Source organism: Carassius auratus, chromosome 12 (genome assembly GCF_003368295.1).
Source record: "Carassius auratus strain Wakin chromosome 12, ASM336829v1, whole genome shotgun sequence".
NCBI classification, from domain to species: Eukaryota; Metazoa; Chordata; class Actinopteri; order Cypriniformes; family Cyprinidae; genus Carassius; species Carassius auratus.
In genome coordinates this window covers 12,474,012-12,973,334 of record NC_039254.1, presented here as the reverse complement: position 1 = coordinate 12,973,334, position 499,323 = coordinate 12,474,012, and the positions used below count along the sequence as shown (strand labels likewise).

Here is a 499,323-nt window from a genome sequence, read left to right as displayed (position 1 = left end):
TTCTCGGGCTCTGTACAACACAGACATACTCTTAGTGTTTCTGTACAGCAAGCCAAAATATGTATAAATAAAAAATCTTTTTTTTTTTCATTTTTTCATAGAAATGTGTTTTTAATCATTACTTATTTCATTAATATATTGGTAACACCTGCAATAAGGTCTAATGTTTTTAACATTACTTAAGGCTTGCATTAGATAACATGACCTACTACAATTGTTTATTGGTAATTAATGTTAGCTAATGTAGTAAACTGATGTTTACGAATTAAACCTTATTGTAAAGTTTTCTTTTTGCAAAATGGACTATAAAGCAGCTTACCGGATGAAACCTTTGTTCCACAACACAAGACATCTCTGTCCTTGAACAATATTATGTCACATTAATGACATTCCTCTGTTGTGAAAAAGTTCTTTGATTTATAATTCAATCATTTGTCCATCAACTGAACATGCATCACATCTCTGCACAGAGTATTAGCAGTGCAAATAACTTTGTAGTTGAAGTGTGTGAAAAGTATTGAACTGTGTTCTACTCTATAGTTCTGGCTGAGCAGAAAAGGTACTAATATGTACGCTTTAGGTACTAATGTGTAGCTTTAATGTACTTATATATACAGCCTTTAGAATTTGTTATGGTACAAAGGTGTACTTTTTTGTGATCCTTCTTCATTTCAAAAACACATATTTTGCTTTCTTTCACAGTGCCTGTATAATTTACTGACCTTGAATTCTGTTTTAGCCAGGCTGTCAGACTACATGCAAAAACCAGTCAATCACAAAAAATCAACAAATGCTATGTGCAAGTCTGATTCTGCCCAGTTCATATTTACATTTAATAGTCTGAGTGTATCTACAGAGATCGTGCGCAGGGTTATTTGATTGTGTGTTGAGGGACGTGAGCCGGCTGGCTGTCAAGTCAACATTATTCCTGTAAATGCTCAGATGATATTTGGGAGTAGGGTACAGGGGCATTTATCTTCAGCAATAAATGAAATTGGCTCAGTATCGCTCTCTGGAGACGACTGTAAAATAAATGAATAGCCATTTCATATACAAGGTCACATCATCTCTCTCCGCTGCATATTAGCATTTTTATTCACAGTGTCACAGTGGAGTTCATGCTTTTAGTCTGTGCACCGTTTTCCCAGAGGACATGTGCGTCGATAGTTTTTAATCATTGAGCTACAGTATATGCGTCTAGATAATTGTTGTGAAGCTTATGTCTCTTACACTCGTGCATTAATTAAAATGCAGGATTGTATAGAATCAAAAGTATACTTTTCAACTTTTAATAATAGCCAGACTCTGAAATATTGATATTGATCTCTCTAAATTTCATGCTGCAGCTACACTGAAGTTCACATTACCCCGATTTCCTTGACAGAAATCCAATAGGATTTTTCCATTGGCTTTTGAACTGTTGCAGAAAATAAGCTCTTTCATCAGCAAAAGTTTATGATTCTTTGTTGTTTTGTCATTGTGTGTGTTTCATGGTAATCTTCACAAATGAACTTCAATAAATTCTGAAGCTTAAATACAATGACCAGAAGTAAAAAGTTAAATGTAGACTATAAACGAACTACGTACACCATGGTCACATGACTTCAACATCGCTGTTAAGCTTTGACAACTGTACCTTTAATTGTACAATAGATTTCTACCGGGTCAGTACCCTCTGAGGGGAACTTTAGAATTAGGGTGTAAAGGAGGTACAAAGTGACCAGCTCTTGTACACCTAAAGTGTACACATTTTTTTTTGTTATAGAAAAATGTGAAAATATCTTGACCTTTTGTTAAAGTTATAGTATTCCATTCCATTACAGAAGTGCAAGCCAACTTAAATCAAAAACTTGCCAAAATACACAGAGACAGACAACAGGGTAAAACAAGGGTAGACACTGGCAGTGTTTTTACAAGATGATGGAATGTGATAGAATGTTTGGGTCCTGTAGAGAAGACAAACTTACAGAGTTTCTTTTTGACAGTTAAGCTAAACTTTAAATGTTGGACCTTTCATTGACAGTAGCCTAATTGTACCTGTTGAGATACATAAACCCGCAAAGTCGGCATTTGTGTTGAAGAAGGCATGAGGTGTGACAAATAGAGGGGCTTTGGTTGTATTTGTTTTGTGCGCCTCGCACTGCATATCCATAAAGCTCATGCTCATGTGAAATGTTCACGCGATATTACCAACATTTTAGATTCTGACTTGTAAAAGGCATTCACATCCTTGTCCTTTTTTTTTATGAGCCATACTCTGAAGCTTTCTCACTTCTCAAGATGGCCACCGACAATCACACAGCTCTTTAATTGCCCATATAGTTGAATGCCCTCAAACCACGGTAGTCTAATGCAAATGTAATCTATTAACTATACACATCATAACATTTTAGGCAAGTACCGTGTGAGCGCTTTCACTGTCCACAACTCCGGCATATCAACTGTGTTAATATTTTGTAAAGTATTAAAGAAAAAAAATATTAAACTAAAATCACAAAAGCACAAATATACATTGGTTCTCATATAACTCTGTCTTCATTCATTTGTATGTTCATCTACAGTATGTAAGTGTTTGGGCTGTTTAATATTAGGGCACCCCCCAGATAAAAATATGTTCCCATATAGCTATGATAAAACTTGGTAATATTTCAGGTATTTACCCAAAAACCCATTCAAAGACCCACTGACTTCAGAATGCTTGAACCGGTAATGCTTGGAAGCTAAGTCCTTTTTTAGGTTAGTTTTTGTAGGTTTTTGCCTACAAAAATATGGCATCCCTTCCTCTGGTAGTCTGACTGGTAAAGTTATATGAAAAAAAAATATGACATCCCTTCCTCTGGTAGTCTGACTGGTAAAGTGACCATTTATATTTGCATCTACATGAATTTTCCAGATTATTTTATTCAATGTGACTTAAAAATGTGAACTAAATTTTCATTTCATTTTTATGAGCCATCATGGGGAGTAAATCTGAAATACTTAATATCAAAAGAATAGAACAGCACGGAATAGACTCAGATGATTGAACAGCCTGTGCACAATGACTCTGTAACGTGCGTAAAGTCAGCCAATCAGATTAGAGCTGCCAGACTGAGAAAGTGCTTCTAGTTTTGTGTGTAATAGGCATCAGATGCTCAGTGAATGGTCCATGAGCAGGCAGTGAGTCTGGTGTCTGACTTGCCAACAAATCAAACTGAACAAATGCTGTTTTTTTGTTTTTTGCACACTTTTGTGAGTCAGTCTGCAGTCTACTTTTCACCGTCATGTCATTTAATAATTTTTAACTCAATTAAATGCATCCAAATTTGACTGACTCCAAACTTTTCAATAAAGTCAAAATCTATAGTATCAACTGATAACTAACATGGTACTGATATATCATACATTCCTAATTTTCTAAAGTCATACTACAGCATTGTGAAAAACTGAATTAAGTCATTATTCATGGTTAATATTCTCTGTTACCAGATACTGAAATCTTAAAGTATTTGGCATAATATTAATTTACTGGTATATTTAGTTGATGAGGCTGCATTCAAGATTTGTTTAATAATAATAATAATAATAATAATAGTAAAAAACATTTCCTTTCCTTTATCAACTGGACTTTCTAGCCTCAAATCTTTTTATTTTCCTCATTCAACTCATGTTGCTGCCTCTCACTTTGAAAATTATCCTCTCATTTCTCTCCTCCCCCGTCTCTGATTTCCTTTTTTTTTTTTTGGACCATCGATTTCTTTTTACCAACCTCGTCTGTTGTCTGTGGCATTATGGTGTTTTGCTGTTCAACATGGAGGGTCTTGCTGTGTTGAGGCCTCTAGAGCAGCACTGGACCACTGACCCCCATCCCACCTTGAAATCACCATCCTCACACGTGTAATCAAGCACGCAAAGACCAAATGTCCACCTGTTAAACACTCCACAGAATCAATCAGAGTCAGCTGGAACATTTCACAGGGGAATCAAACAGGCATTCGTGTGAAGGCGAGTGAATACTTGCTTGTGCGCTGACTGGTTTGTTCAAGAGATTGAAATCAATGTCGCTCTCACCAAGTACAAAAGCATGCTGGCCATTACAGATATCTCAGAACATCTCCAGTGCAGAGTCTTTTTAAAATCTAAAGTCTCTGGATTTTTTGAACAGCACAACTGCATTTTATAGGGGTTGTCTGAAGCCCAGCTCACAATGTTCTGTAAGGCTTTTGTTGTTCTGAATGGTGTTATCACGTGTTTTGGTCATGCAGAATGTAGAAATTGGTATAAAAGCAATCCCTTACACAAGGAAAATTGAAGAAAATATGATTAAAAACATTATATATAACAAGGAAATATTTCCTTTTATATTAGCAATCAATATATTTCATTATTTAATGTATATTGAAAATATACAGAATAGTATGTTTTTAATATACTGTGTTAATATATTGCTTTTACTGTTCTATCATAATGTATATTTATATTCAGTAATATGCCTCATAATATAAATATGTACATGTAATTAAAAATATGTTGCATATACAAATATAGTGCAGTTTTTGTGGTCATTGCTATATTAAAACATTTAAAACATGCTATATTAAAACATTTTTCATTATAGTACTATAAGAATTAAATGATTTACATTTTAATATATATTATTATATATTATACTATGTTATGAATAACATACATTTGTGTGATTGTTCTGTAGATGTAGCTTTTGTCCCACATAAGATATATGTGATAAATGAAAACTATAAATACTTATCATTTGGCAACAACTTTAATCATACTGTACATCAAAGACAAAAGAAATAATTATGAAATTATTTGTAAATATGTACTTGTGTAGGCCAAAAAAACCCTCTTAGGTTCAAGTAATTGCATTTAATATAAATTTAAACTCATATATTTTCATTTAATTGTAAATTAAATGCAAGCATCACAAACATTATATTCAATGTGCACTTTCCTTTAAAGTATATTATAGACATAATTATGTACATAAGTCATCTTATTAAGGCCCAATCCCAATTCTATTTTATACCCCTTAGGATTGGGGTATAAAATCCACTACCATGACGTCACACGCCATCATTCGTCATCTAGTTCTTACATTACACACATATACTCGTGTGAATTAGGGCCTTTAATTATCTTTCTGTATTAATGAGCTGCTTACTGACACACACACACATATCGGAAATCGCGCAGCTCACACATCCAGAAGAAAATAAACTTGTCAACGCTGCCCCACGACTTTTATTAAATACAGTTTAAATACTGAATCACTACATTATATTTTCCAGCGACGAGAGGATACAATCGCTGTTTTTAAGTAAACTCACTCTAAAAAGATAAACCCACAGACGCAAGTACACTCAACTTCCATATCTCTCTCTCTCTCTCTTTCTCTCTCGAATAGGCAATATTTGAGAAAAGGGTTTAGCGATGTCTTATTATTGGGGGGATTAGACCACATCAATGTCTACGGCAGTTTTCGCTCTGATCAGACATATGCTGTGGCACTATCATCCAGTCTGTAATGATATGACGCTAGCAAATATTAGTGATTTTTTGCTATCATGTCTTTGAGTAACATGACCGTTAATATGAACTCACAATTGAATGTAACATAAAACAAAATCTTTATTTTTGCCAAAAAAAAAAGCCTACATTTATGTGTCTTTTTGTTCGCTGTAGCAGCCATGTCGCGGAGATAATTCATACCCTTTCGTTTGAAGTGTGGTCCCGAAAAATCTTCGTTTGAAGGGCTATATGGCCCTTCCCCTTATCCCTACCCCTCCAACCAAAAGAGAATCGAGACACCCCTAACCCTTCACGCGAACGAGCAAAACGGAGGGGTAGGGGAAAGGGGAAGGGGAAAAGCTAAGAGGTAGAATTGGGATTGGGCCTAAAAGTATTCAAAAGTGTACCTCTTTTTTGCAGATAATTAAACATGACATTCAAAAGAAACATGATTTTTCACATGTTAAGGTGATGAAATGCTAAGATTTTGTGCTTGTGTGTTTTTGCAGTCTTCTTTCCCCATTACTGGACACATCTGGCTTCACATTCTGCCTAGCATATGTTGGCAGCCTATGATTCAGGAAAGGTCATTTGCCTGCATGGATCTGCTGAAAAGCAGGTGTTGAAGACATTCAAAAAAAGAACATAACAAGAACTAAACCAATTTAATTTTTTTTTTTTTCTCCACAGGCAGCAAGCTACCATTACAGGCTCATTCAAGTCCCTAGGCACCCATACCCGCAGCGGATAGCACAGACCACCTCATCAGAAAGACACAAACATTGTACTTTCTGAGACAGTTAAGAAAAATGTAGAGTAGTTCAGCACCTTCTACTCGGTTTTAATTCTGCCATTGTGGAGAGCAAGGCCTCTCCAATTTAAACAAGGGCTGTCAGAAACCTCAAATGCTTGGATTTTTTTGAATACATTGCATCCTGGATATCTTGCATATTACAAGTTGAGAATTGTAATACAATATGCAAGAACAATATGCGTTCATTTTAAACTTTTGAACTGAGTAGGCCAACAAGACGTAATTTCAGCACACACCTAAAAAAGGTGTCCACTAAAATGTTGAAAACCAAACCTTTGGTCAAAGAAGTCCTCTGCGTTTCAGGAGTTGTCTCAGAAAATACACCCTTTTTTGGAGCAAGCAGCATTCATCACACCAAGAGAATCATCTGGTCAGATGGATGTTGGTCATAGACTTACCACCTCTATGCGAACCAAAGCTCCTCTACAGGGTTCAGGCGGATATTGTGGAAGTTAAAAATACATTGTTCTAAGATAGACTGTGAAGCACTCTTTGGCTGCATGGGAGTGTTTAAATGTCACACTGTCCCATATAATCACAAATGTTGGCATTTTTCTTCTCACCTGGACTCCCATCGAGGTCATCCAGGAATGAAACGAGCCTCCCTGTACTGTATGGCCCAATTATACAGGTTTATGTAACTGCCTGCTGTCAGAGTATATTATGGCACACTTTGTGATGATGTCAGCACTGGGATGACCTGGGACATCCACTGCTGCTAGGTGTTCACATGCTGATATTGATGTTGTAAATGCTTTATTAATCTGATGGAAAAATAGTGTTTAATAGAAACAAACAACACAGTTTTATATCAAAATATGAAGAGCCTCCAATTCAATAGCCTCTAAAATCCATCTTGGTCAAAAAGGAGATAACAATATTGAGTGAATGCTCTCCATATACAGTACATGTTCATCGAGTACTTTCACTTCAAATGCACTAAATCCCAGCCTCTACCCATTCAGAACTACCAGAAACATATACATACTGTATTAGCAAGAAATAAATGCTAGGATTAAAGAAAAATGTCAGACATACTTCAAACACTTAATATATTACCTGTTATATCCACCTTAACTGTAACACAAGCAGCGTCCGGTATAATTTGATTACAATTTTATCTGTACAAAAACAGGTTTTGACTTTTCTTTTTTTTTCTTTTTTTGCAGGTTCTGCTGCTTTATGTTGCAAACTGTTTTTTTTTTTTCAGCTTGTAGCTCTAATTGTTTTACAATATATTGTTAGACTTATAGATATTTACAATGACTAATGAATTGGAAAGTCTCACACATTACTTCTGCATAGTAGAGTAGGTGGACAGAATTATTCAATTCAGTTATTCTATGAACCAACTGTCCTTCAGATTCATGGAAATGCAAGAGCCTAAAACACAGCGTCTTGGACTGAAAACAGGAAATCATCCTAGAAGCATGGCCATTCTATCATTTCATGTGATTTATTTCTTACATAGCAAATGTAATATACATATTTTATATGTATTTTTTACAGGTCGTAATGCACATAATATTTAGTATACTCACAAATACACATATACAGTACAACAAAACTTAGAAGGGAAATGCTCAAAATAACCCCTTTTCAGAACATCTTCACGTAAGGTCTCACAAACATCTGCCATGTTTGTAGTTTTTTTAAATCATGATTGTAGTTCAAATTCTTCCAAAGTGCAATGGGTTGTGGGCAATAGAGTGTGTATAGATCCACACCTCCTAAATCTACACAAAATAACAGGCCATAAAGGAACTTTGTAACTGCTTTGGGACATACTTATTCTAACCCAACATACTTTTTAGGATGGACAGTGTTCACACTGGGATACTTGGATAATGTTTAGATTGTATATCCAATAAACATTGCCATTATAAACTATGGCATTCATTTCTTTATAAAGCTTTATTTGGCATTGGGGTTTTGCCTGATGAAGGCCTAAAGATCAATGGAAGACAAGTGGATTAAAACATGTTTATTCATTTTGAATTAAATAATACAGATGCACTTATATTGTATTATGAGTTCAAATCTGGTTGGATGTGGATACCCTTTTTACTATTTTTACATTCATGTTTGCTCCCAAACACAGTCCTTCCTCTCATCTTGTTTTGGCCGAGTTGAAAGGAGCCTCATACACAAATCATAGTGTGGAGTGTTGGCCTGGCTTCAATCTCTATGAATCTTTAAAACAACACTATAGATAACAAAACAGTTTGTTTGATGCTTGTTCTCTGTCCTGTTTTGTTCCAAACCCCAAATATCTTACCTGGATATATTGGTTGTACAAAACTCCTCTACTCCTTTTTGGAGTCTTTGCCCGTGTAAAAACTAAATGTAGTTCAGTTCAATGCTTTTGTAGACTGATTACATCTATTGTTGGCTTGATGAAAACATCTCACAACTGACACCACAATTGAAGACTTGATTATATCTCATCTCAGACTACTGCTCTTATACTTTATCTCAATGGTTTTACAAAACATATGCATTGCTTTTCCTCTGACAGTCAATTTGCATTACATAAACAAGGATGAGAAACTCTGGTCTTGGAGGGCCACTGGCAGAGTTTAGCTCCATGCCAAATCAAACATACCAAAAACCCAATCCGAATTTGTTGTATAGACTATTTGAAGAGTATTCATTATGTATATTGAGATATGCATGTAACCAATTGTAAAAACTTTTCTGCCTGAAATACTGTGGGTTTCTGTACATTAAATGCAACATCACACATTCTAAAAAGTTCCCATCCCACCCAGCACATAACATCTGCTTGCTTCAGGCAGATGCCTGATGTCACTAACAGCTAAAATGTCTCAATCTAATTTTTTCTCAAATGAAGATTAATAGTCTCATAACAATTGACAAAACCATCTGGACACTATGTAATATTTTTTATAAATTTTCTTGATTTAAAAATTTTTGTGTACATAAATGTCTTGGAAAACTACTCAAATATCTCCTATTTAAATGCAAATGCAGTTTACTACATAATTTACAGAGGAAGCAAGGAAATGGGAAACCCTGGAGTGGAGTTGGAAAATCTGAAGTTGCTCCACTCAACTGAAGTACTTTAATCGGGGTTGAGTGCATAGTTGCTTTACTAATTTGAATAAAAATAAAAAGTTGTGTAGAATGTCTTAATTGATATGTTGAATACTATGGTTCCCTATCTGTCGGTCACTACGAGTTATGTCGACCGACAAATGGGGTCTCACTTGGGAGGCCAATCATCTCTGATTTTAAGAGAAAACGCCAATGAAATTGGCAAGTGGATTAACACACCTGAGCCACTCCCCGTGCCAGCGGGTATAAATAGGGCGACAGGTGCATCCACTCATTAGATTTTTGCTTCGGAGCCGAGTGGTTGAATGAAAGCTGTTATACTCCACAAAGCCATTCATCTGCTGTGTCGGGAAGCTGTTCTGGTTGGCGGTACGGCGCAAACAGCGGTGTCCCCTTCAGCAATTCCCCTGGGCGCTTCAACTAAGAGAGCAGATTTCCTAAAAGAGCAAATCGTCCGTGTCCTTCTGGATGCGGTCGTTTCCTGTTCTCTGACAACGGCCACGTTCGCTCTCTTCCGTGTCTGGGCATTCAGCACGCTGAAGGCGCGTTCGTGGATGGTTCATGCACGCACTGCATGTGTGACCATGGCAACGCTGTGATCGCGTCTCCCCTTTCTTAAAGGGAAGGGAGCAGACCCCTCTGTCACTACCCGTTCTGGTTTCTCTGTCTCGAGCAGAGGACCGCCGGCTAGTGCTCTGGGAGATTTGAGGGTGACAGTGAGAGCTTCTCCGCCGGGCCACGCCCCACGGACCTCTTACCCCTTCCGCAGTGTTTGTCCTGTGCAGCTGCTGGGTGATTTTGTTGGGCTGTCTTATGGCAGTCCCAACGGGTCATTCAGTTTGCCGCCGGAGATCAGATGTCGATTGCAGCATCGGGGGATGGGTTGTCGACCTCTGTGGATGAAGATTCGGCGGGGCTGCCCCCCTCGGGTGTTGTCGCCACTGCCGAATTGGACCCAGAGTTGACAGCCGTGCTTACCCGGGCAGCTGTGAGCATCAGGATGGAGGTGAATGCACCGCCCAGCCCTGAGTGCTCATGGCTGTTTGATTGGTTCTCGGTGTGGAGCGCGACTCACAACCGCGTTTTACTCTGGTTCCTTTCTTCCCGGATGTGCATGGGGAAGTGATGTAGTCGTGGATGGCCCCTTTTACGGCCGGAAGCAGCTCATTTCGTTCCTCCGTCCTCACTACCCTCGATGGCAAGGCAGCTAGGGGTGTGTTGACATTCCCCAGCAGGAGAGTGCGATTGCGGTGCACTTGTGTCCGCAAAACGCCGCCACTGGGAGGGATAGTCCGCGCCCCTCACCCAAGGCCTGTAAGCTGTCGGCCGCGCTCGCTACCAAGGCTTACAGTGCTGCGTGCCAAGCTGTCTCTGCTTTGCATGCCATGGCTATCCTGCAAACCCAACAAGCCAAGGCTTTAACAAATGCACGAGGGTAGGACCAACCCGAGGTTGATGCAGGAGCTGCGCATGGCGACTGACCTCCCCCTTCTGGGTGACGGAAGTCACAACGCAGTCCCTCGGGTAAGCGATGTCCACTCTGGTGGTCCAGTAGTGCCGTTTCAGGTTCAGCCTGGTCTGTATGAGAGACATTGACAAAGTGCATTTTCTCGATGCTCCCATGTCCCAGGCTGTCCTGTGTGGCGACGCTGTCAGGGGCTGTGCCCAGTAGTTCCTGACAGAACAACAGCAGACTGAGGCCATACAGCACATCTTGCCACGACGTGATCCTCCGGTTGCCACCATTCCGTCGCAGGCAGTGCCTCAGCCTGCTCGTCGCCGAGGGCGCCTCCCCGCGTCCTCCACACCAGCTCCGCCCCGTGCTGAGAGTTCTTCGAGGCCGGCGCGTCGAGCCCCGCGAAGGAGAGCGGCGCCCCCCGTGTCACTCCCGGCTGCAAAGTCCTCGAGGAAGTCGACTAAGCGGCCCTGACACGGGCAACTCGGAGATGCGGAGAACTGCTCTTCAGGAGATGGCGGAGAGAGCGCCACTCCTTCCCCCGGAGGAGGGCCGGGTGGAGAATCTTCTGGTTCTGTCCCGCCGCTGGTCGAACGGCCAGTGGCACCCACATTTTCATTGAAAGAGCAATTTCTCCTTCGTCCGAATTGCAAGGCTCGTGGGCTGACAATGAGCGACGCACAGCTTCCTCATTCTCACCCAGGACGCCCCCTTTCGCCAGCGGCCAATAGGTCGCGGTTCGGAGACGCAACGCTTCTCCACGCGTCTCTGGCCAGTTCCTCCGGGAACACGGGGAGTGTGGTTGCGAAGACCCAGGACGCAGTGCCTTCTGGGCCTTCCGGCACGACTCCCCATCGCTGCACCACTGCGGGTATGTCGACTGTCCCTTTGGTGCCACTTGTACGGTATCTGGGAGCGTGGCTTGCACTGCCCAACCCGTCACGCTGGCTCATCCGGACGGTCCGACTCAGCTATGTGATTCAGTTCGCCCGGCGACCCCCCAAGTTCAATGGCGTGCTCGAGACTTCGGTGGCAGTCCAGGATGCCCCTGTCTTGCGCAAGGAGATTGCTGTCCTCCTGGCGAATGATGCAATCGAGCCGGTCCCTCCAGCCGAGATGAGGACGGGTTTTACAGCCCTTACTTCATCGTGCCCAAGAAAAGCGGTGGCCTTCGACCTATCCTGGATCTGCGAGTCTTGAATCGGGCCCTACACAAGCTCCCGTTCAGGATGTTGACGCAGAAACGCATTATCAAATGCGTCCAGCCCCAGGACTGGTTTGCAGTGATCGACCTGAAAGACGCGTACTTTCATGTCTCTATCCTCCCTCATCACAGACCGTTCCTGCGCTTTGCTTTCGAGGGTCAGGCATGGCAGTACAAGGTCCTCCCCTTCGGGCTCTCCCTGTCCCCCCGTGTCTTCACGAAGGTCGGGGAGGGCGCCCTTGCCCCACTCTGGGAAGTGGGCATCAGGATCCTCAACTATCTCGACGACTGGCTCATTATGGCCCGGTCCCGAGAAGAGTTGTGCGATCACAGGGACTTCGTGCTTCGGCACCTCAGTCAGTTGGGGCTTCAGGTCAACCGGGAGAAGAGCAAGCTCTCCCCTGTGTAGAGAATCTCTTATCTCAGTATGGAGTTAGACTCGGTGAGTATGACGGCACGTCTCACCAGCGAGTGTGCCCAGTCAGTGCTGAACTGCCTGAGTTCCCTCAGAGGCAGGACAGTGGTACCACTGAAACACTTTCAGAGGCTCCTGGGGCATATGGCATCCGCAGCCGCAGTCACGCCGCTCGGGTTGCTTCATATGAGACCACTTCAGCACTAGTTACACTCCCGAGTCCCGAGATGGGCATGGCGCCGCGGTACACATCGTGTCACCATCACACTGATGTGTCGCCGCCTATTCAGTCCCTGGTCGGACCTTGCTTTTCTACGGGCCGGCGTGCCCTTAGAACAAGTGTCCCGGCACGTTGTTGTCACAACGGATGCCTCCAACTCGGGCTGGGGCGCGACATGCAACGGGCAGGCAGCTTCAGGGTCCTGGACAGGACCTCGACTGCTTTGGCACATCAACTGCCTGGAGTTGCTGGCAGTGCATCTAGCTTTGCGACGGTTTCGTCCGCTAGTGCTGGACAAGCACGTGTTGGTCCGCACGGACAACACTGCGGCTGTTTCGTACATCAACCGACAGGGTGGTCTACGATCATGTCGCATGTCTCAACTCACCCGCCATCTCCTCCTCTGGAGTCAGACGTGGCTCAAGTCGCTGCGCGCTGTCCACATCCCGGGGGAGCTCAATCGTGCAGCCGACGTGCTCTCACGACAGCTCACTTTCCCCGGGGAATGGCGACTCCATCCCCAGACGGTCCAGCTGATCTGGAGTCGATTCGGGGAAGCCAGGTAGACCTGTTGCTTCCCGCGAGTCCTCCCACTGCCAGCTGTACTATTCTCTGTCCCAGGCCCCCCCTGGGCACAGATGCACTGGCACACAGCTGGCCTCGGGCTTTACGCAAGTATGCGTTTCCCCCAGTGAGCCTGCTCGCACAGACTCTGTGCAAGGTCAGGGAGGACGAGGAATAGGTCCTGTTGGTTGCGCCTTACTGGCTCACCCGGACCTGGTTTTCGGAACTCATGCTCCTCGTGACAGCCCCTCCCTGGCGCATCCCCCTGAGGAGAGACCTTCTCTCTCAGGGGCTTGGTACCATTGGCACCCGCGTCCAGATCTCTGGAACCTCCACGTGTGGCTTCTAGACGGGACGCGGCAGACCTAAGTGATCTGCCCCCAGCAGTGGTAGACACTATCACTCAGGCTAGAGCCCCTTCTACGAGGCAGGACTATGCTCTGAAGTGGAGTCTGTTCACGAATTGGTGTTCTTCTCACCGAGAAGATCCCCGAAGATGCCCGGTCAGAGTCATGCTTTCTTTCCTGCAAGAAACCTGCAAACGTGGGCTGTCACCCTCCACCCTGAAGGTGTATGTGGCTGCCATTGCAGCCCATCACGATGCAGTGGACAGCCGGTCCCTGGGAAGGCATGACCTGATCGTTAGGTTCCTGAGGGGTGCCAGAAGGTTACATCCTCCTAGGGCACCCCTGATTCCCTCCTGGGACCTCTCTATTGTCCTGGCGGGACTTCAGAGGGGTCCCTTTGAGCCGCTGGATTCGGTCGAGCTGACGTTCCTGTCTCTCAAACAGCGCTCCTGATCGCACTCACTTCCATCAGAGGGTCGGGGACCTCCAAGCATTTTCGGTAAGTGAAGAGTGCCTTGTGTTCGGGCCCGGCCTACTCTCACGTTGTCCTGAGACCCCGGCCTGGATACGTGCCCAAGGTTCCCACCACTCCCTTCCGAGACCAGGTGGTGAACCTGCAAGCACTGCCCCTGGAGGAGGCAGATCCAGCCTTGTCGTTGCTGTGTCCCGTAAGAGCGCTTCGCATATACGTGGACCGCACCCAGAGCTTCATAAGCTCTGAGCAGTTCCTGGTCTGCTTTGGAGGTCAGCAGAAGGGGAAGGCTGTCTCTAAGCAGAGGTTGGCCCACTGGATAGTGGACGCCATCGCCTTGGCTTACCATTTCCAAGGCGAGCCGTGCCCCCTGGGGGTGAGGGCCCACTCCACACGGAGTGTGGCCCCCTCCTATGCGTTGGCGCACGGCGCCTCTCTGGCAGACATCTGTCGAGCTGCGGGCTGGGCGACACCTAACACCCTTGCGAGGTTTTACAACCTCCGTGTAGAGCCAGTTTCTTCCCGTGTGTTGGGTAACAGGTAATTGGCGGGAAGGGCTGGCTGGGTGTCTCGCTTGCTGCGCCATTCCCCCTAACACGGGGATGTGAGTGCCGCCTTCTCCCAGTAGAGTTCCCCGGTTGGCGTACCCTGGTCGAGCATCCTCCAGCACCCTCGGCGTCAGACTTGGCGGAGCAGTCTGTCGCCAGGCCCAGTACTGGTGTTAGCATGCCCGGAGCCGGTCAGCCCCTGTACTGGGCTAGGTGTCCATATGGCTGGGTTCCCTACGGGTAATCCCATATGTGTATTCTTCCACGGTAAGGTTTCCCTCTTGGCAAACCCGTGTCTTCCCTTGACAGATCGTTCTGTCAGTCTCTTCTGGCAGCCGTTCCATCCCTACTCTAAGGTAGGACCTGCCTCAGAGACCCTTCCATATGTGTACTGCCCCCTGGGTCAGTCCATATCGGTATATCCACATGTCACCTCCCTACGGGTAGGATGTGGTCTCCGTAGCGGCCTTCCTAAGGCTCGCTTCCCCATTGTCTTGCCAGCTGAAAGAACAAATAGGGAAGATTTGAAGCAATCTTTCACCAAAGGTTGAAATCCCTTCCATTTTCTTTTGTGGGCGGAACAGCAGCATGGCCTTCTCCAGCAGCGATGTACTCACCCTTTGGCCCCTTCGGTACCAAGGTCAGTGAATTTGCGCTGGGGCTTTGGGAAGGTTACGACCTTAAGCGTAGCTTTTGTGGCACACCAAGGCTTGTCAACAATTGCAGCGCCTCAGGGTTGTGACGAGGTTCAGGTTATGGCGTTTTCCATAGGACCCCATTTGTCGGTCGACATAACTCGTAGTGACCGACAGATAGGGAACGTCTCGGTTACGTACGTAACCCTCGTTCCCTGATGGAGGGAACGGAGACGTTATGTCCCCATGCCACAACCTTGAACCATTCGCTGTTGCCGGGACACGTTCTCGGCTCCTCAGCGTAAAACCTAATGAGTGGATGCACCTGTCGCCCTATTTATACCCGCTGGCACGGGGAGTGGCTCAGGTGTGTTAATCCACTTGCCAATTTCATTGCCGTTTTCTCTTAAAATCAGAGATGATTGGCCTCCCAAGTGAGACCCCATTTGTCGGTCGACATAACGTCTCCGTTCCCTCCATCAGGGAACGAGGGTTACGTACGTAACCGAGACGTACCAGATACTGTTGAAGATATACTATTGAAGGATATTTAACACATTTGAAAATACAACCAATTAAATACTTTTTAACCCTTTGATGCACAATATGGCTCTAAACCCGACTGAGTATCTTTGCAAGAAATTAATTTCATTATACAGTATTCCAGGAATTCCTCAATTTTGATCTTCAACAATTCTTATTTTTTATTTTCGTACTTTTTGAATAAAAATAGTTTTTGTGTCATTACTCTTCTAATGCACAACATGGATCTAAAATGACCTGTATTCATGTTCATGTATGTTATTATATAAAGGTATATATAATTGCTGTCAGGCAGAAACCTTGTATCTCCACATTTCATGATTTGTCATATTTTTTTGTCATTAATCAATACTACTGGTCACCCTTTATGTCTGTCAGTGTTCCTGAAAAGTAATGGTTTTGAACACAAGGTTTCTGTCTGACAGCAGCAATATATAATCAGTATAAGCATTATCAACTGCTTGTTGTTGTGTTGTGTCTGATCCTAGAAGATTCATTTTTTTTATGAATTATGTTTTTTTTTTTATGTTTATGAAAAAGTGTTTAGGTATATTGGTTATTGTTCTTACTATTATTATTATTATTATTATTATTATTATTATTAATTGCATTCATTTTTCTTTATGCATTGGTGATGGGTATTATCACAAAGAAAGAAGTGAGTAGAGGGAAGAATGAGGAATAATAATTGATAAAAAATTAAAAATAAATAAATAAAAGGATGTCTTTAAAGGACATGTTTATTTGTATAAGTATTAACTGTATTATGTTCTTGAACTGAAAGACACAATAAAGTATATATATAAAAAATAAAGCTACAGTTAGGTCATTTTTTAATAAAGTTAAAACTCTGCAGGACTGTGGCTCTCCAGGACTGACGTTAACCACCCCTGGCCAACACCAACTTCACTGCACAACACCCTGATTACATGGGTGGTCTGACCAACGTACAAAGGAGCTAGTCAAAGAACCAGTCATGCAACATATGAAGAGGTGCTTGGAGGGCAGGCCCCACCTTCAAAACCTTATAACAGAAGCAATGGGAAGATGTGGGATGAAAAACAAAACACAGCCACCACCCGGCCACAGGTATACATCAGGCAGGAGTTTTATCAAGGTTGCATAGATGGGACATTTTGAAATCCTGGGAAAACCTAGGGAAAAGAAAGAAAGAAAAATAAATAATTATGGTAAATGTGAAAAGATATTTTGAATATTATGAAATAACATAGGAAATTATTGCGGGTCATTTTAGACCCATGTTGTGTATTAGAAGGGGGTTTCAAAGCTTGTGCATCAAAGGGTTATTATTGTGATGGTTACCTTTTAAGTATTTTAAGTAAGTTATACATTACATAATGATTAGTTCAAATAAACATCCAATAACAATTTTAAACTATGTAGTAAGAGGCAGGAGGTTAGTAAAGGTATTATAAAACAGTTCTTACAGGCTTGTAAGGCTATGCAAACTATAGACCAGACAATGAGGCTGTGGGGTGAGTGCAGTAATCCCCATTCAGCCTAGTGAGCTGAAACAGGTGCTTCAGAATTCAGGAGATTGGGATCCGATGTGTACTAGTGCTGATGAATATGGTGACTGAAGTGATGGATTTGATTAAGACTCCCTGACATAAGGGCAGTGTCATAAAAAAAATATATATATATATTTAATAAATAACGGGCAGCTGTGGCCTAATGGTTAGAGACTTGGACTAGTTACCAGAAGGTCGCCGGTTCAAGTCTTGGTGCTGGCAGGAGTTGTAGGTGGGAGGGAGTGAATGAACAGTGCTCTCTTCCATCCTCAATACCCATGGCTGAAGTGCCCTTGAGCAAGGCACTGAACCCCCAGTTGATCCCTGGGCACTGGATATATGGCTGTCCACTGCCCCGGGTGTATGTTCACTTCTCACTGCTTTGTGTGCGCAATTGGATGGGTTAAATGCAGAGCACCAATTCTGAGTATGGGTTGCCATACTTGGCAAATGTCATGAATTTCATTTAAAAAAATGGACAAAAAGATAAGTGGACCCAGCATTGAGCCCTGGAGTATGCTTCTTTCTTGAATAAACAAATCAGATTTACTCATCCGTATAATAACACATGCCTATTCTATTCTATCTGTCCAGGTGGAAGTATGTGCTATGAAGCATGTAGATTCAAACGTAATCTACAGCTATGCATGTCTGAAGGTGAAATGCAGATTTTCATGAACATGGAACTGTCTCAGGATCAGTTTCCCAAAGTTCTTAATGATGTGTGAAGTGAGAGCTGTTTACAGCATGTTCCAAACACTGTAATGGGTCTGTTCTGGTGTCCCCTACCTGAGCTACATGTTCAGGGTTTGATCATTTTTAAGTTAAATGTGCGGCTTCCTGAAATCTTTGCCAGCTCAGAATGCAGTTGCTTCATTAAAAAATACCATCAAATGTTGTCTGGCTTAAACAGCCACAAAAATGCAAGAGAACATCCTTTACTTACTCCTGACATGGTGTTGACTACGTGATCCAGACAATGATTTACTACTGTTTCAGTACTGTTGAAAATTGAAAGAAAGAGCTTATATTCGGTCAGTGTTCTATCGCCTAAATAAGACTGAGTGGACCCAAAGAGACCTGCATTAGCATATGCATACATAATTAAGCAGTGGCATGAATATGTATCTCAGGTCCCCTGCAGAAACCAGTGCTGTCTTACATGCCAGGATTTGAATTTCGAGTCTCTCTTGTAGAGATGATTGGTTCCGCACTATGACAGAAATTGTCAACAACTCAATTTACCTGCTTCTGAATTAATTATAACTCTTTGGCTCAATGACTGTTGCAGTCATAGCTCTGGGCTCCCTGTGCTCAGAGACACCCTGCTTCATCACACCTTGATGAATTGTTCTTTTGTACTGCTTGCATGGATACCCCTTGTGAAAAGAATGCATACTTTTAAAATGAGAACTCATCATGGAAATAATATACTTTGAATGCAATGTTTGAATGTTATTTACAATTAAATTAAAAGTTTGAATTCAGTGTTTTGGTCCACTTAAGTACATCTTTATATGTAATTTCATAATTGCCTAAATTACATATTACTTACTTATTGTCTTTGAAATGTTTAAAGTGTCCTGCCAAATTTAGAGAAAAAAAAGTTAGAATATACTTTAATTACTTAATGACCTTAATTTAATTATATTGAAACTTATTTAAATACATTTGTAATTACACATTTGGGATAATAAGGTGCAAATTACTAGCGCACATTTAAAACATGTAAACTTTACATGCAATATCAAACAACACACTAAAATGTAAAATGTAAAAAAAAACGAAAAAAAAAAAAAACAGTGTTTAAAATAAATCTTTTTAAAGTTAATTTAATTCATCAATATTACAAAGTGCACTTCTTTACACTAGTAAATAAGCAGGTAAACGGTAATGTAGTTGCACTGCACGTTCTTTATGAGGCCTTTTATATTTCGTTATTATTGCAAATATAGTTTTTTTTTTCTTTTTTTTTTTTTTTTTCTTAATACATTTAAGATTTGAGGTAGACTACAAAGCACTTTGAGGGCCCTATCATACACCCGGTGCAATGTGGCAATGTGGCCAGGCCTGGCCCAAGTGTTTTTTGCTAGTTTCAGCTCAACGCAGTTATCATTTTCAATTTTCACGTTGTTTAAATAGCAAATGCTTTTGCATCCATTTGTATATGGGCATGCTTGCCTGAAAACGAGGTGTGATGGTCATTGCATGTATTAGAATTTGCCTACCTATCTGTTTTTTGTGTGTGTGTGTGTGTGTGTGCCTGACTTTTCATTCTCTTTTAGAGAATATTACTTCTGCACTATGACAATGTTTGTCACCAGCTGAATTGACCGGCTTCAAAATTAATTAGGATTCTTGCTCTTGCTCTTCTTGCTCTTGCTAGTAGTCTAGTTAGTCAATATCTGACAATCCCTGCCAAATTTCAGTTCCAATATTGTGGACAGCTGCCTACATCATTTTATACGATGTAGACATTAACAAAACTAAAGAAAACCTGTGCACACAGTTTGATAATGAATGTTAATATATTCCTTCAGATGTCTGTAATCATATTTGGTATGAGGAAAAATACAAACACATTATTGGTGTTAGTGGGTAAATGATTTATTCAATATAAATAATTTGACATGTTTTCCTATTAGGAAGAGTGACTGAGCTTCCAGAGGTATTAATGTCAATAAGGACTAAGCGTTTTGCATTTGTATTTGCCTGCCATTTTAAATGAAAATATGATGGGCCCTGTGGTTACTTTGAATGCGTTGTCGGTTTCAGCCTGCCTCGCGGTTTGAATATTTGACCATGTCTTGCTGAACAAAACAGAAAATCTCATCAGATCCAATTGGTTGCATTTTGACCTGTTTTGAACCATAAAGAAAGATTAAATTTAACAATCAGCTTTGTCTCTTTGATTTTTCCCCATAAAGGTTAACAATTCAGCAGATGGATCAAGTTTGAAGAGGTCATGCGGAATCCTTCCTTTATGCTTCATCTTTTATTGTTTGACACGCTGATGTTGTCATGCTAGTTCTGTAGCCTATCAGAGATATTGGGGTTATGGGTGATATTTTCAAGATTCTCTCTGTATGATTTCCGTTGCCCTTGTGAGTTTGAAAAAGGCACAATTTAAAAACCTATCTTTCCTCCTCCCCCAACTACGCCTCTTCAAACCATAATTACAACTCTGATTGTTACTGGAGTTTAAAGTTCAACTATAGTTTTCAAGGCATGTCGCGTCTAATTATACAATCTGCACAGAAGAAGTCACCTTAACGAACGATGTAATGACAGACAGATGCATTTGCCGTTAACTGCATATTGTTTCTATCTGAAATACTCCCCCAACAGCAACTCTCAGGTTATCTAGAAACCTTATAGTAACATTTTCCTTATTTTATTTTTTTCCCATAAGAAATTGACATGGCATCTAGCACTTAATAATAGTCTGAATAGATCTGATACTTCAGTATTAAAAAAAAAAAAAAAAAATCCAGGATTCACTGATTTCCTCCACAAACTATTTAGAAATTATAATGGTTTTAAGAAGTGTGTAATTACTATGTCCCCTCTATAATTGTACAATAATTACAGACGATATCTCTCATACAGTTTGGATAGAGTCTAACACGAGAAAACAGACCAATTAAGTGACTAATGTGAATAAGATTTAACTATAAGTGCAAAGAAACTCTTCATTTATATAAAGGGACATAGTACAAATGTGAACTTTATGTCATATGCAAGTTCTGAGGACTTCAAATTGAAAAAAAGAAAGAAAAAAAAAACACCTTTTACTCTTTATTTTTTATTTTTTGTAATGTTAAAAACATATATCAACAGGTGATCTGAGACACGTCAGACTGAGTCAATCTCAAGCCTCTTCTGAAGGGACACATGTAACTAGTATTCCTATTAGCATTCCTATAATTAACAAATTAACATATTGTCTGTTTATTAGTGCTTATAATATTGTGTGTGTATGTATATATAGAATATGTATTCTGCATGATTATATTCTACATCCCTAATCCTATCCAGAATGAAGAGTTTTTTATGTTTTCTATTTATTCATTTTAAACGGAGGAACCAAGTAGAAAGTACTGTCCATGCTAATCAATAACATATCACTGATACTGTCCATCAAGGACACATTCTTACAGAAGTCAAAGGAGACTGTGACACCAGAAGATAAAGTTTCAGAGAAAGACCAAATCTCTTTTGCCTCCCTTAAACTCATTGTGTTTTCATTGCGCTCTTAAAGTGTGTGGTGAATGTGAGGAGTGAATGTGATCACGATGACACCCGGTGGGTTTAGCAAGGATCTGTTGACTTATAGTTTGAACCTGAAATAATCCAGTCAATGTACCTTGCGCACATGCACATTGTTGTGTTGCATATGTTTTTGCGTCATATGAACATGTAAAGTCATATTTATTTAGATTTTACAAACTGATCAGTGGAGGAGACTGAGTGGAGGAGACTGTATATATTTACTAAATATTTCAATAAAAAATCTTCTGACATATATGTCATCAAAGCAAATGTGACAGACAGTAGCTCTGGTATGTCATATCACGATGACTTTATCAGGTTCTGCATTTAAACAAATACAGTTGTGCTCAAAATTATTCATACCCTTGGTAAATATAATCAAAGAAGTCTATGAAAATAAATCCACATTGTTTATCCACTTGATCATTCATTCGTTTGTTCGTTCGTTCATTCATCAAAAAAATAAAAAAAATAAATGAGAAATATATATATTACCTTTAATTATAGAAAGAAAAAAAAAAGGTGGGGGAAAATTCACATAATGAAATAAATACATTTTCTCAAATACAGTACGAGGACTAGTGTCAACAGTATGTCGTCCTAATGCACAATAGTTGAGTGACCAAAGACTGCAAGGATCACAGCTGGATTACTGCAGAAAATACTTGGCAATAGACTTGAGTTCAGAAAACCTAACACACACACACACACACGCACGCACACACACACACACACACACACACACACACACACACACACACACACACACAATTTTGTTTTTGTGAAAAGTGGGTACATCCCATAGGCGTAATAGTTTTTATACTGTACAAACTGTGTATTCTACCACCCTACACTAACCCTGCACCTAACCCTAACCCACACAGGAAACTTTGTGCATTTTTACTTTCTTAAAAAAAAAAAAAAAACATTCTGTATGATTTATAAGTGTTTTGACAAATGGGGACATGGGTTATGTCCTCATAAGTCACCCTCTCCTTGTAATACCTGTGTCATTCCCATGTCATTATACAGAGTTATGTCCCGATATGTCACAAAAACAAGAGCACACACACAAAAATGTTATTTGGGAGGGTTTCAATAAAAACTAGAAAAGAAGGCTCTCATCCAAAACTCTGCTGGATCTCTGCTGGGTTTTTCTGAAGAGGAGAAGCATCAACATGATGCTGGAAATCTGAAGGGTCTGGAGAGATTCTGTATGAAGGAATTGTCTCTGATCTCCTGCCATATGTTCTCTAAACTCTTCAGGCATTATAGGTAAAGACTCAGTCAGAGCTGTACCATGCCTAAGTTTAAAAAGAAAGTTGCAAAAAGTATCGGATAAAAGGGTGTGATTAATTGTGACATATGTATTAGAGAAAAAACATGAATTTCATAATGATATTTCTCTCTAATTTTAAATTCTTATCCTTCAATGAAAGGTTAGATTTTAGTAAATTTTTAAAACAAAATATCTTAAGGTTTGATCATAAAGATTAATTTTCACAGCCTTCTTTGATTATATTTACCAAGGGTATAAATAATTTTGAGCAAAACTGTAGGTATAGACTTCAAAGTTTAGGGTTCATATAAACAACTTTCAAAATCTGAAATCAAATTGGATTTTTTAATGTTTTTTTTTTTTGATCTGTACACATTTATACTGTACCTTAAAACCACAGCAAACAGTTGGCATGTTGTTGCTATTCTGACAAAATACGAGAGGTCCCAAAACAGATCCCTAGGGTACACCAACTCTACATGTGTGATTTACCTTCATTCTCTAAACTGTCCGGATAGAGAATGAAGTTTTTTAATAAGACAACAATGGTCTACAGTATCAAAACCTTTTGTTATGTCTAATATTTATGGCTCCAACAACTACAACCTTATCCATTTTTATTTAACATTTGTCAAAAAGAATTCACCTAAATAGGACTGTTGTTAAGATGAGTGGTAAGATGTTTTGCCCCACACCACTAACAGGCACTATACTAATGGGTTTATAATTACAAAGCCCTGAAAGTTCCAGCTTAAAAGAAGGTGTTATTGTAGCAGTCCTCCATTACCTTGGGAAAACTCCCCATATTGACAGACCTATTAATGTTGCCTGTAATTGGACCTGACAAACAACCACTTAATGGTTTTAGCAACATTGTATCAAGTCAACACACCTCTTTGGGGAACTCCATATTAAACTTACATTTGCAAATGTCAGTTTTAACTTTTTTGATTCTACAAAGCATGCATTGAAAAATGCAGCTATTTTAAATAAAACAATGTTCTTGCAGTTAATAAAATTTGAAAATATTGAATACAGTTCAATTTATTTTCTCCCTTAAAAGCTTAAAGTAAGTATTTAAGTCTGAATGTATACATAAAAAAATGACCCAAACTTACAACCTTGTGATTGAATGTAACATGCTAAAGTTTAGATGTATCTTTTTGAATCAGGTGACTGTCCCTGATGGAAGGGATGTCACAAAAAATACCTATATTGTACTGTTTTATTCATTTCCATAACACAAACTGTGCAAGCAAGTACCATGCCTAAGTTTAAATTCCTTAAAGTGTAGGAAATATAGAGATACTTACCTCATCATGTTTTTTATTTTATTTTATTTTTTTATACATTTCTCAGAATACTTGGACTCTGTAAGCTAAATTCAGAACTTGATGTAAACGCTATAACTTCAGGTGGTTTTATTTCCATTAGTACCTGAGACTAACTTCAGTATGTAATGGTTACATAATCCTGAGCATGTCAGCTTTACAGAGCTTTGGCCAGAGAAAGAGTTTCTTAAGTCCTCCTTCCTCTGAAGTGGGCTGGGTAAAGGAGGAGAAGTAAAGAGACAATTTAAAACTAATTTAATGGAGGCATACCCCCTCCTCTCTCCATGTCTCTCTCTAACTCATCCTCATGCAGTATTAACCGCACTCTTTCTTGTTCTAATCACCTTCTTCATCATAGCTGTGCTTTTGCTGTGGGCTCCCCAGTGAGGGGCCGGAACCCAAGCAGGCTCCCTGCGGTCTGCTGGGATAAATTTAGCTCTCAATACATCAACGGCTATAGCCAGAAGCTGTGACAACTGACCGGACCGCTTTGCCAGAGCAATGTTGGATTGTTTCATCAATTAGCTATTGGCTAGTGCTGTGGTCATTAGAGAAAGTCCATAAAACACAGACACCCACCCCTTAGCTATGCAGATCTAGAGTAAAGTGGGTTGAGGCGATGGAGAAATAGAACCTCTCAGTGAAAGCAAGTGAATCTGATTCAAGCCAAAACCATAGGGAGAATATCCATAGGGAGAACTTTTGGAGGTTTGTAATATATTAGAACCACATATCCTGGAACTAATGCACATGCTTCACTGATATTATGCACAGTTGGTGACGTGTTGAATATGAATTGTGTTCACTTATGGTGATGTTTTAGCACTGAAGGAATTATTCAAATCAGATACTGGTGACCGAAAATGACTTAAACATTTTTGGTGAACACAATTTGCATACTGCACTTCCAGTCCGATTTAATAAAAATATAGTTGTGTTGGGTGGCGACATGTTTTATATATAAGTCTATATAAGTATTAATTCTTGCACTTATTATGGTTGTTTTGAAGAGAAATGTCCAGTGAACTGAGCTAAAGTTCTTGCACATATCTTCCATTATGAAAATTAACCACGGTTAAATTACAGTAAAAGTGTAGTCACCATGTTTTTTTGGCTCATTGATTTCCATTTGTATAGCTACAGTTTTACTACCATAGTTAAACTAAGTTTAGTGTATCAAGATCATTATTCATTTGTGGTCGCCATAGTTTAATTTAAGTAACCATTGTTTTTTGGGTTTATTTGAAGTAAAACAATGGCTAATTTTGTTATGGTTGGCATGAATACTGAACCCTACACTAAACTTACAGTGTGCGCAAAAGCAAATATGAGATACCCAACTGAAATATTTAAAGTGATTTAACTTGCTTCGATGACTTTTTGGGTTCATCTGTTGAGTCAAGTGTTGTGTTTCACAGGTACAAACTTCTCAAAACACATGCTTTTTAGATTGCATAGCACAATAATAGCTGTTCGTTATGAATAATTTACATAAAAATAAGAAATATTTTTAGGATATAAACTGTCATTCTTTTCAGCACAAACAGCACTCATTGTAGAAATGGTCAGAACTGCAGACTTCAGAAAGCATTTAGTGGGCTTTTACACAATCACCCAATTGAAATAATTTCACATTTGTTAAAACAACTGCTGTAAATAAATGGCACGGATGATTTTTAATGTCTAAAATACTTGCGGTGTCCTCTGTCCCTTTGGACGCATATTTTTACAGCTGGTCTCACTGTGTTTTCCCTGACTGCCATCCTCATACAGTTTAAATATCAGCTCTTGCTTACTCTGTGACCCAGCCTGTCATTACTGTGCAAGCTCAAAAGAAAACTCCTTTCATGCCGCTGACTTCTCCACCGCGGCTGAGACAAGACTTTGAACATCAGAGCTCACTATCAGGCTGTGCTTGCTGCAGTCTGGGGCTTCATGCAGTGGAAATATACCCAGCAACCAATGGACGGCAGGGAGATGTAGTAAGGGACACAACCACCAGAGGACACTCTTACCACCTGCAAACATGTGTCGCTTTAGACGCAGCAATTACCTCAATGTTCAGAAGCTAAAGAATAGTGAACATATAAACTTCGGGGTTCAAAAACATGTATCAACTAGTTTAAGTGGAAAGACACAATGGCACAAAGAACATGGCTGTGCCAAGTGATGTTTCTGTCATTTATGATTGTTGCTTGTCAAGATTGTGTGATATAATGCCAGTGAGATCTTGGGTAAAAGCCCCAGCAGACTGTACGACATCAACTGCCTTTTATGTCAGACTATACAACATCTAACATTTTCCAAGCTAAGACTGACTGGGACAGCATTGACTGGGCATTCTGACAGCATTATTTTGACACTTAAACTGAAAAGCCCTCGTGCTAATGGTGGCATTGCTTTCCCTGGAAACAAGCCAGAGTGTCTGGATTCTATCTTGACTGGTTGAAAAAAGAGCTGTTCCTTCTTCAGAGTGAGCATGAGATAGGAATTACTTCAAGAAATGTGAAGGAAATGCTAAACAGTAAAAGGAAATTTATGTCGCACATCACATAGACAAGCCAACAACATATTTACAGAACATTTCATTTGTTCTCTTACACACAAACCTATGTCAGTGGCTGAACTCCCATTGCGATGTAGTTGCAGTCACACTGTGACTGTGACCCAAAAATGTCTGACATTTTCAGAATTTCGTTTGAGGTTAGATTCATCGCAAAGACAATTAAATAGCAGTCAGTGAGTATTTATAAAATTTTTAATGCATTGATTTTTTTTAATGTGCATTGAAAAAATAAAATAAAAATAAAAACCCAAACTAATATTTTTTGTCTTTTTTTTTTCAGTAAAACATTTAAATGTATTCGAAAAGCAAAATTACACACAAGGTATTAAGAATTGTTTTATGAACAATTCACCCAAATTATTTGATTTATTCATATAACAATAACATAAAGCGTTAGCAAAGTAAGTTAATTGTTATCATCCCATTGCGCTTTTTTGTTTAAACTTGTTTTAAGTATAACCTTACTTCATATATATAGCGTCAAAAATAAATGATGAAGGCATAGTAAAATGTGAAAAATAATGTAATCAAATGTAATCAAATAACTCATGAGATATTAAGATAAGCTGCCAAACCTTTTGAACACCTTTAAGCCATCTATTCTGATGATTTTGCATTATCCTCATTCCATCTTAGAAAAGCCACATTGTCATGCATGAAAAATAAAAATTTATATAAAAAAAGAAGTGGTTTCATGAAAGAGTGGTTGTAGTTGGTATATCTCTTGAACTGCCATTTACTGTATAAACACTATCCCTAAAGAATGTAAGCATAATATTAAACCAATTAATACAATCACTTCCCTTTCCACTCAAAAGAATCAATAAATCAGGTTTTAACATGCTGGTAGAAAATCTTACACAGCAACCCTCTTTCATTTTACATCAATACAAACCCACCCCCATTATTCCGTCAAGTCGTGTTCCCGCTCCACTGCCCCTTCCCTGTTCCTCCTTTCACTTCCCGTTTGTGGTCTGTAGCATGATGTTCAACAGTTCAGCCACACTTTGCTGTTAGTCGACAAATGCTCTCAAATGGCCTTTATCCCCTTTGTATTCACAATGCCATCTCATGGAATAATTTATGTGTCCCATCACCTCTTGTGTGGGTACAGTCCCTCTGAGCTACTGTTGGACAGGATGGGTTTCTGCATCTGACAGCGAGAGCTATTTGAAGTGGATGATTGATGCCTGCCGGCAGTGGCTGTTTTGCGAGCCGGGCGGGAGAGGGTGATGTTTTCTGAAAGGCACACGCTGGTATGATTTGAATCTATAAGGGTTGCTTCAGAGACCCACTGCAGGGCGAGAGCGATGATGCGCTGTCATTACGTGCTCAGTATCCCTCTTCACATGTTGGTTACCATGTGCTCCAGCGTTTCGCTCACTCTTCTGAACATATGAGTCGATGTTATGCATACTGTGCTTCAATACAAAGGATCAAACTCACTTTGTATTGCAGACATTGACGTCACTTTGTTCTATAAAGTGTTGGGGATAGTGGCAGAATGATATTTGAAGAGTGGTTTGTGAGGGTGGTTGTGACCTCATGAGGGCAGAGCTCATGAATATTAATTAGACTGTGTTTAGAAATTTCTCCGTGATCTTTGGCTGGTTTAATAAAGATGTGATGTATTTGATGAATATTTGATGAATGTTTGAAAATCAGTAGTATGTTAACTGTACAAATGGTGATTTGAGGGAAGTGATCTATTCAAGATCACATAAATAGATTTCAGAGTAGCATCTGTCATTGTGGGATGGATTGATAGACTAGCAGTTGTGTATCAAAACAACTCTTTTGCTTTAAAGTGATAATATTATTCTCACTTGAGAGTTATTTTTGGGATCTCTTTTTACTTTTGCATGAAATACTCTGTTTTAGTTCTTGTCTCTTTAAAGCATTCATTTTGAATGCTCTGATTGGTCAGTTGGCCCAGTCTGTTGTGATTGGTCAATTTATTAGACTTAGCAATGGAAATATTTATGGAAAAACAGATGAATTCGCTTTTGCATGGAGTTTGTGCTTTGTAAAAGCTCTACACTACAGGAAATGCTAAAAATAATGAATATATATATATATATATATATATATATATATATATATATATATATATATATATATATATATATATATATATATATTAGGGGTGTAACGATACGCGTATTCGTATTGAACCGTTCGGTACGACGCTTTCGGTTCGGTACGCGGTACGCATTATGTATACCGAACGGTTCGTTGGAGTAATTAATTATATTTGAAAAAAAAAAGAGAGAGAGAGAGAGAGAGAAATATAATGATATGCGTTCAACAAGGTAGCCAAACAACCCAAACAACGTAACAGGCAACGCCCCTGACACTCCCGAAGAAGAAAAAAACACCATCTTATATGTTTATGTTAGGCTACTCAGTCAGGCGCTCGCTCACTCAGTACGCGCTGAAGGCTCGTTGCAAAATAGCCAATGCGTTTAACAGACTAGAAATGAGAAGATCCTCCAATAACCAACAGGTCTGGTGTTTGGGTGCACTTTGGATTCCCTTTAAGCTATAATGGTGATGGCAAGAGAGTGGTGGATAAAAAAACAACGGTATGTCGCATCTGCAACATGACAGGGTACACCAGCGGGAATAAAAAAATAAAATAAAAAAACACCAGCGGGAAAAGACGAAAAAAAGGAGAAACATGCACGCAGCAAACTATCCCTGCAGCATTTAGAAACTATAGCTTACAGGGAATCCAACCCAAACACCAGACCTGTTGGTTATTTTAGGATCTTATATTTCTGGTCTGTTAAATGCATTAGACATTTTGCAACGAGCCTTCAGCGCGTGCTGAGTGAGCGAGCGCCTTAGGGGCCGTTCACATATCGTGCCTAAAAACGCATGGAAAACGCTAAGCGCGTCTTTCTCCTCCTTTCCAAAGCGCTTGGGCAGAAGCGCTCATGAGGCGTCTGTCTTTGCTAAGCAACAATGACGTGCTCTCTCCATGAGACGCGGAAATTTCAGCGAAGGATAAATGGATTTGCAGCTCTAAAAATCGCTTGCAGTAGCTCTGCTACTAAATTTATTTCAAAATTGCAATCCATATACAACTATGATCAGCTGATCCTTCATCTTGGCTGAGCTCTCAACGTTGTTACGGGAAAGGATGAAGCTGATTGGTTAGTTCTTGTCACATGACCCGCGGTGCGCTTGCGGCATTCTGAAAAGTTGAGATGTTTTTACATTTTGCTGTATCTAAAACGTATCGAACCGAACCGAACCGTGACATCAGTGTATCGTATCGAACCGAACCGTGAATTTTGTGAACCGTTACACCCCTAATATATATATATATATATATATATATATATATATATATATATATATATACTTTAAAGCCCAAGAGGATCCAGGTTATAAGCCTCTCTGATACATATAATTTCCAGCTGTGCGTCAGTTAACGTATATCAGGATTTGAGACACATTTGTTCACTTTATTTTATTTTTTATTTTTTGTGTGGAAAAGCAAACGTCCATTGTCACTGTTGCTTTCCATCATAAGTGACAAACAAATAGCAAAGCAATCCAGTGCCAGATGACTTGTCATTATAATACACACAAATGAAATGAAAACTCTTTCTCAAAAATTGGAGTGCTGCCAACCCGCTAATTTTCATGCCAGAATTCAGTTTCAACCAAGGCCACACTCACATGATGTATGAAATATTTCCCTGTTTTCTTCTGTGAAAAAAAAGCCAAGATTGTAGCCGATCAGTTTTTGCTCTGATCACAGACTCTTGTTAAGTTTAAACAGTTCACGGTCGATTCTGAGAAATCACAGGTGCTTCGAAATTTCCTAACAAATAATCTTAGTGGAGTAACCTTAGAATAGACAAGTTTTTCAGTCAATAGAGAGGAAAAGACATACACAGATGTGTATGAACAATATTTTCCTTAGCCGTTTGTACTTTTAAGTTTGTATTTTATACAGAAGGGGAAATTAATAAACCAACAGAAAGAAAGCTTGCTTATTTTTTTCCCTCTTGGTCGGGGATTGAGTAATCTGTGGACCTCATCTGCATCAATCTTGGAGAAGCTACTTTGAAAATGTTGCTTGCAAACACAGACTGCTCATGATTTAAAACAGAGAACTAAAGAACAGCTGTGCTTTTGAAAAAGCAGTTAGTCACATTACAAACTACAGTGTTATCAAAATGTAGCTTACTAAACTGAGGCTGTTTAAAAATGGCAAAATGTTTCGACTGGTGTGTTTAAGTCATGCCAGTAGCAACATTTGAGTTTTTTTTTTTTTTAGATAAATATATATAATTTTCTTATTAACCATTTTTTTAATAGACAGTTTTACCATAGATAACTTTAAATCTAGTGTACATAATTTGTAAAAGCTGCAAATTTAGCAGATTTTGTGTATTGTATGTTGTATATTCAACTCTATCTCACGGCCAATTCGTACGTATTTTACGAGGTGGCTTATTCGCACGAATTTGAACGACCTCACTCTTACGATTTTATACGATTTGTCTAAACCCCAGTGACGGTTAGGTTTAAGGGCGGGGTTAGGTGTAGGTCATTCGTATAAATTCATACGAATTGTGCACACAAATTCGTATGAATAAGCCACCTTGTGAAAAATGTACGAATTGCCGTGAGATCGGGTTGGTATATTCCATGTAAAGCCAATTCCTTGTAATTGCAGAGCTCTTTGTCAAGAAATGCATTAAACAAACCTACTGTGGCAAGTAAGTGAAAGAAATTTTTTTAACCTCATAGCTGTGACAATGTTAGGGCCAACAAGATGCTAAGAGATATGTGAAAAATGAGCAGTACAGTTGTGTATAAGAGCTTAAGAGCTTAAGATATTCCTGTAGACCAGTTGTCAGCTTGCTTATCCAAGCTGCTTGTCAATTATGCTAATTTAGGCTGCTAATTGACTCATTAAATTTGTATTCACTTGGATTGGAGGTGCAGTCCCAGTGAATTCACTTCCCTGGACGCCAGTGCCCACTGCGCATGGGTTTAATATATGTCAAGGATGTACTGATTATTTACAGTTTTCCAATCCTGTCTGTGATGCACCGTGAATGGAGAAAGAGAGTGAAATGGTCACCAAATAAATCAATTTGGATCCTAAACCGGTCAGAGGGACCATGTGTCTATATGTAAAAGAGACAGAGTGATTGTGTGTGCAGTAGTAATTGTGTAGTATGAGATAGACGAGTGACATGCTGAGGAGGTGCAGGGCCGTAATAGATGGATGAACAGGAGGAGAGGGATCGTGGGTCTAATGATGGTGTGGAATGATTCACAGGAGCACAGCTGGTGAAAGAACGAGAGGGCTTTCGATAGATTTTGAGAGAAAAGACGGTGGAAGATGAAAAAAATATACCAGTACCAGAGCCATTGTGGAACAAAAACAGTGAATGAGAGAATTAAAGAAGCCAAACAAGAACATTTGGAGAGAAAGATGCTGGACACAGTCAATCATTTGAAGTGTGTGAGAGGATAGATAGGAAACGAAACACTGATGGGCTCTTTTCCAAATCTGGTGAGCTGTCTTGTGGTCTGATACAGACACCTGTCTAAAGCATCCTGAAGGAAATGGAATCTCAAAAGTAACGCATTTGGAACTCTCTAAATATAAAGCAACTCTCTGGGTAATACAAATAGTGGAGACTCTGCAGATAATAGACTTTAATAGAGTTCGGCATTAACATGTTAGCTGTAATATGCATTCTATTAGGTATGCCTGGTTTTTGTACATTTAATGAAGGAACTAAATTCTTAAGCCATGAATTTGCTTGACTTTTTCAGTAATTTTCCTTTACTGGATATGGACAAAGGATATTAATTTTAGTATTTTTTTTTTTTTGATGGTCAGTTTGGAAACCTTTACATTTGGTAATTTTTTTTTTTTTTTTTTTTTTTTTTTGTATTTTGTCCTGTTTTTCTGTTGAACATGGGTTTTTGAAACCTAAGTTGGCTTTCCCATGTTTGACCGACAGGAATGCATCTAATGCATTATTTAAATCTTAGCAGTAGTGATGTTCACAGCCGTTACTAGAGCAACCAAAACTAGGAATGCCAGCTAGCAGCCAAATATTTCACTGAATGGCTACATGCTGTGAGAAAGTGGCTAGTAATGTTAAACTTCACTAATTACCGTTGAATATAAGGCTGAACTCTAAAAATCAAATGCTATTTTTTTTTTTTTATAAAACAAAGATCATGTAAAGCACATGTCCTTAGAATGTCACCACCTCTATTATTCGTATTGTCCAGAGCTGTAGCGATGTGGATGATATTTTAATGAAGTGTCAGTGTGTTCATGTTTGACATGAAGACATATCATGGTAAATCAGAGCTTGATAGACTTAAATAAGAGCACTACCATGTCTCTGAGGAGCAGGCCTTCCTCTGATATGAACATGTAGTGTGTGTGTGTAGACTTCTGTTGATCTGTGGGGTGAGGGGGTTACAGGAAGTGAGAAAAACAGACACCCTCAGTCTAGACTAGACAGTCTACCACTTCTGATGAGGGGAATCTCAGCCTGGCAGTTTTGTATTTGTGAACAAATGTGTGCCCACACTTTCCCAAAAGATTCCACCCGCACTACAGACCTTTTATCTTTTTTCCCCCCTTTTTTTCTCAGAAGGTGGAATCATTGCAGACAAACATAGAGAACACTGTCAGATAAACAACTGTGGTCTGCTTTGGTCTCAGCAGTTGGGATGTATGTTTCCTCACGCAGAGATCAAACCAGTTTTCTGATATCGAGAGTCCAAAATGAACACACTGCCACACCTGCTAATGGTCAGTGAATTGTGTAAATGATCCATCATAATATTCTTACCTACTTTTTATCATCAAACAAACTTAAATCTTTATAACTTTGCAAAAAAGGGACTTTGCGAAACTGGACCTGTATTAAATGAGCATTACATTTGAGAAAATGAATATGTTAAATATTCCACTGAGGTAAAAGTCATTAGAAGGCAAAAATGCATGGTTTTCTTTATAATGCTCAGAATTGTTCACATCACACAAAATCACACGCAGAATTATTAGAGGCAACAGCAATAATCCAAAGATAAACATGTATTATTACGCAAGAACACGAACGGACATGGCCGTAGCCAGGGTTAGAAAATTACTGAGGTCTGGGGTTAACCTATGCTGGAACTTCCGCGCCGTCATGGAGAGCGCAGGTCATGTTTGATTAGATGCCATGGGAGCACAACCTTTCAGAGTTTAGAGAGAGAGAGAAAAAAAGAGAAAGTGCGTGTCTGGCATTTTCCACACATTTTTAGATGCAAGATGTGAACAGCCCTGTAAAATGTTCTTCACACTAATAAAACAATGATTCTAAGAACTGTTCACTGAAAGGTTCTTTGGAAAACGAAAATTGGTTCTTCTAAAGAGTCTTAGATTTAACAGTTCACAGTTATTCAATGCGTTGTGTGTGTGTGTGTGTGTGTGTGTGTGTGTGTGTGTGTCAATATACCAAATTCTATACTCACATTCTTAGGGTGTGATTGAAACCTAGATTTACGGAATAAAATTAGGACACATGTTTACATGTTCTCACCCTGGATGTATTTAGCTTTATTTATTTATTTATAATACATTTTATTTTAAGGTTACTTTTCTTTGTAAAAAGGAAATCAGGCTATGCTTTGAAACAATTTAATGAAGGTTGAGTTTATAGTTAAAACATATACATATCTACATATTGTAAATATGCTCTATCGTTGAATCGAGGATTGTATGTAACTTGAAATATGCTAAATGATTGTACTCAAATGAATGTTCACAAAAAAAAAAAAAAAAAAAAAAAAAAAAAAACTAGATTTACATCAGTTGGTGTATGAGTGTACCAGATAGTATGGAGCTTGTTTGACTGAAGGATGCTCTTCTGATACTGAATATTACTATTTTGTTCACTTAATCAAACCTCATGTTAGCAGAGTGTACTTGAGGAGAATGAGGGCCCATTGTTACCTTAAGGTTTAATGCAGTTACGCCTTGTGACAAAACAATTGCGCAAATCAATTGAGTTAATAAAAAAGAATGGCTAATAAAAGAACAAATGATGACTTTCAAGTTAAAGCACACATTAACCTAGCTGAAATGCAGTGGAATGAAGTAGGTAGTTCATAAATGAAAGCCCTTAAACATCTCATGGCTGAGGTGGTTCTTGTGAAGGGAATTAAACAGAAATGTCTTTAAGCCAATGTAGTAGATTGATAGTGGCTGTCTTTCAAGAATTGATTTCTGCTGAAGGGGTCAACACCTGCCATTGATTTTGGGGCGTGCTTATTTTTTTTTCCACAGCAGATTGTAGAATTAGTGGTGTTTGCTAAGGCAAGCATCACTACTATTAATGCTCATACTTAAGGTGTTTTCAAAAACCATTACCTTAAACAGTATAACAACAGACATATATCTCAAATCATGTGAATCATTGGGGAGAGGTGTTCTATTACTTTTCTATTTTCATATCTAGGGGCCAGAATTTCATAAAGACTTTGCGTTTCTTCAGAAAATGCAAAAATCTAGGTCAGCTGCATTAGATAACTGTGCATTGTTAAGATCAAATTTTACAAATGTAAAGCTGCTCATAAGCCCCACTTCACCAGCCTTACAGAAGCAAAATTCTCCTTGCTGAAAGCGACTGAAACCTGAAGTCACACTAAAGTCGGTAAAATAGTTTCAAAGGATTAGCTGTCAGTCACTGATTAAAATGACAAAGATATTTTCTGCATTTCATCATGACCTCGACAACCCTTAATTAAATGCCCATAATTATTTGCCCATAGCCAAGACTTGGAAATAACTTTAAGCAGGGTTCAGATAGAGAAAACTTCTCCAGTTTTTGTATAGTGAATATTCCTTGCAATCAGTCTGCTTTAGAAACAGATGTTGTTTGTCTCTATATACCAAAATATCTCCATCTAAGACTATCATAATCAATTTTAATACACATATACCTGTTATTATCTTCTTTAATACAGGCATCAGGGCAAATAGAAATAAATGTCCTTTTTAAATTGAAACATCTCCAAAACAATTTGGGAACAGCTGTCTTCTCCAAAATCGACAGCCAAGCAAATGTCAGGCTTGTGAAATGTGATTATTGTTTCCACTTTCTACTGATTAAAGCCTGCGATGTGTGAAAAAGTGTGTTAAAGTTGAAGAGAAGTATAAACAGATGCACTTCCAATTGGAGAACTGTAGAGCAACATTTTGAGATTACAAGAGCTTTGTGAACTACTGGCTAGGAGAGGAAGTAAGGGCTAATTAACTTCTATTGCTGTTGAGGTTATTCTTACATTTCTGATGAAATAAGAGCTGAGCTCTTTGGCCAAATCCTCAGTTAAAAGGCTCTGTAGAAATCCAAAGGCTGCCTTGCTCACCAGTGAGTCAGTGACCAAGGGTGTAGGTTCAATTTGGGTTTTGGTCGGCGTATGGATGATGGTTATCAGTTTGAATATACCAGTAAGTGAACTCAAGTGTATTTTTATTTTTTATTTTTAGAAACCTTGCACCTTTTAACAGTTTAACAAGTTTTAATCATGAAACATTCAACATCACCAGCATTACAAAGTCGGCTTTAGACATCAGCAAGTAAATATTTAATGATTGGAATGGTAATTCTGTCATATTAATAGAACAGTGAGCTTCTCTTCAATTTATATATTAAGTTTGACCAAGAGAAAATTGACCAAGAGCCAAGCACAAAGAGTTCTGTGCTTGACAATCTAAACTTCCAAGTATAACAAAGCTGGAGTAACTTCAAGACACTCTGATATCTCCGAGTGCTCTCAAGTGGTTAACCAAAGTCTGGATGTGAACTCCATAAAAATGTTTCACTTGACCCAATGATTGCAGATCCCACGCAAAGGCACATTGCTTTCAGTCCATCAGAATTTGAGTGAATCTGAAAAGAAGAATGCAAGAAGCTGTCCACTTTCAGGTGAGCAGACATATACTGTAGTTGGCAGTTCTGTGAAGCACTGAATACAGGACTTGAATGCAATGCAAAGGAGGGCAGTTTGGATTTTATAGTACACACAGAGTTTATACAAAACATTTGACCTATCTTCAGTCTTGAGGAGTAACTAGTTATATGTAATGGAATTACATAATATAATTACAAAATTCAAGCAATTGGATAACACTTTATTTTAAGGTGTCCAGGTTACACATTGCATTTACTTACTATTAAAGTAACAATTAATTATGCATAAAAAAATGCAGGTAACCCTAAGCTTAACCCTAACTAATACAGTAAGTACATGTAGTTAAATACTAAATTCTTAATGTATAATTACACTGTAACAAAGACAACTTAAAATAAAGGGGTCACCTGTAACTGTAATCTGCTTACTGATATATATTTTTAATTTCTTTTGAAAATTTTACAGCTTAAAAAAGGGGTTATATCTAAACATTTTCATATACATAGAGATTTGATTGATTCATTTCTCAAATTGCATTGACTGCTCTAAAATATGAGACACCAATGTTTCAGGAGTTTATGACACAAAGTAGGACACATGCTTATTCGATTAGTTGATTCGATTACTCGTATTTGGGTTTTTGTACATGCTTTATTTATTTTTTATTAACAGCCCCCCCACCCCCCTCCCCCCATTGCATTGTTAAATGCAAGTGTTTACTTTCATAACTAAGCTAAATAATTGATTTCAAAAACAGTATCATAGCTATTAAACAGCTTCTTGTTATGATTTTTAAATCTGAATTTAACTTCAGAATGATCTCAAAGCAAAAATAGTTGCCAAAGTCTGATTTTCTGGTGGCTGTGCTTTAAAATGAAATGATTAGAATCTTAATTCAAGTGAAGAAGGGTTTTGAAAGTCTGACAGAATTTATTGTTCAGTACAACTGTAATTTAAATTAAATTATTGAATAAAATAAAATAAATAACAATTGAAAACTTTTAAATGTTTTTCAAGGTTACATGCAACTATTTGCATTTATGTGCAAATGCTATTCACTTTCTGCTTGCATTTGTAAAAACCTGCCACACTGTAGTGCCTGATTCTGTCCAGGTAAACAGTGGAAAAACCTTGGTTGAAGTGTCTTGTTAGCATGCAAAGTGAACTTTTTTTCCCCGCTACAATTTGAAGCAGGCCATATATTGCATGCAGTACTCGATAATAAGCCCTTGCATAACCTTCCAAATACAACCAGAAATCGTCATTACAAGAGCTGTGATTCATTTTTAGTGACACTGCTCCAACACAAGCCAGTCCCCATTTAGTTTGCACTCCAGTGTTTTGCAAGACCCTGAACCTGAGTCTTACACATTGTAAAATGAAAAAAAAAAGAAGAAAAAAGAGACAAAAACAAACAAACATACAAAAAGAAATCTTGCAGTTTTGGCATGAAATGGTGCTATATTATTGAATGGAAATTCTCCTCTCTCAAAGGAATGCTGAAACTTTAGAATTGTGCATTCTTATTTCATTTAAAATGTTTCAAGCCCTTTAGAAGTACAAGAATTACATCAGAAAAGAGCTCAAAACCAGAAAACTAAATATCCTGTGTATTTCAAACAAATAACAAACACATTTAGAATTAATTGATCTTTAGTGTCACAGATCCAATTTTCTTTCACTTGTATGTAACAACATGAATCACTAAGGAGATTCCTTAATCTAAACCATGTCTTAGTAGCAGCAAAAGTGTTTTGTTCACAATACAATATGAACACAATATGTACCAAAAATGTATTTATTTGACATATGTACATAGTAGATAAAAACACCTTATATAAAGTGATACCAAAGACACATCAAAAAGCAAAATGCATTTATCTGTTTTATTTTTCTGCAAAGCAGTCTCTTCATGTCCATGTTGGTGATTCAGACTAAGTGGAAGAAAATAGTCAGGAAAAAGTAACAATCATTTTCAGCTTCCTGCAGAACATCCCAGTGTTGTTGTTTCTCACTCAGACACACACATCTGAGTCCTGCAATCTCAATCATTCCAAATGTACTCATAAATTGACAAGTTCCCTCCTCACAGGATGTATTTCTTTGTTGTACACAGTGTTTACTATATAAGCAATTAACCCAATTATTCTGACTTGATATTTTAACTACAGTACATCCAGGTGACTGTCAACTCGCTGACACAAACAGCGACAATCGGCATTGATGCTGAGAGCCCACGCTAGCATTAGAGGTAATGAAACTGGCAGAGGGCTTAAAAAAACAACAACTATCTTTACTTCAGCTGTGAGGTACTACAGATGCACAGTAATTAACTTCACGGTGAGGACAGCGGAAATGGAGGGTTTTGAAGCTTCCAACAACACACCTACCCACCTGGCTTTATAAACACGCATTTTCATCTGCTGACAGTGTTATCAGAAGGACCAAAACATGTGCCAAACAACCTGCTGGGTCTTGATAGTTATTTGTTATTCTTGATTTATGTGTGCAACAATCTAGCAATCTAGTAAAACTGATCACACAAGGTAAAATTATTTTCTGTACATACTGCTACATTCAATACAACTAGAATAGTCTGAATTTCCAATAGGATGCCACTTGAATTTGGCATCATCAAACCTGAAATGATGCATCTTGTGGTAACACATTTTCACGATTTCACCCTTACATCTAATCAGAAGGCGAATAGTAGGCATATTTTGGCATGCTGTCCTGGGGGAGGGGTCCGGGCGGCTGCCGTCTTCTGCATTGGAAGGGAGAGTCGCTCTTGCGACTGGATATGAGGCATGAATTGAAGCGTCGGATGGAGGGTTCTCACAGCGACCAAAGGTGGCCACGTTCCTGCTGAAGGGAGAGCCCTGTCCTATCCTGAACAAGCAGAAAAACACGACTGATGGAGGGACTCTCGCTGCGTCCGAAGGGAGCTGCGGCTCTGCTGCTCCGGGGGGCAGAGTCCCCCTTTTGACTGAATAAGAGGCGTGGTTTGATGCATCGGATGGAGGGCTCCCACTGCGACCGAAGGGAGCCAACGGCTCTGCTTCACCGGGAGGAGATCCCCCATCCACTGCCGAGCATGCATCATACTCAGAACGACAGACTAAAAAAATAACCCTGCGACTGAAGGGAGTCAATGGGTCTGCTGCACCGGGAGGGGAGCCCCTCCGATGCAGAACAGGCAAGAAAACGTGACTGATGGAGGGACTCTCACTGCGTCTGAAGGGAGCTGCAGCTCTGCTGCACCGGAAGGGAGAGTGTCCCCCTTGCGACTGTATACGAGGCGTGATTTGATGCATCGGATGGAGGGCTGTCACCAGGACCGAAGGGGGCCTGTGGCTCTGCTACACCATGAAGGAGAACCACGTCCGTCGCTGAGCGCGCAGCGTAACTCAATGACAGACGAAAGGCTCACGCTGCGACCCAAGGGAGCCACTGCCCTGCTGTACCAGAAGGGAGTGCACTGTCCGATGCTGAATTTTTTTTATTTGTTATTTTTTTTTGGAGTTGATAATACCTGATTGTTACGGCCAGCACTCAGGCCGCAACAAAACGGAGACCAGACGCGTCACGGCATATTAAACATTTATTTAAATGCCAGAAAACAGACATTAACATAATCCAAATAACACTCAGCACGACGTGCAGCGACAAACTCCATCACGGAGACAAAACGCCCAACTGCCTTCACGAGAAGTCTTCCACATATTTCACTCCACAATCCAACAAGTGTCAGGTGTGTAGCCACGCCCCCTCCAGACGGCACCTAAAACACAAACACACACACGCACGGCTAGGCGGAGACGTCACACTGATGTAATTTTTTAAAATGTCTAATGAACGACAACCGAGGGCCTCTGTCTGATTTTGTGAGAGGCCCATTTTGAGCTGCTGAAGTTGCCACCCCGATGCGAAATGATTTGATGGAAAATTTTCTGCGGGTAGGCCTGATTGAGCAAGGATCAGTTAAGTTTTTTTTTTTTTTGAACCAAAGTCGTTGATGAAGAGAGGGTCCAGTGCGAATTTAGATTGAACGTTCCGGAGTTGGTTATAAGAAAAGCAAGCCTGATGAGGTTGAATTGGAGAATGGACATTACAATTTTTACATGTAGTGGCTTTTCCTTTCTTGGTCAACCTTTATTTAATGAAGTAAGCGATAGTTTTGCTATCAAGTATCGATGAATCAGAGATAGTGTTTTTTTTTTTTAGGCTCCTGTGGGAGCAAGAACTGCTGTAGCACAGCAGGGAAGGATGGAAAGGGCTCCTGCGGGAGCAGACACTGCTGCGGGAGTGGTGAAATATAGGTAGAGGCTCCTGCGGGAGCGGCTACTGCTGCAGCAGTGAGGAAAAACAGAAAAGGCTCCTGCAGGAGCGGATACTGCTGCGGCAGTGAGGAAAAAACTGAAAAGGTTCCTGCGGGAGCAGACACTGCTGCGGCAGTGGGGAGATATTAACCTTCTCAGGATCTATACGCATTCCCTCAGTCAACACAATGTACCCCAGAAAAGAAATAGACTGTGTATGGAAAGCGCATTTCTCCGCCTTGACAAAAAGCCCATTCTCTAGCAACCTTTGAAGCACTCGTCGGATGTGCTGCACGTGTTCCTGCAGAGAAGAGGAAAAAATCAATATGTCATTCAGGTAGACATATACAAATTAATCGGCCATATCTCGCAGCATGTCGTTGACGAATGCCTGGAAGACCACTGGGGAATCAGACAAACCAAAGGGCATGACCAAGTATTTAAAGTGCCCCCTGGGGTTGTTAAAAGCAGTCTTGCATTCATCCCCCTCCCTAATACAGACCAAATGATAAGCATTATATAAGTCCAATTTCATGAATTTCGACGCTCCCTGCAATCTCTCGAAGGCTGAAGACATCAACGGCAAAGGATAAGTATTCTTTACCATGATGCTGTTCAGTCCCCGGTAATCGATACAAGGTCACAGAGACCCGTCCTCCTTCCCCACAAAAAAGAACCCCGCCCCCGCTGGAGAAGAGGAAGGGCGGATGAACCCCAAAGTTAGAGAATCAAAAATATATTTATCTATAGCTTCCCTTTCCAGAACAGAAAGTGAATATAATTTGCCTTTAGGCTGAGACTTACCTGACAGTAAATCTATGGCACAGTCATAGGGATGATGTGGAGGAAGAGAACAAGACTTACTGAACACTTCCTTCAGGTCGAGGTACTCCACAGGCACGATAGACAAATCCACTGCTTCCTGCTGAAACACAGACACAGAAACTGACGGACAGGCAGACACAAGGCAAGACTCATGACACTTGTTGCTCCAGGCCAAGACAGATTGCAGTTGCGAGTCCATTTTAGGGTTGTGACGGATTAGCCAGGGGTGTCCAAGGACTATGGGTGTAAGGGGGGAGTCCAGTATATAAAATGAGATGATTTCAGAGTGGTTGCCTGACGTTATGAGGTTAATGTCTCAAGTGGTGAATGAAATGACAGGAAGTCTTTGGCCATTGAGGGCGTGAACAATGATCCTGTGAGAGAGCGGTTTGAGGGGAAGCATGTGTGCAAGTGCATGGTCCATGAAATTACCCTCAGCCCCCCCGGAGTCCAGAAGTTCTAGACAGTCGTGGGTGTGTGCTCAGTCTTACCTGGAGAAGCATAGATGATGATGAGGTCTTCTTGGTGGAGATCCCACCCGATAGTAGTCTCATACTTACTGGTTAGGGTACGTCGATCTACTTGGGACAGTTGTGCATCAACTCTTAGGGTGAACTCAATAAGTTCATTGAGAGAATTCGGCAGATCCAAGACATAGATCTCTCTCTGGATGCAGTCAGCCAACCCATGCAGGAACATGTCCCACTGCGCCTCCTCATTCCATTTACACTCCGCCGCTAAGGTTCAGAACTCAATCAAGAAATCCGAAACGGATCTCTCTTCTTGTCCCAGGTCTGCAAGCAATCTGGCCATCTCCCTCCCCACGACTGCCTGATCAAACGCTTGCTTCATCTCAGCGGCGAGCGTCTAGAATGAGGCGCAGCATGGGTTTTGGTTCTCCCACAACACCGTCCCCCATAATGCTGCTCTCCAAGTCAGAAACATCAATATGAAAGTGAAAGTGACGTGACATTTAGCCAAGTATGGTGACCCATACTCAGAATTTGTGCTCTGCATTTAACCCATCCGGAGGGCACACACACAGAGCAGTGAACACCCACACACACTGTGAACACACACCCGGAGCAGTGGGCAGCCATTTAATGCTGCGGCACCCGGGGAGCAGTTGGGGGTTTGGTGCCTTGCTCAAGGTCACCTAAGTCATGGTTTTGAAGGTGGAGAGAGAACTGTACATGCACTCCCCAGTTCTCTCTCCACCTTCAATACCATGACTTAGGTGCCATTGAGCAAGGCACCGAACCCCCAGCTGCTCCCCGGGCGCCGCAGCATTAAATGGCTCCCACTGCTCCATGTGGTGGTCAATATGAATGCGACTTTGGCTTGTTCATTCTTGAATGTTCCGGGTTGAAGAGAAAAGTGCATCGAGCATCGTGTTAGAAAAGCTCGGCAGTAATTCGGCTCACCAGAGTATGGTTCAGGAGCAGGAAGGCGTGGTTCCAGCTGGAAGGGGCTCTCTGGTGGTGTGGAGGGAACGGTGGGAACTCGCAGAAGTTATAGTTGCTGGGTGAGCTTGGACACCTGCGCCCCCAATGCCTGTACAGTGCGAACTATGTCGTAAAGATTCCTCTACTGAGAATCCATCCGTCGAACGCTGACGCCTAGGAATTCCTCCAGCGATGAAGAGCGGTTACTCGCTGCTTCCATGTGGTGGTCAGATCGTTCTGTTAGGGATGAAAGACAGGAAGCAAAATGCAAGTAACTTATTTATTAGGAGAACAATGAGAAAGGCTTCAGTAGACGGTGGGTGGCGCGGGGACCTCGATGGCAGCACAGGACAGTGAGGTGGTGAGTTAAGTGCGTTGGTGAAGAGTAATGAAAAATCCAAGCGATGACGAATAATCCACAACAAAAAACCGGAACAGAGTCATGAGACAAAAGGCAGAGCAGGACAGACCAGACATGAATCACGGCGGACTTCTAACAATGATCTGACAAACAAGAGACGAAAGTCAGGGCATTAAATAGGCAGTTAGAATTGCGTGCAGTAAACGCCCACATGAAACAATCAACATGACGTAACAAGAGATGAGCAGGAAACAATAGATTCATGAACCGTGACAGTTAGTGCATCTGGTTCTCAAAATTGCTTTAAAAAAAAAACAATTCTGAACCCTTTTGAGAGTAAAACGGTTAGGGTTATTATTATTATTTTTCATTGCTGCAGCATTCTAGTAAGATGGAACTTCCACGTGGAAGTTAAGGAAACTCCTATAGCGACAAGCTGTTGTATATCAAATAGTCTATTTCTTATTTCAGTGGCTTTGTTGCTCTGTTGTCACTTCTATTGTATAGAAAAGAACAGTGTGAACATTCTGCTAAATGTATCATGCTGTGTTCCATGGAAAATTTAAGTAATACAAATGAGTAAATAATCACAGTTTTAATTTATGTCTGAGCTATTTCTTTAAGCAATAAAAAATCTGACACATACTGTATATGAAAAATGAATTCAACTGGACTGAATAAAATTGCATTTATGATAGATTTGAGGAGTAATACTGGCCTAGTAGATTATGCAGCCTGAGAATTGCAGTTTCTTTGCAGCCTGCAGACAATCTTTCCGCTTAGTAACCATCCTCTCGAAAAGGTCACTCATGAATGACCCTCACAATATGAGACGTTATTGTGTCAGTCCACACCTGTGACCAACATCTTGTGTGTGAGAGAACACAGGAACATATTTCTCCAAGACAGGCAGTGGCATTAATTCATTTCATCTCTGCCCGTGTATCTTCCCTGCTTATGCCAATTATGCAGACATAGCATCCTCATGCACAAATCTCTCCCTGCGTTGCTGTTTCTGTCTCCTTCATTGAGGTTGTTTCTCCTGCCTGGATGATTGACAGTACTCTCAGCAGTCTAGGCTGAATTTATTGCGATGGTCAAAGAAGAAATCAGCTTTGCTCAAAGTGTAGTGTCCTCTTTGTTAGTGTCTTCGTTGCAGCATGCTGGCCCACTGGGGGACAAAATCTCAAACGTCTCTGAAGTATATATTTTTTGAATGTAGCACAAAGCAGCTCCTAGTGCTGAAACACTGACATTTTTATGTAATCCAGATAGGATTAGGATATGTGTTCTGACTGGCCATAATTACTCACACAGCGCTGATTCTGAGGCAAACATCCCTGGCAGCTGAATTCATGAGCATAACAGATATAGGCAGCCCAGAGCATCTAATGGTCGTGTGAAGTGTGTGAGAAAAAAATAAATAGAAAATAGCTTAAAAACCTTGGTGAATTTGCACATGTGGATCAGGCCTGGAAAATTAGCAGATGATATGATGGAAATTAATTGCAGGATGACTTAATATGATGATTAGTTCTACAAGACAAAACAGAGAAGGGAGTGAAAGTAAAAGTCAGATGATATAAGATTACTTGCAAACACCATTTAATCTCATTGCATCTCTAACATGCACACTTCAGCAAAATTAAACAACTATGACTGTGCATAATAAGTCATACTTTTTTTTCAGAGAAACAATAAATTATGTGCACAATACTATAGATCTTGTCTTGCTATGTTGTAACACTTCTTAATGTGGCACATTTTGTATTTTTTAATGAGTGTGGGAGTTGACAGTTAACCCCATTTTGACATATACACAGTAAATGACATAGCCAAAATAAAAAGGTTGCTGCTCATGAGTCTTTCTGACTATATACAGCATCAATAAAATGCTCACAAATCTGACACTTGAAGGTTTACTGTTCAACAAATCTCAGGGTGGGCTACAAGGAAATACATGTTACTGAAAAAAAAGTTACTTTGATATTATGATGTAAATATAACAGTTTTTGTAATAATTATTTATTGATTGCATGCATGCCTTGTAGCAAATTACCCTCAATGCATTTAATTTCTTGCATATATCTAACGCCAAAGAGTTCTTGTCTTGTAAACATGGCTCACTCTCAATGTGTAGTACTGTACTGCTGTGTAGTATTCAGTTCTTTTGCATGACCCTAAACCTGAGTTTTAAATACTGCATCAAACGAAAAACTATTTCAGCATGAGATGGTGCTACAGTATTCAAAAGAAAATATTCTTTCTAAAAGAAATGTTGAAACTTGTGAATTGTCAGTACTTATTTCATTTCAAAATGTTTCAAAGTTTCCAAACACACAAGAATTGCATCAGAAAATAGCACTAAATACCAAGTAAAGTAGATGTTTGTTTGAAATATACAATTTTCTTGAGGACAACAAACACATCATGTTTCAGAATTTACTGCTCTTAAAAGCGTATAAAGTAATATAAAGCGAATTGCGTTATAAATGGCTGAGCACAATGTTACCGTCAATATATGACCGCATGTTTGGCCATCACACATTGTATTTATTGGAATATATAGTTAATAAATATATAAGCAAGACATGTTACTTATTTGAACGTATTAATTCAATATATATAAAATAATTATTAACATTATTAATTACTTAATAATACTTAATTTATTGGTTGTCCTCAACAATGTTTATTTCTACCAAAAAAAAAAAAAAAAAAAAATATTTCTGTCTATTAGGACAAAAGATAAACATAATTTAATCAGAATTAAGTCTCACATTAAAAGACACTTTTGTGTAACACATTAAATCTACAGTATATGTAATATATTGACTGTGTTTTTATAAGTCACATATATGGACAACTTCTGGGCTGACATCATAAAACTAAAAACACAACCAGAAATGCACTGCAAATACTTAAAACACAAACACCAAAATGCACTGCACATAGCACAGACCACAACGGGGGACCCCAACAATGCTTACAAAAATGAACCATGGTTTTATAGTAAAAGTTTAGTCACCACGCATTGATTACCATTTGTATATTTACAGTTGTAAAATACCATCATAAACTATACTTAATTTACTATGCAGAAACCATTTTTTTTTTAAATATATATTTTTTTATAAAATATCAATAAATGCACTGCACATAGCACAAACTACAATGGGAGACCTCAACAATGCTTACAAAAATTAACCATGTTTTTTTTTTATAGTAAAAGTTTAGTCACCATATATTGATTACCATTTGTATAACCACAGTTATACAAATACCATTGCAAACTATGGTTAATGTGGTTAATTTACTATGCAGTAACCATTTTTTTATTGTATTTATTTTTTTAAAATAACAAATATAATACATACTCTATTTATTTATTTATAATAGCAAAACAATGTGAAATGAGTTTATGCAGTTTAAGGTTAAAAATACATTACTTTTCACATACTTTACATTATTGTTTCTTCTCTATGCCCACCTTGCTGAAAAAAACGCTTCGTTTTTTACAAAGCTCATCGGACTGAAAAGTGAGGTGTGCTCTGATTGGCCAGCTTTCCAGTGCGTTGTGATTGGACGAATGATTCAGGTGTGTGGCGGAAATGTTACGCCCCTCATCATACTGTGATAAAGTGTGTCCCGGCACAAAAACATAAAAAACCATTAGGCAAGGCAAGGCAATGCAAGTTTATTTATATAGCACATTTCGTACACAATGAAAAGTGTACGAAATTCAAAGTAATTCAAAGTGCTTAACATAAAATAGTGTAAAATAATCATGAAGAAAAATAATAACAAAAATAAAAACAATACATTTTTAAACTTTGGAAATTATTTAAAAATGGAATTATTTAAAATTAATTTAAAACAGTTAAAAATATAAAATTATTTTACATAAAATACAGTGAATACGTAAAATACAGTGCAATCGGTTCGGACATCGCACAGCACTCATTCAATAAATGCACAGCTAAACAGACAAGTTTTGAGTCTAGATTTAAATGTGACTAATGTCACATTTAGATAAACAAAGAATTTGTTGCATTCAGTGGGGAAATAATTACTGATTATAATGACTTAACTGTCTTATTATGCGTTGCGTATCAAGCTGCGTAAACATAATACCATGTCTGCATTTGTGATCTGCTCAAAACTTGCGTTTGAATCCTCAGTGGCAAATCCTTTACATATGTAAACATACAAAATGTGAGTCAGAAGCACCAGACTGTCCTTGCAAATATAGAACTGTCTCACTTTATAGAAACAGACACCGATTTCATGAGTTCATCTTGCAGATAGTAAAGTGAAAAGAATAGCATTGGTGTGCTTCCCAGGGAAAGGTCTCCGAGCTCAGCATCGGCCCGAACGCTGAGTGACCCCCCCCCCCCACCACCACCATGGAATGGGTTGACTGTGAGGAGTAGGGGTGGTGGAGGGATGCTGAAAGACTAAAGAGAATGAACGTAAGGCTGCTATGATTATTTATAGTGGTGGTTGGAAAGATGATGTGATTACTGATGCTTAATGCAGATAACATTGATTATCTGCGTGTGGTTCTTTTTCGAGGTGGTTGGATGGACGTTGTGGTTATTGATAGTGGATTGGCTGTGTTGATTATCTGCGCATGCACCTCCTGAAATATGGTAATAAAACATAACATTGTAGGCTACTCTCACAGGAAAAAGTGCTCATTCTCCATAAAATGTGTTACACATATATTTGGGTTGAACTGCAGATACTGCCGTATTGTTTTCCTCCATCCTCCCCACCACCACCAGGTAATTCTGTTCTTTGAATTGGTTTTGTAAATAAATACTCTTGAGTTTTTTCTCATCTCCTGAGTCTTTCTGGTAGAAATTATTTATGCACAAGGAGCTTGTAACATTCCAAAGAAAAAGGAAAACTTGAAATTGCATCATATGACCCCTTTAAACATTTCTGATGTGGTCAAAGTGTATTTGTGTGTTTGTATTTGTTTCTGGTTTGGTTGTGATGTGAGAATTTGCTTGTACTATGTGCTGTCAAACAGATGCTGATGTTTTCTTAATTTGCAGGTGTTTTTTTTTTTTTCATATGCAATGTGCTGAGCTCTCTCTGCCACAGTAGAATTGACTCTTGTGAGTGAAAGAAGCAGCAGCTAACAATTCTACCTGATGACATCTCTGCCTCAGAGGAATAGAGCAGGTTTGAGAAACAAGAAGAAACAGCTAAAAATACTAAGGAGACCTGCAACCATTCCTGCCCTCAAATATGCCACAGCCTTCACATGTCCAACATGCAATACTATTTTTAGATCAAGGACTGGGCTCTACAGCCATTAGATAACATACCATTGATGAGGAGGAATGCCTTCAACAAATACAATAAACTACTATCAACTTATTTTCACAGGTACTGCACATGAACGTATCAGATTCCAGACTGCATAACAAACACTTTCCCTGCAGTAAATCGTACCAGTCATCTTATTAATTTAGTTTTCAGTATTCTCAGTAGGGTTTAAGCACATAAAACTGAGTATTTGTAAGGATTTTTCATGCAGCACAAATGTATGAGTTTAGTCTGGTTGATTGACATGGCAGAAGCAACAAGAATACAAAAATTGGAGAGAAACATTCAAGACTTTACAAGTGTTCACAAGTATCAGATTACTTTCAAGGATTCAACAAAGCTCATTTGATAGAAATATCAACAATAGACTTGCAGTGTGCTGTGTGAAATGGAGACTGTAGAACACCCAGCCACCCAATGTGATCAGTCCCAAGTGATGTATGAGAGAAAACTGGAAGAAAAAAAACAAGAGCTTACAACTCAAAAACACAGCCACTGGTCACTAGGGAAAGTCATGAACTTGTATACAGTGTTGGGCAGTAGCGTCGCTACAAGCAGCGAAGCTACTAGTTTAACTACATTTCTCAGTAGCTTGGTAGTAGCTTCGCTGCTTTCTGAATCAAATAGCTTTTCAGTAGTGAAGCTCTTTTTTTTTTTTTACCAAGTAGTGCGGTAGCTTCCACACAAGCTACATTTTCACAAGCATTTCTGAAGCTCAAACTCAAATCGGTAAATACAACTGCTAAGATCGCTGATCCTGGATCAGTAGTGACGCGACGGCGCTACTTCATCTTGTTCGTGTTTACGGTGGATAGCAACCAACCATCTTTATAATGCATTACCGCCACCTTCTGCTCCGGATGGTACCACTCCTTGGCCAGTCACGCAAAAAATTAGTTGATGAAATGATGGCATAGGATGAGGTCGGAGAACAGTTAATCCAGAGGAGTGAGTCGCCGTGGCCGTACCTCGACAAGTACATGACACTGACCGAGAGAAAATATGTTTTCAGATGCTGCTTGTAAAAATTATCAGGGTCCAGCCTGGCCATTTTTTTTTTTACTGTTTGGAGGTCTTGCATTTTGTTCTGCAAAGGCCTAAAGTATATTAAGCATGCCCATGCAACAGGTGCATACACTTACTTGTGCGCACATTGTTAATTACATGTATTTTGATTGTGTTTGTTGCCAAATTGATAAGGAACACAACAAACTATTAAACTAAACAATTACACCTGCCTATCTGTTTGACTGACAGTTTTGAGCACTGAGATAGCATTGACTTGTAATAAAATGTGTTCAACATAAAAATGTAATTTTAAAAGTAGCTTAGATGTAGCAAGCTCCTGTTGATGTAGCTTAGCTTGCTACATTTCCCAGGGGGGTAGCTTCAGTGTAGTGAAGCTTCATTTACTGTAGAGTAACTGGTAGCTTAGCTCACTACATTTTCCAAGTAGCTTGCCCAACACTGCTTGTATATGTGACCCCGGACCACAAAACCAGTCATAAGGGTTTGTTAGGATAGGACAATATTTGGCTGAGATATAACTATGAAAATCTGGAATATGAAGGAGCAAAAATTCATAAAATAAATCTGTATCTAAAAAAGAAGTCTTTAAAGTTGTCCAAATTAAGTTTTTAGCAATGCATATCACTAGCCAAAAATTCAGTTGACATATTTATGGTATTAAATTTCCAGAACATCTTCATGGAACATGATTGCGATTTAAGTTTTTCCTTACAAACTCTTGGTGCACAAAGAAGATCTGTAAAGTTACAGAGACTAAAATCCAAAGAGATATTCTTTATAAAAACTAAGATTCAACCACACCCCCTAAAACGACTCATTCTAACAAGTCCCCACATCTCTACATCACTATGTGGGAAGATTTGCACAACACAGCCCAAATGTTCACACAAAGAAAGAATGTGTAACTTTTATTCTCACTGTTGCTGTTGTCACTGGATGCAACAAATGCCTCTTTTGTAATGGGTTTTATTGGTTTTGTCTAATCACGCTGGGACACACAGCATCACAGTATGGTAAGGTGCATAACATTTCCCTCACATATATGAGGCATTTGGCCAATCACAATGCACTGGATACCTGGCCAATCAGTGAACACCTCCTTTTCAGCCCAGTGAGAGGCGGGGTATAGAGGAGAAACAATAATGCACAGTATGTGGAAAATAATGTTTTTGAACCTTTAACCACATAATCACATTGCATTAAACCAAATACACAAAATAATATTCTTTTTAATAATGTCATATGACCCCTTTAATATCTTAATGATTTTTGGTATAAAATAAAAATATATCATTTTGACCTATACAATGTATTTTTGGCTATTACTACAAATATACCTATGCTACTTATGACTGGATTTGTGGTCCAGGGTCACCCACCTAAAAAAATAGTCGAACAAATGTAAGATGCTTCATCAACAACACTTTCACCTGCATACAGAAAAATATAGGAATGTAATAAAATTTTTTTTTTTTTTACTTTACTACAGACAGTGATTAGATGTAATATTCCTCAGATGAACTGTTAATTCAAGAGGTTTGTGTACAAAAACAAGTCGAGAAAAACTTTGAGTGGGGTAAGACTAGAGAAAAATGACTATATTGATAATTATACCAAATCAAAGCTTGCTTTTGGGTTTCTCAGTGTTGTTTGGTTCTCTTTCATGATGGTCAATTCGATATCATGTCAATGAATAACGAACTAGGAATCTTGCGAGAGAGACCAATCTATTTTGAGTGTAACTAAATGAGCCAATGCATACTGGCATGCAGTAATTGCATCTGACTGCCATGCTCAGATGCAGACTTGCCATCAGGAGAACCAGAAGAGTTCCAGGTGGCCTGGCAGCTGATTTTTATTATGGCCCTGTTTTTATTATAATTATTATTAATATTATTATTGTTATTATATAATTGCCTGAAGAATGCACCAAAGTGATTATTTCCGAATTCACCATTGAAAAAAAATAAATAATTATATTTCATCATGAATTGGTTAGTCATAACTGAAAATGCTAAGTTTCGGCTTGCATGCCCCACACCTCTGCCAAATGTTTTTTCACAAGTTCACCCTTACATATAATCTGACTGAGCAAATAGTAAGCATATTTTGCATACATTCCATTACATAAGCAAACATTAAAACTGTTGTAGAATAGAGGTAAATAGGCTGTGTATACATACACGAGGGTGATTAGCTAAACAGGTTACACCTGTGCTAAATTAAAAAGTGACGTGACATTCAGCCAAATATGGTGACCCTTACTCAGAATTCGTGCTTTGCATTTAACCCATCCAAAGTGTACACACAGCAGTGAACACACACAAATCGTGAACACACACCCGGAGCAGTGGGCAGCCATTTATGCTGCGGCGCCCAGGGAGCAGTTGGGGTTTGGTGCCTTGCTCAAGGACACCTTAGTCGTGGTATTGCTGGCCAGAGATTCGAACCCACAACCTTAGGGTAAGGAACCACTAACACTCTCTAACCACTAGCCCGCAACTTTAGCCGATTATCTGATCATGCACCTCCCAAACTTTGTTAATTAAACATCACTTCATGAGATCACCCTTACATATAATCTGAATGAGCAAATAGTAAGCATATTTTGGCATGCTGTCCTGGTGGAGGGCTCCAAGCCCGGAATATAGCCAGAACCCAGAAAACTCCCCAAGATAAGCTTATAAGCATGGGACAGCAGCCAGAGAGTGAAATTCGTTGGTTGCTCCTCAAAAATATTGGTTAGAATTTTTGACGAAAAAGGGGACAAGGCAACCAGGAGAACCCGTGTAACGCTCGACAGGAGCTGTGGCTCGCAGCGTTGAACTGTCTTAAACTACCTTTGTCTTAAAAGAATCGGAATCGAGAATCCTTAGGAACTGGAATCAAAAGCGGAATCGTTCAAATTCAAATGATAACCAACCCTATTTGTGATGCCCTCTGTCCTTAGCATATACACAGCTTTGACTAAGAATCAGCTGTCTGCCATTACTGTTTTTTTTTTTTTTTTGCTGTAGCTGCTGGAGGTACAATGTCAGTGCCAAAGAACCATTAAAAGTGTTGTGGGTTTGGATGGAATTCAGTTCCAAGATTCAACTGGGTAATTCCGACATTGTTCAGACCCGAGCAGGCTCTGGTTATGGAACAAGAAGTGAATACCCTATTAAAGGAAGTAGGCCATCGGGTTGATCCCTCCTCACAAGAGGGAATCCAGGTTTTACAGCCGTAATTTCATAGTTCCAAGTTGTTGGTTGCATCCAATCATAGATCTGTGTCAGGCATGCAACTGAAGTTAAATATGCTCACAACATGCTCATGCATGTTGCATCTCAAATCAGGTCCAAGGACTGGTTTGTCACAATATATCTCAAATATGTCTCCATCCTTCCCCAACACAGGAAGATTTCGGAGGTTTGCTTTCAGGGGGAAAGGTTCTAGGAGCTCCTCGTCACCGTGTAACTGGATGGATACATTCCTCACCAGCTGGTGTGCGTTCATGAGTGGCCACCCGGTCCTCAGTCTGTAGAGTGGTCGCCATCTGACATGGCATATCAATTGTCTGGAGATGCTGGCTGTGTATCGAGCATTGATACACTTCCTCCCAGAACTGAGAGGTCACCATGTTTTGGTTAGCACCGACAACACATCCAACCTGGTCTCACAGAATTCCGTGAAATGTCCACGGGTCCTTAACTCAAAATCCGTGAAGCCATCACGGAATTGCCCCAAATTCCGTGACCCGGCCACGGATATTTCTCCAACGCAAGTCAATGACACTGACCTCCCGTGATCCACACACGGATACCCGTTTCAATGACGGAGTACAGAACTCGCTGAACGGACGTGCTTTCTCATTTGGAAACGCAACATTTGAAGTATTTGTTTCTTTTCTAATATCAAATGCCATAATGACATTAACCAGACAGCTGTTGTAGTTATTGCATTGTCCTGTCATCATAAAAATTACGTTTGTTTCAGTTACAAAAGTCCCGTGATGGCACGGACCTCCACAACCTGACCTCACTCACTTGTTTAGGAACTTACAAGCTTTTCGTCGACACTGTTGCAATGGCATGTAATTAACTTGGCATTTTTTATCGTCCTGTCATCATAAAATCCAGTTTGATGGCGTTTTACACACATTTTGGCTATAGTCAGAACTAAAATCTGTGATAGGAGCACGGAGTGAGTCTGTGCTTAGATCACGGATAACTCTAACGCAAGTCAATGACACTCATCTTCCGTGGTCCGTACACGGATCGTTTCAGTGATGGAGTACAGACCTCACTCAATGGACGTGCTATCTCATCTGGAAACGCAACATTTGAAGTATTTATTTTTTTCAACACCAAATACCATGACCAACCTGACTGTTATTGTAACTATTGCATTGTCCTGCCATCATACAGATTCACTTTGATTCTGTTAGCCTAACTAAAATCTGTGATACGAGCACGGAGTGAGTCTGTGCTGAGATCACGGATAACTCTAATGCAAGTCAATGACACTCTTCTTCCGTGGTCCACACACGGAAACCCAGTCTCACGGCAGTTCCTGATTTTGTCACGTAATTTAATCTATTTATTCGTGGCAGGCACACGTTTATTTCCTTATTTTCATGATTGCAGCACGTTTTTTTAAACTAATGCATTTCAACTGGAGGCATCTTTCGTGCATCAGCACAATATTTTCTGATTAATTATTATTATTATTATTTAATTTTTCACAGGACAACAGAAGAAACTCACTGAAACTTGAAAAAAAAAATCGGAGCTTAACTTGCTGTACAAAACTGAGCAACATACTGTATTGCTGGTGACAAAAACACATGAAAACTTTTTTAGCTGTAAAATGCGCAATGGTTCTTTTTTTACTTTTTCATTGATTTTTATTTTTTTCATAGGCCTAGATTAATTTTTTTATTTATTACAGAATTCAATATCAAGTCCTTGACACATAACTGTAACACATTTTTACATTAAGAAACAATTTAGTTTAAATAAAAAGAACAAAAAAATAAATAAAAAAATAAAAATAAATAAATTATTTATTAGCGATAGGCCTACAGATTTATTAAGAGTTTTTATTAAGGCTATTGTAAAGGATTCTTAAAAATGCTGTCGCTGATGAGCCTCTGATCGCTGTCAGATTCTGTGATATGAATGTCCGCTAATGGGTTTAGAATGAGCCCCGCTCGGCCCGTGTTCTGGCTTACTGTAATATTTCACCTGTAATAAGACCGAAATAATATAATTAAAATAAAGAAATGAATGAATACATGATAACATCTAAATAAATGTTGATAGATTTAGCGTTATAGTTTTAAAAATATTAATAAACAGCAAATCCACACAGCTTCGAAATAATAACCGAGAAAGACCTAAATAATAATAATACATAATTAATAAACAGCGCCGCCCCTCCCACTACGCGCATCACGCGCTGTGCGTCAACCCCAAAGCGTCAAAAACTGAAGCGTGGTCAAGCGCCTCTAGCGTCACTGACATGAGATGTTTATCGCTTTGAAATCACGTTCAAGAAGTCTCATTCAGCACACATCGCGATACTTTCCATCAGTTTGCAAGAGCCGCAGGTTGGGTGAGTTATACAGTCTATGGTGAGTAGTAGTAAATATGCTATTTTAATGCCTGTCCTAAAACGTATTCTGTCTTCTTTATTAATCAGATGAGCGCCTTATGTTTACTCTCTGTATTACATCGGTCATCCGAGGCTGTCTTTGAGTTTCATTGTGTTTAACTAAATGAGCACAGCTGCTAACTGGTTAAACTCTATCGGTCACGTGACGTGACGTGACGTGCCACAGACCTGGGATCGTTTTATATTCATTTCAGGTTCAAAGATGTAAGTTGTATTTGTAGTAAAATCATGGTAACCATGACACCTACAAAAGTAGGTAAAACCCAGTAAACAAGACATTTACCATGTTTTTTTTTTTTTTTTTTTTTTACCGCAGTAACTGTGCTTTACTGTAGTATAGTAATAGCACATTAGTCACCAAATTAACTATAGTTGTACCACTGTAATGGTAGTGTTTTAATGTGCTTTTATATGACATTTCACAGTAATCACATTTACTGTACCATGCTTGTAATACCTTTTTAATGTAAAAAAAAAAAAAAAAAAAAACATTTTTCCCATATTGCAGTTCAATTCATATTGGTTTATATCTTAAATATTTTGCTCACAGATCACTATTAACATTCTGTATATAATTCTGTTTTATTTTCTTTCCCCTTGTATTAATTTTTTAGCTGAAAAGACGTAAAGTAAGCAGTCACCCCAGTGGTGTTTGTGGAGAGGTATTCCTTCAGAAATGGAGAAGACAGAAAGCTGCAGAGGCAGGTTGGTCTGTGATAGTTTGTCCCTTTTATCAAACATTCCTGTTGTTATCATTTGCACAGCATTTTGTTGTTTCTTAAACTGTTGTACAGTCCAAATACCCACACTTGCCATCTTTGCACATTTCCTTTATTTGGCCCAAGTGAGCATGAAGATCACAATGTGTGTCGATCTTAACATGACAAAGTTCGTTTCAACTTTGTATTTTAAAAGAAACTTCTAAATGTCTTTTCAATAGTCCCTATTAAAGATGACAATTTATTTTGTGGTGCTTCTAATTAAGTGATAAAAAGAAGTTACAAATGATGTACAAAATAAATATACTTTTCTGTGCACCAAGAAAACATGCAACACTTTGTTTTACTACTAAATTAGTCTCAATTTCTAATTATTATAATTAATATTTCACAAACATTGGAAAGTTGCGTGACCTCCTGTGAAATTTCTGCAAAAAGTCTCACATTAATTCCAAAACATGATGCATGATGGGATACACTAAGCGTTGTATAGCGCTCCGGAGCAGTATTGGAGAGGTTTAGTGTGTGTTAAGGACACCGTGCTTTGGCATTATTAAAACCGCGGACAGTCTCATAGTCACGTACACACACTCTCAAGTGAATAAGACCTCAAGTGTGGGTATCTGGAAAGGGGAAAAGTCTTTAAAATGATCCCTAAATACAGTCGCACGTCAAAGTCTTAATAATTCACTAATTCAATTTAACACTTGTATGATATTGTACAAGCCCCTGGACAATCTCATCTGACACTATCACAATATTGGAAAATCAGTTGCCCCAAACAGTCAGAAAGTTTATATTGTTCATTGGCTTCTCATTAAATTACTTTAAATAAGCCCCATCAGTTCATGTTCCCACTATACGTGATCTCCATGACTAGATATTGCTATTAATGACTTGCTTTTAATAATGGATGCATTTAACATTTAATTATACAGCATCTTTGCAGATTATGCTTTCATGGTCTAAAAAAAACACAGTAATGTTGCATTTAATTACATAATATTTCTATCCTTTCTGTCTTACAGGATTGTTTCCAGATAACACTGTAGATCTCCCTCATGCACAAGGACTCACCTCTTTAACTCTTTAACCCCCCCACACACACACACACACAGAAATGGTTCCTGGATCAGTGACTCAAGACTTTGCAGTGGTTTGATTTCTGCAGAAGATGTAACTTTGTTTTAATTAACCTTATAATGAATACATTGTGACCTTCCAGCAACCCATATACTGTACTGTATACAGAACCAGTGATGACAACAATAGTTAAAAAATAGCTTTTATCATATTGATAAAGCATTGTGTTTCTCTTTGTCAAGCTTCATACAGTAAACTTTACTTCTGATGCTTTTATCATAAAAAAGCTTCAGTTCTCATCAGGAGTTTTAGTAAAGGACATATTCATGCACAGCAATCCCCTAGTTCCAGTCATGAAGTGAATGATGTTATTGTTAAAGTTATATTTCTGCATTTTTATGTAGCAGGTGTTTGTTTTCCTGAACACTTTATCTTTCTTCCATTGTTCAGACAATCAGTGTTTACGTGATGCTCTGCTGATTGAGTTTTATAGATGATATTGCACACTTGACATGCATGTTTTCATGATGTTTTTTTGTGAGTTTGAAACATTAAGTGTTGTATCACTTTTTGGTCAATAGAATCTTTTAAGAAAATGTATATTTTTACGGTGTTCTCTGAAAGATATATACCATATTTATAATGTTTTGTTTTTTAATAAAAGAATTTGCACACTGAAAATTGTTAACGTTTACAACATAACTGCCTTTTTTTCTTCATAGTTTTATTCTTTAAAAACAAGCTTGGTGACAGTGCAGTAATATGCACACTTTGTCTTTAAATGAGTTTGACATATCTATAAATACTGGAAAACTCTTACAAAATTATGTATGTTCATTATGCTTTATTTCAGTTTTTATTACTAGAGATTAATTGGTAAAGCAAGGCAAATCACAGAAACAAATTTAAATAATTTAATAACTTAATAATTTCACTCTTTACTTTTTATTAGTAAATGCTCTTTGTCTTTGGTCAGGAAAAAATTTATCTTTTAAATTGAATGAAATGAATCTATTGGTTAGATAAGATACAACTGTGACTGTGCAGTTCACATCACGTGTTGTACACACACATGTACACATCGATATTGCTTGTCAAGCTGAATAACAATAATTTCTGTATTTGCATTATTGTTGGAAGAAGGTGTAGACGTTAATAAAACACTATCTAATAGGTGGCAAATTTAATTTATTGTTAACCAATCTATCCCTTTAGCCGAAAAACGGAAAACAGCGTTCATGAATGACAATAAATGGTTAAGGAAGTGTGATGACGCTGCTCAGATTTGATGTCATTGGCTGTGAATGTCCCTTGTCATCGCAGGACTGTCTGTGGTTGGATTATCTTTTAACCCATATTAAACAGCGGATCATGTTACAAAAGTATGTTTTGCTGCTATTATCACATTAGTAAATATATTAAGTCAACATTGGGTGTTTCTATGTTGAGAAAAATCACCTTTTTACCGAGATCCTAACACTAACCCTAAGAATAACTTCAATGAACTACAAAAAACAGCGCCTAGTATTCCCTTTCCATAGATAGAACGATGGAGGCTTATGGGTAATGTAGTTTAAAAAGTTTTATTAACGAAATGAAATAAATAATATATTGAATGGTAAACTAAACATATAAATATGTTCACTGTGTAAACCACTATGATATATTTGAGAGGCATGGTGAAATTTAGTATTTTAGAGTATGCAATATGTAAAATGCCTTTATGCCACCTTTCCATTCATTTCTGAAAACTGTGCCCAACATTATTTTATCAGCATAGCATAAGTAGTAATCATGCTGATTTTCGCTTTGATATGTTAATTGGACTCTGATTTACAGCCATTTGAAAAGTACAGTTTTGGGCTCTTCCGGGGGGTGCTACTGGGCCCCTGGGGGTAGAAGGGCAGTAAAACCTACATATATGTATTCTCCTCATCATGGACAACAAACTGAGCTGAGTCACATTTATATCTGACAGTTTTCACAGTCCTCTGTTTTCTAATTCTTACATCATTGTTATTATACCTTGTGACAGGACATTGTGAGGCCATCTGATGAAACATTGAAAAATTTGAAAGAAATGATTTAATAATGAAAATAATAGATTATTTATTTGATTTTTGAAGTAAACATCAATAAATATAATGGATGAACCTGCAACAACATGCCATTATCTATTCCCCACTGTTAAGCAGTAATCAAGGACAATGTATACACATTGTGATACTTCACTATTACACAAGGACAAATTCATTCATATATATATATACAGTATTGTTCAAAATAATAGCAGTACAATGTGACTAACCAGAATAATCAAGGTTTTTCGTATATTTTTTTATTGCTACGTGGCAAACAAGTTACCAGTAGGTTCAGGAGATTCTCAGAAAACAAATGAGACCCAGCATTCATGATATGCACGCTCTTAAGGCTGTGCAATTGGGCAATTAGTTGAATTAGTTGAAAGGGGTGTGTTCAAAAAAATAGCAGTGTGGCATTCAATCACTGAGGTCATCAATTTTGTGAAGAAACAGGTGTGAATCAGATGGCCCCTATTTAAGGATGAAGCCAACACTTGTTGAACATGCATTTGAAAGCTGAGGAAAATGGGTCGTTCAAGACATTGTTCAGAAGAACAGCGTACTTTGATTAAAAAGTTGATTAGAGAGGGGAAAACCTATAAAGAGGTGCAAAAAATGATAGGCTGTTCAGCTAAAATGATCTCCAATGCCTTAAAATGGAGAGCAAAACCAGAGAGACGTGGAAGAAAACAGAAGACAACCATCAAAATGGATAGAACAATAACCAGAATGGCAAAGGCTCAGCCAATGATCACCTCCAGGATGATCAAAGACAGTCTGGAGTTACCTGTAAGTACTGTGACAGTTAGAAGACGTCTGTGTGAAGCTAATCTATTTTCAAGAATCCCCCGCAAAGTCCCTCTGTTAAAAAAAAGGCATGTGCAGAAGAGGTTACAATTTGCCAAAGAACACATCAACTGGCCTAAAGAGAAATGGAGGAACATTTTGTGGACTGATGAAAGTAAAATTGTTCTTTTTGGGTCCAAGGGCCACAGGCAGTTTGTGAGACGACCCCCAAACTCTGAATTCAAGCCACAGTACACAGTGAAGACAGTGAAGCATGGAGGTGCAAGCATCATGATATGGGCATGTTTCTCCTACTATGGTGTTGGGCCTATTTATCGCATACCAGGGATCATGGATCAGTTTGCATATGTTAAAATACTTGAAGAGGTCATGTTGCCCTATGCTGAAGAGGACATGCCCTTGAAATGGTTGTTTCAACAAGACAATGACCCAAAACACACTAGTAAACGGGCAGTCTTGGTTCCAAACCAACAAAATTAATGTTATGGAGTGGCCAGCCCAATCTCCAGACCTTAATCCAATTGAGAACTTGTGGGGTGATATCAAAAATGCTGTTTCTGAAGCAAAACCAAGAAATGGGAATGAATTGTGGAATGTTGTTAAAGAATCATGGAGTTGAATAACAGCTGAGAGGTGCCACAAGTTGGTTGACTCCATGCCACACAGATGTCAAGCAGTTTTAAAAAACTGTGGTCATACAACTAAATATTAGTTTAGTGATTCACAGGATTGCTAAATCCCAGAAAAAAAAATGTTTGTACAAAATAGTTTTGAGTTTGTACAGTCAAAGGTAGACACTGCTATTTTTTTGAACACACCCCTTTCAACTAATTGCCCAATTGCACAGCCTTAAGAGCGTGCATATCATGAATGCTGGGTCTTGTTTGTTTTCTGACAATCTACTGAACCTACTGGTAACTTGTTTGCCACGTAGCAATAAAAAATATACTAAAAACCTTGATTATTCTGGTTAGTCACATTGTACTGCTATTATTTTGAACAATACTGTATATATATATATATATATATATATATATATATATATATATATATATATATATATATATATATATATATATATATTACTAATAACTAATTAGCAAAAATCAGTGTAAAAATGTCCTCTCACCCCCGTATCTTGCTGCTCAGGTACTGGACATCAGTAATGTGTGTGCTCTTGGTTTGAATGGAGTACAAGATCCACGTTGATCATTCCTGCTACATTCTCAGTTATCCCTCAAGTGTTTGTAACAATAAAGCCCATGGCACCATCTTGTAATGCAAAATAATTAATCTAGTAACTCCCTTTCTTTCACAAAACAATTGGCATTGGTTACTAAATATAAACAATAATAACTTTCTGGTGTACTGATGTCCCAGATGTCATTAATCTGATCAAATATTTTTATGTCTTAAGTAAAAAATAATCCCAATAATGATTATGTAGTTTTTCCAAGTCTAAAATAAACACATATGAGCCTACCTAGTAAAATGATGTATTTAACAAGAATCTTCAGAACACAATATTCGTCATATTCATTTTATTGAAGCATAGACTATAAAGATGATAAAGTAGCATCAAGACAAATAAGATTCAAGGAAAATAATTATTCATAATCAAAAATACATTAACCTCATATATTAATCAGTTCACACAGATGAGTGATGAAATGTCCTTAAAAGTCACAGTCCCATCCAGTCAACTGTGATACAGATCATGTGATACATATAAGACATTTGATACTGTTTCAGAAAATAATGATTCCTTATCAACACATCTAAACTGGTTTCATCGTGATCTTCTCTCGTGTCTGGAAACAGCTTTTGGTTGATATCCAGCACTGATGTGGTGTAGCTTGTTCTCAGCCAGAAGATTAGATTAGATTAGATTAGATTCAACTTTATTGTCATTATGCAGAGTACAAGTACAGAGCTAATGAAATGCAGTTAGCATCTAACCAGAAGTGCAAGAATATAGTGTTTTATATACATAAAAGTGCAGAGTAAGTAAAGCTATGATATACAGAATTTACAGTGGAGTTGCTATATACAATATTGATCAGAGTATATACAGAATATAAATATGAATTTAATGTAGGGATTGTATGTACATTATGAACAGAGCAAAGAAGAATTATATATACATTATGAATAGCAGGAACTTGAGAACAGTGGTAATAAATACAGTTGAATGAGTGTGCAAAAGTATAGTTTAACAATTTATTATATGCAAAATAATAGTAGTGCAATTATATTTATTGTAGAAATAGTTTACTGTGCTTGTACAGTAACAGCTTTAGACAGTTTATAGTGTAATGGATTTAACCATGTGCAGTCTGTGCAAAATATGAGTAGTGCAATACATGTATGTAAAGTACTGTGACCAGTGCAGTAAAAGAGCAGGTGCAGGTTAGATTGGTGGTGTGGTGTTCAGGAGTGTCACAGCCTCGGGGAAGAAGCTCTTCCTGAGTCTACTAGTTCGAGAGCGTAGGCTCCTGTAATGCCTGCCGGATGGAAGGAGGGTGAAAAGTCCATGGTTAGGGTGAGAGGCATCCTTGATGATATTTCTGGCCTACCCAGACAGCGCTTCTGATAAATGTTCTCTATGGAGGTTAACTGGGTGCCAGTGAGATCTCTCAGTCTTAAGATCCCAGACCTGGTCAAAGTGAAACAAACAATCCAGATGAAGTTGTTTAATGGACATAGAGCTCATCTTATGTTCTGTGTGATTTTAGCAGGGTGAGTAACTATGACCCTTGTAGTACTGTACACTTACCATTCTTCAAGCTGTTTTAAGATCTTTTGAGAAGCTTTTTCTCTGAAGACAATTTACCACATCCTCTTCTTTCAGTCCTTTCAAGAGCATCACTTGGTCAAAACCCCTCATTTGGTTTGATGAGATCATCTGTACAAAGTAAAATTGTTAAAATACTGCAATAAACAATTTCATTATGCAAGAATTTAGAAAAAGTTACAGAGGCAAAGGACTTGCTCATGAGACTCCATTAGCATGTGTAGTTCTCAGAGACTCTAGAATTCATCTATTGTTGCAGTAAATGTGTTTTCTTCCTCTAGAATTTTTCTCCAGAGCTAATGACTTCTCTCACAAATGTGTTTTAGTCTGTGCAGTGTAAGGCTTTGCTCAAACCAATCAACTATCAATTCACAATTTATAACACAACATTCACAAAACAGTGAGATAATATCAATTGGTGTTTATATCAATTAAACCACTTTTATGACACTTGTATGCTTTTAAGAATAACAGGTGGTGTTTTTTTAAAACTTTAGATTAAAAATGTTCCAGTCAAACTTTGATAACATGCTATAATTATTATAGCTGTATCAAATAAAATAAAATAAATATAAAAACATTGGAAAGAATAATTATGGCTGACATGACCAGTCCTGTGAGAGATCATCATAAAGTCCTGTAACACAGCATTGCTTCAACACACACATACCAGAGGACTTCTGTTTGCTTGAGCACAAGATGACCATCTTCATTTCTCATCCTGAGCAAATCATTTCCTTGGTCTTCCTTCTCTTCTGTGAAACAAGATAATCTTACTCTGTGTGCAATGAGCAATATTGCTCATTAAACATATAATTAAGTTAATTTAAAGTAAGATTCAGACCAGAGCATTTGATGAGTAAACAAATGTACCTGGGAAGAGCTGATCGTGGCAAGAGTCGCTGAGACTCAGTAATAGCTCTTTTAGTTTTTAGGAAGGTTGTGAGGGTTGGCCCACCAAAAACTTCTGAAAAAGAAGAACAGCATTATCTGCAAACAATCCTGTAAGACAGAAAGAAAGGAAATATTATTTCATTACATGCAACTTATACATTACTATATACTTTAACTTATACATTACTTACATACATTATTTTTTAGACCATGAAAGCATTAGTGAATTATTAAGACTTTGACGTGCGACTGTATTTAGTGATCATTTTAAAGACTTTTCCCCTTTCCAGATACCCACACTTGAGGTCTTATTCACTTGAGAGTGTGTGTACGTGACTATGAGACTGTCCCCGGTCTTAATAATGCCAAAGCACGGTGTCCTTAACACACACTAAACCTCTCCAATACTGCTCCGGAGCGCTATACAACGCTTAGTGTATCCCATCATGCATCATGTTTTGGAATTAATGTGAGACTTTTTGCAGAAATTTCACAGGAGGTCACGCAACTTTCCAATGTTTGTGAAATATTAATTATAATAATTAGAAATTGAGACTAATTTAGTAGTAAAACAAAGTGTTGCATGTTTTCTTGGTGCACAGAAAAGTATATTTATTTTGTACATCATTTGTAACTTCTTTTTATCACTTAATTAGAAGCACCACAAAATAAATTGTCATCTTTAATAGGGACTATTGAAAAGACATTTAGAAGTTTCTTTTAAAATACAAAGTTGAAACGAACGTTGTCATGTTAAGATCGACACACATTGTGATCTTCATGCTCACTTGGGCCAAATAAAGGAAATGTGCAAAGATGGCAAGTGTGGGTATTTGGACTGTACAATAGTTTAAAAAACAACAAAATGCTGTGCAAATGATAACAACAGGAATGTTTGATAAAAGGGACAAACTATCACAGACCAACCTGCCTCTGCAGCTTTCTGTCTTCTCCATTTCTGAAGGAATACCTCTCCACAAACACCACTGGGGTGACTGCTTCCTTTACGCCTTTTCAGCTAAGAAATTAATACAAGGGGAAATAAAATACAACAGAATTATATACAGAATGTTAATAGTGATCTGTGAGCAAAATATTTAAGATATAAACCAATATGAATTGAACTGCAATATGGGAAAAATGTTTTTTAATGTAAAAAAAAAAAAAAAAAAAAAAGGTATTACAAGCATGGTACAGTAAATGTGATTACTGTGAAATGTCATATAAAAGCACATTAAAACACTACCATTACAGTGGTACAACTATAGTTAATTTGGTGACTAATGTGCTATTACTATACTACAGTAAAGCTACAGTTACTGTGGTAAAAAAAAATAAAATAAAAAAAATAAACATGGTAAATGTCTTGTTTACTGGGTTTTACCTACTTTTGTAGGTGTCATGGTTACCATGATTTTACTACAAATACAACTTACATCTTTGAACCTGAAATGAATATAAAACGATCCCAGGTCTGTGGCACGTCACGTCACGTCACGTGACCGATAGAGTTTAACCAGTTAGCAGCTGTGCTCATTTAGTTAAACACAATGAAACTCAAAGACAGCCTCGGATGACCGATGTAATACAGAGAGTAAACATAAGGCGCTCATCTGATTAATAAAGAAGACAGAATACGTTTTAGGACAGGCATTAAAAGAGCATATTTACTACTACTCACCATAGACTGTATAACTCACCCAACCTGCGGCTCTTGCAAACTGATGGAAAGTATCGCGATGTGTGCTGAATGAGACTTCTTGAACGTGATTTCAAAGCGATAAACATCTCATGTCAGTGACGCTAGAGGCGCTTGACCACGCTTCAGTTTTTGAAGCTTTGGGGTTGACGCACAGCGCGTGATGCGCGTAGTGGGAGGGGCGGCGCTGTTTATTAATTATGTATTATTATTATTTAGGTCTTTCTCGGTTATTATTTCGAAGCTGTGTTGATTTGCTGTTTATTAATATTTTTAAAACTATAACGCTAAATCTATCAACATTTATTTAGATGTTATCATGTATTCATTCATTTCTTTATTTTAATTATATTATTTCGGTCTTATTACAGGTGAAATATTACAGTAAGCCAGAACACGGGCCGAGCGGGGCTCATTCTAAACCCATTAGCGGACATTCATATCACAGAATCTGACAGCGATCAGAGGCTCATCAGCGACAGCATTTTTAAGAATCCTTTACAATAGCCTTAATAAAAACTCTTAATAAATCTGTAGGCCTATCGCTAATAAATAATTTATTTATTTTTATTTTTTTATTTATTTTTTTGTTCTTTTTATTTAAACTAAATTGTTTCTTAATGTAAAAATGTGTTACAGTTATGTGTCAAGGACTTGATATTGAATTCTGTAATAAATAAAAAAATTAATCTAGGCCTATGAAAAAAATAAAAATCAATGAAAAAGTAAAAAAAGAACCATTGCGCATTTTACAGCTAAAAAAGTTTTCATGTGTTTTTGTCACCAGCAATACAGTATGTTGCTCAGTTTTGTACAGCAAGTTAAGCTCCGATTTTTTTTTTCAAGCTTCAGTGAGTTTCTTCTGTTGTCCTGTGAAAAATTAAATAATAATAATAATAATTAATCAGAAAATATTGTGCTGATGCACGAAAGATGCCTCCAGTTGAAATGCATTAGTTTAAAAAAACGTGCTGCAATCATGAAAATAAGGAAATAAACGTGTGCCTGCCACGAATAAATAGATTAAATTACGTGACAAAATCAGGAACTGCCGTGAGACTGGGTTTCCGTGTGTGGACCACGGAAGAAGAGTGTCATTGACTTGCATTAGAGTTATCCGTGATCTCAGCACAGACTCACTCCGTGCTCGTATCACAGATTTTAGTTAGGCTAACAGAATCAAAGTGAATCTGTATGATGGCAGGACAATGCAATAGTTACAATAACAGTCAGGTTGGTCATGGTATTTGGTGTTGAAAAAAATAAATACTTCAAATGTTGCGTTTCCAGATGAGATAGCACGTCCATTGAGTGAGGTCTGTACTCCATCACTGAAACGATCCGTGTACGGACCACGGAAGATGAGTGTCATTGACTTGCGTTAGAGTTATCCGTGATCTAAGCACAGACTCACTCCGTGCTCCTATCACAGATTTTAGTTCTGACTATAGCCAAAATGTGTGTAAAACGCCATCAAACTGGATTTTATGATGACAGGACGAGAAAAAATGCCAAGTTAATTACATGCCATTGCAACAGTGTCGACGAAAAGCTTGTAAGTTCCTAAACAAGTGAGTGAGGTCAGGTTGTGGAGGTCCGTGCCATCACGGGACTTTTGTAACTGAAACAAACGTAATTTTTATGATGACAGGACAATGCAATAACTACAACAGCTGTCTGGTTAATGTCATTATGGCATTTGATATTAGAAAAGAAACAAATACTTCAAATGTTGCGTTTCCAAATGAGAAAGCACGTCCGTTCAGCGAGTTCTGTACTCCGTCATTGAAACGGGTATCCGTGTGTGGATCACGGGAGGTCAGTGTCATTGACTTGCGTTGGAGAAATATCCGTGGCCGGGTCACGGAATTTGGGGCAATTCCGTGATGGCTTCACGGATTTTGAGTTAAGGACCCGTGGACATTTCACGGAATTCTGTGAGACCAGGTTGAACACATCAGTGGTCTCTTACATCAAGCACCAGAGCGGTCTGCGTTCGCAACCCTTGTACTGGTGCACCAAGTCCTTGTGTTGTCCCAGGACAAACTCCTCTCACTCAGAGCAGTATACATTCCTGGATATCTCAGTATGGGAGGAGACGTCCTGTTGAAACAGGGGCCGATACCTGGGGAATTAATGCTTCACCTCGAGGTGGTGAAGCAGATATGGAGAGTTTTGGCCAGGCTCAGGTAGACCTCTTTGTGACTCAGGAGACATCGCAATGTCCCCTCTGGTTCTCTCTAGTTCATTCAGCTCCACTGGGACTGGATGCTATGGTTCAGACTTGACATCAGTGTGACGTTTACCTCACACTGAGATCCAATCACGATGTGGAATGAAAATAAATTGTATGTGTAGAAATGGGTTCCAACCTTTTGTAATGTTACATAGAAATATCCAGAATCTATCGGTCTATGAGATTTGATTGGAGGTAGCAGAGAGAGGAGAGATCAACATCCGCACCTGCAAGAATCTGAGACTTTATGGTATACAGGTGATGGTTCTAGAGCACCAGCATTCAGTGGGGTTGCCAGAGAGGCTGCTGTGAATAAAGTTTACTGAGGTTTAGATTGGATAGAAGGGTTAGAAGGAAGATAAGGAGGGGCTGTAACCATTTGCGGAAGTAGCCTCAGGCATGATTTAGCCCCTGGTGCTTGGGCAATCCCGTAGGAAGAGGAAGAATGAAATGAGAGAGGAGGCTAGTAAACTTGCATTGCTGGCTGATGATGCCCTACTCGTACATCTGCATCGAGGGCTGCTGGCCATTGAAAGAGAAAAGGAATAGCGGAAGGGAAATAAAATATGGCTTAGCTTGAGCGGCTATTGGAGGCAGCCTCACGCTAGCATCTGCAGCCAGAGGTAGAAGGAGTGGTAAGGATAGGAGGTTGGAAAGCCATGCCAGTAGGTGATGATGCTTGCAGTACAGTAGTTGAAGGCACCACAGTGATTGATTGAGAAGAGGGATGCAGTGCAACTGAGTTTGGGGCATGGCCCAGGCTTGCTGATGGCCAGCTGCGTCTTGACACTTGAGGGGAGCAGGAACTTGATCTGAAAGATGATGTCAGAGAGACATAACTTTTAGTCTTGCAGGCTTTAGTTATCTATTTGAAGGTTGCTGAATTAGTATTTTCCAGAGAGATGTAAAGATCATAATGTTGAGCTTTGCTAATTTTTTTTAGAAAACTTAACTTCAGAGTTTTACAGTGCTTGTCTCAATCCTGGGATGGTCCATTTTTCAATGGCAAGGTTGGATGGTGAAGGCTAGGCATATGAAGATGTTGGGGATTGTGACGACTGTCTTGATGGTGGAAGTGAAAGGAGACTTTGTGGCTTAGGTGTGTGAGAAGCGGGCTCTGTGGGCCTTCGCCAGTGTGCCAAGGCCTGGGGCTCAGTGGTGGAACAAGGCAGAGGAGGAAGCGCCTAAGAGCCAGCAGAAGGATGTGCCTTTGAGCCGGTGACATCAGCAGAAGGTACCTTAAAGCTGGTGGCTTGAGAAGAAGGTGCCTTTGAGCTTCTTGTCAGATGGGAAGAGCTTAAGTTCAGATATTTTTCGGCAGTCGAATGAAACTGGATGTCTGAAAACTGCCATATAATAGAAGTAAGTAGGCTGTGTATATATACATATTGTGCTAGTTAGGATGATTAGCTAAACAGGTTACACCTGTGTCAGATTGGCTGATTATCTGATCGTGCTCCTCTCAAACCTTGTTAATAAAACAGCATCACTCATAGTAACCAATGCAAGAGATTTGAGAATGGGGTGGATGGAAACGCAGGTGGAGCAGACAAGCAAACTGTTCAGTGGTCTGTTCTTCGTACATCGCTTATTACATCTGAAATGAAATGTCACATCCAAGATAATGTCATCGCGCTAATCAGGACAATCAGGTTGGTTCAAAAGGGGTTATGTATCAATATTCGAAATCACGATCAGCAATGCAGCGATTGTCTTGCAGCAAAACAGCAACTTAATGACATCATATAATTAAAAAAGACACCTGACGAAAAACTTAACAAGTTTCTGGACTTTTATAAGTAAACAGCCAAGCAAACAAAACATAAATGTTATAATAGATAAATGAAATGTGCACTATTTTTATTTTACTAAATTTAGATTCATGATTTCTAATACAGGCGTTACATTTTTTTTTAATTTCAAAGTAGTAATTAGCAATTACTAGCAAAAAAAAATTCTGCTGCACTTAAGGTTCCTAAGAGAGCCTTGGTGAGAGGGGTAAAAAAGAACCAAAAAGATCACTGTGGATGAGCTCCAGAGATGCAGTCAGGAGGTGGGAGAAAGTTGTAGAAAGTCAACCATCACTGCAGCCCTCCACCAATCAGGGCTTCATGACAGAGTGGCATGACAGAAGCCTCTCTTCAGTGCAAGACACATGAAAGCCCTTATGGAGTTTGCTAAAAAACACCTGAAGGATTCTCTGGTCTGATGAGAAGTAGATAGAACCTTTTGGCCTTAATTCTAAGCGGTATGTGTGGAGAAAGCATCATGCGGAGGGGGTGTTTTTCAGCTGCAGGGACAGGACGACTGGTTGCAATCAAGGGAAAGATGATTGCGACCAAGTACAGGGATATCCTGGACAAAAACCTTCTCCAGAGTGTTCAGGACCTCAGACTGGGCCGAAGGTTCACCTTCCAACAAGACAATGACCCTAAGGACACTGCTAAAATAACGAAGGAGTGGCTTCACAACAACTACGTGACTGTTCTTGAATGGCCCAGCCAGAGCCCTGACTTAAACCCAATTGAGCATCTCTGGAGAGATGTAAAAATGGCTGTCCACCAACGTTTACCATCCAACCTGACAGGACTGCAAGGAGGAATGGCAGAGGATCCCCGAATCCATGTGTGTCAAGTCCTACTCTTGTTCAAGTTCCAAAGGACACATGGACGACTCAAATTTCCAGCTCAATCAATTTATTTTTATTTTGGCTTTGTCAGTTGATTGGCCGGTTCGTTAAATTAGGTTGTAAACCTTTAAGAACAGAGAACAAAATGTTACCATTTTAGTTAAACATTTTAATTAACATTTAATGAATTTAATTGTTAACATGTTTAATTAAACATTGTATGTATTCTATGATGAATTAGTCATTTCAGCCTTTACATAGAATAAAGAACACATTCAACAAGTCAATGCTGCAATGCTTCACTTAAACAATCTACACAGCAATTAAATTACAATTAAACATAGCTTCAACATGTTATACAGCATTCCAAACACCATGAAAGTAAATAAAACATTTCACTGACCATTGGCGTCTTTGGACTAAACCTACAAATGAACTTGGAGTGTCTTCTCAGTGAAGTTTGTTTGTCTGAATGACTGAGGAACTCCAGGTTTTAAACAGGTGCTCCAAATCAGTGAAAATGACAACAGGTGGCAAGCAGCCAGATTGCTGCTGCTGGTGCACTCTGGGAAATGTAGTTCTTGGACTCATTCCTGAGATTCAGCTCAACAATGTGTGAAAAACTTGTTGTATCTTCCCCAAAAAGACTCATGGCTGTATTAGATCAAAAGGGTGCTTCTATTAAATACTGAGCAAAGGGTCTGAATACTTAAGACCATGTGAGATGTCAGTTCAGTTCCTTTTTAATAAATCTGCAAAGATGGCAACACTTCTGTGTTTTTCTATCAATATGGGGTGCTGTGTGTAGATTAATGAGGAAAAAACTGAACTTAAATGATTTTAGCAAATGGCTGCAATATAACAAAGAGTGAAAAATTTAAGGGGGTCTGAATACTTTCCGTATACACTGTATATATTAGGGCTAGATTTTTTAGATTTTGCATATCACGGTTATTGTGGCCATAAGAATTCACAATGTCGATATATCGTGATATCTATAGAAACCTTGGGGTGGGGAAGATATCAGTGAAATTATTTTTTACTTTGTTCATTGAGTTTTTCTTTTTCACCCAGCAAGCATAATATTGATACTGATAAATGCAGGGCACAAGACTCTGGCTTTCTCCGTCTTCTTTGAAGCACTTATTAAATAACAAGAGAGAAAATACTGTCAAGTTCAACAGTATGATAAATAAATATTAATGGTAACACTTTACAATAAGATGCCATTTGTTAACATTAATGTATTAACGAGCATGAATGAACAATGAACAATACATTTATTACACAATTTATTAATATTTGTTAATGTTAATAAAAATTGAGTTATTCAATGTTCATGTTCATAGTACATTAATGTTTACAAACACAACTTGTGATTTTAACAATGCATTAGTAAATGCTGACATTAACATGGACTAAGATTAATAAATGCTGTGGAAATATTGTTCATTATTATTAATGTTATTTATATATGTTAACTAATGTAATAAACTAATGTTAACTAATGAACCTTATTGAAGAATGACCACAGATGAGGCATTAAGTGCATGACACTGTGACCAACATTTTACAGAGTTTAATGTAGCAATGTGGTCGCTCAGTTTTTCAAGATCCATTTTAATCGTGTAACTGTTCACAGATTTGAACAAAGAAATAAATGAAATGCTACTATGCACAGGCCGTATTGATTGCAAATGCAAAAATAAGACGAGTAAAGAAAACGAGGTACTTATTAAAATAATCACCCTTTACTTAATGAACGTATATGAACACAGAAAACCGCTGTTAATAGGTTATATAATATTTCCCAGTTTATGACTAGTAAAATAATAACAACTTACTCTGATAAACACAGCTCTCCTCAGAGTAGCTGCGGGTGCTGTGTCTTCTTCTTGTGTGACAGGTGTCAGAGTATAAGGTTAAACGAAAACCAAATATGAAAGAGAAGGACCAGATGAGACATAAACTAAAAAATTGATAATTCACTCAAACCTGAAAATTCTGAAATAATCTTTTACTCACAGAACTGTCAGTTCAAATCCTTACGATTTATTCAACTTTGGAAAACAAATAATGATATCTAATTTCAATCCATGTACAGCAATGGCCAAAAGTTTTGTCAGTGACATAAATTTTGTGTTTTGCAAAGTTTGCTGCTTCAGTATTTGTAGATATTTTTTTTCCACATGTTTCTATGGTATACTGAAAAAGAGTGGTAAGCATATAAGTTTAAATAAGGCTTTCATTGGCTCTATGATCCTCAGTGTGAGTAATACGTGAGTTCATTGTGAACTCACACGATTATCATACTACGATTCTCACAGTGTGAGCAATCCCTGAGCTCATTCTGAGTTCAAAGGATCCTCATACCGCGATCCTCACAGTGTAAGTAATATGTGAGCTCATTGTGAACTCAAATGATCCTCATACTGAAATACACACAGTGTGAATAATATGTGAGATGATTATGGATTAAATTTTGAGCATGTTGGAAGTAAGCAGCTCAAATATCGTTCACTGGGAATAATATAATCTTGGATAAGATTGCTAAAAATTTCGCACCTACAACATGCATATATTGATGCAGAGACTTGTATGTTCTACATGTCTAGAGTATATAGAGACATCAACTTATTATTATTCCTTTTTAAAATTTCTCTACATAAATTATTTAGCAAGTTTTTTTTTTTTTTTTGTGTGTGTGTGTGTGTGTTTGTCTTTATTATGATAGGACAGTTTAGATCTGACAAGAAGATAAGTGGAAAGAGAGAGGGGTGGGATTGTGAAAGGTCCTGGAGCCAGGATTTGAACTCAGTGTTGGTGCGCTGCCCATGCGGTCATCAGTGATGACAAGAATTTAAAGGTTTTAATAACATAGTATTTATCAATGGATCAACGAACGGGTCAGCAAACTTCGGCTGTGTGTCTTGCATCATCAGCCCGAAAGTATAACTCGATTCAGTTTGGTTACTTCTGTGAATGAACATGCTTAAAGATCAATTCGTTGAGGGATCAAACATCAAAAGGATTATTGAGTACAGAGCATAGGGAATAGACCAGAATTCTTATAAACTTTTTAAAAATTACCTGATTTTTATAGGATATGATGAGTAAAAGGAATAGTGAGGAAGCTTAAAGTATTATTATTATTATCATTATTATAAAGCAGGGCAGTGAGGTGTACGTGCGGGTATATGTGTGTCGGGATTTAGTCTGTAAACCTATTTTCTGATCCATACTCCGGAACAGAAGGTGGTAGTAATGCACCAATTCACTGGATGCCAACAAATCGAAGTTAAGAACTGAAAAGGAGTCACCAAAACAACACCAGAAGAAGAATCTATCTGTTAAATTGTAGTGTTTGTCAAATGCGAACACCAAACTGAAAATTAATCAAAATACACAAGGTAACCAAATTGTAGAAATACTTTGAAGGAAATAAAAGATGAATTCTACATGTTTGTGATAATACTAACCAATATTAGAGAACTTTTAGATCACAGTTAACAGAATGAGTTTAACAAAATGATACACATCGTGAGATCACAGTATGGGCACATAGTGAGTGCGCAGTGACTGGAAAATGCATGGATCATCACCGAATTCCTCATGGATCGTTGGAAGAAGTCGCTCTTGCAGGACATTATGATATCATTTCATGGCAGTGTTTTTGGGCAGAATTATGAAAACGCCCACTCTCTTGGTTGAAAAGCAACCCCACAAATTGGATGGTCTCACTATGATTCACTGTTGGTATGTCAAAGGACTCATGGTAGTGCTCTCCTTTTCTTCTCCAAACAATCGATTTTCCAGATGTACCAAACCGTTGAAAGGGAGCTTCATCAGAGAAAATAACTTTTGCACCAGTCTTCTGCTGTCCAATCCTTGTACTTTCTGAAGAATTTCAGTCTGTCCTTGATGTTTTTCTTGGAGTGAAGTGGCTTCTTTGCTGCACTTCTTGACACCAGGCCGTTATCCAAACGTCTTGGTCTCTCTGTGTGTGCAGATGCTCTCACACGAGCTGCTATTCCTTAAAATTAGTCAAATAATGTTAGTTGGTCTTTTTTTTTTTTTTTGTCAGGATTAAAACTTATTTTTTTGTGTATGTGTGTGTGTTTTTTGAAGTCTGCCAATGAAGCTTTTAGAACTTATTTCAAATGCATCTGACACAATAAACACTCAAAATAATCTAGAAACAATATAAATTAACACCACAACAGCTTAAGCAGCAAGCTTTGCAAAACAAAATAACATTTGACTGTAGAGGTTTTCAGGGACTAGTGTGAATAAATCTATATTTAAATGCAAAGAGACAAGATAGTCTATGCATGACGTTTTATTCCTATCCAAAATTATGTGAACAAAATGCTAAACTCCCCTGCAGTAAATGTTTCATTCATACTCAAAGCCAGAGGGTTCTCTCACACTGAAAGTCCAAACTGGAGTCTAATTGCAACAACATATGGTTTGTGTGTTTTTTCAAGTCATCTTCAGGTAATATGTAGGCAAATGCATTGATAAAATAGTATAGAATATAAATTTGTTATTGAATGTGAAACACTCACGTTTGAGCTAATTATGTGCTATATGTAATTTCATAAATGTATATTTATGAATAAATTTGTATAGTAGATGTATGTGAAAGATGTGTTCTCTGTTTTGGAGAGAAGAACATTGTTCAGTTATACCATATTATTAACAGCAACATTTATTATTACTTTACTATTGTTCAGGAGTAGATAATTTAATCAGTTGTTTAGTATTCATTCAAACATATTACTAGTATTGTTGTCATTAATAACCATTGCTTTATAGATGATTACTAGTTTGTATAATGACTTGGTGAAAAAATAACTACTGTACTTAAAGGGCTAGTTCATAGAAAAATCATAATTATGTTATTTATCACCCTCATGTCGTTCCAAACCCGTGAGACCTGCGTTGATCTTTGTAACACTGTTTAAGATATTTTAGATTTAGTCCGAGAGCTCTCAGTCGCTCCATTGAAACTGTATGGTATACTGTCCATGTCCAGAAAGGTAAGAAAAACATAATCAAAGTAGTCCATGTGACATCAGAGGGTCAGTTAGAATTTTTGGAAGCATCGAAAATACATTTAGGTCTAAAAATAGCAAAAACTACGACTGTCTTCTCTTCCGTGTCTGTTGTGAGAGAGTTCAAAACAAAGCAGTTTGGGATATCTGGTTCGCGAACTAATCATTCGATGTAACCGGATCTTTTTGAACCAGTTCACCAAATTGAACTGAATCGTTTTAAACGGTTCACGTCTCCAATACGCATTAATCCACAAATGACTGAAGCTGTTAACTTTTTTAATGTGGCTGACACTCCCTCTGAGTTAAAACAAACCAATATCCAGGAGTAATTCATTTACTCAAACAATACACTGACTGAACTGCTGTGAAGAGAGAACTGAAGATGAACACCGAGCTGAGCCAGATAACGAACAAAAGATTGGCTCGTTCTCGAGTCAAGAACCGTTTCTCTCAGACGTGTCCGATTCGAGAACCGAGGAGCTGATGATACTGCGAATGTGTGGTTCAGCGTGAAGCAGACTGACAAACAGAACGTCTGAAACGAACTTATTATTTTGGTGAATGATTCTGAACTGATTCTGTGCTAATGTTATGAGCGCGGGTAAACCAAAGGCTTGAATGATGGGCAATCATCGCCAATGATGGCAGTACGTTGAGTGCAAAAGAAACAGTGAACCGTTTTCTTCAACCGGTTTATTGAATTGAACTGTCTGAAAGAGCTACTGGTGAGCCGAAAACCATTGAGTCAATCTTTTATTCATTGTCTGGCTCAGCTATGTGTTTATCTTCAGTTCTCTCTTCACAGCAGTTCAGTCAGTGTACTGTTTGAGTAAATGAATTACTCGGGGATATTGGTTTGTTTAACTCAGAGGGAGTGTCAGCTCAACTAAAACGTTAACAGCTTAAGTCATTTGTGGATTAATGCGTATTAGAGACGCGAACCATTTAAAACGATTCAGTTCAATTTGGTGAACTGGTTCAAAAAGATCCGGGTACATCTAATGATTAGTTCGTGAACCGGATATCACAAACTGCTTTGTTTTGAACTCTCTCACAACAGACACGGAAGAGAAGACAATACTGAATAAAGTTGTAGTTTTTGCTATTTTTGGACAAATATATTTTCGACCCTCTGATGTCACATGGACTACTTTGATTATGTTTTTCTTACCTTTCTGGACATGGACAGTATACCGTACACACAGCTTCAATGGAGGGACTGAGAGCTCTCGGACTTAAATCTAAAATATCTTAAACAGTGTAAACGGAGGTCTCACAGGTTTGGAACAACATGAGGGTGAGTTATTATTAATATAATTATGATTTTTCGATGAACTAACCCTTTAAGGAAAAAGCATGGCTAGTGTCTGCATAGCACATTTCATTTCATTCTTTATTTTCTAATTGTTCTACAGATCTGTGTACTAGTGTTACATTCTACTGTTTTTGACAGGTAATTTTATGATATTTTATTTTGTTTGCCTTCTCAAATGTGGAATCCTGTCAGCATTAGCTTGTCCCTGGGCTTTTTTATTTTGACGCAAGTGTTGCCAGATATTGCTATTCAAACAAACAAAAGCCGAAAATGTTAAATAGACAAGAAGTAATTCTTATCTTAATACACTCATATGTGGAGTTATGAAGTTGCTAAAAATAGCATTATTTTTTGTATTTGGTGTAATGCAATTTGTATGCAATTTTAGGTTAAAAAAAATACAACATTATTTTCCATATAATGTACATTATTGTTTCTCCTCTATGCCCAGTCTTTCTGAAACATGTTGATATTTACAAAGCTCATAGTTCTAAAAAGCAAGGTGTGCTCTGACTGGCCAGCTATCCAGGGCATTGTGATTAGCTGAATGCCTCAAGCATGTGACAGAAAAGTTAAGCCACTAACATGATGCCGTCTCCCAGCAGGACTAGACTCAGTCAAGCTGCTCTGCTCATGCACATCCTATCATCTGTTTAGCAGTTCAGCCAATGTACTGTTAGGAGTTACTAAATAACTCAGGATATTTGTTTATTTTGTGACAGAGGGAGTGGGGCACGTTTATAAAATGATTAGTGCATACTGGAGACTCAAACTGCTTCAAACTATTCAGTTTGATTTGGTGAACTGGTTCGACCGGTTCACTAAGAAGATCCAATTAAATAGAATGATTACTTCGCAATCTGGACATCACTAGATGAGACAAAACCTATAAAACCCATAACAACACCCTGGGAATGTCACAGAGGGAAATAATGGTCCAGTAAGGACACAGGTTCGTTCCCACAAAGATAGATCAGAGACGTGAATATAGAAAATAATAACACTTTATTATGACTAATTAAAACTCCACACACACTTCAGCACACAAGGCTTAATATGGCTTAAATTAAAACTAAAAGGAAATAAACAAAATCATACAATCAAAAGGTAACCTGTCAGATGGCGAGGAGAAATAACAAACCTACCCAACTCCACTTCACTACACACTTCAAACGTACACTGATGTACTCACTGCACCACAAGCACAGGTGCATTCAGGTGACGGAAAATTAAGAAGAATTAAATCACTCAGTGAACAAGGGAACCCATTAACTTGGACCTAGAGTGGTCAGCACTCCTTCCTAGCCAATCCAACAAAAATATATAAATTAACATCATATTGTTACAAATCAATAAACACAAGATAAAAAGAATACAATCAAATTGTCACAAATCAACTCAATAAAACACAAAAAGAAATAAAGTCAAATATCACAAATCAAAACACAAAAAAAAGATACAAAGTTGATCAAAGAAATACAAAAAACAAAACCACCAATTCAATCACCTACCCATAAAAATTACACACACACACATCACTCCATAGGATCACGCAAACTCACAAGCATTAATACTTATTTCTCATGCACACACACTTCCAACAATAAATGAACGCACTCACACAACTTGCATCAAGTTATGAATTCATTCACACAACAATCCAATTATATCATACAACCCCACAAACACAATCTCCCAGTTTAAACAGTGTGAAGGTGACCAAACGGCCATGCAGACTAAACTCAGTTCACTGGATGTAGACTGGTCAAGCAGGCGCAAATGAGGCAAGGCGGAACGTTGCGGCAACGCACAACAGTGCGAACAGTCTGAAGGCTGCCATGACTGCATTAACTGCCCCACTTGGCCCAACCGCTGGCCTAGGGAGGCGATTCACGTTAGAATGCTGGCCCGCCATAACTCGACTTGTCTTTCTAACCTGTATTAGTCGACTAGTCCAGGCCTTACCTCTCTCTCAACACACACAGGGGTTTCTGCTTGCACCAAGCTCGGGGCTCCCAACACCTACTCTAACAACCCTCACCAGATCAACATCTTCCTCCTACAGATGAAGGGAACTTTCCTCCAGAGAAGGGGGATTCTTCTCTGGAGCTGATCTGTGCTCACATTCATCCAGGACCTCTGAGCCCAATCTATCCTTAATCAAGGAACGATGTACCGTTCTTATTTGGGTCAAGTCATCAGCCGGAGAAATAACGTACACTACACATGCAGTGAGGACATAATTACTGATTATTATGAGTTAAGTGTTGCGTATCGTGCTTAGTAAACTTAAAATAATGTCTGCATTTGTGATCGGAGAAACAACAAAAACAAGCTCCACTGTACACTGCTAAAAAAAATCACCTTTGAATCATCAGTGCCAAATTATTTAAATATAAAGAATGTACTTACAGGCTGTTAGTCAGAAGAGCCAGACCCTCCTTGCAAAGTTGGAACTGCCCAACTTTATGGAAACAGCCTTTGTGGCACAGATTCATTGTAGGCAACTGGTTCATTATATACTCATTGTCCTCCATAAAATCTTAATATTAGGGTTGAACTGCTCTGTTAGTTGTTGTTAATACATCTTAACTACCGATTTCTAGTTGTGTCTTCTTTTGGAAGGCCAAACTTTCAAAGTGAAACACACAGCGACTCCACAACATGGCGACAGCAATAGCAAGAATAAAAGTTATGCCTTCTTTCTTTGTGTGAAAATTTGGTCAGTGTTATGTAAATGTTCCCACATTTTGACGTAGACGTGAGGGCATGTTAGAATGAGACATTTTAGGAGGGCATTATTGACTCAACTTTTATAAAGAACATCAAATTTTATATTTGGACCTGAAATATTTACAGAGGTCTGGACTAGCTGGCTATGAGCATGGGTTGGTGAGTGTAATCTCTATGGGATGAGTCTGACCCGGAGATGATGGCTATACTTGCCCGGGCTATTAAGAGGGTCAAGCTAGATTGGCAACCTTCACTGTGTCCTGAGCCCTCTAGGCTGGATGCAACTGACCTCATGCTTCGGGGGACGAAGGTAACTGTGCGTTCACTGGGTCATGTGATGCCCATGCTTGTGGTCCAGGAAAGCCATATTCGGTTTTTGAGTTCACCTCATTCAATCATTCTTTTTATTTAGAAAAGCACTTTACAACTGCACCTGTAAAGTGTTGCACAACCAACATACAGCTACATACAATACATAAAACACACACAATCCAAATAAAAACACAGATGCTGTCCCAACTCCTTGAAAGCTAATGACAATAAATAATTTTTAACCCAAGCTTTGAAAACATTTGTGGATGTAATCTCTCTAATCTCAGATGGTAGGCTATTCCTAAACCTTGGACCTACAACAGCAAAGGCCTGATCCCCTTTCAGCTTTAAATGAGTTTGTGGGACAGTATAAAACAACAAATTTGTTGATCTAAAAGACCTAGATGACTGTCGGAAAGTAATCAGCTCAGACACATAAGCAGGAGCCTCAGTCAAAGCTGTCTCCCCATGTCTTTATAAAAGTCATTGAGACAGCCCTCTCCCCTTTGCAGAGGATTTCTTTTCTTGGGATGGAGTTCATTCAAATGAAGGACAGTGGTCTTTGCTCTTGTGTGTCTTGCTTTGTGTACATGAGTGTGTCTGCAGGGATTGGCTGTTCATCAAGGAATTTGATTGGTGGATCCAGAAGCGGATGACTTTACGGCACTACCAAAATATGGTGAGCTCACTTTGGTGTTTGCTGGTGTGGCATGCAGAGATCTGTATGCCACCTCCATCAACAGATTACCAACAGTTTTGTGGATACTGTTTGTTGTTATCTATTCACAATTTATTCTGTTTATCCTAAGAAAAAATCCTAGAGTGTAGTGGGGGTGTGCCATTTATTTTGATCTAATTTTGCAATGTGTTTTCATTTAGGGTGTTAGGGAAGTTCACTTGTAGTTTTTTCTTTATAATTATGTCATTTATATATTTTATTTTATTAGTTTTTTGTTTGTTATTTTGGCCTTGGGCCTCTCGGAAGATAATACTCCTTATACTTCACTCTTCTTTATTAAATTGTTTAAACTTACATGTTGTCTTTGGTGATCTGTTGGCTTTGGCCGGAATCCCAGTAACATCACTAATTAGTGTCTCACACTATTAAAATGGGGTGTAACATGGGGCATAAGCTTTTGTGTTGAGTCAGTATCCTCTTGTCTTCTAACCTCAAACCCAGGGTGCCAAAAAAGCAACTTCCCCGTTGGGCAAACCCCGTTAAATTCCTTCATTCACTGTATTCTTGAAACATGAGGTAGACTGGGTGCCCATATGTAGTGACTTTGAGGGGATCCCATATATGTATTCCTCCACTGTATAGTCCGCTCTGCCATTTCTGCAAAGGTTTAGCCACCCTAACTGGGTCTGAGCCACCCCAGAGACTCTCATACACAGTAAGGCTCCATAGGGGTTAGTCCTTATGTGTAAATTTCACTTAGAACTTCCCTGTGGAGGATGTGACTTTAAGTTGAAAGGGCACACTTTCCCAGTGTTATCCAAGTCTTAGGCCGGTGACACACTGGCTGCTTGGCATGAGCGTGCGTTTCTGCTGCCTGTCAGTTGCGTAGCAGCTGTGTCACATTTTCTGTGTCTTTACACACCAGAATCGTGCCTGACGCGGCGCTGGCATGCTGTTGCTGCTGCTGCTTTAGGTGACATAGAGGGAGGCCGCCGACAAACCCGGCTCTTGTCTTCACGACAACAATATCTATACTTTATGTTGAGCATAAATATAAAGCCTACTGATAAAAAGACACCGTCAACAGTATTGGCAGCAAAATAGACTATGTTTGACAGGTGCAATATTTGAAAATCGATTTTTATTATTTTTTTTTTTTTAAATTACATGTATATCTGAATTTATGTCAACCTATAGACTTTCAAACATCGAAATGTCATCAATTAATATGTATTTGTGTACAAAATGACATATAAATTTCCTATTCTATTTAGCTTCCAACACGCTTGAGCGTCGCATGAAAAATAGGCGTCCGTTCTATTTCTAGCATGCACGCGTTTTCCGCGTGGCTGACGCGTGTGTCATGCAGGCAGTCTGCAAGCTCTAACCTGTTAACATGGGAGCCGAATTAAAAACGGACACGCCACGCAGCTGAGATGCTTACGCCATGCATCCAGTGTGTCACCGGCCTTACTGGGTGAGTTGTGCAAGAACAGCCGTGATTGCCCTGTCCTATCTTCTAACAGGGGGGTCAGTAGACTTATGCAGGACACTGGAAAGGCTGTATCAGTGTTGCTTTGGTAGGGAACCTGATGTGACCTCAAAATAACAATTGAAAGGGAACATCTCTGTTATGGATGTTACCCTTGGTCCCAGAATAATGGAATGGAGATGTCATGTCCCGTTGCCACAGCTGCAGTGCCACCGTTGAGCTGCCAGGTCACCGGTTCAGTTCCTCAGCAAAAACCTAAATATGCACTTCACCCAGGGCCATCACTAGTGGGGTGAAAGGTGGTGACAATTATAGGGGCCCACGGCTGAGGGGGGCTCCCCGGCGAGCTCTCTCTTTCATGTACTCCTGCACCTGAAGGAACAAATACAAATTGCAGTTTAAACATACAGAAAAAAAAAAAAAAAATGTGTTGTGCGCGGTTTTTTGGTTTTCAGGGTGAATGCATAGAGACGGGTCTCAAAGCACTTCAAAACTGAAATCTGCTTCTTCTTGGTCTTGTACTGACAAATACATACACAATTATGTCAAAATAACTGTGATGGAGAGAATTCTTAAAAAAAACAAAAAACAAAAAAAAACAAGTGGGGCCACAGAGCAATAACTCTGCTTATTACACACACTTAGTTAAGCATGTTAAACTAAAAGTGGATTTGGACACACCCTGAGTGCATCTGCATTGTGTGATTTAGACCATGCGCTTAGATCATTAAAATAGGGCCCTAAAGCTCTGAAGAAAATAAACCGGTGCTGTCTTTTTAATTTGTTATGCAGTATATTTTGTTGAGATTAAATATTTTATTATTCTTTTAAAATTTTATTTATTCAATAATGAATTACATTTATAATGGGGTTTTCCATTAATTCTAATATTAATTAAATTAAGTATATATATTTGCCTTCATACACACACACACACACACACACACACACACACATTATATATATATATATATATATATATATATATATATATATATATATATGTATTGTAATACTTGGCCAATAACTCTACTACTACTAATTTGATTATACTTTTGTTATTATTCAAAATCCCAAAGTGTAATCTATACATATTATTCACTGGAGTGTCCAACTGAACACTAGTGGAGACAATTAAAGACTTGTTTTGGTTGCAAATCTAGATTTGGATGGTGAATACCAATAACCTCATTTCGACAGTTGTCTCACATAACCAGCTCTGTATGTATGACTTTTGTAATGTAGTAAACTTACCCACTAGCTCACCCAGTACTGCACTGCAATATTGATGCAAATCTCTTGGGAGTCCTGTGAAACATAAGACATTTCACTCGATAAAACAACACAAAGACTCATAAAAGTAAGCCAAGATGTCATGAAAAAAGTGTTCTTATGTTTGCTTTTATTAACACTATAGGTTATAAGTTTAGGGTAGAGTGTAGTGTAGGTAGTACAATATTTTCAATCACATTAGGACATTAACCTTTTAGTGCCACTCGCTGGACTTTTCATTTCTGAACTTCTGCAAAACATACAACTAATAAAGCTTTGCCCCATTCACTTCATCTTATGGGAAAACTGAATGCACTTTTAGTTCCACTCACTGGACAATGTTTTTTTTTTTTTTTTTAGTTTCACAAAATGTGCAATAAGCTACACAATATCATTTTGCACACATGCAAAATAGGCAGTTTTTATCCAATGATCTAGGCCATTTTAAAAATGAACTGTCTTAGCTAAAGACAGCACTGGACTTGAAGACTCAGCTCAGAGAAGTTTTTATTTTACGTAAGTATACAAATCAAATAAAAGTCACAAAACAGTGTGGTGTGGTGTGCTGGTCTTGTTGTGCTAGAGGTGTGAGGTCAGGCTGTCTTTGTCCTGATGTTGGCTGGGCTATGTTGCACCCTCCCTGGACATCAAGGACTATGTTTGTATGCACAGTGGTGACCAGTCCCACATAAGAAAGGCGTGCTGCTGCATTTATGGCACAATTCGCTTCAGATACACCTTGTGGCATGCTGACAGCAGAACTCTGTGGCCATGAGACACTTGCAGACTAGTTTTGTTTGCAAATCTAGATTTGGATGGTGATAGAAGGGCTGAGGCAAAAATGATGCAACAGGAGCCATATCTTCTTTCAACTGGCATTTGAGTAATTGATGCATGACATGTCCATGTTTTTTGTTTTTATTCAATATTTTAGGTGAACATTTAGACAAATTTAGAAAGTGTGTACTTACACACACACAAAATGTATGTATGAATAGTTCACATGCAAAAGCCTCTTCTCTAAGTGCCTTTTGAAGTTTTCTTCTAGGTTCCATTCATTGCAGTTAAAGTGAAATAACGGAACATAAGTATAGGAGCCTGGGAAAAATGCAAATTCTAGATGAAAATTTCAGATGGCACTTAGATGTTTTTGCAACTGATCTCTTATATATATATATATATATATATATATATATATATATATATATATATATATATATATATATATATATATATATATATATATATATATATAGAGAGAGAGAGAGAGAGAGAGAGAGAGAGAGAGACAGAGAGAGAGAGAGAGAGAGAGAGAGAAAATCTTTTAGGTTACTTTTCTGTGTATCGATGCACATATGGCATAAATGTTTCATGTAAAAAAAAAATAAAAAAAAATAATAATTATATATATATATATATATATATATATATATATATATATATATATATATATATATATATATATATATATATATTAGGGGTGTAACGATACGCGTATTCGTATTGAACCGTTCGGTACGACGCTTTCGGTTCGGTACGCGGTACGCATTATGTATACCGAACGGTTCGTTGGAGTAATTAATTATATTTGAAAAAAAAAAAAAAAAAAGAGAGAGAGAAATATAATGATATGCGTTCAACAAGGTAGCCCAATAACCCAAACAACGTAACAGGCAACGCCCCTGACACTCCCGAAGAAGAAAAAAACACCATCTTATATGTTTATGTTAGGCTACTCAGTCAGGCGCTCGCTCACTCAGTACGCGCTGAAGGCTCGTTGCAAAATAGCCAATGCGTTTAACAGACTAGAAATGAGAAGATCCTCCAATAACCAACAGGTCTGGTGTTTGGGTGCACTTTGGATTCCCTTTAAGCTATAATGGTGATGGCAAGAGAGTGGTGGATAAAAAAACAACGGTATGTCGCATCTGCAACATGACAGGGTACACCAGCAGGAATAAAAAAAAAAAAAAAAAAAAAACACCAGCGGGAATATCTGGGATATATGCGTCAGTACTATCTGGGAAAAGACGAAAAAAAGGAGAAACATGCACGCAGCAAACTATCCCTGCAGCATTTAGAAACTATAGCTTACAGGGAATCCAACCCAAACACCAGACCTGTTGGTTATTTTAGGATCTTATATTTCTGGTCTGTTAAAGGCATTCGACATTTTGCAACGAGCCTTCAGCGCGTGCTGAGTGAGCGAGCGCCTTAGGGGCCGTTCACATATCGTGCCTAAAAACGCATGGAAAACGCTAAGCGCGTCTTTCTCCTCCTTTCCAAAGCGCTTGGGCAGAAGCGCTCATGAGGCGTCTGTCTTTGCTAAGCAACAATGACGTGCTCTCTCCATGAGACGCGGAAATTTCAGCGAAGGATAAATGGATTTGCAGCTCTAAAAATCGCTTGCAGTAGCTCTGCTACTAAATTTATTTCAAAATTGCAATCCATATACAACTATGATCAGCTGATCCTTCATCTTGGCTGAGCTCTCAACGTTGTTACGGGAAAGGATGAAGCTGATTGGTTAGTTCTTGTCACATGACCCGCGGTGCGCTTGCGGCATTCTGAAAAGTTGAGATGTTTTTACATTTTGCTGTATCTAAAACGTATCGAACCGAACCGTGACATCAGTGTATCGTATCGAACCGAACCGTGAATTTTGTGAACCGTTACACCCCTAATATATATATATATATATATATATATATATATATATATATATATATATATATATATATATATAAACGTGAAAAATGTTGTTCTAGCTCTAAAAGTATGTCAGCTTAATAAATCAGCCGGATTTATCCATTTAGAATACTTCAGGGCTGTTTTCACAATTCATTCTGGGTTTGATTGCTTGGTCCAAAAGTTCAATTCCAGCAGCTTCCTTTTGCCCTGACAAGTTTATTTTTATATTGTACTTTTGAGCCTGAATCATGGTTTGTTTCATCAAAATGAATACCTTGGTGAGTACTTGCAGCCTTTATTTACCACTGCTATGTAACAATCGACTGTGTTATTAAAGTATTTGTCCCTTTAGATTTACCACATCTTTACACCCACAGACTATTGCACTTGAGTCTGTTGTGGACGCATTGCTAGTGATGTAAAGAATGTGAATGGCTCTACAAAGTACATTTACTTGGGTCAGCATCAAATGCTCTAGTGTACAAAGCACCCCAAGTCTTTAAGGCCCTTTACCAAAAGTCCTTAGCCCTTGTGGTCTATAGCAAAGTCTACACCTAGGTGATGTAATACCATATAAACTATTGTGTAGGAGTCTGGGTTTGGGTTAGTCTAATGGTTAGGCTGATTTATACTTCTGCGTCAGACCTACGCCGTAGCCTTGACACTGTAGGCTATGCCTCAGTTTTAGTTTATACTTCTGTGTCGTTGTCCACGTCGAAGTGCAGTACACATGCAAACTGTTAGTCTGCAGTGTCCACGGGCATGTTGCTGGTGTGACCTGTAGTACCAAGACAAAAGCAAAAGAAGCAGCGGCTCGTCAGAGAAGCATTATAGCCATGATGGCAGCAGATAAATATCAAATCATTAAATCATTATTACAAAAAGGAGACAAGAGAAGATGGTATTCTTTCAGTCTTCACAAGGACTTCTACCACGGCAGATCCACATTGTTGAAGGTGTACTACAGCGTACTATTTATGCAGAAGTATAAATTGGGCTTAACCCTACTACATACATCAAAATAATTACATTTAATTAAATTCAAGTTTATTTGTTTAGCGCTTTTTATGATACAAAAAGCTGCAAAGCAACTTTACAGAAATTAAGTAGCTTAGTAGTAGTTATTTCTACATATGGCAGAAATGTACGGATATATAAAAGATGTAATTCAATATAATATTAACAGAAATTATTATATGATGCAATCAGACTTATAGCAAATGTGGTAGTTTTGTATGTGGTTTCAGGGTTGGCATCATCTGAGGTCCTCTGAGGGGTTGACATCATCTCTTCTCAGGTGGATCCAGACTGAAGCTTGTGTAAATCCTAGTTACCATGGGATGTCAACCCTAGGTACTACCAAAAGAATTAGAAAGACTACCTGTAGCTTGTTTATTGAAGATGCAGCACAACACCCCAGCAATGCATTACAATAGTCCAGTCTAGAGGTCATGAATGCATGAACTAGCTTTTCTGCATCAGAAACAGGTAACACGTTTAGTAGCTTGGCAGTGTTTCTAAGATGGAAGAATGCTGTTTTTGTTACAAGGGAAATGTGATTTTCAAAAGACAAGTTGCTGTTTAATATAACACCCAGATTTTTGACTGTAGAGGAAGTAACAGTACATCCGTCTAGTTGCAAATTGTAATCCAAGAGATTTTGTGTACTGTTTTTGGTCCAATAAGTAATATATCTGCCTTATCCTAATTTAATAGGAGACAAATAAATAAATAAGTAAAATTAAATGTTATATTCTGCCTGAAATAAATTTCTGTTATAATCCCAGATATAGCACAGCATGCCCATTTTAGGTATTTAGACATTGCTTATGCTTACTGCAAACATTACAGGTGTATGCAGAAACTATATATTTCTGAAAACTAATACAATCTGAATAAGGCTTATGGCTTGACAACAAGCAAAGACCTGCAAAACAATGAAAAAAAAAGACATGTCTGGCAGAAATGTATTGAACTCCAAAATAACACTTATTATTGTAGCTTGCTATTTAAGTAAACAGAACTGCTTCTTTCAAACCACAGAATTGATCTGGAAAAAAAGGGGATATTTGTGATATTTTTTTTTTTTTTTGTGTGACTCTCAACAGCATTTGTTTTTGGATAACTATCTAGGTTTAAAGGAACATACAGAGAAATGTATACTACTTGAAAACGTTCACAGAACAGTATTTTAAGACTAGATACATTAGTTTGGTAACAGGATTACTTTTATTTGTATTCATGTAAAGGGCCAAGCCCAGAACTGACAACAGTTCTCTTTTTGCTTGCGTGTGGAGAGAAAAAGAGTGACAAAGAGAGACGTGTTTCCCAGTGACATTAAGTATTTTAATTTGGGTGGGGGCAACTCAGTAGGAAACTGCATTAAATTGTATTCATAGCTATGTTTAGAGTTTTACAAAATGTAGGTATACAGGTATGTATGATTTTTGTAATGAGCCTATGTTGGAAACATCCCCACCATAAATACTGTCTGGAATATACAAACACAGACAATCGGAATGATGCAAACAGTGAAAATCCAGTTTTGTGTATGAAAAAATATAAACACTCTTGGAGCAGTGATCAGCTGACTGGATTTGATGACTATAAATGTTGTTTACTGTTTCATAATAGAAAGAATTTCATAATTTTATGAAACATTACTGGTCTTTGAAAGAAGTTTATTAATTTGATTTTACAAACTAGTCCATAAATATGCCACATGATTTATAATTACACACTCATGGCTTCAAATCTAACACTTCAGTTCATGTTCACTTCATGTTTTGACTCTCAAGGTCTTTGGTGCATCTTTATTTTATCAAGAAAATTACGTTTAATTACTAGACTGGAAAAAACATGTCTGACTAGCTGAGAGCTTAGAGTTAACTTCACTCTCTAACAACAGAGATCACAACAAATGAATCACCACTTGCATTATATATTCAGCATGTATGTTAATATCTTCAGCAGATGCAGTTGCAGGCTGATTGGACTGTCCAAATAAAGCTAATAGAATATCTGCCAGTCATATCTAATTCATCTCTGTTCTGAAACATAGAGCAAAAATAGAACCCTTCAAAGCCTTCGTCTCTGGCCACCTTGTGAATACATAAAACGAAAAACGAAAAAAAAAAAAAAATCAATCGCATTATTTATTAATATATTCATTTCACCCTTTCAAAGTGCCAGGCTCATATAAAGGCACACTTGCACCGTTTCTAATCTGGCATCAGAGTAATGTTTAAATCTTTATTTACTTATTTATTTTAGACTCTTCAAAGACTTGAAGCTTTATATAACCATGCAATCACTTTTTATTAATACTTTTCACGTCTGTAGGAGTGGAAAAAGAATCCAGAAGCTATTCTCTCTTAAGACCACAGACATTGAGTGTGTTTGAGGGGGTCTTGAGCCTTGGGTAGTGCAGTTTCTTATAACACAATGCATTATTGAGTGCAACGCCTGTTTCCCAAGGGTTGTACTGGGACAACATGCATAGCCCTTAAAAACTGTGTGACTTTGTATGTTGTTTTCCCAACCTAGCTGAAAGTCTTTGCATATGTAAACTCACTGTCCAAATGTTTGGCTCAGAGGTGCACGGTAGTCAATTCAAATCACACTCTAAGATTCACAAAAGTACAGTTTGGCTTTGAGGCAGGATAAACAAACGCTGAGGTAAATACAGCTTTCTTTCTCATCGTACATGTTTGCTTTATCAATACTTCCCTGCAGCGTAAAATTGAAGTCTCATATATATGTATAGCATCTTCTTATTCTTAGAAGCTTGAGAGATAGAAAACCAATCACACTCTACAGTCCTCACAAAAATACAAACCTAAACAAACCAAAGAAGACAAACAAAGACAGCCTCAGTCTTAAATTATGAGGCGTTACAACCCCGCGGGCAACTGATCCACTGCAGTTTGTGAAAAACACAAGGCTTATTCAGATGCGCCAGTCAGCCATTTTAGGTCTTAATCTGATCGTGGCTGTTCTGCATCAAGTCATATCAAGTGCTTGGCTATTGATCCGTTCATACAAACCAACAGCGCTTATAACTCATAATTGCCTAGCTGCTCTAAAATGGGGTTTTAATCACACATTCCACAGCCTGTGTCTGTTTACAGCTCAAACAAGAGTAATTACTGGCAGTTGTTTGTGTGCCCTTTAAACCACACACACACACACACACACACACAGCAGATTTTTGACAGCTGTAGAATACATATCAGATACTGTGATACAAAATGCAAAATAGTTTTAATTCATATTCATAAAATATGTATCAGACTGTCAGTCTTAATATCAGGCCATTCAAATCACAAACACATGTGATATTAACTGGATATATTATGAGGTGCACATTATGGGTCCATTATGAATCATGGGTTCGATAGTTAGAGAATGTGTAAACTAAATGCATAAATGTAAATGACCGTCAGATGTATTTAACAAATCAACCTTTAGCAAACAATAATTAGAGGCCTTCCATCATGTCATACTCCATTATAGGAATATGACAAATGTAAATATAATTCTATTCAGTTCCAATTGCTGTGTTATGTAGTACACAGCCTGGTCATTGTGAATATTCACTATTTACAGAAGATTTGGATACAAGGCTTTTTGTTGAACTCTGATTGTTGTACACAGCCATATATTCAGAATGGATGGGACATCTTCCAAATGTCCTGAAAGCCAAATCTCATTTTCATTTGGCAGAAACAGGAAAGAGTGCACTGAACTGTACACACTTTACCTTATTTATTGTGGTTATTCTATTAAAATAATGCTTTAAAAACCTAATAAAATCACAACTAAGTCACAGTGGAAAAATGTACCTCTGCCTACATTCTTTCAAAAGACTTCCATACAATTCATTGCAATGAACACTAGTGGCAGTAAAACACCAACAAGTTTATTACCTTTTCACACAAAGTATGAGAAAATATTACGGGAAAAAATCAATTAATAAATACTTATTTTCACGTGGTTCTTTGCACAGTACTATGTTATGTCATTAGAACATTATCATAGCATTCATATACATTTTGATTTTGTAAACTTGCTCAGTAGCTCACCTAGTACAATGTTATGATAAAAGAGCTTACAAATTGCTAAAATGGCATGATTGCTTCAATAGATGCAACAATGGCAGAATTTATTTATTTTTTCAACAAGTTGTTTGTTTTAAAGTACAAATTGTTTTTGTGTGAATGCATGTTGAAACCCATGGGGGTAATACAAGTCACTACTACTGTTAGATACGTTTTATCTTTTAACACTTTCAGTTAGGTTTAAGGTAGAATTTCGTGTAGGTCGTACAATATTGTCTAATTTAATAGAGCAATCACCTTTTAGTATGGAATTGTATTCCGGAATTTATTCAAAAGGAATTGCAAATTGTATTTGCAATTGCGTTTTCAATTTGTGGACGCATAAAATGTGACAATCCAAATGCAAATGCAAATCGCGCATTACCGTTTGCATTTTCGTTTAAGCGAACGCACAGTGTCTGCAAAATTTTAAATGGAAATTCAAAGTCTGTTTGCAATTGTATTTCCCATATCTTACAAGCTATGAGCCTGTCATATTTAGATAGCAATGTTAATTACTACATTTGCCTTTTCACTCTCTCTGCACTGTGCATGTAAACTGCCAAAACTCAAATGGAATCGCAATTCCTTTTGCGTTTGAATTTTCAACGTCTACACGGAAACGTCTATAAGGCCATTTTATTGGGTGTGTTTGCATTGGGAATTGACGTCACTCACAGTCGACGGTAATAAATAATTATTAATTAATTAGTGTGGACTTTGTCATCTAAATACTTAATAACCCAATAAGGTTAAGGATGTGTCTCACAAATTACTTAATCTTTTCTATCCTGTGAAGCTTTACTTAAAAAAGATGTTTCACTCACAGTCAATGGTAATAAAAGAGGCAATTGATATAATATTTAGTTTTATTTGTAAAGATTGTATATATACACATTTGCCTGAACTAAGTAAATTTCTGCTGCTATTATTATGTTTAAATGAAAAATGAAAGGAGGCAGTGGTATTTCATATCCTTTTTCATTTTATTGTAAATATACAGTGAGGAAAAATTGCAGTAGTCAAGGCGAGCTGACATGCTATCAAGTATGCTGCTGTTTGCAGAATTACCGGACCTGCGTCCTCGCAGACATCACACTCCCGAGTCGAATGCACAAAGTCTGAACTACTGAGGATGCAAGTCCGAAATTAGTGTACTTTGTTTTGAGAAACGCGCGCAGACCTACGTCACCAGTCTATATGCCTAATCTTCCTGGTGTTACGGTTTAACTGGTTACTGTGTTATCTGGTAACTTCCTGGTTCAGGTCTCCACTACAGATGTGCTGGAATGAAGGCAGCAGATTTGGTGATTCTGAAAGATCAAACTGATGCAATATTAAGTGTTTAATAAACACAGACTTGCTCATTGCATGATTCAGATATTCTTGTAAAGATTACACGGTATTAGTATGATCGCCTGTTTCGCGGCTGAAGTAGGTAGGAAAAAAATAAAATAAAATAAAGTACGTCTACAAAATACGTCTGTGTAGACGTTGGAAATTCAAATGCAAAAGGAATTGCGAATCCTTTTGAGTTTTGGCAGTTTACATGCACAGTACAGAGAGAGTGAAAAGGCAAATGTGGTAAATCTGTGGTAAAAATTCAAATGACTTGTTGCTCTACACCAGTTTTTTCTTTTTTTTTTCTTCTTAAACTTTCCCTCTCCATGTACTTGCACGTAACATTTCAAATTGCTTTATTCTTATATAATTTATCTAGAATAATGAAGTCTACAATGTGTAATAATAAGAGAATAAATCTTTAATTAGCTTACTGGGGCATAAGGTTTTTGTTGTGGCTGCTGTTTGGAAGTTTCATTCACTAGCCAAGAGGACTTTGAAGGCCGTGCCTTTCTCTGCAGGAAAATTAATAGAAATACATTTAGTATTCTCACATCAAGCTTCTTTTATTGATGTATGCACTGGGCTCTTTTTTTTTTCTCTCTTTTGTCCATGGTCAAGAATGTCCAATGAATACTGAGCATAAAAAGGATATAACCTGCAATAAAATAATCAGAAGCAGCAAGCCTCAGAAAACAACAGGATATGAACCCATCTGCATCATTTCCTTTGAGAAAAGAGGTGTCCTTTATAATCAGCTTTAACATGTTTTCGGTAATCGGATCATGATCAGGGATGAGTTCCGTCTATATCTAAAGGTCTAAACCATTTTTGTTGTCTGCTTACAATGCTTAGTAAAATGTGGACAACAAATATTATCATCCATTATTTTGGAATGCGGTTGCGGTTTTTGACAAAGACGTTAGACGTTATGATCTGGTCACCCAATCTTTTTAAAAGAGATTCAATAAATTATTCCACTGGACTACATATTGAATCTGTCATATATCTCCTCATATTCTCACTCACATTTCTCATCCCAATTAGCATCCTTTATTCATGGGAATGCTTCTGAAGTTGTGAAACAATAGTGCATCAGCTTATTTATAGCTGTCAAACTGACGGAAAGCATTTCGATTATCTGTGAATATTGTTAAACTACTTTAAATGATGGAAAATGTCAGTTTTTCTTCCACTGGTGTATTCTCTGTTTCCATGTTTGCAGGTATGTGGATTTGGATCTTAATCCGATGACACTGGAGGATGCATTGGAATGTGAGGTGTATATGAAATCCATCTAAAAAATATCCAGATACCATCCAGATAGAAAACGCATAATATACCAGAAATAAAGAGGGGCTATCACATTCACTCTTTTATTGTGTTTGCTGTTGCCTTGATGTGAAAGGAAGGTAAATCCTTGTTGTCTTCCTGTGTAAATTGTAGGGTAAAGAGAAAAGGCCAGATCAGTGCAGGATGCGTGTAGTGTGAGATTTACATACAACAGACTCAGAACAGCAGACTGCAAGGCCATTACTGCATATAGATTACATCTAATCAACCCCAAATGACACAGCCGCCACCATAGAGACTGAAAATTACTTATTACCATTGCATTCAGAAAAGAGAGGACTGGATTACTGAATCTAAGGCCTGGTGAAATACAACGGCATGTTACTATGTATGAGGACCAAGTCAATACCAGCGGCTTGTGTATAACTCAAAATGTCAGATGCACCGATGAACAAACAAAAAGTAATTTCATTTTTAATAAACAGTCTTAAGTATAACAAGTTTGCAACTACCTTTTTTTTGGCATGCTTAAACTGAAACTGTTGTCATGAGAAAAGCTTTTTTTTTTTTTTTTATTAGATTTATTTTTTTATTAACTACAAGGTACTGCTTAATCAATTATGTTTTGTAACATAATAGTCACCCGAGAATCAAAAAATAAAAATAAAAAAAAATAATGATAATAATTATCCTAAAAAAGGGAATACAGTCCACGCTTTAGTGATCCTCAAATCTGACTGGCAAGAGAGTTTAGCTCCAACCCTTATCAAACAAACCTATCTGTGATTTTCTAAGGATCCTGAAGACACTGATTAGCAAATTCAGGTGTGTTTGATTAGGGTTAGAGCTAAACTCTGCAGGAAAGTTGATCTTGCGAGCCAGATTTGAGGATGACTCCTGGTTACATTCTAAATCACCCTAAAATGAAAATTATTCATTATTTTCATTAAGTTGGAGGTCTCTTAATTTAATTTAATTTTCAACAAAAAAAGATGCTAATGATAACAGCGGATCATAGTCATAGTATGGGGAAAAAATACCATAGAAGTCAATGACTACCATCAACTGTTTGTTTACCAACATTCTTTGAAATATTTACTTGTGTTCAGACTTGTATAAGTTTCTTTCTTCTGTTGATATGGATGTCAATGGCTGCCATCAACTGTTTGGTTACCAATCATTTTTATCAAGTTGTGACATTAGAAGCATTTAGTAAACATAGACCAAAAAAAAAAAAAAAAAAAAAAAAAAAAACTAAAGAAAGTTATACATTATTAAAATCAAAGGTTTGTATTATTAATAATGGACCAAAGTTTAACATTATAGTCATTTGCATTAACTTAAACCTATTAACATTAAGCAATGAGATGAGATTATTTTTATATAAAGTGTTACACAAATGGTTCAGCTGAAAATTGAAATTTTTCTAAAAATGTACCAAGGGCGATTCTAGGACTTTCATTTTAGGGGGGCTCAGCCCCCAATAAGGGTATGATTAAAAAAAATATGATTTGACTGTTAGGTTAGGGTTGTATACTAATAATCTTACTGCAAACCACTATTCCAGTGGTTTTCAACCTGTGGTCCGCGGCCACTAGGTATTGCAGGTGGGCCGCCAATTATTTTCTGTTCATTTCCAGTCCATTCTAGGGCTGTGCGATTAAAAGAAAACGTCCTAAAATCACGATTTGAGCATGCGCATATGCCTAACTCCAGGTTCACACACTGTCTGTGATGCGCCTTTTTTAGGTGATGCGATAGTTTTTTTTTTTTTTTTTTGCCCATATCGCACAGCCCTAGTTTATTCAATAAATATAGTTTAAAATCTAGCTTCTGAGTACTAAGTTATTAACCCAACAATAGCGGGGTCAGTTAATTTTTTTGAAGTGGGCCGCGCAAACATATGTGTTTGGTTGTGTGGGCCGCGAGTTGAAAAAGGTTGGGAACCACTGCACTATTCCATTGTATTCCCTGTATTTCATAGACGGGAGAAGGGGTACTCACTGAGCCATATACAATACTGTAAAATAATTAGAAACATTTAGATATGACCAGTCACTAGAACATTTTGGAAATGTAATTTTTTTTATAAACAATACGGTTGGTTATACATCAAGTCACCCCCTGAAAATTTATTTCATTTCAAATCATTTAACTAACCAGCTAACATTCATTGAGAATATAGACCAAAGAACTATTAATGTAATTGTCTATTGGCAATGTTTAATCTGTTCTATATTTATTTCTATTTATCAAAAATAACAACATGAATTATTAATTTGCCACTTCTATAAATCAATTACTTAAAAAAAAACACACAAATCCTTTCACTCTACTCTTACTCTAATATATGTATCAAGATACGCTAATGATTCATTATTACTTAATACCAAATTATATTGAATAATACAAAAAATAATTCCACATGATGTTTCTCTCTCTCTGCTTTCAGACAATGATGTGTGTCTTTAATAATTTCTGTTAATGGCTGCATAATGTAATGCCAAAATACACAGTAATAATAATAATAATAATATGTTTCAAATTTTAAAAAGTAAAGTAAATCATGAATGTTTTCTAAAGTATGTTTTCATGGGTGTTAATCCCTTCATTTTTGGAAGAAAAAACAGCTATCACAAAGGGCTGAAGGTGAACGCAGCGAAGACGTATTGGTATTGGATGAGAAACCAAACCGTGTATTGGTCCAGTAACATTATGTAAACTGCAATTACAAGAACTACACCGATGCAGATGTCATATCATAGCAATCTATCAATATATGAACGCACACACACACACACACACCTTGTACTCTCTGATTGCCGCTCTGCTCGGCACCTATGTGGAGAATCCATGCAGACTAAGATCAGGGGCGGAGCCGAAACTTGACGCAGCTTGCCACATTTCAAATGAGTTTTTAAAGGGGACTGAAGCGATTACAAATTAATTAATCAAATAATTTTTTAGTGGGGCTGGGGAGAAGCCCCCCTAAAAAGGGCCTAGTGATGTCCCCGGTACTTACCCTCAGGACTTCCAGGATGTAGTTTCTTCATCCAAATAGATCTGGAGAAACTTAGCATTGCATTAGCATTGCATCTGAAAGAAGCATTATTATAGATTATAGCCCCATATTTTGGCCAATAAAAAGATTTAAAGTTAAATGCCTAAATGGTGGGTTTGTTCCTTAAAGCACACTGTATTTCTCTACACATGACATTGACTTGACTCTTGATTGATTACATGTGGATAGAGACACTTTTTGACAGCCGTTTGAACTCTCATTCTGATGGCACCCATTCACTGTAGAGGATATTTAACCAAATTTGTTCAAATGAAGAAACTCATCTACATTTTAGAGGTTGAGTAAAAACTCAGCAAATTTTCAATTTGGGGTGAACAAGGCCTATTCCTTTAAAAACCTTTAAATTGTGAAATTTGATGCAGACATTTTTTTTATGGTTTTTCACCATTATAGTTCAGCACTCATTAATAAATGTTAAATAAAATGTGAGCAAGTCTTTGTGAAAGCTTGATAAAAACTGTACGATTGCATTATTATGCAAATCTCATCATCTTATGCAAACCCCTTCAATTCAAGATGTTAAGCACTGAAGCTTATTAAATATTTAAGTATGCAAATGAAGATTTTTTTCTCTGCCATTAGAAGAGCAACAAAGTATAGCATTGCTGCCGATTTTCCCTATGGTTTGTGCCATTACATCAGCTACAGATTATATTGAACTCAGTCACAAAAAAAGGCTGACGTGAAAAGTGGTTAAGCTATGACAGCTATAATGCACAACAGTTGGTCTTCTAACTGATGAGATTTAATTAAATTGACACATAACCTCTAGCTAATGTCAGTCACAGCAATCCAATCAATGAGACATTAGCTGCATCAGAGCTCGGCATGTACATTGCTCATACTGTGCTAATAGGTTATTTTCTTAGAGAGCTGATTAGCACATGCAATTTTTGCACAATGTTGCATCTTATAAAGACATTAATTGAGGGACAATGACCATGCATAATGTATTTCTGACAATCTCCCTACAAGCTAGATTCAAATTCTGCCAACTCCAATAGCTCACGGCTGAAGGTTTTATTGCTGTTAGCAGAGATATGAGCATTGCTTATTAAGTTTCCATTGAGTGATGCACTAATAATGTCCAGCTGCATGTGGAATATCAAACTATAGAATAATTTCAGTGACGTGACACAAAACAGAGGTTTCATAGCCGAGGTGCACAGTGTGTAGAAGACGAATTCAAATTATTTAAAGTGTTTTTTTAGTGAGGTTATGTTATATGATATCATGAGATTGGTGGATATTTAAAATAGTAATGTTATAATAATAATAATAATAATAATAATAATAATAATGATATATTGGAATATCTCCAATATAATAAAATATTTTTGGGGGTTATTCTTTAATAAATCACTTTTTTTTAATAATGGGATGATTTTCATATTAAGTTAATGTCACAAAGTATCATTTAAGATCACAGAAAATAAAGAAGAAATTGTACTAAATATTGACTGATTGACCACAGGGGAAAGAGAAAGTATACTCTTTTCTTCAAAGCTAATCAGAGATAGAACACAACAACAGCACCAAAAATATTTACACGTATTGAATTATGATATGATATATACTATATATTATATTTTATTCACGCTTTGGTGTAACTCAGAATTACTGTACACTCTCTACGTTTTCTACAATTGCCTATGCTCACCTCAGTTAAGCATAATTTTTGGAGAAGATGCCGTTATTTTCTTTCAACACCACTTATTGGGAAGTGCATTATTCTTGAGTGCACACACACACACAATTACATTACATTTTACATTTAATCATTTAGCAGATGCTTTTATCCAAAGCGACTTAACAAATGAGAACAATAGAAGCAGTCAGGTCAACAAGAGAACAACAACAGTATACAAGTGCCATGACAAGTCTCAGTTAGTCTAGGACAGAACATATAGCCAGTTTTTTTTTTTTTTTTTAATGAAAAGGAAAAGTGCTAGTATTAGTTGGTTAAGTGCTGTCGAAAAAGATGAGTCGTTAGATGTTTCTTGAGAATGAGGTCCTTGAGAGTGATTTTGAACTTCTTTGGGATGGCACCGCAAGGCGTCGTTTACTTGCGCGCGTACACACACACACACACACCAGCCTTAATGGCTCAGTTACATTCAATAAAATATTTGATAACAGGAAGAAAAAGTAAAGGCAAATATATTATATATTCTACCTTTACTTTCATCTTAACTTTGTTTTTGCCATTGTTTTCTTACAAAAGCTTTAATAACGGGAGTGGTTGTGCTTGATAAATGCAGTCACCATGCAATTTGTGTGAAAATGTAGTAATTGTAATACGATTGTGTGTGTGTGTGTGTGTGTGTGTGTTTGTCTGTGAAGAAATGGTCCATATGACAATTTTCAAACAATAAAGCGCTCTGGACATCACAGTTGTTGTCTTTGTCTTTTTGTTTTTCAGAGGGAGATCATGTTGTTAAATGAGCAGAAATTTGTTGATTAAACTGAAAATCAGTGTAAGTGATACATTAAAGAGAAGATTAAAATTATGACACTGTTCTATGACTTTAATTGAGTAAAACTGTGAAAACAAGACCATTGCTGGCATGGAAAAAATCATTTCAAGGGCAGTGTTTACTGCCTTTAATTCAATCATAATTTATATTAGATAATAGTTTATCTTACATTGATGACAGTTCTCTCTTTAAAAATATGTTTTATTCGCTATACAAATGTGGCAGGACACAGAGGGTTGTCAGAATAGATGGAGCGACTACGCCACCCTGGCACGGTGCCAGAGATAATACCTTGCCCGTAGGCAACACAGGTTCGTGTGCAATAAATTGGCAGAAGACGTGGGTAAAACAATTATGAAATTTTATTTAAAATAAAATTTTATGCAACAAAAAGAAAAAAATAAATAAAAATAATTCAATGAATGTGATATGGGTGGCGAATAACCTCAAACTGTAGGAAGAGGATGCAGGAGCCGAGGCGTAACAACTGGGAATAAGGGCACTAATAGGCCTCCGCAACACCGCAAACTTTTGTTACACCTGTGTGGAAACACACACCCGCACACCCACACACACACACACACACAGCACTCGTGAAGTAGCACCACCACCAAAATCCACCCCGCCTTCGGCACTCAGCTCCTGTAACAACAAGATGATATGTTACACTTGAGGGTAGACAAATCACTGATATAACTCGCAAACGGCGTACAGCAAAGAAATATTGGGGCACCCTTAGCTATCACATAATACAACCAAAGCAAAAACAAGAGGAAAGTAAAACACTTTTGTATACACAAAATAAAAAAACAAAATACAATAGAGTGTTAAAGAAAATACCAAAACAATAAATCAGTCAAAAGAAAACATTAAACAAAACAAAGAAAATAAACAACCATTTTACAAACATTGCTCAAATAACAGAACACAAGGGAACACAACAATATTAAAGGACCGGCAAAGCAACAGCGCCTCTGGACGATACTTCCCACGAAGCCCCCCACAGTAAGAAGTTAAAAATCGCCCGCAGACGCAACAAGTCTACCTGAGTCAGATGTCCAGACCGTAATACTTAATAAAATAAGTGCACAAGGGGGACAAGGCACTCTGATTCGTGATAATCGTATCCGTGCGATCTCTCAAAGCCCGACCGATTAGGTATGCAAATGTTCCGTGCACCCGTGGGCTCACTCGGTCGGCAAAACAGCACACCATGGGGCAAAACTATGTAGCGTCAGGCAGAACGTCTGGACTATTAAAGGCTCCCTCCCGCTTGCTTTAGACCGTTAAGAGAGACCACGTCAACCAAGCACCAGCCGCAAGGTTCATCCAACACTATCCAACTACAAATGACGCAGCAACAAGGGGCGTGTCTCATGATGTCATACCACCTCACCGCTATATTTACATGTGATCACTACGCAGTGATAGGATAATCAATGTGTATAGCAACCAATCCAATAGGACGGGTTTCGCTAATCCTGTCACAATCCCCCCACCGCTTCTGTATCATCGCCCCGACGATGGACAAAACCTATCTCGAGGGTCTAAATATTACTGAAATGCCTCTAGATGCCCCATCTTCATTATCCACCACCCCCGCCGACCGTGGAAGGCGGTGGATGTTGGAATGTTGACCTGCTGTAGTTCGACTACTGCGCCGCACTGCCTCATCATTAGGTAAACCCTGTGGCCTTTGAATTGACTCACCCGCAAGTGACTGACCCAAACTAAGAGGGGCTGCCACAGCCATCTCACCACTGGAAGTGGTAACTGGTCCAAGACTACTGGAACACTAACCTCACCTATTGATGGGGTCTCCGACACTAAAACCCACAGATCTCCCCCCTCCGACTCCTCGAGTACCTGCTCTTCCGGAGGCGGTGCAGACTCAACAACCGGGCCCTGATCGCCAATGTCCTGAGGGATCCTGATTTTCAACAAGGAACGATGTACCTGCCTTACCTTATCCAAATCGTCCACAGGGGCAATGGAGTAAACAGAACCCCCCTTCTTTGGGGCTTTCACCACTTGATACACCACTGGGCTCCACAAGGATTTTTGACCGACCTCTCACGCCAAAATCGTGGAGATAAACCAGTTGACCCTCCTCCAGTGGTGTATCTCGCACTTGTGAGTCATGCTGTGCTTTACGGCGTTCCGCAGCGACTCTCAAATGTTCGCGTACTCCTTCAAAAGCCACCTGCAACCCACTCATGCACCTTTCCCGCCGCCATCCCCTCGACCCTCCCTAACAGGAAGTCAACGGGTAACCGAGGCTCTTGACCGAACATCAGATAGTATGGTGACTCACCAGTTGATTGATGAGGGGTTGTATTATAACTAAACAGGACTTGCGGAAGACATGCAGCCCAATCCCGCTTACTTGATGGAGGCAAAGTGCGCAGAAGTTTGTGCAAAGTCCTATTAAACCTTTCACACTGGCCATTTCCTGCTGGGTGGTAGGGAGTCGTTCTCGACTTCTCCACCCCATACAGATGACAAAGCTGCTGTATTAGTGAAGATTCAAAGTTGCGCCCCTGGTCAGAATGTATACGACCAGGGACACCAAACTTACAAAACCACTCCACCACTAACACTTGGGCTACTGTTTCCGCCCGCTGATCCAGTGTAGGAACCGCCAGAGTATATTTGGTAAACACATCTGTGAGCACCAACACATTCTCCAACCCTAAACTGGTCGGCTCCAACACTGTAAAATCAACAGCCAAGATCTCGTTTGGCCTAGAGGCCAACAAGTGTCCCATAAAACTAGAGGCCACTGGCTGCACATTTTTAGCGGACTGGCAACGTTCACATTCCTTACACCATCTAGCTACCTCACTGGACATACCTGGCCAGTAGCACCGCTGCCGGACCAACTCGGTAGTGCGTTCAATGCCCTGGTGTCCATGGTCCTGATGCAACCACCTCAAGACATCAGGTCTCAGCGCAGCTAGCAAAAGAACTTGAAGGACTTCCTCTCTTCCATCAGGGCGAAGGATCCGACGATACAGAACTCCTTCTCGTTCCACCAGTCGGTCCCACTGGCGGAGTAATGTCAAACTACTCTCAGAGCATAACTTTCGTTCATCTGGACCTGGAAAGTTTTTGCGGCGCCAAAAACAACCCATCCCCCCAATGTCTGCAGCAGCCTCCTGCAGTGCCCTGAGATCAGCAGCAGAATGGCCTGGGAAAACTTTAAGGGCAGCTTGTGTTGCCTGATACATAGGCTCTATTCCCGCAGCTTGTTGGATTGATGCAGGAATCATGGTGACGGGCACCAACTGCCCCACTCCCCCACTATCAGTTGGAGCTTGCCTTGAAAGGGCATCGGCATTACTATTACTTTTACCGGGCCTGTACCGAATTTCAAAGTCAAAAACAGCAAGCTGGGCAGCCCAACACTGTTCTGTGGCCCCCAGCTTTGCTGATGCTAAATGGATCAAAGGATTGTTATCCGTAAAAACAATGCATTTCTGTCCCAATAAATACTCTCTGAATTTGTCAGTCATCGCCCACTTGAGTGCTAAGAACTCTAATTTCATAGAGCTATAGTTTGCAGAATTGCGCTCAGTCGGTCGCAGGCCACGACTTGCGAAAGCAATGGGTTGAACTTTTCCCCCTTGTTCCTGTGACAGAACAGCACCCAACCCTCGAAAACTTGCGTCTATCTAAAGAATAAAGGGCAAAGAAAAGTCAGCAAAGGCCAGAATAGGGGAAGTGGTAAGCTTCTCCCGTAAAATGTAAAAACTCTCCTGACACTGTTCGGTCCAAGCACCGGCAAACCTTTTTATGCTTGCCCCCAGTATACTCTGCCACCAGCTTATGCAAGGGGGCCGCCAACTTGGCAAACCCCTCCACAAAGCGGCAGTAATAGCTGGCAAACCCTAGAAAAGAACGGAGCTCTGTAATGTTTGCCGGACGGGCCCAACTGGCCACTACCTCTACTTTACTTGGATCAGTGGCTAACCCCCTGGGAGGACACCACATGACCCAAATACTTTACCTGTTCTTGGAAAAACACACACTTCTCCAGCTTAGCTTTAAGACCTTCCCGCTTCAATCGACCCAAGACCACCTCCAGCCGTTCCAGGTGTTGAGTTACTGAGGAGGAAAAAAACGCAATGTCATCCAGGTACAAAAGCAAGGACCGATGCCACTGGTCCCCAAACAATCTCTCCATCAACCGCTGGAAAGTGCTGGGAGCATTACAAAGCCCAAACGGCATCCTGTTCCACTCAAATAACCCAAATGGGGTACAGAAGGCAGTTTTGGACTTATCCCCATCAGTAACTGGAACTTGGTTGTACCCGCTGGCCAAATCCAAAGTGGAAAACCAGCGGGCCCCGGTCAATGCATCTAAAGTTTCCTCAATGCGAGGCAGCGGGAATGCGTCCTTCCTAGTCTTTGAATTCAACTGACGGTAGTCCACGCACATGCGTAGACTACCATCTTTCTTTTTCACAAGGACGATAGGAGACGCATATGGGCTACAGCTTTCTCTGATCACCTGGGCTTCAAGCAGCTGGTTAAAGTGCGTTTTCACCACATCATATTCTGAGGGTGGCAAGCGCCTGTACCGCTGCCGAACCGGAACGTCATCTTTAAGGGAAATATCATGAGAGATCAGGTTAGTACAGCCCAAGTCACTATCATGGGCTGAAAACACAGACTGATACCTCTGCAACAGGGTCCTAACCTCATCCTGCTCCTTAAACTCGAGGGCTGATAAATTAACAGAATCAATCCGCTGCTGCAGCGAAGTTTCTAGCACACACTCTTGGGCACCTACCATTGCAACCGTCTCCTTCACTTCAGTGACCTCTGGAGGCAAACTCACAACATACACACCATGCAGGGAACCCAGCACTGTATTTGGATAGAGTAACACATCCAACAGCCCTACATTTACAACTGGAATATAGACTGTACCTCGAACGGATGGCACCAGTGCAGGCGAGGCTAAGAGGCCAGCTGCGAGTCCAGACTCAAGTGGTTCAAATAGCACTGTACCCCGAGAGTACTGTTCAGAGCAGGTGGCAACCACAATCTTCATGGTGCCACCTGGAATACGACACTGATGACGCCCTCGCACCTTTACTCTCCCTACCTGTCCAAGTACTGGCTGACATGTACCTTTATGGCACTGTTGCAAAGCCTGCATCACAAAATCAGGAACCTCGACTACCGGTGGAGAGTCAAACAAGGCTTGGCCATATTGACCAAACAGTTCCCGGTAACACCGGCTCAACACATTCATTCCCAGTATTCCTGGGACTTGAGCACACGCATCCCTAGGTGGATCCTTTACTACCAATATCCCACACTCTGGCACTATTTTACCACACAATTCAACATCCAATTCCATATAACCAAGATACGGAACGGCGAGTCCATTAGCCGCCCGTAGTTGGAGCCATTGACAAAGTTTTAGACGCTCTTGACCCCACGGTTCAAAATGGCTTAAGAAACAGCTCTCGGTTATAGTAGACACCATAGAGCCGGTGTCAATCAAACAAGGCACCCCTACTCCCCCAATCTTAACCACCAATTGTGGGCAACCAGACATTAAATGAGACATCCAGCCCCTAATTACCCCAGCCGAGCTGTGGCTCAACAGCCCGGCGGGCACTAGTTTCCCGACGGCTGGTTTGAATGACGTGGCCCTCTTGCTACAGATGACGCGGTAGGGTCAGAATGCGATGGATCAGAAGACAAAGAACCAGAGGTCAAAGTGCCAGGCAGTGATAAATTACACTCCCTGGCAAAATGGCCAGGTTGATGGCACCGCCTACAAATCACCGGTCCGTAGCGCGGAGAGTGACTACGTGAATGCGCGCCTTGTAATTGGGCAAAGCCTTGAGTCAGCTGATTCAACTGATTTTGTTGTGCTTTTAACATTTCTCGTAATTCGCTCAATTCAGATGACGAAGACTCATTTGTAACAGAACGCTGCCCCCCGTGGACACCATATTGAATCCCATACGAAAATGGGACAGACTGGCTACGAGCCCTCGCAGCCCAAGGCAAACCCTCCTGTTCCCACTGGATCGCCTCACTACGTACTTCTAATAGCGTTGTATTTGGTTGACGGCGAACTAACTGCTTAAGTTCGCACCGGAGGGCATTATCGACGACATGCTCGACAAACTGGTCACACAGTAAAATGGGAGCATTTAAAACAGCCCCAGGAAACCGCTGCTTTACTTTCGATAAGATCCATCAGAGCGAGCGAAAACTCCAATAGACTCTCCCCCTCTAACTGTCGTCTGGAAAAGAACGCCTCCTGCAGTGCTACGTGGGACTGTGAGCAGCCAAAAACTTCGCGTAAAGCGGAAAAAATATTTTCGGGATCCCCTCGTTCAACTTCCGAACGATACCGGATCTCGTCTCGAGCTTCCCCCTCTAAATGGTCAAATACAAAAAACGCCTGCTCCCCAATTGACAAATGACGAGCCCGAATACAAGCCTGTGCCTCCTCAATCCATTCATTGATGCCAATACCAGACCTACCATTGAATCGGGGACACTTCCGGTCACGGGGTACAAACACAAATCTTTCGGAAGGATTGGCACCCGAAACGACTGGAGGAGGCACAACCGGCTCAGGATCGGGCACACGAGAGGTACTAGGGCCAGGCAATGCAAGGGCGCTTTCCTGGCGCAACCGTTCATTGTCTGCCTTCATTGGCTCCTGCATCCTCTTCCTACAGTTTGAGGTTATTGGCCACCCATATCACATTCATTGCATTATTATTATTTTATTTTTTCTTTTTGTTGCATAAAATTTTATTTGTAATAAAATTTCATAATTGTTTTACCCACGTCTTCTGCCAATTTATTGCACACAAACCTGTGTTGCCTACGGGCAAGGTATTATCTCTGGCACCGTGCCAGGGTGGCGTAGTCTCTCCATCTATTCTGACAACCCTCTGTGTCCTGCCACACAAAGTAAAGGGACATTCATAAACATCTGTAGAAAATCTGTTTTTTCAATGATAAATTTAATCTATTGATGAAAAAAAATAAACAAGTAACACTGTTGTCAAGCTGATGTTACAGGTACCGGCTGGCACCATGTAAACAGCTTGTATGCTCTCTCTGAAAACTCTCTCTAAATCCTCCTCTGTTTACAAACACTCAATGTTCACTACGAAATAAACACAACTTCAAAATAAAATACAATGTCTTTTTTCATCTTTCAGCAAACACTAAGTTTTGTGTGATTAAATGAATCAAAATGACAATAACCACTGTAACCCTGTTAAGTTGTCTCTTTTCAACTCAAAATAAAACATAGCTTATGTTACCACTAGTGCTGCACGATTAATCGTATCGTAATCGCAATCGCGATGTCAGCCTGTGCGATTATATGACGGGAAATGTTGCGATTATATTAAATAAATAAGTGTGTGGACTTAAACACACATTTTCTGAGAACAGTTTGCCGATTTTTCGTGCCGCTAACAAAACAAACAAAAAAAGATGAAAAAAAAAAGATCTGACAGTCTATCAGTATAAGCAAGTGCACGTGTGGCGTGCGTGTTCACTTTTGTGAGCAGCGCTGAGAGACCAGAACGAAGATGGATGCCGAGGAGACTGATCTGGTAGCCAAAAAAAACTCTACCTCTGTTATATGGCGATATTTCAGATTTGAGATTACTGACACTGAGCAGAGAGATGTACTGTGCAAGATTTGCAAAATTAAAGTCGCTACATCATGTGGCAATACGACAAATTTATATCAGCACCTGAAACAGCACAGAGAAAAATATGATGAATGCATGACGATGAAAACCCAGATTAGTAAAGAGACAGGTGAAGGAAACAAGGCACAAGCTGTTCCCCGAACAAAACAATGCGCAATTACAGATGTGTTTGCAAGTCTCACGCCATATGATAAGTCTTCGCATAGACATAAAGAAATCACCGACTCCATAACCCACTACTTGGCAAAAGACATGATGCCCATACACACCGTAAGTAAAGTGGGATTTCAGAAAATGATCCGCACACTGGACAAGAGGTACCAGCTGCCCTTTCGAAACTATTTCTCTCAAGTAGCGATACCTAAACTTTATAACTCGCGCCGTGACGAAGTTCAAAAGGAAATGGCTTCGGTGACGTTCTTTTCAACCACTACGGACCTGTGGTCAAGCAGGACAAGTGAACCGTATATTAGCTTGACTGTGCACTTTGTCAACGAGGAGTTTGAATTGAAAAGCCGCTGCCTTCAAACATCGTATTTCCCCGCCGACCACACAGGAGAGAACATAGCCTTGGGCTTGAGAGAGGCACTGGCTGCGTGGGACCTCTGTGAGGAGCGTCAGGTCGCCATCACTACAGACAACGGCACCAACATTGTCAAAGCAGTGGAGCTTAATCAATGGACTAGAATCCAGTGTTTTGGGCATAGACTTCATTTGGCCATTGGTAAGTTAAATTGATTTCATATTTTGTTATTAGACGGGCAGTACGACAAATCGCATGCAAATGCACGTCTTTTCAGTAAAGCCGGTCCTGTAATCAGTAGTAAATCTCCATCACATATGTGTTTCAGATAGAGCAGCTCTGTGTAGTAAGCGCTGCTGAAAGCACACACGTGATGGAGATTTACTACTCATTACAGGACCGGCCAACTATGGGGTTAGGGGCAGTTGTACCCTCGATTTATTAATGAAATCATTTTAAATACAGTGTAAAATTATGTGTATCACAAAAGATACTAGGAGTAGCCTATTTCATTAAGTGCTAATAATTAGCATTAAACATAACTCTGTAAGAGTGTAAAGAACAAATCTGCCATAGCTATTTGCCTACTACTATTAGGCCTAGAGTGGTGACATGATTTGATGAAAACACTGTGTGTGTGTGTGTGTGTGTGTGTGTGTGTGTGTTGTCATTTTTGTATTTTGTATTACATTTTTTTTTCATCTTATCATTCACAGAAAATGCTCTGAAAGATAATGCACAATGCATTAACAGAGCTACTGGGATATGCAGGAAGATTGTGGGCCACTTCTCCCATAGTTGGAAGAAAAGAGTGGCCTTGAAGGAAGCACAACAAGAGCTGAACCTCCCAGAGCATGCCATGGTGACAGACTGCTCAACACGATGGGGTTCCACTCAGAAAATGATAGCAAGAGTCCTGGAGCAGCAAAGTGCGTTGTCCAAGGTTCTCTCTACAGACCGCAAAGTGCGACACCTACTCCCTTCATGGCAGGACCTGGAGGTCTTGGAATCTGTAAACAAGGCACTAAGCCCACTCCAGGACTTTACAGATGCCTTATCTGGTGAGAGTTATGTGAGCATATCTTGTGTGAAACCTGCTCTGCATCTTCTGAACACCTCAGTGCTGGCTGAAGACGAAGCAGACACTGAACTGACCAAATCACTGAAAACAAAAATCCTTAGCTACCTCAACAACAAATATGAAGGCACACAGGACTTGCTAAACTTCACCACTTTCCTAGACCCAAGATTCAGAACTCAATAAATCTGTGAAGAGGAGACCCAGACCTTGAAGGAACGAGCCATCTCTGAATTGATAGTGAGTAAAACCAGAGTTTACCTAACTGGTAAGAATTCAATCTAACAAATTTCTAAAACATGCATTTTTTTTAATATTTGTTTCAGGAAATTCACCAGCAGCAGTCTGTTGCCCAAAGCACTGCAGTGATGGAGAATGATAGCCTGGATGTGGAAAGTCCACCTGCTGCTAAAGCCAAGAAGAAAACTCTGGCCAGTTTCTTCAAGGAAACCACATGCACAGCACCAAGAACATCATTGTCATCCACATTTGATTCCATGGCACAGTTTAGAGAAGCAGTGACCGCTGAACTCAATGCTTACATTTACATGCCATGTGTAGACCATGGAGAAGATCCACTGAAATGGTGGAAGTTTCACAAAGTAAACTTCCCTAGGCTATGCAAACTAGCACAGAAATATCTGGGCATACAAGCAACAAGCTCTGCATCAGAGAGAGCTTTTAGCACTAGTGGTAATGTTGTGTCGAATCATCGCTCCTGTCTGAAACCAGAGAAAGTAGACATGCTTGTCTTTTTGGCAAAGAACCTCTAATGTGATCAGTTTAACTGTTTAGAAAGAGGATTTAAAAGTACCAGTTGGTCATTTAAAAAAAAAAAAAAAAAAAAGATTTAGTGGTTTGACTTTGAACAACAATTGTATATGCAGTTGTTGTTTTTTTTATTTTCAGTATGTTACCTCCTGCGTAAATGTCCCTGTTTGTATGGACAAAATGTTTAAAATATCTTATTTTTGTGAAAATGTGTATGTTTTTATTTATTGTTTTATTTAATTTAGCTATATATTTGAGAAAATAAGTTTACATTAATAAGAATGTTATTTCATTTTCTAAAAATTATTTATTTTGAATAATAACAAGTTGACTCACGATACCATTTATTTTAATCGCAATCGCATATCGCAATATTGACCTCAATAATCGCAATATGACAATTTTCCCAAATCGTGCAGCCCTAGTTACCACTTATATATGGTTCCTAAATGCTGCATTTTCTACATCTAATGTCATTTTTACTCTTCTCAAAATGCATGAGCTGACAGACTTTTAACTTCTTTTTAACCATTTAAAAATATATCACTTTTGTTTTTAACAATAGCGTTTAACCATTAAATAAACTCAGTTTTAACATCAGCTTTTCACATTTTACACAGTATCATACATTTCAAAAGTATTAAGACTTGACAAAAATGTTCGAGTTACAAATAAAACTGTCCACGTGACTTTGGCAGCAACAGGTGACCTTAACAGGCGCGAAAATGCGGCTACTGCTATATGTGAACACATTATGTCCACATATTCATAACACAGCCTTATTAGCGGACATTAAAACATTCAGCGACGTGTCAACATATTACACTTCAGACACTTAGCTTAATTTACTATTCCACCAACCTGAAAACAGGGCAAACTCCGTCCGTTTTTCGTCTCGCTCAGCAGAAAGAGGAAAATCGCAAAGCGGACCGAACTGACGTAAAGCCTCCTGGAGAACAGTAAGCGCCACCTGCTGGCGAACTCCACAATTACTCTTGACCTCAATATAAAATATTTTAGTGCAAGGATGGTGGAACCAGGTTCATTGCCCCTGAACAAATATTCAAAAACATTCATTATAAAATTACAGAAACTACCACAAATGTGAAAACACTTTAGTGGGCATCACACTATATGCACATCTAAAGAATATGTTAGAAGACTGTTACACATGACTGAGCACTACAAGCGTTATTTAGAAAAACAGTACACATTATCACAAATAAATAAATAAATAAATAAATTTTTTTGGAGATATGTTTCTGCCATAACAACTCTCATGGAGTTTAATGTACATGACCATGTTAATGTGTTTGGCTTTAATCCAGTAAACTCACACGTATCACACAGGGATTGACAATCGACACCAGACAGAGAAACAGGTTGCTGAAAAATCTTTAACCTTTTCAGTGGTGAGTTTAAAATATTCAAATGTGCCCCTCACTGTTTCCATGGCGACACATCAGGCTTGTCACGTGACACATTTTGTCTACAAAAACACTGTACGACAAATGGATCGCTTTTATTTGGTTTTTCCAATTTTGAGGTATCTGTACTTTACTCGAGTATCATTTTTGGGGAGTACTCACGATAAAAATGCAACGTTCATCTCCCATTCCATTTAAGAGCGAGATGCGCTCGCGCCATAGCGGATTGCTATTTACATTGCGAAATTTGTTGACGGAAAAGCTGAATGCTTCTCAAGTGAAGAAACCGATCTGCTCGTGCGTGAAGTTAAAGCGCGTGAGCAGATCATCTACAGGACAAGCAGGCATCCACCAAAGCTTCCCGAGGTGAAGAAGGCATGGGAAGAAGTAGCAGTGCATGCTTTCAAATAGCTCCGCGTGATGACTCAGTTAATATATGTGTGTCTGTATTAGCATTGTTGTTCAATTAATTAGCCAATTTCTTCATCATTATAAGTAGTAATAGACTGAATTGCAAATAGGTAGCCTAATTCTAATACACGCAATGACTATACATCATTACATTTTTATATTTATGTAGCCTTCAATAATATTCTTTTACACTGTAATCCTTTTGTTTTTATTTTTTTTGCCATGTTTGTGGCATGTTTGTGGACTTGATTTTACTTTCAATTCCTTTTACATTCTCCAAGGTATTAACATTAACCTGTTTCATAACTCCATGTAGAACGCTTCTGTACGTAAACGTGAGCAATGTGGCAGTAGTAATGCAATATTTAGAAAATTTACTATCGTACTCTTGATACTCAGTACTTTTACTTTAAGTAGACATCTGGCTGTAGTACTTTTACTTGTACTTGAGTAAAATTTAGCAAGGAGTATCTGTACTTTTACTCAAGTAATGAAGCTTTGTACTATGTCCGCCTCTGCTCAGTAGGGGGACGGACACCTGGGAGGGGGCCAGCAGGGAGAGTCCAGGGAGGTGACGATGGAGGGAGGGAGGAGCCAGGGAGGAGACAGGAGGGGCATGGAGCAGGAGAAGCCCAGCAGGACTCAGGCCACAACCATAATGTCGACCCATGGTCCAGGTGGCTGACCAACGGTGGCAGAGAAGGTGGTGGAGGAGACTAAGGCGATGGAGATCTGATGAGCCAGGGCAAAAGGGAGGATCCGGAGGCGCAGATGGCACTGGCAGATGGCACCGGCGACCAACATGAAGATGTGGATCTGGGAAGCCACGGTGGAGCCGGAGCGACCGACGACTGAGAAGGAGTCGAGTGGATGAAGGAGCCTGATGGAGCCTGAGGGATGGAGGAACGAGGCGATGCCAGAGGAATGGAGTCCTGAGGAGCATGAGGGAGTCTGGTGGAGCTTGTGGACTGCCAGGTGACAGCAGAGAGGAGGGAGCTAAGAGCCATGGTGGAGCCGAAAATTCTAGAGTCTAGAGGCGTCGGTATTTAGAGTCTAGAGGCGTTGTCAAGGGAAACTCCAGCCATGGCGATGCTGGGGGATGGCAGTCCTGTGGAGCTCACACTGCATAGATGGGGGGCTTAGGACTAGCAGATGACAGTGGAGGAGGAGGCAGGAGAGTGTGGGAGAGCGGGCATTTGTGGGCCTCCTGACATTCGGGGCTAAACTTTGGATCAGGAGCCCCCTCTAGGCTGATCACCGGAACAGGATTATTCTCTGGAGGAGCGTAAACTTGAAGGTGTATAAATGGTGTTCACACCAGATACTGACTGGTTTTTGAGCCTCATGTTGCCCTTAAATAATATCTATAAAATCTAAAGCTCAAAGTTCAATGCCAAGCGAGATATTTTATTTAACAGAATTCGCCTACAAAAAATGACTTGCGGTCGTGCTGTCCTTTCTGAAGCAAGGGCTGGAGCGAAGGCTGTCTCCCTCCACCCTCAAAGTCCAGGTTGCCTCTATTGCTGCGTACCATGACCCCGTGAATGGGAAGTCTTTGGGTAAGCATGACCTCATCGTCAGGTTCCTTAGAGGGACCAGGAGGTTAAATCCATCCCGGCCTGTCTCTAGTGCTTAAATCACTATAGCAGGGCCCATTCGAGCCTATAGTATAGTATGAGCAGTATAGTCCATGGTATAGCCTTAGAGCCCGTGTTTCCCCGGCAGACTTCTGCCTTCCCAAGAGGGTTTTTTATCACCTCAAATTTCTCCATATACTCCTAAATTGATGCTATATGTGTATTTGCCTCCGAGACCTCCTTCCGGAAGGATAGGGCTTCCGCAGCGTCCCTGTTCCAAGCGGACCGGGTACGTTTTCCCAGTGTTATCCAGTCTCACCCAGTGAGGTAGTGCTTTGACAATGGTGAGTGGAGCTACTTGTTCTGAGCCCCGGCCTACACCTTATAGGGGTGCAGGTGGCTCGCACAGGGCACTAGAAGGGGCAGCACCCATGGCGCTTTGATAGGGATCCCATATTCGTCGGTCACCGATGTAGCGTCGAGAGTGACCGAGTGAAAGGGAACATCTCGGTTACGTATGGTAACCCTCTTTCCCTGAAGGAGGGAACGGAGACGCCACGTCCCATCGCCATGGTTGCTGTACTGCCGCTGAGCTGCCGGGTCCTGGTTCGGCTCCTCAGCGAAAAACTTGAATTCATTGCACCTGCTGCCTTCTTATACTCACGCAGTGATCAGCGGCAGCTGGATGCAATAATTGCATGCCAATGTGCATTGGCTCGTTTAGTTTACACTCAAAGTAGATTGGTCTATCGAAGTGATATCCCATATTCGTTGGTCACCGACGTGGCGTCTCCATTCCCTCCTTCAGGGAACAAGGGTTACCATACATAACTGAGACGTTTGCATAAAGATTATTCCTGAAAGATGGAGCAGTTCCCTCTTTGTCTGGAGAAGGCGTTGTTTATGGACCACAACCGGTAAAAAAAACGTGTATTTTATTATTTAAATTGGTGCGTTTAACAGTTTCTGTAACTTATTACACAAAGGGCAACGCTGTTTAGCTTTGTTAACTAGATGTTAGGGCTGTGCAAAAAAATTTAAATGCGATTTTCATGTGCATCTCATCATTAAAAATGCTCCTGTGATTATGAGTACATCTCCAGCACATGCTCCTGCCCACTTGCTTCTCAAAACTAGTCCAAAACTAGCCCAATCACGTTTCCAGGAGGGCAGCATGCGCTCAGCTGCTGTCGAATCACAACACAGGAACCGCTGGCACAATCACAACTCGTTACGTATTTCTTAGGGGTGCTCCGATCACGATCGGCCGATCGTTAATGCGCATCTCGTCAGTAAAGCCGGTTTTCTAATCAGTGGTTAATTCCATCAGGTGCGTGATTTCACATAGAGCAGCTGTTACTACACAGAGCCGTTGTTAACTGAGAAGATGGGCCAATAAACGCTGAAAATTAACGTGATTTGCGCATCTTCTCTATTAACAACGGCTCTGTGTAGTAACAGCTGCTCTATGAGAAATCACGCACCTGATGGAATTAACCGCTGATCGGAATTAACGATCGGCCGATCGTGATCGGAGCACCCCTAGTATTTCTGAAGGAAGGACTTTATAGAACAAGGAAGTCATCAGCCCATTTTTATGACAGTGAAAACAGTGGTATACAGATAGGTGAATTGTATGAAAAATACTGTGATTTTTACACGCGAAACATGATCACATATTATATTGCACACTGTAAACACAATCAAAGCTTCATAAAAGCAAGAAAAATGGGACCTTTAATAAAATTTGCACTTGTGTCCAACACTACTCGCCTTCAGCGGACTGTTTGTTACAATATAAAATAACCCCCATATAACATACATTAAAGGAGCTATGTGGAGGTTTTTACTTAAAAAATCTTTAAGATAGAGTTTTCATTTGTACATGTATGAGCCATGATGTAAAAAAAAAAAAAGAATGACACCTCGACTGTCCACCACAGTTGCCTCTATCAGCCTGTAAACTCAATTGTGTGTGGAGGAGTCGGGCCCGAATTGGTGTGAAAATTCACAAAATGTGACGTTATGCGCGTTCTCATCTACTTGGGCTTACAACCATACGGCATGCCAGCCATTATAGTAAGCAGCGGCAATAGTGTTTTCAGATGGACTCTGTGGATGGAAAGAAGCGACCAGCCTCCGGCAGCACAATTCAGACACCCACTGACACTCCTCGTAAGTAAAAAAAAAAAAAAAAAAAAAAAGTATCTAGTGTGGCAAAAAGAGAGAGCGACCGGCGACGGGCAAAGTCAAGAGTCAACATCGGAGCGGCATTTGATTCTTGGCGGGAGCTCCAGTCAGCGGTGGGTATAAAAACAGATCCCGAATAGTAATAGTACTGCATCTAAAAATAAGCATAACGTCTTCAACTCAGTTATATAATTTAGCGTCACTCTACAATAGTCAAAATAAGAGGTCTGTGAGTGTTGGCAGTGTGTGTGTTACAGTGTTAAAATACTTTTAAAAGTAGACTTTAGTTGATAATATAAAGTAGCACTGCAACATTGTACTAAATTATGGTCTGTCAAACAATAACCTTACTATACTATACTAAGTACTATACTATACTAAGTACTATAATTTTTCTTACCTCAAACATGGTGATGAATCTCGATGAGCCGTCAGTGGTTGCTGCGGCACCCCGGTTGATGTGGTAGTGCTCGTACGAGCGTGCGCACTGAGAACGAGCATGAGACTGGCTGCAGTTCCTCTAACGGCCACTGTTGTCAGTAACGGTTAGAAATTTCAGGACCTATGCAATGCTCCTTTAAAATAATCCCTTCGTAGCATAGCTATACACATGGAGCTGGGGAAGGTGAAGGATTCCTGAAACTGCTACAGCAAGCACTAGTCAAGTATTTGAATGTTGAGATGCAAAGCTTCTTTTTTTTGCTGCTTCATGCGAAAATCAATCAATCAGCTGCATCATGTGAATGTTGATGTAATTATATCAGATTGAGCTCGAATCTATCGGCCTGTGCAATCCAAAATTTCATGACAGAAATATGTATTTCTCCATACCTGCCCTTATTTCTTTGTTCAGGAGAATGAGAACAAATTAATTTTTACTTTGTTTTGTAGAATCACAGGACTGATCCAAGAGCTCTAGTTGCATTGATCTCTGCTGTTGGCTCCACACTAACTATTTGGATTCTAGTTTACTATGATTCTTTAGTGCTGTGCAACATTGTCAACATGTTATAACAAGGTGGCAAACTTCCAAACTCCACTAAATCCTTAGCTTAGCACTGAGAGGTAGCACATCTTGTCATGAAGGCTTTCCCATCAAAATGGCTTCAAAGTGACAACAAAACCTTCCCAGACTGGACTTTTTATGATTGTCCAACTTGTCGTTAACCACTATTCAATTACTATTACTATTATTATTTTAATTATTATTATTATTGTTTTTATATATACAATTAGATAAAGGCGATTTGGGAAAAATGTGCTTAATTGCAAATACAAAAATTTCCAATAGTCTTAAATAGTGAACATTATATTATATTATATTATATTATATTATATTATATTATATTATATTATATTATATTATATTATATTATATTATATTATATTATATTATATTATATTAAGACCACATTCAACCATTACACTTTAGAATATTGATATCCTGAATTACAGAACTCTGTTTAAGTTGTAAATGTTATTATAAAAAAAAAAAACACACACATATTTGATATGTTATTCTTATGCTATTTCATCTCTAGCCTTCATGTTCATGCCTTCAGATCAATCACGATTTGCTTCTGTGGATGGCATTACTGTGAACAGCCTAATTTCATGTTCACAGTTCTATTCAACAAAAATGTTAGTGCCTATCAGTGTTTCAATAAACAATTTCAGTGCTTTTTTTCAATGCCTTGAATGTGTTATGATTGTATTTGGATAAATCTGAGAAAGAGAAAGAGAGAGAAAGAGAAAGAGAAAGAGAAAGAGAAAGAGAAAGAGAAAGAAACAATAACATGAAAATTGCAAGCAATACAAAGTTTCATGCATTGTTCAGAATAGTAGAAGCTTGAAGAAGGAGTGACAGAAGAGTAGTAAAAAATGTAAGTATACAGTTTAGTGCTCACAGAAGAGATGAAGAAATTACTTTCTGGCTACTTCTTGAATATTGTCAGGTATTAGACTGTCTGGACTTGGTGAGAAAGATCATTACACCAGCCTGGAACAGTAAATGAAAATGTTCTTGAAATATTTTGCCTTGCAGGCATCGAGAGGGGATGTAGACTCATAAGAGAAAGAGTGAAGGTAGGAGGGTGCAGAGCCTTAGGCTGTTCTATAGGCAAGCCTCAGTGTCTTAAACTTAATGCAAGCAGCAACTGCCAGGCAATGTAGAGATAGAACAAAAGGTGCAAGGTGGGCTCTTGTGGGTTTACTGAAGTCCAGTCATGGAGCTGCATTCATTTGCAGAGGTTTGATTGTACAAGTTGGAAGTCATGTTGGAAGTTTTTGTATGGAGACAATCCAATAATTAACATTTTAAGCAGGCTAAAGATACTCTGTAGAATATATTGTTTCATATTTATATTTATTAGGGGTGGGGGTAGCAGTGCAGTGGATAAGACACATGCCTTTGGTGTGAGAGACCCGGGTTTGCATCCACTGTGAAACACCAACGTGTCCCTAAACAAGACACTTAACCCCTAGTTGCTCCAGAGGTGTGCGACCTCTGACATATATAGCAATTGTCAGCTAAACGAATAATCTAATAGTATTTAAAAGAAAGCATTTATTCACTCACTTTTCTTCTGCCTTTCTTTCTTTCTTTCTTTCCTCACTTCCTATGTAGTCATTTTGTTCTCTCTCCCAAAGCATAAAAAATGAAGCATGGTTAAGCAGCTAAATATGCCTAGTGTAAAAATATCAATTTAACTAGTGATGTCATTGTTTTTTTAATGTAAAAAATAAATAAATAATAATAATACAAATAATAATAACATTTTGGTGCTTAAATTTTGCTAGAAAATATAACCATATAACTCCAATTTTACACTCTCTGCACTGGCTACTTATTAAGTTACAAAATATTATTACTTACCTATAAGGCCCTAAATGGTTTAGCTCCTGCATACCTAACTAGCCTTATACAACACTACAATCCATCAAGGGTGCAAAAGTCTGGACTTTTGGTAGTTCCTAGTATAGCAAAGTCCACTAAATGATTTTTTTTTACATTTGCCTCCCAAACTCTAGAATAGCCTTTCTGATAGCATTTGAGTTTCAGCATCATGATAATTGCTGTTAATAGTGTTGATTTTTCAATACATTTCTGCCATATGTACATAAAAGATGAGTCACCACTGATAAGCTACTACTAAATATTATAGAAACTTAATTTTCTGTAAAGTTGCTTTGCAACAATAGTATCGTAAAAACCAACATTTAATTTTTTTTATGAATCTCGGTATTCTATTTTGTAATTTCATTTGAATGTCAACATTTGTAAGATTTAGCCAGTGCTCCACACAGAGATCTTATCTGATCAACATCAGTCTGTCTGGAATAACAAGAAGAAACAGAAAAAACTGAAACAGACTCAATTTAGAAGAACTTTGGCAATGTGTCCAAGACACTTCAAGAAACCTGCCAGCAAAGCTAACTGAAAAACAATGTGCAAGTGCACCAAGGAAAAAAGCTTTTTTTTTTTTTTAACATAGTGTGGTCACAACAAATGTTGATTTAATTTAGTTATGTTAATAGAAGCTAATTTATACAATCTATTTATGGCATTCTTTTTTAGGCATCCCCATTTTACAGCATTTTTACACATGTGCCTAAAACCTTGCACAGTACTGTCACTGTGCAGGGTGCCGTCTCAGCTTCCCCTGTGGTCTGTGTTGTCCTGTCTGTTCAGTAGCTCGTGGTCTAGGCAATCAGCGCTGATCATGGCGGGGTTGCGCAGATCACAAGCTGATTCTTCCCCACCTGTCGCTCATTCCCCCACTCCCTTATATGTCTCTGCTTTTCTGTCTGTGGTCGTGAGTAGATTGTTTTGTCTTTGCCCATGTTTTACATTATTCTCAATATCAGTCGCACCTTCTGTTCTTGTGTCAAAGGATCCGTAATTCGGAGATCCGGCAGCGCGAGTGGTCCGCAGTGTGCCGGCCAGCTCGGAGATCTCTGTGTGCGCCAGAGCATTTCATTATTGTTTATGTTATTTTGTGTTTTGTGGTGAGAATAAAGATTCTCCTTTTTCTTTACTCTGCATCTGAGTCCTCTGTCCAGTACGCACCCGTGACAAGTACTTTAGCTTTGCAGGTTTCTTGAAGCATTTTGAAAATATTTCCAGTTTTTCTGGATTTAGTCTGTCTCAGTTTATTATGTCTCAGTTTATTTGTCTTCATGTTATTCCAGACAAACTGAATGATGACCATTTTTTGTTGGTGAAAATATTAGTGGCTTAAGACTTTTGCACAATACTGTATATAAACAAATTTTAATTGTGATTGCTGCAACACTCTCCAAAAAAGTTAGGACAGAGCAAAATAAAAGTGTAAAGATTATAGAATATCCAAATTAAACTGTTTTGAAACAGTTCATATAAGGCAGGCACATTGGTAATTTGTGAGGGGTTTATGTTTGGGTACACAAGGGGAATTGAAGTCTTTGAACCATGGCTCATCACTTTAAGTCAAATTTTATTAAAAAAGTGTCAAACAAATCAAAAATCATTTTTCTCAATGCGAAGTGACAAAGAATTTTGGTCTTTCACCAACTACAGAACCATACAAAATATTCTAATATACTATGGGGCCATTGAATGCTTTAACCTGATTGGCTGATGAACGTTCTGAGGTGTACAATTATTTTCAGGGAAATGCACGGCGAACATAGTTCCAGGCATGTCTCTTGACCACATTCCATAGTTCCAGTTCCATATAAATTTGCATAGGTAACCATAATAACGGAAATTAGCATACAGTATATAGCACACAGGACTAACAAAAACAACAACATGACAGACGATTTTCCAAAAATAAATACACATGACCTTTCTCACCCATGAGGTAATAACATCGCTGTTTAGAGATGCTGCTGCAGAACACTGTGTGCTGTGGTCAGATGAGTAAATGAGTAATTCTTCAGAATAATGGACATCAAATTATCATTCCCAAAGACCAAAGGGAGCATCCAGACTTTCACCTGGGACAGATGCAAAAGCAAACGTCTGTCATTGTATGGGGATGCAGCGGTGTAAATGAAATGAAGATTTGTCTCCTGTTGAAGATGTATGATCAGCCATGAAATGGAGAATTAGTTAATGACAATCACAGAATGCTGATCATTTAAAGTCTGGTATTAATGGAGATTTGCTTGCAAAACTTTATCAATTAGTATCTTCAATTAAACATTGTAATTAAAAGGACAGTTGATGTGACAAAGTGTTAAGCATGCCTCTGTCAAAAAACTGTTTTTTTTTTGTGTTGCAGGCATTAAAATCAACGTTTGTTTACATTTACAAGTGAAAAATAAAGTTGGCCAGTGAAAAATTTTTCTTACTACTTTAGTCAATTAGATAAAGGTTAGAGAGAATTAAAAAATAATATATCATTGATATTTATGATATTTCAGAAAACAGCCATTTTTTTATTGATATTTTAAAAATCCAGGCCAAATTTCAAGGGAACTTCAGAGAACCCAATCTAGTATGTTGTTTTTCAGATTTGGCTTACCTGAAATTAATTTTAAAAGCAACCAAGCCAATATCTGTGGGAAATTATATAAGGTAAAACAAAACAGCAAATAAACTCTCAGGTACAATCTTTTTGTTATGGGTTTGCTGATGTACTAATGGACTAAGCTGAGTGGCATCAAGATATCCACAGCAATCTCGACATGCTTATTCACTTTTTTCATGTCTCCTCTCATCTCTACAGGGTGCATGGAAAATCTCAAGTCACCACGGTAACAAGAGTGCCTGTGCTCTCACTTCAAACTGACATCGTTGTGTCCATAAACATTAAATATCCTTTGAGGAAATGTCAGAGGCCAGTCTCCTGGGGTTCTTCAAATCAAAATTTCATAATATGTAGACAAGGGTAAAATTGATTTACATCCACATATCAAAAAGCCATCCAAATACTGATTAAAACCCATTAGGCAGTTACTTATCATTTTGTTTTCTTAAAGGGTTATTTTACCCCAAAATAAAAAATACTCTTGTGGACATGGAAGGGAATAAACTGTTAAATAAAATCTTTCTTTCTTTCTTTCTTTCTTTCTTTCTTTCTTTCTTTCTTTCTTTCTTTCTTTCTTTCTTTCTTTCTTTATTTATTTTTGCTCACAAAAAATTATTCTTGTAGCTTCAGAAATTCATATTGACCCTGAAACTGCTATCACATGGACTATTTTAATGATATCTTTACTACCTTTCTAGGCCTTGAACATGGTAGTTGTGTTGCTGTCAATGCTGGGTCAGAAAGCTCTTGGATTTCACAAAAAAAAAAAAAAAAATCTTTATTTAAGTTCCGAAGATGCATGAAGGTCTTACGGGTTTGGAATGACATGAGGATGAGTAATTAATGACAACATGTATTTTTTTGTGTGTGAACTTACCCTTTGAGTGGGCTTTTAAGTACAGTTGATTTGTAAATATACTTTTAAGTGTGTTTTAGGACTCAGTCCGATGATGTGGTCAAAAGCATTTATGAAAATTCACTTAGTGCACCTTTAAAATGCATGTTGCTTATCAGTGCATTTTATTTGTGTGCTCTTTGTTATCTATTTAATTCATAGTTTTATTTATAGATATATACCTCATTAGTGTCTGGTTTTATGGGCTGCTATACTAAGCTGTTTACATCTCGGTTGTTTTTGCAAACAGAGGCTGCTCAATGTTGTGCAAACTCATTGATTTTAACTGTGAGTGACACCACATTGACTGTTCCAAGATGGAAAACATGATGTTGTGTCTAAGGCAGTTGAATGTGGAATTTATGTATACATATCTATGGTATAAGGCCTTTGGCAGTATTATGCTGTGTTGGTTGAAGCTGAAACACAGTGTCATTGTGTGACTGTGAGAATAAGCATCAAACCACTGAGAATTCATCAATATTGCACCCTGACACAAATGGCAAACTTGCACACATGTATATTTAGATGTAGGTTTAAACGTGGAAAAATAAACCTTGCTCTGTGTGTTGTTAGACTGGGGATGTTTGTTTTGATTATTTGCTTTGCCAAAGGCTGTGTTTCAGCTGTGGTTTAGCTGTCTGTCACTGTAGGCTTTACTTACATTTGCTTTAATGTCATCCCTCTTGTCTCGACTGCTCTTAAGCTTTGATTCGTTTCTCTTTTAACTCTGCTCTTCACCTTGTCAGTCTTTCATTCTAGCCTTCTATGACTGTGTAGATGCAACCAAGCTGTTTAATAGTATATAGTTTAAGCAGCCTTTTTCATGTACTGTACATATGTGCTATAAAAATATGATTCAGCCTGCAAAATGCCATATATAACTCTTGGCCTTTTACATTTACATTTAGTCATTTAGCAGATTTGAATACTTAAAGCAAATGTGATGTAAAGGGCTGATTATACTTAACATATCCAGAGAAAAGTATTTATTTCTCAAATATTGCCCTTTCAAAGCTTAGGAGATGAGAGACTGTTATGTTCAACCTATAGTAGGCTTATTGATTCTACCTACAAAATATGTACACTGTTTAAATAAATTTTCATCTAAAATGAACAGCATTGGGAGGAACTCACCAATCACTCTTATTCCTTTCCACACAAATTATGGTTATGGGGGTAGATTATTGATTAATAAATAATCGTTTGTGTGGTTCTTTGTACGATACCAGTTTTACCATAGTGCACGATTATAGTAAAATAATACATTTTGATGTTCTCGTTATGTAAAGAGCTCAATAAATAGGCAATAGCTCTTTTGACATAGTAAACTTGCTTGGTAGCTCACCTTGCAATTACTCACCTTAACATGCGATCTTAATGAGCTCAAAGACTTGTAGAAGCTTTTGACATTGTTGCTTCAGAAAATGCCATTTTTTAAATTCATGTTTGCTTTTGATAAAACTGCTGGTTAGGTTTAGGGTTTAGTGTAGGTGGTACAGTACATTATTTTCAAAGACGACATTAACCTTTTAGCGCCACTAACATATATTCGGCAACCATTGCAGTAAAGCTTATCCAGATTCACCTTTATCTGTTTTGCATAAAACTGAACATGCTTTTAGCGTCACTCACTTATTTTTAGCGACACACACTTTATATTTCACTTTGAGACTGTTGCGAAACTAGCAAGAAGCAATATCAATATTATTTTGCAGAAATGTTACCACAGGCAGATTTTTTGTTGGTTATGTTTCATTTAAAGTGATAGTTTGGCCCAAAAATATATATTATAGGCCTATATTCTAAAGTCCTAACTGTTTCCATTTGAATGTATTTGATGACATATAATATGTGTACAGTAGCTAGTTGTGCTGAAATCTTCTCATTGCCTCTATATCTTGGCAGGGGTGGTTCTAGACGACTAGTGCTTTTAGGGGGCACAATTTTAAAATTAATCTTAACTTACTGTAAGTATTATTAATTTAATCATTTTTCACCATCATGTATCACTGCAATCTCTAGAAGTAATCTATAACAATTTCAGCTAAAATGAATGTTTCATTGTGTTTCATTTATTTGACAAATAATTTTGTATTGTAGTGTCAGGGCCGTATTTATTTTATTTTTGGGGGGGGGGGGGGCGGCACGAGTGAAAGAGGGGTGGTGTGTGTCTGTGTGTGTGCGTGTGTGTGTATGTGTGTGTGGGGGGGGGGTATCTCATGGTTGTCATGTGACACACAGCAGTCACAATACCAATGTAAAACTGATATATATATATATATATATACTGGTATTTATAGAGAGTTTACAGGACAAACTTTGCGTTTCACAAGAAATTGTTTATTGTAAAATGATTCCATATTTTGACAGGGCCAAGAATGTTTTCCCTATGTATTGGCAAATCTTAATAGTTATGACATTATTCATCTAAAAGACACCAGTTCTGAAAGTCTAGAGACACACGTGAGATTATGGGGATCTTTTTCTCTGAAGAAACATATAGGAAGAAGATATCTCCATGTACTGTGACATTCAAAAGATATTAAAAACATCAAATTTCTAATATTTCTTTTGTGTATTGGCACATCTCTTTCTCTGTAATGTGAATACAGACTCATACTGTATGTCCTTGACATCTGATCTGAATCTCTAAACACAAAATTCACTTGTCCTCACTCCACCTGTTTCCTCTCCATTTTGGTTGTGTGTGTGTGTGTGTGTGTGTGTGTGCAAAGACTGTAGAATACCCAAGACGTGTCACTCGCACAGTTTTGAATGTGGAAAAATGCGACACTTAATATGGCCGCTTAATCGCAGGAAGTCCCACCTTCTGAGCAAAATTGGTAAAGTAAGCACGTCACTGCAGCTGCTGTTAGAAGTCCTGGTTGCTATAGGAACAGTCAATGTTCTCTGAGACGTGTGGTTAGGACTGCGCATGCACACTGGCTGAACCAGCCTGAGAAATATGCTTTTTTGGTAATGCTATTACAGCAAAAGTAACAACATTTATGACACAGTTATTGTCAGATTTCTTTGGTGTTTTCAAAAATGAAATTTAATCCTAAACTTAGTGTACAGTTTTGAAGAATTTGATGTTTCCACATTCAAAGAGATAGGAGTTGCACTTTGCATGCCCGAGAGGCATTTTAAAGATGGCCGCAGAGTGACATGACTTAAGTGTAACATGACATGAGTGTCATTACTTAATTGTGTGTGTGATGGTGGACTTCTTCATTATGTGTGTGTGTGTGGGGTGGGGTTGGGGGGGCAGGTGGAACATGTAAGTACAGAGTAAGTATCTCTTCAGTGCCATTATGAAGACTCTTTCAGAACATTGTCTGATAAAAACAGAAATATTCATGTGTGCTCCGACACAGTGTAAATAACAAAACAGGATGTATTTTATAAATTCTTAGAAGTATGTGCTAGTGACCTTCTAAACAACCCCTGGGTTAAAGGAATACTTCAAACTAAAATTAGAAAATCATTTATTTACTCAAATTTTCTGTGACACATATTATTTCATGAAACTAAATATGTGAAATTTTAAATAATGTACTAGACTATTTCAAGTTAATATACTGCGGCTTAAAAATGTATTTAAAAGCACGATTATAGTATCATTAACAGTAGTCTATTGAATTTGTATGATATATTTAAGGTCATTCAATTTTTAAACTGTGTATAATAAAATAAAATCAGTTCTGAATCATCAGACTGATCTACTGTAGTCTCAGTGGTCCAGTTGCAGTGGTTAAATGAAGATGTATAACAATAGTGAATAAAAATTTATTATAAGTATTAATATAGGTAAATAACAATGCATTTATTTATTTTATTTTATTTTTTTAAATATATTTGTTATTCTCCCATACCTATAGTAATTTCAGAAGGCTAGGAATATAATATGAAATTCATATGGACCATTTCTTGATTTTTTTTTATTGTACTTTTGTGTCCTTTTTTGAAGGTAATTCAGATAACGACAGTAAACGATGAAAGATTGATTGACTGATTGATTGATTGATTGATTGAACTGGTTAATTTATTAAATAGATACAGTCAAACCAAAATTTATTGAGACACCTTCAACATTTCACATTATCACAGCTTATTCTGTATAGTTAAGAAGATGGTAATACAATATTACAAGAACTCAGAGTTAAACTGTCACAACAAATTCATCTAATGTTAGATAACTTTGATAGAAAGGTTTTTTTTTTTTTTTCCCAGACTTGGTCTGAATCATTTTTGGTCACAAATTTTTATCAGTTTTCTGGTAGTCCACTGTATGAACAATTTTGGGGTATAATTTGTTACAGTTTAATTTGCTGTCCTGACTTAAATAAATGATCTGGTGTCTGTGTAATTTTTGGTTTGACTGTATATCCTTTGGTTATTTTAACACTTAATTATGCCCATTAAATGTAATGACACACTTTGCTGTAATAAAGCAGGGAACCGTTATAAATCTGATATTTTCACAAATAGAAGTCACTTTTTTTTTTTTTTTTTTAAATCTGAAACGTGCAATGGAGAAACACTCAAGAAAACAAAACACGTGCAACACGTGTACACATTTGTACTGGTGCAGAACGAGAGGGACAGTAGTAACATAACTTCCTAGCGCATTACAAACAGGCTGCTAGATTAATTTTCGCCAGAAAGTTATGTACGACTTAGATTGAAAATAAATGATGTTTATAGTGAATGCCCCTATAAATGGTCTTTTTTTATGATTAAGTTTTAATCCATATGCGTGTGCTAAGTGAGTGAACATCAAAGATCACAATCTCTAATAACTTAATTCTGCTGTCTGTTGTTCTGTTGTCTGTGTTTCTTTGTCTGAATGTGGCACTTATCACATGCTGTATGGTATCAGCGGTTGGTATCTGGGCATTTTAATGAGTACGAGTACAGGTACTCAGTATCGGGCCGATACCGATACCAGTTTCGGTATTGGTGCGTCCCTAATGTTAACCCAGTATTGGTTGTACGGTGAACAGTGTGACATGTCAGTCTTTTTTTGTTTTCTTCTCTTAAAAACAGTATTCTCATCACTTTATAACATTATGGTTGAACTAATGATGGCAGATGGACTATTCAGATGATGTTTTTCTTAATTTTCTAGACTTTGACGGTGTTATTTACTTGGCAGTCTATGGGACAGTCTCAAGAATCCCGGTTTTTATCCAAAATATCTTAAATTGTGTTCCGAAGACAAACAAAGCTTTTACGGGCTTGGAACAGCATGGGGGTAAGTGATTAATGACAAAATTTTCATCTTGGGCTGGAGTATCCCTTTAATAAAGCTCTAGAGGCTGTTTATCTAGGATTAGCTCTTCCTTTAATGTATAGTGTATCCATGAAGACATGAACACTTGAAAACATGATCCTAGATTAGTATACTTTAATCTTATAAATTGATATTGATACATAAGAGACTTGGATGAGGCTTAGCACTACTGCACACATCTTATATTGCTCAAATCCCTTTGAGCAGGATGTAATTTGTAGCACATTCAAGCCATGTGAAATTGCTTGAAGTTTTTGACAAGCAGAAACAATACAGTTTGCTATATATATATATATTTTTTTATATATCTATTTATTTATTTCTCACAATGGTCTTGGATTGGTCATGTTTCTGTACAGTCTGTGAATCTTTGACTCACTCATCAAACCAGATCTATGGTAAATATAGTGGCATGCTTTAGAGAAGTCTCTCAGGATATATGGAGAATGTTTGGCACAGGAGCTGAATGATGTGTTGCTCTTTGATTATCTTATCTTACCGACCTCCAGTTGCTTGTTTTATGTGGAACAATAATTTGTGATGAAAGATATCTAACCACCTTTTCTCCCATTTGCCTTTTTTTGTCAGTCACAACATCAAATTCACTACAACTTTTTGAAACATTGCCCAGACTTGCCTGCAAAAGTCTTAAAAAATCATTGGAACACAAACACTGATACACATGCATGTGTGTGTGTGTGTGTGTAGGTGTGTGTTCAATAAGGTACTCAAGGTGTGCTGGATTCTGAAGGTGTTTCAGGCACAGCGTGACTGTATTTACAAAACAGCACACCTTGAATACCTTCTTTCTTTTACAACATACAATATAAATATTAAAGCCAATAATATGTACTGATGCATTCCTTTATTCCTTTATTTATTTATTTTCAAGTGAAATCATTAATTGCCATCTGCTCTAAAATAGTGGCTGACAATGACAGTGAACTTAGTTTTAGTTAATTAGTAATTACTGAATGAGCATTGAGCATCACATGCTGGCGTGATGATCCTGAACCCCAAAGATAGATAGATAGATTGATTGATAGATCAATAAGTAATAAGATAAATTCAATAAAATTGAATGTGCCCAAGCAAGGATGAGATCAAATTTTCATCAAATAATAATGGTCAAATAATCTCTGCATAAAGCTATAGCATGATAATGCTTTGCATTTCAGTTCTGTTTGAACCAGGTACAAATAGATACAAATCAGAACTGAGCAGATGTGTGTCAGACTCTGTTCCGTGTGTTTCCCCTACGTGCTCCAGTTTGATCATGCCCTTATTTGCATTTTCCTGTTCCTGTCTTTATTTAGTTTATTTGATTCCAGTTGTGTTTAATTAGTTACTGTATTTAAAGTGTGTTCTGTCCCTTGTTTCCCGTCCACTGTTAATTGTCATTTTGTGTTCTGTATTTCCCGTTTTCCTGTGTTCCCAGCTTTGTGTTATCATTTAAGTGTTTGGAATTTGCTTTACTCTTTATCTCCTCGCTCATTCGTTCCCATGTGTGAATCATGACAATGTGAGCACTTTGGAAATCTTTTATCTGTTTATATTTACAGAATTTTGAGCACATTGATATTTGTCTTTATGGAAGTAAAAAAAACAAGAAAAAAAAAAAAAAAAAAAACTTGAATAGTATAGAATCTGTAACACCTATTTTGTTTTTTTTTAGATGCAGTGTGTAGCTTCTTCTTTGTTGAAATGAACTAATGTACTATTCTGTTGCTTGACTTACTGCTGGAATCTGTGTTTCTCTTGGAAGTTTCTGCTTGTTCAGTCTGAGGTCCAAAGCAATTCAGGTGGCTGTTGCTAATGATTGACTCTTTCTGTTTGGGATTGTGCAGAAATATGATTTTATACAGTATGCTGTATTTGTAATAGAGTGGGATTTGAGCACTTAATGGCTTTCGGCTCTTTGTGCATCTGCCTCTCTGAGCATGTAGATCAAAACGTACTCAAGCAACCAGCCTCAATCCATGGGACTTCCTCTGGCTTTAAGAGAGAAATCTCATCCCCTGCTGGGCTGACTGTAAATATGATCTAACAGTAAGCCTGACCTGTTGACCAATTCAAGAGGATGGAAATATTTGAGGACATATTTTCTTTCTGAAATGTTGGAGTCACTTTATAATTCTCTTTTAGTCTGTATTTGCCATAAACTGATGGATAAATCTCTCCCTTTCTCTTTGTAGTTGTAGCTTGCTAAAATAAATAATTTCTCATACTTAACATCAGGGATTTTAACAGACATTATAAAAGGGATAATTCACCCAAAATTAACATGCATCATATCATCATGTACTCAAACAAATGTTGTTCCAAACCTGTACTGTTCCAGTAGTAACCATAATTAATTTTGTGCTGAACAATAGGCTTTTTCACACTAATTAAAACATTATGTAGTGTATATATATATATATATATATATATATATATATATATATATATATATATATATATATATATATATATATATATATATATATAATTTTCATCTGTTTTAATATTGTGGGTCATTGGCTGGTCTCTACATTATAGTAACACTGCATCTCTCCACTTGCATTTTTTGAACATTACCTATTTGATTAACAGATTCAATTCATATGGTCAATGGTGAACAGGGATACATTTATTTACTACTATGAAAACATGGTTCAGTAAATTTATCTAATTGTTTTGATAAATGAACATGCATTTTCTTAAAAAATTTTATATTTAATTTTTTTTCTCCTGTTTATGTATGATTCATGTAATACTCTGTTTTATAAAATGCAGTAGTATACTAATTTAAGTGTTAAGGCAATAAAACATGTTTTTCACCCACATTTTAATGTATGCTATGGCTTTATAGTCAAAGTCAAAAGTCAAAGTCACCTTTATTTATATAGCGCTTTAAACAAAATACATTGCCTTAAAGCAAATGAACAACATTCATTAGGAAAACAGTGTGTCAATAATGCAAAAAGATAGTTAAAGGCAGTTCATCATTGAATTCAGTTATGTCAACCAAGTTAAATGGTGTATGTGCATTTATTTGCAATCAAGTCAACGAAATCGCTGTAGATGAAGTGAACCGAAACTCCATCGGTTACAGAATGGAGAAAAACACCTTGGGAGAAACCAGGCTCAGTTGGGGGGCCAGTTTTCCTCTGACCAGACGAAACCAGTAGTTCAATTCCAGGCTGCAGCAAAGTCAGATTGTGCAGAAGAATCATCTTTTTCCTGTGGTCTTGTCCTGGTGGTCCTCTGAGACAAGGTATTTACAGGGGATCTGTATCTGGGGCTCTAATTGTCCTGGTCTCCGCTGTCTTTCTGGGCAGTAGAGGTCCTTTCTAGGTGCCTGATCCACCATCTGGTCTGGATACGTACTGGTTCTGGGTGACTGCAGTGACCCTCTGATGTGGACACAGACTTGATCTGGTGGCCACGGTGTCCTCTGAACAAGAGAGAAACAGACAAATATTAGCATAGATGCCATTCTTCTAACACCATAAGGGAAGTGTTTCCGGTTCCGGTTTACCTAGTTAATGCAGCCTGAAAATCCTTTAACGGGTTTGGATATTAAAAGCATATTAGTATGTTATGTGTATGCCAGGTTAAAGAGATGGGTCTTTAATCTAGATTTAAACTGCAAGAGTGTGTCTGCCTCCCGAACAATGTTAGGTAGGTTAATCCAGAGTTTAGGTGCCAAATAGGAAAAGGATCTGCCCCCCGCAGTTGATTTTGATATTCTAGGTATTATCAAATTGCCTGAGTTTTGAGAACGTAGCGGACGTAGAGGATTATAATGTAAAAGGAGCTCATTCTATAGCATGTATTTAGCTAAACTTAACAAACCACCCTTTACACAAATATTGTTACATGAGCTAAAAATCTAATGTCCATAAAGACACTAATTTACTAGTAAATGTTTGTAAACATTCATAAATGTTGAATTGTCTTTTTAAATTGGGTACTGCAAAAACATGAACAAATGATTAATAAATTATTTGTGAAGATGTGTAAAAATCAGAAGTCTAAAGACCCAAATATGTGACCTAAACAAAAAAGGTGCATTATGTAATATTTGAATTGAAGTGTAATGGTGTTTGATAACATTCAAAACAAAAGTACATTAACAAATAAGCTTATAATCATTGTATAATTTTTAATATCATTTGTAGATTTTGAAAAAGTGCATGATCATATGAACTCAAAGATTGCAGACATTTGTAAGCATTGAAATTTACATTAAATAATGATCTGTTAATCATAACTAATGTTTAATAGGTCCAATAGTAAACATTAACAATCTCATTATCTCATATTTCTAGTGATGTAAATATATATTAATGATCCATTAAGCATTATATAATTTTTGTTAATGATTTATCAATGAAATTTATTATAAGTAGCAGCCACCAAAAGACCATAACAATCACCTACTGATATCCTAGCAACCACCAAAAACACCATAGCAACAGCATAGTAACACTTTGCAAACCCTAGCACTTATTTATTTATGTGGTAGACCAGCTGAAAATGAAAATGTAAATTATTGCAGCTCAGATAGCTCAAATCACAGAATGTAAAATCATATTATGAAGCTCTTTACATTTTTAGATATAGCAAGAAACGAGGATCTGTCTTTTTTAAAACTCTAAACATACATTTGACAATGAGCCAGTATCACTATTCAGTTCCTTGTGGGAAATGATGCATAATTGGATCATATAATTATGCAGTATGCCAATGGATCATCCTTTATGGACATATGAAATTAGTGTAAAAAGCATCTGTGTGGATTTAACAGCCAGAGAACTTCATAAACACATCAAATGCTATTTAATATGATATGAAGAATTGTCTTTCCAGCTCATGAAGGTTGCTAACTATGATGTTGTTTGCATAGCTGATGACTTGAAAAAGTGTCTCCTTGTGACAGGTTTAGCCTCAAACCAAAATCACCCTGTTTTTTTTTTTAAAGTGTTATATGTCAAGGTCATAATCGTGGATGATCTTCTTCTTTTTTTTTCTTCTTTGTGGTATTTGCAAAGGCAAGCATCTGATTCCAATTATTTAAAGGATTAAATGGTTAGTTCACCCGAAAATGAAAGTTCTGTCATCAATTACTCACCCTCATGTAGATAAGTGGCTAACAATATCCTGAGGGTGAAGCAAATGGAAAATCCAGATTACAGCAATAGCCCAGGCAGGGACAAACAGAGTCCAAAACAGCAAGACAAAAGGGTAAACCAAAATCACAGGCAAGAATCTAAAAACAAGAAAACAGGCAAGGCGAGAATAAACAAGAACTGGCTCTGTAGAGTAGCTAGCGCTGAATGAGGGATGAGAGCTAAACAATACTCAGCAACTTGAGCAGGATCTGATTGTGTATTATATAGTGGGTGTAATCAATTTAAGGTGAGCAGGAGATTGGTGACAGCTGAGACAGCTGTGGGAAATGTAGTCCAGGGTATAGTGTAACAGTTACTGTGGTGCAAGAATCCATATGGCGGATGAATGACCTCTGGTGGTGATCAGACTAAAGTCCATGGATAGGATTCATAACATAGCCCTCCCCCAAGGAGCGGCTTCCAGATGCTCCTAAAACAGTAAACTCCAGGAGGGTGGTGGAGTAGAAGCAGAGCAGGGGGAGGGATGGAGGGCCAGGTCCACATGGAAGTGGAGAGATGGAGGACTGATGTAGAGTTGCCAGAGCAAAGCACTAAATCAGAACCAGCAAAGCAGGAAGCCAGGGTGGAGCAGCGAACCAGGGTGGAGCCACCAGACCAGATGGAGCTGAGGACCACCACAGCTGAGCAGATGGGTTAGAAGGTCCCCATGGCAGTGCAGAAGACTGCCAGAGCAGGACAGAAGACCACCAGGCTTGAGCAGACAGAGTAGAAGACCACCACGGAGGAGCAGAAGGGACAGACGCCCACCACGGCAGAGCAGACTGGACAGAAGCCCTCCACGGCAGAGCAAATAGAGCAGACAGAGCTGAAACACAGAACACAGACAGATACTCTGTGGCCCCAAGGGTTGGATCAGGAGATATAGTGGGCTTATTGACAGTCTCTTTGGGACTGATAGTGCTGAAATTTCAGCGTTGGTCTTCTTGAGAGTGGCAGGACAGATGGACAGTTCAATAACAGACACATTACTTGAAACTGGATGGGCAGGTAGTTCAAAATCAAAAGCATTGATTGAAATGGCATTAACAGACATTTCAGTGATTGAAACTAGACTGGCAGACAATTCACACTGAGACCCATTGATAGAAACTGGACATATAGATGGTTTAAAATCAGAAACCTTTGGGAGAAATAGATGGACAGTTCAGTTCATAATTAGACTCAAAATAGAATTAAAATGAACAGACACATCACACACAGCCTCCATGAATAGTTCAAAACAGAGTTCATAAGCAGCCTCCTTGGCCAGAATGGAAAATACAGGGAGTTCATAGACGGCCTCTTTGGCTTGAACAAAACAGGCAGTGAGTTCATAGATGGCCTTCTTGGCCAGAACGGAACAGGCAGAGAGTTCATAGGCTGCCTCCTTGGCCGGAACGGAACAGACAGAGAGTTCATAGATGGCCTCCTTGGCCAGAACGGAACAGACAGAGAGTTCATAGACTGCCTTCTTGGCTGGAATGGAACAGGCAGAGAGTTCATACGGGGATACCACTGACACCTCTGGAGGTTCTACAGTGGATGTCGCCACCTCCGGATGTTCTAGAGGCGTACCATCAGATAACAGAGAAAATTCATGAACCTTTTACTTTAGACAGGCAAAGAGTTCAGCAACGGTTCCTTCGACCATGACATGACAGGCTGAAGATGCATTGCTGTGCGCCACACCACGCAAGGAGCTGAAGCAAGCACCGCCACTTCAGGAGGTTCTGCAGCATGGGCCACCACCTCTGGAGAAGCTGCAGCGGGCACCATTACCTCGAAAGGATCTGCAGCATCAGCTGCCACCTCGAGGGAAATCACAGTGGCCACCACAATTTCTAAAGTTCCAGTGGTGGTGTATGCAGCCCAAATACACCATAAATTGATCCCCATACCGGGAAGTGATACACACAGAGGAATTAGTTCAGGAACTTAGGGGATTCCAGCTGCACGTGCTGACACCAGCAGTGGGTCCTCAATGCTGAATGCCAGTCTGAGATACTGAAGAACGGTCCTGAGTGCAACAGACAGAAAGGACGGGACTCTGGATGATCAGCTGTGATGTGACGTGACTCTGGACTGAAGGCTGAGAGGTGACAAGACTCTGGAATTTCAGCTGAGATGTGACAAGACTCAGGAAGATCGACTGTGACTTGTCTGGACTCAGAAAGATCAGCTGTGACCTGGCTGGATTCAGGAAGATGAACTGACTTTACTGGACTCGTGAAGATCAGCAGTGACTTGAATTGACTCAGGAAGATCAGCGGTGACATGACTCAACTCAGGATTGGCAGCTGAGAAGTGACGAGACTCTGGAATGTCAGCTGATAAGTGACAATTCTCTGGAATGTCAGCTGAAAAGTGACGAGTCTCTGAAAGGTCAGTGAAGATGATACCTGACTCATGACGATCAACTTTGACTTGACTTGCCTCATGACGATCAACTGTGACTTGATTTTCTTCATGATTATCAACTGTGATTTGACTTGATTCATGACGATCAACTGTGATTTGACTTGATTCATGACGATCAACTGTGACTTGATTTGATTCATGACGATCAACTTTGACTTGACTTGACTCTGGAAGATCAACAGTGGCTGCCATTTTGCAGTCGGACTCCGCTATTGCCACCATTTTGTGCTTGTGCGGTTTCGCATTCTTCCTCCATGACACCCACAGTGAATGAAGGGCCAACACGCAAAAAAAAAAAAAAAAAAAAAAAAAAAAACATAGTCCCAAAACTGACAGAGTGACGGACGTGGACCCTTGCGTCTAACTTTAGATTGTAGAGGTTAATTATGGCCATCACAAAAAAAACTATCAAAAGACAATTCGGTAGGTCTGAGTAGTGTTCTATGGCAAAAAAATGCGAACATAGTTATCCAGCGATCACAGGCCTTGTCTAAGGGCTAACAAAATTATTGCCGTGTCCATACCTGGCCAATGTTCTTCAGAAAATCCGCTGGATCCTTGTGTGGCAGAGTATTCCATAATGGGCTGATGAGACGTGAGACATGTGGATCCATGTGCAAAACTTTACTCTTAAACATGGTCAAAACAGGCAAGGGTCAAACTATTTAAAATAGGTGCATTGAGAGCAAGTCAGAAGAGTAATCCAAAATGGGCGTGGTCGATTGGTGGCTAACAATATCCTGAGGGTGAAACAAATGGGAAAATCCAGATTGCAACAATAGTCCAGGCAGGGGCAAACAGAGTCCGTAACAATACTCAGCGACTTGTGCAAGATCTGAGTGTGTTATAGAGTGGGTGCAATCACTTTAAGGTGATCAGGAGATTGGTGACATCTGTGTGCAATCCGTGTACTGGATGATGGGAAATGTAGTCCTGTATTATAGTGTAGCAGTTAGTGTGCTGCTAGAGTCCATACTGTATGTTACGTCTAGTGACTGAAAAAAAGGCAGATAATCCAATAGCGAGTAAATAACAGAGGTTTATTATACTCAAGTACTCAACAATGGTTAAAGACAGTTTAGCTGGACAAAGCACAGACGAGTGAAGCAGGACTTTGGAGCAGGCAGGCCGGCTGAAGAGACCACTGCTCAGGAGTGACACAGGGATGCAATGGGCAAACCAAACCGGCGGGATCCAGGAATCCGTAACGAAGAGACAAGACCAGGACACACATGAAACAGCCAGAACCACCAGACACACTGAAACAATCTGACAAAACGACTGGGTGAGACACAGGTTTAAATAGCCCCGGTGATGAGTGCAGCAGGTAGCAGTGATCAGAGTGATAGGTAATCAGCAACCGTGCCTCCAACACAACGTGCACACACAGAGAAGGTGAGAGTGAATTCATGAACCGTGACACCATATGGCAGATGAGTGACCTCTGGTGGCGATCGGACTGTCCATGGACAGGATTCATAACTGGTTCATGTTTGGAACACAAATTAAGATATTTTTGTTGAAATCTGAGAGCTCTTTGACCATCCATAGACAGCAAGTATATTACCATGATCAATGCACAGAAATGTAGCAACGACATCAGTAAAACAGTCCATGTTACATCAGTGACTCAGCTTCAGTTTTGCTCAGCTTCAAGAATATTTTTTGTGCACAAAGAAAACAAAAATATTACTTTATTGAACATTTATTTTCTTTGAGTTACTGTCTTCTTTCCCCAGAATGTAATCAACGTAATCTGCATTGTTTACTACGTTCAGCATGCTCACATTTATTCCTGGACGTAAACAAAACGGATTAGGTTGAGAACTGAGTACCAATAATAATTAATACAAATTGAGAACTAAAACAGCAAAAATAAAATTATTTCTTAAGGATCATATGAAACTGAAGCCTAGAGTAATGGAACGTAAAGCTGCACAACAACAAACAATATATAACAAAAATCTAACTGACTGACTGATGGATTGATGATTATGACTTTCTCTTCCAAAGAACTAGAGAAGGGTTTCCCATTTCTTCTAAATGATTTAAAATAAATAATTGAATTGCATCAGCTGAGCATTGCCATACGATCACAATACTGTTTTGTTGCCTTTCATCTTCTGATATTGTGTGTGTACTATAGTTTGTTCACTACATAAGTTACGCACTAATTACAAGGTCTAAAACAGCATTCTGAATGTCCTGAAATTCACTGGTACCCATTAATGGGCTCTTTGAATTTGTGCCGAGAGATATTAGAGGGGACCTGTAGCTTTTGTTATGCGCTAATGAATGTACTCTACAGAGAAAGACAGTTTCCCCTCCGTAGGAGCTTTACTCTTAGCCACTGCAGTAGCGTCTGCCAAGAAACCTGGAGAGCGGATGAGAGAGGGAGACAGAGAGCAAAAGAGAGAAAGATATTAATTCAGCCATCACTCTTTCTTCCTAGGTCTCATCAATTAGCAGCACTCTGAAGCTTGGCAGAGTGAACAGAGCTGCTCTCTGCCTCATGCCTTTAATCAGAACCAAGATATACAGCTCACCCTAGCAACACATCGTACAAACACACACACACACACACACACACACACATGAAATGATTAATGCACACGCGCACATGCACTTACCCATATAATCATATGCACATACACAAAAGGAAATAACGTTAACCTTGACCTGCAAGGCAAAGTGTTTCGGTAATGTATCAAATTAAATTGTTCAAACGAACAGTCTGTCATCATTTACTCAGCCTCATTGTGTCATTCCAAAGCGGTATGATATATTACAAATCTTCTGAAGCCATACAGTTGCTTCATATAAAGAACTGGAAGAAATGTACATCTTTCAATGAAAACCTTTGAAATCCCTGATGAAATTTAATCGCACATCATACTATTCATACTCAAAAGCACCACACAACAGGTAGGAGGCACTTGAAAACCAATGATATGACATGATTGAAGTTTTTGTGCGATTGAGAATCCAAAATGTGCAATATCTATGATGTAACATAACATAATTCCCTATTCCACAGTCTGTACATCATGGCTGTAAGGGTGTTAAAATCAACTTCACAATAATTTGAATCTATTTTACATTTCGGCAAATTGTTGGTTAAGTCATTTATATGATTTTGTATGAATTTCTTTCTTAATTTTTTTATATGATCTGCCTGATCTGATCTATATGTTTAGTGGTGGGGTTATGGACCTTCATGCTTAATTTTATTTCTAAAATGTTTATGTTTTTGTTCAATTCACATCATATAAATTCAAATGAAATTGCTACTTTGTGAAATAGTTATGTTTTCCTGTAAGACGGAGTAGTCAAAACTCACTGTGTCTCCCAAAGCCCCAAATTAGCACAGCCAATAGTCAGCATTGGTGGAACTGTTGTTTTATTTGATTTGATTTGATTTGATTTTACAAACCTGTCTGTAAATAGTCATTATTTTTGCAGTTCCATTTGGTACATCTAGCAGTTTTTTCAAAACTTTAAATTGAGGTCTGTTCATCCCACAAAACTTTTTTGGTCCTTTGGAGCATTTTATCACTATTTGCTTTATATATATATATATATATATATATATATATATATATATATATATATATATATATATATATATATATATATATATATATACAGTACAGACCAAACGTTTGGACACACCTTCTCATTCAAAGAGTTTTCTTTATTTTCTTGACTATGAAAATTGTAGAGTCACACTGAAGGCATCAAGGGCTATTTGACCAAGAAGGAGAGTGATGGGGTGCTGCGCCAGATGACCTGGCCTCCACAGTCACCGGACCTGAACCCAATCGAGATGGTTTAGGGTTGAGCTGGACCGCAGACAGAAGACGAAAGGGCCTACAAGTGCTAAGCATCTCTCGGGGAACCCCTTCAAGACTGTTGGAAGACCATTTCAGGTGACTACCTCTTGAAGCTCATCAAGAGAATGCCAAGAGTGTGCAAAGCAGTAATCAAAGCAAAAGGTGGCTACTTTGAAGAACATAGAATATTAAATATTTTCAGTTGTTTCACACTTTTTTGTTATGTATATTATTCCATATATAATTCCACATGTGTTAATTCATAGTTTTGATACCTTCTGTCTGAATCGACAATTTTCATAGTCATGAAAATAAAGAAAACTCTTTGAATGAGAAGGTGTGTCCAAACTTTTGGTCTGTACTATATATATATATATATATATATATATATATATATATATATATATATATATATATTGGAAACGTCCAGTGTGAATGTTCTGATAAATGTCTTGTTTTTCTTAAAACAAAACAAAGACAATGATTACAAAAATATTAATTTTGGGGTAAACTATCCTGTTAACAACATAGGTTTGTGTTTTTACATCAGTCATCTTTTAAAATCAGCTGTATTAATTCATTATGTAAAAAGTTTATGACTGAGTAAATTTTTTTATGTGTAAATGAATAGTGAATGTAAAAATTACAGAGTTGGCTAATGCAGGCATACTCATTATTTGCCCAGAGGGTAGTGTAGTGTGTAGTGAATCTAAAGTCTTTTGTTTTGTTATTCTCTTTTTTGCTTCACTAACAGGATCTCTTATAACCCTGAACATGTAATGAGTAATAGACCCATCCACTCCCACTCTTCTTCAAAGCACCAAACAAATTTGCAAGTTCTCTCTTGCAGTTAAAGCACACTGATAAGCCACAGCTATTTCAGTCATTTTGGAGCTCATTTAATATTCTTCCTTGCGTTCCTACTCAGAGAAACTTGGCAGGAAAGTCTCTGGATGATCGAACAACCACATTGCATAAAGCTTAATTTAATTAAGGAGTTGAAGAGATGAAAAAGAGATTGTGTTTATGTGCATGTGTGAGGGTGTGTGTGTGTGTGTATGTCAAGGTCAAAAAAGCTGCAGAAAATAGACTGTACTACACTAAAACTATGTTGTATTGTGTTGCATCATTTATAAAGGTCTGACAAGCTGTGTGATTGGCAAAGCAGCCTGAAACAGAAGAAACTGTTAAGAAGCTTTTAGTTAGCTAGAGCGTAAAAATCCACAGATTACGCACAGTGTCTACTATAAATGTATTAAAATGTTAATGCAAATTTTTAAAGTTATTAATCATGTCACATCAACGATTGTCAGATGTGTTTTGCAGGGCAACATCTTGAAATGTTTTTGTATTTAAGGCTCATAACTTTCCCTAGGGTCTTTTTTTCTACCACTGTCATTGTATTTAGAGTAAGTTTGAATGCAGTGGCATTGGTGAATCACACAAAAGAACATAAAAAAAAAAAAAAAAAGTAATACCCATTCAGCTACGTTGCCGGAAGGAACAGAGAAGAGAATAATCGAAAGAATCTTAATTAATCCAACGTGGAGAACAGGAAGAGACAAATACATAACTTGTAGACCTGACAAAACTGAACTGAAAGGATTAGGGTTTTAAAGGCAGGATAATGGGGGAAAACACAGGCATATGGAATGACTAAATTAACAGGGACATGGAACACCTGGGGAAGAAACTAGACACACCTCACGGAAGGTGCGTCCTCACACTGTAGGCAACAACAGGATGCATAGGTGGGAGCTTGGGAGGAGGCTCCAGTGGAGGACAGACCCCTGGGAGGGGGCCGGCAGACAGAGACCATGGAGGGAGGATCCAGAAGAAGCTTGGAGCAGGAGGAGTCCAGCTGGACCCACGGCACAGCCTTATTGACAGCCCAAGGTGTAGCTGACAGTGGGAGGAGCCATGGAGGAGGAATGGCCACTGCCTTCAGGGGCCCAACCAACTGCAGCGGAGCAGGTGGAGGAGCCTGAGGCAGAAAGCCAGTGAGCTGGGGGATGCCGAGGATCCGGGGGCCAGGGTGGAGTCGAGGGATCTGGCTACTAAGGCAGAGATCCAGAAATCTGCGGCAGAGCCAGAGCGACTGAGGACCAAGGTGGAGCTGGCAGGAGGAAGGAGCCCAATGGAGCTGGTGGGACAGAGCGACTAGACCAGCGGTCGACTACCCAACCAAGGCAAGTGGAGCTGATGGATCGATGGTTGGCAGAGGAGTGGATTAGGTGAGATCCTTCACGGGGCATATGGTAAGAGGGGACCCATTTCTCGCTAGAGTCCACTCCACAAAAGCAGCGAATTCCTCCAGAGGACCATCTTCGGATGACGCCGCAGAGCGCGTCGTCTGAGTAGCTGGTGATGTGAGCTAATAACAGGAACTGTCTGGTATGGTCCTCGAGAGATCATCCTTCCTTCTCCAGCAGGAGGAGGAGGAATTTCGGGCGAAGGAGGGGATCCATGAAACACAATGAAAAAAAAATGTATAAATAAAAAAAAAACTGAGGAAAAAACGTGGATACAAAATGGAGGAGAGACATGCAATTTACTGTTGTTCAGTCAGGTCTTGTCACGCTATGCTGCTGGAAGGAACACAGAGCCGAGAATAATCGAAAGAGTCTTTATTAATCCAACACAGGGGTAAATCCAACATGGAGAACAGGAGGAAGACACACGTATACCTCACCATTTAAATAATAAAATACATTTAATTTTCAAATAACAGTGAATCGAATGCCATTAAGAAAATGCCACAAAATAACTAGATTAGATAGATATTAACTGATGGATATTTTGTAGAGCATCCTTAATAGAGCATCTTCTCACCTCCCCTCTTAAATGTTTGGTGTTTCAGGACCGATTGTGATCCTACTGCTATTGTGGCCATCATAATAGTTAATTCATTAAATCAGAGTGAATGTACTGTATTACCATAATATAAAATGTGCTTTTAAAAAGTAAGATTGATTGCCTTTCATAGAAGGGCACACTCTATAAAAAGATAGTTCTACTTAGAACCATATGGTCTTTCATTATGAAATGGTTTGTTTTACTTAACAAATAAGCAACTTTGCAAATTAGCAAGTAAGCAATATTGAATTTACAATCCATATTATTAGTTCTGATTTATCTGTTAATACTTGGGTTTATGCATAAATATAAACAATTATAAATATGATCCCATGATGAGTAATCTTTAATTATGTGAACATTGTAAATGACTCATATACTGTCCATTTACAATAGATACCTGTGGACTTAAAAACTGGAAGACACACACTATGACTCTTTACTTATTTGCATATTTCTACCCAGACAGATGCTGTCACAGCCTCATCATTTAGAGAGATAAACTGCCAAAATACACACATAATAATAGACATAAAGACAAAATTTTGTGTTTCTATTTGTTTAATGTAATTATTAATGTCATCAAAGTGTCAAATGTTATCAATAATTAATGTATACAGCTAAAAACTGACAGAACAAAACTGACTTTCATTTTTTACTATAATTTTTTATTTATTTATTTTGACTATAATTTCAGTGTGTGTGAGAGTGGGCATGTTTTTTGTGACATATCAGGACACATCTGTGTATAATGACATGGGTATCACACAGGTATTACAATGAGAGGGTGACTTATGAGGACATAACCCATGTCCCCATTTTTCAAAACGGTTAAAAACCAATCAGGATGAGTTTTTATTTATTTATTTTATTTTTTTGAGAAAGTAAAAATGCACCAAGTGTCCTGTGAGGGTTAGGTGTACGGTTGGTATGAGGCCATAGAATATACAGTTTGTACAGTATAAAAACCATTATGCCTTTGGGATGTCCCCACTTTTCACAAAAACAAACGTGTGTGTGTGTGTGTGTGTGTTTTGTCAATTCTATTCCACCGCACAGTCCAAGCTTTGATAATGTTTTCCCCAGAGCAGATATTTAAACAATACCCACTACAACATGTATGGTCATTGAAGCATGCCAAATATTCATTGTTGATTGGCAGACATTCAGATAATCTTTTAAACCATACAGAATCATTCACAGGAGCTCAACATGCCATGCAATGCTGTCTCCATCAGTTTGGTTCAAATGACAATGCGATTGTGCATTCATCACTCACCAGTGCCAGAAACTGTCACCCAGCATCACAGAAAGAGTTGTGGGCTTTGTGGCTCGTGTGCTGATATTTTATGACAATGTGTGAGCAAGTTGTAATTTGTTTGGTCCAGATATGAAGCCACTATACCCTTGGCGCCTGTTTAATTTAACACTTCAATGGCGTTCACAGTTGGAACAGTATCTCGGTTCACTTTAAAAATGCATAGACAAGAAGGAACAAGCATCATTCTCTTTTAAAAGCAAAGATAATTGAAAAACAATTTATTTCTGACACTCTATATTCACAATAGCAAACTTAATTATGTACATTTGCTTCAATTATAAACTATACTATATATATATATATATATATATATATATATATATATATATATATATATATATATATATATATATATATACCTTTTTTGGAAGTAAAGCCAGATAGGAGACAACTTTAAGACCTCGACCAATCAAGAGCAAATTATGCTTCAATAGCACTGCAAAGGGGTCATATGCACATTGATTTATATAATTCATCCTTGGACTTGCATATGTATTTGCTTTTTTACACTGCTATTAGTTGCACTTATGTATGTAACTAATTCAGCTGGAACACTATTACAGGCCTTCTTACCCCATATACTCAAACATTAATCACAGTACTGCCACAGGTTGCATTCGTTTCCACAACAGCAGCGTTTACGCACAAACACGCTGATAGATAGATAGATAGATAGATAGATAGATAGATAGATAGATAGATAGATAGATAGATAGATAGATAGATAGATAGATAGATAGATAGATAGATAGATAGATAGATAGATAGATAGATAGATCACCCCTAACAAAACAAAATGTTGGCTAGTCTTCTAGTCTGCTCAAAGCACTTTAAAAATGCTGGTTTCAGAGTTGGCAGCAGACCAGCTGAAATAGTTTGTCTAAGTCCCCTTGGAAAGTTTGTAATTTCTGATTGGGAAGTTTTAATTACGATGTTAGGTGCTTTTAAATCAGTCGGAGCAAGATTGCATACAATGTTTATACTCTTGTTATTATTTTGTACACTGAATTTTTATATCATATGGCTATTCTACTTTAATTTCAACAAATTTGGTTATGCATAATGACTGATTTATTAAATGAAATAATGTTTTCTGATGTGGTAGCCTTAGTGTTATACAGTATTCCGCACTGATCGTCTAAAAATAATTTTTTATCGTTTGGTTCTACTGAATCTATTCACACAGAAGGACAGTTCCGTGCGACCAATATACCTGCAAAAACAAACAAACAAACAATTCCAAACCAAGAAAGACACACAGTACGACCGGAGGTCGTGTTTGGAAGTTTTATTTTGTTGTTGTTTTTTTTTACAACAAACGTTAAAGTGGCATCACATTGCTACAATATAGTTCCTTTGAATGATACCAGACAATTTGCAACATTATTTAGATTCGAAAAACTGGTTTACGTAAAACTGAAGCACTGTGCTCGACGCAGATGAACATGAAAAGGAGAGAGCTCGGTGCTCTGAGCTTGATGATTGATCCATTGTAATTCTGTTCGTGACCGACAGAGCACGGGAGCTGTCCGCCGTTGTGGTGCTGAAAGACATTACATATACTTAACCAAACAATTAAGGGACATTTCTGTTTTTATATTTAACCGCAAGAAATATCCTTTAATTGTAAGAATAAGAATACAATGTTTCGTCTCTGCTGATGAAGTCTTCATACCGATGAGTAAATCCAGCGCTGCTCTTCATCTCTCTCTCTGAAGTGCAATCGGTTCACTTTTGGCTCTCCATAAATCCGTTCTCATTCTACTGCCTTTTGATATCAACATGTTAAAAGTTAAAAGGATACATGACATAATGAAACGTCAAATTAAAGGTTAAAATCAAATAAAACTTGGATCATACAAAAACATATGTGAGACCAACATACGTAAGTGCATTTAGTTAAAATGCCACACGACTTACATTATAAAAAGTAAAGCTATACAGTTATTACCTTAAGTAGCTGAACAATGTTTGGACATAAATGAACATGGGTCATTTGTTTTACAATTTAAAAAAAAAAAAATCCCTTAACTGTGTTACATTTATAAAACCCTTATATCCACTGCACGAGAATCTTGAAAGATTTACAAAGAACACGCTATCATGAAAACGGCATGTTTCACACAGCCCATAGTTCCAGTCTTTACCGGCACGATCATCTCTGCAACACGTCCTTACAATATCTGAACACCGAATCTAAATGAAACCTTGTTCACGGGGATAAATGCGCCTTATGTGGAGGATTTCCACGGACTTCTAAACAGCGGTGCTCCGTCTCGCGCCGCGGGAAGGTCGATTTCTCTTTGTGACATTGCACAGCGATTATACTGTGTTTGCTAAAATATCCGGTAAAACAAGCAAAAAATGATCTAAAGCACACTTTATCACTCGAAAGAAAGTTATCGTTTCCTTTTGCGCGCAACGAAACATTGAAGCACCATTTTCCCATGTGGAAATTTCTACGAACATACCATCAATAGCGTCCTAATTGACAGCAAAATGTATGTTTACGAACTTCAATTCAAAGTGCAGTAAAATCAACGAAAATAAAAATGAACCAACAGCACACTTGAACACTCAAAAGAAAGTTACCGCTTCCTTCGATGACTCGGTGAACCGCCGGCTTTCCACATTTCTTTCCCCACGTTTGCTTTCCCCATGCTTTCACGGGTAGAAATCGGTGTAAACATGCCGCGTATAAAAAGACCACGCGCATGAATGGAGCAGAACGAAGGGGTCTCGTTCTTAAAAGTTGAAATGTTCCTGAAAATGCTACGCATATGGCAAAATATTGCGTAAAAATAGCGAGACGCGATTTTTACCAGTCATGGTGCATGTTTACAGAGACCAAATAATTTGCTCAGACGCAACGCAAAAGCAGAAATGTCTTCCTGAGGCAGCTGCATGTATGTTTAGCGCTGTCCTCTCCTCCGGCTTGGCGCCGAATTCCATCTCTCCGCGTGCGCGCTCGCGCTCGCCCTCTGGAACGAGCGAACAAGCCAGCGAGTGCGCGCGCGCGAGGGGTGTCCATCCTCCGCAGTTTGGAGTTTGTGATGTGTCTCAGACTCCGTGAGCGCCGCGCGAGAGCGAGACCTGCGGAGCGAACGCGCCGGATCCTGAAGCGACCGTTACCCTCTAACAGACGACCTGCCTTTCTCCTTCCTGATTTTCCCCGTATTTCTTCACAGTGTTCCTCGCACTAGCGCTTTCTTTCAGCGCCAGGTCACTTTTTGTCTTATCACAGGTGCATTTGCGATCCTTTGACGTACTTTTCTCACTCACTGGGAATTTCCGGACATCTGAGGATCGTGTGGATGCGCGGTTTTGGAGAGAAGCGGAGATGGAATTGTTGATAATATACCTTTCTTTTGGGATATTGCAATGCAGTTCGGTGGGAGCCGACTCCATCATTCACATCGGTAAGGAGTGAGCTGTTCAAAGCCTTTATTTTTTGCAAATTATAATATATGTGCCATACAAAATGATGATTCTAAGGGAAGCGTGTTGTAGGGGTCGGCGTGAAATATCCATTGTAAATAAGCATCGAAAATGTGCCCTGCTCATCGGGCTGAATATCAATTGGCGCCGACCACTTGTGATGATAACGTCTCTCTTGTTCAGATTGCCGATAGATCCATTGCACTGACAGAGGCATGGACAAGACTAATCTAATTCCAGTCTTAGCAGGTTGTTCACGAGGAACGCTTAATTGTGTAAATCGCATATTTCAGGTAAGTTGTAAAAACAGGAGGCGTCTGTCATAAAGGAGTAAGCCAATGTGTGTGGGTTGCTCTCCCCCTCCCATCTATAAGATTGAACTTTGTATGGAACGTGAGGGAAATCTTAATAAAGGATGCTGAAGTAAATAAATGACAAGAGGACAAATGCTTATTCTTGGTTATCCCAGGCTGTAAATGTCATCTTAACCAATCCCCTTTGCGTGCATTGGACACCCTGTGCATTCTGATCATCTCACCAAATGTGTGGAAAGAAAGATTTTGGCTCTCCAACAGCAGCAAAGAGGGGGAAGAGGGGCTGCTGGGGAAGGCGGCTGTAGGAGGGCAGTTGCATGAAGAAGTCAGATCCAAACACTCATTTATCTTATCAAATCAGCTGTTGGCTCATTGGAAAGAAGATTTATTTGAATCAGTGAAAACAGTCACCATATTTGTCATTGGAGATTCTGAAGTAGTTTTGTCTCTAAATTCTATTTGGCCTTCAACAAAGCTACTTGTCATTCTAAACTTTTATATAAAAAAGAAAGAAAAAAAAATCACATCGTTTCCACTGGGCCAGAACTGACCCTGTGGAGTCGGTTGTCATATTTACATATCAACTAGCTTTTACAAACCAGATGTTGGTTTGTTTAATGCAATCTAATGTTTTAGGTAATTTGCTGCCCAGTATATTTGGCCAAGACCTTAGGAATGATTGAACAAAGCAGTTTAAGATAGATCAGGCATTCACACATTGAAATCACATGTATTGAATGCATTTTACATGTATTGAACTGTGGTGGATGCAATATGCAGGGTGAAATGATGCTATAACCCTATGCACACAGCAATATATCTACAGGTTGTTCTCAGATAATTCAGTTTACCTAACAATTGAATGGGTCTCGATAAGAAAATCCACTTCCATCGCCACCTTAAAAAAATCAGGTCTTACAACGTTTTCATTTAAGTGCAGACGACGGTGTATCTGTGGCCTTGTAATAGGCAGGACTCAAAGGTGCACAGCGCAGGTGAAATAACAAATTCCAGCCTCTCCAGTGCCCAATACTTCCACTTTGTCACATCCGCTCATGTTATCACCCTGACCAAATTCAACTCCGAAGGGCAAAAGAAAAATAGGGCCGTCCATTGAATGGAGAGGGGGACATGAAGTGATTTTCAGGGTGGCGTGGTGATTTACAGAGGCAATGACCATCCAAAACTGGTAATTGGAAGGCTAGTACAGGCAGTGTGGATCTGGGCTGCTCTCACTGGCAACTGGAATGAACAGATGCGACACCCCTATTTCTGCTAAATAAGATGAACACTGCAGTGATACATCAACCAGATTCTACCTGTCTACCTGCCCATCTCATTGGGCTCCTCTACATTTTGGCCAAACATAAATGAGGATTCTCAATCTCTCTAAAACTGATTTCAAATATCATGCTTCAAATACATTAAGATGCCATAATATGAATTAATCTACATGCAACTTGTTGCACAACTTTATTGTAGGTTGCTTTAATTAGTACCGGCTTGGAATGTAAATGCTTATTTATAACCTCTTTATATTGGCTGTCTTTAACTACTTCTGTATACAGTTAATTTTGTTTTGCCGTATGTATTGTGTTCTTGTTGTATTACAAGATGTAGATTACTAGGTAATACATAAATTACAGATGTAATTATATGCACACATTTTTCATATTTAATATCACTACACCATAAAAACATGTATGTACATAATAAGTGCATTGTGTTAAATTATTAATGTAGATGTTAGTATGTAGTTTTATACCTTTACAATAAAGTGGGGTCCAGGATGGCTAAGCGGTAAACACTTGAAAAGGACTGAAAAATTTTGAGGGAAATTTCACAAGTCAATTTAAATATTACTTTTTATTATTATTATTATTATTATTATTATTATTATTATAATTATTTTTTTTTTTTTTATATAACAGAGTTATAACATTATCTGACATAATCAGCAGAATTCACCACCAATCCTTATTGTTGAGCCCTGAAATAAAACAAATGATTTATCATTGCTTATTATTTTATTAAACAAAAGGTGATGAGTAAAAATTCAGGATTAAAAAAAAAAATCTTATTTGTTTTTATTGAAACAAACAACAATCCTGTTTTAGCCCTGAGCTCTCTGTAGGATGGGTTTCCATAGCTCAACTGGTAGAGCATAGCAACAGAAATGTCAAGGTCATGTGTTCAATCTGAGAGAGCATACACACTGATAAAATAATGTAAATAAATAAAAATAATAGTAATAATAATAATAAAAATAATAAGTACCTTGACTGCACTTTTATGAGGCTTTGGATAAAAGCTTCTGCCAAACGGATAAATGTTAATGTTTGTAAAATAATAGGCCTGTGAGCAAGATGAGCAAAGCAAGTCAGTTGTCCTTTGTATGCAAATTAGCAATTGCTACGGTTTCTTTGTACGCTTCACTAAGACCCAGATAACTATCTACACATGCCCGCAGGTGCCATTTTTGAGGAGAACGCAGCAAGGGATGATGAGGTGTTTCAGTTGGCGATCTCTGACCTCAGCCTCAACGATGACATTTTGCAGAGCGAGAAAATCACCCACTCCATAAAATATATTGAACCCAACAACCCCTTTCAGGCAGTCCAGGAAGGTAAGTGAATCATCATGTTATGAATCTTGACTCTCGAACTGCATCACTCCCTGATGTCTGTATGTACATGCAAAAAAAAAAAACATGTAAAGAGAAAAAAAAACATGCAAGTTGTTGTCTGGCAGTTTGAGTAACCCTCCAACAAGACATCACCAAGTCCAAATGACACACATCACCAGGGTTTCTGCTTTTTGTTCAGAGCATGCTTACGGCAAGCCAAGATGTCTTGAAAATGTATGTGTGTTTGTTTAATGCCATCATGAAAGGTGACGTTTGGTTTCAAAGACTTCCACCTGAAGCTTCCCCACAGTCTAGTGTCTTCTGTGAAAGAAGAGCTAGGTGGAGGTATTGAGTCAAGCTGGACTCGATAACAATTTCCCACATAATTGCAGTTGAAGATGGGTGCTCTGAAGCCTGAGCTTTCCGAAAGATCATTTTGAAAAGCGAGGGAAAAGAGAATGTCTTCTTCTGAATGGGCTAATGGCAGTTAATGATGCTAGGATTGACAACGAAGACGATGGTGATGATGATGGCAATGATTATTTCCGCTAGAAAATATCCTCCATCACAATATTCAGTGATTGTTTTTGGAAATATATCACTGGGATCAATCTAAGTGAGCTATTGACACTCGTGTAGCACAATCTTTGCTAAGGTTTCATTTGTCATTCTTCTTCCTCTGCTATTACTTAGACCTTTATCAGCTAGTCCGCAATCATCAAGTACTCGCTGCTTTGTCAAGTCTACATTCTACAGTTTTTTGCTTTTAGTGTAATAGGTGTCTTTCAGGTTGGTTTGGTGAGCTGTTTTATTTCCCACATGTCACCATGTCAACCTGAGGAATAACACGAGCACACTTGGGGAACATCCTTATTCTGACAACACCATATGACATTGCAAATGGCACAGGGGACTTAACTATTTTTAATATAGCTGGTGTTAACATCTAGAATGAAACTGTATCATTGTATGTTGATTTGTTTCACAGACCAGAGATAAACTTTCATAGCGTTTCACTGGGGCTTGAAATGTTCAGGGGAATGTTCCAGCTTTACTTATTTGGAGTTACCTCTCAAATTCTCCCCAATTATTTATGTTATTTTTTATTTTTTTGTCATTGGACCTATGGTTTACGATCATCTGGCAATATCTGGATATGTGTGATCTTCGGCATGAATATGTTGTCATGGAAGTGTAGTTGAAATGCAGGACAGTGTGTGTAAGTACCTAAGCACAGTGATAATGTGCTCTCTTGACTGAATGCCCTGTTGATTTTGGCTCTGTGAATAGATTCCAGGCCATTCAAGACAGCCAATGGAGTTCTTTTTAGTCGTCACAGTTGCCATCTCAAAATGGTAACAGTAGGCCGCATTGTGTGCCTGGATGTGCTGGAGGAAAGCATTGGGGCTCCTTTTATTAAGCAGCAGAGCGACATTTTCATTCTGAGGCATTAAAGGGTGACTCTTACGAAATCTGTCAAGCAAGTGTCTGGGTCACCAAAGTAGCAGAAAGAAATATCACCACAATGTAAAAATGCTAAATGGTTCTATATCATACAAAATATAATTTTGTTTATATGCGTTAATATGCAATACTGGAAAGAAATTAAAGCTTTCATTCATCAAGGAGACTTTAAATTGATCAAAAGTGTATTGCAAATGATTTCAAATAAATGAATAAATTCCCAAATAAATAATAATTTTTCAAATAAATGCTGATGCAATGTAACTCAAAAATGTATTTTTACTATAACTATAAATTTATACTACCGTATATACTTATTTAACTAACTAACTAACTAACTAAATAAATAAATAAATACATTTAGAATATTCTGGGTATTCAATTTCGTGTTCAAAAAATTATTAAAAAAATAATAATAATAAAAAATAAAACCATGCTTATAGTCAGCATTGGTACTGATGGTGATTTTCATTGGACTCACAAAAATTCCTGTAATACAAGTTCTCATTTAAATCATCTTAAAGGCAATACAACACACCCACTGTAACGCATATTAACACATATTACAATTTCTGTTGCATTTGGGATGAAATATGATGCAGACATGTTTTCCTAAAATCCACTTTACTAATTTTTAACTCGAGAAAGTAACATTATTGCATTTTCACTCCTCAAGATTTTACTTTCTGTGTGCACAATACAGAATAATGTGATGTAGTCAAAAAGCCCGCTAGAGAATCATCTGCTGGTATGACTATGAGCTTCACATCAATAATAGAAAAAATCTTGTGAATTGTTCATTACATTGCTGCCTTTTGCCTGATTCTATTGCCTGAAGTTGATCTTAGATTAATAACATAACCCTTTTTGAATTTGTTTTACTTGCTGCATGTTTCTTTATAATTGACAAATGTGTTACACTTTCATGCTGTATCCCCAGGCTCTCATTTTATACTCAACACCAAGTGTAAAACCTACTACAGAAACAAATAGAGATGGTGTAATGAAACCTACTAGAATAACTCACAAGGTTTTCATGGTGTGGGAATGTCAGTAAAGATTTGGAGCTTTACCTAAACTGCCTGCCCTCACAAAAGAGTGTGAAATGGCCCGAAAATCTTCAAGCTCCTTAAATGCAGCCAAAGGTTATTTATTTATTTATATCTTTTTTTTACTATTATAGCATAGCTGCTGTTTTCACAGTCTTTCTTTCTTTGTTAGTTAACTGTGTAATATCATTCCAATTGATTTACTATTGGAAAAAGCAATAGTGTGGAATGATCTTCTTTATGTCTTCTGATTTGTGTCACAACTGCATCTAAATATTGTGGTGGATTAAAGGAATAGTCCAGCCAAAAATGTAAATATCCTGAAAAGATTCTCATCCTAATGCCAAGATGTAGATGAGTTTGTTTCTTTATCTGAACCAATTTGGAGAAAATTAGCATTACATCACTTGCTCACCAATGGATCTTCTGCAATGATTACTGTAGGTGCCGTCAGAATGCGAGTCCAAACAGCTGATAAAAGTCCATTCCATCCATTAACGTCTTATAAAGAAAGAACCTGCATGTTTTCAAATCTATCATTATGAAATTTTTAACTTTAGCTCCATAATATTGCTTTTTCTCCAGTGAAAGTAATTAATTTAAATCAAAATAGAAATAGATTATTTTTCTCAAAGAAGTGTTATCATGGACTATGCAGTTGTATTTTGGCCATAAGAATGTCTTGATGGCTTTGTTTCTTACAGTTAAACAGCTTTTCACTTTCAAAAGGCTAATTGATGAGTTAAGTTTTTTATCAGCTGTTTGGACTCTCATTTTAACGGCACCCATTCACTGCAGAGGATCCATTGGTGAGCAAGTGAGGCACTGCTACATTTCTCCAGGCCTTTTCTGATGGAGAAACAAACTTATCTACATCTCAGATGGCTTGAGGCTGAGTACTTTTTCTGCAAATTTTCATTTAATGTCATCCTTTCACACATTTGATTGCTTCCTGGAGTGATTCACAGACAAATAATCCATGTAATGTGTACATAATCAAATTAACCAACTAGTACATAATCAAAAGCAGACAAGACAGCTCTTCCTCTATTCATCTGTTGTGGTGAAAGTAAGTCATATAGAAAGAGGTACGTGTCTTTAATAATTTACAAATTTTAATAGTGTCTCACTCTACAACCGTTGCTTCCATCAGCCTTAAGGTCTAAGGGAAACCCTTAACACACAAGAAAAAATAAAAACAGCAAACATCAAATGGTTTAAGCTGTCGGCAACCATGTTTCTAGCTTGAAGCCATGAGTTCAGAGTTGCTATGGTTTTAAGGAAATCACTCCCACATTTAAGTGCAGCTGCCATTTACAAAACTGCACATTTTATGTCATATTATTTTGAGACTGAGGAGCCCCTTTAATTTCTGCTAACCAGCACAAATACAACTAACATGAAATATGCTCCTGTGACTATTAAAGCCACAATGCCTTACCTAGTTTCTTTATGTAAGCCTTTATATTGTAATATTTAGCAAGCAATTATGTAGAGAACAGATTTAATCAAATGTAATTAGGCATACATATATGCCCTCATTTACTAAAGGTTAGTGAGAATAACGTTTTAATGTATAATGCTATTATTACTGTGGCATTAGACATTAGACATACACCATATTAATCCTGTAAATCTGACTGTATATTATCAGATGCAAAAAAAGCTTCTTTGTTGAAGGAACCTGTTGTATACATTCTTCTACAATCTTCTGCCATCTGATTTATTTATAATTGCAGCAAGTAAAAGGCATTTCAGTTGATAGTTACATTTTGATAAGGACAGTTATTGGATCGAACCAACTCATAATTATACATCAGGTTTTGAATAATGTTTATTTAGGGCCTGATCACCGTTGGTGCGAGCCCATGACCATATTCAGATATAGCCATAGCGCCACCTGCTGGCAACAGGAAGTGATGTGTTTTACACTCTGATGACCACCTCTTGCAGATTTGATGACATCAACATTATATTCAGTCAGTCTAATATAAAGGCCTTTGCAATATTAAATTGCGAAAATCATGAGATCTTGAGATCAAGGGTTGTGTCTGTGGTAGGCTGACAAATTTCGATATCTCGCCATGGGAATAGAAGCTTTTGTTACTCAGCCTTACTATGCCTGATTTGCTCCAGACTTCACACGTAGGATAAGAGTCCTGGCCTGAACACATCTAAAGGCCAATATTCAATTATAATCATAGCGCCACTTGCTGGCGACAGAAAAGGACTTGTTTTACATTAACATAAACATGCAATGTCCAATCTGCACCAAACTTCACACGTTTGGTAAGAATCCTTGCCTGAAGACATCTAAATGCCAATATTCAGTTATGATCAAAGAGCCACCTGTTGGCAACAGGATTTGTCATGCTTTGCACTAACTCAAACATACCATGTTCAATATGCCCCAAAATTCATATGTTTGATAAAAGTGCTGGCCCGAAGACATCTACATGCCAATATCCAGTCAAGTTTTTCATCCTCGAACATGAGCTCCATATTTTCCTATAGCATACTGTAAAGCCTGATGTGTCAAATATGGTGTTCTTTTTTTTTTTTTAAAACACTGCTATTGGCGTGTAACTAACACTCTTTTTGTGAATTAATAATTCAGATGATACCATCCTCTGCAATCTATGTGAAACATCTTATGCGTGTTACACTTGTATATTTCGGTAGTCATGACCGGCTCAAAGCTGTGACAAAGGATTGGAGGAAATAGTCAGGTAGGTTTAGTTTGAGAATCCATCTCTTTAACACTGTGAACAACTCTGAATGCACGAAACACCATTGTACCCCCCCCCCAACATATACAGTGGTTGAAAGCTTATACTAATAGCAGGTTATCATGTGTCTAGCCATGGATGCTCATACTTAACAGAGAGAGGACGGAGTCCTCCAAACATCCATGCTGGCTTCCCTGCTGTACTTGCCCATGCTTCTGAGATGACTTGCACAGAGTTATAATGGAGTTATTTGGATGCCACTGAGAAAGATGAGTCCATGGACCTTTCTCTCCATTAGAAGATGCTAATGTTAGAGGTTTGAGAAATGACCCGCACATATATTTTTGGCCTGCACTGCTCAGTTTTAAACCATTCGGTGTGCAGACATCGGCATGAGTGTGTGGGATGCATACAAATGAAGGAGAAGTGTGTATTCACACACACACATCAACAGCCCACACACACTTGAGACAAACTAACATATGGACCCTTATTCTGGGCTGTGTGGGCCGAGCATCAATCCTCCGCTGACCATAGAGAGAATGACACTGGATGGCTGATGGGCTGTTTTAGTGAGGGTCCCTGATTCTGTGATTCACCCTTGAATTAAATTGCACAGTATGAGACCTTAAATGCACTTTAAACACAAATAAATGAAGTTAATTATCTTGTTACCAAGGCTAGCCATTTGATTGCCAAATTGCACAGTGTTTCTGTAAAAACAACATCTTTGTGCACCCTGGGCAGCACCCTGCATATTTCTGTGAGTAGAATGTTTTCATGCCTAACTTCGTTTTTCATGCAGAAACATAATTTGAATTTGTCTGTCATTTGCAGATATTGCCTTCATTACTTGGCTCAGTTCTGTGTTTGAAAGCTGGTTGATTAAGACATTTTTAATCGCTGTCAGAAGCTCTCCACATGGATCACTCACAATTACAAAACTGTGATTTTGCCAAGTAGGACATGTTCCTGGATCAACATCTTTATCGGTTCTTGAACAGCTTTCCTAGAGAGCAACAAAGATGTTTAAATTATGTTAGTTGTATATATATATATATATACTATGAAAAAAGTTGCACTTAATGCTATGACAGTTTAATAAAAAAATTAATGCTACTAAAATATTACAATGTTTATATATATATATATATATATATATATATATATATATATATATATACTGTCAGCAAATCTATTCAGTTTACCATCCAACCCTTGTTATTTTTTTTTGTTTTTGATTTGAATATTAATACTGTAATTAACATAAGGTTTTGGTCCTGAAATGTTTGCTTTTCTGTCAAAACATTTTTTTTATTTTTTTTTTTATTTTGAGTATCAACAGAAATGCCTCCGAATCTTCCTTCAACTAAAATATCCTGATGCATCCTACTTGTCAAAATCATGGTGACCTCTTCTTTAAAATGAGCCAAAATTGCTGCAGGACCCAAGCACCTTTTCCTTTTCACTTTGAGCATCATCAGAAACTCCTCAGTTGTACCTCTAACTACATTCGAAAACCATGATGGATAGGATTTACAATAAGTACAGCTAAAATTTAGACAAAACTTGCTTTAGCTTTTTTGCAGCATTATCATGTCACAGTGAAAAATAGTAACTAGCATTCAGCAATAGTATATAGCATCTGCATTCCTCTAGCTCAAGCAGTAGAACATACCACTAGCAAAATCAAGCTTGGGTTTGATTCCAAAGGAATGCATTAACTGATAAAAAACAAAAACAAAATAATGTATACCACCTTAAAAATGCAATGCATATTGCTTTGAATAAAAGAGTCTGCCAAATGCATAAATGTAAATAGTATCCAAAGCCTGAGATTAGCATCACTCTCTTCAAGTGTTCTCTCTGAAGATCAAATGCAGCAGAGATGCAGAGGGATGCATAGGATCATGGTATCATGACTGAGCTCTCTCTCCTGGGCAATCGAACCGCGTCCCAATGCAGTTACAGTCAGTGCTGGCTGACACTTCATGTGAAAGATGTCCATTGCATGGGAGAGGAAACAATGCGGGGGAATTAATCAGCCTGCGAAGGATTCACTGATCCATCTATGGCGGCTAGAGTTTAAACAGCCAGAAGCATCACTGAGAAAGGGATAAACATCTGAAAGTGCAAGCCTAGGCCTATCTGACGAGAGATATACTGCTGTGACTGTGCCACGGCTTCATCCATTAGCCCGGCCGGCGCTTCCAAGCAGAGTTGCTGAGATAATTAATTAGCAAACTTTTCCAAGTTTCCATTGCAGTGCATCTAATCTTTGTGCAGTACAGTTTTATAATGGAAAGACAGCATGTCAGGCATGGTACCCGATAAAACACTTCTGTGAGAAAAGGCCGATGGCTGTTAAGGTAACACTGAGTCACAATTCTAAAAACTTGATTTGTGGCTCCACAAATATTTGAGACCTTATCGCCGTTTCTTGCTAATTGACTCAGACTCGACCCGATGACCTGGAACAAATAGCTTTTTCGGAGGGTAAGCTTCACCTTTTCTTTATTTAAATGGATCCGGTGTGAAGTGATTTGTTGAGAGAGCTTAAAATGTATTTGGTTAAAAAATCTGATCAGCCTGTGATGTCACTGAAACCTACTCTTTGCCATCCGCCTGTGTGAAGATAAGGACATTAATCATGTCTGGACCTGTTTGATAGCAACCACTGTAGCTGATTTAGGGACTTTGATCACTAGATCAAGAAACTCTTCAGGCCTCTACTGAATAATATCTCTAAAAAAGGAAACAACTAGTGGCATCCATGATGACATGCTGTCTGGCTTCAACAATGGCTGCTTTCCTATATTTAGTTTGTTGCTAAAAATGTTCTTTTTTCAGTTAGTTATAAGTAATAAACCACAAGAGGCCAGTAACAGTGGCTTTACTTTGAAGCTTTGTTATTTGAGCTATAGATCAATTGTTTTCTCACAATATTGCATGGATACTTTATATCTTGTGTTGATATTATTTATTTATCGCTTATTAATTCCTTATTCATAGAATTTGGTTAAGGGTTAGGTGCACGTGTTAATAGCTGGATTCTTGGTGAAAACCTACATTACCCATAATCCTAAGGAGAGATCCACCAATCAGGGGCAAGGGCAGTTTTAATAAATTCCTACAAATCGCAACTATGCTCCCACAACCATTTTTGATTTGAATACATAATCTGCACTGCTATATACATTTAGTATTTCCAATAATTTTAGCTTCAAATCAAAGTTTTAAAGTCAGATTACCTGCCCAAATAAAGTCACTTGATTTATAAACATGATAAATAAGGAATACATTAAATACATTACATTAAAAAAAAGTAAATAAATAAAATAAAGATAAAATAAAAAGGATTCTCACAAAACCACGACATATCGATCTATAATTCAGCCATGTTTGTACCATGAATCTAACTTGATGTAAGTTATCAAAACATGCTTGTACACATTTGTTTCAAGGATTTCCATGTCTTCTTGTGAGTGCACTTAAAAGACCAGAGGGAAAGGAATCTCAGGCCCTTTTCAGAGGGTGTGTCGGGGAAAAGGGTCTCATAGGGACGATAGCTTTTATTGAGAGCCTCTTCTTGATGTATGATTCCACTCTGGACTAAACACACTTAAAAGTCAGGGGGATGCAACATCACCCCTGTGGGAGGCCCTGTTCTCCAAGCAGCAAAAAAAAATTAAAAAATACAAAAATAAAAACAATCTTTAACAAAATTAAATACGACCTGCAAAAGTATTACAGAAGACAGCTATTTTAAAGGGGGGGTGAAATGCTCGTTTTCACTCAATATCCTGTTAATCTTGAGTACCTATAGAGTAGTACTGCATCCTTCATAACTCCAAAAATTCTTTAGTTTTATTATATTCATAAGAGAAAGATAGTCTGTACCGATTTTTCCCGGAAAAACACGAGCGCCTAGAGGCGTGACGTGTGGGCGGAGCTAAAGAATCACGAGCGCCAGTAGGCTTTTGTGTTGAGCGAGTCTGGAAGCTGTGACACAGATCCAGAGGCTGAAATTTAACAAGAGCAGCATCAGCCAAGGCTTCTCTATGTGGTATGTACTGAAACTGTATATATTTGCTTAGCGGTTTTGGAAAATGACTAAGTTCCACTTTGTCGTCTTTTTTTTTTTTTTTTTTTAGCTGTACATGTGGAAAGTGCAGTTTGATAACAACATCGCATGTTGTTTACTTGATGTGCTCACGCGCTGATAGCTAAGTAAACAACACAGAGATATTTGAAGCAGTTTTACTCGTGCAGTTTGATGACAACATCGCATGTTGTTTACTTGATGTGCTTACACGCGGATAGCTAAGTTAATAACACAGAGATATTTGAAGCAGTTTTACTCACCGCCTGCTGTTCCAACACACGATCGTGACCCTTTTTCGTTGGGATTGCATTATCCTTAAGAAATAAACGATGTGCAAATCCAGCGTCAACCTGGGCCTTGTTTGTAAAACAAGCATCTTCGAAATGCAGGGGAACAAACACAAACACTTGCACAACTCCGTTGATGCTCTGTAAAAATAAACTCCATCCACTGGTCCCTTAATGCTGTTTTTTCTTTGGTAATCTGTGCAGGGTTGTCTTGCCCTGGCAACCAAAAACACACTCCTTTTGTGACATTTCGCGACGCTCTCGCTGTGATGAGTGAAGTCTGTGCACAGCCTCTCTCTGCTCTGCTATACGGGAGCGCGCGCTCTTCCTGCAGACGCGCCCTTAGCACCCATATAAGGAAATTCCGCTCCATGTAACGTCACACAGAGCCATACTCGAAAAAAACTTTCCGAAACTTGTGACAAACCGGAAGGAGTATTTTTGGAACAGAAATACTCCTTCAAACGTACAACTTAATTTTTGAAACTTTGTCCATGTTTAGCATGGGAATCCAACTCTTTAACAGTGTAAAAAACTCAGTATGCATGAAATAGCATTTCACCCCCCTTTAACTTACTTCTCCTAAATAAACCGACTGACCGTACAAACCCTAATAACACAATAATTTTTAATAAAGGCTATAAAAAACCCAATAACAAGGTTTTATATATTGATCAGCAATACACTGAGTTTATGTAAAGCAGTCTCTCACTGAATCTTGCCACATATATAATTCATGCTTATGCTGTTTTATAATTAACAGATTAATGCTGGTTTTATGAACATTGGGGTGTTCAGTATACTGTATGGTTAACTATAGGGGCCAAAACTATCCCATTATATGTTCCACCAATCAACAAATCCTCCATGCAGTCAAGGTAGAACAACTATAATGCTAATCTTAACGTCCAAACACATGTGCCACCACATTTAGCCATAATACGAGTGAGAAAGATGAGCTCTGTGAAAGTGACAGCAAACACAAAAACAGTATAAATAAAACCAGCAAACAGTTCAACAATCATTATCACAGCATAATTTATTCATGCCGCAGTGCACTGCTGGGAACTCCACTACCACATCTATTAGCACGGTTTGTGGATATCGTCGTATTATCATCCACAAATTGCACACCTTGCTCAAATATCCTCACACTTGACAGGAAGAAAATAATAAAAAAGCATACTTAATTGACTATTTGAGTCTTTGGTGCGCTTGCTGTTTAATGTTTGCATGGCAGAAACAAGTGTCTGTCAAGGCATAAGGCTTGTCAAACTGTCTTATAAATAATATTGGGAAGAAAAGAAATACTGACAGCATACTGATAAGATGCAGAATGTACTGTAAGTCACTTTGGATAAAAGCATCTGTCAAATGCGTAAATGTAAATGTAATGTATGTCGAGATGTAAAGTTAAAATATGAATTTGCAAAGCATTTCTCCAAATCTGTTACACTGAAAAAAATATTTTCATCATTCAAAATCTTTGTTTCCTTCCATTTAACTAATCACATGAAAATATGCTATTTTAATTAGATTTTCTTCACAAATAGGTAAATTCTGAGTATTCTAAAATGTGCAATGAACTTATCACTGTTGGTTGTTACCCAAAATGTAATTAAATGATTACACTTAAGGTTCGCAGTGTTTTACAGTGTGATTGATTTTGTATTGCATTCTCTTAAAAAAAAAAAAAAAAAAAAAAAAAAAAAAAAAAAAAAACTTTCAGTGGTTTTAAGTGCAAACTGAACGGAGTAAAACCACATTGCATTATCGTGTACCTAGACTTGACTGGAGTCAAATCTCTTTTTATTTTATTTTTTGTTTGTGAATTATTGTCTCAGACTAAATTCACACTGGTATTTTAGGAAGAAAGAATGAATGAATTTAATGAATGAATGAACGTTGAAAAATGAATATTTCATAATAAGTGCATCATTTTACTTGACAGGTGGAAAATTGCAATACCTTTGTTTATTTTTTTTTCACTTGTGTGCTTTAATCTTTTATTTTTTTGAGGAAAGCTGCATTTTCTCTGAAAACAGGCTTTTGAATGAATTCATTACAAATGCAATGGCATGCTGTAATCAAATGTAGAAAATTATGCAAATGTGAAGATAACGCAAAACTGCGACCAAAAGCACGATAAACTAGAGAGATGGTGTTTGCTGTGAGCCACTCTGAGAAGCTGAAAACATCATATCATGAGCTGATCGTGTGTGCAAAGTTGCGCTTTGAAACACAGAGCAAAATAATATAAACCTACTGAATTAAATCACAGCCTTCTGCGATTTGATAAGAGCACTAAGCCATCTCTCGCTTTTGATTTTAGTTCGCTTGACAGATGCTTTGCCAAAAGCAATGGAGCAAAGCACAATGTTAGAGACCATTTGTGCTATTATAAGAAGTGTATCGGGCTGCCACAGTCTTGGTAATTAATGAGAAACACTGCAGGTTTTATACCAGTGGGGAGCATTTCCATAGTCTGACCTAGGGCCCTACAAACCCAGGCAGCTCAAAACAGCAGTGTTTTGATAGGATCGCAGTATTTACACTTATCAGAAAGTCAGCTTACTTATGATTTACTTATCTCTGCAAGATAAAAGTAGTGTTTTAACATTCAAAACTTTACACACATCAAACAAATGGTATTTTTTCTTGTGGCAGATGACTCTGCAAATGCACATCAATAGGCATCACAATTTATATATTACACTGAAAGGTCACCACGATGGTTTGCAGCGCATTCTCAAGTGAAATGTTTTTTTTACAATATGTCAATAGGTGAGATATCTTTATAGTTACAACCCTCTACATTGAGAGTAAATCATTTGCATATTCGAATAAATCTTCACTCTGGGTGACAAAATGATGTCTCATGTTAGCTAATGGCTAATGAATTCTCAGATTTTACTCGCCAGTATGTGAGTTGGAGGCTAAGTATAAGTTTAACTCAGATGTATGTTCACTAGCCGAACACTCTCTGTTTGAGCGCTTCAGAGTTTCTTTCTCTGTCAGGTGATCAGTGATATTTCTCAGTTCATTTCAATGGATGCACAGCGTACCAGTGTTTGGCGTACCGTAAACTCTACTGAAAAGGTGCACCACTCACCAGCGCTTTGGTGAGAGCAGAGAGAGTGAGAGAGTCTTACATACATGCAGAATTGATGCACTACATGTAAACAATATACTTTGTTGTATTTTCCTGTTAAAACAAATGAGTTCCTATGATTTTTTTCAGCTTTTAAGAACTGTCTGGTTTTCAGAAAGTTGGGGGTGGAGCTAATGCGCAAATTTCAATTTCTTTGGCTGGTGCTCACCTAATATCATCCCTGATTTGAGTGCAGCCAATCAGTTCGAGCGAACGCACACAACCTGATTAATATTCATGAATCCTGTAGCTCGCTTATCCTTAGTCAGTCATCAGTCTGACGAGTGGACTAAAAAAATGTACTTGCCAATGGTGATTCAATTGCCAAGGTGTGTATAGAGGGTTGTAGTTCTATAAGTGTGCTTCATCCTTATATTGACTGATTTACAATGGCACAGTTGTTCTTTGAATGTACATCTGCAGTGATAGTTTTACTGAATTTATTGATTTGACAGTTATTTCTTGTCTGGTTTATGCATGTTTGTTCACTCATTTCTTTTGGATTCAAGTAATTCTCTTGAATATGTCTGAGACCAATACCATTATAAAACAAATGCAACATATTTGTGTGGTAAGTTGTACGGCTGATAAGATTTGCAGACATCTTGATTTAATTCAGACCACTTTTGGAAGGAACAACTACATCTTTGACAAATGTTCCTACCATCTGTGATCTAAGGAGATCGTTGTACTTTTATTAATTTTTTTTTTTTTACATTATACCGATTTCTGAGTACCGACTGGCCAGGTTTATGGTGATGTCACATGTGACCTTTGATTGTATGATTTCATACTGTGATGGACACATGAATCATTTACACTGCTCTCAGGTTAATGACCTCCGGGCCAACATGGAACTGTTAAAACACTGCATGAGACTAATGCGGCATTTAATCACATCAGCCTAACAGTATATTTGGAAAATAAATAATGTGAAAAGCCTCTCTGTAACCTGCGGAGTTGTTGTTATAGTACCATGCCCTTTGGTATTACCATGATTTGGAATATTTAGTCACTCACGTTAAGACTCCTGCTGCTAAGCTAATTAGCAATGATACATAGCTTTCCCGCAAGGGCCGTGCGTTTATAAAATCAGAGTCTGGTGAGCCATATTTACTAGGATCCCTGCTATTAAATGCAGTGCATGACTTAGAAACTTGGAGGCAGAGGCAGAAGAAAAAAAAAACCCATAAATTATTCCTTTTAGGATCACACATGACTGTTTCTAATTGTGACAGAATTTGCTGTTTGCAGTATTATTTGATGTCTTTTTTTTTTTAGGGAAAATCTGCCAGTTATCATTATTTAATCATGCAACTGTTTTCAGAAAAAAATCCTTACCAGTAATTATAATAATATAATATTTATTTATGTAATTATTTAAAGCATTATATTTTCCACGAATAAATGAAAATTATTTTATATGACAGATTTTCTCTTGTAAGTCAATGCTCTTGTGCACATGCAAGTTAACATGCATTACATTATATATTCTTTATTTCTTTATATATATATAAAGATATGAAGAATAATTTTCATTTTCAAGTTTCTTTTTTCAACTTTAATATTTTTGAAAATTAAATACTTTTATTTTTACACTTCTTACTATTAACAAATATTAACTATGCCTACAACTTTTTCATCAATAAACTCATAATTTGCTCCTTATTGATATTTAGTAAGGCAGTTGTTAAGTTTAGGTATGCAGTTCGATTAAGTGATCTAAAATATGGCCAAAGTTTTACCGATTTTTCAAATAGAATGTACTAAACACACATATGAAACAGCAATGCAGTAAATAAATCAATATAAATTCAAGCAGTAAGATGGTTAAACACACAAATTATGTGTTGAACACACTACCCTGCAATTCATGGAACATACTAATAAATTCTACATTTTCCCTTCAAGTTTACATTCTATTTGAAAAAACAAAACAAATAAAAATATAAAATAACCCCGGCAAAAATAAGACTGAGTTGAAAGCTTTGCCAACTAATACAGGATTGTTTGAATCTGCATTCATTCTAGCATTCACAAGACAGATCCTTGAGGGACTGATAAATCTGTTTGACTGACTGTAGTGGATTAAATTCTGAAATTGTGAGGGCATATGATTGAGAGAAGGAATCCTCATGACCGTTGTGGAAACAGAAAGATGGCAGAACATTCAGCAGCGGTTCTGGCATCCAAAGAGAGAGAGGGAGCACAAAAGAAGTCCCCCTGTGCCTGAGGGGATTACTGTTGGAGAAGTACGCAGTTCTTCTTTCATGTCACCAGCATTGCACAGTAGATTTAAGACATGACTAGGGCATGATTCCCCAAACTGTACAGTTTGTTGTTTAACATTGATATTGTAAATAGGTTTATGCTGGGAGAGCATTTATTCTTATTAAACGATCTTTAGATTAAATCACAATTGAATGCACAATTTTTGTAATGTTTATTTCCTCATTTGGACAGAAAAAACATGGCAGACTTTATACTTACTATTTCAGATGACATTATCCTCTGAAAATTGTTATTTGAGTCATATACTCCAAGAAGTAGGCTAGAATCTGTGATTGCGTAGTACAGTAAATATCCACACATGCTCCTCAAAAAAATTTGATTCATCCATGCTGCAGCTGTGCCGGCGAACAAACTATGAAAGGAAGATAATTCCACAAATATCTGCAATTGCAGGTTTCAAACAGAGATGGCGACAAAGAGGAAAACTTACAGACTGCAGTTTTAAATAGTGTCAACTAGGTGTTTAGAAGGCAGCATAATGTTGTTGACACATATGATAGTTTAACAACCAGGAACAGAAACACCTTTTGCTCTCTTCCATTAAAAAATAAAATAAAAATCTAAATAAAAAATCTAAAAAAAAAAAAAAAAAAAACCTTGACAATTTGAAATGCCTTAACACATACATATGTTATACATTGAAATGCCTTAAGACGTACATATGTTATGCATCTTAATAGGTATTAGAGAATTTTACGATTATTACAATTTACAAAATATTCCATCAACATGTTTGATTAGTTTATGAGCCAAATTATTATTATTATTATTATTATTATTATTATGCCATTTTAATTAATAAATTATTTATTATAAAATATACGAGCTATGGCAACAATGTCGTCTTAAAGACCACATGACTAAGTGGCTAAGAATACCATTGTCTCTGTAGGAGGCACAATGCCTCCAATTATCAGTTACACAGCTTAACTATTAAACTGTGCAATTAAGCACCAATTGTCTCATCATATCAGCGGGTAGCTATTACCTCTCTATACAAAGCTTTTAGCAAGTGCTCTAGCACAGTACGAAAACATGGCAAAACTTCCCACTGTAAAAAAATGACATGAATTATGAAGGGCTTTTGATGGAAAAGATAGAGCAACCTGTAAGTTCACAAAGCACATAAGCTATCAAAGCCTTTTAAGTGCTGGCATGGTGTTGAATGATTCATAATTGTTCTCTGTCTAATGTCTGTGACGTTTGCTCTCGTTTTATGTTTTTTTTTTCTTTACTCTGCCTATTTATGCTAATTGTCTCGATTAGCATAGCAAACTGCCTAATGCTAAGTCATTTGAGATGCCTCTCTTGATTTGATGATGAAAATGAGCGTCTCTCCAAACTCGCGAGCATGTTTTGGCATGGTGCTATAGGGATGTGCCCTCGGCTGATTACACACTCACAGTCGCTAACTATGTATTAGCAAACTTATGTTCAACCAGACAAACACAAACCAGTGACCTGTTAATATCCTGCATTGGGAAAATTGTTGTTCGTTAAAATTATACAACCTTTGGGCTTTGCAATGAACATATCTTTTAGAGCATTCACGTTAATTAATCCTTGGGCAGGGAATTAGTACTTTTTGACTGCTGGAATTACTAACATATGAAAATCAACAGTTTGATTATAAGATCATGTTGTGAATATTGCAAAAGAGGCAGAGTCATTTCTTCATGAGCCATATTAAAGAATAAAGATCACATTCATGCAAGGAAAGATAGCTTGAATATTCATCTTGAGAAAACTTATTGAACACTGAAAACTCAACCCACGTGCACTGATGCTCAAATGGGGAAGGGGAGGAGGAAAGAGAGAGAATAAAAGAGACTAATTAATGCATCCATTAATGTGGCAGAATTTAACATGCATTTAACAGTTTGGCATTAAATAGACATAGTCTATGAAATGCTGTATTAGAAGATGTTTTTCTTCAAGTTGTCTGTGGACTAACAGATGGAAGTCTAGTGACGTTGCAAACAGAAGAACTCGTTCACTCTTTCAGTTGGTCTGACAGCATTCAGGGACCCTGGGTACAAAAAGGTCTCATCTGAACGCATAGGGACACACCACATGACTAGACTGTGTAAAACAAAAAGCTTTCCGAAGCCTTAAATAACCTCTTACTGGAAGAAAAAAGAACAAAACTTTTGCTGTTTTTTTTTTTCATATAAAGAAAGAATAAGAGTAAGTGGTCAAGAAAGTCTCCACTTTAATTCAGACAGGACAGTGAAGGCAGGGTTGCCTCTAAAGATTTAATCTGTTGGATTTTAAGCCATGCTGTTTTTTTTCAAGAGGTTGGATTTAGGTTTTATTTTAAATGCACCAGCAGCTTTAATGGTTAGTTTTTACATTAATAGTTTGCAAGAACAGATCCGCCTTTCAACGATGGAACACAAATAAATGAACCTAAAGACACTAAATCCCCCAAATCCCTATTACTGTTACTCATAAGGCAGGTTAGGGATTTGCACAAACCCGCACCACAAGTAGGATTTAACAGGCAAAAAATACTTTGAAGAGCCATATTTTGAGATTTGGGGTGGCTTTTTTGACTTGGAAACCATAGCAATGCCTCTGTAACTACCCAGAGCACCTTATTAACTACATATCAACATCCTGGTAATCACCCAGAACAACCTAGAATTAGTTTGCTTTAATTTTAGCTTTTTTTCTAAGAAAATGTACAAAACTAGTTCTTCTTCTTTTTACAAGTAAGTGGTGATGCAAGATTGTGACAGACTGAATTCTGGGTATTCTGCTTTCTTCTTCTGCAGTATTGATTGGAACCTCTATATCTGCAGCTCTTTTGTTTTGTTTATGTGTGCTATTTTATGAAAATGTGTATGTATTTGTACAGAATATTCTCATAAGAAACTGCTCAAAACCTGTGAGTGTTATTTTAGCTGTTGAGTAAAGAATGAAAGGTGAAAGGGTCACTTGTGGAATAATAAAAAAAGGAATTAAAGAGAAAAGTGAGAGGCTGTTTGGCATAATACTGTCTTCAGGACTGAATCAAAGTAGATTTTATTTTTTAAAGAAAACATGTGACACTTTTAGTCTTACCTTAGACACTTTTGGAACTTAATTCTGAGCTGAAAGTTTCCAGAAAGGATTAACATATACTCAGTAAAACTGTTGGTGTCTGTCAATATTTGTATTTGTATTTTATTTAGAATGTTGAATTAATAATAAATGACAAGGTTTGGGCATTTCCTATTGTAGTTAAATAACTAACTAACTAAAAGGTATGATGATTATCAAAGCTTTAATATTTTTGTGAGTTTAATGTACAGCAGAGGTGGGCGGTACTCTTAAATGCCTTTAGGAGTTTTATATCAACAATATACTGTCAGGCATAGAGAAACACAGTAACCACACTTAATCAAAACTGAACCATGTCTACACCAGATATGAACATTGTGGTTGCCTACACTAAATGCGTGCCACTGAATAGTGCATAGTTGTCGACAGTACCTTTGCTTTTGGCGCATCCAGGGTTAACAGACTCAATCAATCGCAATTCAGCTGAATAGCATATGAAGTCGTGGCCTAATGGTTAGAGAGGCGGACTCGCAATCGAAGGATTGTGAGTTCGATTCTTGGGCCTGCAGGAATTGTAGGCGGGGGGACTGCATGTACAGTGCTCTTTCCACCTTCAATACCATGACTTAGGTGCCCTTGAGCCCGGCATCGAACCCCCAACTGCTCCCCGGGTGCCGCAGCATAAATGGCTGCCCACTGCTCTGGGTGTGTGTTCACAGTGTGTGTGTCCGTTCACTGCTTTTTGTGTGTGCACTTTGGATGGGTTAAATGCATAGCCCGAATTCTGAGTATGGGTCACCATACTTGGCTGAATGTCACTTCACTGAAAGTATAGTTGGCATTTGGCCAAGTACGGCATCCCATACTTAGAATTTGTGCTCTGCATTTAACCCATCCAAGTGCACACACACAGCAGTGAACACACACAGACACCTGGAGCCGTATATAATATTCCAGCTATTATAATTATTATTATATGTATATGTATATGTATATTCTAGTTGTAGTATTGTGTGGCAGTATCTGCTGCATATCACATTTTTCATGTAGTGTTTATTATTATTACTATTATTATTGCAAGATTTATAATTGGATTCATAGAAAGGATATAGAAACAGTCTGAATAGCTGTCTTCATTTCAAGATTAGTTTTGCGCGTCAAAACAGTTTAACATGTTTATTAGCCCTCCCAGCAACAGTTTCATAACACGAAACTGAGCGAGTAATTTAATAGTCAATATTTTCTTCTGGTCAAATTAAAGGTTCTCACTATAAGAACATATAATGGCAGGCAGGAGATGGAAAATTAGGCACTGTGCAGTGCTTCAAATGATCCATAGCTTGAGTTTATTTCTAATGCAGTCAAATGCGTTTCTTTTACTGAATGACTATGTGCTAAAGCGCCTCAGGTTATTATTGCAGAGTATTAGAAGTAGCGCTCCTTTCCACAGGCAGACTCATGACACACTGTGAGACTGCGTGTGTGTGTGGGGGTGGAAAGAGAGCTGTCACACAGTGCAACACAACTATGGGCCTGAGCAGAGTCCTGAAATAAAAACAGCTCTTACCTCCTAATGAAGTGAAAAACAATTTAGTCAATAACAGGCAGTTTGAAATGTTTCCTTAAAACCTATCCTCAAACGAATGTTTCCATGAGCTTCCAACATATCAAAGAGCAAACTCATATTAATTAACATTTTTATGATTAAAAATAAATTGTTTATTAATCAAAACATGCATTCCATTTACAATACTGGTTCTGCAGTGAGAAAAAAATTTGTAATTTCTTAGTCGATTACAAAAAATGTCTACCATTGTTTAGTTCAGCAAGTGGCATGTCACGATGCGACACCACTAGATGATCCATGAAGCTGTCATGTGCCAACATTACTATACACTTGTAATGTAGACAGGGTCATTCATTTATATGGGAGCAATCAAGTCTTGTCACATGTGCCCCATGCTTCCACTTTTGCATGACTACTACAAATGAAGAGTACTGAAGCATTGTTCCAAAGTTTCTATTAAACTGAGATGAAAGTTTGATTTCAAGTATGTGAAAAATTATGCTCAACATATTTATTTTTTTCTCTGTTGTATTAATTAAGAAAGGGTCTGGTTTTGGGCTCTCTAAAAGAAAATGTGGTAATCCTGTTAACTTTCTGCCACATAATTATTATTATTATTTTTTTTTCTTACCAGATTCCAAAAAAAAAAAAAAAAATATTGACAAACAAATGTGGCACTGTCATTTTATTCTAACCAAATCTGAGTATTTTATAATGCAATGCTTGTCAAAAAAAAAAAAAAAAAAAAAAAAAAAAACATGTTTTCTATTCTTTCAAAGACAAACTATAGGTTCACTATGTGCACATTCATGAACGATTTTAGCTACATTTCTAGTAAATTTAAAACTCCAGTTTGAAACCTTAAATTTCTAATTAAGACTATGCTGACAGAAGACAATCCGTATCAGAATTGGCCATTAAACTCTCCACTGGCTGAAAATCATCTCCATTACTGGCTATTATCAATGCACTGGGCACTTCAGCACCAAATGAACAGCAGTAGCAAATAATGAAATAATGACATTATTGAAAAGCGTCAAATTTGGAATAATGAAGGGGACTGGGGTTTGCTCACAGAAGTGCGGTCCAGAGGGACGTAGTCTTTGGAGATGGAAAGCTGCAGAGGAGGAGCGGGGGTGTTGTGTTACTCCTACGCCAAATATGGGCTATTGGAGCTCCTGGGGTTTAATTCAATTATGCGCATTTTCATAGAAATTGTTGGTATGGGAAAATAGTTCAGTAGCCGTGAGGAATGACATATTGTTGCATCAAAAGTTTTGTTTTTCACAAATCAATTGGGAGTAGAACAGCCCAAACTAATCTAATTGTGTTTCACCACGAATTTCAGTGGCTCACAGTTCTGTTAGACGAGTTTTCCAGCACCAAACATTTTGTGGTAAATGTAATAATTCACACTTTTTTTTTCTCTCTGACATGTCAGTGACATCATCACCCTCTCTGCGCTTTTATGAGAAGCCAAACACTCCAGAATGGAGTTATCCATCTGATCCAAGTGCAGCGGAGTAAATATCTGCACAGCCCACTTGACAGCATGCCATAGACCTGTTCCCACAAAAACCACAAAACCTGCATGACCCATTCAATTTGACAGATAATTCTCTACTTCAAAGAACTACAAAAAATCTGACATTCCAGTTCTGCTTAGCTGAGAGTGAAATACTTTAAATGTAAAAAAGAATGTTCTTTACAACTGAAGCAAAAGAGCAATCAGAAAACCCATATTCAAACAAATAATGTTCTTTTTTTAGAGCATGCTTGCAATGTCAGTGTGTTCTCCAGTTCCTATGCTAAATGCCCTAAAAAACATAGTAGCTGCATATTATGCTAAATTAATATGACTGGCAATTATACTGTGCTTTGATGAAAGTTTCTGTTTCCTAGGTTGAGTTTCTATGCAATGACTGAAGTAATCAGAACAGCAATTCTCAGACTTTTCAGGCCATCAGATCAGAGCATCCAGAAACCACCCAAGTCAGCACAGGCTTAAGGACATATAGTAACATATAATACCACATTTTGGTTTAAATTGTATTTCCTGTAGTTCAAATAAATTATGCTCCTATGAAACACACATCTGTTCCTGGATTGGTTTTGACGTGAGCTCATATTTCATGCATTCTGAGTCATTTACACTGTTAAAATACACTCCTTGTGGGTTCATATAAGTTTTTGAATTTATTTATTTCTTGAGCATGGCCCTTCATTACCGAAAGAGAGTGTGCACACACCAACCAGAGGGAGAACAAGAACACACCTATCATCATTGTCAGCAGTGCTGCACAGGACTCGCTCGAGAAGAATGTCTCCAAAGATGTTTTTGGTTGTGAGGAAAAGATAACCTTGTTCAGCTTCCCAAAGAACAGAAAACTCTTCTGAGATATGAAGAATGCAATTCTACTCAATATGTACAAAATATTAACATGAGATTGGGTGAAACTGTTTGTTATGTCCCCTTGAAAAATAACATTATCTATTCACATTCAGTGTTACCCATGTAAACGTGAATCTTACACTGTGTTCTATACAGACACACTGTGACTCATGATATAATATATTTTCTCCATTCTAATCAGAGTTTTTGGTTCCAACTGGCTGCACTGGTGAAATGTGATGAGAAAGAGTGAGTATTTTATTTATTTATTTGGTGATAACATGGCTGACATGGCTTTGAATAGTAATACAATGAAGAAAAAAAGATGTTTAAAAACAATATATATATATATATATATATGTATTGTTTTTAAACGTCTTTTTAAAAATAACTTATAGGGAACATTAACAATGCTGGCAACACTGTCCTCTCAGAGAGAGCCCCACCCACACAGTCTGATTGGTTGTAAATTATTTTATCGTGTCATGAATATACATTACATTGGGTGTGAACACACAATGTACTTCGTGCTAGAAACTTTTCGCATAACATATGTACCTAATAAAACATCATAAAAATATAACCTTTAGCATACCTTTAAAATACTTTAAAATAAAAAATAAATACTTTAAAAGCATATAATTTAAAATTATGTTAAATTCCTCTGTTTGAACTTAGAAATTGACCCTCTTAAGTAGGACTATTAGTAAGAACATCTTTTTGTAATTTTATAATTAATTATTTTGTCTTTGAAATAAGGATAGTGTACTGCCAAATGTACTGATAAGCATGTATTGTAAACTAGAGTGTATGTTAATGTAATTTCTGTTGAAATGGGTTCGTCATGAATTTAAATGTATTTGTAATTATGTATTTGTAATGGTGATGTCACAGTTTAGTAAATTTAAAACAGATGTGCTTTAGTTTGTTAGTCAAAACATTTGATTTAAAGCACAACAAAAGTTTACTAAACCATATTCATTTAAAAATGCACTTTAAAATAAACCTAAATTATTACAGGGGTCACTTTTAAAAGTTTGCTCAGTTAATAAAGTGTACTGTCTCTAAGTGTAAAATATATATATATATATATATATATATATATATATATATATATATATATATATATATATATATATATATATATATATATTATTTTTATAATAAATGTTTATGTTTACACTTTTTTTTTTTACACTAAAGCATATATATATGCACATTCACTAGGCCTACAGTTACGTTTTCACATTTTACACAAGAAAGCACAAAATAAAATAAAAAAAGACAGGCCATCATTGATTCTGGCTTTAAAACCTTGGTTTTCATTTTTTTTTTTTTTTTTTTTTTTTTTTTTGTTATATAATAATATAATGTCTTATGTTAACTTTTTTAAATTACAAATATCTGATTATGATAATTTTTGCCTTAAAATTAAAAAGAATATATATATATATATAATCAAACAACTATGCATATGTTGATGATTATGTATGTAAGCTGCAGTGCCACCAAAACAAAGCATAGTAGGCACACAACCCCAGTGTTGCAGTCAGATTGCGAGAACAGACTTGTGAGTACCATGTTTGTGGATGTGTTTTTGTGATGTGAGAGTCTCTGTGAACTAACACTTGCAGATGTGTGGCATTCCAAGTTCTCCCCACCCCTCTGGAATCTTTCTCTGTCTCTTGGCATCAAGCGGAACTAATTGTCTCTGCTGGACTTAAAATCGATGCTTAGTTTCCCTTCATGTCCCACATTTGTCCCAATGAACACACAGTTGCTTTGCTTTAATTGTGTTATTGAAGAAGTCGAATGACTGGAGTACTGTAGGGTGCAGGAATTGGAGTGGGGCTTTGTTCCTGTTGGAACAGGATGTTTTCTTATGTTTCCTAAATACTAGACCCCCCTGGTGTCACAGATGGGCTTGCTACTGTGTTTTTTTTTTTTACTCAGTGCTTCACTGCTTTATCTTTGCATCATCGTCTTGTTATCGCCATATGAGACTCGTAGATTTTTTGAGTTTACATGGAGTGATGGGTAGAAATCTTGGGTTGAGTTGTCTAAGGGAAGCCTCAATAGTGACCTGAACAAACCTCCAGGTTCACCCCCACGTACACTGACAGTCATATAAACTGTGAATTATGAATTGACTACAGTTTATACATCCAGGCCAGTAGGTGTCAGTATAATTTCCAGTACCAGTGGGATAAAGAAAAGCCAGTGAAACAACAAAGAAAGGCTTTATCTGAAACTACCCCTCACAAACTATTCCATATTCTTCTGGCAAGATGCGGATTTCATTTGGTTTAACATTTAGTGCATACCTATTCTATACTATCTTGCTTTTGAGTGTACATCGTTTGTACTCTGTAACTGAGGTGCAAATGTAAGAACCAACAAATTTACCCGGTAATGTCCACTATAGTCCACAAATAATGCATATAAGTGCAATGTTTTCCTCTTTTCCCCTTTCCCTCTCTACGATGGAAAGCTTTAAAAACAGAAAAGCTGGTGCATAATTCATTCAGACTTTAAAACCAATGCCCAAATTATTATTATTATTATTATTATTATTTTCATTGCTAAGCAATCAGTATCCTTGTTGAACAATACAATCCACAAAATCCCATAGATAGAAATTAATCCAAGTCATTTTAAATTCAGAATATTGTACCTTTGAGCTAGGCTCTTTGACTTGGACCAGTAATCGACCATCCAGAACAACCTAGCAGTTGCGTAGCAACATCCTGGCAACCACTATCAACACCCCGACACTGCCAAGCACCACTCACTTTTGCTCTAGAATATGTAAAAATATACTTAGATAATTGCTCCTTTCAAAAACCAGTACTCCTCTGTGTCCATGCAATTCATGCAGAGAAAATAAATAAATAAAATACATCAAATGTTTAAGAAGCCAATGAGGCAACATTCATTATTTTTGCAAGTGTTTGCACAAATGGCTTTTGCTGTTTTGTAACACATTATTAACTCTGTTTTTAAAATTGGACAGGAGAAACAAGCATCATAAAACTCTTTAATAAGCCAATGCTGAGAAGTAACTGCACTAGCAGACAACAACACTCATTTTGTGGTTTACATCATGCTGCTGGATTACTTACAAATTCATTATGCCACACACAAGAGCTTTGCATAGTGTGCAGTTGACATGATATTTCCTCTTCCGACAGCCTCTTATCTGGATCATCTCTCTCTTTCTCTCTCTCTCTTTCTATGAGGAGTGAGAATAATCACCTGTAAGCTACAAGAACTCTACATCCACTAATAGATCTTTTCCATATCTATTTGGTGTAGTGCATATGGCATTTACTGCTAAAAGATGTTAAGGGCCCTTGTGACCTTCAGTTCTGTCAGGACCAGTGAATGCAAACATAAAGTTGCAACTACGATTGGCAAACAAACTGATGAACTTGTGTTAGTAAATTATAAAATTTATTTGCTCTGATCTGTAGTTTTGGAGAGACACTTAAAGCGATACATTCACACACACACACACACACACACACACACACATAAACATATACATATATATATATATATATATATATATATATATATATATATATATATATATATATATATATATATATATATTAGTGCTGTCAAAATTAGCGCGTTAACGCATTCGATTCATTTTAAATATTTAACGCGTTAAAAAAAATAACGCAATTAACGCGGTTGCAGTTTTTTTTATTTCCAGTTGTGGCCTATGTGTGTTCAAAGTGCAAAGAAATATGGATAAGACCAAGGAAGGACTTTTAGACGGAAAGTTTCAGTATAAAACTCTGCCGGATTACTCTTGAGTCTGCCACAAGAAACATTACTCTTCATTTAGTCTGCCACAAGAAACAGCAACATTAAAATCATGAACTCAAATGTCATTGTTTAAAAACAAAAAAACAATGACTGTAACAGTGCGTAAATCAGACCTTTCTGTAACGCTAACGTTAATAAGCTTAAATGAAAAAAACGAAATAATTGTGTAGCGGAGTATTTTTTGTACACAGTGCCGCGAACTGTCAATCACTCCTGTACGCATGCATCACTGTCCTCCTCAGCTGCAGCAACTTGCGCTCTCTCTCTTCATCAAGCTTTAAAACAAAAAGGGGACAAAAAGATCATATTCTCTTTGTGCATAGGCTATAGATTAATTAGATAAATGAATATCTCAATTTGTGCCTTGCCGTCTACGGTATTTTTTTAGAACTTAGAAAAAAGATGCTGCAGCCAATGAACAGCCAGCGGGGGCTGCAGGACGACTCAACCTCCGCAGACAGTTTTTAATGTTTATCAGACAATAAATACTCAAGATTTTGCTTTAGTATAACTCACAACGAGTTTCACACACCTTCTCCGGCCACGTTGAGTTGTTGACACTTAACAGTGGGAAAAGCGACACGCGCTATTCACTTGTGTAACTTAAGGGTGAATGGGTAATGTAGTTTCTGCTCTGGGTGGGATGAATTAGGAAGCTTGCATTGTGAAGGGCGCTCTGAAAATCGGCAGTGCAGGTAAAAGATTAAAACCTCTATTAAAACAGATGTCCAAATGAGCGTACCGGTACACTACAAGCACGTTCTGGGCGCACGGAGAGGTGGCGGTACGCTCAAGAGCTATATTTGGAAGTGGCGGTACTGAGTACTGGTGCGTACCGGCCCACTTAAAGCACTGGCAATGACTATACTTTGGAATTTTTTTGCAGTCCACTTAAAATTCAACATGGAAATCATTTTTGTTTTTTATTGGCATTGATTGTTTTGAAATTCAAATGGTACTTACATGCCTGTGTTTTAATTTCTGTAATAAATATGGCTTTCAAGCCAACAGTTAATTTGGAGGATATTGATGGTTTATTGCAGGTATGTTGTTTACATGAGAAAATCTTTGTTACAAGTTAAACAAAAATTCCAATAAACAATCATATTTTGAATTTAAATAGTTTCTTTGTCTTGAGTTTACATTAATTATTTACATTTTACATTTACATATCCAAAAAGTTTCAGTCTTTTAATTGCGATTAATCGCGATTAATCGCGAATAATTTTAAAAAATTGTGCGATTAATTAGTTAATTTTTTTTAATCGATTGACAGCACTAATATATATATATATATATATATATATATATATATATATATATATATATTAGGGGTGTAACGGTTCACAAAATTCACAGTTTGGTTCGATAGGATACACTGATGTCACGGTTCGGTTCGGTACGGTTCGGTATGTTTTAGATACAGCAAAATGTAAACATCTCAACTTTTCAGATTGCCGCAATCGCACCGCGGGTCATGTGACAAGAACTAACCAATCAGCTTCATCCTTTCCCGTAACAACGTTGAAAGCTCAGCCAAGATGAAGGAACAGCTGATCATAGTTGTATATGGATTGCAATTTTGAAATAAATTTAGTAGCAGAGCTAGCCTACTGCAAGCGATTTTTAGAGCTGCAAATCCTTTGCTGAAATTTCCGCGTCTTCATGGAGAGAGCAGCACGTCATTGTTGCTTAGCAAAGGCAGACGCCTCAGGGGCGCTTCTACCCGAGCGCTTTGGAACGGAGGAGAAAGACGCACCTAGCGTTTTCCACGCGTTTTTAGGGGCGATATGTGAGCGGCCCCTAAGGCACTCGCTCACTCAGTACGCGCTGAAGGCTCGTTGCAAAATGTCTAATGCATTTAACAGACCATATATAGTATATAGTATAGTACATTTTAGATTTATGAGATTTCACTGCATACTAGATCAAGATTTGTTGGGTTAGTATGGGATATTAGCTTCCTGCTGGTAGATGCCATAATAGCATTGCGCGAGCAAAAAGCCTCCATTTCGTTTCTTCATTGATTTCCATTTTAAAGCAGCCCTGTAATTCATAAATATTTAATATTATAGTACATTCGTTTAAGCAGTGTATAAAAACCTTTCTGGTGGACTCTTAAAAGCATGCGTTGCCTTGAATGTCACAGCTCAGGATAGTTGCTATACTGAAGAATTTGGGACTTTGCACATTATTGTGGTCCCACTTTAACCACTTCCTCTTGGCCCATCAGTCAATCAGCACTGCCACAATTTCATGTTCATGTAGACATTTATTGAAATCCGTGGTTCTATGAAGAACTTTTACTATGCAATGCACAAAAGATGGAAAAGTTCCTCACACTATGAAAAATAAAACAGTTCTTCTAAGTGATTAGTGAAAGGTTGCCTTTATTTTTAAGAGTCTATGTGTGAGTTTCAAAAATGTAAAAACAAAACAATATTCTGCTTATCTCATGTAGATCAGTGCATAGTCATATCGTTATTGGCCTATTCTTCAGAGAAATTAAAATGTCCATTAACATCTGGCCTGACAAAAGATTCTTCATGTTTACATGGATTGATGGCTTGTCATGTGCAAGTTACGATCTTAGCAGTGTTTGACAGGTTTGTTATATCAACTTTCATCCCACTGTGTTTGAACACACGCCTGGGGGAAAGTGTATGCATTCAGGCATGTGCTTTACAGAGAGCTTCAGACAGATTAATTAACTCAAAGAGACTCGTGGGATGGAGACTGGCCAACGTAGAATGGCAGGCAGGCTGTATGCTAGTATTGCTCAGTGGAGGCATGCAGTTAATGTGAAATATGCCGGTGTCAATATTAATAATGGTCAATTTCAGAGCCCGTGGTTTGGTTCTACTCCAAACAATGCCCTGCTTGTCCATCAGGTCTGATGCTTTCTGGTTACATTTTCAATGTGGGTTATGAGAAGGAAGTGTTTTGTCATTGCTTTGTTCTGATTTGATCTTGACAGCATTAAGGTGGCATTTATAGACAATTCCTAAAGGAAAGCAACATCACAAATGATATCTCAGTTTATTTATTTCTGCTAGATTGCAATGAGGGTGAACAGGTATAAACAAAGACTTTTGCTGAAGTCTGCGTCTTCTCATATTTTCCCCTTCACTTGCGAAAAAAGAAGTACACTTTAGAATGAAAAGAGTAATTACTGTGTAAATAAGTACTTTAAAAGAGTCCTTAAGTTTAAATGGAAATGTATTGTTGTTCTGAGACTAGTCTTAGACTAAAATGTCTGTTTGAGTCATCTTAATGTGACTTGCACAGACACATCTTAAAGTAGTCATAGGTTTAGCCTGTTTTGGATTAAACAAAGCTGATTGCAAGAAGGAAGATTACAGCTAGTCTGAAGCTTAATACTTCAAAGAGGCAGGTTTAACTCCTGCATGGACAGTTTGGGATGTCTTTTATTTAATTATATATATATATATATATATATATATATATATATATATATATATATATATATATATATATATATATATATATATATATATATATATATATATATATTTGGGCTGTCAAATGATTACAAATTTTAATCAAATTAATCAGAATTTTCAGTGGATTAATCATGATTAATCACTATTTGCAATTACACCTGAATCCTAACCATTTTTTTTCTGAAATGCATACCAAAAGATAAATAACAGGACACAGATACATAATTTTCATGTATTGATTCATCAATATGTGTTTTTTTTTTCTGAATTTCAAAAGTTTAATATTTACTTAATCCAATTTACCTGAGTACTATATCAAACCATGCCATTTAACTACAGATAGTGTAAGAGTTTTAGGTGAACCAGTGGTTAAATATAGCCACATATCTATGAAATTATGCATGGAGAAACTCGAAAGAATGAACTCAGAAACACAAACATGCGCGCTCTGCACTCTGGGCACTCTTGTTTTTGGGAGGTGTTCATTTGCTCTGCAACAATACTTTAGGATCGATATTTTCACGTTCTGAAGGCTTCAAGTGCCAGTAAAACCAAGTAAAAATGCATATGCTTTTCCAAACAGCTGTAATTTTCGCTGCATTGCATGTAGGCGTTCTGCGCATGCGCAGTGTGAAACACAGGATGCTATAACAGGAAGAAGCTCCAGCGTATCAACTACCAAAGTCGTCTCTGTTTATCGAGCTTGGCATGAATGTATTTGAGAGTAACTGGGGTAAAACCTTAAGCTTCTTCTGTGTTTTCGTCGCGGCGCTCGCCGCTGTTTTTTACTATCTTGAGAATTCAGAGATCGACAAGACTTTCCTGACCTGAATAATTTGTCACACTGCACATGCGTGAAATGAAAAAAAAATAAATAAAAAAAAAATAAATATATATATATATATATATATATATATATATATATATATATATATATATATATATATATTACTTTAAGATAACATCTTTGCATGAGCCTAAACCTTCATCTTTGTCCCAAAGAGGAAGGCCTTTACCTAAATTCTGATCACTTTGAAGTTTTGGCATCTGGAAATCTTTCATTGTGAAACCAATGATTTGTGTGATGTTTGCACTTCACAAAGTCTGCAGGGCCATTTGTCAACTAAGCAGTTATATAAATATATAGATTTGTTATATACTGATTAATTGATTTGGCCAAGTTTCCAAATCAACTATAAAGTGTAGTTCTGTTAACTTTTCCTGTTAACTTTTCATAAGTGATTGGCTATATAAATGGATGATGTTTCAATCAAGTATCCATCACTTATGATGCTGAGTACAAGAACTGTAAGATATGGTTTTCTATTATTGTTCAGTGTAGATGCACTGCTATTTTATAGATAAAATCCATTTAACTCACTATCCAAATTCTTCATTGTGTGCTTGATTTCAGAGGACAACATAGTGGTTCACTACTAGGAGGCAGTAGATATGGAGTAACTTTTTATATGCTCTGTATATAAATTCCACAACAGCTGAGCAACTAAGATACAACAGAGCTCCTATCTGTACGAGAGGGACAGTCGAGCGCATGCTTGGAGTACGGAAAAATCGATTTTAGTGTTTACACAATACACTTTGTTTCAAGCCAAGAAGATGCTGCAAGGTCATCATTGCTACAGGAGTGCTGCACAACTAGCATAGCCTTCAGTGGAAGATCACTATCGAGCAGATGTGCCCGTAGCTGAGGCAAGCAATGACCATGAGGACTTGTACACAGAGTTGCTTTCACAATGCAACATTTGAGCCAGATAAGGTGCATTTCAATTTGGAATTTACCCATAATGGTTTAACAAAACATTTATGTGATATATATATATTGCATACCATGGCTGGAAATCACAATTGGCTCCAACTGTATCAGTTTTAGATTATACATCTCTCTTCCAGCTTCAGTTCTAATTTAATTCTAGAATTTAAATTTAATTCTTTTAGATATTTGATTTATTATTATTATTATGCACATGCAATTCTCTGTATATTTTTTCATTTACTGTAATGCTGTTTGTTCTTGGTGAAATGTAATGGCAGCCTCTTTTCTCACCTATTCATATCCATTACCTCTGCAAAAGCATAAACAAACTGATAGGGTTATAGGGTTAATAAACTGATACCATTTGTACTCCATCTTATACAACATCTGTAGTTCTTTATCTGAACTGTTCAAGTGGTCATCATCTGGTATACCATCCAGAGGTTGTTCCTGTGTTATTATTTAATACGGCAAGTCACTCACTTCATCAGTCTTGTCCTTTATTGATAGTCCACCACTAGTAGTATATCACTCTGTTGTGATCTCTGCATTGTCTCTGTAAAGTCAGTTTAAGATTCTTCCACACAACCTATAAAGACAAATATAGTATAATTCAATATAAGTGGTGTTACAAAAATATGAATATGAGAAATGTTCAGTAATAATAATGACTTCTATAATGAATCTCACTGTTCTTGTGGTTACAATTTCATTTGTGAAGTGAAGTGACATTCAGCCAAGTATGGTGACCCATACTCAGAATTTGTGCTCTGCATTTAACCCATCCGAAATGCACACACACAGAGCAGTGAACACACACACACACACACACACACACCCGGAGCAGTGGGCAGCCATTTATGCTGCGGCGCCCGGGGAGCAGTTGGGGGTTCGATGCCTTGCTCAAGGGCACCTAAGTCGTGGTATTGAAGGTGGAGAGAGAGCTGTTTATGCACTCCCCCCACCCACAATTCCGTCCAGCTCAAGACTAGAACTCACAACCCTTCGATTGGGAGTTCAACCCTCTAACCATTAGGCCACGACTTCCCTTTCCCTTTACACTGAATTATCTTCAAATTGTAACCCAAACTGTCTTTTTTCTTTAACTCAGTAGCAGAAGTATGATACTCTCCAAACAGTTTGCAAAATTCTACTCATTTATAACCCAGGTTTACTTATTTAGGTTCCATCTAACTAAGCCAAATTTAAGCCACGATAATAAAAGTTAATTAAATGTCCTAATTTAACTAGTACATATTAAGGTCTACTGCTGCCTTAATCTACAATTTTAAGACGATACTCTTAAGATGTAAAGTACATCATAAGTGCATATTCAAAACAATTAAGCACACCTCTTCTCTAGAGTTTCACAAGAAATCTCAATAATGTATCAAACTGTGTGAGGAATCATCAAGTCTGCAACTCAGTATGAACTGCTGCATCTCATCAAATTCTTCAAAGATAAAATAATCTGAGCTGCTATTCGCAATAATTTTATAGCTCTATAAAAATACTGTATGTTGGCGGCTGACTCATTTGTGTTTTTATTTCTTAAGCTTTTCTAAGGAATCTGAGACAATATTAATACCTAGATTCATTCTGTCATGATTTACCTAAACTCATATTGCACGCATTTCTCCTTTGGGACAAATACAAAATTAAAAAAAAGGCAGATAAAACACTATTAAGTGACATAGGTGTATAATATAGTCCAAATGACATAACTGCTATATTTAAACTTCTGAATGACAGCTTTGTGTAAGAAACAGATGCAAATATCCACTGAAAAATGGGAAAAACTGGATCACGAGGAGCACATGTGAGAAAACAACAAAATGGGAGATACAGGTTAGTTTGTTGCTTTATGTCCAATGTAGAGATACTGTCAGTGAACTAAAATACCTCCTAGTGCAATGTCCTAATATGTCATTTAATTAAGCCCATCAACCATGAGGACAAATATGAAAACGTATTATAATGAACAGCCTCTATGGAACAATGAGCATTGGTCCTGATCCTAGCACAGTGATCTCATTTTCTGTTTATCGAGCCCCTGTATCTCATTCATCAAACCAACCTTCTCATTTCTGCCCATTGATTTAGCAACAAATTCATAGATGAGCTTCTATTCTAGGATTTTTAAATAACAGCAGGCCATTGCTTTGACCCCACAGACTCAGTCAGAGCTGATCCGGAGTCCCGGCAAACAGTCATATCATCTCCATAATCGGCTCATTGTTTTCTCTTGTGGTGGTCTTTAGTTTAAGTCTGCTGCCGAGTCACAGCGGACCGTTCCATCAGCAGTCTCTGGGTCAGCTGCTGCGCTTGGCCTTTAAAGCCAGTCCTGCCGAGCGTCCAAATGTCAGCATAACACACAGACCTTTCCTCTGTGTGTATTGTGTGTTTGTTTGTACATGTGTGATGAAGATCGATGCACCTTACACAATCTTTACCATATGTGTGGTGGACGAGAAGATACCACCTGACAATGTAAAGCGCTTCGAGTGCTTATATAAATATATAGAATTATTCATTATAATAAGGAATTATATGTGCAGTTCTTCCTGACACTTTAACACCTGTGTGCCATACTAAGGATGCACAGAGTGATACTTTTTATTATACACAGACAGGCTTGGCTGTTTTGTGACTGCTGTGAAGGGCTGTTTAAGTTTGCGGTGTGATAAAGGCTCTCTCCCTCTCTAGTGTAGTTTTTTTTTCTTTTTTTCAAACACTTGCTGACTTTGAGCAGCGGCACTCCTCACTGATCGGCTGATCATTAATTCTTTTTTTTATGTCATCTTTTTTGATGCGGTGGCAGTTTTTCAGTTGCAGCAGTGCCCTGTTGGCTGGAGATTTCAACAGTGTCAGCATGCACACTCACACACATCTTCTGACGCTGCTTATATATTATTCATCCCCTCAATCCTGTGTGTACATTCAGCCAATTCAAGTTTAGGTCGCTGGATAATACACTGTTAGGCTTTTTAATGGATTCTACCTGCAGTAAAGAAAAGAAAAATCACCACTGACATCTCTTTAATATCTCAATAGGTCCCACAAGACAGGAACGAGATCAATTGGAGTATTTTACTAGTTTTTCTCTTGAGAAACACATCAAAAATTTTCTAACTTTTCTTTGCCAATAAATTCAATATGTAACTAGAACTCAAAGTACTTAATCTCAATAAATACAGTTTTTTTTTTTTTTTTTTTTTTTTTTTTTTTTTTTTTTAACAAATAATCAGTGTGAAAATTGTCAAAGAACTATCACTTTCTAAAGCTTGTAAAAATATTGAAAAGTGTGAACTGGTTGGTACATTGAAAATATTTTAACTTCAAATGCAATATCAAATAACTTTACAGTTCAAACCATAATCAAGTACTTTTTGAGTGCTTTAGTATGTTTTTCAACACAGCAAAATAAGAATGAGATAAGATTATTAAAACCTGACAGTTTATACATGTTCTTAAAGTAAAACATTATATTTGACATTATTAGTGAACTTAAAAGTGTACTTAATATAAGTACAGAGACAGACTTAATATAAAAACAGTCATGATATGTACTCTCTTTAAATACACTTAAAGGTGACATAACATAAAAATCTGACTTTTCCAGGTTTTAAGTGCTATAATCAGGTCCCATGTGCATCTACCAACCAAGGAAACATGAAATAGGTTAACCCAGTAACTTTGTTTTGGGAAGCCTTTTTCTGCAAGCGTCTGGGAAAATGACCGCATATGATTTCATGCCCTTGGTGACGTGGAATCTCATTATTATATTACCACCCTTTAATCTGTAAGCTTCCACCCACGGTGCCATCATTGTAATTTTGCAAGTGACGACGGAGTATCAGCTCTAATGCCATGGTGAACGTTTGAGCAAAACTTACCGTATTTTTCGGAGTATAAGTCGCATCAGTCCAAAAATATGTCATGATGAGGAAAAAAACATATATAAGTCGCACTGAACTATAAGTCGCATTTATTTAGAACCAAGAACCAAAAGAAAACATTACCGTCTACAGCCGCGAGAGGGCGCTCTATGTCTTCAGTGTAGGCTACAGGAACACTGAGCAACATCGCGGCTGTAGGCGGTAATGTTTTCTCTTGGTTCATTTCTCTCGGTTCATGTCAAATTAATTTTGCTAAATAAGTCACACCTGACTATAAGTCGCAGGACCGGCCAAACTATGAACAAAAGTGCGACTTATAGTCCGGAAAATACGGTACTAACTGTTCTGTCTTTGGCTGCACAGATGAGCACAGAACATTATTTAGAGTCCCAGCCTCAGAGGAGACATGAGAGCAGTGGAATTATTGATTTATTTACTGTATCTTGCTTCTGCCATTCAGATCTAAAACGTTCACAGACATAATCGACTGTTTTTGTAATTCATATGTGTGTTTAACATTAACTTTTGTGTTAATGAGAACTTAGTTTAGTACTCACATGCTGTGACAGCCACTTTCTGTCCATGTGATTCAGATGTGTGCGCTCAGAAAACCATATATCAGAAGTTTAAACTAATATGGTTTAAAACGCATGATTTCAGCACGATAAACATGATAATCAGAACCGAAACAGATGTTTTCGCAGGTCTAAGCTGTAATGATGCAGCTCTATTCTGGAAAAGGGGGTGTGGAGCAGCAGCTCATTTGCATTTAAAGTAACAGGCACAAAGAACAGCGTGTTTCTGCTTGCACTCAATATAGGCATTTTAAAAATGATATAATAAATAATCTATGGGGTATTTTGAGCTGAAACTTTACAAACACATTCTTGGGACACCAGAGACTTATTACATAATGTAAAAAGGGGCGTAATATGTCACTTTTAATTGGCTTTTTATTTTATTATTTGCAAGTACCATATACTATATGATACACTTTTAAGATTTTAAGTACACTACAAGGGCACATTCTGCACAGTATTTTTTTTTTTTCTTATTCCTTCTTTCTTTTTTTTTTTCATGTTACCTTTTCTTGGTCACACTTTATTTTAGGGTCCAATTCTCACTATTAACTAACCATTAACTATGTCTTCTGCCTCAATTAACTCCTTATTTGCTGCTTATTAATAGTTTATAAGGTATTTGTTAAGTTTAGGGTATTAGGTAGGATTATAGATGTCATGCACTATATGCAGGGCCGTTTGAAAGAATTTGGGGGCCCCAAGCAAAATGGACATAGAGGCCCCCCGACATTTTTAAAATGCATAGAATGCAATGTAAAAATGCATCAAAAATGTTTTTAATTATTAATAATTGTTTCTCTGTCTGTACTTGTACTTTGAACAATGGCAATAAAGTTGACAGATTAATTAAGTGCATTTAAGTGCCATACAGGTGGGTTTTTAAATAAAGCATTTTCTGAGATGCACATTAAACACCAAACATTAATTTATCTTTTAATTATTGAAAATTAAGCAAACTAAAGTTTTTTTAAGATCAGTTCTGTAGATGTTGTTCATGTGTTCACATCCTTATTTAGTGAGACATCAGACACGAGACTGAAATCACCGCGAGCGTCACGCGCGCTTCAGTGCGTCTTCAAGGAAGACGCGCTTCTGCTCCTTTCATTAACAGAGACACGCAGAACATGCAGGATTCATATTTAAACAGACTGTTCCTGCTTAATATTTACAGATATTAGTCCGTATCGTGGTTTGATGTAAGCGCAATGACCTATTTTTAATTCATTCATTAAAAATTTGGCAAATTACGTGTCATTCTGCGTTAAATTGTAAATTCCGTTTTTATGACTGGATTCCGCGATTCTTGCAATCAAAACACGCCACGACGTTCTCTTTATGTTTGCCTGAGCCCTGAAATCAAAACACTGCTGACTCCTTGCAGTCTGCGATTTTTGATCTGCGTTTTCCTTATCCCGTTAAAAAAAAAAAAAAAACATACTACTGTAACCATATTCCTTCCGTTCGAAAAAAAAAAAAAAGCAGAGATCACTTGACTTGGTTGGCTGGCTGCTGTCAGCGACAACTGAGAGGGGCCCCCTTGAGGGGGATCCCGATAACAGTGTCATTACACGTTACTGCATTGACGATCAAAGGGGCGCTCACACAGTGTCGTTGCATTTTATTCTTAACCAGTCGTTGTCTTGGGGCCCCAGTTCAGCTCGGGGCCCCAAGCAATTGCTTGGTTTGCCTGCCTTGTTGCGACGGGCCTGACTATATGTACTTTATAAGCACTAATAAACAGCCAATATGTTAATAATAGACATGCTAATAAGCAACTAGTTATTGGTGTGAATTGGACCCTATACTAAAGTGTTACCCTTTTATTTTCTGAATCTTTTTTTTAAGGGTTTATATAAAAATAATAATAGTTATCATTTTATTAACCTAATGCTATTCTTAGAACGTATGACAATAGTTTCTTCAGGTGAGTTGTTGGGATTGTTGTCAGATTGTCTCAGTTGCTCTTTTCCAGTGACCATGGTCTGTAAAATAAAGTGTACATAAACGATTCAGCTGCCAAAGAAATGGGCCATCTGACTGTTTTATAACCAATGACACAATGATAAAAATAAGAGACTTCAGAGATATTCAGTTATATCCTGCTGAGGCAGTCCTTCTGCATGCATATGTCTTCATGCCTGACTGTATTAGAGAAAGGAAGCATACAATTCCTTTCAGTTCTGAGATCTTTGTATGTGAGAGGAATTGAATTCATGGAGTAACTCTGTTTGAATGAAAGTGTGTTGTGTGTGAATGAGAGCGAGGGGGGAAAGAGAGAATGGAAGAGCATGTGTTACTGCGGGCCTTCTGTGCCAAATCTCAGTCGTGATTGTGGCTGTGCATATTGCAGTGTGAATTATCTGTGAGGTGAGGTGTGAGTTATCCAGGCTGTATGACCTGCTGAATTCTCACTGAGAATTCTGGGATGTACTCAGCTGATGGCTAGTGGCTTTTTTCTAAACTCAGTGGTGTTTTCCTTCAGGAAAACTGTATTGCTCAGAGATTGTTTCGCCTACTGTTTCTGTGACTATAGGGTTATACAAATGTGAAAGCAAAATAAAAACAATTTTCTTTACACTGTTCAAACTATTAAGAGAAAGCTGCTTAACATTTCAGCTCTTGTGCCTCCGTTGGTAAGGAAAATTAGCCAATCAGCATTGAGTGTCCACTTTCATTGCTGAGGAGTGTTGAGAAAAGAAACCTTGTAGGGGAGGGTGACCTCCCTTCCGGTATATCAGAGAAGTAAATATGTGATATTAGTTTGAATGTCTAGCGCTGCACTGATAATGTACCAAGTGCTTATAATGAGTAGCAATATTGAATATTTGATTGCCAACAGATTTACTAAGCTGTCATTCAAACAGTATATGTACAAATAAAAAATAAAGGGAGCAGTCGGCTTAATTAAATAGCACAACAGACAGCTCTCTTTTAACACAGACTTTTAAGAAGGGATGGAAGTTTCAAGTACTTCAAGTGACAGAACAGGTAAGTAAAGTTATATTACCTGCTGTATGTGTGTCGTTTTCTTTACGTGTTCTGGCTAAAAGCAACCAAAACGGCCTTTTAAAGTGGTTAAGATAATAATAATAATAATAATGATCAGCTGGGACAAATACAATGTGTACCTCCTCTAGTTTAAAACCCACGAGCCGCCACTGATGGTCAGTCATATGAAAGTCAGCTGAAAGCAAAATGTCTGTTATTGTAAAAAAAAAAAAAAAAAAGTATATATATATATATATATATATATATATATATATATATATATATATATATATATATATATATATATATATATATATATATAATTTAATATTAAGCAAATAATATCATGTATTATTTGATATGTAAATATTATTATATATATTATTATTATATATTTATAAACAGGAAATTGAAATTCTATAGTTCATGTCATTTCTGTCTTGCATTTTATCTCTCAAAATGCTGTCATTTAAAAAATTTGGATTAAGTTAATGCAAACTCTCATTTAGATAAGTTTGACCCATGTTCGACTAGTAAAATCATTTACTGTGTAGGCCCCTTATTTGTATAAATGTCTATAATAAATATTTGAACTCTTTCCCCACCAGATTATTGTTTTTTAGTTGCCATCACCAGCATTTTTTGATCAAATTCACCATATTTCTTGAGAGTCAGACATACATAATCAGAGATCAAGTCCATCAACCGATGAAAAGCTTGCAGTCTTATACCTCCACATGGACATCATATTTTTTCCAAGTAATGTTAGGTAGTTTAGATTTTTATGTTGCTGGACTTTTTTTTTTTCTTTTTTTTTTTTTTCGGAGATGCAATATTTTTAGCACCCACTACTATTTAACGGTGAAGGAAAGATTGCAGGAATAACCCATCAATGGAAGGGGAAGAGAACAATTTATTGTATACATTTAATGGCACAAAGTTTACATGATTCATGATGTGATGCAGTGATAGAATATTGTTCTTGTCGGCAATTTTCTATAATTTCAGTAATAAAAGTGTCCATTTAAAATGTGTGCACATTATCACAAATTACAGTAGGTAATATGGCTGGCAATTTACATGCAGGTGGTAGGAGAAATTCTGGATCAAGACAGCAATGAAATCACTGACTGTCCCTTGTAGATATTGAAATTACTATTACTATTCACATTCCCATGAGAAACATCAGTCCATCAGTCCTGTCCGTTCTCGCCCGGCACACACATGCAAACACCTCTCACTTCCTGGTTATCAGCTCTACAGCCATGGTTTGCAAAAGTCTGGTTCATCTACCCTCTCAGTTTTTGCCCTTTTAGATTGTGATCAGTTAAGTCTCTTTGGTCGGTTTAGCTCCTCCAGACAAACACAATATTGGCCACTCTGACATTCCCAGTGGCCCCTGTGGGTCCAGAGCCTTAAGCACTATAACTCTAAGCACTGAGATCTGCCGTTGGATCATCCACTCTCTTATCGATTGATTCTGCCTGCTCCAGTAATCTGCTAGATGACCGTGTTTACCAGGATTAACCTGTTGCAGACTGGACTGTAGACGCGTAGTGGGGATAGGACTCTATTTTTCATTCAGAGAAGAATTTAGCCAGCTTTAACACAAAAAAATGACAGATTTAGTCAAGTAGTTTGAAAAGGCCTACTGCTATTGTTGTATATACTAACCAGAACCACCTGGAAGCGCACTGAAAACCACTAAGAAACACAGTGGTTTTACACAGAACAACATTTTCTTCAGAAAATTAAAAAAATCTAGTTTACGTTTGCTATTTGAATCATAACTCATAACAAAATAATAAAGCAGAAACAAGCTTCATCATAACAAGAGCTGCTTATTGCATCATTCACAGTACCATTAGCATGGCCCAAGACTAAAATGCTTTAGCATCAGCATTTGAAAGAATGATTCCATTAGTCATGGGACAACCTGGAATAAAAGGTGCACATCGGAAACAAAATGTTAGCAGAGCAAACCTGCAGTTGCATTCAAAATTGAGCCTTAATGACGGTGGAGTCCTTATGGAATGCACTACTATCGCTCACGACTTCTAATCATCATTTAGACAGTCCAATTTTCCTGTGTAGTGGCATCATTTTCTTCACAGAGGCTTCTTATCTGCGCGGTAGCAGTATGGAGGTGCAGATGAAGGGATTGGTGTGACATTTAGGTAAAGAGCAGCCATCACAGTAGGGAGCTTTTGAATAAAGACCTATATAATAATACATATAGGTCATATAATCGTACAGCCAGGATGTGGCTGTCCTTATAAATCAATTAGGGTGTGTGGAATGAAAGAGTTATGGGATACAGCAGATGGCTTTTGATAGATATAAGAACTGTGATCTTCACATTGATGCTTCACCACAGAAACATCTAGCAGAAAACTGAATAAAATCTAATTTATTCATGTGATGTTAAAGATGAATTTTAATCAGTGTTTACTACTACTCAGTGTCACATTATCCTTCAGAAATCATTCTAATTTTGTGCCTGGATATTATTATAAATTATTATTGATTATTTAATATTATCAGTCAATGGTTATTTATTATTATCAGTGTTGAAAACAGTTCTGCTGATTAAAACTTTTTGTGGAAATTGTTTTCCAGAATTATTTGGTGAATAGAATATTTTAAACATTGATAATAGTAATGTATACTGTATATAGGGAAGTTGTGACCTAGTGGTTAGAGAGTTTGACTCCTAACCCTAAGGTTGTGGGTTCGAGTCTCAGGCTGGAGATACCATGACTGAGGAGCCCTTGAGCAAGGCACCAAACCCTCAACTGCTCCCCGGATGCCGCAGCATTAATGGCTGCCCACTGCTTTTTGTGTGTGCACTTTGGATGGGTTAAATGCAGAGCACAAATTTTGAGTATGGGTCACCATTCTTGGCTGTATGTCACGTCACTTTCATTTTGAGCACCAAACCAACATATTACAATGATTTCTGAAGGATCACTTGACACTGAAGACTGTAATGATGCTGAAAATTCCACTTTGCCACAATGGCGATATAAAAAGTATAATAATAATGAAATATTGTTAAAGTAATAAAAGTGTAAATTGTAATAATATTTAATTTTCATCATTTTCTTTTTACTGTATTGGATTAAAAAAATACATTACATTAGTGTACCTCACAACAATATAATGTACATTGTATAGTATGGCAAATAAATATTCCTTCCAGAATGTGCTATATATATATATATATATATATATATATATATATATATATATATATATATATATATATATATATATATATATATATATATATAAATTCATCAGGGATGCCTCAAAAGGAGAAAATGTAATGATTATCCAGCTGAATGAATAGAAGTGACTCATTTTAATGCTTATAAAGTATATATTCTCATTCATTTGCTTTTCACTTTCTGATCCAAAGTAAGTGTTGTGTATCTACAGCATACCATTTTCACACACACAAACACACAACACGTGATACGTCTGCTATTTTTAGATGCATATACTATTGCCAATCCTTCACATTAACATTAGGTTATAGAAAGGTTTTAATAGTCACTTTAATATGTGTAACTGACATAATTAAATATCCAGTACTGACCAAGATTGCATATCAGCTGAAATTCTTAATATATATGCTATTGCATCTCTAAGATAGATCCTGTGCTTATGACTTGATGCTGGTAGATGTCTTTGCCTCTATTTGCTGTGTAGGGAAAATCCCATTTCAACTTCATCCTCCTCAATATGCTTGTCTTGTTCTTCATTTCTTGCATCAGCATCACTGACCTAACCAGAAGATTGCCTTAAATTAGATCTAAGCCAGTCCTAAGGATTTCGCGTCTCAGCTTAGATATCAGGATTCATTACGTATCATCCACCCAGCTGCAGAAATTATAGCATCTTTTGCCTGTGTGGAATATGAACACTCACAGAAGATCAGAAAGTAGGCAGTTAGATATGTTCTTTTTCGCGTATATCACCCAAATCAGGTTCATCTGACTTGTTTGAAGTAGCCCTATCCTTCCACTAACCAAACGGGACCAAATGTGTGGCTAATATCACTGGATGGTATCCTGTTGGACGAAGAAAGAAGTGTGTTTATACCACAGCACTTCAGTCACCAACAAACCTGAAGAGAATTCAAGGACCTTTCAACCTCATCCTCCCTGGAAAGTTGAACATTTACATTCAGCTTGTAAAGTATGAAAGACAGGAGAGCTTTGTGACACTTTTTCCTATGACTTCTTTGATTCAGTGTTTTTGTTATGTTTCTTTTATATATATATATATATATATATATATATATATATATATATATATATATATATATATATATATATAATCTTCACGTTACCTAGAAAGTGTGTAAATTCATATTTAAATGAAGTTCCAAACATAGGTTCGGTGGAGGAGCCTAATCATTCAGTCCTGTCAATCATCATTAGGAGCCTACAGTATATAATCAGCAGTCATTGAACCGGCCCAATGACATTTCTTCCAGCATACCCTTACCTCCCTCCACACCGCCTCCTCTACTCTATTCTACCTCTTTCTATTTCAGTAATGTTTGGAGGGTTAGCTCAGAGATCAAGTCCACTCTTGGGATTGAACTCCTGCTTCAACCTTTATCAAGAGAGATTTGTTTACCATTAGTTATGGGCAGTTGATCTTATGAAACTGTTCATTAATGTGAAGCCACAACCATGTCAAATGTCAATTATACACATTTTATGTCAGATGTTTGCAGTTTTTTATTATTATTATTTTCATTCATTTTTATTAAAGTAATGTGACGTCATATAGCCAAGTATGGTGTCCCAACTTTACTAAGTATGGTGTCCCATAATTTGTGCTTTGCATTTCACCCATCCAAGTTAATGCACACAGCATGAGGGTGGAAAAGAGTTCTGGGCATTCATTCCACCCCGGCTACATATCCTGCAAGTACTGAGACCCAAACCCACAACCTATGGGCTACAAGTCCGATTCTCTAACCATTAGGCCACAACTTCCCCTATTTAAGGTGAAAATTTAGATCAGAAGAGATGATCGCTGATTCAGATGATACACTTTTTATCATTTAACATTCATTAACCTAATCGCAGAACAACTCAGAAGTGAAATATAAATACATTTTTAGAACTAAAATAGTTTTTATTCTTTAAAGCGGGGTTGAGCAACTCTGATTATTTATACGCCTAATCAAATACACTTGCATAATCTAAAGAAAAGGTGTGTTCCATTCAACTGTCAATGCCCTGTGAAGTCGACTTCAAAGGGTTTTCTGCAAATTTAAGTGAGATTCCAATCTGAATAGAGCTAATATGCACCATACAAATGGGAAAATCAATACATCACTTCACAAGATGTGGAGAAAGTCGTTCGATCCAGAATTTTGAATAAAAAAAGGCACCAAAATGAAATTAAGGCTCTGGTGTTATTGCCTTTAATTAGGCACAGGTGTGCTTTGTCCACAGGAATAAAATGCATGAAACATGATAATTGCAATTTGAATCGCATGGTTATAGTTAAATGAGATGAATAACACATTTGTTAAAACCAATAGAAGCTAATTCTCAGATTAAACATTGCAATAGAAATGTTGATACCGGTTTTAGCATTTTCAAGTATGTCATAATACTCCACAGATTAGTTTGACTCAAGTTTGATCTGTGTTTTATGTCGCTGGGTGCTCAGAACTTACACATTTTGTCAAGTTAAATGAACTATCAATGACACTCCATGCTTGGGGAATAGGGAGCAGTGATCACTATGTCCTATGAATCGTAACGCAGCTAAGGTTTTTAAGATCAAATGAAGATTACAGGCAGGAGTGTTTAATTAAGGTTGGAGCGAAACCCTGCAGAACAGTCACCCTGCAGGATCAGAACTGCCCAACCCTGCTGTAAATCCTCTATATTTTTTACTCAGAGATGACTGTGATAATGAAAGTGTGGGCGGTGGTCACGTAGGATATCATCTCTGTATCCGATTTTCAAGTGCTGAATTTGACAATGCTACTCCACCAGTGTTACAACCCTCTCTGGTCTCCCCTGATATTTTATCACATTTTGAAACCCACTTATTATTTAGATTTTCATCTTTATAACGCTGGAACCCAGAGAATAGCGTTGAATATAAATTGGGAAATGTTTATGATAATGCTTCGCAGAAATGCAGCATGGGGGAAAATTTGCTTCTTAATTCTCCAAGTGTCTCCTCAGATGACGTTTTTTTTATGAAATCCAACCAAAAGCAATGTCAGTTATTGGTCTCTATCCACTAGACTCTGCAATTGCTACAATCTTGGTGCAGTTGGGAAATAAACTGCCAGGCATTGGAAAACAGTACACGGATGAGAGTGGCAAATCGATCTCTTTCTCAGACGTCCATCAGCACGGGGAGAAACATGGTGTGGGATGCTGATGGCATCTGTCATTGCGGACGCTGGTCCGACACAAGGGCCGACGTGGGGTCATACTCATGGGGGATTGTCATTTTAATAGACAAGCATTTCTTGTCTGTCGCGGATCATTTATTGGGGCAAAGAGCAGCAGTTACTGCAGTAGGGGAAGCGGCCATGGCTCTGTGCAATGCCTGTGACAGCTTGAGGATGGCGGGTGGAAGCTGTCCACTTTGATCTGTCAAACCTGCATGATGGAACACACTCCGCATCTACCAGCTGCTCTTTCGCAAGATTACACGCACCTGGGGGCACATCCGCCTCCTCTTAATGTGTGTTGTGACATGGAGTTGTTGACGTCCCATCGTGATTGACTGAAGTGATGAGCAGTCATCTCATGAGCCAGTGTTTAACAACAGCCCTGAAGCCTGAGCAGTCCCAGTAACCTTTCTTTGACCGATTTTAACTTTTATGCAATGAGAAATTAAATGGTATTATAATTGGCCATTTCTGAGAAGTGTTAATTCTGTGAGGGTATATTTTAGATGGACTTTTTTTTTTTTTTTTTTTATAGTCACCCAGGCTTTTTATGAAAATTAATTTTTCAAAAGATCTGCACTGCCCAGCTCTTTGCCGCTAAAAGTCATATAAAAATTAAATATAACTTTTGCTTTGAATTTAATATGAAAAATAACTTTTGATTGCTTTGAATTTCATTCAGGGATGCTTTTCTACAGTAGCATTACCTGTAGTAAAAGGCATTAAGAAACTAACCAGTTAGTCACAGACATTTCCTGAAAACATAGGAACATACACAGTTTTCCACTGGAATTAGAATATATGCACTCTTTTTTTTTTAAAAAAAATGGCTTTAATTATCTCAACAAACTAAATGACTTATAATGAAACTTATGTATGGAAATATGGAAGGAAAGAAAGACAGAGATTGTTTTACCTGTTAGCTTGTTTAATCTCTGCTCAAATGCATGATTTAGTCCATATGTCAAGCTATCAAAAACCCACAGGCTTCTAAGCACAGGTCGAGAGCTGTAGCTCCAAACACAAACTTTTGTGTTGCTGTTTGTTAGAACTATGGATTCGGGAAATACCAAATCACTGAACTATGTTGATAATGATGGAACTTGTGAAAATAGTTGGCAATGGAATTTGAAATCAAGATGCAATTTTTGGAAGAGGTAGGTTCAGGGTTAGTACCTAGTTATTGTAATTACTATAATAAGTACATGGTATGTACATGAGGAACAAGACTGTAAAATAAAGTGCTACCGGGTTAGGTTTAGGGGTAGGTTCAGGGCTAGTACCTAGTTATTGTAATTACTATAATAAGTACATGGTATGTACATGAGGAACAGGACTGTAAAATAAAGTGCTACCAATATAATGCATTTTAAAATTAGCAAAAAAGTAATGTAATGACGAAGAGTCAAATTCTTCTGAAGTTTCATCTTTGGAACATGGTTTAGTCCTAAATGATTTTTTTTTAGGGGGGAATACAAACTATTAAGTCACACTTTATATAAGGTGCCATTATATACTATGTACTTAAATGAAAACAAGTATAATGCACTTATTTTGTTCATAATTATATTGCAAAACAATTTGCTACTTGAGGTGGGATAAGGGTAAGGTTAGGGACAAGTTTGGTGGTATGGGTAGGGATGAGTCAACAGTGTAACTATTAATGTAATTACATAACATATTTATGGATGTAACTACATGCAGGTATTTTTAATAAATAAGTAAAAATAATAACATCTATGCACACAGTAAGAGGATTGTATCAAGTGATTAATTTAAATGTAAATACAAAGCAGTTAAGACCACCTAATTTAAAGTGGGACCAAATATTGTTATCTTCTTTATTAAATGGATAAGAAGAAAATAGCAGTTAAGAAGAATTCTATTCATGAGGATGTTTCTGATATATCGGTTCCCAGCTCTTCAGTGCACATCTCTTGATGATTTCTGTGGTTTCAGTAATAGAGTAATTCTCCACAACAGAGAGAGATCATGTCACTGAAAGACTGGAGCGCAGCAGGGAATGGATATTGGCAGAATGCTTAACCTATCAGTGCTATTTGACCTGTCTTCAGAGTAAAATGTACTGACCACTGCCCTGTCAGACAGAGAAACCCTTAGTTAGGTGCAGTGGACATATTCCCCTGCCACCAAATAGATGCTCATGAAAAAGCCCTGTTTGCCTGAGGAAGTAACCATAGCAACACTGGTTAAAGCTCTTTTTTATATTGGGCATCAGCTCTTTTAAACAAAAGTACTTCTATTGTATATCTCTTTAAGATTTATACAATTAAAATAAAGTTTTTATTTATTTAATATATCACAAAAGTGAATTTAAAAGGTGCACACAGTTTGACTGGTTGATAGACCCAATGCACAGATATGAAGTAGTAATAGATTTTGGCCGGACGGTAGCTTAATATCACTTTAATTTAATGGGCCTTACAGCCTTTCTACAGCAAAGTAAATACAAACCAAAAAGACATTGAAAGCTAACGTCTCGGTTACGTATGGTAACCCTTGTTACCTGAAGGAGGGAACATCTGGATACATCTTGTCAGATGAATGACGAATTGGGATCCTAATACGTCGGTCATCTGATACGACATCAAGAGTGACTGACTGAAAGGGAACAAATATTATGAACACATAAACCTGTTGCCAGTGCCGACCTTCTAGGTGACAGTTTTATACTAAAAAGTCACATGGCATTTTGATTGGTTGTGGTTGTAGTGATGATAGCTTACTATTTTGCTATTAGAGACGCTGCATGCTATCCAACACTGCAGAGAGCTGTAAAGACACAGGCGATTCACAGATTAATCAATCTGTGTGTGTGTGTGTGTGTGTGTGTAATAGCATTGAAATAGGTTTTGTCTCTGTTAGTTCTAAATTATGCTTAAGAATTAGTAGCAGATAATTGGTGTTCTTTATAATGAAGAATCCTCAGAAAGTAGTTCTTAACTTAACTATAAAACCCATGGTTTTAAGGATAAAACCTGACAAATTTATTTAAATAAAACATCTACATAATAGCTTGAGGTGTGATAACCGTGGTATACTACTACTACTACTACTACTACTACTACTAATAAAAATAATAATGCTCATTCTTCATTTTAAAGTCCAATTCTTGCGATTGACAAACCATTAAATATGATTTTTCCCTTCTTGCTTATTAATAGTAAGGTAGTTGGTAAGTTTAGGTAGTGGGTAGGATTAAGGATGTAGAATATGGTCATGCAGAATATGTGCTTTACAAGTTCTATTAAACAGCCAATATATTAATACAGTATATATTGAAAGTAATTTGTTTAATTGGATTGGGTTTTGAAACCTGCCCCATATGCCCAATTTGTCATTTCTATGATTCAGAAGTGTGCTCTTGAGCACCCCAATTAAAGATGTGATTCACCCGTTTGCTGAGCCTGCACTGCTGAGCACTCCACAGTGCACAACTACCCAACAGTCCATGTGGTGTTACAGCACCAAAGTGTGGTCTCTGAGGAGGATCACAAAGGCTTGTGTCAACATTTAGACTGGCTTGAAACTGAATTACCTGTAGAACCCCATTCAGACAGCTGACCTCCTTGAATTCACACACAGGGGAGAAAAAGACAGAGAGAAGAGGAGACTCTGTAGACTGAGACTGAGACAAGAGAGAGAGTAGGTGACAGAGATGCAGTTCCTGCCGGAGCAATAATGTGTCCCTGTGTGTGAAGCAGCTTCTGACAAATAAAGCGTGAGCAGTGGAGTGGAGAGCAAAACAGCATGTGGGAAATGTAATTTGCTCTGCTTTAATGCATGTGTTGGGCAGGTGGGTCTGTGTTACCACATGTGAAGAAGAAAACCCTCGCATGAGCTTCCACTGAGCAAGTGTAATCTGAACACAGCACACTGAATAGATGTGTATGTGTTGAGACGGTGGCTCAAGATTTTCTTTACCAACAGAAAAACGCATTACAACAAGATCTGATAGTGTATCTGAGCTGCTACTTGCACGGTGATACTGTCTGTAAATATGATTTATGGTTCAGAGATAATCGCATACATTTTAGTAGCCTTTTTGATCACATCAGAAATCCCCAGCACATTGTTTTGTCATACGCACACAGCGATCATTCAGACACATGGCCTGAATTACTGCTGCAGCTGGCTCAGACTGTGATGGTGATGATGATGATGGTTATAAAGTGTGAGAGGAAAGTGCACTATTAAAGACGCAATGAAATCAGAATCGGAGTTTTGCAGCATGTCAGCGTTCTATCTACTGTACAAGCCCAGATTAAAAATGTTTTTAACACGTATAGGAAAAAGGTGACATTTGGCAATGTTAGTTGAAGCATAAAACAATCAGAATCAGAATCAGAATGAGCTTTATTGCCAGGTATGTTTACACATACGAGGAATCTGTTTTCGTGACAGAAGCTCCGCAGTACAACAGAATAACAGCGACAGAACATAAAACACATAATAAAAGAATAAAAAATACAAATAAGTAGATAGTGAATGACAATATACAAATGACAATTGTAGGCAGGTATATTACAAAATGCAGTTATGTATGTACATATATATTATGTGCAAAATTTAAGTGTATACTAAGTATGTGTGTTAGATAAATAAAGTGTATGTGTATATAAATATAAAGTGTAGTGTGTCCACAGTTATTATCAGCTGTTCATAAGATGGATTGCCTGAGGGAAGAAACTGGTCCTGTGTCTGGTCGTTCTGGTGCTCAGTGCTCTGTAGCGTCGACCAGATGGCAACAGTTCAGCAGTTCAACAGTTGCAGAACATAATGCAGTCCAATGTTTACTGCATCGTCCACAGACCTGTTTGCTCTGTAGGCAAACTGAAGAGGATCCATCAAGGGCCCAGTGATGTCCTTCAGGTGGCCCAGCACCAGTTTTTCAAATTACTTCATGACCACAGACGTTAGAGCCACAGTCCTGTAGTCATTTAGTCTTGTAATTTTGGGTTTCTTAGGGATGGGGATGATGGTGGAACGTTTGAAGCATGAAGGGACTTCGCACAGTTCCAGCGATCTGTTGAAGATCTGTGTGAAGATGGGGGCCAGCTGGTCAGCACAGGATTTCAGACAGGCTGGTGTAACACAATCTGGGCCTGGTGCTTTTTTCCTTTTCTGCTTCCGGAAGACCTGGCGCACCGCGTCCTCGCTGATCTGAATTACAGGTGCCCCACCTGAGAGGGGGGCTGCAGGAGGTGTGAATGGTGAGAGTGCTTGATTGGAGAGGTGTTCAGGATGGGTTGCAGGAGCTGTTAATGGTGTGAACGGTTGTTTGGAGAGGCATTTGGGGCTGGTTGCAGGAGTTGTGAAGGGTGTGAATGGTTGTGTGGGGAGGCGTTCAGGGCAGGTGATGGGTGTTCTTTCAAACCTGCAGTAAAACTCGTTCAGATCGTCTGCCAGTCATTGATTCTCTACAGTGCTGGGGGGTGGTGTCTTGTAATTGGTGATCTTCTTTAGACTCTTCCACACTGATGCGGAGTCGTTGGAAGTGAACTGAGTCCTTATTTTTTCAGAATAATTCCTCTTTGACACTTTGATCTCCTTTTCCAGTGTGTATTTAGCCTGTTTATACAAGACATTGTCCCCCTTCACGTAAGCATCTTCTTTGGCCTGACGGAGCTGTCTGAGTTTTGCAGTGAACCACGGTTTGTCATTATTGTAATGACAACGCATTAGTTATAGTGTTTATTAATCTTTGTTAACATTAGTTAATAAAAAAATGCAACATCATTGTTAGTTCAGGTAATCTCAGGTACTTAAAATAATATTAATGAATATATATATATATATATATATATATATATATATATATATATATATATATATATATATATATATATATATATATATATATAGTATATAGTATAATTAGACTGTAATAAGGACACCTTAAAATAAAGTGTGACCTTTTTTACTGTTGGTTTACAAATGGAATAGTTCTTAAAATATGGAACCTTACTTTAAAGTTACTAACTTACTAAACTGTTTTACAGGAGTGGATTTAAAACATGGTGAATTGGCATAAACATAGCTGAGAGTTCTAATGGTGGAGCAACATGACCATGTAATTATTACAATTATTATAATTATTCAGCAAGGGTGCATTATGTTGATCGTAAGTAAAGTCTTTTACTTTATTACAAAAAAAGAAAAGAAAAAAAAAAGTCTATTGAAAATAAGCGATGTTTTTCTGAACATTCTATTCATGAAACAATTCTGAGAAAAAAAAAGTTAATTGTTATCATGGATATTAAGCAGCACAGCTGTTTTCAACATTTAGAATAATAAAAATTATTTGCAGCTCATTATGGGGGTCTTTGTCTTCTCTGGTGTAAATCACAATGATATTCATGATAGTTGACACCTACTCGCATATGACTTTTACCAACAAAAAGTGTCTTAGAAAATTTAAATCAATATACTGTTTTCTGTGAGTGAGTAAACAAGATGATTTTCACATAATTTAGAAAGAAAAAGTCTCGGGAACCAATGTTCTGTATGTTTTATTGCCTTATTTAAGTGATTTTGATGCATCATTGCAGGTCAGAGTTGAATTACTCCTGGCTAAATTCTTCATCATTGCTCACTGATCTTCTTAAATATCAGCAAACTAAAGAAGACCTTTAGAGAGATATGAGTGTAAGTATCCTTGAGTGGTCCAAGGAAAAAAAAAAGAGAGAAAGCTTGTGTATACATGCATGTATGCTCTTATCTTAGCACAGTCAATTTTCTGCAAATCTTTATTGAAACGCATCCTCAGAGAGGGAAGAGGCTTCAGTCATATAGTGCTTTACATGCCACTTTATGGTTTTGGTTCCATGCCAGCGAGTGTTTTAAATGTGCATCTTTAGATATGGCAAAGTAAATGTGGGTTCTCACCCCTGTGGTCATGTGACACCTTCAAGGGTATCTCTGGGGTTCTGACTTTGCAGTCTGCGGCTGAAGTCAGCAAAGCACTGCACAGCTTTAATGGACACCAGAGTATTTTAGCATGATTGGATAACCAGAACAGTCCCAGGGATGTATTTATTAATTTATTTATTTTGTCATTTGTTGTATGTCAGTTAACTTGTTGGATGACTGGTTTGCCCACTTGCAGAGGTTTATCCTTACTGCAAGTGCAGTGAAAGAGTTTTACCTGACAAAAGCACAGTACAGTGTGAGGAAAGCAATTTGAAAAACTACAAGCTACAAGAAAAAAAGAAAATAAGAAGAAAAAAAGCACACAAAATGTACCTTTAGGGATAAAAAAGCTTGTCAAAAGCTTGTGTACTTTTAACAGTGTACACGTTGTTTTCACCCTGCAGAATACAAATATGCAAACAATTCATAATTTAATTTAAAATGTTGCAAGGTAAAAGGACACCACTTGCTAGAAATAAAAAAAGGACCCACATTTACAATAAATATATCAAATAAAATGATGAATTGCAGTATTTAAGAAAATATGTTGCTATTAAACTTAGGACTTCAGTAGGGACCGAAATGGGTCAGTAAAAAAAAAAAAAAAAAAAGGTTCACTCAGATTCATTTAAGTCCTTACATAGAAGTAAAATGCTTTAAAATTAATCAGATTTCCCTACTCGAGACATTATTGCTCCAGTTTCACTAAATGTAGAGCTGCAGGCAAAGAATAAAAATGCGTAGTTTTATTATACTACATCATTCGTATTTTTTTTTTTTTTTTAGAAAAAAGTGTAGATGTTACAAGCTAATCATCCAGGCTACTATTTCTGGACTATTTAAAAATGTGAGTTAGTAATAACTCATTTCAGTTGCTTGCTCCAAGCCATTCTGCATTTATAAATTCATCTATTTTGTTGTATATAGCAGTTAAGTGACATGCTTAGTTGTCTCTTTGGGATGTTTTAGGTCATGTTTTATGAGGACAGTGTGCGACTCTTCCTGTTACTGTTGCTTGTCATCACGGTGTGAGGATAAAGGTGCGTCATATTATCTTCCACCAGGGAGATGTTTAATTGCTTACAGCCAATGACTTTTACTCCTCTACACACAGAAAATGTGCAGGGGTAGGGAACAATCAAACACTGTCCTAAAGACCATTCTTATCAGATCAGTGAGGTGAATTTATCTTTAAAACCAAGAAGCATTTAATTCCTTGTAGCTGCCCTCTACTTTACCTCATGCTAATATATTGCAATAATTGCTTGCAGGATAATTTCTCTCATTATTGCACAGTCATTAATGCATCGATTAACAAATGGGAAGGAAAGGAGACGTTAACCTAGGAGGAACAATACAAAAGAAGGAACTGATGCAAGCAGATGCAGGATGCTAGCTGATTTGTACTTAAACAGGAAGCCATTAAAGTTGCTGTTCTTTTGATGTTGTTTTGAATTGAGGCATAAATACGTCCCAAAATCGAGTAAACTGCCCCCCTTCCGCAGGCAACATTTTAGACATCACATATACAACAGTGTCTGTACCTAACAGTGGTAAACTTATTTGTATCTGCATTAAACTGGAAGTTTGTGAAAACTACATGAAAAGTGTTTTAAATATAATCATGATTCATTCATAATTTCCATATAGCAAATAAGCCTTGAATCATTAATAGCCTTCTTTTTAACTACAAAAATATTCTTCAAACAGTAACACTAAATAATAAATAAACTAAAAAAGAAAAAGAAAAGTTCTTTAGAAGAGTAGAGCATGCAGGCGTCGTTTGCGTACATCGTGGTACATCCGTGGAACATCTTTCTGCCACTGTTTTTCCAAATTGGTTTTGTTCCCAAAATTTTGGAAAAGCCATTGAAAAAGTACCGTGTGCAATTCATGTACAACACACAGGAAGAAAATCAATCGATCAATCAATCAATAAATCCATCGATCTTTAGTTTATTGTTCTTCCTTAAATAGTTCATGCCAAACTAATTTGGGGGTCGAACAGTTGATTGGCCCCGATTAAACCAATGCGATGACACGGTATTGTACACTGTTTTCACACACAGGTGTGATGTCAATAAGCAGCCAAACGGCTGAAAACTGATCCTGAGGTAGTCCTGACATATTCTAATGATATTTATATGTTTCTATCCACCCTTTCAATATCCCTTGAAATCAGCATGCAATGTGTCTAATTGCCATGACAGCTTCATGCACTTGCAGCTGCCCTGTTCCACTTTAATATTTATAGTTTGAATAATTTTAGGTTTCATCAACAGATTATTATTTGTATATATATATATATATATATATATATATATATATATATATATATATATGTATATATATATATAACTGTATTTTCTTTAACTTTTGTTGTGCTTTCTTATGCAAAATATAGAGAAGTCCACATTACAAAGTAGAGGTAGAAATAGAAATAAAAGAATGTACTTTAAACAACAAATATACTGAAGTGTAAACTGGATATAATGTTTTCAGTCACTTAACTGCATGTTATTTACAATTAAATGTATTGTGGTTTATATTTATATTAAATTAAATTAAATTAGTTGAACTTCATATTGTTTTTGGCCCACATAAAAGTACATATGTATATGTCATAACTACTTCTGTTGTATTTGAAATGTGTGTATTGCAGAACTGCAGAAACTGAAATGACATTTAAAGTAAAAGTGTATGTCATTTTAATATATTACATACTGTATATGTGTAATTACACATTTGTAAGGATGAAGTTGCAATTTATTTTCAAATATGTTACAATGAAATGTTAAAATCAAATTACACTACAGTTAAAATGATGATTATATTTATTATTTAAATTTTTTATTAGTATATTTATTATGTAAATGCAAGTGCTTTAGTATGCTGGTGAACAAATCAAAGTAGTGTACTTTAAATAATAAGTATTAAAAAAACACTTTAAATGTGACAGAAGTGTGTAAGGGTTGAAAAAGTTAAGTACACTTAAGTGGCATTTTATTTAATTGATGTTATATTATCTGCAAGTAAGTTTTCTATTAATATTACTTTATTTTTACACTTTTAATGATTTAAAGTACACTTACAATTGCACATTCAGTACAATGTGCACATTTCTTTTTAACAATGGCTATTAATTTCTTATTGCAAGGTTGACAAACCTTCACCAATACTAGGACTGAATGAAACAGAGAAGCACATTGTGTATCTCTTTTAGAAACATCAAAACAGACCAACCAAATGACACAAAACATGTTTAATGAGTTATCTTACTCTGGACAAGTTTTGATTTCTGAGAAACGTGTAATATATAGAAACCGAAATGTGTTATCACAGTGTTCTCTTTTCCTACAGAATTCAAATTCAAACCTGCTCCAACACAGCTGCCTGTTATTATCAAGTAATCCTGAACACCTTTATTAGCTGGTTCAGGTGTGTTTGATTAGGGTTGGTGTGCTGCAGGATGATAGCCCTCCAGGGACATTGTTGGCTACCCCTATATTACAGTATTGAGTTGTTGAGCTTATTAGTATGCTAACATCAAACTCGGTTACTTGAGTCTCTTCAGCACTTGTGAGTACCACAATTTACACAGTGTTCTTGAGCGATTTTTAAAAGAGTGGCTGCTCTTCAAGAGCGAAGAGTGACTTATGAGGTTCTATTTAGGTTGTTACGCTATTTTAGAAGGCAAACAACACTTGTGCAAAAACTATAGGTCCTTGCATCTATGGTTACATGAAGAACTTTTAACACCCATCTTCCATTGAAAGAAATGCTCTTTGTAGCAGAAAATGAAATGTTCTTTAGAATTTTAAAATAGTTATGCTTATAGATTTTTTAAATATTCCTCTGATCCTAGTGCAAATCTCTAGTCTTTAGTCACTAGTTTTAAATGTTCACCAACAGATGATTAAAGACCACTGTGATCATTGCGATCAGAAGTTGTGAGGCGCAGTCCTGATGTATGGCTTCTCCTAAAATGAGCATCAAATTAAGAACCATTAGGCGCACAGAACCTGATGTCGCAGCAAACCATTACTTGCTCCACACACATTTTTTTTTTAAATTGTTTTTAAAGATAAGCCATGATTAATACAAACACACACACACACACACACACACACACACACACACGCACACACACACACACACATATGTATGTATATATACTGGAAGAGGGTTTTCAAAAAGCTACATGTTCACTCAACAAAAGTGCCACTCCCTTTTGAAGGGTTCTCCTAGTAGGGAGCAGGCCAAGGAGTGGGAAAAATGTTTAGAAGGGAATGGGGTTAACAGCTGGTGGTGACAGCTCTACTGTGCCATTATGATCTGTGTGTCTTGCGTTTTTAGCCCCCAGCTGTTTTGTTTACTCATGAAATGTGGATATGACCCAGCAAGTTGTGCTTTTTTACAACATTGGTCTCTGTGCGGCAGCGGTCAGCAGTGTAAGCAACAACTTTAATGCTCCCTGACATCCCATCAACATCACATTCGTGAGCATACAAATATATGGTGCACAGAGAGATGGACAGAGTGCTGTGATAATAGGGAAGGGGGGCATAAAAGGGGATAGAGATATGAGGGCATGTGGGGGATTTCTGCATATTAATGATGTGTTTTGCCTGCCCCTCCATGAACTATTCATGACAGATGCTCCTCATTTAGTGCCTACAGAGAATGTGAGGGTACTATAGAAGATGTAATATATACTGCAGTGAAAAGCAACATTCTGAAGTGGAATAGTTTCCACTGAAGCACAAACTCTAAAGCCTCCAGACCCAAGGGGAGACATTTGCGATCACCAGAACTGCATCTTTCTAGTGGTGACATTTATCCATTGCTTCAGTTTAGTAATATTTCTGCCTCAAGACCCTTTTTTCTGTATTTACCATTAAGTACTGAAGTATAACAGTAGGAATCCAAATACCAGGTGAATATGATTTTGCCATGAGACATTTTTTTTAATGGTAAAAAAAAAAAAAAAATGCAGTTACAGTTTGGAACAGATTTGGAAGAAATTAGCATTACATCACTTGCTAGATTCTCTGCAGTGAATGGGTGCTGTCAGAATGAGAGTCCAAACCGCTGATAAAAAGCATGACTTGTGATAACAACCAAATTCACCCTTTAATACTTTTGCTTCAGATTAAAATAGCCCTCTATTTATAATTTGTCTTTCTCTGTGAAGAGAGAGAGAAAAAAAATGGTTGTCTCATCTGATTCAGGTGACATAAGAGTTCTATACAAGTGGATTTTGATGTAAGAGGACAATATAGCATGGACTTTTTTACTAAAGGCAATGCTTTTAAGGATTATGGACTTGTGTTTTGGCCAGAATATTATTATTATTATTATTATTACATTTTTATAATGCCTTAAAAGCTTTTCACTTTCACAAGACGTTAACTGATTTATTTTCTTTTTTTTAAATTCTCTTCAATCAAACCTTTAGTAAACTAAAAGTTATTTTGTTCAAGCCCCAAGAAATAATCATATTAAAATACTTAAAATAATAATAATAATAATAATAATAATAATAATAATAATAATAATAATAATAATAATAATAATAATAATAATAATAATAATAATAATAATAATAATAATAAATAGACACCAACTTAACTACTACAAATAAATAAAATAAATAAATAACCTCTTCATTGCCTTTGCAGAAAGAGAGAGCAACCATAATTTGTGACAAACAAATGCATGAACAAACAAACAAATAAATGAACAAGTTAATCAATCTTAAGTACCTTAATGTGCTCTGAATTTTATTATCAGTTTCACACATATGAATCAACATACTTTCCTCTCAGTTTAATTCAATAAAGTCGAAATTGTAATTAAACTTAACATAATATCATTAGGTTAGTAATGTAATTAAGTAGTCTCAAAGCGATTTTTCACTGACAAGATTATTATTAAAGCACCTTACTCAATTATCATCTTCTATAAGCTAGCAAGCACAAATGAGAACACAAAATATACCTTTTTTTAGTATATTTAAAAGCAAAATGAAAGAACAAAGAAGAGGAGACCAGTCAGGACACTGACATTTGCACAGTAATTTCTCACTCATCTAAGCAACATACTTTGTTATCTTATATACCATGTGTTACCCGTAGTATCTTTTTTAAAACTGTTTTTTTCTGATGGTGTATATCCAGCAAATTATGGTACATGGTTTTGTCTGTGTCAGTGCACAGAAGGGTAAGCAGTGATGGAAGCTAAGGTGGGCTTCCTACTCAAAAGCTAGCACATGACTGTCAATTCTTGCTTTGTAGGATGGAGCCCAATTCAACCTGGCACCAACAAATGAAAAAGTCATGCTTCAGGTTTTGTGCTCTACAAGCAACTGCCACAAGATGACTGTTGGGATTAAATAGAGATAGATAGATATATATATATATATAGATAGATAGATAGATAGATAGATAGATAGATAGATAGATAGATAGATAGATAGATAGATAGATAGATAGATAGATAGATAGATTCCCACAAATAAATTGGTCTTGACTCTTTTGAATGACCCCTGACTTGTTGGGACAGCTTTATGGACATTGCTTTAACTCCCCTTTTCCCTTTACATCCATCGCACTGGCATCTCTCCTGCATTTGGACAGATGACTTTGAATGGGTTGTTATTCTGTCAGGAGGGGGCTGATCCCGAGTTCCCTGAGAGGTGACCTCATCTCAGTCTACAGCGGCTGTGTGGCAGTCTCAAATGAGCTGAAATAAAATAGAGACCAAGTAAAAAAAAAATCTTGTATTTCTTCCAGTGATGTTCTTAACCAATGCCAGAGAAATACCAATTTTAACCTGTTAAGCATTACCTGGCCCCTGCGCACTGAATGCTCTTTGTTTGCACGTGTCAGTGTTTATGAATAGATGAAATGAAAATGGATATAATTAATCTTGACAAACTATACATCATCCTAAAGGTATAAGCCTCAAGCGTCAACGATAGACACTTTCAAAGTCCAGAAAGTATGAAAGACATCATCAGAATAGTCCCTCTGCCATCAGTGGTTTAACCGTAATATTATGAGGTGACGAGAATAAAAAAGCTTTAATACTTTCCAAGGGTAAGTTTGCTAAAGATTGCTGATAAATGTAGGCTATATGCCAAGTGGAAATGAAGTGTAAGACATATGATGAGGGATTGTGAAATTGTTAATTAATTAAAACCTTGATAATTGAAAATCAGCAACAATTCATCTTAAAAAAAAAAAAAAAAAAAAAAAAAAGTGGAGTAAAATAGTTTAGATTAGCATGTTAGAGAATCAGGATCCGACAGGCTTGAAACTTCACATCAATCATGGCTCTGAACTCTTTACACTTTTCAACAGCTCACACCGCTCATTAGTATCAATTAACAGAAAAGCTTATTCATGAGGGGTGGGGGCATGAAGGCTGTTGGGAGGCTTTCTGGGTGGTTGCTCAATCACTCTCAATGGTTTCCCACAATTTTCTGTCTATTTACTCTTGTCTTCCTCTGCCCTGTTTACATTCAATTTAATTTAATGTGTTTAATTTTCTTTCTTTCTTGCTTGCTTTCTTTCTTGCTTTCTTGCATTTTAGATGCAAGGAGACTTCTGTCCAGGGGCGTAGCAACCGGGGGGGACACGTCCCCCGCACTTTTAGAAACAGGTGATTCTGACCCCTGCTAATTTTTTTATTTATTTATTTTTTAGGATCCAGCGTGAATATTTCCAGTAGTGTTCTCTGATTTGTTACTTAGATTTGAGTGAAGTAACATTCAACCAATCACAGAGCGAATCATCTCCTGGGCGCGTCTGCTATGAGCTTCAAATCTCTTGTTGCTCTTCTGAATTTTCGTTCGTTCGTTTGTTCACTTTGCTATTAGGCCGTCTGGGATAAAATGCACCCCAGAAAAAAGTAAAGGACGATTACATCCTTTTTTCAGACACACACTGTAAGTATGTTACAGTATGTCGCGATGACACGAATCGCGCGATAAAGTTTTCATGTTATGATTTAACCTATTGAACCCGTATGGACCTCGTCACGTCGCGCCGGATTCAGTGTGTTAAATGCTCTCCTAATTGTCACTTTGGATAAAAGCGTCTGCTAAATAAGACGTAACAATATTATTGGTTTCTGCTGTCTTTTGTTTGTCTACGTGCTGCTCGCGGAGTAAAATTATCATTTCACAATAAATCATATTTGTTTTGCAACAAATATCTTAAAATACTTTATCAAATTTTATTCTTTTAATTCATAACTGTTACTTTATGTCCTAACTAGTCTGCAGGAAAGGCAGGCTGTGACGTCACTGGCAGAGAGAGGGGGCAGTTGCTCAACCTCTCCAGAATGTGTACAAGTGAGATTTGTATCTGGGTTACTCCGCCGCGGTATCCCCGAAGCAATCTAAAATAGTCCGAATATAAACACTTATTATAGGTGCACCCTAGTGATTCAGGGCAAGCCAAAAACACGGTTTGGAAAATAGTTTCATGTTGTACTCGCTTATTATATACATTTTTATACATTTTGAACCGCAGCTCTGATTGGTTGTTTTTTACCGGGAGTGATGTATTTCTGCAAATGGCAATAGGACCACTGGGAGGAGCCAGAGGAGCTTGATTTTTTCACAGATTATCTGTCTCATATTTTTCATAAAATGTATGTTGTATAAAATTACTGTAGATGTAATCTGTATACTCATTTAACACCTGTTTTTGTCCAACTGTTTAAAAAAAAAAAAGTTATTGTTCAAATGTAGTGCAACTGAAATATTGTAAATATCATAAAATATCTTTATTTCATAAAAAAAAAAAAAAAAAAAAAAAAAAAATTATAGATGGTCTCCCATTGGTCTCAAAGTCCTGCAGTATTTTTAAATTTCGAGTATGATTTAACAAAAATAGGTTCCTGTAAGCTATCATGTCATGTTCCCAAATTTGAAAAAGTAAAATGCCAATTGGTATTCTATTTAGAATTTATTATGAACATCAGCTTTGGGTCAAATCACCATACAGCTGTCCCCCCCACTTTTAAAATGGCTGCTACGCCCCTGCTTCTGTCTAATACTTCTTGAGCCTGTGCACCAAATACCGGTCCCGGAACTAGAGGAAGTTGGCACAAAATGTTTTTACCAGATTCTGGCAACAGAGTCTGGGCTAGCCATGCCTATTTCCTTAGCTTTGTCAGAAAAGCCAGAGATCAGCCACATTATGACACAGCTGCTCCAACTGCTTGGAGAGAAACTTGTAGTGTTTCAGCACATCCTGAATTGTCCATTGAAGGTAGTGAGGCATTAAGTGACAACAGCAACAGCAACTCTGCGCTCCAGTGCAGAGAAGGTCTTCACTTTTTTTTCTTTTTTTCTTAGGAGGTGAAACAACCGCCAATGCTATACTCTTAATCCTGCATTCTGAATGGGTTGTGTCTGTGGGGAATAATCTGATTGAGCATCCCATCGTGCAAGGCAGCTTTCACAAATTCACAAAAAAATACAACGAGGACAAGGATCTGAAAGGGCCTGTTTAAGGTGCTCAGGTCCCAAAAAAAGATATACAGTACAGCGATTATGACCGTCATCTAATTCTATAGGTGAATCACACAGCGTGCAGCTCCCCATTGCACAAGAAAATGGGAAAAATAATAATAATGAAAATAATAATTTCAATGAAATGACCAACCGTGCCAACTCTGCTTGTCAATGTGTCTAAGAATAACTGAAATGTATACAAAGATTGTTCAATTAAGGCGACACACAGCATTTAACACCGCTAACCCTACAGTTGTTTAACAGTTTATTGTGAAGCAATAAATAATCTAGGTTGCGCTTTTTTTTTTTTTTGGACCGATGGTCACCTGGAATTAGGAGTGCCATACAGTTAATGACAGCATGCAAATGAAGAGAACAAACATATTTGTACCTGTAATATTAACAGAAACACAGCTGAGGGGAGAAAAATAGGGCAGAAGTGGAGTAGATGCAAAGATATCAGTGAAAGAGAGTTGCTGGTTGTGTGGAAGATAAAAGACATGCCAGAATGGTTTCCACCCTCTCTCTCTACATATCCCATTTATCACCTCTTTGTGCCACTGCTCTGAGACAGGCTGTGTGTGAAGGAGTCAGGGAAGCTAATCGAATTCAAATCCCCTTTCCTGAAACAGCCAAGTGGATCCTAAACCGAGACTGGTGGTCCCAAGCTTACTGCACTAAATATAATAATAATAATAATAAAAAAAAAAAAAAAAAAAAAAAAAAAAAAAACACGTGGCTGGTGTTTATCTGACATATTAATCTAAGTCTAAGCATCTTTCATGACATGAGGCACTTTTTGAGCAGGTGACTGCCTTTTCCTTGTCCTCTGGAGTTTGGTTTCAGTGTGTATTTTGATAGTTTTTTTCTGCACTCTGTATGAGTTTGTAACTGATCCCCTGACAGGCCTACCATACAGTTCCTAAAAACATACACACACTAAAATGGTTAAGAGGCATAAAATGGACCTAAGAACATGTAAACCAATTAAAACTCTATAATACATTAAATCACTGTAATGAATAGAGCGGTTAAAACATGTCCCTTGTGTGACAGTGTCAAATAGGCTCCCCCCTTTGCCTACGGCACCTCGGGGAAGACACTGGACTCTTAAGAGTTATGTCACCTGTTGTCCATAAAATGTGTATCCTCTTTTCCAGTTTGGCTTAAAATGTCTTTGGAAAAAAATAGCTAAAACCAGGCATTCCCAGGCAGGACCTATTTTGCTGGAAGGAGAATGGGAACTGTTGTAGAAAGGTGGCAGCTGCTACCAACCTGGGTAACCCTGGTTAGGTGGCACAGTTCCTCCTTGGTGCTTTCTGTACTCAGCATGGCTGGCCCCCTGCTCCCTCTGTTGATTCCTTCTTCCTTGCTTGATGGCTGTTGATGAAACTGTGTGAAGTGATTTAGGCCTTTGGAATAACAAGCTGTATTCTGTTCTGTCCGTCCTCGCTCTTGATCCGTCTGCACAGTAAGCTGTGGTGGACAATGATGTGGGTCTGGTTAGTATGGTGTGAAAATGGGAAATGGAAAGTGAGATGGAATCCTTTTGTAAAGTGATGACTTCCTTGCTGGAGAAGGGAAGAATGGAGAAAATCGTGGAGAGATCAGGCCCTGATGATGTCTCGATCAGTGTGATTCAGTCCTTCGCTCTGTCGTCGGTCCGTGAAGCTGGTGAGATGGTGGTGCAGAAGAGTGAATGTACAGCAGAGCTGATAATGGCACCTGCAGGGTTGGTGGTTTATGTGTGAGGGGAAACAGTGGGTTCTGGAAGTTTCCTTTTTATCCTTCATCTGTTTTGCCAACTTTTTGTCTTACCTCCTAAAAGACTCCACAACCTCTTTTTCCAACGCCGCCATTTTCTCCTTCACATATTCCTCCATCTTAACAAATTTTAACTCAACACTCTCTCTAAAACACACATGGTAAAAATGACTTTAGACAGAGTCTTTAAAATTCTTCTCTAGTTTTAAAACAATGTTTTTAAGAGAAAGTACTTACAGTCACAGTGGTGTAAAATCCGTTCAATGTTAAAATCTGCAGGAGTTTTAAAAGAAGCAGCGTTTTCAACATGGTTCACCTTTTAACACTCTCTCAACACAGTTTAAAATCTTAAAACTATCCCCGTACAGGCCACCATATCTAATTCTCAGCCCAGTGGTCTGGGTTACTAAAATGTAAATGGGGTCTGACTTTTCTGTTTGAGAGTCAAAACGTGTTAAACAAATGACATAAACAATAAATATTGTTTAATACGATTGGTGTCACAATAAAATACTTTAAAACAACTCAACAAAACCAGGTAAACTCAGTTTGTTAATAGAACACATTTATTTTGTCCATACCCTAAAAACATTCCAAGAATCCCCGTGTGTTGTTGAGTACCAATGTGAGTGTCCAGCAGTGTATATGCAATCCAATCTGAGTTGAATCTATCGGGCTGTAAGTGTCCAGGAAGGTAAGTCCATGAAAGTAACTTTATAGTCTGGGTGTGAGGGGAAGCTGTTAATGGCCTCCATGTTTGTTTGCCATGCTGCTCTTATAGTGCTCCTGCTTCAGGCCAACCATACAGTTCTTAAAGACATACACACACTAAAATGTTTAAGAGGCATAAAATGGACCTAAAAACATGTTAACCAATTAAAACTCTATAATACATAAAATGTAATCATGTAGCATGTCGAAAAAATAATAATAATGATAATAATAACAATAATATATATATATATATATATATATATATATATATATATATATATATATATATATATATATATATATATATATATATATATTCATTATTTGTTCTATTTCTGTGTGTATATGCAACGTTGTTCCTAAAAGTGAAGATGGAAAAAATATTCTTAATTGAATAAAAGTGTACTTAAGTTAAATAGAGAACTATTTCTTAACCTACTTAAAAGCTCATTCAAATCATCATAGAAAGAAACTAGGCTTCTAGATTGGCCAGAATACACTAACTAAAAACCTACTGTCCAATCCACGGTCATTTAATTTTCCTAGCATGGATCGAGCTCCCATAGATTCTGCTTCTGGACAGGATTCAAAAGGATGCATTTAAAGTCTACTGTGGAATCAACATAATCTATATGTTTCGCCAAATTTGCCTCAGTGGAATTCTATGGGATGTGCATCTACTGACTTTGACAGATATAATCATCAACGAAAAAAAGCTGTGCATTGCATTCTACTGTGTTGCAAATTTTGTTAACTGAAACGTTGGTTTAGGGCAGTAATTGTATTAATTTTAGAGAGATTATCTCTAAAATCATAAGAGAAACCTTGTTCCCTGTGTATGTCTAAAGAAGTTGCCAATGGATAGGGGTTTCTAAAGGCTGGGTCCTTTCTTTTCTTTTTTCATCTTTTTTTTTTTTGCATCATTTGGTTTATTTCTACTTATTACCAGTTTGAGTTTTAAATTTAGGTGTATAATAAAGTAAAATAAATGTAGACAATAAAGTGACTCATTCTATACCAAGTTTGGTAAATAAAACACAAAGCTTTTGGTCACACTGTTTACTTCAGCTGACAGAATATATTATAACACATGTGTTACAGTTTAATACATTACAGTTCATCAGGATCATAATTAGATTATATCATAATTAGTTTGCAATCATAAATTGAAATGCGCAAATAATATATATATATATATATATATATATATAATAAAAAAATAAAATAAAGTTTTATAGAAATGGTTTTGAATACATAGTTTCAGAATAAACACTTATATATTTTTTTTATTTATTTATTTTTATTTTTTCATTAATTATGTATAGTTACTTATATAAATGAAGAGTACAACCCTATGGCATAGGCCCTTTTCTCCTCTGGTTGCCCCTGGAGGTGCCTGAGCAATAAAATGTAGAGATTAGCCTCAGCAGTATACTTTATACATGCTGTATTTGCAAATTGCTTTAGCTCGTATCCACAAGGACTATTCCAGTGGGATTTGAGGTTAATAGTTTCACACACTGTTATTTTATTTTTATTTATTTGTTTTCCTCAAGAGTTGGTAAACATCCAGAGGACTAAAGACTGGCCTTAACCTTAATCAACACTATTTCATAAATTAAGGTTAATTACTGATAAAACGATGCAGAGGATTAGAATATTCTCTATATTTACTCATTGTATATTCCAGATGATGAAGGTTTACTGTCGCAATCAATTTAAATGTAAATTGTAAAAAAAAAGTGATTATTTGCATTTTTTCTGTTTCATTTAGTAATATTTACTGCTGTAAATAAATAATGCATTCAAAAATAATCCTTGCAAATTGCTTTATTGTGTAAATAATAATGAGCTTACTTGCATTAAAATGTAGAAGCATTTCATAATTCTGCTGTCAAATATTATCCCTTCAAACTTAAAAAGTAATGAATTTTAATATACTCAAAATGTCAAAGCCTTGAAATATATTATAATAACAATTACAAATCAATACTTGGCTTCAGTTAAGCAACTCAGCACAAGAACAAAAGACTATTGCAATACTCTACTGTATTGATTTTTTCCCAACCTCCCCTAAATATGTCATAGTTATGATGGATCCCAAACCTCCTACGACACATAATGGAGTCATGTAGTGTGATGAAATTTTGATGTCTTTAATTTTGTTTGTACTCCAGATGGTTGAGATGTGTATGTTTTTAACTGCAGTGATTGGTGCAGTGTGATTTCTTTTTTCACTTCACTGCTGCAGATATGTTCTGATGAAAAATGTATGAATGTGCATGTTTCTTTATACAAAAAAAATAAATAAAAAAAATACTTGGATGGGGTGCTGCATCCTCTGACATCCATGGTGTTGATAGCACGTTTTAAACAGAGTCAATATAAAGCTACAATTTTTTTCAGGTGAACTGTTGCAGTATTCAGATTACAAGTAATTTAAACATGATACATTTTAAGAAAAACAAATGAGTATAAACTTAGAGTAATCTACAATTAAAGAGTAGCTGCATGTTAGCTTGCTGGTATATATTGATGTGTAGAGATGAGAAACTGCAAAACCCGCAAAATACTTATCATAAGAGGTCACATGAGGTCAATATTGGCCTTTACATTAATTATTTACTTTGCTGGTCTTATTTTGCATGATTCACAATTGTATATACCACAGAAAAAGTATGCCTTCATAAACTTTAATCAAAATGTAAATTTCTCACTTATTTCTCAATGGATACAATCAAGTCTCATTACAGAAGTTAAATGGGTGGTGAATATCATTTCAGGTTCACACCCACCTTCTAACTGGAACCTGAATCAAGTTTTGCAGCGACCAAAATGAAACGTTTTACATCGCCAGGGAAAGTTGTTTCAGTTATACAAATCATGCACAAAGGATTGGCAGCTGAAAGACTCCTGTGCTTTGGATGATCAAGAAATCTGTGACATTGTGAAAAAAAAAAAAGAAAAGAAAAAAAGAAGTGCCTTTGGGCACATTATGCCGTAGTAAGCATTTTCCAGAAAATATAATCTTATGTAGCCATCCTTAGTTTTAATCGCTTTGCAACAAAGCTTCAGTTGGAGAATTAAGCATAGCAGTGACAGTGAGGGCCATGAGCTCATGTGCTTTGTCTAATCAGCTTTCATTTGTCAGAGCTCGCATAACTGAATGTGCAGACTAAATTTGGGCTTAGAAATAAAAGCACTGATATGTTTTACTTTTTTTAATTAGACAGTTGTTGATGACACACATCAGCCTGTTTTTCACTGCTATAATGGCCAGGTTAACCGTGTAAGGTTCTTATGGCTTAATAGGCTACTTTGATGACCTGTCATCAATGGCACTTAAAGTTTAGTAAATGTCACAGGAAAAGATCAGCACGCTGCATTCAGAAAGTAGAGGGAACACTTAATGCAGGGTTATTATTGTAAAGGTCTGCGTGATTATCCCAAATTTGGTGATTATTTTCCTTTGATGTTGTTATCGTGATTACTAATGAATTTTGCTTACCATTATGAAACTATGTAAAAAACGAATATGTCCATGAAATAAAACCTAACAATCTATTGCAGAAAACTAAAACTAACCTGACATTTAGTTAATTTGCTAAAAATTAAAAAAAAAAAAAAAACTTAATACATTTGCTGTAATGTTTCTCTGTGAATGACTATCAAGAAGCAAACTGGTAAACAAGGCAGACTGTGCAATGTGTACAGTATCTCATGCCAGACTGTACAAACATTTTTAGCCAAAGACATCTAGCATGATTCAGAGCTGAAAAAGCATTGCGGTATCACACGCCGGATGTGTCATTCTGTTCTCAAGTTCAAAGCGGCAGCCCAAAACTATGAATCTAATCACCATCAACTCAAAAGATCACTTAAAGAATGAACAAAGTAGCTTTTATGAGTTTAAAATTAGGTACTTGTTTCTTACTAATTTTAGAGTGCTGATTCCAAAAATATAGTGTCACGCCAGACTTTCTCACAAAATATGATGCGCAATCTGTAGCATATTTGCCTTCTGCGTCCATTTGTAAGTCCAAGGACTCGTGATTCTTACAATAGGAATCCTTTAGCCATGGATGGCAGTATCGTGACCAAAATCACACTTGTGAAGTCAAGCCATTGATGTGAACAGATTTGCCTCCAGGGGGGAATATTAGGTTCTCTCAGTGTGGTGGGGAGTCCCAAAGCACAGCCTCGGGCTGGATATCAGAAATACAGTAGGCTGACTTTTCTACATGGCTTAAAAAGGGAACCGAACAAATGGAATAAAAGCTTCTTATTTAAAATAAAGTTATTTAAACTGTTAGTGTCCACTGTTTTATAATACATGTAGCAAATTAGATATGTTACTATTATAATTTAAGTCCTTTTATACAAAAAGTTGGTTTGAATATTTGATTGGGGTATTACATTTTCTATGGATTATGACACAACACATGAAATATGCATTCTGCTAATTATGTGTGAAGAAATAGATCTGATGTGGGTGTTAGCTCCATGACTGCATGACCTTCTAAAAGTTCCTTCGAGTAGCAGTGTACAATTTCCCTCTTCAGGGTGTCAACGAGGGGCAAGTGGAGCACGGGGCCAGGGTACTTCCAGTGGGGTGTTTTACACCCTTCAATTAGCCTCTAAGGGTTCGGATGACCTCTATGTTTTCTACTGACAAACACCCCCTGCCCCTCTTATCATCCACCCACTCGCTCTGCTCTCCAGATGAAGCAAGTGCTCTATCATGACAAGAGAAAAACAGATATGCAGCTGTATTACATTATGGGTGAATTCATCAAATTAGTCCAAAATATTCCTCTGTATCGATGACAGTAGTGGTGGGTGAAAATTCTTCACACTGTTTATTGAAAATTGATTCAAAACATTTTAAAAAATCAATGCCGTTTAGAAGATGGCACCACAATAACAGACACACTTTAACTGTGCATTTACACTGAAGTTGATAGAGCAGAGTGGCCATTTTCAGTTAATTCAAGCTTAGTTTCATGTTCATGCAAGTAATTGTCAGATTGACAGTGGACAGCAGAAAGCAATGAGAATGTCCGAGAGTGTCAAATAGCTTTTGCAAATGAGGATTGGAGAACTCAGGTAGTGATGGCTGAATTAAGCATTTGAAAATGTGCAGACATGTGTTTGCATTTATGTTGGATTTAGTTCACTTTGGATGCAATGTAGTTGCTATATATACAGTATGTTAAATATTGCTTCTTTCAAATTTTCATTGTAAACAGACTGGCTGTAACTACAAAGGTTTATTAAAATAACACTGCATCTCTACCTTAGGCTTTTGGAATCAAAGCTTGTATCTTTCCAACTGTAATCATATATATATGACTGTATGATTATATTGTATATATTATATATATTGTATGATTATATTGACTGTGCTAAATAAATTTAGTTTATTACCACTTTTCTTTGTAGTGTTGTTAGCGGCAACGTGCTGTTAAATCTCTACATTATCAAAAGAATCAAGACATGGCCCAGCTCACTGTCCCAGCAGTTGATATACAGCATGGTTCTTCAGATCCAGCCTTTGAGGTTCACTGTCCTGCAGAGTTTTCCTCTAATCCAAACCAAACGCACTTGAACAAGCTAATCAGTCTCTTCTGGTACTACTAGTGCTGTGTTACAATCCATGGGGTACCTGCTCTGTGTTTACTGCTCAGTATTCTCTGAGCATGATGATATCTTGTTCACTTACCTTGAGGTATTATGAAATAAAATACTTATCGAGCGCAGCGTTAGTTCAGTCAGGCCACGGAGGCAAGGCTGTGAACAGCTGATGCGGTCAGCTGTCAAATCGCTCCAATCACTACCACTCTCCTATTAGACAAGGGACATATATATATATATAGACATGGCACTATTGCTCAGTAAGTATGCTCAACAGCTCGCAACCCTCCCTCCCTCCCTCCCCATTATAAGCATGAGCACATTACAGCGCACCTTATGGCTGTGGTCTTCCTCGTTTCACGAGTTCACACTTACATATAATTAGCTGAGGTATGGTATGCGTATTGAGTGCTGTCCGGGGAAGGACTCCGAGCTTGGGAATGGGCCGAACCTAGAGTACCCCCCCCCCCCTTCCCCGTTTAATTATAAAGTGAACTCGAAGTGAGGAGATGGGGTGATGGAGAGATGCTTATTAACCATCAATGGATAAAGGTAAGTCAGCAATATTTATACTGTGGGATTGATTACTAGATTGTGGTCCACCTGTGTTGATTAGGCTAAGTATCTGACACGCTCCTCCCGAACCTTGTTAACGAGAACATCATTTCAGATCACTAAGGCTTCCAAAATCTTAGCTGGTATGGACCTCACTGCTGAGAGACACCAATCTTCATAACCAAGCTACAGGGTAGATGTACCACTGCCACATCCACATGATTATCACTGTTTACTTTAAAGACTTTATTAAAAGTAAAAATTGTTATGTATTTCTAAATTCATGGTTCCAGGGGGTTAATGTTAAAGCTCTTGTATGTCCAATTATTCTGGGAGCAAGAACCCCCATAAGGAACCATACCGCCAAAGATAAATTGTGTTCAATAAACTCAAGTAAACTTTCCAAAGTGGTTCCTGTCTGAACTCTAGGTTAAACAAAAAATGACCAAATACTCTCAGACAAAAAGGTAGGTCTGCAAAAGCTATCACAGGGGACATTTTATGCTTTTGTACATTATTTATTCCAAAATATTACATATTACTACCTAAAATGTGAGTACATATTAGTACATTTCGAAAGTGTACCACCCCAGGTTTTCTACTTTTTTTTCTGAGAGTATATTTTTGTGTAATATTCATCCATCCATCAAACCACTTTCCCTATGTAATGTCTAAAGATCAAGGCAGGGAAACGACTAGATGTGTGGCTAGTTATATCCCCATATTTTATGTTAACTGGAGTTCTGCGATGTCTACTGACTAGTTGTCAGCGTTAAAATGCTCTTGTGCTAGCAGACCTTGGCCCATAACCATTCTTTCTTGTAAAGGGCTGCAGCGTCATGCATGATTGTCCACAGGCGGCATTACAGCTGCTGCCTAACCTCTCGCCCGACAAAAGTTCCTTCTTCTCTCTTTAGTCTTCACTTTCGCCCCCAGTAGCACTGCGGTCCTCTGGGTTCACTCTGTATTCCATCATTCCACAAGGGGCTGTCTAAACATTTACACTGAACACCAGCAAGAAACTGGAACTGTTCCTGGAGCAGTGAATCCCTCTCGATTAATCAGCACCGACTCCTCAGAGAACAAGGAAGAGGGTAGAGAGCAGGCAGCAGACCCAGTGGTCATATCCTGGGTCCAGAATTAACACATGCCAAATGCAAGTGAAAATTAGCTTTGCCAAGTAAATAAAACCGAGCCACTTGCCAGCTGGCTGGTAACTAAGTTATGTGAATGATTCAGATCAAATAAATACAGACCCAGTACTAAAGGAAACATCTGTTGCACTCCTTGCAAGAAAAATAGCTAAATAATTCAGTTGTTATAGGGGCAAAATGCATTTTTGAATATAAGTAATATACAGTAAATATAGTTTCATTGCCAGTAAGAAATATTTTTTGTCAGTAAGTTTAGAAACTAGCTATCGGCGGGTTGCAGAGCGTACCTTGTGGACCCTAAATCCTATAGCAGGGCCACTGTAATGAAAGGGGTGGGCCGTTGCGCAACCAGGGAAGACACATGTGAGGACAATGATCTGAGATGTGTCCGCCCTCTGAATCTGCAAACAGGAAGACACAAATAAACACACACAGTGTGAGACTAATGCTCAGAGACATCCTTTAGACATCCTCAAGCTATGCTGCTTGCAATTATCTATTCTTCAAACATGTAGGATTTATCATTTTTATTAGTTAATGCTTTTAGCCCTGTGAATGCAAACCGTCTGATTAATAGTTTGCTGTTAAACAATGCTGTTTTCTTGCCCACTGTAATTATCTTGCCATTGCTGATTAATATAACTTAAACATGCTTGTATGGAATCACCAAATCCCAAATATGACACTGCAAGAGCTTTTTCATGCTAATTATATAGTCTTGGCTTGATGTTTGTGCTCGGACTAGTAACAGTGGCTTGCATGGACACACAACATGGCTTAGATTGATCTTTCCACCTGTGCTACTTGGACCCCTTGGTTTGTTTTCTTCGTAAGCCCCTTTGTAAGCATGCTGAACCAATTAAACATTGCTGTCTCCGCATGGCAGTGTGCTGAAAGAAGGAAGCCATTTGGATTGCGTACATCATCTGTTGGGTTGATATGAATCTAAGGGATAAGAACCACCTTGACTGTTCTCAAAAGTGAGACCTCACTAATGCATAAATGGGCACAATGCATACATCTGATTCAATGGCTGCCCTACATTTGTCTAAGTGGAGATGTGTGATGTGTCTCTTATTACATGGAAGGTGACAACAAGACGAAGGAGAGTCAAGAGAGGTTTGCTATGCTTCATCAAACGCTAGATCAGTGGGGTGTACGTATGTGTGTTTGACGAAGAATCAGAAGAGCAAGTGTCAACAACATTGTCGATGTACTGCAGATCAAATTGATAGCTTAGAGTGACTGCATGAAACAATACATCACGTTTAACCAGCATCAATATGTTTATTCTTGCTGTTTGACTCCCTTTTCTGAGACACAAACCTAAAGAATAATGGTTGCTGAAGTATTTTCCTTGAGCGCTAAATAACAGCAGGAACAGGGATTTTGGAAATGACACGGAGGCAAATGGAAGATTGACAGTATTCTATTGAAGCAACTGGGAAGACAGGCACACACACAGTTTCAGTAATGATCCACCATGCATACACGCCAAGCTCGCTGCTGCTTCCCAAAAGCATACCATTATTGCCATAAACAGCCGTGCGCATATCATGAATGCATCTGCATTAATCTACCAACAGCCCTTGGGTCTTCTAAGCCATCATCAAGAAGGATGATGAAGTCCCAGAGCTTATTTACCAGGTCGACCACACCATGTCCTCTATCTCGACAACAGCTGGGTGCCGATCTGCCCTCCCATGCAGGAGCGGAACCTGGACGCCTCTGATGAAGCCAATTAACCACTCAAAATCCATTACACTCTTCTCACTTTCAGTAGCCTGCTGTTCCATTAGAAACTGTTGAGTGTAGCCTGTCAGACATTTGCAAACGCATTGGTTATTGAAGGTGAATTCAGCTGAGTAGTGGAAAGGTGAAACAGATATCCATTTACTGAGAAGGTTGAAAGCTTCTATTCCACACTTATTCATTGTCAAAGGCATCCTAAAATATGTTCACTGTATTGTAAATCTTAGTAATTCATTTTTCCTTGCTAATAAATGTCAATTTGCAAACTTGTTTAGGAAAGAAGTGAGAATGATTAGAAAGGGTCATTTTTCCACACTTGAGTAGCTTATTTTCGCTGTAGCTGGTGCCATAAAGGATTTCCACACCAGGCTAATTTGAAATATATTAAAGTGAGCTTACTGCAAGGAAACCAATTTTGCTCGCCTTTGCCGGTGCTCCCTGACAAATGTAGAAATTTAATCAATTTAGCGGAGCTAAAAGTGCTGTGCTATCATTGTGCTAATTTCAATTATTGTCCCTTTAGCTCTGCGTACAATTAATGCTGTAGGAGAACTTCACTTTTACGCTACTTGTCTTCCTTCCGAAGGATTATAAGCTGCCTACCTATAGTACATTTTAAGGTAGCACAATCTATAGAGGCATCTTATTTATACTGAGCAAAGAAGGCAGCCCTATAAAGCTTTGCAACACGCTCAGCACAAAAAGTACTTATGTTTCATTCAGTACAGAAAAGTATTTATAAGTATTGATTAATCTGATAAATGATCTATTAGTGCTATGTTGTATTTTATTTAATTTATTTATTTATTTTTTCATTCATATTTTCATGTTTTCTCAACAGTAATATCACCGGTATCATGTTGCTAGCAAAAAGCTATTGTCAGTCTCTTCCAGAATCAATGGTGCTGACTATGAAGAATGTTGGTAACACTTTGCAAGATTAAGGCCCAATCCCAATTCTATTTTATACCTCTTCCCCTTCCCCTACCCCTACCCCTTCGCCTACCCCTTCCTCTTGTCCCTTGAAACAGAGTGTTAAGGGGTAGGGGTGAAAATATACCCCTAAGGATAGGGACACCACTATGCCATCACATGTCATCATTCGTCGTCTAGCTCTGACAATACACACATATACTGGTGTGCATTAGAGCATTTAATTATCTTTCTGTATTAATGAGCTGCTTACTGACACACACACACATATCGGAAATCGCATAGCTCACACATCCAGGAGAAAATAAACTTGTCAACTGCTTCCTCACGACTTTTATTAAATACAGTTTAAGTACTGAATCGCTGTTTTTAAGTAAACTCACTTTAAATAGATAAACGCACAGATGCGAATACACGCAACTTCCATTTCTCTTTCTCTCTCTCTCGAATAGGCAATATTTGAGAAAATGGTTTAGCGATTTCTAATTATTGGGGGGATTAGCCGCCATCAATGTCTACGGCAGTTTTCACTGTGATCAGACATATGCTGTGGCACTATCATGCAGTCTTTAACGATATGACGTTAGCAAATATTAGTGATTTTTTGAACTATGAACTCACAATTTAATGTAACATAAAACAAATGATTACTTTTCGTAAAAATCATTATTTATAATAAATGTTTGCTGTAACAGCCATGTTGGCAGATCATTCATACCCCTTCGTTTGAAGTGTGGTCCCGAAAAATCTTTGTTTGAAGGGCTATCTGGCACTTCCCCTTACCCCTACCCCTCAAACCAAAAGAGAATCGAGACAGGGAAAGGGGAAGGGCTAAGGGGTAGAATTGGGATTGGGCCTAAATTTGTTGACATTAGTGAATGCATAGGTTATCGTGAAGAGTCAATTTTGAATTTTAGGGCATTAGTGAGTTATAGGAAATTTATCACTTCTAAAGCTGCTGCAATTATTGAAGTGACAGATATGAAGACCATGCAGAGTTCCACTACAGCTAGCAGTCTGGGTTTGTCATAGCTTTCACACATTCTGGGTGTCAGCATGGTTAGATTTCTCTCTCTGCTTCTAGGGTTTTGGAGTCAAATCTTGTCTGCTGCTATGGACAAATTGTCTTGTTTTCGCCTGAGAAAAACCACATGTCAGATTTGCAGTTGGTGCATAAATAATAAGTGACCCTGTTTGACATTTTAACTTAATTATGAATGTTAGGCTGGTTTTAGGCAGGATATCTCCAGCCAAATTACTATGATTGCTATAAGGACAAATTTCGCCAAAACATTTCCAGGTCATGTTTCATCCCCAAAGCCAAAAGTAATATATTAGAAATGTTATTTTGCATAAAGTGTTGTTTGGGACCATTATTATTATTATTATTATTATTATTATTATTATTATTTTCTTTTGGTATTGTATTCACTGCAAAGAATAGTATTGTATAATTATGTTCATTTATTTATTTTATTTTACCATGCGAAACAAAATATATAAAATCAAAAATTGCTGCAATGTCTTCATTTAATCTTCATGCCTTTTTCTGTTCATTACTTCTAATGCTTAGATACATATGCTAGCCTCCATGTGGTTCATACGGCAATGTTTTCAATTACGTTCTTGCCAGCTGACTGGACATTTTTTACGAAGTTTGAAAATTGTCTCAAGGACCATTATTCCCTCCATTGATCTGAGGAGCTGCAGAAGGGCAAAGTGTAGTGGAATCTGAGTTTTTCATCAGCCTGTCATGGTTGGTGATGTCATAATGAGCTCCATACTTACCAATCTCACCATACAGCTTAGCGGTGTGGAACTGGCTAATGGAGCTTCAGATGAATGTGAACTTAAAAAGGCAGGTCTTAATAAAAGCATGTAAAGAGGATAATTTTTGTCTGATGTAATGGTTTATTTTTATATGTTTTTGACATACAGTCATAACAAGTGTGTTTGATTTTTACTAAGCATCGGCTGGGCAGAGCACAGATGGCCTTTTTTCACTCCTCTTTTTTTTTGTTTTACTCCTCATTTATTAATATTAATTTCTGTTTAATGATTTGAATTTCATTATTCAAATGGTGTTTGTGTTTTGACAGATAAACAACTGTATTGTAGGAGGAAATATGTAAAAGATCCCGGAGGAGCCCCTATTTTGTTACACCTCATGGCTCAAGATCAACAAGAAAGGACACACAAAAGCCAAATTAAGTTCAAATGTGAAATTCATTAATCAAAGATTACAGTACCTCTGCTAAATAAATTGCATCTATCATGTAATGCTGCACATATCAATAAAAAAAAATATACAATGTATCAAAGTGCTTTGATTTGCAAAGATACTAAAGTCTGCAGTGAAAATATGAAGAGAATAGAAGTTTTGTACTCGTACTGCATGACAACAATTTAATTAAATTTATTTATTTATTTAAAAACAAGAACAAAGAAAGAAAGGAAACTCATTAAGCTAAACTTTTTCTTTCAGTGGTGCCATTTTACTTTCATTTAAATAAATAAAAAAATACAACTTTTCAGAATTCTCACATAACAAAAGCTGTCATAATGTCATAGTAAAAGTCATCTACAGTAGGTGTATCAGCTCTAGCAGGTCACAATGACAGACTTGGATCTTGGATTTAATTAAAATGGCAGAAAGGGGAAAAAAACGAGTTACATTTAAAAAATGCTGTTAATGCAGGATCATTGTAGAGCTGAGAATATATATATATATATATATATATATATATATATATTTCATTCAATGAACTACTGAATTAAATCAGAGAGAGTAGGGTGTTTATGACTGGAAATGTGTCATATACTACAACAATAAAAGAAAAAAGGCTTTAATAAGGCCTTATGCATCTGTAATGTAGTCATATACAATGTAAAAACAATTGCTAATTTTATGAATTAATTCAGTACCACAGTATATTACTTCAAAGTTTCATTAGTACTGTTGCTGGTGAGAATAATACTTTACAATAAGTGTACATGAATAATCATGTACTAATGTCTAAAGTAATAATTAAATAATCAAATACTAATGATTATTAAAGGTGTTGAGCTAATGAAGAGCTATCCTTAACGTCAAATAGAGTCATATGGATTTACACATGAATAACGGCAACTTTAATTACATGTTAGTACAGGTGTGATAGTTAATGCATTAATTAACAATCATGGGTAAACTACATCAAACAACCTCTGTAAGAAATAAGAAGAAATACGCTGGCTTTTAAATAACTTAAAATAATTTAACTGTTGCGACTTATTAAAGAGCTTAATAAAAATAAAACCTCAAGATACACAAAGAACATTTGTAGAACAATTCCTAAAGAAATGCACAAACCGGCAACAGTTCACTGTCCATGCAGACCACTGATCCATAATAGAGAACTGGATTGCTCATGATGTCATTATAGTGAAGCCTTCGTGACACCATATTGGTAATCCCTAGTGTGTGTAAACATTCTGTTGAATTAATAGTAAATCTTACAAATGTAATGATAAAACATCACCTAACAAGTCAGCGATTTGTTTTCAATCTGAAGTATCTCTGTACATTCAAACACCCTAGGCATGTAAACAATTGTTTTTAATGTCGGTAATATCCCCTATTTATTAAAAAGCTACGTTCATTACCGTAACGAACATCATGAACACATCAGATGGACATGACCTTAGCATATATATAACAAATAACTAAGTACTCATTCAGAAATCTGAAGAATGATTTATGCTTTGTATACACATATACATTTATTGATTGTTTATATAATTTTGTTATAGTGTTTGTATTCGTACAGTAGGCGCTAACTGCAAATGTTTCAAGAACGATTTTGTTAACAGCATTCATTCTGAAGCAGGTAATGATTTAAATGGTGGTTAAATTAATTATTAATTTAGCATACACAATTTAATGCAAGTAAATGTATTTGCGAAATAGATGTTGCTCAGTCAGGACATTAATTAAAAATATAACCATCATCATTTATTCAGAGAAATAACTGACTACACACTGTACAGACATGAAGCTTTATTTCAAGACAGTAAGTTAAGCTTTTCATTTTAGAATAGAGCAATATTGTGCAGAGTTACTATAAGTCACAGCTGGGAGAGTTTAAAGGGAAATAGAACAACACAAAACAAAATCAGTTATTAATGTATTTCGTATATTCTACACTTGATGAGGAGAATCAACTAATGGTTATTGCAAAGCTGAATATGTAATAAGCTCAATTTTTGTTAACAGTAGTTATATATAGTGTTAAATTATTTATTATCAAAGACAGATTATTTCTTATTCTTTCTTAAAGTGGCTGTTTGATTTAGTTTACCCATAAAGACAAATTAATGCATTAACTGGCAAACATGTACTACCATGTAATTAAGGCTAACGTTATTCATGCGTAAATCCATATTACTCCAATTGTAATTAAGGATAGCTCTTCATTAATTCATGATTAGTTAACAAATTTAATAATCTTTAGTATTTGATGAATTGAGTGTTAATTTAGGCATTAGTACATCATTCGTGTTTCCTCATTGTAAAGTGTTACTAGTTTTTGTTTTAGTAAAACTTTATAACTCAAATGAGGTGATTCACGACTGCTGATTAATCAAAAGTTCTGCTTGTTTTACATCCTACTCAAGTCAAACTCACTCCTGTCCACCTTTATGTCTCTGAGTCAGCCTGTGTGTGTCGGGTCCTTCTCATCACAGCCTGAACAACTGATCATTCCTGCTATAGACTGTCCATCTAATGAGGCCATTTTACTCAGCGGACCAGCACAGCGGAGACAGCGCAGCATTAAAGTCCTCTGTTATACAGTCATGTGTCTGTTTTATTGCGCTATTCACTGAGTCACGCATGCACATACAAGCCCTCCGCCACTGTTCTCTTATAGCAGATGAAAACACTGAATATCTCCTTTTCTCACAGTTTAGTGACAAGGCTTGGTTTTCTTCAGTTTTCCAATGACCCGTTTCATCTCACAGGTGAGGTCTGTCTGCCTTGAGGCACTCCAGTAGATCACATCCATCTTTGTGATGATATAAATAACCGATAAAAGAAACAGCAGATAAATTATGGATAGAGAGGTTGGCGTCCTCTTTTTATCACACCTCGTTTACTCAGTCACAACAGAGATAACACCTGGCCGCTCCTCCCACCTCTTCCGCTGTATGATGGCCAGCACTGGCTCGACAGGACAGATTTGCTATTTCCTCCAAATAAATAGACATCAAATAGACGAATAGGAGATGTTGAGGTATGCTGAAACAATGCTGAACATGTATCAGTACAACAGCACAATGCCACAATTCAATTCAGTTTTTGTTATAATAAGATCTTGCTTGTCTGGATTCTGTAAAGCCTTGGTTTTGTTCAGTCTTTCTGATGGCTGTAGCTTTCCACGTGGTTTTTATTTAATTTTTCTAAAAAAAAATTTAATGTAAGGCATGTGCAGTGTTCCCTCTATGCTTTTAGATGACAATGCAGAGTGAAATTCAGACAAATTCAAGAAAGGTTCGGCAAAATGTAGGAACAGCAACCAATTTCTTGTGTCAGAGCAAAATGAAAGAGGAGAGCTCTTTATACAGTACATGTAGCTATGGAACTGAAGCTGTTTGAAATCTTTGCTGAAATATAAAACTGTAATTAATCAGATAAGGACAACTGCATAATTATTTTTCTTTGTTGTGAAATGCTGAGTTTTATGTTGAGAAAAATATACTGATTTCAATTTAATAATGGATTTATTAATTATTTATATCCATAAAAAGGTTTTTTTTTTTTTTTTTTTTTTCAGTGGGGAATTAAGGGAACATTGGCCCTGATTTTAAATTGAAAGTTCACCCATGGAAATTTTAGGCAAAGTTCATGCTTCTACAATCATAAAGTGATTGCACAAATTTGTCCTGCATTAGGGGCGTCCCAGGACAAGGCTTTTGCTGTCTAAAAAGAACATTAGAGCAAGACTAAATGAACATATAGTAAAAGCCAGAGATTTTTGGAATATTGTGCTTTGGACAGATGAAGTTGTTTGGCCACAATAACAGCAGACTTGTTTGGCACAGACCGACAACAGCTTTTCTGGAAAGAAATCTCATACCAACTGTGAAGTTTAGTGGTTGAAATGTCTTGTCCTCAGGGACTGGACAGCTTACATTCATTGTTTCAACTATGAAATCTGCATCGCATCAAAGAGTGCTTGAACATAATGCGAAGCCAACCATCCAAAAGTTAAAATGAAAGTGGACCTTTCAGCAAGATAATGATTCAACACACGCTAACAAATCCACCAAGGACTGGCTTGAAAGGAAAAAAATATATATATATAATAATAAAGGGTTATGGAATAATCCATTCAAAACCAAGATTGGAAAGCAGTTGAGATGTTTCGGTGGTTTTACTCGGGTAGTATGCAAGAACTTTCAACCATCTTGCAGTTGAAAGAATATGGCATTAAACAGAGGTCAAATATTACACCAAGCACATGCCAGAGATAACAATTATGTACAATTATAGCAAAACACCAAAAAGTTATTTCTGCTAAAGAGGACAATACCAGTTAATGAGATCCAGGGTGTACTTTTTCCAAGTGAAAAACCCAATTTCCCTTTTTGTTCAAGCATACAAATTATATTATTAGGCCCCATTTTAAAGAGGATCAAATATTAGATTTTTTAAGTATGTCAAAAAATAGTATATATATATATATATATATATATATATATATATATATATATATATATATATATATATATATTATTATTATTATTTATGCATATTTTTTTAATAAATGACAGATGCAGTCTTTTGTGTGATTACTGCTAAGGTGTGTTGCATCATATGTTATTTTTACATTTCTCTGTGACACGTGAACTGTAATCACATCAGTTTATGTTTTTTTTTTTCTTATATTCTCTGCTGCAGTTGTAGCTGCACCTGTTTTACATCATTCAAACATTTGCCTGTGTCAAAAGCATTGCAACACCTTGAAATTGCAGAGGCTTCACAGAGTCCCTAAAATGAAGAGAAAACAGCATCAGAAAAATGTTTTGGTGGCTATACTGCAATGTTTTCCTCATAATACTGAAAATAACACACCCATTTTTTCATGAAAGAGTATCGGTCCCTTAAGTGCTGAGGTTTGTTACTACAAGAATAATGCAAAGATGAATGTTAAGTATGTATAATGGGTGAAAGTGTTCTTCATCAGTGCATCATGTCATGCTGCTGAGGAATGTTGATTTATGTAAAAACAGCAACTAAATGAGTGTCAAGTATCGCTCATGCCATCTGTTGACCTATACAACGCACGGCTGGTGCTTCATTCTCTCTCTAACACACCGACACAAACACACACACGTTTACATGACTTTCAAATGTGTGGAGAGATTTTTCTGAGGGCTTTATTTTTATAAAAGCCAAGTAAATAGTGGAACTGAGTCATGCATTAAATTGGTTACAGCGCCTTCTGCAATGCACGAGGGACTTGCAGAAATACAGAGATGAGGCCACAGCGACCAGCACTTCCTCAGAACATTTGGAAATAACAGAGGGGGCATAACAAAACCGAGATCAAAATTAAATATATATAGAACATTTTGACATGTTGGTCAGATAACTTTGATTTAGTCACTTCAGCATAATATATGATTAAAATTGCAATATATGAACAATAGACTCATTCTCACTGACATAAGCAAATAAGAAATTCAATCAGTCTTGTAAAACTCAGTGACTGTTGCCTTGCTCCAACCATTTTTCACATTGAACATTGAGCTAGGAAGCCTGAAAGTTTGTTTTCCTTATATTTAATTCTACTGACACATTCTTGGCACTGTAGATTTGAAACGAAAATACAAGTTTGCACAGTAAGAAACATTTTTGGATGGTAATTCTCTCAGTTCTCTCCATTGGCAGGTGTATGCTGGAGATAAGTTAATTTTGGAACCTGGTGGTGCAGCAGTCTCCGCAAAAACAAAATCATGGGAAATGTATGTAGATTCATAAATTGAGAAAACAATGCAGAATATGCAGATCTGCCATGGATATCTAGATTACCTGCTACGAAGTGGATCAAACAAAAGTCTGAGGATTTCAAAAGTTTGATTCCACACATTTTGCTTATATTATCAGCCATTTTGTTCCTAGCAGGCACTTAACAATTGGCACTGTGACACCTTGAAGTTGTGTATCAGTGAGGTGGCGAATATACTAGAGCATTTTTTTTTTTTTTTTGGAACCAAACTCTGAGACTTTATATCATCACCAGAAACAAATTACAGTATTTTGGAGTGATGATCAGGCCATCACATTTTCGTACCTGGGCTCATATACTGTAGTTTCTGTTCTGTAAAATACGCCCATCACTAATGGATGTCCCACTCCACCCCTCTCTGGCTATAGTTTGACATATTTTATAGGGTTTAATGTACCGGTTTATGTCCCAGCACTACTGAGTGCAGTGTTTGCCATGGAAAAGGAAACCCCTTCCAAGATTTTATACACACATAAATCTACAGAGGGCAAGATGTATACTGGTACATTGATCAAAAGAAGAATGTGTGAATGTCATGCTTTCACTGTGCATTATGGAACAGATATGTCTATCTTAACATTTATCATAAAGCCATTGATTCTGTGTTAAATTGTTACTCTTTTCAAGGGCATCAACCTTACTTGGAAACCAACAAATAGGTATATCTGTGGTTCCCTGAAGAACCTTAAACATCCATGGAAAAATAGTTACCATCCATAGTGAAAGGTTTTCTACTGGCTGCCATGACAACGAGAGCATGCATGCACTACTCATCTGGTTGCTAATGCAAGCATCACTATTGCTATTGCAAATGCTTATTGATTAGAACAAACCCCATAACCATAACTTCCATGTGTGTAACTATTTGTTCTATGGATATGTTCACTTTAAATGAACTGAGCAGAATAATGCAGTGATGGTCTTCTGTGAAGCTGCTTTAAATTACAGTTGTTTTATAATTATTATTAATATTCAGTGACACAAAGAGGCTTATTTTCCTGTTTATTACTATGATACTATGCTTTGAAACAATCTGCATTTTTATAAAGCATTATATAAAATAAATGTGACTCAATATAATATGCACTTTAAAGGGATACTTCAACCAAAACAAAAAAATGTGCTTTTCTGTTTACTCACCCTCGGGCCATCCAAGATACAGTGGTCCTTGGTGATTCATAAAATGCAAGTTAGTAGCTGCCTGTTTTTTTTTAAAAGCATATCAAGTTGCACAATGTTAATATCCATGGCTCCTAACAATTTATTGAGGTCTTGTGAAGCGAAACTATCCGAAAGTGAGTTTTATTTGAGTAGTTTGTAGCTCCGTGCTGCCTGAGCTGCAAATTGTTTCAGATGGCTCCATCCAAATTGGTGACCTGGTTCAACTAGCTTACCAAAAGATAAGAATGTTTGTAAGAATTATTTGTTTGCAACATCACTCCAGACCATTTGCTTGAGGCTATGGATTACAGGAAATAATTTTGTAAATAATCTTCGATTTCGTCCACAGTCCAAATGGATATTGGTATTGGCATGGGTATTAATTTTGTGCTTCTTGATATGTTTTTTTTTTTATTATTCTCAAAAACGGGGAGCTTACACTGTCAGGCATTGTTGGCCATAGTACCGCCTAGGGCTGTCACGATATTAGATTTTTCATATCACGGTTATTGTGGCCATAAGAATTCACGATGTCAATATATCGTGATATCTATAGAAACCTTGGGGTGGGGAAGTTATCAGTCAAATTATTTTTTACTTTGTTTATTGAGTTTTTCTTTTTCACCCAACGAGCATAATATTGATACTGATAAACGCATGGCAGAAGACTCTGGCTTTCTCCGTCTTCTTTGAAGCTCTTATGAAATAACAAGTGAGAAAATACGGTCAAGTTCAACAGTATGATAAATAAATATTAATGGTAACACTCTACAATAAGATGCCATTTGTTAACATTAATGTATTAACGAACATGAATGAACAATGAACAATACATTTATTACACAATTTATTAATCTTTGTTTATGCTAATAAAAATCAAGCTATTCAATGTTCATAGTAAATTAATGTTTACAAACACAACTTGTGATTTTAACAATGCATTAGTAAATGCTGCAATTAACATGAACTAAGATTAATAAATGCTGTGGAAATATTGTTAATTATTATTTATGTTATTTATATATGTTAACTAATGTAATTAACTAATGTTAACTAATGAACCTTATTGAAGAAAGACCACAGATGAGGCATTAAGTGCATGGCACTGTGACCAACTTAACATTTTACAGAGTTTAATGTAGCAATGTGGTAGCTCAGTTTTCCAAGATCCGTTTTAATCATGTAACTGTTCATAGATTTGAACAAAGAAAGAAATAAAGTGTTACTACGCACAGGCCTTTGTTGATTGCAAATACAAAAATAAGACGAGTAAAGAAAACGCGGTACTTATTAAAATGATCTGTTCATTTTAAATGTTGCGGTTATCATTAATACCGGTATATCCTCATACACTAAATTAACACGATATCGATAATTGTGTATTTGAATATCACGGTTATCGTCAATACCGGTATATCGCGACAGCCCTAGTACCGCCTTATAGTAATTACTTACAATATCAAATCAAATACACAGAAACAACCTAGCATATAGTTGTGGTTAGTTTTGCACAGGCAAGCACCATATTTTCTGCAGATAATGTACTCTAGTTGGTCACATTACATCATAAAGGAGAAATGTGAATTTGTCAGAACAATGGCTAAAATGCCAAATCCTCAAATGATCTGGCATTATTTTTTAGGACGCATACTGTTAGCTTAATGATTTATTTGTGTCTGTATCTGTGTGTGTGAGAGGGAGACAGAGTGGTAATTCAGATAATGAGTAAAGAAAAAAAACATACATGGTTTTTCTTGACAGACCTCATCATTTGCTTATCAGTCCAGAGCAGAGGTGGAAGAGAATGGGTATTTTTGTCAGTATACGTGTGAGGGAATCTGTGTGTATGTGTAAGAGCAGATACCCACAAAAACGTACAGGGTCAGCTTACTTTGCACAGCATGAGTGATATGTTTCACTACCTGCGGCATTCTGGCTGAGTCTGTGAAAACACACAAGTAACTGAGGTTCTGAGATAGCGCTGGGCGGCAAGGTCACAGGCTTTGCACTTTGTTGTAATGCAGGGCAGCAATGCTGTGGGACTTGTGCTATCAGTTCGAAATGACAAAACAGGCATTATTCCTTTGAGGAGCTAAGCACTGGACTGTGAATAATTGTCCAAACAAAATATTGATACTGACGTGTCAAAAGTGTGTATCTGGGCTATAAAGTGGAACTTCAGGTCTGTTTTGACACAGGTGTTGGGCAGTTTGGATCCCCAGAAGTGATTTCAACAGGCTGAGCATCCAAGAGATTATGACAGTGATGTAGCCGGCCTTTCTTTTGATGACTTATATGCTTGTGGGATCTCTCTGTGTCTAGCCGGTGTAAATTACTGCCGGTTTAGACATGGTCCCAGAACTGCTTGATTAATCCTCATTCATCATTTCAAGCTGGTTGTGAGATCTCTGCATCTTGGCTGTGAAATATTAGCAGACAGGCCTTTGGCAGAAGCAACACTTATGCATCCGTTCTTCTGTGGTTCTGGACACAACAAGGATATATATATATATATATATATATATGTGTGTGTGTGTGTGTGTGGCCATGTTTGTGTGTGTGTGTGTGTGTGTGTGTTTGTGTGAAGAGTTTGGTTCCAAAACACGATAAATGCTATATAAAAAAATAAATAAATAAGAATAATAATTTCCGCCAGAATCAGTATTGTGTCTGGTCGGTATTGAAAAGTGATTTTTAAATTTTATGCAACAAAAATTAAAAAATTAAAAAAAAATTCCCAAACCACAACAAATGCAAATTGCGATATATCCGCTTAACCAATCACAGCGCACCATTCCACGCACTGTAAACAGTAACAACCAATCAAAGTGCACATTCAAATTTCCTCATCTACTTCACATGTGATTGTCATGCGCATCTCATCAGTAAAGACAGTTCTGTGATTAAAAGTACCAGTAAATCTCCATCACGTGCTGTCAGATGGAAATTATTCACATGTATTTAATACACATTATCGCATTTGATAATGAATGTGATATTGCGTAGCTTGCCAGTGTTAGTTTTTTTATTAATGCCATTTATGTTTTTGTTATTAAAACACATAGCACTAGTCAAATAAATTGGTAGCACTTTATTTTATAGTCCTTTTCCTCATGTACATACTATGTACTTATTATTGTAATTTCAATAACTATGTAATAACTATGTACTAACCCTGAACCTACCCCTAAACCTAACCCTACCCCATGAACTTACCTTGTATTACCAGAACTTTCTTAGATAAATACACTGTAAGTACACTATAAGTACATGTTAGTACACATACTGTAAAATAAAGTGCAAACAATAAATTAATGTAACATGGTAAATATGAACGCACTTTTGGAAGTTGAATGTAAGGGAAATGTCATTATGGAATATCTGTGGTCTAATGTGATTTAAATAATGCACACCGGCTTGCGTCTTGGTCGCATCACTTGCATTATTTCTAAGAATCAAATTGCCCATCATCAATTATTCCTTACTAAACACATCAGTATTTCATGAGACCACCAATAAAGGCCCCCCTCAAATACATTACACTGTATTATTATATGTCATAAGTGAAATGTTAAAAAGTTTTTTTTTTTTTTTTTTTTTTTACACTTACACATACACTGTCTAATAAAAACATACAAAAAAATAATATTTTTCCTCATAATTAGTGGTGTGTAAGCTCATATACAAATGAGGAGGAAGGTTGGGATAAACACATGCCTCATTAGGGCTGTCCAGGTTTCAGAGGGACTGGCAAGTAGATGTCACATTACCCTTCAGCAGATTGTTCCAAAAGAGCCTGTTCTGCCTCCTGGTATTATTTTTCTGGTCTCATAGTAAAATTAAGAGTACATTAAATTGAGAAAAGTCATCGTTTGGAGATCAAACGTTGACCTAGAGCTAAAGGGGGCTAAAGGGACAGCGATAAGGAACAGGAGCCCTGCAGTGTGAATTTAAGTTTTCAATGACATGCAAGATTAAATACTTGGCCAGCTCGGAGCAGGACTTGAATCAGCATGAGATTCTTAAAGCCAGGGCTGTGATGGTTACCTGCACAGCTATCTCATACCATCTGGTCTCCGTTACATGAGCACACAGCTGGCATCAGAGGGCATTCGACAGATTTCCAGGAACAGTTATCACATTATCACTAATTACGTCAATCAGCTCTGCAGCCACAGACAGAAACAGAACGACTGCATCAAAAATAGCATCGGTGCATGTGGAAATAATTATATCTTGGATTTCCATTTTGTTTCTACTTAATAACCCAAGTATGCTGTAATAGTTGAAAATAATAATAATAATAAAATAAAATGTAAAAAAAAAAAAAAAAAAACTGTAGGAGGTTCGCAACATCTGTGGTTGCACAATGTAGACTTTCATGAATGCAGCCGGAATACATGTCATCTTGATTAGTGCATGTCCTCAGATAACCAAAGTTGTTACTTTAGGTCAAATAAACTGAGATTATTTTGCTACCCCCTTCTCACCTTTATTTATTTTCACTATATGTAATTAATGGACTACCATAACTACCAGATTCTCAACTCATGTCCTTTTGCTGTAAATGTTTTGGTTCTGTAACCTCCTCTTTTTAGAGTTGTCCCTTTATGGTTTTGTTGACAAAAGTTTGTTGTAAAAACGTACAGGGAAGAAAGAGAAGACACTCAAGTAAGCATGTTTGTGAAAGCAACTTTTTACGACCTACATTTACGTTTTAAAGTGTAGTGCCCTCTAGCGGGCGTAAAAATAATGACAGTATTGTGTTGCATCTGTCGACATGAAATGGCATATGACTGTAATTACCAATCAAAATGCGTGTTTAATGAAACTCAATTTGTGGACTTTTTACATGGCCCAACCCGATCTCACAATTTGTACATATTTTACCAGGTGTCTAATTCGTACGAACAACCACACCTAACCTACCCTCACAGAAATCATGCAAAATTGTTAATTATAGTACATATACATTTTATGAGCACATGCATTCTATGGGATCAAACCAATGATTGCATATTGTCATATAACAATGTTCTACCAACTGAGCTATACAAAACCCAATGTGGACTTTGGTGGACAAACCCAATTATGATTCAGCTAAAAGATTACAAAGCATTAACATGAAAGTGTCCTGTTGCCGAAAGGGGCACGATTGTAGTATAAGCTCTGATGGGTCATATTTTAGGGATTTTGGCAAACAACCTATGCAGGCATATTGGTTGGAGCACATGTTGGTCTTATTAGAAATTAGAAGGTTTTTAAATGAATTGAACACTGCTGTAATTAAATAGCCTAACTGCATTTATTCTTACAGCACACTGTTTGTTTTACACAAGGCCTTTGGAAAAATAATCACTGTGCTGTCAAATGAAAGAGAAAATAGTTGGTGGCCTCTTATCTCTGGTGGATGAATAAGTCTTGGTCGTAAGTCACATTTGCTGAAAAGGCTGATGCGATATCTGCAGATAACCGGAAAACATCTGTATCCTTATTTTTCTGCCAACGTGCCATGCACAGTTGGTGGAAATGTGTGGATTCTGACCGATTGCTTAGCTCATTCACTGTGTGGCATGAAGAGCGGCTGTTGGCATGAGTTCAGCCTTCCCAGGTGGCAAATAGAGGGTAATTGGTCCTGCTGGCTCTATTTTTAGGTGAGTGCAAAGAGATACATTAATCAGACCGCAGTCATTTCAAAAGGAACTATTTATGTTATTATACATTAGACTAGAATCCATTACTTCAATCCAATCACTTTTTTTTCAACATTGTTTTTATACAATACAAAACCATAATATCCTTGTAACAGTGTGACTTAACGAGCTGATTGCAATCACATTGTCAATTATAGTTCATGATCACCATATTTAGTTGTTTTGCATAGCCAAAGTGTTGGCATAGGTTAAAGCTACGTCAACTGCAGTCTTATTCATATTGCATACACAATTCATTACACCAGATTCACAGGTTTCCAGGGATATGAAGAGCGCAACAGATGCTGCTGTATTTGACAAATTCACCTGGTTCATGGCATCAAATGTATGTACGTTTTTGTTTGGCTGAAAGAGAAAATACTAGAAAATGTATATAAAAAATGTGAACAGAATCTGGTAAATTCAACAGATAAGTGAATAAGTGAAATAAATATGAACTTTATATTAACTAGCAAAAATAATAATAATAAGTTTGTTGATAATGCCTTGCAAGTCAGCTCACAGACTACTGAAAAAAGCTCTAAAAAGTTAAATCATTAAGGACCAATACATTAAATATGCTTATTCGGAATGTCTTCCAAATACTAATTTTAATGCATGCCACTGTCACGCCAAACACAATCAGAGCTTACATTTCTGCATACTGCTACCTGAGGTCAACTTTATAATGTACCCCTCATTTAAAACATGTTACTTGTGTTTTTTTTCTGCATACATTTACCAGACATAAAAGAGGTTAAATATGGGGTCTGATGAAACCAGACTGACAGGTCACAAAGTTGACTTGGTGTCAAAAGTGGATTCCTTTTTTGCAAAAGAAGGAGAAATCCATGTCACCCTCATTAGCAGTCACATGCATTATTTATGAGCACCCACTGTACGCAGAAGCTAGATTAGTCTCCATCTGACATTTGGAGTCGACTTCAGACATCATCAATATTAATAAATGCTCGTAAATGACATCACGGTCCATGTGGTCTCACTTATAAGGAGTTTGTGTAGGCACTCGACTTAGTCAAGTGTTTTTATATTGACTAGACTCCAAAAACTATTTAATAATGCATGCAGAACATTGACTATTGAGTAGTATTGACAGTCTTAGTGCCGTACCAGGATACATTTCTTCAGCATATGTCAGGAATGCATGATAATTTCCATGATAAATCAGACTCACCCATGCTGAGTGCTCTCAGTCTGTTATTGTCTGCACATATTATACTTCATCTTTGAACATTTGTTCCTTTCTGTTCAAGTTTTACTTTTAAGCACATTTGAAACCATTTTGTTTGAGCTGTAATTACCGCCATACATTCTGTTTCTTTTCATAAGTTGGGTTTAATGGAGAAACTTTTGTTCACCGGAAGTAGTTTAAGGTGAATTTATTTGATTACAGTGTTCAATGGAGGCTTTGTGAAAGAACTTGCTGTGAGAGGAACATATGTGATGAAATGTTGAGAGACTGCTAGCAAATGAACGCATGAGCAGAGAGGTTATGATCAACAGTGAAAAATGCACTTTTCCTTTTATACTGTGATACTGTGTTGTAAGATATAATTCATCCACTATGAACAAATCTTAAGGGTTTTTCTATTGTTTTAATTTAACATTATAATATCATTCATCAGAGTCAGAGGAGAACTGGCCCCCCAACTGAGCCTGGTTTCTCCCAAGGTTTTTTTCTCCATTCTCTCACCGATGAAGTTTCGGTTCCTTGCCGCTGTCGCCTCTGGCTTGCTTAGTTGCGGTCACTTCATCTTCAATGATATCATTGACTTGTTTGCAAACAAATGCACAGACACTATTTAAACTGAACAGAGATGACATCACTGAATTCAATGATGAACTGCCTTTAACTGTCATTTTGCATTATTGACACACTGTTTTCCTAATGAATGTTCTTCAGTTGCTTTGACGCGATATAAATAAAGGTGAATTGACTTGACTTAACTTCACACACGTATATATATTTGACATTTGAGGCTTAACACTATAGAAAAGCACTAGTTTTTTAATTAGAGTGTTTTCAGCTTGTTTATTTTCATGCTAAAATAAGGCATGGAGCTGCATCAAACAGTGATATAAACATCATTCAGTGTAAATTCAGTGATCATCAATTTGGAATTGCAATTACAATTTCAAGGGATTAATCAACAGTTATGATTTTTGTCAATCATGCAGCCCTAGTCTATAACATATAGCACTGTCAGTGATTTACTGCAAACAAAGTGCAATTTGATATGTGGCCACCAACAGGAGTGTGGACAGTGATACTAATGCACTTGGATACAGATGTCAAGTACAAAAGCCTACAATAGCAATAAACAGCACAGAGACTCGCTGACCTCCAGTGATGCAGTCGTTGTCAGTGTGAACCCAACTTAACTCTAACACACCAAAATTGTAGTGTGCCTTGTCCTTCCGTGAGACAGCTTTCTCAAAATATATTTTTTTAATATCGCTATCAGTGTTCTGATTTAGATAAAAATGCATTTTAATAGTCTTTTTCAGGTTAGTTTTTGGATTTTCTTCTATGCAGCCATATGGCATGAGACTTTGAAGTTGGGCTTTGCTCAACTTGCATCCTCCAAATCACCCTCCCCAAGAAAGTGATGTATGAGTGAAAATGAAATAAATAATAATAATCTAGCTTTGTGGCTAAGTTCCAATATAGTATTTTCCCTGATTTTGTAGTACAATGTTGACAAGGAAATAATACAACTTGAATGCAAATGGAAGAAGGTGCCTTTGAGGTAGCATTATAACTGATGCTTGTAAACCTCAGCAGATTCAATACTCCTTGAGATCTCGCTCGCACTTGTCAGCATTAGGCCCCGTCTACACGGAGACGGAGTTTACCCCAATCCGATCTTTTTTTTCCTCGTCTCAAGAAATATCCGCGTCCTCACGAAACCGCATCATGATGTAGTATACATGCCAGACCAGTATGTGGCGCTGTAATTCTACCACAGAGATACACTAAAAACAGAGAAGAAGACTTGGACTATGCTCATAAACCTTGCACGTGGTACACAAACGAACATGGAACAATACATTTATTAATCAGTGTTAATGTTAGTTAATAAAAAGACAATCGTTCAGTGTTTGTTCATGTTTTTATTGCTGTTACGTGACGTAGAGGTGTCTGACTAGGGGGAGACATGGGCTGATGACGTCATTGTTTCAGAAAATACAAGGATTAGCCGTCCAGACAAAAATGCAAAGACGGCGTTTTCAAATTTATCCACTCTGGGACCTGGTTTCAAAAAATAGTGGTTTCACCTTATGAAAACGCCGATCCGTGTGGACGAAACGCCTATCCGATAAAAAAGTTGTGCATATTCACAGAAATGCGTCTCCGTGTGGACGGGGCCTTAGAGACTTGCTTCACTCTGCAGCTGGTGTTCGGAGGTCCAACACACACACACACACACACACTCAAACGATCGCCCAGAAACTTTACACAGAAACTTTACACAGTACGAACATCATATATCCCATTTGAAATAGCAATATTCAGCATACAGTATGTCTAGTATGCACGCATGGCATTTTGAAAACAGCAAATGGTACATTTCGACCCAGAGGACATATTCAAAATCACTAACTGAGCAAACTTCTAACATTCAGCTCTCTCAGTGACACCTCATTCATGGCCATTGCCCCTCACTGTTGTATAATTAATTCCTCAGTGTGTCTAAGCTCCAGTCTTCTACAGCAGTCTTTACAGCAATCCCATCATTCCCCAGACCTGCAGACACCAGCAGTGATTACGGATGACAATCCATAGGTCTATAATGGCCCATTAAGGGCAGCATTGTTGGGGGCTGTGGAGAACACAGAGTAGACCTCGGGGGATTGAGACCAGCCATTACTGATCACCAGCCCATTTATCACTGTTCTTGACTACATATCTCTGAACTGCAATGTTCAACTAGATTTGCTTGAAATGGCTGAAAGTAATGGAGACTTATGAAGAATCTTTACGTATAACAACAACAAAACCATTTTCTCGCATGTAATAAAGACACAATTTTAGCTCCATAGTTTCATGCCTTATTCTTTTCACATTATACTATTTCATACAAATTTGGCACCTCTTAAAATAGTAGAATTTTCCTGTGAGATTGGTTTGGATAATCTTTGCTTCAACCAAAGCTCCTACGTACATGTTGTATGAACTAAAAATAATAATAATAAAAAAAAATAATAATAATAATATATATATATAAAGCACAATAAACATGGATATGTGATATTTAATTAACACTGTTTCTAATTACTTTTGTTTCTCTTATTTAAGCTTGGCAGATCGGGTCACCATAAACTGGTATTAAACAACTTTAAAGGTTTTTTTTTTTTTTCTTTTCTTTTTTTTCTTTTTTTATTACTCTCTTTCAATTAGATACTCATTATAGAGAGAAATTAATAATACTTGGTTTCATATACTGGTTTAAGTTATGTTTAATCAGAAAGATATACAAGGAATTAAATTAAGATGGATGAGTTTAGGTATATAAAGTTTTTGTGTATGGTTTTCATCTCAGAAGCCACAAGACATGTTTGTTCAATTGTGTCTCGAAACAAGGACTTTGAAAGGTTCAGGGTAGTTTGCAATAAATACCCCTGGAATAGCCAAAACTCTTGAGAAATGTTTTTAATGTTCAGCGGTTAAAGATTTGAACTTTGCTGAACTTGTCTGCACCCATTAAAGCACAGGATTGTGGCTATTTCCAACTGAACAAGAGGGGCAGATGTACCACAATGGAATACACACTCTATCTGCCTTTTATTCTCTCTCTCTACATCGACTACTGTCCCTTGGTTACATTTTTATCATTTTCCCAGTACAGAATTGCTAATGGTACATAGCGATAACTCAAAGGAAATTAAGTAGTTCACATTTGTGCTTATCATTTAATGAAATATTGTTCTGCGTACCTTGGCGGCCCCCGTGCAGAGACCACCGACCTCCATCTACATTAAACGCTTCTCTTTACTATCGTCTAACTCTCTGTAGTGCAAAATTCTCTCTCCACTAATATAAGGAACTGCAATATGTATGTGCCTTAGAGGTGCAGTAAATTAAGACGTGCTCCCATAACAGAGCCGCTTCATACTGTCCTCAGCTGTTCTGCCTATTTAATAGTGATTTGCTGCATTTCATATAGCCTGCTATAAATTAGAGAGAACTTACCCTATTGCTTTTAATGAAGGAAATATTAGTACCGGCAAGTCAGCAAAAGTTTAGTGTTTAAAGTTTAGATTTAGGTTTCGTGTCTGTGTTAAAATACAGTGTTGCTTAAAATGCATATATAACTATCATACAAATAGCATACTTATAAATATACTAGTAGTATATTTATTTTAGTATACTTATCACATGAAGCATTCTAAGAAACTATACTTGAACTGGAATTTACTTAATAAATGAACTTGAAGTATACTTATTTTTTTTAGGGTATCACTGCTTCAGAAAGCTGGAGATCTAGAGCAACTGGCATTGTAGAATGGGAAAACTGGGTTTTAGATGCTTTCAGACACTTCCTGGGCCAACGAAGGTCAAACATTTGAATGGTAAACACAGCTATTGATCGAGATGCCCTTCGCTATACTACTGACGCACCCTTTTGCAGATATAAACCTTTTCTTTCAGAACCTCTCACTATGCCACCATCCTTTTTCTCTGCCATCATCATGCAAGTGCATGCAGAGAATTACAGATTGGTAGCTCCCTGAGCACTTATAAACAATCCTCAGAATAAACGTTCTTTAGATAAATTATGACTTTTCCACAGGGAGTCTATGATCTCTAAAAAGAGTACATACTGTAGCGCAGAGCACAGAGGGGTTTGTTTTGTGATTGCTGGCTTGGCTACCTAATATGTTCAACGGCTGTATGGCAGAAGTAAATCCACAAAAGCGCTTACTGCACAACATGTGTGCGATAAATCACTTTCCATTTCAATGAGAAGCTTGTTGACTCTGCATAAATCAATCGCATGCTGTGGACATAGGTTGCCAGCACCAGTTCAGCACCAGAATGCTTCACTGCCAGCATGCACAAGGATTGTGCTACATGCATGTGTCACATCCCAACATAGGCTCGTTGGAAAAACCTGCCTCTACCTAGATTTAGCAAAACTCCAAAAACATACTGGCAACACTTTAGAATAATGTTCCATTGTTAATAAATAACTACACAGGAATAAATTACTAATACATTATTAACATTTTAGTTACTACTATTAACTAAAAAGAAACTCTAGCTAATCAATAACTACTATTTTTCATATATCCTGGAGAAGTACTAAAAACTACTGTATACAATATCATAATTAATGTCAATTATGCATAATGTATAATATGTATAATGTGAATATTATGGTAACACACTAGTAATGACTCAAGTATAACCAAATTCTTCTAAATAAACTACTAATTACTTGGTTGCAACGTAGAATTAAACTGCTGGTTTCGTCTGGCTAGACGAGAATGGCACACTATTTCGACACATTTGCCTGTTTAATACTGTAAAGCTGCTTTGCCACAATATGCATTGTAAAAGTGTTATATAAATGATGGTGAAGAAGAAGATGGATCACTTTTCTAAAGTGAAAAGCATGATATCTCCCTAATATTGGTTGACGTCATTGTAAGCTTTTGAGATATATGAAAGGTTTTGGAAAGTAATGACTCAAGTGTTACTACATCCTTTTGAAGACATTACTTATTATTTGGATCAGTATACTAAAGTGAAGATCATGATAACCCACTAGTAATAGTTGAAGTGTTACCAAATCTAGCTAAAATAATTACTAACCAGAACCTTGCAAAATCTGCAAAAGCTTACAATGATTTTGGTCGTTACTAGAGAATAGTGATTAAAATAATTAGTAATTCCTTCTGAAGAATTTGGTTATTAATTGGTTATTTAGTCATTACTAGTGGGTTACCATGACCTTCACTTTAGAATTAATTATACGTTATACATGACTCATATTAATAATGGACCTGTATACAGTAGTTCTTAGTAGTTCTTGGGAAAGTATGAAAAAAATAGTAGTTACTGATTAGCTAATCGTGAACTACCACAATTGACAAAGAACCGTTACTTATTAATCAGAATTTCTTTTTATATACTAATACTTACTAGAGTGCTAATATTGCATTACTCATAAGTAGTTATTCATTAACGAAGGAACAGTATTCTAGTGTTGCCAGCATACCTATACTTACAGTGCAATTCACTGCAGGATGAAATCAGGATGAAATTCACTTCCATCTGAAATGAACACGAGTGGTAGTAAAACACCAACAAAAGTTGTTTATTTTGCAACTTGTCCTCCAACTAATACAGCCAAATACAGTAGGTTGTCTCTCAAAATCCCTGAAATAGGAACCATCAGTGTGTATTCTAAAATTGCACCACTATCGGCAACAGTACATTTTCATATTAATGTTTTGTACTCTTTTATCTGCCTCAAAATTTGGGTTTCATGTAGCTCAGTTGGTAGAGCTTTGTGTAACATGGTGATATGTAATCATGTGAACATGGGTTCAATCCCAGAGAACGCTGGCTTGTGAAATGTATGTGCGTTATAAAGCATTATTTCTGTGAGGGGTAGGTTTAGGGCTGGGGTTAGGTGTGGTCATTCATACGAATCAGCCACTGACCAAAACATTTAGAAAATTACTGTGAGATCGGTGTGAAAAGTACCACACATTGCATTAAAATATACAAACATTTTGATTGGTAATGACAGTCATTTCATGATGACAGATGCAACATGACCCTGTCATTATTTTATCCCCCCACTAGAGGGCGCTTAACTTTAAAACGTACATATAGGTTGTAATAATGTGCATGCGCATACAACTTATGGGCCGATTTTAGGTCCGTAAACATTCAGGATGCGCACGCATCATGGTTGCAGAAAACCCGGGAGCAAAAAGCCTTTATGGATAAAGAATTACACGGTTACAGTATAAAATTGTTAGGTATAAAGAGATTGCCAATTATATTGATTAGATGTAATTTTCAAAATATTCTCTGCATATTACAAGAGCTTGTCACTCAGCGATAAACACTGTTATTCAACGAAATTGACGTTAGATAGTGGGATAGTCTTACGTATCCGAAATAGGGATGACTTTTTTTGTGTGCGGAGACCATCTAGTGGCAGAAAATGACAGTTTTCGACCGGAATAAAAGAATAAATAGAAAAAAGGTTAATTTGATTTTATATTTCAAAATTTCGTCTTTATTCTCGCAGTTCTGATATTATATCTCACAATTCTAATAAAGAAAAACAAGTCATCATTCTCTCTTTTCCCCTTAGAGCTCTTCATTTATTTTTATTTTTTTCAGAATTGACAAACTCAACTCAAACTATTTTTGAGTTAAGTCGAGTTATAATGTCTTCATTTGGATATACAAACTTGCATTTGCGAGGAAAAAAAGTCAGAATTGTGAAATAAAATAAGTAAATGTTATGTAAAAATGTTAATAGTAAGGTTTGTATGGCTAATAAAACACATCATTGTACTATACATGTATAATACATCAACAGCAAAAGTGAATATTATGTAGACCTACTGTTTAAATCAAATGTATGCTTTAAAAGTAGAGTAATCATAGCTGTTTTCATCCAAAATATGTCCATTTAAATGTCAGCTTTTAGCTTCAAATGGCGTCTTTGACGACGGTATTCTATAATAATGATTTGCATTCCGATCCAAGGCACTTGTGTTGCCACAGTCTTGCTTTCCAAGCCTGAAACTTTGTTTAAAGTAATATTGTCAATATGAAAATAATGGAATTTATTTATATGATTATTCACACATATTTCACATAAAAAAGCCATCAATTGAAAAATATCCAAAAGACATTACATTATGACATATGAATAAACGAGTAATGTGCAACACTACAACCCTAATTTTTCTGAACACTTTGATGAGTGCAATCCTTCTTTTATAAAACAAACACACATTATATCATGAATTCAATAACAGTTGGCTGTCACTACTTTACTGGAGTACTGGAAAAGGAGGAGTTCCATAGGACAAGATACAAACATTTTTTTTAAACATACAAACTTTTAACTGTCTCATAATCCTACAATTTAATCCATCCATTGTATCACTGTGTTAAAAAGGAAAAGTGGAACATTTGGGACTTGGGTAATGGTGCTGCTGGGTAGCTGGAATCTTTCTAATATGGAGCAGGGAAAAAACATGTATCAAAAAGCATTTTGGCTCATACCACTGTAACTTGTGTTTCTCAAAGATAATGCAGGGTCTACTGCCTCGAGTGTAGGGATGAAAACACAAGATCATTTGTGTTTATGTTGAATAAATTAAGATGAATGAAAAGTAGGAAATGAAAAATAACCAGCAAAAATGAAGAAAATAAATTCCCAGTGTTGTAACAGTGGTTAACAGTGTGTGTGTGTGTGTGTGCGTGTGCGTGTGTGTCTGTGTGTGTGATGTGCGCTTTCATGAGCATTATTATTTCTGAAATTACACTTGAGGAAAACTATTGTCTGGAAATTTGTTGGAAAAAAAAGTTTTAACCTATCGATTCCTTCTAATTGACCAAATAAATATTAACATAGGCCAGGACAAATATTTTTCTTGTGACTGTTTCATAGATCTGAAAAAAAAAAAAAAGCCTATAGAAGGAACTAAACTTATAATGCTATCTTTTTATTCATAATTTCAGCAATAAAAACAATTTCTCATCTCATCAACCATATTATTTATTCAGTTCCAAGAAAGTTATCATAAAATGAAGCCAATTCAGGCATTTTATGATACCCGCTATTTACTAGAATGACTTTGCGTTTCACAATGCCATGTTTTTACCCTCACAGAAGTGAAGCAGCAGAATTTATAGTGCTGCTATTGGGGTGACAATGTAAAGTCCCTCAGATTATAACGTGTGTGTAGTTAAAACAAGGCAATATTATTTATTTTGCATTTGCCGCTTGACATTTGCCTGGATTTTTTTGTGAGAAACGGTTATTTTGACAATTCTGTTCAGTGCTGCTACTCTCCCAGTAATTACACTGTAGCTTTAAAAAATTATATATGTAAGGAGCCATCTATTATGAAGTTCACATGAAGATGGGAAGTTAGCAGGGCATATGCACATTCTGGATTTATAGTATTCTAGATGACTAAGAGTTCATGCAAGTTTCCAGTAAAGGGAATGCCCTGTCCATCTCATTTTGTCTCTCATGGCAGCAGATCATCAGAGACAGGAAGTGATGTATTCTTTGCCCATCCAAGGCACTTGTGGGGCCATCAGGATTATGAGGGACCCTGAACGAGGTCTAAAATTAACTCATCCCATCCACAAATCAATTCAGCATCAGCATTCATTAGGCAGAGGGGCTCTTGTCAAGGAGAGATTGATGATCACGGCCCAACATGGATGAAAGCAGAAGTGTCTAACATGATGAAAATGGAATAGACTCGGATTCAGAGGCAACTGCCTTTCTCATGTGAGAAGAGGAGAACGATTTAGCTGCTATCTTCTTCAGAGGCTTGTGTTGTTGCTGAAACAAAGTATGTTAAATCAGCTTCATTAATGCCTTGAATTGTATAGAAAGATGCTAAGCTACAGTATTAACCTCAAGTCTCATACAGCTTTGACCTTTTTAGCTGCTGACTTTTTAGAGTGCTGCAAATTACAGGTGCATCTCAATAAATTAGAATGTCATAGAAAAGTTCATTTATTTCAGTAATTCAACTCAAATTGTGAAACTCATGTATTAAATAAATTCAATGCAAACATACTGAAATAGTTTAAGACTTTGGTTCTTTTAATTGTGATGATTTTGTCTCACATTTAACAAAAACTCACTAATTCACTCATTTAAAAAAATTAGAATATGGTGATATGCCAATCAGCTAATCAACTTAAAACACTTGCAAAGGTTTCGTGAGCCTTCAAAATAGTCTCTCAGTTTGGTTCACTAGGCTACACAATCATGGGGAAGACTGCTGATCTGACAGTTGTCCAGAAGACAATCATTGACACCCTTAACAAGGATGGTAAGCCATAAAACATTCATTGCCAAAGAAGCTTGCTGGTCACAGAGTGCTGTATCCTAGCATGTTAAAAGAAAGTTGAGTGGAAGGAAAAAGTGTGGAAGAAAAAGATGCACAACCAACAGAGAGAACCACAGCCTTATGAGGATTGTCAAGCAAAATCGTTTCAAGAATTTGAGTGAACTTCACAAGCAATGGACTGAGGCTGGGGTCGAGGCATATAGATGTGTCAAGGAATTTGGCTACAGTTGTCATATTCCTCTTGTTAAGTCATTCCTGAACCACACAGAATGTCAGAGGCATCTTACCTGGGCTAAGGAGAAGAAGAACTGGACTGTTGCCCAGTGGTTCAAAGTCCTCTTTTCAGATGAGAGCTAGTTTCGTATTTCCTTGGGAAACCAAGGTCCTAGAGCCTTGAGAAAGGGCGGATAAGCTCATAACCCAAGTTGCTTGAAGTGCAGTATTAAGTTTCCACAGTCTGTGATGATTTGGGGTGCAATGTCATCTTCTGGTGCTGGTCCATTGTGGTTTTTGAATACCAAAGTCACTGCACATGTTTACCAAGAAATCTTGGAGCACTTCATGCTTCCTTCTGCTGACCAGCTTTTTGAAGATGCTGATTTAATTTTCCAGTAGGATTTGACACCTGCCCACACTGCCAAAAGCACCAAAAGTTGGTTAAATGACCATGGTGTTGGTGTGCTTGACTGGCCAGCAATCAAACCAGACCTGAACCCCATAGAGAATTTATGGGGTATTGTCAAAAGGAAAATGAGAAACAAAAGACCAAAAAATGCAGATGAGCTGAAGACCACTGTCAAAGAAACCTGTGCTTCCATACCACCTCAGCAGAGCCACAAACCGATCACCTCCATGCCACGCCGAAGAGAGGCACCAAGTATTGAGTATATGTACAGTAAATGAACATACTTTCCAGAAAGCCAACAGTTCAATTAAAAAATTACAATTAAAATAGCCAAGGGCTTAAACTACTTCAGTCTGTGTGCATTGAATTTGATACACGAGTTTCACATTTTGAGTTGAACTACTTAAATTAACTTTTCCATGGCATTCTAATTTATTGAGATGCACCTGTATTACCAGAAACTTCAAATTTTAAAAGGAGATGTGCATGCAAGAATCATAACATAATAGACTGTTGAATGCATATCTTATGCAATGCTCAAAATGGCCCATGTTGCTTTTGTGTTTAAGTACTTATGTCATTTGAATATGACTTCAGATGGTGTGGGGAATCAATCTTTATACTTAAAAACTAGCCTCAGTCTCTGACATCAGTCACTGCAGACTGTTCACTGACTGAAATCTGCACAGAAACAAGAAAGCACTTTCTTCATCTGGCAAACTCTAATTTAATTTGCTGGCTTTATGCAACTTCCCGAGTTGAGGGCACAGTGGGTGCTTTTGAAGAAGAACAAATCATTGTTCTTGGTCAGAGTATGAGTTATGTTAAAAGTCTGTCTACATGAGACAAAACAATGTCACGACTGTATTAATGTTACAGTAAGGAATAGCCTATAATTAGTTGACACAGTACTTTTCACATTAAACCGTTAATTTAAAGCATTATCTATTATAATTATCATGGAAAGTAAGTCACACAGTGTCTGTAAATGTGCACTATACATTCTCATAATTGAGTAGTCAAAGATAAAGAAGAGAACAATGTCATGTATAGAAATTGTTTTATGTAAAAAAAAAAATTGCATATGAACTGACTTGCAGAGCTTGTGGATATGTGCTAAAAAATCACATACTGGAATCACATCACATAAGCAGTTTTTATTAATAACATTTAAATTTCTCTCTCTGTCTCCCTCTCTCTTTCACAAGACAAACATATTTCTCTAAATAGACGAAACATGTTAATGCAAAGCTGCAGTAATTCGGTATTTAAGTATCTTCCCCCACAATTTATTAAGGTCATTTTTCAATTGTAAAAATGTATTTGACACTACCATTACCTGCACTTTAGACATTTGCTGGTGTTTGCATTACCATTTCTACAGTATGAATGGCAATGAGTGATATTTTATTTGGTCAGTAAAATTCTCAAGAGTGATGGTAACTTTCCATTTACAGAGATGCAAAGGGCTGTTCTATTTTCTTTTTTTATCGGTTTAAATGAGCTTTGGATCTTCCTATCATTTTTTTTTTTTTTATATACAGTATTGTTCAAAATAATAGCAGTACAATGTGACTAACCAGAATAATCAAGGTTTTTAGTATATTTTTTATTGCTATGTGGCAAACAAGTTACCAGTAGGTTCAGTAGATTGTCAGAAAACAAACAAGACCCAGCATTCATGATATGCACGCTCTTAAGGCTGTGCAATTGGGCAATTAGTTGAAAGGGGTGTGTTCAAAAAAATAGCAGTGTCTACCTTTGACTGTACAAACTCAAAACTATTTTGTACAAACATTTTTTTTTTTTCTGGGATTTAGCAATCCTGTGAATCACTAAACTAATATTTAGTTGTATGACCACAGTTTTTTAAAACTGCTTGACATCTGTGTGGCATGGAGTCAACCAACTTGTGGCACCTCTCAGCTGTTATTCCACTCCATGATTCTTTAACAACATTCCACAATTCATTCACATTTCTTGGTTTTGCTTCAGAAACAGCATTTTTGATATCACCCCACAAGTTCTCAATTGGATTAAGGTCTGGAGATTGGGCTGGCCACTCCATAACATTAATTTTGTTGGTTTGGAACCAAGACTTTGCCCGTTTACTAGTGTGTTTTGGGTCATTGTCTTGTTGAAACAACCATTTCAAGGGCATGTCCTCTTCAGCATAGGGCAACATGACCTCTTCAAGTATTTTAACATATGCAAACTGATCCATGATCCCTGGTATGCGATAAATAGGCCCAACACCATAGTAGGAGAAACATGCCCATATCATGATGCTTGCACCTCCATGCTTCACTGTCTTCACTGTGTACTGTGGCTTGAATTCAGAGTTTGGGGTTCGTCTCACAAACTGCCTGTGGCCCTTGGACCCAAAAAGAACAATTTTACTCTCATCAGTCCACAAAATGTTCCTCCATTTCTCTTTAGGCCAGTTGATGTGTTCTTTGGCAAATTGTAACCTCTTCTGCACATGCCTTTTTTTTAACAGAGGGACTTTGCGGGGGATTCTTGAAAATAGATTAGCTTCACACAGACGTCTTCTAACTGTCACAGTACTTACAGGTAACTCCAGACTGTCTTTGATCATCCTGGAGGTGATCATTGGCTGAGCCTTTGCCATTCTGGTTATTCTTCTATCCATTTTGATGGTTGTCTTCCGTTTTCTTCCTCATCTCTCTGGTTTTGCTCTCCATTTTAAGGCATTGGAGATCATTTTAGCTGAACAGCCTATCATTTTTTGCACCTCTTTATAGGTTTTCCCCTCTCTAATCAACTTTTTAATCAAAGTACGCTGTTCTTCTGAACAATGTCTTGAACGACCCATTTTCCTCAGCTTTCAAATGCATGTTCAACAAGTGTTGGCTTCATCCTTAAATAGGGGCCACCTGATTCACACCTGTTTCTCCACAAAATTGATGACCTCAGTGATTGAATGCCACACTGCTATTTTTTTGAACACACCCCTTTCAACTAATTCAACTAATTGCCCAATTGCACAGCCTTAAGAGCGTGCATATCATGAATGCTGGGTCTCATTTGTTTTCTGAGAATCTACTGAACCTACTGGTAACTTGTTTGCCACGTAGCAATAAAAAAATATACGAAAAACCTTGATTATTCTGGTTAGTCACATTGTACTGCTATTATTTTGAACAATACTGTATATATATAATGTAGACATTCAGTATACAAATAGTGTTATTTAATTAAGTGCATACAGCATGTTAGTGTTAACAGCCCTAGTTATAACATATTCTAATATTACCACATTTGCATTTAGGATTTTAGCAGATGCTTTCATCCAAAGTGACTTACAATGGAGGAACAAGATGGTGGTCAATTCTGATGAACTAATTGTAAACATAAAACTAAATCTCATAAATGTCTTATTTAATCTGAGGGTAAGGGCTCTTAATTCTTGATCAATACCCGCAAAGTGTGTTTGATTGCTCCAATTAAACTAGATCAGCCCAAAAAGGCAAGTGTCTCAGACTAAGTCTTGAAACGCTAAACTTCACTTACAGATCTGCATTGGCTCTGCAGCATTTTGTAGCTAATACTATTTTCCCTCAGTTCATTTGATATTTTTTAGAATTTACTGAATATTTATTTATTCCATAAACTGACTTTTTGTATAGAAAAGATAAAGAGGTTTATCTGTGTTTTTCAGACTTTTAAGATCTTCTCAGAATAAACTGTTGGCTCATTGCTGTATTGGCCCAACTGCTTAGTGTGATTAAAAGGGCCATCCAGTATGATTAAAAAGACCCTCCAGTTTGACAGATTGTATGAACTACCTCACATCTTATCCACAGCATGCCTGAAATCACTACACAAATCATCCGCCTTTTCATAATTACATGTCATCCATATTAGTGCATATTGTTGTGGTTTGGTCTCTAAAGCACACTCATTTAAGATCAATAGAAGAATCTACCCCACTTTACGTCAAACCAATATCAAACAAGACCACTTTTCTGTCCACAAATTAAGCTTTGTGTGTGTGTGTGTGTTCTTGAAATTATGCATTATACATTTCTGCTGCCTTACTGTTTTGTTTACTTCCCGTACTGCAAACAATCCTTTTACAGATTAAAGCAAATCAATTTTTTTTTTAATCAAATTATTTTTTTATTTATTTTTGGAGTCAAAGCATCATCACAAGTCCCAGCAGACCCTTTTTGGAGGCCAAATGAAGCGTGTTGCTATGGTAAATGTTTAATTTTTCATCCCAGGACTTTGCTTGTGAACTGAATCCATTTTATTTCACAGTTCAGAGGACAGAATGCACACTGCTGTAATGGGCTTGTTTCTAAATCTTGTTTGGTATGAAGCGAGAAAAAGAAAAAGAAAAATAATAATAATAAAAGAAAAACAATAGAAAAAGAACGTCAAAAAAAAAAGAGAAAAATAAAAATTCAGCTAGCTTAGATGCTACATTTCTGTTGCCAATATACATATCACTTATAAATTGGTGCAGTTACATTACATGGCTACTGTAGCTGAACCTTATTCTATGCAAAACAGCATAGCTTTTGTATGTTTTTATTTTTTTAGTTTTTACTTTCAGCAGCAAGTTTGTTCAAATAATAGTTAGAGAGCAAAGCCTTACCGAGGCCAGAGGGGACATTTTCGGTTGAATCCTGCAGATCATGACATTCAGTCTCAAAACCTTCATTTAGTTCTTTGTTGTATTTATTTATTTGTCATACAAGGACAAGATCAGGCAAAGAATGAACGTCCTTCCCCTCTCTGTCTGCAAGCTGCAGGGTACAAGCAAACCAAACCTAGAAAAAAACCCTGAAAATAATTGGATTCACTATGCCTGAGCTCCATTGTTTGATCTCTTCATTTAAAGATCAACACACAAAATTAACAACTAGCTACTTTTTTTCCATTTCAGACCAATTTCTTGTAGAATTAATCTCAGTAGATATATTGGCCAGTGTAGTTGTAAATGAAATGAGAAGTATATGATTTGTTCTACCCACCTTTGTGCTGGTGGTGGCTAGCAAGTTTTTATTTTATTTGTATTCATTTATTTATTTATATTGTCAAAAATCACTGTTGGGGAAAGAGTTAAGATGCCAGATTTTTTCACAAGGGTTGACCCATCTTATTTTGGCCATGAACTAGCCACTTTGGCCAATGTATGCAATTTAATTCTAAAATCAATACTTCCACAATGACAGAAAACAAATCCCTCAAAAGGTTTAACGCCTTGAAATAACTTTTCAGAAAATAATAATAATAATAATGATAAATAAAAAAAAATAAAAAAAAAATCAACCTTTTTTTTTTTTTTTTTTCCACAGAAGTGTTTATTGACGAAACCTGTCTAGTTTAAAAAAAAAAAAAACACATCCTATTATAGTTGCATAACGACCAGCAAGTCAAATTAGAACTCGTTTTCTGTCTCTTGACAATTCACTGTGCATTAGTACAACTTACTAAGTGTTTTTTATTTTATAAATATTTTCCACAAACCGATGTGCTCAAACAGAACCATGTGCTGAAAGTGTAAACCTTGCTAGCAAATGCCAAAATATAGAGCAATAGAAGACAGCCACAATAATACAATGACCACATTCTGTCTGCTTTTCTGACTAATGCAGCACCTTAAAGATTAGACCTTTGCCTTCTCCTGCCTGCTTGCATTTGTACTGTTTTGTCAGTCTACACGCCCCGAGACCTTCAAGAGAAATTGTTTTCATCCAGCCTTCTTTTCTTTGTGAATTAATGTGAACTCACAAAGAGTAGAACCCTATTGTAATGATGCACACAGAAAGAAAGCACTCTTCACGCTTCTCTGTGAGGATGGCTATAAGTTTTAATAACATTTTTAAGCTAAATAAGGCTGGTCCAGCTAATTTATCCCTAATGAAAAATAAATATACTTAGATGTATTTGAAATATGTTTATTTCATGCTTAGTATACTACAATTACATTTCATTATTTCTATACTTAGAATGCCCTGCAATTGTACCTTTAGTAACTGAACAAGTAAACTTCAAGTCTGCTAATTAATTAAACAAATTTTGTACCTTATGCACTTTAATTGTGCGGAAGTAGTGCTGAAGTCCAATTAAATACATAGTATATTTTATTGTGCTAAAGTAGAACTATTGCAAGTAAACTTTAGGTACATTTTATATATCTTGCATTTAAAGGGCAATGTTATAAAAGTGACATTAAAACACATTTTAGGCTTATTAATAAGAAATGTGCATTGTGCACAAGTAACACTCCAAATAAAGATTCATTGGAATTTTTATATCCGTATGTCTCAAATTATCTGTGAGGAAATATGTAAATTGGTTTCAACTATACTTTGTATAAAATAAATGCATTTTAAATATACATCCCTTTTTTTACTAGGGATATTATGCACAAAAAAGAGTTTGTGGAGGGGGAAGGGGGGTATGCAGATACTGTAAAACTGTAAAGTTGGAAATCTTCTTCTTTTTTTGTTATTTCTTTCTTTTTGTCTTTTTTTATATGTGGACTTTTTCCTCTGGCTCATAATGTGTCTGTTGTCCATCTGTGTGAAGTATACAACAGAGCTCATTTAATTAACACATTTGTTGTTATTGCACTGGAGATAGACAGCTGATGACACAGTCCCAAAGTCAGCCTGCCAGCTAAAAGCTCTTCACCAACCGCGTTTGAGCTGCCATGTGGGCTGTTCTCCTACAGCTCAACGATCTCGCTTCCTCTCAAACACCTAGCATGTGGCGCTGCCATCAGAGTGTTCTGGAAACATTTCTAGGGTTTTGTAGAGTGGCCAGATGTGTTACTGTGCCCATCAGCATGGGAAGGAGTTTTGCATTCAGAGTTAACATACTGTACAGCCCATCTTCTCCGGGCAATTAGCATAATTTAAAGGGCACATGGCATGGAAAACTGCATTTCCTTTGGTCTTTAAAGGATTTCTGAGATACTGGGTAGGCATCTGATGTTTAAAACCTAAAGCTCCTCCAGAGTCCAATTTTCAAGAAACTAATCAGAAAAAAAAAGTTATTATTTCAGAATGTGATTATGTCACAATGATCAATACAAACAACAGCGTCTTACACATTTATGTTAATACACCACCATTAATACATTGTTTTCGAGACACTATTTGACACTAGTATATTTTACTCCCCTTTTGTTTTTCCCATGCTGGTTTTCTCGTTGAAAGGAAACAGCATGCAGTGATATTCATTTTAAATCTTGCATCACTCTTATATTGATGCATGAAGAAAAAATGCTGGAGTGCATGTTGACAAAATGACTGTCTAATCTCTTCAGTTTGATCCCCAAGTAAGCATATGAACAACAGAGTGAGTCATCCATGTTGTGTAATCTTTTATTTGAGTCTAGCACTGATTCTAATACAATAAATGGCAAACATGCAGTGCTGTGATCTGTTTCATTACACATCAGAATGTCACCAAATGTTGAGGTTCAGTGGAACAATGGCAAATAGATGATTTCATTGGATCTGATTTAGTAATACGCAGATCCCTTTCAAAAATGTATTAGGCTATATTACAAATTTACATAGCTTTACATTGAACCTGAAGTATATTTGACTAGTGGCTATTGGCACTTTATGGATTATATATATATATAGTACCAATAAACAACCATTATGTTAATAATAGGCATGCTAATAACCTACTAGTTAATAGTCCCTATAAGTGTCAAGCTTAATTTATATTATGTTACTTGCACTATTTTAAGTTTATCTATGATAAAAGCATAAAACTTACACTTTCTTGCACAGTACCATGTTATCCCATCAAAACACATTTACCATAGTGCATGATTGATAAACTACTAAGTTCTAAAAATTACATATGTATGGCTTTTCTGATGTTGTCAATTTTCTCAGCAGATCACCTGTTTGTGATGCAGAGTAATAAATAATAATAATTTCTTACATTTACACAGTATAGAGCTATTCTAAGCATTCAAATCACTTTTACATGAAAGGACCTGGATGATGCAACGGCAGCCATAATGTGCCAGAAGGCCCACCACACACCAGCTTATTGGTGGAGAGGAGTCAGAGTGATTAAGCCAATCAGTAGATATGGGGATTGTTAGGAGGCCATGATGATCAGAGGAAGCCGAGGTCACACCTCTACTCTTTTCGAAAGACATCCTGGGATTTTTAATGACTACAGAGAGTCACAACCTCGGTTTAAGGTCTCATCCGAAGGACGGTGCTTGTTTATAGCATAGTGTCCCCATCACTACACTGGGGCGCTAGGACCCACACAGACCACAGGGTGAGCACCCCCTGTTGGCCTCACTAACACCTCTTCCAGCAGCAACCTTGTTTTCCCAGGAGGTCTCCCATCCAGGTACTGACCTGGCTCAACCCTGCTTAGCTTTAGTGGGTAACCGGTCTTGGGCTACAGGGTGACATGGCTGCTGGTCATGAGTATTTGTGTCCTGAGTTCCATGAAACACAAATCACAACACTTGAAGCTGGAATTAATGTGGAAGCAATGTAAAATGCCATTGTTGTTTTTACCTCATGATTTATTTTGTTTATGCTATTGGCTAGGTTTAGGGTAGGGTTTGATTATATATAATTTCTGAATTGTAGAGATTGCACAAGAACCAATGTAATAAAAGTTCCACTGAAACTTTTTGACATTTTTATGCATTTAAATGCTTTTAACATGATCAGTGGACATTTAACAATGGCACAACTGTGAAATGTGCAAGAGGCAAAGCAATATCATTTTGCAAAAATATTACTGGAAAATGCATTTTCATTGTATTAAATATTTATGCCTGAAAGTGTTCTCAATTTGGATCCTTGCTGCATATCATGTCACAGATAATGAAACAAACAGACTAAGCTGTGTTCAAAACTGAACTGTGTTCATTTACAAACAAAACACAATTCAAAAGCAAAACTGTGTATCCCTAATGGTCTGCTTATGTATTCAAACCTGGCACATTACAGTAAATGCTAGTTATGTGACATGTTTATTAGTCAAGCTAGTAATAAGACTAAGTGAAATATTCTGTCACCATAACCTTAGACGCAGTACATCCATTAACCTTAGGCCAGAATCATAGTCAATATGTAAATCACAAATGTTTTACCAACACATCGCAAGCATTGCTACTCCTGGTGTTCTGAAGTGGTAGCAACCCTTAGTGTACTGTGACTTGAAAGTAAAACCTGAAAAAGTGATAAAGTATTAATTAAAGTATAAATGTATTCATTTCCAATGGATTCAACATTATGAAAATACTATGTACTGAAATCAATATGCCTGTTTCTATTTCTCAAATAGTTAATTTTTACAGCAAGCAAGTTTTAACTATACCCTGTCCAACTGCTTTCAAACTGTGTTCTTCTCAAGCAGCAACCTCCCGCTCTCTCTCGTGAGGCCAATAAGGAAGTGACTAAAACTGCAATTCATCGACTGGCTGCTTGAGGCTGGCTGCAAAAGGGAGTCAGTCCCATAGACTCCCCATGTTAAAATGCCCAACTTTACAGCAGAAAAAAACATGTTTACAGCCTGGTTCAAAAATTTTTTTTGGTCTATATTGCTAATTGTGCCCTTCATGACAACTGTGAGGGGGGTGAATTTTTTTAAAACTCATCCGTTTAAATTATATTAAGACTTAAATTTCTGCATAATTAAGGGCGGGGCCACTTGAGTGACAGGTGGATTGCCGCTACTGACAATGCCGTCGCACTAAGTGGGCGTGGCTTCAGCAATCAGCTCCCGCCTTTTTGCCCATTGGCAACGGCCCGCTCTGCACACTTTAGGCTTCAAAACCGCTAATGAGGAGTCTATGGGTGACGTCACGGACACTACGTCCATATATTTTTACAGTCTATGGTTCTTCTTCTTTCTTTATGATTTTATTTATTTATTTATTTTTTTGACAAAAGTGATGTTTATAATATTTTGTAAAGAAATACTGCACTCTTGGATACTAAACATGTAATATGCTTAATGACGCCGTTTTCACAAATTCATGTTTTTATAGTTTACACAAAAATAATGGTATCATTTTCGAAAACACACACTTGGAAAAGTTTGGTAGCAATTTAACATAGGAATCAGTTCTTACTATTAACAAGTGGCTTCTTAACATGCCTATTAGCATACCTATTTTATGCGCCCTCCAGAATCTTACATTCTGCAACGGAATGACACCTTGTGGTGCCATCCTAAAGAGGTCATAGGCGCAAAACATTTGTAAGTCGCTTTGGATAGAAGCGTCTGCTAAATGATTAAAATGTAGATGTAAATGTATTATGAACATATTGGCTTTTTATTAGTTTTTATAAAGCACATATCCTATATAAACATATTCTACATCCCTAATACTACCCAATAGCTACATTTAACAACTATCTTACTAACTATTAATACGCAGCAAATTAACCCTTAGGGGACTAAGCCCTTTTTGGTCCGTTTTCTCTATTTTTACATTTCGGCTTATAAACCATATGTAATGAGGATGGACCACCATGTATTTGGTATCAATGGATTCAGAAGACCCTAAGCTACCATAAGCATGCATGCAATATGTCTATAAAGGAAGTATGAGTGAAAAATTGTACAATAAACTAGAGAATTTCAAAGACGAAAATGAGATTTTTGTCATTTATTACTGAAAATCCTACCTCACACAACAATAGTTAAAAGTTTTTGACCCAAAAATATATTTTTCAAACTCTTTGCTTGACAGAAATGGGTTAATGTTCAATCAAATGTGTAAAGATCAATTAAATAATTAACTTTATTTACAAACAGTCCTAGGCATGCCAGTGAGCAAAGCAAGGCCTCTCCAGGCCTTTCCAGTAATTGTTCCAGAGCTTGTTCTGCCGTAAATCTTTTACTGCTTGCCATTTTGATAAAACAATTGTGTAATAATGCTGTATCTCTCTCGAATTGATCTCTTTGTGCTCGCTAACACACTTTCTGCTATCTCCACGTGATGCTGATTCTCCGATCGCTCGAATTTAGCTCTTTGTGCTCGCTAATACTCCGATCGCTCTCTGTAACACTCCGATCGCGTTCTGCTTTCTCCACCCTGATGCTGATTCTCTGAACGCTTATTGATTACATGTCTTTTACTTTAGTCCAGCCAGCTTTTACAAGGCTACAGCAGAGCTACAGAGTTCTCTGAATCGCTAGAAGACATAACCTTCCTCTGATTGGGTTAGAAAAAGACTCCTCCCAGCGGCAATTTTTCCATTGGCTGTTGCGTGTTGAATCTGCCTAGCACAATCTTTTTCATTGGCCTGTTTACGCAGTGGTATTGCGCAATAAGGGAAGTGTTTAATATACAAACTGGACACCGCTGTTTTCAGTGGAATCTGAGGAAGACGGCAAAAAAACCTGCATCTCTCTAGCATTAATAGTTTTTGAGATAACTACACATTTGTAAAAGTATGCCATTTTGGGCGGTACCGCCTAATCCGTCCCCAGAGGGTTAACCACTTACTGAGGCGAAAGTCGTAGTTAATGGTTTGTTAGTAGTGAGAATTGGAACTTAAAATAAAGTGTGACCAACAGTTTTCAAAAGTTTGTATTTTCAGGCCCCCAGAATGCTACTGTTGGGCAAATGAACATCCATGCAAACTGTTCAAGTGTTCCTACGAAATAGTATGTGTGTATTATTGTGGAGCGAACGCAACTGTTTTGAACTAACCCACCTTTTTTAACAGCCAAAAAATGGCTATTTTGTTGTCTGTTGAGGAAGTACAGACGTTCCTCTCATTGATAGCAGAGGAGCGGATCCAGCGAGAGCTTGATGGGCCGACGCAGAACGAAAAAAGAAAAAGTTTTTCACAAGTTGCAACAGTAGAGGCAGCGCAACAATAACGACATGTGAATAATCCCGCCCACTCTAAAACGGTTCTAAACTGCAGTGGAAACGCAAACCAATCCATGTCGAGCCATGCTGTACCATACTGAGCTATACCAAGCTGAGTTGTACCACGCAGTGGAAAAATGCCATTAGATTCCAAACATCATTGGCATGAAATCAGCTTTTAGAAAGCAAGCAAACAAAGCTGGTTGATGACAGTTTGCTTTGTTGTTTGCAACTGATTTTCTTGTCTCCCAGCTGTGTTTCCCTCAACACCCTTCAGTAACATTCATATTGTTGATGGCACTCCACAGGACTCATCAGCCAAGGACAATAAAGCAAAATAATAAAAGCAAATTTGAGCCCACACATATCAATTTAATCAATTCTTAGGTTATAATGACTATCGAATGCAATGCTATTCAAATGCCTGCTGCTCGTTTTACCTTTTCTTCTACTTTCTTAACACAAGGAACTTAAAAGCAGCATTTATCTGTTTGCACAAAGGCACACTGGATTACAGTAGTTGTTATCACTACAAATTAAATCTATTGAAGTAGAGAAAAACAAATCTGAGGCTAAATTGCAATGTTTCATGTGTCTTTTGTGATGGAAATGAACTCATAATGGCCAGGGGAAAAAGCTTCACACCCAGAAACTATGAGAGCTCCATGCTGGGATCTAACTCATGTGTTCTGACATGGTCGACGGGTTAGATAAGGATGGACTGATTCATACTACGCTAAAGGCAGCTCGGACAAGAGCTTTGAGCTTATTTCTTCTCTGTGAAGCTCCTACCTCAGGGAGTGGTAAGGATAGCAATACAGAAGCTTTGTTTTGAAGTGAGCCATGACAAGGGATGGTATAGATGATGATAACACAGATTATAAATACCCAATGTTAAATATGTTAGGTATAGGAATAGAAGTTTCATCTTCCTGAGGGTGTTGCCAAAATGGCTTCCAAATAAACCAACTTGCCTTAAAGAGGCTCTGTCAACAATTTGTTTTGTTTTTAAGTTTCAAGTCAATGGCTTATGTCCAAGTTACCCTAATGGATAGTCCATGTTCGAATGCTTTAGATGAACCTTATCAAGCACTGTGCAGGGGGCATCTCAAATTCTTACCGGTGAGTTTGGCTTCTGTGATTGCTATTGATGCATTCAGCTCACCGTCTCTTCTTCTTATCTGGGTGGGAGCACCAGGGAGCCAAGATGGTGGCTCTTGTATCGACCACACGCCGTTGTCTGTGTTCTTCCTGACATTTGCCTCTCTTTCTTCTGCAAACAACTTGGTGTCAATCTGAGGATACAGCACAAGGACATTTTAATATTAGTCTTTGGTTTGCACCTATGACTTGTGAGAACACGGACACACATCCTGATTGGTATGGGAGAGGTGACTGAATCAAGGGGATTTAACCAGCTTATGAAGCCATGCAAAAAGTGCAAGTGGATGATAAAAACCCCATGCTCAAAAGTTAAACTCCCTCACTCTCACTGGCCAAGGCTTAGATTGTTGACAGTAAACCATAAATAAAAGCAGCAATACTGGAACATTTCCCAGGACTTTTCAAAGATGCTGGCAACTGCTCAAATTTAGATCTGTGTACAAAAGACTTTTAAATATTTGGCAGAAGTAAGGAATTTTTTACATTATTAAGTGCAAATCGAGGTGTTCTGCCTCAACCCGCATCAATTAATTGAATCCTTATATATGTTTTTGTCTTTAGTACATTCTTTTAAAAAAAAAAGTTTAAGATGTCAATCAGACAAAACAAAATAAATTAAACAACACTTTGTTGGAAGACTTTGCCGGAGTTTCAATTGTTGAGATTGTTTGCACTTCTGCAAAGCATTCTGGATAATTAGAACAGAAAACACATTACCTCTGTCATCCAATTGCAGAAGACATTAAGACATCGTTCTACAGTTTGCTTGCTTAAGTCAACTTCCGTGTCAAGAGAATTGATGAAGACAACTAACTTTATTTATTAAAAAAATGCTAGGGGTATTCACTAAGAAGGAGAGTCTATCTTAGTCCTTAAACTGTATGCATGCATCCTTACAATGTATGAACCAAACTTTGTAAGGATGTTTGCATATATGCAGATTCATAGTGGTTCACCTTGTCAGTTTTCACATTACAAGAACTAAAGGCTCAAGACACAAGAAGCATTGATTTATTTATTGAAGCAGTGAAATAAAGGTAATGTTTCTTTTAATTTGGTTTTCATCATCTTCTGTTTTATTTAATAAGATACTATGCTGTGCAATTACCTTTCTCACAAAAATACATACAATTGGAAAATACCTTTAGTATGGATTTATACAGTACCTGTATGTGCATCTAAACATCTAATGTCAAACTAGTGAAGCTGAACTATGGACAGAAAAGGCTTAATCATGCTCATTAGCTGAAGATTGTTAATCAATGACTTCTGGTCCTCTAGTGCACATACTTATTGGAGCTAAGCTAAATATGGTTGATACTCCTATTTTAGGCAATGAATTTAATTTTTACACAGATGATTGAGTTTTTACTCCTGTTAATAACTGAGTTCTCTGAAACTTTCAGGAAGTTACTTTTTTTTTTTTTTTTTTTTTTTTTTACATAAATCTTTGTAGTGTGCACAGAAAACAACTAGTTGTTAACACTGAGAAACTAGTCTCTTTTGGACACTGACAGTTTATCAGTTGTCAATGTAATTTCTTGGCTCCCTGAAACACACACACGTTTGTTTTTGTGAAAAGTGGGGACATCCCATAGGCATAATGGTTTTTATACTGTACAAACTGTATATTCTATGGCCCTACACCAACCCTACACCTAACCCTAACCCTCACAGGAAACTTTGTGCATTTTTACTTTCGCAAAAAAAAAAAAAAAAAAAAAAAAAAAAAAAAAAAATATATATATATATATATATATATATATATATATATATATATATATATATATATATATATATATGGGGACAATATGAAAAATGGGGACATGGGTTATGTCCTCATAAGTCACCCTCTCCTTGTAATACCTGTGTCATACCCCTGTCATTATACAAAGTTGTGTCCTGATATGTCACAAAAGCATGCCCACACACATACACACACCCACACCAAAAATACAAGGGATTCACTCTTGAATTTAAATGCAGTTATTTTTAAAGCTGTGCAGTATGTACGTGGCTTTTGTGAAAGTCAAAACAGCATCGCTACAAAGCATTTTATATTCTATATTGAATGTGGTAACTTCAGATACTAAAATCCCTGTTATCTCAGAACTAAAGTGCCCTTTAGGGAAAACGCAGGTATTTTTTGGTGAGTGATATTTGTCCTTTATTGTTTTTTTAATTTTTTTACCTAAATACTGAATCACTAAAGGATTTATGAAGTGTGCATTATTTTCCACATTGAAAGGAAGCACGCCACATAAAAAACAAAATAAAAAATTAAATAAATAAATAAACACTTACTATATGTATATATATATATATATATATATATATATATATATGTGTGTGTGTGTGTGTGTGTGTGTGTGTGTGTGTGTGTGGTTAATATTGCAAGATTAGATAAAATTAAAAAAAGTTTTATTTATGACATAAATAACAAAGAGCTAGGCATGTCGAATTGAACTTTAGAGGATATTTTAAAAGCCACACAATAGCATGCCAGAATGATGACTGGATTTTACCGGAGGCATCTATCAGAAAGCTTTTGCAGCAGAAGGTAAACGCAGAGAGAGAGAGGGACAACTCTAAAGTGAAGTACTTCGAAATTTCTTAAAAGTGCTTACATGAAAGGCAGACTCTTTACTTCATTTTGAGAGGTTCTCTGCTATTTTATAATCTTTAACATGCTCCATTTCACTCTGTTCTGACATATTTCTTCTCTCAGTTGTATCCTTTGGGAATTAGTATAATTTCATTGCTTTTGTCATTTCTGTAAAAACTTCACAAATAATATTCCATGCCACTGCACTAATTAGACATCTTTCAGGAACCAAATTGTCTTTAAAATTGATATAAAGCAAAATAAATTAATAAATAAATATCAGTTGTTCAGTTGTCATATTGATTGTTGAAATGTATTTTCTGTTTTATATGACTAATCTATCTCTACTTCCTATACTGTACTGTTAAAATTACCAGACATTAGTCCACTAAAACTTTATTACAGTAAACAAAACTATATTAACAAAATAGGTTGACATATTATGGTAAAAAAAAAAAAGAATAATAATAAAAAAAAGAGAATCTGACATATAAAATTAAACAAAAATGATACTATACTGCTGCATCTAATGCAGCTTGGTACATGAGAACGACCCAAAAATCATATGATTGGTTCTGAACACCAGGTCACCTTTCCGCCATTTAATATTAGCAGAAGTTTCTGCCCTTCTAACATAAACACCAATGTCCTGTCTGCTCTTTGAGGAGACTTGATCAACAGTGTGCTGTATGTAGGAAAGGAAGTAAAGCATGTCAACGCGTGAAGGGCAAGTTTCCAGATCTGCAGTGGGTGAAACTGATAGGCCTAACCTACTTGGCAAAAAAATGATCTCTGCTTCTGGCATGTCTTTATTACTCTACTGCTTTATGTGCCAAAGGTAATGAAATGACATCAACATATGCCTTGATTGCTCCGTTATGGGAAATGGCAATTACTTGACTGCTGTAGTTTCTGTCTGAGAAGAATTGGGACTGCTGCTCATGTTAAGGTCTTTGAAGCGCTTGTGTGTTCAACAAAAGCTCTGCAGATTCTGGAGAAGTGTTATAAATCAAAAAATAAATAAAAGGAACAAGTTAATTAAAGCAATGGAAGTGATCCGGTGCAAGTGTCACCTTCAACACACTGCCGTTCTCAGGTAGAAAGGAACAGGAAATAAAGAGAGAGAGTCAAATGGTTTGTAACGGAAGCCTCATTCATTGGACATGGACAAGATTAGAAATGTGTTCCTGGTGGAATATAGTTCTGTTGGCACAGGAAAGAAACTTGACTTTCCTGTACAGTACGTTTCACATGTCATCTGATCTCAGTTAGTTATTACTCATTTGTTTCTGCATAAGATTGCAAATTAATAGAAGGATGGCTGGTTCATATCCTCTTAGTTAATTACACGGCATAGAGCTTCCTTAGCATTGACAGTGTTCTAGTCTTCTGAGTCCTCCCTCATGTCAACAAATGAACCAGATATGTCTTATTAATCCCAGCCAATCAGCTCAAGGTCATGAGAGCATCCTCGACTAATTAGAGAAGGAGTAGGGCTTTCACTTATCTCCATGATCAAGTGTTCATTGATGATAAAATAATGTGGAGAATAATCTAAGAACTTTATATATAAATAGTTTTTTGAGGTGTAAGGCATTAATTAAAAAAAAAAAAAAAAATACTGTAATGTTTGGTTTCTTATAACTTGTGTCAAATATTTATTTACAGTTTCTGTTTCTAAAACGACCAAAAAAGCAGAACTGTGCTAAATTCATGCAGGCCTAATGGGCTACCAGGGGATACGCAGTGAGGTTAGCCTCCAGCTAATGGGCGATTTTTCAATCCAGTGATTCTTGAATGAAATTGTGCCATAGTCTTCGGCTCTGTATTCATTTCTATATTATTTCCAAGCACATCTTCTTTCTTATTATTTGTAAGAATGGAGCTCAGGAATCATAGCCATGTGCTATTCAGAATTGAACTGAGAATGTTGAATGTTGCATGAAGTTAGGAAGCAAAATTAAACAATGTTTTAGAATTTAAGGACGCTGAATCAAGATTAATTTGATCTATGCACTTCTGATTTTTAAAACTCTAAATTATATGTTGACTTGCTGTTTTGACAATTTTCAGTTGGTTCGACTAAAGTGCCAATGATAACAGACATTCAGTTCACATAATTTAATTAAGCAAACAGAACACTTTCAATGCAGCAAGTCAACATCTATTTTTTTATTGTTATTTATTTATTTATTTATTTATTTTTCTGCTCTGTAGACACTGTAAGAAAACAAATATGTATTAAATTGGAAAAGGCACTGGACATTTCCACCATAACATTATTTGTTAAGTTTTCAGACATTTTATTTAATCCTAAAAACAGAACACAATGCAATACATAATTCAAAATGCAGGTACTTGTGAAAGACTAGATTCCTTTATGTAATTACTGTGCCCTACTGTTTTGGACTTTCATGCTAGAGTCCATTCATACAATATCTTGTACTGTATAAAACCGTTCTCTTTGATATAGGCCTACCAAAATGTCAGTAATAAATACCAACACTTTAATAAGGAGCGATGCACTGGTACTGTTTTTATCGATGCCATGAATATAGCATATATAATGAAATATAGTATTTTTAAATCACAAGAACATGGTATCTCTGTGCAATGCTTCCTATAAATGAGTTTTTGGAGCTCATAATGGATGTTAGGTATGTGCTGGACAGAGAATTTTCTACATGTTGTGTTGGTTGGGCTTCGGGGCTGTTTTGCTCAGTGCTAAGTGCTCCCATAGGGCCAGACATGTACTAGTTGGACAGTATCCGTGCAAATTCATTATCTGGGACATTTGCTCAGTTAGGTTTGTATTTATGCATTCAAGCTTGAGTGTGTTTGTGCTTGTCCTTACAGTGCAGAGCAATGCCTCTTGTGACTTTGACACTTTACATAATGCATTGCTGCAAGCTAAGTCATCAATAAAGACACGTCTGTGTACATTACCATAGCTCTTAGCTCTGTTAATCACCGCTGACCTGCTAGGGTGCTCATCAATTCTTCATGGCCATGGATCATTTGCATGGCAGTTGAACCTCGATATCACATTCCATACATCCAAACTAACCTCTCTACATTTCATATGTTACTAAATGTGCTACAGCTTCACATTAAGATATAACGCTAGCCTTTTCATCAATTTCTGCATTAGATTATTGTCTATTTGTTACTGAAAATCACAGGTGGAAAAGAAAATGTTAAACAACAAAAATGCACAGTAGCCATTTTAACTAAGATCTAAAAGCACAGCTGCTCTTAAGAAATGCAGACAGTTAACTCTTAGTGAACTGAACGGTGGTGTTGGTAGTAAAAGCAAAAAGACAGATAGCAGATGTAGTAGTTTGCTTCTTTTGACCTATGCTGTATTAATAAGGCATATTAGAATATCAAAGGAAAACATAAAAAACGTATCAACATATAAGATATTAGGCACTCTTAACAGAACAGTCTTTGTCTTCTGTTTTGGTATTTATATACTGTAGATGCTGCCAGCGGAGCTTTAAGTGCCTTATTACTGAGATTCATGGTGCTGATGTCAACTGTTCTTTATTCCTCTCATATTCCAAACCATTCATAAGTACTCTGATAAATCAAAATTATAATCTGAATCTGTGACATTAAAATGCCTGCACAAGTACAGTATTCGTATTGTTTTATTTTATTTATTTGAGCAAGAGAGCTCCAAAAGAATGCCTTTAACACAAGGGGAATTTTTCGCTGAGATTGTGTGACATCAAAATTATCCAGTTCCCACAATGGACTCGTTTAACACAAAGGAGAACATCTCCTTTTTCACTGATTGGCACCAAGAGGGTTGGCTAACCATGCTGAAGCACTTTTCAGACAACAACAACATTTTAATGACAATGTAAATTGATGAGACTCTTCACAAAACATGTATAATATTGTGCTGCAGTTGTTTCTTTTACAGATGCTTTAATTTTGTAAAACACCAGTTATATTAAGGGATTATATAAATGGTTAAATGTCACAGACAAAACACAACAATGATATAGTAACACAACAGACATATTAACAAAAAAAAAAATACCATATATAACAACACAAAGTCAGAGGGCAATACCACACGCTTGCATATTAGCCGCAGTAATGAAACAATATGTTTTAAACTTTAGCTGTAATAATTGAATTAAGGTTTTTTTTTTTTTTTTTTTTTGTGAAAGACTGAGGAGAGATCTATTTTTTTCACTGTTCCGGATCTCATTAAAGAAAAGAGGAAGAGGCCAGACGCTGGCCATATCATAATATGCAGAAAGCCCTATGATTTCTTTTCTAATTACCGTTTCAGTAATGGGGATATCAGAAGCCACCCTTCCCCCCATCACAACTCGCTTGTGTGTGATGAGGATGAAGGCAAGGCGATTAATTGTCTCATGTCCATGAGCTGGCAGCTGTGCCCTTCCTGTTGTGCATTTGTAGGAGAGGAAACCTTCTGTGGTTGAATTAAACTCGGCTAAAATTAGGATTAGACATGCAACAGCAGGATATGAGATTGTGTCTTGGTTCTTGTATCTGATGAAAATGCGATGATATTCTTCTACAGTATATCTCCTTTGACTCATATAAAGCAAAATTGACTAGTTTTATCCGGTCGTCCAGTCTGGTCATTGCAGGGTTAGCAGGATTGTTTTGACCACTTCTTTAGCTGGTCAGGCTAGTCTTAGCATATTAGCCTTTTTTCATCAGCATTGTAGTGTCAGTAAAACAGGAACAGTTTTTCCATTTTACACAAATTATGATTACTGGGGCACACAGGGGCAAACTATTCATTAATTAATAAGGATCTGATTTTGTTAAAATCGTATGGTCCCATTCACTGGACATTTCAGGCTGGCATCACAAAATTACGCATAGAGCAAAATAAATGTAAAATCTTTTATTAGCCTCTCCACCACCATGTAGTCTTGAGTTTCTGTTGTGAAAATGTATCTGTGTTTATATATCTCTGTGGCACGTAGTGAAGGACAGTCCAGGTTGGTTTTAAATAGTTCATGAATTGTACACCGGTGTAAATTTTTAATGTCTCATATTGTTCAGCTGACCTTATAAAGCTAGTGTTTTACTGCTATTTGGGCTATTTACACATAGTAAAATATTTAGCACTTATAGAGCCCTGTTCTTTAAATGTATATTTATGAGGAAAGGCTTGTTTGAATGTTTGCATTGTCTGCATCATATTAGCCACAACTACAGGTCACAAATACTGTTCTTGGTGCTGCTTATTAAGGATTGTTTTTGCTTGAATTAACCTGTAACACTAAATGCTAACACTAACCATGTTATCAAGCCACCTCCAGCACTCTGTGCTTTAAACAGCCGATAAATGCATTTGTATTGACTGACAGTTAATCTGTCACTTAACCTTAACATAATAGCGATCATAATATTTAACCTGTTTTTGTCTGTGCTCTGCTTATAAATATTAATGAGGCTATATTTTGCTGGAGACTGTACATCTCTCATGCATGGAAGCAGAGTGTGTCTGCATTTTAGCATGGTCTGGCTGACATCAGGTTATAGGCTATATCTCTACCCAGCGTACGGGACAGGATGAATCCGGCTGGTGGGCGAACAAGCATCAGAGAGCCATGGAGCTCGAGCGCGCGCAGTACAGGTCTGCAATATGATTAAACCTGAGCAGGCCATAGGGAGCATGCCTGTAATCACATTATATCCACCTATCATAGCTCGACGTCTGTCTTTCAAATCTCCAATTATATTCGGCTTGAAATTGTTTTCTTCTATCCTTCTATAGCCTTTTCTTTTTTCCCTGTCACTCCTTCACTTGTTCTCTCACATCATCCATGCCACTCTTATACCCACGAGGCACCTGCGTGAAACATAATTACATTTCTTTCTTTTCTTTCCCAGAATGCAGGTTATTATAAAAAAAAGGCTTGAAATGTGCAATATGACTTTGATAAAGGCCATTTTTGTGTAGGCGACATCAGTATTAACATAGATTTGGAACATTTTTTGCATGGTGTTTGATATTTGGATTTATTTGGCTACATTCATGCCGCAAGCTAGAGAGCCTGATTTCAATTTTCTACTCAAATCCGATTTTCAGTGAGGTTACGCACAGTGACCTTTTAAATGTGGCCCTCTGGTCTAAACAGTCTAATCTGATTGGCATGTATGAAACAGCCTAGCCTGACATATTCATCACAAACAAAGTTTTAGAAAAGCATTGTAATTTATATGAAATATGGACTTCCAATTTTAAGTCTTTATCAGGCCTAATGTACGTACTAAAACATGTCTTACAAATGATAGCATTTTGTACTTGGAATTCATTTTTTAAATAAATAAATAAAAAATGTACGAAACTATTTGATTCGAGCATAGCATAGATTTCAAAAGTGAAGCCGTATGCATCTGTTTGGCCCATATTGGAATTGAATATGTGAGATTGAATGGGATTTTAGCAGTTCACGTTTTTTTAAAAAAAATTCAACATTGTGTTTCAAATTAATCTGCTCTGTAATTTTTCCACAAAGCGTTTTTGAAAGGTACAAATGTTCGTTGCATACCCATTTTAAAATATCTGGGATGTTCAAGTGATGTTTTTGCTCAGGCATTACAACCAGCCAAACACATCCAGAATGTGAAATGATAAAAATAATGTTGCCATGAATAGAGAGTGGGACAGACTTCTATGCATTTAGAACACACTTTAACATTGATTTTTGAAGTCTGAGTGCCGTCAGGGCGCCGTACTTAAAAGCATGTCACAAGCATTAATTTCCTCTCTATTCAAATCTCGCATCTGACAGCATCTATCTCCACCACCATCCCATTTGGTGAGTGATGGTGGTGGCCTTTCATTTTAGCATGAATGTAGATGTCCACCTTTTCATCGCCTACAGGGCTCCAGCAATCATGCCATTGTCTAGTGTATTAGTATGCATTTGTGAACATGCAGCGCCAACACACTCCATCTTGTGCGGACCTAGCCTATTTTCACTTCAGTACATATGTTCCCTCTTTCCTGCCTTCATTGGCAATTTTATACTTTAAAAGCTTCAGTCTTCCCCTGAAAGGAGGTCCTCTACTGAACACAACAATGCTATTTTTCTTTATATAATAATTATAATAATTCCTTCTATTGTCATTATATGTGCTGAGGCACAGTTATTTTCATATTCATAGTTATTATTTTATTTTTTTCTGCCAGCTGGATTAGTGTTGATTGAGTTTGTGTGAGTTAGATGGGTGGATGGTGGAAATCAGCACGGCTGTTTAACGGTGACCTTGGAACTACAATTCAATAACATTTGTCCTTCTTAGGTCAAGATGATCCAATCTATTGTGAATTCATAAAACAGATGCCATGTATTTACAGACTATGTTTTCAGGAAAAGGACACACTTGTTAGTATAGCATTTAATTGGTCAAGCATAGGTAGTGGTTTGAATAAACCTCTAAAGGTATGATCACATTAGCATAATTTTGTCAAAATTGGTAAAAAAAAAAAAAAAAAAAAGGTCAGTAGTGCAATGTGTCTCCTTCAAACCAAGCAAATTTTTATTGGTCAATGTATCATATTCCCACAACCAACCAAACCAAATTGGTTAGAAATCTGTCGCCAGATCACAATTCCAGATCACGTGGATTCCTATAGAAATAAATTTTGCTGTGTAAATTCACCAAACAAGATCACCGATGTGAATGATACTTCAGATACTACTTCTTGAAAAGAGGTAGACTTTTCTATCAGTTTTCTAACTTTATTTTATTTTATTTTTCCTGGCTGAATAGGTGAAAGTTATTCTATTCAACCTAAGCCATATCTAGAGAGCAGAATATCATATAGAGACCTACTTCTTCAGAATCTACAAAAATGTAGCTATTTTTCAATTGCAGAGTTGCACTAGCATCTGTTGACATTGTGTTTGAACATACGAAAGGAGAGAAGAGAAAGTGCAAAATTGTCAGTTGGAGCTGAAATCGGCAAACAGCAGTGGCCTCTGGTAGTTTAAAGCTGTGCATAAATGTGGTAAACAAGAATCTGAGAGTTTCTAAAATGGTGTATGCAGAAGGAAGTCACATGATGGGAAGTTTTGCAAAACTACAACAGTGAGAGAACAACTGCCAGAAGACATCTCCGGTATATTGCTTTCAGTAGATAGGAAATAATTAGACAGGGTGAGTTTTTCTTCAGACAGGCTTCCTTACGAAAAGAAAACAAGAGATTGTTGTGGTGCTTACCTCTCAGTTGGCAACCTTTGTTTTAACAAAGAATTATCCCATCATGTATACTTTATTCATTTTTCTTTATTAAACCCACATCAAGTAGTTGGGGGTCAATTTGGCATTGCTCATGTACAATCACTCTAAGCGCCCATTCATCACAGTGATTTACTGATTTGTCTCTCTTGTTCTTTTAATTTGGGAATATGCCTGCCCTCTCTCCCTTACGTAATTGAGTTTAGTGAAGCAGCCCTGTCCACTTATACTCACTGCAACCATTAAATGATTATTCTTGTGTTGCTGTGGCATTCCTACTGTATATGGCTGTATAAGTTATTTAAAAATGTATAGGTAAAAAAAAAAAAAAAAAAATACACCCTTAAAGTAATTAAAAAATAGATTGGCTTTTTTAAAGTTGGCTTTCAATGGATCAAGACCTCATGCGGTTTTGCTAAAGCAATTAATTGTTAATGTTATCCAATAGTCTTTACAACCTATGAGATATCAGCAGAAATATGTTACATTTTACTGAAACACCAATGACTTTAAACTTGTTCAACTATGTTTTCATTTTCTTTTATTTATTTTTTTTAAGGAATAACTTAATTGATTTCCTTTTTTTTTTTATTTTGGCCAAATCACTAAATCATCTTGGGTTCTAATATATTTAATCTATTGATTTTAGAAAAACTGGTGTCTGGCTTTGCAGCGAACAATACCGTTGACACAGATGACGCTTTTAAACAAGAGAACTGTACCGAGTCAAGGCAATCGTTTTAAATGAACCATAGACATAAAATTATACAGCTGGAACAAACAGCTCATCTTGTCCTTTATCACCTGTGATTTTCCCCTCAGTCAGGGTTAATGAGCAGCTTGCCATTGTAAGTGGCTTCAACCAGGGCGCCCTCTGTTGTTTTGGCAGTATCATTGGTTCATGCATCATTGAGTATCAGGAGGAGTTTCTCAGCTCTGCAGTTTCCTGGGTTATTCTGCATCTGAGCAATATTTAAATCCCCAATCGATAGCAGTTAAGACTTTCCGTCCTAATTACAGCATTTATTTCCATCTATCTATATCTGGGGAATGGAGTTCCTTGCGAGTAGTATAGACTTTTAAAGATGAAAAATATTATGTTTATGATAAATTTGTCTAAACAAGTCTTTCTCTTTTCTTTTTCTTTTTTTTTTTTTCTTTTTCCGGTTTTGCTCTGTTGAAAAGCTGCTTTATGGGTATAAATGGGCTTTAGAACTCATTGAGAGTCAGCCATCAAAACACTGTCAACTGGTAATTAGATTAGATTGTCATTTTGCAAAGTACAAATACAAAGTACAAATAAATTCAGTGTAATAAAAAATTATTTTATGATTATATATATATATATATATATATATATATATATATATATATATATATATATATATATATATATATATATATATATATAGCACTGACCAAAAGTTTGGAAACATTACTATTTTTAATGTTTTTGAAATAAGTTTCTTCTGTTCATCAAGCCTGTATTTATTTGATCAAAAATACAGAAAAAAAACAGTAATATTGTGAAATATTATTACAACTTAAAATAATAGTTTTCTATTTGAATATACTTAAAAAAAAAATGTATTCCTGTAATGATGCTGAATTTTCAGCATCATTTCTCCAGCCTTCAGTGTCACATGTAACATCCAGTCTATGACATGATCATTAAGAAATCATTCTAATATTCTGATTTATTATGAGTGTTGGAAACAGTTCTGCTGTCTAATATATTTGATGAATAAAAGGTTAAAAAGAACTGCATTTATTCAAAATATTTTTTTTCTAATAATATATATTCTAATAATATATTTTCTTTACTATCACTTTTTATCAATTTAACACATCCTTGCTGAATAAAAGTATGAATTTTATTAAAAAAAAAAAAAAAAAAAAGAAATTTCCGTATTTTTGATCAAATAAATGCAGGCTTGATGAGCAGAATAAACTTTTTTCAAAAACATTAAAAATAGTAATGTTTCCAAACTTTTGGTCTCTACTGTACATATATATATATATATATATATATATATATATATATATATATATATATATATATATATATATATATATATATATATATAGTGTTGGCATCTATTATTATTAATCTATAAATGTTTATGTTAATATTTATATATTCATTATATTTGTATTTATTAAAACAGCACTATTTATCAACATTCAACTAAACAAATGGTCTAAATGTTGTTTAATGTTACCTATATCTGTGAAACCTTTAGTTTAGTTTGGATTTAGTAAGGTTAATGTATATCACTCCAGTTGTTATCACAGAATAAACACTGACAGAGTGATTAGGACTCTATCGTATCACCCTGAGGGGATTATTTTGTGATAGCAACCATGGACATTATCCCACTTATTACATATCTACTTCCCGCAAAAGTTAATGATTGAAAAAAATATTGATTTGAGCTGAAACATTTTATTACCTTACTGAACACAAAGCTTCCACAAGGGAGCTAGTTGCTAACAAGTGCCTTTGAACATTATTGAAATATTATACCTTTATCTTTTTAATTCATGCAATTTAACTTTTTTTATGAAGCAATGTTGTGAGTATTAGCTATAGTGAGTGCAAGCAATTCTTCTTCATTATATTTTCAAGCACTGTATTAAGATATCAGAAGTGTTTGGCTGTAGATATGTGTGTCTTACTGTGTTTAAAACAGCATGGTGGATTCATTCATCCCCATCCTGTATAGGGAACAGTAATTTCTTTCTTCTGGGTCCCTGTATTATTATTGACACGAATAAACGCACACACACAGACAGAGGCAGAGACAGCAGTAGCCCCACCAAGCCCCTCATCACATGTAATTACATGAGTCTTGGTGAGGTGTTTTTGATAGCTGGCTTTGATGTGTGCTGGATCAATGCTCACCTTCTCTTCTTAAGCAGACACTTAATGAAGTTGCATTTGCTTGTGTCACGCTTTTGTACCAACACTCTCAAAAGAACCCAAAGCAGAAAATCACCAAACAATACCTAATGAGCACTTGCCAGGGTGTGTTTGAGATTTTCCTCAGAGGCCTAAAGAAACTGGCAGGTGAGCGGAGGTGTCTTCATCACTGAGTCCAGGTAGAAGAGAACAATACAATTGCACATAACCTGCTTTAAACACTGCTTTCATCTTCTGTTCAACTTTAGATAAGGCACAATATGGCTAACACAAGTAAGACACTTTCCTGGATCAACATCCTTTAAAATTCTATTTTACTTGTGGCCCATGCTCATTAGAAAAATGTGCCTGTGGCGACATTTATGCAAAATGGTGTTTTCTGCACGTTTCATGACACTTTCACAATGAAATGTCCAGTGAGTGGTGCTAAAAGCACGTACAGTTTTATCTGAAATAGATCTGTTAGTGTTTTATTTTGTAGATAGTTACATCACAGCAGTTTGGAAATGAAATATTGTGGCACAAAAAAAGGTTAATGCTCTATTGTGTTTGAAAATAATGTACCATCTACATTTTATCCAACTCTAAAACTATGTTAATAATGTTAACAAAAGCAAAAAAATTAAATATATTAATAATAATAATAAAAATAATTATAGATATCTGAAGCAACCAAGCCTTTAACAAGTCTTTAAGCTATATATGGAGTGTTGTGGCTTGTGTTTCATGGCAATTCAATTACTATGCATCTTAATGGAAAAGTACCAGGTGTGCTACTGAGCAAGTTTACTACATCAGAAATCACCACTTCAAATGCAAACTTTCAAATGTGTTTGCTTACAAATGATGCAACATGATCATGGCATTTTCCAAGGAACATAACAAAAATGTTTTTATTAAATCAATTATTGTGCCTGCATGACTAATAACTGTGAAAAAAATAATGATACTTTGTGTGTGTGTGTGTGTGTGTGTGTGTTATTGCCACTAGTGGTGCAAGCTGCAGTGAAGTATATGTAGGTTTTTGTAGTTTTGCAAAAAAAAAAAAAAAAAAATGTAGGCAGAGGCACATTTTTGTTATGAGTATACGTTACAAATATAATTTGAGCATGTGTTGATTTAAAATATATTCTGAAGTTTCATGTAATCAGCCATGTCATAAAAGAGACAATGTTTGTTATCATGAGTTCAAGCCATATCTTGAGGCTTCAAGTTTGAATATGCACATGCATAAATGGGATTTAAAAGCAGAGGTCTGCATTTCAATAAGGTTACCTATACATTTTCAGTATAGACCACCATCAATGTATAGAAAGGAACAGCATTATCATTCAGCTGAACATCTCTTTCTGTCTTACATTGAAGAAAGAAAGTCATAAGGGTTTGGAAAGTATAATTATTAAAAAAATATATTTATTTATTTATTTTTGGTGGGGTTGGGGTGGTGGGGGATGAACTATTCCCTTAAGCTTCAATTATAATAAACAAGATTTCTTCATTAGATAGATGACATAATGGTTCGCATATTACATCTTTGTGGCTTGTGAATGGAACAGTAGTTGGATGGCATCTTGGAATGAAAAGTGAAAACAAGGCATAGAGATTTTGTTAGTGGTCTGGCTTATATGCGTTCATATTTCATTAAGATGAATGAACTCCTCTCAGAGAATAATATGCAGCAAGCAAACTCATTTTTTAAAAACACTAAACTTTCAGGTGACTTTCAGAGCATGTGTGGTGCAAAATCACTCATAATTTCACATTGACATATAAGATGTTTCCGCAGATACACCCTATTTGCACATAAACACACTAGATTCAATACAAAGGATTGTATCAGGAAGTGATGGATGACAAAGTGATTCGAACCAGTAACACTGTGAATCAGATCACCCAAGCAGGGAACTGTTAGCCTGGATTTTATGCTTTATGTAATTTTTTCTGAACTATTCTAGAGAATCATTTGTGGGAACAAGATTTAATAGGAGGAGACGTGAAGATTTTAAAATGCGTTTCCAGTGTATAGTTGTAGAGTGTACATTCTGACCTCCAGTGAATTAAAATGTCGTGTTCTATCAGTATGCTCCGAGGAAAATAGATGGCTTGTTTTGTCATACAATCTGTTGGTGTCACAACTGGCTGATTTCTACTTGTGTTTTGTAAACCTGCGTGTGGTACGAGGGTCTCTTAGAGGATCAGTGCTGGATAGCCCACCCGATAGCTTGGTAATAGGGTTGTGGTGATACCAAAATTTCAGTTCAAGTTAAATTTCATGCCACTCCTTTATTAAATTACAATAAACCTCAATATTGACAATTAAATGCAAACAAAGGCATGCCATGTCCAAGTATTTAGCAAACATCAAGCTTCAATATATTTCTTTTGTATCCCGTTCATCACTCAAATGGTCCTCATGTCTGAATTTGTCTTTCTGTTTAACATGTTCCCAATGCTCTGTATGGTTAGTCCATTGCTTTCCATCCTTTCCCAGTGTTTAAACTTATCTGTACACTCCAAGCATGCCTGTTAATATGTCATAATATTATACTAAACGTGTAAGCTTATTTTTCTCTATAACTGGTGGCTATTACTGGCTAATGCTATTTCTTACCATAAGCTTACTGCCAAACCTGACAGTCAGAAAATTGGATGAGAAAAACTCTGACATCAACATTCCATATGCCCATTAGTATCTTATCCTCTGCTGTTTAACCTGTAAATACTCACTAATGCATAATACATTAATGCCAACATGCAGGAGGGCAGTTATGTGTACACAGTTGTGGTATATTTGTTCACTAAAGCAGAACCTCAAACAATTAAAAACTATATGGATATAAAACTTTATTGTGTTGTCAAATGTGGCTCTACAATACTGCAATAGTTATGGTGCATAAGTAGCGGTGTCCTTGTTGTCTGCCAAAAGCTCAGCCACAATACCACTTAATAATGGCTATGGGAAGTCTCATTGGTGATATGAGTAATGCTGATTCTTTAGGAGAAGCTGAAATGCACTTTGATCAAACATTTTATAGCTGCACCAGTCGCATTTTCACAGCAAACAATTATGAATATGTTTAAGCTAACTCTTTGAAGCAAATTGGTTTTCAGTTATTTACATTGCTTATCCATTTTTGAAAATGATTGCATATTAAACTTTATGAACGTTTCTTATCTAACTGTTGATGGAGAGTTTAATATGCACATTTAGATTAAATACTAATTTGTTTTTATTGAAACTTACCATTTAACCAAATGGTTGTTATGCTGATTTTTTTTCCTTGTTAAATTAAGTTACACTAGGCATCATTTTGACATAGTCTGTTGATCCATTTAAAGCCTCTGAGGGAACTTGTATTCAGCTCTGAACTCTTAGGCACACTGATAAAGATCAACTTCAGAAATGGCCAGTCTGCATCAGATGTCTGTCATCAAATAGATAGTAATCCCAAAGATGACTGTAGGAGCAGGGACCACACAAATGGTGCTGGGAATCATGAAGAGATGCCCTGAATGCAGAACCGCAATCTCAACATGGCTGGAGCTGCTTTGTTTTTAGAGCTATTTCTGAGGTTTTTTACTAAAGACCCCAATATACTGCAAACGAAAAATTGAAGAATGAACTGATATGATATAAATTCAAACAAAATCAGTCCGAAATGAAGTTTGCTTTGAGTTTGAAACAGCTGACCAAAGTGGGGTATTGGCGCCTAAACACCTTTTTAGCTACCAATAGCCAACCTGAATGCCACATCTGTGCGATTGCTTGCAGAGAGACTGTAAAGATTGAAAGAAAGCATTTAAGTCCTAGAAAAAAAACAAAAATTGGTACAGACGACCCAGAGTTGTACAAAAAGTGACGTAGAGAAACATCAGATGCAAGTTTTCCAAACCCATGAAAGGAAAGAGTAAAGATAAAAGGTAGGAAAGTACCAAACACATGTGTTTCAAATACTGCTGCTGTTGTTCTTTCAATAAGCGAATTTAAAAGGTATACAGTAAAATTAAATGCCACAGGAACATACAATAATAAACCTTTGTTTTTATCAAATTATGACATCACATAAAATCCATGTGTAATAATTTATCCAGTTTAAATAATAACAATAATAATAATAAAATAACAGTAATAAAATTAAGTAACAAACTGTATCCAGTATTATTGTTATTATTTTTTCCACATCATGCTAAAGTTTTCAGACTATGAGGCATTCACACTTAAAGGACTGATTGAGGGAATGGAAAGGTTCTTTTGTATTGCAAACTTGACCTGACCTGCTGCTAATCATTATTCTTTTGTCTATAATCTGACCATCGGTTCCTGTCTCACACCTAGATACCCCATCATTGCATCTTTATTGTGTTTAGGGAATACACACGAGTGTCGCGAGTCATGTTTACATTAATCTACACCCCGCCTCTAGCAGCTCGGGGGTATTGGAAAGTTCAGGAATGGTGTACCATCGCTCAGCCTTTTAAAACTTATTTTTTCCCCTAAACAAAGAATGAAAGCAAACTAAGTTTGAAGTATATTGGAGTCTTAAGTGGTTCCAAACTATCAGTTAGGAGATTCCTCATAAATCCATTCTGCCATTACCCAAACAGGTCTTATGAAGGTCTATTAGATGCTTAAATTTAAGAATTGGTCCTGCTCTTGAGTATTGATATACTGAGTATTGAGTCCAGAGGTCGATGTTTTAGACATAAACGGATGTCTAGGATGAGATTATTGGACAAGATCTATCTATCCTCATGGTTTTTACTAAAGGCAATAAGCCATGAATTGGTTATTGGCCACTTAGCTCTCAATATGGCAAGCAAGATGTTTTCGCTAGTGAATGAATGAATGTTAGCTTTGCAATTAGCTGTCCAGAAATCCATAAAAGAGACAGTAAATAATATATGCAGATAAGGTATGATAATTACATTTATCAAATATTTGGAAATAATTAGCTTTAGAGTCACTGAAAGCTGTCTGGGGAATAGCTCAGATATACTAATGGATGAAGACCCTCCTTGATTTTGGAAGATATGATTGAAATGAAACCCAAGGAATATTTTATAGCATGAAATAAAGAGATATCAATGACCGTGAGGGGGGTGAATGGCAATGCCCAGTTTATTGGCACTGTCAGGCAGCTCATTTGTATTTGTTTGTCCTCTGGCTCCACGCCATAGCTGCATATTGCTATCAGAATTTGAATTTACATATTCAGATCTTTCCCGCCATTAATCATCCTACCCAAGACGCAGATTTTCCCACTTTTCACCTTTTGTGCTGTATCATCGCCACCAAACCCATTTAGACTTGCCATATCTTTCCCTCCAAGGGACCTGCGGCAGAGCGGGTAAGCTTGCCTCTGCATCACGTTGCACATACAGTGCCTCGAGCAGTTGAGGCGGAAAATAATTCATGTGGAAATTCACCCTTTCATATGCCAGCACACGGCCCTTTTATGCCTGCCAACGATGAAATAAAGATGAGTGGGGTTGAGATAATGAAGCCCTCTGTTACAGCCTCTACAGACTGATTGATGTCTGGCTCATGTCAGGAACAGAAGCATGAAGAAGGGGTCCACAGGTCCATGGATGCAGTGGCTGTGGTAGTTGTTTGTGTTTATATGTTTCCTATGTGAAACATGCCTCTAGGACAGAGTCAGTAATTGTGGCCAGCATGTTCAGAGATTTGTTGCCAAGACATCAGATGTGTACCTACATGTCTTCTCATGCAATTTTAATATTCTATAACACTTATGGGATGTTTTGTTTTGACAGGATCTAAAATGAGCTATTAAGTGTGATAGTGTTCAGTAATGATGTTTATCATGGATCCAAGTGTCAAAAAAACAGCATGATACAATCTGTTTAAATTTTCTGCTGAATTATGTCATGTAGTTTAGTACATTTTTAGTACATTAGTACACAAAAAAAATAGTTTATTATTCCTATTATTATTTTACCATGATAATATACAGTATATCACAAAAGTCAGTGCACCCCTCACATTTCAGAAACCATAATAATATAACTTCCAATGGGACAATACTTTAGAGATGAAACTTGAAAATATATTAGAGTAGTCAATGTGCTGCATGCATAGCAGTATAGGTTTACTATCCTCTGAAAATAACTTAACATACAGCCATTATTTTCAATATATAGCTTGCAACAAATTACATGAATTACATGCTAAATATTTTCATTATGCATCATATAAATTTAATAATAACCCATAAACTCACAATGAATTAATATAGTACTATTATGGCCTTTCAATAAAAAATGTATGCACATATATATATATATATATATATATATATATATATATATATATATATATATATATATATATATATATATATATATATATATATATATATATAATTTAGTATAATTTAGATATATGACTTTGACTTGGATTGTCATTTGGTTGGCTTTGTTCAACTCTGCTAAACTAAATGAACTACTGCCAACTGTCAAAATAAATTTAGTTATATAGAAAATGCTATTATGTTTAATTCACATAATGGTGAAGAAAGAAAAAAAAAGATCCAAAATTGTTTTATTATTAGTTATATGCAGTGACAAAGAGAACACAGAATGGTCACCCTCATCTATATACTAAAGACATCTCTAAATGTTTTATTAATCTCTATATCCCAAAACTCACTGCTATCACTGCTCTAAATGTATTTGTATTTATTTTTTATCATATGTCTTAATAACATCTTAACAGCTTACGAATGACACAATCCCCTACTGCCAGTTTCAGGGAAGAAAACATGCCTTTTATAACCTTTTTATTTATTTATTTTTATTTTTTAATGTTCAAAACATTACTGAGCACAATGGTTTATAGTTTGTATTTTCCATCCAAGCAGCCGTTGCTCTACTGCTGAGTCACTTAGCTTTCAAATTAATAGCTGAAAGAAAAATTTACAGGTCATGCGTTTCACTCCCTGCACACTAAATTATCCATTCTCTCCACATGGCTTTTTATGACGACAGACTGCTTAGTCATAATAGCCGAGAACATGTTTACCATAAACATAAGACACATCCTCATCATGGCAAGATATCAATGCTTGCAAGGTTATTATGGATGATTATATAGATCAGTGATTAGTAGGATGCTTTTTGTTGTTGGTGGTGTTGTTGTTGATGTTATTTATTCAGAATAAATAATTACATTACTTTTTATTTTTCTGTTTATTAAGACTCTTAAGGTGATGGACACTTATTTATTTGTTAAGAAAAACCTGAAAATAGGAATTACCAAGTTTATCTATAGGGATTTATCGATATAAAAATGTCATATCACGATTATAGTTACCAACATTTTCATGGTTATCAGTATTTTCACAGCATTGTTAAAACGTGCTGGAAATGTTAACAAAAAGTAGTGCCAAACAAAGAGTTTTATATTTAAAATTCACATAAACTTTGTTTTCATTAACCGGTCAAAATTTACACCAGGGCAAGCAAAATCATAGCTGGCACTTAAAGAAAAAAAAAAAAGACAGCTGTTTCCCATAACCTCCTTGGACAAAGTAGCACTGTGATTAAGAACACTACTTTAGTAGGTATTACATGAAAACAAAATTCCATTGAATCGTTTCTGAAGCCAGAACATTCAGAGTTAGATTCATATAATACTTCGTTTGCATAATCATTTGCATAATTCCCTAAGCAATCTTTTAAAACCTCCTAGCTTTCTGCCATGTTTTCACACAGAACTAATCTACTCTGCATGCTGGCGGCACGTGAGACTGTTATTTAAAACTGTCCTTTATGCTGTAAAATATTAATTTATCCTGGGTTGTTTAAATCGCGGTAATCGAATACGGTTATAATGATTAATAATATATGAAACAGTAATACTAACCGTGGGGAATTTTATTACGATTTATCGTCAAATTGGTAGTCGTAGCATCCCTATGTATCTGACATAAGTTAGTGAGTATGTGTTCTCAGAAGTGTTACCAATGTTGTTTGTGTTTCTCTACTCATAAATGTTATGCCAGTTTAATCTCTTAGCGTGCATGTGTGAGTGTTCTTTTTTTAAGCAGAAATAGCCATGATCCCTTTTCGCTTTGGGTTTCTCTCACTAGAGGGACATTGGATTTGGCAGACAGCATGATCAAAGGTATATCATGTCAAGTTGACAGTCAGATCGTAATTTGTTTAATGGAGATGATGGCTCTCAGGCAGAGCACAATGAACGACACCAGCTGAGACTTTTTAATTAGCCAGTGCTTACATACTGATTATTACCTGCTTCTGCCATTTAGAATTCTGTATTTCACACTTTCTTCTATAATTCAATTCAATTATTAATACAATTAATTTAGCAGCCAGGGCGAGATTTGCTTTCAATATTTGCAAAAATAAATCACCAGGAATTATTCATTATACCAAGGAGTATAATATTCTCAACGAATCAGAGGAACAGTCCCCAATTTCATTAGATTTTTATCATGTTTCCTGAAGTGAGAAGTTCCCCGGGAAAAAGAGCGCTCAGGTGACACACCTGTAATAGGAGAAATTAAAGGCTTCTTCATCTTGAACAGTGTCATTTTCTTTTCTTTGACGCACTCTCTATCTGCCGCTGATGCCCTCAGGGATGGTGAGATTTTGAAGGCAGGGATGAGAGGTAATGATGCGGTGACCCTCTACTGATCACATCTCGCTCTTAAGAGCCAGTGAAAAGTCCCGGCATGGTGCAGTAGACAGCTAATGGGCTTCACCCCTGCATCTGTCAGTCTTTCAGACAGGAAAATAAACAGAAGCTCAGTTTGCTGGGCTTGTAATAGAGACGCAGTGCTTGTTTTTTACTTTAAGGGTGAGAGAACAGAGATATGAAAGCATGAACAATGGCTTCAAGCATCATCTATTCAAGGTAAATCTCTGATGAAGAGATCTCAATAATGAAGTCGAGAAAGTGATTTGCTTTTTTGCAACATGGAATTAAAATGCTTGGTTTAACACAAAGGTCTTTATTTAGCTAAATTGATTAATCAGTTATCTTAATTTTAATTAATTATTGAAAATGTAATTGCATTTGAGGGCCTTTTTTCACTTGGGACTGTTTAGTTGTCTTTGAAGATATCATCCACCTCAATGCTGCTCTCTCTCACTTCATGAGCAGCGCCCATTATATAATTTGTTTCTGTTCTCAAATTTGATTGGCTGAACAGCGTTCCAGGAATGCTAATATGGTTTCACCGCACTGTTTCACTCCGTGCATTCACAGCTGATCAGAAGTGAGTGGCACCAAATTTTGTCCTATAAATTGGTTATGCTTTATTGTGTGAATTTCATGTCACCTGATCAATTATCATGAACCTGATCTGGTATAATGTTTTCTAGGTTCACAATTTATTTTTCATACCATGCACCTACTACACTTTTAGATATTTTTTTACTCAAAAGAACACAGATAATCAGACTGAAATGGCAGATTTAACTAAATTCAAATCAACTTAAGCTCTTTATTTCTGTTTCTGTGAATATAATAGAAACATGTTGGGGAAAAAAAGTAGTTAATCTTATTACCTTCATTATTTATTTTAATTTACATACTCTTTTTAATTAGTTGTGCTTCATGTACATAGTGATACTGTTGGTCACACTGGGTTTTCCTCACACATAGATTCATGCCCTGACATTATTCATGGACATCAAAACTGCAAGCAAGCAAGTAAACAAATAGATAAATGATCAATTCAATCATGTATTGTCTATTAACAATCTGTTGTCATTATAATTATGTTAATATTTAACCCATATATTCTTAATTTGACATGGATTCAGTTTATTAGCTGCTATATATATATATATATATATATATATATATATATATATATATATATATATATATATATTGTGTATAAGTGTATTAACTTGAAATGTTGTATCAAATAAGGTTACAGTTAGAACTTAACTACAGTACAGTTAGTTATAACATTTGGGGATAATGTATGCACTTTAATTGGAAATGTAACAGCATTTATTGGTAATGTCCCATTAGATCTACAGTATTGAGAGTAAAGAAACTTAGCGTTAACCATTTAACATATTTGTTACCATAACATTTTATTTTACAGTTTTTTAACCTTAAAATGTCAATCATTTTTTACAGAGCACTCTTTACCTATTTACGTGGGTAGATTGTGGCTGGAATTAACCGCAGATCGGACAAGACGTCATGCTAATTTGCTCTGTGAGAATAAGAAAACCTGAGCAAACGGGGAAAATTGTTAAGGCTTGCTCCACCACTATAGTTTTGCACATTTCAGAATTTATAAAAACTGTAGTTGCTGGCATTATCATTTAAAGTTTTCCATTAAAAAAGTAACTTTCACACTTGTTTCAGTGAATCATTACACTTGCATCAAACTGATTTGTACAGAACACCTTGTATACTGCAGTCAGCTGGAGTACTAAAGCTCCATTGTTTTACTAAACCGCTTCCAGTCATGAATAGCACACTTGATAAATATAAATCACAGAGTGAATGCAAATCCAAACTCTTTTATTGAGTGACAGAGTTAGCACCCTGCATTTGCAATTATAGCTCCTTAAAATGCCATTCAGATGGTGCACACCATGCCACCTGATGTTGACATCACTGCTGCCCACCTCGCCAGCTCCTATAATCACAATCATGAGATTAGCGGCGATATTGTCACATTCGCTTAACCTTGTTTTGCACCAATAACCAATCCTCTCTTTCTGAATAATTTTTTGGACTGCCTATTATCATGAGCTGGGAGGTTTAGGGATGGAAATCACATGGACATTCAAGGGCACTTTTCCCAAAACCATTAGCACACCAATCTACAAGTGTACGTGGATGCTAATATGACAAGGTGGTTAACGAATATTAAGCACGTAATGGGCTAATTCAAGTCTGGCAGAGCTTGGGAGAAAGGTGCCATTTGTTTTGCCTGTTTGGGTGTCAGAAAGATTGATTTGGACGGAGTTGTTGCACAGATTATACTCGAATGCCCTCAGAGGAAGGTGCCTATCTATTAATGTAAGATTCCACATTATTTCAACACTGCAGAGTATTCAGGAAACAAACACTCATCATGTTATTTGTGTATGGATTGTCTTTCATGATTATATCAATAGTAGTAAAGAATGCAACCTGATGATACAAATCATAAAAACTAAAGGCAGTTCAGTGATTTCCTCTAATCACTGAACTGCTTTAAATAGGAAAAATTTGCAATTGCAATGATTTGCCTAAATCATTTGGATGGGTGCTCTGTGGCAAAATATGCTATATGGCATTGCATTGTGTTATTTCATATTGCATTAAAAAAAAAAAAAAAAAAAAAAGTACTAAATTGCAACTTTGTCATAACAAATATGCAATTACAAATAAATTTAAATACATGGCATACCAGTTTCAAAATAAACAATATTACAGTGTGTTTTAGCTTAACATAAATTATCGGCAGTACAGTAAAATGTAATACTGAAGTCCTACTTAAAAACAAAAAGCATAACACTACCGATCACTGTTGCATGTATATTTACAGAAACCGTATGAAGTGTAACTACATATTAAATTAATTGCAAATAGCATGTAATTAAGTGTCCTGTTACTTACAATGGCTCAAGGGAAGCAACAAATATGAGAGACACATGGATGCCAAATTAAAAGATTAAAGTAGCTCTTTAAAATGAATAAATTAAGCAATAAAGGAAATAACAATGTTTCTGTAAAGTATGAGGAGCATGTAATGAAGGGTGCATGATTGAATATACAGTATAATGTAATGTTGCAGTGTTAAAGGTGTACAAACAAAAGAAAACCAATTCAAACACAACAAAATGCCAAACCAACGTCCCCCCGTTGGCTCAATTATCCGCCTTTTTTAAAGGAGCATCTGAAACTCAAATTTAGGTGTACAAAATAGAGTGAACATCGGAGTAATTACAGGTCTTTCCCAGTCTGAAAACATTACAATCAGTTTGCACTCAAGTATAGTCTTTAAAAGTATATTATTTCCATAGTAAATCCTGTGTCTGAGTCTGTAATAAGTCTGTAATAGCACAGACAAGCTATGCGATTTAAGTTATTCACATTAATGCATTTAGCAGACGCTTTTATCCAAAGCGACTAACAGTGTACTCAGGCTATATATATATATATATATATATATATATATATATATATATATATATATATATATATATATATATATATATATATATATATATATATATATATATATTTTTTTTTTTTTTTTTTTTTTTTTTTTTTTTTTCTCAGCTTGTGTGTTCCCTGGGAATCCAACCCACAACCCTTTGTGCTGCTAACGCAATGCTCTACCACTGAGCCACAGGGACAGTTATAATTCATGTTTATAAGAGTGGTGTGACATGCTCCACTCTTGTTAATGTTTAATGTTTGTTCAAATCCCTTTAAGCATGGATTTTTGCACCTGTAGTCCTAATGACTATCCATGCATGCATTCGAGACAGACCCAAACACTGATGAAATCTGGTGTTGAAATGGCCTCAACAGCAGTAACGTGTTAATTTAATCCTTTTATACTGCTTGCTGGTCCAATTAAAATGATTAAGTATGCTGTATCCTCCCTGGTCCTACTGTTGCAACACTCACTTCTAGTCAGGTACTGAGGTGCTAATGTAATCCACCAGCACAGGTGTAAATATCATATCCCTGACAAGCAGAAGACAGCTCCACTGCTGATATTAAAATGGCTGCTTCTGAAGTCTTTGCCCGTTAGGTAAACTCCGTTTCCCTTTTCTATCTGTGTGCCTCCAAGCTGCATGGATATCTGACTCATTCAACTTTATCCCAGCAGTGGGGGAAAATGTCAGTGCTCAAATAGTAGGTAATTAGATGACACTGTCTTGTGGCACTGGCCATCTCACCCTCCATCCAAGAGTATGAGGAAACTAGAAAAATGTGAAGGACTGGGGAAATGTAGAACCATTTACTCACAGAAGTGTCATATTTATAACTATAATTCTCTCTAAATGGAAGAAAACGTGTGTTTGATTCATTGTATCCTTTCTGTATTAGTTTTTTTTATATATACTCCACAACAGGTGAGCATTATGCAGAGTTAACTTACTTAACATTTCTCAACAGAGTATTAACAAATGCCTCGTTCATATCATGTTGAAATAATTGTATTTACAAGGCGAGTGCACACGAATGCCACCACAATGATGTAATTACCAGTGGGAAACCCGTCCAAAGTCAAAATGTCTGAGCTGGGGGCATGACGATTAAGAGATTGTGGCAGAAGCAAATTGTAATGGTTCATAATTAACTTTCACTAGAAATGCTGACTCTATTTCGTGCACATTTTCTATAATGTAGATATAGAAAAAAGATGGGGCTTGGCAGTCTTGTGCAAAAACATACAACTTTTTTTTTTTTTAAATCCTATTTTTGTCTTGAGAATGCTTATGGACCCTATTCACATGTGATTGCCTGTTTTCACAATCATTAATATAATGGATTATTTTGTATTATCAATACAAATTTCTAAGACTAAAATGTTTCTAAGATATAAATAAATAAAAATAATAAAAAAAGAGTTTGTTCAAATATGATTACTTTCACTGCTGAGAACCTTGGAAATGTGATAAAGGTCAATATTTATAAAGCATCCAGTTACATTTACTAAATAGTTTGGTTGTTTTTATTTTTTATATTTTTTTATTAATAAATAAATAAATAAATAAATAAATAAATAAATAAATAAATAAATAAATAAATAAATAAATGTTTTTTTCCAGACTGAAAAAGAGCCCAATCAAAATCACCTCAAACCTCACAAACTTGTTTTTAATTTTGTTTCATGGCTAGCTTGTAGGAAACACAAGTTGTCCATTTTGTTTTCATTTTCAATTCAAAAGTCAACTTTAAATGTTTTATTATTATTATTACTATTATTATTATTATTATTATTATTATTATTATTATTATTATTTTATTTTTATTTGTATTTTTTCTAATGCCCATTCAAACAATTTTTCTGTCTGGTCCGGCAAATGTGCATTCATGAAAAAAAAAAAAAAAAAAAACTGATTGGCTTTTTAAACCAAAAGCCAAGACATGTTTTCTCGGGGCCACAATTTCTCCCATTCAGTCTTCTCCACCTACTCTGGTTTCAGACTACCATATCTCTAGTATTACTCAGTTAAAAACGCTACTTAAAACTACCATACTTAATTGGTGGTAAGCATTACAAAGAATTATTTTGGCCTCAACCCATAAGAAAGCCCTAGCTAGGAAAGGATCCAAGTGCCTCTTCATTTATCACTGGTGAGAAAAAAAAGCTTAAACATCCTCATCTATCATCAGAAACAACGAGTCAACAACTCTTTGCTAATGTCAACTGTCAGTCTCCTCATGGATTTTCTGCTGTAGCCACGATGTTTGAATGTATCACAGTAATTCTGCTAAACAGGTTCCAAAATAAAAAATAAATAAATAAAAAATAATAATAATAAAAAAAAATACAAATAAAATGTAAACGAATATACACAAGTTAACGAGTAAATAATGTAAACATTTTCAGAGACATTATATTCATGCTTTTTATGAGCACTCATTCAGGGTGAGAATTCAGTGGGTGGTCTATAATGATGGATTGATTTGAACTTTCCAATATTCTTTTGAGCAGAAATTGCCTCAGGCTATTAAGGCCACGTTGAGTCTGATTACTGTCAGGTCGTTTTTATTTAATGTCATTCAATTATCTATATGTCTCTGGCCCTTTCAATATCATAGCACCTGAATTTTTTGCAGCCTAGTCAAGCATATTTGACTAAATTCTGTTTAGATGTTTGATGAACCGGAATGCATGCGTTCAAGGTTTTTCAAATACATTTGAAAATAACAACATACAACGTGTTATAAGTGACGTTCACTATGTATTAAATGAGTCAGCGGATTCAGACAGACCATATGTATTAATGTATAAAACGTCTCTGACACTTACCTTCTCTTATGCCCTTTGAAAGTTCAAAACCATGATGAGATGTCTTGATAGACATAAACAGAGGCAAATTTTTCTGACATGTTTTTTCCTCTTTCAGCTGTTGTATTTAGATGGCACTGTGATGATGCTTTCAGCATTACTACAACAACAGATGTACATATACCAGATAGTAAAGGAACAATTCACCCCAAAACAATTATGTCATCATTTACATATGTTGTTCCAAAACTGTTTTATTGAATTTGTGTGCACTGTGAACAAAGCTATACGTGTGTTGAGAAATGCTCTGAATTCAACCTTAGACTAATGTAAAGGGAGATAAAGTGCATGAACATAAAGCTTGGCTAAAAGGCTGATGGTCAAAAGCCTCCAGCAGTGAGTAAAGCCTCCATTAGCTCTCCATACCTCCCGTCTAAAGCCACTGGTTGATGACGCACAGCTGACTTCCTTTCTTCAATCAGCTCTTTTTTCAAAGCCAAACCATTTCATTGATTATCATGTGAGGAATGAGCCAGCAGTATAGAAGGGGACCTTTCAAGTCATTAAGACAAGCAGTAAGCTCTTAGACAATATGTCTAAAGATTGTTTAATGGCTGTTATTAAATTCAACTCACATTTGATGGCTTTCAGGACATGTAGTGATGAGATCTCACCTTCGGCACCCATTGTAGTAATAATGAAAAGTCATTTTGCATTTTTATCCCAAGTGCCTCACATTTCACTCATTCCTGGAGTAATCAAGAGTTAAGAGTCTTGATCAGTATTATTATAATGTTGTTATAATAGGTTCGGGGGCTAAAAGCAGAGTCATTACAGAATTACTAAGAGTCTGATTCATAATAAATTCCAAGATTCTTGTGGGGATTTAAATTCATCTTAATAATTTGATTGTGACTCTTTTAGAACTCGAAGAAGAACCGTCCACAAAAAAAAAAAAAAAAAAAAAACGGCCCTACAGGGGCCAAAGTTTGATCTGTCCTTCTAGAAGAGTCACAATTTTCAGGTTTGCGTTTCTCTGAAACATTGTCAGCCAAACTATGGTTGCAAGTTCCATCATTAACGACATAGTTCGACAATTCTGCATTTCATGAAACCGTAAATTAATTCCAATGAACATTCACAATCAGAATTGAAAAGATGTATGGCTGGAACTACATATCTCAATCTCTGGTTAGAAGCACTTATTTGTTAGCATGTTTAAATGATGGAGGTATGACTGTGATTTTAACAAACAGTTGTCATCAGCTAGTAAATTCCTCCAAGGATGCATCATATTACAATAGTTGAGCAGCACTTCATTACATGGGAAACACACTTCAGGATTGTAACTAGTATAGTTTTGATCATCCAATTATGACATGACATGTTGTTATGACATGATTTTCCTTTGGGCCTAGAGATAAAGTTCAGATGACTGACTCACAAACAGTTGTATACATGGGAACCATGGTTGATTAAAAATCACAAACTTTTTGGTTGGAATATGCAGGGATGTATGAGCTTTAGAGTATGTAACTCTATGCAAAATGAGAATTGATTCCAACTGAGTTTGGCATTCGCATGTTGCTAAACAAACAAAGCAATGCTCTAATAGCCATTAGTATACACTGCATGCACAAATATTGAGTATAATTAAACTGGAATTAATTGAACAAAAAGCCTATGATGCTTTAATAATACAGTCTAAATAGAACCCTCATTAAGAGTTGGAACTGAGGTAAAAACACAGCTTCTGTGTTCTTTGGAAAGACTGCTCCGTGTAATCTTTTGAACTCATTCACTCTTGACATTAATTTCATAACAGCCTGTATAGACATAAACAGTTAGCATTTTAATATCATGTAAATACTTGATGTTTCTCTCTCTGTAAGCAATGAAGCATCCCCTCCCCTTGCTTTTTCTCAATTTTTTATTCCATTTCAGTTGCAATCAGACACTGACAGCCTGTTTTGGTGGATATAAATCATCTTTCATGATCAGAAAAGTGCTGATATTTTCTGCAAACTGAGGATGCTGTTGTGAACAGATTAGGTCTGTGTTTCTCAACCTGGGGGCTCAGCAAACTTTTTAGAGGGGCTCAGATGATGTCTAAATATTTGAAATATGTTCTGTTTGGGCAAAGAAGTGAATTTAGGCAAAGGATAGGTGGCAGTTCTCTTTTGGTTCATGATGTATGTCATGCCTTCAGCTGATTTCAAATGTAGATTTTAAAGAATAGACTAAAAACTGTTATTGGAAATTTACACACAAGTATAATAAATTCCACTTGCATATGATAGTGACAGTGTTTTAATGCACTTGGTCTTGAGACCATCCTTTTATGCAGTCGGGCTTGTTATGGAAGATGGAGGCATTTGGACATTCAGTCCAAAAATATGTATGTTAATTATGCATGTATGTGTGTGCATTTTGTGTTAGCTTGTTCTGTATTTGTCAAGACAGGTAAAATATGACTTTCTGCGTTTTCTTTACTTGGACGCATTTTGACTTTCTTTTTTTTTTTTTTTTTTTTTGTCTGTCACCTTTTAAATTTTCTTTGATTATTTATCTGAGTATTATATCCTCATAGAATGTTATAAAATTATTGTAGGCGTTCGAGTACAGACATTCTTTTGTTGTCAAACAGCAGCACTTCTTGAAACCTGAAGGCAAGAGAGTTTTTCTCCCACGCACACTTTTAGCAACTACTGGATTCCCCAGTTACCAGTTGGGAGGTGCTTTTATTTTTGTTTTGGGGTATGTTGTCAATTCTCTGCAGGCCATATCTGCAGTGGAACAAAAGGCTGCATCGTGGTGCAGCACTCAGCTTTACAGCAGGTAATTTCAGCGTCGCTCAAAGGCACGGTAATAAACTCCGTCTAAGTATTCAAGCCCACAGATGCTTTTGCTATTTCATGGACTCCAGAGGTTCAAAGACGATCTCAACAACAGATTCCTAACTTTGATTTTGTGCCGTCATGCTACTTTGCTTCTTCAGATATTAAAAAAAAGCACAAGCTTTCATACCCTCTAGCTCATGAATACAAACGGTTTTCTCCAGCGGATCAAATAACTATAACTATGACAAGTTTTGTATGATTTTTCATACTTTACAGCATAGCTGTCATCATCTGCCATTTTACTGTATTGTTGGGTGGTCAATAAAAATGTTCTGGGGTGTTTGTTGGCTTACTGGCACTGTCGATTGTAGACAATGGCTCACAAACAGGCAGATTTATAAAAAATAAACTTGAAACGTGAACATGTGAAAAAGTGCATGCAATCCCCAGTACTCTTTGACAATGAACTCCTTTTATGCAGTGTGGGAACTGATTACTCCAGCAGCCAAGTAAAGGATATTTTACATGGTGTGCGATAGGCCGCCTCTCTTGTGTACAGCCGTTTTACATGAAGGCGGTGTGAAAAAAACATCAATGCAAGAGCAACAAAGGCTGCTGCTGCCTCAGCTAAAACATGTAGCTTCTCTAAATGAGGTCGTTTCTGTAAATCCTACATCTTGAGTTCAATGTAAGGGATTGCTACTGAGACTATATATTTAGTGTTATATTATATATTATAGTGTGTATTGACTCCTATTGACCATGTGCTAACAGTACATTGTAGATATACACATTATTAGTCCCAGAAGATCTGAATAATAAGTAATTATTAAATTAGAAAAGAAAAAAAAGAAAAAAAAAAAAAATTATTTTGGGGAGAAGATGGGATGATCCACACTATCCACATTAATTCATTGTGTTAATGCATATACATTTTATTATTATTATTTTTATTATTATTATTATTATTATTATTATTATTATTATTATTGATTTTTTTTCTTTAAATTTTATATATATATATATATATATATATATATATATATATATATATATATATATATATATATATATATATATATATATATATAAAACTCTTATTGTAACTTGTTATGTAGAAGTACATATTTTGCCGTTAAACGACTCGCTACAAGATCAAGTGTTTACATAGTAGTTGTGGTGAAGTACGCATTAAAGTGTTTTCTATGGCTCAAGTACCAGCCTGCTGTGATCCTTGAAGGTGAGAGAACATCTCCTGCAGCCCTGTATGGGCACGGCATGTGTGGAGCTGTGTTTGAGATGTATCTCGTGCGTTATTTTGAGCACCATGTTGTCAATGGCATGGAAGCCTGGCAAGCACTTTCTGCTCTCCGACTTAAATTGCCATGGATGTGGGCACATGCAATGAATTGAAGTGACAGAGAGCATCTTGTGCTGCTGGGGAAAGAGTCTGTGCAGCCCTAAACACCAAATCTTTCCCTGTCTTTCAAATTCCAGTGATAGGAGGTATCTGACAGGACAGATCTGGGTATTTCCAGGATCTGCTCTGGGTTAACTTCAGAATCCTGACATTCCTCTGAATGAGAGAGACCTAGTATTATTGGATGGACATAATATTGTACATTGAATATTTCATGATTTAACCCTTAAGTAAATGTAATAATAATAGGTAATAAAAGGTAAAATTTCAAGATGAACCCTTTAACTGGACTGAAGCAACTTATGTTTAGTTAATTATTCATATATAATTTTTTCGAATCATGTTAATGTCTGAGTATTAAGTATGACACACAATGCTTTTGAGGAACATTTATTTGTCTGTCTCTCAATCCTAATTGCATTGGATTTGAGCTTTGATTATAAAACTAAGAATTGATACATCATCTTGTACTAAGACTTATCATTGGGAGATACAGAGTGCCATTTACATGCATTTAAGTATTCAGAGGTACTGCTATAAAGATCCCACAGGTTTATTATAATTTTATCTTAATGTTTAGCCATATAAATATCAGCAACTGCATTTTTTTTTTCTGAGGTGTTTTGTCCTCCTCCTCATGTCTTATATCATATGAGCCAAGTTAAACATTCACTTCCTAGACTCCAAGAATGACTCTATGAAGTTCTAATACATCTCTGCCTGTTGGTGCATCTATTTCTGCCATGTCTTTCCGTATCACTGCTCAATCTGTCATCAGCATTCAGTGGACATTAGACCTTTAGCGGATCATTGGATTGATAATGAAAGACAGAAAATGGAGATTGCATTCACACCAAGGACACAGTAATAATGCATGGAAGGCAGCTGCCTGGACCTTCAGTACCCCCTGCCAATAGAAACACGTCCTGAAGTTTCTTCTTTGATATTCAATCGAGATGCAACCACATGTCTCAGAACCTCATTTAGTCCCCCGTGGTCTGTTCCAACCAGAGAGGGCCACGATGGCAGCACAATACCAATATGTTTGACAAGAGTTAATCCAGAGAGTGTGTTTGTAAATAGTTTTTCATTGTGCTGTTGCATTCTTTATTTATAAGGTTTCTTTATTTGTAATATTCTACCATGGACAGACCACTGTCCTCAGTGTGTAAATAAACACAGGCTAAGATGGCATGTATTTGTTCTTGAATATTTAAGGTAAAGTTTGTTATTCTCATAAAAAAAAAATAAAAAAAAATCTTTAATCACTTTAACACTGACAAAGGTAATACATTTTTTTATTTACATCGTTACTTGAAAAAAAGAGAAGAAAAAGAAAAAAAATACTTGCTTTTGGAGGTTGATATGATACTAAGAATTTAATGAATAAACTTTTGCAGCATAAAGTGTAAAAGCATTGGTGAGTTTTTTTTTTTTTTTTTTTTTTTTTAGTGATGTTGGCTTGTGCAAAAACTGCCCATCTTGTGTGTGGGCAGCACTGTGGTGTTCAGAGTTGCTGTTAGCATGTTCCTGAAGTGTCCTGGGTATTTGCTAGGATGTCGATATTTGCTTGATACAACACAGTCTCATGGCAATTAGAAATTTTACATTTTAGGTAATTGGTGGGCTAATTCATGTGATTTTGTATAATCTCATTCATCCATTTTTGTTTGATCTGCTTATGGCCTAATGACACTTACGTGGGTTTTTAATGTGGACCTTCTTTCTTACATTTTTCTTTAAAAAAATAAAAAAAATAAATACTTACATAAAGTTGACATCATGTCAATTTATACCAACTTATCACACTGTAAAATAGTTTTCTTTGATATCAAGAGCCAACAAGAGCAAAATCTGTGTCATTTTAATGAAGATATCCTGGCCAGTAAATGTCCGGGAAAAAGAGAATATATGTTCACCCCACATTCCTGCCTGCAGCAAAAATGCTGTTATATATAGCTGATTAATTGAGATTCATTGTTGAGCTCAGGAAGTTGACTTAACAAATGTCACAAGCTGCAAATACAGTTGCTTATTCTAAACAGTGTTTTGAAAGAAAGAAGGAAAGAAAGATGAATTTTAAATGCCTGTGCCATAATAACCGCTAATCAATAGCACAGCAGAATGGAAATCTGCCCTTACCTCTTCAGACATTATTATCATCTTTCAGAGTCCCTCTTGTACTTGTACTTCTAGTGTGGATACATTCAAAATATGGATCTTATAATAAATTGCTTTACCTCTGAAATGACCAAGGTCCTGTCTTATATGTTTCCTTTATGAATTATCCATATGTATCCATTTATTTATTAACAATGTTTCATATTCAGTTAAATTATAAGTAGTTTATGTTAGCTGTAGATCAATCTACAAGGCTTGAAGCCATGCATTTGATGGATTCAGACTTTTGTGTGGGTACACAAAGTGTAGGCCCAGATCTTGAAATATTAAAATAAATCTTGCTAAGAAAATGTACTTTAACAGTTACAGTATTTTGAACATACAGTATAGAATTGCTCCTGAAGTGAATAATCTATCAACTTTGTCTTATGGTAGAAGTGTAGACGGAAGGGGTGACATTTTGTTTTCTTTGTGTTATTTAATAATGAATGTGGCAATTATGCTCTGCTGATCTTTGAGAAGAGCAACCCTGTTGTTTCCACTGGCCTACACCAGATCCAATATCTGGGCCACTGTTAATGACCCCATTACTCTGCTCTGATGGCTTCTATGGGTTTGATGTAGCAATGGTGACAGTGTTGTTTATCCAAGCAAATGGGCACATTGAGCCTAGGTGTAATCACTCTCCTCTGAGACCCTGACCAAAAGACGGCGGAACGGAAAAGCAAGGACAAGTTTTTTATAGTTTCATTCATGATGATATACCAAATCATTACCGAGATGTGGCCGCTGGGGTCAATTGCATCACATGCCCTGCGTTTAATCTCAGCACCTGAACACAGAATAATCACAGCGATTGAATGGGCTCTGTGGTGCAATGCATGCATCTCCATGCAGCACTGTTCAAGGTAACATCAGGGTAAAATTAGGCCGGACAAAAACCACAGAGATTATTCACTTTGGTTTAATACAAAGTTGATCCCACTTTATATTGTCCTTAATACCTGTGTACTTACATAGTAACTAGATATGTAAGTAGTATGTAACCACAGTGTAAGCATATATTGGTATATATTATCTAATACACTGATGTTTGTTTAACTACACATATGTAACAACCCACTGGACTGGACTTATGTTTAAGTATAAATGTGTAACAGGACATTGGTAACAAAACTTTTTGTAATGAAACTACAAATGTGTAACAGGACTAACAGCTCATTTTGGTAAAGAAAGGGTTGCACTTTATTTTACAGTACATGTACTTATGGTATACTTACAGTGTATCTATCTAAGAAAGTTCTGGTAATACAAGGTAACTGCATGGGGTAGGGTTAGGTTTAGGGGTAGGTTCAGGGTTAGTACCTAGTTATTACATAGTTATTATAATTACTATAATAAGTACATAGTATGTACATGGGCAACAGGACTGTAAAATAAAGTGCTACCAAACAAAGTGTTACACTTTATATTAGATTTATCATGTAATTACTCTGATGTTACACAACAGCGGCCAGTAAGTTAGGCTTTTCATTTAAACATGGAATGTTGCACTTTATAAAGTGGACAGTTTCTGAAGAGTTACCATGGAAGTACACCGGTACTACAGTGGTGCACTAACTCCGACTCTAGATCCAACTCCTTTTACTTTATATATCCCTAAACCTACCCAATCTCCAACCCCTGTATAAAATGGTTCCAATTACTCTTATACATGTTGTTACAAAATGTAGTTATATAAGTTTTTTTGTTGTATTTTTTTTTCTCCTGTCCTCCAACAACAACAAAAGAAAAACCGACAATATAGGTTGTTTGTTCAAGCACCTTTTTACAACCTATATTTACGTTTTAAAGTTGAGCGCTTTAAAATAATGACAGTATCGTGTTGTGTCCGTCCTCATGAATTGACGTATACCATCATTACCAATCAAAATTAATTAAAATGCAGTGTGTGGACTTTTTACTCTGATCTCTCAGTAATTAGTATATATTTTACTAGGTGGCATATTTGTTCGAATGATAACACCTAACCCCACCCATAAACTACCCCTCACAGAAATCATGAAATATTATGATTTATAGAGCATGTACATTTTATGAGCACGTGCATTCTCTGGGATCGATCCCATGATTGCATGATTACATATCGTTGTATAACACAATACTCTACCAACTGAGCTACACGAAACCCAAATTATATTGCAAATAAATTGAGCAATTGTAGTATACGCTCTGATGGGTCGTATTTCAGGGATTTTGACAAACAACCTATACAGGGACAAGTTGGCACAAGTACTTAGTGAAGTTAAAAAAGTTTGTTACCATTGTCCTATTACACATTTGTACTTACACAAACCATCCTGAGGGCCATTACATATGTGTAGTTACTATATGCCAATGTGTACTTGGACTGTGGTTACATACTACGCACACATGTAGTTATTATGTAAGTACACAGGTATTAGGGACATTTAATATAATGTGGGACCCAATAAATTTACTTGAGATATTCATACGCACACATGACAGCTAAATGTTTGTTATCTAGACTTCCAGTGGAGGGACAGAAACCTCGAATTTCCTTAAAGCTGCAGTTGGTAACTTTTGAGCTTTTGCGGTTAATAAACAGAACTGCTTGCGTCTCGCGGGAGAACATCGTAGCCGGAACTACTTCTCTCTGTTTATGTCTATGAAGAATCACAAAGGTACTGGGTTATTCTGCCGCGGTACCCCCGAAGCAATCTAAAATAGTCCGAATATATAAACACTTATTATAGGTGCACCTCAGTGATTCAGGACAAGGTAAAAACATGGTTTGGAAAATGGATTCATGGTGTACTCGCTTATTATTTAAATTTTTCTACATTTTGAACACAAACAAAGTTACGGACCGCAGCTCTGATTGGTTGTTTTCTTACCGGGAGTGGTACTGCAAATGGCAATAGGACCACTGGGAGGAGCCAGAGGAGCTTGGTTTTTTCACAGATTATCTGTCTCATATTCTGCTGTCAGGACATAAAGACAGGTTTAACAAATATGTAAAAAATATATATAAGATATATAATATATAAGATTAACCAAAGATTTACAGGTGATTAACCAAACAATGTAAGGATGAGTAAATTATGACACAATTGTCATTTCGGGTTAAATTATCCAATACGTGTAATGAATTGGATTTATGTAGCTTTCAGTAAAAAATGCTACTTTTATAGGGTCTTTCACCTAGTGCAGGTTTTAAAACTTCTTAAAAGAATTGTAAAAGCATTACTGCTCGCAGCATTGTATCAACAGATAGTATGTTATGAACACAGCTGGGCACTTTTATGGAATAATCCATTTATGTCTAGTCTGTTTGTTAAAATGTAACTGCTATTACCCCTCTTCTCAAATGTTTTGAGGCACTGAATCCTGAACATTGTTATTAAAAAATACATTTCAGTAACCTCTTTCAGGGAATTTTGCATTACCTACCTGCATATATACATGAAACATGTAACCGAAAACCTCTTGGGTCTGATTTAATTTATTTCCCAAAGATATCAAACTTGAACTGACTTGTGCACAGTGCCTCAGAGGACATCTGTATACTGTACTTACATGGATATTGATTTGACCAGGTTGTTATGCACATGTAGAGCATCCCCACGAAAGCCCTGGAAACCTATGAGCTTTATTACAGTCTTAGACTTTCAAACCATTTGCACTAGGTGTAGCAATGGAATATTGCACTTTATATCTTTTCTACCCTGGAAGCCTTGGAGCTGAATTTTGGCTATGAATTTTGACTAGTCATCGACCAATCAACTGTGATTTTAAATGCTAGACTTCTGTTATTTTAAGTCCCGTTTCATTAATTATGAACAAAATGAACATCTGTGTCCAATTGTTAATAAAAACAAAGTAAATATATACTTAAAAAATGCATAAGTTCCATTATGCCACATAGACATAGAATTAGATTTAAGTGTATAAAACAAAGTATGAGACCACACTATGGAAACCAGTGTGGAGGAGTTGCTGTGACAGGAGCAAGTGTATGTTTTAAAGCAAACATTAATTAAGTTTACGCCCTTGGCATCAACGTTCTCATGAGAAAACATGGGTTCAATTTAATCTGCTTCTGCAGTCAGAACACTAGCCACAAGCATAGGAAACAAACATTTACCAAGAGTATGTATGCTAACATCTCCTGGAGTCACAGACGGGCAGTGTATAGTCAACAGAAGAAGTGTCTTTCAGTCCGGAAGAAGAGCACTATCTCTATGTTGAGTTTGTTTTCTGATACACCCTGACCTCTTTCTTCTCTTATCAGACTGGCCAGACGGACTGTGGCCTTTTTTCAGGTCTGCCCTTGTGTCCTCTATACTCACTAATGTGGCTTCTACAAAGAGCCAAAGCATGTATCTGCCACAGCAAATAGCAATAGTGGCAGGACTTTATATTACTCTCCTTGATATGTTATGTTCATGTCGTTCCACAGTAACTCTTACGGTTCCTTACATAAAATAACATCATAGCTGTACTTCCGGGTCTGTTCAGTGACATTACACTTTCTTCTAATATATCTAGCTTTGACTAAATGTAAGGTATCAAATTATTGTGAAACAACAACAACAACAAAAATGCATGTGAAGATTTGAACATGACTCCAGTTCTAAAAGGGGCACTGTGAATGCCCCCCCAACACACACACACAGAATACATAAATGCACATGTAAATGAAAGAGAATCAGATTGAAAAAAGTTTAGGGTTCATATAAACAGAACTTTCAGAAACTGAAATCGGCTTGGATTCATTCTATCGAACAGAACTGTATGCTTACTAGAACCGTGTTGTTAGCTTAGCAACATGCTAATGAAAAACATGTGCTTCATCTGAAGGACACCGTTTTTTGTGCTCTAGAGTACTGCTGGCATATACTGGCACTCAATTTGATAAAGGATTTATATACATCAGGTGCAGAAAAATACAATTAGCAGTTTGACTTTGTGACCATGATCACTACAAAGTGCACACTTCATCTTTTATATCTAGCCTAGGCAACGTTTATTTACTCCTGGTTTCTTTTGTGAATGAAGCACATTAATGGTCCTAATTTACATAGAAAGGAGGTGTGTTTGAGTGTAAAGAATATAAGGGACTTTTTTTTTTAAAAAAAAGGGGGTCGCGGGGGTCGCGGGTCGTCAGCAATCTAATATTGGGGGTCGCGGTCTGAAAAGTTTGGGAACCCCTGAACTAATATATTCTTTATTTATTTATCTTTTTTTTTACTACATGATGAATCATCTTCAAGTTTCTCTAGTAAGGAAAAGAAAACAAAGTGTCAAATTATTTTTGCTTGTTCAATTGTAGCACTGAAATCACAAAGATGCCTTTCTTGTTTTTGAATCTTCTTGTAACATCTTTAAATTTTCACCTGATTTTTATGTGCAGAACATCAAATTGAGAAAAAAAAGACCTATGAACATTAACTGATCAATATTTAACTATTTATTTAGGTATTAAAGAAACATCAGCAAATTTTATTATATATATATATATATATATATATATATATATATATATATATATATATATATATATATATATATATATATATATATATATATATACACACACACACACACACATTTTAAATTTAATTGTAAGGGAAGCAGGTCAATTTAGCTCAAAGGGAATCATTTAAGATTTTAAAGGGAATTTGAACAGAATCACTGTTTCACGTTGCAGTTGCAGGAAGATCGAAAGTTAGGAAAAGATGAGTTTAAGAGAATGGAAATATGGAATCCCAAGTTTACAGCAATACGTTAAATTGCATAGACATGAACAACCATCAATCACGTAATAAGCGCTCACATTGAGTTCCTCAATGGGGTTAAAATTATATTAGATACACCAGCACAACAAATATCTGGGAATATGTTGCCTTCGTTTGCTGTGAAAGGGACTCCCGTTGAAAGGGGTATCCCGGTGTCGCTGATTGGCTGGAAGTTCAGTAGTGGCTGAAGTGACGTCTTGGGGAGCCTGTGCTTGGGCGTTGGCTGAAGCTGGAGTTGTGTGGCTGGTTGGAGTTCAAACGCGCAGACGAGGTCGACGTTACAAAACTTAACTCAGAACACGAAACTCTCAAACGGAAAAGAAAAGAAATAAAGTTTGACGAGACTAGGTTGTGTTCCTTCTCATCGTGGCATAGTAGCAGCAGGCAGGCACGCTGGAACCGCACTCAAAGAACAGTGATGACTACACAGCATGGCTAGAAGCATAGCTAGAGACTAGAAACAGACATGGCTAATAGCAGCAGCTAGGGACTAAAAGCCGACTAAAAAGCAGACTAAAAGCAAAATTTCATGGTGTCCAAAGTATTTAAACTTCCCTGTTGGCCATACCTCCAATGTTGTCTTGACCAATCAGATATGGTCTTGGCTCAGGGGTATCATAAATCATTTGTTTATCTTACCAAGCATGTGGTTCCTGCCTCGCAGGGTCTAATTTTGGACATGATTCCTATAACACGATTATGATATTTTACAAATAAATGATTGTCAGAACAATATCAAGCAAGAAAATTCGATTATATCAATACTAGACATGACTATGTATCCTATAGTTATCAAAAGACATACACAATAAGTGATTATACATGATAGTCAAATGTGTGGGTTACACATAAATGAATATGGAGTTAAGCAATGGAATGATTAATTTATAAGTCTTTTTGAGTTCATTCTGGTCCATATATATGTACAAAAGAAGTTTCTTTGCCATTCTCTGGCAAAGGACTTTTCTGTGAAGACAGAGGTTTAAAGCCCTTCCCCCTTAGGAATTTCAGTCTGGTTCTGCTGGGTGGGGGAAGTCAATGCAAGTATTTAACTTGATCTCCTGGGTTTACATGTGATGTCCAGCGTTGCATTTCAATTACGAACAATACATTTGACAATCTCTTCTTCGAATTAAAATTGTCAATAATTGTTCTATTGGTGTTAATGTTGAAAGCTGTTGTGTGTACAAGTTGGTTGGTTATCTTTCTTGGTTCTTGTGGCACTATAACTGATTTATGACTTCCTGAGGAGTTCGGCTCTCGTGTTTCAATGCATACAGTTTTGATAGACTCTTTAATTTGTCTGGTTCGACTCATTTCTGTTACATAATATATACATTTAAATATTTATGAAAATACATTAATCAAACTTCATGACATTCATTAAATATTTTAAATGTATTTAACAAATTAACAGTTCAACACAATATAAAGTTTGTTAGTATTATGAGCTGATTGATACATGACTTGTAAAAAGTTAGACTATCAGATTAACCAACCATGAATATCATACATATTTAATAAGATACTTAAATGACCAGACAGTAGTTACCAAGCAACATGTGCATGATCCACTTAATATTCATGTAGAATACCTTCAATATTTTGCATTGATGTGTAATGTAATTTGCTTTCAGAAATGTCTTAGATGGAGCTGAATAAAATTCTTGAAATCAAGCTTTTAACTTTACAATCCATCTTACAAATATATCTACTATCTTGAAGTATAGACTGATGAGTATATTAAACTGATGGCTGAAGGTCTGGAATCCATGGCAGCTTTCATTGGCCAAGGCCATGAGGACGTTTGACCGACATGTCAAACAACCAATCACAGTTTTTTTGTGTCAATGTCATGTGCCGGGCGTGGAAATGTCGCCACAATAACGGACTTGTGTGTAAAACTCTATGACATCTTTTAAAGATTATATGCCACAAACTTTAAATATTTCACATACTTTTGTGAATCCAGTTTCGTTTATCCTGATAAGTGCTCGTCGTCAGTTTTAAACACGATGGCTTTCTTCTTTCATGAGGGGGTTTGGCACCACAGCATCTTTGTTTCCAGGTAGAATGATAAAGAATGCCACACAGACGTCTCCAGGAAATCTTGTATAATTCAACCAATCTGATGACGACTTTGAAACTCCTGAAGTGCTTCCACTTTTTTGTGCCATATGCATCATACTTTCAGCCAATGGTCCGTGGGCGTGATGTCTGAGGCTGATATTAAGTTGGACATGGCGATCAAAAATGTATTTTGCACATTTTCTATTGATGACTTGGAAAGCAACAAAGAACAGCTTACATTATATACAAATGCTTACACTAGAACAATGACTGTCTTCATTATGGCCTTTGTAACTGCACTATAGAGACCTGAAAATGTCAAACACATTGGTTACAAAGGGAAACACAATAAGAAGATTTTGAACTTTATTTTTTAGCCCCACTGTGTCGCTGATGTAATTAATACCCTTAATCAGGCCTCTATATTGACATGGAGGTTGAGGATCAACTATCTCAGTGCTTTGTGTCCGAGTCCACAAAACGGCTTCTCATGGATGTCTCTTCCTGTTTTATCCAGACAATCTGTGCCTTTGTGTGGTAAAACTCATCATCTCACCACAGTGTGGCCATGTGTCCCTTTGATTTGGATTTGCAGGTGCTACCACCCCCTCTTCCTCTGCCCACACCAACTGAAGAACTCAACAGGATACATGGCATATCCTCACAGAGATCAGCATGATGTTTCATCACGGCATCATATTAGCACAAAGAGCTTGCTATTCAAACGGCCATTCACTTTCACTGTAATCAGAGTATTGCTTGCGCTCTGTGGAAACTGTTCCATGAAGGGGATTTGAATACGAGAGACAGAATTTAGTGCAAGAAAAAAAGAATGCAAATTAAAAAGGAGTATTTTGTTTTGCTGTGTCTGTGTATCAGCATCAGTAATACTTACCTCTGTGTATATGGATTGTTGTGAAAAAATGGATTGTCGCCAAAAAAAATAACATTTTTAAATAAAAAAAATAAAAATAAATGACTATGAATGTCCCACCAAATGTCAAAAAGTAGAACTGAAGCAAAAAAAAAATATAAAAAATAAAAAAATAAAATAAAATTAATAATCATCATCATCTCAACGACAGTAATTGCTGTTTCAGTTGCTGTGACAAAACTCTTTTTCTATTAGCAAAATAAGACATTCAGTATTGCATGAACAAACAAATGTACATAGGCTAAACAAAGAACTAAGAAGGACTAAAATACTGTTGCTGAGAGAACTCAAAAGTCTTACTGCATCAATACAATATATATATATATATATATATATATATATATATATATATATATATATATATATATATATATATATATATATTAGTCTTATTTGGAAAGAAAATTGGTTTGTATGTATTTTGGTTTTTGCAAAAATGTATGCATAGTCATGCTTGTCTCTTGAGATCAGGATGGCATTTGTTCTTGCAGCGAAAGCACATGCCATTCAAATGCATCTGGTCTGCTGACTAAACCCTGGACAAAAATGGTGTGCAAAGGTTATATAATCTCATTCATGAAAGGTGGTAATTTGATACAATGTAGCTTTCCATCAAGATGTGTGAATTAAAACACTGTAAGGTTTGACACAAATTGCATTGAGATTTCCTGATTAAACTCAGGTATTTGAGTTGATTTCAATAAAGGACTGTAAAGATAAAGGTCTACTCCTAAGTACGTGGAGTTGTTGAGGTGTTTTAGGAAATGCAACTTGCAATATAATAACAAATGTGCATGTTCCTTTAGCAGTAGTGTTCTCTCTAATGCAGTAGGAAAGAAGTGTTTTCCTGAACATGCCCTTCTTTGAGGAGGATGCTATGCTTGTTTTTAAGGGGTGAGAAAGTTGAGAGCATCCTTGATATCCTGCTACCTGTCCATTAACTACTTTTCACACTGCTATGCCCAGAGCTGACCTTTTAACTCTGTAAAACTGTGATCACAGCGGATACCCCCTCTACAGATTTCGACTCAATAATACAGAAAAAAAGAAGCAACAAGCAACATGATGCTTTAAAAGTGTGATAGAATTGAGCTTAGAGGATGACAGGACTAAACTAAGAGGAGTAGAGCATTCCATTCAAAATGATATGCTTCTTGAACTTTACATACAAATATAGCTGGAATCAGAGCACAGGCATGGTCTTTGTCTTGTTTTACCTCATGTGTATTTGATTTTATCAGACGACAGCTCAATTATAAATAAGACTTTTTGTGAAGATTAACATCTTGAAAGAGCAAGCTTATGTTGTCTTAATGGGGCTGCGTTTCAGTCACTATTTCATATTTATCCTGTTGTCTGACAACAGGAACAGTAGAGTATGATATAAATGAAAACAGTTTTATTGAGAATTTGGCTGCATTAAAATACAGTATGTAAGCACAGAGATTCACACAAATGTAAAAGACAATATGACACATTTGTATAGAACAGTTCTTTCTGGTCCTCGAATCTAACTGGTTGAGAGGAGTGTGATATTCTGGTGATATCATAGCTCCAACCATTTAACCATTTGTTTTGCTCCACTTGCAATATTGCATCACAGGCTGTCATTATGTAGCTTTTTTTAGACAGGAATGTACTCGTTTAGACTTCACATATGTGGTTTATAATAAATATAACGTATATTTGAAAATATGCTTTGATGTTTTCGGAGATGTGAGCTCCAGGGTGTCAGCACTCGTTAAGTGCTAATGAACCCACTGAGAGCAGCCTTACCTCGGCCAGTTATTCTGAAATTTGCCCCTGGCTCTGATGTCTCTATAGTGAATAAAAATGAGATATATCTTATTTGTTATAAAGCCAATAGGTTTGGCTGCGAGCAAAATCTCATGTTATATTTTATGTAAATTTAATGATGTATATCACTGCCTATTTACTTTTAAATGAATTGTCTAGCAACTTTTATGATGGATGCTGTTGTTTATTGAATATTATTAAGTTAATATTATTTTACATAAATAAAAAGTAGTATGTAATAATTATATTTAGTATTGGGAAACTGTGTGTTCGTGATGGTGGTTTTAGTTAAATTTTTCTGCCATTAGCTGATGATAAGAGACTTTTATGACTGTTAATTATCAGCAATACATATTTTATATTGAAAAAAGACTGAAACAGAAACAGGGTTGAAAACAATGAAGTTATTTTTCTTTCAATAACACCTTGTAAGATGCAACCGACAAATGCAATGAGAAGAGCTGTCATCAGAAATCAACCTTAACAGATGAAAGGATAGTTCGAAAAAGATATGGCTCTCCTCAGCAGAAGTTGAGACTAATGTTTTATTGTGAATATGAGATTGATCTGAAGAATACAGGTCTATTAAATGAAGGTAATCAAACTTGCTCTCAAAGTCTGTCTCTCTCATAATCTCTACATAATAATAATATTTGTAGCAAAAATTCTGTGTATAAAAGTAATAATATTAAATAATACAAATTCATGAAATGGAAATTCATGAAGCAGAACTGTTACATGGGGCCTCAATTTTGCAAATATGTTTTTTTCTAAAAGTGTTTGTATGCACAAAAGATAGATTTTGCTTATGGACAACATTTTTACAATTCATAAAACCAAACATAAACCTCACAACATTTTAATGAGCAAATTATTGTTTGTCTAAGGCTAGCCTTCTTTTTGAAGAATTCCCCCCACTCTAGTTCTGCAGTTGCTGAAGTGCTGTGAGAAATACTGTAGGGTCCTGGGGATTCAATGTTAAGCTCAAGGCTATGGAGATTGAGAAGTCAGTTTCTCATTCTCTCTTGTTCTACCCTGTGCCACATGCAGTGTATTTTTTTCTATGGTGTTTGTACGTGAGGGATTGTGTTTAAGATCAGAAGTTTGCAGTGTTTACTGTATGTTTCTATCTACTGCTGCCTTGGACTCCATTATGGACAGGAGCTCATTTGCCTGTTTGAGGATATAAGATTGGTGGTAGATTTTTTGCTTCTGGCTATTGATCATTTGGACATTATGTCAGTTCCTTTCTTAAAAACATTCAGTTGTGCATTTTTGATCAACATTTTTCGCATTCATGCTCTGTGCTACTATGCAATTTAGGGAAAGGCTTAATCAGAAACAATATCAGAATGTTTAAGCTTATTTGCCTTTGCCCTGGTTGTCCTTGAGAGTCTACTCTGTCAGTTGCATTGCGTTCCATGTTTTGGATGACTATTAATTCAAAATATATTTTTGTTTCTCACTCATGCTCTGCACAATAACACCTTTGGAACTGACACAACTACAGTGTCATTGTTCCTGTTTTGTAAAAGGCTAATTTTAAAGAACTGTGTGAGACCAATGAAGCATATCTGCTTTTTTATTGCTTTCCTTGAGATTCTGCTCTACCAGTCACCTGACATATTTAAGACAATAGTTTGTAGTTTACTCAGTTACATATTTTGCAACAAGGCCTTCAGAACACAGGAGCACTGCCCACATCTTTTCAACATAAGTACTCCACATTTTGGTTGGTTGCCAGGAGACACAATTTTTTTTTTTTTTTTTCTGACACCAAGGAAGGACAATGGTTTATGAACAATCATGGGATTTGCTTTCAGACATCCCACCTCTCCCGGAAACTCCGGGACTCTCCTGCATATTAATAGTGGCTCCCAAATTAGAAACAATATCCCAGAAAACGTAGAGGCAAAGGAGAGGACGAGCAAGAGGAAAGAGTGCCACTTAAGCGAGAGACACATGATGATATATAATCATAACCGTAGCCAGCTATGAGATCACCATATGAGTGTCTGCATGTATAATTCAGTTTAGACAGTTTGCAAGAATGTTTAGCATTCATGGTATGAAAATTATTGCTGCAAAATGCTGGCAGAATGAACAAATCTTGAGGGTGCCTCCGCCATGTTTAAAAGTTATCATAGAGCAATGATTATTAATGAAAACTATAAACAGTAATATGGAGTGTTGCATGAACAATAAACAATTAATAAAATTATCCACCCATAATCTATAGTAAATATTAACAATGCAATATATAGACTATGATATAATTTTACAGTGTTCATCCTTACAAAACACATTTTGATGGTAGGTTTTGAATTGCAACAGAATGAGCATCCTCTGATGATTGTTCACATATGTGCAAAGTAGACCAAACCAATATCTCTTATTTCATGCTAAATTAATAAATTCTTTGACACAGACTGCTATGACTTTGAGCCATCCAGTAAAACACTCAGATCTTCAAAGCAAGCCACATCACATGACAAGGAAAGTTTGTAATTGAACTACATGCATAGGAGTTGCATTACCATTTATTTTGTCAATTTTAGACAGTAAACATAATACTAATGAGAAAAATAGTAATGAATGTATGTATGTGTGTACTGTAAATAATTAAAATATGTGCTAAAAAAAAGTTATTTTAATTTAGTTTACTTAATCAAATGTGTCATAGAACCTTGGAAGGCTTGGGGGTTGGAGGTGGTACTATATTCCTGAAATGAGTTTTAGCAAGATAGGATGTCTGTGCTTTTAGGAACAAAACTAAGCAATTCTGGGGTTTTCTTTTTGGTCTTGAACCTTCACAAAGTGCATGGATGCCAGCTGGCTCTATTATGGCTCCAGGGCAAATGTGTCTTGGAACACTTCAATGATTAGCTGATTTTGGTTCAGTCTGAGGCTTTGGTATTTTTTGGCATTGAGTCCTCAATTACCTTGAGAAGAGTGTTTTGTTGCTAAGGCAAAATAATGAATTTCTGGCAGTCAAACTGAACTTATGCACATTGCATGCACTTCTGTCTACTACTCCTGTCCCTTTGCTTCTGCTTTTGAATAATTTCAGGACAGGGAAAACATTAATGTAGGTCTCCTTCACAGACTTTTGGGTCTCATAACAGTGGCTTTGTACACCATTACACCTGATTCATATGAGACTATTGTATTGGAGGGTCAACAGCTAAGACATATGACCCTTTGATGCTTACTTAAGGTCTTTGCATACTAAATCTGAAATTCTCGACCAAAATTTTCCCACGTTAAACAATAAATACTACCTAACATTATGTCAATTATGTTTACACACTACGAAACTTTTGTCCATAAAAAAAAAAAAAATGGACCAGCTTCAATTTTCTGCATTTTAACATCCGTAGCAAGCATTTTGATAGGAAAGGATGACAAACATGAAAAAAAAAAAATGAAAAACTCGTATGAAAATTTTGTAATCAGTGTGCAATGACCGGTCACACAGATGCTATTAAACTGTTAAAATGGAGACGACCCCAAGATGAATATATATGATTTTGTCAAAAGGTTGGGATGCATTTTTCAATGGTTTCCCAGTCTACAGAGCCTGAGGGGTGATCATTTATCTGACATATTAATTGGCTTGACTACATTGGTGACAATTCTGGCTTTGACCAACAACCCTCCTGATATTCAAGACTGTCATGTGGTTATTAGGAGAGACAACATGTTGATTGTCTCATACATAAACCGTCAAGGAAGAATAGATTCATGCCACATGAAGAGCTCAGCATGGCACGTTCTGCTTTGAGCATCTACATAATTCATTTTTAGAGGTTGCACGCCTCTGTAGCAACTAGGGGTTAAGTGTCTTGCTCAGGGACACATTGGTGTCTCACAGTGGATTCGAACCCAGGTCTCTCACACCAAAGGCATGTGTCTTATCCACTGTGCCATCAAAACCCCTCCATCTAAGGTCACTAATGTCAGAGCACATGCCAGTCAGTTGAATCTGGGAGCAGATATTATCTTGAGGCATGGGTTGAGGCCCAGAGAATGAAGGCTGCATCCTCAGATTGTGTCTTTTGGTGGGGCAGAGGTACATCTGTTCTGCTAAATGACCAGCTCCCTATTTGGTTCTCTCTATTTCTTCAATTGCCTTTAGTGATGGGCAGACATGCTTGGACAAGGGTTCAGATGTATGCTTTCCCACTATTTAGTCTACATCCGCTAGTACTTGCAAGAGTGGGAGAAAATAAAAAAGCATCTTCTGCTGGAAGAACCTGCTGTCCATCCCACGTTTGATTCTTGAATTTGGCATCTCTCATGAAGGAGCTTCCTTGAGTATATAAACTTTGGCAGGCTCGGAGGCCCATGTGACATCCCCAACATAAAATGTGGAAACTTTTGTGGGTTTGGACTTTAGATGGGATTTTTTGATTACTAAAGGTCCTTTGCCAGAGATCACAGAAAACATTTTAAATGCAAGAGTTCTTTCTACAATGATTATCTATGCTTTTGAATTATGGTAATAAAAAAAAAGTTATTTTTATGAGCTTTTATTAGGATATAACAGTAGAGAGACGGCACAAAAGCATTTAGCGTAGAGAGGGGAGCAGGATTGGTAAAGGACCTCGTGTCGTGAATCAAACACTGTTTGTTGCACTGTATGTTGACACACTAGCCATGAGGCTATCAGCGCCGATGAGTGTTGGTAATTAAGTGAGAATGCAATTTGAATCCAGTTTACTGCCCTGCTGGTTCAGTACTGGCATACCTTCTTTAATGTTTTACTGCAGGCTCAGCCCCAGCAACATTTAAGGTGTATGTGGGGCAATTGCTGCTGAACATGCTTCAGTTGATGGTGTTCTTTAGAGACACATTCACTTAAGTCTTGTTTCAAGAACTCCTGCCCTGATTTTGTCCATGAAATCCCTTAAAGGATTGGTCATTGGTGATTTACAGTCCTTATCAGCGAGCTTATATGCAGTATGGATTTTTGCAGCCCAAAGCTAGGTTACCTATCTGAAGTTGCTTTCACTTATTTTCACTCTCAAGTTGTGTTGTTGTACTGCGAGGTAGTTAAGACCAGTTCACCCCAAGGACAATAACTATAACAGTAATAATAAAGATATAGTAAAAAAAAAACAAAAAAAAAACAAACATATCAAACAATCTCACACTTGTATGGTGGGGCATTACTGTCGGATTCAATATAGCCAGCTCATTGTTTTTTAGTTTCAGTCTTTCTGAAAATCCCGCGTGAATTGTTCCTTGTTTGTAAACGAATCCATGGTAACAGGAAGTGACCAAGTTCTTACTGATGGAGTCTGGAAATTCATAAAAAATAAAGTTCATCAACTCTTTCCTATCTGTTGGGATTAGAATGTAGGCAATGCAAAGATTGCTTTTCCACAATTTAGCAATGCACAGCTTCGTGTTGTAGACCTGCATTTGTTATTTACACTACATGCTCGAATTGATGGGCGGGGCTAAAAACTTTTTTTTTAAATGCTTTGTATTTTAATTTGTGATGATTCTAATTAAGTGATAAAAATCAGTTGCAAATGTACAAAATAAATATCACCACTAATCATCATTACACCAATAAAACATAAAAAAACTTTTTTTTTTTTAGTACCAAATCATATGTAATATTTAATTATTATTAATATTTCACATGCTTTGCAAAGGTTTCTGTGACCTCTAACAAGATCTCGACAAAAGGTCTCACGATTTATTTCCACAACATGATGTATGACGGATTACACTTAGCCTTGAATACCGCTCCGAAGCGGTATTCAAGATAGTGTGGATTTAGTGTGCATAAAGGGCACACTAAATAGTGTGGGTATTTGGGCAAGGGAATTGATTTTCTTCTGTGGATGCTGGGTTTAACCACACTATTACATCATAGTACATTTCGCAGTCTGTCAATTTGGCTATTTAAAAAAAAAAAAAGTTCTGAAAATTACAGGATGATTTCTTTTTTATTATTATTATTTTTTTTATTATAGTACTATGTTGTAATGATAAAATCTCCATATTCATCGGGAAGAAGGAGACGGGAACCGGCGGACAATCAACTGACATTTTAATTATGATTCAAAATAAACACAAAACAGTGCACCATCCCCTCACGGATGACCGGTGCTCGCAAATAAAAACCAAAACATAAAATATAGCCCAGGCCTGGTCCTCTCTCGTCCGTCACTCCAGTTTTATATCCCTCCATCTCCTCTGTGGGACTCGAGACCGGTAGTGGGTCGCACGTGTCGTTCATTTCCAAATCACTCTACCGGCCTCGCTCGTTCCCACATCTCTCGGCCCTGCCCCACTCGTCACATATGTCCTCTTATATGTCAAAATATTAAGGGAATTTTTACATCCAGGCTCATTGGAAATACGTGCCCCTAAATACTTTCCTGCAACACCATTATTACGTACCTCACTGTATGTTTCTGCATATGAAGCTGTATATGTAACGGAAACATTCAAACGTATGATTTTTCAAAACATGCAGGGTGTTTTTTTCTCTATTGCAAAAATGTATGAGGTAAGCCTACATATTTCCAATGAGCCTATGCAGTTCATGACCCCTTTAACGCGGCTGAGTCCTATCATGCATTAGTGTGGATGCTAAAGCAGCTCGTTCTTTGTTCAAGGAACCAGAACTCATACATAAATGGGACATTTGCTATGCATATACTTTATCTGCATATAATTTCCATATGCATATTGTCACCCAGACATGTGATACTGCCATGTTTACTGGTTCAATAAACAATAAAATAAAGACTGCAAATGCCACCTGTGCCAATAAGGTAAATTACATTACAAAACATTTGTGAGGCCTCTATTCATTAACTCAGAAAACTATATAAGGAATCAATTAATTAGATCTTGCTCAAAACCACTTAGTACATTGTAAACATGACTTGGTTTCTTATGTGCTAAAAAACACATGTGCCATTATTTCCAGAAGTGCGTAAACCCGGATTAGAGCTTGCCTGATCTAGAAAGTGCTTCACAGTTTTGGTGCTCAGAGAGTCAGTAAATTATGCCTCCATGTCAGTATCTGAAAATTGACTCCTGAAGATGATTGTTTATACTAATGCTAATGTCCATTTAGATAACTACGAGAATACAGCACATACTTGCTTTGCATTATCATTGTGACATTTTAAAATATGTGATATGTGAAACTGAGCTTGTGTGAACTAGAGCAGTTTATGTTTGTATGCATGGCCTAAGTGCTACATATTAAAATCCCCCACACTGCTTGTAATCAGTAGTTGCATCTCAACAGCTACTGAATGTACTTCAATCAGTGTGATGAGCTTAATAATATTAAAATGTGTAATAAACTTGAGAAAGGTACATTCAGATTATTATGAACTGTGGCATTATTCTGTGATACAAATGAATGAATGAATGAATGAATGAATGAATGAATGTATGTATGAATGTATGAATGAACAAATCAATGAATCAATACTTTAAAAAGGTGAACTTTTAAAGTTGGATTTTTAGTCACATTGCAGTCTTGCACTTAATGAGCTCTCAGTGTTGTTTAGTATTTGTCACGTCAATAGTCTCTGCAAGTTGATTATCTGCCATGATTTCTTCTCTAGCCAGTGCCTCAAAATGACATTTCAATATCTCTCCACTAAGAACAGAGTTTCTCTGAGATGCATCCATCTATTGATTGACATTGTATTACATTTTTCTTTCTTTTTCCTCCATGCTGTTAGAGAGGTATTACAAAAATAAAAATTTGTCTCTTCAAGATGCTTCTCAAGAACCACTGAACAACACAGAATCTAAATTTACCATATTTTCTTTCTTAATACACCTTCCCTGATCGTATTGTGCTCAGTGCATCAGTGCATGTTATTACAAAGGAAAATGTTTGTTTCTGTAATCTTTCAAAAACATATAATAACTCTGCCTCTTAAACTACTTTCCTTTTCAACCAAAGCCACAAATTCCTCTTAGTTTTCAGCCCCTTCTGTCCAACCGACTGCCTCCTTTCTCATATATAATGGGCAGTTTTCATGGTCCAATGAATTCCAAATGGATAAAAATCAAGTCCTGCCCTATACCTTTTTCCTCATTGAATCTCCTGTTTAAATAAGAATTAGTTTTCTGAGGGAAATTGGTGTATTTTTTTTTTTTTTTAAAGAACACAGAACCTATTACTTTTTTTTTTTTTTTTTTCTTGATTTAACCCTGAATTCAGCAGATTTTTGAGATTAATAATATAATTACGAAGATCACAACCAGTGTATTTTTGATAAGGCATCAACCTTATCAAGTCTTTTTATAAGAAAATGCATCACCAAAGCCAAAATTTTGAAATTACCATATACCAGTGAAAGAAAATTCACCACCAACATTATTGGAACAAGAGCAGTAATAAATTAAAGTGCAGTCTAGACAACTGATTAGACTCTAATTGGAGTTTGAGTCATTAGGTGGGTCTCAGCTTCAAGGACCACATTGCTTTTGGGACCAACCATGTAAGAATAATGCTTACAATATAATCACTTCTAAGCTGATAACATCGTGATTAAATATTGCTTGACCAATATTTTATGCTGGTACAAAATCTTCACTGAATTACACATTTCTACCAACATACTGCCCCATTCTACTTGTGCATGTTACTTTATTATATTGTTTATATGGCTAAATACTCAATTTACTCTTGTACTTATTTAACTTTTGTACATTTCCACTTATCAGAATCAACTGTTACACTCCATAGTTGCTGCACCTGCAGAGAATAAATGTCAAATAGAAGAACATGATGTATCCTTAAGACATCAGTGTATCAAAATGCACAGTTGAAATTATTATTAATATTCCAATTCCTCCTCAAAGTTTTAGTGGCCACTGACTTGATATTATGAAACAAAGAAATAACTGAGATTGATGTTCCTATGTTGATGCACTTATGATTTTCAAAACCAGAAGAAAATGGTGATCCTCCATTTAAAATGCTTTTAACCAGGCGCAAAACATTTTCTGTTTGCTGGAGCTGCCAAGAACATAACACTTGGCAGCTCCAGCTAAAGCTAAACTTTAGAGCCAAATTTTGTCTTAACAACAGAATATACCTCTTACTGACTTCACACAACTTAAAGAGTCATAAAAAATGAATAACCTCTTCAAAAATATTGTCTTCCCATGCTTACTCTCTTATAGAAATAAAATAAAATTATAATGTGGGGGATATTTTATGCTAACTGCTCTTCACTGAATATTGTGCTTTTTGTCAAAGTGAATAAGATGTTAAAGGGAAGGTAACCACTCTACAGGAATGTTTTTTGTTTGTTTGTTTGTTTGTTTGTTTAATATGTTTAATCTTTGTTACACACTGTACTCTAACAGCTGTGATGTGTATCAACACCATTAACAGCAGATCCATGTGAGTGTTTAGATGTCTATTGTTTCTGCTCAGGTGACTCTTGAACTATCCAAGCTCATCAGTTCTCCATCTTTTCTTTTCTTTTGCAGCATGTGAACTGATGACGCAGGGGATCCTGGCCTTGGTTACATCTACAGGCTGTGCCTCAGCAAGCGCTCTGCAGTCCCTGACAGATGCCATGCACATACCTCACCTTTACGTCCAGAGAAACGCTGAAGGATCACCTCGTACTGCATGCCAACTCAATCCAAGCCCCGACGGAGAGAGATACACCCTCGCAGCACGACCACCCGTCCGTCTGAGTGATGTCATGTTGACGTTAGTGGGTGAGCTGCGTTGGCAGAAGTTCATCGTCTTCTATGACAGTGACTACGGTGAGTGATTGATAGCAAGACAGAGCAAATCCTGTTTTTGATAAAATAAATAAATCTTACTTAACATTACAGGTTGCATTCTGATGAACAGTTAATGCTGGGTATTTATTGTGGTGTGATTTCATGTGATAATTACTGATTTGGTTAAAACTATGTTCTCACTAACAATGATTCATTTGTTGGAGTCTCTGAGGTGTTGGTTTTTGTAGTAGCATTGCTTTGTTGCTCACTTGCATACATTTTTAATTTATTAATTTTTAATCTATCTATCTATCTATCTATCTATCTATCTATCTATCTATCTATCTATCTATCTATCTATCTATCTATCTATCTATCTATCTATCTATCTATCATCTATCTATCTATCTATCTATCACATTTTGTATTAAAATCAGAGCAAATTAAAGGTAGTACAAGAATTATGAATATATGCTTTACAGTCATTTATATTATTCATTGGTGGGAACTTTTCATAAGTCTGTCAATAGAGCTTTCTGCAAAGTGTTCTGTTTTAGGTTGATTCAGAATCAGCATGCAGTGTTCTCTTTAAGCAAGTAAGGTGACCTGTGAGGGCTCATCACAGGTGCAGCATGAAGAACTGGTTGAGATGACTGCTTTACAAACCTTGATTTTACTTCACAGCCATGAAGTAGTGGCAATGTAAGGGCAACAGATGTTAGAACTTATCCTTTCAGAGCAGCTGCACAGTTCTGAACTTTAAAATGTAATACTGCTATATGGAACACAGATTTAGAAATGACATTTTTTTTTTTTTTTTTTAGGATTTGATCATAAGATGTTAGCAGTGACGTAGAGGAACTTATTTTTTTTTTTTCCTCAAGTTTTCACATGGGTGGCCAGTCCAATGAAATGAGAATGACAGGAAAACATTTGGCTTGTGTCTGGCACACTTAAAGTGACCCACACAAACCCATTGTCTAACTACGAACCCATTTTCAGCATGTTTCAGTCTTCTACAGTGTGAAGGTAAGGTTGTGCAAAATAATGAATGAACTACATTTTTTATTTATTTTTTTAATCTTCCCGATCTATGGACAAATATGACATCCACTTTGAACACTGCAGTGCATTCTGATAACTTTTGTTATGGAGAAGTTTTGCCATGCCCTGACACTTGTGCTTTTTTCAATTGCTTATACACATCTAAATGGCTAAAGTCTAATGTCACTGTAATCAGCACAAACTGGGCTATAATAATATGTGAGCAGCATGTATGTACATGATTGTGTTTTTGAGAAAAAAAAAAAAAATTATGGGTGGTTAGCCCCTTAACTGTCACTCACATTTTTGAACATAGACTTTATATTGCACGATCCAAACTAATTTTTTTATAATTCATGAATGAAAACATTTTTATTTGTATCATGATGTTGATGTACCATTTACATGGTAACGCAATGTCTGATTTTAAAATGGGTGTTGAAGGATGAATTTTGAGATTTAAAATTTTTAGTTTATATAGAATTTCTTTTGATTTCTAAAATGTAATAGAGAAAAAGGCAACAAAGAAATCTTTTTTTTACAAAGGTCAGAACTCCTGTTATAATGTAGATTTTTGTGGGTGCACTCTTGTGTAGATAAATTGATCTATTACTTTTCCTACAAAAAAAAAAAAAAAAAAAAACACATTGGTAAAATATATATTTGGGAGTCTTACACCTTCCCAACAATATATAGTTTGTCATGATTAGATTAGATTTAATTGTAATATAGTGAAGTAAATGTAGGCGTCCTGTATACTGGACAGGGTGACAGTTAAAGGGTTAAACTTTTAGTCTTTCATTAATCACTTGAATAAGGCCATAAAACACATAAAGAACATTGGTTCCCGGGACGTTTGAGAACTGGAGCTTGTAGCCTATAATTTTTCTTTCTAAATTATGAGAAAATCATCTTGTTTACTCAATCACAGAAAACAATATATATATATATATATATATATATATATATATATTGACTTAAATTTTCTTAGACACTTTTTGTTTGTAAAAGTCATACGCGAGCAGGTGTCAACTATCATGAATATCATTGAGATTTACACCTGAGAAGACAAAGTCCCGTATAATGAACTGCATAATGAGCCTTTCAGTCAGGTTTGTGACTGAAATGTGTTTGCGTTACAAGAAAGAATGTGAATGTACATAGTTTTATGGTTGTAGTTTATTTACAATATATTTAATTATCCCACAACATAATTTAATATTCACTTGTGAGTGCAGAAAAAACAGTTTACTAGGAACCATCAATCAATGCTGACTTTCAAACAGATTTTTTTTTCTGCATCATTACTCACACAATCCTTCAGAAATCCTTTTAACAATTTGATTTTCTACAAAAAAAAGAAAAAAAAAAGAAAAAAGAAACATTTATTGTTGTTATTTTCATATCATTATTAATGTTGAAAAGAGCTGAGAATTTATATATATATATATATATATATATATATATATATATATATATATATATATATATATATATATATATATATATATAAATATATATATATATATATATATATATATATTTATTTTTTTGGATAAATTGAAAGAACAGCATTGTTTGTTACATTTATATTATTTACATTAAGCTTTTGAATGGTATAGTAGTGTATATTGTTATTGAAACTTCATAATGTTTCACTTGATTATACATTTAGTCAGGAATTATAGTTTGGAAAAAGTCTAACTAGTAAAATGTTTACACATTATGTGAAAATTAGTACAAGCATACATAAAAAGAGACTTACTCATGTTTATGATCTCTGCTGAATAAAGCGCTTCATTCTTTTATCTGAGGAAATCCAAATCTCAAATCCCGAGGTAATCCACATCACATCTTTTGGGGGTGAATTATGTATTATTCCTCTCATCTCGAAGCAAACAGTAAAAAAAAAAAAAATACTTGAACTGTCTCGCTGCTATGTTTTCTGTATGGGCGTATTGAAGCCACGTGCTTTTCAGTGAAACATTAGAATCTCAAAAGCGGGGGCGTAGTCGCATTAGAAGATAATGAAGGGAGACATGAAAAACAGACATTGCGTTGTTTTCATATGGATTACTTTATCACAGAATATTTGTTTTCGGCAGCACTTGTTTAGTTTAAAAGTAGACATGTCAAGATTTCTTTAGATATCTCTCTCATGTCTCTTCATTGAGTATTCACTGAGTTACAGTTCATTTTAATGACGTGTTTGTAAATGAAGATCACCGCAGACAAAGGCTGCAGACAGCACAACTTGTTTGTTATCTTTATTTTATAAATGCAAAAAGTTTTGTTGTTATAATGTCTGTATACAAAAAAAGTAGACCATTTACAGATTCGATTGATGTATTGCTTTTAACTGTACGATCAAAACTGAAAGTGTAATTTAAGTTCTTTTCGGGGTTATGAGGAGAAAATGCCTCATGACGTGGATACGCAAAGGGTTTAACACAACACAACCTGTGTTGTTTCTTAAAGGGGTCATCATATGTCCATTTTCCACAAGTTGATATGATTCTTTAGGGTCTTTTCAGAGGAGCCTGTTTTGTTGCATGTTCCTTAAAATGCTAATTTGCGCTGCTCACCCCACCCCTCTATTCTGTGGGGTGACAAGCAGTCCTGTTTACTTTAGCCACATTTAGCAGCAAAACTTGCTAACTAGCACATTATTAGTAAATTAGATTTGCAAGGATTCATGAAAAAAACCTTATACTCACTTTTTCTGTAGCTCATGCTGGACCACGAATGATTTGTGCAAACATAGATGCATTTTCGAGTTGATCCTCACCGCAGTCGCGAGAGTGAGAGAAGGCCAGTCACTCACTGTCGGAAACTGCTGGGTCTGATGGCTGCTGCATCCAGCATGATACCTTTTGGCCTACTGTACATGAGATATGGCCTGCTGTACCCTACAGTGCAACCAATCAAGATCAAGGGGTTCTCCCCAAAGGAAACCCGATCTGCATACTCAAGGTCATGTGATGCTGACTTTCTGCCCTAGGTGTGGAGGAAACCTTGATTCTTGTTTCGGGGCTCAGTGCTGGGAGCTTCTTGTTGCCACATATTGTTGGTGAAGGATGGATGTTTTTTTTTTTTTGGAAATTTGGTGGCCTCCAAGGCCTTTCTGGCAGGTATATCTGAGGACACCTGTAACGCTGCGGGTTGGAACATGCCCCTGATGTTTGTACAATGTTTGTACTAGGCAGAGATTTGTAACTCTGTCGGCGTGGGCATACTCGTACCCATAGTTTTTCGACACAGCTCGAGTTCCTGAAAGTGCCATACTTCTGGCATCCCTGCGAGTACTTGCTTCATTCCTAGAAGCTGACAACGGTTCCACTGTATGTGCTACTATAGCTTTCTGGTCACATAGCGCTTCGTGTCTCATTCCCTTGGGGAACCGTCGTTAAATGATGCTAAGAGGACCAGTGACAGGTTACATTCTGCAAAGGCTTGGAAGTGACATCTGCATATAAATGCACCATATATATGTGGATGTTGCTATCAATGGACAGGGCAAACATAGATGTACATTAAGGCTAGATCACCTCTACTAATTTCATAAGCACTCTCTCAGGGATTTGATTCAGAAACCAGTCCTTCTTGTATTTGGAGATTATAATTGTATATATTTATATATTACATTAAGATATTTAACGTGTATATCAAGGCGATCAACCTGTGGCACTGCTGAGGCATTATTGAAGCCCAGGTTACTTTGATAGCGGCCTTCAGCTCCTCTGTATTGTTTGTCAGATGTTACTTAGAATCTCTGTAAGGTTCAGGTCAGGTGAGTTGGCTGACCAATCAAGCAAAGTAATATCGTGGTCAGCAAACCACTTGGAAGTTGTTTCTGAACTGTGGGCAGGTGCTAAAGTCCTGCTGCAAAATGAAACCAGCATCTCCAAAAAGCTTTTCAGCAGATAGAAGCATAAAGTGCTCCAAAATCTCCTGGTAGATTGCTGCATTGACTTTGGACTTGATAAAATACAATGGACCAACACCAGCAGACGCTATGGCACCCCAAATTATTACCCACTTCAGAAACATCACACTGGACTTCAAGCAGATTGGATTCTGTGCCTCTCCAGTCTTCCTCCAGACTCCAGACCTTGATTTCCAAATGAAATACTAAATTTACTTTCATCTGAAAAGAGGACTGTGGACCACTGAGCAACAGTCCAGTTCTTTTTCTTCTTACTCCAGGTGAAATGCTTCCGACATTTTTTTCTTGCTCTTGTTCAGGAGTGGCTTGGTTCTAGGAATGTGACAGCTGTAGCCCTTTTCTTGAAAACGTCTGAGTGTGGTGACTCTTGCTGCGCTGACTGTGTCTTCAGTCCACTCCTTGTGAAGCTCTTCCAAGTTCTTGAATCGCCTTTTCCTGACAATCTTCCCAAGGCTGTGGTCAACCCTAATGCTTGTGCACCTTTACCTACCACACTTTTTCATTCCAGTCAACTTTCTATGAATATATTTTGAAACAGCACTCTATGAATAGCTAGAGCTTTCAGTAATGAAAGTAATTCAGTAATTTCAGTAATTTCCTAAGCTGTAAGTCATAATCATCAGCATAAAAAAAGAAAAAAAAATTGAAATATTTCAGTTTGTGTGCAATGAATCTAGAATATAAGAAACTTTGCTTTTTTAAATAAAAACCTTTTCCATGATATTCAAATTGTTTGAGATGCACCAGTAAATATAAACTACATAGTTATTATTTTACTTAAAGGGGTGCTATAATGGTTTTTCACTTTTTCCACTTTTTAGTTAGTCTGTAATGTTGCTGTTTGAGCATAAAAAAAGATCTGCAAAATTTCAAAGCTCAAAGTCCAGTTCAAAAGGAGATATTTTATTTAACATAAATTACTTTTCAGAAAACTACAATGAATGACTCGTTTGGACTACAACACATTTTCCGGGATTTGTGATATCACAAACACCGATGAATGGAATGAGACCTGCATTAGATTCTAGAGTTGAGCTGCACTAGAGAAGGCAACAAGTGTTAAAGGCGCAATATGTAATTTTTCTGCTTTAAAAATAGCAGAAATCACTATAGAGTGGTTCCAATCATCCGGGTTTAAATAGTGCTCAAATTTATTTGATTTTGAAGCTATATTTAAACTGAAGCTTGCAGCAGGCAGCTTTGGTAAGAGGCAGGACATTTCCCGACCAGGTGCCAAATGCTGTCAATCACAACACACACTGTCCCAGCTAACCAATCACAGCACATCTCGTATTCAAGAAGGTGGGCCTTCATTTGATACAGGAACTATTTGAGCTGTTCATGCCAGACTGGTGAAAGAGGTATTGTAATAATGTAAAATATGTGAAAAATACATTTTTTTTTATTAAATGAAAAAGACAAGAAAAGGAAAAGTAATGGTGTTAATAGGTTAAGTGCAGGTGAAAAAGATGAGTCTTTAGATGTTTCTTGAAAATGAGTAAAGACTCAGCTGTACGAACTGAGATTGGGAGGTCATTCCACCAGCTGGGCACAGTCCAGAAAAAGGTCCGTGATTTTGAATTTCTTTGGGATGGCACCACAAGGCGTTGTTCACTTGCAGAGCGCAAACTTCTGGAGGGCACATAGGATTTAACCAGTGAGTTTAGGTAAGTTGGTGCCGTGCCAATGGTCGTCTTGTAGGCAAGCATCAGTACCTTGAATTTGATGCGAGCGGCTACTGGTAGCCAGTGTAACCTGATGAGGAGAGGAGTAACATGAGCTTTTTTTGGCTCATTGAAGACAACCCTCGCTGCTGCATTCTGGATCATTTGCAGAGGCTTGACAGTACATGCAGCCCGCCAGGAGAGCATTACAATAGTCCAGTCTGGAGAGAACAAGAGCTTGGACAAGAAGTTGGGTTGCTTGCTATGACAGGAAGGGTCTAATCTTCCTAACGTTGTATAAGGCAAACCTGCAGGACCGGGTCGTTGTAGCAATGTGGTCTGTGAAGCTTAATTGATGATCCATCACAACTCCTAGGTTTCTGGCTGTCCTCGAAGGAGTTATGGTTGACGAGCCCAGCTGTATAGAGAAGTTGTGATGAATCAATGGGTTAGCTGGAATCACCAGTAGTTCAGTCTTTGTAAGGTTAAGCTGAAGGTGATGGTCATTCATCCAGCTAGAAATGTCACTCAGACAGGCTGAAATGCAAGCAGCTACCATCGGGTCATCTGGCTGGAATGAGAAGTAGAGTTGGGTGTCATCAGCATAGCAGTGATAAGAAAAGCCATGCTTCTGAATGACAGATCCTAAAGATGTCATGTAGATGGAGAAGAGAAGTGGTCCAAGTACTAAGCCTTGAGGAACCCCAGTAGCAAGGTGGTGTGACCTTGAAACATCACCCCTCCAAGACACACTGAAGGATCTGTCAGAGAGGTAGGACTTAACCCACAGGAGAGCAGTTCCAGAGTTTCCCATCTTTCCGAGGGTGGACAGGAGAATCTGGTGATTAACAGTGTCAAAAGCAGCAGACAGGTCCAGTAAGATGAGTACCGAGGATTTTGAAGCTGCTCTTGCTAGTCGCAGGGCTTCAGCCTTCGGCAAGACCGATTTACAATCACACTCATTCTCAGTCTCACACCAGAGAAGATGTGTGTCACATCAATGCAAGCTCTTTCCAGCAAGATATCACCATCAGCTGGCAATTATATGAAACTTGATTAAACTTGAATTATTTCCCATGGATTTTTATTTTATTTTATTTATTTATTATTTATTTTCTTTCTGTTTATTTGAGCCTTTTCATTCAGCACTTGAATATGACACATTTCAAATTATAGCTGATGTGTGTAATTATTTACTCTCTCAAGAAAAGGCGAAAAAGCTGTCACACGGGTGGTATCTTATTAATGGGTAAATCCACAAGTCTAATTATCTAAAAATAAAGTAAAAATAACTTCAATTTATTTCATGTTTCAAGGTACATAATGTTATTCATCTACTGCACAAACAAAGTAAACAGTTTATAGTTGCAGGGTTGAATAGTCTTTGTTTTTTGTTAGTATGTAACAGCATAGGAAAATACCTTTCTGCCTGCTCTGACAAATGTACAAGGTGAGGTCAGAAGTGCCATTTGTGTGTAGGAATTAGAAAAAATAGCCTATGGCACCAGAGCGAGAAAGAATCATACTGAAACTGGACATAGATCCACATAGATTTCTACCTGTGGGGTTTTGGGGGTGGGAGCAAGACAAAACATAAACATTGTGGGTGGGAGCAGGAAGAAATATACTTTTATTTTAAGTAAGAGCAAGACAGATTTCTGCAGGACTAAAAAATGTATTCCGCACAGACCTCTAGATTCAAAAGCACCACAATGAACGATTCTGGCATTACGTGCGCATACATGCTCATTTTAATATTGTTCTCCAAAGCCACCTCAATATAACTGTCTCTTATGAGCTAAAGCATTTAAAAGATATGGGACATTTATTCAAATTAAGGCTTTAGTTGAGTTTTATTGGGAGCAGATGGGGCTGGGGTCTGGCGGTCCAGCGCCAAGCTCAGACCGGACTCCCACTGACAGCTGAATGATAATGATTAAGGAGAGACCTTGGATTTCCATGCCGTTTCCCTTCTCTCCTCTACATATCCCTTGTGCTCTTTCTCTTCTCAAGCTCTCCAATCACTGTCACACGCCACCGCCACCCCCACCCCCCTCTCTCTTTCACTCACTCTCTCTCTCACACACTCACTGTCCTTTACTCTATAACATCAAACACATTCAAGAACAAACGCACACAGCCAGGCCTTGGAAATGTGTCCCACTCACTTCCTGTGATGCTGCAATCTTCTCTGTTGTGTGAGTTCACACAGTGTCCCTTCCACACAACAGCACAGCAGGTTGGCCCAAGTTAAACCTCTGTCCATTTGGGAATGATGACCATTTGAATGTAATTTTTATTTATTTATGTATTTTTATTTATTTATTTTTGGGTTTGCTTCATCACCTAGAAAAATTTATCAGAAAAGAGAAATACTAACAGCATGCAGGTCTAACAAAAGTCGCTCAGCCATCCACACTGCCATATCCCTCACAGTTTGTTGTTGATGTATTCCAATACTTTCTCTCACACATGACTTCACTGCACTTTCTTCACAGTGGGGCCATTTTTTCAATTGCTGTCATTCACTAGTTGGCTTCTGCACTCCCTTTGGAGTGGATGAATACTGTCCTCATAGACACCTCCTGTACAAAGGCCCATTTCCTGCTGAACTGCTCCTCTTGTATTCTTTGTGCAGCCAACATTGAGATACCCCATTGTTGTGTAGCCTGCAGCCTATTTCCGATGTGCATCATGGTCTTTATGTAACCAGAAAAGCAGAGACTGCCAGAAACTGCATTTTCTATTAACATGGCCTACAGTCCCTGAATATTTTGCAGTATTGCATCAATGGCAGACCCAAAAGTACTGACGGGTTACAGCAGTGTTCTTCAAATCTGAAGGACCACTGCAGAATTCAGCTCCAGCCCTAATTATAGACACCCTAGCAAGCTAATCAAGTTCTTTAGAGTTACTTTGTGTATGTTTTCTGAGCGGCTCTGAGCAGACCGATCGGTGTCTGAATTAAACCAGTGCATACTAGTTAAAAATTTAATGTAGGCCAGGCCTATTGTTTCATGATTATCAAAATAAAACTGATAAAAAACATTATATAGGTCTCATGGTTTTATGTTGAACTTAGGGGGATGTCGTGGCTTAGTGGTTAGAGAGTTTGACTCCTAACCCTAGGGTTGTGGGTTTGAGTCTTGGGCTGGCAATATCATAGCAAGGCACTGCTCCCCAGGTGCCGCAGCATAAAAAAAATGGCTGCCCACTGCTCTGGGTGTGTGTTCACAATGTGTGTGTGCACTTTGGATGGGTTAAATGCAGAGCACAAATTCTGAGTATGGGTCAACATACTTGCCTGAATTTCACTTCACAACTTTATAATTGTACATACAGGCTCTGTATTAGGCAAAATATGAAGTACAGAAAGAACTTGCTACGTGAAAAAGTCTGAAATGTTTTTATATTTGAGAAATATTGCATCTAATCCATTTCATATCTGATGAAGTATAAAAAACATCACTATGTGAAGCAAAAATGGCTGTATTCTTCCTATACATAGACCAGTCCTGCTGAGACTTCTAAACTAGAGCTCTCTGCAGCATGAATACTAGAATGGGAAGGTCTAGTGAGTCAACATGGAAACACAAAACTGTTACCACAAAAGCTTCAACATAAACTCTGAAAAATGTCACATATAACAAGATTAAACACTAATAGGCATTTTCCTTTCCTAAAACCACATAAAATAATTAGTGCTGGGCAACGATTAAATATTTTAATCGCGATTAATCGCATGATTTTCTGCGATTAATCACGATTAATCGCAGCATGCGCAAAATTCAATAATGAAATCAAAAGTAGTGTATTGTGTAATTTTATTCTTTCAAAGTTCTGCTGTATGAACAAAAGTGCAATAAAATTTTGTTTGTCAAAACTTTTAACAAATAAAGTTCTTTTTTACAACAGTTAAAAGTTAGTAGCAGTTAACATTTCTTGTAAATCTTAACTTAAACATTAATGTAATCAAATTAAATATAACATTAACGTATAAATAAAACATTAATGTTTTATTGAATAAAACATTAACGTTTTGTTTAGTTTGTAAAAAAATATATATATAAATTATGTCCAGAACCTCAATCATAACATTTTAATTGGCCCCTTCCGAGCAACAACATCAATCTCCTTTAAGAGACTGAGAATCTCAGTCCAAAAAAAAAAAAAAAAAAAAAATCTTTCAGTGATGCAGGTTGAGTGGACAAAATTAACTTAATTTATCCATTCTTCCAACTTGACATTTACTTACTCATCTGCACCTAGCCAATTGCTAAGACACACAAGGTCATTCACATTTTCAGATCAGAATCAGAATGAGCTTTATTGCCAGGTATGTTTACACATACAAGGAATTTGTTTTCTTGACAGAAGCTCCGCAGTACAACAGAATGACAGCGACAGAACACAAAACATATAATAAAAAATACAAAAAATACAAATAAGTAGATTTATATTGAGATGATAAAGAGAGACATTTTGCTGAAACGTGCGCTAAACATTTTATTCCTGTTGCACAGCAGTGGGACATTTCAAATAAAGTCAGCACACTTAGCACAGATAGCGCAAGAAGACATCTGCCTTTTGAACACGTCCTCTGCAACGCGCACAGTCTCCAGCGTTCTGTCATAGTATCTCGGCACAACAGCGCATTTGACAACGTCCTGGCCAAATGCAGAAAGGTTGTGGGCCATTTTAAGCACAGTGCAGCGAGTGCTGCAGAATTAGAACAAAACAAATTGAACTTAGACAAAAGAAGAGTCGCTTAACATTCCAACCAGATGGAATTCGACTCTGGACATGATTTTCTGTTTTGCGCTGTAGCTCATCCCAAGCAGCAAGTAGCCTACTGATAAACATCCCAAAATAAAAAGTACGTTAACGCGCGATAAACTAATTGTCGCCGTTATTTAATTAATGCGTTAACGCGATAAAAACGCGTTAACTTGCCCAGCCCTAAAAATAATGCTTAGTTTCAACATTTATTCTCCTTATCCAGTCTCATGCTGGAACTAAAATTACACTGCCTAATTTCCTGCATAAAGTTATCAAGACAGTTTAATCAAGTTACTACTTAATAACTTAATTATAATCCTTACAATAATTAAAGTATAATAAGTTGAAATAATTATCAATATTATTATGTGAACAGAACAGATCAAATAGGATATTCAGCCTTACTAGAATGAAGCCTTCAAACTTAGAAGCATTTACTAGAAAAATACAGGTAGTTTTTTTTTTTTTTTTTGAGAGAGAGAGAGAGAGAGAGAGAGAGTGAGAAAGAAAGCTGTAATTGATCTTATATAATGCATAACAGGTTAGGTTGGATTTTGTGAAATATGTCTTTTGTTCTTGCATGTATATCATATATCACTCGTGTGGTTGCTAAAGAGACTACATTAACAAAGTGAAAGCCTTTGCCTAAACATGATTTGAACCACACTGATAGATATAAAATTATATTTCTGAAAATTATCCAGTTAGTAGACACTGGTGTGGTGCAGCATGACAGTTCCACTCATATGGTGATCACTGGTAACTTACAGGTTACCACTTTCTACGGTGAAAGATTAAACATGTGATTTACTTCCAACCTTAATACATTTGGTTACACCAACAAAAAGTACTTTTTTTAATTGTTGGACCTGTTAAAACAGCTCCTCAAGGTAACAATGGTATTTTTTAACCAGGACTGGACTGGGACAAAAAGGGCCCTGGCGTTTTTGCTCAAACCGACCCACCACAATCAGTCGGACATAACCAACCAGTACACCTTCCTTGTGGTCCCTCTAGATATGCATATCTAACAGTCCATTCACAAAAACACCTACAAAGCTGAGAACTTGGACCATTGTACTCAATCTCTCTTGACTGGCTCCCTGGTGATAAAAGGTGCTCTCCTCCACAGCTAACTCAATCTGGTTTGACTATTCATAAGGACAGAGAGAGAGATGATTACAATTATTTTGAAAAGTTATTAAAAGTACACTTAGTAAGGATCTGTAGCAACAATCACCTTCTCGGGAATAATTAACTCAAATGAAGTGAGTATAACGTGCTTATTGCTTACAGATATTAAATTACCCAAAGAGCGAATATTTAATCATTTAAAGGTAACCTTTACTAGAATTAAATTAAGTTAATCTAGATAATCTGTTCGTCCAGCGAACTGGAAGCTAGACTTCCTTATAAAAATTCAATAAAAATAACCTTCTTACAAACTCCAAGAAATATTAATCTTCTGATCAGGAAAAAACAATATTTTCTGTGTCTGTACTACTAAGATTACTGAAATTAATTAATATAAAACAAAGCTTGTAGCGTAGATCACACGATTCAGGGACTTCGATCTCAATGAGCAATAAAACAATTCAATTCAAGCAAATTATAGGATTTAATAAAAACAGATTAAAGAGTACATAACTACAATTCACACGGAGTAAATATGAATATATAGCAAAATGAAAATACAATTTAAACAAGGTAAACGAACAAGAATAATAATGAGATAAATGAGAGAGAGAGATAAAGAGAGAGAGAGAGAGAGAGAGAGAGAGAGGGAGAGAAAGTGAAAGTGAAAACCAATTTCAGCGTGACATTTTCAAACAGTCAACTTTGCAAGAAACCCCAAGTCATTGAATAATTTCACAAACATGGAATAGCCTAGACAACCTTAAACAGCAATTTTAGTTGCGATATAAGAAAGTACTTGCTTTGATCTGGCTCTTGTGTGTAGCTGTGCTCAAATTGTCCGTCCGTGCGGCCTCAGCGCGTCTCTTTCCAAAGCAGCTGATGCGTGAGCTCGATGGTTAACGCGAAGGTAAACTTTGCCAAAAGATGATTAGACTTAAGTTCGTTTGGCTCGTGAAGACAATTGAAAGAAGTCAAATATCTGAAGACAATAAAGAAAAACTAAAATGAAACGAAAAGTAAAGAAGAATAAACGGAGAACTTCTTGAAGCTAGGTTGCAAAGCTGGGAACCCTCTTTTCTCTCTGGCGGAATGCCCAGAATACAGGTTTCCCTGAGCTTTTACGTAAGCCTAGGTTTACACCTATTTTTTCAGTATGAGCCAATGAAGTGTAAACAAACTAAGGCGGGAAAAATCTTCTTTGTTTGCTGATCTCCGCCCACTGGTCTAATTTATGGCGATGACAAAATTAAACATTTTTCTTAAGCAAGATCGTTCCTCTGAAACAATGCATCCTTTTGTAATTTGCTATCAAGACTCGTTACAGTCGTGTTTTTACGATTATACAGACACCAAGAACTATGATTTTACCAATCACGTATACAGAGATACAGAGTTATTCTTAACTAAATTCATATAAAGTTTGCATTAAACACACCGTAACATTCATATATTCCACTATGCCGCATACATACATTTGAGCACAAAAAGGGAGACATTAAAATACATTTAGAGGTAGTTTTAGTAAAAAGGTCCATGGGCTAGCCAAAAATGCTTGTGCCTGGGCTGAGCCTGGTCAGTACCTGGATGGGAGACCTCCTGAGAAAACTAGGTTGCTGCTGGAAGAGGTGCTAGTGAGGCCAGCAGGGGGTGCTCACCCTGTGGTCTGTGTGGGTCCTAGCGCCCCAGTGTAGTGATGGGGACGCTATACTGTCAACGAGCACTGTCCTTCGGCTGAGACGTTAAACCGAGGTCCTGACTCTCTGTGGTCATTAAAAATCCCAGGATGTCTTTCTTAAAGAGTAGAGGTGTGACCTCGGCATCCTGGCTAAATTCGCCCATTGGCCTCTGACCATCATGGCATCCTAACAATCCCCATATCCGCTGATTGGCTTCATCACTCCTTCTCCTCTCCACCAGTAAGCGGGTGTGTGGTGGGCGTTCTGGCGCAATATGGCTGCCATCGCATCATCCAGGTGGATGCTGCACACTGGTGGTGGATGAGGAGATACCCCCTGTCTATGTAAAGCGCTTTGAGTGCCTAGAAAAGCGCTATATAAATGTAAGGAATTATTATTATTAATTATTATTATTATTTTTGAATGTGTGTGCGTCTGTTTCACTGGAATGTGTGATCGCTGCGAGTAAAAAGGGCGGGTGTTGGTCTTCCCTTTGAAGTTCGATATTGTATCTCTGGATAGTCTCCAAGGTGTTATAACTCTCATCCACGCCAGGACGTTGCCTTCATGGCGGCGCCCAGGGTGGTGAGTTATGTTGTAAGAGGGTTGTAAAACGAAGGTCCTTGTTTTTTTCTTTAACTCACGTTCTGGTCTTTGAGTGTAGAATGTTTCAAAGGGTCAGGATTCATTAATATGGAACAGATGGTTGAATACCATCTGCTCATTGGTGTTACATCCCCCCTTTGTGGTCGGATGATGCCCTGTGGTCATTATTGGACAACACCCACCACCATAGTCGGATAGCAGGTGTTTGTTAGGGCTGAGGACTCAACGCGATGAGGTCCTTATCCGTCTCTGGTGTGGTACCTTCCCTTCGGGGTTTCCATCGGAGACCTCCAATCCTAGTTGTCTTGAGTTTAGCTGCAGAGATTCGCATCTCGTTGAGTTTCCTGTATAGGACTAAGGCCACGCCAAGGGTCAGGGTGTGGCCGACGACCATGGAGATACACAGTGCTGTGTCAGCTGCAGTCCAGGCTTGGACAACAGGTGAGGTGTTCAGGATGGGCAATCGAGAAAAGGCTTGGAGGGCTGCGTCGACGGGAGCAATGTCAATGAGCTGCGGCCTGCCTTTTCAATCCACAGTTCCAACTCCGGACATAGGGTGAAGTTGTAGTTCTTGAAGAAGGATGGGATTTCTAGTTTTGATTGGTACTCTTCACTCGGAAGATGGTATAAGGCCAGATCGTCGAGGTGGAGGATGGCCCCTGGGTGTTGCTGTCATGGTACGCCACCACCTCAGCGGTACGTATCTTGATATGAGTGTTATCCTTCCAGAACCCCACATTAACAATGTCTTTGAGTCTGTAGATTCGGCTTGACTCTATGATGGGTAAGTTCAGGAGGCTGGAGGTTGGCTATTTCTGGGTCTCCGTCCGGCTTCCCAGGTGCCCCCCCCCCTTTTTTGGTTATGGGAGGGGCGAGGCCGGTCCTAGGATATTCCAGAGCGGTTGTTCTGGTGCTTCGGATGGGCACCACCACCGCGACCGCGCTGCCCTCTGCTGGCTTGGAACGGTCTTGACTCTCGGTTGCTGGGTGTATAACTGGGGTGCTGTTGGACACCCTCTAGGGTCAACTCTGAATAGGACTCAGAGACAGAGCAAATAGTTGGGTGTTTTACAGTCTTTTCTGACACAGTCTTTTGTTTGGTGTAGGCCTTATGTGCTAACTCACGTAACTGTTGTGTTGACATGCTACGTGGGCACACTTACACTCCCAAATGGTGGCTGACAGTAGGATGGAGGTTTCGCAGAAACAAAGTTCGGAAGTTGACGTCTTCTTCCATGCCTGGTTCATTCCTTGCTCCGAAGTAGGCACGTCACAGTCGGTTGTAGAAATTTGGTGGGGTTTCAAGTCGACCTTGCTTGAGGTCCATTACGGTTACTAACCCTTGGTCTGATTCTGGATCAGAGAATTCACACACCAAAGCTTTTCGCAGTTGCTGGTAGTCCATTTTGACAGTCTCTGGTTGACGGTCTAAGAAACTGCGTACCTCACGACTGGACGTAATTCTGAGCAGGTACAATTTGTCCCAAGTGGTTACGTTGGTGACAGTTTGCAAGTGAAGGTCTATATCTTTTAAATAAGCGTGAATGTCTTGGTCTCCTGCAGGATCTGGGTTGAACGTAGGGATGTTTCTAGCCAGCTTGTCCAGTTCTTTTGGAGTTATGTGTCCGTGGCTGGTGACCCGGACTTTCTGGAAGGGTTTTCCTTCCCCCACTGCTGACAGGGGTTCGTGGAGGCTGGCTGGTGACATTTTGAAAAACAGGCTTTCACCCCCTTTTTCAGCTCGAAGTTCTTGGCTGAAAGGCTGGAGTTCACTGGCCAGGGGAAACTCTGTGGAGTGTGTTTCCTCTTTCTGTTCACGTTGCAGGCTATAAGAATGTTTCAGTTCTCTGTGAACCATGTCAAGTTCATCTTTTAGAAAGTCTTTATGCTGTGTAAGTTCGTGGATTTCAGCTCGGACCATTTTCAGGTGATTTTCATAGGCCTTAACTTCAGCATCTCTTTCTTTCAGTTCGATTTCAGCCCTTTCAAGGAGAGCGTCACCTTGTCGGAGCTTTGCCTCGAGTCTCTCTCGGGTTTCTCTCTCCAAATGTTCTCTTTGGTCTGTGTCCAGACGAAGATTCTCCAGGGCATTTTGAAGTCTTTCCACTTCTTTCTGTAGCTCTGGATCTGTAGCGTTCTCTTTCTCGTGACAAACAACATGTAAATAACTCTCATTGTTGAGTTCTTTACCATAAAAAAAGAAAAAAAAAAAAAAACTTTACTACCAAATTAATCACACAAAATGACCTAATAATTAATATGATATTGATATTATTTACTCACCATTAAAATTGCATACTAATGATATTGGAAATTTAATAGAAACTATCTACTTTGTTGAATATACAGCTAAACAAATATATACAACTTTCAAAATGCATTTCTAAAGAAACACGAAAATGTATAAAAGGCCCCATTACCTTGCATCTTACGTTGTGGCCCCGTGGAAGCAGTTTTTGTAAAAAATAGGTTAACAATTGCATCATAACCTGCGACTCTCTGTTGCACAGTACAGAATTTACCGTATGGACAGGAGGAGAAGCTCGCAAGCAATCTTTTCCTGTCTATGAGGCTATTGGGGGGACGTGGAGGCATGAAGTCAAGGGAGAAGCCCTTAGAGAGTCCATAAAAGCAATGGGAAAAAAATATTCCAAAACTTCTGCAAGATTCGGTAGGTGATTCATATTTCTCTTGGCACAGCTATTAGAAGACTTACAATTGTCAGACAGATTGCTCACGTGACATCTACGTCATCAAACTCAGTTTAAGTCTGTATGCTCGACCCCCAGGAAGTGCATACTTCTAATTGTCTTCACTTGTCTCTGTTGAATCAATGCATTATCTACCTCTCTTCCAATGTGTAACTCGTCTCTGGGCACTTTGACGCAGGCATTTTGAGTAATAATTAAAATAATCAAATGGCATCATTTTAAGTTTTTCTAGAGAAGGGCCGTACGGCCATTATGGGTTTTAAAGGGTTAACATTAGAATAGTCAGCCGAAATTGCAATTGAATAAATTAACTCTGCTAACCTAGCTACAAAAACAATGCAAAATAGCTTATGCTGTGTTATTTGACTTTAGCTGACTGAGTAGCTAGTGCAGTAGGTGACAATCTGACAGAATTTATAATAGCGACAATGATTATGTTGTCTTTTTATAATATTCAGTAATTTAGGTAATGTTAAATCATCACACTATCCTCCTGCTCCCGCACTAACACTCCCTTCCTGTTAATCATGTAACTACCATGCTTACCGTTTCTATTACACTCTCCTGCTCACTCTGTCCCTCCTTGACTTTACTATCAGACACCTGCTCCTCTGCCTGGGTGCCGCCGGTGCTGCCATGGATAGTCACCTCTTGGAGCCTGTTAAGAGATGATTGGGCCAGCCCAGAGTCAGTATGGAAAATGAACCAATGGGCCACTGTCCCTACTTTATGGGCCGGTTGTTGGCAAATTAAAAAAAAAATAATAAAAAATCATATTATATCAGCCAGCCTCCAAGTTCATCGGCCCACCGGGCAAATGCCCGGTATGCCAGATTACCAGTTCAGCCCTGCTTTTAACACAATTAGGCACTGACATGTTACCTTTACTTGTCTTCTATGCCTTATTTTATTGTACTTGTGGCTTTGAACTTAAAATATTCTCCAGTTTAATACTGTTCGTTCTATTTTACTGATGACAATATAACAGAACTGTACCAGTTATGATTTGCCCTCCTCACACTGACTACTAATGTAATGGCTGAAATTTGATTTAGTATTTTACATTATGATCTTTTTGTTTTTTTCTAAATTGTATTGGCTATTTGAATTACTGTATGTGAAGATCCATTGTGTGAGGTACTCTGTGTCTCCCACACAGTGAAATCTATGCAAAAGCACATTTTCTAGAGTCCAAGACAATGGTGGATAGTCATTTGTAACCACTGGACTGAGTTCAAATGATTCACCTTAGCCTCACGCTGGCAGCTAATGCAAATAGTGTACTTTGGTTGGAGCCCTACATATACACAGCTCATTAATTACATTTGCTTTGCTGAGTCTTTCATTAGCTATTTATTCCCCACTGCTGTGGTGTTTGAAGTAAACACACTGTAAGTGGCAATAGAATAGTGTTAGCTGTAAACTTCTTAAGATTACCTGTCATGACATAAATGGCATGTAAATAAAAGCAGTTTGCTCACACAGGAAGCTATTTTCAGCAGTGATTAAAATAGGTCTATAAATCTTAACTTAAAAATGACAGATTTCATGTCTTCTCTAAATGTAGCAAGTCAGTGAACAACACTTCTGAATATCTGTGGTATAAAACAGCTCACACATACCAATTCATAAAGGTTTAACGTTTTTGTGTATTGTAAAAAAAAAAAAAAAAAAAAAAAAAAAAAAGATTTTCACAAATGTTTGGGGTGAACTTCCATGCTTATTTTTCTAATCTCTCGCAAAAAAAAAAAAAAAAAAAAAAAAAAAAAAAAAAAAAAAAAAAAAAAATCATACAAATTCATAAGAAATTGCCAATTAGTAACAAAACAAAAACCAATGTCTGTGCTGGACCTTTGCATAGTGCAAAATAACCTTTGCATAGTGCAAAATAAATTAAATGATTAACTTATGAAAATAATATTAGGGGAATTTGGTTATGATACTGATGTCATTAATGAAGCTTACTGCATATTTAAACCAAATCTAAAGGTGTTTTAAATATAATTTTTCAACACTTCTGTAATTGGAAATGCATTTCACATTTGCAAAAGCATACATGTTTGTTCCGCTCACACTGATTACAGGGTCAAATGATAGGGTGAATTATTATTTATTTATTTGTTTATTTATTTTCACACTGTTCCTTGCACAATGTTATGTTATAACCTCAAAACAATTTGACCATAGTGCACATTATCAAATAGACTCCTATTTGATAATGTGCACTATGGTCAAATTGTTTTGGTCAAAATGGAGAGTCAGCGAGAGCCTCATATGATTGGCTACAAGAAGGTGGTGGACCCGACCTCTCATTATTGCAAAACTCAGTGAGAGAATAATGCCAAAATTGTAAGGGCAGAAAAATGGAAGTCAGAAGTATACATCTTATATTTATTTTGCTTTAGCATGAAGCTGCAGTTTCACAATACTTGAATTACACTTATGAGTAACAGTAAAATGCTGCAAAATTATTTTTTTTTTCTTACCTTTACAAAGCTTATTGTAATGAGGAGTCAGAGGCGTTCGGATCCATGGGTAGAAACTTTATTAAGGGAATGGTAAGGCATTAATCAAGAATGGCATGAGGTATGTTAGGGATATCCAGAATCATAAACGGTAACAAGCAGAGATCAGGGCAGGCAGCAGAGAATCAGAGTCAGTTTAAACAATCCAAGATCATACACGGGAAGAACAAATACTAGGAAAATTGCTCAGAAATGTCAGACAGGCTAAACAAGACTCCGCAGTGAGTGAGAGTGATTGTGCTGCTTTTATGTGTGTGTGAATGAGGTGCAGGTGTGGCAAGGAAATCGGCAGATGAATGAGGTGCAGGTGTGGCAAGGTGATTGTGATGCAGTGACTTCATGGGCACTCCATCTAATGATCGTGACACTTATCTTGCACATGCAAATGTCATTTACGCTTACAGTTTTATATACACTTCATAGAATTGTTTGATAGACAATGATGACGTGATGTATCACTCCTAATTACTACATGGCATAACACAAAAGATTATCATCAGGAAGAAAATGAATGGCTTGAATAGCTGTAGCAATTACTATACAAAATGAATGTCATTGTTATTTGATGTTAAATGTGGTGAATAAGCTGCCGGTGATCAAAATATTGAGAAGTAATTGAAAACAAGAATATGATTGAGAGCGGGAATATGAGCCAGATGCTGAATGTACTTGGTGATGTTTTCTGTGATCATGACAGTGATGGTAAAGTCATCTGCTCCCATTCAGCCATTCAAAGTTTCAAAAAGTAACAAAAATATTCTATATTTTATTCTTTTGTGATTGTTGTTAAAATATCAGGAGAGTTTCATGCTAATGCAGCAGTTAGACATTTGTCCATGTTTGATATAAAAGGTCTATAAATTATTGTTGAAACGTCCATGTATTATATTAAACCCACATCTGAAATGGAGAGAGAAAAATGCCTCTAGTAACTTTTAGTGACTTTTAGAGAAATTTTAAAGATTGTGTAAATCATTCTCAAAGATGTTGGCATAATTATGGCATGAAATGGCACTGTGCATGAAATGGAAATGTGCAGAAAGAACTTGTCATTAGCTTGTTCCTAATTTGTTTTAGCAGTTTTTATGCTGTTTCCCCTGCATGGGATGTTTGTTTTGGTTTTATTTGAGTTTGCATAATACAGTTCATGATTTGATTTGTCTCAACAGTTTATCTCTGTGAATTTGATGAAGTTTCAGCAATTTCAGTAGGCTGATGGCAATTCCACTAGAAGGGCTTTCTTTGCTACTAAAATGCTCTAATTACTCGTAAATTAAGGCATTGCTCACTATGTAAATGAATGAATTGCTCATTGACAACCCTCACTTTTCCTCATCTTTAATTTTTAATTAGGAGCTATTTCAGAATCCACTTAAGTATTGTTTGACAGCTCATGCATATTTAGGCAAATATGTTTAAGGGCAAATTAACATACAAAAAATCATTACATATAAAATGACTCAATTATGCATGATGGGCTACAGCTCAGAGCACTGACACCGACAAGCTTTTATGCATGCTTAAAATGGCTTAATCTTTCAGTAACAAAATAGGCTTTTTCATTTAATATGTCCACATAATCACATGGTTGATGATAAGGTGTGGCTAGTAAAAAAATAAAATAAAAATAAATAACCACCCTCAAGTCTCTATGATATCAATGTCTCTAGATGCAAATATGTGTTTTTCTTTTCACTTCACTGAAAATCATAAGTCACTGATCCCATAGAAGAATATAAGAGCACAGGAGAGGCCTCAACAAGCTGTATGATCAGAGGTACGGTATCATTCATGTTGCTAGGACAATAAATGCACAAGTTTTACCCTGAAATATAATACTTGAGAATTTTATTATTTATTTATTTTTTTTTCAGAAGTGCATGCCTAAGCAACTATACCAATAAGGTAGAGTGACTAAGATGTTATAAACTTTACTCAGGGTGACTGAGTAAAGAAGTCTGTGGTTATATGCAGAATCCATTTTTTTTTTCTTCAGTTTTGTCACTACAATGGCTGGAGATTGTCAACCCCCACTGACATTTTAATATGTCACATCTCTTCTCATCTCATCGTTTAATGGATCACATTGGAAAAGCACTACTGCGACATTGTTCATGTTTCATTTTCCTCTTTGTCCCCATGGCCATGTTCTGTGGATGAGGTACAAGTTTGCCCATCTGGCAATCATGTCCAGTTTCGTTTCTCACTTCTGGATCTTTCGAAACAATATATAAGTTCTATTCTGTCACTGTCACTCATGACTTCACATCGGATCTTGTCTTTCTCAGATCTCTCCTCTAGTCCTTCAGACACATTCCTAGATGAACTGGGAACTCTTTTTGAAAAACAGCAGTCCACCTGTCCCTCTGGGTGATGTCATGTCCAGAATGATGCTCCAAGTCCCCAGTGTCTCAACAGACAGTGATCCATCTTGATCTTGTTTTCAACTGCAACCTTGCTCCATCCATGATCTCTGCTACACTTATACAACTGTCGGAACTCTTTATTGTCTCATTTTAGCATGACTTATTTCTCATACTCATCGACAGTCTATTCACTCAAATTCATGGATGCTCCAGCTTCCCAGGATTTCACTATATATATATATATATATATATATATATATATATATATATATATATATATATATATATATATATATATATATATATATTTTTTTTTTTTTTTATTTAACCTTCCTTGTCCAGGAAGAACTTTTCTATCAGCCAATCAGGTCTAGGGCTAAGGTTAGGGTTAAAACTAGGGTTAGTATTTGAACAAAATTCTAATTAACCTCTTTAGGAGTAGTCATTGGACCACCAAAATATTTCAAGCAGGAATATTTTTCTTGAGAAAGTCATAGTCATTAGACCATGATCTTCCTTGAAGCTCTTTTCAATACAGCTCCTGCAGAATTTAGCTCAAACACTCCTTCTGGAAGTTTGTAGTTATAGTAAAGACATTGATTAGCTGGTAAATTATAATCAGGTTCTGTTTTGGGTGCATTGGTTGGCAAGCCTCCTCCAACTTGTTCGTTCTGTGGCCATGTTCTCAACATTTTCTTTTTAAAAATAAACTTTCTTCAGATTTTATTGGAATGGAATTAATGTTATTACTATTATTATTTATCTCCATGTTGATTTTCTGTACCACTTTCACAATATACCACTTTATATTAATTTTGAGGTAACAATGAACTCCTAATTATGACCAAGACAGACAACTATTTACATAAGTTTTCCAAGACTCTCAGAATGTACTCTCATAAAATACAATGTAACATCCCCAACACATGACCGTAAAGGAGAAGAGTACAAAGAAAGAGCATTAGAGAAGGGCTCCTGTATGTTCTTATAATTCTAGAGGTAATTTGTTGTCTCTAATTAAGTGTTCAATGAGCCCGAGAGTGACATTGTGAGGACACCTGCAGCTCCAGTATCTGGCCTGTTTATTGTATCTTAGTGTTCTGTTTCACCCTTTGAAGTCTTTTTCTCATTTTTCCAGACCTAATTGACCAGGGAACACTGTGTGTAGAAGACAACAGTGAGATGAAGGGCTGTTTGTTAATGACCCTGGATTATTGTGAAAGTCAGATGCTTGTCAAAGGAAGGAGCGGTATCAACACGGACATTTGTGTTAGATTAGACGAGAGCAGGAAATTTGACTATGACTGAAGTGGTGCAGACAGTGCTTTTGTAATACACTACTAGATTCTAAAGATACAGAATGTAACCTTTTACTATTGCCTTGAAATACTGTTTTGAAATCGTTGTGACTCATTGTGCCGGACATAAAGAGGACAGCAAGACATCATGAGATGGCCATATACAGTATGTCAATCTAACAAATACATTCAGGTACATATATATTTGGACAAAGTCACAATTTTAATTACTTTAACTGCTGACCAAAACATGTTCAGTTTGCAGTTTTATTATGAATATGAGCTTAAAGTACGCAGTCTGAGCTTTAATTTGAGGGTTTTCTCATCACAATTGAAGGAAAGGTTAAGGAATTAAAACTCTAATATAGCCTATACTCCACACTTTTGCAAGGGACCATATGTAATTAGACAGTTGACTCAAAACAGACAGATTTTGGCTCTTCCTTCCTTATTTCTACATTAGTTAAGCATGTAAAAGGTCTTGATTTAATTCTAAGGGTTCCATTTACATTTGGAAGCTGTTGCTGTGAACACACATTATGCTGTCAAAGGAGCTCTCATGCAAGTGGAACGGACAATTGTAAAGCTTTAAAAACAAAGCAAATCCACCAGCAAAATAGCAGGAACTTTCGGCGTGGCCAAATCAACAGTTTGGTACATTCTGAGAAAAAAAAATGCTCAGATGAGCTCAGCAACATAAAAAAGGCATGGATGTCCACGGAGGATAACAGTGGAGGATGATCAGAGGATCCTCTCCGTGGTAAAGAAAAAACCCTTTTACACCATTCAGCCAAGAGAAGAACACTCTCTGGGAGGTTAGCATGTCACTGTCAAAGTTTACAGTCAAGAGATGACTTAACAAGAGCAAATACAGAGGGTTAACCACAAGGTGCAAATACCTAAACATCTAAAAAAGCAAAACCAATTCTGGAAAACATTCTTTGGACGGCTGAAATTAAGATCAACCTGTACCAGAATGACAGGAAGAAAAAGGTATTGAGAAGGCTTGGAACAACTCATGATCCAAAACATACAACATCATCTGAAACATGGTGGATCAGTGTGGTGGCACTGGGTTACTGGTGTCTAGTGATGACATGACAGCCAGAATAATTCTGACATGTATAGGGATATATTCCCTGCCCAGATTCAGCCAAATGGAACAAAGACAGGATGACGTTTCATGGCTGAGTATAAAAATAGTTGCAGTTCCTAATCATTTTGTGTTATATTTTTGTTCAATGCCTTGAATTAAAGATTAAAGTCTGCACTTCAGTCACATATTGATTGTTTTATTTCAAACCAATTGTTGTGGTGTATAAAGGCAAAAGCTAACAGTCTGAAACAGTGTCCGAATTCTTCCGGACCTGACTGTATACTAGTGTTGGGTAATGAATAAAATTAAATAAAAAATCAACTAAAAATTACTAATTACTTATTCAATTTATTTATTTGATTACATTACTGATAAATGCATTTAAAAAATAAAACAAAATCAGATTACTAATTAATTTTAAGTTACTTTCAAGTTTACTTTTCAAGTTTCCAAACCAAAAAAAGAAAAATAAAAAACATTACAAAGAGAAACCCTTAGTTTTTTTTTTCCATTCATTTAATATTGACTGAAAAAAAGTGTTATAACGCACAAAACATGTTTTTTATTTTATTTTATTTTATTTTATTTTTTTATTTTTTTTAACACTGCATTATAACATTAGTAAATGAAATCAATTTACATAAATGTAAAATGTAATGCATTTCTGCGTTACCAGGAAAAGTAATTAGAAAACAGTAACATGTTGAGGTTTATAATGAATGTTAGAAAAAAGAAAGAAAGAAAGAAAGAAAGAAAGAAAGAAAGAAAGAAAGAACCAAACATAAAAAAGTGATTCAGATACCTTTGTGCAGTTTCTGTTTGTTTCAAGTTCTGCCAAGAATTCTGCACACTTTTTCACCTTTAAATCTTTCACTTTCACTTTCATCTTGAGCTGAGGTGAGTTCTGACAGTCTAGACACATCTTTATACCGTCCAAGATAATGCAAGAGATTGTTTCCTTTGTATTCCTTGACACAGTGATGCAAATGCAATTTCATCCAAACTTTAATATAGTTTAGCTGTCGTCTAGAAAACGTCTAACTTATAAGCCATTATACCAGAGAAAATTTCTGAAGAAAATATCAGCTCATGCGCCTATTTAGTATTAATTGCTTTGCACCATTGGTTTGACCTTAGATAGGGAACAGATGCAAAATCACCACTCTGAACATGACTACTGAAGGTCAGACTACTGACTTTTCAGTTCATTAGTGGTGTTTCCTGAGGCAAGCATCACTATTCATTCAAAGGGTTAAGAATTTTAAGAACCCCCTGAAGCATTTTTAATCTGGATTCTCTCCCTCTCTCTCTCTCTTTCTCTCTCAAAGACATGTGCCACGTATGTTGATATACTGCATCAGTAAAAATCACCAATATAACTGGTATTGTTCATCACACATTGCTTCTTAACTTTGTCTGTGTCACATATCCAGCACACATGCACCTCACCAAGATGCCTGACTCATCCTCCTAAACTGAGCATCACTGATTAATTGCACAGGCCTTGATTGTCCATTACTGACTGTCAGGTGTCTTTCAGGGAGTCTCTTTTAATGCAATTGCAGTGCTTTTGGGAGAAAACATTGCTGTGGTTTCTTTTCTGCCACAAATAGATATAGTAGTAATGAGTGTGAAGAAAGGACTGGTCTCTTGTTTCTTTGGCTTATTTAATTGGAACAGCACCATTAGACTGGTATTAGGTGCGTGATTGCTTTCTGTCTCACTAAGAGGGACCAAACAGTCCCTTTTTATTGTCGCTGTGGGTAGGATATGGTTAAAATGGTTATCATTCTACCACAGCAAATACAGGCCCCTTCACTGCAATCATGCAAAAATTGCCATTGTAGTTACTAGTAGTATTGTAGTATTGCATCCTTCAAAACAGCCTATTTTTCAAAGCTATAATTAGCTACATTATAAATGTTCAAGTATATAGTTTAAATCATCTTTAGATAATTGCAGCCTTACACTTTCTATTGTTTAATTGCTTCAAATTGCACTTGCTTTGGAGCTTTTTTTTTCAGTTCTTTATAATAGATATAACCTTGTGAGTCACCTCAAAGATAATCTAGAGAATCCAGATATATGGATTGTTCCCATCCTGGAAAATCAGGAGATCCTTGATGCTACTCTTGTTTAGCAAACTTTTGTTCTTGCATAACAAGAAATGCCAATTTTAAAGGCAACTGACATTGTATACATGGGTGAATATTATATGAAATACAAACTATGCTGCATGCTGGGAATATATGACAAATAAGCAGAATTTTTGACTTATTTTTAACTTAATTCTAGTATGTCTTCTCTTGTTCACCGTTTTTCACTAATAAACAGTCAAAAGGCAAAAAATAAAGTTGAAAAATTGAAGAAAATCTCATAATCTTTTTAAAGGTTATAATGATGTACCATTTGTGTACTGATCAACATCATCACGAGCAATGGCAGTTTGCCAACTAACTAACTTAGCACCTGCACCAAATTAAGATAATATTGGTACAAAAGGAACAGTCCAAGGTAAGTAGCATGATCGCAACACAAATCCGGAGTTTTTGTTTTTGTTTTTTTCTGGCAGGAAGTGACTAACCTACTCTTCTCACTTTCCCTGTTTATCTCGCACCTGGAATACAGGGTTTCTCAACTAACCTTTCTGTAGAGCTCTCTTCACTTCTCAGCCTTCACAGATGTCCTATTCCTGCACCTGGATTCATTTCTGCAATGTGAGAATGGAAAAAATCACATGTTGTTGTCTCAATTTCATTCTAAGAGCTGTGAACATGAAAGAAACAGTGTTGGATCTGTCTTTTGTCTTAATCTGACAGGACCATCATCATGTTCTGATTACAGTTAAGCTCTGGAGAGGTTGGCTGTATCTATATATGCATATGGTACTTAAATAAATACAAACAACCTTCCCAGAGCTTATCTTTCACATGACTTCCATATGTGACCCTGGACCACAAAACCAGTCTTAAGTGTCAATTTTGCTAAATTTATCATTTTTCCATTGCTTTCCATTGATGTATGGTTTTTATATATTTACGGTAGGAAATTTGGAAAAAATGGAACATGATCTTTACTTAATATAATAATGATTTTTGGCATAAAAGAAAAAATCAATAATTTTGACCCATACAATGTTTTTTTTTTTTTTTTTTTTTTTTTTTTTTGCTAAAAATATACCCCAGCCACTTAAGACTGATTTTGTGGTCCAAGGTCACATATGTTCCTTTGCACAACTCTGCCATAATTTGTGTCCCAATTTGCAGTTTAGAGGATTTGAATCACCAGTTGTGAAGCCCATGTTTATGGTTTTTAAAATCTGTTCAGATTTAAAAATTCATGAAGTGCATTCCAGACATTACAAAGACTGAGACATTCAGACCTAACAGTAAAGTGTCCATTCTTTGTTTCATCATTGTTCTGTTAATCCACTGGAAAATTTGAAGTCAATTATACCATGATAATAGACTAACAGAATGAAAATGAAAAAAAAAAAAAAAAAAAAAAAAAAAGGAAAAAAAAAACAGAAAAATAACAGAAACACAACAGAAAACAAATAAATTCACAGAAAATGTTTGCAGACCTCCATCCATCTCTCTGTAATTTCATACATTATACATTCTGCTCATTAATATGTTGTTTACTTACTTCTAAGTTCGCTGATGCTACAAACTTAATATGCACATGTAATTCTATATAATGGTACCTAGTTACAAACCTGTGATGCCCTGTTTCACACATTATTATTAAAAAACCTTATTAAATACAAAAATTACATTTGTTTTGTAACTTGCAGTGAAAAGTAAGCTTGCAAAATATTTCAGTGGTGTGAATACAGGGCTCTGAATGACCTCTGTATTGTGCTCTCACCACGTGGTGTGCATATTAATCTCACACCCCTCTTGCTCTATATGACCCAGTGTATTTTTGCATCATCTGGACTCAACTCCACCCAAACTGTCATTCAGCAGATGGTGTCTCTAACTGTGCTGATAAACATGACTTCTTCTTTGACCTACAGGGGCATGTTCATCCACCTTAGCAAAATTCTAAACTATTATTGGCCATATCTGAAAGCAGAGGTGGGACTTTTTTTGAAACCAAAAATATAGCATCTTCAGAGCAGGAAGTGTCAATTTTCAATGGTACATCATAGTTGGAATCAGACTACTTATCCAGTTCATCAGACTGTAAGTTTGGTGTAGGGCAGTCACACTAAACACTGTATATAGAAATGTAGAGGGCATAAGGATGGATCCACAAGATATAGTTCAATAGCAAAATGCATCTGTCGGATGCCTATGTACACAATAAAATGCATATAAATAGAAATTGAAGATTTTCTATTTTCCAAGATGGCAACCTTGAATGAACCCCAAACCCAAAGCTTGGTCTTCAACGTTAGACAAGAAAGCACAGAATCACTTCAGATCATGACTTTGGAAAAGGCCAATTTCCACCACTAAACCAGCTATATCGTTTATCATCCGCTCTATCCTCTGCTGTCTTCCAATTGTGTGAGGCAGAGCAAATGAATGACAAGTGAGATACCTTACCCTGGCATTCCCTTGGCATTCAGGAAAGGGTAAGCTATAAGTTTTCATAAGTATGGAAAGGACACAGTGTGTACATTCCATTTGGGCATAAGATCTGAAATGAAAAGGAAATGAGAAAGGGGAGGTAGAGAATAAACTAAGAAGAAAGGTTACATTATTCAAAGAGGGACCACAGCAGGACTGATACACTCCACCATGGCATGGAAGGAAATGTCCATCATTTCAGCAACTTCTGATGCTCCGAATGAATAAGGCATCTGCAGATGTTAACATCGCTCTTAAGGGACTAACATATTTATGTGGCATATATTGCATCCACAGATCTCTGTCTCTTTTAGTCAGCCACCAGATGAGTTCAGGCTGAAAGTTAGATCACTTCTGTCTAGACAGGGTTTGTGAGATGCATGGTCCAAATATCTTCATATATCCCACTGGAGCATGAAGGAGCTGCCATGTTTTCCTTGTCAGTTGAGCTAGAGGTCTGCACAGGATAGATTTTGTCCTGCACGATTGTGTACCGCTCTTGCCCGCAACTCTGACATTAAGTCCTGCTCCTGTCCATAAAATCCCACAGGTAGAAGTGGGATTTTCAGTCCCTCTCTCGTAAGATTCTGTTTAACTTTTCCAGCCTCCTCCTCTATACACACAACTCTTCAGACCTCACCTTATGTCATCTGTCACTGCAGACAATATATTAGAATGACTCAACATATCAGTATCTTCCATCCTACACTCCAATTAATGATTGCCATAATTAGAACTTCTATCTCTCTCTCTTATTTTATGTATTTTTCCACATGTCCATGACTTCCATCAGAAAGAGTATTTGAGAAAGTGGTGGAGGAGGGAACTCAGTTTATCTGAGGTATTTTGAACTTTGCATTCTCCAACTGTATTTGTTTGAGACAAGTTGCTAGGCTTGTAATGAGTTATTAATTGCACATAACCAATATAGGAACATTCAATTTTAAAACCATGAATACCACTTCCTCCCAGTGCTGTAATAACAGAAGTTTTCCATTAGATGTTAGAACGTGGATGCAGGATTTTACTTCTATTCAGATACAAGAACATACCAGGGCACTGGTGTGGGGTTTTGGAGCCTAAGTCACTGTTCCAATTTATCCCAATGATATTCGGAGAGATTCAGGTCTGGGCTTCGGTGCAGGTCAGTCAATTTAATCCACGGCGTATTTCACTGAAAACCATTTCTATATGGACCTCACTTTGTGCACAAGCATATTGTCATGCTGGAACAGAAAGCCACAGAGCTATTACAACAACAATGAAATCACATAATACTTTAGAATGCCAGTAGCATTAGGATTTATCCCACAAAAATGACTGGAATAGTCAAATCTATTAATTAGAAGGAGTTGTCCACATACTTTTGGTCAGATGGCATATTGTATATGAAACTTATCGCAACACATTTTTGCTACTCTATTTTATGTTATTTTCAGTAAATTGGTTTAAAAGTCTGGTTCAGTGATTAATCCTGTCATTTTAAATAATCAAATGCGTTCACATAAATCATCTCCCTTAAACAGCATTTTGTGGCACATTGAGCAACTTTAATTCTCAAAGTTAATAATCAAGAAATGCATTTTAATGTAATACAGCAACTTGTATATGCACCTTTTATTAAGAAAGATACATTTGTTTTTTCTTTAAAAAAATAAAATAAAAATAAAAATAATAATAATAATAATAATAATAATAATAATAATAATAATAATAATAATAATAATTTATGTATGGAGATAAATGAACTATATAAGTATGTCAGTTCAGACTTTTTTTTTTTTTCTCCAATGTCTTGTTGAATAAATGGAGAGCTGGAGCAAGTAGAGTATAATCTGTGTAAGCAGGCAGGTCTGAGTGAAACTGGATTAGAAGTATTTGCACAGGAAATTAAATACATCTTTAGGCACATCATCTTAGCTTTTTGAAGTGTTTCCTTGATCCGTTGGGTCCAATACAACATAGTACCTACATGTTTGCTGGAACACTTGAAATCTGTCATTAGTTAACTTTCTAATTGCATCTGGTGTTGACTGCCGACTTAAATCCAGAAGGACACATGAACTGTAAGTTTGCGCCGCATAGATCTGCTCTAAACTTGTTTTGATTTATTTTTTAAGTTTGCCAAGTAGTTTTGATTTCCCTGATGTTATAGATATAACTACAAGACTCCAGTAATTTCTATCAAACTTTTCACACAGAGATGAGTACAGAATCATTTTTGAATGTATCAATGCAAATGTATTGGAGAAGTAAGCAAAACGTTAAGTACAATTAAGTGTTTTCTGGCCCCACTCTGCCTATTTTTCCTAGTTTCAAGCTTGCATAAAGCCTTAAGCCATGCAATATGCATATCACAAACTAAATGTCTTTCAAAGGGATTAAAAGAGGATTGTCAAGGGAATAAAAAGGTGGCAGCTGATTGTTTAAACTTTTTCATGCTACAGTGCTATGCAAACAACATCTGCAAAGCTTAAAAAAAAAAAAAAAAAAAAAAAAAAACTTGAGAATACTTTATGGCACATTTATCTCTTTAGAGCAGTTGCTTTGAGTGGAGTGTGCATGTGCTTACTGCTCTGCTGACTGACAATGATATTTCTTACCGAAGAAAACAACCTCTTCTTAATGAAGGTTGACTTGCATTGTTCAGACATGCACAGTAAGTAAAATTTCATACTTGATAATTGTATTGTCTGTTTCACTTACAGGTGTCAATTTGTTGAGATAATGAATTGATGGGTTTTTGTTAAATGCGAGCCAAAATAATCACAGTTAAAAGAACCAAAGACTTAAACTATTTCAGTCAGTGTGCATTAAATTTGTTTAATACACGGGTTTCAGAATTTGAGTTGAATTACTGAAATAAATTAACTTTTTCACAACATTCTAATTTATTGAGATGCACCTGTATTTTAACATAGAACCAAAGGTCATTGTGTGGGCTTCTCATGGTCAGAGAGTAAATATAACAGGTTCACTGACTTCTCCGTGTTTTTTATTTTTTTATTTTTTTTTTTATTTTTTTATGCCTGACACAGAAAATAATTTGTAGCATAGACATGCTCTGTCCATGCAGCATATTAATACTCACACTCATGGCCCATTACATTTGTCATTACATCTTGTGATAGCTTATCATTTCTTCAATCTCATCTCATAAACCACAGGGAACAGGCAGCACTGCAAAACATCATGTTGCTCGTTGTCTTAGGCAAGCCAGTTGTCCAAACCTCATAACATCTGTCTATTACTAAAACAAACTGTGCTTTTCATAATATGTGTATGTAGGGATGTATCTTGGCCTTTGAGCTGATGACTTCATTGGAAGTCAACTGTCTCTCCAGATATAATACACTATATACATCAATGTTGACCGCATGGCTGTGCTTCACAGAAACCGCCAATGACATTTTACTGTGATTGCTGTTATATGTAATGACTCCCTTTTTTTTCAGTTCAGCAAAGGTATGACATCAAATGTATGTCTCTGATGTCTTGACACTAAAAAAATAACTTTTATTGCCTCTAAATGTGTAGGGTGAAACCTGGATAACAAATAGCCCAGAAACATCCAACCCAATGAAATGTCAAATGTCAACATACAAATGAAACCTGTTAAGAACATGGATCAAGCAATAGTGAAATTTTAGCTCAAACTTAAATAAAATAAATATTGCATTATCTGTTGTATATATAAATACTTTTACTGAAAGCAAAAAAAAAAAAAGCAAAAAAAAAAAAAAAAAAAATCTAATCTTTTTTTTTTTAGCTATTACTGATTTATTATTATTATTATTATTATTATTATTATTATTATTATTATTATTATTATTATTTTATTTTATTTTTTTTATTATTATGTTTTTTGTTTTTTGTTTTTTGTTTTTTTACTGTTGACACATTCATACATATTTTACAATTGAATATATACAATATACAACCCAGGCTCATTTTAAATTTGTGCCTCCTAATCTATTTCTGCAACACCGTTATTACGTACCTTAATGCATGTTTTGCGGCAGGTTCAAAGTGAAACGTCCAGTCAGTGTTGCTAAAAATCAGGTTCAATATTTTACCCTGGCATGTTTTTGTTATGTTGTTTGTTTTACGGTGCTTCAGGTATGTATTGTGGTGGTTCATAATCCAAATGATCTCTTAAAGTTATTGCTCTATCATGTTGGACATATCCCCTACACTAAACCCGATAGTGATTAACAATGCAAAAGTGTTATAAAAACACATTTGTTGATGCAACCGTGGATTGGCGTATCACATGAGCTGCTGAGCAAAGCTACTGAATTAGAAAACTCATGCATATGAAACTGGATATGTGTCGACAATGTCCAAAAGTATCAGTTTTCAAATCTTGTAGCATGTAAAAATTGTTTTTAAATTAATAGTATTATATTCCTCAAGTAATTATGCAAAAATTAGACTTTATTTATCAAAACTGTGGACCTGCAAATCATATTTTGTGTGAAAAGGAATACAAATAGTCAGTTTAACTGCCTTTGGTGTTCATTTCAAGTGGAAACTGCAGCGATTCGTGTGCATAGGGAAGGTATTTTTCTTTTTTGTTTCATAAAAATGTCACATAAGTTTATTAATATATATATATATATATATATATATATATATACACATTTTTTTCAGTGAGCCTATGTTAACAATATACTTAATATAACAGTAAATAATGAATAATTATAACCAACTAACCCCATACATAACCATATTGTAAGAATGTGTTGTTAACTGATATTACTCCAATCTAAATTGTATAATTATGCTGTAACAAGGACATACAAAAAAGTGTAACCCATTATTTTAAGGGTTGCACTTTATTTTACAGTTCGTGTACTAACATGTACTTATAGTGTACTTACAGTGTATTTATCTAAGAAAGTTCTGGTAATACAAGGTAACTACATGGGGTAGGGTTAGGTTTAGGGGTAGGTTCAGGGTTAGTACCTAGTTATTACATAGTTATTGTAATTACTACAATAAGTACATAGTATGTACATGGGCAACAGGACTGTAAAATAAAGTGCTACCATTTTGGTCCCACTTTATATTAGGTGGCCTTAACTACTATGTACTTACATAAAAAAAAAAATAAGTACAATGTACTTATTGTGTTCATATTGTATTGTAAAACACTTTGCTTTTTTCACTTTTGCTGCTATTGAGGTGGGATGGGGTAAGGTTAGGGAGAGGGTTGGAGGTACGGGTAAGTTTAAGGGTGTGTTAAGGTGTAAAGTATGGGTCAACAGTGTAATTATAAATGTAATTACAGAAATTAAATACAGATGTAACTACATGTCTTTTGTTTAATATAAGTACAATGTAAAAACATGTATGTACACAATAAGTACATTGTACTAAATTATAAATTAAAATGTAAGTACATAGTATTTAAGGCCACTTAATATAAAGAGGGTCCTGCATTATTTACTTCTGTTAATACAGTAAGTACATGTAATATGTGAAACAATGACACTGTGTAAAATAAAGTGTTGCTGTTTTCACTTTCTTATGCAAAAATAGTGAATGAATTGACAGGCTGCTTCAGTCTAAGAATAGATGTGTCCTTCAAACCCATCATCCTGCGGTAGCATGCAGTGCCACCAAGAGGAGCAAGAGAGGTGATTCACTGTCTTCCGATGTCCATGGGAGCCAGACAGATCGATGCAATTAGCAAAAGCTCAGGTTTTCCCTTGACATCACTGCTCCTTTCAGGCTGTAAATTTTAATAGGCTTTCTCAGGCTGCGTAAGACAGGCTCATGAACATTTTCAGTACTCCATATTTAATGCTTTTAGTGCAGCACACAATATATATATATATATATATATATAAATAATTTTTTTTTTTATTATAATTTTTTTAATGATGAGAGAGCTCATGTAGTATGAACACTCACAGTACCTGTTGATTCTGCAGTTCATGTCATCAACATGTTTGCTGTGTGGATGATTGCACACGAGCTAGCACGTCTGGCACACGAGTGCACCTCCATGGCTGATGGATAGGTGAATTCATCATGTGTTCCTTCTGAGGAGATCTGATTTCACTGCAGACTGATGAGCCGTTTCTCCAGTGCATTCATCAAGTTGCTGTTTAAGCTGGATCATCATCCACTACTGAATACATTGCAACGGTATGCAGCTGCATATAAATTCTACAGCTCTCTATTCATTGGCAAACTGTCTGTTTTTGTTTGTTTATATTTCCCATTAGTAGTGTAAGTAATTGCTCAGACGATGATTAAAGTATATACAAATTAAATTTGGAGTGTGGTCATTTTGGTTAGATTCAATTTGTTCATTGTGGTAGTGTTTACTGAAGAATTCATAATTCTACAACTAAAACTATGATGCCAATTTGAACATTATTATAGTATTTATAATCAAGTACATTTATTTACCATATTTTTCGGACTATAAGTCGCACCCGAGTATAAGTCGCATCAGTCCAAAAATACGTCATGATGAGGAAAAAAACATATATAAGTCACACCGGACTATAAGTCGCATTTATTTAGAACCAAGAGAACGGTAAGGTTTTCTCCTTTGGTTCATGTCTCTCGGTTCATTTCTCTCGGTTTATTTCTCTCGGTTCATGTCAAATTTATTTTGATAAATAAGTTGCACCTGATTATAAGTCGCAGGAACAGCCAAACTATGAAAAAAAGTGTGACTTATAGTCCGGAAAATACGCTAATTAAATGTTCATCGACATTTTTTTACGCTGTCTTTAATGAACAAAATCATCTGATTCCTTTTTTAAATCTTCATTCAAATTATCCCTTGCTTTTGTCCGTTATTCCATTTTCAAAATATATTGCTCTATACAATTAAAATTGATTAGGCATCCAAAGCAACACTCTTCTAAATATAACTGCACTCTTTAAAGACAGTTCTTCTCTGGTAATAATGCTATAGGTGCTCCAGTGGTGTTCAAGACTTAAGTTTAATTTTTAAACAGATACTGTAGCTGGCAATATATTTAAATAGAATGTGCAGTCAGACATCAAGGCGCAATCCCAGTATGTCCATTATGCACTTAGCTCAGCATGGAAAACTAAAGGGATTACAATTTGGAAATAATCCAGTCATGCAGCCAGTTGGCCACTATATGCTGCAATGTTCATCTTGAAAAAATATCTGAGCTGCTGAAAAGTGGTCTGCAGTATTTCATCTGTAGCTCACATTGCATTGTGTATGTTTGCTTGCCATCTATAATGGTTGCTTTTGGTATTCTAGTTATTCCAGGTTTGTTTTTGTTTGTTTCTAAAAAGAGAGAAAATTTAAGTTAAAAATGATTGTGCAAAAATGTATCTTTGAGGTTGGGGGTAAGATTATAGTTCACTTCCTTGCCCAGCTGAAATGAACACTACTGGCAGTAAAGCACAAAATATTTGTTCCTTTTTCACACAAATTATGATTGCAAGCAAACTGCTGCGAATTATATGTAAGTAATAAAATGTTGCCAGATTCATATTCAACTTAAAGGTTGTATGATTTTACTTCCAAAGTGTCACAAAATGTAAAAAGAAACAACATAATATTGTTTGGTTTTTGGTTTACTTTGAAATTTATGTTTTTAAATTGGGATGAGGGCTATGATTACATCAGTACTTTCACAATAGCCAATATGCGACTGCAAAACAAGCTGCTGTATGGGTCCGCTGGATAGTGGCTATGGAGGAAACTGCTTGTGTATCTTACGCAATAACACAAATGTCTGTATAATGTGTTGAAAACTTAACAAAACTGTAAGAACAAAGAGAAGCGCTGGGGTAAAATTGCCACAGTTTTGAATGCACCGTGTGAGTGCAGAAACTTGTTAGCTTACATATGTAAAAAGTAATTTGCTGAAATGTCAATGACGATCTCAGTCACTCTCTGGCATGATAATCTTAATACTATTTTTTGTGTCATGTGCAAAGATTTTCGAATCTTGTAGTGGTGCTTGTTTAAATTTGAGGGAAGAAAATCAGTGAATATTCTTCTTATGTGTGTGCTGCAGGCAGATTTCATAATATGATAGGATTTTAAAACTACTGTTATGTGTGGCCAGCTTCAGACATCCTGAAATAAAAACAATTATATATAAATACAATCATATCAAATATAATTCAAAATTATTATTATAATTCTTTTCCCCAGGTTAGTTTCTGTAAAAATCAAAGTCGCTTTTATCACTTGCTATTTATGTTAAGTGTTTATTTTTCTACTAAAATTATTATTATTATTATTTATTAATTGAATTTGATGCTATAATATATATATATATATATATATATATATATATATATATATATATATATATATAAATAATAAAAACAGGGTGTGCCATCATGACTGACTTCTCTGAGTGAAGTACATTCAAAATGGCCATGCTGAAAAAGCTTCGAGAAAGTTTTTTTTTTTTATTATTATTATTATTATTTTTTTTTGCAGAATATGATAACTAGATACTGCCTTCCTCTCACAATCATTGTGAAATTTAAATGTTACTACTGAAGAAAAGATCAAGTCCAAGAAGAAAGCTTTTACTTGTCAGAAAGGCAGGGATCCACACTGCTACGAAAGGGCAGGCATGACAATTTAGCAAAAGTCACAGCTTAAAATACACATGTAACATACAGATAAGGTACAAAAAGGAGTAGAATAGAAATGAGCTTCCTGTTGAGCATGGGGATGGAACTATTGTACTCTCTGATTGTGGGACAGTCAGTAGCACATGGTGCACACCTGTGTTTAAATGCTGCTCGTGACATTTGCTGATGGCTTTCCTGTCCAGTCTCCCAATTTTTTTTCTGTTGTTTATCCAGTGAAAGAGCTTAAAGGTTAAGACTGAACTTTCATATCTTAAATACTCATTTCTTATTGGTATTTATTGTATTCATACTGTCCCTTTAATGATTTTGTGATTAATGATAAAGACTACAATATAGTTACATTTTATTTTATTTTATTTTGCATAGTCAAGTGTCCCTGATGACTTATGTAAAGAATTACCTATGTCCAATGCATTTTTTTATGTTGTTCTATGTCAATAAATCAGTGAAAGATGACATGCTTTTTCTTTTGCTTTCAGACTAATGGAATTCTAAATTAGAAAAATGTGCAGAAACCTCGTTTGTTGCAGAGATTGTGCTTGCTGAACTTCTCTTACAAATCAACAAAACATGCCATTTAAAAGCCTATCATACTATCATACCACTTTAGCCCCAATTACTGCCTGAAGACAATTTCTGCACAGTTCCAGTCTCAAATTGTGGCAAAGCAGAATCAAACCCATTTCACAAATGTCTGCAAAATGGATAGCAAATCCATTTGACAAATGTCTGTCATCTCTGCCTCTGTTGATGTTTCGAAATAGCTGGAGTGGAGTTGATTATAGATAAGCAAAGACAGGGGATGTATATATATTCCTGGACTAAAAATGAACACAAAAATCACTAGCGAAATTATCCTGGAGGGGCTATACTGATGGCAGTAGTAGTATTTATTTATTTATTTATTTATTTATTTATTTATTTATTTATTCATTCATTCATTCATTCATTCATTCATTCATTCATTCATTCATTCATTCATAATTGTTCGCAAGTGACCTACATCATCCATTTAAATATTAAGTCAATGCATAAAATTATATGTATATATATATATTTTTTTTAATAGTGATTTATTAATAATTTTTCTTTAAAGCTTCCCTTTCATTTATGCTTATTTTCACATTACAGCTCAGGGCAGTCCCTAGTAAAGATTTTGGAAGTGTGGTGCTATTGGCCATTGAACATTGACTGATGGACATCAGTAATCTAATTATTTACCTTTTCTAAATAAGATAATATTATGATCAAGGTGTTTACATGAGTTGCTTTTAGAATATTCCATTCATGTTCCGTTTTACATGTTACAGAAAATAGATCGATTAATGGCACACATCATTACGTCCCCACATGATGCCGTCCAAAGTACCCTCCAGATTTTCACGTATAAACATATAGTTTGTCCTCATAATGATGCCATATAGAGTTGGTGTTTTATTTTTAATTTAATGAAAGCTTCAAGTGCAGTTAATTATTTGTATTCGCATACAGACGACGACAGTTGTTGAAGCTCTTTTATTTGCTGCAAAACAGTTGACCACTACTGTGTGTTTATCCTGTCGCAAAAAGACCTACACAATAGTAATAATGTGATTAAAGGGTGTACATGTTGATACTGCACTTCAATAATGCAACTAAAATAGGAATACTCCATGTCTTAATTTTATTTGTGTTTACTTCGACTATGACTTTAGCTGGATTAAGGTAATCAAAATCTGTTTACATGGTAGATTCTTAATCAGAGTATTGTCCTAATCATTTTACATGTAAACATACTCATTGTCATTGCTTCCAAGAGCTGAATTTATTTCCACACATTAACAAGAGGGAAGCATGCACCAGCCAAGCAACTGACATTTAAAATGAATTGGAATTAGAACAGATGGCTTTCTAATATTGTTGTAGACTTTCTTGTTTCCACAGGTTTGCATGTTTTGACAAGAGCATCAGCAAAGTAACAGAAATCCTTTTTGATGTGTCTTGCGGCAAGTGACCTATTCAACGAATGAAACAGATGTGAAAAAAGGGCAAAAGAGAATTCCAAATATGAGGTGACTTTGAGTTTGTGGTCAGCTGTTTTAAGAGAGGCTGTATGTTTCTATGTATTGGAGTGTCACATGAATGCTAGGGGAATCATGAAACATTGTTAAGAGGGTGAAGAGGCTGAAGTAGGTTCAAAGATTCATCCTCCCCCAGTGCCCAAAAAACCTTGACTGCAAGAAGCTCCCCTAATGAGCCACTGCTAATGGCAGTTGCTGGTGCCTTCTCCATGATTGCAAGCTTTGTAACACAACCTGCCTCCCAATTAGAGCTGTAATCGGGTCATAAAAGTTAGGCCCGACTGGACCCGAGCCCGACAGGTTTCGGCCCGAGCCGACAAGTAAATTTTGATTGACATCTTTTTAAAAGCCCGAACCCGTTCACAGCCTGACATTATTCAAATGAGCACACACACACAGCTCTATTGGCTCTTGTCAAGAATTAGTCATGTATACCTATTTTAACATTATTTATTCAGAACTAATGTAGACTAATTTAAAGTTGGAATAAAGAAATAAAATAAGTCCTATGTGACTTCTTAACATCTCGCCACTCTAAATAGACATAGGCTCATTTAGCCTATAAATAGACCAATACACCAATATTTTTTTTTTCTTTTTTAACAAATTAAATTAAGATGGGTATTTGACAATAACGAAATTAAGATAAAGGCTCCGCAGGATTTGCTTCGCCACTAGCAGCTGATATTTAATAAAAGAATAATGCCAACATTAGCGTAAATACTCTGTCCACATTACTCATTTAAGACTAATATTTAGTTATCATTTGAAAAACATTTACTCATCGGGTTCGGGCAAAGATCTTCAGCTCTACTCCCAATCAAACTCTGTGCATCAACTGAATAATTAGCTGTAGATGTCTAATTACATATTATATAATGATGTTATTGATGTCTGTGTGTGTCACTGTGCCATGCAGTTTCTGTACATTTTGTATGTTATCATCATCTAACAAGATTCAGTTTATCAACTCATTAGTAAAGACTGCAAAAGCTAAACTCACCTAATGTTATGTATGTTAATGTAATGACACACCTGGGGTGCTCCAGGACAGGTTTGAAACCTCTAGGATATCATAGATCAGGGGTTCTCAACTCTTGCTCTCAAGGTCCATTTTCCTGCAGAATTTAGTTCCAACCTTGATCAAACTCACCTGCATTTAACTTTTTAGTAATCCAGAAGATGCTGATTAGCTTGTTCAGATGTGCTTGGCTAGGGTTGTTGATTGAGGTTCAAGAGTTGAGAACTCTTGTCAACTACCTAGCAACAGGTAGTTGTTTTGCATTAGCAAGCAGTGCTCACATTGCCTGTTGGCTCAGTGAGTAGCAATGTCACCTCACAGCAAGAAAGTCCATACTTCGAGTCCTGGCTGAGCCAGTAGGGACTTTCTATGTGATGTTGCCATGTTTTTCCAATCGGTATGGGTTTTCTTAGGTTTTTCCAGTAATTCATATACTGGAAGTCATGGCCTAGTGGTTAGAGAGTTTGACTCCTAACCCTAGGGTTGTGGGTTGGAATCTCGGGCTGGCAATACCACGACTTCGGTGCCCTTGAGCAAGGCATTGAATGCCCAATGCTGCAGCATAAATGGCTGGCCACTGCTCCGGGTGTGTGCACTTTGGATGGGTTAAATGCAGAGCACGAATTCTGAGTATGGGTCACCATATTTGGCTGAATGTCACGTCACTTTCTTCTCACTTTTCTGTAGGTGAAATAGAGACACTTTATTGTCCTCAATGAGTGTGTGTTGGTCCAGTGACGGACTGGCCATTTGTCCAGGGCAGGGGTAGCCAAAAACAGAGACTGTGTCCAAAAGCTTAGACTTGTTGCCTCACTGACCTAGCAGGTACATACGTCACAAGCAACATTTTCACATTAAGATAGAGATCTTTGGTATTAACTAAACAAATGTTTAATTACTATAATATTAATTCCTTGTTAGAAATGTGATTTCAAAGTTTAAACGATTTTCAAAGACATTTACACTACTAGTGACTACCAGCTGCATCTTTCATTCTTTAGCTCAACTTTCAAAAAAATCAGAGGATAATGGAATATCATAGCTAGCAAGTGATTTTGGTCATGGTTGGAGCTAAACTCTTAGCCAGTGCATTCAGGCTAACATATTTTACCTGACATGTGTTCCCTGAGAATCAAACCCACAACCTTGAGCTGCTAACGCAATGCTCTACCACTTGAGCCACAGGGGCACTTAAGCTACAGTTTAACAACTGAACCTACTAATTAAGCTCTTCTGGATTAACTGCAAACAACAGTAAAGTGTGTAAAATGTTAGCTCTGCAGGAGCAGGGCTGGCTTCCCCTGGTCCAGGATGTTTCCATCCCTTTGTCCCAAAATGTTAGGATAGGCTACAACATCCCTGTGAACCTACATAATACAAGCAGTTTGAAAAATTAATGGCTTCTGCCCCATTCTTGAATTGATATTTTTAGACACTATAGAATTCTGGGATCTCTATCAATATCAACTTGTCTGAGACATAAAATTGCTTGCGAAGGAAGTTTTTCTGTTAGGCTTTAGCACTGCTTTTCTGTGGATTTCATGTTTTACCTAAATAATTCTTCCTTTGTAATGTACCTTTTTAAAAGTTACATTAAGATTGTTTTTTTTGTTGTTCTTTTGAAACACACTTATGGATCAGACAAAGCCATGTCTATTCTGTCAGATGGGGACAGCTCAGCATGTGTGTTCAAAGCTGGGATTATCTAAACTATAGGATCCTACTGGCATTGAAGAAAAGGGCAGCCGAGACCTGAGTGAGGAGAGGCTCTTTTTCCTCAGAGTGAGTCAACACTGCACTGCATCTTAAACAGGAAATATCTGCAGGGCCATGGCGTAATGAAAGAAGGTGCCAACGGTACGTCATTGTTCATCTTTAAAGGGCACCGCAGAAGCCTGAGAACAGAAATAGATTTCAGCAGACAGCCACTGCTGTCTCCTCCAAACTGACATTGCTAAAGTGCAAAGTGCAAGATGGGCACAAAGCCTCAGCTCAGAGCCTCCTGTGGAGGATACAGCTGTGGATTTTCCGCTCTCAGATGGGTCTTTCCCAGAGACACAGCCACAGGGGTCATTAAAGTTTCCACAGGCAATAAAGAATTCAGTGTCATCTAGATGCACTAAAACACGGAGAATATACAAAGCACTGGCATATAATTCCTTCTAATCCTATTATGCAACCCAGGCATGCCTGTGGCGACATTCTTGCAATATAATATTTTTTGCTTCTTGCACATTTTACAAAACTTTCGCGGAGAAATGCCCAGTGAGCGGTGAATAAGCACGTATAGTTTTATACAAAATGGATGAACCTGAATTTCTCAATGTTTTATTAATGTTGGTTGTTGTACTATTGCAGCAATTCAGAAAAGCTTAATGCACAATCATGTTAGTGTTTGGTGTAAACCCTACCCTAAACATAAACCAGGATGTTAACAAAAGCAAACATGGCATAAAAATACATTCTTGAATGCTACCTTGCTATTTTACTATTTGACTTTATTATGACTTGTGGTTCATATGACTCATAGGTTCATAGTAATGCAATGCTGCCGAGTCAGCAACCAGGTCAGCCACAAGACTAAGTTTACTGTAAGTAAAAGGCCATATGGGGAATGTTTTTTATTTTATTTTTTTTTTACTGCAAACATCACAAATAGATTTGTTTGCAAATCATGCACTATGGTAAAGGTGTTTTAAGGTCATAGTATTGTGTACGGGATTTTTCCTATTAAAAAGGGAATGGGTTGATTTACTCAAGATGCATCATCCTGGGTAATAGATCATTGTGGAAAGTCATGGACAAAGGATAGGGTTTGTTGCATCTCCCTGTTGGTGTCGCAAGTAGGCCTTTTTTCAGCATGCTAGCAGCCGTGGCCTCGTGTGGTAAGCAACCATGCGTTTTGCTACATTGGAATTCTCTCTCGCAGGTGTATCTACACCTCCAGGGGTTTCCAGTACCCCTGTGTTTGGCCAATTGTATTCCTATCACAATTGAGTGGTTTGTGGTATGATGTGAGGTGATAATGCAAAAGGCCCCTGCTGGTCATTTTCTCCTCCTGGTCATTTTGTAACTGGTAGACTTGTGTATTAGGCATGTTTTATATTGTATCCAAAAACAATGTTTGAACCATTACAGTTGTGTGTGTATATAAATAAATTGCAAATTTATTATATTATCTGTCTCCATGCTCACCCTGGCTGTTGGCCACGAACCTGTGTGCCCTTTCGTAGGGCTGTTATTTCCCGGTATATTCCGGGTGGCGTAGTCGACGTATATCCACTTTTGGTGGGTCCCCTGCCTGACCACTTCATGCCACAATTAGGAAAACAGTGTGTCAATAATGCAAAATGACAGTTAAGAGCAGTTCATCATTGAAGGTGACTGCAGTGACCCTCTGATCTGGATATAGACTGGATCTGGTGGCTACGGTGACCTCGAAATAAGAGAGAAACAGACTAATGTTAGCGTAGATGCCATTTTTCTAATGATGTAGCAAGTACATCGGGTGTTATGGGAAGTGTTCCCGGTTCCAGTTTACCTAATTAATGCAGCCTAAAAATCCTTTAACGGATTTGGATATTAGAAGCAAATTACTGTGTTATGTGTAAGCCAGGTTAAAGAGATGGGTCTTTAATTTATATTTAAACTGCAAGAGTGTGTCTGCCTTCCGAACAATGTTAGGTAGGTTATTCCAGAGTTTAGGCACAAAATAGGAAAAGCCATCTGCAGTTGATTTTGATATTCTAGGAATTATCAAATCGTGTTTTGAGAACGCAGCGGACGTGGAGGATTATAATGTAACAAGAGCTCATTCAAATACTGAGGTGCTAAACCATTCAGGGTTTTATAAGTAATATTTTAAAACCTATACGATGTTTGATAGGGAGCAGGTGCAGTGTTGACAGGACCGGGCTAATATGGTCATACTTCATGGTTCTAAGAACTCTTGCTGCTGTATTTTGGACTAGCTGTAGATTGTTTACTAAGCGTGCAGAACAACCACCCAATAAAGCATTACAATAATCTAACCTTGAGGTCATAAATGCATGGATTAACATTTCTGCATTTGACATTGAGAGCATAAGCCATAATTTTGATATATTTTTGACATGGAAAAATGCAGTTTTACAAATGCTAGACATGTGGCTTTCTAAGGAAAGATTGCTATCAAATAGGACACCTAGGTTCCTAACTGATGACGAAGAATTCAAGACTGCCATCAAGTCTAAGACATTGTTCTAGGTTATTACATGCAGAGTTTTTAGGCCCTATAATTAACACCTCTGCTTTTTCAGAATTTAGCAGTAAGAAATTACTCGTCGTCCAGTGTTTTATAATGACTATGCATTCCATTCATTTTTCAAGTTGGTTTGTTCCACCGGACCACAAATAAATATAGAGCTGAGTATCATCAGCATAACAGTGAAAGCTAACACCATGTTTCCTGATGATATCTCCCAAGGGTAACATGTAAAGCATGAAGAGTAGCGGCCCTAGTACTGAGCCTTGAGGTACTCCATACTGCACTTGTGATCGATATGATACCTCTTCATTCACTGCTACGAATTGATAGCAGTCATATAAGTATGATTTAAACCATGCTAGTGTACTTCCATTAATGCTAAACAAAGTGTAGTCTATGCAAAAGAATGTTGTGGTCAATAGTGTCAAATGCAGCACTAATATCCAATACTATCCAATCCAATAGAATGTACTCTATACTCTACAAATGGCAGCAATCTAATTTACCGCGCCCCATTACCTATAGTCCCTCCACCTAGATGCAGCCACACTAAATTGTAATCATGCAAAAGAAATGCAGAATGAAATACAACACGATATGATGATGTACTCTGGGGTTATATTTTTAATAAATACTAGCAAATTATATAAAATGTTTTATGTATATATATATATATATATATATATATATATATATATATATATATATATATATACATTTTATATGAAATATATATTTATATGTTACATTTTATATGATTTGCTAGCATAAACAGTAAATAAATAAAATAAAATAAATACATTTAATAAATACTAGCAAATCATTTAAAGTGTAATATATATATATATATATATATATATATATATATATATATATATGTATATATATATATATATATATATATATATATATATATATATATATATATATATATATATATATATATATATTAGTGGTGGGCATAGATTATTATTTTTTAATCTAGATTAATCTCACTGTGATCTTGAAATTAATTACTAGATTAATCTAGATTAAAATGGCTCATTCCAATTCTGCCGAAGGCATTCAGAATATGTGTGTTACCACATCTCCTGTTTCCAAAATGCATCACAAACTGCTTGAAAAAGCTGTAAACGAATTCCACAACCTTACGCCTGTTTCACACCAATGTTTGATTTTTTTTTCAAGTTTGTAGGTGTCTAGGTACAGAGACCAAATAATTAAATGTAAAATGGCACTGGATTGTCTTCAATGAAAAAAATTAAATATACAATCAAACCTACATTTATTCAGACACCTTCAACATTTCTCACATTATTACACTTTTGCTATATATATCAAACATTATACCTGATGTCTGAATAATTTTTGGTTTGACTGTTAAAACTACAAAGTAATTCATTCAAGAACGGTGAGTGATTTTCTTTCATTTTCTTGGATTAACATTACAGCAGCCAGTAGCTAAATTAGGCGCGGTCACTTTAAGAGATGATGAACGCATCAAATATAATACACATCCCATTTTTTTCCTCAACTGTTTACTTTCACTGAAGAAATAACTGACAGTCTTTTGTAGCATAATTTCCAAGGTGGATATTTTGACATATTTTGTATGTATTTGTCGGCACAAGAGCAAAAATAAGCAGATTCGATGTTCAAGTGTTTTGAGACGTCTTTCTCTTCGCAGAAGAGAGCTCGGTTCAGTGTTGCTGTCTTTGATACGCGGTTCTCTCTCTCTCTCTCTCTCCGCACCGAACAGAGCGCGCGAGTAACCAGCTACTCCGTTCAGCTTTTCTGCATCTTGTGTTTGGATGCTTTAATGTTTAAGTGGTAAGGCGTACAAACATGTGAAAGAGATAAGCTTTCATGACGATGCGCAGCAGTGGCCCGTCAACTGTCCTGAGCATCTTTTTAGACTGGCCTCAGCCAGTCGGTTATATAAAATATCAAGGTGAAGGTCATCATAGCTTGCTTAGTATAGACCCAGCTCCCAACCCAACTTTGAGAACAGATTAACGGCGATATTTTTTTTATCGCCCGATAAGAGTCTTGCGTTAACGCAGCACGTTAACGCCGATAACGGCCCACCACTAATATATATATATATATATATATATATATATATATATATATATATATATTGATTCCATTTTCCCACAACACTGCAAAACATGGAGCTCTGAAGTTTGTATCCTCAGTATCCAGTCAATCTGTGACATTTAGATCTTCTATTGATCGCAAAGTCTTTTTACTGCACAAATTTGCAGGTCAGAGATCACAAAATAAGCAGCAAATTATGAAACATCTAGATTGTATGTCTGTGTTTTTGCTTTCCCACACTTAAATCTCTATAAAAAGAAGTTGATGGAACACAACATTTAGTGTAAATATAATTTAATCCACTTAAATATATAACTGCCCCACAGAGAACTCACCATAGCTAAACTCTCCTCATAACCTACCCTTCCTCCTAAAATGAGATCAGTTGATCAGTTGCTATATTTTCAATCTGTTTTATATATTGATACAAACATTAATAATACTTGAACTGTATTATCTCAGTCTGATTCCTCATCAAATGTCTGATAGATTTAAATCAACATAGATTTTTTTTTATTCTTACTCATTCATTGTGGAGTAGCAGATGTTGTACCGTCTATCCTACTGGCATCACAGACAGACAGATGACATCACAGTGAGACTACATGTTTCCTTCAGACTACTCTCTCTCAGCCAGATGGTCCTGACAGCTTGTCCAATGTAGGACTAGATGTCTCTGCAAGTTAAAGTTAAGCCTTGCTTTAGTACAACCATTTATGAGATGAAGCTTTATTTTCTCTGCCGACATTCCTCAAGCTAAAGTAAAGCTCTCAGTACAGCTATTATAACAATATAATAGCATGTAATTACACATGTAATGCAACTTAAAATTATATTATATATAGTTAAAGTTATTATAATTGAACAGCTATTCGGGTGAGGGCAAAAGGAAAATAATCTGTTAGTGCAACATTTACCTGCATACATTTTAATATGCGAACACAATATGCTGCCAAAACATGTCTCTTCTATTTTATTAGTGTTATTTTTCATTATACCACATAGTACAAACCAATAGTACATGAAGAAAAATCTCTTTATTGAAAATGAGGTCTTTGCGCTTTTTGATTTATTATTATTATTATTATTATTATTATTATAATTATTATTATTAAGTTTATTTATTTATTTACTTATTTATTTTATTAGTATTATTTTATTATTTTATTTTTTATTTTTTAGTATTTTTTTATGTGATGTGACGTGTCGCTCATTTATAAAACATGAGAGTTGCAGGATAAAACGGCCTCCGGCAGTCAAACCTGTTGCATCCCCAGAGTGAAAACTGAACGCCTCCCTCTTTGGATTCATCTTCTCTTCTTCCCTGCAAGCTACTGTGTTTTGCAATGCTGCTAAATTTTATTGAGCTCTCCGCCTGTCCACAATTTACTGCACACTAGATCCTCTGGCAGCAAAAAACACAAAAATGTCCTTTTCATGTTTGGGGGACCTTAGCTTTTGAATGCTGACAGTAAAGTGTAACCTGTTTATTTGGCAGATGCTTTTATCCAAAGTGACTTGCAGTGCTTTTAGGGTATACTTTTTCAGTATGTGTGTTCCTTGGGAATTGACCTATGTGCTTGGAGTTGCTAGCATCATACTCTGTGCCCAACCAGTTGGATTCTATTGTATGCCATCACCAATAGCAGATCAATGCATTTAAGGCACATGTGTAGACCATGTTACTGTTCCTAAGTCACCAGCCAATAGGCAGTGTTGTTGCTGAATCCAGCTTATTCAAGGCCTGAGTGGGTTTTGTCCGAATCAAGACGGAGACCAGAAGAGGGTTGAGGGTTTTCATGACAGATTTATTCAAGCATGCGTTAATAAATTAAAGGTAGGGTAAGCGATTTCTGATAGCCAATGCTGACATTTGAAATCACCAAAACAAACACGCCCTTACTCCAAAGGGGTCTCATCCCTATTTTGTTAGCTCAACCCCACACATACACAGGCAACCCAGGCAGGCAACAATTAGTTCTGTGAAACAAAGCAGAACTAAATTTACACCATGTCAACAATGGACGCAAGTGGCGCAGCATGACAAAATACTGTACTATATAACTCATTATAATCAGTGATGTGGTCTACACCATATATATATATATATATATACACACAATTGTTTTTATTTTTTTTTCACCACCTCTATCTTTCTGTCGCTCGGCTAATGTCCGTCCTGTGCACTAAACGCTCCCTCCTCCACATAATGAGTAGACACGCCCCTCACTGCTGATTGGCTACAAGTTTGTTTTGCTACTTGGCCCAAATAAGTTTCTAAAGCATTTTTGAAAATGCTGCTCGTCTCTATGATGCTCTTCTCTAGAGTTTAGTTTTATAACTTCAACAACTATGCAGAATCTTGGCTCTATGTTAAGTCATGCTGTTTTATTGATGACTTTGAACACTTAATGATCTTGTCAATAGTGTAACATAAGTATGTAATGTAGATCAATGTAGATCAATAAAAAGAAGATTAACTATATCAGGTAATCAATATTTCAACCCAGCCCTGATTTAATAAATGATTTGATATGTTACAAAGGCTGCAAGACTGGGAACAATATGAATGTTTTAAATGATAAAACTTCATGATGTCGAGTTCATATTTCTGCATCTTTATTCATTATAAATGTAATTTTTTTGTATTCCCTAATCACAAATTGTTATACATTGTTTGCATATATAAATGTATTAATTAAATCAGTTCTTGTAAATAAATAAATACATACATAAATAAATCCATCTACTTCAATTTAAAAATGTACATTTAGTTTCTATCTTAATTCTTTTAAGTATATTCAGATTTGCTGTCCAAATTATATATATATATATATATATATATATATATATATATATATATATATATATATATATATATATATATATATATATATATATATATATATATATATACACACAGTATATATGCATATATTAATACAATTATTTTAAACTATGCCCCATGTTTGCAGAATTATTATTATTATTTATTATTATTTTTTATTTAATTTTTTTGTTTGTTTGTTTGTTTTTGTTTTGTTTTGTTTTTTGCCAAAGTGTTTTCTTCTTTCCAATACATTTTATGCTCATTTCATCACTTTGTGATAAAATTATGATTTTGACAGAATTGTGGCACAGATATAATTCCATAGAGAAGTGTCTCTGTATGGAGTGCACTTCAGTTTGCAATCACTATCTTGTGTTCATCTTCATGTTTGTGCCTATTTCATCACTTTCTATCCTACAGCCCTTTTTTTCAATGCTGAGGGCAAACTCTGTGTGTGTGTGCATGTGTGCATGTGTGTGTGTGTGTGTGTGTGTGTGTTCACTGTGGCATTACCCATGATGACTCACACTGCCCTCAGAACAACACTAGTGGAGACTGTTGTCAACATTGCAGGGGGAAAAATTGCTATGATTTTTTTTTCTCTTTAAATATTGTATAAGGGGGGAAAAAAGAACTGAGAGGGAATGGAGTGAGGATGTCATTTGACTTCCTCTCCCCAGAGAATGATCCCTTAGAGACTATGTTTGCTGGGATTTGTTCTGTGGTTCAGTTCTTTGATTATCTTGCTCGTTATCTTTTTCCCACAAGTGTCTTTGCTACATTTCACTGGGATTTCAACAGCTGTTACTAAAGTTATGATCTGAAGCAGACAGCACACTCTCACCTGACAAATCCATCCACCTTCACCATGCACAAATTCTCCTGCATGCAATTTAATGAAGGCTACACTAGACAGAAAACTCATCAGTTTCTACTGCAGATGAAACTGCAGAGAGAGCACAGTCAATTGTACCATAAGCATCATTGTTGATGCCCTGATGGCAGTTTTTATTTACATTGCATTACATTACATTTTTTTAAACAGCACTATTAATTTATTGATTGATTTGGGGAGAAAATTGAATATAATATATTTTATTAATATATATATATATATATATATATATATATATATATATATATATATATATATATATATATATATATATATATATATATATATATATATTCTTTTATATATATATATATATATATTCTGTCTATATACTGTTTATATATTTAGCTCATGCAAGGACTAAAGGCACCAAAAAAAATAAAAAATAATTGTACATACATGCACTATATCAATGGTTCTCAAACGTTTTGTACCAATTACCACCTCAGAAATTATTTGTCTCTCCAAGTACCACCATAATGTCTATCCTTAAAATACTGTAGCAGATTCAGCTGCAGATCGGCACAGTTCAAAAACAAGACAGTTTTACTCCTAATGAGAATACCTATTGTTGTGAGCCACTTTACCATTGTAAATACACAGTTTAAACATTAACACTGAACCGTGCTTGCATACTGTACAAGCTTACAAAAATTATAATTACACACACACACACACACACACACACACACACACACATATATATATATATATATATATATATATATATATATATATATATATATACTTATAAAATAATGATTTCAATATGTTCTATCTAAAAGTGAAAAAAAAGTACTGTACTTATAACACTTATAAACCAATTATTAAATGTTAATATTTAAACTGAAACACTTTGGACAGACCGGCGCAAAGTCAAGATAGGAAGGGGTCACTGAGAGGCCCTGCAGATCCCCTACTAGATCTGAAGGATGGAGATGTGGAAGTATGCATCTTTTAGATCGATCGTGACAAATCAGTCCTTGGACCTGTTTTGAGACACGACTTATTTGAGTGTGAGCACCCTACACTTCAGTCGCATGACTGATGCAGATCTAAATCGGAACACAACCCTCCAATCTTATTTGGAACAATGAAGCAATGGCTGTAGAACCTGGAGTTGGGAGTAACCACGTTGAATCGAGGTGGTGGACAAACCAAACTGGATTCTGTAGACACATTTGCCAATAGTTTCCATGCTGCTACTAAGAAGACTGATCTCTGGTGTCATCAGAGCGGCGCACCGGCAGGGGATGGACGAATTAGCTGCTCTGGAAACCTCTGTGGTGGTTGCTAGCCTCTTAGCAAAGCTACGTTTCTGGCTGGTAACTGAGTGAAGTGCTTGCCAGAGACCGATTCGCCCCGGAAACCCCAGCAGGATTGGCAGATCAATCTCCTGATTACACTGGGGGGTGACAGGTACCATGTAATGCAGTGTGAACCTCTCTTCCCCAGAAAGGCCAGCCCTCACCAGTCTTGAACCCCCATAGTCAGGATATTTGGCTGAGGATTTCTTAGCCTGAAGTACAGTCCGCAGATCTGGCTTAGGCTTGGAAATCCCCGACCCTGAGTGGGGGAGCGCGGTGACAACGCTCCGTTTTTGAGCCTCTCTTTATGGAGGCGACTGCTCCCATCACATATACTGTGTATCCCCACCTGTGATGTAGCATGGACAGGGAGGAACACACTGTCTATAACACGGCTTGTTCTCACCCTCTAAATGTTTAAACTTTTTCTGAGCTTTAGACATTGTGGAGCTTATTAGTTTGTTTCTTTGGACAGACAACACTAAATAAAACTCACAAACACAGAATTTTGGGCTGACACACACACAGAGCGCTTTGCTAAATGACAGAAAGCTGACGCCAACTCCACCGCACGTCCTTTTAAGCTTCCTGGTTGATGATATCACCTGCCCGTGATGTCTCGCCCTTCCATTGTACTGATTACACAAGTGATTCAGAGCATGGTCACACAGAGGGCATTCCCAAAGCATTTGACTCATTTATTATAGGCTTTCATCGTATGTGCAAAAAAAATAAATGAATAAATAAAAGGTTCTACCACTTAGGTGGATGTTCAAAATTAATTTTATTATGTCAGTGAATTTGCTTCAGGTCATGCATTACATGATAATAAAAACCTGTTCAGCAGGAACAGGTGTGTTAAACTTGAGACACGGTCTACTCTGGGGATGAAGCAAAACAATGCTGACTATTTTGTAATTAATGCTTTATTTTAAATAGCAATTCTTTGATTGGATCAAAACATAAATCAGTCAAGGTATAAGATAGAGTTGAGAGTACTGCACTCTTATTAGTAGCTGAAATAATAAAATCAGCAAAATATTAAATAAATGAACACACAAGCATGATGGATGTGAAGAACTCTGTAAATGACAGGTGTTTCAATTTGGCGTAAATCTGTGTGCCTTGCTGCAGATTCTGTGTGAGGCTGCTATTCATTTACCCCCATAAAAGCTTTTCTTTCTGTCAATTAGTTGCTGCTGAGAGGGTGTGATGGGCAATTTGATTCCCAGGGTGAGGCACAATAGCCAGACACGGAGCATTCAAATACTTCCTGAAACAAGCAGATTTAGAGCATACAGAATAGTGTTTTAATTACTTTTCTATTGTAGAACATATTTGAGATCTTACGTCAATATGAAGACTGATTTTTCTAAATGTGTTATCTTCTGAAGATGACTTCATATTTTTTGTTCATTTTAAATGCTACACAATGCTATCCTGAGATATATATTATTTTGACAGGCTTGAGCAAGACTGATTTTAATTTCTACATGACTTTGTCTTGCAGATATCCGTGGACTGCAAGTCTTTCTGGACCAGACATCAAGACAGGGTTTGGATGTGTCTCTGCAGCGAGTGGATAGGAACATCAGTGGTGTGTTTTCCAATTTGTTCACCTCCATGCGCACAGAGGAGCTCAACCGCTACAGAGACACTCTAAGAAGAGCTATCTTGCTCCTGAGCCCACGTGGAGCACAGGTCTTTATCCATCAGGTATGTGTTTAGCCACCTCTGGCTACTAGTTATCATGCGAATTGTGTAGTTTCTCAATGCATTATTATCTGAATCTGATCAAAAACCTATGAATCATGAGTATAATCGATTTGTTCTCCACAAAGGGTCACACCACTACATATGACCACATTGCACACTCATGTACAGTTTCCAAAAAAACTGTACATGTGCACAAAACTCTGCCTAGAGGACATCTTGAGTAAAAACTGGCTCATTAGTCCCTACAAAACCTGTCACTTTTGTTGCATCCCTCCGTAATGGTTGTACAAATGACCTGACAGGCCCATACACCTTTACTCTCATTATCCCAGCATCTTAAGTACACTCCTCCACTGATCTGAGGTCACACTCATCCGTTAACATCACACATTGGCCTTAACAAGCTCTGTGGGATCTGAACTCGAATCAGTCACTCATGCTGGCGGGATGTCCATTACTGCCAAGAGCAAAAGCATGGCATTCTCATGCATATGGATATGACATAAGACAATGGTCAGCTCCCTGTAATCTCCCCTGCTCGTGGGAAATGTGATTTTTGTTTGAAGAGTATCAGCTTGATTAGCATTTGATGTTGCATCCTTTTAACTGTAAAAATGAACCAAATACAGATTAGACATAGCAATTTTGGATGGCTTCGCCATAATAATAATGGGAATTTAATTTTTCATTTGTGTTTTAACTTCAACATGGTTAAATTCTAAATTAGAATACATGCATCAAATTGTACTTAATATTATACGTTTCAGTGTATTTCTGAGTGTGTTGTTACCGGTGTGTACTAAGGCTGAGCCTCTTGTCATGTTCTCCTGTCATCCGTGACAGGTTGTGCTTCCCACCCATCAGCACACAGATTCCACTTGAGGTTTCTCCTGTTTGGTTCCTTACCTGATAACTCACTTTTTCAGTTTATCCAACAACAGCACAACACGCCATCCCAGGACAAATAACTCGAAGTTCACTGAGCTCAGTAACTACGTAAAGAGGTTTATTATCAATTCAGCTTAGCATCTGGGACACTGATTATAGATTGTTCTGAATCTAAAACTCTTCACTTTACCTTTCTTCTGCTGCACAATGCATTGTGTGAGGCTTCTTTGATGGGGAACGACACTTTACATAATTTTTACACTAAGTGTGAAAATTGCTCTACTTTTCCTTCATTTTGATCTTGTAAGACCAATGGAAGATTGCTCTTAATTTGTGACTGCATTTCAGTACTCTTTACAGATATGTCTGCAACCAATTTAGTGCAATGTGCCTTGAATTTCATGGATAGGTAAGCAGAAATGCATTCACTGTCACTGATAGCAGACTCTTTGGAAATTCAAGCCTGGATGTGGCAACATTTCTTTAAAATGATTTTACATGTATTCTTGCACATTTCATTGCACTTTGCAAGTGAAATGCTCAGTAAGGGGCATGAACAGCTTATTCAGCTTGTTTGATCTGTAACAAATGAAACAAATATATGTGAATCTGTCAATGTTTTATTACATTGGGTGTGTATGTATCTCAGCGGTGAGTGGATCTAAATGGTTAATGCTCTATAATGTACCAACAGCACTAGCACTAACAAGCAACCATGCCATTTTAACTTAACTACTAAAAGCCCTTTGAACTATTTTACCAACTCATACCCAAGCACTGAGCGTCACATGTGCAATGTGCTACTCAGGTGAGTAACCTATGTTGGAAAACTCATATAGAGCTGATTATGAACTGATGCTAATATCAGTTTATCCACTGTGCTAAATATGTTTTAAGGTCATAAGGTAGTATTGTGCAAAGAAACCACACAAAAGTGAGATTTATTAAATCAACACACTGCCCCTGTAATTATATGAAAAGAAGAAAAGAATGAGAGTTAGAAAAAGTTTTTATTTAAACTGGAAACTGTACAAAAATGTAAAAAAAATCACAAATACCTTGATTCAAATAATACACAAAGTAATGGTGTGAGAAATGTATGCACAAATCTGTGTTTGGTAAATGTAATTTTATTCCAGTGATGTCTTTCTGTGCTTAATTGGAGATTATTGTAGTTTAAGAAAACAGAGTAAACCAATATTTTCTTTGTGGTTAGCCGAAATGAAAGTTTTTTTAGTAACGCAAATTGTGATAAGCTCCAATTGTACAGTTTCCACTGATACATGTGCATTAAGGTTCTATTAATGCATGCAACTGTAGTGTATTCATTTGCTTTAAGTTTGTAGCTCTCTTTTGTTCCTGTTCCCTGTTTTTCCACGTCTGTAAATAATGTGTTATATCAGTCAGCCCTAGTGTTCTAGTGTTCTTTGTCAAGACTTTCAAGGTGAGCTCAGATCTGTTTGGATTCTACATTCCATTGTTTCTGAGTTCTTTGCATTACAGCAACATGTTGAATATGGAACAGTTCTGCACAATTCTTAACTAGGATTATGCAGAACAAGGATTTAGGCAACAAAGTTAGTTTGCAATGCTCCATTTTTAATGTGAAATTTTCCCTATTAGTGGATGAGTTACTGTGGATCAAAAATAAACATTGTCCTAAGTGTAAAAAGTCACGAGTTCAAGTCTTTCTTGCATGCATTTGTTCAATAACAATCGGAAATTTGTTTGTATATGATTTTGTAATTCCACAGGAAAGGTATGCGAGAACAGTTGGACAGGAGAAATTGAACACAATTGTGAAAACTAGGTATAGCATGGCACTGCTTGCCAAACATTTCCGCCCTTTGTCAGCTATGATGGGGTATTTCTGACTAGAAACAGTTGTCTGATTTTAGAGTTGGGACTATGATTGCTTGATCCAGGATTGTTCTTCGAACTTGCCCTAATTGTGCAAATCACTGTGTGCCAGCATGTTCTGGCTGTTAGGCCTTGTGTTGTGTCTGTTTTGTTGTTCCCTGTGATTTCTAAAGGAAGTGGTTGATAGGAAATACTCAAATGGCTTGTGTTGCACACAAGAGGTGCAATTTGTTTCACTGCATCATCTGCAGAGGCTGTGCTGACCATTTGAGAGATGTTAAACAGAAGAGCGGTGAGCTACGGACATAACGCCTCCCAGGTGCCTGGACATACTGCTGACAAAACTATCTCTGAGACCATAAGTGTTTACATCTCTCTCTTTCAGTTTCAGAAAAGTTATTTATTTATCTGCAGATCAGATATATCAAATAGGAATATTCCACATATGACCCTGAATTGTGTCACACATTTAGACTTTATTTTAGGATTCGAGCAAAGATGGGAAAACCAATCCTCCCATATTTATTTTAGCAAATGTTTAGATATACTGATGCTATACAAAATATGCTGATCTTTTATATTTACTCTACAGGATATGCTGATCCAGAAACACATACACTTGGCAAAATTACTGTCAATGTTTAAGCAGCATTCATTTCACAGGACTATTAAAAGTTCTGTATTCACAAGAATCCATCTTGCTGTCAAGTTTCAACAAAAGTTTGCCCTCTGCAGCTGACAAAACAGATGCTTATAGATTAAATAAACTGCTGGATGTTAAGATGTCAATATGCTAAAGTTGCAGAAAGTTTACCTGATGTCTCTTTTTCATCTCAGACTTTTAGTTTTGGACATAATATTAGCTTTTTGAAAAGATACTTGATCTGTAGATATCTCCAAAGGCTTTCTTTTTTTAGCACATTAAGCTTTTCTATTTTAGAACTCTAAGTTCTCATAGTTTTAGGCATCTGATAACCTTGTATTGAAATATTTATAGCTCCTACTGCTTGAACATAATCTGTTATCTGAATTTTAGAAAGATACTGCATATTGATGTTTCAATACTCTTTTAACTAGCCCATACACTGTAAGGACATAACTGTGGTTAACTAGGTCTTTCTCTGTGCCTTTGACAAACTATATATATATATATATATATATATATATATATATATATATATATATATATATATATATATATATATATATATATATATATATATACATGAATGAAAAAAGACAGAGAGTTCAAGGCAGAAGTAGCAGACCATTGTGCTAATGTATTCCTGTGCAGAATTCCTGAGACTGCAAGGCTTTCAAGGCTGTGTGATAAAGTTATGGTTTGGCATATTTGCTCATTTTAAAATGTGTAATCAAAGATTTTTTTTTTTTTTTATTATTATTATTTTTTTTTCAGAGATAGCTTCTCACACTGCATTTCAGGTCCTAAGTAAATTGGACGTCATTTTTATTTTATAAATAAATGTTGATTTTACTGAAAGTATGTAAACCTTAAAAGCCCTGCGAGTCAAGAATTCAGAATTGAGAAAAGAGTTTTGGGAAGTTATAATTTCATACAGAGGCTATGTTAATTTTGTGTTAAGTTTGAAAGTTATGTAATAAATAGAAACATACAAAACTAGATGAATTAAACTCAAGTTTCCAAAAAATAACTAAAGTAAAGAATGAATGAGTAGTTATGTACTCAGAATCCTGACTGTCCTGTCCCTATAGGTATTTAACCTTGACTAAACAAAGAACACTTGGAAGTGTTCAAGCGAGGAACCATGCCTAACCTTTATTCCCCTTCTATGTAGTTTGAAGGAAAATATCTGAGCCCTAGGTAGGCCACATTGCTTTCAGTCATGTTTTTTATTTATTTATTTATTTTTTGGGAGTATTGTTTCGTTTCTCTGCCACCCATGGTGAATGCAGTTTTTTTTAAAGCCTAAAAACTCACTCTTCAACTCCTCTGACTTCAGATTTGTCACATTTCCTCCTGCACTGCTTGTGTGTTGGTGTGCCTGTGTGGGCCTGACCTGTTATGGGTGTTCCATCAATCCTCATTTGTTCTAGGATTTTTCCTCTTTTAGATCTATGCTCTGTGCCTGCTGCTTATAGACATAGTGGCCGTCCCAATGCTGCTGACGCACCTCGAGAAGGATTGAGTGGCATGAGTTATCAAGCATGATGGATGATACTCAATAGGAAGGATGTGTTACTCCAGAGGAATAAAAGATATATACTTTTCAGGTGTTGCAAGTGCTTTTGTATTACTTGCCTTTTGCTTTTGATTGCTTGAATAAGTGTTGATATTTCATAAAATAAAATATAAGAGCTGATGGGTATAAGGCGAGGTGCTTTGCAGATACAGTAATTTAAGCAATGGCAGAAATGGCAATGTCAACTAGATTTTTACTGTTTCTGAAGTAAATTTGAGTGTTGCTTGTCTATTCGGTTGAAGAGATAGTTCACCCAAAAATGAAAAATGATGTTGATCTGCTTACCCCCAGGGCATCCAAAATGTACAGTAGGTGACTTTGTTTCTTCAGCAGAACAGAAAAGAAGATTTTTAACTCAAACCGTTGCAGTCTGTCAGTCATACAATGGAAGAGAATGGGAATCATTGCTTTTTATAGTCAAAAAACATACACAAACAAAACCAAATGAAACCCCGCAGCCCGTGACGATACATTGATGTGTAAAGACGAAATGGTCTCTGCAAGAAATTGAACAGTATTTATATATATTTCACGAGTTCACCCTTACATCTAATCTGAAGGCAAATAGTAGGCATATTTTGGCGTGCTGTCCTGGGCTGAGGGGTCTGGGCCCGGAGCATAGCCCGAACCCAAATAACTCCCCCTATCCCTAATTTGGGATAAATAGATTAGAAGTGAGGAGTTGGGGTGGAGGAGGGTTGCCGAAAAACTGTCGTGGGACAGGAGGTAGGAAGACTGGATATATATACGCTTGCGTGCAATTTAAGATTATTAGCTAAACGAGATGCACCTGTGCCAAATTGGATGATTATCTGATCGTGCTTCTCCCAAACTTTGTTAATAAAACCACATTTCACGAGTTCACCCTTACATCTAATCTGAAGGCAAATAGTAGGCATATTTTGGCGTGCTGTCCTGGGGGAGGGGTCTGGGCCCAGAGCATAGCCCGAACCCAAATAACTCCCCAAAAGAAGCTTAAAGACATAGGACAGCAGCCAGAGACCTAAAATTTAGTCGCCCCCCAAAATATGCGTGTTGGGAAGAAAATGCAGAGCGACCGGCAGAGCCCGTGCAGTGTTCGACGAGAGCTGCGGCTCGCAACGTCTTACCAGCGAGCCCTCCGTGCCGCTTATGGGAGGAGCACGATGCCTGATATCAAGAAATGAGGGACTCTTGCTGCCTCCGAAGGGAGCTGCGGCTCTGCTGCACCGGAAGGGAGAGTCCCTCTTGCGGCTGAGTACGAGGCGCGGTTTGTTGCATCTGATGGAGGGCTCTCACTGCGACTGAAGGGAGCCAGCGACTGTATCCCATCGGGAGGGAGATCCCTGGCCGCCATAGAGTATGCAACATAACTCGGACGGGGGGTTCACACTGCGACCGAAGGGAGCCGTGGGTCTGCTGCACCAGAAGGGAGAGCCCCGTCAGATGCTGAATAGGCAATGAGATTCGAGCCGCGGTTTGGCGCGTCGGATGAAGGACTCCTAATGCAACCGAAGGGAGCCAGCGGCTGTACCCCATCGGGAGGGAGATCCCTAGCCATCGTTGAGCATGCAACATAACTCAGATGGGGGGTTCACACTGCGACCGAAGGGAGCTGTGGGTCTGCTGCACCGGAAGAGGAGCCCTAGTCCGATGCTGAGAAGGCAAAGAGACGCGACTGTTGGAGGGACTCCCGCTGCATCCGAAGGGAGCTGCGGCTCTGCTGCACCGGAAGGGGGAGTCCCCCATTGCGGGTTTATGGAGGCACGTTTTTTTGCCTCTGAGGGTTCTCCCAGCCTCCGTAGGGGGTTCGCAACTCTGCAGCAGGAGTGCTGCCCCGGAGGGGAGAGCCCTGATTGACGCTAACTGGAATACGACTGTTGGAGGGACTTTTGCTGCGTCCGAAGGGAGCTGCTGCTCTGCTGCACCGGAAAGGCGAGTCCCCCTTGCGATGCGAGGCATGGCTTGATGCGTCTGATGGAGGGCTCTCACTGCGACCGAAGGGAGCCAGCAGCTCTTTTCCCCCGGGAGGGAGAACGCTGTCCGCCCTTGAGCATGCAACATAACTCAGATGGGGGGTTCAACCTGCGACCGAAGGGAGCCGTGGGTCTGCTGCACCGGAAGGGAGAGCCCCATCAGATGCAGAATAGGCAAGAAGATTCGAGGCACGGTTTGATGCATCGGATGGAGGGCTCCTGCTGCGACCGAAGGGAGCCAGCGGCTGTGTTCCCCCGGGAGGGAGATCCCGGTCCGCCATTGAGCATGCAACATAACTCAGACGGGGGGGTTCACCCTGCGACCGAAGGGAGCCGTGGGTCTGCTGCACCGGTAGGGGAGCCCCGTCCGATACGGAGTAGGCAAGAAAACGCGACTGATGGAGGGACTCTCGCTGCGTCCGAAGGGAGCTGCGGCTCTGCTGCACCGGAAGGGAGAGTCCCCCTTGCGACTGTATACGAGGCTTAATTTGATGCATCGGATGGAGGGCTGTCACAACGACCGAAGGGGGCCTGTGGCTCTGCTGCACCGGGAGGGATAACCCCGTCTGCCGCTGAGCGCGCAGCGCAACTCAATGACAGATGAAAGGCTCACACTGCGACCGAAGGGAGCCACTGCCCAGCTGCACCGGAAGGGAGAGCCCTGTCCGATGCTGAAATAGGCAAGGAGATTGTAACGATGGCTGGAGGGCCCTTACTTTGGCCGAAGAAACGATAACTGAGAGGCTTCTATTATTTAAGTACACAACATGATTTAAGGAGGAATATTTTTTTTTTTTTTTTTTTTTTAAATGTCTGATGAGCAACAACCGAGGGCATCTATCGGATTATGTGAGAGGCCCCTTTTGAGCTGCTTAAGTTTAGGGCTGAAACGATTCCTCGAGTAACGCGATTACAAAAAATGATGTAGGCAAATTCCTCTGCTTCGAAGCCTCTTTTAATTTATTATTATTTTCGCAATGATTTATTGTATTTTTTAAAATGTGACAACGCTTTTTTTTTTTTTTTTTTTTTTTTTTTTTTTTGTTGGCGGAAGGAGACAAGCGCTGCGTCCGAAAATCACGTACTGCAAGGAGTCAGCAGTGTTTTGATTTGAGGACGTAAAGAGAACGTTGTGGCATGTGTCCATTGCAAGATAGAGCTAGCATACCACAACTAGGGCCCTACAATTTCCGCGACGCAGAAAACGTGGAGGGGATCGCGGAATCCAGTCACAAAAACGGAATTTACAGTTGAACGCGGAATGGCAAAGAACTTGCCAATTATTATTATTATTATTATTTATTTTATTATTAATGTTTTTTTTTTTTTTTTGAATGAATGAATGAATCAAAATAGGTAATTGCACTTACATCCAATTCACGAATTAATATCTCTAAATATTAAGCCGGAACAGTATTTAAATGTAAATCCTGCATGTTCTGTGTGTCTCTGTTAATGAATGGAGCAGGAGCGCGACTTCCTTTATCACACACACACTGAAGCGCGCGTTACGCTCACGGTAATTTCTGCGTCTGCGGTCTCACTAAATAAGGACTTGAACAACATCTCCAGACATTTTATCCTACCCATCAGATTTACTGTGCATGCGCACATCAGTATAATTAAGCAAAAACACATTTTATTTTATTACTCGATTAATCGATGGATTTTTTTTTTTTTTTTTTTTTTTTTTTTTAAGAATACTTGATTACTAATATTTTTAAACCAGAGTCGTTGATGAAAGGAGGGTCCATCGTGAATTTAGATTGGGCGTTCCGGAGTTAGACAAAAGCGAGCCTGATGAGGTTGAATTGGAGAATGGACATAAAATATATATTTTTATTTATTTATTTATTTATTTATTTTTATTTATTTTTTTGAGGCTCTTGCGGCAGCGAGAATTGCGGCAGTAGGGAAGGATGGAAAGGGCTCCTGCGGGAGCAGACACTGCTATGGCAGTGGTGAAATATAGGTAGAGGCTCCTGCGGGAGCAGACACTGCTGCGGCAGTGGTGAAATATAGGTAGAGGCTCCTGCGGGAGCAGACACTGCTGCGGCAGTGGTGAAATATAGGTAGAGGCTCCTGCGGGAGCAGACACTGCTGCGGCAGTGGTGAAATATAGGTAGAGGCTCCTGCGGGAGAAGACACTGCTGCGGCAGTGGTGAAATATAGGTAGAGGCTCCTGCGGGAGCAGACACTGCTGCGGCAGTGGTGAAATATAGGTAGAGGCTCCTGCGGAAGTGGAGACTGCTGCGGCAGTGGTGAAATATAGGTAGAGGCTCCTGCGGGAGCAGACACTGCTGCGGCAGTGGTGAAATATAGGTAGAGGCTCCTGCGGGAGCAGACACTGCTGCGGCAGTGGTGAAATATAGGTAGAGGCTCCTGCGGAAGCGGAGACTGCTGCGGCAGTGAGGAAAAAACAGAAAAGGCTCCTGCAGGAGCGGACAATACTGCGGCGGTGGGGAGATATAGAGAAGGCTCCTGCGGGAGCGGACAATGCTGCGGCAGTGGGGAGATACAGAGAAAGCTCCTGCGGAAGGATGGCTGAAGTGAGGATTGACCATTACAGATAGATAGGGCATGTTAGGAGAGTTAGCTATGGTAGATTAGGAGTTTTAGTGAAAGGGGATGAGCTGGCGTTAGAGGGGTTGGCTGAAGAGGGTTCGAGATAGATATATAAATAAATAAAATAATCGGCCTGACCAATAATAGGTCTTGGTACCCTCTGCCTTCTGGCAAATCTGGAGCTGGAGGCCACTGAACAGAAAAATGGTTAGTAGCATGAGGGAGCGGAAGAGTTGAGGGCGCGTTTACGAATGGAGGCGGCCTCACGTTTGCTTCAGCTGCTGTAGCTGTGGGTCGTGGGAAGGGGCTGGGGTGTGTGATGTCTTGAAGAACCTGTGTAGCCTGCACTGCTAGCAGAAGTAACAGGATGGAAATACTGAGATGTGCAGGCCCGTGTTGCAAGTAAAAGTAGCTTCATGCTTGCTTTGGCTGCTGTAGTTGTTGGCTGATTTGACAATTGCTCAAACCTTGTCTGAATTAATACAGTCCTGTTGGAAAAGCATCTTTTCCTCTTGTTTTGGCCTTCGGGCCCTTTTAAACAGCCTCCGGAGCAGATAAATTTGGGATGCTGTTTTCCTGTTGTAGTATGGACTGTGAAAATAGAGGCTTTGAAACGATGTAGCATGTTTAGTTTTATAAACCATTGTACCAATAGACATGTCTATAGCAGTAACGTTAATTGCAGTAATTCAAATTCAAGCCGTTTCTAAAGACATTTACTTTGCATGCTTTTCATATAACAGTCCTAAAAAGACGATAGAAAATTTACTCACACTTGTTGTTCTGCAGCCAAACACGAGGCAGTAGCGTGAAAAATTCTGAATAATCATGCCAGTAAATGGTGAAATATGTCCCTAAATAATTGATCCTGCCGGAATAATTGCATGAAACTTATGTCTGTATCATCTCAGTGAGGTTTAAACATGCACAGTAAAGCAAATGTAATGTCTTTAGACATTTCGGTGTGGATGACAACTCTGCAAAAAGCCTTTGCTTCGTGGTTAAAAAGTGGCATCGTCATCGGACAGAGTTAAGTCATAACGCCGTTTAACAAATTTTGGTGTCTTCATAAGCGCATTCTATATATAACGTCTATTTAAATTGTTCAGATGAGCAAATCACGAGGTTTTCTTGCATGATTAGCATTTTAATTGTTTGGTCAGACGGTTCATATATTGATCTATATATTCACGTTCATAAATCGGGGATTAAACGTGGAATTTATCTTTTGTATGCTAAACATGTAAACAATATGTGCACAGTACCTATAACTGCGCTTTACATTTTGCAAGATTGACATGCTAAATGGCTAACTGACCCGGTTTACTCTCATCAATTTTGTTAAGATATGTACCAGTTCATTGCGTTTACGAACGATATGTATCCGTTTAATCAACTCGACATGTATACCGGTTTAGTCCTTTCGTTCACGAATGAGAGCTCTCGATCTCTGAGACTCATATGAAACTCGCTCATTGTGGATGACAACTCTGAAAAATTCTTCATGAATGAGTGTAAACTGAGAACGATTTGTTCGCCTAGAAGATTCATTCGAAAAAACGATTCTTTCACGAACGACATGCCACTACAATAACGCACGGTCTTCGCCGCTAGTGGAGGCAGTATCGAACTGCGCCACGGCTGAAAAAGCGAGAGAGGTTTACTGCGCTGAGAACTGGAGCACGGCTGCGATCCAGCATTATAAGAGAGCCCGGTCCTGGCGAGAAAATCGTGTTGTCGAGTGAGGCGAGCTCAAGGATTTGCACGAGCTTTTGGCCAGAATGTGTGGCTTGGTGAGAAGAGCAGCTGACGCGATGATGCTTGTTGGTGTTTGGCGGATAGATATCTTCGTCGGAAGGAAGATTGGGCCTGTGATAAGATGACGGACAGAGCGAACCGAATGCTGACAAACGGTCTATGCCGAAAAACTGTCGTGGGACAGGAGGTAGGAAGACTGGATATATATACGCTTGCGTGCGATTTAAGATTATTAGCTAAACGAGATGCACCTGTGCCAAATTGGATGATTATCTGATTGTGCTTCTCCCGAACTTTGTTAATAAAACCACATTTTTTTACTCTTATACTCCAAAATGTCCAACATCCAGTGTGTGACACGTGTACATGCTCTGGCATAGTAGACAAAGACAAATTACAACTCCATTATTACAAATGTGCAATTGCAAATATATTTAAATACTATCATATGCACAGTGTGTGAGAACAGACAGGACTATGAACATGACAAAGAATTCCAATAATCACTTTAATAGTCCACAATAGGTAATCGAGGCAGGTCAGGAACACACACCAGGTAACATTCACAATACTCGACAAAACAGAACTGAACAGGCTTGGCTTTAAGTACAGACACAAATGAGGATAATTAATCTAACTCAGGTGAACAGAATTACACAATTAGACACGAGGAGAAACTAAGGTCACACAAAGCACATGAGGGATATAAAACACAACAAGACAGTTCTGTCATATGACAGTTCGCCCCCTCCGGGAAGGCCATGTTGGCCCACGGTGGAGCCGACAGAGTGAGGAGCCATGGTGGTGGAAGTGATGACAACTCCAGGGGGCTGACCGATGGTGGCAGACCAGGTGATGGAGGATACTGAGGTGGAGTGAGATCCGATGTGCCAGGGCAACACAGAGGATCTGGTAGGGCCAAGGTGGAGCATATGGTTCCGGCAACCAAAGTGGAGATGGGGACCCGGAAGGCCACGGTGGCGACAGAGCGACTGAGGACTGAGGAGGAGCCAGGTGGGACCCAGGCCACAGCCATGATGGTGGCCCATGGTGGAGCCGACAGAGGGAAGAGCCATGGTGGAGGAAGGGCTGATAACTCCAGGGGGCTGACTGATAGTGGCGGAACAGGTGGTGGAGATCGAGAGCTGATGAGCCAGGGCGACACAGAGGATCCGTTAGGGCCAAAGTGGAGCATATGGTTTTTAAGCAGTGAATGTATGTTACAGTGTCACAGAAATATTTCCTCTCTGTGAAAACAGACTGGACAATAAAGTTCAATCAATCAGACAGGGATCCGGAAGGCTGCTGTGGAGCCAGAGCAACAGAGGACTGAGGAGGAGTCAAAGGCAAGGAGGAGCCTGACAGAGCCTGAGGGACAGAGGGACAAGGCGTAGCCAGAGGAGTGGACGGTCGACGTCTGACCAAGGCGGAACCAGAGAGACGATGGAGCCCTGTGGAGCTGGAAGACTGACTCCTGTAAGGGAAACAGGTCAATTTATCTCAAAGGGAATCATTTAAGATTTTAAAGGGAATTTGAACAGAATCACTGTTTCACGGCTGATCACTGCGATTCACTGAACGAGCCGTTTAACATCAAATCTGCGCTGGATACTAATATCCAAACTATAGTGAAAACACTATCAATTAGCACAGTAACAAGATCAGCAGTTTAAGACATTAACTTGTAAGCACAAAACACAAGATACTTCTCTTTTGAATATGAATAAGGCTTTATTAGATAAATCTAAGACATATAAACTAATCTAACACATAAACGCACGCACACACACATTCACACAAGTTGCAGGAAGGTCGAAAGTTAGGGAAAGATGAGTTTAAGAGAATGGAAATGTGGAATCCCAAGTTCACAGCGATACGTTAAATTGCATAAACATGAACAACCATTAATCACGTAATTAGCGCTCGCATTGAGTTCCTCAATGAGGTTAAAATTATATTAGACACACCAGTAAAGGTCACAGTCTGGAGGTAAAGTTACTTGCATCTCCTGTGAAGAAGGAGCCTCGGTGAAAGGGCTATCCCGAGGTCGTTGATTGGCTGGAAGTTCAGTCTCTGAAGTGACGTCTTGGGAAGCCCGTGGTTGTTGGGCGTTGGCTGAAAGTGCAGAGTCGTGTGGGCTGGTTGAAGTTGAACGGAACTCAGAACACGAAACTCTCAAACGGAAAAGAAAATAAATAAAGTTTGAGAGACTAAGTTGTGTTCCTTCTCATCGTGGAATAGTAGCAGCAGGCAGGCACGCTGGAACCGCGCTAAAAGAACAATGATGACTAACCGCATGGCTAGATGCTACAAGCTAGCCGAAGCATAGCTAGAGACTAGAAACTGGGATGCCTGATAGCACAAGCAATGCTAGAACTAAAAGCAAAGATTTTACGATGTCCTAGGTATTTAAACTGGCCTGTTGGCCACACCTCAAATGTTGTCTTGACCAATCAGATATTCTCTTGGCTCGGGGGGTATCATAAATCATTTGTTTATCTTACCAAGCATGTGGTCCGAATTTCCTGCCTCGCAGGGTCTAATTTTGGACATGATTCCTATAACACGAATACGATACATGGGACAAATAAATTATTGTCAGGGCTAATTCAAGCGAGAAGATTCGATCACACACATACCAAACACAATTATAAATCGTTAAGCTATGCCATAGTTATAAAAAAAAAACATACACGATAAGTGATTATAACATGATAGTCAAATGTGTGGGTTACACATAAATGAATATGGAGTGAAGCGATGGACTGATTCATTTATGAGTCTTTTTGAGTGCATTCTGGTCTATATATATGTACAAAAGCAGTTTATTTCCCATTCTCTTGACAAAAGACTTTTCTGTGAAGACAGAGGTTTAAAGCCCCCCCCCTAGGAATTTCAGTCTGGTTCTGCTAGGTGGGGGGGGGGGGGGGGTCAATGGGACTTGTGCAGTACTCTCATGGGTTTTCATGTGATGTCCAGCGTTGCATTTCAATTTCGAACAACAAATTTGACAATCTCTTCTTCGAATTGAAATTGTAAATAATTGTTCTAGTGGTGTTAATGTTCAACGCTGTTGTGTGAACAAGTTGGTTAGTCATCTTGCTTGGTTCTTGTGGCACTAGAACTGATTTATGACTTCCTGAGGAATTTGGCTCTTGTGTTTCAAATGCACACAGCTTTGATAGACTCTTTAATTTGTCTGGTTCGACTCATTTCTGTTACACTCCCATGGTGGAGACGAGGGAGCTAGGTGCCAAGGTAGAGCCGATGGGTCAAAGGACCACGGTGGAGTCCAGGACTCGAAGGCGGGGGAAGCGGAGACAAGGGATCCTCCAGACTCGACACCAATGGAGCTGGAGATAGGCAGACCAGTGATGAGACCACACCACATATAGTGAGCTGAGGGTGAGCAGAGAGGGTGTTGAGGGAGGGAACAAGTTCATTAGAGGAGGCGGGAGAGAGAGGTTGTGTGCGATATTTTCCCAGGTAAACAGGTTGGGTGAAAACTGAAGGAAGGGTATCTCTGAATGCAGAGATAAATCTACGAAGAATTCCAATAATCACTTTAATAATCCACAATATGTAATCAAGATAGGTCAGAGAGACAGACAGACAGACAGACAGACCAGGTAACATTCACAATACTTGACAAAACAGATCTGAACAGGCTTGGCTTTAAGTACAGACACAAATGGGAATAATTAATTGAACTCAGGTGAACAGAATGACACAATCAGACATGAGGAGAAATTAAGGTCACACTAAACACATGGGGAATGAAAACACAGCAAGACAAATGTGGTGAGACAAATACATGGCTTTCTACATAAGCTTTCTACATAAGCTTTCTACATAAGCTTTCTACGTGAGTGGAAACATAATTTATGATATTCTGGTCTCTAAGTATAGCCAAAGATATACTGTATCAAAATAGTGCAACACTGAATATGGCAGAATAAGCCCTGCCTTATAAATTCAGGAGCCACTCACCATTGTGTTACTGTAGCAGCATTTTGAATTGCTGGTTGCCATAGTAATAGTGTGTGTTCTGAGGCATGCTTGAAATCGCACATGTGCATTGGCTGGTTCAGCCTGAAATCACTTTTTATGCTATTTGAATATAAGTAACAACATTTATGGGACAGTTCATGTCAGATGTTGTAATTGGTCAAATTATAGTCTTCCAAATTATAGTTTCAAGTTATACTTCCAAAATTATAACACACTTTAAAACTGTAGAATACATTGTTAAGATTTTATAATGGTTTGAACTCAATCAAGACTCCAAAACTATCTAACTGAAGCTCTACTGATAAAAGATTAATGCTGTTCACAAGCAGTCATTTAATTGTTTTATCTAAAGAGTATAAAAATACATTATTTTGATGGCAAACTAGTTACAAAATGTAATAATTTACACTATATCGTCATAATATATCAGGAATTGTATAAAAAGGTAAGAATGGATCAACTAATTTTGTTGGGTCAATAACTATAACTATTTTCAGAGACAATTAAATAATTATTCTGTAAGTTGCTTGACAAAGGTTTACTACATTTAAAATTAGATATTATATATAAATTAGTGTATACATTGAAATACAAACAGGCAGTTGTGATTAGATTGAATACATAATTTTAATATGTATGTAATATGTAAAAAGTTTTGTACTGATTTATGTTTTGATTAGGCATATTTTGTTTGAAACCAGAGTTATTTACAATCTGCAGGTATTGATCTTAATAAAGTTATTTTACTGGAAAACAAAAGGACACACATCAGCTTAGTTTACAATTAGTCTAGCATTTGAATGACCAAGGACCGCCCAAGAGGTCATATGACAGGTAAAGCAACCAATTACATTTTATTCTGTGACACATCATGTTTAGGGGCGTGGAAAAGTCCCCACTATAACAGACTGATGAAAAACCCAGCACTTAGTTGTTTCTGAAAAGCGCTTAGTGTCACACTCATCACGGCATCTTTGCTTCCAGAAAGAATATTAAAAAAACGTGACACTTGTCTTCCAGAAATCCTGTATATTTCAATCAATCTGATGATCACTTCGAAACTCCTGAAGTGTCCAGCAGTAAATAATATGATACAAACACAAAGTTCAAATCTTTTACTGTTCCAAATGATTCAGTGTGTGCATGAACATGATTCAGACAGAATTTAAATTGAAACTGAAATTGATTTAGATCAATAGCATGATCACTGAGATATGGATGGAATATATAGTGGCAGGCAGGGGTTAAAATGGGCTGGAACAGTGATCTGGCACGTCAGATAAATTCTTAAATAAATAGATTCATTAATATCATTGATAGAGCGATGATAGGCTATAGTTAAAAAAAAAAAAAAAAAATTGTTGCATGTGCACTGTCAAATTGCAACCAGCTCGTTGCTTCTGATCTGAAGGAGTCTTTACGCATCAAGTAATATCACCCCCTGTCCCCGCCTTCACAAACATGCTTCCCGACGTATGTTGTGTTCTCAGTCATGGTTCTCCTGTCTGATTTGAGGGCACCGCCGGTTCAACACAAGTCGTGGTGCTTACAGTTGCTGTTCTACTATAGCTAGTGGATGTTGCAGTGGAGTTAAAAGTCTAAGGTGAAGAAGGCAAATGTCAAATTTCCATAATTTAGACAGGGCAACAAACACAAGTTAAAGAATGAGCAAGGCTCCGAGTTAGACTATTATTCGCAGGGCGGTATAGCTCTGTTCATCAGCTAGTCAATGAGGAATTCACCAATAATATTTTTGTAAACAAAAACTGAAACTAAGACTTAAACTATTGGTCAAACTTTTTTTTTTTCCTAAACTGAAAAAAAAAAAAAAAAAAAAATCACAATAAACGAACAACAAAACAAAACTAACAACAGTTACATAAATAAAATATTAATTAGCAAAAATGAATAAACGTTTTTGTTGTTAAAAAGCTCTTTACTGTGGCGGAAAATCTGACCTGTGGCTGTTTAGCGAAATGCCTGTTCATGCCTGAAATGCCTGTTCTGTGGCAGTGAAATGGAAAATAACACAGGTTATGAGACAGAAGTGGAACTTTAAACTTGAGAGCTGCATTTTTAGTTTCTTGTGCGAGACACGGGTGCAACAGCAAAACAAGTCTGTCAAGCACAATTTTTTTTTTTTTTTTTTTTTTATTGTAGCCTACTACTACTGTATGTTCAAGATGCCATATTTTCACGAAGGTTGACAGGCTGAAATGTGCTGTTATTATCTTTGTTTTTTTGTTTTTTTACAAAACATTGCTAATAATATTATCATCCTTGTGGAGAGACATTTCCCCACAATGTAGAGAATACCAGGACAACACACACACATGCACGTATACACACAAAATAGGAATTAGTTTGTCTGAAGTTTTTACTTGTATACTTTTAAGTTTTTATTTATTTTCATCATAATCACAAACCATTATTTTATTTTTATTATTAAAATGTCTGCAGAGTTAACTAATCTGTGCAAAAAAAAAAAATGATGAAATGATGAAATTAAATGTCTTGCTTTGGTCTTCACTGGAAGTGTTTTGTTTGCTCTGCTAAACTATAATTACTAATAAAATAATATAATATAATTACTGAAACTAAATAAAATAAAATAAAATAAAATAAAAACTATATAGAAATGGGTTTGCAAAATAAAAAAAAAAATAAACTAAAAAGAACAAAACCATTGATGAAACGAACTAAAACTAAACTGAAATTTAAAACAAAATTGAAAACAATTTGAGGACGAGGGCGTTCTGGTGCTGGCTAAGAGGTTATTAAAATAAACACTAATTTAAAAATGAAAAACTATCATAACCTTGTGACAAATGTAAGGTTAACTGCAAAGTAGTTGGCTAGCACCCCAGCTTGTCACTATTGAAAGAGACAAAAATGAATAGTAATTACACAGAATAAGGCAGTGTGTCAAAACAAGACAAAACAAAATAAAACCAATAAAATATCAAGCATATAGGTATTGTGAAATTTGGTGCCACAGTGACACTCTTGTCCCAAAAAAAATATGTCTGTACCGTGATACTCATTATTTTTTACATGGTGAGTAATTTTTCCCTGTTGCACCTACACAAAAGTCGAGGGTTCCCCGACCCTCTAAATCCCACTTTAACTATATATATATATATATATATATTTATATATATATATATATATATATATATATATATATATATATATATATATATATATATTTACTATATATATATATATATATTAACACCAAGGAACCCACACGTATGAAGGAAATAGATGAACAATGCCCAGTGCTGTACATGGAAACACACATGACTTAAAGAGCTAGTAAGATGAAAATTCTAAGCTTCCTATCACTGTTTAGAAGTCCTGTACAACAGGTTTAAATCCATCCAAGGTTAAAAAACATTGTCATTTTGTCAAAATATCATTTTAAAATCACCTCAATTCTCAGAGATCCCCCACGGTTCGCGTGAAGCTGTTCAAAAGATTCAGTTTCCTTAAAGGTGCCATCTGTCATGTCTGGCAAAAAAATCAAGTCATACTCCACATTCCATACCAGAGGGGGGCAGTATGCCTCAATAAAGTGAATTGGTCTACTCTAGAGTAACAAACGAGAAACGGCATAGTCTCTATGCTCCGCCCCTACCTTCACAACAACCCTACAGCCATAGCCGAAGCCTAAGAGGATGTTTTGCCTCCAGAGGAACGTTGGGTGATGTCAAGTGATTTTGAAACATGACATCTTCAAGCTACTCCCTTCACCTTTACCAGTGAATATGTTCCTATTCGTTTTGTTCATATTACATTTTGAGTTTTTTTAATTAAATTAATTTGACAGACAGCATTCTGTCAACATCATTGGTCAACATCAGACAGCTGATGTTGACCAAGCTAGCACCAACCAACGTAACCAGAGCTGCCAACTCTCAAGCATTCACCGTGAGACACACGCAATTGACTCTTTTCACACGCTTTCACGCCACACATCAATTTTCTCACGCAAAGAAAAACCACGAAGCAAAGAGGACACGGAGAACAACAGACTAGACAAAGCAGGTTAGTTATGATATAAAAAAATGGGTAAGTTATAGCTAGCTAATTATCAAACGCAGCTACGGTTAGCCATCGCTAACATTAGCACGTTTATCGAACAGCCTTCGATACATTTCTATGTTATAACTTCCCCCAAAAAAATACACAAACATATAAAACAAACTTCTAGTGAAATACTAACAGCATCTAACTTACCAATACAAAAGAAATGTTGCAAGTTCGGAGTCGAACCTCATTTCTTTCAGGTCCATCAGTTGTCTCCAGCGATTGAAAGCGCTGTGCTGATGTTTACTCTGGTTCGGCTCCTTTTCTTATCGGATTTGATTTGTGATTCAGAGTGCAGTTGTTTCCCTGTAGCAGGTGGTGGTCTCTTGCCAAGGGCTTGAGCCATCCTTCCCTTCTCTTCCCTGAACTGAAATGAAGTCATGTCCACATGATTGACATCAGGTTCAGGTACACCCACAAGCCGTGCAAGTTATTCGTGTATTGCAGGTTGGCTGGTGGTTATGTTGCCCGCATACCGCCTCCCATGGCCGAAACTGGTATTACGACACCTGCCGGGCCGGGGCTAGTAATGCTAATGCTAATTAAGGTTGATATCTCTGCAGCACTATAACTTGACATTTTTTTAATGACATCATCACCCTTATTTCTTCTCATTATTTTGATGCGTGTTAGTCATTTTTGGGATATTTTTACCTCAATTTTTGCATATGGCACCTTTAAACCCCACCTTTCGGTAGCATACTGTGTTCTGATTGGTCAACTGACATAGTCAGTTTTGATTGGTTGTTCCGCACACAACTTCACGGTAAACAATGAGTTAGCATCTTTTTGGGGTGAATTATGTCTTATTCCTCTCATCGCGAAGCAAACAGTAAAATAAAAAAACTTGAAGAACAGTCTCGCTGCTTTTTCTTCTGTATGGACGTATTCAAGCCGCGCGCTTCAGTTTGAATCTGAATAGCGCGTTCAACGCGGGGACGTGGTCACATTAGATATGATGAAGGGAGACGTGAAAGATTGGGTGAAAGATCAGAGAGGGGTTATCAGGGGAAAATTACTCATAACGCGTATCCGCGTTAATCGACTCCAGAGGGTTAACATATAGTGCTAGCGCGATATTCTGATAAGACGCTTGGGAGAAATCAAACACATAACTTCATACAGGTTGTAGGGTGGGGGGCAGGTCAAAGTTTTGTTTCTCCCTTTCTCCCAAGACGGTAGGCAGAAATTATTATGCAAAGTGTTCTAGTGACGTACATAGAGATGGGCAAAAGATTTGAAATCTATAACGACTCGTTTCAGCGATTCCGAGTCGACTCCTTACTTTAGAAACCAATAACTTTATAAATCGTGTCCTTTTTGGTTTAATTACTTTGCACATTGTTTACACTGATGGACAGTTACATCATACACTGTAATGCAGGTTATTTTTGAGTTCGCATCTGTGTGGCTCTTTAAATTATGGGACTAATCACGGAAATAACAAGACACACCTGGAACTAATGAACATAATCAGACATGAAGGAGAAACTACTGTAGGTCATGGGGAGAACAGGTGAAGAAAAACAGAAGACACAGGAATACAGGATTGACAGATATACTGTAGGCATCATTTCAGACCCTAAAAAAAAAAACAATACAAGAGCTGAAAAGGTCTGTTTATTGTAACATCAACTGCTCGCACTGATGAACATGTACAAACTAAGTACACTTTTTCAGTACTCAGATTGATTGTCTATTTGTTTCACAATGTCATTAATCATAGGCATTACAAAAGTAAAAAGTAAAAAAAATAAAAAAATAAAAAATAAAAAAATAATAATAAATAAAAAAACAACAACATTTGTGACCATTTAAAGTAGTACTTTGGATAGCTGGAGAGTTGACAGCAGACATGCTGGGAAATGTTCATTATATAGGCCACTGATAAATCATGAATCAACAGTCAAAAGCCAAGGATGACTCTTTGGACTAGTAGTAATGTTTCCATTTTAAGTGAGAGGAATACTAGTTTCTAATCTGCCTGATGTAGATAGTGGACAAATATTAGGAGTGGGGCTATATTTGTTAACATTTTGATACTTTGCAACATGTGCGGTTGCACCTGGCCCATGCTTAAGGGGCCTATGTGGTGAACAGACTGCAGTAATTACTGCCCTCCCCCATATTATTATTATTATTATATTATTATTGTTGTTGTTGTTGTTGTAGCTTTGTAAGGTACCTTCTAATATTTTCATCTTGTTTTTTTTTTTGTTGACGAAAAGGTCACAAGGTCAATACACATTAACCATAGATTTTGTAATTCCAAAAAAAAAAAAAAAAAAAAAAAAAAAAAATATATATATATATATATATATATATATATATATATATATATATATAATAATAATAATAATAATTATTATAATTTAAAATAATATGCTAGTATGCAGTATTTATGAATTGATCATTGAATCATTGATTGACTCAATTAATTCATTAAAAAAAAATGTGTTGAAAAGGTGTTTTCTCAGAGATGTGCTGAAGCTCAGCTGTAACTTTGATTGGAGCTATTTTCATTAGTTTAGATGTGTTATGCGAAATGTAATTTGAATCCCAATTTTGATCCCAAACAACTATTCATGTACAGTGTATTCAACTACAAACATGAAGTGATGTGACAAAATAATCTATGAAAAAAAAAAAAAAAAAAAAAAACACGCCCATGTCTTCTCCATCCTCACCATGAATTATGTTTATGTATGTACAATGTCCAACTCAGACACGCCCTGTTAACAGCATAATTTAACTTAGAAGGGAAATAAAGAAGAAAAAGTGTTCTGATAGATGTGACAGTTTAAACCCTTTGCCATATTCCTGTTCAATAACTATAACTCCTCCTTCATGTTATTCATTTACAAAATGAACCACCTCTCTAATGTCCTTGACCTCATATAGTGCAATGTCCCAGACAGTAAATTCCACATTAACTACCCACAAGAGATCTGCATTGTTCACCAGATTGTGCTCTTCTTGTCTAATCAGAGATGCTGTCCTGCTGCACCAGCAAGGACTTATTTGATGAGAAACAAATCCTGGTGATTAACAATGATTAACATCAGCACGAGAGGGATAAAACTGTGGGAAGTGTCCTGTCTTAAAAGTCTTTTAATCTTGGTTTCTGGTTTTACAAGATGCACTGTGTTGTCATTGAGAGACATCCCCTCATTCCCGGGTCGAATGCTAATGAGGCTAGTTCCAGCTAATGCTATACCTCAGAGAGTTTTAATGTCCCAGTGCTGTTAAATTAGCATATATACGTACTCAGAAGGGAATACAAAACAGGTGAACAGTTTCACTGTTGAGAGAAAGTTTTTGAGGCAACTGAGTTGTTGTGAAATTTGATTAAATTAGTAAATTGACATCTCATGCTAGTTTTGTCTGTTATTCTCCTAGGACATTTGTATGCCAGTCACCTTGGCGTAAATTTGAGATGGATGTTGGACTGGCAAATGGGATCATTTGTCTTGTGGAGAGAATCTGCCATTTATATCGCCATTGGATATGCTGCTGATAAAATACATTGTTGTACTATCTGCTATCAGTCACCTGCCTGACATGTCTAATCTTGCCACCTGAAAAGTTGGACACTGTGGCAAAATGGGCATAAATGTGTCCAGAGAGAGAGAGAGAGAGAGAGAGAGAGAGAGAGGGAGAGAGAGAAAACTTTATCATATATATATATATATATATATATATATATATATATATATATATATATATATATAAATAAAATAAATAACACATTATACAATCAAATAAAACAATTACAGAGAATTAATCCAAAGTGGGGGCAAAGACCAAGTTGTTTTCAACAACCTCACACAAAGCTCCACCATTACACCAAATCAAGTCAAAAGAAAAAAGATCATCCATAGCTTTGAAATTATGAAAGTCAATGAGAATTCTAGATTTTACTGAATTAATAATAATAATAATAATAATAATAAATATATAAATAAACTTCTAATAAACTTTACCTCATGTTTCGTTCAATGTTGTGTTTCCTGCTGTAGTACCATAGATAGCCATTTTAGCCTGACCTAATATAAAATTCAAAAGCTGACATTTAAATCATTTTCTCTGAACATATTTAAAACCACAAATAAAAATCCTAATAGAAAAAGTCTCACCAAAACACAAAAATAAATTCTGTAAAACAGTAATCAAGGGCTCAAGTCTAGAACATTGCATAAATGTGTGAAATACAGTCTCTTTCTGCAGACAGAAGGGGCAATCATGACCAACAACAGGATTTAAGACTGTGATAAAGGCAACTGCACCATGTAAAATTATCCACTGCAGATCCCCAAGTATTTTAGTTGGTGACTTGTACAACGCTCTCCATTCAGGGTACTCTCCCTCTTCCAACTGTAAAATATTATGCCAGGGAGTATCCACTCTATTATTTAAAAACATTTTGTTTAAAGATTTAACACACATTTTATACATTTATTTTCCAGAAGCTGGCTCTCGGCCAATTAGTGTCACATCTTCACAGTGCAAGAAAACACTATTACAATCTTCTAAATTAGAGATAATGACAAAACATGAAATGGATCATCACTGTTTGGTACAATTAACCCCTCAAAGTACTCCTCCAGCAACTTGATTTATTCTGCTGTGAGAGCAGCTCACCATTGCTCAAGAAGTTTAGCGACTGTATGTTTCGAATGAAGTCCCAAATGTCCAGCAACTAAGTCAACATTTTTTAAGTCTTTTCCAGCTGACTGTAATAGGCACCCAAGAGTTGTAATCTTAGAAAAGAGAAGAATCCCACTGAGGGCAGGGAAAGGACCCTTAAAAGATATGTCCATGCGTGAACCACAGACTAAAAGTTCTTGCAACAACCAGTATAAGGAACTTATTCAACAGGATCTTTGCACAGTGAACATATTCTACTCCTTTCAAAAAGACTGCAGAACCATGAAAGCTATAAATATCCAGTTCAAATCCACTGGTCCAGACAAAAGTCTCAGTACAAACTGAAGCCAAAAAGTTGCTGTCCTGCTCTTAGAAGTTTGATGGAGGATCAACACACATTAACCAATGACAGAGAGGATGCTAGCAAGTTATTGAAAATCAATATACGGCATCAATATGAGATCTTTGGAAGCAAAAATTTACATTTATCAAGGCGACACTTTATTTTTTCAACAGCTCCCTCAAAGTTTTTTTTTTTTTTTTTACAACCATTTCTTAACTAGAAACACTCCGAGATACTTGAAACCCTCCCTATTCCAAGTTAAACCATCTGGGAGGTTTGGTTCTCCATTTAGCCATCTCCCAACCAAAATTGCTTAACTTTTAGACCAATTTACTTTAGTAGATAAGAACTTAAAGTTCTACATAAATCTGACAACTAAATAAAATAACAACATCATCATCATAAGCTGATAATTTATACACATATAGACATTTTGGAATATGCAATCCATACAAATCTGCTCTTAACTCACTTAAAAAAAAGGCTAAATTGTTAAAGCATAGAGCATACCTGGCAAAGCACACCATCGCCTTACATCTCTAAAAACCTTTAATGGATTGCGTAAGTCATTAACTTTCAAAATACTCTCAACATCAATGTACAAAACCTTAACCTTTGAAATAAAATTGGAACTAAAGCAAAACACCTCTAAAATATCCTACAAATACTTTTGCTCAACTCTATCAAAAGTTTTTTCTTGATCAAGTAACATAAGGCCAAAATCTAAGTTGAGACCAAAAGTCCAAAACATCCCTAATAAAAGATATATTATCAAAAATGTGTCTACCATGTACGCAATTGGTCTGGAAGAGTGGATCACCTGCTCCAAAACTTCTAATCTATTTGGCAGAACTTTGGAAAGCAGTTTATAGTCATTGCGCAACAAACTAACTGGTCTCCAGTTTTTAATGCAATTTAGATCTCCCTTTTTTGGCAACAAGGTGAGAATCATTCTGCGGCAACGTGGGTAGCCGCCCACTGGCCTGGCTTTCCTTGAGCACCTCCAAAAGATCCGGACCCACCACCGGACAAAAATACTTCTACTTCGACTTTGACCGTCGATTCCAGGTGCTTTCCCACATTCCATGCATTGAAGAGCTTTCTCCAACCTCTCCAGAGTTAAATCTTTGCTGAGCTCAGCAGTAGCCTCTTCATATAACTGAAGCAGATTCTCAAGGAAGACATTAGCAGTTTGTTCATGCATGAGTTTACTTTTATACAATTCTTCATAAAACTAAATGCTCTTCTTCGAATGTCAGAGGAGTCAGACAGCAAAGATCCATCATCAGATCTTAAAGCATGTATAAATCTTCTTTTTCCATTGTTCTTCTCCAAATTGAAGAAAAAATTAGAAGGTACATCCATCAATTCTATGCTCTGAAAGCGTGATCTGACCAGAGCTCTTTGAGTAACTGCATCTATTAATTGAACTAAAATGTTTTTTTTTTTTTCTTATTATTAAATACAAGTACAATCAACAAGCAGCTTCTCTTCTAATTCTTTCTCAGTTGTTTTCATTGAATGGGTAATGTCTCTTGTGACACTGAGAGTATATTGCTGACACAACTGTTTAATTTGTACTTTTGCAATATCCCACCACTTGCAAACATTGAAAATAAGATTTTGTAATTCTAAAATTAATCCAAAACTCTTTAAAAATATCTTTAAAATGCTTCTCACACAATAAGTTGCTATTAAAATGCCGATAGGAACTTGTTGGCTTGATGGAGCTACGAAAAACAGCACACTCTAACAAACTGTGATCAGGCAAACCCACTCGACAAATTGATCAGCTTCTAAACAGATTAAGCTGGTGTTTAAAACAATAAAATCTATCCAACCTTGCCTGTGAAATCAAGTTATCATAAGCATGAGCCCAAGTATATTGCCTTTGAATACCATGGAAATTCTTCCAAACATCAACAATCTCATTGGTTTTTAATAACTGAATAAGTCGTTTTGTGAGGGCATATGTGGTTTAACATGATTCCTATCAAGGATGCTGTGAATTGAAATCCGCCCCCCCCCAATTTTCTTTATTTATTTATATAACATTTTGTAAACAATGGTAATTTGAAGTGCTTTACATAAAAGAAAAGAAAATAATAATGAAGAACAAAAATAAAACAAGCAATTTTAAATTCTTTAATGTACTTATTTAAAATGAATTTAAAATAGTTAGACATAGAGAATGATTTTACATTAAAAACAGTGAATAAGTAAAATACAGTGCAATCAGTTCGGACATCGCACAGTGTTAATTCAATAAATGCACAGCTAAACAGATGAGTTTTGAGTCTAGATTTAAATGTGACTAGTGTTTTAACACATCTGATCTCTTCTGGAAGCTGATTCCAACTGCAGGCGGCATAGTAACTAAAGGCGGACTTCCCTTGTTTTGTGTGAACCCTTGGTATTTCTGACTCGATCCTAATGATCTGAGTGGTCTGTTAGATTTATATTTAGCTGATTAAAAATGACCTTTTCTATATTTTTGCCTATGAAAGGAAGATTTAATATTGGTCTATAATTGCTTAAAATTGTGTTATCAAGATTGCTATTTTTCAGGAGGGGCTTAATAACTGCTGTTTTCAGGAAGTTTGAAAATGTCCCAGAGAGAATGAGGCGTTCACCACTTCTAAGAGATCTGCTTCTAAACACACTTTTGAAAAAAGATGTGGGAAATGTGTCAAGATAACAGGTTGATGATCTTAGGCGCTGCAATATGTCTTCCAATTTTTTCCAAAAATATATATATTTTTGATAATGCGGCAGAATCTGTCTGACCTCTGCATTACTTGAGGATGTGCTTTCCTACCTGATATTGATAATCTTCTCAGAAAAGAAGGAAGCAAACTCACTGCATTTGCAGTCTGAGAGCATTTCACTGGGAATCTGACTTGGGGGGGTTTGTCAGTCTTTCAACAGTGGCAACAAGAGTACAAGTGTTGTTTAAGTTACTGTTTATAAGGTTTGAGAGGAAATGTTGTCTAGCTGTGGCTAGTTTCACATTAAAAGCGTGAAGGCTGTCTTTATAGATGCTATAGTGAATTTCAAATTTTGTCTTCTGCCACATCCGCTAGGCTTTTCTGCGTTGTCTTTTCAAAGTCTGACCTGCTGTTGATCTTCTCCAAACTGATTTTCTGTCTGTTTTCTTACTGACTATTATTGGAGCAATATCATCAATAACATTCTTAACTTTTGAGTTGAAGGAATCAAGGAGAAAATATAAACTCAAACAGAGTCTGCAGAAATGCTTGGTGTCAAAGAAACAGCCTCCATAAATAGTACACTAGTGTTCTTGTTGATGCATATCCTTCTGACAGAGACAGATCTAGATTCAGTGGTAGCAGAGATCAATATATATATATATATATATATATATATATATATATATATATATATATATATATATATATATATATATATATATATATAAGAAAATACAGAAGTGATCAGATAGTGCTACATTTTTAATTATGTTTTAGTAACAAGGTCCGGGAGGAGCGCGTCAGATACTTAGAGTAATCAACACCGGTGGACCACAATCAAGTAATCCATACCATAATATAAATACCGCTGACTTACCTCTATCCATTGTCGGTTTATCAGCATCTGGTTCGCTGTGTCTGTCATCTTAACACAGACCCAATTTTCCTTCCCGACGAAGAGATCTATACCGGGGCTTTTTTCAGATATGCCTCATTTTTGCCGGCCCCATGATCACTCCTACCCCACTAAACATGGCTGCTGAGCACCAATAGGCGTCATTGCGACAGCTACCCTTCTTGCCAAGCCACACATTGTGGCCAATAGACCGTGCAAAGTCCCTCTACACCACGATCGTCCCGCTCAAGACCCGGCCCTCCTTGAGTGCTGGATCGCAGCAGCAGCAGGCATTCAACCAGCCAAGGCCGCACCCCAGTTCTCACAGCAGCAAGCCTCTCTCACTTCCCGTTGCGGCTCAGCCTTTCACCGTGGATTTTCCAGCTGTGGAGCAGTTTGAGACTGCCTCCACTAGCGACGCAGACCGTGTGTTGTAAATCAATTAATTTTCAGGTGAAGATGCTAAATGCAGGTTTCGTGGCTAAAGTTTGTTAAACTACGTTATGACGTAATTCTGTCGGATGACAATGCCATTTTTAACCGAGTTGCCATCCACTGAAATGTCTGAAGACATTACATTTGTCTAACTGTGCATGTTTAAACCTCACTGAGATGATATACATAACAGACATATGTTTTATGCAATTATTCTGGCAGGATAAATTTATTTAGGGACATATTTCTCCATTTACTGGCATGATCACTCAGAACTGATATAAAACATAACTACAGTAGGCTACCCAGGCCTTTTTAGCTTGCCCCATAAAATGTTACTAACCCTTCTACTTTCCCACAGCCAACAACTACAGCAGCCAAAGCAAGCACAAAGCTGCTTCTACTTGTAACACTGGCCTGCACATCCCAGTATTTCCATCCTGTTACTTCTAACCCCCTTTTTCTTTTCAGTGTCTTCAAGCTCACATAGCAGACATTAGCATAAGGCTGCCTCTGCTAGCAGTGCAGGCTACACAGGTTCAAGACATCACACACCCCTTTTCCTACAACCCCCTCCCCTCCCATGGCCTGCTGCCCCACAGTCTAACCCCAGTGCGAGGCTGCCTCTGATAAATGGCACAGGCCCCGATGCCCGCCATTTACTCTCTCGCTCTCCTCTTTTCTTCCACTTCCAGAGCCATCCGAAGCGTGAGCACATCTCTGCAGGCGGCTCAAGCAGTTATCTCTCCTCCTCCTCTCATGCTCCCCTTTACTTCTCTATGTTCCGCCACACCCAAACCATCCTTCCGAACAACACCCACCGCCCCCAGGGCACAGATTTTCTCAGAAGGCAGAGGGCACCAATACCTATTAGCGGTCAGACCGAGCAGTGTCTGCTCCCGCAGGAGCCTTTTTTGTATCTCCCCACTCCTCATTGCTTAATGCCAGTACGTATCACAAGTTTTTCTCACATCTGCCATTACAGCAGCCATGCACTTCCAACCTTCTGGGACTTGATCTATTTACAAGCTTGGGATTCACACTTCGAAATGAAAAGGGCTATGATATCCACCATGTCACCTCCACCTGGCAAACAAGATGGCCATCACTGTTCGACGGACTGGGCTGCCTTAAAACACTCACCCATAGGCCTTTGATTGACTCTGGACCCTGCACAGAATTCCCCTAGCCCTACGGGAAGAATTTACTGCAGAGCTTCAAATGATACTGGACATGGCAGTTATTGAGCCAGTCAATGCATTTCCCTGGATTTCCAACCTGGTCATTGGCAAAAAAATAAATAAATAAATAAATTCGGGAGGAATACGTTTACATGTGTAGACCTGCGCTCTGTAAATAAAGTTGTTATCCCAGACAAGTACCCCTTACCCACATGACCTCTTACTTCTATGGTTCAACACTCTTCTCAAAACTGGACCTGCGCCAAGGTTATCTGCAGGTGCTACTTCACCCTTCTAACAGAGACCTCACAGCATTCGTCACACACGCTGGGGTATTTAGAAATACTTGTATGCTGTTTGGCCTAAGCTCCACCCCCAGTTGCTTTGAAAAGGTATTTTTCAAAAAAAGGTATAAGGTTTTGGCTGGAATGCTTTGAGTTGCAGTATTCCTGGATGATATAGTAGTCCAATACGCCAGATGTCCAGATACATAAAAACTCTGCAGGGTGACCAGTGCTCTCATGGCACATAACCATACGTTAAATGGAGAGAAATGCACTTTTGCAACATCAGCCATAGACTTTCGTTGGGTACCACCTCACGTCTAGGGGCATTATGGCTCTTCAGTCAAATATTGAGGCGATACACAGAATCCCAGAACTCACCTCCACCTCCCAGGTGGCCTCGTTTCTGGGCATGACGGCCTATTACCCTTCGTTGCCTGCCTCAGTACTCCCAAAACCACGGCACCCCTTTGCCAGTTACTAAAGAGAGAAGAGCCATGGAACTGGACTAGTGCGTGCTCCAAGGACATTCGAACACTTAAGTTCCATCTTGCCACTCCTGTCTTAGCTCACTTCAATCCTGAGAGTCAGCCTATAGTCACCTGCGATGCCTCCACACAGGCACTGGGAGCAGTGCTGTCACAGGTGCAGGATGGAGTAGAAAGTTTCCTCCATAGATTTGACCCCCACGGAACAGCACTACTCTGTAAGTGAACGCGAGGCCCTTGCTTGTGTCTGGGCAACTGAACGATGGCATCTCTTCCTCTATGGTCAGCATTTCACCCTCCGCACGGACCATCAGGCTTTGACCACACTCTTGTCGGCCTCTGGGTTAGGTCATAAACCTCTGTGTCTGCACAGAAGGGGTGAGCGTCTAAGGCAGTATGACTACCAACTAAAGTTCACTTACTCCCTTTGCAGCCTGTTCCATAGCCATCTCATCCATGGGATCACCTTCAACTTGACATTTGTGGGGAACTTCATGGCCATGGCATTCCCCACCATCAGTGCTTTCTGGTGGTCGTGTATGATCTCCATTCTAAATGGCCTGAGGTAATACCAGCTGGGACAGTGACAACACAGACTATCACTCAGATACTGGAGAGTCTGTTCACTTGCTGGGGCATGCCCTGTGCCATCACTACTGACAAAGGGCCGCAGTTTACCTCAGCAGACTTCTCATAGTTCCTGTTCAGTAAAGGAATGAAGCATTTCCATGCCACACTTTACCATCCCCAGGCAAATGGTGGGGTAGAAAGATTCATCCAAAGCCTTAAAAATGGCATTCGTGCACACCAGGCACAGGGGTATACATTCCAAACAGAAGTCAACTTAACGCTGATGCATTACAGAGCTAGCCAGCACACAACCACTCGGGCCTCTCCTACTCTGCTCATGTTTGGCTGAGAGATGGACATGCCATTGGACAGACTGAGACCACAGTAATTGTCAGCTGCAGCCTCAGCTGGGGCTTGGGCAGCAGCCAAAGCTACCATAACTCCAAACCAGAGGCGAATGTAGGCCAACTTTCCACTGTCTTTAGGGACACCGAATTAGCATTGTTCATACAGGATGCATACATAATGTAATCATTTCACCTATAGCAAGACTGCATCACAGCAGAGTCTACTTTGTAACCTGCCTTGTCAAAAAATCTAAATTCCCACTACCTGAGGCAGCCATGCTGTTCATATGAAACCAGGAGCAACTGCTCCGTTATGTTAAAATACCTTACCCTACCAATCTAAATTGGCCAACAATAAACACAAAAATATAGACAAAAGATAGAAAGAGTATACTACTCGTACCTGCACACACCAAATGATCGCACTCAACGATCAGCCCACACACTCAGCACATGCACACAGAGATAGATTTTTTTAACGTTTTTACTCATGTCTATAAATTTAAAACCACTTGACAAAAGTAAGGCACTCTGAGTGAGCGGGAGGCATTCACCAATTGTGTTCTTTTCTCTGCCATCATAATATTCTTAACAAGAGCAAAACTTTTTTGGCCCAACCCAAAACACAACAAACTTTAAAAGTTTTCAATGAGAAGCAATAAGGCAGAACACTTTAGCTGGATTGTGTATAAAGAAGATGCTGTCAGGTGAAAAGCCAAAATTCAAACTCTGAGTGCTGACAAAAGCAAACTCACACCACTTTTTGAAATCCTAAATAGCTGAGCATCAGTTCAGTGCAGAAGTATAAGGGGATTAAAATAAATAACTCTGTCTTCTTGTTTGTGGAGCGTGGGATCTAGCTTTAAATTCCTCACAGCCCAACAGCTGACTGCACAATTAACCTCAGCTAACACCCAAGGCTTTTCGGAGCAAATTATTATTGCTTTTTAATAAATTATATGGATAGATTTCATTGGGCGGGGTATGGTTTAATTGGTTCTATAAATTTTGATCACCGCCTGATGACAGGTAAGACGTCAAAGTACGGAGCTGGAGTACTTACTGTCTCTCAGAATCTTTGAATTTGTTTTCTATTCTCCGAGTATTAAATGGTGGTATGATGGTTTACTGACTTTTTGTTGTGCAGATGAACAGGATGAAAAAGTTCACCTGTTCTAATGACATTGTCAATAATTATTTACAGTGGGACACTAGTGTTTTGAGCACCATTTCTCTCAGCTACTGTCTGCCCCACCATTCCCTAACATCCATCACTGACAGTCACTCCCTCCCCAGAAGCAAACGAGCAGGACCAGGGATAATTAACCGTGTCCAATATATATATATATATATATATATATATATATATATATATATATATATATATATATTTTTTTTTTTTTTTCTTTTTTTTTTTTTTTTTTCTGCTGAATTTTAAATACTGAGAAAATTCTTTCCATACTGATTTGTAATGCAATGCCAGCATACAGTAACAAAAATAAAAAATAAAATAAAATGGTGGACTTTTTATGCTATTTCAGAGAGTTCAAAAAGACAGCAGCATTCTCATTTAAGATAATAGGTACAAGGAAAATAGTGACTTTTTGACAAGGTAAATTAAAGGAATAATTCATAAAGTAATGGCAATTATGTCATCATCACTTACTCACCCTAATATGATTTTTAACCTCCTGCCACGAGTGTCCAATATTTCTCCCGCTCCGTTCGTCTTTGAAGCAGCTGATGTGTGATCTCTCCTTAGGACTCATGGCCATTAATACTCAAATGAAGTAGTTTTACTTTTCTGTAGTTTTTCAACGGCATTACCTGAGCAGTCGAAAGCTGTATATTTCTTGCATGGACGGAGCATGTCCAAAGTGTCTAAATCATATGCATATTTCCTTTGAATGATAAATGTGGTTTAACGATGCTGATGAACTGAATGTAAGAAGGAAACTTTTAAAATAACCACAGCATTATAACAAGATGCATAAAAGTAGTGTGTGTTGCTTTAGCAAACAGACACCGGGTGCATTTCCTTTCAGAATCCTGATCCGCTGATGGAGAGGAAAAGTTAAATAGCTACTATAGAATTTTATTTTGTGAAAATGAGATAAAGAAGTTTTCAGACTGAAAGAGAATTGATCTCGCTCTCATTGACATGCCAGGCTATATCTGCAGCTAAACTGAATAAAAGTAGAATAAACTGATGAAACGTTAAGAAAAAAAAAAAAAAAACAATAAATAAATAAAATTTATAAATGATGCAGTGCTAAGTGACATAATCATTTTTTGCAGTACATAAACACATTTTTTCTACCTTATTCTGTGCAGAATAATTTTCAAAATCCTATCTTACATACATTTTTAAGTATGCCATGTCATGCCATTGCACCATTGAACTAGCATCTAACAATGGACAAAATGTTTTTGTTTTTGTTTTTGTTTTTGTCTTTTTTTCCCCCTAACCTATGGTTCTCTAAGCATAAAGACTGCTCTCTAATTTGCCCCCTGAATAAACATTTAAATAATTTAGGGGAAGCATTTAAATAATCCTGTAAATGCACTTAAATAATCCAGAATCTAATTGGTATAATCGAAGCGAATCAAAATGTATTGGGAATCGATTCAAATCGAATTGAATCGTTCTAAATTTGCAAACATTGTTCATGAATGAATTGAAAAACCTATGAATCATGAATCGAATCGAATCGCTACCTACACAAAGATTCATAGCACTACATTTTGGAGCTTAGTGATATCTATCCTCATTCACTTTTATTATGCATAGAAGGGGGGGCCAACATTATTCAGCATCCCCAGGATTTGGAGTCTTAAGCCACCCTTAAATTTGTCTAAATATCATTCAGAAATGAAGTATCAGTACAAGTGATAAATCTTTCACAAACAAACGTGTTAGACCCCTTCACAGAATGCTAATTTGTTTGTTTATTTGTTTGTTTATTTAAACTTTACAACAAAATTACTTAACATTTAATATTACGTACCACTCTACATTATTATTATTATTATTATTATTATTATTATTATTATTATTATTATTATTATTATTATTATTATTTTAATTCAATCATCATTCTATACTCAACTGAGGAACAAATGAGTATTGCAGATTTTCTAACAACCTTGACAAGCTGATCTTGGTAAGCCATGGCCCAGTGAAGCCAAAGTGGATTTAAATTACTCAGTTAACTACTGATGGAAAGGAAAGAATACCTAGTCCAGGAATAAGAAGAAAACTTGAAACACAAGATAAACTGATGATGTCTTCAAGTAGCTGCTGGTAGAACCTTCACGCTCCTCTGAGACCAGTTCTGTCGTTTCTTCTTCAATAGCTTCCATTATAGGGGAAGTGGATTGGAAATAAAGTAGAACTACAGTGGTTGTTTAAAGTTGGGTGTTTTTGCTGAGTAAGGAGACAAACTGCCATGCTAGAAAGAGCAGTGTCAGGCAAGATATTGATGATTTACTGTGCTGTCACCTCTACACAGGGTGGACGCCAATGAAGGCCACATCACTCTGGACCAGTGGCGGCTCCAGACAATTTTGATTGGGGGGGCAATGGGGGGTCCTGGTCTTTTCAAGGGGGGTCTCATGAAAACCAACAAAAAAATACAGTGGACATGGCTAATAACTGCATATTACTGCTACTAAACAACAAAAACACCTTTGCAATGTAAACAAATGACAGGCTACATTTGTTATTCATATCCTGCACACTGCACTTTCATGTCAGGTATATTATGCATTTTTATTGACATTGATATTTTTACATTTATTTCCAGATAGATATTATTGAGTTTACAGGCTAAAGTGGTCTTGCTGTTGTAAACACTGTTGCTATTGTAGAAAAAATATTTGCATCACATTTAAAATATAATTATATTTTAATTCATTTCTGAATTGTTTTTATTTCTATAATGATAATTCAGAGAATGAGAAAATCTGAATAAGCCTTACCAGTGTTGTGATAATTATTTTTACGTGTTAAAAATAAATAAGTAGCCTACTGTAATATAATAAAAGTTTATTCAAATAACATAAAAAAGACCAAACCCCTCGATGCCTGTGAAACTTTTCTCCCTCAAACAGCACGCTTGTGTTACTTCTACACTACAGGCTACACACAGCAATATAAACAACGTATCTGCATGTTCTCACATCACATCGTTCTTGTAAAATAATAATAAGTAAATAAACATCAAAATCACTTCGCTGAGAATGAAACACCACTTACCAGCTGCCACGATGTTGAAAATATCCTGTAGCAATTAAAAAATGCGCGTGCAGCATGAGGAATCTTCCCGGTTGGATGAGGTCGTAGTCAGGTGAACTGTCATCATGCTGGTCATTTTATTTACGGCTAGATTATTATTAATAAATTGTACTAATATTATAATTGGCCGTGGGCAGGCATTCACAAATGTTTATGTTATTACAAAAAAAAATTGAAATTTTGCTTTGACAAAAGGGCACTTAAGGGGCAAAGGAGCAGGTGCTCAAGTGAACCGGTTCTTTCGGACAATTCGATCAAATAAACCAGTTGAAAAAAAAATGGTTCACCGGTTCTTTTGCGCTCGATGTAATGCCGTCATTGGCGATGATTGCCCTTCATTCAAGCCTTTGGTTTACCCGCGCTTATAACATTAGCACAGAATCAGTTCAGAATCAACCACCAAAAGAATCAGGTCGGTTCAGATGCGCTCTGTGTCAGTCTGCTTCGCGCTGAATCACGCATGCGCAGTTATCATCAGCTCATCGGTTCTCGAATCGGACGCGTCTGACAGAAACGGTTCTCGTTTCAGTGTATGAATAAATATCGAAATAATTATTTATTATTGTTCTGCGTAGTTTGAAGAGAAACATTTTTGGATCTTTATCCCGAATATATATATTTTTTTTAATCAGGAAGAGGCTGGGGGGTCAAATGGGGGGTCAAGGCATTTTTTGGCAGGGTCTTGAGACCCCCCAAGACCCCCCCTGGCGCCGCCCCTGCTCTGGACCAGCAGGTTCTATGGCTCCCTCACATGGATATTTGTTTCTTTTAAAATGCATGGCTAGTAGCTCCAGTTCAGACAGTCATTATTCATAAATTCCCTATGATGCATTGATTATAACTAGTGCTGTCAATAGATTAATTGCAATGAATCGCCTCGAAAATAAAAGTATTTGTTTGCATAATATACAGTATGTGTGTGTTATGGGTATATTCAATATGTATATATAAATACACACACATACAGTATATATATATATATATATATATATATATATATATATATATATATATATATATATATATATATAATATTTACATGTGTTACGTCTATATTTACATTTATGTAATTATATTCAATATATATTTAAGATATACAAATATTTTTTTATGCAATACAGTATATACATACGTGTGTGTGTATTTATATATACATAATTAATTGACACAGTACACATACATATCTTATCAAAGCGTTGGCTTTTTACTTTTACTTTTGAGATTCACATTCACACATAGCCTACTCTACTATGGAGTGGCACGTTATTAACATTAATATAGATTCGCTATTTGAGCAAATTCCTCATGTGCATAGAGAGAGAAAGAGAGTGTATATCTCTGCACAACTATATACCAGGGTTCCTCAAATCTTACCCAATGTGCTGCAGAGTTTCACTCCAACCCTGATCAAACTCACCTACCTGTCACCTACGTGTGATTTTCTAATGATTCCCAAGACATTGATTAGCATGCTCAGGTGTGTTTTATTGGGGGCACAAAAAACCTGATCAGGACATCCTTAATAATTTCACAAAGCTACAGCTAGATCTAAATTACATTTGAAATAGTTCAATCTAATTAAAATCAGAAAGATCTTGTTCTACATGTGAACAGCATCTTTTTTATGATTGAGGGAGGAGCCATGGTGGAGCAGCCCGAGGTGGAGAGGGAGAGTGTAATGGTAAATCAGGGTGAGGAAGCAAGTGCAAATAGAAGAAAGTAATTTATTTATACAGTCAGATACACGAGGCAGAATTGACAAGAACAACAGATTAGTGAGGCAAAGTCTGATGGTGATCCAGGAAGTAGTGATGTTTCTGATGGTGATCCACAAAGTGGCGGTAAGGAGATGCAGCGGGAGAGCGTGACACAGGAACTGAGATAAGTGATCCATGGGGGTGAGTGGTATAATCCGTGAAGAGTGGATGGGATTCCAGAGACAAAGATGTTCCAACAAAGAGAAGAACACAGAGAACAGAAACGAGAGACCAGGCATAAACACGGGAGACTGCAAACAAAACAGTCTCGCAGGCTCTTGTCCACGTGCGGTGTTGGACACAAATTGGGATTCCCTGAAACCACGTCTACTGGGAGGCCATGTAACCGAAAGATGTGATCAATTACAGTTACCGCTGTCTCCTTGGCTGAGGGTAATTTGGGCAAGGGAATGAAATGTGCCACCTTCAAGAACTGGTCCACTATGAACAAAATGACCATCATACCATTAGACGGTGGGAAGGCGGTAAAAAAATCTAGAGCGATATGGGACAAGGGCCTCGAAGGGACAGACAGCATTTAAAGAAGCCCATCCGGAGGTCGGTTAGATGTCTTACCACTGGCGCAAACTGAGCAGGCCAAAACAAAATTGCAAATGTTGCGAGCCATAGGTGGCCACCAGAATATTTGCTTTACAAAGCACTAGGTACGGCTTATCCCTGGATGCCATCTTGTTCTTCGATTCAACCTCTCATATGAGTGATGAGATGACTATTCTCTCATGTAAAATACACTCTTGGAGTCATCGGATGGATCAAAAATATGTGACAGAGAGCCGATGGGACAGCACTCTACACACCATAGTCGTTGTCCTGAGAAGAACCACTCAAAAACAGAAAACAAGCCATGTCATGGGTCTTGAAAGATCCTGCCAGCTAACCTCAGCATTAATCTTAGATTGGGAAACAACAGATTCAAGTAATCTTAGGCTACTCATCAGTGTGATATGCCCAACTGCATATAACTGTCCAACGCATTGCATTGTGAGGTAAAATCTGGCTTATTTCTCTCAGCACATCTTCTTCCAGAAACAAAAAGTAGCCTGGATGAACTCATCATGTTTGATGTGGGCATTTACATGTACTTGTGTATCACATGGATGTTTAGAATCTGGAAAGCGTGATCAACTCGTGGGCATGACCGCATTAGAGATAATGTCTTCAGATGGGAAAACAGAAGCACGTGTTGGGTTCATATTGATTACTTGGTACGTAGCACTTTATTTTACAGTCCTGTTCCTCATGTACATACTATGTACTTATTATAGTAATTACAATAACTATGTAATAACTAGGTACTAACCCTGAACCTACCCCTAAACCTAACCCTACCCCATGTAGTTACCTTGTATTACCAGAACTTTCTTAGATAAATACACTGTAAGTACACTATAAGTACATGTTAGTACACGTACTGTAAAATAAAGTGCAACCGATTACTTTAACTGATAATATTTGTTTTGGATGTGACTTCTTTGAAAAGTAGCTTTCTATGCATATATTTATGGCGTTTTTGAGGCAAGTATTCGAAGAGATACAAGTTGTTTTATTTAGTGACAGAGAGAGAGAGAGACGGCGGAGAAAACTGAAAGTGAAAGTTGTGACATTTGGTAACCCATACTCAGAATTGGTGCTCTGCATTTAACACATCCAAGTGAACACACACAACAGTGTGAAGTTAACAAAGCATGAACACACACCCAGTGCAGGGGGCAGCTATATATCCAGCGCCCGAGGAGCAACTGTGGATTCAGTGCATTGCTCAAGGGCATTTCAGCCACAGGTATTGAGGGTGGAAGAGAGCACTATTTATTCACCCCCCACCACCCACAACTCCTGCCATCACCAAGACTTGAACCGGCGACCTTCGGGTAGCTAGTCCAACTCTCCAACCATTAGGACACAGCTGCCCCAGCACACAAATTGTATATTTTCATTATTTTCCAAGAGCACATTGTTTTGTTCTTATTATGACTATACACAAATAAAAGTAGACCATTTACAGTTTCAAACAATTCCTTATTCTTATCTGTTTCGATCAGAAATTATGGAGCATTTTTAGTTCTTTTCGTGATCATCAAGAAAATGCGAGACATAACCCACCAGTGTGGGCTTTGGCCACATTGGTTTAACTTGACTCACCTTGTAGGGAGATAATTCTGACTATGACCCCAAGAACACCATCTCTACAGTCAAGCATGGAAATGGAAACATTATGCTTTGGGCTGTTTTTCTGCTAAGGGTACAGGTTGGCTTAACTGCTGTGGAAGGATCATGTGCTGTAAAATACTGGACAAATATTGTAAAAAGAACCTCCTTCCCCTCAGCCAGAACACTGAAGATTGGTCATGGATAAGACTTCAAGGATTGCAATTACTCAGAACATACCACCAAGGCAACAAAAGAGTGGCTCAAGAAGAAGCACATTAAGGTCATGGAGTGTTTTCTGTTGCTTTAAACAAAAATTACAGTCCCTTCATTTTTTTTTTTTTTTTTTTTTTTTTTTTTTTTTTTTTTTTTTTTTAAGTGGGCAAACTTACAAAACCAGCAGGGGATCAAATAAATAGTTTCCCCACTGTCATTTGTTTTTGCCATAAAACTGCAGTATACAGTTTCTGTGTGAATGATCGGAGGTGGAATTGGAAGTGATGCAAGGGGCACCAGCTAAAATATTGCCCAGGGCACCAAACTGGTCAGGGCTGGCCCTGAAAAAAAAATTTTTAATTATTTCATTCTTTCTTTTGGTTCCATGAGAAACTCACTGACCAGTCCCTGGGTACTGCAAGGGAAAAGTGAGTGAAGGTAGAATGGGTGACTGGAAATGAATGGTGTTCATCGGTGTAGTATCACTTCCTAGTTGCATGATCCATTACGCAGTCCAGATGCATATGCTGAAACAGAAAACAGTATAACAGATGTGCAGAAAACAGTATAACCATTACTTAAAAAAATGCAGAGTGTTTGTTTATGTTGGTGTATTTCTTTATCTGCATGCTATAGGGCTGTTTAGTGTCCTAGAGAAGCTCATGCAACATGTTTGTGTATGATTTGGGAAAAAGAAAACTTGTAAACTGGATGCATTTAAGCCAGTATTTTCTTTTTTCAGAATGTTTACATATAATCAAGAGCTTGTACGTTTCTTGGTACTCTGTCTGGCTCAACATTTATCTCATATAATGTGAGACCTAACCACTGGAGCATCAAAAATTGCCATGCCATTTCTCCCAGTGGGAAAAAAGAAGCAGCTACAACTTCTAAACTGCACCATGTCTACCTCTAATTCATCTAAAGGGTGTATTATCACCAAAATAAAAAAACTGGTAATACTTCAAGGTATAGTTCACCCACAAATGTACATTCTTTCATCAGTCTTAAACATGGAAGAAAGTAATTGGAAAATCGACTAAATGATGGGAGAAGTTTATTTTTCAGGTGCAACATCCAAGTGCACATATATAATAAGGGGTTTATTGTACTGTAGCTGGCTGCAGGTACTTTAACTTGATGTATGCAACATTTGGCAGACAGTGCTGCGAGAGAAAGGGACACATAACATGCACTCATATCAAGAAGAGGAAAGAGCCAAGCAGCGAACCCTGAGGTACCAAAGTGCACCAGTTACCTGATATGTCTCCAAGATACCTAGAAGGGTCTGCCTGTGGGTTAAGACTCATACCAGGGAAGTTGAGTTTGCAGTGTCGAGTGGATGGATAGAATGATAGGAGTTATTTTGCCAAAGAAATCAAATATGTCCAGAAGAATGAGGATAGATTATCTGGAGGCAGTTCTCGCAAGCCACAGCCTTCAGTGATGCAAAGGCAGTCTGTTGTTGTTGTTTTTTTTTGTTTTTTTTGTCAGAGTAAATAAGACTTGGTTAAAAACAAGTTCTGGAAGTGTTTTCACAGAGGAGAGAGACCTGTTTTTTTTATCATATAGTGTCCTTTTTGCTATTTTTGATAGAAGAGCTACCTAAGCATGCTTTAATGTAATGAGGGAACTGCCAGAGAGGGAAGATGTGCTAAAGATGTGTCTGGAAGTGTAACGAATAAGTACTGAGAATAAGTGGCTTGCACTATTCAGGAGGGAATGGGGTCAAGTGGGCAAGAGTGACTGGAGATATAAGACATTAAGGAGTGTTTAGAGGAAAGAAAAAGACAGCATAGATTTGCATGCAAGCAATGGGCCTTTGTGAGTATGTGGTGCAGAGAAATTAAAATGGTGGAAAACAAGATGAATTGCAAGAGTATAGTTGGAAGGGTATTGTCTATTGCTCACTCTCTTACTATTATTTATTTATTTATGTATTTATTTATTTATTTATTTATTTATTTATTTATTTATTTATTTATTATTATTATTATTATTATTATTATTATTATTATTATTTTATGATGTAACTAAATTATAATCTTCTTTACTTTCTGTACTATATTTTTATACTCCAGCGGTTCATTGTTGAAGTGGTCAGAAAGGGCATTGAGGTCAGAGGTCCCAGTGGCTATAATAGAGAATGTGGCTGTGTTGTGTGAAGTTTATCCAGTTAGCTGTCCATTCTTATCAGTCTGCACTGGCCTGAAGGTCTTTCTCCTCCTCTTTCTTTCCTTGACCTCATTATACATCCCCTCTCTTCCATTTTCCGCCATATTCTTCTAGAAAATTGTGGCTGCCAACAGATCATCTATCTCTGTCTGCTGCTTCAACTTCGTTTCTCTCTCTGTCTTTCGGAAATTCTCTCTCTCCCCCATTCAGTGTCTCATGCACACACAAAAACATACTTTCTCACAAAAGCTATTAAATCTTTTGGGTTTATATATTTATAATTTATTGTTAATAAATGATGTTGCTGCAGCAAAAGCATAAACCTGTGAATATTGGCCACATCCAAAGAATGACCTCAGAAGCTGTACACATAAAAAAAAAGGTTCTTGTTGTACAAAAAGGGTTGTTTGACCAGTCTTCTTTACAGTTTTGAGTCATAGGTGCGGAGTGTGGAGAACAGAAGCATATATTTTTGAAAGCATCTGCCTGTCAGTTAGGCACTTGGGCATCAAATTGAGTTGATATATGTATATGTTCTTATATATATATATATATATATATATATATATATATATATATATATATATATATATATATATATATATATATATATATATATATATTGTTCTTTTATTATAATGGTCATCCTTTGCTCAAATAATTACTGAAGTTCTGATTGTCATCCCTGTTTTTAGTGTAGCGAGAATACAATGATTTGTCCTCTATTTGTTTAACTGTGGTGTAACACCTAAGAAAGTTGAGAAAGTTAGGATCCATTTCATCCATTCAGAAATGTATTAAAATATGAAAAGCAAAGAAGTCAAAACTATTATCAAATTATAAAAATGATCAAAACTACGATCTGAATAGAAAAGAATAATCCAACCAAATAACCAGCCAATAACTTAGATAATAAATCAAAGAAGGAACATGTAGTAGGGCAGCAAGTAAATTAACAATACTCTACAGTATGAACTATAAAACTAATTTTGCAATAGACAGAAAGTATAACAATTCAATATCCTGTTGATGCTGCCCCTCTGGTGACTGGCCTTGGTACTTTAAAAAATCCTAAAACATTCCCTGTTTCCCAATGTGCATACTATCCACACTATATGCCCTAAATAGTTCTGAAAATTACTACTATCACATCGAATTTAGTTCCCAGTAATAAGCATGTCGCTCATAATGGAACGTGATGCCCTTTATTGGTTGAATTGAACATATTTAATGTACGACATGCATTTGTTTGGGGATGTTTCTTTATTTATATATCATAAAGTTCTGCATCAAGGGAGATGAGATGACAAAGGGACAGCAGGAGAAGGTGTGATGGTGACTTGCACAAAAAAGGAGGCAGTAAAAACAGCACACACACGCTCTGAGGAGAAGGTTGTTAAGGATGTATGGCATAAATATTCACAGAACCTTGCTTTTTGCACACACTCTAATTTGAATTCATTCCCACATATTTGTGTATAAATGGACTGCATCCATTGTATACAATGTGAGTACAAACATACTGCTCTATGCTCTGTCTTCATATCAAAAGGCTAAATTTCATTTGAATTTAATTTAATATTTTATTGTATGTCTCCTGTATGAATCTTTAGAGCACTATTACATATTTTTTTGCGTAGTTTCATAAGAATTGCTGATCACATCACACAGCAGATTCTGACATTTTCAAAGCAAATTCTTGAAACATTTAAAAGAGCTGCCATTAAACAAAACATCCTCACTGACATACTTGTTAAACTCGCATCACTTTCTAGGAGTTCAGAACACCAGTGATGTGCATATGGTATAAAGTCATGGTGACATAGAGGGCAAAATGGCACAATTGAAAGCAATGTAAGTTGCCCATTGCTTCCACTTCATCTGTGTCACTGCTGAAACATTGATGTAGAATGCATAGCTACTGTCAGCAAGATTTGGATGCTGGTAGAGTTGGACAGGAAAAGCAAGAGAAAGCAATGAATGTCATACATGGGCAGGCGTTGTGAAGCTGGTTGGACTTATTGAAGCTGGCATGTGTTCCTGCAGAGATGAAAATGTAATGAGCTCCTCATGTTCTTCATGTTCCACATGCTCCAAGATCTGTTCATATAAATGTTAAGGTCCTTTCTAGAACAGCCTGCAGCTATGCATTTGTAGACAGGTTCATGAGTTTTTGTCACTAGGTTTTGAAGTGATTGTGCCAGTCAGTTATCAGATTAATCATAAGCAATTTATTGTAGACCTGAACTTGAATTCCATAGACAGATTTCCACATAATTTAAATATCTTCCAATAACCTCAACCCATACGTGCTATTAATTAAATATGTGCACTAATATCTATGAAATGTTTACAATATCTAAGTCCAATTTGTGTGCGCCAGGTTTTCCTTTTAACTAATATGAATGTTTTTTTTTTTTTTTTATATGAGTGTTTTCAATCAGCTCTTTGGTTTTGTCCATTGTGGTGGGACAAGGTTTTAATGGAAGATGTGTGGACAACTGTTTTATATACCTAACAAACTGACATAAAGAGTAACATCTTAACGTGACAGGACTAATCTGTGTTCCACATGAGCACATAACTAATCTGTGGTAGCCAGAATTCTTGCTGGTTGGTAGGGGATCAAATACTTATTTACCTCACTGAAATGCAAATACATTTCTAACCTTTATATAATGTGGGATGTTTTAATATTATATATAACTTTTATATAAAACTGGGATGGGAGGAAAAAAATATATATTTTTTTAAATATTTTGCCCTCCCTTGCAAAACTTTAGCTTTTTCTTGCTTTTTTGCATTCTCTCACAAAGGTATTTGCGTTGTCTCAATAAACTGATTGAGTTCGGACAACTCTTCCTCTTTGGTTGTTTCAGCTTTGAATGTTAAAAATGGAGAGGTTCATAGAGATTTATTGGACTCTTTTTTGGAACATTTTAAGATGCTTAATGTGGCTTAATGTTTTAAAACAGTGACATTGGAGGACCAAATTCAATAATAATAAATACTGATAAAATGATTAGGCTAATATTAATTAGCTTATTAATAATATTACTATTAATAAAGCAGAATATCCCAGAATATCAATGCAATGCCCTGCACGATAAGTTTTCTCTCCCCCATAGAAATCTATATATACACAAATATATATATACACCTCTTAAAAGGTTACTTTTCTGTGCAAAGTGTATTTTTATCTGAATCTATTAATCCAACGCAGCCCGAAGTGCTTCCTCAAACACCGCTCCCACGCTGGTGTACATCACCAAGCCTGCCTCTCGACCAGTGCCCTTCTCTGGCCGGGCAGAAGATTGCAACGGGTTCCTACTGCAATGCTTGCTCACCCTTGAAAAACAAGTTACTCATCTTTTTCAGATGTGTTCAATCCCATTGCAGCCTCCAAGCTACTGCCACACCAACCTTGGGATTGTGCTATCGATTTGATCCCAGGTGAACCCATTGCCAAGGGTCGGATTTACTCATTACCATCCCTGAACAAGCTGCCATGCAGAAATACATTAAAATAATGTATTAAAATATGAAAAGCAAAGAAGTCAAAACTGTTATCAAATTATAAAAATGATCAAAACTACGATCTGAATAGAAAAGAATAATCCAACCAAATAACCAGCCAATAACTTAGAAAATAAATCAAAGAAGGAACATGTAGTAGGGCAGCAAGTAAATTAACAATACTCTACAGTATGAACTATAAAACTAATTTTGCAATAGGCAGAAAGTATAACAATTCAATATCCTGTTGATGCTGCCCCTCTGGTGACTGGCCTTGGTACTTTACAAAATCCTAAAACATTCCCTGTGTCCCAATGTGCATACTATCCACATTATATGCCCTAAATAGTTCTGGAAATTACTACTATCACATCAAATTTAGTTCCCAGTAATAAGCATGTCGCTCATAATGGAACGTGATGCCCTTTATTGGTTGAATTGAACTTATTTAATGTACGGCATGCATTTGTTTGGGGATGTTTCTTTATTTATGTATCATAAAGTTCTGCATCAAGGGAGATGAGATGACAAAGGGACAGCAGGAGAAGGTGTGATGGTGACTTGCACAAAAAAGGAGGCAGTAAAAACAGCACACACACGCTCTGAGGAGAAGGTTGTTAAGGATGTATGGCATACATATTCACAAAACCTTGCTTTTTGCACACACTCTAATTTGAATTGATTTCCACATATTTGTGTATAAATGGACTGCATATTAATCCAACGCAGCCCGAAGTGCTTCCTCAAACACCGCTCCCACGCTGGTGTACATCACCAAGCCTGCCTCTCGACCAGTGCCCTTCTCTGGCCGGGCAGAAGATTGCAACGGGTTCCTACTGCAATGCTTGCTCACCCTTGAAAAACAAGTTACTCATCTTTTTCAGATGTGTTCAATCCCATTGCAGCCTCCAAGCTACTGCCACACCAACATTGGGATTGTGCTATCGATTTGATCCCAGGTGAACCCATTGCCAAGGGTCGGATTTACTCATTACCATCCCTGAACAAGCTGCCATGCAGAAATACATCGAAGAAGCCCTGCAACAAGGGTACATCAGACATTCCACCTCTCCAGCTGCCACCACTTTCTTCTTTGTCCCTAAGAAGGATGGGGGCTTGCGGCCCTGTATAGATTATAGAGCCCTCAATAAAATCATGGTGAAATTCAACTATCCACTCCCTCTAGTCCCATCCTCCCTTGAACAACTCTGAGAAGCCCACATATTCACCAAGCTGGACCTGAGGAGTGCATAAAACATAATCAGAAATCGAGAAGGGGATGAATGGAAAAGGGCGTTCATCACCCCCGCAGGGCACTACGAATACCTTGTGATGCCGTATGGCCTGGTAAACGCCCCCTCTGTGTTTCAGAGTTTTATGGATGGTCCTCCGAGATTCCCTGAACCACTTTGTTCTCGTTTACATAAATGACATTCTCATCTTCTCCAGCGACAAAACCGAACATCAGCGCCATGTCTCCCAAGTACTCCAACAGCTCAGAGAGTTTTCCCTGTTCTTAAAGGCAGAGAAGTGCGTTTTCCATCAGACCTCCATCGAATTTCTGGGTTACCACCTCAGCGAGAGAGGAGTTAAAATTGATGACCGTAAGACCCAAGCCATCACCTCCTGGCCCACTCCTAAGTCAATAAAGGAATTACAGAGGTTCCTGGGTTTTGCAAACTTTTACCACCGGTTCATAGACCGGTACAGCATGTTAACAATGCCATTAATGTCTTTCCTGGAGGGGAAGCCGAAGACACTTCACTGGACCCCAGACGCCGACATGCTTTCCAAACACTGAAGACCGCCTGGCCCCTGAAGATTATCCCCAGATACCACCCATAGAAGCCGAGCCCATCTACATGGTTAAGGAGATACTGGACTCCCGATGTCGTGGTGAGTGACTCGAGTACCCGGTGGACTGGTAGGATTATGGTCCAGAAGAGAGGTGTTGGGTACCTCGTCATGATATCCTCGACCACAGTCTACTCACCTTGTTTCATGTTCAACATCCAGGGAAACCGGCTCCAAGACCACGCGGCAGACCCCCACGACATCATGGGCCAAGATCTGCTGACGCAGACTCTGGAGGGGTGGGGTAAGGTCAGGGACCAGTCAAGCCCGGTCCCATCCACCACACAATGATCACTCTCCCAAGAGTACTAATCACCTGCATCTGCTCACCATTAGCAACCTCATCACAGCGCACCATAAAACACTCACCACAGCCTCAGTTCAGCGTCAAAGCTCCAACAGGAACAGACCATACTCTGTTGTCTCCTGACCATCTGATGCACCAAGGATTCCAAGACGTAACGTATACTCACCTTTGAAACACTAACCTCTGTGTTGTTGTCCTACTGCTTTCAGGACTCCTGCTCAATTCCCTGTTACCTGTGATCAGGTGTTCTCCTGTACTTCCAGTGTTTTCCTCCGAGCTTGCTTGATAGCGTCCGCATCTGAAAGAGAAGGAGACAAGTATTAACGAACCGTGACTGCTTGGCATTGACATATCTTCAGTGAGCGTTCTCACCTGCATTCAGGCCCGCACTGAGTGATCTGCACCGAATCCGCACTCAAAGTCACTGAATACTCACCTTGCACTTGAGATTCTGAAATAAAACACTATGTTTGGATTCACTTACCTCTGCCTCTTGTCTATATCCTGACACATATACTGTAGCAGTCGTGCTTTTCGTCAAGCCACCTTCAAATTGGTGAGTTTCCACACATTCAGAATGGTTTCATTTTTTATTTGTTTTTTGTTTTTTAATGGTTCTGAATGAATTTGTAGTAGTTTATATGCAGTCCTTATGCATCTCTCTGTGATCTTGTCTGGTAATGCAGGTTGACTTTTGCTTATTTGTATGTATAATTGAGCTTTACGTACTTTTAAGTTTTATAGTATATATGCAGTGACATTTTTGTAAAGTATGTTTGCACAAAATAATATGTAATGTTTAAATCTATTTTACATTTTTCTTGTTAAAAAAATAAATACATGTAAGTGAAAAGTAATAACACTAGAATACAAAGGTTTTAGTGAGTAGAGAATGTTTGGCTTTCAGTACTGATTTGGAGAGGATGGTGTCTTGGAGTAAAAAAGGTTGAGAACAACTGCTTTAGGTAAATGCAAGCCCAGTTCTACGGGGGTACTAAGAACTGTAACGAAGAACACACACACACACAAACACATATATATATATATATATATATATATATATATATATATATATATATATATATATATATATATATATATATATATATATATATATATAATTATTAATTACCCTAATAATTTTATTAGTACTTGTTATTATCGAAATTGGCCCTCTAGTGTCACTGTTTTAAAATATGAAGCCACATTAAGTGTTTTAGATTGTCCCAAAACCATGCCTTAAACTAAGCACTGGCTTTATTTCTTTATACTCGAGTCCAGGTTCAAAATAAAACTTTATGAACCACTTCACTGTGAAAATACGGAGCTGTGTGAACGACAGCAAGCTGTAAAGTAAACAGGAAGATTTTGTCTAAACTCAACTAGTTTTACGAGGGAGCACAAAGTTTCTTGAGGAAACACAAAAGTTTTGCAAGAGAATGCAAAAACATTAGAAAAATATGTTTTCTTCCCACACCACATCTTTTCCACTAACCCCATCAAGTTGAAATATAATATGTGTTTTCTCTGAGGCAAATGCTACTGTGTTATTCAGTATCAACAAATAATCAATCATCACTGTCAACAGCTATTTAAATTGGCTAATAATGTAAATGATGTAAAACCTGGATGGATGACTATTACAAATCCATACAGTATTGAACAGGTCAACATTGACCAACAAGGGGATGATATTAGGAGATTTTGCTAATGACTCTAGAAACATAAATAAAATAATAAAATCAAATTCCCTCTGAATCATTCTACAATTCCTTTGACTTTTGGTTATAAATGTGCTTTTGGTGGACCTGGTGTTCATGTTTGGACCACAAGAGAATATGAAATGTTCACATAAACTTGAAACACGGTTTCTCTGGTCTGGATATGAACTATGATCTGCGCAGCGAGTGTTGTTAAACTCACCGCAGCATTCAGAGTAGAAACCGCTCTCTCATGCGTGCTCCACATGATGTTACATATTAAATATTGTTACAATCAGGTGTGTGAAACTCGTTGTGAGTTATACTAAAGCAAAATCTTGAGTATTTATTGTCTGATAAACATTAAAAACTGTCTGCGGAGGTTGAGTCGTCCTGCAGCCCCCGCTGGCTGTTCATTGGCTGCAGCATCTTTTTTCTAAGTTCTAAAAAAATACCGTTCTTTTAACGCGTTAAATATTTCAAATTAATCGAATGCGTTAACGCGCTAATTTTGACAGCACTAATATATATATATATATATATATATATATATATATATATATATATATATATATATATATATATATATATATATATAGTGTTCTGACAGGGACCTGCCATAACAGTATGGTGAGGGGTGTAACATTTGTGCCACACCCTTGAGTCATTCAGCCAATCACAATGAACTGTATAGGCTGGCAAATCAGCATACCTCGCTTTTCAGACCAGTGAGCTTTGTAAAAAAAAAAAATGAGGCTTTTCAAGAATGCAGGGCATAGAGAAGAAACAATAATGTACAGTATGTGGAAAAAAATAAATTATTGTTATTTTTATTTTTATTTATTTTTTATGATGTGTGATGAAGTTGTGATTAATCACTTAACAGTTAACTCATGACGATCATGCATTATATATATATATATATATATATATATATATATAATGTTTGTATGTACACAAATAGAATTCTAGCTCTGAAACTAGCCTTGAAAATTATGCACAGCTGTTCCCTCATCAAGGATGCTGCAATGCTCACTAAATAATCATGAATCAGGACTGTTAAGATTTTTCTGCTTTCCCCCAATGTTCTTTTTGTGCTTCAGTTTATGGATTACTTCTTTGTCTTCATTCTAGGATTATCTCCAGCTGGAATCACACTCAGAGTGTAACTGACACTCTGATGTACATGTACAGGTATATACACAGTTTGATGTTATTAGACGTGAAAAAAAAAAAAAAAAAAAAAAAAAAAAATATATATATATATATATATATATATATATATATATATATATATCAGTGAAATATTTGTTTGACTACAGCTAGTGCACACTATATGATTTGACCATGATTTGCCATCTGATACATAAAAGATTCCACTCATTTGAACAAGTTTATGTGTGTATGTCCATTATTAATAAGTCTTGCCATACATAGAGTCTGACATGAATAACAACAAAGATCCCACAAAATGACATGGCTCATAATGGGGATCATGTTCAGTTTGATTCGGAAAAATTGTACAGTGTCAGGTTTATTCAAACAGTTAATGAGTCTTTATGACCAGTTCATTAAATGAACTAGCTTAGTTACTCACTGTATCAACTGGACAGCTTGCATCTCAAGTGATGTGGGGAGTGGACTTGACTCAGTGTACATACATCAAATCACATCACCCAAAAATTGATTTATTGATTCAAATGCAGTGGTTTAAAGATGTTCGCTGGCTGACATGACAGAGCAACAGTGTACAAAGTCTAAACATCTCCTAGTCTGACTGCTTTCCTGTAATATGTAGAAAATTATTTTTCGATCTCTGTCCTAGCATCATTGAAATGCTTCCTTCTCATTCATGTCACTTTCAAATGTTAATGGTGAAAATCACCCATGCTAATATTTGTACTTTCTGAATGACAGAAATATACAAAGGTGAAGACATATTTCCTCACTATTGGACTCTTGTCCTGTCAGATTAGATGGTCGTTACTTGCATTTGAAGTAGTTGCAATGGAATATGTGCACATATATGATAATGGTTCGTATTTGGAGTACTGAAGTAGATGAACTGTGTACGTAAGTATAAGAACAAGGAAATCTTTTATTTTGGCTCTGATCTGCATATACGTAAATGGTGAGCCACATTGCAAGTGCTGAGAAATATTGTATTGCCAACACATTCTCTTTATACAACTACTTTACATTTTGGCGAATTGGTGGTCAGTTTCATAGGAATTTTTACAATATATGAATTTTTTTTTTTTTTTTTTTTTTCAAAAGATATGCTTATTCCACTATTTATGGTTATGTGTAGAGGGGGATTTTTTTCATACAAATCCACCCAGGTAAAAAAAGAAAAGAAAAGAAAAGAAAAAGGAAGTCTGTGGTTATAAGTTTTGCAAAACTTGCAAAGTGAAAAGCTTAGTGAGTGAAACAAAATGAGTTTTAATGTTTCTGTGATGTTGGTATAAACAAGCAATGAGGCAGTTTAAAAATGAAAATTTGAAAATAATGTACCCCCTACACTAAACATTTTTTTTATACTAATAGTAAAACATTTAAAGAGAGAGAGAGAGAGAATAAAAAAGAAAAGAAAGTAAATAAAAGAAAATAAGCAACTATATTCTATTCCACATTGATAATAAAACAGCATATTAGAATGATTTCTTAAGGATCATGTGACACTGAAGACTTGAGTAATGATGCTAAAAATTTCAGCTTCACAGAAATAAATTGTATTTTAAAGTATATTTAAATAGACAAAAAAAAAAAAAAAAAAAAAAAAAACATTATATCAAATGGAATACAATTTAATTATTATTGTTCAATGCAGTTTTTCTGTATTTTTGATCAAATAAATGCAGGCTTGATGAGTATATGATTCTTTCTTAATGCTTAATTCTTATCTAAAATGGTAATGTAATAAAGTCCTTTAAGGTCACATTTTCTCCTGCCTACACTACACAAGGTGACACTTGGGCTTCATTATGATAGTTTCAAGAAATGGAAACGGTGTATGTGAATTTGTTGCTACTTTTGGAGCTGCACAATTTTGGCTTCCATTTAGCATCCATTTTCTCAGCAATGTAATTTAATATATAAAATGAGACATAACGCAAATCCAGATTGCTCCACAAATGTAAGCTTGTCTGTAAATGTAATTTTCAGCCGATTTTTGTATAACAACAGAAAATGACCACTCCACTTCATATTATTGTCCAATGAAATTTGAACTTCTTGTGCCAGATCATGTTTGGTTGGTGTATTATACATATTGATGAATCATGTAATATTCTAAAATAATGAAATCGACACACTAGCTTTGATTATTGATGAAAAAAAAAGTTGTATTGTTTAATTGTTTTTTTTTTTTTTTTTTTTTTTTTTTTTCTTCCAGCAACCCATAGGCACTCACTGAAAGAAGGTTTCTGAACAGACTGTGGAATATGAGTCAGTCAATCAAAACGCATGCAACTCATATCAACAACTCAAATTGACATGTAAAAATAAACATGAATTTACTGTTTTGTAGACATTGTCATATTTATTATATTTCAAATGTGTTTTGTTTTATTGTCGACAATATAATTGCTATTTGTCTAAGAGGGGCATTTTTTTATAATTTTGAAAAAAATGAATGTGACTTTGACACGTCAAGTTCAAACTTTACTCCACTCTCCTCTTGTCTTCAGAAACCTCTTTATCTCATCTTATCCTTATCCATTCTGTTTGCTTTCCTCCCGCTTTAAAAGGACATGAGTAGTAAAGTTGATTGTGATTTTGATCCCCTGTCACACCTCTCTTCTGCTTGACATTAATCTCTCTGGCCCTGTGCTCTCCTCACACGCTTCCCACCGGAACACTGTGGCTGCACAAGGACATTTACAGCACATCTCCATGATAAATCACCATTTATCTCTCTGCACTGACCTGCCCTGTTTGCACTCAGTCTGCTCGGGCATCTGGGCCACCTTGCATGGAGAGGGAGCGAGAGATAGAGACAGGGAGAACCAGAAGAGGACAGGGAAGCTGTTTTGCATTTTAGCTGTCATGAAGATGAGTTGTTAGACTCTCTATCTCAAGAACACAGCCTGTCATGGAAAGCTTACTGTGCTTAACGCTGACACAAGACCCCAGAGTTCATGTGCTTTGTATAGTCTACTCACCTATTGTTCACTCTGCAGAATGCACACTATGCAACCAAGCCAGAGTTTTTTTTTTTTTTTTTAAGCCTCACAGGACAAGTTTATTCTTTCTTTGTCTCTTGCTCCCTAGTGCAGAAAAATATATATATATAAAAAAAAAAATCCAACATATGTAAAACAACAATATATAACACTCTGTCAAATGGTGCTATGTAGAACCACAAGAGGTGCAATAAATTCGCATACCAAATGCTATTACAGTTTTGTTCATAAAACAGTAGACCTAGTTTTAAATAAATATAAAAAGTGCAAAATACACTATGTTTGAATGCATTATTAGTTTTGTGCATAACAATGTGATTAACTGCAATTAATTACAGACAATGATGGGATTAATCGCGAAAAAAAAAAAAAAAAAAAAAAAAAAAAAAAAACGTTGCTTGGCACTAATATACATATATATACAGTACTGTGCAAAAATCTTAGGCCACTAGTATTTTCACCAACAAAAAATAGTTTTAAGTCAGTTATTTTTGCTGTAGCGTTTCAGTAGGAAATATCAATTTAAAAAAATCATTTTTTCCATTAAATGTAATAATCCATTGAGAAGGTTTTTGTTATTTATTTATTTATTTAATTATTTATTTATTTATTTATTTATTTATTTATTTATTATTTTTATTGCACAAGGAGCCTGATAGCAGCCAGTGCTCCAAACAGTGAACTGATCTCATCATCAGTCTGGAATAACATGAAGAAACAGAACATACTGAGAATCCTGTAGAACTGGCAATGACTTCAAGAAAGCTGTAAGGCTACAGTACTGTGCAAAGGTTGTGTAAAAATCCTGTAAAGTGAGGATGCCATCAAAAATATTGACATTAATAGATTTTACTAATAAACTTATAATAACTTAACTAAATTAAATCAACTGTTGGTGTGACCACACTATGCAGAACCGATAAAAAACCACTGAAGAACCATTTCTTTTAGAGTTTAGATATGTATTATGTAAAAATGAATGGATATGAAGTTCAGAGACTCAGTTTTTCTATTTTTATGGTGCTCTAAAGGCTTCTAGCCTTTTCGTCATTAGGCCCAAGTACCCCATTAGTCACTCCAGAACAGAAATGCATGTAAGCTAATTTCAATGGGATGAGAATATAAAAAAAAAAGGTAATTGCGAGTTTTATCTCACAATTCTTAATTATTTTCTCTAAATTCTGCAGTTGCCTTTGTATTATTTTTGGGGTCTTTTTCAGACTGTAAACTCACAACTCAGATAAAACAATTTTATTTATTTCAGTGTTGCTGCAGTAAAGTAAGTATAAGAGGCAGTATAGGATATAAAATCATTCAGTTATTTTTTCTTTTTCTTTTTTTTTTCTTTTTTTGCCATTATACCACTGTTTACTGAAAGGGAAGAAGAGAGCAGAAAATAAAATAAGAGGAATGGTCAAAACGCAAGACATTTTAGCACCACATCTCTGTGTCAGTGCACATACTAACTGCCATGTTAATACACATGTTCCAACAAATGAATTGTTAGAATACATTGCTGTGATGTTGCTTTAGTGTAATTCTTTAGTAATTACAAGTGTGATAGAACATTAAACCTTTTTTCACCACTCACTGGGCATTTCATTTCTGAACTGCCAAAATACAACAACCAGTGTAATAAAATGCCAGATCGATGTTTGCCTGTTTAATGTAATTTTGCCGAAATTTCACCACATGCACATACTATATTTCGAATAAGTCTTAGTTGTGTATTGTAACGAGGAGTCAGAGGCATTCGGATCCATGTGCAGAAATGTTATTAAGAGAATGGTCATATAGGCCGAAATCAGGAACGGCGTCAGGTTTGTCAGGGATATCCAGAATCATTAACGGTAAGAAGGAGAGATCAGGGCAGGCAGCAGAAAATCAGAATCGATTTAAACAATCCAAGATCATACACGGGGAGAACAAACACTAGGAAAAACCCTCTGAAAAGTCAGACAGGCTAAACAAGACTTCGCAATGTGGTGGAGTGAGTGTGCTGCTTATATGGGTGTGTGTGTATTAGCTGAAATGAGGTGGAGGTGTGAGTGCAGATGCAGGTGTGTGTGTGTGTGTGCAATCAGTACCAGGAACGAGGCAGGATGGGAAATGGAGTTCTGAATGAGTCCTGAGTCCTGAGTGGAGTGCCCTCTACTGAAGATCATGGGCACTCCAGATGCTCAAAACAATCTAGGAGGGTGGTGGAGTGGAGGCAGAACAGGGGGAAGGACAGAGGCCCATGTGGAAATGCAGTGGCCAGGGACCGGGGCAGAGCAGGCAGAATTGGAGCCCTTCCTGGGCCTAACATGGAGGTCAGGAGCCCTTCCTTGACCTGACATGGGAAACAGGGGCCCACCATGGTCTTAACTCAGGAACAGGGACCTGCCGTGGGCTTAACTCGGGAACAGGGGCCCACCATGGGCTTAACTCGAGAACAGGGGCCCGCAGTGGGCTTAACTCGGAAACAGGGACCCGCCATGGGCTTAACTCAGGAACAGGGACCCACCGTGGGATTAACTCGGGAACAGGGACCTGCCTTGGGCTTAACTCGGGAACAGGGTCCCACCGTGGGATTATCTCAGGAACAGGGACCCGCCGTGTGTTTAACTTGGGAAAAGGGATCCGCCGTGGGCTTAACTCTGGAACAGGGATCCACCAAGGAAGAGCAGGAGGTGTGGGAGCCCAACAGAGCAGAGGAGGTGGAGCTGGAGCCCACCAGGGTGGAGCAGAGGACCACCACAGCCGAGAAGATGGGACAGAAGCCCACCAGGGCGGAGCAGAGGACCACCACACCCAAGAAGACAGGACAGAAGCACACCAGGGCGGAGCAGAAGATGACCATAGCTGAGAAGACGGGACAGAAGTCCACCAGGGCAGAGCAGAGGACCACCACAGCCGAGCAGACAAGACTAAAGCCCACCAGGGCAGAGCAGAGGACCACTACAGCCAGGCAGATGAGACAGAAGCCCACAAGGGCAGATCAGCAGACCACCACAGCGGAGTCGATAGCACAGGAGAGCAAGTCTGGTCAGGTGGGACTGAAACAGAGAACATTAACAGGTTAATAGCAGCCTACGTGGCCGTGATGAGATGGTAGCTGGCCTCCATGGCTGTGACAGAGTGGGCGGTGAGTTCATGGATGGCCTCCGTGGCCGTGACAGGACACACAGTGAGTTGATGGATGGCTTCCATGGCTATAACAGGATAGGACCCGTGGTGATTTGACTTTGCTCATGAAGATCAACTGTGACATGACTTGGCTCATGAAAACCAATGGTGACTTGCTTTGACTCATGAAGTTTACCTATGCTTTTACTTGACTTATGGAAATGAATGGTAACTTGACCTGACTCTGGATGGTCAACGGTGACCTGACTAGACTCTGGGAAATCAACAGGGACCTGATCAACAGTGACCTGAATAGACTCTGGGAAATCAACAAAGACCTGATCAATAGGGACCTGACTTGACTCATGAAGGTTAACTGTTGTTTCATTTGACTCTTGGGTGTTAGTGGTGACTTGACATGACTCTTGACAGTCAGCGGTGACCTGACTAGACTCTGGGAAATCGACGGGGACCTGACTTGACTCTGTAAGATCAACTGTGGCTGCCCTAATGTGCAGCGGCGCTTGGCTGGCGGCCGTCTTGTGCAGGCTGCTGGATCCTGGTTTGGCGAAGTCTTCTGTAAGGAGGAGTCAGAGGCTTCGGATTCATGTGTAGATTCTTATTAAGAGAATGGTCATACAGGCAGAAATCAGGAACGGGGTCAGGTGTGTCAGGGATATCCATAATCATTAATGGAAACAAGCAGAGATCAGGGCAGGCAGCAGAAAATCAGAGTTGTTTTAAACAATCCAAGATCATACTTGGGAAGAACGAACACTAGGAAAACCGCTCAGAAATGTCAGACAGGCTAAACAAGACTTCGCAATGTGGTGGAGTGAATGTGCTGCTTATATGGGTGTGTGTGTGTGTTTGCTGAAATGAGGTGCAGGTGTGAGTGCAGATGCAGGTGAGTGTGTGTGCAATCAGTACCAGGAATGAGTCATGATGGGAAATGGAGTTCTGAATGAGTCCTGAGTCCTGAGTGGAGTGCCCACTACTGAATATCATTGGCACTCCAACTAATGATTGTGACATGTATACAGTATGCCCACCCTTAAATAGCTGTTATTGCTTCTTCTTTGTATGTGTATCATAGAAATGGAGTCAGACAGAAAACCAAGCCACAGTTATATAGGCACAATAAACCTCATTAAGCATCTGTATTGAGATGTCATCTTATAATGAGGTGGCAGTAATCACCCTGAGTCTGAGTTATGTGACCATGAAACTAAAGTATCTAACCAAAGCACTTTATTAATGCTCAGGAGGTTATAAGTTACCTTTGTGTAGCACATATTGATGGTTATGCAGCACAGAGTTTGGGACTGCAATTCATGCAATGATTATTAGTGTAGCTGTTGATAAATATAAAGAATTTTGTTTATTTTAAGTAGGTTATTTGATGGAAGTAAATTACAGTCAAAACCATTCTGACTTTAGACATTTCTCATATGACAATATGATATTTGCACCCCATATAAAAGTACAATGGACCTTATCTCACATTGTTATCAGTTTGTTAAAAAATCTCCTGTGTGCTAAAAGTTATATACTACAGGGCTGATTAAGAGATAGATCTACTTTATAAACCTCCACTTGAAGTGACTGAAAATCAGTGGCTGGTACTAAACACTTGCTTTTTATGCAACCTTCACTCTGAATGGATTTTAGATTACCTCAACTGCAGTTCTTACCACATTTCACCATGTAGACGTGCAGATGCATAAGTTACAAACGCACATTTGTTTCACACAAACACCTGCATTATTTCAATCTGAGATCACTAGTGTTTTTTTCTTCCCAACATTCGCCTTATGGCTGCTTTCCCTCAGTAAATCAATGCTTGGAGGTGATGTTAAAATGTACCCCCTTTCTTTTTGTTCTGATGTTGTTTGCTGTTTGTAATGTCTCCATTGACTGGCCGCTGCAGAAGTCTTCATTATAAGAGATGGCATGGAGGTGGAATACTAATGAGATGGCACCATCAGCATTCACAGCACATGTGAAAGACACACATACACACTGCAACCTTTCCTTCTCTCTTTGTGGAGCCAGACATGTTTAGCCTTATGCAGGTCAATTTGTCAAAAATGTTAATTTTGATTGTACAAAGTGATCTCTTTCCTTATTTTGTAGGAATGTGTGTGCAAAATGTGGCTCTCCAACACATAGGCTAATTTTAACAAGTTTGTATATAAAGTAAAACACAATTTGTCTTCTTTCTAAATACCAGCCAGAACAGGAATTAGTAAAATGATGAGCGGGCATGAACACAGGTGACTGAATAAATTACTTACATACAATCCCACAACAGAACTTTCTTTTGTTAGTTAAAGGTGAAGAAACATTGTCTGAAGAATAACTTTCTAATGGCACATTTATTTAAATGCACAGATAAAAGTCATGTGTGGCCTTTGCATGGCACAGCTGAATTAATATTGAAGATCAGCAATTATATAACTAATATAATTAAAAAGTGATAATTATTGCATAGTAAAAAATTAATATACTGAATATGATCAATGTGTAAGAAGTGATTTTATACTGCTCTAAAAAAAATAAACTAAAAAAATCACCTACATCCTACACTTCAGCAAAATAGTAACAGGAAAAACAGAATAACAGAAAATCTCAGAAATAACAAAACATTAAACCATTAACCTTTCCTCAAACACACATACATGTACATAAGAGTTAAATCCACCATTTACTCTCCCATTCCAGAGCAAATCATGACAGGAAGCAGAAATTCACTGTTCAGTTTCAGTTATCAATAATAATGAATGAATAAATAAATACAATCATTTAGTTTGGAATCTATCCATCCATCCATCCATCCAGATCCAGTAGATGTGGCAGTGGGACGTCTGTCCTGTAGCTTGGTTAGGAGGATGAGGGTCTCTCAGCAGTGAGGTCCATGCCAACCGGGACTTGAAACCCTGATCTGAAACAAAGAAATGACAATCAGAAGGTGCATGGTAATATGCATGCTTATAATGGGGAGGGAGGGTTGCAAGACATTTGAGCATACATACTGAGCAGTAGTGCCACATATATATTTCCCATGTCAAATTGGAAAATGTTAGTGATAGGTGCTATTTGACAGCTGACCACATCTGCTGGGTGCAGTATATGCCTCCGTGATCTGACTGAACTTACACCGCTCTCGATTTTAGTTTTTATTTTGTAAACACATTTTTATTTAGTTTTTATACAGTTTAATTTGTTTTAGTTTCAGTTTTAAAGTTAAAGCTGCAGTAGGTAAGTTTTGTAAAAACATATTTTTTTACATATGTGTTAAACCTGTCATTATGTCTGACAGTAGAATATGAGACAGATAATCTGTGAAAAAATCATGAATCCATTTTCCAAACCGTATTTTTAGCTTGTCCTGAATCACTAGGGTGCACCTATAATAAATATTTATATTCTGACTATTTTAGATTGCTTCGGGGGTACCGCGGTGGAGTAACCCAGTACCTTTGTGATTCTTCATAGACATACAGTAAACAAAGAGAAGTAGTTCTGGCTACGATGTTCTTCCGCAAGACGCAAGCAGTTCTGTTTATTAACCGCTAGAGCGTCAAAAGTTACAGACTGCAGCTTTAAGCAGAATTAACAAATCACTTCCAGAATTTAGGCCAAAGAAAGACTTAATTGAGCCTTAGTAAGGCAAAAGTGTTGCGACGCAAAATTAACGTACAGTATATGCTGATATTGATTAAATAGTAAAAGTATACATATATATCCCAAAATGAAACAGTCAAGCCTTTTTACTAAATAAATCTACACAAGTTGTGCTTAATTTCATATCTAATGATGTGTATTGAGATATTTAATATAAAAATAAATGTAGCCTAATTTGGTTATGATGGTTAGATTACTTTTTTTTTTTTCTTATTTAACCATAATTATGATATGGTAACTGTCCTGTCTTACTCACTTTACCATAAACAACTACTCATAAATCATAACTGGGACTAATGAAATTCAATAATAATGTGATCACATTTAACAGTAAAAGCTCATATTTGAATATGTTCTTTTTAAGAATTATAAGCGTGTGTATGATGTGATTTAGCCTATGCGCATTTGTAAGAAAAGCCTGGCAGAGTGATCACAAGATGCTAGGCTATAGTTCTGTATTGTTTACAGAAAGGATGCACATTCTTATCTTTTTTCTGCATGTCTGTTTTTCTTCAAAGCACCATCTTAGAATGCCTAATGTTGGTTTGATTGCTTGTGTGACATGAGAAACTTGCGACTCATAGTCTTTATTATGTCAAATGGTTCTAGTGTGGTACAGAATTAAATTAGTGCTGCTGTTGGATAACAGGTCGAGTGTACTGTTAAGAACTGCTGGTGCGCATTTACCAAACAGGACACGTGCAGGACACTCTCGCTCTCTCTCTCTCTCTCTCTCTCTCTCTCTCTCTCTCTCTCTCTCTCTCTCTCTCTCTCTTTCTATCTATCTAGCTATCTATCATGCATACTATACATTATTTGCAACCAAACTTGGCTTTAGTGTTTATTATTTAACTGTGAATGTATAATGTGAGTTCTTATGATCGGATTTGCTATATATGTTGGAAATCCTACCCCAGTCTGTCTGAAGTTGTCGGTTGTTGCCTAAGGAATCAAAATATCAAACTTTGGAAGCTGTATCTGTTCTTATTTCCATCTTAGTTGGCTCATGTTTACTGGCTGTGTCAGGGTTCTGGAGTGATCAAGGGTTGCATTCTCTCAGCTCCGGTTCTGGAGTGATCCAGAGTTGCATTCTCTCAGCTTGATCAATAAAAGAGGTATGGGAAATCTAAGAAGATGGAAATTAAAGTTTTATTAATTTATTTATTTATTTTTTGCATTCTACCCACTCTTGTCCCTGCCTGCAATAACACATCAGTGTGCGATGAAGAACTGGGAGGTCATTGAATTCTCATGCCCCTCCAGACATGAAATACAGGAAGCTGGGCTGGGTTTGTGAAGAAGCATTTTATTTACCCATGCTGTTCCTTTACTAAAGCTCAAAATACTGATTCTGTGTCTTCTTTCATCAGCTCTAGCACAAGGATGTTGTTATTGATGTTTCACAGAATTTTTATGTAAATTTGTTTTGTTTTTTTCAGTAATGTTTGTGAATGATAAACGTTGTATAAAGGTGTATTCAAACAAAGTATGAGACGTTCTGTCAGCTGCAGATTGAAGACATTAATTTTGTAGCACTTCTATAAATTATACAATTTATTTCATATGAAATAATAACATTTTTATTAACATTTTTAAACACATTCTTAATATGGCATTCTTTTGCTAGAAGATTATGTGTCTGACATGTAAACCAAGGTTTTCTAGGACAGCATCGACCCAGACATTGCTGCAAATGATATTATGTTGTTTCTTGAACGTTTCACAAGTGTCTGGTTAGTGAATTTAAAAGTACATTCTGTAAGAGTTTAATATTAATTTTGCCAATTGTGAAAGGATAAGTTAGTCTAATAAGCAGACAACATTGTATTACAAGACTAAGATATCCAGGAAATGAACTTAAGTGGCTGAACATGCTCTAGGCATCAAAACCAGATACACAAACTAGGAATGGTGACAATGGTTCAGACAAATGTGCTTGACTAGTTGGGGCAACATTTGGGGTAATTTTCTCTGATCTGACAAGGATTGTCATGTAGTTTCAAGAAAATCGCATTTTGTTTTTGTATTTTATACTCAAAAGGTTTAGTAAACTAGAAAATAAGCAGTTAAATTTTTTACAGTGATGTAAAATTTATGTGTTTCAAAAACTGAAATGTGTTTGTTTACAAATCATGTTTGGCATGTATTTATCAACTATTCTCTAGAAATGAATATCATGGCAAACGGAAAGCATTTATTTCACAAGGACACAACAGTGACAAGACACATGGATTTCTAAGCAGAACTAATGTGAAAAAAAGAAACCTATCAAAAGCAAAAGCCAGAACATAAAAGGATCACCAATGTATATATTGGTGATTATTTTGTTGAATCTTTCATGCTGCCAGGATCATAATGCCACGGGCAAAGAATAATTTTGAAAAGCAGTACAGGTCATGCACTTAACAATAAAAGCAAAGAAATAAAAATTTGCATTTACATTTCCTTCTAAGATAATGAAACATTAGTATTTCAGTCAAGGCTAGCTTCAGAGTCTGATAAACCGTTCATATTCCTGTCCAGCTCCATGTCTTCCCATGGGCTCTAATTGTCTACACTATCACTCCGGTCATATTTAACTTAAGGTCTTGCAGTAATATTAAATTCATATGTGAAATTGAGGGTTGTGTTGCTGGTTATTGCTGAGCCCACAGGCACTGGCCTTGTCTTCATCCCTAGCGAGGTTTTGTTCGGCTCATGCTCCAAGACTCAAGGCCCATTAAAAACCTGTTTTTCTGTGCCTATTCACAATTGCGAATGCATTATATGTGTTTCTGGTAGACACTTGTTGGCCTCTAATAATTTCTTCACACTTTAAAAATGGAATAGAAAAAGAAACCAAGATTAGCCAAGACAGTATAGCAGAATGAAATCGAGATATGGTGATGGGTTTTAGATCACAACGCTGTGCTGGAAAAATGACTTTTTTAAAACATAGTAATTTCCTGGCTACGAGGCTGGAATATAAAGGGAGAAAAATGTTATTAAACCTGATATATTTGATCGCAAATGATGGACATGGGGTTCTACAAATGCTTGTCAAAAGACTTTCTTCATAAAGCCATTGCATCACTTTCTTCTTATCTGTGCATGTAAAATCACTTGGGTGGCTACTGCATTAATAGTGGTGTTGGTTAAATCAAGAGTTACTTTTACTGTTTTGCTCAATTGTGTTTAAATGTCATGAAAATAATTCTCTGAATATTCCTTTAAAAGCTTGACCTAAATGTGTTTTTCAGTTTCATGTGTCTCTAATTAGATTTGCAGGCAATACTGTGACGGTGCTTATGCTCCTCTATTGTAAGTTGTAAGCGTCTGCTATTGTAAATGTAAAATGCAAATGTAATAGAGGAAGAAACCCACAGACCACACTGAAGAAGCTAGAGAAACCAGAATATAATTGGCTACATTTACACTGTCAACCAGCCTTATTTTCTCAACAGTATCTGGAACACATCTTGTAGCGTAAGTGTACTGACAATTATGAGATCAGAATTTATTTTATTTAATTTTTTTTTTATTTTTTTTTTTGTATCTGGTTTGAGCCACTTCAAATGTGGTTGTAAATCCAATGCATACCCAACTAACAAGCAACATTCTTAGAAGTTATCTAAAAGTTATGAACAAATGTTCTTCCAGGAATGTTAACAGTAGAGTCATCACGGTCTTTAATACTGTTCTCAAACTGTTAGCACAAGAAAAAAAAAAAAGAAAAAAAAAAAGAAGGTATGTTTATGGAACATTGCTGATACGTTTTATTTGGAAGTTTATCTTTTTTTTTTTTCTTTTTACTTTATTGTTTCACACCATTCAAAAGTAATATTCCCAAAATTTGTGAAAAATTCTAAAATGGAATATTCCTTTAATATTTACATTGAAAAATAATAATAAAAAATAACAAAACTGAGTAACACTGTCTTTGAAGCCCATATTTATCATAAGTTATAAGGATATTATTAAGACATTATAATGAATGCATAATGCATTATACAAGCCTTATAATATGTTATATACAGTACTACTAAATTTTATAGAAACAGGCACTTTATGTAAAGTTGCTTTGGAACAATTTGTATCGTAAAAAGCGCTACACAAATAAAATTTAATTTAATTGAATCATCTTATGAATATTTATATTAACTATATATATATACACACACACACACACACACACACACACACACACACACACACATATATATATATATATATATATATATATATATATATATATAAATGATCATTCAAATGTAAAATAATACCAATGATTCTTAAATAACACTGTTTTAAATGCATTTAAATATTTACTTATCTGTGGTTATACTATAGCTTTTAAGAGTGTGATGATTTATAACACTGAACATGTTGCATCCACTTAAGTTATAATGTATTATAGTATCATATGTTGGCATCTTTCTTATGCTACTTTACTTAAAGCAATCGAAAACCACTTATTAGTAATACTAATACTAATATTTTCCCTCAAACAGCCATAAGATCATATTTGTGTATTATGACATATTTATTTTTAAGTAACTGCAACTACTTTTCATGTAGGGGTCACTGGAGTATTAGTAGTATGTCTGCTAAATATATGTTAACACTTTATTTTGATGGTTCCCCAACAGAAAAAGTGACCGTAACTAACTTTGCAAGTACACAAACATTCTACCTGCCCTAACCTTAACCCAAGCCTACTAATAGTCTAATGAGAGTTAGTTTAGGTAGTTGCAAAATACATTTTTTTTATTTTATTTTTTGTCAGGACCTGACCAACTAATACTAGCACTTACCTATTATATTCTGTTCTGTTCTATTCGATTATATTATTTCTAAAAAAAATATACTACTACTACTACTGCTACTACTACTACTACTACTAATAATAATAAAAACCTAGCTACGTGTACTGTGCTAGACTAACTGAGACTTGGCATGTCACTTGTATACTGTTGTTCTCTTGTTGGTCTGATTGCTTATTGTTCTCTTTTGTAAGTTGCTTTGCAAAAAAAAATGTGTGCTAAATTATTAAATGTAAAATGTATTATATTTTTTTGTTATGATTATTTATAAGATAATGCATTATGCATAATGCCTTAGGGATAGCTTTATAATGTATTATAAATATGGGCTTCATAGAAAGTGTTACAAAAAACAGTTGTGTGTGTGTGATATATATATAAGTGTGTGTGTGTGTGTGTGTGTGTGTGTGTGTGTGTATAGCCTATGTTTTGAATGCTCAAAATCTTTATGTAACTTGTGACTAATTGTCAGTTGAAAACCTGAATGTATCTTTGTTCCTTTTTGCCTTGACAAGCTTATAGCATGGGAGGATCTGCAGATATTATGGCTTAATAAAGCAGCTAATTGTTTCAGTTTCAATTTACAGGAAGACAATTGTGATTACTTTTTCGGGTATTTTTGTTTTAGAGGAATGCATTTAATTATATGTTATGTGTGAATGCATTCTCACACATGAATTCAGTCCAGATGCTTCTTACTTCAAGGATATGTTCTCCCATGCACACTGATTAGGCCACGTAAGGAAGCTGCACCCAATAGCAGATGCTGTACACAGCAGTTCTATGACGTCTCTGAAATGACATCAGCAGCTGTCACTTTTAGAGTTGTTATATTTCAAATGCATGGTTTTGGGAGTTTAGAGAGAATATCACTGATGTGCCACTCACATTTTTTTTCCCCTGCCACTATCTCTGTCTCTTTCTCTGAGGCTATTTTCAGTATAGCATATTACTCATACTATTTCTGTAGGATATAGTATCTATACTGTACAGAATATTGGTAACTCTTTATTTTAATTGCCATTTCTTACTATTAACTAGAATGCATATCACTAGCGTTGGCTAGTACTTGTTAAGCAAATATCAGTGCCTTACTCTGCATTACCATATTTTAGGTTCCTTAATCCAACCAACTACCTTCCTAACTATTAATCAACAGCAAATTAGCAGTTTATTAATGCAAAAGTCATTAATTAGACGAGTTAAAACTGGATCTTAAAATAAAGTGTGACTGAAAATGGTATGCTAGGGGGCATTGCTAGACTTTCTGGAAACTCTGGAATTGTCCATGATTCAGTTTAATTCATGACAGTTCACTCATGCACTGAATCATTTGTTCGTGTAGCCTCTCTCCTGTTTATCCAGAAATTTGAGCAATTCGTAATTCATTTCCAAAAGAACCCCCCCACCCTACCCCCTTCTTTCCACACTGAAACAAACCCACCATGCATTATATTAAGTATTATTTGATTTCGTAATTCTTTAGCGTCTATTAAAATGTTAACTTCAAAAGCCTCCTTGTGCGCGTTGCTATTTTCTGACGTGTTTATTTAGTCAAAGCAGATGCCTTTGTTAAGTATTTATTACAGATCAGGGCAACCAGGACATGAGCAATATCTCCCGCACAGACACAGCGAGCGGTAAGTTGTGTCGTATTAAGAGGCAAAGCAATGTAATCACTTCCTCACTTTGCTCCAGTCTCTAGCAGGAAGCAGACACAAACGTGAGGAGAAAACAGAATTTTGAAAATAAGACAAGGACAGATGGGCTAGTAAATATTCACCTCAGAACTCAGGCCTTCAGCCCTCTCCCCCGTTGGCTTGTCTAGTACGAGTCTTGATAAACGTGTTCTATTCTAAGCACGAGAAGCGAGAATGAAGCAGACCCCCTGCTGCGCCGGCAGCTGAGCCTCAGATTTGAAGCCTCGTCACAGTGTTAAACTGGCGGTGTTCCGGCCTTCCTCTTCTAAGCCCAGCTCACTCAACCAATCCATCGCATGTGCCTCCAGCGAGACGCTCCGCCACTTCATTTTCCTGTGCTGCCATTCCATCCCCATCCCCCTTCAACCGTATTTTTCTTAACCAGTTTCTCCACTCTGTGCCTCTCTGGTGCACCCATATGTCTTAACCAATCAACTCAAAGAATCCCGATTTCCTGCCACATGCATTTCAGTGATATAAATGGAAATAGAGTGAGTGCATGTCTAATACAAAAGTTTGCATCTGCCTGTCAAGAATCGTGTGATGGGCCCCGCTGTCCCCAGAATTGCACACACACACACACACATCTGAGAAATGGCACAGCTATAAACACAGACGTGACATGCAATGAAAACTGTCTATGAGTTTTTAATGTCGGTATGATTCACAGTTCCAGTGCTCTTTTAAAAGTTTAGATGTATTGGTTGTGTCAGAAGAAAAAAAAAAGTTTGCGTATTTTGCAATTTAGTGTTAGGAAAGCTACAAAAACAACACATTCAATGTGAAGAAATGGATGGTGGTGATTGATTTTATGCATTGAGAATTGATCGAATGCCTTGATTGGAAGCCTCTATATAACAGGTTGTTGGAGCAAACTGATGGGTCAAAGTCAAACTCATGCTGGTTTTGATTAGGGAATAAGACACATTGCATATATGTGGGAGGTGTATGTAACAGGCATTGAGATAAATGGGAATGTTGGGAATAGTGACTTTCCAGAAAAGGAAAGATTAATAGCAAAAAGGTTTTTTTTTTTTTTTATCACATGCTCCAAATAGTTCACAATAAGACCTGAAACAATGATGGATCAGATGGATTGGTCTGTCAATAGGTTTGGTTTTCAGACACACAACAGCAAACTGGGGCATGCTTCCCGTACACTGACATTAACTAGTGTCATTGTAGAAATTATCATGAAATCATAGAAAGGTGGTTGCACCTTTTGTCATTTGAACCATGTTACAGTAGCTCAACAATACAGGACTGTTGTTAATGACTTCTGATAATAAACTAAATCAAGATCACTGTTAATGTCAGATTGTCATATTCCAATTACGCAAAACAACATAAGAGTGTTTCTTTTTTATCACATAAAAAAAAAAAAAAACTGTATGTAATTGCTGTACAATTCACTCCTGTAAACATGTAGTTCATTAAGTCAGCAGCATTTACTATAGCATACTATCTCTGTAGTGAACATTGACTCATTGCTGGTTTCCACCTATGTCATACTTATGGATTCCATTAGGCATTTTGGCACATGCAAACACTTTAAAATGCAGCTAAAGGTTGACATGTTAAATAAATAGATTAAATGTATCCAGTATTAATTGTAATTAAATATATGCAATCCTCTGTATGTTAGCTTGCTTAAAAAGTGCATAATCTAGAAACTATGCTTCTAACCACCAGTTAGTAACCAATAACTCTTCCAAACACACAAGTTTGTTATGCTGTTTGGAAATGTTTGTTTGAAAACGTAAAATCATCAACTGTCTTGGCAACAACTTAGAACCATAGTTGGAAAACAAGGCTTTTGGGAAATGCATCCCCAGATCATAGACTTTTGCAACAGTGGCCGTTGCAACAGTAACCATTAAATCTAGAGCAAAGTTTCTAAGGAGAAAGAAAAACAGCAGGTGGTTTTCTGTTCTCATTCTCTCTCTTTCTCTTTGTTACTGCAGCTTCTACTCTGCAGTGTTCCACCAAATTAAGCACCTCAGGCTTGGGCCGACACCTCAAGAATGACTGTTTCTCCAGCTGTTTCAGTAGAATCACCCATAAAAATAAATAAATAATAATAATAATAATTATTATATATATATATATATATATATATATATATATATATATATATATATATATATATATATATATATATATATATATATATATATATATAAATTACGAGGCTAGGACTCTGTGAATTAATTACCACACTAATGAAAGTTTTAAAATTCTTAAAGCTGACTGGCAATTCTCATTTTAACACAGTAAGACAAAAATCAGTGCCTCAACTCTGCATGTAATAAATGTATTTCAATTTTTTTATATTTATTCCAAATACAGCTGATTTAATAACTTGTATTGGTTTCTTTGAAGAAAATCCAATGTCTAATATTACCACAAACCTTTTTCCTGTTTCAACATTTGTTGCTGAAAGAGCAAAATTAGATAAAAGTGACATCAATCAAGTTTATTCAGTGTTTGTGTCCATAATTCATGTTTTGAAGTGTTTTCGCCCTTGAGTGAGAGTGAAACAAAAGTATAGCAAACAAAGACCAAACAAAAGTGTTTGATGACTGAAACTACTAACAAACTAATGCTAAAGCAACATCGCCTAACACTTCTTATGCAGGCTTGCAAGTACAAAACTTGTCTTGCTCTGAAAAGAGCTGTTTTGAACAGGGTAAAAAGGGGGTTTGTTTTACACCACCATTTACAAATTTTAACAAAACTATGTTACAGATGTTTTATTAACACCCTAAAGAATCATATCAACTTGTGGAAAATGGGCATCTAATGAGCCATTTAACTTGGAGGCTTTAAAATAAGATTTCAAAAAGAAACAAGTGTTATCACTACTCTCGTTTGCTTTTTGCTGTAGCTGAAAAGGCTGTTGATAAAAAGCCCCATTGCAAAAGTATTCAGCAAAATATATATATTGGTTACACAGCCAGTCTCTTTCAGCAGCCCATGCGAATTAGTCTGTACAAAATGTAAAAAGCTATACTGAAAGATATAGTGTGGGCATACATATGTTATTCTAATGCACACTTACTCTGCACTTTTTCTATCATGCAGCTCTGCCAATGGTTCGTGTGACCTGTTTTGTTCATTTTCTCAATAATTATCAAAACATCCTTGATAAGATGGCACATAAGTCACAAAGAGACGTCATTCAGACTGCAGTGATGATGTCATCATGCTGTCTTTCTTGCAACTGCAGTACTTAGACGAAAGCTTTTACCTGCACACTAAAAATAGACGTGCATCTCTCATAATGAAGCACCCACTTCTTGCCACTTTGCAGTATGACAGGTAGTTTTGAAAAGTAGTTGGGCTGTGTGTTGTTTTATAACATGTGCAAAGAGTTGCAGGCAGTCTTTTTATGCTTTAACATCATCAAATTTATTTGTATCTCATTTTACACAATATCCACCACAAGAAAGCTTACTGTTATTTCAATAATGCCTTAGAGCTTTACCATCAGTGCTGCAGTATGTAGTTAAAAAAATAAATTAAAAAAAATATAAAAAGTTTGCATAGTAATATGAGCTTTAAATGCAATTACGAGTTTGCAAGACGCAAGCAGTTCTGTTTATTAATCGCTAGAGCATCAAAAGTTAAGCAGCTTTAAGAGACATAAAAAAATCAAGAGTGGACATCACAGCGGAAACATTATTCAGGGATATAGATAATGATTTGCTGTAAATAAGAGTAACATATAAAGATATGATCAGATTTCTTAAAATTCTGATGTGAACATTTTCCAATTATAATTAGATTGTATTTATTAACTTACAGCTTATCATTTTATTTGAAGTAAAAAAATATGTTTTACAGTTGTTATTGAGGTTAGCTGTATGCTGTGAATACAATAAAACATAAATAGCATTTTTTTAATCAGGAATTTATTTTCACTAAGGCACTCCAAATTAATGTACAACATTTTAAACACAGAGAGCTTTAAATAGGATATTTTCTAACCCTAACCCTAACCCTAACCCTAACCCTAATATATATATATATATATATATATATATATATATATATATATATATATATATATATATATATATATATATATATATATATATATATATATATATATATATATATATTATTTATTTATTTTTTTTTTATTTTTTTTTTGATGATACTTGTATTAATTATTTGACATGTGTTACAAACCCCTACAGCAAGCCAGTCCCATATGCCTTTTATATGACGTAATGAGTAAATGAGTAGTCCGTGCAAGGTTCATGAAGTGCTTCATCTTTGGTTGAATGAGAAAGTGAGAGACTGAAACAGCAAGAGCAATTTAACTCCCAAATGCCCCACAAGCATCACTCTCTTTGCCATCATGAGTAGGGCTTCCCTCTCCTATTCAAAAAGGGGTAATTGCATCATTTTTCAAGCAGGGCCCCCGCCTGGGACATAAGCTGGCCACATTAATCACACTAATGGAGAAGTAAGTGATCTGAAATATAAGCTTTAATCATGTTTTCCTGCACCCACGTAATTCAAGCCGTTCAGTCGGCATGCCTGTACACACAGAGAAGAAAAAGCCATCATAAAACAATTATTTGTGAATAAAATTAAAGGGTAAATATCATTAAGAAGTGTTTGACTCAAATTTTGCTGTGCCAAAAGCTACTATTATATTATATTATATTATATTATATTATATTATATTATATTATATTATATTATATTATATTATATTAAAATTAAAAACAAATAGAAAATTATATTCATCCCAATAAATCTCACATATATTTATCCCAATAAATCTCACATCAACACTGGCATTTTTTTTTAATAAATGTATTTATTTATTTATTTTTTTTTATTTTTTTGAGAATTGGGATAAAAATAAAATAAATAAAAAATACAAAAATTATGAAGAAAAGCTAATATTAATGGTCCTGAAAATAGACTTTTTTACTTCTTTATTTTAATTGTGGGCTGAAATAGTACCTAGACCTGATTTTGACAGTTTTCAGGAGATTCACACAAAAGCTCCTCTCTTTCTCTCCCTCCCCCTCTCTCTCTCTCTCTCTCTATCTCTCTCTCTCTCTCTCTATTTGTATTTCATTGAGTACTGTGAAATGACAAGCAATGCATGTTTGAATTAAGAATGTAGCTGTCTAACAAGATGAAGATAAAAGTCACAAGTACTATGGATCTGATATCCAGCAGCTTGCCTCCTGAGGGTCTGGATCACAGAATGATGGTGTGTTCATTTCGTCTAATATAGATACAGGCCAGTGCACCAAGCAACTCTCTGCAGAGAGTCTTAACACTGCCCACAAACCTGTTATGTTTTCCACATTGGCTCTGTCAAGCAATAAGCAATTCACGATTAGCTCATGCCTAGCCTCTTTCCCAGCAGGTCCAACCCAAACCTGTTCTGAGCTGCTCACATCGGCTCTGTCAGGCAGTAAGCAATTCATGATTAGCTCACCCCTAGCCTCTTTCCCAGCAGGTCCGACCCAAACCTGCTCTGAGCTGCTCCCTAATCAATCATTAAAGTCAGATCGCAGTATCATTTGGTATTCCTCCCCTTGTGTGCGTTCTGTTGTGTTTTCTTCACCTTAGTTCAATTGCATGTTACACAGAAAGTCAGGAGTCAGACTGACCTGGCTCACTGAGGAAAAGCTTGCTATTTCTTGTCTAAAATTTAGCATGGGTAACACCTTATTTTGAAGGTCCATATTAGATGTTTAACTTTAAATAAAATGACAACTACATGTCAACTACCATTCATTGTTAGTAGAGTGTCTGCTTAATACAGTATATGCTAACACTTTATTTTGATGGTCCAACACTTTATCTTTCAAAGTGTAACCAGAACTTTATTATTATTATTATTATTATTATTATTATTATTATTATTATTATTATTATTATTATTATTATTATTATTATTATTATTATTATTCAATACTTATATTAAGCAAGGATGCAAGCTGCAAAACAGACTTAGATTGATACAAAAATAAATATATTTTTAGATAAATGCTGTTCTTAAAAATCTTTTGGCTTATCCTTAGAGAATACTGATAAAATGTGTCATGGTTTACATGATATTGAAATATCAAGCATCAGAAGCATTTGCATTCTTTATAATGATAATACGTGTTTCTTGAGCACTACTTCAGAATAATATAATAATTTATCAAGGATCATGTGACAGGTTGGAATAAATGAATGCTATAAATTCAGAAATCCCAAATAACATTAAACACGCACACAATTATTTCAAACTGTAATACTATTTAGCATTGTACTGCTTTTTACTTATTTTGAATGAAATAAATGCAGCCTTAGTCTTTCAAAAACATTTAAAAAATCTGCAAAATCCCAAACTTTGAATAGTAATATATGCTTGGGCTTTTCCCCCTTTATTTAGATACATAGAGAACACACAGCAAACCATAGCAGCAGAGCAATGGGAACTGGACCGGGAAAGAGCATAGAGCAGAGAGTTGAACTAAAGTTTCCATAAATACAACTATGACATATATCAGAGCACTGCCCACACCGCTATTTCTCTTACACTTTCTACTTTTAAAGCTGTTGTAACATAGCCAATAAAGGTAATGTATTATCTATTCAATTACATTAACGAGTATTGACCAAAATTACATTTTGACCAATTACAAAGGAATCCATATGTGAAATGGTTTCTATATCTGAAATTACTTGACTTGAAAATGGTACATAGAAACAATGGGTTTAATGACAGTAACCATATTTATACAGTATGCACACCAATATGACAAAAATAATAAATAATAAATATTGAAATAACCAGTTTAACCAGTTTAAATGCAAGCCAGTAGTCTGCCAACACAAGTTTAAAAGACATTTTAAAACTCAAAATATTTTCTGGTGGTGACATCAGAAAGTAAGCATCCAGGTTTTCCAATAAAAGTAGGCTGTTCTCTTCATTATGTAAGCTGTGATAATAAAGCACTAAAAACCCAGAGTATTTCAAAATCTCCATTGGAAGTCAAGTACAGACTAATTTTCTTTTCTCATGTTTCCAGTTTGTTGAGCAGTACCGTTTTTGTGCTGCATGCAATCTTGGGTCAAGAAAGAACCAAAGTGTACGATATATTTCCTCATATTGTAAAAAAAATAATTTAAATAATTAATAAATAAATAAAAAATAACCTTTTGCACTGGTTCGATGCATTAAAATCGGCAGTAAGGAAACTCTTCTTTTCCTTATCACGTGCGCACTTCAGTAAGCTGAAAGAATGCAGGTTTAGATGTTGGTCAAAATCGAGTCATGAGCAAACATTTAAGCTAAACATCTAATTTAAGCTTAAGCCGTCAATTACCTTAGGCTGATAAAGGAAAATAACATGATTGCATGGCCATGCATTTTTTGTTGATTGAGAGTAATCAAGGTTTATAATACTTTCATTTTTTATTCATTTGATTATGTACTCATCTATTTTGTTGAGAGAGCAAGACAGCAAATTCCCAGCTACACAAATTTTTGATTGGCTGTGATTTGTGAATAATTTTGTTGTATTCTGTAAGGGGTTACAAATTATTGGGCCCACTAGTCCCCACAACAAGAGGCCTTCTATGGACAGTGATCTCGATCTCTGATCCCTCCTGAAACAAGACTTTTTAGTGAAAATCTCTATTTATGAACATAAAAACGATAGCCTGTCCTTTTAGATAATTCATAGCATCCTTATCACTAATAATTCTCTCCAGAAGCTTAATGGAGGTCTCCTCAGTGATATGAACCATTGCAAGTCCTTCAGCTGTCTGATACACAATGGTGATGATGATGAATATATGTCCTACAGTCAGTTTTCAGGGTTAGCATATATTCAAAAAAACCAATTCATACACAAATGAGCTCTCCACACATTTCGGAAGAGAATTTGATTCACTCTGAATTTATTCTGTTGCCATCCAAGACTGATGGCATATACCTGGATACCTGTCTGCATACTGTAATTGAGGTCAGTCCCCTTCTCTCAACCAGTTTCTCATTTGTAATCTCTCTAAACCCCAGCCCCCCACCCCCCACCCCCCAACCACTGCTGGTCAATTCTTGGCAACCGTTTGAACGAATCAGTTGCAGCTGTTCAGTGAATACCAATTCATTGAGTGTTAACTCACTCTCCTGTTTTCTCTATCTGTGTTGTTTCTTTTCTCTTTTGCATTTTAGGTATTCCCTTCCATGAGATCTGTTTTGTTGTTTATAAAATGACAGAGCTGGTAACTTTCCAATCAAAACTTGAAGTGATTCCAGGGGGAGTCCATCCTATCCTTGCCTTCTTTGAACACCATCCACAGCGTTGCATGCATTGCAAGAGAAAAATAATGGATTGCGACAACGCAATAAATCTCTTATAGGTGGAGTGGAAATAAGCTTGTTTTGGAAAGATAAGTCACAGGTATATCACAAAAATATCATTCTAAATTCAGTTGTATAAGTTTATTCCAATATGAAATGACAGTGCTTAAGATAACCGCATGCTATTGCAGACACAGAAAAGTTGATTACCAGAAGTGATAAACCAAAAGTGATTACTCCAGGGAACTCATTCAAACCCACTCTAGAAGTTGTGGCAAAACATCAGATGAGATATTTTCAAACTCATTCTTCAACAGTGCTGTTAATTTCTTTAATGTCTCTGTTACTATGTACAACAGTCAGAAGGGTCAATTTTTCTAAATTGAGATTTTTTAAATAATCCTGAATAAATAAGCTTTCCATTGATAGGATTTTTTAGGATATGACAATATTTGGGTGAAAATCACCCTTAAAGGTGTCAAAATTAAGTTCTTAGCCATGCTTATTACTAATCAAAATTTTTTAATATATTTTAATATAATATAGTTTTAATATATTAACAGTAGGAAATGTTCTAAATGTCTTCATCGAACATAGTCTTTATCTAATATCCTAACAATTTTTAGCATAAAAGAAAAATCTATAATTTTGACCAATAGAATGTATTTTTGGCTATTGTTACAAATATACCCTAGTGACGTAAGACTGGTTTTGTGGTCCAGAGTCACAAATGATAAAAGGATAAAACACTTTTTCACAAAGTATACATAAATGAATAAATACAAATATGTTACAACAGAGCCAAAGAGACAACCTAAAGGGTTACTCCACCCCAAAATGAAAACTGTCCCATTGACTGCTTAGTAAATGTCAAGGTCCAGAAAAGTATGGAAGACATCGTCAGAATAGTCCATCTGCCATTAGTGGTTCAACTGTAATATTATAAAACAACAAGAATACTTTTTGTACGTGAAAACAAACAAAACAAAACAAAAAAAAAAAATTCAACAATTTGTCTCCTGTGTCTCTACACATCAACGTAGCGGCATTTTGGAAAATATCTGCTGAACGCAAACTGCGTATGCTTTTCGTCTCAAGATAAAGACAAAGGCTAAATCAAAAATACCTGCATGAAAATTCAATATAATGGTTTATTAAAAAAATACAGTTGCCAGATGCTTAGACTTTCCAGCAATAATATGATGGTACTATAGCAACAATTTAACAATTTAACATTTCAACAGTCCATTTCACAAAGTCACATTTAAATTGTTAAATCTGACACACAAACTTTCCACAGAAGTGGTTCAAGTAAGAATGCAGCACTACTGATTAAGCTAAAGATGAAGTATGATGAAATAATTATTAATGATTCAGGTTGCGAGCTCACTCAACTAAAAGTGTTGCATCCTCTTTGGCGCTGGCTCGTGGCACCTCGCTGACAGACATTTGTATAGCTGCGGGCTAGGCGACCGCTAACATGTTCGCTAGGTTCTATAGCCTTTGTGTAGAGCTTGTATCCTCCTGTGCTCTCACCTCAAACGGGTAGTGGCACTGAGAGGCCCCGGTCAGTGTTGGCTTGCTTAAACTGCTCCAGAGTGTCCGTACTGTAGACCTTGTTGAGATCCTCTATCACCCTAGGCAGCTGGACGCAACATAATGTTTGGCGCCAAGGCTTCATGATGAATCCGTGAGAACCATGGAAGGCTGGGTTCCATATTGAGACCTAAGCGGTTCTTGTATGTGTATATAGCCTCAGAGCCTGTGTTTCCCCGGCAGACTTCTGCCTTCTCAGGATGGGTTTAATCTCCTCAAGTTTCACCATATACACCTTAACGGATGCTGTATGTGTATTTGCTCCCGAGACCTCCTTCGAGAAGGATGGGGCTTCTGCAACATCTTGGTTATGTATGGAAACCCTCGTTCGCTGAAAAAGGGGGAACGGAGACGCCACGTCCCGTCTCCATGGTTGCTGTACCGCTGCTGAGCTGCCAGGTCTCCTGCTCAGCTCCTCAGCAAAAACCTGTTATGCATTGCACCTGCTGCCTTATTATACTCACACTGTGATCAACGGCAGCTGGATGCAATAATTGCATGCCAATGTGCATTGGCTCATTTAGTTTACACTCAAAGTAGTACACTTCCATTTTGCGTCGTTCACCGATGTGGCATCTCCGTTCCCTCCTTCAGGGAATGAAGATCACTATGTTACAGAGTCGTTTCATTCTAAACATGGGGATTATCTCTAAGATGGACACCCAATATAATATATGATATCTACCATCTGAATCTAACCATAACATGTCAAAAAAGGAAAAATTAAGCCATACTGTACCTTCAGCCCCAACACTAGTTGATTTTTAGCCCAAATACCATACTTTTACATTCTTTCATTATTTAAAACTGTTGCTTTAATTATCTTTAAAACTGAAACTGAAAATCGATAAGAAGACATTTGTCTCAAAATAAATGCATTAATTTTAGCGATTCTCATTTGCTACTTAAATCTACAACATAAGAAAAAAAAAGAAGAAAAAAATACATCAAATAGATCAAGTAAGCACAGAATCAACTTTGCACTGCTGCCTGCGATCGCGTCAAGAATCATTAATTTGCACATGCATCTTGAAAAGCGGATGTGTTGGAAAGTGGTCTAGAGCCCTGCAGAGTTTAGATTCAACTCTAATTAACCACAAAGTTTTATGGTAAGGTAATAGCAAATACAGTCTGCACAGTATTATGTGTATGGAATGTACCCATAAAACACGGACTCGATTGTGTGGGTGTATTTCAGGAGTGTGTCACGTGTTACTGTGAAGATGGCTATATATATTGAAATACACAACCTAAGGCTTTACATGCATTATATCTAATAATACACCATATGATTAATTTAAACACTACACACTTTCATCTAGCTAGAAAAAATAAAGGACTTCCAGAAACTGAAGAGGTGTGAGGTAGCTTGTTGAACTCAAGAAGACTTTGTTGGTCTGGAGAGTGTTTGAAGGAGCCTATAGGGGTGTAAAATCACCATGTAAAGTATGAGTTAGGATGTCTCTGTTACGGATCACTCGGGAAGCTGAGGAGTAACAGAATGAAGATGTTTATTTGAACAGACACAAGCAGAGGAGCAGGTAGTGTGGAATGAGTAAGTGGAAGGATCCGTGCAGGCTGGGTGAAATTGTGTAAAGGTGAGCCACACGCACGCACACTGGGGATCTGGGTCTTCGGAGAATCGCTGGAGAGAGTAGAAGAGGAGTTAGTCCTTTTAGTAATCATATAGGAATGACCTTGTTCGCGAACATGACCGGACAATGACTGGGTGCGTGTGTGTGGCTTTTATGGTGCTGCGGTGATTGAGTGGTGATGCAGATCAGGTGGGTGTGATTTAGAATTCCGGTGAGGGTGTGCATTGTGATTGCATGGAGGTGGAACCTGGCGTGTTTTTCACCAGGTTATGCGGAGGGAGAGACAGAAGGATGGTGAGGTTTTAGAAGGGACACATGGAATGTGGGGTGAATCCGGTACTCAGCGGGAAGCTGGAGTTTGTATGTGACTGGATTGATCTGCTGGATGATGGTGAATGGGCCAATGAATCTGGGACTGAGCTTGCGGCAGGGTAGATACAGGGGGATGTCCTGAGTGGACAGCCAGACATTCTGACTGGGTTGGTAATTCGGGGCCTCTGATTGGCGAAGGTCGGCTGTCATTCTCCGTCTGCACAGTGACCGTTGTAGTTGATGTGCCGGGTCCCAGACCCCCTCTAGCTCTCCCGGAACCAGTAGTCGATGCTGGGGACATCCAAGGGTTCACCTGACCAGGGGGATAGAGGGGGTTGGTAGCCGAGTACGCACTGGAAAGGAGTGAGTCCGGTGGTGGGTTGACGGAGGGAGTTTTGTGCGTACTTGGCCCACCCCAGGAATTGGTTCCAGGAGTTCTGGTGGCCGTGACAGAAGGTACGTAGGAAGCATCCAATCTCCTGAACCTTCCTTTCTGTCTGCCCATTAGACTGAGGATGGTACCCGGAAGATAGGCTGATGGCCTGATGTAGGTAGCTCAGTTGGAGGAAGAGTTTCAGAGGACCAGGTAATAGGAGAGACAATGATACTTTCAGGAAGAATGGTTTCTGGAGTCTCAGGCTTTTCTTCGAGAGCGTAATATCTGGATAGGGCATCGGCCTTTACGTTTTTCACCCCTGGGCGGTAAGAGATGGTGAATTGGAAGTGGGTGAAGAATAACGCCCAGCGGGCTTGTCTAGGGTTGAGTCTTTTGGCTACTTGAAGATACTCTAGGTTCTTATGGTCAGTGAGGACCAGAAAGGGCTGTTTGGCTCCCTCTAGCCAATGCCTCCATTCCTCCAAAGCTAGTTTGATGGCCAACAACTCCCGATTACCTATATCGTAGTTTACCTCAGCAGGGTTGAGTTTCTGGGAGAAGAAGGCGCATGGATGGAGGTGGCTGGGGTTCCCCTGCTGCTGAGACAGGACTGCTCCCACTCCGGTGGTTGAGGCATCAACTTCTACAATGAATTGTCGATCGGGATGGACCAGGAGTGGGGCAGTCGTAAAGGCCTCCTTCAGGGTTTGGAAGGCTTCAGTGGCGGCAGTAGTCCAGGAGAGAGACTTAGGTTTATTGCGGAGGAGACTGGTGAGAAGACTGGTGATGGTACTGAAGTTGCATATAAACCATCTGTAGAAATTGGCAAAGCCTAAGAACCGCTGTAACTCCTTGATGGTGGTCGGAGTGGGCCAATCCTTGACTGCGTTTACGTTCCCCTCGTCTATCCGGATGCCACTGAACTGATGTTATAGCCAACAAACTGCACTGAGGGCTGATGAACATTTTTCGGCGTTGCAGGACCTCCGCAACATGGCGTTGATGTTCTGCCAGGCTCGGGGAGTAGATGAGGATATCATCGATATAGACCAAGACAAATTTGTGGAGGAACTCCCGGAGCACCTCGTGGATGAAATCCTGGAATACGGAGGGGGCGTTAACAAGTCCATACGGCATGACGCAATATTCGTAGTGGCCAGTAGGGGTGATGAAGGCGGTCTTCCACTCATCCCCCTCACGTATCCGGATGAGGTTGTAGGCGCTGCGGAGGTCCAACTTGGTGAACACAGTGGCACCACGGAGATGTTCCAAGGCAGCTGGGACGAAGGAAAGTGGATATCTGAATTTAACTGTGATATTATTGAGAGCCCGGTAATCTATACCTGGCCTTAAAACTCTGTCCTTCTTCTCCAAGAAGAAAAAGCTCAAAGCAGCAGGGGAGGTCGATGGATGAATATAACCCTGGGCCAGCGCCTCCTTGATGTAATCCTCCATGGCCTTCTCCTCAGGAATGGATAGGGGATATATCCTTCCCTTTGGCACTGGTTCAACCGGCAGCAGATCTATTGCACAGTCCCACGGCCGGTGTGGAGGCAGCTTGGATGCCCGTTTGGGGCAGAAGACGTCACTGAAGGGGATGTAGCAGTGAGGGATTGCGATGGACTGGTGTGGAATAGACTGGAAGAGGTTCAGGGGAAGATGTGACTGGAACTGGACAACCGGAGATACATGATTTGAAACAGGCCTCGCCCCACTTCAGGATCTCACCTATTTTCCAGGAAATAACGGGGTTGTGCTGCTCCAGCCATGGACGCCCTAGAATCACATCAGCGTTGGATTCCTCCAGAACCAGCAGATGGATTTACTCGTGGTGGAGTAGTCCGGTCCGGAGGGATATGATATGAGGGATATGAAGGGAGAATGGAACTCACCATGGGATGAGGAGGACGGAGGGGGCATACAGCTATGGCATGCCCCGGAGCTGCACAGTAGAGGCACAGATTCTGGGCCAGTCGTCTTTGTTGCTTCGCCATAGTAAGGCGGTAGGAATCGAGGATCATGGGTTTGTTGGCTGGTTCTGGGGAGCTGACGGACTCTGGTCGGCAGAGTGGTCCGTGAGGCTCATGCTTGTGCCTGGCGGAGATGGTTCGGTCATCTGTTACGGATCACTCAGGAAGCTGAGGAGTAACAGAATGAAGATGTTTATTTGAACAGACACAAGCAGAGGAGCTGGTAGTGAGGGATGAGTAAGTGGAAAGATCCGTGCAGGCTGGGTGAAGACGTCTTGGAGTGAAGGTGAGCCACATACACGCACACTGGGGATCTGGGTCTTTGGAGAATCGCTGGAGAGAGTAGAAGAGGAGTTAGTCCTTATAGTAAGCATACAGGAATTACCCTGTCGCGAACATGACCAGACAATGACTGGGTGCGTGTGTGTGGCTTTTATGGTGCTGCGGTGATTGAGTGGTGATGCAGATCAGGTGGGTGTGATTTAGAATTCTGGTGAGGGTGTGCGTCGTGATTGCGTGGAGGTGGAACCTGGCGTGTTTGTAACAGTGTCGAAGTCTTACCATCCAGCACACTTTATTTCAATTGTGTCATACTGATGACAATGCCATGTACAGCATAGCTATGGCAGTGTACATATCTTAAAAAGCAATAGTAGTTAGTAACGGGTTTTTGCAAGTGAATCTGACATTGATCTTCTCAATATAGAACCTGGGCCCGGTTCCCCAAAACGTTCTTATCGGTAAGTAGTTCTTAACTTATTCCTTATCCTCTCTCTTAACGTTATGGCATGATTTCTGACACGTTCGTACGCTAAGTATATCTTTGCGTTGTTTGAGCTCAAGACGCTAGTCGCCGCCACTGTGCAGCAGTCTTTAGAAATCAGCGCAGTGCAGTACAAGTCAAACTATGGTGTGTTGACAATGTTGTGGCTCAAAAATGATTTTATCTTATGGACATTTTAAGACTCATAAGAAATTATGTTCGCAATGGATTCAGGCCTATTTATAAAGATGACTTTATTTGGTATCAGAACTAATATGGTGGTAATTAGCCTAGGCTATTTCGTAATGTAATTAAAGCGAATTGGCAGTCACTTTTGATAATTAAAATCTGGCAAACAATTTGGCTCTAAATGGCTAAGGTCTATAAATGGGTAAGCATGGTGGTGTCCAGTAAGTGACCAACTACTAAATTCGAACACCTTATTCTCTATGAGTGCACACCGGCGGCGCCATTTGGCATCTGTCCGCGGCACCCAGCTACAACTCAGAATTACACATTGGAATTTTACTTTAAGCCCTGAAGTCCAGCTGCTTTTTTTGTTTGTTTGTTTTACCTCGGTGTGGAGGTGCATCCACATTGTCACCAACACCCTTCTGTGCCATGCCGGATATGTATATAAAATTAATTGCATTTTACAACCATTTTATAATTACAGAGGTAGATTATCAATTAATAAAGACTTATTTCACATTGTTCTTTGCACAATACCATGTAATGACCTCAGAACACTTTTACCCGCGTGCATGATTTTTAAACTATGACAAGTATGATTTTCTTTACTTTGTAAACTGAATTCACTGCTCACTGGACATCTCTCTCTCCTCTCTCTCTCTCTCTCTCTCTCTCTCTCTCTCTCTCTCTCTCTCTCTCTATATATATATATATATATATATATATATATATATATATATATATATATACTACATTTTAAATCTTACAGTCAATAATATTATTGAATATAATTGATGTATTATAATACAATAAATATAGTATAGTATAGTATAGTATAGTATAGTATAGTATAGTATAGTACATAATGATAACAAAATAATATTGTATGGTGTATAATACAATACATTTTGAAATATTGAAAAACTTCAAATACAAGTTTGAAATGTGAATTTGGAGATGGTTGATTTGGTTCATAACTGCTGAAAAAGGGGGGAAATATTTCCAGATACAAGCTTATATTATAATTTGTGTACTGCAAGTCAACAAAGTAGCTAGAAGCTGTCTCTGTGTGTCACTGAGTTCTGAAACCTGTATGAATACTGTCTTTCAGTAGTTCATTTCCTTTTTTCTCTTTTGTTTTATGCATTCATTTGGCCTTGTAGGGAAAGAGTGGAAAAAAAAAGGTGTTTCGTTTTATTGATGTTCCAACAATCCTCCAGTGGCCTTTTCGAAAACATTGGAACGATCAGTGAAGTATTTAGCAGTTATGTAACAGAAATGCATCACAATAAACTTATTTATTAATATTATTATGTGTTTTATTTGAAGTAGATAAATCAGCTCAACTGCTGAAATGTTAAATAAGCTAAAATTGACCAAAATCCAGAAGCAAAACCCAAAGTATATATATATATATATATATATATATATATATATATATATATATATATATATATATATATATATATATATATATATATATATATATATATATATATATATATATATATATTGTTTTTCTTCCTTTCTCAAATATTGTTATCATACACTGGTAAAGCAAATTAAATTAAAATATTAAACTAAATGTAATGTTGGGCTGTTCAAATAGGCAAAGTTTAATTAATAATTCAAAATCTCTGCACAAGTTGTACGTCCTATCTCACATTGTGACTCACAAAGGATCAGAGGGCTTGTTTTACATAAGATTAATATTCCTTTTTTCTTTTTTTTTTCTTTTTTTTTAATTAGACTAAACCATGAATGTCCTCCTCCATATTCCACTGTCAAATGCATTTTTAATATTTGCTTGACATTTGAGCAGAAGGTCAGGCTTATTATGTCAGCATGTAATGAACAGAAATTGAAGGACATGGAGAGAATAGTGGTGGCCAAAAGATTATTATTTTTTTTTCTTTAAACAAGACCTTAGGTTATAACTGAGACATAATTGTGCATCATTGTGGATTAGTGTACATTAAGACTATACATGAAAATAATACAACGTTTTTTTTTTTTTTTTTTTTTTTTTTTTTCGAAATAAGATTGACTGCCACTCAGTACTAGTTTGTATAACATAGTATAGTCATCTGATTATAAAAGTTAGTATAAATTTAGGTATATCTAAAGGCAAAATTCGTGTTTTACGCTGCTAGAGGGTGCATATTCAAAATAAACAAAGACCAGGTAGCATAGTTTGATGACGTAGTGACTGAGTGTTGAATCTTGGTAGTTGTCATCTTGATCCCTACGTTCGATGTAATCCGATGGGACTCAGGCAGAAAACCTGTTCATAGATTATTTAAAGGTGCCATAGAATGCATTGATACAATATTCTAAATTTTCTCTGACGTCCCCAGAGTTTGTATGTGAAGTTTTATCTCAAAATACCCCACTAATGATTTTTTATAGCTTCTTGAAATTGCCACTTTTAGGATATGAGCCAAAACGCTCTGTTTATGTCTATGTCCCCTTTATGAGTTGAAAATGAGTTGGTGCCCCCTCCTCCCTTCCAGTGTTGCCACGTCCACGGTTTTCCTATAGAATTGGGCTACATTAAACAGTTGCCACTGGTTGCTTTTAATGTCCACAGTAGGGTTTTGTTGTGAGTATCTGGCTCCCTTCTCAGAAGAGTGGGGAGCTTCAGGAGCTCATGCTTGTGTGTATACCGGTGTTATGGTGACCGTTTTACTGACCTCACACATTGCTTCAAAATGCAATTTTGTATATATCTTCTAATTTTCCTTTGAAATTTTAATTTAACCACCGTGTCCTCAGTGGTTTATGAAAACACCTATGTTCGTTGGTGCATCCCAACACACAAAACTTTTAATAGCTCTTTGGCGCTGACATTGTACCTCCAGCAGCTACAGCAAGAGAACAGTAACAGTGGTCCACAGCTTTTCACTCAGGGTTGGGTTTATGCTAAAATACACTTTTTCTGTTAGTAAACATTGTGACATGTTTCTGTGGGCAGAGGTGGTGGCAGAAAGATCTCCCTGACCTGTTAGCTTATTTTTATTTTTATTTTTTATTTTTTACAATAACTAGAGAATTTTAGATTTGATCTGCATGCATAATTTAATTCACTGTCCAGGACCGCAATTGTTTATTTGTAAAGGATAACTTTAATGGATGAAACCAGATTGGCCAACCCGCACACGCTTTTAGTCAAAGGATAGAAGATCTGACAGGATTCCCTTTGATTAAGTGACTACCATCTAACATTTATAGTAAAGACAAACTCACCATGTCTATCTAGTCATGAAGATTTCAATTTCAGCAGTCAAATATTTTTACAGCCACAAATACTCATAACAATGTAATGTTAAATAAAATTACATATGAGTAAGCATATAGATCGTCAGTTTGTTGTTTTACACACATGCACACAGACATCGGTTCATACATGACATAGCAGTGAGATGCATAAGAAATCTTTAGACGTGCCTATAACAACAAAAGACAATACGTTGTTGAACCTTTTCTGATAAGAAGTGTGTGCTGCAAGCGCACACAATAATTGTGATAAAAAAATAAAAAATAAACTCGTCATTGTCGTCATTGTCATTGTTTTGATTTTATATCCTACACTTCTGGCATTTTTCCTCCTCAGGATGGTCAAACTCGCTATTGTTGAGTTAAATCGAGTTATAAATTCTGAAATACGATTTGAGACAAAATGTGTATCTTTAATACAAATTTAAATGTTCCCATTGAACTGAATATGTGAATATTATGTAGATGTATTATGTAATTGTTTAAATCAAATTCATGCTTTAAAAGTAGAGTAATCATAGCAGGAAACGTCTGCGTTTAGCTTCAAATGGCATTTTTGATGACAGTATTCTATGAAAATGTTTTGCATTCTGATTCTGACATCCAAAGGCACAACAAACCATTTTATCTCTTATTTCATGGATTTTTCGTATTGCACTCCGCTTGTTAACATGTGTTTTTGCCACCACAATGTGCGTGTCGCTGTTAGTGACATAACTGTGAAATCCACACAAAATTAGTCTGTAGTGCATAGAGTGTCACAAACTGGCAGGGCTTTTTTAAAAGGCCCATGTCATCATAGTCTGGAACTGCTTGTGTAGAGAGACTGTTTATGATTGTTTGAGTGGATTTTTTACCATTATAGGCTGTTTGTTTCCACACACTAGGGCCACACAACTGTTTTTGCATTCCGTGGAACCTTTAATGGTTTATTTATGTAGTCAAATGAAGCAGGGTAAAGCTGAAAGATCTCAAAGCGGAACGAGGCCGCTGAACGAGCCTGACACATGGTTCTAAAGTGGCAGAGATTTTATTATGCCACAGTCGACCGCATCCACTCCTTGCGGTCGTGCATATGTGTGGGGGAATAAGCTCTGTTTTATCATACTAGATACATTTGAAAAGTTCTGTTAAAATGCTACTCTGTGCGGTCGTCACCGGTCTATTAAAACGCACAACATTTAAACTGTCTTTGGTGTTTCCATATGTTTTCTACCAAACAAAATTGGATATCGATGGGTTATGTCATCACTGGCAGGTTACACAGTGAAAATTTAAGACATGGTCCATGTCACGAGTTCTCTGTTTTAAACATTCTCTGGATTTAAACATTCTTTGAAACATTTGAGATAATGCAAGAATAGAAGTCAGCAAAATATATAATACTGTTCTAGTGGTTTTTGGATATTTTAATAAAAAAATCTACTCAATCTAAACAATCATTGTGCCTTTAAGGGGAATGCTACACTGAAAATTTTTTTTATTATGGCCCCAATTAAATTAAGCAAAATTCAATTTTTCTAGTTTAATCCATTTAAATTTCGGTTTTGATTTTAATTAATAAATATTAATTGGTTTTATACAAATTAAATGTTTTTTAAATCCAAAAAAAATTCATAAAATATTAAGTTGATTCTGTGTGCATGCGCACAAATGCACAGTTTCACGGACACCAAAGGGAGTTTCCGAGTCAGTTTCATGGTGGAAACTGAAGACCTTTTCATTCCAGTCCCGGAAATTTCATCATTCATGTTCACAGTAACTAATATTTCATGTAATAGCGCACAATTTACTACAGTGAATAGTTATTTTCGCTCCATAAAGAATATAATATGCTCTAGTTCAGAACGAGTTTTTGGGATAAATTCCACAGCAACCAATGGTCACATGCATGCGCACACACAAATAACGCAAATATTACTTTTCATGTTTCGAACTGTATTTAACAAATATTTTTGGATGAAAATGTAGTTTTATCAAATTAAAATACGGCATCTATTTATAAAGATAGCACCTATTATAAAAATGTCTTAAGTGCTTTCGGAGATGTTGACATATCTACTTTTAAACTAAACAAGTGCTGCCGAAAACGAATATTATGTGATAAAGTAATCCATATGAAAACAACGCAATGTCCGTTTTTCACGTCTCCCTTCATTATCTTCTAATGCCCTTTTGTTGAACACGCTATTCAGATTCTAAAGTTTCACTGAAGCGGGCGGCTTGAATGCACCCATACAACAGAAGACAACGCAGCCAGATGTTTTTATTTTTATTTTATTTTACTGTTTGCTTCATGATGAGAGGAATAAGACATAATTCACCCCAAAACGATAGGATGTGCTTCACATACTCTGTACTCTTTCATTTGAATAATGGCTTGATAATCACTTTCAAGCCTGGGTAATCCCAGATCATCATGCATCAAGTTTTTGTATATTTTCCTTATTGTGCAGCTCACATTTAGTTTTTCTGTTTATATTTTCTTGTTGCACACGTTGCACTTTAACTGTAGATGCTTTCACCTATTTTGCCTGATACCATGATGTTCAATCCATGCTATACACAATGAATGCACTTTGTTGATAAACACTATGCACCTTGACGTCACTTTGTTTCTTAACTGAAGATGATATTTGACAGGCTGCCTGTCCCATGGTGACTTTAATTGAAAGTAATATATTCTTTGCTGTCATACATGCTAAATACACAAAGACAAATGTGATAAAGACAAGACAGCTGTCTGCATTTTAAAGTCAAATTGAAGCAACACAACAGCCTTTATTGTGAGAAAGCACAATGCATTACATAATCGCAGTCAAACATTAATGTATATTCATATGCTCTACAACACAAAAAAAGCAGCACAACATTTTACTTGGATAATTACAGTCATTGCAAGGCAGTGCTAAGAAAATGGTCTAACTACAGCATTTATCTAAAGTTAGATTTATCTGATGAGTATAACATGTTGATAAATCTTGTATCACACTAAATTAAGTCACGCAAATCTGTAGTTTATGGTTATGATGAATTAAACATGAAATAATTAAACGTTTAATTAATCTCAAATGAATAAATAAACCATTCATGGCCATCCTGCAACCGGTACTCTTTAGATATATATATACTCTTTTTTGCACAGTGACCAGCCTAAAGTTAAACATTACTAGGTCTAGTATTGTTTATTTTGTCCATCCAGCATATAAAAGCTTTTTCTCTCATCTTTCTTCAAGCCATCTTTTTAATGTCAGGTAGATAATTTACTTCTGCCACAAGCTCACATTGATTTATTTTATGTTTGTGTCTCTATAGGCTGTGGAGACTAACCTGGCCTCTAAAGATAGTCACTGGGTGTTTGTGAATGAGGTAAGGAAATATCTTATTTATGTTCATCTGCATTCTTCTGTTAATTGAACTCTATTGCAGTCTTAATTTTTTATGTCATTTGTGTTTGCATGCATCAATAGATTATTTCTGCTCATGTTAGCTTGAAATTTACTACAATATGCAAACATACTGTTTGGATTATGCAAATCAGGCACCCACAAAAATATGTGTCAAACTAAATTTGCATGAAACAATTTCCAATCTCTACAATTGGTTCTGAGTACTAGGTTGTAACTGTTTCAACAGATGCAAGTTTTACTGTTACTGGGTTCTGGCAGGCTTAATACTTATTTGTACTTGACACCTTTCAGCAGCTTAACAAAATAAAAAGGAAAGGATTTTGCATTCCTGGCGGAAATGAGAACTTTCGTTATCACTGTAACCAAGTATTATCATAATTAGTGGTCAAATATCGAAGCTATAATATAGGTCAAATAAGAATATTTATTGTAAAAAATATAATAATAATAATAATAATAATAATAATAATAATAATAATAATAATAATAATAATAATAATAATAACAATAATAATAAAATGGTTTAGTAACAGCTGTCAAAATTATCTGTCATATTTAGTTTCCCATATTTTATTTCAATATATGTCATAATAACAGTACGAAATCAAATCTATTATTTAATTCAATTATCCTGTAGAAATTATGGAATAGCAAAGATGTATAAAAAATGTATTGTCTAACCCATGAAACTATTGAACAATAACACCATGAATTTAAATACATATTCAACATGACTAATTTCCAGAAGACACGAAATTAGATACATTAACTTAAAAACTCAGTTAAACAACTTAAATTTATTTAATCTCACAAATGCTGATAATCAGATGACATGACGAAATTAAAGAGCATAGCCATCCATTAAATGTGTCCAGGTAAGATATTTTGTCATGTATTTTTAAGAGAAAACAGTTTTAACAATTTTATTATAATGTTAACAATTTTATGGTGTGTATTTTTGTGATTGTCAAAAGGTAGTAGTCCTTGGTAGACCACATTAGTACATTGCTTTTGTGAATGCTATCATGTTATGCTAGCATGAATCTGTAGTAAATCAATGTGTTTGTTTATTGTGTTATATAGTTGATTTTATGATCATTATATGGTCATTAAAGCAGTACCATGAAAAATGGACACCTGGACGTAAAGGAAAACGAATACAATACGTCCCCTTAGAATTATAAGGTTCTATCTGACATTTTTGTCAAAATTGAGTTATTCACATATTCTTATTCTGTGACAATTTATTTACATTATGTGATGTTTTATTTTAAGTTCTACAGAAGTCTATGGAACACAAAAACTTTAAAGCTGAATATCTCAAAACTACTCAGAACGCAGATAGAACCTTATAATTCCAAAGGAAGGAATAGTGTAGGAAGAGGTTAGTATGACTTAGAAACAGTGGTGGATCAAATCAGCATTACAAGGAGGATGAAACTATGCAATTTTATTCAACCTACTGAGAAAAGGCAGGTTTAAAATGCTGTGTTCGTAATGACATAAACAGAGGCTTGTAATACAGCAGATCGCCCCTCCTGGGGAGAAGCGTTTCCATGTATTGCAGCCATTATAGCCAGCACAAAAACATCCAACACTCATTTTTGATGCATGTTAAAGGCAAATTACACAAAGGCAGATTTAGTTGACTCGATCAAATGTGATTGAAATTTCAAAATTTGAAGTCAATCTGTCGTGGAAGGCACATATTTTGTTTAAGTTAATTGTGAAGGATGATGCCTTCCTGTTAAAAATGCTGCACCACATGTTGCTGTTAAATATTAATGTCTGAATTTTAATTTGAATAAGTTCTTTCCCATTGCCACTCATCTGACAAACTGTGAGACTAAAACTTCAAATAATTAATTTTCTTAATTCCCTAATCTCTTCTGTTGCTCTGCAATGATAGTAGTTCACATTAAAAAGTGAAAACAGATATTCTATGAATTTTCTATTTAGTTTGGAGCCAAGAACAAAATTTTTCATAATCTTCATAAAAAAACTATCACTCACCTGTCTAAAGTAGACATATTTTTTTCTATTTAGCCGAAGAGTAGTGTTTGCACTGATCATGGCATTTTAATGATACACTATCTTATGCCTTAACTTACTTTTTGGTTTTGGGATTTTTCAATAAGCTATCCATGATTTAAAAAAAAAAAAAAAATGAAAAAAAAATGAAAAAAAAACATGAAAAATAAATTATAATGTTTTAAAATTACTTACTGGGATACCAAAGCATAATCTAGTTAACCTAAATTGGTTCAGCAGTTACATTACAGTTGTAACTGCCATTGTGTGTGTATACTCAAACACAGCAGAGCCATTGAATGGCTGATGGATATTGATGGGCTTTAGTCACTTGTGACTATCTTTTTATTAGTGTTTTTGAGTTATAGTGTCAGACACACTATAGAGCTCAGTTTAGTTTAGGAAGTTAATTTATGGAGTGGCTTGTGGATCAGTGCTGACTCGGGATACAGTTTTAAACAATTCAGTACAACTGGATTCACCCTGTTTATTGACAAGAACTGATTTAAAATAACAAATTGTTTATGAATCAGACATCTCTACTGGCCAGAATAGTAATAACATTAACATGTTTTACCTTTATGATGTACTTTCTGAGCTTGATGATCATTATTCCACATTTCCACAAGTGCAAATGACTAAACATTTATTAATCCCATTCATTACAATCTCCTAGTGGCCAATATTACTTTATTTTGAATTAGCCACCAATTCATATACTTTTTATTTTTTACTTTATTATTTTTATTTATGTATAAATAATTTATACCTTTAAAAACGCATTCAAAGAATTAAATGCATCTTTAAAGAAATCAATTTAATAATAAAAGTGAAAATTAAAACCAGATTAACCATTTCATTATAGAAAAATATTTCATTTTCATTTCAAATTTCATTGTAACAATACAACTTCCCTGTCAAATTGAAAAATCAAATGTGGTTGGTGATTTGACATTTAATTTTCACTGTAATCTTGAGGCAAGGCTGTCAATATTGAAATGGAAAGCGCAAACGTGAACAAGAAAATGCAAATACATTTTATACAAAGCCTATGCTACTAATGCTCACTCAATAATACAGACACAATTCAAATTAAAATCTAAAGTTTATTTTTTTTTTGTTTTATTGGCCTTTTTATTTCACAGTTCATTTTCAAAGTCAACCTGCATGCAAATTATATGTTAAACAGCAGGCAGGGCTGAATTACACTGGAAAATGGTGCTTATGACCAATATAGCAGCAGAATTAAACCTGTCAAAACATATTGGATGATGACAATTTCATTTTGAATCGAATTTAATCTATTTCAGATTCACAATTCAGATTCAGATTCAGATTGCAGCTGTCACAAACTCTGATATCAATCCCGTAGTTGGTCCCAGTTTATGTGTCCCTAATACCTGTGTACTTACATAGTAACTAAATGTGTATGTGGTATGTAACCACAGAGTAAATACATACTGGTACATAGTATCTTCAGCTGTAATATTTCTGTAACTACACATATGTAACAACCCTGAGGATGGTTTGTGTAGTACAAATGTGTAACAGTACATTTTAACTACATTTTGTAACTACAGTTTGTATAAGAGTAATTGGAACCAATTGTTTCAGTGGGTGGAGATGGGTATGTTTAGTGGATATGTAAAGTGGGAGGAGTTGGATCTCAAGTTGCGCCATTGTAATACCAGTGTACTTACATGGTAACTCCTCAGGAACTGTCCACTTAATATAAAGTATAACATTCTGGACACCAACCACAATTTATATGTAAAGCCGGTCCCACTTTATATTAGGTGGCCTTAACTACTATGTACTTACATAAAATAATAAGTACAATGTACTTATCGTGTTCATATTGTATTGTAAAACACTTTTGCTGCTATTGAGGTGGGATAGGGGTAAGGTTAGGGAGAGGGTTGGAGGTATGGGTAAGTTTAAGGGTGGGTTAAGGTGTAAAGTATGGGTCAACAGTGTAATTATAAATGTAATTACAGAAATTAAATACAGATCTAATTACATGTTGTTGTTTTTTAAATATAAGTACAATGTAATAGCATGTATGTACACAATTAGTACATTGTACTAAATTATTAATTAAAATGTAAGTACATAGTAGTTAAGGCCACTTAATATAAAGTGGGTCCGTAAAGCCTAACTTACTGGCAGCTGCTGTGTAACATCAGAGTAGTTACATGATAAATCTAATATAAGTGTAACACTTTCGTTACACATTTGTAATTCCATTACCAAAAAGTATTGTTACCAATTTCCTGATACACATTTGTACTTCACATACCATTCAGTGGGTTGTTACATATGTGTAGTTACACAAACATTGGAGCTGTAGATACTATGCACCAATGTGTACTTACACTTTGGTTACATACTATGTACACATCTAGTTACTATGTAAGTACACATTAACAGTTATGCTGAACTGTTTCTCTGGCCACTGAAGATGCCGTGACTCCTTAGGGACTTTTTTGGGACGAATGTTTGAGAAAGATTCCCGTGACTTCTGAGAGTGTTGTGGGACGAATGTTTGACGGTTCCATGTTTTGAGATATCTGCTATTCCAGTGCAGCAGCAGCTTCTCGTAAAAGTTGTCTAATGGATTTCGCCATCGGTTCTGTGTGTCATTCTGCTTCACGCTGAATCATACAACACATGTGCAGTATCATCAGCTATTCGGTTCTCGAATCGGACACGTCTGACAGAAACTGTTCTTGACTCGAGAACGAGTCAATTTTTAGTTCATTATCTGGCTTGGCTCTGTTTTCATCTTCAGTTCTCTCTTCAGAGCAGTTCAGTCAGTGTACTGTTTGAGTAAATGAATTACTCCGGGATATGGGTTCACTTTAACTCAGAGAGAGTGTGAGCCACATTAATAAAAGTTAACAGCTTAAGTCATTTGTAGATTAATGCGTATTGGAGGTGCGAACCATTTAAAACAATTCAGTTCGATTTGGTGAACTGGTTCAGAAAGATCCGGTTACATCGATTGATTCGTTCGCGAACCAGATATCACAGGCTGCTGTGTTTTGAACTCTCTCTCAACAGACACGGAAGAGAAGATAATGATGGATAAAGTCGTAGATTTTGCTATTTTTGGACCAAAATGTATTTTTGATGCTTCAAAAAATTCTAACTGACCTTCTGATGTCACATGGACTACTTTTATGATGTTTTTCTTACCTTAATGGACATGGACAGTATACCGTGCACACAGTTTCAATGGAGGGGCTGAGAGCTCTCAGACTAAATCTAAAATAGCTTAAACTGTGTTCTGAAGATAAACTGAGGTCTCACGGGTTTGGAAAGACACGAGGGTTAGTTATTAATTATATAATTTAGATTTTTTCGATGAACTAACCCTTTAAATGTCAAATCACCAACTACACTTTATTTTTCAATTTGACAGGGGCGATGTGTTGTCACAGAGAAATTTGAAATTAAAATAAAATATTTTCATGTAATTTTCAATTTTGGCACATATTTTTCATTTAGTTTTCTATAATGAAATTTTTAATCTGGTTTTAATTTTCACTTTTATAATTAAATTGATTTATTTAAATTTGGCAGAAAATGCCTTCCATACTGGATCAGATGCAGTTGAAATCAATGGGGTTCCCTGCATTAAGGAACATCACGCTAAAGGGGTATCTAGTGTGCTAAAAAAGTGACTCCAAGGTTTCCTGACCAAGCATCCATATGTGGCAAGTTGGGAGTGAGAACATGTTGGCAGAAGGTACTGCTTTCTCCCCAGATGTTTGAAACAGCAGACTGTGAAATTACAAGGAGAATCGCAAACCCATCAGTGCAGAGAGAACACTAGTAGGCTTTTAGCGTAAACATATATCCTTTGAACCAAGAGTCACATGGGGAACATAAGAGGACATACATTGGAATGGAAAAAGGATGTTATATTTTAAGGTCTCTTTTTGTACTGACTGTTTTTCTTCTTTTTTTAGGGAGATAGCTCAAGTTCTTTTGCAAAAAAGAAAACAAAAAGAAAAGGTGTCTCTCTCATAATTTAATATACACTCCAAAAATGATGAGTTGAAGACAACCATTTTGGGGTTATTGGGCAACCCAGTGCTGGGTAAATATTGGACAGATCACATGGTGGATTATTTGACCCAGCTTGTTGGATTTTATTAACCCATTTGCTGGGTTGATTTTTGATGTAAAAAAAAAAAAAAAACACTCTAAAATCTGTATTGCAACAATTTTAGTAAGTGGAGCACATATATTGCATTGTGTTTCAGCCCTTGTCGCACATTTGACGGCGGGAGAAACTTCCATGGTGGCATTGACCCTTTATGCTGTTCACTTTGAGTGTAGATCCAGTGGATGCTGCATTTGTAGAAGGCTAGCGTTCCTAGGAGATGTTAGCTGTGTTGTACATTTAAACACACAAAAACAAAAATCTGAGACAACAGACATTTTCCTGTTCATACACAAATAGTTTGATAGGAATACATTATTCATACCTTAATTTTATTCAGGATGTTTCCCATCAGTCAAGTTTTCTCTCAGAACAGAACACAAAATGACTGATGACAAATCCAGTGGTAGCACTTTATTTTATAGTCCTGTTCCTCATGTAAATACAATGTACTTATTATACTAATTACAATAACTATGTAATAATTAGGTACCAACCCTGAACATAACCCTACCCCAGTTACCTTATATAACCAGAACTTTCTTAGATTAATACACATGTAAGTACACTATAAGTACATGTTAGTAAATGTACTATAAAATAAAGTGTAACCAATACAGTTTTAACCGGTTTAGCAAAGTTTATCCAACATTTTTCGAGTTGAGAAAAACTACCCAGCAACGGGGTAAACATATAAAAACATAACCCAATAAAATGACCCAAAAGGCTGAACCCACCATTTTTGGTTAAAACAACAACAACAACAACAATAATAATAATAATAATAATAATAATGATGATGATGATGATGATGATGATGATTATGAAGATGATAATAATAGCAACCCAGCATTTCTCTAGAGGGTACCTGTAAAAGTTTTAAGGCTGGCCTATAAATAATGGCTGAACAACATCTTGATGATAAATATTTCAGCAACAGAGCTGTTTAGCCTAATTTATTTACAAGGTATCTGCCAACTTGACTTTGCAAGTGATGACTGTAAATGTATATAATACATAGATGAATATAATGCAAATTATATTGTCCCATGAGAAATTAAATACACAGATTTGTTATCTGCCACTGTAACTTACAGTATTACAAGAATTCTATAGTAATTAAAATGTTTTTATTATTATGACTTGCTGATACAGTTGCACAATTTGTAAGCATAATACATTGTACTACATGTACATGTTTTGGTTGTTATGGAATTATATTTTAATGTTTTGTGCATAACATCATCATTAAAAAAATTATATATTTCAGTATGATAATAACAACCAGGGTTCTAAAATAACTTTTTTGATCACCAGCCAATGTGGCTGGTAACTTTCTAAAGTTACCAGCCAATCAGAATTTCCACTAGCCATTTTTTTTTTTTTCCGGTAAAAATAACAAATTATGAGTGCCACTAAATGCATTTGATCATTTTATTAACATTGTTGGCATGAAAATCATCAGTTTATAAACCGTACTCACGAATTCATAAACTGTTACCTTGGTTTAACAAATTGTGCCCACGAATTTCCAATCCGTGCGCTCAGTTTTTGTAAACCGTACCCTCGGTTTTTGAATGCGTACCCACAAATTCATAATCCGTGCGCACACTTTCGCAATACGTTCCCACGGATCTGTAAGCCGTACTCACGGATTCATGCAGAAAGCTCCTGTTAACATAGAGTTTTATTGACTATTATTATGTGGAATAGGTTTAATAATAATAAAAGAATAATCTTATAATAGCAACTGATTATTATTGTACAATAAACCTGGCATTGTGACTAACTCTGGAGTAAATTTTTCCTGTTTTTTCCTGTTCCTGTTGTAAATTGTTTTGGATAAAAGATTCTTATGCATAACCTGTATAATAATATATAATAATGATAAAAATAAAAATAAAGTTATTTTTATCATTTTAATTTGTAGGCTAAATAAATGATTACAAGAAAATAATTCATGAATTGCTTTATTTTTAAATAAACTTTGACAGTTTTGTAAATGCTTGTCTACAATTCTTTCTTAACATGCATGAAGACTTATTTTTCTGATTTTATTATACTAAGCTCCATCCACCCCACCTGCCGGAGTTAGATGCATGTTTCACTGTTAATGTTTTTAATAAATAATGAGGCCGAAAATAACATTGCATTCAGTTAGAGAGAAAAGGAATGAAAACATAACCGGCATATTATTTGTTTTGTATTGCTTTTTACCCTTATTTTATTTTTATTTTTAGCGTTTTTTTTTTTTTTTTTTTTGGTCATAAAACACAGTGTCTTATCCTATTGGTGATTAATATAATAATCACTATTAAAATAAACGCTAAAAAGAAGACTATTTGTGAATGCTGATCGTGGACTCATTGGATACTATGAAAAATAATGTTTAATAAACAGAAATGAATCTGCCGGTGGGGGCGGAGCTACAAATGCGTGTCAGTTTACAAATACAAATCCGAGGGAACGGATTGTGAAAGTGTGCGCACGGATTATGAATTTGTGGGTACAGATTTAAAAAACCGAGGGTACGGTTTACAAAATCTGAGCGCACGGATTGGGAATTAGTGGGCACGGTTTGTTAATCCGTGGGTACAATTTGTTAAACCGAGGGAACAGTTTATGAATTTGTGAGTACGGTTTATAAACTGAGGGGACGGATTGCAAAACCGTCGTCACGGATTGATTTTTTTTCTCCTACAGGTGACGTGCGGGGCTCTCCGTAATATCCTCATCCCCTGCCTCGTTCCTCTTTTCGCCCCCAGAAATCTGTCCCAACCACCGCCACATTTAGTTTAATCTTAATTTTTTTTTCTTTAATAGCTAATTCCCTCCTCTTTCAGTCTATGCTCCCTGCTCTGGCTCCATTCATTCTTCTTCCTTGTGTTTTCTGATGGACGCTATTCGTTTCCATGTTTTTTCGCGCTGGTTTCACTGCAAACTGCGTGCAGCCAATGAGCATATGAAACGTCATCACGTAGCATTACAGCACAGTGTTCGTGGGAAATGTAGGAAGTGCTGCCAGGGGGATAAATGACCGAGAACAGAACCTCATGTCATGCATCACCAGCCAAACTGGCTAGTAAGTTTTAATTAACACCCGCCAAAATGAATTTTAACCCGCATTTGGCGGGTTGGCGGGTGTTAATTTAGAACCCTGATAACAACAACACGCATCAAATTATCTAATATCAATCTGTTCTTACTTCCAAAACATCAAATATTTCCCCGTGTCACTATACAGATGTCAGAAGTGTCCTATAAAACCTGTTAAATGACACTGCTGTCAAGACCATTGTTTTCAATAAAAGCTTTGGCATTTATTTATAAAAAAAATTCAGCCAGTAGCCATATCACTCTGCAGCCCTACCCACTGAAGCTAAGCAAGGTTGAGGCTGGTCAGGCTGCTGTTGCATCATCCAGGTGGATGCTGCTCACTGGAGATGGTTGAGGAGATCCCACCCTTCAATGTAAAGTGCTTTAAATAGCCAGAAAAGTGCTATATAAATGTAAGGAATTATTATTATTATTATTATTATTATTATTATTATTATTATTATTATTATTAAAAAAGGCCATTGGTATTATATCATTATAATCTTTTTTTTCCCCTACACACACATATATATATATATATATATATATATATATATATATTTTTTTTTTTTTTTCAAAATATCAAAATATATTTATGATTTGAGGCCCACACTTGTGTTTATTTGTAATGAAAGAAGATAGTTACACTTTTTTTCTATCCATTATGGCTATTTATTCCACCTGCATTGTTGCTAAACTTAATAGATTATTCATTAATGAAGACTTATTTTCACTTTTACCATAGTGTATTTGTAAACTAATGTGTTTGGAAATTGGCCATTACATAATGTCTAAGTTATGTATGTAACCTTTGTTCCCCGAAGGAGGGAATGGAGACCGATAAACTGGGGATCTCGCTAGAGAGACCAATCTACTTAGAGTGTGAACTAAATGAGCCAGTGCTAATTGGCATGCAATCAATGCATCCAGCTGTCTCTGATCGCACCGCAAGTATAAATAAGCATCAGGTGCAACACATATTTAGGCCAAGCTTGGGAGCTGGCCGCTCAGGAGTTGTACAGCAGCTGTTGTGAGGGGACATGACGTCTCCCTTTCCTCCTTCAAGGGAATGAGGGTTACATATGTAACTGAGACATTCCCTTTTAGTCTGATATGTTGACCGATGAATTGGGAAATCACTACCCAAACACGAATTGGATCCACTTAGATCAGTACTTATGGCATCCAGCCCTCGACCGGTTCTCATGGATTCATTGAGTGAGGGTCTGGCACCAGACACTCTCCCACGTTTAGTTGTCCAGGGGATGGAGGAACTCAACAGGGCCTACAGTACTGGCACTCTGGAGTAGTTTAGCAATCCGACACTAGCTGGGGCTGCTCAGTGATTTTACCCATTTGAGTTGAGAACACAGGAGAATATAGAACACGCTCAACATGAAGACTGTAGAATCTAACAAACATTTTGGGGGTTGCCCAGCCCCCAGCTCTACAATATCTGTCAGAGAGGAGCCACAAGCCAGTGCCCAGGAGGATGCAACACTTCTGGTAGAGTGAGCTCTCAGAGTACACCCTGTGCCTGATAAGCCAAGGTGATTGCATCCACAGACAAAGAGTTGTTCTGAGGTCCTGAATCTTTTTGTCCAGTTATCATACCATCTTATGGCACAAATGGACAGACCAAAGCTAGAGCTGGGTCTGACTCCTCTGCAGGTTCACTACCTGATCCCTTAACCCCTTTGCGTGCAAACATCGCTGACGGCCCCAGTTTATTATTGTTTCACTTTCACAGCACATTAAACATCACTGTCTTACTTCATCTGGACAAACTGTGCATCAATGGAAAGTTTAAAGACTCAAGCTTCGATATTTGACCAATATTTTGATAAAACATTGTTGCAGTGACAGATATTTAGTGATTTATGTCAGGAGTGCAAAATAATAAATCCGTACTATGCCACATTTTGAATAGAAATTCACAACTCACTCATATTCAGTCACGTCAAGAGCGGTTTATTTGTGTTCACATAGACTCACTGAACAGCGTCAATAAGGATTTACAGACCAAAGATGCATATCTGCGGAGATATATGGATATATTTACTGATGTTTACTTCATATTTCTTCAGACAGAATCGTCATTTCTATTCATTTTCCACGGATTTACGCGATCAGATTTTAAACAGCCTCTCCCAGCGATCTGTGTGTGCGTGCAGTAGTCACAGCTCGTGCGGTGTGTGACTCAGACTCTGATTGGGTCTTTCAAACGTCAATCTTAGAGTTTCATATCTGGACACCGCCCCATCGTGTCACATGCTTCCTGCACACTTCCTGGTAGTTATATGGCCAAAACAACACTGAAACACCTCTGTACACACGAAATATCCGAATAATAAACCCGCGATTACGATAGTAAAGCTTGGTATGAGAATTTCTTGAGATCTGGGGCGTTTTTATAAAAAAAAATCGAAAATGTACATTGGAAATGCTAACTTGTGCAGCAATGAAAAAGGCTACAAATAACATATTTTTACAACAGTAAACGACCAAATTCCACCCCTGATCGCTAAAGGAAGTTATTATAAACACTCGATCGGGGTTTAAAGTGAGTTTTGAGTAAAAGTGTACTAATAATTTCATAAATTGTCAGATGTAGCTTGATGCTAACGTTTGCACCAATGCTACTAATAGCAGGTGCTTTTCTTCTTCATAATGCATTTTTGTCTCAATAATTCACGTAAGGTCGTAAGAAAATGTTTTGTTGTATTTTTATAGTAAGACTTTTGATAAATAAGGGCTAAATGCAAAGAGAGACTGAAGTGAGATCGCTGCTTTGTTGCTTTGTAAAGCCTGAAAAACCACAATCAAGGCTAATAAAGGTGGAATAAAAACAAAAGAATAATGATAAAAGAATAATGCGGATAATGTGTCATACTTGGCGGAGGTGTGAAAGAACCGTTTGGTGAGAACAATACAATCATGATTCGGGCAGTTTTCTACAGTGAAACATACACAAAGAGCACAGGAGAGTTTACATGTGAGATCTTACAGAGATGACAAGTGCCATAAATCAATCTGATTAGCCTTCTCTAAAAACACACATGACATGGCCTTAGAAAATATTTCATAAAATTCACAGTTTTACAGATTCGATTATGAAATTTTTTATGAAGTCTTGGAAGACTTGTGGCCTTAGCTACACTGTGTTTTCAAACTCATTTCCTACATCAACATTTTTTTAAATACATTTAAAACATATGTTTTTAATATTTTTATTTTTGTTTTTATGTTTGAGCTTATATATCTCTATTATCATAACAGTCTGAGTGATTCTGATTCCTGAACAGTAAACTTTAAAGTGTCAGCTTTGTGAACAAAGGTTGATTATGTATCTAGTCAGAAAGAATCATGAGCAGAAACCTTTTTATTTTGGGTATGTAATTTCGGTCTCCATGCCAAAAAAGGGGGGTTACTAGTAAGGGGTTAAGGGTGTAGTAGGGACCTTAGGCACGTAGCTGGGCTGGAGCCTCAGGGTCACCTGGGAGTCAGCCAGCCCAAACTCTAGGTAGGGTTTGTCAAATGATGATACTTGCAGGTCCCCTACCCTCTTGCTGGAGGCCAATAAAACCAGGAGTGGGGTTTTCATTGAAAGAAACTTCAGCTCAACTGACTGCAAAGGCTCAAATGGACCATGCCATAGTGCTCTGAGCACCTGAGTCAGGTCCCAAGAGGGTATAGAGTGGGGACGAGGAAGATTTAACCTTCTCGCCCCCCCCTAAGGAACCTGATGACAAGGTTATGCTTCCCAACTGTCTTTCCCTCTACAGGGTCTTAATTTGTGGAAATAGCAGCAATGTAGACTTTACGGATGGAGCCTTAAAAGGTGCAGAAAGGAGGGCACGACTCTGATTGGGCATCTTCGGGGTCCTCTCGGGGAGAGGAACGCCACTTGACAAACAGGTTCCTCTTTAAGGCATAAGCATGTCTGTAAGACAGCACCTGCTACCTCTTAAGGGGAGGTCACCTAGAACCTCTGCATCCCATCCAGGGACAAAACATGGTGTCCCATCTCTGAGTCAGTAGATCAGGAAGGGGATGTCGTGAGGAGCCTTAGTTGCACAGGTCAGGTTGGGCCAAAAGGGTGCAACAAGCAAGACTTGCTCCTAGTCCTCCCTGACTCTGTATTGACTCGTTTGTGTGAGAAGGCACTCTGGGGGAAACGCATATTTGTGCAGGCCCCTCAGCTAGCTGTGTGCTACTATGTATGTGCCAAGAGTTAAAAGCTAGCAGTGGGACATTTCTGGAGAGGTAAACAGGTCTACCTGAGCCATCCTGAAATGTCTCTAAATTAGCTTGAGTGTCTGGGGATGGACTCTCCACTATTCAGAGAGCACAGCTGGTGACAGCTCATCGGCCGCACAGTTTAGGAGCCCTGTAATATGAATGTCATGAAGCTACCTCAGATGCTACTGACTCCAAAAGAGGTGACAGACAAGAAGTGACATGTGAAAGCAGTGCAAGCCACCTTGTTGGCTGATGTACACAACAGTTGCAGTGTTGTCCGACGGACCAGTATGTTCTTGCCTCATATACACCATTGGAAATGGTTCAAGGCAAGCTACACCACTAAGAACTTTAGGCAATTTATATGCCACTACTGTTGGGGGCCCATCCACAACCCCTAGACTGCTTGCCCATTGTACATGGCACCCCAGTCGGTTGTGGAGGCATCTGTGTGTACCACAGCATACCTGAAGACCTATTGTAGGGGCACTCCTGCCTGGAGAAACGTACAGTCAGACCACAGGCTGAATGTTTGGAGGCAGACCGATGTGACTTGGAACCAGTGAGTGACACGCTGTCATTTACACCTTGGGACTGCCATGGAGGCAGTGCTGAAGTGGTCTTATATGGAGCAGCCCCAGCAGCGTGTCGCTGCAGCTGCCATATGCCCCAGGAACCTCTGAAATGTTTAAATGAGACTAAATAATATTATTTAAATAATACTAAAGAATATTGTTAAACTGCTAAAACACAGCTAGTTTTATCCAGGCCTGGTTCCAGAATTAAAGGGCAACTATCATGCCCCTTTTTACAATATGTAATATTGGTCTTGGGTGTCCCCAGAATGTGTCTGTGAAGTTTCAGCCTAAAATACCCAATATATCATTAATAATAACAGCTGGAAAATGAAATTTTTGTGGTGTGTCAAAAAAAATTGCTTTCTTGGAGTGCATCGCTTTTAATGCAATTGAGCTGCATATCCCCATCCCATCTCCAGAAGAGGGTGTCGTGTATATGCTTTTCTGCATTGTATAGATACAGCAATAAACAGTCGGTATTAGCAGGTGAGGGAACCGGTGTTTAGCCGAACATATGGGAAGCCAAATGTGGATCAATGGACCAAGCCGCACAACGAATCAAATAAGTGCAGTACACAAAGGAGTCTGGAGTGATACACATATTTAGGGAAATTTTTAGGCACATTCCCTTGAAAAATAAAAGTAATCCACAGTGTCCTCAGCAGCTCCACTATTAAATTAAGACTATTTTGTTTTGTCTTACATCCAAACAAAGAGTATCAGGATTGCTTGTGAGACATTGTTGACGTTACAGCTGCTCGAGTATGGAGAAAAAGGAGGACAGTGTACAACCACTGAGGGCAAAAACTAAAACAATGCAGAGCTGTCAACCCACCCTTGTGGCACGGCCCTATACAATGTGACATCACACTGCATGAGAATCAAAACGGCAGACCTAGTGAGATAAATTTGGTTTAAAGGGGATTAAAAAATGAGGATGAGGGCAGAGATGTATAGTAACGAACAAGAACTACTTCACTACTGTACTTAAGTACTAAAAGGCGGTATCTGTACTTTACTAGAGTAGTATTTTTTCCCCTACTTCCACTTTTACTTCAGTACATATTTTCAATGAGTTTAATACTTTTACTCCGTTATTTTTGTTATGTGCTGCATCGTTACTCATTATCCACATTACCACTGCCAGAACTGTAGATGGCAGGTTTGATGAAGCTGGCACATCATTGAGCGAATCAAGCGATTAAGAAGACTGCGCGTGCTGACTGAACTGCTGTGAAGAAAGAGATGAACACTGAGCCGAGCCAGATAATGACTCGTTCACGAGTCAAGAACCGGTTGCATCGGTTTCCGGATCACCAGTAGTTCTTTCTGACAGTTCGATTCAATAAACCAGTTCGGTCCAGCACTGTGTGTCGATTTGCTTCACGCTGAATCACACATGCGCAGTATCATCAGCCCCTCGGTTCTCGAATCGGACACAAATTCTTAAACGGATCTTGACTCGTGAACGAGTCAGTCTTTTGTTCATTATCTGGCTCGGCTCGGTGTTCATCTTCAGTTCTCTCTTCACATCAGTTCAGTCAGTCTACTGTTTGAGTAAATGAATTGCTCCGGTACATTGGCTTGTTTTAACTCAGAGGGAGTGTCAGCCACATTAAAAAAAGTTAACAGCTTAAGTCATTTGTGGATTAATGCGTATTGGAGACGCGAACCGTTTAAAACGATTCAGTTCGATTTGGTGAACTGTTTCAAAAAGATCCGGTTACATCTAATGATTCGTTCACGAAACCGATATCACAAACTGCTTTGTTTTGAACTGTCTAACAACAGACACGGAAGAGAAGACAATGCTGAATAAAGTCGTAGTTTTTGCTATTTTTTATATTTAACTGACCCTCTGATGTCACATGGACTACTTTGAAGATGTTTTTCTTACCTTTTTGGACATGGACAGTAGACCGTACACACAGCTTCAATAGAGGGACTTAGAGCTCTCAGACTAAATCTATAAGATAAAGATAAACGGAGGTCTTACATGTTTGAAACAACATGAGGGTAAGTTATTAATGACATAATTTTGCAAATTGGGCGAAATAACCCTTTAATCTGTTTTTTATTTTTTATTTTTTTTTTTTTACAAAAAGTTACAGTCAAAGGAATTGTGATTGTCCTTTAGGTTAATCATTTGAAATAGTAAAAACAATATGTTCAAACTTTTGACTACTTTCTTTAATAACTACATAACAATACTTTTACTTTTACTTTTACTTTCAGTACTTGAGTAGTAAATTTTAAAATAGACTACTTGCAATACTTAAGTACAAAAAATGTTGAATACTTTAATACTTCTACTTAAGTGTGATGCTTAAAGAGCACTTCAACTTCTACTCAAGTCACTTTTTTGATAGAGCACTTGTACTTTTACTCAAGTATGGGTCTCTAGTACTTTATACATCTCTGGATGAGGGTGGATTTTATCATTGTAGGGTGGTTGTGTTCACACACTGCCAAAACACATTTATGTCCATTTATTGGTGTGCTTTAAATACTGAGCGTGCTTTAGAAAGTGTGACATGTACCCAGTGTTCGATTTGTGTCAAAGCTCGTAACTACTTGAATGTAGTTACATAACCATTTCATATTTTCTAGCAGAAGTTGTCATAGTTGGGAAAACTTATATAGTGGTAAATGAGAGACTACATTAAATATATGTTTTGTCACAATAATGTTTCTACAAGAGGGTAAAAAATAAAAAGTATTTGATACGATTACGATGCTGATGACCATTAATCAATTTCGATCTCTTGATTCACTATCAATTCACATGAATAGGCCTACTGTACTTACTTTTCTTGTGTTAAATTCAGTATTTTCTTCCATTAATATGTCTCTTTGCATTTAATTTAAAACCATTTTCTCCATTTAACCTTGAATACTACATTAATTGTATTAGGCTATACATAATAACGGAAAATAGGATACAATTCATAACTAAAACGGTTGATCTGCATGTTTGTCTTCAGCGTAATAATCAATGCATGTGTGTCTCACACACAATTTGTGAGAATAAGCAAACCTGCTTTGTCATCGTTGACAAAAAAAAGCCTTCACCTGGTGAACATATTAATCTGTAATAATGTCGTTAATTAAATTAACACTGTTTTTGAGCAGTTAGGCCCTGTGTCCACCAAAGGGTTTTTAGGCTGCTGAAAAAGCCAGGTGCTCTGCCGAAAATGCCCACCTGTCAGCGCATGAGAGCGCTTTTTGTGGGCTGGGTTGTTTCAGTTGACACCACTGATCTATATATAATATCTATATTATAGATCAGTGGTTGAGACGCGTTGGTTGCTATGATACAGAATAACCGCTAAACTGTTACTTTTATCTGATTTGGTAAATTTAAAAAATCTCGTTGTTGCTCTTGTTGACACGCCATTGTAACAAATAACAGTTGTTGATTGTTGTGTAATTTGGCCCGCCCCTCCTGCACTCTGATTGGTCAGCTGACTAGAAAGTGACAGTGACGAGCGCAGATTTTTATCCAAAGTTGACCATTCTTCAACGCTACCTGCGGGGAAAAATGCTTTGGTGGACATGCGGCCTTAAGGTTCCTAGATTTAAAATTATTTTTAATTCAGAATGGGTGCAATGCTAGCTTTTTTTTTCTCAGAATTACGTTAGATGGCTAATTTACAACTAACAATCTGATAGTGAGCTAGCATCACAAGAAAAAAAAACACTTATTCAGTAGCAGTAAATTGGGTATATCAAATGATCATAAAACAAAGAAATATAATCTTACCGTCATCGTGAGGTAAAATAATGAGGCAGGACAGTGATGTCTCGCCCGCGGTCTGTAAATTCCTTCAGAAAACAGTGTATGGCATATTTTCAGACGCACATCTAATTTGAAGTAGCTTTTTATGGGAGCGGCAGCACAATACTTTGATAAAAAAAAATAGATAAGGCTATGTCAAATAGTTTTTTTTTTTCTATTTTCTATTTAAATATTTTGAAAAACCAGGGGACCCCCCAAGGTCATTTTTTTGGGCCTTATGGGGGGGGGTCCCTTGATGCTTATGGGGGTGATCCCGGACCCCCTGCCCCCCCTCAATTCAAACACTGCATGTAGCATCAATTCACAAACATTTTAACGTATATTTTGTCCTGTCCATTGATCTTTTGAGTGTGAATCCTGTATAAATATGCATATGTCATTTTTTCTCGAAACTTTGCAGTTTGTATGTGGCTGAAAAAAAAAAAAAATTCTATACAAATTCTTAATGGATTATATGCTATATAGAAAGGACACAAAGAGCACAGCCTGTATTATCACTAAAAAAGCTATCCCTTGTCTTAATCGCAATCTCATTAAGGTTTTTATTTTTTTATTTTTTATTTTTATTTTTTCTATAATGAGAGGATTCACAAGTTTTTACAAGACTTATCACTGGACAAAAATAAACCTTTTGATTATCTCCAGAGTGCAAACACAAGTATACATGGGATAGATTGCCAGATCAGTTTAGCCAAAATGAATAACAAATATCTCAATATATATATTTTTATGAACCCAAGCACCCACAGGATCAGTGCTTATGTTTACAGCATACATGCATCAAATTAGAAATGGCTGAAATGATTTGAAATCACTTGTACCCTACCTGTTAATAAAATAAAATAAAATAAAAATCCAGTCTTTCACTATGCCTGTGTTAGTTTTGTCTTGTTAAAGATTTAAATCCTAGCTGCCAAGATGCTCCTCCATTAGTTACAGATCATGCAAAGTGAAACTTAAATCTGTCATAGAGGTGGTTGGATTTATTCATGCACATTAAAAATATTTATTAAAAGCTTATTTCTTTTCAGATTTTTATTGGAAGTGTTTCATCCTGTGACAAATTGTACTGTGTTTTATCAGTTTTATCTCCTGCGTTGCTATTCTACTGTAATAGGAGCTGATTACTGGCACCTGATACTTGTTTGCTGATGACCAACTGACTCATTCCCTGCGTTTCAATGTGCTTACTTATACTAAGCTCTTAAAGTATGTACTCTTTTGGAGAAGAATAAGAAGTAGAAGAGTAGGCAATTTTAGCCAATAGATGCACAGATCCACACTTCAAAATCGACCTGAAATAGTAGACCATCTGGGGACTTTTGGCATACTCTTTTCAACATACTATGCTTTGGGACACACTTATTCTAATCTTACATACTATTTAGGATGGATAGTATGAACATTGAGATGCAGGGATTCACTAGCTTCTACAGAGAGTAAACCGGCTATAAAATCAACCAAGATAGCATAGCTGAGGGAGAGAGAAAAAGATAATTTTTGAGAAAGGAGTTAGCCACTTCCCTCTACCCACATGGACTGTCTCTGCAGCCCCAGACAAGTGTTGCTAGTTGTAGTTTTTTTTTTTTTTTTTTTTTTTTGATTAATGCCAAATCTGTGCTGAGTTTCAGTCTGTGTTGCTGTGCTTCCACCTAGATTGTTAAACTTAACTTTTATAGTTCTTCACTTAAGATTGGTAAAATTGTCTACGTTATAATATTCTCCTGTTTTGGGTAAGCTAGGTAGTTGAGGTGTTATTGTCTTTTTGTTACTTTTATTTGTCCCTGTGTGAGGTTATATTTTAAAATTGAGTAAGATATGTTTTGTTTGCTATTTTGGCTATCCCTCCTCCTGAAGCCTTTTTGCTTTCTTCCTGTTATTCCTGTAAATAATTAAATTATAGTGGATCCTTTAGTGGTTGACAGTATTATTTAGGACTGGGATGAGGGGCTCCATGTGGACTTTCCTTTCATTTTGTTACGTATTCCTCAATTCCCCTAGACTAATTATAAAGTGGGAATGTACAAGCAGAATTATAATAATAGGCTGTATATTAACTTCTTGGGAGAAAACAGGTTGTTCTATGTGAAATCGGACATCGAGCACCCCCATATAGCCAAAATGGCCTGATCGTATTGGTAGTCGAATCAGGTTGCTCCTATCGAAGCATCAAATATTGTACTATTGGAGAACCTTCCCAGGAATGGCCAGCCGACCAAAATTACCCCAAGAGCACAGCGACGACTCATCCAAGAGGTCACAAAAGACCCCACAACAACAGCCAAAGAAATGCAGGCCTTATTTGCCTCAGTTAAGGTCAGTGTTCATGACTCCACCATATGAAAGAGACTTGGCAATAAATGTTCTGAATGACAGAGTTCCAAGATGCAAAATGCTGCTGAGCACAAAGAACATAAAGGGCTCGTCTCCGTTTTGCCAGAAAACATCTTGATGATCCCCAATGCTTTGGGGAAAATATTCTGTGGACTGAGGAGACAAAGTTGAAATTTTTGGAAGGTATGTGTCCCATTACGTCTGGCTCAAAAATAACACTGCATTTCAAGAAAAGAACATCATACAACAGTAAAATATGGTGGTGGTAGTGTGATGGTCTGGGGCTGTTTTGCTGCTTCAGGACCTCTAAGAATAAATGGAATCATGAATTCTGCTGTTTACTTAAAAATCCTGAAGGAAAATGTCAGGCCATCTTTTTGTGATCTTAAGCTGAAGTGAACTTGAGTTCTGCTGCAGGACAATGATCCAAAACACACCAGCAAGTCCACCTCTAAATGGCTGAAGAAAAACAAAATGAAGATGTTGGAGCGGCCTAGTCAAAGTCTGACCTGAATCCTTTTGAGATGCTATGGCATGACCTTAAAAAGGCGGTCCATGCTCGAAAACCCTCCAATGTGACTGAATTACAACAATTCTGCATAGATGAGTGGACCAAAATTCCTCCACAGCATTGTAATAGACTCATTGCAAATTATCGCAAATGCTTGATTGCAGTTGTTTCTGCTAATGGTGGCCCAACCAGTTATTAGATTAATGGGGAAAACACTTTTTCACACAGGGCCATGTAGTTTTGGATATAGTTTTCGCTTAATAATAAAAACCTTTATATTAAAAACTACATGTTGTGTTATCTTTTACTAATATTTAAAAAATTTTGATGACCCGAAAATTAAAGTGTGAAAAATATGCCAAAAAATAAGAAATCAGGAAGGGGACCAACACTTTTTCACACCAATGTGTGTGTGTGTGTGTGTGTGTGTGTGTATGTTTGTTTGTTTGTTTTTAAATAAACCAATTTGCAGTAATAATACCCGGCTAGTGACAGCTCTGCCTTCCTTATACTGCTTTAAAATTGCTTGTATATTTATTGTTTCATATTCTTCTCTGAGTTCTTCTTAACTCAATGTCCTGCACGTTATAAAATATTTATTATGCCATTTTCTTTTTCAAGTTCCTTTTCTCTTTGTCCTGAGGCCTTTTTAAAATGCAATGGTAACTCGGCAAATGAAGTGCTGTTAAAAGGTTTTTGCAATATTTAAGAAAATGTATTTTTTGCAAGTTACAGTTAAAATATTGTGATTATCAAAACAAATTGTAATATTACACAAAGATAGTGCAAATAAATACATAATGCAGTTTTTAAATGATGATTTAATTTATTCAGGGACAAAACAAAAGCTATTGAATCAAGAAATCACTTTAACCTGTCTAACAAAATGAACTATTTAGAATCTTTAGAGATCAAAATAAAGATAAAAAATGAATCAGGTTGATATGGTCATGCAGGTTTTATGCATTAAATGCACTAAAATAAATTATGTTGTTCCATTACATAGCATCTTGAGGCGACAATTTCACTTTGTGTGGCGACAACATAAGGATGTTGTCTCTTCTACAAAATGATCTCGTGCCCACAACGTACAGCATTATCACATTCCCACAAGTTAATATGACATTCCAACAAATTAATATCGAATACAATTTTCACTATTAACTCGTTTATAAGCATGCGTGTTAGTAGCATATTGGCTGTTTATTAGTACTTGCAAAGCATATTTAATGCCTTATTCTGCATGTCCATGTTCTAGATCTCTTAACCCAGTCCGGTATCTAAATGTAACATACTGTAAGAGTTTATTATGTACTCTAGTTAATAGTGAATATGTGTTTATTTCAAACAATATAGATTATTCACCAATGTAATATATAATTGTTAAAATTAACAATATCACACAGTAGCCATGTGATATAGCTCTATATCAGCATGACTTTCATTCGGCTTAATTCATAAAGAAGCATGATTTCTCTGTGTGGGTTTTTATTTATTTATTTTTTTTTCTGTGTGAGTTTAGGAGATCAGTGATACTGAGATTATGGAGCTGGCCCATAGTTCCTTGGGGAGGATGACCGTCATCAGGCAGATTTTTCCTCTGTGGAAGGATAGCAGTGTGAGCTGTATGAGGAACAACCACCGTATCTCCTCACTGCTCTGCGACCCTCAGGAGGGGTATCTGCAGTCGCTGGAGGTCAGTAACCATAGGAATCCACATCATCATAAGTTTACTGATGCTTTAAGAGAGATCAAATCCGTATGCAGTCTCAAACCAACCTCTTAAAACAAGCAAAGATTAAGATCAGGGATTTTTTTTTTTTTTTTACTTTAAAGACATGGGGACACAAACTCTCAGCTAAATCTCAGATTTGTGAAAGTGAAAGAATGAAAGAAGTCTATAATCACCAAGGCTGCATTTATTCTATAAAAATACAGTACAAATTGTGAAATAGTTTTCCTAATGGCAAAGCTGAATTTTCAGCAGGCATTACCATGGTAGTAGGTTGGGACTGAAAGATTTTACTAAATATTATATGTGTGTGTTAAAACATAGATTTCCTTTTCAATTGCGAAAACCTTTTATTATACAATTATCCACAAACCCATTTATTGTGTCCATGTGTCCATCCTCTGCTGTGACATCCACATATCTGCTTAAATCCCTTGAATTCACATGAACACTAGTTTCATAGTACAGAACAGACGGCTAAGCTTTACACTGCACATACTCTTGGGGCTTACACCTCAATTATTCATCAAAACGAGGGTTAAACGTTCTTTGATGTTTAATCACCTTGACAAGCAAACCACTAGTTTACAGCAGTGACAAACCTTTCAGCTTTTGTCTGCAAATTTGCACTGTCAACACAAGCCTCCACCATTGTGTGCCTTTCCCTGTCACTCAAAAAACATGCAATCACTGGAGTCATCATCACAGCTTTTGCTAATGCCTCCAACTGATGGTCAGTTCCTGTAAAGTGTGACAAATGTCTTCCTGTATGGACCTGTCAGCTCAACTAGCGTGCCTGTCATTCAATGATCAGGAAGCTTTTGTCTGTATAGTAGGGACAAGTACTATGTTTTATACATCAGCTGAAATGATAACTGACACCTAGCAGGTTGTAACACTCAGCAAATGTCATACTTGGATGAGAAGCATGAAATTTTGATTTGAATCCGATGGATCAGGGAAAAATGACACTTCCTGATGCACATTCAACAGACAGAAAGAGTATGCACAGTTGAAGTGTACAGCTCATAACTTGAGTTATATTTTGAAGGTAATTTCAAAAAATAATAATAATTATATATATATATATATATATTAGTGGTGGGCCGTTATCGGCGTTAACGTGCTGCGTTAACGCGAGGCTCTTATCGGGCGATAAAAAAAAAAAATATTGCGTTAATCTATTCTCAAAGTTGGGTTGGGAGCTGGGTCTATACTTAGCAAGCTATGATGACTTTCACTTTGATATTTTATATAACCGACTGGCTGAGGCTAGCCTAAAAAGATGTGATGGACAGTTGACGGGCCAATGCTGCGCATCGTCAAGAAAGCTTATCTTTTTCACATGTTTTTACGCCTTACCCCATGTCGATTTAAACATTAAAGCATCCAAACACAAGACGCTGAAAAGCTGAACAGAGTAGCGTGTGCCGTGTTGCGCACGAGAGAGCCGCGTATCACGGACAGCGACACTGAACCGAGCTCTCTTCTGCGAAGAGAAAGGCATCTCAAAACACTTGAACATCGAATTTGCTTATTTTTGCTCTTGTGCCGACAAATACAAACAAAATATGTCAAAATATCCACCTTGGAAATTATACTCGAAAAAACTGTCAGTTAGTGAAAGTAAACAGCTGAGAGAGAAAATGGGATGTGTATTATATTGGATGCGTTCATCATCTCTTAAAGTGGCCTCGCCTAATTTAGCCGCTGGCAGCTGTAATGTTAATCCAAGAAAATGAAAATGAAAATCACTCACACTTACTTTGTAGTTTTAACAGTCAAACCAAAAATTATTCAGACACCAGATATACTTTTTGATATATATAGCAAAACTGTAATAATGTGAGAAATGTTGAAGGTGTCTGAATAAATGTAGGTTTGATTTTATATTTCATTTTTACATTGAAGACTATCCAGTGCTATTTTACATTTAATTATTTGGTTTCTGTACCTTGACACCTACAAACTTGAAAAAAACTTAAACATTGGTGTGAAACAGGCGTAAGGTTGTTTTGCACTTTGTGCGATGTGGAATTAGTTTACAGCTTTGTCAAGCACTTTGTGATGCATTTTGGAAACAGGAGATGAGCCCCTTTTCTAATGCACCACCTAGCTTGATAAACCCCTTCTCAAAGACTTACTGTTTGTCAGTTTTATTTGGGTAACACACATATTTAGAATGCCTTCGGCAGAATTTGAATGAGCCATTTTAATCTAGATTAATCTAGATTAATTTCAAAATCACAGTGAGATTAATCTAGATGAAAAACATTAATCTATGCCCACCTCTAATGTATATGTTATGTCTGAATATATATAAGTAAATCAGAACATATAGTTGTAAATCTGAATATATATATATATATATATATATATATATATATATATATATATATATATAGTAGTAAATCGGAATATATAGAGGTTTGATTCTGAATATCTAGTTATAATTCTGAATATGTAAATGCAAATCTGAATATATAGAAGTGAATCTGAATATATAGTTATAATTCTGAATATATAGAAGTACATCTGAATATATATTTATAAATCTGAATATATAGTTATAAGCCTGAATTTATAAATGTAAGTGGTGTGTATATATATATATATATATATATATATATATATATATATATATACATATATATATACATACATTTATTCATTTAGCAGACGCTTTTATCCAAAGCGACTTACAGATCAAGACAGTTGGTCAACAGAGGTGTGACGTGTATTCTTTTTGGCTCATTAAAAATTAATCTTGCTGCCGTGTTCTGAATTAATTGTAAAAGTTTGATAGAATTGGCTGGAAGACCTGCCAAGAGGGCATTGCAATAGTCTAGCCTGGACAGAACAAGAGCTTGAACAAGGAGTTGTGCAGCATGTTCTGAAAGAAAGGGCTTGATCTTGAACCTACCCCTAAACCTAACCCTACCCCATGTAGTTACCTTGTGTTACCAGAACGTTCTTAGATAAATACACTGTAAGTACACTATTAGTACATGTTAGTACATGTACTGTAAAATAAAGTGCAACCACAATATCTGCAATGATACAAGTACAGGATACATAGACATAACGTTTTCATTAAAAAAAATAATAATAAAATAAAAAACAAAGCAAGAACATCTGCCAATTGACATTCCTAATAATGAAGATATTATATTTATGTTGAAATAGACTATATCCTGTATATTTAGATGTATTTATGTACTTATGATTTATGAACGTACAGTGTGATTTACTATTATATTTAGAATATTAAATCTAAATTCACAATTTTCAATTCACAACATGTATACATTTTTTTTTCATATTTACCTCTATTCATTCAGACTTTAACTATATATTGCAGTTTACTTCTATATATTCAGATTTGCTTCTATATATTCAGCTTTATAGCTATATTATATATACTATACTATTATATATACTATACTGTATATTCAGAATTATAACTATATATTCATATTTACATTTATGTATTCAGAATTATAACTATATATTCAGATTTACACTTATATATTCAAAATTATAAATATATATTCAGATGTACATTTACATATTCAGATTTATAACTATATATTCAGATTTGCATTTATATATTCAAAATTATAACTATATATTCAGATTTACAAATATATATTCAGAATTATAACTACATATTCAGATGTACATTTACATATTCAGATTTATAACTATATATTCAGACTTATAACTATTTATTCAGATTTACATCTATATATTCAGACTTATAAGCATATATCCAGATTTACTTCTAGATAGTTGGATTTATTAATATATATTTGGATTTATAAGTATATATTCAGACTTATAACTATATATTTAGTATTAAGTGTTTTGAAAGAAATAATAATATTAAAAATCATAAAATATAAAAATATATTATTTAATAATAATTATAATAATTATAATAATAATAATAATAATAATTTGTTTTGGTAAGTAATCTGGCCTATAAGACCCATTAAGGTTAACAAAAGAACTATATTAATAGTCAGATATTCATCCAATGCCAGCCCCAAGCTTTAAATTAGAGACCAGTGAGTGGTGGACACCTCTAAAACTGGCTCCTGTATCCTTTTATTTTTAATAAAATTATTTTTTTTTTTCATTTTTATTTCAGGTGTCCAATTTGTACCTTTATGATAGTGTGTTGATGCTGGCCAATGCATTCTACCGGAAATTAGAAGATCGGAAGTGGCACAGTATGGCCAGCCTAAACTGCATCAGGAAGTCAACCAAGCCCTGGAATGGAGGCTGGTCCATGCTGGAGACGATCCAAAAGGTACAGTGTGTTTGATGTTAGGAATTCTTCAGAGCTGCTTGTCACACCGTTAGGGGGATATCACATCTAGCAAGCAAGATGAGAAGTGGCAAGATGGAGAGTAGTTGAATAAAGCAACTGTGAAAAGATGATAGTTTCCTTTGCTTTACATCAGCTCCCAGACATACGCCTTTTTGAAATGCAAATTGCTTTCATCTAGGTTGTTTCCTGTTTTTCCCTCTCACGGCTGCAATCACATTTCTCTTGAGCACTAACACAGTGGTCAAGCTGAGATAGCTTTTGGTTGCCCTCACACAGAGCTCTCATAGGGGCCATTGAAAGCTGTGCAAAAGTTGATGTGGTGGCCGCAGCAGCTGATGCGTCTCTGAGCTCCCTTGGGCAGCAAGCAGTCTAGTGTGTTCCTCAATTCCACGGCCTTTTAACGTTCTATGAGCTACACAGAACTGCAGAAAGCCTCTAATCGGCCCTGAGAGGGACATGCCACTGATAGATTTGTTTCTGAACCTTCCACCGCTCCTATACAGTCAGACCACTGGTTGATCTGAAGTCAAAGCTGTAAGCCTTTCAAGGTATGTGTGTGTGTGTGTGTGTGTGTGTGTGTGCGTGTGTGTGTGTGTGTGTGTGTGTGTGTGTGTGTGTGTGTGTGTGTGTGTGTGTGCGCGTGTGTGTGTAGAGTGACAAGTAAAAAAATAGTAACACTTCAGCATAGGGACCAATTTACTAGTTGCTTATTAGCATGCTTATTATTAACATATTGGCTGTTTTTAGTACTTATAAAGCACATATTCTGCATGGAGATAATATACATCCTTAATCCAATACCAAAATGTAACAACTATTAATATGCAGCAAATTAGGAGTTTACTGAGGCAAAATTCATAGTTTGTTAATAATTAAAATTGGACCTTAAAATAAAGTGTGACCGAAAACATTAAGATTTCTTTCCTAGATAAGGCCGTTGACACACTGGCTGCGTGGCATGAGCATAGACTTTCAAACATCAAAATGTCATGAATTAATATGTATTTGTGTAAAAAATGACATATAAACATATTTTCCTATTCTATTTTGCCTGGAAACGCTTCCAACACGATTGGGTGTCGCGTAAAAAATATCCATCGGTTCTATTTGTAGCATGCACGCGTTTTCCGCGAAGCTCGAGCCGCGCCTGAAACGCGCGTCTCACGCAGGCAGTCTGCAAGCTCTAACCTGTTAACATGAGAGCCAAATTAAAAATGGACATGCCACGCAGCTGAGACGCTTACGCCACGCATCCAGTGTCGCCAGCCTAAGTAAGCCTCACATAGCTTTTATTAAAAAGGCTAATAAAACAAAATATATGGGTTTAACAGTGTTGTTTAAGAAATATTTATTTACTCTTTATCTTTTTTTGTAAACAGTTTTAATTGCCATTTGCTGCAAAGGCAGTATTTATAGGTTTTCATAACTTTTCAGCTTTATTTCATTTAATATTTTTAATAGCTTTTGTTAACAATATTAACACCGATTTATAAGTTGCATTAAAACCTGCTTGTTACGTAACTATTTGTTGATCAATTTATTTGCTGATGAATCCATGTCAGTTTGGACTTCATGATTATATTTAATTTTACATGCAGTTGATTATTATTTCACTTAATATTGTAATCAATTGAATTTGTAAATGTTCAAATATATATTTGAACATATTTTGAATTTTTTAATTGTAAATGTTTATTAATTTGTTAAAGGAATGAATGAATGAATGATCACAATGTCCTGTTGAATTTTGCATGCTCAGAGTCTAGGTTGACTGAGAAGTTATTGAACATTATTTCATTGCACTAAGTCTTGAATCTCCTCTTTCTCTCCTCAAATCCTCAATAAAGTCTCTCCCATTGTCTGTTTCCATAGAAGTGCTTTACGTCACCTTTTCTATTCCCTGTCATCATTTACTGTGTGAAGAAAGCACAGCATGCGAGATATATTTTATATGTCAAAATAAAAAAAATAAGGAAATCCATAGATTATGAATTATGTGTCACTATTTAAACTATGAATGCAGCCCCATTACGCCAATGTTGTTTCTATTGTTTTGCACTTTAAACCCATTCTCTTCCAAGATTTCTAATACTGTGCTTGTTACATCACTAAACAGAAAAGCAATGTCATGGTCATCATGGAATTACTCTATATGTTGTATAGTTTTGTCATTATGACATCATATGTCGAGGTATTGATCTAAACAGCAACAATGGTGTGAGCAGTGTAATGCGATTCACAAACAAATAAGGTAACACTAAGAACCAATTCAGTTTTTTTTTTTTTTTTTTTTTTTTTTTAAATAATACTAATAAATTATTCAGAGAATCCATCAGACCCAGTAAATAATAACTAAAATAACTTTTATTATCTGACTAGCATACTGTGTACTGTTCCTGTCCAACTCATTTTAAACTTTAACTGTGACATACTGTATATTCTATCAAGCATATTATGAAATGTTTGTGTAACTTAAATCAGTAAATTAAAATTGTACATTATTTTTTTTATTTTTTTATTATTATTATTTATTTATTTATTTATTTTTTTACTTGAGATAAAGCTTAAAAAAAAAAAAAAAAAACAGAACTTATTCTAGATGTATGTATGACCACACTTATAATACAGAATTGGCCCGTTTGGGAAAATGGTGATAATGCCAACTGAGCCAAACCTCTCTCCCAGTGACCCCAGGCCATATGGCAATTCTTATTGTCAAACCCAAGGAATACTGAAGGTTTCAAATTGTAATTGGTAAAATTCAGTGTATAAAAGGTACAGGACATTGCACTTTGATCTGCCTCAGTTCTTTTTACTGTGTTGCTTTATTGTGTATTGACTCAGACAGTTTTGTTCCCACAGGGCCGTATAACTGGTCTCACCGGAATAATGGACTTCATGGACAATGGATCAAATTCCCATGTTCAGTTTGAGATTTTGGGGACCAGCTTCAGTGAAACATTTGGAAAAGACATAAAGCGAGTGAGTTCAATAGTTCAGTTTTTAGTACCTGATGTAAAAGCTTTCTTTTGACATTATTTTTCATTATGTATTTATTTTTCCCATTACCAGTCACCTTTGGTAAAATTTTAACTTAAATTGAGGTCCCTGTTTGCCAGTAATCTGCTCTTTTGAAAGACTTGCCAATGAGAACAACTTGACAATGTTATCTGTGCAGATTGTTACCCAGACTGACATTTTGACACCTTACCTCTGTGTCAAACAGCCAAGAGGCAAGTGTAAACAGCACTGAGGAGTCAAGCTTTGGCATACTAGACAGGCCAGGCCAAACGTGCTATAATGAGAACTTTATGGCATTTGCCTATTGTCCTGTTTAAACAGTAGGACCTAAGTGTTCCCTACACACTGTTTATTCAATTCCACACCAGAATAGTTGGATATTTTCGCTAGCTTCTGTTGTGCTTTTCCTAGAACAATCACAAGTAATTTTCATTACAGATATTCCGGCCACTTTTCTCTTCTTAGCTGGATTTGCTGATTCTCACGCTTTGTTTTTGTAGCCATAAACTGCTTGGCTCCATCCATCATTTAAAAGAAAGAGTAATATAAATTACAGAAGAGGAAACATTCTGCTGGTAATGAAGATTTAATCACCCTGCATCCCAACCTGAATTATGAACCCACTGTATCACATTATAGCCATTAGGATCCACAGTGCCACAACCATTTACTCCCTGCTCGTGCACACACAAGCCCTGGCAGTACTGGCTCCCCCTCATACAAAGCACATTTATTAGCTATAATGAAAGGAAGGGACAGCTAATGGTACGTCAAGTGTGCTCAGTCCTGTTGTTGTTCATTATTAGAGCACAAGCTTTAGTCTTCTAAGCAGTGCCGCCCAAGAAGAGATTTATATAGCCAACTGCATTTCCACCCTGCTATGGAGACAAAGTGAGTCGTGCTGTTAATTTGACATATGGCATGGATTGAAAGCAGAGGCAAATACATTTCCTGGCTAAACAAGAATCCCTTTGGAGTTGAAAGAAGGCTGGAAAGTTCCAAGTGTAACAAGTACCCAGATAGTGTCTCAAAATATTTGTGATGCACTCCTGTCACTAACACTTTGTCTACACTGGATAGGAATGGGGCATTGTGTTGTGTCAGGTCAAAAGAAAAAAAAATAATAATAATAAGTTTATAATAATACTACTGTTAATTAATGCACACCAACAGCAGATGGATATACAGTTATTTTTTTCTGATGTACTTTTTTCATACTTTCAACAACAGGACAAAATGGATGAGGAAACAAGTAACACCGAAGTAATCTTTTTGGGAACCTTGACAACCGGGTATATGGGTTTAAGCTGTTAAGATGTTATAGACAGGATAAAATGCTGTTTCAAATTGTATCTCATTTAAAAAAAACAAAAAAAAAAAAAAAAAAAAAAAAACATTGTCACAGATTAAAGTATGAAGAAAACCTATAATAATAATAATAATAATAATAATAATAATAATAATAATAATAATAATAATAATAATTTAGAGACATGGGCTATAATTGTTTGTTTCCTAAGTGCGACAACACAAAAAATGTGTCTGTGTTTTCAAGTGAAACAACGGGAGCTGAAATTTGGGTGCAAGCAGTTAGATTGCTGTGAACTACTAACACCAATGAAAAACAATATTTGCTTAAGAAACCTTTTTGGTAACACTTTAGAATAGGTAACACTTGTTAACTATTAACTACGACATTTATCTCAATAAATTCTTAAATTGCTGCTAATTAACAGTTGTTATATTTAGGAATTGGGTAGGGTTAGGGATGTAGAATAAGGTCAAGTAGAATAAGGCATTAATATGTTCTTAATTAGCACTAATACATGGCTTATAATCTAGTAATATGCATGCTAATAAGCAACTAATAGGTGTTAACTATTCTAAAGTGTTACCAGATTTTCTTCCTTGAAAGCTTTGAGAATTTGGGACTGGTGTAATCTGGATTTGCTGATTGCCTTCTTTTAAAAATCCCTGATGTCTTTCCTCTTTCTTGCCCTCCCACTTTATCACAGAGACACACACCACCCCTTTTGGAAAGTTTTTCAAATCAGAGCTGTAAAAAAACACTGCTGAAAACAGGAAGGTTTCATGACACTTTAAGAAACTCCACAATGTATTGCAACAACCTCAGTAAACAAAAATCCATCAGGTCAGATGAAGCAGGATATATGTGGGTTATAGTTATAGGGGAGACTGGGGATGGTTGTAACAGATGTCTATGGGCCAGATTTACTAAGCAGGGGAAATTATTGTGAGATCCCAAATATCACTGACTACTGCGATGTTTAGTAAACCACATTGCATTATTTATTTAGATACTCTCCTCCCATAAATTTTTGCATCTGAACGGGAACTCCAACAAATGCACTTACAATAAGGCTAAACACAAAAATAACAGTCCACATCTTTTCCTTGCCAATATAATTGCAGATTTGTCTGCTGTCTACAACAGAAATAAGTTACCTTTCAGGAACTCGAGCTGCATCAAAAATATATGGGAACACCTTCAGCATGACCACTCTCTGAATCACGTGTGTTCCTGTAGCTCAACTGGTAGAGCACTGCGCTAGCAAGCAAGCAAGCGCAAGGTTGGGGGTTCGATTCCCCGGGAACACATGATATGTAAAAATTGATAGCCTGAATGCACTGTAAGTCGCTTTGGACAAAAGCGTCTGCTAAATGCATAAATTTAATTTAATTTAATTTAATCAGTCCAAAGGATGGGCAAGGCATCATGGGTGGGGTGACATAGCGACCAGGAAGCTTAAAAGCATGTGCAGTAGATACAGCGGCTGCTTTCTGTCATATTCCGACAATCTGTTTGTGAGTCTTATTTAGTGTTGTTTGGCCATCACTATAGCCATCCTAATGCCAAAAGTGAGCAATAAGACTAAACAATTGGGCGAGAGCAGACAGCGTTTCAGGCAGTGTAGACAGCATCACTGATTAAAATGAGTTCTATAGATTTAGATTATAGATTTATAGATTAGTCTCCCCCATTGAAAGAGTTGGGGATCTGCAGGCCAACTTAGTGGTCTGTTCTAACATAGAATCTGCGCCAGGTCTGGCCAAAGCATTTCTCTACCCCATTTGCATTGCCTGAGTCCTCTAGACCACACTCAAAAAAGGATTGCCACGGCACAATGGCAAATATAATTGTTATAAATGTATTAGGAAAAAACAGCAAGTACACTTTTAATAATTTATCCGTACACTATAGTGCTTTCTGTTTTCAGTTAAATAGTGTCTGTGCATTTATTTGCAATCAAGTCAACGATATCGCTGTAAATGAAGTGACCCCAACTAAGCAAGCCAGAGGCAACAGCGGCAAGGAACCGGACAGCAAGGTTTCTCCACCGGTGACAGAATGGAGAAAAAAAAAAACCTTGGGAGAAACCAGGCTCAGTTGGGGGTCCAGTTCTCCTCTGACCAGACGAAACCAGTAGTTCAATTCCAGGCTGCAGATTGTCAGATTGTGCAGAAGAATCATCTGTTTCTTGTGGTCTTGTCCTGGTGGTCCTCTGAGACAAGGTCTTTACAGGGGATCTGTATCTGGGGCTCTAGTTGTCCTGGTCTCCACTGTCTTTCAGGGATGTAGAGGTCATTTCTAGGTGCTGATCCACCATGTGGTCTGGATACATACTGGATCCGGGTGACTGCAGTGACCCTCTGATCTGGATACAGACTGGATCTGGTGGCTATGGTGACCTCGGAATAAGAGAGAAACAGACAAATATTAGCGTAGATGCCATTCTTCTAATGATGTAGCAAGTACATCGGGTGTTATGGGAAGTGTTCCCGGTTCCGGTTTACCGAATTAATGCAGCCTAAAAATCCTTTAACGGATTTGGATATTACAAGCATATTAGTATGTTATGTGTAAGCCAGGTTAAAGAGATGGGTCTTTAACCTAGATTTAAACTGCAAGAGTGTATGCCTCCCAAACAATATTAGGTAGGTTATTCCTGAGTTTAGGCACCAAATAGGAAAAGGATCTGCCACCCGCAGTTGATTTTGATATTCTAGGTATTATCAAATTGCCCGAGTTTTGAGAACGTAGCGGACGTAGAGGATAATAATGTAAAAGGAGCTCATTCAAATACTGAGGTGCTAAACTATTCAGGGCTTTATAAGTAATAAGCAATATTTTAAAATCTATACGATGTTTGATAGGGAGCCAGTGCAGTGTTGACAGGACAGGGCTAATATGGTCATACTTCCTGGTTCTAGTAAGAACTTGCTGCTGCATTTTGGACTAGCTGTAGTTTATTTACTAAGCGTGCAGAACATCCACCCAATAAAGCATTACAATAATCTAATCTTGAGGTCATAAATGCATGGATTATCATTTCTGCATTTGACATTGAGAGCATAGGCCGTAATTTAGATATATTTTTGAGATGGAAAAATGCAGTTTTACAAATGCTACAAACGTGGCTTTCTAAGGAAAGATTGCAATCAAATAGCACACCTAGGTTCCTAACTGATGACGAAGAATTGACAGAGCAACCATCAAGTCTTAGACAGTGTTCTAGGTTATTACAAGCAAAGTTTTTAGGTCCTCTAAGCTGCCACTTTATCCCCCACATGTGATTTTAATGTTCCTTGGCCCGTATTCACAAACCATTTTATCTTACCACTAAGAGTTCTTCTAAACAGCAGTAAATGTTTTTAGCTAAGAGTTTTTTTCTTAAAACCTATTCACAAAGCTGCTGAAACTAACTTTTACTAAGGAATAGACATAAGTCTTAAGCTAAGAGTAAGAGTGGAGTTGACCTTGTTGCTATGGATGATGTCAGCATACTCACTAACTATGCACACAGTGATTGGGTGATAGTCTCTGTCAGAGATTTATTCATAGAAATATTGTAGAGCACAATATTATGTTGCCATATTCAAATAAATATATATGAAAAAAATAACTGCCACATTCAAATAAAGATTTTAAAATGCAGGCTAAGAGTCACTAATTAAACAAGTAGGCTATATATTCAGCTAATTGTCAGCCTCGTATATGTATGCTTCTCATAAACAATTAGTAAATATGCATCAGGGCTGCCCTCGACTAAAGATTTTTCTGGTCGACTAGTTGTTAATTTTAGGCATTAGATGACTATTTGTCGCACTTTTATTAATAAACCATATAAATCATAATAATGAGCTTTTAATTGCATACAACATAGCAAGCGCTCAAGCACACACAAAAAAGGATTGCCACAGCACACTGGCAAATATAATAGTTATGAATGTATTAAGAAAAAACAGCAAGTACACTTTTAATAATTTATCCGTACACTATAGTGCAGTGGTTCCCAACCTTTTTCAACTCGCGGCCCACACAACCAAACACATATGATTGCGCGGTCCACTTAAAAAAAAATTAACTGACCCCGCTATTGTTTGATTAATAACTTAGTACTCAGAAGCTAGATTTTAAACTGTATTTATTGAATAAACTAGGATTGTGCGATATGGACTAAAAAAAAAAAAAACTATCGCAATTTTTTTTTAATCAATTTTGCAATTGTGACACACATCGATATGCTTTTACAGTCATAAATGCATTCAGGATTAATTTTGAAACATATTTCCAAAAGAAAACCAATCAGAGCTTTATCAAAAAGTCATCTCTAGAACAGACATAAGTCAAAATCATCACTATAGTGAAGATGTAAAAAAATGTATAGACTTGTGCATTCTATGAACAATGCATTCTTTTTTGCCATGCATTGTTCATAGAGCTCATTAATTGTAGCGGTGCCTCAGGTGTTTGCAGTGTATGCGGTCAGCAGTGAGAGCGCATAAATATAACGCGAAAGCACATTAAAATAATGCACGAATGCGAATCTATCTGTTCGCAACAGATTTCCTTTGCTCTGTCACAAAACCAGTCGTGCTTGCTCAGATACACACTGCTTTGCGAGGAGAGAGTGTGCACACTTAAAACGTGTCTCCTCTCACTTAAACTGCATCCTGTTCACTAACAAATTCACTCTATGCTCATGTGTTAGACATGAATTATCGCACGTTTTTATTTCTAGCCTTTTACCGCAGTGAGAACGCTCTGACCAGTCAACACTGGCTCAGAAAAAAGGCGCATCACATACAGTGTGTGAACCTGGAGTTAGGCATATGCCCAGTCTCTGTTCTCGCGCTAGGCGCAATGCATTCTGATGGGATCGGATACGGGAGGTCAGGGCTGCGGAAAATTGTGGTATACAGCGATTTAGAAATCGCACACGCTCAAATCGTGATTTTAGGACGTTTTCTTTTAATCGCACAGCCCTAGAATGGACTGGAAATTAACAGAAAATAATTGGCGGCCCACCTGCAATACCACCGCGGCCCACAGGTTGAAAACCACTGCTATAGTGCTTTCTGTTTTCTGTTTAAGAGATGAAGTCGGCGACACTGACTCGTCATCTCCACCGTATTTGCCTGTATCCATGTTTCATCTGGATTACATAAACTAAGAATATTTGTTTTCTATTTGAATTGGTTAATTTACAAGCTTCAGTCTCTGTAGATATATTTTTCATGTCTGTAATAAGGCAAGCATACAAGGAGTTTCGAAGTGACGTGCTCAAGTCAGAGACGCCAGAAAGTGCATCCTGTTTGCTTTCATTATTTTATAAAAGTTATTCTGAGTGCACACAAATAAACGTAGAGTCTTTACAGATACAAAAGATGCATTACTCTTATGTGTATGACCAAAAATGAAAAAAGTATCAAAATATCCATCTGTAATGCATTAGCCCAAGCGTGCTACTATTCAGCGTCCACACTCCGCACAAACACGTGACTGGCTCAATTTTCTCTAGGCTAACATTAGATTGAGCTGCCATGTAAAGTTGCTATTACATATATGTTTCAAGATTTGAGGTTGATAAATGTTAGGTGAGCATATGGATCTCTTGCCCGATGTACTATATTACTACACAGACCAGCCATTAATGATTTATCCGTCATGGACTGCATTAATTTGACACTTCATGTGAAATGTTTGTTTGTTTGTTTTTTTGTTTTGCAACTAAGCGACTAATAAAATGTTTGCAATATGAATATAAACAGCCTTTTAATTAGCATAGTAGAATAATCATGGCTGATAGGAAGACATGCAAACATAAAAGAAAACCAAACTGGACATGAGAACATATATTATCATGGTTATCAAACATTTGGAGTTGGGATTAGAGGTCTTCACAGTGCACCCGAGACCCGTCGACCCCGGACCCGACCCGGGACCCGTACGGGTTCGGGTCTATATTTTAAATCATCAGCCGGGTCCGGGTCGGGTCTGAATGTATTACCTCGGGTCCCGGGTCTGTTTAACATTGTGTGTAATACCCGTGCGATCGCCGATCGGAGTCATCGGACTCGGAGAACATCCGGCCGTTATCAAAGACTGCTTGTGTTTTTTGTAACTTGCAACTTGTAAAATTAGGAAAAGAAAAGAGTGAGCCAAAAAAAGTGATCTCTCTCTCTCTCTCTCTCGCTCGCAGACTCAAGAGTTAATACAAGTGCACACACGGTAATGCTTGCAGACTTGACACACTCATGTTTAATATATTTCAAATCAGCAACACAATCTGAGGTGAACTGTAACATGAATGTTTTCTATTACGCTCAAATTGCGTTAAGGCATTTTAGGTTGATAAAGCTAGCACGCATGTGCAGTCATGTTTCTATGGCAAGCAGTGAGGGACACTTCGACCGCCAAACCGCGTTTTACATTTTCTCCCATTTTTATAATATTATAAATGAACCATTTAATCTTAAAGTTTTAGTGGTTCAGATTCAGACTCGATGCAGAGCAGAGAGCACAGGCAGAGATCAGATGATAGTAAATAAATAATGTCAGCGGCCATGGCATTGCACGAGCGATCGTTATTATAGTTCAAAAGGCAAACAGTGTAAGTTATTATGCGAATTAACTCGAGTCAGAATGTACATGTGACTGCGGTCAAGCCAGCCGCACTTCAGAAAAACACCGTCAACCCAGCCGCGAGTGAAATTTATATGCGCGTGTATTACTATAATTACGGCAATAGCAGGAACAACAGAGAGGGAACGCGCTTTCAGAGCGCTTTTCATCTATACGTTCAGATTTGATCTATGACGACCTTTTTCGCCCATCTGCTCTAATATTCGTGTAACTTATTGTTTTCCTTGACTGCTCTGTATTACTATAATTTTCAGCCTTTCAAAGCATTACAATTATTAGTAGAAAACGAGATATGGGACATTCATTGATTTAGAAGACACTTTTTTATGATGAGAAAGAAGCAATTAAAGGTCAGTTCTTAAAGAAGACATCCCATACTATATCCATACCTCACATAAAACCATTTTACTGGAGACTTTTAGAGATATAGGATAATATTACACTTTACAAGTCTTTAAAGATCCCATTTCTAACAAGTAGAAAAAAAACAATGGTCAGTTCTTATAAGGGACTTCGCATACTATATGCAAACTTAATATCAAACCATTGTACAACAGCATTTTTGAGATATGGGACATTATTACACTTTAAAGGGTTATAAAGATCATATTTCTAATAAATAGAAAAAAAACAATGGTCAGTTTTTATCAGGGACGTCCCATACTATATACACAAAAAATCATTT

The 499,323-nt window shown here is 37.0% G+C and overlaps 2 protein-coding genes across 2 annotated transcripts; both read left to right on the top strand.

The window, feature by feature from the left end:
* The first annotated feature begins 107,577 nt into the window (after positions 1-107,577).
* LOC113112179 (zinc finger BED domain-containing protein 4-like) lies at positions 107,578-109,008 on the top strand. The gene is made up of 2 exons (XM_026277622.1): positions 107,578-107,945; positions 108,461-109,008. Exons 1-2 carry the CDS (start codon positions 107,624-107,626, stop codon positions 109,006-109,008), a joined length of 870 nt encoding a protein of 289 aa, XP_026133407.1. The 5' UTR covers positions 107,578-107,623.
* Positions 109,009-145,419: 36,411 nt separating this feature from the next.
* LOC113112178 (glutamate receptor ionotropic, delta-1-like) lies at positions 145,420-490,922 on the top strand. Its single transcript, XM_026277621.1, has 9 exons — positions 145,420-145,914; positions 148,718-148,873; positions 317,823-318,107; positions 372,088-372,293; positions 460,745-460,798; positions 483,124-483,297; positions 487,487-487,648; positions 490,532-490,684; positions 490,848-490,922. The coding sequence occupies exons 1-9, from the start codon at positions 145,836-145,838 to the stop codon at positions 490,920-490,922; spliced, it is 1,344 nt and encodes a 447-aa protein (XP_026133406.1). The 5' UTR covers positions 145,420-145,835.
* Positions 490,923-499,323: the final 8,401 nt, after the last annotated feature.

Excerpts from the sequence above, each read along its gene's own strand:
- LOC113112179 (XM_026277622.1), top strand. The coding sequence starts at position 107,624 with ATGGCTTCGGTGACGTTCTTTTCAACCACTACGGACCTGTGGTCAAGC. Across the intron at positions 107,946-108,460 it reads TAGACTTCATTTGGCCATTG|AAAATGCTCTGAAAGATAAT; the intron begins GTAAGTTAAATT and ends TATCATTCACAG.
- LOC113112178 (XM_026277621.1), top strand. The coding sequence starts at position 145,836 with ATGGAATTGTTGATAATATACCTTTCTTTTGGGATATTGCAATGCAGT. Across the intron at positions 318,108-372,087 it reads CTTCTATGACAGTGACTACG|ATATCCGTGGACTGCAAGTC; the intron begins GTGAGTGATTGA and ends TTTGTCTTGCAG. Across the intron at positions 483,298-487,486 it reads GGTATCTGCAGTCGCTGGAG|GTGTCCAATTTGTACCTTTA; the intron begins GTCAGTAACCAT and ends TTTTTATTTCAG.